Source organism: Copidosoma floridanum, unplaced genomic scaffold (genome assembly GCF_036245765.1).
Source record: "Copidosoma floridanum isolate Cflo_tuat_1 unplaced genomic scaffold, Cflo_Japanese_pri ptg000012l, whole genome shotgun sequence".
NCBI lineage: Eukaryota > Metazoa > Arthropoda > Insecta > Hymenoptera > Encyrtidae > Copidosoma > Copidosoma floridanum.
In genome coordinates, this window is record NW_028321889.1 from 1,776,590 (window position 1) to 2,277,966 (window position 501,377).

Consider the following 501,377-nt stretch of genomic DNA (forward strand, 5'->3'; position numbering starts at 1 on the left):
AAAAATCGGATGGTTCAGAAAAATTGTGTATAAAATATATTCATCAGATAAAAATATGCAAGAAATAATTTGGTAGGTTCCTCAATATCGAAAGATACTAAATTCAATTCTACATAATTTTTAACTTCAAAAAAATCAAATAAAAGTTTAAAAAATAGTGTATAAAAAAAAAAAAATTCATTTTTTTGCCTCATTTAAAAAAGAGCATTTTCTCCAAACTAATCTTTAGGTATCTTCATCGGTAGGCCTAGATCGATGCAGAAAATTTTTTGATTCACATGCATTCGTCGAACGTGAGCCCGCAAATTGGATCTATTTTTACTGCGGTAAGCACAGTATGGGCATTTGAATCGAGCCAAGTCACCACATTCGAAGCGCAGGTGGTGGGATAAATTGTTTTTACGTTTAAATACGCTGCTGCATCGCATACAAGAAAAAGTGTTGAATTCCATTGGGTCACGCTGCTGCAACACTATGGCGGAGGGGGATACGCTAACAGTTAAACCATCTGAAACGAGACAAAGAAGGAATGGTGGGTGTGATTTTAGTTTACCACATATACTTAGTGTGGGTGAATGCAGGTACTCTTAGTGGTGATGATTTTGTATCGTTAGTAAAATCTACTACTGAAGTATACAGCAACAGTGAGCACAAGGTAATGTTTTTAGTTGAAAAATGATAAGAATTATTAGTCAAAGTAAAGCATATTCTAATTGTGTATTGTAATTTGGAATATGACGTATGACATATGAAAAGATTTAATAAAAATGACACACAAGTACATTTTTCATTACACCTTTTTAAAATGAAATTATGAGATACGACAGTTCTATGGTAGTGACCTGTTTTTGTAAATAAATTTGCAAAAAAGAATTCAAACTCATGCAAGGTATACAGTAAATTTATGGTGATTACATTATCTAATAAACAGTATAATCTAAAATACTATTGTACTATTCAATCTATGTTTAGGACATTAGTTTTATTATTTTATTATATTTTGATTTGGACATTCAATTGAGGGTAAAACATGAGTGGGTATTATAAATCAACAATTGTTTCTTTTGTAAACAAATGCTATTTTTTCTTTTTTTATTAACTTTTATGTAACACAATAGTAGGCGCCGTAACGCTACTTAAATACAAAATAGAGTTTTTTTTATTGATTGTACCATCTTTTATCATCTTAATTAACCATTGATTATCGGAATAGAAAAAAAATACAATAATTATTGCAATAATAGAAACAATATTTATTTACTACTGATTGTAATCATAACTGACTTTGGATATCAGTCGTAGAAAAATTAGTAAAATAAAAAAAGCAAATATTAAGATGATTCAGCCAGAACGACATGTAACCTTAAGAACTTAAAATAGTAATATATCTGAACCTAGAACGTCTTTTGCATTCATTTTTTGCCTGATTATTTGAGATGAAAAAATTTTACTGCACTGCAAACAAATGATTACATGTTTTTTTAATATCTGGGCTTTTTCATGTGTTCCTCGAGAAATTTCTTCCTTTGATTATCAAACCTTAAGTGTGCTCACACGCAAATGTAGATTTTTTGGCACTGGAATCGTTTTGAGGGTTTTTTTTTTAACTCGATGATTTTATAATCTTTTTTACCAATTTTTTGTAATTGTATCTTTTGATCACTATCAAACAGTATGATTTTAAAGTACATTGATATTGTATTCGTAAAAAACTCACACATTTATATGATGTTATTGTTTGCTTGACTGAAACATATTGAGATAGTACAATGCACCAATGAATGCGTAAATTGTTACGGACAAAAGCAGAAAATTAGCGAGGATTCGGATGTAAGTTACAATTAAAAGAATGAAACAACACAGAAATTTATGCTTGTACTTTGTTAATTTTTCAAACAATTTACATACCTCTTGCGCACCTGCATTTTACCAAAGATTTTATCTTATTTTACGATCGAATTTGTCACCACTTTAGACCATTTCCATGAATATGTTTGGTCTGCATGTGTTGGACCATTCATCTTGATGGTTAAGTTGAAGTGAAATATAAAACCTCTCAAGATAATCAAAGTACTGAAAGCCCAAAATAATAACTATTGTTAATATTGTAAAAATTTGCACTTAGATCTTTTTTTGTCCTAAGTTCCGATGATATATCTAAAAAAACTTAAGGTACTTCATAACGGATTTAGATAAAAATTAATAATAATTAACTTACAATGAATAAGTAATTGTTGAAATCGGCATTTTATTTATTTTCTTATTAACATTAGATTTTAAAACAAATTAAAACTTTAAGACTCTCAAAAAATTGTGTTTCTCACATTTTTTTGGTACATTCAGTCATATGTTTCATAAACCATCTGTAAATAAAGCTGCATCCACATTTTGTACAATCCTCAAAAATATGGCGACTCTGCATGTGTCTGATTATATCACATCTCACTGTAGTGATAAAATCACACTCGTTGCATTTAAATTTGTCGTGATACTCAAAGTGCTGTGACTTTGTGTGAGTGTTTTTAACATGCGAATATGTATTAGAACATCTCTTCGATTCATAAGAGCAGAATACACATTTAAATATTTTCATACCATTATGAAAAGTTGACTTGACTGTTTTCGAATTTTTTCTTTTTGTTTTCTTAATCAGTGCCACTTTTTCCTTCTTCATCATTTTTTTATGGTCAATTAAACCGTTTTCCACTTTATCATAAGCTATGGGTTTCCTCTTTCGAAGAACATATTTACTGTGTTTCCTCGTGTTTGGAGTATCAAAGCCGATACTACTATCTTCTTTGTCCATATCAAATAGATTATCATTTGTTTCAGCATCTACGGAAATTTAAAAGTATCAGTATTTTAGATGTTATAAATACGATGAATATGTAAATAAAAACTTGTTTTAAAAGATTTACCAAGATCCGGTAGGGCTTCAAATTTCATCAAGTCATTGAGGTTCAAAGAGCTTCCTGAAATATTGTAAATTTTTTTTTGCATAAAAATTATATATTTATTATTAAATTAAAGAGAATTTTGTGTATACAATTTAATTGCGAGTAATATTTACCAGGATGAGAATACCCTTTAATGTTAATTAGGTTATCAGAATTAATATGGATTTCTTCTTGAACGTATGTCTTGGCCGTACTCCGACATGAATCTTCTGAAACATAATTTTCTTGTGACACACATTGTTATTTATAGGTATTTTTTGAAAATTTCTTATTTCCAATAAATTAAGTAATTTAAGTTAAAGCTTCGTGTTGAATAAACATTATATAAAAATGATAACTTTTGTTACTTTTCTAAACTTTTTATTGACCAGCAAATTTTTTAATACAAATAAATTAAACACGATTTTTTTTTATTTTTCAGGTGTTTGGTTTTTTTATTTTAGGTCACGCTGTTTTTAGGTTTTTAAATTAGGTAGTTGATACATCACTTGCAAACAATTTTTGTTAACCGAGAGTGATATTTAATTGAGACGTGCCTGAAACATTTTCGTGACTTAAGACATTCAAGTACTGTAATTTTCTGAAATTTACATTTTTTAAATAAAAGTAGTGACATAAATTTTAACAAAAGTTTTGGTAAAGCATTTTTTTTTCTTTTTCCGCCATAACAATAAATTAAAATAAATGTAATCGTAAAATGCAATGTTTACAAAAATTACTAGTTGTAACTCATGGTCTTTGTGAATACATTATTTGCAAATTAAGTTTAAATTTTTTTATTTTTGCTCAACAAAAAAATTAAATGTAAAAAAAGTACTAGCTTTCCAGGTTCTTCTTTTTTGTAAGTCATTTAACTTAGAATGTAATAATTATTTTCAAACATATTTTTGCATATACCCCATAAAAGCTTTTCACGATGAGAAAAATTCATTTATATAACCCGTTAAAATTTAGTTTAAACTTTTAATTTACCGCAAATCATAATATGATTCAATAATGATACCGAATGTAAGTTCCTTCCACACTTTGTACAATTCTCCATAATATGGTACCGTCGTATGTGTTGCGTTATAGAACCCCTATTTTCTGTGACAAAATTACAGTTGTCACAATGAAATTTGTCATGATATTCAAAATTCTGCGATAGCGTATGCAACGTTCGGGTATGTTTATAAACATTTCCGAAATTTGATTTTTTGAACGGACAAAGCGGGCACTTATACATTTTCTTACCATCCACAATTTCTGGATAAATTTTTCTTTTCGAACTTCGTTTTTTTACCCTGTGTTCAGCAAATTTTCTAATCGCCTTATTTTTATTTTCAACTTTAATTTTTGTATCACTGTTTCTTTTACTTTTATGTCTACGATACATTGCTGGTTTCCTCTTTCGTAGTGAATACTTACCAGTGCTTTCTTCTTTCTTGAGTTTTTTCGTAGTACTTCCATCTTCTTGGTCCATAATACTAGTTTTTGAAGTATTATGGGTGACATCATACGTATCTTCGAAATTACGAAAGTTCTGGTCGTTTTCAGGAGGTGAATTGAGATTGTTACTTAATATGATATCATCTGCTCCAGAGTTATAATTTTCATCATCATCTACGTAAACAATTAATTAGTCTTTTAAAATACAGAAAATCGATCCAACTTAAAACAAAATTATTTACCATGATAGGAAAAAACCTCAAATTCAGTTAAATTTTCAGGATTTACGTAGATCTCTTCTTTCACGTAGGACCTTGATGCACTGGGTGATGAATTTTCTGAAACATGATAATGTTTTTACATGAAAATAATATGTACCTATACCAATATATTTTTATTTTTGAGTAGTCGTCATTGCAATGTACAGACAATACATAAAGTATTGGGAGACTTCATTTTTTTCACAAACATATAATAACGCGTTAGAATGTGTATCAATACTAAGAACATTACTTAATTCAAGTATCCTTTGAACACTTACTTTGGCATAACGTTTGTATCTTTTACATATAATTTTAACGTTTAAATAATTAGTCGTAAAGCAAACATACTAAGCCATTTATTAAGTTCAAGTTTACACAATATTAGGAATATAGTTAAAGTAATAAAAGACAATACTACAATATTATCTTGACATAATATCCTAATCAATGGCTCACTGGATTACAAAAAAATTTAGGAGTTAGAAAAATACCTAAATACGCCTGCTTTTAATTTTTTAATATTTTTAGAACCATACAAACATTACTCTGTAAAATGATTTTTGCAGTAACAAAGTATGAACAAGAAAACATACGTAAACATAGTATTATAAATTACAGAACGATTTGTTTTTACAGCTTTTATTTACATTTAATAATGAGATTAGAAATCTTATACGCCTTACAAAGTAGATACATTTCATTAACACACCACGTTTAAGGACGAACACCACGACTTGAAATCACGTGATAAAAACTCCCTCTGCTTAATGGCATATGTAATAATACATTTTTTTTGTACGAACTACACATATGTGAAATGCCAAATAAAAAAACCCTCACACAGTGTTGTGTCTATTTTGAAAATATTTTATTCTAATTTTTCAATTAAGAGGTTAGAATTTTTTTCATTGCACTTACAATATTAATATTGTCGTGTAGTTTTAGTTTTTGCTTTCGTAAGGTATACTTATTCCAATTTTTTTTGCATTTTTTTTCTTTTGAGTGTTTGAGATACCTTGATCTTCTTCCTTAACAACGTTAGTTTCTAACAATACTAGGAAATTTACTTGATATCAAAACAGGTTTTGAAAAATTATCATTAATTATTTTATTAGATGTATTTGAAAGCTTTGGATTTGATTTTTTTTCCATGTTATCTACTTGAAAATCGTTTTTATCCTGATTATCCGCCTCTTGTGTTTGGTCAGAACCTGCAAACAATAAAGTACCTTGATTAATACAAATTAAAAAATTAAAACTGTTCATATTAATGGATCTTTACCAGAATCAGACGAAACTCGTAAAGTATCTAATTCTTTAGAGCTAATTTTAACGATAATAATATTTCCCTTTTATTATTATTTTTATCGTTTTTATTGTAATTAGTTTAAAAAGTAGTAAAAGAAAAAAAATCAATGGTCTAGCGAGTATCAAGTACAAAAGAATTTTAAGGTTTTATTTGGATTAAGTTTAAAAACTTTTGAAATAGTTTAAACAGGACGGTTTTGCAATGGACTTCGACTCAACAAAATGATTATACTTTTTATTCGTATTTTTCAATAACTTACGTATTTCTTGTTTAGATGTTTTTAGCTAATTTTTTACACAAAACAGCTGATTCATAATGATGAAAAAATAAAAATCACCTATCATCCATAAAAACTGATTTTTTTTTCCTTATTTGAATAAACTCTAGTTGCTAATAGAGCAATCAAAAAATTTAGACAGTTGGTATAATTTTTTACATATTTGCAAGCATCGCAAGAATTTTACGTATAAAGTCAATCCCATTCCGCATTTCGGACCATTTTTAAAAATATCACAGAGTTTTACATTGTTGGAGATTTCCTCTGATTTCAGCTTTCACCTCAAGTATCCGACAGTTTTTCCGGCATCATGAGATGTTTTACTTATTTTTCCTTTCTGCTTTTCACGCGTAATGTTAGTCTGATTAGTTTCAATGTTTTGATATTTTATCAGCATTAATCTGCAAATAACAATATCATGCACTCGTGACAAAAAAATGGCTTTGCACAAGGTGATGGGATCAATTATTTTACGTACTACGTACAGATGCGAGAAGTTGAACTTCACTCACAGCGTACCAAAAATATCATAATATTGCAAATGGGAATCGAGGCGAAAAAGACACAAGAAGACGTCGTGTACAAGAGTAAATAATTGATTTTATTGCACATTGTTACCTACGTGAAAATTCTTGTGCACGTATGTAAGCACACACACACACACACACACACACACACACACACACACACACACATATCTCGACTACTTTTCACAGAAGGAAGAGGGAGGCGAAATCTCAATACTCCTAGGTAAACTTGAAGGAGCGTTTTTTTCGCAAATTTCTTCGGCTCGTCCGCAACGCCAGCCGATCCGAGACTCGCTTCTTTCGAGATTCCGTCCCCGTGGGCTCGGCGCACCTTTGTTTCCTGCAGTAATTCTGCACGTGCGAGTGGGCACCCAAGTACGAGTAATACTGGTTCTTGCAGCAGATGCACATGTACTTCGAGGGCCTGTTGCACGTTTCGCAGAGCAACACCTTCGACATCCCGAAGGGCGACACCTTGTCGCACGTGCAACAGTAGATGACGAGGTAGGCGTCGTCCACGACCGACAAGTCCTTCGAGTCGTCGGTGCTGGTGCTGCTGGTGGTAGGGATGTTGTCCACGATGGGTTCCAGGGTCGATAAATTCTCATCCGATACGATCGCCGGATTTTCGATGTTTAGCGGATCTGAAATGCGTTTCGGTGAAATTTAAAGAATCGTTATTTGGTAAATAAAAAGAAAATCACCTTCCCATGTGCCTCGATTACTCACCGAACGAGTGGATCGACGGGACCGGGGAATTTTCCAACAGCAGTTCTGCAATTAAATTCGATCGGTATATATTATTCTCACACGAATGTACACCCGTGATTTTGATGACTCACCTAGCGGCTTCACCGTAATAATACTCTGGTTGAAGACTTCGAAAAATGCGGACGGAGGGTCGTCTAAAAATAAAAATTAATGCCGTTCGGTCACAGTGGTATGAGAGGCTGTGTTGTGGTTAGCAAAGGTGAACAAAAACAATGCATGTACACGTGTTAATTCCTGTTAGAAATAATTAAACGTTTCAGTAACGGCACGATCACTCGTGTGTGCGTTAATTGCGATTGCCGGGTATGGTGGATTTATTGGGAAGGAAAATAAGGCTGTTGGTTACAATAATGCTTATTTCATGCGAGTGTGTACGCATACGTAGTGTACCTTTATTGATTGACCTCTGGTTATTGGGCAAAACAATTAGTTGACCCAAAAAAAAAACATGCTAAACGCGTACACGTGATTGGTAGAGACTAATGTTTTGTGGGTTGAATTTTTTAAATCTCATCATTCATAATTTGGCAAAAAGGTGTCAAAATGCAAAATTAAAGTCAGACGAGATTAAGAAAATATGTTTAAAAATGAATAAGTAAGTTGTTTTTTGTTTGACAATACCTTGGCCAACGGTATTCTAAAGAACAAAAAATATTTTTCAGCACAAAAAATATTTTTCATGTTATTAAATTTTTAAAATTTACTCGATAGTTCAATTAAAATTTACGACATATAAACTCACAAAACCATCATGATTTTACAAAAAAAAGAACCTTGGCTCCGCACCTGCGTATGTCGATGGATTCCTGCACGGTTTTAATTGTTTCTCTACGACTGGTCTTGTAGACACACTAGAGGATCCTTTACTGATACTTTTCTATTTGGTATATGTAAAATGATTTTATTCCATGTTCTCTCTTTACAACTACTTTGACAGTTGTCAGGGTGCATGACTTCGGACTCGTCCAAATTGTTAACTTCCCCGAATTTGATCAAGTTTCTTGTCTCATTGGTAAATTCAGGTTTACTAAAATCTTCGTTTTCTAAAACTCAAAGAAAATTAGCGAGCGTGAGTTTCTTTCATGCAAAAGAGGACCATTAGCTGCGCGTGGCTCAACCCTCTAGGCATTCAAAGCTTCTTTATACTGTACCCGCAAACCTGAAATGAAATATCATTAGTTGGCATTTAATTTCAAGGACTACGACACTGTAATTTTCTCTGTACAAGTTTATTAAAAAAAAAAAAAAAAAAAAAAATTGTTTGGGTTGTAGTTTCAAAGGTATATTATTTATATTGTATTTTCGTTGTGATGCAGCAGCTGACTAGAAAGCTGTCATTTATTTGAACGAGTTAAGGTTTAGGAGGAATAATTTACAATATTCTCGTAGATCTGCATTTATACATATTTATTTATTTATTTATTTATGTATCCACACCAAACCACACTTTGTTTCACAAAACGTTGATCTAAATAATTTTTTTTCTTTTTTTTTTTTTTTTTTTTTTTCTTACACTTCCCCAAGAATATGCATGTAATTCATACAATATATATGTAATTTATTATTTCATTTGCCACATTCCTAAGCCTATGAATAATCTAATATTGTAGAAATCTTAATTTAATTGATAAAATAAAATCAGTGAACAGTGGTACTCAAAAAATTTATATATATATATATAAAAAAAAAAAAAATTAAAATGAAATCAATTGTAAAAATTCCACGGTTCACTCGATAAACAAGACTTCAGGCTCTTTGTTACACCTGAGCACGTGCTTGGTATACCTCACAAGGGTCTTGAATCTACTTCCGCACTTTTTGCACTTTTTAGCGCGTTTCCAGCTTTTCAAGTGCTTGACGCTGCTGCTGACACTGACGCTACTACTGATCTTGACCTGCTCGGGACGAGTTTCGGTTGTCACTGTACGCTCGTCCCTCTCCTGGTGGTGATGCGCAATGTGGCTCTCGATGCGGTACTTGCGATGCGTGTGATACGAGCAAAAGCTGCAGTAGAAGAACAACGGGTCCTGGCACTCCTGCTTCACGTGGCGGTAGGCCGAAGTTATCACGCGGTAGGTTTTTTCGGGACAGGCGAGGCACTGGTACACTAAGCTGACTTTGCAGCTGGGACAATCTTTGGGTGGCTCCTTGAAACGCTCGGTTGTCTCGTAGGGGTAGGACAATTTGCAGGATTTGCAGTACAGGCAAATGAATTTTTCTGAAATCAAGTGCAAATTGTAGTGACGTTCAAGATTTGGTCAGGGGATTTTTTCTTTAAATAAAATTTTTTTACTTAGGTCTCGGATGGAGTTGAGGTCGCGGATGGAAGAGCTACTCGGCCGACTGGTTTTTACCTGAGAATTGTTTTCAATACTCGTGTCTGCAAATTATTATGATTTATTTATTATTATTATTTTTTTTTTTAATAAAAAATCACGTGAACCACTTTGGCGTGATAATATATTGTAATTTGTACAAACTTGGTGGATTTGACTGTCGTTGATTGAGATTTGGATCAAATGATTGGTCTTCCATCTCGAGTTCAGTCTCTGTTTCGTCCTCGGCGAAGTAGTCAAGGTACTTGGGATTTTTCTTCCTGATCCTAGTTTTTTCGCCATCTGACAACGAACGAAAAAACGAGGCTCTTATTAATACAGATTTTTTCAATATGCAGAGCTAATAATTGAAGAAAAAAATAAATAGTGCTGTTACCCAAGCAAGAATCCTCGAACGAGCTGAGCGAGCGGATTTCACGAATTTTCAGTAAGGGCTGAACTTCGAAGGTCAAACCTATAAAATTATTTAGAAATTTTTACACATTTATATTTAATAATTGAATTACTGCTGTATTTATTTTCGAGTGCATGCAAGAGTGTTAGTAAAGCACAAGAATGAATTGAAAAACAAACAAAAAAAAAACAAATAGTAAAGTATTTTATTGAAACAGATTCTCAAATGTTTCTTTGAGGTACGCAATGTGATGCTTCCAAACGAAACAAAATTTAAATCATACAAAAATAACAGTATACATGATATGTGTATGCTTGAAAAAAATTGATCTTGAGTTTTTTTCTTCTTTTTCGGGCCCACAAAAATTCGTTTCCGTTGACGAAATTTCACCTGAAACGACATACGAAATTTTAATATAAAATAATACAGAAAAAAAAACAAAACACAAAATTACAGGACATATTTTTTAAATACGCACAGAAATTGTACCGTTGTAAAATATATTTATTGTTGTGTAGATAAATAATATACATATAATTACATTATTTCTCTTTCGTTATCAATTAACATGGAATATTACATTAAAAATAAACAAAAAACGTCACTCTAGCGAGTAAACGCAATATCCGCAAATTAAACTAAATACATTGTCGTGGCAATAGGTTTATAAATCAAAATGTAAGGGGGGGAAAAAAAAATCTGCCACTAAAACTCAACAATACATCCACGTGACATGGACAAGTCTTCGAGTTAAATTAAAAATAAAGTTCTTGGAAAAAAAAAAATACTTTTGAATTCGTCCAAAAATGTGTATACGAGTAAAAGAAAATAAAACGAGCAATTTGTTCGCAAAGACAAACGCCTACTTGGGCGTCCTGTCGTTTTTCTTTCCGGTGGGTCTACCATGTGGGAAAACCTCCTCCCTGTGAGTCTGGCTGAGATGGACCAAAAGCGTGAACTTGCTGCCGGTGTAATAGTCGCAGTGGGCGCAGTTGTACCTGATATCACGACCGCAGACGAGCTTGTGCTTGTGATAACTCTTGGAGTGCTTGTATGCTTTTCCGCACCTTTGGCACTCGTAAAAGTCTATGGTGTTGGGGTCCGTGTGTATGTTGCGAAAGTGGAGCCTGAGATTGCTCGGCCTGTTGCTGCGGTACTCGCACAAATCGCACTTGATGAGGGCCTCGCCGCAGTGCTTCTCGTGGCCCAGCATGTGGAACCGGTGCTTGTAGCACTTGCCGCACTTGCTGCACTTGTGCACGGCCTTGACGACGCTGTGCTTGCACTTTATGTGCGTCTGTAGGCTAGCCTTCCGAGTGGTCTTGTAGTTGCAACAGCCGCAGGCGAAAGTCGGCTCTTTGTTGCAGTCGTGGCGTTGATGGAAGCGCAGGGACTTGAGGCGCTTGTAAATCTTGAAACAACGAGCACATTGGAACTCCAGGTTGGCTAGGCACGCGTCGCACTGGGTCAGACGCTGCTTTAGCTTCGATCCGGTTATGGGCTCGCGTTTGCCGCAGGCGGCGCAGTAGGTCAACTCAAAGCAGGCGTCAGCTACAACGGGGAGTTTTTTTTCCGTTCATTTATTTATTTAATGATATAGACACTACGGCGGGACTCACGGAGGTTTCGTACTATAGGAGTTTTCATTTTATCAAGTTTTATGTTTATTTCTATAAAAATATTTTCTTCATTCAATTTATCATGTAGCCTGCGTAGGTAAGATGATTTTTTTTTATCATAAAAACATTTTTTTATTAACTTGAAAATGAAAAATCTTTAATTAGAAAATTTTTTGCGGAAACATGGCAAAAACTATATTGCATCAAAATATTGCACTTTTAAATACTAATAAAAAAAAAAACCTTATCCAAGTGAAGGGATTTTTTTTTTCTTATACAAAAAGATAGTTAAATATTTATTTTGAAAGGGATACCAGCACACTTCTTAATTTCTCGTTAGTAGTACTCGTAATGATGAAACGTGGTTAAATAATATGTAACAATTTTTTCCGTCCTCGGGTGGTTTTGGGAGGCTGTTACTTCCTCGGGCGAAAAAGCAGTTTTCCGGAACTCGTTCGAAAAGTCTCCTTTACGAACCTCGTTACGTCCCTCGCCTTCGGCTCGGGCCGCAAACCTCTCGGTTCGCAAACAGAGACTTTTCAAACTCGTAGGAAAACTACTATTTCGGAATTGTGTGCGGAAAATAGGTGTTTTCCGCACTATTTTTGGCGTAGAAAATCGATTTTCTCGCATAGTGTGCGGCAAACCCGAACTCGTGCCTTGCGATCACACTCGTGTGCTCAACTGGTACTCGTTCCCGTCAACTCTGGCTACTCGTGTGAGTCAATCACTACTCGTGCGGGAAATCGTCTTTTTCGCACTTGTTACGTAAATAACTATCACGAGTGACATATACTTAAAATAATGAAAATAAAATGTGAAATACTTAACGATAAGATTTTTTTTTCTCTTGATGAGTATCGTTAAATATATTATATTGTATCAATTTGTGGTAATTTTTTGGGGTACAAAACCTCCTTCGAAAATACGAGACTATACGTACCAGGGGTCAATTGGACTTCAGCAGAATAATTGTGGTCGTCATCTGTATCCGACGAGTAGTAAGTCGGTTCTACTTTGATATAGTGCACTTCCGAAGTCACTTTCAGATCTTCACCTGTAATATATATGTTTTTTTTTTTTTTTTTTTTTTTTTTCTTAATTCATCACGAAACTTAAATTTTATATTTAATTGTAGTCGAAAATGCAAAACTCACCTATGGTCATAACGGGTATTATTTTGGCATCGAGTCTCTTTTTTTGATTTTTCTTCCCAATGTGATACTTAACAGGATTTAGTAAACCTGCAAATGATAGCATTCGAATGTAAATAATTTAGGAGGCACATTAAACGTTTGGATTGGAGCATCTTTTAAACAATTTCGTACTTATGTTATTCGTAAAAGGTTGCACACGTTTATAGCAGGGCATTAAGTATTTGCACGGAAGAGACAGAAAATGATTCAAGTTTACATAACTTTTCTTTTTGTGATGATTAAAATAAAAATAAACATTCAAACTTTTAAACGAATAAGTGAGTAAAAAGCATGTGACAAGCGTGTAACATATATTTTATTTTTTTACGAGTCTTAATAATACTAATCTGGGAAAAGTATGTGTGATTTTGTTTTGATTTTACATTGTCCTTAAAAATAACATATTGTCGAACTTAATTTTACATGAATACTTTATCATCGATTATATTATTGATATAATATAGTTGTAACTATTACATCCTTCAATTGTTCACGACAGTTCATCGCTCAGCACCTAAAAATAATATCGAACATTAGTCAAGGGTTTTTATTGAACTGAAAAAAAAAATGTACATGATTATTGACAGTACAAAATAAAGATTTTAATGAGGTATAACTATTCAGGAGAAATAAATCACAACGATTGATAATTTATAAAATATTTTAATAGTTAAGTACCTTGTACATAGTTTGGTAAAATGTATTTCACCCATTTGTTTTAAGTATACAGTTGAATACATCATTTAAATACGTATGAAAATATATTTATTGACCAACTCCACGATCCTCTTTGAGTATAAAATGTTAATTCTACCGAACAATTACAAAAATACCTATTAACAAAACCATTCACCTGCAAGATTTCATTATTCCTTTGCATTAATAATAATCTTATGATAGGTAAATATTTTATCCTAATCTATGGTACGTTGTTTGTATCAAATTATAATTAAAACAAAGATACATTTGTTTCATAATTATAATGGTGTATGAGTTAAGTACGGGTTGTAAGTACTTTGATTGCAAAAAAACAGGAATGTCTGAGTTGAAAAAATTATCTATTATAAATATTATTTGACGCAATATTTGATAAAAAAATAAAAATTTTTAAATACCCTTAAACTAATAAATGTTTATAAAATATCGCAAGTTAGCATCCTTAGCTCTAAAAATTAAATTATTCATTAAATGGAATGTTCATGTGATGTAATACACATTAAAAAATTTTTCACAAAATTTACCTCCTTACAGTTAAATTCTGATGCGTAAATGCATATAGTTACGTATCAAAGACGTTCACAGGAATCATTCGTATGATTGTTGGTGTTTAATTTTGAAGGCACTGATGTTGCAATTTTTTTTTGCTTTAAGCATACATAGTTAATCAAAATGTTTGTTTCTCAACAAATTTTTTTTCTAGTAACAACATGAAACTTAACAAAATAATTTTTTTCTGGAATGTTTTTTTGAAAATAATACTTAAAATCATATTGTACAGTAAAAAAAATTATTTGCTGTGCTATAAAAAAAAAAAAAAAAAAAAAAATTAATAAACCAATTGAAATAATAAGTTCATCACCAAAATTGTTGTGCAGGGTTATATTTTTATATAAAATACTGAATATTTGTTTGTCATTTAAAAAAAAAAAATTTGAATAGTACCTTATCGACTAATAACCACCTCCAGGTTTGTAAATAACACCGTAAAAAAATATAAATTAAAAGATCGTCTTAATACAAAACTATACGTCTCTCAGTATACCTAAATTTCGTATAAAAAACTTAAACATCGTACGTGTAAGTACTCATTACGTTTTTTTCTTACCACTAATAAATATTATTAAGTAAAAAGTTTATCGTTTCATAAATATTACGATAGTACATAGTTTTGAGTATTTTCTTTCCAATCTCAAAGAAAACAAAAAAAAAATCAATTTTTTCATAAAAAGTTTTATCGGCCAAATACCTTTGAGCCGAGTACACCACGTGATAACAAGTTTCTTTGAAAGGCATCACGTGAATAAAAGTGTTAAAAAAAACCACAGCGTTCGCTCACGCACAATAATCTCAAAGCGTACATTTAATCTATACAGTACCTAGAATGATCGAGTTCCCCTTATTCGCTGGAATGTATTGAAAAAAATCGTGGGTCTAAAAAAAAAAAAAGATTTAAATTACCTAGCACGCAATCAAAGGCAGCAAACAACGGTGTTTGTGTATAATATACGCGGAAGGGACGAAGTGGAGCTTCACTCGGGCTGATGGTGTCGCTTGAAGTGCACCGTGAGATTACCCCTCTGTCTGGCCTTGTAGGGGCACTGGGGGCACTGAAAGGAGGGCGGCTTGTTGCCACACTCCAGAACCTCGTGCCTCCTCATGGTGCTCTTCCACCTGTAGCCCTTGCCGCAAAACCTGCACCTGAACTCCCTCGACTGGCTTGGTTCTTGCTTTTGCTGCTGCTCCTGATCCTGTTGCAGCTGCTGTTGCTGTTGGCGTTGCAGTAGTTGCTGCTGCTCGAGGTACTGCCGGGAGACGAGGCCCAACGAGGCAGGGAACACAAGACTGTCCCGGGACTCGGAGGAGACATCGTCCTCGTCGATGCGCTCGATCTCCAGCTCGGACCTCCCTTGGAGGTGAATGCGCTGGCGCTGGTCGCTCCGGCTGCGGGTCAGAGGCCGGGGTTTTTTGCCGAACTGCTTGAAGTTGCGCCGCAGCAGGGATATCATGCTCAACCGGCTCGACTTGCCTGCGAACAAAAACAGGGGGTCGGGGCCTGTCTATTATAAGGTTCTCGAGACAATTGCGATCTCCTTGATTTGAGGGCTAATTAAATTGTGGTGAAAAAAAAAAAAAAAAAAAACAACAATAAAAATAAAAAAATCTTCGAGAGTTTGTAGAGTAAATTGTTTTACTTGCAATCATCAAAAATTAAAGAAGAAAAAAATGATTGATTTCAGTGATAGTAAAAGGACGGAATGAAGAATAAATTCGTTTAACGTGCAAAATAACCTAGAGGTTTGCTAATTACTTTTTATTGTATAAAAAGATGTGAAACCAACACCAGTGAGATATATTCTTATGGTATACGTATGTACATAAAATGACTGGAAAACCTGTACATTTTTTCGAGTGTGTATATATTATATGGTATGCAAACAGTATAGTGTATTTTTATTGAAAGACCACGTGTTAAATTCGCGAAAAATCATCGATGTACGCTCGAAAACTGCGTTATCACGGCTGCTTCATGGTGGTCGCGCACTGACGCTGCATGTGTCTATTGAGATTGCACTTGAACTTGTAATGAGCCGGACAGTTGGGACAGAAAAATCGGACGGCAGTGTTCGGCTGCTCGTGGCGGCGCATGTGACTGATGAGGTGCGAGCGCGTCCTACCTCGGTAGTCGCAGTGCTCGCACGAGTACTCGCGCGCCAGGTAGGCACGGTTTTTCGGGTAGAAGAGTGACTTTGGTGTCGGTAATATGGGCGCGAGGCCACACTCGGTGTACTTGAAGCCAATTCTCAGCAAACGCAAGCCTGGAACAGGAAAATTTTTTTAATCTTTTTTTTTCTTTCTTTTTTTTTTTTTTTTTTTTCAGGATCTCAGGATGACATGTGGGGTGGTTATTTTTATTTTTATTGATTGTTGTTACGTGAGTTTTTGGTGAAAGGAGCGAGATTTTTTGATACTGGAGCGTGTGTTGGTCTGTGAATAATTGTAAGAAATAGTTTTTATTTGTTTATTGAGTCTTGACAAAGAAAAAGAAATTAAGTGATCGTTGAATATCGTTACAAATTATAGTAGTGTACGTAATTGGATCATCCCCAGGACGCAGACAGAACTAGAAATTCAAAAAAAGGTCTTTGTGTGGTACGTATTCTCAACTGAAAAACCAACGTCCTATCCTTTTATTTTCATTCTGAAAAAATACACGCCTGAAAGACTGTCAGCACAAAAATACACAGAAGTTTCTAGCAAAAAGTTGGACTTTTGCATACTCATATACAAAATGATCTCTTAAAAACAAATCTGCATGTTGATAGGTCGAAAAAGCGGGAGGAAACTGTAAAACAATTTTTTTTAATGAATTGCAAAAATTTTTAACCATGCATGGAAAATTTCCAAGGTTATTAAGAAAATTTAGGACCAAAAAGGTCTCTTGTATTTTTTCTTCTAAAGTTAATCGTTTCAGATATTAATTATTTGAAGTTCGAAAAGAGCGAAAATGGCCATTTTCGACTTTAGAATATAATATGAAAAACCAAAAATTTCAGTACTGCCAAAATAAAAAAAAAAAAACATTTCTTAACGAAGTCCTAAAGTATATTAGGTCCTTTACTTCATTGCTACTCTTTGTTTTTGAACCCTGTTTTAGGTACTCTTCAAGTTTTTGAAATGTGTACCGTGTAATACCCAGTGCTCTCGTTCATAAATAGATGTACATTCCCGTAGCTCAAAATTGCCCAAAACAGAGTTTAAAAACATGAGGTTGTAATGAAATAACTAAATATTTTTAGGGTTAAGACTAGTTTTTTTTCCTTTTTTTCGAACTTTTAATAATTAATATCTTTAAAAATATCTACTTTAAAGAAAAATAGCTCGTTACTTTAGATTTTTCAAAATTCTCCAAAAACCTGAAAAAAAAAAAAAAATTCGAGGTATAACAAATACTAGAAATTTTATTTAAAAAACTGTTTAAAAATTTTTTACTCAATATTTAGACCTGGCAACAAGCATACTTGTTAAGGGAGCCAATTTGCATACAAGTAACTACCATCGTACTCAAACAATATGTGATCTGCCAATAATCTGTAACTCTTAAACGTTTTCCACAGTCCTGGCAACTTTTATTAACAACGTTTCGTCTCATGAACTCGTTATAATCTGCAAACAAAAAAATATAATTTGCTGGATTTAAAATAGTACAAAAAAGTCATTGTGTGAATTAATAAAAGTCAATTGGGTTACGGAAATACATCGAATTAATAAAATAAATGTGATTGGATCAATAGATGAACTAGCTTTATTTCTATAATACCTTGAATGACACACATTATGGACTGGTTGAGAACCGTCCAAATAAAATAATTAAATAAACTTAATCTTACCACGCCAAACGATTAAAATGTAAACAACTGAGTTGACAAAAGAAAATAAAAGTACTTTATTTCTTGACTTGTCGATCTTTTCAGTGGGTTATTTAAAAAAAATCCCTACATATGAAACGTCGAGATGTGTTTTTTCAGAGAAAACGCGTATTTCGTGGTAAAAGCGCAGTGCTGACACTTGAGCAGTTCCCTATTGCTGCAGACGTATCGCTGATGTTTGTTCAAATTGTCGCGAGTTTTGAGTTTCAAGCCACAATTCGCACAACTGTAGTAATCGTCCACGTGATGCTGAGTATGCCTGAGCTTTACATGCCGAATGAGCGTGTACTTTGTGGTTGTCTGGTAACTGCAGTAGAAACACCTCCACCAGATCTTCCCTTGGCGTGATTCTGTAACGAGACAGGATCGATCGCTGAAATGTGCGGCTGAGAGATAACAAATGATCAACGCAAAAGGTATACTTACTTGAGTTGCCGGGTGGGGTCGACTGGTTGGTAAAGCTTGTTTCGTTTCCCATGTGAGCTGTATTTTGGACGAATGGTGCGTATCCTGCAAGACACGAATGACGTAAGTAAGTGACGGTTGGAAATGTTTTTTGAATCTACAATAAAATATTTACTAGCAAATTTCTACAGTATGATTTTAAAAACTTTTATTAAATTACAAGATTTCACATTCGATAAATCGATTCGTTTGTTTTATTGATATTCATGATCCATACATCAGATACAAAAAAATGCAAAAGCATCGATCCGACTGCCCATGTAATAAGGTCTAAAAAACTGTGTAAGAACTACAATTGGTACATTGTATGATTATGAAAAACGCTGGTTATATACCAAATACATTTGCATATATAGACATAGGTGTATATAATATGCCTCGTCCAAACGCGCTAGCAAAATTTGTGTATAATTATCGAAAAAACGTTATCGTTTATTGCGATCGGTATATGTATTGCTTATACAGAGTTCATTGCGGGTTGCGTTGCTCGCTGTGATTAATATAGTTACTGAACACTGATCGTCGACAAGGCTGCGTCGTAATACATTCGCAAATACTTAGCAGTACAATTTTTTTTTTCTGAAAATTACGTGTAATATTTTTTTATTACCATTAATATGGCAAGTGTAAAAAAATTCCAGCAAAAATTAGGTATTGTATTTTTTTAAAACAAAATACATGTATGAACACATCTTGGAAAAATATTTGAAAATAAATCTCCACACATAATTAAGTGAATCTCACGATAATTTTTCGTGAAGGATAGAGATAAAAAAAATGATAGTGTTTCCAGTAAAAATGACACTAGATTATGAAAAAAAAAAAAAAGAATGATGCATTTTAATAAAAATAAATTATTTTTTTAAAGTATGTAAAGATCAATAAAATAGTAGTGGTGTCCAAACCTCAGATCACCGAAATATTCTAAATAAATAAATAAATAATGAACAAATTATCGCAGCAACAGCATCTTTATCATCATCAGTACACACTATAGCCAGTTAAAAATACTTATCGACAAATTGATGCATGTTACAAAATACTACTACTACTACTACTACCACTATTATTACTCATTATTGCTTAGCATATTATATTATATTATATGTACGTATAATATTATATTAGAATCAGACTCAATGATTTCGCTATACGAGGCAATGGTGTGTGTGTGGTGGGTAACAATAGACAAGAGTAAAAAAAACAAAAAAAAAAAAAAACAGTCTCTCCCCGAGTCTTTAGTGCTCGTGCGAGGGTGGCGTCACTCCTTTGTAGCAAAACAACCTGTCGTGCTTGGTCTTCATGTGGGTTCTCAGTTGGTACTTTAGGTAACACTTGTAGTCGCAATGGCCGCACAGAAAGGACTTTTCCTTGCCGCAGTTGTAATTGACGTGTCGCTTGAGGGTCTGGGCGTGCCGGTAGTTCTTGAAGCACCACTTGCACCTGAACTCGGTACTGACGCTGCAGTGCTGGGTGCGCTCGTGCAGCTCGAGCGACGCCTTGTACTTGCTAACGAAGGTGCACGCGCCGCACTTGAATACTGCTTGTTTCTGGCAGGTGAGACGCTTGTGGCGCTTCAGGTTCTCGTAACTCGAGAACTTGGTACCGCACTCGGAACAGTCGACGCGCCCGTCTTTGGGAACGACGTCGGGATTGGTGTTGCCGCAAATGGCCTTTATGTGGCAGTACAGGGTCATGTACTTGCGGAATATTTTACGGCATTTGGCGCACTGGAGCTGGTAGGGACTTGAGCAGCGCTCGCAGATTATCAGGCGTTTGCGGGCTGGCTTCTCGAACGCTTCGTTGCACTGGGGACAGTGCAGGAGGATCAACTCCGGGGGACCTGTAGGCGGGTTTCAAGTTTTAGAGCGTTGGGACAGTCTCTTTTTTTTTATAAAGAATTAAGTTTAATTGTTTGGTAAAATATATTACCATGATGTAACAATAATAAAATGTAATGCCATAAATAACACTTTTTTTCACTTTTATTCGACTTTTTCTTGAAACTTGAAAAACAGTGCGTCTTTTGCATGGTTTACAAACAATAAATATTATATTTTAATGATAAAAAATGCAATTCAATTTTTCATTGGTTCATATTTCAGATAACGATTAAGTTTGAAACTTTTATTAAATCAATTAAATTTCATTCTTTGTTTAAGTGTAATTGAATTGAGATTTAATAAGATTATCTACAACCCTGATCAATACACTGAATGTTTGATAGGATTCAGGGATAAGTATGTTAAATAGTAAATTTTTATAAATGAGTGAGAAAAATTAACGTTGCTTATAAATTTCATAAGGCACATTCTTATGAACTACGCACAATCATAACAACATCGTCATAACTTAATGCTAACGCAGTGTAATTTGATGGATAAAGTTACAAAAATTAGGGCTATTAAATTATATGAAAAATCATTTTTATAATATTTAAAGGAAGATATCGACAGAATACGTATCGGAAGTATTTAATTTACTAATTTTTTTTTGCCCAATCGACATCATTTCCAAATCGCTTCAAAAATTAAGGCTTTGTTAATAATATTAGCTAATAATTGACAATGCCAGAAAAATTTTATTTTTATTTATAATGCAAAAAATGTTTTTTTGTACTGCAACAATCATTTGATATTAAATATCCAAAATATTCTTGATAAATTATTTTAAAAAGATATCTAATAAATTGTTAGATAAATTGAGTACAGAGTATTTTTTGTAAAATTTTTCAATATTAAAAAAATAATACTCACAATTGTATCTTTCCGTCGATCCATTATCTTTGCTTTTAATTGCTGTTTTTAATAGTTTATTGTCTGAAATTAAAATAATTCTCATGTTAATCAGTTTTCAAACATTACGCTATTTACATTAAAATTATAATATGTATATTACCTAACATTTTTATCACTGACTCTCGACGCATTTTTTCTGCTGGCAAACCGATATGGTTCTCTGAAATGTAAGTTTTCATTTCGTCAACGTTATGATATTGTCATTTTATTGTTTTGTTGACATGCTTACGAAAAAAATTATTTCTACCAAACCGGCATTCCGCTAAAAAAAGTGAACTGAAAATATGTAAATATTGTACTACACTAAAAGTAAATAAATAAATATTGATAAAATATTATCTAGCCCATAAGTGATTGTTTACTCGTGCATTGAACATGTATGAATTTTTTTTTTTTAGATAAAAAATTACAAATTTATTTTGTGATACATAAAATACATAAGGCGACGTTGTTTAAAAATCAAGTGTGTCGTAATATACTAATAAAATGATTCGACAAAAATACGTGGGGTAGTTTTTGGTGAAGAAATAAAACACTTTTTGTTGTTTTCCTTGAATTTACAAACTATTTTATTGAAATTAGAGCACAGAGGAAGAAAGTTATCACACAACAATGGTTTAAATTTTCTTTATTAATCTGCAGCAATATTAAATTTCATGAGAGTTATAGATTATACATTTGTTAAGTTATTAAGTAAATACTAACTTTATAGATAAGAAACGGACTAAAGTACAAAAAAAATAATAATAAATAAATCAAATAAATCCATGTTTGCAAAGCACGACTGGTACAGTTTTCATTAAAATAAAAAATTTAATAAGAATACGTACGGTTTAGATATTTTTTTAGAAGTTCATTAAAATTGAATGTACTTCTTCAATACAACGCACACATATTTATTTTACAGATCAAAAGTAACAAGATTTATTGTAAAGAGGTGTGGAACAGTCGTGTATGCAAAAACTCATGGATCACATAATTGGGCAAAAATATATTGCACAATAATACCTATCAACTAAAAACAAACAACTCTGTTTTCACGTAACATAATTCTATTCTTTGGATTCAGCATTAACTTTTTTCTTCATCTTATCGTGATACTTCTTGGCACAGATGGGCGCCTGCTTGAAATGACGATTCAGTCCGTAGATGTGATGAAAATCACTATGACAAAAACTACAGCTGAACGCGTTTTTCGGGTAAACATAGGAATGCTGACGCTGTATGTGATTGGCCATAAGCGGGTACTTTGAATAGGTACGATAGGAACAATGTTCGCACTGAAGCTGCGGTTCCTTTCCACTTTTGTTATAAAATTATTATTTAATTATAATAGTTAAAAAAACTGAAGACATCACTAGTCAAAATAAATTACCAAAGATTTCGGACGTGATTCAGCATGGCTCCACGAGTCTTGTATTTCTTCCCACACTTGGCACAGTCGTTGGTCACGCTCTCGTCCCGATAGTGGATGTTCATGTGTTTGCGCAACGAAGTGGCATACTTAGTCTTGAAATTGCAGTTCTTTTCGGGACAGTAGTTCCAATTTTCGTCCCCGCATTCGTGGACCAGATGCCAGCGCAGGTAACGCACGAAGCGAAAGGACCTCTGGCACTTGGGACAGTTGACAAAGTCTTTGCTGTCGGTGACGGTGTGCACGGCCTTGTAATGATCGTTCAAGCGTGCCCGACGTGACGTTGTGTACTTGCACTGTTTGCACGCGAGAACTTTTTCCTTGTTGCAGTCGTACTTCAAATGCATGGTCATGTCGCAGTAGTTGCGGTAGCGTTTCTCGCACGCCTTGCACTCGTGGTACAGCACACCCTCACACTCCTTGCAGTTCCTTTGCTTCTCGCCGTAAGTTTTTTCAAAGTACTTTTGGCATTTCAAGCAATACATTACCAGAAGGTTGTGCAAGTCTGAATAATAATAATAATGAGGCCTGATTTTTTTTTTTTTTTTTTTCCTTTTATTAATTTATCTACATTCACACCGATGCGATTACTTACAAAATTTTTCTCTCTTTGGTTTCTTAATTGTGTTGGCTATGTCTTCCAAGCTCCTCAGAGTTATTTTTCTCTTTTTCTTTACATTTTCCACACTTCCAATGGCAACTGGATCTGCGGTCACTGCAATAATTTATAGTTATCAGAAAAAAAGGACATGGCAAACCAACATTTGTTTTTACATTGACAAACAAACCTGAATCAGAAAAGTTGTCGTTGAGAGCACTAGGATCAACAAATTCGTAATCAACTACTTTATTTATATTATTATCTGGAATTCAAATGGCATTTCGAAGAAAATCAGGTGCACATATACTATGACAAAAATAACGAGAAAAAGTGTTCGATTGTACCTGGTTGCTTCAACGTATCAAGAGTTTCCTCTTTGTTAGAAGGACCCTTTTCTTTCTCGTTTCCTATACAAGTACTAGTATTTCCTGCAAAATTAAAATTTTTTTGTTTAATCGGAAAAATTAATACGTAAAGGGAGTACAAAAGCTAAAGAAAAGTTTTATGCCAAGTAAGTTGAGAAAAATGATGATCTCAAACTGAATGTTGTTATTTATGGTAAGCCTTGATGATATTTTGGCTGTTATATTACATTAGGAAAAAAACAATTAAAGTAATCCATCATTAAAAAGTGAAACACTTTATTAACATATTAATCATGAAATTGTAAATAATATATACATTACAGATGTACTCCAGTGCGCAAACTTCATCGGTTTGTTCAATACTCAAGAAAATAGTCAACAGTTGAAAAAAAAAAAATAGTTTTAAACTAAATTAAAAAATCATGCAACATTGTGCTTTCTACTAATATGCATCTTTAAACTGTACTTCCGCTTGGTACTATAATGACAGAGCTTGCAATTAAACATTGGATTCTGACCACACTCTACATCCTGATGTCTACGCAAGGTGCACTCGTTCTTGTAAGTTTTGTTACACTTGGGACAGACAACTGATACTAGTTTTTTGGGTATATTGTGAGAGCGAGCCAAGTGCTTGATCAAGTTGCTTTTCTGAGAGGTGTGGTGGTCACAGTGAGCACACCCAAAGGAAGGAACGACTCCACATTCATGCTTCAAATGGCGCTGCAGACCAGAGCGCATTTTATATTTTCTTCCACAGTTCTTATCAGTAAAAGAAAAAAAAAAAGTCAATTGATGTTAATTATTGAATAAAAAGTAAGCAAGAGTTTTTATACAATAGTAAGAACTTACATAACAGATGCACTCCCCAGCAAGGCTTTTACGGCATGGCATTTCCCTTAAATGTCTTTCAAACCATTCTTTCTTATGAAAATGAGAATTGCAAATCTCACAACGTAGTGTCTTATCACCATGATAAAAATGTAGATGCCGATCATAGGCAAATTTACTTGTAAATGATTTTTCACAACTATCACAGTAAAAGTTTGGTGTTTTTTTGGGATTGTCCTTGCATTGGTGTTTCGTGTGAATAACCGCTCTTGATTGACGTGTAAACGATTTGGAACAAAATTTACAAGAGAATAGGTTAGCACCTGATGCTAGAAAAATTTTTGCAACTTGAATAAACATTGCATTGAAAGAAAGATCCCACCATTTCAGTTTGGCTCAACTTACTTTTGACAATGTCGTCGGATACATTACTACTGCCCTTTTTTAATGACGGTTCATAAAAATCTAATTGTATTTCTTCATCGATGATATCAATGCTCTCCTCTTTCTTAATAATGATCAAGTTTGATGGAACTGTATCATGATCTAGTAAAAATTTGACTATGTATAATTAAGAAGCAGAAAAGTTACTGAATCAATAATCATAAAATCAAGGTTTTGAAAAAAATTTTAATTTTGAGCTAATAATTCAAGAGATGTAAGACGATGCTTCATTACAATATAATTTTTATAGTATAATACATTATCAGACATGGGTACACCATTCACTGAACATAAATTAAAATTTCTTGATAATTTCAATGCAAAAAGCTTTTAACTTGTATGCAGTGTTGTATATGACAAAATAATACAATATAACACAAATAGGTAGATAGAGAGTTTTAAAAATATCCTATGAAAATACAACTCTCACAATTACCTAGGTCGGTGTTTCTATCATCACCAATGGGTTCTGGCTTGATATCCACTTCAACCTTCAGTATGCTCTCTTGTTCATTTGTATTAACTAGTGAAGAATTTTCAAAAATTTGAGATTCTATGTCATCGGGAAGCTCTTCTTTTACATGCACAAATTCTGTTGGAAACACTGTTTTTTCACCATCACCAGAGTGGTGTAGAGGTGTCACTGTATGCAAAGTTTGCTTAGTGCCAGAAGTGGATTGCATTTCTTTCAAATACTGGTTGAGGGAGGAGCCAGACAAGTTACATTACCAAATTGGTGTATTACTGTTACAAAATTTCAAATTTTTACGTTTAAAGGTAAATATTTCATGTATAGCATTAACATTACGCTGTATTGTCTAAATCTGGTTTTTTATTGGAATAATTTAATGCTTGGTGCTTGTACACAATTAAAGATCACATTACTTTCTGGCATTAGTATCAAGTAAAGTTTATGATTCAGTAATGAGATGTATTTGCAACTGTTAGATGTCTCAGTTATAAACACATCCATGAATAAGTAAATGCCTATATAGTATTTTAATTATTTCGTGGTTGAAACTCAACAAAATGTATGTACTTTTACCAAACAGATCAATGAAAAATAAATGTCTATAAAATAGTATTAATTTTTACAGTGATTTAACACAGTAGTCTATTACTCGATGACAGGGTACGTACGTGGCAGAGTAATCAACTAGTTACTAAAAATTGCATCATAAGTATGTATCATTTCATGATAAGTAAAGATAAGTTTGAACAAGTTACTTTACAGCTTGCCCAACTAAACGTAATGTGGAAAAAATGAGTTGCAGTAATTTTTAATCAGGCACAACTCTCTCATTGGACAAAAGTCACTTTGTTTGTAATACTCATTTGCGAAATTGTAATAAAAAATGTACCCTATGTTCAGCTAAAGTGATAGATTGTAAATTTGATAAACAAAGTAGCACTAAATACCTATAAGCCCTGGCAGCCACAGCCTCGACCTGGTCAGTCAATTGCAGGGAGAGTCTCTGGCCAAATTTCTTCCAAATCTTCACATTTCCCAGCTTACAGGGGTAAAAATTTGGAAGCAAGTGTCCAAATTTCCACTGGAGAGAAAGAGAAAGAGCACAAACACATACACACCTCTCGATGTAAACAAACGCACGCTTTTTCAAGTACGGCAGGTTAGTTTCTAACCTCTATGCGCGCCGCAGCATATACATCACAAACAAAAACCGTCGAAGCTTCCCTCACTGTATAAGGGAAATTAATTTTTCACCACACATCAACAACCACCACGAATTTACAGAAATCAACAACAATGGCACGGTGCAACGGAGAGATAGACGTATATAATACATCTTTTCAGCTGATTACGACGCTTAGTCGCTTAGATACCACTGCGGCTGTCTTCACTTCCATGTACGAACTACGAAGCCCTCCCCCCCTCCGCCGCAGAGTGTATGCGTCATGTGCGTGTGCAACTGTGCAGTGCACTCTTTCTATGTGCATTGGCGGGATTCAGTTAGACTTCAAGATAAGTAATAAGTAACTTTTTTTTTTTTTTTTTTTTTTTTTTTTTAGTTAGTGAAATATTTTCTTTGGCTCAACAAATTAACAAAATGTACATGGTCACAAAGGTGAGCTTAATATTTTCATGCTTATGATTCATACAAAAATAATAGAGATTTTTGAAAGTTACAGGGTTGCTATAGGTGACTTTTTATAAACGTATATTTTTGTGTGTATTGACTTACGTTCATGTCACATATTAATTCAATTGTACAGCATTAATTGTGGGTTACAATTATGAGGTTAGTAGTTTTTTTTTTTTTTTTATTAAACGTGTTTTTTTTGTTTTACTTTACATAAAGAACTTTTTTCTTTTTTTCACATGTCTTATGAGAAAAACTATTTAGATAAAAAAAAAAAAAATTACAAAATTTTTCTTTCGACATGTCTTCGACGTACGTGATTGCGTATGTGGTACCTTCTTTTGGACGAGTAGTCGCAGTAGGGGCATTTCAATACTTGTAAATTATTTTTACAGGTCTGGTGATAGTGAGCTTTCATGGTGTTGTGATTTTTGTATATTTTATCGCAGATGGGACAAACCGAACCTTTTGGCAGATGGTGAGAAGTACGTGATGGCCAAAAAACTATAAATAAAAACAAAAGAAATATACATTTGATTAGTAAGTATGTTTAAATACGCTGTCTTGGTTTTTAATGACAAAATGCTAGAAGATACTGTGGATTTGAATGAACAGGAACAAGACCAAATTTTTCTCGAAGATCACATTTCTACTTGTGTATTATGAAAATTTTTTTTATTTCAACAGAAAATTACTCGTTTTTAACACACAAACTTTAACCAAAGTTGAATTACCTTCACACAATAAAATATTACAGTAAATTACTTAAAACAAAGCTTTTAGTCTAGTTTTTTTTTTTTTTTTTCATTTCATTTCTAATTATAATGTTATTAAGAAATTCTTTACAAACTTATACTGTTTTCATCATTATTATTTCATTCAGGTTTGTACTTATTCTAGTTTTATGTTTATTTTCCAAGGTTACATAAGAATCAGTTGTTTAACAGGTATAAAAATAAAAAATACAGAAACTTGTATGAAAATTATTAAGGTGGTTCTTCACCTAACCCATTTACTTAAACTTACAGGGAAACTTGAAGAGATTGTTATTAAAGTTATAAGGCATCTTCTCTTAAAATTTTAAGTCTCTTTATCAGGCAAATTTTTGAAAACAAGTCAGTCAAAAAATGCACTGTTAACATGTATTCTTATGTAGGTTACTTTTCCATACTACGATATCATGTAATATCTCGTAAAGTAGACTTAAGATCGTAATAGAAAAAGTTTGTAGTGAAAGAAGAACTTTTCAGCTTTCTAATAATATAACAAAAGTTTGGGCTGATCAGGGAATTAGTATACGATATTTAATCGTAAACGAAATGTCTGCCGTGTAAACTGCGGCAACGTCTGCTTGAGCAGGAGCGTACATGCCATTTTCAGAACCTTGCGTCAAAAAAAATTTTTTTTACAACTCTTACTCTGACTTTATTAGCTTGTTTATTTGTATGTAAATGCAATGATATTATATTCAAGTGCCAGTACAACATATTTTATGTTGCAAATAATAAGCTAATCGAAAATTAGAAAACCACAGGGTCCCGTGTCGCTTTGATACGGCACCATCGTGAAGAACCACCTTAAGTACCTCACAGCAAACATGACTCGAAAATTATTTATTTATTTATTGCACAATTAACGGATAATTTTTTCCGTTACAAATGATCATTAAAATTAAACAATTCTTAAATTATCTTATAAATAAATACATTTAAAAAAAGCTAAAGTATAATTAAAAAAAAGAAAATTAAGTAATTGACTTTAGCATAAAATTTTGCATGTCCCTTATTTTTTTACATATTTTTTATTTTTATTTTTTACTTACTTATTCCTTCTACTGTTAAAAATGTCATTTTTTAAACTAAATAAATTTTTCAATTTGAGTATTAATTTTACCATAAATGTAGATATGTCAAAGATTTCTCATAATTCTTATGATTTACGGTCGTATCAGCAATAATTTATGTATTTATTGGTAAAAAGCGTATGCAATGACGCAAAAAACTATTTTAAGTCAAAGATTTTAATTCTTAAATAGTAAAAAATCAAACTATTGGATAAAAAAAAAGAAAAAAAAACTAAACTTTGTCTTTAAATTTAAATTTTTAAAAGCAAACGATTTATGTAAATAAATTCAAAACGGCAATAAACACTTTTATTCATAAAAAAACCAGCAGTCTCCATACCAACTGTTAGAAATTTTTGAAAAGAAAAATAAAATTGGATAAAATAAAATTCTCCTATGAAAAAAAAAAAAAAAAAAAAAACAAAAACAAAACATTGTTCGGTGCACACAATAGGTGGACATAATTACTTGGTTTTATCGATTAAAAATATTTTTAAAAAGAAACCGAACGTACTTTTTGGTCAAAGATAACACTGATTGATCTCCTACTTCAACTGTGCTCACATGCTTGCGTAAAGAAAGTTCCCTCAACTATTCAACTCCCGCTTCCAAGAGCGCGTGTAGTGCAAGTTACTAACGAGAGGCTCATTCGGATGCTTCCTCATCATGTGAGTCGTTAGATTCGATTTTTGCTTGCTCCTATGATCACAGTACGGACATTGGTAACGCGGTGGTTTTTGACACTCGTGCAAAAAGTGCGCTCGCATGTGGCGCCTGTACTTATACGTGTTGGAGCAAAGCGGACACGAGTACAATTCACTCCCAGCTGTGGTCGTGATTTTCGTGGCGTGGCCGGACTTTATGTGATCACTGAGACCCTTGCGACTCGAGTAGCAGTAATTGCAGTCGTTGCACCGCAACTTTGACTTTCTAGTTGATGGTGTTTGATTGGCAATGTTTAGTAAGTCATCGGTTTCTTGACATATCGGACTATGATATTCGATTTCTCCAAATTCGGCTGTGTCCCCTCTTAGGTATATCACTACATGGTCATCTGCAATGTCAAATATATATGAAATGTTAGTTTTCCGGTGTTGGGATTTTTACATGTTTGTATTCTTGGTTTGAGTGTGGTTTCGTGCGGAAAAGGTTGAAGTTGAGAAAAATAAAAAAATATTTAAAAAAATAGTAGTGCGAGTAATTGAAATCACACGAATTTTTTTTAAGAATTTTTTTTTTTTTTTTTTTTTTACAAGAATTATTTATTATTGTTATCCATTTTCATAATTTTACATACATAAATAACACTTTCTCGTATTATTTTATCTTTATTATGAATCATAAACTATATGGTATAATAATTAAGTGCCTAACATTATTATTAATGATTTTACTTGTTAATTTCAAAAAAGGCGTAGGAAAATACATTTGCTTTTTTTTCCATTTTTTGATTGCAAAAAAATAAAAAGTCAATTTTGTTATTGAGTCGCTGGATGTACGAAATAAAAAATAAAATACTTCGATTTGGTGAAAATTCGAAGTTAAAATTATTTTATCATACTTGAAGTCATACATTGTAATATTGCATTGACATTTAGAATAAATTTGTTGTTATTATTACAAAAAAATAATGTCATTCAAATTTATAAAAACCTAAAGGCAAAGTCAAATCCAATCTCTCAAACCTAATAATAATTATTTCAATCAACTTATCGTAATACGTTAAAATCAACATGTTTACTTTAAATTTTTTCATTTGACATCGATCGCTGAGTGGAAACATCATTTTAAATTTGTATGATAGGTACGTTTTTCGAAATTTCTGAAATTATACAAGTATTTCTGAAAAAAATTTCAAAACGTGTTGTAAAAAAATTTTGTTTTTTCTTCGGTGATACCTTTTTCCACTAACTATAGATATACTAGTTGATTTTATTAAAAAAACTGCAGTCGCATGAAAAAAAAAATCACGAAACTCGTAGTAGAGCAACGACTCTTTGTTAAAATTGCAATCTTATGAGATAACGAAACAGGTAAACTTTTACTTTGTTCTAAAACTCGATCAACCTATAGTCATATTAAATGTACGACTAATAAATCTGCTCCCTAAAAATCCAACATTCGTTAAAATGATCCAAACATACGCAAACTTCTTTTAAAATTCGTCCAACTTGAACACACGTCGAAGCTTTTTTCATCATCCGTAACAACAAAGCATTACATCTTTAAAATAGATGAAAAAAAAAAAAAAAAATAAAAAATAAAAAAAAATAATAATAATAATAAGTAATGCGTAAGGTCATTTTTCGACACTCCTACGATTTTCTCAGTCCGTACTGAAGAAGGCAAGGTAACATGCGTTCTAACGCTTTCGGCTAATTTACTAATGACAATAAACCTATAAGTAATTACAGTAAGAATTATAATGATAATAATAATCGTAACAGGGTACAGAAAAATAAAGACACACAGTACACACGTGAAGAAAAAAAAAAGTCTCAAGAATAATGGAGCGAGAGAAAGAGAGAGCAATTTTAAAAAATCCTCTAAAATTAATGTATAAGCAAATTTGGGCATAACTGCTTTAAAATGTAATTTTTTCTGAAAATACGGTGCATTGTTTTAGTGATTGAATTTTTTTTTATTTTTTTTTATTTTTACGTATAACATGATATTTTATAAAATTTGTTCCAGCAAAAATAATGCTTGATATTTTAAAAGAGGCGATATTGTTTCAAATACTTAAGTTCAAATTATATTGCCTAAAAATATAACAAGATTTTGTTTGCAAAGACAATTTTTATTTTCCAACAATTATAACAGTGATTTACGTTGTCATCAGAAAAAAAAAAAAAAACAAAAGATTCATCGAGTGTTTACAATTGTGCCCAAATCTATCAGGTATACCATTTTTTGTCTCTATCTCTCTTTTCCGCTCCTATCACTTGAGCACATAAAATTTGATGCTTTTTCCCTGATGACGGCGCACGATATGCCTCTGCATATCGATTTTGTGGTTTGAACGATGAGGACAGTAGGAGCAGCAAAACCTCCTTGGGTTGAGGCACTCGTATTTCACGTGGCGCTTCAAGTGCCTGGAATGTATGTAGCTTTTGCCGCACCGCGGACAGCTGTTTATCATAGAGTCGCAGTCACCACCGCTTATGTTGTTCATTGAGTTGCCGTTGGAGTTGTTGTGCTTGCTGTACTTGACGGAAACTTGGGGCTCGTACCACAAACCAAAGTCGTAACCTGGAAAAGAAAAAAAAAAAAAAAATTGCAAGGTGGGCGAAGAAAATTAATCTTTTAATTTTATTATGCTGCTTAGCTTATGGATGGAGAAGCGTGAAACGAGTCAGTTTGGGAAAATGGCGTCGTTATGTATTAGATTTCGTTAGATGAAAATAATAGTAATAGTTACGTGGATTTTTCGTATGAATTTTGTCAAGACACAAAAATCGAATTTTTCCAGTACAACTGAAACCACATTTTTTATTATACATTTTTCCTGAAGGAATATATTTAATGAAAGTAAAATAATGGATTAAATTTTTTTATTATTATTTTCCATCAACAATATTACCAATAGCATTATTTCCATGAATATTGTTCATATACTAAAAACTGTACGTCATTTTTTTTTTCTTGTAATTATTGGTGTGTTGATGTTATGGTAGTAATTGCGTTTGATTACAATCCAATTGTTGGGTCACCTGAAAAAATATATTTAAATCAGTAAAATGTAAATTAAAAAAAAAAAAAGAAGGATTTCTTCAATTATTCCAAACGTTTATCACAACTTCTGCAAATCTGAAGAACATTATATAAATAAAAGTAGGGGTATAAAAGTCATGTATTTCGAATAATAAGAAAATTTACAAAAATAATTTCCAATAGTTTTACAATTGTATTAAAGTAAATCGCACAATTCAGGCGTTATGTTCATCATGATGCAATAAATTGTTTATCCAGCACTTTTGTGACGCATAAAAAATATCCACTCTCTTCCCAAAATTCAAGCACCTATGAAAAAAAAAAATAAAAAAAAAAAAAAAAATACCTCACACGAGCCAAAAAACAATAGTCAAGGATCGACGTGATACTTGATTTCCTTTTTCGGATGTTTAAGGTTTAAGTGGATGATCATGTGCTCTTTGCGTTTGCTGCGATGTGGACAAAAGTGGCACAGAAACTGCGGCTTGACATCACCGCATTCAAAGTTCAAGTGGCGCTGCAGATTGTACCGCGATCGGTAATTTTTGCCGCACTCGAAACACACGTTCGTCGTCTTGGGCCCAGAATTATTTGTCAACGACAACGGGTCCAAGCAGTCGATCGACCCATACGCGTACTCGTCCTCTTCTTCTTCCTCATCTTCCTCAGACTTGAACTCCGAATTGAGCAATCGGTAGACCTTTTCTATCTTTAGTTTGATTCCTGGAACATATAACAACATTGGAGTGTTGGAAAAAAGGTCCCCATTCTTTTTTTTTTTTTCTTCTCTTAATTTCCAAGTTAAAGATGCATAGATTGTGAAAATTTGTACGTTAGGAAAAGAAATTAATAAAATAAAAGAAAAAGCCTAGATATTTCGCGAGATCCGCGTAAATGAACGAAAAAAAAATCAGCTCTCAGCTACATAAAAATGTTTATTCATGTGAACTGCACTCGATACATCTCAGAAGACATTGTACTTTTTCTTGATGTTACAAAAATATATGTACATGAAAATAAATGGAATAGATCAAGGGACGACCATGGGCTCGGTGACGAGGGTTTTTCTGTTGTAATACTTGAGCCCATCTGCCAAGTGGTGGTGGTGACGGTACACGTGCAGCCTGATGGCAGCTTTGCACTTGTTGTTGTACGGGCAATAGAAGCAGCTGAACCGAGTCGCCTCGCCCGTGTAGTTGCACTCGACCCGTTGATGCCGGAGGAGGTTTTTTCGGTAACGATAGGTTCTTCCGCACTTGGCGCAAACTTCAAAGTCCGGTGCACCGTCGGGATTTATTCGCTCGTCAGCAGGCAGGGCCAATGGGTCGGTTGGCTCGCTGGTGGCCACTGGCTTCACGTAAAAGTGATTTGTTTTTGCTGCCATCGTGTCTGAAACAAATGTAATGGAAGTTATGGACGATGGCGGTGGATTGCAAAAAGTGAGGCTAGGTGCAGTTTATGGCAAATACAGACTACAAAAAAAAAAAGGTACGAATATTGAGATTGATCGGACGCAATAAATAAACAACAGACCCTTAAATTTATCAAACGGTATTTATTTTACGCGTACAGGTAAGGAAAAAAGCGAAGGAAAAAAAAATGGTCCCAACTGCCTATAGGCACTCGTGCAGGCAGCCACATACACCCTCACAAGGTCCCAACGGCACCCAAATTTTTAAAAACGATAAAGAAACGTTTTATCCAAATCGAAGTTAAAATGTCCTTCGGAAGCTATTTTGTTAAAATAATTATATCGTTGAAAAAAACACACTTTTGTTTGTTGTATCGTTTGGAAAAAAAAAAAAAAAAAAAAAAAAAAAAAAAAAAAAAAAAAAAAAACAGTACATCTGCTGTAAAACAGTTTAGCCATTATGGGTGTCGAAATGGCTCTGATCAACATACAAGAGCGCATGTGAAAACCCTCTTTGAGTTTATCACTTTGCGTTGTGCGAGGGAAAATTTTGGTACGCCTTTTGCGTGGAGTTGAAATTGTGCTGCTCGGCGGCCACGAGGACGTCCTTGTCGAAGTATAGTTGAGCTCGAGACCTGCGTGGTTGCGATGGGTGTGCGACTTGAGCTGGTCGCTGCGCTTGCTGCGATAGCCGCAAAGAAAGCACCCGAACCTGGGCTGCACCACGCCGATCAAGCACTGGCACTCGTACTTTTGGTGGCGCAACAGGTTCTTCCACTGCTTGTACACGATTTCCCGTAATCGGTGCAAATGTTCACGGATCGGCACCCCGTTATCGCGGGTGTCGGATCCTTCCCTACCGCATTTGGAACGAAAGGAAGCGCTCTGGGGTTGGTCATAAACGATAAAAATAAAGTCGGCGAGAAAACATACGTTAGCGATCTGGTTCGAAGAGACAAGCGATGGATCGAGAGTTATCATTTTTTTTTTTTTAATTTTATTTTATAAAAAACACAATTGTCCGCACATTAAACACATTATATCAGAGCACACTGTGCCAAAAACCTTTGACGGTATACAGTGGTAGTTGAAAAAGAGACGAATCATCATTTGGAAGCAAAGGCGTCGACGTAGTTGGGTGGCAGGTTGCGGTGTCGGTTCTCCATGTGCTTGAGCATGTTGCTCTTTCGGGTGCACCGTTGGCTGCAGTACCCGCACCCAAATCGCGGGGGTCTCGAGCACTCGTACAGCTGGTGGCTCTTCAGGTGGTAATAATGTTTGTAGATTCGTCCGCACTCGACGCAAACGTTTTCGAATCTTGGCAGTTTTTTCTTGGACTTTGTCCTGGTCGAGTTTTTGCTCACGGGAATCTCTGCAGATGTGAAATCTTCGTCGCTGTCGGGAGGCTCGATCATGGTGTCCTCGATTCCTGGGGACAGCCGAATTTCGAGCGGGTCAGCCTCGTCCTCGATCGTGACACCTGAAATGCAGAGGTCGTAATTCGTTAGATGGGCTTCTTCGTAAAGGGTGGGTTGGAAAATTTGATGTGCCAACGGTTGACGGAGGGATGAGAGGTGCGAGAGATTTTCCATCGTTCGATGCGTTCGTGGGAGGCTTGATGGTCTTTGTAAAGATTCGCGCGGGCAGCTCGACGAATGAACTAACGACTTTTTACATTTTGTTTCGTTTTGTTTTTTTGCAAAAATGATTCTTTATTCGTCATTTACAAAATTATACAAGCGTGGCCGTTAAAAAGTAACATACTGTTTAAGGTCACCTTCGCATGTGGTGACGCGTCAGGTATTGGAAAACATAACATTCTCTTTCACTGTTTACGGGCTTAACAAATTTTCCGTTTTCAACATCAAAAGTAAAGAGAAGCAATTCAATGTTATAACGTAGTACTACCACGTGCATCTCGATCACGTTTTCATTGATGAATTTTCAAGTTATAAATATTTGTGTTTAATAATTTAGGATGTTTTCGCAGCTACTCAAGTAACAACGTGAAAATGTTTCTCTCGTAAAGATTTTATCCTATCTGCTGTTGAATAATGCATTATCTTTGTTATTCTCGGATAGCTGAAAAACGAAAGCGCGAACCTTGTGAAGTGAAAGACAAAAATGATAAAGAACAACAGAGTGTATGTAGCATATTAAGATGTTGAAATGAATGTACTATTTTAAAAGTCATGATGAAGATGTCAAAGAACAACAGTCGAGGCCAATCATTGATTGTTACGCAGTGGAGAGGAAGCGCCACTTTCGGCTCATTGTCTGCACGATTTGTCAATGTATCTGTCGATATCTGGAAAGGTGACTTTGTGCACTTTGATCAAGTGTCGCTTCATGTTGCCTTTGCGTTTGCTTTTGCAATGGCAGTACGTGCAGACGAAACGAGGGGGTTTTTGACACTCGTGCTTTTGGTGGCCGACCAGATGCGACTTGTACTTGTACGATCTGCTGCAGTAATGGCACACGTATTGACGCAACGGCGTGGTGTGCGGGTCGAGAGGGTCGTAGTCCGGGCTGCTTGGCTCGTCGGCCAGGGATGTGCTCGATAGCTCGTCGTCCAGCAACAGCGGGTCTCTCATGTTTTGAAGCTCGTCACCTGGAAAGTGGACAAATTAACAAACAAATACAAAAGAATTCTAGTCGTTGTCGGTTCGTTTTGTCGAGGTTTTTGTGGTTAATGTTGACAGATGGTGGGTTTTTGAAAAAAGTTTTTATGGGATAAATATAATTACTCCGTAAAATAATTCGGTTTTCGAAAAGTAAACACGTTTTTTCCTCAAACTAAGTCAAAGGATGTGTAAAAATTACTTGAAAAATTTTTTGTTACATTTTGGAAATTTATTCGTACCTAAACATAAAAAAATTTTTGAAAGAAAAGTCATTAAAATGTATCGTCTGTTGTAATTAGTTTTCGTCTAGAATGACATCCTAATGAAAAAAAAATCAATAAGAATAAATATGGGACAAGTTTTATTAAATCAAAATAATATTCCAAATAATTAACAGCTTAACGCACATTACAACACGATTGAACTTATTTCTCGTGTTTAAATTAAAACAATTTCATTTCTTTTTCTACATAAATTAAACTGTTTTTTTATACTCGTTTCTTTTGTGCTGCTACCAGTTACTATAGTTGCCCAACTTTTTTCCATAAATTTTGCTGATCAACAGTGGATTAGCGTAGCATCGTTTTTTAATGTGCCTGTCGAGCGCACTGCGCGACACGTATTTCTTGTCACAGTACATGCACTTCAGGCAAGTGAAACTGCAATATCCGATTTTACCTGAAACAAATGGAAAAACGTTGCGTCAGTGCTACTATTTATTTTCCATCGATTTGTAAACTTACAATTTGGAGGAATCGTAAACGAGTTAAGTAGGAATGAAAGCAGCTTTGGCAACTTTCACACTTGTTTTTCGTAATAATAGCAAAACCTTTATTATATATTTATATACATGACATCGAGTCACTGGTAACAGATTTAATTGCATTTTTAGATTTCCATTGACTTAAAAGTTCAATGGCCACTTAAACATTCTTATTACTACTGAATGCGGTGGTGTGTGTGTGGACCTATGTGTATGTGTATGAAAAATAGTATTATCTTTGGATTTTCATGACCAACTATGATATATACCGTATTTTTTTTGTTCCAACAATATTATTACGGCTAAAAATAGTTTTTTTTTGTTTTCACCGTCTTGTTCTTATATTTTTTGATTTTTCGAAAGTTTGTAGAAATTCAATATAAATAATTTTTTCGTGCACACTGTGATTTTCTATTTTAATCCTGTAAACGCAATAACTGTGCACTTACTTTTGTGTCATTACTCTATGAGAATATCTACGTTATCAAAATCCGTGACCGTATCTCTTAGAAGATACAAGATAAAAAAATCATTTTTACATAAGCTGTAACGATAGGTATTTCTTTTTAACCGCTTTTTAAAAATCATTACTGCTGATTATTATTTGTTGGTATTTACTGAATTATGTTAATTTAATTCTAATACGAGAAAATTTTTTTTCATAATAGTTACATTCAAAAGTCATTATGAATCATGTAACAGGACTTTTCGAATGCCATGATATGAATGCGATAGCAGTAATAGTGATATATTCAAAAAACACATGAACAAGTATGAAAAAACGTCACTGGTTTGTGAGAGTACCCCCTGTGGACTGAAATTTTTTGACAACCGGGTATTTCTAACATCTGGTACTGCATGTTGTATGCAAAATCTGAAACATAAACTGTATTACGTGATGTTTAAGTATACATATAGTCAAAAGGTCTGTTATGGAGTGTCAGTTATCATATTTTGTTATTACTGGGGATGAAACAATTTATTTTCCTTATTATTGACAAATTCTTGGATTTTTACTTCTTTGCCCATCATTATTGCATAGCCACGTAATTTACCATTCGTTTTGCAATAATGTTGTTCTACCTTGTGAATTTTCGGCAATAAAAATATTATCAGTAATAATTTGTGACGCTTTTAGTTTTTTAACTAAAAATATATAAAAAACGAGGTGATGGCTTAAATTATAAATAAAATGTTATTCCTTAGATAAAGGTGAAAAAAGCGTAAAATTACGAATGGAACAGTAAAATACTTGGTAATGATTTAATAATTTATATATTTATTGAAACAACTCGTAAAGGGAAACTGTGATACATAGACGCTTGACCTTTAAGATAAATTTATTTAAAAATTATAAACCAATTGCATTTTATTTAAAATTCCACTTAATGTACAAATTTTTTACTTCATTACAGTACACTGAAAAAAAAATTCCTTAAAATTCCAATTAAACATTTTCTTGAGAAAAAAAAAATTTATATATACACTTAATTTCACATAAAGAAAATTTTCTTGCGTGGAATAAATATTCAATTTTATTCCAAGAGATTATGTACTTGGAACTTCTCTAACAAACATATTTTCTTATTCCCGAAAAATTTGTTGTTTCATGGTAATAGTTATATAATTTTCAAAGCATTTCATTATACACTATTAAATTTCGCATCATGTGATTGCACATCTCACAAATAATCACGATAAAATGAATAACCGAATTTTACACAAATATTTCACGCTTTTACAATTATTCATATTACAAGGACGCATTCGAAGTGAATTTAAAATCCTTGTCTCGATGTTTTATGCGTATGTGCCTCTTTATGTCAGCTTTTCGTTTACTCCTGTACGTGCAATAGAAGCATCCGAAACGCGGAGGTTTGTGGCACTCGTACTTCTCATGCTGTATCAAATGGGACGAGTGCTTGTAAGATTTTCCGCAGCGCAGACACGCGTGCGGCTGTTTCGGGCTGAACGTCACTGCGGCTAAAGTCGCCGTATCTCTGAACTGCGCGAAACTCGTGTCTTCCTCGTCCAACTCGATTTTTAGCTGGTCCGTCAATGCTGGGGTTTCTACGTACATGCCGAACATACCTAGCGGATCTTCAAGCATTTCTGAAAACAACAACAGGTAGGTAAGAATTAGTTGCCGATGAAGTTGGGAACCTACTTTCTTTTGTGCTTTTTTTTCTAAATAATATTTAAACACTGAAATAGCTCGTTCGTGACGATTAGGCTGAACCATGTGATTTAGAGTTTTTACTGATTTTGGACAGTGACATAGGTATGGCGTGATTTAAATATAAAATGTTTCCTTTACATTACATATACTCGTGACAAACACTGACATCGACCATAAATATTCTTAGAGTAACAAAAAAAAAAAAAAAAATGTTTACTTACGATACCTTCTACTGATGAAAACCTAAAAAAAAAAAAAAATCGTTCATGACATCGTGGCTAAGTAAGAAAATCCATATTTTTAGAATCTGATGCAGTGATCAGAGCTAAGAAGACAGACAAGTTTATTTTTACGAGATACGATTCGTACAAAATGATTTTTCTTTGCAGCTTTTAAGAATCAATATGTTTTGTATATTATAAAAGTATTTCCAGCATTACAGATCTATCATATTTTCAGATTTGGAGCATATTTTTAGTGTCTGAGAAAATTCGTGTAGTGTTCATAAATTTTTCTGCACTTATTACACATGAAGGTTTGTGATGAGTTACGTCAATCGCATTGCATTGGTACTGTTGAAACAACACTAGTGGATCAAAGATCGAATCATCGAAACAATCTGAAATCGAAAAATGTAATTCTCATTAGTGGATGACGATCAGTGGAAAAATTATTTGCAACCTGTGGAAAAATTAAAAAAATTATTTTAGTCGTTGGATGATAAGCACCATGTAAGGTAGAGGAAATAAAAAAAGTTTACCTTTATTCAAAAAATACTTTTGAATCGTTTTGTATGAAATTTTTGCTGGACATGTTATTGCAATTGTTAAGATTAAAGTGAATTCTCCGAATTATTTGATAAACTTTTAATTTTATTCAATTTTCTTAGATTTGTTACAATGTGTTCCAAACTTTCTGCATCATTCTTGCAGTAACCAGTAATTTTTATTTTCAATTCTTATAAGACAATTTACAAAATATATTTTATGTAAAGTTGTATCATAGACTTGTAAAAAATATTTCTATGGTTTTTTTTTTAGTATTAATGCGCATTTACTTACAACTATATTAGCTGGACGACTAAATAAGAAAATATTCTTTGTATCACTGACTTGATAAACATTTAAGTATGCATACATTTTTTAAATATTTTAAACCAAAAATTTATAATTTTTTAAGATCACGGCAACACTTCAGCTTGCAAAAAAAATTTAATATTTCATAAAATGCAAAACAATATTTCATATTTACTTAAATGGTTAAACGACTAAGTATACACAACTTCAATCATATTTTTCCGAAAATCTTTCAAAATAAAATTTTGGTTAGTTAATTATAGTAAATCCTTAATGGTTTGTGGAAGGCACATTCGGAAAAACATTGACGCTGTGTGTACATGCATACACGTAAATGTGTATTGGTAACGAAAATCTTATCATAGAAACATTTCAAACTCAATAAAAAAAAAAAAATAATAATAATAATAAAAAACATAGAATATGATTGATTCTTAAGAAAAAAGATAAAAAAATAAAAAAAGGTACAACAAAAAACTGCCATCTGTAACAAACGTTAAGAAAAACCTCCATTATTTACCAAGTACTTGAAGCTCTGTTCGAGATGAACCTTCTTAATGTGTCTAAGGACATGCTCTTTGCGCTTGAAGATTCGCGAACAAAAAGCGCAAGAAAAACGAGGTCCGGAGACCAAATTCAAATCACATTCAAATCTAACGTGGCGAGACCAGTGTTTTTGGTATTTGTAAGTCTTGTCACACCTATCGCATTTGTAGGGTCTTTCTGTAGCGGGGGACATCGTGGACCCACAAAATTCTGCCGATATGTCCAGTTTCGTGTCCTCTGCCTCTACGTCACATTCCGCAAGAGCTAAGGGATCGTCGGGAAACATACCTGTAATGAAAAAGTATACCTTACTTATAGTTATCGGGCATTGGCCAAGACCAAATATACTATTAGTTAATCACACTCAATGAAAACTTCAACTTTTATTAAATTACTCACGATGAAGACCTAATCTTAAAACTAAAAAGAAATTTGCTATTTTTTGTCTAAGGAATTGTTATTAAATAAACAAAACAAGTTATTTGAACGATTATGAATGGAACAATAACATTGGAAATGGATTATATTTATTTTTATTGATTCGGTACATTCTAACAATCTTGCATACGTATCACTTTTGCGTTAAAGTGCCAGTGACAGATTAATTGTTATAAATAATTTTCATTTGCAGCAAGAGATCTTTGATGGACTTTTATCGTTGGCGTCATCGTTGTCGTCGTGATAGTATGGATGCTGATTGATAATTTGAAACTCCAACCAATGAAACCTTAAATAAGAAATTAATTGCGTCACGCAACAGCTTTTGAGTCATTGGGTGTGCACTCAAACGTTTTAGATACAAAAATCTAATTCGGAAAATTTAAAATTCACTGAAAATATTTGATGAAACAATATAATCTTTAACTAAAAACAATTTTAATTTTCTTGGTGGAACAAAGTATTTATTAACATTTGGATTTGACTAAAAATAGTAAGAATTAGGTAATGTTGAAAATTATGTTTTTAATTATATTTTTTAATTCTTAAGGATCACACGTTATATTTATAGTTTTAGTTGATTTTCATTAATCGTAAGCTCAAGCACTTGTGGGTATAGTTAGAAGACAGTAGATAGAATAATAAATAAATACAGTTACACTGCACGTAGTAATTTTTTTATTATATTTCATCGAACTACGCCTACATTTGTCAAATATTACTATAATGTTGGTAATTACATCACGAGATTTTTTTTATTTTCACAAAAAATTTCACAGGATTTTACTATGATTTTTTTCATCCATAATTTATTTATTTCCATTTTTAACAACTACTTTTCCAAAAAAAATTTTGTTGTGTTGACAGATAAAAACGTATAGCTGTAACGTATCCTCGTAATATGCTTTGAAAACGCTATGTGGACAATAATGTGCATTTTAATATATGTTTTGTGGTACGATGGATTGCCCAGAGTTGCAATGCACAAAATGTCCTTACAAAGTTTAATGAACAACTTGGTATTGAAAAAAATATTTGTACCATTTTTTCAGTAACTATGTACACTTACTTACGACATGAACTGATGGGAGATTAGGAATATTTAGTTAATCATCACTTGATAAAAGTCTAAATAGGCAAAAGTGTTTTGAGAAGACATAAAAAAATTTAGAATCGACATAAAAGTTAAGTAAATAAAAATATATTCATCTAAAGCCAAATAATATTTACTATTATATTAAATATTAAAGTGCGTCAGTGAGAAAAATTTTTAGTAAAAAGAATACAGTGTTTGGCACAATCATCCCCTAAACTTATGAATTTAATGTGAATAAATATTTAAATGGAATTGATCGAAAATCGATTTCTGGCAACGAAAAATGTTTGTTCAGATTAAATAATTGAACTTCAAGAATAATTACACGAAATGTTTTTTTTCATTTCACAAAATTTTTTTCTCAGTCTACGTAGTGCATACCATAAAAATAATATTACATATGTATTGGTAACGAACATCTTACTATCAATCCATTTAATCTTCATTAAAGATAACTTTCTTACACGAATTTTCGAACAAACAAAATGATAATAAATACAAAAATTAAAATAAAAAAGGGGTAAAATGTAACGAAAATTGTATTTTATGAAAAGCATCAAAAAAATCCACCATTATGTACCAAATAATTGAAGCTCTGCTCGGCATGTACTTCTTTAATATGTTCAAGGACATGCTCTCTACTTTTGAAAGTTAGTGAACAAAAAGCGCAAGGGAAGTTAGTTTCAGAGGAACATTCGCTTACATGTTGAGACCAGTCATTCTGATTTTCGAAAGTTCTCTCACATTTTTCGCATTTGAAGTGTAACACCCCAAGAATGATCGTTGCTAAGCTAAAATTTCCTGTCAGGGGAGGCTGGGGTGATTGTATCTCCTCTTCCTTTATGTCAATTTCCGAAAGGGCTAACGGATCGTCTGGACAAACATCTATAATGTAAAAATATACATAAGTTAGTTTTAAAAATCTTGACAGGAACAAATATTTATTATTAAATTTGTTAGTTGAATGTTTTGGAGGGTTTTATAACTTTCTTTTTGAAACAAGAATCAGTATTTTTGTAAAATATTTCATAATTTTAATTTGAAAGTCATCCAAGCTGTATTTTAGGTACTATAAAAAATGCAAGAAAATTTTAAACATATTACAGAGTGATTTCCAAATAAATAAATATTTTATTTTTAAAACCACTCATATTCAGATTTTTTATATTTTTTATGATGGTCAGATGCATTATCTATACGAAGCTATCAAGGCCTGCCGTAAGATATTAATATTGAAAAAAAAACAAAAAAAAAATTTCTAACGATGATAGGAAATTTTATGTATATTCAGATATAATTCAATAATAGCATGTACATTATTCTTGTTTTTAAGCCCATTTTTATTCATAGTAATTCTATTTCATTAAATGATGTAAAACGATGTACCATCAGGAACCTACATATCTATATTCAGGTAATAAGAATCTGGAAACAAAGTGCAGCCATCTTATTAGGCAAAATATATGAACCGTTATTTTTCGTAACAGTTGCAAGTGATACTTAAGCATCAATAATGGTATTTAGAATTCAACATCCTTATGTCAGATTCTGATGTTATCATCAGAATTTCAATAATGATTGAAAAAAATAAATTACGAAGTAAAAAAATGAATTAATATCAATGAAATCATTTGAAAATTTATGTTATTATTGAGATTTTATTTGTACAATTAATTTTACAAGGTATGCAATTCAAAAACAATTTTTTTTGTCTTCTAATGGTACGCTTTCTGGGCAAAAGTTTGCTTTTGCCGGCAAATATTGATGTGTCGATGTAACGTGTACTGATAGTGCGTTTTGTAAACGCAATGTGGGCAATGAAAACGAGCAGCTTTTCCACACTCGTATTTTTTATGACGAGAGAGATTGCCAAGTGTAGCGTAAGATTTGCCGCAACGGATGCACTTGACGCCACCCGACTCCTTATAGTGTACGTGTCTCCTCGATTCATCTAAATAACCTAAAATTAAAAAAAAATATTTCGACATTAGACAAGTTATTGTGTACTCTCGAATGAAATTTTCGCGATTGGAAATATCATTATTTTGTTCAATCGAGGTCAAGTAAGCAAAGAGTTTAAATGTAAGTTTTACCAATTACCTTTTGTTAAAGTAATAAAAATGAAGTAGCATGATTCATTGAGTGGTAATGAAAATACATTGATTGATTTATTTTTTTTTATCTGTTTAATAACTTATTTATTATTATTAATCTTTTTTTATACAATGTTGTTCAACGCACTATATTATTTGTATATATACAAATGGTAAATGATGAATTAATGCAAAACTGTTAGGTGAAAAATAAACATTAAAACACACAAGTTTGTAATGAAATTGTGAACACGTATGTTTTGTTTTTTGTGTTCGATTTTGAAGAAACAGGGTTTGCACAAAAAACACACATAGTGCTTCCATTTTTTTCCGCACTGGGTACACTGTTTAATTTTTAATTTTTTTTATTTACAATTATCGCTGGTGCAAGAATTGTCTGAGATTAAAAAATGTCAACGTTTCAGGCAAGTTAAAAAAAAAAAAAAAAAAAAAAAACGATTAAGTATAAGACAATGATCACTGTAACGGGTCCGTTTTTTGGACCATTTAATTGAAAACTAATAAAATACATACATACATACATAGTTTTGTTAAGTGTTGTCCGTGGTGAAAAATTTAATCGCGTATTAAGAAAATTATAACTAGTCTGTCTGGTATTTACACAAAATATATGAAGAATATTTAGAAATTAGTTAATGGTAAATAGTCACATCCTTGAAATACTAACAAAAATAAATTTTTGTTCTGTGCTTGCATCATCTTTTGTAATTTTTATTGTTTAGTCATTATATGTATTGGATTAAAAAATTGTTTAACAGAAAGCAATTAACTATATTAAGTATTTTCGAATTCTTAATCAACAGTAATCAACAGTTCTTTATTTATTTTTTCATCTTTAAACGAACAGGTATTACATAACTAGTACAAAAAATAATGCAATCGATTGTTGCAAAGATATAATATGTCAATCGAATAATAACAATTATTTTTTTCACCCACGTCGTAGAATTCATAATTACAATTACTGGAAAGTTTGATATTGGCACTAACATGAAACTTTAGATTTTATTGTATTAACTATGCATAAAATCCATTATTTATTAATGTACTAAATTTTAGATTTTAATGATTTTACTCATCTTTGCACAAAAGTAAGTTTATTTAACCAACAAATAGAAAAATTACATGTAACCCACAGTCAAAAATAAGTTCCTCATTGAATTATACAATTATTCATTACGTAATTATTATACGTTTTTGAAACTATTTAAAATAATAAAATCCTTAATCTAAACCACTAGGTATACATTTTTTTCTGAGCCTAAAATAATTAAAATAAACTTTGTCTATTATTGCAACTTATTCTATTCATTGCGCTATTTTGGAGCTGCTATTTAAATTCACATGACCATCTTGGAAAAAATTTTTATAAATTTTTGAACCACACATCTTATTTTATACTACAAAAACTACTTCCAAAATTTTTTCCAGATGTCAAAATAAAAATATAAGAATATAACTACTATTTCAAATAAAACAAAGTTATACTTGTACCAGCAGAGAATAACTCTGAGTTTTAATTTTAAAAAAGGATTAAGTAAAGTTATAAAGTAGAAATTTCTAGAAAAAGTGCAAATAAATTTTCCTACATAAACACAATACGGTGCTTGACAACACATGGTGCATATACACCCAAGAAAAAAAAACACTTACGATGATTAATAAAAAAAAATGTTTGGGCCAAATCTTATTTGGTTGGTAAGAAGAAAAAAAAAAAAAAAAAAAAAAAAAAAAAAAAAAAAAAAAAAAAAAAGCTTTTAATCGCTTATTCTATGTGAATAATGTCTTTTTTTATTATAAGCGTAATCAAATGTTCGTCCGTAATTTTGTGTTTATTTCTCAAGTGCCTTGCGAGATTTGATTTCTGGTGCTCTCTCTTCGAACAGTACGGACACGCATGGCGTGGTGGTTGGCCGCATTGCTCGATGTGCCGATTATAACTGGATTTGATGTGAAAGGTCCTCCGGCACCTGTCGCAAACGTAAAACTTGAAGCGTACCTGCTTCCCGTTAACAACCACGACTTTAGTTATTTTCTCCGGAGCCAATGGGTCCGACTCGTCCCCCACGGAACCTTCCTCTGCAGATTCGTCGCTGTGGATGCTTTGGTCGGATGCAACTGTTCCTCAAAAAATAACAGTAATTAAATAAGCATATTATTTTCAAATTTATTGCGCGCGTTTTCGAAAACACAATCTTACATTTAACGCAATTTTCATTGTAATTTGTGCACAGTGAACATGTGGTTATTCAGGAAATATTTTTGGGCTCATAAGAACTTTGGAGGATTCCCGTAAAATTAATTTCAAAATTATTTTCATTTCAAATCAGTACTGCACTCTCCAGAATAAATTGCCAGGTGAAGATCACGTGATTGATGAAATTTTGGGACATGATATTTCAAGCCAGGATACAAAACGAACTCACAACCAACAATCTTAATAATATATGTATCAAATACACTTTTGATGTTTTTACTTGATGCAAATGAAAAATATGAAAATTAAACAAGTAAAATAGAATTTAAAATAAGAAATTTACAAGTGCTAAAATTTGTTTGTTATATTTTTTTTACTTTAACTCTTGGTTATAACTTTATCAGAAAAAAGACTCCAGTTATGTTTTGACACAAGAGAACTTATTCCAAAGTTTGGTTTAAGTGTGTTCCGAACTTGACAAGTTTTTCTGGCTAGTGTTGTCCAAGGGTAAAGGAGAAAATGTTCAAGTGACAAGCGCAAGGCTATTTTCAAGCAAAAAAAAAACCCAAATTAAAAAATTTGCGTGCTGTGAATAAAACATCTAAATCAGTCCTACGACGGATTTCGGTTTAAAAACACACTCTGCGAACCATATGACAAATTATACGGGAAAAATGATTAAAACGGAAATTAAAACTGTGAATTAATTTTCGAAGAATCTTTATTTTAGTATAAAACATGAATGGATTTCAAATAAAGATAAAAATATATATGTATATATGTATAACCGCAGATATACTTATTGCTTTAAGTATGAAAAAAAAAAACAAGGACAATTAAAACATTGTTCGGTCTGTATAATTTCAAAACGTGTGATGGTCCATTTTCCTCAGATGTACTCTGTTGATGTGTCTCAATAGAGTGTCCGTCCTACTAAACTTGTACGGGCAGTAGTGACACGAAAACTTTGGAATTACCCCACACTCGTGCTTTTTGTGCCGATACAACGTCGACGTATTTTTGTACTTTTTGTTGCACCGATCGCAGACGTAGTATTCTCCCGATCGAATAATCGTAGTGTAATTGTTCGCGTACAAAATTTGGTCATCGATGTACTGGCCATTATCTGATTCTAAATAGGGTAACGTTGCATTGGGCACCCACTCTCGTGTCATCGCTGGAAAGAAAAAAATTTATGTCGTATCAGTAAATTTGTAATCAAACCTTCCTTAAATTTTATTACTTGTAGGTGTGCGCATGACACGTTTGGGAAAAAAAAAAAAAAAAAAAAAAAAAAAAAAAAAAAAAAATTTCCGATTGTTGAAACGAAAAAGTGTTGTTGTGTGGTGTTTAGGCACATTAAAAAAAAGGAGGACATGCTTTTTTCAACATCAGGATTTATTTGGTAACGTTTGTACAAGAAGTAGAAACATTAGTATAATGAAAATAGAAATATGTTAAGAACCGTATCATTTAGCCACTCAAGAATCATCACACATAAAAATCTTTTCCATGAAAATTCGTACCCAAATCGGGAACAAAAAATCCTCACCAAACATCAAAACAACGTGTACCCATTGTATTATTTGAATCAGAGGCACGTATAGGTATACACATATATTGTCATCAACCACTTGCAATGAGAGTCACTTGAAGAAAAATAAATCACGCCAGACCAGCCAACGATCCATCATCACACACTCGATGGCAGCTATACAGTTATGATTGACTTGGTCCCAACAGCTCTAAGATGATTCGCCGCGACTATTATTACACTTAGCCCGGCAGTTCATCATGTGGATCTTGAGATTGTCCTTGCGTTTGCAAACGTACGTGCAAAAGTCACAATTAAATTGGGCCTTGAGGCCAATGCATTCAAATTTCATGTGCCGCTGAAGGGAGTAGATGCGTGTGTAGAATTTGCCGCACTTTTCGCACACGTTCAGGGTATGTTTGGCCGACGACCGGGAGTTGGGCTTCATTGCCCATAGTTTCATCTCTTGGGTCGGGTACGGCAATTGCACAGTTGAGAACGACGTCACGTCCATACAGTCGATGAAGGTGAAATCTAGAATGGGAATTTGGCACGTTAGTACGTTGATTGATTGATTGATTGATGGCATTTTCTTTTCTTTGACTTTAAGCTAGCAATGTGCGTCTTAAGCTGGACTATGCGTTTGGTTGTTTTTGCTATTGAATCTCTGGTTTTGGGGACTGCAAAAAATGACGTGATACTTTTCATGGTCAGTTGGTTAAATTTTATGAATTTTTTGTTATTGAGATGAAAGAAAAAAAAAAAAAAAAATTCAGTATGAGTAATTTTTATATACCATTATTATTACTAATGAAACGTTGTCATGCGGATGCGAGTCTAAGCGCTCACCAAATGTATAACAATTATACTTGTGAAAGGGGAATGCTCCCATGTATGTCATGAATAAATAAATGAATATAGGCGTGAAATTTAAAATAATAACAACGAAAAACAAAAAAAATCTGTTTAATATTTAGTTATACTCTTTTGAATACATATCATACATGTTGCCAAAAATATTGCCATTGCGAAGAAAAACATTCAAAATTGGTTCTTCATATGAAATCAATCGACCAAAATCAGACATTTCATCTTTCACATAAGTGACAAACCACATCAATCTCGAGAAACAATGTATATAGGACAACAAACAAAAAAATTTCTATGGTTATAAAACGCTTTTCATCAAACGGTGATAAATTCTAGTGCAAGTACGAATTCGACATGTGACGGTTGAAATTGTCTCATCGAGTTTGCCAGAATAATTGCACAAGAGAAGCTTGAGGGTTTGATAACAAAAAAAGGCGGCGAAACCGAGTACTGAAGGTGTTTTTATTAAATCGTTCAATGAATTATACAATATGTTTCACAGCGAGTATAAGAATTGAAGAAAAAAAAAAAGAAAAAAAAAAAAAGTCTCGATAACTATTTGAATCATCTAAACATGTTTAAAATTTGGCGCAAATCCACTGAATTGTTCCGGTCTTTTAGACTTTTTTCCTGGGACGAGGCAAATTGAAATTCGGACTTGCGGCGCGATCCTTGTGCCGATGGATAGTGTGGGTTATCAGATGCGTCCGATACTTGGCCATGTAAGGGCAGTACTCGCAGGCAAATTGTCGAGGTTTGTTGCATTCGTACATCCGGTGGCGTTTCAGCGAACAAAAGCGCTTATAGGATTTCCCGCACCTGTTGCAGGTGTTTTGCATTTGCTGCAAAAATACGGGCTCGGCTGCCAAAGTTTGATCGCTGAATGCCGGAAGAATGACATTGTAGTCGGGAGTGATGAACAACGGATCTGGAAGTAGAGGCAAACGAGGTGGTTAGTTGTGAACTGGGACAGTTTCTTTGCTTTTTTTTTTATCATCACAGACAACAATCACACTATTATAAGGGAGAAAAGTACTAATTCATTGTGTGCTTGATTGGTCGTAAGAAAATCGACAGCATTTTTTTTTTTTTTTTTTTTTTTTTTTTAAATAAAAAGTTAAACAAGTACTGTGCTGGTGTACACAGTGTAGATTGAAAATATTCCATGTGTTAAAAGTTAAGGTATTTTTTTTTTTTTTTCTTCTACCATGGCGTCGATATGGGGGTTCCATATCTTAGTGATCTCTTTATAGACCTGTTGACAAAATCGGAACTTTAAAATGGACATTACATCGAAAAGTGTGTTAAAAAATTCAATGATATATTATCGATTTCTATAGTACGACGAACATTGAGTATTTAAACGTCATAATGAGCTTTAAGTGGGTACGAATGGATTTTGTTGGAAAAAATGTCTAATCATAACTCCGTGCATTAATAAAAACTTGAATTTTTTTTATCACATTGTTACAGTCATCAAAAGGTAAAATGATATATAGTAGAGGATCGCAAAAGAAAATCGGTAGTAACAACAGCTAAAAAGGTTGTTTTAATGTACAACATACGTTTAAAATAAATATATTAACAAAATCAGAATTAGCTGCTAATTTGGAGTTATCGAAAAATCACATGGATGATTTTTTTTTTTTTTTTTTTTTTTGACAGAGAGACGCTTATTTTCCTCCACACTGGGATGGTGCCTTCTAATATGAACGGTCAAGTGGAAACTTCGTTTGCATCGGCATTTCAGCTTCTCTTTAAACTTGTTTCAATTTTGTTAAAATTTCCATTAAAAAAATAATTATCCATGATATCCATTAAAATGACGAGAAAGGAGTTTAAGGAAGGTCCTGCACTGGTAAGAATTTTTTTTTTTTGTAAAATGGCTAAAAAATAACGACTTAAATTTTAATATTTGAAATAAATTTTACTTTTTTCGTAATTTAGGGCAACAAAATGTTAAATGATATTTTCGGCCAAGTACACATTAAGTATTGCATAAACCAGCCAACACCTATAGGTATCGTATCAATCAACGTAGTAATGCACCGGCTTGCTCTTGTGCTTGCTTTCGATGTGCTTCTTGAGATCGTGTTTGTGTTTGCTTCGATGGGAGCAGTAGAAGCACCGGAACCTCGGACTTATGCCGCATTCGAATTTCGCGTGCCGCATCAGGTGGTGCACGTGATAGTAAGCTTTTCCGCAGCGCGTGCACACGTTTGTCTTACTGGGGTTCATCGATCTGTCGATGTGAACGAGCAGCTCTTGACTCGGTACCACTTGATAAGCCGACGCGGTTTGGAACGTGTCGTACATTTGATAATAATCTGGAATGAAAAAAAAAAAAAAAAATCAAAGTGTTAGAATAAGAAATGAAACGGAGATGCTATAAAGTTGACGTGTGCTTGCGTAAAGTTTTTTTTTTTTTTTTGTGATTTCGATATCAAAGTCTGTAGGTACTGCACACGAGGTTGAGGCAAATAAATAAATCAACTGTTAGTTTGGATTGATATTTATTTCCTTCTGTTTTTTATTGTTATTTACAGCGCTACCTTTAATCTGATGTTTAAAACATTCTTAAAATTGTAGAAATCACAGGCACAAACATATCATCATTACATCCCGTTACCCGATAAATTGCTACGAATGTACATTTTCTAGCAACTCTAACAACATTTGGCTACAAACTTTATGTACAAAAAAAAAACAAAAAAAACAAAAAAAACAAAACTTGAATTCACTACCACAGAAAGTCTCATGGTGTCAGTTAGTTGTCATCGTAATAAAAATCGTTCTTTCTACCACCGTGCATCCGAACGAGGTGTTTAATGATGTCGCTTTTGTGCTTACTGCGGTAGCTGCAGTAATTGCAGCAGTATCTCGCAGGTTGGAGGCACTCGATTCTCTTGTGGCGATCGAGATTACGCAAATGCTTGTAAGACTTGCCGCATTGGCAGGAGTACTTTTTTACACTGGCTTCCGGGATAACTTCGATCTGGTAATTGTGGTCGTAGTGCTGCTGCATGTCATCATAGTAACCTAGAAATTTTCTTTCATAAGCCTGTATTGTTCATGTTATCATTATTTTTGTTATTTTTCTTTATGTGCGTGTGTTACCATTATTATTATTTTTTATTATTATTATTTATTTTTTTTTTTTTTTTGTCATTTGGGATTGTTAGACGGAATTGCGGTGCTTCGTTAACATACATACATAAATATGTACGTGATGGGTGGTATTTTGTAATTTAGTCGTACCTATGCTATAAGCGGGTGATCAAGTACAAATAATGTGTAATGTTAATGCTACATTGTTTGAGGAGCAGCAATAATCTGCGTGATTGACAATTATCATGAAATTATTTTTCTTCATTTTTTATTTCCAAAACCACATGAAAGTACACATCGGTAGGGAAAAAAAAAATTGTTCAACGGCCCAGTGTTAGTCCAGGTAATCAATGACATTTCCGATACTCCGATACTTGTGCATTCGTCTTTGGTGGTCGTAAACACTGGATTGTCTCTTGCAGCGGTACTTACAGTACGGACAGCCGAACCGTAGCGGCTTGCCGCACTCAAAGGTTACGTGCCGTTTGAGGGTCACGAGATGCTTGTACTTATTTTTACAGTTTGTACACACGTAAGTGCCCTTTTTACCTTCGGTTTTCACGGGCAATTGATCCACCGGTGACTGGTCATCTTCCGAGTCAATGTCTCCGCCTAGCCATAGTGGATCTGAAAGTTAACACGTTACGAAAGTTAGCGCCATGTTTTCCTCTTTTTTTTTTTTTTTTTTTTTTTTTTTTTTTTTTTTTTTTTCTTATGTGCATTTTAATCTCATCTAGAAACTGTGGATGGACGGATCTTTGAAAAGGATGAAGAAAGTAAGAGATTTTTCACTACGGATAAACTACGAGATATAAGTATTCTACTTTCACTCCAATTTCTAATACCAATACTACTCACTGACACTTGATTTAAAATATCAAACAATCAATCAACAATGTTTTTATGTTTTTATTATCCTGCGTACTTATAGATCTAACTGTTAATATTCTAACATAACTCAGTGGTACAAAAATGTCCATTACAACTATGTCCGTGATTTAACCACATGAAAATTTGGAAGATTTAATTTTTCTTACAGATAAAACTGTTATTACATTTGTATCATTTATGATCATCCTGTTGGCCATTAAAAAAAATGTACATGTTTAACTTGTGAAGGAAAAATTGGCATACAGTGGAAAGAGTCGATGAATTGGAAACTGGTATAGCTTTTTTTTATTATAGCTCTCTTGACAAATGCGTGGAAGTCCACTCGACTTGTAGAAGACCACGGTAATTGTGCAGTGCGTCTCGATATCTGAAAAAAAAAAAATTCATCATCAGCATGATGCATATACATTTAGTTTGATTCCTTAGATGTACATTTCTTTTGAAGATAATAAGTACATACCTTTTGGTGAAATAACGATAATACCGATACATGTGAGGCGTAGTGTTATACTATTTTAGATAAACGAGTTATTTTCATATTATTTACAATGCAGCTGAGATGGTGCTGTGTTGTTGACCATAGTCATGTATTCTGCATATTATCAGGATGGCGTTCTCGAAATGACAAACGTTAATATATTTCTTCTATTTATTTATCATCATATTGTATGGGTAAACGTAATATACATAAGTTAGGATATCATTTTGCTTTCGAAAATCAGGTATTTGCGTCAACATATCCTGCTATTTATTTAAAATATTTAAAAAAAAAATTTTTTTTTTGTCTTCAATAATTTTGACTTTTCACATTAAAATACGTTTTTTTATTGTGATTTTTCTTTTTTTTCTTTTTTTTTGTTCTGTTTCAATTGTTGTGAAAAAATGATGTTGTGGCTTACAGTCATTTCAAATCATTTCTGTATGCTATATTTCTTTACAACAGAAATATGATAATTTATACTAATAACTAGATGTATTACATACTAAATGTGCTAACTAAAAAAATCGATTCTTAGAATTTTTTTATGTTAAAAAAAATTGAAAGTTAAATAATTGTTCGCATGAGAGGGAAGAATAAATTCCAAACATTGAAATATGGGCATGGGAATTGAAAAAAAAAAAAAATTGTCTTGCATTTAATACTGAATAACTTTATTACGTATAATGAATATAAAAAAAATTGTTTAAAATTTACACACTGGAATGAACGGAATAATCGTTGTTTTGTATATTTAAACGGTATTGGTGAATTGCAATGACGTTAACATGCTCAACCACAAACCTTTTGATTTTCTCGTGTAAATATGAACTGGAAATTTTTCCACTCGTTTAAAATTCGTGATTTGAAATTTGAAATTTGAATGATGAGTATTTTGTAAAAGTGATCTAACACTACGTAATTTTAATGCGATTATCATATCAAAATTTAATCATGATGAAAAACCAAGAGCAATCGCAGCTCAATTGAGTGAGTCGCGGATTCGAATCAGGTTGGAGATGAGAGATTTTTAAAGTTGTTTTCTGCCGAGATCTGTATCGAAACCTCGCATCCTTTTTTTTTTCATCATTGCAACAAAGAAAAAATGTCGATATTATTGATCAAAGCTGTTTTTTTTTTTTTTGCCACTTCGATAAAAGATTCGTATCACTACTGATTCACATTATACTTATGACACGCAATAAAAAAACATAGCCAATAACTTAACAATGGACAGCAAGCAACACACAACATACGGTAAAATTGTCAGACAAAACACTCGATCTCTGACTTGGTGAAATAAGTTCGTACAGTGGGCAGCCGGTGAGTTTGTCAAAGGTACGAACATACATGAATAAGACTAGATTCGTTGATTGCAAGAAATAGCACATCAGTCAAGCAACGTCGATGAGTCATCGCGAAAAGGTGGGCAAAAAAAAAAAAAAAAAAAAATAAAGTGTAGGCTTAGCCGGCATCTTGAAACGCATCCTCCTGCTTTGGGGCGACTAGATCCCTCGCGATGTCCGGCTTCCTCTCGCCGACCCCACGGGCGTTGTTTTGGGGTGTGACCAAATTGTTCGAGTCCTTGAGATCGACGTAAGCGACCTGCTCGCCCGCGTGTCGCGTGCGTATGTGGCCGTAAACGTTGTACGTGCGTTTGGTCACGTAATTGCAGTACGGGCAGGAGAAACGCGGCTTCCTGTTGCACACGTACTTCAGGTGTTGGGTGAGGTTGTCGTGACGGTTGTACACGCTCTTGCAGTTCGGGCAGGGGAAGGATTTTTCGAAGTTCGGCTTTTCGCCTGCCCCGCGGAGTTTCGTTTTTGCGGCCATGTGCTTGCTCGGATGGTACGGGTCGACGGTGGCGCACGGGTTAACCAAGTCCAGGCTGACTTCGAGGTGCTCCATTTCGGAAAAGGCAAACAGCTCCCAGTCTGAAAGGAGAAAATTACATTTTGAAGGTCAGTCGGGAAATTTTAGAAGTTATTGGTTATGGCCATCGTGTTGTGCAGTGCATGGGTTAAGTTGGAGGTGCTTTGTTACTTTTGTCGAATTTTACAAAAATATCGGGGGGTTGGGGTTGATAAACTTTTTTTTCAAAACAAAACGAAAACATGTTGGAATTTATGTGCGCTATTGACATTGAATTATCGAATAATTTATGGAAAAAGATCATTTACAAACCGTTATTTTGTAGACAGAGTAAAGTAAAACACCATAAAACATGCACGATGAGTTGAAAAATCTGAATGTACTATCTGGGAAATCGTAATTTCGTGTAACTTACCAAATTCGTATACGTTTACATGGAGATATTCCAGCCAGAGCAACAAAATCAACACATTTTTATATTCAATTGCTTGAATGTTTTTATTCATACAAACCGGCGTGCTATTTTTTAATGTAACGTACATACAACGATATATATTTTTATATACATAAAGATTCCTTTCAAGTTTGTCCAACTGATTGAATAAAGCCTTTTTTTCATTCAACAAATCGTTTTATACAATTCAAGTGGATATCACTAGTGCTAAAAGTACAATTAAATCCTTGATTAATTTGAAAGACATTGAAAGAATGGATTTCAACGTGTTATTCACCTCGTGTAATACCACGTACGTACACACGTGTCGAACTAAAAATTTGTCACAAAAAGTCAGTTTTTCTTAATTTCAACAAATCATTTTCAACACGACGAATAAAAGTGAGACACAATACTCCTGATGAAAATTCCCTTATGACCAAATCCTCCAACTTGAGTTGAAGACACTCACTCGAGCTTTTTCCCCCTCGATTCCTGCTTAAAAATCTATACCCTTCGGTGATTGTTAATAATGACGACAAAATCCAAAAAATACCATACATCGAACGAGCAAAAAATACCATACATAATAATGACAATAATTTGTTTTGTACCTGAAAACTACGAACCAAATAACTATGTCTACGAACGATAATGACAAAAAGTACCGTGAATGTCTGAAAAAGAATAATATCCTAACTAAACAACGGACACTTGGTCCATCCGAAGTTTCATGACGTCGATGTAGTAGGCCCTCTCTCCCACGTGATTATCGCGGACGTGTCGATAAGTGTGGGAGGTCTTTTTGCTGCGGAATTGACAGTACGGGCACTTGAATCTGGGCTCTTGCATGCACTCGTAGCGTAGGTGCCTGGTGAAGCAGCCCTTACGCGCGAAAGCGGCGGGGCACCTCTGGCAGAAGTACTTTTTTTCCCCGGAGCCCCTCTTCGCCCCATGTCTTCTTCTGCTCCCGTAGTAATTGCTGCCGCGGCTCGTGCCCTGCTGGTACACGAGACTCTCGTCGTTCACGTCTATGTAGTAGTAATTGGCATCTGAAATAAAATGTCGCGTCATTAGATCGGGCGGAGGAGCGGCCAACGGGACGTTATACTACTTATTGTTAGTCGGAAAAGAGGTTGCGACAAGATGCGACGATTTTTTGCTGTTTATATATTTATTATTGTTATTATTTATTTTTTTTTTTTCATTGCTCATGATGCGTTATATGGTATTTCTGTAACAGTGAGTAGAAGAAATGACAGTTAATTCCTTGCGTACAATGACATGGTGCACATCGCATTGTCACACACAACGATACAACGATGAAATATACATATACAATCAAGTGCAGAAAATTTGCGTGAAAACATTAAAATCGTCCCCGATGATGTTACGATGGAATTCAAGTGCATTTCAACTCCGTGGGGGTGCAAAAAAATAAAAACATCCTTCTCTAGTGCACGCCGAAGAAAGTTGGGGAAAAAAAAAACGAGCCTCCAATTGGCTGACAGTTTAACGTGAACTACAGAACGATTTAGTCATGGTGCTGCGCCTCCCTGCCATACAAGCCTCCTCGGCCTTCACGTCGACGCAATAGACTTTCTGGCCGTCGTGTTTCGCGCGAATGTGGTTGTAGATGCACGAGGTCCACTTGGTGAGGTAAGGGCAGTACGGGCACTTGAATCTGGGCGATTGGTTGCACTCGTAGCGGAGGTGTCTCGTGAGCGAGCCTTTCTCGGAGAAGCCCGCGGGGCATTTCGGACACGGGAAGAGCTTACTGGTGCGCGCCCCCGGGTGTTTTCTGGGCTGTTCGGACCTGCTCGAGCGAGCGCTTGGTGGTAACCGCGTCACGGATCTTAGCCAGTCTGAAAATTTGAAAATTTACCATGGTTAGTTCGATGGTTGCAGGTGTGGTGAGGCTGACACCGCTCGTTTGGTCAATACTGTACAGTTGAAAAGAAGGACAAGTACAATTAAAACTGTTTGTATAAAATAAGGGGGAAAAAAATACTTTTTATTGCTACTCTGTTTAATGCGTCATGCGTGTACACAATAGTTACAAAAGTAAAGGGAATCTAGTTTTCAGTCATTTCTTCAAGACTGCAATGTTCAGTAAACGTAACGCTTATAAAATAACAAAGTATTTATTTTATTCTTACTCAAGTGAATTGTACATCATTAGAAAATGGTAATCATTTTGTTCCAGTATTTATTAGTTGTACAAAAATATTTTTTACACAAGTATTGATTTAAGTAAGCACACATATTGTGTAAACACTTTGTACATTTTACACGGTAACAGTAGTTAAAAATGTTTACATTTTTATTTTTTGATAACGATCATTTTTATTGATTTACAATGAGTTGAGCTAAATCTATTAACTATAGTAAACAAACAGAAATATAATCAAATATCAGTGTATAATTTTAAAAACGCAAAAGAACATGTTATTAAAAGATAAGTAATAATCCAATCAAAAATATTTTTTCAAAAAATATAATTGGCACTTTTTTTTTTTTTTTTTTTTTTTTCTAGGCACAACTGCTGATTAGATAATAATGGTGAAGGTAAAAAGAATGAAGAATATTAATAGTACTAACAAAAATAAACCTTGAGAAAATTAACTGACTGGGGACTTTGAGCAACATACCGTTTGTTGTTCTATTGGGAGTAATAATACGTATGATACCAAGCCACCATAGTCTAAAACTTTTATCAAAATAAAAACAGGCAACTGCTTAGCCCTATAAAAATATTTTACTGCAATAGGCACTTTTTATCGTTCTCTATAGTAAACCAGGTAGTGGGTTAGTGCAATGGACATTTATTTTTATACGTTTTTGTTTTCAAGTGGTGATAAGGACTACTCATCAAAATTCATCAAAACATATGTTGGACACAACCAGGTGGGTGGTCATTGTAATACATCATATTTGGTTTCGCACAAACAAAAACTGTGGAAGATACAATAAGAGTTGCTCGCGACGTTACAACAAGGCACATGAATTTCCCGCAGGAGCTGATGTCGTTCGCTCCTAAACCTTGTTTTTATACCCCGTGTGTGACAAAAAGTACGCGTCCACCCAGCAAAGTGAAAAAATCCTTCTCAATCCTGCCGAGGCTCGGCCAGGGGCTTGCTCGTCACGCACACGTGATCGTTCCACAGGGTAAGTGCGAAGATCTCCTCGCATGGGTGTCCCCTCTTGACATGCGAGTGCACGTTGCTGACCCACTTGCACCTGTAATCGCAAAACGGGCACTGGTAGCGGGGCATGAAGGTCTTGCCGCACTTGCGGCACGAGCACACATTCTCGTCCACCTTCACCGGCGAGGGCTTTTCCTTGTACGTTGGTTGCTTTTTTGGCAAGTAGTCCGCTTTATTGTAAAACTTTCTGGTGTTGGGGGTAACTTTGGACGAGTAGGTCTCGTCGAAGTACAGCCGATTCGGGATGACCCGGCGCTTGCCGTTGCGCCGCTCCTCGAACATCTTCATCCGCTCGAGGCTGTAATTTTTTCTCGGCTTGGATTTCGGCTCGATTTCATCTCCGTGATTCTCCTCCTCGGAAACTGGCTCGATTTTTACATCCAAGGGTGGGGAGGGGATGCCTGAAAGCGAAAAACCTTGTTTTAGGATTTTATCCGCCGAAATGGGCATTTTTTTCGGATCGAGAGAGTAGCCGATCAATCCCAGTTAGTAACAAAGAATATTGGAAAGAATCAAAGATGAAGAATTAATACATCTATGATCGTTAGTCGATAAGCAATCAACACTAATTTATGATTAAGGATTTTTTAATTAAAAGAAAAAAAAAAAGAAACTTTTATTTATTCAACAAGACGTTCTTACACTAAGGATTACACACGTAAGAGACAGTCACAGTACAATGTTTATTTATTTATTTATTGGTCTTTTTTTCACCTTCACATTTATTTTCAACTGCCATATTTTTGGTTATCAACATTGACCATGTAAAAAAGTAATTACATCCCGTGTGTCTATATAATTATCCGCAGGTAAAAAACATTGCTTCGTCATTGGGGGCGTAAACTGCGGGAATAAAAACTCGAGTACTGCGCATCGTTTGTTTGTTTGTCATAGAAATAAATATAATTTTTTATAGTAAGAAATAAAAAGCTACAAAGGTAACGAGCGAGCATCTATACAAAGACTATATCTTCATTTCGAGGAGCGGTGGGGTGACTCGGCGCTCCTAAAGTCCTGACTCGGAAGGCCGAAAATCGAGTCCGTGGACTTCGGTAGAGCAAAACCCGGGCTGGTAACGGTCGGCGACGGTGTGCTCAAGTGTCGCTGGGCCGGGGATACCGGGGACACGCTCACCAGTGACAACGGTTTATTGGGGTCCACCGTTTTGAGGTATTCCGAGAAGGGGTCCAGCCTTCGGTGCCGGCGTTTCGTCACCTTTGGCTTGAGCTCGGCCTCGTTCTTTACTCGGATGCTCCACGGACGTGGCTTCGGCTGCTGGTTCAGGAGCTTCATGAAGTTGAGCTGGTCGAGGGTGGGTTCCTTCGACACGCCCTTCGGGCCCTCGTACACGTACCCTCCGGACATCAGGGGCTTGAATATGTTGTGGAACTCGTGATCTGCAAGTGGAACAATTCGAGGAGGTTTAGCGTTGCTCTCGGAAAAAGATCGACGATCTGGTAGGATGATTTTTCTTTTTTTTTTTTTTTTTTTTTTTTTACCATTTCAAAAGAGTTAGTGACATTCGTTGATGCGTATTAGTCTTTCTTTTTTTTAAACTTTTGTAAACATGTTAGTAAAGAGGGGAAAAAAGGGTGTAAAAAAGGGAAACAGCAACATGATTACTGGTTTTTTCGTTTTTTTAATGTTTATTTGCCTCTTACACATTTAAAAAATATGGTTTCTACTCCTATCGACTTATACCTAATGGTAATGCAGCATACTCTAGATTATTGCGAAATAAATCAACATATCCATGGGCCATCGAAATCATACAATCAATAATGCATCTCTCAGTCTTGATATTTAGCGTAAAAAAATATATATTTTTTGAAATTAATTTTGTTACTTCTACAGCACTGTTAATAAGTACTTATCCATTGTATTATTCGAGCTCTTAAAACTTAATTCAACAGTTAATACCATAGGGTTTATAAAAAGTTGTTTATGATGATTTTCTTCAAATCGGATTGTTCTGTTGCATGAGGTCTATGACGTAGACAGTTTTGTCGACGTGGCGTCGGCGTACATGTGTCCTCACGTTCGGGGAATGCTTTGTACAATACGGACAATAAGGGCACGAGAATCTCGGCAAGTGCCCGCACTGAAACTTAAGGTGGTTGTGCAAATTGTTTTTTCGGTTGAAACTCGTCGAACATCTCGGGCACGTGAAACGGTCTTGGACATTATTAGTCGACACCTGCTGACTCGCTGAAACAAAAGTTTTTAACCTTTCGTTAGTACGGATGCGAGAAAAAAAAATCCATTGCATGCAATAATTTGAGAGTGTAAAAAATGCACCGTAGGCACTGAAATTGATTGTGTAAATTCGTACGACCAATTGGCAGAGAAATTAATTTTGTATGTACTTGAGAAAATATTACTCAAGTTTTTTTTGATTCCGTGGTTTTTTTCATATGTACAAGTGTGCAAAGATTAAGTTAAAAAATTAAATATTAGTCTACAGCCATGATACTTACTTTGTGGAAAAACAACCTTAAACACACAAAAAATAATTTAAAAAATTTTTTATCTGCAACATTGGTTAAAAAAAGCATACAATGAGTTATTTATACAAAAGTTTATTTCTACGGTTATAATGACGTTACAACTTTACATAATTTACATCGTTGTGCTTATCAAGCATAAAGCGTAGGAATAAAAGTGAGTAAAAAAGTTTTATTTTTTCTCGTTGTGCTGTAGGATCGGTTCAACTTAAAAAAAAAAAAAAAAAAAAAAAAAAAGACGGTAAGTCACAACACAGTTTTATGGTCGTAAGATAAAGTTTTATCAAAAATTCTATAGAGCGTGGACTAGAATTAATTTTGGCACGCTTATATAGCTAACCCATCTTCGTGTTACTTAGTATAATGCATCTCTAATTTATCGTTATTTCAATTATTTTGTGTACGATGGTTTTGTAAGTAATAGTGTGTATATTTGTAGTAATTACACGCCCCTGTAACAACAAAATCTCGTTAATCGTATACATTTTTCGTGTAAATAAAAAAAAAAGACATGAAACGAAATTTGTATTTTTGTTTAATCCAAAGAGACGTGCAGAAATATAACAGTTGTACGTTTTACGATTTGATCTTTCTCTACTTTTTCTCCTTGGGTTTGAAGTGCACCAAAACTGCCGGATCGTGAACAGCAGGTGGAAACACCGCATTACTTTTGAGATGAACGTGCTCGTGATCGCGTAGGTGATGGCGATGCTTGAAGCGCTTCTCGCAGTGGGAGCACGGGTACTGAGCTTCGACGCCGCACCTGAAAAATATCCGTAAGATCCGGCACAAGTTCCTCTCATTGGGTAAGTTCTCGGGTTAGCTCTTATATGCGTGAGAATGTATATATGAGAGTACTCGAGCCGTAGATGACGCAGCAAATTGCAGCGATGAGTGTAGGTGCGCCCACAGCGCTGACAACCAAACGGTGGTCCTTCGTCCGAGGTGACGGCCGTCTCCGAGGAAAGTGGATCTGAAACACGGACCGAGACATTTTCAAGACCTTACAGTCAGTGTGGGAGGTTGAGAGGTTCATTTTTGTCTTCCCTTAAAAATTTCATACTTTGTGTTATCGTTTACGAATGTGTTGTGACTGAAGTGGAAAAGTGTGTTTTTTGCTGTCAGATAATCACGTGTGAAGAACAAGAGAGGTGCGACAGTTTTTCACACGCGAAGTTGGAAAGTATATATACCTATTCGCCCACATTGTTTCGGTTACGCGGACAGGAATAAATTGGGGTACGTTAGAAAGAGCACAAGCGCAAAATGGAATGTACCACAGACTTGATTGGTTTTTTTTATCAACTTGGTGATTTATTTCAAGGACCATTAATCGTACATCATTTTTCAAGACGAATAGCAATTCATACCTGTATTTTCTATTAATACTTGGCTACCTCCAATTTTTGCTTAAAATTCGGCGAGAAATTGATCATTTTATTCTCACGCTCACTTGAATTAATTTAAAAATACTACCATGTGTCGAGCGTTAAAATACAGCTTGACGCTTAGTTTTGATGGATTTTAATTTATGTAGATTAATTTTTACAAGGGTACATTATCATTGTAATTAAATTAACGGTACAGTTTTACGTTTTACTGTAAAAATTGTAACTTTTTTTAATATTATGACTTTTGAATACCAATTTCCCACTCAAACGATAAAAATAAAAGCCATTGAAAGTAAAAAACAAAAAAAACAACGAGTTAAATACTTCATCGTTTCTGATGTGTACGCATATGTAGCGCCAAATTATGCTTGTGCTTGGATTTCTTGTGACATATGGGGCACTCGAACTGCGGCTCTATGAAACATTCGTACTTTACGTGTCTCTTCAGGGAATGGGATCGACTGTAGGACTTTCCACATTTTGTGCACTCAAAACTCGCAGATTCACTCAAAGCTGTGCTCGCTGTTGTTGGCGTTGTTGGATCTACAAATTTCTGGGGTCCATGATTAGTGGCCATTTCATCCCTGGTCATGAGATGCAGGTAGAGCATTTGTTCTGGGTAGAGATGGACCATCGGTTTTGCACTTTTCAAATCTGCGAACTCGCCTAAAACAAAAGGCAAATAATTTGTCAGGTTTTTATGACTCTTTACATAATTAATTGCATTTTTTTTTTTTTTTTTTTTTTAATGGTTGAACGATTATTGGATGCTCTGTAAGTCGACTTAAAATCAGCTTTGCACAGTTTGAAAAAAAAATGTCGTCAATAATTTATGAGGCATGTGTTCTACAATGAACTGTCATCATATATCAACCACGTCTCCAGATATCTTTTCCATATTCGGGGGTAAAAGTTGTAATTTTTCTTCCTCGTAGCAAATCAGTAAAAAAAATTTTTTCATACTATGTGTTATTCATTTTTTTATTTTTTTAATTTAATTTTCCTTGATAAAAAAAATTAATTTTTTATTTTAGTAAGAATTATATTGGTAAACTTTAGATGATTTTTATTTACAAATACAAAATTAAAATTAAAGTAAAAATAAATGTTATTGTCACCATGTTTTGATGGTAATTTTATATGTTCTTTGAGATGTAAAAAATTTTTCCTTTTTTTTGTCAATAACTAATAAATAGTTTTTTTTTTTAATTGAATCTATTTGTTAAATTAATAAATTCTGTGAAATGAATAAAAAAGGAGTCTGATTATTGAGAAAAGTTGTAAATAAAAGATGCACCTAAAAAATTTTAACAATGATTTTATTAAATAATTGGAGAATCTTTTTTTATTTTTGTTCGCAGCTGCTATAATCAAGATTCTTTAAGAAATAATATCGGTATTATGAAGGAAATGATGACAAAAATATTTTTAAAATGTAGGTAAGAGGATGAGGATATATGCTTTTTTGTCAAAGAAATTTTTTTATTTTTTCTAAATAATTAGTTTTAACTGCACTCCATGGTATGAAGGTTTATAATATTCTAGTAACAAAAAATCCATCCATACTACTTTTTATTTTTATTTAGTAGTTTTTTTTTTTTTCATATCAATTAATAATTTTTCAACTAAAACCGATTACTGTAGAAGAAGCAACAGTATAAAACTAAGAAACCTGTACATCAAAAGTTTTTGCTCATTTTATGATTGATGTATGAAAATCATGTACCATTCATTTGGTAGTGTTTTCTTATTATTTAATAGTTACAGAAACATTTTCAACTGCCTTTTTTCTATGAAGGATGAAAACCATTGTCGTACCAATTATAAATAAAATCAATATGTAAAATATGAAAATATATACAAACGATAATAAGCGGCAATAATAAACACCAATCACCAAAAATGTGTATTCCTAAAATACAAAGCACATTGCACTCTATCAATTGCAGTACCGCAGTGATTGATTTTTTTTTTCTTTTTTTTTTTTTATTAAATTTTATTTAATAAATGTTTTACAACAAAATACTGATAAAAAAAAAAAAAAGATTATGCATATGTATAAAAGAAAGCACAATTAGTTTAAAAAATGGTTCATCAACTTTTTCTTTTATTGATGTCCAAACAATAATTTAAAAAAATAGCATCAATGTATGCCACCAGAATTGAATCCATTGTATTTTTGAGATTTCCTTTATGTATCCAGTTTAGTCCTTAGAACGAGTCATGCATTATTTTTTTCATCACAATAAATACAGACGCATCATTTTCATATTTCAAATATCAAAGATGCATGGAATATGGCATTGATATCCAACTAAACTAAAACAAAAATATCAATTTGTTAATAAAATATTGTTGAATAAAGGATAACTGGAAATAAAATTCTAAATAAGTATTGAAAAATATTTTTATAAATGTATTATTTACGATAACAGTGGTTACATAAAACTGAAAAGAGGTTTATAAAATGTTAAAGGTGTACACAAATATTTGGGCAGTTGGTACCAAAAAAAAATTTCACATTAATTTTCAAACGGTCTTTTTATTAGAATGTATTGTTTTAAGTACAACAAACAATTTTAATTGGATTACTTACTAGATGTAGATAATAATCTTTTTTTCAACATATAAATATTAGCAACTCTTATAGCTTTAAATTTAAATAAATGACTATACACCCTTTATTTTTAATAATAAATTATGGAGGGAAAAAAAATTTTTGCAACAAAAATAACAAAAAACAAAAACTACTGCAATATATATACCCTGTCTATCATCACCATAGGCTCCATTATAAGGTGTGTTACATTTACATGCTCTCATTGTCACGGTAAGCCGCAGACTTCTCATGGCACTTGACGAGATGGTTCTTCATTTCGTACCTGTACTTGAACTTTTTATGGCAAAAGGTACACTCGTACTTTCGCACTTTGTTCCCGCAGTCGACTCTCTTGTGTCGCTTCAAGCTGTCCTGCCACTTGTAGCTTTTCCCACAATCCGAGCACTCGTAGTGATGAAGCAAGTGCGGCTGCTGCTGGAAGAGCAGCTGCTGATTGATCATCATGGGAGTTAACTCTTCATAAACCAGTTGGGGGTAACCGCTCGAAGGTTGTTGGTGGTGTTGATGAGGTTTGGAGGTGCCAGGGGCGTTGATGGCGATCGAGTCGGCTTTGAGCTCTTGCAGGGACAGGAGCGGGTCGTACATGGGCTTGGTCAGTTGCAGCAAGGAGCCGCCTGTGAAGGGAGAAAACAAACAAACAAAAATTCGTGGGTTAGCGAGGCGAGTTATTTACGACTGTCGTACGAGGGTCGTTGTCTCCTTCGAGTTTCAACGATTAGGTTTTCATAGGATAGTGGTCTTACGCTTGTTATTCTTGATAAATACTTACACCATTTTTTGCAGTGTCTTGTGCTACTCAAAGAATAACATTAAATGCAACGACTAGTTATTACAAATAGTACAGTTGTTTTAAATAATAAAACTAATCAAGAGGATACTTTGGAGTGGAGTACCATAGTCGTGGGGGGGGGGGGGTGTCACGAAATAACTACAAGGAACGTTTTGCTATATATTATATTTTCGTTGTTTTCTATTATATTGGCACTGAAAATATCGTCATATCAAACAATTGGTTTTTGAAAAATCAGCGAGTACCATAATATTTTTGGAAAGTCATAATACGATTTACGGTACGTAAGTTACATTAGCTTGTTTGGTTGTATATTTATTCATTCACACAAAACGACATGCTACATTTTTTGCGAAAGTCATCAATTATTACGTTGACTGAATTGTTAACAGTGTGGCATTTTATATGATTCGAGATTTCAATGCTGATGATGAAAAAAATGTTACTCGACGGAACTGGATTCTTATATAAAAACTGTAAGTGGGAAGCTATTTTCACAAGAGATCAGACAACTTTTCTAATTGGAGAATTTTACGAATTGACGTAACTGAGTTCTGTCAATTCTGCACTGTGAGATGTAATAACAAAAAAAAAGTAATACCGAAAAATAACAAAATACGACTTCATCGTTTCCACCTTTTAAGGTGTACTTTTAAGGAACTTTGAAAAAAAAAAAAAATGTTTCTCGACAACCGGATTACACGTTTGAGTAAAAACCACCGATGAAATACTTTGGAATAACTACAACGTAACTGAGTTCTGTCAATTCTGCACTGTGAGATGTAATAACAAAAAAAAAGTAATACCGAAAAATAACAAAATACGACTTCATCGTTTCCACCTTTTAAGGTGGTTCTTCACGATGGTGCCGTATCAAAGCGACACGGGACCCTGTGATTTTCTAATTTTCGATTAGCGTATTATTTGCAACATAAAATATGTTGTACTGGCACTTGAATATAATATCATTGCATTTACATACAAATAAACAAGCTAATAAAGTCAGAGTAAGAGTTGTAAAAAAAATTTTTTTTGACGCAAGGTTCTGAAAATGGCATGTACGCTCCTACTCAAGCAGACGTTGCCGCAGTTTACACGGCAGACATTTCGTTTACGATTAAATATCGTATACTAATTCCCTGATCAGCCCAAACTTTTGTTATATTATTAGAAAGCTGAAAAGTTCTTCTTTCACTGCAAACTTTTTCTATTACGATCTTAAGTCTACTTTACGAGATATTACATGATATCGTAGTATGGAAAAGTAACCTACATAAGAACACATGTTAAAAGTGCATTTTTTTAATGACTTGTTTTCAAAAATTTGCCTGATAAAGGGACTTGAAATTTTAAAGAAAGATGCCTTATAACTTTAATAACAATCCCTCCAAATTTCCCTGTAAGTTTAAGTAAATGGGTTAGGTGAAGAACCACCTTAAGGTGTACTTTTAAGGAACTTTGAAAAAAAAAAAAAATGTTTCTCGACAACCGGATTACACGTTTGAGTAAAAACCACCGATGAAATACTTTGGAATAACTACAACTTTTCACACTATCGAGTATATGTCACGGAAATACATAAAGTACAACGTAATAACGATTAATAGTTGAAATGAAAAAAAAGAAAAAAAGGCAGCCCCTTTAAATCGTGGGCTTGTCCCTGAAGTGTTCCTCCTTGTGGAGCAGCATGTCATTCAAGCAGGAAAACTCGACGTCGCAGATGCCGCAGATGGCAATCTTGGTTCCAGGACAATTGGACCTCCTGTGTCGGCTCAAGCTCCCTTTGCTCAGGTAAACCTTTTTGCAGATGTGGCAGACGAAGTACATCGACTCCATGCGCTGCTGTTGCTGGTGGTGGTGGTGCTGCTGCTGCCAGTGTTGCTCTTGCAGTTGTTGCTGGTGCAGCTGCTGTCGGTTGATCTGGCTGCAGATTTTTACGTGACTGTTTAAGTAGCCGAGACGGTGAAATGCGTAGCCGCAGTGGGAGCACATGTATTTCACCGCGTCCGAGTTTTCCTTGGATATGCGGTAACCGACGCCGGACAGGGGCATCCATCCTTGGGTGTCTAGGAGATCATGTACCTCCGAACTGCTGTCCTTCGAGTCTAAAACAGATGGTTGTTGCATTAGTTTAAACACATCTTTTTTTATGGCTTATCTTATGTAGAGTAGGACGTGGTTTGTTTGTGACATTTATAACCGATTCCACATGATTATTTGATCGATGTTGAAATGAGTAAAATATGCATGAGAATTTTTTTTTTTTTTTTTTCATTCCACATGTATAAGGCCTTTGTGTATTTTTTCAATAACTTTATTGTGATACATGAAATAATGTGTGAATTGTAACTCGGTATTTGCTTGATACTTGCGATGCACTTCAATGGAGAAAAGACAATTTCGTTGTTGGGCTGTAACAATAAATGAAAAGAAAAATTATTACAATTTTTTTTTTTTTTTTTTTTTTTTTTTTTCATGTAATCATAAAATAAAAGGTATGTATGGTAGAATGAAGAACGCGGAAAAATTTATTTTTTTTACTAATTTATTTTTACGATACAAATGGCGTATTATTATTTAGGTACTTGAATCAAGTGTACTATTAAGCTTGAAAAATTTTAATTTATGATACATTTATTTTAGTACAATATTTTGAAGACAACGACTCTTAGCCTAACGGATATTATACTAATGTTAGAGAAAAAACATTCAAAACTATATTTGGTGATGCAATTATTTATTTTACTTGCGTGAAAAATATTTTTTCCCACAACTGTTGTAAATTGAACAACACATCTTGATGAGCACAAAATAGGGAATCTCAAGCATTTGTGAAAAAATTTTAAGAGTTACTGTAATCAAAATGTATATTGCTATTGCTTTTTGAATTTTCGTGGAAACAAAACAATTTTTACGGAAATTGGAAAACATTTTTCTATAAAAATAAATATACAATATAAAAATTTATGGTACACTTATACAAAAGCCTAAGTACTAAATTAACGACAAAATGAAAATTTTAAGGCTTACTGTAATCATTTATCAATTCCAAAATTTGTACATAAGCCTTTCTTTCGATTACAAGTTTCGATGAAAAAGTGGCTTTAAATGATAAAGTTAAAAATTTTTTTTTTATTTCATTTTTTTTTTATACCACTTCAAAAAATAGTTTTTCTATTTCATTTCACTGTACGTTATATATTCACAATGTTTGAAAAATAAAAAATTACTATAGCTTAGTTCACTATTGGACAGATTCGGATTCTTCAGCTGGTTTTGAAAATTTAACTTGAAAAAACACTCAGCTGAAGAGTCTTCGTTGCTGTATATGTTTTTACCTCACAGTAGCGCTTATGATTGATTAAGACATTTAATTAGCATCACTCTACTAGAATTACAAATTTACTTTGAAAAAAAAAAAAAAAAAAAAAAAGTGAAAAAGTGTGTTTTATAAAATTGTTAGAACAGTCACATAAACAAAATTAATAAAGAGTTTTTGCAAAAGCAAAATTACAATATTTTTATGGCACTTAAAGTAAGTGAAATTATAATTATTATTTGGCTTTTGTTTTAAATTAACTTTTTTCATTCCTTTTTTTTTTTTTTTTTTGTTACAAAACTCATAATCCTAGACGCAAACGTGACGTGGTTAAATAATTTTTAACTTTATTGAGAAAGGCCAAAAGTAACTTTTTCAAATTGTACCTATACTATTGTATATCGATGTAATTAATTAATATGCACGCAGAGTCATAAAAAGTTCTGAGCAATGTGTAAAAATGCACATGTATAAATATATGTACATGGGTTCAACGATAGCCATAATTATAAAAAAAAAAAATCTCAATCAAAAAATAAAAATCTATGACGTCGAAAAAAAAAAAAAAAAAATGTACAAATCTTCGAACAGCCACAGTTGTATTTTCCAATACGTTTCATCAAATTTCGAAATTAACATCTCTTACCGAAAATAAAAAATCTTTTTCGATGCGTCTTATCTTTACCAAATCGAAAAAAAAAAAAAAAAACCCACGCTTACCGCACTTACAATATCGCCAACCATAAAAACTCCCGTGTTCACCAAAAACATCGCTTCTCGTTGGTAAAATCGAAGCGACAAAGTGATATTTTTGAAACAAGCCCGACAACCGACACAGCTCACACACACTGACCCAAAACGGACCGCTCCAGCGAGGACGCGCGGCAAACGAAAAGTAAAATGAAAAACAAATGAAAAAGAAAAAGGAAAAAAAAAAAAATAAAACACCGACGCGAGAGAGTATATGAATGATGGTTTACGCGGAGGCCACCTGTTGCGGCTCGGCCCGCCCACGCTTGCCCCGGCGCCGGCGCCCCTTGCCTCAGGACGGCGCCGTGGCGAGCCTCTGCTTGGGCTCTTTTTTCAGGGCCTCCTTCTTTACCCCGTCCTTCTTAACCACCTCCCTCTTGGCCGGCTGATCCGACTCCCGGTTGCTCCTGCAGTAGAGCTTCTCATGGCGGCGCAGACTGTCCGTGCGCGAAAAAGCCTTGGCACACCTCGGACAGTAGAAGCGCCGCTCGGCGTTGCCCCGAACCGGCTTGCCGGTCTTTGCCCCGCTGCCCGCGGCCGCCCCCGAGACCGAGCTGAAGGTCTGCAGACTGCTGCCGCTCGCCGTGAGGAAGTTCTCCTGCCAGAGCTCGCTGCTCTCCGGGGGCGTGGGCAGGTAGAAGTTGTTCATGTCGACCTCGAGGAACTGCTCGGGCACCATCGGGTCGTCGAGGACGGCCTCGACCTCGTGCTGCTGCTGCTGTTGGGGGTGCTCGACGTTGTCCTCGTCGGTGGCGTCGGCCAGCCACACGCTGGTCAGCATCGCGTCTTCTGCAAAAGAAAGCAGAGCACGTGGGGTTAGATCGGGCGGCGAAAGGGCTCGCGAAGCGCCGACCATGGCGTTCCCCGTATTCTCCCTCTTTGTCATGGCAGCGGATCTTTTTTTTTTTTTTTTTTTTTTTTTCATTCGCCAAAATTGCGGCAATTTGAAAGCATTGTATTTTAGTCCATGACAATCGATACCTCAAAGAATACGGAGAACGCACTGCCGAGTGAATATTGTGTCTCTCTTATAACGTGCTAATTGTGTTTGCAAGCACAGCGACTGCGTTAACTGGTAATCGTCATTGTGACTGTACTTTTTGGCCTGACACGTGATAACAACCATCGAGATCGAAAGCAACAAAAAAAGTAAACAATTGTTTTTTTTTCTCTCTCTCTCCCTCTCTCTTTTTCTTTCTGCATACAGAAAATTTATTGAAATAGCCTTACATGGGGTGCTCGCGCAAATTAATGATGCTTAACATTTTTGTGTATTCTTAGCTCCCAATGTCGGTAAAATTTTTTCCCGCACACAGTGCAGAGGTGCTTAGGTTGCAAGCCACATTCGGTATTCTGATGGCGAGTCAGTGAGTTCATGTACTTGTAACCTCTGCCACACTCGGCGCAGAAAAAACTTTGCTGCGCGTACGGGGTTTTGCTTTTTCTCACGCGTCGGCCCGTCGGTGCTCCATGTGGGATAATTTCTCGAGTCGCAGCCTCGCTCTTCACGCTCTTCTCGAGCTCTTCCCCTGAAATGATAACGTAAGTATTAGTAAAATCCACGAAAGTATCGTCGAGGACTGCTTGCATTTTTTACTGGTAGACAAACGTGGAGGGTCTTGGGGAACGGGATCTAAATACTATTGGCCACACAATTACAGGAGGTAATGATTTAACCCCACGATTGTTACGTTATTCAAAAATAACTTTATTTAAAAGTAACTTTTACTAACATACAAATAAAAGCGCACCACAGTTACAGCTGTAAATAACATTATCTAATTCATTTTTTTTTTTTTTTTTAATTGATGAGCGACAAAAAATGGTACGATTAAAAACGGTACGTGCTACGCCAGATTATAACTACTGCATGGAAACTTACATTAAAATTAATTTTATTGTAGCATTATGTACAAAAAAAAATAGTACAGTACTATCACCTAAATAAACAATGTAAAATTTCGGAATAGCCTAGCGTAAAAATATTAAAATAAACGAAGATGGTGAGCGATCGCGATTTCACGGTATACAGATCGCGAATCGAAGTGTAGAGATTCCTACTCTAGAGCGTTCTTTCTTCGTCCCGCGAAATTCATCTCATGGCGACGTTTCTCCGCTTGCAGGTGAGCAAGTGCGACTTGAGCACGAACTTGTGCCTGAAACGTCTGCCGCAAATTCTGCAAACTTCCGCGGGAAACACTCCGCATTCCAGCCTCTTGTGCCTCGAGAGGGAAGTCGAAGCCCGATACGATTTGCCGCAGCGGTCGCAGATGTGCTTTTTCTCCATTGAAGTGTTGGAATCGACGCAGCGGACAACCGGCTGGGGGTTTTTGTAATACGGCATTAATTCTCCAGACGGCAGCAGGAGCGAGCTCAGAATACCTGAAATTTTCAGGAAAATCGATCGTTAGAAAAAACACATTTGGCTTGGTGTCATTTGATTGTTCGTTTCATTGAGAAGACTTTGGAAGTTTTTGCGAAATAACTAATGGGGAAGCGAAAAGTACCGGTGGGTTCGCTAATGAAATATTTTCGAGGGAAAAAAAATTTGTAGAACTGAAGGTAAAAATGTTGTCGAATCAAAAGTAAATAATGAAAATAACAATTATCGCAAAACTCCTGATATTTACTGAAAAAATTATTTCATTGGAGACATTTGCACCCAAATACGCAAATTACGTTACTATTCTAACAGAGATTAAAAACATTTTTTTTAACAACTTCGTTTTTTTCTTTTTCAGTGAATGCAGTTTATTTTTATTATTGTAGTAATGACTGTTCACTTTACTCTACGCTAATAATTAATTACTGTAAAATTCGTATACTTCAGACAATCGTAACATACTTGTGAATTCAAAATATATATATGTATATATTCAACTACAGTAATCGTCACAGGACCTTTAATAATATATTATTATTACATATTCCTAAATTAATAATGATTTCCAACAATTAAATACTTTGTGTGATCACTCCCTTTCCACTATCACCACATGGCACATCGTGCTTATTTGCCGTTTCACTGATATAAGAGTTAATTAATGTGAAATAAAACTATTTGTTACTATATTAATTAGTAAGTAATGAATATTTACGAAGGCATCTTTCAAACGCATGACCCACTCAATTATATTTTTAATAATTTAGCAAAGAATCTGACAAAAAGTATCTTCATTGTCTGTTCTCTCTACAGTACAAAGCCAATGTCTTTCCGTACAATAAATTTTTTAAACCCTCATAACGATTCAGTGACGATGATGTTTTTACTGACAAATGTATTTGAAATAATTTTTTTTTTTTTTATTGGTGGTGTTGACTTTATATTCATTCATTGCACCAAGTACTTCACTGTAGATGTTGTAAGGCAGGATTATATATTAAAGTTGCACCTCTGAAGCTTACAAAGATGACAACAACATGAAAACATGGTTTCAATTATTTAATTTTTGATAGAGCGCCAGTGTTACGTGCAAAGGGTAACAATAACTAAATTATGTTTTAACTGCTTTTTGGCAGAGACTATTTACCTCTACAACAGGCAGTACCGTCGCACCAATCGTCAAAGTCGAGGACGATTTCTGTTGCTCCAAGGTAATGTATCACTGAAATATTCGCCAGCCTGTACAAATGATTCAAAGTTATTCGTGAAAGGTCGCTTGATCGCAGAAATCAAGGGTGGAAGAATCAGCTTTGTTTTTACGGTCGTCGAATCGTTAACTAAACCACCAACGTAAAAAATAATGGGTTTTTTCTTGATACAGTAACGAGTAATTTTTTCTTCTAATTCTGTACTAACGAGATAATTTCAATTGATTTATATTCACATTTTTTAATATATGTGCAAATGCACTGTAGTTGGTAGTTTATTGATCTGCCATTTGTGACGAATCAGTGGCTACTTCTAGTCGTACTCCTTTTTGAACCAACGTCATTGCCTATTAGTTTGTAGTGATCTGAAATAAAAAATTCATGTTTTCTGATTTAGCTTTTAAAATTGTAGTAATAAGGAGGGAGAAATTTTTTATTGTGTGAATATTTATTTATTTTTTAATATATTTTGTAAACATAAAAATAAATCTTGTAAGCATGTATTGATTTTGTTGTGGATTTTTGATTATTGCTTTCTTTTTTTGTGCACTTGGAAAGAAAATCGTACCTTTTTTATGCAGTTGATTATGGATTACATGAACATCATCACTCCCAACTGCAGACCTAAAATAAAATTAAAATCATAAATACATCGAACAATACTAGAAATAAATAATTTTCTCTTGTTGGCATTAGTTCCAGTCAAACATTACCCCATTTTTTAAAAACAAGTGCTGGTTTCTGTAAAAAGATATAAAGTACGTTAATTTTTTAATATTTATCAACAAAACATATTCAGATCATTATTGTAATATACTTTATTTAAAACCATTACAAATTTGACCAATTCAGATTAAATCAAGTTATTTTTTAACTACGGAGAATTAAAATATTGTAAGGTGCTAACACTGTGATACAAAATAAATAATTTTTTCTTTATGCATCTTGTAACATGAAAATAAACAAAAATATTTTTTTTAAGTCCACATCATACATATTTTCTACAGTCTACATCTAGCATTTTCTCTTTTATTGAAACATTGGTCAATTAAAAAAAAAATAAAAATAATAAATAAATAAAAAGATTCATACTCGGGGAACAAGCAGATACAGAATTATCTTTTTACTGTTTCATAGAGAAAGAGAAAAATTAATTTAAAAAACTATTATTACGTATTTTTACGATGTTTATAAATATGCATAAAGATTAAAAAGTTTTTAAATGTAACAAAGTTAAGAAAAATCAAAGGACAAGAAACATACCAACACTTGTGAGGTAATTAAAATGAATTCTAGGATTACTATGTCTTACAAAAAATACGGATCATTTTTTGGTCATTTAAAAAAGATTTTAACGTATGATGCTTTGAAACAATCTTAGTCAAATTCAATAACAAAAGTAGGTATCTTTGAATGTAAAGCTCAGAAATGGTTATGACATGCAAATTTTAAATAAAATATGTCAGGTATGGTATGATAATTTTTAGTTAAACGTTAAAAATCATTGTTAACGTCAACTATATCTTCAATCGTATATTAAGTCTAGGATTTATCAATTGTGAAAAAAGGTCATCAAACATGGCCTTAAATGATTAGTAGCTCACTTTTTCCGGCATCTTTAAGATTCACTACTTTTCAATACTACTCTAATCTAAAAAAATTGAGTTGTTTAATTGAAATTAAAAATGTAGAATTTTCGTAAACACTAAGTGAGAAAATGAAAAGTGCTGGTGGAAAAAAAATTCATAGAACTGCAAGTAAAAATATTGGAAAAATTATCAAATCAAAAATATAAGGTAAAAATAATAACCATTGTGATAATCTTAATATTTACTGGAAAACTCAAAATTTCATTGAACACATTTACTAGCAAATACAATAATCATTTACTAATGCTAACAGGGGTTAAAATTTTTTTAATTATTTTTTATTTTTCAATAAATACAGTTAATTTATAACATTTTATTATTGACTGTTCACTTTGTTCTACGTCAATAATTAACTACTGTAAAATTCTTATATTTTAAACAATCGTAACATACTTGTGAATTCACATACTCAACAACAGTAATTGCTATAGGATCTTTAGTGATGCGTTGATAGTATACACACATATAAATTATTCATGGCTTTTCAATGACTAAATAACTCGATTTGTAACAAAACTATAAAAATCACAATAGCTAATTGTGATTAAATATTAAATATTTTGTTAGAAACATTTTTTTATTCAACTATTTACTCTGATAATTTTCAACGCATTCAGGTATATTTTAGCAAAAATTTGTATCACTCTTTTATATCACTACATAAGTTTTAGGCAATTACAACTTTTCAACAAACATCTTATTGACATATTATTTTTTATATAACGTGATTTAATTTTTATTGTTATCTTAATTTTTTAATTGCTACATCATCATTAGTTTTATTTTTTTGACCCTGTTATAGTTCATACAACTACAAATAGCAATAACATGTATTTATATATTTTTTTAAATTTATGTCTAAGTATTTAAATTTTCATCTGACCTTTTGAAAAATATAAAAATTTATAGAAATATTGATGAATTTTGACAGACAAAAGTGTATAAAACAAGTAACACATAAATCCAACATTTCAAATATAAACTTTAAAACCAACTTAACAAAAAAATTATGTTTTATTAAATCATATTTGAAAATACCTAATTAAAAGCATGTATCGTACTTAACAGTTGATATACATCCATTATTGGTTTTATGCTTTTCATAAACTCTCAACTATTAATTTGTAACCAGCTCTTTACGACTGTAAGAATAATTTTTCTAGTATGTAACAGGCGAATAAAATCTCTAAGTGTGTTCAAACATGGGCATAATTACTTTCGCAAGTATTGTGCAAAATTTGTGCCAGACATTTTTTTTATTGATGCTTACAACACGATGCTTTGTTTTGATAGAAAAAAAAAATTTGGTAAAAACTGAGTCATATTTTACATACTTGTTGACAAACTTGACAATAAACTTCATTTTCTCAACGTATGTAGAACTTTTATTATTATTTCTATTTTTTATTTGATCAAATACTATGTCACAAGCAGTGATAAAAAAAAAAAAAAAATTGTCTTGCAAAAACATTACATTTCCTTTTTGGGAAAATAATTTCCTTTCGAAGTACTCGAAAATCCGTAAAATAATTGTGCCCATCAAGTCCAAAGGTGTGTATATATGTGTGTGCATGCATTATAAATATCGCACACACGTCTTTCAACATCATTTTAGACTATGTAGCATCAGCTAATCTAAATTAGTTGTTTATTGTCTACTTTCGCCTTCCTAAGGGAGCCTACACGCGAAGGGGCTGACGACTCCCAAGTCTTGGTGATTCTACCAAAATCCGTGACCACAGGCAGATTTCCACTTACCCGTAGCAAAGTGAAAAGTCGTTCTTTGGACGAATATCGAAACGACCATCAAACAGCATTCGAGAAATCCTTCAAGTCGGACACGAAAGGAATTGTTAGCCCCTGCGCAACTACCACATAAGTATTTATATTTGCTGTCTACTACTTCAGCCGCGTCGGTCGTTCAATTGGTCAGCCACCCCGGCGCTTGGCAGCCTCGTCGAATTCGCGTTTACGCCAACACGAGTACATGTGGTGGGTAAGCTTGAACCTGTGGGTAAATCGTTTGCCGCAGTAGTTGCAGCCCTGCCTTGGTTCTAAGCCGCACTCTACGAGATCGATCAAACGCATGGGGGGAAAAAAAAAAAAAAATGTTTGATTAATATTCAACCAAGGCATTCGAATTGCGTGAAATATATATATATATTTGGGCCTACCTAAGCGCACGTGTCGCTTCAAAGACGTGGCCAGCTGGTAACATTTGCCGCACGCGTCGCACTTGTGGATGACGCGCGGCTGCTGCTGCTGCTGCTGCTGCTGCTGATGGTCGTTTGCGTTGTACGCGGAGATACGTTGACGTCGACGACGCCGACTACTACCTGTAATAATAAAGCAGAGCCCGGCTTGTGTGTCTCTCTTTCTCGTGCACATTTTTTTTTTTTTTTTTTTTTTTTTCCTTTGCTGCACTAAAACACTAGCCTGCTTTGTCTAGGTGATTTTCTAGGCGCACATACTTAGGCGGATTTTCAGCGGGTTATTTTTGTTTTTTTTTTTTTGGTCCTGGGTTTGCGAGTGCGGTGCGTTGGAGGCTTATATTTACGAGGGTTCTAGGAGCTACTGGTAATCATGTACAGGCATATAGTATACTATGTAATGCACACACTGGTTTTGTTTTGTTTTGTTTTTTTTTTTTTGTGAATTAAGTACTACTTGGAGTTTTTTTCGATGCAAACAGTGATGTAGGTTTTTGTTTTTTTTTTTTTTCTTTATTTAATACGAAAAACATTTCTTATGCCATTTTTTTTTTTCATACAAATGTTACATTGGTTTTGACATAATTGTGCTGATTTAGAATCGATAATGAAGTTCAAAGGTGATCGGTGATGTCGAATAATAACCCGTGGCAAACCAAAGATAAAAACAACAGGGTCGCAGTGAACATACAAAAATGAATCTAAAGTTCTGCAGTGAAGCGGTTTTATTTCGTCAATCCAATCCAAACGTACGAAACATGATAAATAAAAATTCAAACAGAGAAAAACATACAAGATACAAGTAGTTGACAATAAAAATCGTGCAATCTGCGACGATCGATTTGTCCAAACAGTGTTGACTTAAAAATACACGCAAAGAGACCCAAAGCCCAAAAGATACAGGGTAAAGTTAACAACGAAGATGCGAATCACATGTTGTGGAATTCGATTTTGCAGGTGGATATCATGTGACGATTGAGGTGATATCTTCTCTTGAAGCGACTATTGCATGCCGGGCAAACGTGGGGGCGATCGTTATGGTGATATCCGCGTCTCTGTTGCTGGTAGGCGGCACCTTTCAACGATTGCTTTCGCGGAAAACGAAACACCGGAACGCGACCTGAGAAACAAAACGAGAAGTACTTTAGTGGAAAAAGATATGAACTGCGGACCGCGTGAAACGTTGTTATTGTTATTATTGATTGTGAAGTAAAACCAAGCTCATATATATATATATATATGCGTGTCATGGAATGATCGATATAAATGGGGGGAAGGGGGAGTTTACCTTATCCACTCTGTAAGCTGAACATATTTATGTATACAATTTAACATCGTAGTTTGAAAATTTTTATTTTTTATTTCCATGTACATTGCTTTTTTCTTCATCATGCGCAATATTAAAGTTTGTGCGACGAGTTATGCTGCACAAAAAAATATACAAATATATATTAGAATGTGACGCTTTTATAAAGTATTTGCTGGGCGTAGTGTGGTTGCGCAAGAAAATAGTAATAAATGGGACATTTACATCTGGATAGCGTATCAAATTTACTCGTGAGTGTATCTGCAGTGACTTTTTTTTACTCGATACTTTCGACACACAATCAATGCACAGACATGGTTTTCCTGAAACAGAATTTATTATTGTCATGTTAGTACGATTACATCTTTGTTTTTTGCATACTTTAATATGGTAAGGGTGTATTATTATCGAAAAAGTAAAACGTTTTCCGTCTAATAACAACAATTTTTATTGAGTTTTAAAAAGTTATACAAATATTCTTTTACAAAAAAATATTTTTTTTTTTTTATTTACGCAAATCCCGTTATTTGTTAAAAAAAACCTTTGATTTCTTGTATGGTTTTTTCTAAAACGACTGCAATACGTGCTACAGGTATAATTTATTATTTTATCTTATTGAATGGTTCTGTATAAAAAATATAAAAAAACACGAATGCGTAGCAATATCTTTGTCTTAAACAGTAGTAATACTATAATTTGAGTGTGTAATATGATTTTGTTGATAATTTAAATTAAGTTATCGTAAAAATAAGTTTAGCGTGGAAAAAGAGCCACATCAATACAGAAAAAAAATAACAAGAGCTACAAGTGATTTTGATAAAAATATGAGAATAAAAAATGAGCCATCCAACGCATCAATTATTGTTATTTGTACCTCGACGAATGTATATTGGATGTCAAATGCGATTGCAACCGATGCTTGTACTTGAACCTTTTTCCGCACAGCAGACAAACGAATTGAGGTTCCCTTCCGCAGGCCTTCTCATGCGTGTAAGTCGAAGATTTTCTGGCGTACGATTTCCCGCAAATTTTGCAGGGAAACAAATTTTGCGCTGAAAAATGATATACAGGTCTGACTATGATTGTTCATATCGATATTTCTGGTGGTTTTATTTTTAGTTATTCAAAAATAAAAATAAATAAATAAATAAATTAATAAAAATTAAAATAATGTATGCATCTGTACATGTTATGTTGTTAGAGTAAAAGGAAAAAAAAAGAAAGAAAGGATGAGCTTCTGACCCACAAGTGGCGTTTTTGTTGTGAGAGTAATCCGAATCATAACCCATGAAAAAATATACGAGTTCAAACTTTTGGCGGCTGAGTGAAAAAAATTTAGTTAACTTCAAAAATATTAGAAATCAGGTAGGTAAAGAAAGAAAAAAAAGTCGTAAACACCAATCTTTTCTTCAGAGTTTTTAATTCAATAGAAGTAATGGGTAATAGTTCCGAATACTTTCATCAGCGTGTTCATCACTTGCGGGTTGAAATTTTACATTAGAAAATTTCTCGGAGGGTTTTTTTCGTGATTAACTTGAAAAATAACGTTTTGTTTCGTTATGTCGATTTATTAAAGAGCATCTTCTAAACTACAGTTTTAACGATGGGAGTGTGAATTGATGACAACAAAAATACGTTTATGATGTGATAAAACGGCCGATTTGCGCTCAACTAAATAGGAAACTCGTAGTTTGTTGCGTAACTCCTTTGCTGGCAATATCTGGTCGAGAGTAAATGCTTCATCAAGTGATGCTTGAGCTTGAAGGTGTTGCCGCACCGGTTGCAAGCGAACCTCCGCTCTCCCCCGCAAATCCGCTCGTGCGTGTAAGTCGTGGATTTTCTAGAGTACGCTTTTCCGCAACTTTTGCAAGGATACATTTTCTGCGCTGAAAGTAAAAATTTCCGCGCTGTTTTATCAATTTGGACGACAACGAATGGGGAAAAAAAGTATATGTTACATATATTTATAAAGCTCAAAGTGTTTCGTGTCTTGAAAATCATCCATTGGTTAAAAAAGAAACGAAATAGATATAATAACATACGAAAGCGTAAATTGCAGAGTATTAATTGTTTATATTGATTTATTAATGATAAGAACTATAAAATTCTACACTCAGAGAATGAAAACTAGTAAACAAACACAATACACTCTATGTAATAAGCCGTCGCCTATAAAACTTTGTTATTCAGTTGGATTAAATACATTAAAACATGGTCATTTTGTGAACGGACGACATGTGATTCGTCAAATGGTGCTTGTGCTTAAATTTCTTGCCGCACAGGCAAACGTGACGTCTAGGCTGTCCGCACTCCACACGTTGATGCAAACGGAAAGACTCTTTCCACTTGTACTTGCGGCCGCAAACGCAGACGTACTTGCGGTTGTCTTCCGTCGCTATCAACGATTCGTGGTAACCTGCAACAGCAAGGATTTTATGCTTTTTTTAGAACGAATCCTTTTCAGCGCGCTGTAGTTGTTAATTGTGACTTAAAAAAAAGCTGCTTTTTTTCTTATTTTTTAAAAAGCTTTTAAAAAAATGTAAAAACACTGAAATTTTGTTTAATATGCATTGATCCAAAAAATTTTGTTATCACGTTGAGGTTTTAGATGGTTTCTTTATTCATTTCATTACACGCGTACTACACAAGGCATCAAGCCAAAAAATGTCTTCATCTTTTGTAAATGGATAAATGGCAGGTTTTTTGGTGCTGCCGCCAGTTAACGTGGCTGCCCAACTTTTTTCCACAAATTTTGCTGATCAACAGTGGATTAGAGTAGCATCGTTTTTTAATGTGCCTGTCGAGAGCACTGCGCGACACGTATTTCTTGTCACAGTACATGCACTTCAGGCAAGTGAAACTGCAATATCCGACTTTACCTGAAACAAATGGAAAAACGTTGCGTCAGTGCTACTATTTATTTTCCATCGATTTGTAACTTACAATTTAGAGGAATCGTAAACGAGTTAAGTAGGAATGAAAGCAGCTTTGGCAACTTTCACACTTGTTTTTCGTAATAATAGCAAAACCTTTATTATATATTTATATACATGACATCGAGTCACTGGTAACAGATTTGATTGCATTTTTGGATTTTCATCGACCTGATGATAACTAAAATTTGTCTGAGCTTGTTACTCATCACAAATCAAGTGATTAGTCGTGTAAATCAATGTTCGACTTGTACAGAGACACCAGGTACAACGAAATTTGAAAGAGTACAAAATGTATACATTTGATATTATAATACAAATGGGGACTTGAGCTCAGAAAAGTCCACCTCTTCACCGTTGGTTTCAATTGAAAAAAAAAAAAAAAAATCACACCACCAATTGTCGATTAACAGACATTTCCATCAACTCGCGAGTGAGCCGACGCCATATGCTGATTGAGAACATCGCGTCGCTTGTAGGTACTGCTTGTTGCACAGCTGACAGCTGTACTTGAAGTTCTTTCCGCACTCGGCTTCGCGCAAATGGCGCAGCAGCGACTTCTTCCAAGTGTACTCTTTACAACAGGTATTGCACATGTAAGTGCCGTGCGCCGTTTGCGATACACTGTACATCAGCATCGGATCCAATTGGCCTAGGTAAAGCGGATCGTATGGCAGCTCTGCAACAGGCGGAGGTTTTTTTGTTTCGCTTAGCTGAAACTTTTATTTGTTTATTTATTTTTTTTTTTTTATTACTTGTTCATTTATTCTTATCATTTTTATTTGACAAAGAGAGTTAGACGAACATAATGTGTGCTTTGTGATTGGTTAAGCGGGCCGAGTCAACGTGTGGATGATATTTTGAAGAAACAGATACTTGTTTACCGATAGCGTGATCAAGCGATTTCACGTAAAGATCCCACTGAAAATTCACACAAATGAAATGGTGTATTTGTTTCATTTTTTTTATTTTTTTTATTTATTTATTTTTTCGCTTCTACAAATGTGAAAAATGATAGTTTCGGTTTGTAATACAGCTACGAATGATAATTTGTTCTCAAATTTCTGCACAAACGAGACAAATTCAATGGATTCATTTTCTATTGTTAAAATATATGTGCAAATGCGTCGTAGTTAGGTGCTTTTTGAGCTGCCAGTGGTGTCGGAATCGTTGGGGGCACCAGCTGCACATATGCTGTGGTGTCTTTCCACCACACTCGTGAGTTCTGTGACGAATCAATGATTGAAGCCAGCGGTATTCTCTCTTGCAATCCGGACACACGTGGTGACCCAATCGTTTGTAGTAATCTGAAATTCAAAATTAATAGTTTTAAGTAAAACCTAAGGGTTATTTTAGATTTTTTTTTCTTTTTTTTTTCATAGGTAAAAAAATTGAACTTATTACACGTACAAATCAATGTTATTGGATAGTGAACGTCTGAAAGAGTACTGATTAAGAGGGAGAAATATTATTCTAGATACATATTTCTTCTACAACATATTTAGCAAAATGTGGAACAACACCTCGACTGCGCTTACAACTTTCTTTTTAATACTTAAATTTTCAACAGACAGAATATATTCATCTTTTTTTATCAACTTTATCACGTGTGTTACATAAACACCATCATATTTCTTCTAACTGTAAGCCTAAAATTATGTTACAAAATACATCGATCTTGCAAAAAACTGTTTTTATAATTTTTCTATTAATTTCCTTTCATGTCATTCCAAACATGCGTGATTTTTTGACTTTTCATGCGTATTGACGGATCACCTTCTTTAATTTTTATTTATGTTTGCAGAAAAATTAACACCACCTACAAAGAAAAGATTTAAAAAAGTAACACATGCAAAATAATTTTAATTTTATAACAAAAATTTATTATAAAATAATTATAATATTAATTAACATTCACTTGTGCACTTTATAAAACGTACATAAGCTGTACATTTCACAGTTTTATTGATTAAAATGAAACAATGATAGAAGTCGTAGCATACAATATAATTTTCATAAACGATAACAAATACACAGTATAATTAATTACTTATACAACTATTCAGCCAAGCTTCAAAAAAAAGTATCTTGTTTGGTGAAGAGCTTTGGTATAGTTTTTTGTTAAGGAGAGACCAAAAATGCATAAAAATCAAAAAAAGCTTGAAAAAAGTCCAACAGTAGAAAGTGATAAATTAATTGATTGTGATAACAATAATCCAAATAATAATAATAATAATAAAAATAATAATAATAATAATAATAATAACGCCCTACAAAAAAGTCTAGTTAGGTATGCAGGGAAGGGAGTAAAAGGGCTCTTGACGATTTTTTACTAAAAATTTTGTGAATCAAAAAGTACTACTATGTCTAGGTACTATAAAAACATGTTTTTAGCTCAAATTGCAGGTCTTTAGATCAATCATCCTGGTACTAATAATACTTTGGCATTTTCATCATCACACAAAACCTGATGTAACTCTCAGAGTATGGGATTATATGGTTTTGAACTACTTGAATGTAGGTGCTCTCCCTTATGTTGTATTATACATTAATACTGACAGGTAGAATCCTAGGGTGATGGATTATTTGGTTCAATTTAGTGCTCAAAAATATGAGCGAGGTGGCCTGAAGCCGTGCTGGCTTGATAGCTCCTGGATGTTAAGTCATCACCAAAAATTACTTCTTTTCTCAAAAATAATTGCTGATTTCTGTGAACAGAAAGAAAAATACATCATTAATCGTAATGTTACCAAGAAAAAATTACAAATTTAAGTCTTTTTTATACTATTTTATAATTCACTTGTAAATGCTTTTTTTTCACGCTATAAATTAAATTTACAATATGCCTGATTTAAGACTATTCAATATTTGTTAGAATCACGTTAACTTACAATCATTTTTGCTTCATATATCTTACAGTCAGCACGTAAAAAAAAAAAATAATAATTTTGAAACAGTCTGCAAGAATACACAGGACCAAAAAAAAAAAAATTAATTAATTAGTTAATTAATTACAAAAGAATAATGTGGCATGTACTGTTTTTCATCACTTAATACGTATCTGAAGCCCAAATTAGACCCTTTATGGGTCGTCTGTTCTTGGAAATATCCTTTTTTTTATTATCTACTATTTTAAAAAATCACATTAAATTTCAAATTCTTCGTTTCGATGTCTGATTTTTATCTTGATCAAGTATTATGTCTTCAGTGATGAATCTGTATTTATGAGTTATTGCCCACGAGTCTGCCGTATATTTATTATCTTCAAAAGTTGTTTAGAATACGTTGAAAAAATAATCATGGTATATCTTCCATTCGATCTTGAAATAACAAAGCGTAAGTCAATTTTCAATAACAAGTTTTATTAGCTATCTAAGGGTATATACACGTCGATTTGCTTTTAGGGTCACGGAATTGAAACTTGTAATATCTATTTCAGTCTTATGTTGTCATACCATTAAAATACAACAAACAGTCAAAAACTTTTCATAACCACTAAAGATTATCCTGTTACCGATTAAGATTTGATAGATCACATTTAAATTCGTGAAATAATGGTTACATCAATTTAAAGGCACTGGTAGACTAAGCCATTAACGTAAGAAATATAATATTGTAATGGCATGATACGACACTACAAACAATTGACAATTGAAACTGATCGACAAGACTGATAAAACCGTTAACATAGTGTTTCTTGAAGTTTGTAAAAAATTATTGAATTCAACATTAATCTATTTAAATGTAGAAGTCAATAGTTTAAATTATGAATTTGTAAAAAAACATTAAGAACACTTACAGTAAGTAGTAAGTCTAAGACACGTAAAATAAAACTTGTAAAAAGTACTTATACAACATAATAAGAGCAATGACAATAATCTTAGCAATAACGACGATGAAAATAATAGTTATCATAAGAATCATGGTTTGCCGTCACATTTAAACACATCGCAAAACATTACGTTTACCTTATACGTACACAACACTAACAATTAAGAAAATTTACATCATTTTTTGCACACTAATTAATTATTACATGAGCTAATTAAATCATACAGAGTAAAGCTCAATTAACTATTTAATGATTCACAGCTCATAACATATACGTGTAGTAATTCAATGAGAACAAGAATACTTTACAATAAATTTTACTACATTAGAAGTTGCTAATCAGTAACTAATGAATTTAATATATCTAAAGTTAACAAATAAATATTTATAGTTATGTGTGTGTGAGTGTATGTATTTGTTTAGCTTTTTAGGTATTTTTTTATTTTTCCAAAAAATATTCGCTGTGTATTAAATTTTTCCAAATTTAACAATTTCTCGACTACTTTTTAATTTGTAAGTTTTTTAAAGAGTAAATTTCGACCTTAAATAAGATTTTTAAGGTTGCTCAGGACCCTCAGTTGCTCTAAACTTTGTTATTAACAAATATTATCACATTTTACAGTAATTATTTCTATCAAACATAAGCATGCAAATGTTTGTAAAAGAATTCAAAAATTAATATTTTAAATCAGTAAAAATAGTAAAAGTCTCGGGGAATACAGATCGTATAAAAAAAACTAATTTCTGCGAAAAAAAAAATATAGAATCCAATACGTAACCTATTTTTGCTGTTACGTTATACAAAGTAGGAAAAAAGAAAATAATTTCGTCACCATTCATGACCTTTTACGATGTACTTAAACTTGTATACTAGTGCACCAAATTTAAGGTGCAACAAGTTGAAAACAAATGTATCGATACATAAATACCTACTTACAAAAAAGATAAAAATAATAAATTTAAGGATAAAAATATCTTTAAAATAACATGCAATGTATTTTCAATAAAATTTTTTGTATAGTATTTGAAGTAACCCTAGAAAAATTCAATAAAAAAAATAGGTAACTTTGAATTCAAAGCTCAAAAAGTGTTAAAACATGCAAATTTACAATATTATCAATAAAACATTTTTGTCAAAAAATTACTTTTGACATGAACTACCATAAATTGGATGTTAAGTCTAGAATTCATCATTTGTAAAAATTCGTCATTAACCTTCGTATCTCACACTTTCGTCACCTTCGACAATCGTAACTTGATTTGCAAATAACTGTATTTTCTCGAGTACCATTTTTTTCCCAGTCTATACACCAATCAACAATCAAGTTCAAACATGTTTAAGAATAAAATTTGACAAATTTATCTCGAAAAGTAAAAAAATATTCGTCTGTAAGAGAATACGTTTTGAACATTAAAATTTAGTTAGTCATTTTTTTTTTTTTTTTTTACTAAGTCAAACATTCACGCATCTGATGACGAAAATCTGGTACGAACGTAAAACACTACCATTTAAACCTTGCGCACTATTTTTAGCCCTTTATTTGCAACAATTTAATTGCAAGCCTTTCATGAGTACCTAATGTATAAACTTATTATAACGCATGAACTTAAAGAATAAAGTACAAAAAAAAAAAAAAAAAAATTTAATATACGTTTAAAACACTAGCCTTTTGAAAGTACTTTTTTTACGCGCATCCGCTCTATTCATAGACGAAAAAGCGGAAGGGCAAAAAAGCCTCAAAAAAGGCCATTCACTTCGCTACGTCGTGAAGAGAAAAATCTTCAGGTTCTTCGGATGTTGTCGAAAGTGAAGTTCTTCGATAACTTTCGTGGACAACCTGATGCAGGTGTTCTCGCGACAATCGCTCAGCCGATCGATGGCGATGTGAATCAGACGAGTGCGAGATCAAACTCTTCGAGTTGACGAATTGCTGATACTGTCTCTCTTCCAGGGTCCTCTTCTTGCAGGACTTGAGGTGACGCTCGAGGTTGCTCAGCTGGTCGGTGACGTAACGCAAGCACCTCTCGCAGACGTAGGGCTTGACGGTGCCGCACCTGGACTTCTGGTGTCGTACGAGGCTGCTCTTCTGTTGGTAGCTTTTTCCGCAGTCCGGACATTTGAGGTCCACGTCCGACCGGCCGTCAAAGTGCTCCATGAGGGAGTAGCCTACAAAAAGACGAAAAAGAAGAACGAGCCCAGCGTTAGTCGAAGCTTGCATTGGCGAGCGATTTCGGTTGTCTACGGGAGGATTTTGCAGTTGCATTGGTTTGGACGATTATAGTTTTTTTTTTTTTTTTTTTTTTGCGTGAGGAGTCATGATGTGACGATCTTCGCTTGTAGATTGTAAAGAGTGGACGTCGAAATAGAAATATTCATACGTGGTCAAAAATGTAATTTTCAAACAATTAATTTATTGATGATTTTTTTTGTGAAATGTTTTATGAAAATCGACAAATATCACGTACACAAGTGATTCAAAATGATTTAAAATTTGATTAATTATTTTTTTCGGTGTATATCTTCAGTTGTAGACGTATTCTCCCACATAGTTTCTTGAGAAATTTTTCCATTGTATCATCTTGATATAATCTTCGTACGTTGAATTTGTATGGTACAATTATATATTATCACCGTCTAAAAAATAAATTAATTTATGTAATGAAATGTCTTGAAAATCGTTATTATTTTTTAATTTTTGTCAGCGAAATAAAAGTACTGTGGAAAAATCGTAAGGACAAAAAAATTGATGCACATGACATATTTTTTTCAAACACAACGCCAACTGATGAGAAATCTTCATGATTTTAGTATCTTCAATGATGAACTCTTCAATGTTGAGTTCTTCAAACTGTTGACTCGATATATCTTCAGGGGATGGAATGAAGGTAAAAATGGTGAGTGTTTACAAATATTTCTTTATTAAAAATAATTTACTCATAAATCTGTACATGATGTAAAAGATAAATGATAATCAAATAATTAAAAATCAAGAACTTCAATTATTTTCAAAATACGCTGAACATAAAAGTAAACTTCATTTATCTAATGTTGCAGAAGCTGATAGATATGCTACACTAGAGATAATTTTATCAAGTAAGGCCTAATTATTACAATTACATTACAAATATAACTTTATACATCACAATTAGTTTGGAAACAGATCACTTGAACATTTTTCGCTGCCCAATAAAAACATATTTTAAAAAATCCAATCGCACATAATCATCGAAAACTATTATAATAAAAGATTCTTTGTTTATTGATTCTTGTGTTTTTTACTTTAAAAGTGCACGTGAAATCAAGTTAAAATGGGAAAACTAAGTTTATCTAAAGTGTAAAGATTTTTCATGACAATCTTGAGTTTGTACTCCACCTATTTTTTTCTTCATTTTTTCGATAGAAGGATTTTAAACTTAATGCAGATAACCCACTTTAAAAATTTTTCGACAAGTTGCTAAATAACACACTTATAATCACATAAACAAAACGTATAATAAAATCAATTATGCATCAATAAAACGTTGCTTTTTCAACATCTTCGTATAATAATAATAAATCTAGGTGTTCTTCTTATGTTGTACAACGATAAAAAAGTGATAAACGTAACGATTTAAGCGTTAATCATCAAATTCGTCGTATATCTTCTTTTAGACTTTGAAAAATACTCATTTTTGAGGATTATGAAGTATTTGTTTAAAAAAAACTCCTCGTTAAGAAAAACGAGGTATACTCATTTGAAATTAAAATTAAACTACCTTATAAATAAAATCTCACTAAATATAAATATTTGAGAAATTCTCTCTTTTTGCATTACACGCGTACCGTATGCAAATTTAGTTTTTCATCACTGCTAGAAAATTATTCAGTGATAATATTATAAAATTTATTTTAAAAAGTAGTACGTAGAAGGATTATTATTTTTTACTGTTTTACTAGTAAGGATCAAGAAAATTTGTCAAACTGGCATTGAGAATAAACAAGAATCGTCAGGCTTACATTTGAAGAAAGAAAGCCTGTAAAAAGAATTTGGAGATAGAAACAAGAGATAGAGCAGAAATGTATTTGCAAAAAAATGCTCAAATCAAGAATTATAGGTGACCAAATTTTTTTTCTTTTTTTTTTTTCATGAAAAAATGAAGAGAATTAAAAACAGAACTACTTTAAAATGAGATAAGAGCATAAGAAGATGTAAAATGACCTTATGGAAAACGTTTATGTAAAAAACGTAATAAGATTAAGGGTATTGTTACAGGAAAAATCTTGAAATTGATAACGAAAATGTTGACGCATGGTATGCCGAGTAAGGAAATCCAAATGTAAAAAGATTGTAAATCTGTATACATGGAAAATAAATACTATACTGCACTATACTGTACTATTTCATTTTTCTCTATTGTTATAGGGCTTTGATATTATATTCATTTGAACGCAAATCGATATAAATACTTGATTAATGATTAAAAAAAAAAAAAAAAAAAAACAAATGTATTTAAATACCTTACATCAACTATTTATGATTCAGTAAAATCTATTACTTGTCAAAATAATATTATATAGTATTATGAATTCAATAAAAATTAAGTATTACGTTATTATTGCAACGTAGTTTAAATTATTAACCACTTATGTATCCATCGCAAATGAAATTGCTAGTTAATGCAAACAGACATGTACTAAAAATATAAGTCCTAAATATCTTATTGCTTGAGCAAAAAGATGGGAAATTCGTAATAATAAGGATTTCTTCGATTGAAGTAGTCCCCAACTTTTTACTTAGACACGAAGATAAACGACAGCAGCAACAAGAAAAGTGGATTTTACATACGATATACGGCCGCCTCACTCTGCTTTGGATGAAATCCAACCTCTATACTCACTTTAAATCCTTGAAATCCTGCTTGAAGCTGTGAAGCGACTTCGAACCACAGCGATAGATGCGAACGTCAATGTCGTGTTGGTCGCGCATGTGGCGCCTGTAGCTGCTGCGCTGTTTGATCCTTGTCTGGCAGAGGGTGCACTCATATTGGGGCAATTTGTTGCACTCCTGGAACAAAAAGAAATATTGCCGTCTAATAGGATTTCGTTCTTACGTTAAAATATTTCATACTGCAGAATCTGAAAGATAATTAATTGGAGAGATATCCATTTGTATTTACTTATAAAAACAATCACTTGATGTGTTGCGCAAGCTAAGTAAATAAAAAAAATTTTTTAAATCAATACCTCGCGCAAATGGCGCTGAAGCGAGTTCAGCCAGTTGTAAGTCTTTTCGTTGCAACGCGGACATGGGTATACCTCGCCGCTCAAGTTCCCGGTGGTGGTGGTGGTGGTGCTACTGCCTGTAGCAGCAGATCCGCGGTTAAGCCACTTTTTAGACATGTTTGTCGCGACGCTCATCGATTGTCCTGATCAAAACAAACAAGAAGATGATTGCTGATTGAATGTACATGTAATTGAGGGTAATATGGGTAATGTTGTTTGTTGCCGTTTGTTTTTTTGGCCCTTACGTGTCCCAATTCTCATTGGTTTTTTGTTTTGGCCATTTTTTTTTTTTTTTTTTTTTTTGCGTACAAAATTTTCAGTTGCACTAAGCCAAGTACTTTTAGTATTAGCTTGACAAAGATGAGAGTCTAAATAATTACAGGAAGATGTGCTACGTACATTTAGTAGATTTGGTAAAATAGTGCGATGTTACTTTGCAATTTTTTTTCGCAAAAATAATCTTTAGAGCGATTGTGATGCTTGCGTGTAAAAAATATTTTTTTCCGCCCACGGGTGGTTTTTGGAGGCTGGTACTTCCTCGGGCGAAAAAGCAGTTTTCCGATACTCGTTCAAAAAGTCTCCTTTACGAACCTCGTTACGTCTCTCGCCTTCGGCTCGGGCCGCAAACCTCTCGGTTCGCAAACAAAGACTTTTCAAACTCGTAGGAAAACTGCTATTTTTATAATTTAGTTGTTTCATCAGGACACCAGGCTTTTTTTTAATTTTGTAAAATCTACTGATCTAATTTATCTACGTGTGATAATTTTATGTTTCATTAATAAAAAATTGGCTGTGCACACGTATTATATTCATCTATCATGCTTGTACAGCTAGATACACTTTATCGTCAACTCATTATTTAAATAATGTATCAGCACAAAATATAATATTCATAGACATAATTATATAGATTTGAAGTGCAATGGGTGTAAAAAAAAAAAGAATATTTGTGAGGTCAGAGTAAAATATTCAAGTTTTTACCACCACCGTACAGTTTTTTATTACATCACACACCATCTTATTATTACCTATGGAACTGCAATAGTTACTTAGATGGTCATTACAGTATGAAAAAATGTATGTATAAACATTAAAAATACCACACAAAACACATGATGGTATGTATTTTTTAGTATTATTTATTAGTTAATTTATGAAGTAGTAGTACATAAATATTAAATAATAAGATAATGGAATTAATAATATAAATAAAAGGTAGCTTAATAATGAAAAAAAATTTTTTTTTTTTTTTAATTATTGAACATAAATTCAAAAATTATAAATTATCGATGTGTTATGTTTAATTAATTTAGAATTATTTAATAAAAAATATTTAAAATCATCCAGGGGGGATCCTTAAAGAGCGCTAGATCTTGGAAATAAAATAACTTATTATTTTGTTTAATGCACTTTATCACAGTGTTACACACATAAATTAAGTTATAGAAAGGCGTTTAGGAAGAGTTTCTGCTAATAGTCGTAACAAACGATTCTCGCTTAATTAGCAAAATCGCAGGACCGCTTGCTGCGATGATGCCTGTGCAAATGGTAAGCTCGCTTGAAACGTCGACCGCACAGTTGGCAAATGAAACGCGGTGGTACCTTACATTCTTTACACTCCTCGCGCAAGTGTCGTAGCAATGAAGTCCGCCACGAGTACGATTTGTTGCACTTGTCGCAACGAAACAAACCCTGATCATGCCGTTGAGCTGTTTCATCTTCGTAGTCTACAAAAGATAATTTTTTATACGTGCGACAGTATTTCAAAATAAATTATTCACCATTAAATGTAACAGCTAAAAAAAATAAATTTTTTTTTGTTTTTTTTGTTTTTTTTTTTGTTTTTGATGATGTGCTGAGAAATTTTATTACAAATTGTAAGCTGTGTACGTAAAATACGACAAAATCGTAGAACTTCACATATTTACGTTTTTGTTTTCCATTACATGCACATTCTATCGTTAAGTATCCAGCCTACGTACTCTTTAGATTTTTCAGAACATCTGTAATCATTTATAAAATACTTTAACTTGACTCAAACGACGATGATTTGCTGACAGGCAGATTGTAAAAAAGGGAATAAAATTTGTGACAAAAACACAGCACGACAGTAATGCAATTATTGAATGCTATGTCGTACAACATGTAGAAACTACGGAAAATTTGTAACTACAGTAACAGTAAAAATACACTACATGAAACATTGATAATAAATTGTTTCAGGGTGAATAATATAAAAAACAGATCGAAAATTTATTTATTTGTTAAACAAAAACGGAGGATCATAAGAATTTAACGTATTTTCTGTCAAGTTAATTGATCTGTACACATATGTCTTCATGATCCAGTTCACGTAAAAGAAGTAATTTTTTCTTGTAATGCTGACTTAGTCGCATCTTACTCCACATGTACCTAAAATTGATACACTAATTAGTTATAAAATAGTAAAAATTTTTTTAGTAACAGTACTATCATAAAAAAAGTTGTGTACTAGTGAAGATTCATCTAAAATAATTTTAAAATGAGTTTTTCCTCATTTTAAATAAATTATTATAACTACATTTTAATTTATTTCAGAGAAAAAAAAATTTGTGAAAATAAACCGTATATTATTAACATCATTTAATACCTATTAATGATTAATATATTTATTTTCATTTTATGATTCAACTTGGTGAAGTAAAATTATAATATTGGAGGAAATCGGAGAAAAAAAGGAAATAAACTAAAAAAATAATTTGACGAAAATACGTTTACATGATTACAATAAAACTAATAAAAGTATACGCTTTGATTTATGTTTCATAAAACTCTGTTGATAAACAGTATTTTATTAACAGTAAGTAATATTCATATTGTTGTCGTACAGATACTGCATTGAATTTATAGAATATACGTATATATATTTTTTTTTTTTGATAAAAATTGAATTATTTTAAAACTCTTATAAACTGGATGTTGAACAAACTTAGTAGTCTACACTCTAATTATTTTGAGAAGTCACTAACACATTTATATACAGCATGTACAGTCACCAAATCATATATTTTCAATGGTAAGCAAGCACACGTATTGATACTAAAAAAAATCCCCTAAGGATAGCCGTAAATATTTGAAGTTAGAGGTGGTCCGAAGACTTCTTGATGCTGAGAAGAGCGATGTTTGCGGAGATGGTGTTTGTGCATGAACCGATAGCCGCAGATGTCGCAGCAAAAGGACGGTTCTTTTTTGCACTCTACTCTACGATGCTTTAGGAGTGATTCACGCCATTTGTACCTTCTTCCACACTCCGGGCAGGCCCAGCGTTTGTTGAGATCGTTGCGAGGGACCATTGACGTTTGAAGCCCATCTCCTGAAGATGGTAAGTAGAAATTGATGGAAAAACCGTTTGTAGCATAAATGTTTCATATATATTAACGTGCTAGCATATTTTGATAGTTTAAAAGATTGTTTCTATGCGAAAAAGCTAGTGTTCTAACTTTGTGTTGGATGTACTTTTTTTAAATGTGAGGAAATATTCATGTTACTGTAAAACAGACTGTTTGATTATAACATTACAACTTTTTGTATGAGTATTACAATAATATTTTTTTTGCGTGTTGATTGGCTCCGACTTGAATAGTTCAATTCATCCTTCAATCGTAAATAGAATTATACCAGAAATATAGCGAGATGGTCGTGGATCTGAAAAAAATAAAGCAAATTACTAAAAGGGGACTTCATTTTTCAGTTAATTTTTTTCTGAAAAAAAAAATAAATAAATAAAAATAAAAATAAATAATAATAATAGCAATAATAATAATAATGATAAAAATAAAAATACAATATCGATGATCAAAACCTTTCAAATGTGACGTACTAAAACAAAAATTGACATGAATGAGAAATGAAAAATTATTAATGAAATAATAAATAATAAATATTTTATTAAATTTATTTCATGTAATAATAAAACAATAGTTTTGTCAATTGTATTTTGAATAACTAAATGAATTTCTTTATTGATTAAAATTTTAATTTCTCTAAGACAACAATTACCACCATTGTTACATGAAAAATCGTAAATATTGTGGGATATCTCTTTTTTATTATATTATAAATTAATTATATGTATGTGGGTATCGCACAAAACTCCCATTTAAAACTTGACATGTAATCCCTCCTTCCAATACCATAAATCCATAATTTTTTTTTCGCCACATTTAAGAGCTATAGTACACCTAACTTGCGCTTGCAACATACTAAAACCTGAAAACTAGCACTCGTGTTATTCATGCTTTACAAATTTCTGACATTACTTACACACTAATTATTATCCTGTTCTTAAAGGCTAAGATTTTTTTTCTTCTATCTGGTATAATTTTTTTTTTTTTTTTTCAAAAAATACCAGTTACAAATCATATTATTTAATCTATTACAGCTTTCACGTATGAGATGTGTTTTTTGGATTCAATACATGATGCACAAGAATAATTTTTTAAATTACAATTTACGTAATTTACAGCGCAAAACATAAGCAGTAAATGCTCAAAATATTTAAAAAAAAATCAAGGCCCGTCTAATTCTGCAAAAGTTAATCACAGTTAGCGTGTTTTTCATGGTTCAGTCTTCACACTACATACTTTCAAATCCACGGGAAAATAAACTATTTAATTTATTCTCAAAAAATTATTTTGATCACAATCGTATTATTGTTTTTTTTTTTTTCGGCACAAGTTTTGGCTTTTTATTCACTTATTTTTGGCTTAATATAGCACTTTTCATCCGCGTAAAATTTCTGTTTAGGTAGATGGTTTAGCTTTCTTTGGAAACTGGAAGACTTTATCTACCCTTTGTTTGGGGGTACGAATGCAATTATAGAGTTAAGCAAAGCATCGAAATTATACACGAAATGTTTAAACAGAATTAATTCAATTGTCAGCTTAGAGAAAATGTTCTTAAAACTTCATGACATATTTTGAATTTGAATCGATAGTTTAGCTACCAATTAGTGATGTGTAGTTTTTTATACATATATATATATGTATGTAAATACAATTTTTTTTCATACTCTATAAGCTAATAAAGTAATAATGTAGTTAGATAGGAAGTATTTTTTTCTAAACAACTAATAATTTTTTTTCGAACAGCTACGTCATATGATGATTCGAAAATTAACTAGAGTATAGGTACAGCAAGACTAGACTAGCAAAGATAAAATAATATCTATCAATTACTGTTTTACTTTTATTTAGGATAATATATTCAATGAGCTATTTATTGTAAAAAGGTGATACTTGATAGTTTCAAGTGACACGGAGTTGAAAGTTACTAAATAATCTTATGACGCAATGTCAAAGAAACCGAAAAAATATTAATTATTTTAGTAACATTTATAGGTTAATACCTCAATTTAATAACATTTATACATAGGTTAGATCATTTAAAAGAGATACAAGGGTGTGAGCATTAAAAAATGTACGATCGTCACAGCTGTTTCGTTGGAATTGCTAAAGAAAACGCAATTCAAAACAGATATTTTTTTTTTGATTTCGACTAGGTTTTTTTCAGGTGGGCAGTTTTAGTTAAAGAAATTTTTGAAAGCTGACTAGATAAAGAATAGTATGTCATGATTCTTTAAAGAGACCCAAAAAATGTATAGCTTAAAAGGTACGTTGTACTTTTATGAAAATTAATTTATGATTCGAAAATGTATTGAAGTAAAGTTGCTTATTAAGGCAATATATTGAATGGTATTACTGATAATCTAAAATACTACACATTTGATTTTTCATTTCCATAACTTCTTTTTACAAAATAAGTAGTTAGTGATAAGAACTTTATAATAAAAGGCCTACGACTAGTTTGTCTGTCTTGTTTCAGCAACAAGTTCGCCACTTTACTGTGCACTACTCTTTAAGCGGCAGTTTGGTATTTTCTCTACTTATGAAGATTCATAGGAAACAAGAGTAAACGTATAATTGTTTGATTTAAATCTATTCGTAAGCAAAAATGAGTTAAAAATTATTCCTTGAACAAAATAACCAACAATTATTTTTCTTTTTTCGTTATGGAAATCCTTAAATTTTTATGTTTGAAAATTTGTCAGCATTTATTTTGATTGTAAATTAATCTCATACCATATCTTTCTGTACACGCGTGGAACTTCGGATATCATTATCTAATCTTTGAGTATATTGAATACATTTTTTTTTTTCGTCACGCACACGTAACTATATATTGTCATAGTATCTAGATGTACTCTTTTGATTCATTATATTTAAAAAAGTGATGATCTGAGTTAAGTTATCATACATAAAACTTTAACATTTTTTATCACATGAATTACTAATAAAGGGATAGATTACGTTAGAACTATTATTCATTGTTGAAAAATAATTGTAAAATAATAATATTCATGTAACAAGGATGAAAAAAAACGATTTCTCGGAAGAGGTGTGATGCCATGGCACAAGCTACCGAGTTATCAGATCAGTCTCGCACAAATTACGTACAAGATTTTTGGTAGTAATGTGTGAAAATATTTTTTGCATTGTTTTCAGTGTGGAAAATACCTATTATACACGTTATATTAAAAGAAAAAAAAAACCTATTAAATTAGAACTATGAAAAAACAGTATTATAGCAAGTTTTAAACTTTATTTTTTTACATTTTTTGTAAAAATAAAATAAAAAGTTAAACATGGCACATTTTCATTCGTTGATGACCGTATGATTGTTTTATCTTGATAAACTAGCCATTTCAATATTAACAGTGATAAAATATAACGATAAACGAAAGTTAATGATTTTTTTTTTTTTTAGAACTTGTTGAGTTATTGTAAATCAGCAAAATAAATTATTGCGGATTCTATTTCTTTGGCACTCTGTTTACCTTCTTGGATTATTTCCTAAAAATTAAAATTTATCAGGAACACCTATAAACGATACTGTAGCCTCGACCTAACCACATCAACCATATGAATCGTCAACTGGAAAAACAATCCATCCCACAATGTCACCTACAACGAGCACCGATTTCTAAACTATACCTGCCACCCGCACCAGATCCTCAGGATCGACTCACACCTAATGCCCATCCGCATTCATCATAGTCGCGTGGCGATGATTAATGTGGGCCTTCAAGTTCCTCTCGTACTTTGAGCTAAAGGAGCAAAAGGGGCAACTGAAGGAGGGGGCTTTTCCCAAAAGGGGGCATTCGTAGAGCAGGTGGCGTTTCAATATGTACGCGTTTTTGTAGCTCTTGCCGCAGCGCCCACAATTGTGCCGACGATCCAACCCAACGACACGGGCATTGTTGTTGCTGCTACTGCTGTTGCTGTTGTTGTTGTTGTTATTATTGTTTCCGGGACTACGACGCGATTGGCAGTTCATGCGAGCTCGGCGTTGAGGTGCCAGAGGGGCAGGTATGTCCGAGGACGAGTGGCTCCTCGACGAGGCCCGACGGTGGTGTCGATGCCGGTGATGGTGGTGGTGGTGGTGGTGATGCTGTTCACTCGAATTCGACTCGGTGGACGAGTTGAGTCTGACGAAGATACCTGAAACCGTTCAAACAGAGCGTCGCGAAATACTTTTATTAGTCAAGAGACGCTTGGAAACTGATGTTGGCGATTTTCGGTTGCACCGAGCTCTACGGATGTTTTGCTAGTGTGTACGTGTGTGTGTGTGTATTATTATGCGTACTGATGAAAAATGACAGTTAAATGGCTCGATGAATTCGCCAGGACTTGTCGCTCTTGCTTTTTTCTTTATCTACTGAATAGATTTGTTGTTGTTTTTTTTTTACATACACATTATTTTAATTTTTCTATTACAAGTATCAACAGAATTTCGTACTCACAAGTTAGTTTTACTCATAAACGTGAAAAGAAAACTAATAATTTGATTAAGACGAATTTTATGTTGGTAAAAAAAAAAAAAAAAAAAAAAAAAAAAACATTACAAATGTGTAAACCTTTGGAATAACGCTAGGATGTTAAGTTTTATGCCGTAAGAGTGACAAATCCTTTCTGGAAACTTCTGCGATTCGCAGCATGCCTCAAACATGTAAATTTCAGTCTAGCATTCAGTCTAGCAGAAAGCCAATGCACACAATATTGCCTTACGAAAATACCTTCAAAGTTTTTTAAACTTCACAATTTTTAAAAATCTATATTAACTATTACCGTGGAAGAGTAAAGGGATATGTAAAAAAGTTATTAGTGGTGGGTTTTCATACTTCCATTGATCTTGATACCTGGAACAAAAACCGTAAAACTGTTAGTGGAAATTTATGAATAGTGTTATAACCATTTAGACGATATGTTTATTAATAAGAACAAAACGGTATGTGTACTTTAGTATGTTTTTATTATCACACAAGTTTGTTTTAGAGATTCAAATATGCCTTGGATATAAGAGTTTAAATGGCTGTATTCATCTTTTGTTGGTTGGATCAAATACGTAGCAAGAGCACCTACAAAAAATATAAAAATATTAGTAAAAAGATTTACATGAAGCGTTAACTGTCATTAAACTACAAAAAAATCATTAATAATTTCATCAAAAAAGGATGGGTAAAAGCAAATTTTCTCTTCATGGTTTGTCTTTCTAGACTTTATTTTGCTTTTCAATTCAATACAATAGCATTTAAACAAATTGACAAAGATAACTAAACAAGTGAGTACTTTGGAATGTTTATCAACATTGGAAACACATTTCAAACGAAAAAAAACAAAATCATATTGTACCACTTGTAAAAAAAATATTGATTATGTCAATAAAAAAGACGTATTGACCAATCAATCCGTGGAAAAAAGTAATATAGTTAAAAAAAATAACAAATATGATTTGAAAAACGGACATAAAGTACGACATTAACATCAACTTGTAAAGAGACACAAAGTGCTCCATATATCCTGTGCTCATACAAAATATTATACAAGCAAAAGTTTCTAGAAAGATCACAAATTTTTTTTCTGTTTAGCGTAATTTTCAATGGAGACACAAAGTAATCGTTTGTTGGTAAATACATGGCAAAAAGAATCATTTTTACGATTACAAATAAATTTTTTAAAAAGCTTTTATTGAAATTTTTTTTGAGGCGCTGAGCGGGAGTAGAGTCAACTTGCAATTTTTTTTTTTGCCAATATTAAGACTTTTACAATCATAATTATAGTTTATACTCAAAAAGAAGTTTCAATGCATTTATAAATCTTACTTTTACGTCGTAAAGTATTTTTGATACATAATAAAACAGACAAAAATGCGAGCATAGAATCGATGGATATTCTTACAAAAATATCAGTAAAACGACCTACATGATGTATTGTGAGTATGACAAAATTACAGAAATAAAAGAAAAATAATCTAGATTTAATTGCGCAATATTAATAACTTGAGTCATGAAAGTAATTATAAAAACGACGTTCGTATAAAGCAGACGTTAAAAATGTCGATGATATTTACATTGGCAGTATGACGAATCAATGACATTAACTCTTCGATGCGTAAATAAATAAGCTTCTAATAACAAATATCACTGGTCTAGAAAAGTTTTACTGGAAACTTGGAAAGTACAGGACTACGCATGAGTTTTTACGTACAAAAAAATTTAGTTATTATTTAAGAAATTTTATCTTGTAATTATAACGTACAATGCAAATGACTTATTTCATCTTTAATAAAACCATCCCTTTGATGAAATAGCTGTAATGAGTCCGAAAAATTAACAAACGAGGGACGGTAACAAAGTTTAAATCATGTTTTTTTTTTATTGCACTCTTTTGTAACATGTACTTCGTCATATCAGGTCGTAAGAACAAGATACCGAATAAAATTTGTTATTTCAAAAACAAGCATAGTCATAAAAACGTTCCTAGTACTTTTCAAAAGAATCTCAGTAGCGTAAAGTAATCAAAATAACAGCGCAGAATATCTGTTTCAACAACTGGACATACACCCAGCGCCTCTTCTTGATTTTTCCTAGCCTAAAATCTAAGTCGTACTTCAAGGCACTTAACACAAGGCTCTTTCGCTTACAAACGTATATTATATTCATTCAAACGTCACAAAACTTTTTTTGTCATTTAAATTTTATGGGGTACTTTATCATACCCATTTCATTTTTCATATTTATAAAATTCAATTTATGAATTATACGATTTATTTATCTTATTGTTCTGTGCTATGCTCAATGACTATTATCTTACAATATTTTTCGGAATTTTAATTAATCTCTAAAAATTGTATAAATTTATAATAGAAATGGGTACAACAATATCACCCCAACCTTTAATTTGGATGTATTACAAGCTTTTTAAAGGCACGATGCAACTATTTTTGAAACGAAATCACAATTGATAATTTTTTTTCATTTAATTTATAAGATTCTAAATCGAAGAGTGACCACCAGGCAACGCAAATGATTTTATTTCAATATTTAACGAAGAAAAAATTTTAAGATTTCCATAGATTATTGATTTCAAAACCATAGCGATATCTCGTTTTTATTTTGTACATAATTTATTTAGTATAGTTACTAAGTTAATATATACTTAACTGACGATGCCAGTTGAATCATAACATGATATGTAGTCAATATTAAAATTTGATGTGCGCTTACTTAGTATTTTTATAAAATAAGATTAATCAAATTTTTTAAAACTCGGCTAAATACTGTAACAGTTTTGCAAAAATTTTATGTTATTCACCAAACTACCAACTACTTAATGACGATCTGAAATAATGGAATTTCGAAGATTGTATTTATTTATAAACAAGACAAGGATCCCCCTGGCAATTGTTAGCTTTTAATGTAAAATTCACTCAATTACATTTAATTTTTCCAACGATATTACCTAGATAGCATGCTTGAAAATTGTAGACATACCAGAATATGTTTATTTATTTATTCGTTCTTTTTTTTTTTATCACAAATAATAATTTTTATGTTCACAGAAGCCTAATGTTGATAGATTTAAAAATTTAATTTCTAAATATCACGAATTAGTACTTAAAAGACGGTTGAAAACCACGATGTTAAACTGTAAGAATTTTTACAAAAAAAGTTTTATTTATACTTTGAAAAATAATAATTTTTTTTTAATCACATTGCAAGCCTTATTATCTAATTAAGACAAAAATGATTTTTTATACGATCCTATGTAATCAAAGCTTTCAGTAGTTCGTTTTGCTTATAATTTAGAGTTTAAAGTGAATAAAAATTATTACGATAATAATTAAAATAAAAAATTGAGACAACGCATGGAAACCAAAACCAAAATCGCATTTTATTGCAACATAGTAGAGTAAGCTTAAAATTTAAAGTACTTTTTTTTAAACCATTCCATTATACAATTTCGTTTTACATTTTAATTTAAATGTTTAGTTATATTCCTGTACAACGTGTATTTTTATTAATTTTCATCTGTTCCCTCGGATAGCCAATAAAAAAAAAACTATGTTATTTGACATGTATCATTCAATGAATCCGTGGCTTACAAAAGAGTTATAAAAATAAATGAACCTTAAACTATTCAAATAAATCTGCTTACGTATCTAAATTACACATAATAATTACATGAAATTTTATTTCAAAGTTGAAGAAAATTTTTCATTAAAAATTTTTAATTTATCTAGTAAATTTAATTTTCGTAAAAATTTTTATTCACATTGTGTCTGTGATTTTAAAAAATATTTTTCCTTTATATGCTCTGAATACTTTAAAAATAAAATCAATAAAGTAAAGATGAATCCAATTATGGCATACTCGTTGAATGTTTTAATTTATATTTTTCTACTTACTCCCAGTACAATATTAAAATTAATTTTCATCAAACATATCAATCTTTATTTTACTTTTATTAAAATCTTGTTTTTTTTTTTTTGTTTTTTTTAAGATTTAGTTGTTTTTCAAATAGGTCACTTATCTTTTAGATTTTTTCTTTGTTACCTTGCGCACAAGATTTCAAAGGCACGTAATTGTTTAAATGATGAACTTTCACGTATTTCTTATAGTTATACATTTTTATAATTTACTGTCTTATACTCTTGCCAAGTAAGAGTGTAACGATTGGTAAAAGGGGACTACACAAAACCAATAAGCCAATGATCTCAAAGTAGAATCACTAAATTGACCCATAAAGTGGATGACCTGACAGTTAGACACGTATCAAATTAAGCCCAAAATTATAATTATATATACCTACAGATATTAAAGCACGTCAGTGATTAATTAAAAATTTGAAACACAATTAACTTTACGGTACCTACGACGATATTTCTTCGAATATAAAATCAATTATTGTTAAAAAAATAAAATTATACATAAAATCTCACTTCTCAACCATACCTCGGCACTCTAATATTCTGATCGCCATAAAAAATCAATTCCATCATGTTTGGAAAGAACACTCAAAATAATCAAAATATTTAATCGTACAAAGTGGTTTATAAATAATTGGCACAGCACTGAGCAGCAGCATTATATTTTATTTTCCAACTATTGTCAAACTATGCATAAACTGTAGTTAAGAAAAAAATATATATATATCAAAAAATGGAAGAGCTAAGGGCGGAAAAGTACGAATGAGACAGACTCTGATGATACGTTCTTTGTATTTTTAAGTATAAATTTGAGTGCTCTCTCTCTCTCTCTCTCTCTCTCTTTCATGCCGTAGTCCTTGTATTTGTGCCCATCTAGTATATTTGCGGAGGCACGCTCGTCAATTATTTACTTTTTTTTTTTAATCGTACTAAACACTTTCCTTTTATTTTTTAAAAGACGTACTCTTCATTCGATTAGATTAACTAATTACCTTAAGCCTACGTTGTTTTTCCCTAAAATCTAGTAATCTCCGTACGTCCGATAACGACCATTGGCTTCATCGACTTAAAAAATACTCGGCTTTTAACTAAGAAATAAAAGGACTTTCATCACTTATTTTGTTTTTATTATTATAATTATTATTATTATTACTATTTGTATATTTATTTTTTTGTTCAGTTGCGCTTGTACATGCTGTATATTATGACTTTTTGGGATTTCAAATCATTTTTTTTTATAGTAGAAGTCATCATCGATGTATAAAGGACTTTTCAGGCTCTATTATTTACTTGCTTTTATTAAATAGCTATTTCATAAATATATCTAAACGATTTATCTGTTTTTATTTTCTTTAAACATATCATTTTACTATTGATAAATTATTTTATGATTTCTTATAATATTAACGATGATTTCAGTACTTATAAATGATTCTTTTTATATCTAAATAAAGCCTTATCGTCATTTTGTCTCTCGTGTCTACCTTTTTCAATCTGATCCTAACGCGAATATATTTTTTCCGCGAAAATACATCACTGACAATGATTTACTCTAGTCCACATTATATCAAGTGCTTCAGAGCATACCTTACATTTCTATCAAAGCCATTGAACTGAGTACAATAACTCACGTTTTGCGTCTAAGATGAATATTCCGGTCAAAATTTTTTTATTCTTAAAAAATTTTTATTTCTTTCTAATATTCTCGTACCCTATATCTACGTTGATAATAATCGTCCACGCGATATCGTTTTATTTTAATAATTTTTTTCAGTTTTTTTTATTTTATTTTTTTAATTTTATTCAATTATTTAATGTGCAGTACATTATTTTTTTTAAATCTTTTTGTAATTTTTATTTTTATTTATAATTTTGCACTACATCGAAGCGCAATGCTTGTTTTTAAGACCGAGACCACGTCGTGCTCAATTTACTTTACTCCTAGATTCTACACCGTCTGTACAGGCGTAATTAGTAATGTTATATGATTTGTATTATGACGCGGAAAAACAATTTCGATTTTTCATTATTGGAAACAGATTTTCAGTTCACAAGTTATGACAAAGTGTCAAAAAATTAATCACTTCCTTCCAAAATTATTTTTCCGTCCTTTGTAAATAAATACGTTACAAAAAATGACTATCAGTGTTAAATATAGCTACTATATTGTACTCTTATGGATTATGGATTAATAATAAATCGCAAAAATCGAGAATAATATTAATCAACTATGGTCTCGGTCCATAAATTGACCCTACCGCATTATTTACGGCTTAAAATAAGCGAGACTCCGTGTCCTAGGTGTACATAATTTTTTTTTTTTTTTTTTTTTTTTTTGTTATTTTATATTAATAAATTTACACATGATAATTGTAGCGCGACTTTGAATCTACGTTACGTTCTTACCATCTAATACAGACGCGATCGTTTTTTTTTTTTCTTAATTAAAAAAATAACAATAATAATTGTATACCGTTACGTTTACCTCGCATTTTTTAAAAATTATTATTATTTTTTTTTCAGCTTTGTCTCGTTGTGTACGTAACATTGTCTACTGGTATAAAAAAAGTTGATAAGTAGTATTGATATAATGTAAACGAAAAATGTGGAGTAGTCGCGGAAACGGCCGTGGCGGGCGACTGGCGTGGCTCCATTAGGAATTCGGGACGGCTTCGAAGCGCTCGAGCTCGCATGGACGTGTGCTATATCATACGCGTATCTCTATAGTAATATCATACGACTATTTGGCAATAATGGCGGTTAGTAGGTGGGTTAGTGGGGTGGGTTTCTTTGTTTTCTTTTGGCGAGATGCTCTATATAATATATCTACATTATGTATATATCACTCTATGTGTACGGAGCGCAAAAGTCAGACGAAAACAGACACAAAGTCATAAAAATTATACGCAAAACGACACCCTGAGAATCTCGGGAATGATGGGTGTATCGGAAAAAAAAAAAAAAACTATGGAATAAAGTACGAATGTAATACTGCTGTTGGACATAAAATTTATTGAGTATTTGGACTACGAAAGTAGTGGTATCGAGAATCTCAAGTGCAGTTTTGTCCGACTCGTTGTTGCGCGCGTCACGAAGCAAAGACAAAAAGGTATTAGCTCTAAAATTATAGGAACAACGGCTGCTGTTAATTCATAGAGTAGGAGGAGTATTTACGGGCCAAGTGCGAGCTCGATTGCGATCGTTTTAATTCTAGCTCGTCAAACCAGCTGGTCCACTATGTTTACGTTTAATTAAAATAAATACGTATTGTAATATACAATGTACGGGGGGGGGGGGTGAAAGAAAAAGGCGTTCCCGATGTAGAAAACGCATTCGCTGTGTTTGGTTAAGTATAAATAATGTATTGTTTAAATAAATGCATTGCGTAGGAATCTTGTGGTTGCACAGCTGACAGTCTACGAGTTACATGGTACTGTATACTTTACGGTATGTGTATACATAAATATATATCATATGTTTATCGTCGTCGTATAAATAATTTATATTACACTATTATAATTAAATATCACTATGTACGGATATCGTAGTATTTGTGAAGAGTTTATGAACTTGTAGGAATCGTTTCAGTAGTGAATAAATTTTCATTAATTTAAATAAAATGTTACGATATTCATTCATTGATTACAATTTCCGGTATAATAAGATAATTCCATCGAAACCCCAAATGATTCCATCGAAAGGATGGATTAAAAAATAATTTCAAAAAAATTTTTGGACTCGAAATTATGAATGTAAAAATCATGCACTACTAGCATAGCGATTCACTTAAAACATCAGTGACATGGAATGACTGAAAATGGCAGTATCTACGAGAGAAAGTAACGATCCTCTCGATTACCAGCTGGTTCGACGTTTACGGTGCATGACAAGCCCTACACGTATCTCACTATACGTAATGTTTCACGAAGGTATTTTTTTTTTTTTTTATCTTGAATAGTATTTTTTTTTTTTATTGTAAAAAGTCCCCAGTTTAAGGCCACCACGCCCACGACAACGTTTCTCGTTTTGTGTGTCTGTTATTTTTCTGTTTTACAATTATGGAACCAGTTGTGACCAGAATGGTTGCTATGGAAGAGTATACAGTTCGCTCCGGTTGGCGAGCATAATACCAGGCCATCGGAGTTAAAATCTAGCTCGGGGCGCTTCTGTCTCCTTTCGTTTTACTCTTAATTTGTCTTTTCATTTTTTTTTATTTATTTGTTTTTTTTTTTTTTTTTTTTTTTTTCCTAATCCCTAAAACTTAACACCTAAAAATCTTCAAAACGCGTATATGTTAGTACGCATAAAGATTTTGTGTGCTGAAACTTAGCATCTAGCGTGGAAGTGGAATCGTTCGCAATACAAAAAAAAATTAATTTCGCCGCTACTGTGGACCGCAATGACGCTATCACCATTCCCTCCCACTTCACGCTCTCTATAGATAGAATATATATATATATATATATATATATATATATATATATATATAAAGACGAAAAAAATACCATAAAATAAAAATTCGGATCCAAAAATTTTTCATCACCCACAATTTAAAGCCTGGACAATTTCGTTTAGCTCCTAAAAGTTTAACACGTGCTATCACAGTGTGTGTTTTCACTAGTACTTTCGTCCCCCGTTCGTTCTCGCCAATAGAGCTGAGAAAACAAACGATTGCACCGCAAGCCATTGCTTAGTCCACAGTTCGTAATTTTTATAATATATCACCTTTTTTTCACCGGGTACTTTATTTTTATTATTTTTTATTATTATTATTATTATTTTTTTTTTTTCAAAAAATTTACTTGATAATCATCGAATCTTTTGGCTTGAACAATCCGAAAGTACATAATATATACTATACTTTAAAGCATTTTTCACTTCCAGCATCGCAGAGCCGTACACGAGCCTCATCGCTTTACAGCTAATAGCACGCATCCTTTTTTTTTTTTTTTTTTTTTTTTTTTTTTTTTTTTTTTCCTATTCCCCTTTAAAGACACGAGGGGGCATATTGGGTCAGCGACACACTCGCCCCGAGCGAGAAACTTCTTGCGTACTTCTTTGCTGTTTCCTCGCACAGTAATCGCGGGAATATGTATATACATAATTTATACATACACACACATATATATATATATATTCTTTAGCATATATTTATATTTGTTCTACGATAGTAAAACGCCCGTGGGAGTTGAAAAATAGAAAAATCCACACGAGCCAATCATCCTTTCGCTCTCGATTCGACTGGATGTTTTTGCCTCTCAAGTGGGGGTGAGGTACTCGATAAATGTTTTGTTTCGTTGCGAAGGGTGCGGTGATTCAAAAAGAGCCTAAAAAAAAAAAAAAAAAACTCGATGTAGGTATCTTGAAAATTTTTCTGGGGCATAAAATCTCTAGATTTTTTTTCCTTAAAACTTGTGTGTGTTAATATGTTAAAACAGCATAAAACTGATGCTGTCACGCGCACTCAACGATCGAATAACCTCGCCAAAATAGCGAATTAAAAAAGAAAAAAAAAACGTAAGCCGAGCCTCCTAGACCATCTCCTGTTTGTAGAGTTTCTCCTTGTGCATGCGCTCCATGTGCCTCGCAATGTGCATCTTCTGCTTGGCTCGATAAACGCAGTGTGGACACTGGAACTGGGGCTCCTTGCCGCACTCCCACTTTTGGTGGTTCCTCAGGCTGCTCTTGAGCTTGTAGACGCGGTTGCACGCCGAGCAACTGAAACCCTCGGGACTGGCGCCGCCATCGGTGCCACCTGTGCCCCCGCTGGAGGACAAGCCTTTGCTCAGACTGGCGCCTGAGCGCCACATAATCGAAGGCACGGTCCACCGCTGCCAGGCGGCCCACTTCATCCCCGTGATGCTCAGATCCTCGGCTGGAACAACAATTTCCAGGTTTTATTTATCAATAATCTTTTTTCATTGCTCGTGGGTGGGGTGGGGGGATGAGAGGGGTATTGGTTACATGTTTTGTTTTTGCATTACATCCTTTTTTTTTTTTTCATACTGTGACTAAAGATTAATTATCTTTGCACTCGCACAAAAAGAAAGAGTTTTTAGAAGTATTTTTTTTCCGCTTACTCGGATATTAAAGATTAAATTTTTACAGATTCACTTGAGTACCAGCTAGATCAGAATAAAAGATGATTGTTCGATAATAGTCAGTCATAATTCACGGAAAGTCTAAAGAAAAATGTAATACACGTTCATGGTTATTCAGACCATGTGTTTGGTAAAAAAAAAAAAATCGTATATAATAATAACATGTATATTAAAATGACATTATCAAAGCTGGTAGAAAAACCTTTTACTGGGCGATCGATAACTGTCGCTGCTCGTGTCTGTTCAAGATTGGCGCGAGAAAAATTCAGACAAAGACATAAATTTGAAATATTGGAATATGATAGAGTGGATGCATTGGCGTGATAGTGTGCAGATAAATTGTACCTTACTTTTGGAATCCCAAGCAGCTAGTTAGATGAAGATCTTATATACGCTTGAAAAGGTGGCGATGTGGCGCTTCGACAAGGAAGAATCCAAGTAGCACTCGGTCCATTCCTTCCCGAAGTGCAAGCGATGAAGATATATATTTTTCTATATGTACAAGTCTCAACTATAGTTAGTGCGCATGCCTATAATTCCTCAATATCCACCTTTCGAGTGGTATAAAAAAAAAAAAATAAATTTTAAAAAATAATCGAAAAATAAGATATTGAGGAATCCTGTGCAGTAAAAGTAGCTAAATTTGAAGATAAGATGCATCGAGTGATGATAGAAACAAGAAGCTTTGAAATAAAAGCTTGACTACAGGCGTCTTGAAAATCTGTAGCAGATCAGTACTGTAAAAGAATAGAAATTAAGGAAAAAAGTTGCAATACCTTACTCTAATTATAATAACTATTGAAATAAATTACAACGCGCTGAATATTATCAATCGCTTAAATAAACGTACGTGTTATATACTATTAATAATATTATTATTATTATGATTATTATTAAAATTATTGAATGGGAATACACAACATCGAAATTTTCTGAAAAATTATGTTTTACATGTACATGTAATAATTAAAAACTTATCAAATATTTTTAAATGAAAAATATTCTATAAAATATAAATTTCAAGGCACACATCATCAATTACAATAAAAAATACATATTTTAAAAACTAAAAATATATTAGTATAGTATACGCAGTAAACATAAACAAAATTAATACAAAACTCACAGCTTTAATATTTTGTGCGTGGATTATTTTGTTAGTAATTTATTATCATTAGAAAAATTTGTAAAAAGTATTTAGAACATTTTAAAACTTTGTGTGTACATGTTATTAATAAAAGTCTTAACCAAATAACGCCTGTATAATTATACTTTTTACTTTGTTGGATACATTGTCTAACAATTTGCAAACGTATTTTGCATATAAAATCGCTAAAAACGTTACCAGTTTCAACCCTAAATATTTTTTTAACTCAAAACATATAAATTCAAGACACTCTATCATTAATCAGTACCACTTCATAGTTTTTGGGTGACAAAAAAAATACACATATGTTTGTATATGTATACTTCATCAATGTATCATGAGGTGTAGTAAAAACAGTTAAGTAACAATAAAATATGAAATAAATACCAAAACTTTGATAAAAAAAATAGTAGCACTAAAAGCCCATAAAAATGGGCAGGATGTAGTGTGCGCGAGCTTAGCCGTACTTCACGCGAGGGGCGTATAGTTCATAATATAATCCTCCATGTGGTCGAATTTGTCGCTGTGCTGTCGCCGCATGTGTCGTATCCAATGAGTTTTACGTTTGCAACGCTGTGAACAGAAGAAGCACTTGAACTGTGGTTCGATGTGGCACTCCCACTTTGCATGTCTCTGAAGCGAGTCCTTTCGAGCGTAAGAGCGACCACAGCGAACGCAGCAAAAATGCCCGGAAATCCGTCGACGATGATACTTTTTGCTGCCCAAACCATCGATCGACTCTGCGAAAAAACAAAAAAATGGTGTTCAATGATGGTCGAGACGCAAGAGTAGATGGTTGCGTGATAATCGAATAGCAACTAACGAGATACTTTTGAAAACTGAAATTTTTTTTTGTCTCAATCGTTTGTGAATTCCAAAATAGTTATCGCAGTGCAAAGAAAGTTTCAATTACTCGATACTTTACTGATTTCTGGATAGTGGGATTTGTGAAGTTAGTCAGAAAAAAATTATTTTTACCATGACACGCAAAAATATGGTATGGATTAGAAACACAGAAAAAAGTGTTACAGCATTCCACAAGAATTTTACTGTCTGATGCGTGAGTATCTTGATTAGGAGTCATAATGTACTAGTGCCTTTATTTGGAAATAAAAAAAAATAAATAATTATAATTATTTGATACTGATCAGGCTTTGACTTGTAGATTACACTTACTTTTCACGTTTCTTCTTTGTCAGGAGGTGTCCATCACAATTATTTCATTCGTCTTTGATCTTATGTAATAATAATGACATTTGAAAGTGCTGTCAGGGTTTAAATGTAACTAATATAATCATACAAGTTATGAGTAAAAAACAAAATGAATTTTTTCATTTCATGTTGCAATAAACTGTTCATATTATGTTGAATAGGTATTTGTATTAATTGTTCAAGCTCTTCAAAAATAAATTTATAGCTGTAGCATTATATTACTTAGATTTAAGTCTTGATCACTTGCCTGATTATGTACATATATAGAGCAAACAAATACATAATTTATAATTTACTTAAAAGTTACGTTTTACATTTATATTTTAATAAATCAATTCCAAGGATATTAAACATCATACATTTTTTATACGCTTGTCACAATTATTTTCTAGATTTAAAACACAATTAAAAATTATCACCACAAGCATTAAGTAAAAGAAAATTTGTTAATTCTAAGTAGAATTTATTCAAATTTTATTTTAGAAAGGTCTTCAATTTTATATTGGCGTTAGTCGTTTTAGAGTAATTTTGTAATTTTATCATCTTCTTTTGCCTTTCATCACAGTACACCTAAGAAAAAAGTTATCGTTAATTGAATTTTAATATTAATATATTAATCAATGGCTTACATTTTCAATCCTGTGAACATACTTTTTTACTCGATAATTGCAATTGGCTTTTTCAATATAAAAGTGCTGTTTGTTAGAAAACATTTGCTTCTCACAAAAGCTTTGCAATTTCAAAGACAATTGATTCAATCGTCACTTTGATTGATATTTCTGATTAAATTTTTAAAGCTGGTATCAAACATTGGTGGTTCAAGTAATAGTTGCAATCGTGGTCACTTGTTTCTTGTGCATCTTCGCTTATTTATTTGTGTTCCTGTAAGTCAATTGAAAACATCATGTTAATAAAACGGACGATAATTTCTGTCTACTGATATTTATATACAATACCAATTTTTCTAGCTGCAAGCAACCTCCCAAAACTTTTTCTGAAATTAAGATACTTTTTGTAGAGCTTGTAATGACATTACTCATAAGACACTATTGGTATATTAATGAAACAAATAAAATAAATATCAATGTTTTATTAGTATGTTACAATAACTTACAATTTAAGAACTATCTTTTACAAAAAAATATAAATATGAAAGACAGCACTATATTGTGAAAAAAATGTTGACACCCAAAACTACTGTTAAATTTCTGGAAGCAGTATAATACTTTTTGTTATTTATTTAATTAATTTTAACAAAAAATTAACATCTATATAAATATATATATATATATATATATATATATATATATATTTTTTTTTTTTCAACTACATTACTTGAGAGTCGTATTATGGTACTTTTTATAATGAGCAACCAGCTTGTCACGTCTGAAGAACTTCCCGGAACAAATATTGCACGCAAACTTGGGCTGATCGGTGTGAAGCATCATGTGGGCCGTCATGTTATGCTTATACTTGAACCAACCCTGACATATGTTGCACTGATATTTCGGCAACTTCAAACATTCTACTCGTATATGACGGTTCAAAGAGTAACGCCTCATGTAGACTCTGCCACATTGTTTGCACTTGAAGTTACTTGGTTCTTCGTTGGACGAAGTCTGTCGTTGGTCCACGCCATCGGCTGTTCGCGTTGATTGACGTTGCTTTGAGGGATAGTAGTGGCACAAGTTCAAAGCTGAAAAAGAAAAACATACGCGTCGATGAAGTCAAGGTCTGGTACAGTGAACATTAATACCTTCGAGCTTTTTTTCTTTTCTTTTTTGTTTACGTTTACAATTTATTTTTTTTTAAAGCAGCATGCAACCTTCGATTAGTTTGTTAATATTAAAATAAAACAGATAATTAAAGCTGCTACTGTGAAAGTCTTTTTTATCAATTATTACCTTTGGACAGTACGTTTTTTTTTTTTTTTTTTTTTTTTCTGATAATAATAATCGTTTAACAACAAACTGATATTTAGTCGAATATTTTGTTTTGGATTAGAAATAAAAGGTGGAATTGCAATTATGTAGGTATTTTTTGTGTATTTCTAACACTTGTAACTTGATGTTTATTTAATCATAATATAACATTTATTCGATACATTAGAATCTCTTTACAAAAAAAGTCAACTTTGCTACTCTTTCGCGCTTATGTTTCAAAAATTGTAAAGATACAATGATGTATGAAACAGTTAAATAAAAATAAATTGCGTCGGTTTGGTAACTGAAAAATAATCAAAATTATGTACAAAAAAACGTTATGGTGTTAACAATAAAAATATGAATGTGTGACAAATCTATCACTATTTGGCATTACTGACTCGCTGCGACGTAAAAAAATTTTGAAACGCTTGAATAAACTAAACTTTTCTTCCATAACAACATAATATTATTTGAACTTCCATACTACGTAACGTGAAATATAAACGAACTATCATCTACTTCACAGCAGTTATCTCACTTGTCAACTCATTGAATTAACATTTTTTTTTTTTTTTTTTATTTTTTTTTTTTTTTTCATGATCACACGAAAGTTTTATCTTTATTCATTCACTCGACAAACTTTCGGATGTCGCGTCGCAATCCAACCCTCTATCTTGCTTTTGTCACATGAGGTGGTGCATCGGCCACATATCCTCGAAATTATGCTGGTCCGACGTCTGCTGACCAACCAGATGGACCTTGAGGTGCCTCTGGAGGCTGTGCTTGTGCTTGAAGCGCGAGTTGCACATCACGCAAACAAAGGTCGCTTCTTTTCCGCATTCTAGCTTTTTATGCCGCTGGAGGGTTATCAACCGGCGATAGATCCGGTGGCACGTGTCGCACGGGTAGTAACGCTGAGAATCGTCCGCGGAGCCGGGGTACAATTTATCTGGAAATAAAGAAAAGGTACATTTGTCAGTGGGCGAATTTCGATCGGCGTGGACATTTCGTCCCCTAGTTTTCCTTTAATTTTGTGTCTTTGTATTTACGTGTCAAATAAAATTTAAGCAACAAGTGTGTTAGTCTTATGATCCTTTGTGACAATTTTTATGGGTTGGACTTTAATTTTTTGTTTGAAAAAAGAAAGTTAGCGCATCGAGAAAACGTTGAATACAACGAAATTAGTAATTTTAGTTGACGTATGTAATGGAACATAAACTTTGGCGAATTTCACAATGACATCTTACCTCCTTGATTTATATGAAGTATCTGGAAAAATAATCACACTCATCGATAATTATATCAGTTATAAAATTTCTGGTGGAAAGAAAATAGGTAGTGGATGAAAATAAATAAAAAAATAAAACTAAAAACCCGCAACATTTTATTTATCCAAAAAATGGTGAAAAAAATGATTACAAAAACAATACGTTGTACAACTATTCTAATAACTGTCAAGGATCTTGGATATAAAAAAGATCTCTTGGTACAATCATACATACTTCGCGTTTCTTCCAATGTGCAAATGTTTCTCACAGTTACTGTCAGAAGTGAATCTGCCCAATTTTCAAGAATTGCGCAAGCTAAGGATTGTACCTACAGTTAAATACCTAATTAAATATTTTTTTTACCCATCAGATAATAAAAAAAAAAAAATTGTAGATAGTCGTCGTTAATACGGTAGTGTTGATTAAAGGTAACCAGTAAAGCTAAACCAAACAAACGAGGCTGAATTCAGATCGTTTGGTAAAAAGTCAAGTCAATATAGAGTATCCTTAGGTTTGAATACTGATATTAAAAATACTGAGGCAACGTTTCTTTGCTATGAGTACTTTCGTTGCCTTGTACGCTATTAATACTATTGTGCGATTGTTTTGGTGTACTTTCGATTGTCTTTGATTGGTAAGTCGTTTTTAAAAACGCTTTGAACTTAAAATAACCATTGTATTTTACACATGCAGAATACGTAAATAAATTATAGAAAAAATGGAATGTTTGTGTCATTAATGATATCAACTTATGAGCTAAAATGTATGATTAGTAAATAGTTGACATTAAAAAATATATAAAACATTAAATATGATTGTAAAGTATTTTAAAAAAAACATTTGGTATTGTAGTGGTATTTGTTACTTTTTTAAGTACATGAATACTATCTTTACACTCCATTAAAAATTGATATTTACTTGTTTAACACTCAATAAAATTAGTACTTATACATTTAATTTCTTCTAAAAATTACGGGAACCATTTACAATTTATAAATAATGAATTAAAATAATGAGAATATCAATTGAAGAAGAAAAAGTCTACTTTATAAAATCAAATTTTTTTCCAAACAAAAATTTTGTTGGATAAGAATATTTAATATGTCACGAATTGCGATGAAAAAATGTAAAAAAAAAAAAAAAAAGAGAAATTAAATCAAATGCATCTTATAGATAATAAATTACGAATTTCGATACACAATTAAAATTAATTACCAGGACCATATTTTTCTAACATAAAATTTTTAAGATGAATAATTTGAACTCAGGAGTTTACTGCTTATAAATATTAAATCACCTGTATTAATTAATACTTATGTAGTCTGATAAAAATACAATAATAATTAATTGTCAGTATGGAATGTAGAGTTTGTCCCTCACGTACTCAATTATCAATAAATTTATGTAAAGACATAAATAATCTTATAAGTATTATTAACACCGTATATATTCTATTAATTAAATAAGTAACAAAAATATCTTGACCCAAGCCGTGTCTTCGTAAATACAAGTTTATAAGAAATAAACCCTACGTGATGATTGATATCATATGATATGATTGATTAATTAAAAAAATATTGCTCTATTATAAAAAATACACACGTATATTTCCATTGTATAAAAAATAACTGTATTAATCATAGCAGATCCAGTACTCCTCGAAAAGTCATGGTAGTAGAAAAAAATAGTTTTTATTTTCATTTTAATAAGTATCGCTACAAGGAAAATCTAGAATCTCGATATGTATAATTCAAAGAAACGCCAAAAATATTTTCTTCCTCGAAGCAACAATACCCAAATAAACTTTTATTTCTTGTTTACCAGAACCAGAAATAATTATCAAGTACCTAGCCACTAAGCTAAAGCCGCACTTTGTGCCAGAGCCTTCAAATAAGTACATCCGAAGAAAGGGAGTTGACAAAAAAAAAAAAAAAAAAAAAAAAAAAAAAAAAAAAAAAAAAAAAAAAAAAAAAAAAAAAAAAAAAAAAAAAAATGCTCAAGCACTGTCGTCAAATATGCCGATGCCCATCTTCTGATGGTGTCGCTTGAAGTGCACCGTGAGATTACCCCTCTGTCTGGCCTTGTAGGGGCACTGGGGGCACTGAAACGAGGGTTGTTTCCCGCACTCGACCTTCTCGTGCCTCCTCATGGTGCTCTTCCACCTGTAGCCCTTGCCGCAAAACCTGCACCTAAACTTGCGCTGCTGCTCGTGCGACACGCCCATGTAAACGACACTTAGGTCGGCGTGGGGTCGCGGAAGCACCTCGAACGAGTCCGGAAAAACGACCTCCCGGGACGACCTCTCATTTTCGTTGTTGTTGTTGCCGCTACTGTTGCTGGCATTGTCGAGGCTGCGGCCACGGGGCGAATTGTAAGCCGAGCGGTGCTCACTGCTGCGAGCGGCCGAACGGCCGCGCGCCTGCTTGGCGTCCATGGTTCGCTTGTAGTCCGAGCGAAGCAGAGACAACAGAGTTCCCATGCCTGCAACAACCGCGCACCCCGTGAGGGGCCATGTGAATAAGTTTCCTCGCCCGGAGAGCTGAGACCTGGCTCTTTGTCCGTCTTTGTTTCTTTTTTTTTTTTTTTTTTTTTTTTTTTTTTTTTTTTTTTTTTTTTTTTTTTTTTTTTAGGTTTTTAGTACGAGTGAATTTTGGACTGTTCTGGGATGAACCGTCACGAGGTTTTCAAGAAGTGTAGGTACCAGTTGCCCATTATTATTGTGTGTTATAGCGTACCCACAACCAAGTCAACACGCGTGTCTCAGCCAACAGCTTTGAGGACAGAGCACCCAGGACCGAAGAGTTTTTAGAAAGATAGTAACAAAACCATGGGAAACAAGAAGAAATCATAACTCTTCGAAATTAAAATGATTTCCAGTGATCTCTTCTTGTTTGTTTTTTTTTTTTTTTTTTTTTTTTTTTCGCCACTACACCACAAGTTCTTCAGCTGTTGAAGTGATAGTGAATTCTGGTCTAGAGGAAAGTGCTGCATAAGAAGGTATCGTACAATGAGACATTTGGTATTTCAACGTAATCGACAAGTATCAATTTTATGGGAAATGAACACTTTATTTCGTACAGAATACTTATGATATTATGAAAATCGTGTTTTCAAAACTCAATAGTGTACAAGAAAATACTATTGTAATAGTTGTAGGAATTCCATGCAAATTTTCAAGTAATTCACATTTAAATATAATTTTAATCACATTTTCAACCGAAAGCCTGAAAATAAAATACACAAGTTAACAAAGTTCGGTGAAAAATTCAATAGCTATAAATCGTTCTAAAAATAATTATCAATTCCATAATATTGCAACATTATTTAAATAAAGCATTTTTTTTGCTTATTGGTTTTTACAATATTCTTTTCTCTTAATTTATACAGCCCAAATGAAGATTAATAACAGATAACCTTATGTTTGCTGAGAACATGCGTCTTCAGATTGTCTTTTCTCTGGGACTTATAAGTGCAGTAAGGGCAACCAAATTTTGGAACTTTCCCGCACTGGCGTAAATGACGTAGTAACGAAGATCTGATGTTGTATGTTTTATAACACATTTTACATACAAAAGCTCCAATCGTGGAAGGATTGTAACCTAAAATGTTAAAAGAGATGCCAGTATCAGAATTCTGTTAATAAAAATATGCACTAGAAATTATTTATTGTGATATTAAACAAAAAAATTATTGTTCTAAATGATTTAAGTATAATGAAATCTAAATGTATTGAATCATCAGGTATGGCGTTCTACTTTTTTTTATCAACAACTTTTTTAAATGTAACTGCATACATATTAAATTTGTTTGATATTGGATTATTAAATAATGTAGACAATGCAAAATATATATTTTAATACATGTTTTTAGAAAGATACATCGTCAAGTACATACACAATTAGAAGTACATCGTCAAGAAGATGAATGTGGGGCACAGATGGGTTTACATTACCTTACTATAAATTATATGATTAGTAGGTAAAAAAAATTAATACAAAACTAGAACAACTCATAACTTTAAGGTATTGAGTATCTTACATTTTTTCTATTATATTTTTTTCTCGAATTACTTTGATAAAATTTGTACAACGACATTAAAAATCTTGGACATATAGATATTTTACAAGCCAAATAACATTTTGTGTCTAATCTTCAAGGCGATTTCTATGTCATCTGAATTAAGTAGGACTGGCCAACATTCCGGTGAATCTTTGATGTGCCTGATTAACGACTTTCTCCATTTGTATGACTTCGAGCAACCCAGGCAGATGCTTCTCTCTGAAAAAAAAATTAACGGGTGTAACTTCATTTGATTGCTTTTGTGATGAGTAAAATTATTAAAAATGGGTTCAACAGAGTGGAAAGAGTAATTAGTAGTAATAAATTAGTGTACGAATGATTTTTTTAGTGCTCAATAACAAATGTTATATCGTATGGTTATAGTTTTGTATAAAATAGTAGATTTTATTACATGATTATGGCATACGTACAATGACAGCGAAAATGTACGTTTTTCTCCAGTTATACCATAAACTCAAGGAATACAATCTTTATTTACAAAAAAATTACAACTGGAACGTTTGAAAAAGTATAAAATGATTATTCATTTTTTTTTTTCGTTCTTGGCTGCCCTAAATGTTTCGATTTAATGTGCTGCGTTAAATTGCATTGTAATTTCATTTTTATAGGGCAATAAGGGCATGCTAACGATGGAAGTTTTCCACACTCTTTATTAGTGTGCCTATAAAGAGAACTCTGATGAGCATACGCTTTCCCACACTTGTGACAAATGTAAGTTGTTTTGAAGGACTCTGTAAAAAAAAAAAAACATCAAATTGTAAGATAAAAAAGTTTCAAAGACTTATTTAATTGTATGTATAGATAACACTGCCAAGCACAGGAAATAAATAGAATAATTCATGTGCTTTGACAATAATAAAAGTAACTATATACTTTGTTCTCGTTAATAATAAGAAACAAGAATCACATAGTGTGAAAAATATTTGGTTAGAGACTGATTGAGACAATTTTCTGTACAAACAAACTATGTAATTATAAGATGCTAGAAAAAAATTAACACTACAGGATATTGGGTATTGTTGCTGTAAATTTACAATCTTTATTACGATATTTCAAAATACATTATCGTACGAATATTATAAACAAAGATGATACGTTGAAATGACATTGTTTTAAAACAAAATATGTGCAAAAATCTTTGTTTTAATATTGATCATATCACAAAAGCTAGAAATAAATATTAAGAAGCATACAGATAGTTCAGTCATTACAATGATCACAATCTATATTAATTAGAAACTAAAACGATATTTACAAAAGGATTTTTTTTTCAAATATCGTTTGAAAAATTAATACAAATTAAATTACAACTGACGATTTGGCAAATTATTATCTCCTAAATTTATGTGCTACGAAAAACTGTATGTGTACTTTATGTACATGTATTACACATTAAAGGAAGCTTCCTTTTTTTTTGTATTTTTACCAAATAAATTATTTATAATTTTTAAGTTTAAAATGTAAAGTAACTAATACCTAATCAAAAGAAAATGAAACAACAGTCAGAGGTGATGAAGTATGTTACTTTTAAAAGTATACCTACTTAAATAAAATTAAAAAATGACACATTTTTATAAATGAATCTTTTATTTTTTCTAGCACTATATTTAGGAAAATTCGTTTTTGCACGGGGTTTAAACGAAGTGGATTTAAAATTTTGCTTAGCCTGATGATAAGCAAGAATAAAGTCGTCAAATTCGGCTAGAGGGCAGAGTGAATACGTAAACAGTGGTGGTTCGTATTTATGGTTTAAATGGTAACGCCACATTTTTTTTAATTTGTTGCACTTGGTGCACGTGTAACGAAACATGTGCTCACTGTAGCAAGTCTTGCGAACAGCTGAAAACACAGGTAAAAGTGATAAAAAATAATTAACTTAAATTTGTAAATCCTCAAATAATTATTGACTATTTTATGGATGTCAAAAACTAGATTTCTTGGAGTAAAAATTTGAAAGAAAGAGGGAAAAAGTATAGTAATTGACGGGTATAAGATTGAATCTTTGAAAAGGCCACTGTCGAATTGGGGCTAATTTAAATGTAACCGTTTAATTAGTGTCGAACTAGGGCTGAGCGATTATTTTCTTCTGTAATCAATGTCGAATTGGGACTGAGCAGTTATTTTTATACTTTATTTGTTTTTCGTCATACTTTACCTAAGCTTCGACTGTCAGTCTCATACAGAAACTGGCGTGATTAAAAATATTTGTTTTCATTTTTGTCATGATAATATTTAATGTAACAACTACTTAATTCGTACACTCGTTTTTTGTTATAATAAATTAACTCGTCATGTATGTATTACACTTCCCTTTGGGAAGTCCATAAATAACTCAGCAGATACGGTGTAAACAAACAAGGCTCCGTAATTATTTCCCTCTTTTTCAGTGTTTACTAACTGTTTAAAGTCATTCTTATAAAAAAAAGATACAAATTTTACAAAGCTGTTATCAATTATATGTTATTTCATTTAAAATAATAAAAATATCGTTAATTTAATGAAAAATTGGAGTTATAAATACGAATTTAAGCGATGTACTGGAATAAAAATATTAATTATAATGATACGAATCGTTGTTTGTCAGTAATTATTGAGATGGACGATGTTTACAAAAGATTATTTGCAAGTACTACAATTTTTATCATACAAATGAACAAGGGTTATTTTATTAATGTATCTCTAATTATTTCAGGAACAGATTTTTAATCTTTCTAAACCACGCGAATTCATTACAATTCTTATTATCACAGAAAATTATGAAAACATAAAAATTAAATAAAAATATAGCGTTTTAAACGTATATTTAATCGACGCACAAGTATGGAGTAATTTTGAAAAAAAAAAAAAAAAAAAATAATAATAATAATAATAATAATAATAATAATAGTGTATCCGAATACATTGCCATTTATTGTGAATTAAGATACTTGATGATGTTTCTTCATGTGATGATTCATGCACCACTTGTGCGGACTCTGATAAGAGCAGAAATCGCAGCAAAATCGTGGCTTTGAATTGATGCATTCGAATTTGCGATGCCTCCATAGCGACCTGCGAACTGAATACGATTTTCCACAGTCTACACAGACGTGCATACGAATATTTTGTTGCAAAGCCGCCGGGAAGACTTGCTCTGAAGCTTGTGGTAGCCAAATCGTAACTAAAACGAAATACAAGTTTTTGGTTAATGTGGGGCAAAGTTTTTACCAGCATAAGTAAATGGCCAAAGTAATGCTTTTAATGGCTTTTTGAAAACTAGTGTTAAAGAGAAAAAAAAAAAAAAAAAAAAAAAAAAAAAAAAATTAACCATGTACCACACAAAATCTAATGAATCTTAATTTTAAAAATATTCAATAGGACAGTTAACTATTGTTAACTACACGATTCAACTAATTTTGTAAATAACAATGCATAACTTAATATCATGGTCAATTATAATATACTCACGTTGTTATTCTTATTATGAGCAATTATACTGTAACTTAATGTTAATCTTTCAAAAATATACATTCACGAAAACAGAAAGTATGCTCGTACTAGTAAAAGGCAAAAACAAATACATCTCAGAAATTAAAATTTAGGGAAACAGATAAGATGTAGAATGAACATAGTAGCTGATAGTTTATTGTCGAAAATCGTTTCATCAGTGGTTTTATTTACATACATTAAATTAAATAATAAATGTCACAGTTAAAGCATCAATTGATGTACAATGCTTGCAAAGTATCATTAAATAAGCGATGCAAAATCTCTTGAATAAATGCTCATGTGAATACTTTATCGTCGAATTTATAGTTGCAAATGCATCGTACAAGATCGCACAAGAACCATCATACGCATTTCATTTTTTTTTTTTTTTTTTCAACCTAATCGTAAATCTTACTGTTTCTTTATTTCTAATTGCTGCATACTTATTCTATAATTACTTGCCAAAGTTTGATTAGGAAAAGCTAAATTTAGCAGCAACCTTACAACAGTTTTGAGCTATACAATTTATTTGTCGTGCGTCGACGAAGCATTGGTGCAGTTCTGCCGCTCGTGAAAAGTTTTCACGTGTCTACGAACACACGAAGTGTATTTGCTCCGAAAGTTGCACAAATTACATCGAAATTTAATACTTCCGCGGTCATGGACGTTCCTGACGTGGCGTTCCACATTCGCTTTGTACATTGATTTGTAATTGCAGAGATTACACTGAAAGACTGCTGTGCGAGGATTCATTTTGCACGTGAACTCCATGTGACTCTTAAGAAGAGGTTTTTGTGGAAAAGTGTCGTGACAACGAGGACACGCATAGGGTTGCGTTTTCACTGGCAGAAGATTATTCCGTTCGGATTCAAGGCTATTTAGGATGCCTAGAATATGCGAGTAATCTGCAACAGAAATTTTCAGTGGGTTAATGGGGGAGCGACATCGAGGCGTCAATAGATCTACTGGTTTGTTCACTACATTCAACTGATCTCTAGGTGTCTTTGATTTTTTGAGAAGCGTTAGTATTGAGCATCATTATCTTCCGGTGCAAGTGCCTATTGCATGTGATATGGGAGAGTTTGCAGATATAGCTGGATAAGTATTTTTTTTTTTTTTTGGTATTACTTGTCAACCTTGCAATGCAAGATTTTCGCATTCCGCATGTCAATGACTGATGTACAATCCGCCCATTCAGAGATACAATACATTTTAATTTTTCCTCCTCGAACAATGTCGAGTACAAATGAGTATTGAAGGTGTAGTCAAAAACAGTATTCAGCACATTAATACGTTTTTGTTCAGACTAACGAAAAAAAAAAAAATTACAATTAAATAAATGTGTGCACATAAATAGATATTTTACAATACATTTTTTAGTCTAAGGATAAGTGTCGTATGAACTAATGGAGTAATTATAATCTGCGAGTAGTAAGTTACATATGTCATTATTCGTTTTTTATCTACAAACGATCTGGATCTACATACTTTCTGTGGTGTTCGCGCTCGATGTGATATTTGAGAAAAGTTTTTATTCGGCCACGGTAATCGCAAAACGGACACGGGTAAATGGGCTCCATTTGACAAAAAAAGTTCATGTGTTTTTTGAGGTTCATCCAATTGCTAATTTGCTTGCCGCACTTCAAACAACGCAGTTGAGTTTTACACTGTCTTATAGCCTGTGGGGGTAATGTATTGCAGAACAGCAGCACTGAAACACGTAAATCATAAGGATTTTGTTTTTAAAAACTGAATATTGGTGCTGTAGGATATAACGCAAGTCGTAAAAAAAGTATTTATTAGTTTTAACTAAAAACCTAATATTTTTCATTGGGAATGCAATATTAATGTGACTTAATTATACAAAAACATTAAGAAAACAATCAGTTATCACTAGCATACATTTTGTAATTAAAATAATATTAGTCATGAAATCAGCGCATTAACTTACCACTTAGATAAAAATAATGTAATAGTTAATATTTAAAAAGTCAAGCTGTACATAAGGGCATTAAAAATAATGTAATGGTGTATGCATTTTAAAAAATAAAGTGATTTATTATGATTTTACAACTAGATGATGAATGATTTTTTTTTTTTTTTACAAATTTTGTTGTAGATTCTGAAATTCCGTGATTTACTCAAGCTTAGCGAAACTTTTTTTATTTGAAAAAACTTGATTTTAAAAATTATAAAATATCTATTACGCGATTTTCCGTATACCTTATGCCAAAGTAACATGCAAAACTGTTTGTAACGTAAAACCCAAATTCAGTAGCCATCATAAATATTTATTAATGCATGATTTTTTTTGATGATCAAGGGTATATTGGCAAGCATACTTTAACGCAATCTTTAATTCAATTATTTTTTAATTGAATATTTCATTAAAAATGTAATTAAAACTTAATTATAGTTAAAAAAAAGATACGTAGATTTAATTGAAAACAATCTGACGGAAGGTATTATTTATATCTTCTGCAAATCTTGAGTGGTGGTCTGTAGACGTTATGAAACTGAAGCAAATGCCGACGAAGACTGACATTTTGAGTAAAACTTCTATGACACAAATCACAGGCAAAATTTTTCCGGCCTCCACATTCGAACTTGAGATGTTTTTTTAGACTGTGCGCCGATTGATATTTACGACCACATTGTGGACATACATTTAATTCGATGCTTGCTGTAAAATAAAAAAATTTATTCAATTTATTCACAATACTTGACTGAGATTGTTTTTTAAATTATTGATGCTTTTTACACAAAATATAAATAGGAAAAGTAGTAAAATCGTAGTTATTTTTTCAATTTTGGGAATATTATAAAATATCAGGTTAGTATCTACAGCTTCGATTAATATCTAATATTGTTAGACGAAAGGTAGTTGCATTAAAAAAAAAAAAAAATTGTTAAACCTATTAACATTTTATTTTTAATTTTTCTTTGACATTGATAACAACTACACTGCATAACGATATAATAAATTCTTTTTCTAATTTTCTGCATTTTTTGGAATTCTTAAATAAATGAGATCGAATCAAAATTAACAATTTATTTGATTAAATTAATTCAGTAATTATATGTAAGACTTTGAAAAATTCGGCATATCGTTATCTATAAAAAAATTATGCATTAACTAATAGTTGCATTGAATACTTAAATATCAACTTCATCATATAACCATTCGGTACGTTTCATCTTGGATTTCCGAAAGTCAATATTGTGACAGTGGAAAAGATGTCTATGAAGACTGGCATTTTGCGTATACTTATTAGGACATAGATGACACCAGAACTGTCTTTGACCCCCGCATTCGAATCTAACGTGCCTTCGTAGATTTTGTTTGAGCCCGTATTTTTTGTTGCACTTCTGACAACCAAAGTATCCATCGTCGGTGATATTAAAACTCAAATGTTGATCAGCTAACGTATCATGGCTGTTGAATTCTGTAAATAAAAAGATAATGGTCCTTATGTTAGAAATACTGCTCTTTTATAATTACTAAGCTGTACCGTCTTTGGTGTTTGTATTTAAACAAAAACAGTTACAAAATTTATTAAAAATTATAGTTCCTACAGGGTTGGTAATTAATAACAACATTTACGAAAATAAATAAATGTTCCATCAATATATTTTGAGCATGACAGAAATTTATTTTTTCCAAAGCTTATTTTTAATATCATTTTTTTTTTTAATCATAACATGATTATTAATCTATTCAGCCTTTTTTCCGCTTCTTTAGAAACGATTGTCATGAACTATCTCTCTGAGATCACAATAATAATAATAATTTACTCTAAGGATTATTTTATTAAAGTCATAGTATGTAACTGAAAGTTAATTTAGTCTGTTTTTTTGCAGTTTCTGTAAAACTAATGGTCACGTGTGATCTTATAGTTGAGTCTCCATTATGAGAACGTCACATTTTCTATTAGCAGCAAGATTTTTTTTTTTTTTTATCAATAATGCACATCAGGCGAAAATTCTTCTAGGCTTCATGTATTTGGGCGGCTCATAAAAATGATGCTGATGAACCAGATGTCGTCTAAGTCCTATGATCATGGAATATCTGGCTGGACAGAGTGTGCACGCAAAGCGTTTCTGAGATACACAGTCGAACTTCAGGTGTCGGACCAAGCAGTACTTGCTCGGAAATATTCGTCCACAGTTGTGGCACTTGTGCTGTTCAGTGATCTTCTTCGTTACCACGGCATTAATGATTGGTTCCGATCTGCGTTTAACCTCGACTTTTTTTTTCTGCTTTGTGTTATTTATCTGAAACGTCGAGTGCTTTCTGATACGATAGTAATCGCGCAAAGATTGTAGTAATAGTTTGGAATCTGCAAGCAAAAAAATAGAGGGAAACGATTTTTTTTTTTTTTCCAACACGACATTTACTTTGACAAAGAGTTTTGACGAGACATCACAAGGTTATTGCTTCCATACGAGCACAGTTTTCTGATGACACTTGCAATGAATTGTTAATGATCTATGAAATGAGTTTATTTACACATGAAAGATAAATTAGAAATATGAATACAATTTTCGAGAAAAAAAAGTATAATGGTTTTTTTATAATAAGTTATATCCATGTATGTTTTTATTGAATTACAAGTTGTTGAAATTCTGTGGTTGCTTTTACTTTTGTTATATCTCAATTAAAACATTTTGTGAAATTTATCATATTGTGATTTTATGCTCCATTTAAAAGCCATGTCATTGATACAATGGATTTTTATGTTAAATTCACATATAATACATGGTGTCGGCTACAACGCAAGGTTTGACTGTAAAAAAAAAATTTTTATGTGATTTTGATAGTTAAATTAAAAATTTTCATAATAATTAGTATCCAAGTTAAGTAATAACAAACTATAAATAAAGATAATTCAGGAATAATAAAAGAAGCTTTGATTTTTCATGTATATAAAACCTTTTTTAGGCATAAAAATATTTAAGAATAATATTTATTTAATTATTTATTATTTTATTATTATTTTATTTCAGAGAGTTTTTATTTTTTATCGTATAAGTAACATATTTCTAAAAAAAAAAACTGTCCGCTGTTAGCCATCATGCCTAATGTTTTATGGAATAACCAAATGAAAATTCTGATTTAAATTCTTATTTTTACTACTAAATTTAATATTACAATTTTTTTGCCTTCATTTTTTTTAGAAAAATATTTTAATCTAAAAAAGATTTAACGTATCCTAATGAAATTGCAAATATATAACAGTGTGACAAAAAGGCTATTTTTTTACGTTTGTATATTATAAGATTTAAATTGAAATCTGCTGTAATAAATTTTTTCTTCCAAGTATACATTTTTTTAGTGTACTATCAAAATTATTCAAGATTTTTTTTAAATTAATCACTAACTGTCATTAATCTCTAGAGAAAAATATACGTTACTAAGCGATTAATCAACTGTCGAATATATAACGTGTTTTAGCATCAAAAAGAAAACTACTCGATCGATTTTAACTATTTAAAAACGAAAAGGAAAATGATTTAATACCCTTTAAAAATGGATAAAATTGAATTTTTCAGTCACTAGAAAACAGCAAAAACTGTTTTTTAAACCTTAAGGAGGCTTGGGCGTTTGGTGTCGTATCTATTGAAGGGCCCCTGTGGGGTACTTGTCATACAAATGATTCTTTGTAATATTTTTTTTATAATCATTTTGATTATACACATGTGTGTACAAAATAGCAATAATACGCGGAAAAGTCATTGGGAAAATCGATAATAAAAAATTTATTAGTTTTCCCGAGGTACCTTGTGTAAAGACGACGGCCCTGCCACGATAAAGCTGACAACACTGTACTCTCTTGCTCTCATCTGCTATTATATACCTATACTTGTGTTAGACTTAAATTTTCATGCTCGTATGTTTATGAATGTACAGCGCATGCGCACTTACAGTATCTGAACAAAACAATTCTCATGTTCGATGTTTTCCTCGCTATTTTCTCAAAATTTAACGTGTTGATCCTATTCTTTATTTTAAATAATAGATTCTTTATACTTTCAAGTACATGTACCAATTTAATGTGTGGGCCCACAGCTTTTTATTGCGGTACGGTAGTCTATTGAATTTCGGGTTCCGTAAGGTTGCGTGTTAAAATGACGAATTTTCACAAGCGATTTTCTCGAAAATAAATGTGTTGACCTACCTATTTTATTTTCCTAAAAAAATCTAGCAAACTTTATCTATATAATCTCTGAATTTCAGACCTAGCCAACATTTAATTCAAAATCGCCCAAGCCTCCTTAAACAATTAGAATCGATCGTCGAAATCCAGAGATATGACTGATTACATACACACAGTGGCTATTTAAAAGAATTACATACTGTACTAAAAAATACTGTATGTTGCAATTACACGCTTGTAAAAATTTTAAAAATAAACAAAAATTTACACTAGATTTTTACAAGAATAAAACTACCAAGATCGTCGAGATAAGAAAAAATATAACCATAAGACCATTGTAAAAAAAAAAATATCATCAGTCTTTGTTATTGAACTATAATCTTCGTCAAGCGAGTTAATAAAAAAGTTTCACAACAAATTCAATTCACATATGTATCAGCCTTTTTGAGGTAATACTAGTAAGTGGTAACAAAGGAAGATAGGTTCTGCCTCTATCTTCGCGCCAAGGAAGTATCGCTCCCAGAGTCAACGCAGTGTATAGCACCGTGAGTCAGTATGTGACTCTTGTAGGACGATCTGAAGGGACAGTGGACGCACTGATACGTTGGCTTGCGCCCGCACAGCTTAGTATGCCGCTTAAGATTCTTGAGCTCGTAATAGCGCCTATGGCAGTTCTCGCAGGCGTAGCGGCCTAAACCGCGCGAACGACGCTGGCGCGGATACGGGAGCTGGTCTGCAAATAGAGAGCGCGAGTTTTACGCTTGTTAGTTTTTTTTCTCTTTTTTTAATTGCTATCAGAAAAGTATCATGTTTTTTTGTTTTTTTTTCATGAATATTTTATGAATTTATATGGTTGTATTTTGTTTTGAATTACACATGCCTTTTTTTTATCAATTCGGTCATACAATGAAAATCAATGGATTTCAATAATATATATCATTATGAGACTTGATAGTATATGAAACAAATAATAAAGTGGTCTTTAAATGCAAAGAGTCGTATAAAATAAAGTTTTTGTTTGTTTGTTTAAAATTATAATTTATTTATAAATCAGACTGCAGTTTATTAACAAAATAATCCTCTGTATTTACAGGATTCATCGCTTGGAGGAATTCTTAAAATTTCGTGAAACGTAGTATAATCAAAAAGAGATTCGTTTTACTTCAATCTAGATGTTGTATGAGAATGTGTTGATTGAGAGTAAACTGGCGCTTTGTTTTAAACGAGCATAAGTGACAATGAAACCGTGGGTCTAAGCCACATTCTAGATTGACATGACGCCTGAAAGACGAACGATGTCTGTAACTTCTGCCGCAGCTGATGCAAGAATAATAAACACCACCTGAAATTTCAATAAGAAAAAAAAATTGTTTTCAACATTTTTCTCGACTGTTGCTCAAGTTTTTGACGGATTACGGGGAAAAAAATAAATGTTAAAAATGATATGCGTGAAAATGATTATTTTGCTTGATAGGATTTGGTACAATGCAAGATAAATAACTCTAATAGTTTTGTGAGACAAATTAATTGACCTATATTTTATGATGTACGCAGATTATACAATTGCATCAACTAACTTGCCTTGACAGATTATGAGAGTCACTTTCCTGTATTATACCAAAAATTATATTTCACAAACATAGTAATTTGCATCCAGACAACTATAGAAAAGGATATAACGAGGTAGACTCAATAAGTCACAATGTTGTAAACTAACTCGTTTACACTTTAGCATTTGTGGATTTTAAAAAATTTCATTTTATTTGGAATCACCTTATAAATTTATAGTATCTTGATTATTCTAATGTGCAACGTAAAAAATATTTTTGACTTAGTTATTCAATAACTAAAGTCCATTAAAAAATAGTAAGATTTTTTGTGACGTGGTTGAATCTTAAAAGCAACGTAGGATAAAATTTTTTTCAAGACATCCCAAAAACTCAGCATTGATGGTTTTGCAGTTGTTGGCAAAGTGAGTTCCTTTATGTAGAAAGTTGATGAGTTATGATGGGGTTTGACAGATCTGTAAAAAAATACATTTTCGTCAGCGAAAAAAAAAAACGCTTTAATATTGTCTTGCTGTAACTTACGGTTCATTTAGATGCTTTATTTCCTGGGGGCTTTTTTTCTCATTTTGTTTTATTTACATTAATTTATAATGAATTATTTTTAGTTCCATTGTAAGAGTCACATCTCCTTCTAAATAATTTTTAAAATATCTGAAACACATAAAAATCAACGTTAATACATCAGAACTTATCACAAAACTGAAGTCCCGTACAAAAATTTGAGAGTTGCAAGAAATACAATTTTCATTAAGATAAAATTGTCATTAGTTGTAGAATAAAACTCAATAACTTAAAAAAAACGTATTGTGAATCACGAATGGGAGCATTTATCATAAATCATGTAATAACTTGGTGCCAAGACATAATTTAATAACATTAATTACAATGTATGTACACGAGGTAGACATTGCACATTTATGAATTCAAACTTTGTTCCCTCATTGACTTCAATATTCGATGAAGTCTAGATTTATTGATACCAATGGCTGCTGCAGCTTTACGAATGGACATTCCACCATTCATCAAATCAATGGCTTGATTTAGCATCCGAGCTGGGAGTGGTATTCGTTTTCTGCCTCGAGTGGCGGGAGTTACTTGTAAAACTGCAAGTAAGTGAACGAATACTGTAAAACTGGTATTTATTTTAATGTAAATAAAAAATAATTACTATTTTTAATAACTCACAAAATTCTGGATTTTCCACCTGATACTGCATGCCATCGTATGCAAAATCTGAAACATAAACTATACCATGTTACGTTAGTTTAAAAATTTTACTTTTATGGTATGAGTTCATGAAAACTTTGATGCATGAAAAGTATTTTGATATTCATTTGCAATACACATAATTATATGATCAGTTATGGAGCGTGAGCTATGATATTTTGTATTTACTGTGCATGAAAAAATTTATTTCCATAACCATTGATAAATTATTGAAATTTGAACTCGTTATACCCGTCATTCTTGCGTACTTGCCTAACTTACCATTCGTTTTGCAATAATGTTGCTTTAAGTGGTGAATTTTCTGCAATAAAAATTATATTTATTAATTTTATTAGCATTAATTGGTGAAATTTGCAGTTTTTTTTACTAAGTGTCAATAAAAAAAACAAGGTCACTGCTTGAACTGTAAAGAAAATCTTATTTCCTGGAATGATGATGAAAAAAAAAAATGAACTTGCTAATTAAATAGTAAAATACTTGGAAACTATTTAATAATTAACATATATTTATTGAAAAAACTCGTAAAGGGAAACAGCGTTACATAGACACTTAAATGCGTAGTACTTGATTTTTTGCTCACACAATTTTTGTTTGTTTTTATGTTAAAATGGTTATGCATATGTGATTGGGACTCTTGTCGAGTCGACCATACTATTACTTGATTACGTCAAATATACGAGAATATATGAGAAATAGGTGTACATGTTGAGTTGCGCGTTATGCACGTGTAATGCAAGCAGCAACTTTCAGGGGGTATGGAGACGTCTTTATACTATAAACTTGCGCGTACCTTTCAATCGAAGATAGTCATAGATGTCAAAGTATTAACTTTGCGTCAACTTTTGGCAAATATTTTTGTTATTTTTAATTTAGCGATCACTCGCGAAAAAAAAATACAGCACAAGTATAAAGACGTTTTAATTGTAGGATTACATCGGTACAATACTACGCTGTTTGATATGTGAGTGAGAATTTGACAAATTTTTTGCAAATTGAATCTGAAGCACGACAGTCGGTGCATTTGTTACATCCTGTAAATAAACATGTAGCGCTATTGTAGTAAAAGAAACAAACACAAACCTTAACGTATACGGTGGGTCTAAACCATAAACCAGTACGTGATAAATAAAGTATATTAGTCATTGTAAATAAAAAAAAACACTCAGAACTCATTTCTTTCCTTTAAAAATTTTTCTCCTTTTTTTTTCTGTATTCGTTAAGTGTCGCTATGATTGATTTTACCTTTAAATTTTGATTATTTGGCCATCCAATATCGGTGGAAAATATTGCTAAAATTATTTTTTCTCTTCTGTGATATGCAAATACGTCGATCGATGTTTTTTTTATGCGTATGCCTAAATACTGATGCTCTACAAAATATTTTTCGAAATATATTATAGTGCGACTACAAAGACGTATTGTTGTACATTTTCATTCTTTTTAAAATTTTTTTAGATTGTTCGCTTCTTTCAATTAATTCTTATGTATTTATTATTATTATTATTATTTTTTTTTAAATTTGTCTAACGCTTTCATTTTACTACAATAATTTTTTTTCTCATTCACGGCATTCACTTTAACGGCTTTTTAAAAGTATTTTCATTTTATTTTTGAGGAACTTTTCATTGTCGCAAAAAGCGCGAGAGTAACTTTCTTACGTCGTGCTTTGTATGTTGATGAAGAAAATAAATGTAAAACACGCATGAAAAAATTAACGTAAAATCAATATCATTTTACGTGCAATTATAATAATGCATTTTCAATGACTTTTTCCATTAAATTTTTGTTATTTGCGATTTATTGCAGCCGCAAAGTGACGACCAAAAAATATATGTTTTTCATCGCGACCAATATGCGCTTCATTTTGTATTTTTCAACTTTTTATATTATTTATGATTGCGACTCTTTTTTATTTAGTGACTGTCTTAATGCACATCTGTACACTTGAAGAAATTGCTGTATTAGGTTAATCAAACTTTTTGAACAAATAATTTATAAAGTGAGAAACAGTACAAAAATTGTTGATTGATAATATTTTTTACATTCCAATCAAAATTAATGTCATTTATATAAAATAAATAAAGTAATTTTAAACATCATTTTTAATACATGACTTTTAGAGGCGTTTGTTTCTCCAAGTGTACAGTCAATCTTAGTTTCAACTATATAAAAAGCCTACGGCCTTTCTTAATATTGCAGTGCATAACTATAATCATTTTAGCATATGCTAATACTTATTATTAAGCAGAAGTTTCTCAAATCATCATATTTTTATTATTTTTTTTTTTCGAGAGAAACATCGATAGCTATGTCTTTGACTTATAATCGGCACACCTCTAAATAATCATCAGGCATACTACGCATGTGTATTACCATTACTTCATAGTCTAACAGTACTTGATACTATTTGATGGTTTACTAAATAAAAATTGCACATTTTGAAAAACACAAATACATTGCGGTTTGGACAGTTGTGTAAACAATGTATGGCACTTGCAAATAATTATGTTTCTATAGAAATGGCTAATTAATTTTTTTTTAGCTGATATAAAATAATAAAATAGTTTACCATAGTAAAAAATAATATACGATAAAAAAGCACACTTAATTAACACATTGTAATGCAGAGTAAAAAGCTGAACAAAATAAAAATTTCAGGGTTACTGTAACTTTTGGAAAACAAATTAATGTAATGTCAGATTGCCATTATCCGATTGTAAAAATAATACATTTAAAGATCTAATTATAAAGTTGAATAATGATGTCAATAAATTTTGTTTTAAATTATTGACATGATCATTTTTCCTTGTTAATTGACTAGCAAATCAGTCTTGTTACGAAGCAAATAAAACATTTAGCATAGACAAGTCAAAGCTTGTGTATTTTTGTTCTAAAAGATCACTTAAAAATCTTTGGTTATGATTTGAAACTAACTTCAATAAAAGTAATGTCTCGAGTCAATCTAAGATTTTAATGAGAAAAATAAAAAAATATGTTTTTAGTCATAATTTCCATGTGTGAAATAATCGAATCTCATCGCAGTCTCATTAAATTTTTGACACTAATAAATAGACTTTTAAAGAGCTCGAAAATCCATTTATAAATCAAAATCAGAACTCATTTAAATCTCAATTTCTCCGCATAATTTACATTTATTTATGTTTAATTTTAACATAAATAATTATTCCTCATTTTCCGTACATTCAATATTTTCGATCAAACAAAAAATTTCGCCACGGAGAGTAAACAAAAAAAAAAAACATTTAATTGTTCAATAATACCAAACAATTATTGATTAAAAATTGAAAATAAAAAATGTATCGTATCCCAATTCTTTTGAATTACACCAAAAAACTCTCCACCAACAATATGATGGAGAAAAAAAAAAAAAAAAAAAAAAACGGAAACCTCCCACCACGGCACACTTACAAAAGTCCCGGATTGCCAATAGTGAGTGCCGCGGCAACGTTTCGCAGTAGCTGCAGTTGCTGAGTGGCCGCGGCCAGAGGCAACTGCGGAGCCAACTGTTGCTGCTCGGCTGGCGTTGGCGCTTGCGACTGTGGGATCGGTGGTTGCTGTTGCGGCTGTGGAGGAGTTTGTTGCACTTGGAGTACTGCCGGGGGATTGCCGGCAGTAGGCCTGTCCTATTTGATGTTGTGGACCGAGAGCAGGTGCTTGATGAAGCTGGCCTCGATTCTCGACCTGTACGGGCAGAAACGGCACGAGAAGTGGGTCTCGCACGTGACCATGCCGCAGCCCATCTTCAGGTGTTTTCGGAGATTCGAGGCCCAGGAGTACATTTGACCGCAGCGCGGGCAGATGTGCAGGCGCGGCCGTACTATGGGGAACAGCGGAGCCTCTGCGAAGCACAATTTTACCGTAAAGGAGAATTTTTTTTTTTTTTCTTTTTTTTTGCCAGACAGAGAGAAAGGGAAAGAGAAACAAAAGACATCAGATATCATTCTTTCTTCACCCATCAAAGAAAAAACAAAAAACACCAAGCGAAGAACAATAATGCACGTATACATCCATTGCGATTGTCAGCACTACGACGTGTAAACTGTCGATGCATGCCTCTAATTTGTATAACCATTGGGGGGGGGGGGGAAATGCTGGTATTTTTTGAAAATCGAATGCAGCAAAAAATAATAAAGTAACATTAATACAATACTGATTGTAAATAAAAGGAAAGAAATTTAAAAACAAACACTCATTTGCGCATGCAGTTCTTTCATGCTCATAATAGTAATGTGTCAATGTCATCTTTGAATGTTGATGTTGGTGGTACAATAAACTGGTGATTCGGCTGTAGATTTGTTCTTACATTGTTAATAGTTAACTTTGAGTGGCAGTTTTTATAAAATTTATTTTAATAATCCATGTCGTACATGAACTGTTTATAAATGCAGTCGTCTTCTTTCATATCCACGATGTTATAAGAATCTTCCAATGAAGAAACGAGACAAAATTATGCCCAAAAAAGGCGCTGTCTACATTGAACGTCAACCTGAAAAATAAAATATACTAGTTAGTGAAATTGACACTAATAAAAATCACAGAAAAATTATTAGTAATACTAACCGTGTAAGCGTAAGTGGATAAAAGGAAACTTTAAATGAAAAACAAATCTTAAATCAGAATACATGTATCTACAATTTATTGTTAAATTTTGATTTATAAATATACGAATCATACTAGTTCATTGGTGGCTAGAATAATTCATCGCTAAATTTAAAACTACTTCTTCAACAACGTAATATTAATATCCTGGTATTCGATGCCATGATTTACAATTTTCAATATTTTTGAAAATAAGTTCATAAATCGAGCGAGAGATGTGATATTTTACAAATTTTCTACATTAAAAAAATTAACTAATTATCGTAGCTCAAATTGTGTATGCGTCGCACGTGCGTCCGCATGCTGGTTTTGTGTTTCGTACGCAGAGGACAATAAGGACAGACGACGTTGGGATCCTTGCCACACTCCAACCTTGTTATTAATTTATTAACAATGTATTAATCATCAACGTTAATTTAGTATTTGTTATTTATGTATTGATACCAACCTTAAGTGCGTCGTCAAGTTGCGGTACCAGCGGTAAACGTTACCACATTTAAAGCAAGTAAAACGCCCGGGCCCATTGAGATATTTTTGAGGCGCAAATTGCTGTTCTTGTTGTTGGGCGATTGTCGAGCTGGTGTGGTTGAAAAGCTGATAACTTGGTACATAAATCCTTTGAAATTCTGAAAAATAAAAGGACTTTCTGTTAGCGAAATATGGCTGTGGTGATCCTTTGCACATCTAGGCATAAAAAAAAAAATTGGATTCCAAAATTGAAAAGATTTGAATAAACTTAAGAGGCATAAAACAATGAGTGAGTTAACATCAAATTGAGAAAAAAAAAAAAAGAAAAAAAAACTATCCAAGGTTTTTATTAGGAGGAATTAAAAAAAAAAATCTTTTGATTTTCTATTTTTAAGTATTTATTTTAAAAAAGGTACCATACAACGGTATAATAATACTATTGTACACTATTTCATAAGTACTGCATAGGCAGGTTTGTTATTTTGGCTGAAGAGCGATCGACACTCTCTTGTATTGGTAACTTGAGTATTAATATTCGTATTTCATTAATAACATCTACAAAAAATTATACAGGGCGTCTTATATAAAATAAAATTGAATAAAAAATTTGCTATACTTATTTCGTGCGTTGCATTCGCAGCATCGAATCAATTATCATAAATACTATAAAATTGTTCCTATAAAATAATGATTTCATACGAAACTATATATATATATATAAGTACAAAAAAAATCATGTAAAATTAAAACCTTGCTTTTCTCCTAATACATACTTAAGATGGTTTCATATGTAAAATATGATGTAACCTATGAGAATTATATGGTATAATTGTATAGCGCTCCTAACTTATGTAACTCTTAGCCTATTTCGTGCCAACTTGTATATCTAAACTATACACTATATTTTAATTAATACTTTTTACAGTCACAAATTTTGTTTGTTATATATGTTCATGAGGCTTCATAAAATAGTTGTGCGTTAACTAAATAGTATTCCAAAGGATTAATACTTTAGTTTCGAGTTAACTGCAAATTTCTACACTATTTATATATGTATATATTTTTTTTGTTATTTTGATTCACACACCGGGGTCTGAAAATGTTTAATTAGAATAAATTAACAGATAGCATGTTGGACTTATAACTAATATACTTAAAGTTTTAAATAATTCCAAGTACAAAATTATCGATGTAAACGTATATCTTGTCCCACTTGTATGCATATATCTTCGTTCGACAAAGAAATACCTATATTTACAATAAAACAGAGTCACAATACTTCTATTAAAAAATAAGCTGATTGTATACATAATGTATAATATATTAAAAAAAAAAAAAAGGGTACACCTAACTAAAATACGCATGTAAATAAGGATAAAAAAAATCTCGTCACGGCAAATCTTTGTATCTCTAGTCTGAAATGGAGTAGACCATTTTTGATGGATGATTTGTGCGAACGTGTTGGTACAAATTGCCCTTCTGTTTTGTACGATGGGCGCAGTACGGGCAACGAAATTTCGGCGGTTTGTTGCACTCGTGCCGAGTATGCCGAAGTAGGGTTGCCCGGTGCTGGTAACCTTTGCCGCAGATGTCGCAGCGATAGGCACAGGCATTGTTTTGCTGCTGCTGGTGTTGCTGTTGCTGCTGTCGTTGGCTCTCCTGATGCTTGTTTATCCACATTGCAAAATTCTTAATTAGAGGAAGCTGTTGGATATTGAAGTTCCGCAACGAGGCAACTAAAACATGGAATCACGACAGTTTTTATTGTTAGGGGGTGCTTTAAACGATGGTGAGGTGTAAAAGGAAATTGGTATAAATATTGGAGCCATAGTTGGGGAAAAAAAAAATTCTCAGTGAGTAGCTGTTGTAATTTCATGGGCGTAATTTTTTCATTTCTACCTTGGATAATCTCAAATGCGAATAATGCAATCAATCAAGCTGACATGCTCTATTAGATCTAAAGTATAAGTAGTACCTTGGCCACCCAATTGTTACGTGTACTGATGGAGAATTAAATATTTGTTTCAACTAGCTAGATCGGCATTGGAGGAAGAAAATATTGAAAAAAAAAAAAAACGTGTTCAATTCGAAGTTGATTGCATTTATTGAAAAATAATGTTGTACATTACAAACTTTATTGAAATGACTGACTATAAATTTATACAACCCAACGACTTGCTTTAATTAAACCTATAGAATTATGTCAGCATCAAAATTTGTTCGTTCGTTTGCACTAGTCCCGAGATTTAAACAATACTTTACTACGGTGTAATAATCCACTGAATCTGTACATTAATTGTAAAATAATTTCTTTCATAAGTTCATACAAGGGATTCATTGTCATGAATATTATAGTTTCAAGTCTTAAAAATAAATAGTCTGCTTTTTGTCTGAATCGAACCAGCGTATGATATTCAATACTATTCAAATACGAGCAATGGCTGTCCATGATTAAATTATTTAATCACGTGGATTCATGTACCATTCAGTTTATTACATTTTAGTTTGTATTATAAACCAATTATAAATTACAAATCATAAAATTATCGATGAAATTTGATTAAATGTACTTATAAAGTAAACTAAAAAATGAACGATTAGGTAAAAATAACTGCATATAATTGATGAGAAAAATTTATAATCAACTAAAGTATTGTTAAAAATGTGTCATTGATCATTGATAAAACCTGTCCAATATTTTCGTTAATCATAAAAAAAGGCTTTCATACTTGTAATTGTACATTTATCGTATACATTCCCGATCTACTTTCTATTTTTGTTACCTTCACCTTCACTTTTATTACAAAGTATATAAGACCCTAAAGTTTCTTATCGAAATTTAAAATTAACTTACAAATACATTAGTCATTGAACAACTGCCTTTCCCAATTAGATAATTGTGTGAAAAGCCAAGTTTCCCATCACTAGTCTCTCATAAGTTTATCATGAGTTCAAGTAAATCTAAATTGAGCGTTCATTATTGGCAAATCGCTTAACTTGATAAAAACAAGACGCTAAAAAAATTAATCATAAAAAACTTCTACTCTGTAACTATCAGCTGATGGCATTTCGTCCTTCAGGGACTTTTTACTGTCAGGGACAATAGATGTTACAGCTAGTAAGGTGATTATTTCTCAGTGAAAATTACTATTCTGGATAGTAGTAATGAGTGATATAACAGTAAAAAGTACCTATAGAACAAACAAAAAAGAAAAAAAAAAAAAATTGATGAAATCATTTGAATAAATCACGCCATCCATCTTTTCCAGGATGCTTCGATGCAACATGGTTTTTGATGAGCCATAGATGCTTTACGCGGAAAGTGCAGTAAATACAAGCATATCTCGGATCCAGATTGCACTCGAAACGCCTGTGGCGACTTAAGCTTCCGAACTGCTTGTAGCTCCTGTTGCAATCGCTGCATTTAAATCTTTCCGAGCCTCCCTCTTGGGTTTGGCTACCACTTTCACCCTTTGGGATTTTCCACTGTTCGCTGGCTCCACAATTGCGTTTAGTTTGAAGATACTTAACTACTAAACTACGCACATCGTTTATCCTCAGTTTGGTTGGAGCTGAAAAATAAAAAGCAAAAAATACTTCTAGTTACGCTCGTGGAAATTTTATTGAGTCTTATTTTTATTTTTATTTTTAATCGATAAAGCGAAGTAATAATTATTTTGCATCGAAAACTTATCAAAGCAGGCAATCAGCATTTAATGGGTTATTTACATCAATAAATAATTACTGTACAACTTGAATACTTGAAGGAAAATAGTTTAGGGGTGGATCTCGTTGGATTTATCGAAGCTGATTTTATGACAATTTTACGTTACTGTTGTACAATTTATTTGTGATGAATACATGATTTAGAAATAATGTGTACACACGTATATTTTTAAAACGAATACAATGTACGCCAATTCCAGGGGGTTAGCGCAGTATGTAGAGTTGAATTTTCTCGAATTGTTGATCCTATGATCGCATGAAAGGAAGCGATTTCATACTTGACATTAGTGCTTATCCGTTGTTGACAAAATGTCTTTCTGTACCCTCCAAAAATGCAAAAACGAAAGAGTTTACCCCAGCCTACTTTACGAGCTCATAAATAAACAAATCTATTCCTATAAAAATACAGCCATATCTAGTGCCAAATTTCATGTTAATAACTACAAGATGAAAAAAGGTGATGGTGATAATGATATTAGTGCATCTTGCAAAGCGTTTCATCACTTCTCAACAGTGAATTTTGACCAAGACCTTGTAGATACTTTGGTTTTTCCGCCAAACTGAAATATGGTAAGCATACTTTTTTCATGTCTAAGTAAACAAGTTTACAAAAAGAATTTAAAATTAAGGTTAAAAGTAAGGTAACAGTTATTTTAGAATCTCAGCACTTTTTATACTTAATCTCTTATTTAAAACTGTAAATGATGGTGATTCGGTAAAATTTATTATTGAATGTATTTACAGTTTATACATAATCTATTCAACTTGAAAGAAACAAAAATATTCAATTTTTTTTTCAAACAAATGTAAAAAAATTTTCTTTACAAGATGTCGAAACCTTACATTACATAACAATTTTAATACAAAAGGACAACAAAGACAACGAAAAAGGATTGTTTCGTTGCACTTGTTAACTTCATGATGACGTAAACTGTCTTTCCACTTGACACTTGTAGCAGACAAATACTTATTTACAAGAGTCAAAGAAATCTTCTTTCTCAGTTCAATTTTCGGTTACTAAATCCACCTCAATGTAATTGAACATATTTTTTTCTTTTCAGTTTTGGCGACAAGACTGCAACATAAAAAAATTTTCACTTCATTAGCATAAATTTAAACTTGTTAGGTCTCTCGAAATTAATAAGAAATGTTTGGTTTTTTTTTTTTTATAAATTAGAAGATGTATGGTTACAAATACCATAATGCAAAATTTATACATACAGAAATCAATTGCCAATCGCTTTTAGCAACATTAAATTATAATTCAACGTGCTCACTGATAGACCAAAAAACAGTTGATTACAGACCGATGTACGCATCGTTAAATCGCATCATCTTTTTTGTGGAAAAAGTGAGAAATCAACGAATTCCTCAAGTCTACATCGAAGGTAGCCTTTTAACTGGTCAGAATTTAGTCATATCTTAAACAAACGTAAGTAAGCCTTTCTCCAGATCAAAGCTAAATTTTTTTTTAAATTTTGTCTTACGATATGCAGAAAAAAAATCCATGACTATTGAAACTAAATTTTGATTCTCTTGCCAATGCCGTTTATGTATTTCTTCGAAACAGAGACTCTGCTCAACTATTTCATATGTTGATACTTACAGGTTGTAATTTTCAATTTCTGAAAAGCTGAAACAAAAGATAAAAAAATTGTTACTCTGTACAGATAAACTATTGTAGGTTAAAAGTTTTTAAAAACAATATAGAGTCGATTTGACAAACCTGTTTTCAGTAAAATTATTAAGAAAAATCTGACTATAAACATGATACTCAATTTTTTTTTTTTGTATGTATTTTTATTGTCACAAATATTACAATCAATAGCGTAAACACACAAATTGTACACACAATACATATTACAAGTAGTTCTACAATTAGAGCATCATTTGACTAACTGACTTTGTTAGTTTTGTTGTTAATGTATAAGTAATTAAGTTTACCGGCTTAATCTTAATTAATTAAGTAGTAATTGAACTCATTTTAATTGATTTACGTAATGAAATTGATTGTATACGTTTTTTAGCTGTCATACTACTTGATCTTCATAGCGCTGATTGTACTAGAAGCTACTAATTTTAAGTACCTATTTTTAAGATAAAAATCAACATCGTAATTATGTAGTTTTTAAAACCTTTCAAAATGCACATGTAATATTGAACGAAGAAAAAAAAATTAATCACAATGGCACTGTTCCTATACTATAATGATCACACGTAATCTTGTACAAGTAAAATTGATCGCATATTCCATGTATACTTTCTTTGTTCTGGTATAATTCTGGTTACTAGATATTAAAAGAACGAGTAACTAGGTTAATCACAAGCTCAGTAACTCAAAAGTTGTTTATAAAAAAAAAAAATAAACAAAAAAAAGTTGATATTTTAAATTCAACGTAACAGTTTGATAAAATTATATCGGACCTATTCTGCTAATAGTCATTATTTTGTGTGAAATCTCAAAATAAATCAATACGCACAAATCATTAAAACATACTGCAAAACATTGTAAGGTAAGCTTGGATTTATTGGTAAATTTAGTTGCAAAACGATATCGTACCATCGAAAGTCCCGGTGAATCATGAGATAAAGAGAATTACAAATTTTGCATAACACCTTCCAGAAGTACACGATATGTACTCGAGTGGACATTGTCATCAGTTTAGTACGATCGATCTAGTGTGTCCTACATCATATCCATTATATTTACCCGTGATAAAGATTTGCTGAAAATAATGGTGGCAAAAAAATACTGTACTCTGTAAAAATGACGGTTCTTTTTTCGTCGCTACTCCACTTGGGATCAAGTCAGATATTTGTTCAAATAGCACTCGAAAGCTCTACAAAGCAAGCTTTGATAAAATTAATAAATGAAAAGTTTCAACACAATTTGTATTTTGATGTTATTTTTTTTCCAAGACAAATTACAACGGAATCTTTCATTTTTTTGTGTTATTACTCTTCTCAGCACATTTCTTCATGAGAAATATAAAGGTCCGACACTGGGCGAGATAAGTTAGATAGACTGAACTGAAAACGAGGTATATCCCAGGGTGCCATTAAACAAAATTTTTTTTTTCGTTTTCTCTATCTCACAATTATTCAGAGATACCTTTTTGGCATTACCTTATACGTCCGTATTAATTAAGACTCGACACTTACTCTATATTTTCTAACAAATAAGCAAAAAAAGGAAAAAATCGAAACACTTTTAAACAATGAGTGAGACAAAATTAAAAAAAAAAAAAAACACACCCTCAAACAAAACACTTAGGACCACAAAAAATGGATTCCCGCCCAATCCGTACTAATCTCTCGTTGCAACGAAAAATCATTTCCCTCATCACTGGTCGTTCTCCACGTCGTCGAGATTAATAACGCAGACTCTTTCGGAGGGATGTTTTTTCCTTATGTGCGAGTAAACCTGGGAGGTTTGCTTACTCCTTAGCAAACAATACGGGCATTTGTAACGTGGCTTGACTCCGCACTCATACCTGCAACATATGCAAGTTAACCCTGCTACACTGTGATGATCAATTGTAAAATTAAAATCTTACCGGAAATGCCGATTGCAGTTACTCTTCAACGTGAAGCCGCGACTGCATTTTGGACAGTAGTAGCTCTTCTCGCGCCATTGGGGACCGCGCACTGTCACTCGTCTTGAACGCCTTGTCGTCACCAAGGGTTTGGGACTTGGCTTGGCGTGCGGCAAGGTCTGGAGTTCGATGGGATCTAGGATCACTGCGAACAGAAATAATCGGTTGTTTTATTTGATTAGTAAAGGGTTCATGTGAAGAATTTTTTTTTTTTTTTTTTTTTTTCGGCGCATTAAATAGTCAGAGAGTGGTTTTTTGAAATATTTAACCTACGAGATGCCGTTGTTGGTTTCCTTCTTTTTGGATATTAGTGAAAATAATTGTATTTATTAGTGATCACTCAAACATAAGTGGGAAGAGTTGACAAATCTTTCTTTTTCTTTGCACGTTACCTGCGAGTAGCAAAATAACAGCTGCTTTGCAATACGTATCTGTTACATAATGGAGAAGTTTGTTGTATCGGTAAAATAAATTTTTTTTTTTTTTTTTCAATTGAACAAATCAACGTTTGATGTAATGTAATCAAACACACTTTATTCCCTGTTTAATTTACGAAAGACACAAAATTCAAGTCTTCCTGTTTTATGTACATCACATATTAAAATTCGAACTAAATAATCATATGCATATATATCATTAAGTCTTACGTATTTACACTTGTAAAGTTAATTTCATTAAAAACATGATATTTGTATTTCACGTGGATTTCAGTAAGCATAACATATTGACATGAACAACATTTTTCAACAAAAGAATAATTATTTATCTGTACAAATCAAAAAGATATTTGAAAATTCATGATGCAGCGAGTAAAAAAATTTTTTTGATCAAAATATAAAACAATTTGTCTACACTACACTTCCAAAGTATGGTTCAGTCACGATCGGCAATTAAAAAAAGTTCTTCTGGTGAAACACTGGAAATACATCTCAATTTTCATTTTGAATGTAATCATATAAATGTTCTCATCATCCCTACCATCGTATAGCACCAATACAATAACATTGACACATCACTTTTCAACAAAAGTTCAAGAAGTCTTGAATGTTCCAAAACAAAACACCTTTTTATCTTAATCGAGATAAACGACGAAAACGCGATCATTTGAGTGACGCGTTCTTATATGTGACATGACATTGGACGTCTGTTTACTGCGAAAATCGCAATATGGACACCCAAACTTGGGATCCACTCCACATTCGTATCTGTAACACATGCAAATTAATGTTGGTACATTATTATCGGTCATAAAATTAAAACAGCAAGGAAAAACATGATTTACAAGACAAAACATATGATATAACTTGCATAATAACTCAACAGCATTAATTACAAGTTATGTATAAAGGAAATAAAAACTGAATAAATTCATGAGTGTAAACTCTGTTCATACTTGTAGTGACGAGTCATGTTTCCCTTGACGCTGAAACAGCGCATGCACTTCGGACAAGCGAAAGGTTTGACCTGCTGCTGCTGCTGCTGCTGTACAGGTGGTAGAAGATTTTTTGGCAACAAATGACTGAAAAATTCGTCAGCTTTGATTGGCTGAGGAGCACTGGTCAATTGATTAGGAGGTGCAGGATGATTTATTAGTGCCTGTGCGTCTATCGTTGACATTGCACTTGTGCTGGTTGATGTGACTGGTGTTAACATAAAGTTTAGGTCAAGTTGAGCTGGGACAAAGTAACCTGAAAAAAGAAAAATAGTTTGGATGGTTAGTGAATGCATTGAATTTTTCGGTCCGGTGATGTACCTACGAATTTTGATGTTGTTATGGTTGTTGTTCATGGTTTTGTGTTACTGATGACGTTTTAAAATACAACATGAGTTTGCATGTGACCCTTGGTTTTCCATTTTTTTTTTCATTGCAAAGCAAACATCCAAGTTTTATGTATGAAAAAAAAAAAAAAAAAAAAAAAAACGGTGTAGAGAAAAAATATATGTATATATTTGACAAAGGGATGTTGACATTATTTATATTGATTTTGTAAGAGAGTAAAATAAAGTCAATTTGAAAAACGAATACATCTTGATGTCTAATAATTATTATTGGGAATAATACGTTGACAATCTCGAAGAATCTTTGTTAGTGTCCTAGGGATGTACAAAATTTATTTTCTTTACTAAACTAGTGCTCATCCCTCCACCTTTAACAGAACAAAGACAAAAAGTTTCACAAAAACAGTCATGAATACCCGCTTACACCAACATGAAATTTTATCGTATGTTTTTTTTAAATGGAGGAAAATAAAACTAATTATTTTTTTATTAAATTGCTTTATTTCACAAATACAATTGAATTACAAATTCTTTGTACAGTCAATCTCGATCTTTATTTATTCAGAAATATTATGGTTTTGGACTAGAAATAAATTATTACTTACAATAAAAATAATAATAATAATAAAAAATACAATAAATTTGTGCAGAATAATGAAAAAACCACATCAAAGAGTACAAACCACGCAACCAACATGTATGCATCAAATGATACTCGAAACACTTAAATACAACAAACTGCCACACTGAGTTTGCACCTTTGTAATTAACTTATGTCGACTCTTTTGAATGCACTTGGATGGGTTTCAAAATTTACACACCATTAAAAATACTCGTATCGAAGAAAAATTTTTCTTTAATCTAATACTATCTACTGTGATCTGGTAACATTGTCCCTCGACTTAATTTTTTCAAGACTTGGGTAGAAAAAAAAACTGAAAAAATATCAATCACTCAAACAACGAACAAAATATGACTCTGAAACCGGTCTGATCAAACCACAATACTCATCCCATCTTACAATCTTGCCTTGGTCAGTTTCATGTTTGTAACTATATCGATGCAGTACATCTCAAGGTCCGGGTGGAAGGCGCGAATATGAGTCCAGGCATGGGTACGTTGGCGTAGATGTATTTTACAATATGGGCATTCGAAACGCTGTGGTGTGCCACATTCGTATCTAAAAAAAAAAAAAGAAGAAAAAAAAAAGAAAAAAAAAACCAGATTCAATATTATTTATTATCAACCATATTCCAATTTATTAGCAAGTATTAAATTTTGATTGGAATAACTCATTAAGCATAAATCACACGGATGACAATTTTATACAATTTTTTTGAGGTTAAATTATTTTTTCAAAATGCAATAAAAATAGTGACACTTTTAACAATAACTATTCAGAGTATGAGAATACTGTGTGAATTAAAAAAAAAAATTTTAACCACAATTTTTTTTTTTTTATAAAATTTCAACTCTTGATACAAAATATATATTATTTGGGTGTAAATATATACTTGACTAGCTAAGTCTGGATAGTATTACTTGAACCGGTAACATATGCATTCACGGAACAAATGTTTACCGTGTAAGAGTAAACATTGTATGCTCAACAATGAGAAATACGTTGTTCAATTTTTTTTTGAAAGCACAGTTTTTCTAAAAAGAAAAAAAAAAAGAAAAATGAAACCGATGTGAAATTTCATGAGATTATTTCATACCGTACAAAATACACTTTTCACGAAATAAGAAAAAATCATTCGAGTATCTATATACGCAAACTAGCAGATCTAGGCTGTTAACACTACCAACGTAAGATAGTTGATTTCTCTCAGCTTCTTTAGCTAAAATAAGTGGTAAATTGTGGGCCATGCGGTACATGATAAATACCCTTCGTAGTCGTACCTGTAGTGCCGTATCATGTGACTGCGATGCTTGTAGGTGCGGTAACAGCGAGGACACGGGTGTCGGGCATTAGCTCTAAGGTCATTCTCCATTGACCAGTTTTTATAAGCGAAATCTGAAAGAGAAAAATTAATAGATTCGTTAGCGATGGAAATTGGAGTTTCAGACTGATCTCTCGTCTTTTTGTTTGATCGTAGTAAGCACAAAAAATTATTTTTTTTTTTTTTTTTTTTTTTTAGTTTGACAAGGTTACGTTTTCATAATGTTTATGTTAAATGGGAAAGACAATTTGGATTAGTTCATAGAATAAAAAAAAAAAAAATTCTGGTTTTGTTTTGTTTTTTCTGTAACATAACACGATTGTATTGATCAAAGCTGTAATTACCATCGTACAATTGATTAAATATTCGTTTGATGACATGCACAAATCATGGTAGCTTAGGAGAAAAAAAATCATAATTTTAGTGAGGAAATTAAAAATAGGGTTATCAAACGAGTGTTGTTTTTTTTGGAAAAAAAAAACTTGGTCATCTCGTCGTTACGTTTTGCCAAATCAAACACAAAAAATTGTATTGGATTCATCAGTAGTCACAGTATTTTACTGGATTCCTTTAATTAATAATTTTGGCTTCTTAATCATTAAGATGATCAACAATGATCAAAACTGATAATAACTCAAGACTATTTCGCCACCGTTCACCAACTATCCACTATTAAAATAATGAATCACCTTGGCGAAACGAGGGTCTACCTTACATGTAAGTCAATTTATATACTTTACACTAGATCAGTAATGTGTGGATATTTAGCTGCCAATGACAGATTTAAAATTAACTCTGTAGAAATGGCAACCTCTCCATTATAATAATAATTCATGATTTCTACATTAACATTTTTTTAATCCAAATTATGAGCTGTTGCGCACTGAATGGGTTAATAACAGCTCCTGTAATCAAAAATGTTCCGTAATAATTAATCATTAGTCTTAGTTGTTCATTTATACGATTACCGTTTGAGTTGATTATTTCTTAATCGTATTCTCTGCTACAAATGGATTAACCGGTTTACCAAATTTATCAATTCCTTTATCTTCCCGATTATCGATTAGTAACAAGTGAGATGAGACCACAGTCGTATTTGTCCTTTTCCATTTAATTCTTTTTTTTTTTTTTTTTTTTTTTTTTTTTTGTAAGTATTATGTGTATGGTGCGTGACGCTAAAATAGATCAATCAAATAAGAACCCAGAGAATTTCATACGAGAAATTCTAGATAAATCGGCTCCAGAATATTCCAATTTACTGTCTGGGTTTTTCTTCGAAATCCAAGTCACATTTCGTAAGCTTAAATGACAAGATTGAACTTCTACACACACTCTCTGCTTACATTGTCAAGTAAATTGTAAGAAAACTAACTCAATAATAGTAAAAACTACACCGATGCCTGATGAGAAATTCGAATTATTCCTGAGCTAATCTGTACTCAATTCCCAAAGATGTGCTGAAAAAAAAAAATTTCCTCCCAACACGAACGAAGCAGAGAAAAATTTTACCATATTTTTATTTTAAACTGTTGTAAGAGCAAGTAATTATATTGTTCGTTTGGTTGATGGTCCTGTGGCCTGCCTCATAATGTGGTAATGTGTACGATAAAGTGGTAGGATTACTTTTGAAATTTATTTATTTTTTTAAATTATTTAAAAAAAAAAAAGGTTCTTTTTTTCTGCAAAATTACATGATTTTATTCATTAAGGCTCTTAAATACAATAAATTTCTTTTTTATTCGATGACATGCAAAAATAATGGTAGCTTATGCAAAAAAAAAAAATCATAATTTTAATGATCAAATTAAAGACATGGTTACCAAAATAGTGTTGATTTTTGGGGAACCAAAAGAAAAAAAGAAAAAAAATCACACGATCATTTTATTGTTACATTTTTTAAATGTATAAGTTTAACAAAAAAGAAAAAAAATCAATGAATACAATAAGATGAAATAAAGAACGACGACGACTAGTCTTCTAGAGCGACAGATCGATGTAACCGACGGTCTGGCCGACGTGCCTGCCACGTATGTGCCGGTAGATGTGGTCCTTGCGCTTGTTCCTGAAGTCACCTTAAAAATTGACAGTTACAAAATGTTTATGTGAATAATTTTTTTTTTTTTTATCTATTCTAAGGGCATTAAAACTCACAGTACGGACAAGCGAATTTCTTGATCAGCCCGATGTTGTTGTCATTGGCAATGACGTTGCTGTTGCCGTACTTGGTGGCTGCCAAAAAGGTGTTCAAAACGCTCCAGCCTGCGAAAAAAGAAAAATCGCTCGGGTCAGCAAAAACGTGTTTCGGACTCGCGGCATCGCAGATATGAATTTAAGGTGAGAGATTGAGAGGAGAGTGAAGAGACTTTTAGCAGTGTGGCGATTTGTTGGTTCGAATACGAGCAGAGAGAGAGAAACGACGAGAGCGACGTACGAGGTGGTAAAGACATGTGGTTGGAAAGAAACAGACCGAGTACTTTTTCATCGTATAATCTCTTGTTTTCCATCCATTTATTCAGACTAGACAATGCCATGTGCAAATAAAAGGAAAAAAAAATATATTATTAATACTGTTATTATTTTACACACAAAAATTATCAATATTTTTGTACATTGCTGTTTTCACACAATCGATTTTTGTGACAACTCGGACGCTGAACCCACACATAATGTTCCACGGTATTTTTCATCCCCATTCAATCGTTATTGGTAGGGATCTGTTGCTCGAGATCAATGGCGAAAATGGAGCCGTACTGGTGCGAGCCTTTGATGTGCGAATAGATGTGCGAGCGATGCTTTGACTTGTAACTGCAATGCGGACAGCCAAACTTTGGTGATTTATTGCACTCGTAATTCAAGTGGCGGAGTAGGCCCCGGTACCACTTGTAAGTCCTACCGCAGTTTAGACAGCAGAACGTACCACGGTTTCGGTGAATAGAGGTTGACTTTACTGGAGGGCCTCGGCCTGAAAATAAAGTTTTTTCATAGCTGTGGTTAGCTGATCTTTGATGATTTTTTTTTACTTTTAGGTGAGTTGAATGTTGCGTGAAAAAAAAAATTAAATTAAATTAAAAAAAAAAAAAAAAATACATATGCAGGAGCTAGTTGGGAAACAGATTTTCAATCAACGAGTACTGCGTAATGGGTGAAGAAATAAATTTAGAAAGCAGCGAAACGCATAAAGTTTTTTAATGGTCTAACTTGTTTTATAAAAATTCATTGCATACGATATAGTTGAAAAATATATGGTTAAGGTACGTTGGTAAAAAGCGATCCACTCGAACCGAAGATGCGGGATATTTTTTTTTTTTTTTTTATCACAAGAGTATAACGTTGCTGTCGTCGTCATCGTCCTTGCTCTGATGAGAGGATGGGTCGCTGTCGATGACGTAAACATCTGCGTGCTTGTGCTGTCGCTTGATATGAGCGTAAACGTGAGGACGCTGCTTAGCCGTGTAAATGCAGTGCGGGCATCGGAATCGGGGGAGTTTTCCACTGCATTCGTAAGCTCGATGGCGGTGCAATCCGCTGTACCACTTGTACATTTTTCCGCAGATGCTACAGCTAAACTTTCCACGCTGGCGGTATATCGATCCCGGCCGATCCAGCTCGTAATTTTTATCTGAAAACAACACATTAAAAATAATAGAGTCTATGTTTTTTGTTTTTTTGTTTTTTTTTCCCAATTATTAAGCTGTTTTTGTGATTTTTTTCGTTGTGTTTGTTTTTTTTTTTTTTTTTTCGAGAAATTTTGTTGTATAGTGTGTAATGATGGTCGTTTTAAATTGTATTTACATATCTGATTGGCCGAGGAAATCGGTGCGAGGTGCGAAAAAAAATGAAGTAAACAAATGCTTCACTGTGGTATTTTATCAAGTGATTTTGGTTGGTTGTAAAGACGATTTGATGCTTTTTGTTTTTATTTCGTATGGCATCATGTACACATTTTTTTATTACAAACATATAAAAATAAATGAAATTGCGAATGTTTTTGGAGATAAGGCAGGATTTGACAGTGTTATAATACATGAAACATATAAATGAAATACTGTGTTCTTCATTGCATTTAAAATAATAATTTTAAAAAAAAGCTTCAACAAATGTTTCATTAAAAGTATTGAAAAAAAACAAAATTTATGAAATGATATTGTCTTTAAATAAATAACTCTTCTAGTTAAATAAAAACATTAAAATTGGTTTTTTTTTTTTTTCCATACGTATTTATCTTGAATTTAAAAAAGTTACAATTTGAAAACATAATATTTAAAATACTTTGTTTTAAACGATTAAAAATAAAATTATATATAATGAAAGTATTTTGTTGAAATCAAATCTATTTGTATTTAATAAAATTGTTTCAAATACATTTTTCAGATATAAATATATTTGTCAAAGCATTTGAAATACAAAGTTTCAAATACAATTTTATTTAAAGTAAAATATTATGTTTCATAAATAAATTTGTTTTCGACTAAACAGATTAACATTATTGAACTAAATACATTTGTATTTAGAACTTTTGCATCTAACATATTTTATTTGAAATATTTCAATTAAAATATCATCGATCCTGTTAAAATACTTTTAAGTACTTGTTTAAATAATTTTTAGTACTTTTGAATAATTGTGTACACCTATTCGATAAATCAATAATTTTTTTGCCAAATAAAATAGTGTATTATTTTTTCAAATAAAAATAAAAACCTTATTTAAGTCTGAATGTATCAACTTAAAAAATCGAAAAACGATATTTTTAAGAAACTTACTAAAAAAAAAAAAAAAAATCATTACAGTGCACTATTTTGTTTTCTCACACAAAAAGATGTAGCACAATATAAATAAATACATTTTCTCTATCTAACGGTAGAATAATGCGTTATTCTCGCGTATGAAAGTAACATGTTGATCACTCGTAAGGAACAAGTGGTTGCTTAAAATAAAATAAATCACACAAATTAATCAGACAAGATTTTAAAAAATCACATGGAATCTGAGTACTTATCTCGGTTGAAAAAAAAAAAAAAAAAAAAAAAAAAAAAAAAAAAAAAAAAAAAAGTCAATAATTAGTCATAGACTCGCTTGACTAGTTGGAGACAGTATTGTTGGCGGCAGCGGGGGAAGTCTTGTCCTCAGCAATATCAACTCCTGTGGCTTTGACGAAAGACTGCTTTTTATACGGGTGGAGTCTACGAATGTGCGAGTAAATGTTGTGCGCGTACTTGGAGATGTAAACGCAGTGCGGGCACTTGAACTGCGGCGGCTTGCCGCAAATGCGGTAATGCTTCGTCATGTTACCCTTGTTCGTGTAGCGATGGTTGCAGAGCGGACAGTAGTAGAACTCTTGGAGCAACTCCCGCCGTTCTAGTACCCGCAAACTTGGCAGATCTGAAAAAAAAGCAATGGACGGATTGGTTAGTACGATAATTAGTGATGAGTCGCAGTACCACCGCCTTATTCGAAAGTTTTGGTTTTGTGGTACACATTTAGGGTAACTTAAACTTTTTTTTCTCAAAAGCTCATACGATGCGGGTACACTGAGAGAAAAAATAATAATAAAAATTGTAGAGAAATTCTAACAAAAGTTACCATTTTGCACTGTAAATCGAATGCAAGCTGTCAAAAGAAGGAAAAGTTATTATTTTTAAAAATTATTGTTTTATCAGTTAAAATTATGATTAGAACAGTAAAAATTTCTATGTGAAAAAGTAAAATTAATTAACCGATTCTTTTAAGGTTTACTGTTCCAGCATAGTAATTTTTACGGTTCTAACCATAATTTTTTCTATTCAAACCATTATTTTTACTGTTAAAAATAAAAACTTTTCCCTTTTTTGCCTGCTTGCATCCGCTTTACTGTGTGGTCATTTTTTCTAGAATTTCTCTAGAATTTTTTATTATTTTTTTTATCTCAGCGTACCCAAAAAATGGTTTAATTTGACAAATTACATTTTTATTTACAATTATTCCATGCTGAAATAGTAAAATTTAGTAAAAAAAAGAAATCTTGGCTTTTTTCTGGGATGTCTTTTTGGTGCTGACGTCCCTGTGACGTTCGTGATGACTGGCAACTTGCAGTGCTCGCCCACGTACTCGGTGCATACAGGATCTGTAAATTTTATAGTTATTTTGTCTCTGTTCGTAGCTGATTTGGTGTTTTTGTTCAATGTGTACGTCTGGGTATGGGAGTTGGTGGGTAAATCTTTTTTTTTTTTTTTTTTTTTTTTTTTTTTTTTTTTTTTCAAAAATTTAATTGTTAATAGTCAAGGCTCATAAACGTCGGATAGAAAGGATGTACTGGAAGAGGTTTTTTCTTATTTCTTTTTTATTGACCAAGACAATTTTACACGTGAAGGGATGCAAATAAAAGGAAAACTCCGCAGTGACTTTGAGTTGCGACAATTACAAGTTTATTTCGTTACAGGTGTAATTATAATTAATCAATATTATTATTATTATTATTATTATTATTATTATTATAATAATTATTATTATTACTATTATTATTACTATTACTCGATACACTAACGTGTAAATGTATGTATATACTTTTTAAATCCTAATGTGATGTACTTGTTCAAACGGAAGTAACCGAATACTGTAAAATAGCGTGCTAAATTCGGACATGGGCACAATAGTTTTGGGGGTTATTTGAAATTTTGAACCAACGTCAATTTCTTTCAACCCAAAGTAATGGAAAAAGCACTTATGCCCAAGTCCGGCTACATTGTTTTATTCTTTATAAATACGACTTTATTGTAACGCAGCGTCATCAAATGTTATATTGACTGACATGAATCAACTGTTTTGTACCACTTAACATGTTCTTGAACAATTAAAATAAAGGAAAAAAAAAAAAAAAAAAAAAAAAAAAAAGGAGTGCACACCAGACTAGAACGGAAACAGTGATTTGATCGCTCGCTACAATTACGGAACTAATGTAATCAGGATAAACACAGACACCAAACACTTATCATGTACAAAAGTCTCGCGAGACGCATGACATTTAATTGAACTCCGACCTGTAGGTCTTTCTACACCTACTGAGACAATAGTACTAAGGGGGAAAAAAAAAAAAAAGGAAACTTCTTATACCATTAAACAACAATTATATTCAGTCGATCAATTGCCAAGCGGTATGAACAGCTTGACCGCGTGGGGCGTGCAGCCGGCGTGTCTAGCTCTAACGTGTCGGTAAATGTTTGAGGAACATGAGGCCTTGGCTTGGCAATACGGGCACTTGTAGCGATGGCCCTGGCCGCAAAAATACCGCAGGTGTCTCGTTATCGTGGTCTTTTGGCTGAAGCGCGAGTTACAGGTCAAGCACTCGTAGCACTTCCGGTCGTTCGGGTGGAGCCTGTACCCCGCCACTGCGGTGGGACTCGAGTCGCAGTCCTCGTCTCGCATCGCAAAGTGCCAGGCTTTCAGCAGACCTGCGAAATCACAAAACATAACGGAATTCCCATGTGAGTGGTTGTTTCGTTTATTTTATTTTATTTTTTTAATTTTATTTTAATGATTACGCGCAGTGTTGCGTCATACTATGGGAAGAGTCTACTGGGGAAATACGTGAACTTTGAGAGAATGAAAAGAATATGTTTGCTTTCGTGTCATGTCATTTGCAAAGCTGTTGGGGAGAGCTTCGAATAGTGAATCGATCGGCTCTTCGGCTCTTGTTGTTTCGCAAATCGAGTGTAGAGTAAAATGGCTCGAGGGTTTAGAGGAAGAAGAAAAAAAATCAATAGCGTTTACTTTAGTGATAACTTTTTTTTTCTTTTTTTTTTTTCATCTGGTTTATAATCACCAAGTTAACAATAATAATACAACTCTTTCTCGCGCAGATAACACATTTCCTTTCTGTTTCCAAGAATGGAAAGAACGAATAAAGTGAAAAAATGTCTCGTATGAAGGGTCACTGCCACATCCTTGTCAACTCTATGGGCTTTCCCGGATGATGCCTTGCTATGTGTCTTTTGATGTTCGAGGACGAGTTGTTGCGCTTCGGGCAGTATTGGCAACCGTAGCGCAGGACCAGCGAGCAATTGTGCCTGTCCAGATCGTAAATCCTTAAAAATATGTTTCCACAGACGTTGCACCGGTACGGCGCTCCCATGTACGAGTAGTCGAGTGGATCTGGAAAAAATCGATCGTGGAGTTAGTTGGGAGATTTTTTTTTTTCATTTATTATTATTATTGTTATTATTATTATTATTTTTTTTTTTTATTTAAGGGCGAATATAATCGTTAGAAGGTGCGTGCTACGCTACGCGGAAATAAGTGAGATGGACGGTGTTAATTGATTTCGCGCGATCGAGCACGTGGTTCCAGGTGTATGCATACACAACATGTTGATATCATCAAGTTGGACTTTTATTTCAATCAATACTTTTTTCTATCGTACATTTCTGCGCGTTTGTTTCAATACCCACACACACATCATGAAGAATAAATATACAACGACGTCAATTGTCCGACGAGGATTTTTGATAGGAACTCAATCAGTACAGAGTTTTTCGATTACAGTCTCTCGCTGATAACTTTTGCAGCTACGGACGCAAGGACACATTTTGTGCGAACCCTCGTATATATATCTCGAGAACAACGAGACAACATTATCGAAAATAGAAGTCACGTCGGTCGCGTTCAACTCATGTCCATAAAATGTAATCGAGATATTCCTGACTGTTTGAAAGGAAAATACAATATGTCATGTAAACAAGCACTAATGTATCGTAATGATAAATAATAATTAGTGATAACGCAAACGAAGACCGAGTGTACACATATGATGATCCTCAATTCATTCGATTTGCAAGAAATCGCGAGGCGGGTGCAGGCGCAGCAGAGGTCAATTTCTGTGGACCTGGACCGGTAAGCCTCCGTGTTTGATCCTCACGTGTTTGTAAATGTTGGACGAGCACTTGTCACGTTTGCCGCAGTACGGGCATCTGAATCTGGGCTCCCTGCCGCAGTCGTGGGTCAGGTGTGTCATCAGTGTCTTCTTGTACGTGTAGCCGGCGTTGCATCTCGGGCACGTGTAAGGGGCGGACCTACCCCTGGGCCACACCGGGCCTTTATCTTGCTCCTCCTCGGAGCGTGTGATGCTCGCGAAGCCCCGGCTTTGCGCTAAAAAGTGGCCTGCGAACAATCAAATCAACGGTGGGGTTAGTTTGGAGGGTTTTTTTTAAATTTCAATTACGTTTTCTTAGCAGTAGTGCAAGCGAGTTAAGGGAGTCGGGTTATTGGGTTATTTTTTTACGAAACAACGGTGCTTTGGTGGTGTTTTTTTTTTTTTTTGTTTATTTTTTTGCTACACCTCGGGTACAACGTCGAGTCTATAGTTTATGTACATGTGGAAATTCGTATATGCTGGCTATTTTTCACGACCAATTGAACCGATCACTGTTTTGGAAAACTGTTCGATCTTTAATCGATACGAATGAACGAGTTCAAAAATTGTAACGTAATTGTAAGATAAAAAATGCTGAAAAATCAGGGCGCGCAAAATGTCGTATTGGGAACTTTGTAAAATGTGATTTTAAATTATTGCAGCCCAACGAAACAACTGAGCTGCGCAATGTAGGTTGGCACATTTACTTTTCCAGCCCGCAAACATTCGAAGCTAGAAAAACTCCTTGTCTATGCGAGTGCCCTCCTTGCCGTGCATTCGGCGCACGTGCTTGTACATGTTGGAAGAGTAATTGCTCCTGTAATCGCAATAGTTGCAGCTGTACGTTGGCTTGATGCTCTCCAAGTGGTCGTTGGCCGCGAGCCCGTACTTGTGGGCGCTCATGTGGCGGCAGTACGTCTGAACATCACTGGTGGCCACCTGGCACTCGGTGCACTCATACTTGGTGACGACTGGAAAATAAAGAAAATAAAAGCGAAACCTTTTTCATTATTTTCCTTTTTACTTGAGAAAATTTTCGAGGTATAGTTAAGTGTGTGAGTGTGGTGCTTTTCGGGTTTTTGTGAATGCATGAGGGTTTTTTTTTTTAGTCAGTTGGAGAAATAATAACTATGGTTCGGGCTGCAATAAATAGGTTTATTCTCGATAATTGTTGTGCTTTCATAAAATTATTTAAATAGTAATACATCTTTAAAGGTAGTGAAAAAAAATAAATCATTAAAAATGTACAATCAAAATAATAAATGTACAATCAATCAATAATTTTTGAAAAAAAAAAAAAAAAAAAAAAAACTATATTGGTTTAGTTGCATAACCACTGCTTTATTAGGAATAAGTACTTTGTTTCAAAAAAAAAAAAAAATGATATCTCCGGGAAACTAAACATTTTCAACAGTTTTTCTATATTTTATGTTCACTTTATCGAATCACACTCATTGTGTTATCTCAATCTCAATCCAATCCAGGAATAACAAACATCGACGTAGTAGGATTTTGTATCTTTTGAGGTACTTAATTTTTTTGAACGGAATAATAAACAATGACCACATTTGTTAAAAAAATTGACACTATTTGGTTACATTACTGATAATAATAGATGTCACATCATGCATGTATTTATTACAGATGTTATATAAAATGGGAACTTAAAAATTTACTTTCGTCGTCTTCTGAGTATTTTTATGAATTTTTTTGAGATTAAACTCCTGCTACTATCGACAATATGAACAGCTTTCCTTTGAATTCTTCAGTTTAATAATCTCCAAATAACTACCAGTACCGTTTCTCGCTATAAAAGCTCCACAACGAGCTTTTTTGCTCAAATTATTGTTTTCCCTTACTTTATCAGACGCCTGTTACTTTCGATGCAACATTATTTGAGTGCATTAAAAAACCAACACCAATTGAGAAACAATGGCAATATAAATTTCATGATAGATTTACAATCATACGACTTCCTAAGCCACCCTATAATTTACCGTATCTTAATTAAACAACTGTTATACCTGGAAGAAAAAAAGTTACCTAAATCGAAAAAGGCTCTACTAGCAAGTACAAAATATAAGTAAAAATCAAGTAGAAAAAAAAAAAAAAAAAAAAATACTGCCCAAGATCAAATAAAAAATAAAACGAAAAGTGATTATCTCTGAAGCACAGTCGTCTCAGTAGAGCTTGAAAAACTTGACAGGCTGTCCGGGATGATGTTTCCGTATGTGGGTGTACATGTTGGACGAGTAATTGCTCGGGTAAACGCAATAGTTGCATCTGTACTTGGCCTTCACTTGGCCAGGCGAGTGATCGTTGATCGGCAGTTTGAACTTGGGAATGCAAGGCTGGCGCCAGGTATACCCGTAGCTATCGCTGAAGACTGTCTCGCAGTTGGTACACTCGCAGTTAGTGTTGAGTTCCGCGTGAGGAGTGTAAAAGGCTGAAAAATAAAGGCATTGAATGTTGCATTATTCTAAAAGCTCAAAGCTAATTTTTTATATGTGGTTAGATGGATTGGTGCTGCTTTTGTTTTTTCGTTCTGTGCGTGTTATGCTCCTGGAGCTCGAGGAGCTAATTATTCTGTTACGGGGGTTCGAATTGTTTTTCAGTGAAAGCGATAAGCTACAGTGAGGATTTTTTTGGTTGTGAGAAATGACTGTCGTGCAGGCTGCAACAAATATTAGGTTTACATTTTTTTTTTTATTTTTCTTTTAATGTAAAATATATTTTAATATTGTTAAAAAAATACATTGTGTTCAACTTTGTGACAATAATTGTCTCATGAGGCAACTTAACACTATAATTATTGGTCTACAGAAAATTGTGGGATTCAGTATGTTTTTTTTTTTTTTTTATAACTTTGATAATATGTATATATTTTTTCTTCTTTAATATACATTTTTATTGTAATTTTATCGATGTACAAAAATATTCATCTACATACGATGCGCTTACTACAACTAACACAAAAAAAAAATTTAGTTAATATATGTGAAAATTAAAAAACGCATTGTTTCATTGAAACAGTTCATCGCGGAATAATATTAGCTCAGTGATTGTAATGCCTGTAAGGAAAAAATTATTACAAAGCCTCGAAAATTTTCTCTAAGAAAACTTTTGTCTAAAACTAAAAAATGCCGTCCTAGTGAACATGAATGAAATAGCTGAAAATCGAGTAGAGAAAAAAAAAAAAAAAAAAACTTAATTGTTAGAAAAATCTCAGTAGAGCTTGTTAAGCCGTACAGCTTGTCCAGGATGCAATTTCCTCACGTGATTGTAAACCGCGTGGGTCCACTTGCTCAAGTACCCGCAAAATGGACACTGGTAGCGCGGCAATGCGTCATTACACTCGTACTTGTAGTGCCGGTACATCGAGTAACTCTGCGAGAACATGTGGGTTTTGCACTTGGGACAATGAAATTTTCCCGTTTGCGGATTGAAGCACGAGTCCATGAGCTTCCGAGCGGCTAAACGCTCATGGTAGATGCGCCAAGTTGATGACGGTGATGATGATGGTAATGTCGACGATGAAGGTATTGATGGCGATGATGAAGGTGAGGGTGTCGATGATGAAGACACGGTGCCTGAAGCAGAAAAAAATCAAATTCAAGCGGAGCTGGTGGGCTTTTAAAAAAATTTTTTTTTTTTTTTTTTTCTGTTTTAATGAGTATTGAATCGGTTGGTGAAGGCTAGTACAAAAATTTGTTCTTACCTACGGTGACGGAGGGGATCTCTTTTTGGTTGGTTTGTAATAGTTTTAGTCATAAAAAAAGAAGCTGAGAGTAAGTGGCATTTATTAGAATCATCAATCTTACATGAACAAAGTACTCAATGATGATGTGAAAATAAAAGAAAAAACCATCATCGTGATCACTTATCGTCCAATATAGTGATACAAAAATAGCTAACTGATCTACCGATCGTGTAGTAAGTAAATTTTAAAATTTATGTTGATAGTCGCGATGCGACACTTAAATAAACGTATAAATATTTCTAAGCAATGACACAAGGTGTGGTTAGAAAAATAAAAAAATTTTCCCACGCGTTGGTGTAAAACTTGGCGCTTTCGATGATTACAGGCTCGTAACGTTATCAACTTGTTTGAAACATAATCTTTTCTCACTGTGGCCGCAAAGCATTTGCACCATTTCATTGCTTTACGCCCTCGGCAAGAAAAACGTCGTCAGCGACTCCGGGCACTTAAGTACAACAACCTTGCCCTTTGGACGCTGAAACCGTACTTTGTGCCCATGGTCCGAAATGTACGTTTTTTTTTTCATTTTTTATTTATTTCTTAATCTTACACATCATGGCTAACCTTAAATTACCATTACAAAAACGAGCAAGAAAAAAAAAAATTACTATTAACAAAAAATGAAAAAATACTGTACGAAAAAAAAAAGGTAAGAAATAAGAAAGGTGACATTTTTGGTCCATTTGGATAAATCAATGGAACGGACTTGGCCTTGCGTCCGCGACGTATACATACATGCGAATAAAAAGAAAAAAATGTTAATAATAAATAAATGAGTGATGTGATCGAACTCGATCACGCGACGAGTTCCCGCAACGAGTACGGACAGCCTTTTCTGTTGCTCTTGTATTTATTCTGCTTCTTGATGGTGCCCTTTTTGGGTCGGCCCGGCCTGCGCTTGCCCTCGATCTTGTTCACGCCGTGGATGATGCACATGACGTTCTTCATCTGCGCCTTGCGGCCGCGCTTCTTGCCCTTGCGCTGTACCACCTCCTGCTGCTCGCTGTACTCGTTGGCGGCCTCGATGGCGTTTCTCTCGGCCTCGTCGAGACACGCTTGGGCTTCCTCGGCCTCCGCGAGGTGGAAACTTCGAAAGTCGCGCTGCTGCACCTTCTCGTGGGTGTCGGCCCTCCGCGGGTGGCTAAAGGTCGGGGATGGCCCGTCACCTGTCAACAAAAGCAGAGATGGTTCGGATGTCAGTACACGTGATTCGTGGTGCTCGAGGCTCTTTGGCTGGAAACTTAGACTATATAGACAAGCGGATTGTTAGTAGACGAGTTGCGGGTATGTAATATTACGATGTCGATGATGCGCATGGCAAACTGTTTGGATGCAGACAGATTTTTTTTTTTTTTTTGTTTTTTTTTTGTTTTTTACAAAACGCAGGTTACCAATTGAGTTTCTCGTACGTTGTGATCATACGGTAAAGAGTCGGACGAGAAATGATGGAGAAATAGTGATTTGAATGAATGGGTTAAGAAAGGTGACTAAAAAACAAAAAACACATCGATTATAATCATTCGGATATTTCGTATGCACAATTACTTTTTAATTACAATTTTATTTGGACATGAAATGAAAAAAAAAAAAACAAAAACAAAAATCTTCGTTTACATTAATTTTACATTATCCTGAACGCTCTTCAGGAGATAATCATACAACTGATTGATGTAAAAGAAGTAATCATAAAAGTGAAAATTTTTCAATCAACGCCACAAACATCATACAAACAAATTGATCGTCAAATGAATATAAACATTAATTTTGCCGCACCACAAGTCGAGACTAGCATCTGAAATTCGAGGAAAAGACCGAACTTTAGTAGAGTTTGACGACGGTGACCGGGCAGTTCTGGTGGACGGACCTGATGTGCTGGTAGATGTTGGACGTCTTTTTGCTGACCTGGGGGCAATAGGGGCATTTGAATCTCGGGAGTTTTTCACACTCGTGGCGTAGATGGCTCATCATCGTGTCGTGCCTGCCGTAGGCGTTATTGCACTTGGGGCAGTGGTATTTGCCGGTCGCGCTGTTGAAGTTGTACTGGTCGCGTCTCGATGATTTTTTCGATTTCTGCCACATGGAGTGCAATAACTTGGCTGAAACAGACAAAAGAAACGTACGTTCGGTCGGTCTGGTGTTTCTGACTGTGGCTTATTGTCAATTTTTTATGATTATTATTATTTTTTTTTTTTTCCAGTAACGAAAATTTGACACACGAATGCCGTAATGGGTAACGAAATATTTTCTGATTAAGGACGTGGCGCATGCTTGCACTCAAAAGATTTTGGTTCGACTAGGACAGCTGAAAGATTCGATAATTTCAAGTTTCAATACTACTTACTATTTCGATGCAACATATTTCTTTGGCAATCTTGGTTATTCGGTGTTTTTATGGATACAATAAAACAACAACAAGTATTGTGAGACACATTTATTGTTATTATTTTTATTATTATTATTATTATTTTTATGAAAGAAGTAGTTCAATGAATCTAAAAAAAATCGTACAAAAAATATAATGAATTGTTAACAATCACTGTCATCTGGTAATATTTAAAAATAAAATTATACATATATATATATATAAGTAACTTTTTTCATTAATAAAATTAGTAGTTTTTAGTAAAATCAACAAACTAATTAATACCGACGCAGTCAGTCTATTATAAATATATCATATAAATATGTATATTCATCCATTTCGTATCAACAAACTTAAAAATTAGCTTAACCAGCGAAATTTAAAAGTGTGTAACTTCAACCCAATTATAAGTGTGTAATTTTCTGTAATACTTTTTACTCGCTGCTGGGTGGGTAATTTTACACTTTTCCAGTGTTGATTTATAATTTACACAGTCAAAAAGGGTTGATTTGATCAACACTTTGATGTGCAGTTAAGTGGGATGGTACCGACCGAGTGTAGTCGTTTACAGCTGCCACAGCAATATGAATTTTCTACACGTGTTTTATACTTATTCGTTAAGTAAGTGAACTACATATGATACATGTGCTTGTGTGTCGAGCCTTAAACGTGCGCATATTGTTCTTGAACTCCACGTCTTTGTAACCCAATGAGACCCAAAGATTGAATTACTCAACGGGGTATCATCAGCTTATACAACGAAAACCTCTTTCTATGGAAAAAAAAAAAAAAAATCACCAAGACCAGCTAAATTCCAGAAGGAAAAATTCCAAATTGACCTAAATCAGGATTCGAGATTGAGGGCCACTTGTACCGCGACATAACTTGGCACCACTCTCGCGTACACGATACAGTTGTCGTCAAAATTTTGCGATACATCGAATAGCATTTGGGTTGTTTTTTTTTGTTTTTGTTTTTTTTTATCGCATGACCCCACCCGACGAAACCCCCAGCCGCACACCTCATGGATCGCAACCAGTGCTTGTGGTCTCATCCATAAACAATTGATGAAAACATGCTCCAACAAAGCAAACTCTTTAACGCGCGAAGAATCCATCGTAATGATACTAATGATGATATTTCCTAGCCTAAGGGTTCAGTCTACGTATGTTATTGCGTTCAATTGGAGTCCCCGTTGGAAAGACTTTTTTGGCTCTCGTTGAAGGGCCGTCTCTTGACGAGGACTCCGCGGACTATGTCGAGGCAGTGCTCCTCCTGGCCGTAATGCAGGCGCTTGACGTGCTGGTAAACGCTCGTTGTCTGCTTGGTCCGATAATTGCAGTAAACGCACGCGAAACGGGGGGACTGGTTGCACTCGTAGCGGGTGTGGCGATAAAGGCTCGTTTGCACCTTGAACGAGCGCTTGCACTTGGAGCAGAGGTACTTCTTGCTCGGGCTGCTCGGTGAGGGGTGCTGCGCTCGGGGAGCCTCGCTCGGGTGGTGGATCGGTTTGTGGCCGTATGGCTGGTAAAGCGGGTCCGAGGGCTCGTTGACGTCGACCAAGATCTCCTCGGCGTACATCGCTGGAACACGAGAAAACACGAGTTTCGGGGTTAATGAGGCGGGACTCGAGGGGAAGGAGAGAATAAATAAAAAAAAAAAAAAAATAAAAAAAAACAACGTCAAGCGACAACCAGAGCTTTTGACAAAACAAAGTCCAACAGCGGTAACGCATTCCGGATTATTATTGTGCATTAGTAGCCAGATAAATCATACATCGAGGTGAGACATTTATTGGGACGATTTTGGGTTATTGGGGAGGTGTTGAAAGTAGTCGTAGGCGAGATATGTCAGTAATTGTATACATCAACAGTTTATGCTCGTGGTTAAAACATTACATGGTCATTACGATGGAACATACGTGAAATCGAGTAAGAAAAAAGAGCCAAAAAAAAAAGTTAACAAGATTTTGGAATTGTTGAAACGCTGGAAGCGTCTACCAAAATAATGATGTCTATTCATCGCGGATGGATCTTTCTCTTCTTGGTTTTTTCGGGCATCTGTGCATTCTTGTGCTTGGCCATTATGTGACATTTCAAATTGGTATAGCGATGGTTGCAATAGTTGCAATAGGGACAACGGTGTCGGCCTTGCACCCCGCATCTGAAAGTTAAACGGTAAAGAAAAATCAATCCAACAATCACGAGGACGTTTCATACGATGCTTGTGAAAAAAAAAAGTATCGATTACTCGTAATTGGCGTGTCTCCTCATGTCGTACTCGCGCTTGTAAACGCGCGGACACTTCCAGCATCTGTAGCCAATGGCGTTGTTTATGACGACAACGTTGGAGGCATTGTCATTCGGATACGAGTAGACGCTGCCAACATCGATGTATTGAAAGTTAAGGCCTGAAAAACAAAGATCAAATGCAGGATGATCAGTTTGGTGGAATCTTTATTTATTATTTATTTAATTTTTTTTTTGTTTCCACAACAGGGAAGGACAATGAGGGTGCTCTGGTACTAAGTACACTTATTGGAGGTCGAATCACGACGACCGTGCTAGTTGAGTTGCCAAAACCCAATGTACGACGCATCAACGTATTCTAGCGGTGGAGTCGTGATTCGATATCCGTTTGGTGAATGCATGAAACAAATTATCGCCCAGTCGACACTTTCCCAGCTATTGTCGATTTAAAATCAATGCAATAACCTGGAAAACTCTTTTATCGTGATCTGTGGTGGAAAAAAGACATTGACGTTCAATGCGCACTGGTGGACACTTTTTTTTTATTTTCGCCGCAAATTTTGGTTTGTCTTGACGAGCTGAATCTTGGGGTGTGTAGGTGTTAGGGACAATTGTACTGAGAGTTAAAATAAAAAAAAAGGAAAGAAAAGGTTTTACCGGAAGAAGGACAGGTATCCGTGAAAATGTGCAGTCGGAGAGTTCACAGGGGGGGGGGGGGAGTGAAAATCACGGGCCAAAACAAGCGCTCACTCAATCACGTGTTTTTACGACATTTGTACGTTTTATTGACGGATACATGTTAAATTCTGAACTCAATGTTTCGCCTAACTCTGCTGCCGTGCTTCTTCCTTATGTGATCGTAAATCACGTAGTCGTATTTGCTGCAGTTTTCGCAGTACGGGCAGCCGTATATTCTTCCGCGCAAGCATCTGATCTTCCATTGTCTGTAGTAGCCCGTCCCGTCCACGTAAACAATATCGGGATGCTCGGCGGGCTTTGCCACGTTCGACTTGGGAGTTGGCGCGGGGGCTCGGCGAAGCAACGTGCTGCTTCTGGTCATCCTCGGCGTCGGGCCTTCCGTCTTTTCCGCAACCTTTTTCGGCCCCTCGCTGACAAACTCCTCGCTGGCGTCGATCGCTTCTTCCTTGATGCTCCTGACGTCGATGAAGTGCGTTTCTAAAAATTTTATACCGTCATGTCAATGAAAAACTGTCAATTGTATCATTTTTTTTTTTTTTTTTTTTTTTTTTTTTTGACGCAACGGAACGAGATAATGTCGTGACAAAAAAAACTATGGTAGATGCGTGGCATGCTGTTTTATTTTGTACGTTTATGAGACGAATTTTTCGTTTTAATTACTTTTTCGGGAAAATTTTCATTTCGTTTTGTTAAAAACACATTTTATTGAAACGTGTTTTGGGTTTTTTTCGTTTTTTCGATATTTGAGCGATTACTAGCGGGATAAAATTGGCTTGCAACGTTTGGCTCAGACAAACAGCTGATTCAGTCACCTCTTGACACTGCACCCGTAGTCCAGGCAAAGAGCTTTGTTCGTGAAAAAGTTGTCATGTGTTGTTACAACTTGTTTGAAAAAAAAAGAAAAAAAAAAAAACACGTTAATACATTTTTCTTTTTTTTTTTATAACATTTTATTAAATACAGCGAAATTAATTGCATGGGCATCTACAGTTGTGATTTTATGTCCAAGTCTTCTTAGAGTGAGCAACAACATATTACCTTGATTACAATAATTTTTATTGGTAGAAATAATTTACGCAAAATTATATTCGTCATAATTTTTTCTAAAAAATAAAAAAAAATTCCAATAATCAAAATTTGCATAAAATATGCAAATATGCAGAAAAAATTTATCAATTGTATCCAAAAAAAAAAAAAATATGAGTGTCTTTGTTTAATTACTCTCAAAATAGTTGTCAAATGAAATAAAATCGATTCTACAAAATAGTTGCAACTCCCATGAGATTCACAGGTTACATTAATAAAAAAATTTAATTTTGTTTGATCCATCAAATCAAAAATAATGAACGCGTATTGTTTAGCTTAACCATGTAAACAAAAAAATAAAACAAAATACAACATAAGGTCTGACAAAATTTTTACGTGACAAAATAAAAGATAATCATCCAACATTTTTCGATGGTCTTGGGCTCAATAATCATAAAAAAATACGAAAAGATGAAACAAAACGACGAAACATGGCGCATCAGTTGGTACAAAAAATATAAAAAACAGGTAAACAGCATCGAAAATCAAATGAAATAAGATAAAAAAATTAAATTGAAGCATCGACCAAAGGCCGCATTGACTACACGAGTGGTGCTGGTGATGGGGGTGGCAGCAGCTGCTCCTGACCCTGTATTGGCAATAGGTGTAGTTGGTGGGGTTGTTGCTCGGGAAGGGGGCTCTGGAAGGGTTTGTTGGTAACCGCATCTATGCAAAAGATACGACAGGATTGATGCCTTCCTCTGATGTGCCTGTAAACGCTCGAAGTCCAGATGCTCTTGTATTTGCAGTACGGGCACACAAAACGCTTTCCCCAGCCGCAGGCGTATTTCGTGTGCTTCCAAAGGTCGCGCTTGTTGACGAACTCTTTCGAGCACATTGTGCAGAGGAAGCGCTGGTGGCTCTTCTTTAGGTAAACTTCCATTTTTTCGGACCCTTCGACCTTACGCGGAGCGATTACGGAAGCCATCAGTAGGTCCCACTTTTGAAGGTAGGTGAGGGACGTTTGCAGCTCGCTGTTCTCGAAGCCGCGGAAACCACTTTTGATGCTGCCGTTCGACAAGGAAACTGGAAAAATTCAATGCAAAACAAATGTGTTACGTGAGTTTCTAACTTTTTCTATTGATTATCAAGGTAAGGGTTTATTTTTACAATCACTGCAACGAACGAAAACTGTATGAATATGGGAGATTCAACATTTCGAAAAAGTGAGAATAAAAGAAATTAATGGATGATCGAAACGTGGACTTGTTTGGAAAAAAAAAAAAAAAAAAAAAACTGGAATACGAAAATGTAACACGTTTAGGGTCTTTACAGAATAGAATAATAAATTATACAACACTTTTTGTTAGATAAACGATCAGAATTTATTACATTATCGTAGAAACAACTTCATGCATTTGACTTTTAGTAAATAATTAAATCTCTTATTACACGACGGAAATATCAAACATTTTTGTAGGTAGATTAAATTCATAATTTGGTTAGTATAGAGTTAACACAAAATAATCAAATAATTTGTTGACACAGGGCTATATATGATTTATTATATCAATCCAAATAAGTTAATAAGTTACAGTTATATTGCTACAGTACAAAACTATAAATAATTTATTTTACTCATTTATTTTTTTTGTCACCGCTACACGTTACAAACATAAATTATTAAATACATCAACAAGGAATTACATGTAATTATTATTACAATTTTTTTTGTTCAAATTGACTTAAAGCATGACAACGTATCAAAGTCCAATAGTAATTGTTAACGATCTTTTTTTGTATAAAATATTTATATACACATCTGACCTCCATTTTGCAAATACTCATTAAAGCTAAATCAATATTTTGGATTTCCAAGCTGATGAAAAATAAAATTGCAAATAAATAATCATAAATAATTCCAGTTACTAGCTATAATATCTCAGTCAGTTGAGCATGGGTCTCCCAACTAATCTTGGTTTAGACCATCACATGATCATGCTTTCGATAAGGGTATTGATGCCTGCTAAGTGAACTAGAACAAAATGCCCCAAGAGATTATGCAACATCAGCACGAACAATACGAAGGAATCGAAGTAAAAAGCTCCCATCTGCCTACAATTCCTCAACACAACCATCAAAGCTCATTGTGCCCAACAATGTTTATCTAAAACCTCTAGCACCTTCATCATCGCCAGCCAAGTAATTTATCACGTCAACAATGATAAAAAATAGTAACAGCATCACCAAGTGTTTTTACAATCTCTTACTCCTCAACTTCTGTACGAAAATCACTTCCTTGAAGTACTGAGCATCCGGCTTCTTGTTCAACTGGACGCTCGGGGAGACCGGCTCTGTCGGCCTGCTGGCGACGCCCTTGCGTGGCCTGCCGCGTTTCCTGTGGACCACACCGTTGACCGGAACAATCGTCGGAAGGGTCAAGTCGCGTGGCTTGCGCGGCCTGCCGGGCTTCCTCTTGACATAAACCTCGAACTCCTCGAACTTACGAGGCTTCAGGAAGTGATAGTCCATCGTGCCGTTGCACGGCCCCGGGAACATTACGGGGTCGTTTTGGTTTTCGCCAGCCTCCTGTTTCGACAATATCGTGGCCACCGCGTTGGTCGGTCTGACCGGGGGCTCCTCGGTCTTTACGTCCAAAGCCACCTCTCCAAAGCTCCTCCTCATTTTCTTCGCTATGGCCAAGGGGTTTTCCAGGACTGCGCCCTGGGCGTGGTTCAGCTGCTCCATTTCGCGGAGGGATATGCTCTTGACGTCGAACACCCGGATAAAAGGGTTGGTGGGGCGTTGGGGCTCCGGGTCGCTCGGGTAGTTTGGCTCCTCCTTTATGGTGAAGGTCGCCAGCGATTCTGCAACAGACAAGGATGCGAGTCAGCGTTGTTGTTCTCTCGTGGTCGATCTTTAGCTTCCGACGATCTATATGTTTCGGCGCGATGAGACGAAAGAGAGAGAGAGAGAGAGAGAGAGAGAGAATACATGTGAAAGTTGATGAGGTTTTGGTATACTAGATACAAGGGTTCGAGCGGTTATTTTTTAATGGAGTCGACTGATGCGTGGTCCACTCGTATGGAGGACAAGTGTGGTTTACTTATGATGAATATATGTTGATGACAATCAGAGATTACATGGACGAGTCGAAGGGAACATTCGACACAAGTGATAAAAAATAGTTAGCAATGTTAACTAGTGATTGTCCGGGCTGGTGACGTAATGGGCCGTTATCGTTTGCGTGTTTGCAAACACCATATTTTTCTTCCACCATAACCTTGACAGGGTGTAACCGGTGCAGTTGCTGGTCCCCCAACAATGATTGACACTACGTGTATTTTTAAATAGAGTCCGTGTGCAAAGGCAATATAAAAATAGCACAGAGTGTGGACAATCACGGTCGGGGGATGCCGGCAATTGTGACTGGCTTGGGCGTTTTTCTTGAGCTTCCGGCTTTGGTTCTCCATTTGGAAGTCGAAACTCACGAAGAGGAACAGGCCGGCTCGTAGTTCTCGTCACTATTGTGATGACGTCCTCGATATCTCTTCCATGTGGTCCCGGCCGTTTACGTATTTCAATCAGTTTTACCAGTCTGACAACATAAGTTAACGAGTGATGTCGTTAGTTGGAGAAGTAAGGGTTTTTTTTATTTTTAGATTCTCTTCGAGACAATCGTGCAAATGTGCATTGTTTTTCGGTTGACTGGATGGTTAAGCTGCATCATTGAACAAATTTTTTTTTTTTTTTTTTCAGTAAGTTGAGATTCACTGCAGTCCTGAAAATCACGGGCTTAAGTACATTTTGTGAAAAACTGAGGACATACATTGTCAGGAAACTGTGATTCTTGTTTAACCCTGAAAATAGAGGAGCAAAGGAAGTTGGTCGTTTCAAATAATAATAAAGTTTAGATTGTTAATACATTGTAGCAAATTCATCAAAATCAACACTGAAATCGTTTCATTAACTTGTTTATTAAAGTATTTTACAACCCTGGAAGAAAAGTCATTTTCATTTCTCATGTACATGTCATCAGTTGAATTATATTTTTGAAACAGGAATTTTAATCATGTTGATTATAAGCATAACTCGAAAATTGCGTACCATAAATACTTTCGTAATTAGGAAAAATATACGTAGAAAATACAACGTTTTTTATGTATCTCCTCGCTGCAAATCAAATAATTTTTCATGCAATATTAAATTCAATCCAACAAAAAACAAAGTAAAAAAAAAAAAATATGTATTACGACAGCGCATTTTTCCATACAATTTAAACACGATAAAAAAATAGATCCTTCAGTGAAAACTAGTTTCGGAAGCATAACAAACCAAGTATTATCGAGTAGTGTTCCAAATGACTAGGAACGTTAAACGTACACATCTGGACAAGGGAGAAAAAAAAAAAAAGAAAAAAAAAAAACATTTCAAAAAAACTAATCTCGCTTATTCGATATTGAAATGTACTACCCTGTCTTTGTAAATGAAACACAAAAAATATAATTTTTCAACGATCGCTTCAAGGAACGGCGTGACTCAACCATCATACGTATAAGTAAAGGAAAAAAGAGGAAAGAAAAAAAGAAATGATAAATAAACAAAAGAAAAATCTTAAAAATCGCTGAGAGCCGCGTGCTTCAAGCTGTGCTTGTACATGTCCGAGTTTTTGGTCGTGCTGTACTCGCACCAGACGCACGCGAGTCTTTGGCCGCACGTGCGCTCGTGGGTCCTCCGTCCAGCATCCGAGGAAAAGAAACTCGGACACCTGCAACAGTAGTACGCCTCCTCTCTGCCGGTCTGCTCTCTCAAGCGGCTCCGGCACTTTCTCAGCCTGTCCAGAAACCTCGGGCAGTACTTGACCCTCGCCTTGCCAAACACGACCGAGCTCGGGTGCTCCTCGCTTATGTGAGCCAACAAATCGCCGTCCGCCTGCCTCAGCGCCACGTAACTGCAGTGTGGGCAGGCAAAGTGGTACATCTTGAAGCACTTCTTCGCGCTCTTGTCCAGAATCGATTTCCCGAGTAGCTGGTCGCAGATGCACCCCTCGATCTGGCTCCTCGCAATGTTTTTCTTCTCGACCTTGAACTTCACTGTGGACTTGTCGGCGCTGCTGAAGATGTTTTTGCGGACATCGGGCTCGGTCTTGACGGGTTTGCTCGGCATGGATTTTTTCTTGTTCAACCAGTTGAGCAGCAAACCGTTGTCCCGCTCCAGCACGACGCCGCATTGCTTTAAGGGGTAGGCGAGCGGGTTGATGCACTTCATGTCGACCACGTCGTCGAGGCTCAAGGGATCCCTTTCGAATTCCTCGATGACTCCGTACGTGCGAACTTGGTTGATTTTTATCTCGCTTTTGCCGCGACGCCAAGGGTCGAGTGACTTGCGCAGCCGGTTAGCCAAGTCCCTGTCGACCTTTGCGTCCTTTAGTGCTTCGCTCTTCATCCGACGACTTCTCAAGGTCATGCGAGAGTCTGGAACATAAAGAGGACGAGCGGTGTTTTTATGGGTGAAAAGAAGAAGGGGGTTTGCGTTCAAACGCGAGGACAATCGAATTCGTTTGTCATGTTAGTTGGGCAGTGTGTGGAGAAACGAGTGGTTAGAACTGAGAATTTGATGGGTGATCCGAGAATGATGAGATGTGAGGTTGTTCAAGGTTTTTTTTTTTTTTTTTTTTTTTTTATTGACTGATGGGCAGGGTTATTAAAACGGATGCGAAAAAATTGTAATCAAAAACAGAGTACATTTTTACATAAATATAATGAGTGATGAGTTCATGCATTTTTCTGACCCTCGTACCTCTACTACTTATGGTTCAACATACATTTTTTGATACACCTTTAAGGTGTACGACGAACTTTTTGTTACTTTTCATGGAAACATTCCGTGGAAACATTCCGTGGAAATTCTTAAACATGGTTTTAACTAAAATAAATTGAACAAAAAAAAAAAAAATTTTAATAACGATAATTTGGTAATTGTTTGTTTGGAAATTTACATCAAATAAAATATTGTTATAAAAATCTTGGAAAGAATCAAAGTGCTTGATCAATTGATAAGTGCAGTTGATCAAACACTGGTGTATTTGTTTTCAAAAATTAAATTACATTGCAACAATCAGTCTTTTTGAGCACGATAACCAAAAAATGGCAAAAATGTCTCTGTATGGTCTAGAAACAGTCAATGTTAACTCTCAAAGTTATGATATATACATATACTATTTGCTTTTACAATATTTTACTCTACTACTGAAAATCATTCCAACCTTACAACTAACATAGCATCAGCTTTCGAACCATGTAACAGTTGAAGGTTTTTTCCTAGGACAAGAGAATTAAAGTCATAAAATTGTTAGATTGGAAATATTATATTATGACACAACTTCAGATAATTTGAGCTCATACTGCTAAGATCTAGATTTTTGTTACTCATACATGAAAAATCCTACGCAGTAATGACTCCGTAAACATTAAATAAATAATAAGCACATAAAAATACAAAATATCATTTTCTTTTATGAACCTTTACGATCTTAATAAACTAGAAACTTTGCACTCTGTTGAGTATGCGCATAATGTATCTATACATGTATATTTTTTATTTTTTTCGTTTGAAATAAAATACATTATTCTAGTTGTATTCAACTCTTGAGTAGTAAAAAAAAAAGAAAAAAAGAAAAAAAAAAAAAAAAAAAAAGGATTCCTCTAGCGGCGACCGTCCACTTGTTTGTTGAGATTACAGTAAACCTTGCAGCAAGGGTGCATTTTTCTTATGTGCTTGTAGAGACTGAAGGGATACTTGCTCGGCAGATTACAGTACGGGCACGCGAAACGAGGCGGCTGGTTGCAATCGTATTTAATGTGCTGGACGACGCTGCCGCGAGTCGAGAAGCTTTTCGGGCACTGGGGGCATTGAAAAAGGCCGGGCTTCACCTCGATTATTTCGGCGGTGAGGCGCTCCTCGCTCGGGCCGCTTCGCCGCTTCGTTGGGTTGAAGACGTGCGGTTCCCATATTACTGCTAAGGAGAGACAAAGAAACGAGTTTTTCTTGTACATACTTTGTACTTGCATATACGTTTGTGTGTGTGCGCGCGCGCGTGTGTGCGTGTTCTAGTGATAATCGAGAGATCAATGAGGATCTCGTCTTTGAAGGGACGCCAGCTATGGTGCTGTGGAAGAAAGGTCGCAAATTACTTTTATATTTGCTAAACCAATAAGATACGATTTAAGGTGATTCTACAGAAAATAGAAATTTCTTCGATCGCTCCCGAATTTTCAATACATTGGAAAAATATTGACAACCTTATACAATTTTTCAATTTTTCAATATTGATGTTTTAAACCCACATCGGCATTCAAGTGGTGGCATTCTTAAAAAAAACATTAAAAAAATTAAATTACGTACATGATTATTATTCTTTATTTACAGCACTTAACAAGATGTTTTGAATAGCTATATTAATTTTTAAAATATTTTTAAAATGATTTAATTTTGGTGCTAAAGTAACTGTAGAACCAACTTAATGACATGAGATGAAGACAACTTGAATGAGGTAAGCACGCAGCGGTCAAATTCGGTAAAGTAAATAAGCCGATTACATTACATGCTAAAAACAAATTTGAAAAGCACAGCACAGAGTGTAACAATATATTCTACTTTTTTTATGTGTTGGGTGAGCGACTATGTTGTATAAATTGTGTTGTCTGTGTTTTATGTTCATCGTAAGTATGTATGATATACGTAATGTATTTATAATAAAAAAATTGATAGTATCCTACTTCTCAAAATTGATATTCATTTTTTATAATTAAAAACTTAATTTTTTTCTCAACTAAAAACATATCAACTTCTGTGTAGCGAAAGCTTCGCATCGCTCTAAAAAATAAAGTGTTTTTGATCTGTAAAAAAACTGGAAAATATTATTCGGTGTAAGAAATAAAAATACATTCTTAAAAAAAAGGTCGGTAGGCACGCATGTTAGCGTATAGTTGAGACAAATCGTATCTTAGAATCCAACTGATTTTTATAGTTTGAAGCTGAAAAATTTGGTTTTTTATGCATTTTAACCCACACTCGTAAATCCCTGAAAATTCCACAACTGTTACGTCATTATTTCGCCCAGATTTTTATGTGAAATTGATAAATCATACGATGTTTCATTTTATTTATGTTGTATTATTTAACTACAACTCATATTTTAATAATTATAACAACAAAATCAAGTGATTAAGAGTATTAATTTATATGAAAAGAGTGATTTTCAATTAATTCTGCAAAATCTGGTTTTGGGAGCATAAATAAAAAATCATTTTATTTTACAGCAATATTTTAAATGCACTACCAATTACCTGGTTTTTTACGAGCTGTTGAAAATATATAGTATGTAAAAATCGAGGTCTTTGATACTTGTCAAAAAAATGTAAAAATAGTATTGAAATTAGTGAATTTCGTTAATTTATTTTGAGTATTTTTTATTAATAAAGTACATATAAAATAATTTTATGAAAAATTAACAAAATGATTAAGTTTCTGAAACACGTTTAATTATTCTAAACTTACAGTTTGTTTATTTTGATGAGTACTGATTCATTTTAACATGACAAATATCTAAATGTAAGAAACATGCAATTGTGAGAATCTAGTTTGCATGAATTTATTTCAGTTATTGAAATAATCAAAGAATTTCATGCTCTGGCTCTTTTTTTCACAATATGGCATTGAGGTCCACCATTTGAGGTTGATTAAAAATATTAAACTTTAGCATGAATATTTATATTTTGTTAAACATTATAAAATAATATCAATGTTGTCTGTGTTGCAATAAACGCCCAAATCATGATCTGCGCCTTCGCACTGCGCCATGCACTGGCTCCAAAGTTTTTCTTTTCTGAGTTTTCTTAGCCTTAAAAAAAAAATTAAATCACAATTTTTTTTACCAATCAACGTTATTAAAAATTTATTTACAAATAAATTTTAATAATAACACAAATACATTATTAAAAAATCCAACTCCATGAGTTAATATATACTTGACATGCATCAGAGAGAAATAAAAAATAATTGTTTTGACATAATTTACTAAAAATCATTACAGAACATTTACTCACATCTAGTTTCTTATCCTGTGATTCTGGGATATCAGCGTAATCAAGCTTTTGATGCTTCTGGAATATAATTTTTTTTTTATAACATACCCGTTGAATCAAATTTAATACCTGCGTATAAATAATCTAAATTGGAACAATTTTAATTAAGGTTACTATTGTCTTAATAAAGTATGCAAGTAAATTACATTATATGCATACTAAAATTTAGGTATTCATCGGTTTTGTTTATTGTATCTTTGTGTGTATTTATTAGACTTTTTAACTTGAAATTTGATTGTATGAAGTGACAATTACTTTTTAGACAACTGAATTTCATTCGTAAAATGTCTTAATTATTGTCTTTCAAATCGAGATTTTTTTAAAGACACACTATCTAAACATTTTTAATTAAACTTAGCATGGTATCAGTGGCAAAGTATGATACTTGAAGCAGAAGCAACCGTAGTTTTAAGCATAAATTCAAGAGTTTTAATCCAAAGTTTGAGATTATATTTCAAACCTGAATTTAAGAAACAGAATTGAATTTGTGGATCTCAATTGATTAATCGTTTGCAAAAAAAAAAGAAAAAAAAGAAAAAAAAAATAGTCCCAACTTGGAAAATTTTCACGCAAGTGACATTACAAAAAATGATTAAACCGCTCACGTTGCTATGTTGTGATTTCGATGGCGGCTCGCACTGCGCCTTTAGATATCCAAGCTGCTTCTCTTGCGTGTGTGAAATTCTCAGTGCCTGGTTCAGCTTGCCTATGTCCATTAGATTTTGTCGCTTCGTTATCTTCGCTTCTCTATCATCTGGTACTCTGACCAACTCCGTAGGCTGGTCAAAACAGGCATTATTTAGCTCGGTCATTGCGTTCTGCAACGTGAGGGAAGAGGTTTCTGGGTTGGCGAGGGTTTTCAACGTCACTGGCGTTTTTTTCTTATCCAACATTCGTACAAGTCGATCGACAAAAGCTTGCTGGTCGAGGGGAATGACACCGAGAAACTTGTTAATTCTGGCGCTGTACAAGAGCAACAAAGCCTTGATGTTGCGAAATGCGGTGGGAGCAAAGCGAATGACGCCCGCGTAATTTTTGGACATTTCTCTTATCAGTGAGGCCTGAGCATCGCATGCGATCGGATGAAAGACGACGACCTTGGAATTTTTAAAAACATCCGTTCCCATGATACCGATAGAATCTTTGAGCTCTAAGCGCATTGAGAGCTTTGAGGGCCACATTTTTGCTTTCCTATCGAATGAACAATCATCAGTTTTATTTTTCATGCCACCTTAGCATAAAACCTTCTTCATTTCAAAGCACGATAAAAACGAGAAACTTACATCCTTAGTGCACTATCTTTGTGTGCAGCTGATATCTGACAGGACACTTGCCAGATTTGTTTCTGGACATCGGTAGCTTTTGCTACATCTTCCCACTCGAGCTTACCGTTCCAAATGACATTAAAACTGTTTGGCTGTTGGTCACGTGCCATCTCAGCCGAAGTCTCTTCTACGGATGACACTTGAGAGGCAATGGCAGTTTGGAAAACTTGAGACGCCGCTGATTGATTGATGTCGAATACATAGGGCTGTTGAATATTTTTATGTGACGCAGAGACCTGAGAGCATGCATCGATTTTTTTATTTCGCTCTTTCGTAGCCTGTTCCTGAGGTTCGTAAATCAACACGACTTCCATATCATCTGTGGATATTAAAAAAATAAAATAAAAAAACTTTTTTTATTTGTTTTTATGTCGATACTTTGTATTAAATAAAGTTGTCTTCGTTAAAAATGACATGCGAAATTTTGTAGAGTGAGGTGTTATAGATATAAAGAATGCCGTGGAAAATTTTGGATGAGTGACTATACGGAAGTTACACTTCAAAAAACGTGTGATCAAATATATGCGGCTATCAAACGAATTGCACGTCGAATTTAATGACGTATCCTTTTCAATTTTATCTTTATCTGAGATTTTCGAGAGTCAAAAATGTGAAGTTGAACTTCGTTTAGCGCATTCTTGTATTTTCGTCTCCGTAGAGAAATAAAGGGAAAATTAGTAACCCAAAAAAATAAAAATTAGAATTAAAATTTTTATCATACATCGCTTTGTTTTTCTTTCTACGGTAGTTTTAAAAATCTGCTTTCTATGAATTTCTAAAAATTTGTTTTATGAAAATGCTAAATCGAAAACAAGTAATAATAAGAGATATTAAATAACACAAAGGTTAGGTGTTGTGTGCACATAATTCGCAGAAGTACAAAACAATGTCTTTAATGTATAGATTGCATAACCATATTTATTACATGATTACATTGACTAGCAACATGATAAAAAAATCACTTAAAACAATTTTCTTGTAACATATTAGCATTGTCTTCATTCAACATCACATACATTCAAATTTTGCTTTGGCAAAAAATGTTACTACCATAATAGTTGGAAATAATTATACAAAAACTCTGCAATATTTTCGACCTTCATAAAAATTTTAACAGAGTAAAGTATAACAAAAAAAAATTGTTAAAAGTAAAAAGTTTTCAGCAGTCAGTCAACTGCAATACAGTTGTCCTTACGTATTACAAATTTAGGTAAGAATTTTATATGAAATCCTTAAAGTACATCGTTATATTGATATAATGAATTAAAAATGTCCTTAAAAAGGAAACAGCGTCACAAAAGTACAATTAACAATTTGAACGCTAACTTGTCAACGTATAAAACTTCATATGATAAAAAAAAAAAAAACATTTACTAATAATTCTATTAAAAGTTAAAAAAGTAAGCTTCAATTCAAGCTAAATAATAACATCATACATACCTTTATTAGAAGAAAAGTGCGTTACAAGAGGCCAGAAAAAAAGTTTACGCAAATAAGGCGTACCTACAGTACTTACAAAATGTGATAAATATATGCCAGTGTTCACATACCATTAATAATGATTTAATTTAGTTCTCTGTTTAAGAACAAGTAAAAAAAAAAAAAAATGTTATTGTTGAAATTAAGAAAAAATAATATTGCGTTTCATAAGAATATAAATTTTCTGGAGAAGAGATAATTAAAGTATTACAGCTTTGAAATATATGAATTTATTTGTTTAATTTCCAGAATAACGGAGCATTAAATATTAGTTCCAGTCTACGTAATTTTTAATTTTATAACTCATCCCATTACACGATAATTTTAGATAAAGAATAAATTTAGATAATTTATTGTACTTTAAATACATTTTTTTTAAGTAGGCACTTATTTACAATAAAATTTTTTTTTTTATCAAAAATTAGGAGTTTTGAGCTGTATAATAACTGTTGATCCTATTTAAAAAAAAAAAAAAAAAACTCAAAATTATATCTTGAATTTTGCTAAAAAAGGTTTTTTCTTAAAATATTTTAACGTATACATAATGACGTTTTTTTATAGCTTTAAGAGATGACTTCAGTTAAACGTATATTGCAAAGGATAATGAAATCAACATCAATCAATAATCACTGTCGTGTATTCTGTTCCTTCTTGACCAACTCGGGAGCCAATGTCTTCTGAACATTCTGAGCCTTTAAAAATATACATCACATCAGAACTATGTACCCAGTAACAATTCTATTATATTCAATATAATTTCAGAAGTTATTTTAGAGAAAAACACGTATTAAAAAATCAACATTCTTAAACAATGCTACTTTAACACACACAAGGAAGTAATGAAAATTTGTTTTAAACCAATAAATCACGAAAGCACGTGCATACCCACCTCTGTCGGTTCTACCTCCATTTCCGAATCTTGAACTTGATGAAGATTTAGCTGCAACTAGAATAAAAAATAGTTTTATACTTATTGTCCAACTCAAATTAAACATTACAATGAAATACCATGAGCCGCTCACATTGTCAACCTGTTCCACTTGGCCGTTGTCCACGGTGCTCTTTCTAACGTGGGCACTTCCAGTTGGGTTCACAGGTGGCTCAAGGCGAGAATTCTTCAGTATGATCATAGCGTCCCGTAAAGAAATTCGACTCGGGGCCAACACTCCTGGCGGCACATTGGGACTCGCGACACCCGCCGACTTTGGGACCACCGAGGAACCTTGGTGGCCCGTGGGTGCCTGTGTACTCTTCTGCTTCATGAACTTGATGAACCCAGCGAGGAAGGAGCTCTGATCGTTGGGAATGAAACCGAGAAACTGTTGTTTCTTGGTCATGTACAACAGCAAAAGGACTTTGCAGTCACCCTCGGTTTTTTCGATCAATTGAATGTAACCTGCATAACCTTTCGACATGACACTCATCAGTGACTTGAGAGCGTCGTTTGCCGATAGGTGGAACATGACCGACTTTGAGTTCACGAAGTGTTCCAGTCCACTGATGCGCATGTATTCGTTTTGAAAGAGACGCATGACGAGGGTCTTGGACCACGACCTTGCTTCCCTATCGAATCGGTTATCAATGATTTGCGCCATTTCAAAGTCAAACATGTATTACCTCAAATTTTTTGGATAAACTTACTCTATGAGTTCAGCGTCTTTCTGAGCCACGGACATACAGCAGGGTACTCGACAGATTTGTTTTTCGGTATCAGTCGCGCCTTTGCTTTTGCTCATCCACTCGAGAGTACCCTTCCAAATGGCAATGCGATTTGCCTTCGGTGTCACAGATCGTGGCAATGTGGCCTGACCAGAGGCTGTCGCGAACTGTGTGGATGATGCCTGAGAAATAGCGGCAGTTGGAATTACTTTGGGCGCCGTTGACCGACCGACGTTGGACTGTTTTTGGTTGGCTGCCTTTTTGTTCTGTTTCAAATTCTCCATTTTCTGAGATTCATAAATCATTATGATATCTGGTGCATCTGTTGGTGTAAAGAGGTTTAGTTCAAATATTTCTTTTATTTCTTGTTTTTTTTTTTTTTTTTTTTTTTTTTTTTTTTTTTGTTAAAAACTAAAGTTGTTTCTATTATAAGATAGCATGCAATTTTAAAACACCACGTAGGGATGAACGTGACGAATGCCTTGAAAAATTTGGATCTTTGGAAATCTCGGAAGAAACACAACTTTGGATGATCTGTAGCTGGATCCATAAATTTGTTTTGATGAAAACGATGATTATATGTATGCATCTACTATTTTAGAAAAACTCAATAAGGTACTCAAATGTTGGTTAATAATTATTTTTTTAATTAGATCTAGTGACATATTCTGAACACGTTTTTATTCTGTCAATCGACTAAAATTAGCCACCCCACCAGATACTAATTTTTTCATATTTTCAATACCATAGTAGACTCGATTGACCCCTCGAAGATTTTTACATCTTTCTTCTTCCTTTTTATTTTTAAGCGAAAAAAAAAGCCAGACAATACATACATCATAATGGTATTCCAATAAAATTATGTATTAATTAAAACATTCAGGTATTTAAATACTTCAGTAACACATTATACAGATATGAAAATAGTTTTTTCTTTAATTTTTAAATTTTCAGGTAAAAATGTTCAAATCATTGGGAATGTCGTTATGAAGGATACGATGAAAACTTAATGAAGACATGAAAGTAGGTTTCTATATTAATAATAAAAAGTTTTTTTTTTATTGTTCGTGAATCAAGAACAATACTAAACTAATAAAAATTCTTTGAGAACAATAAAAAAACCCTTTTTGTAGAAAAATGATATAAACATTAATAAAAGTATTTTATCCAAAAACATCAACCATTTATTACACCAAACTTTCAACGAAATTGGTAAAAAAAACTCAATTTTTTACGGTTACAAAGCTTTTTTTTTACGAGTAATAAAAAGGCTTTTCAGGATGAAAAAAAGTAAGAAAAACATGTAAATAGTTTTCCATTATGTTTTAATCATTTATTCGAAATAATGTATCAGAAAAAAGTACGTACAGTAGGAATGTAATATTTTTGTAATAATCATTATTGAGTATCCAAGATTAATATTTTTCATTCGCACAATTAAACATACACCTTTACTTTTGGATAAGAAAAAATGCAATTGTTAAAAGTTAGATCGATCGGGTGTTATTTATGTAATTAATACTGATATTATTTATCTTATACTAAAAATAATATTTCAACTGTAAACGTAAATATGACATTCATCATGTTTACACTTTTGACGTTTCATCGTACTTAGCTGACCTCATTAGAAAAGTATAGTACGTCACTGGGAGGAATAAGCAACTTCTCTGTACTGGATATAATCCGGCACCTGATCTAAATTAATTTTTGATAGAAAGTGAAGTTGGACTTTGAGTCTGGGTCAAGTGTAAGTTTTTTTTTTTTTTTTTACCTCCTTGGAAAATACAACATAGTTTTATATTCGAAGCACAAACTAACGTTTATGTTGTATTATAAATAAAATCCAAAATTTTACAGCAATGAATCGAAAAATGTACTCTCAATAAACAATAATATTTCGAAATTGTACGCGGCGTGTAATAAGCAATGTATGGAATATATTTATGTTTAAACCGCAAATTTTTATTCTTGGCTACTGCATACTACCAGAGGTTCTTGATGCAACTTATTTGCTAATCTTTTTTTTTTATCCTCAATGATTTCTCGAAATCGATCAACGATCGCAATTTCATCTTTTGGAATCAAGCAATGTAACGTTTGTGTTTATAAAATACAAAAAAAACTTAATATTAACTACTTAAATTTTTCAGTTATCTGAGATCATCGCGTGCCTGCACGTGAAATTAAACAGGCTTGAATGTTTCACTCATAAGATTATTTGTCTGAGATTTCAGTCTTAACAGTTTCAAAAATTATGTTGGCTTTGCCTGAATCTTTTGGAATCAAACCATAAAACATTTTTCTTTCCTCGCCAGATAAAAGTAAAAGAAAATTAACATTACTGGTGGCACTTGTTGCGGAAACAAAGCCAATATGATTGTTTGTCATTAAACTTTTCAATGATTCGAGACCATCACGTGACTTCAGATGTAATATAACAATCTCGAATGTTTTACTCATGAGATTTTTCGCCTGATCTTTTAAAACGTGCTGTGGTATCAATTTTAGATTTTTCAAAAATAGTTTTGGTTTTACAATCATACTAAGCTTCTCCGGCCAAGATTCTGCTTTCCTGTTGAATTAATTATTTGTTACTTTTTATTTTAAAATATTCAGGATTTTTTCAATCTATACCCAAAAAAAATGAACTTACACCCCTAGTTGGCCACCTGTGAAATACGCAAATATTTTGCAAGCTGCTCGCCAAACTGGATTTTGGGTATCACTAACCAGATCTTTATAATTTACCCACTCGAGCGTACCATTCCAGATTAAAGTGGAATGTACCATTGGCATTGCAGGTTGCGGTGCAAGTGCAGACGAAGTGCCACTTTGTTTTTCACAGGTAATTTTAGTGGCTGAAGTGGTTGTTTGGGACGACAATTGAGAAGTTGTGGTCTGTGGAGGATTTCTCTGATCTACTGAGGCTTGAACCAGTGCACTAGTCATCACTTGAGGGACCATTTTTTCTGGGATGTCCTTACATTTTTCCTTTAAAACCTGCTGCGGCCGAGACTTGGGAGTCATCGTATTATTTTTTTTATCTGTAGATGAAAAAGCATTTCATTTAAATATTTTGATTATTTTTTGTGATATTAAAAACTTTTTAACGTTTTTTCAAAACTTTTGTTGTCTGAATTTTAGCTTACCTTTTTTCAACACTGTTGATTGTAGTCTGCTGCACTCGTAGTATGTGTGGGTCCACAAGTCTCTTTTCAATTCGTATGATTTACCACATGTCTCACAGGCAAATATCTTTTTCGGTTCTCCCGATGCATTACCAGTACAACTTGGCTTGTCTTTAAAACTTGATGGTTTACTTTTTTGCTGGTAATCGTTAATTGAATCCTTTATTATAATTATTTCTGGTAAATCAAGTGGCTCCAATTTTAATGTCATTATACCTAGGAACACACAAGTTACAATGCGACATGAGATACACGTATAATATGCTTGATTTTGTAAATAAATATGTAGATAGTAGTGCTTATTATTGTTATTCAATCTAATCTCATTACCAATGTAATCTCATGTGACGAAAACTACTATTTCGTAGCCAATGCTACTATATACTATTAGGTAGTGTACTTCAATCGAAACTTTAGTAGAAATGCTATTCAAATCAAATATCAAGTTACTTTTGATTTGGCAAAATGTACGTATAATTTTAAACAACTCATTATTAGCCTTTATTAATGTCAGTTACATCATCTCAGGTTTTTTGTTTGGACCAATATACAATCGGATCACTATTTTCATCATTTAGTTAAATCAGATTTTATAAAAAATTTGAATAACAGTTGTACTAGAAACTCACAAACGATTTTTGTTTGTGTTGCCCTCGAAAAATTATTGGGATGAAGAAAATGTTTGAAACACGTACATCACTCATCCATTACATATTTACCATTTAATTAATATCATGTATAAGTACACACATACAATAAATATTTATTATGTTATAAGCTAATACATCGTTGACAACATAAGAAATAATTTTTTTTAATCATAAAACTTTATCATCGTAATTGTTTTCCCAGCATTCTTGATTTGGACTTGATTTTAGGAAATATTGCCATATTTGTCGATCAAAATTTCGAAACTCTTATCTTCCTTCTGTCATGTTTCGCAGCCGAGTGCGTCTTGACATTTGCTTTGTACTTGCTTTCGTAATTACAAGTGCTACATTTGTAAGTTTTTGCATATCCTGCAACATAAAATAAACAAAAGCAACATGCATAACGCAAGAATATGTAACACAAGACAGGAACTTGATTCGTACAAATCGAAACCAACGAAGATAAAGCGTATCAAAATTTAAGAATTAAGAGGAAGGTGGTGACATCACAAGTCCCCCCTTCCAAGTTTTTATGCGCTTTATCTTTGTCAGATATTTTTTGTTCTTTTATTTCGCAAAACTAGTATAAAAAAAAATATTAAAAGGATTTGTCCACAAAACATCATAATTAAATATCAGACAGCTTCAACAAGATAAAAATGTATGTAGTAATATTGATAAAAAGATTATTACAAGTTTAACTTTAAATAAAAAAAATGTTACTTTACAGCGATAAGGACAAGAACACAAAGTTTATGATGATAAATTATTTTTGCCAATTTATGTTGAGAATCTTCATTTTTGTTTCTTATCTGGTACATTATGAAACTTTACAATAAGAGTAATGGCAAAACAATAACCCCTATTAGTTTATCGGTAGACAAAATTAAAAAAAAAAAAAAAAATTTAATCTCACCTTTTTTGTGAACTATGCACAAATGTCTTGAAAAATTTGATCTACGGTTGCTTTTGTACTCGCAGTGTCTGCAGGCGAATTGAGTTTCTTTGTTGTACAAGTGCATTGCATGGCTTTCTACTTGAGGACCGCTGCACGATTCCCCATACATATCATAGTTGACTCTCTTTTCTGGCAGCCACGATGAATTTCTAATAAGGAGACCATCTAAACATTACGGACAACAGTACAGGTATACGTGAGTTTTGTTATCCATGTAACAGTACATTTTAAACACAACAGTCTGGGTTAATAAATCAAAAAAACGTTAAAAACACAACAAAGATTAACAACAATCTCTATCAGTATTACTATTACAAGGGCACAACCAGCGAGCTTTACCTTACTGTTGTCATACCCTTGAATCGAAGGTATTGTGGGATCAAAATGAATGGAAATCTATGATAATGCACGAAATTATATAATTCATTTTTTTTTTAGGAAAGAGTAATCTAATCACATCGTAATCACTTAGACATTCACTCTTACAACCCTTATGAGTCTGGTGAGGTACTACTACTCATACCTCGAGTTCCCTCAAATTAACGATGATGCCATTTTTATTATTATTATTATCATTGCATGATTTACAATGCAATCACAACACTAATCATAATAGTGCTTACATTTAATTGTATTCTGAAAACAATGAAATATATATGTCAGCCCATTTTTCGGTTATTCGCAAAACTAATTGTACTGAATAATTATTGCATGAATTTTCACGGCTTAATAAATTTTCTCTAAATCTTCCTTCCTCTGCACTTAAATAAAATAAATTTATTTTCAATCATTCACAATGCTCCGAAATTGATTGTTAGAAGAAGAAAAAAAAAGGCTAAGCTTGTTTGTACACATTTATTGGTATTAAAAAATACAAACTTTGTTGGCTTAAATTCGTATGTAAAATATAATATGCAGAATTAAATATATTATCACTACCTTTTTCAACAGAACAATAAGCTTCATTGTAACACAAACAAAACCAAGGATTTTCAGCACATTCTGTTCCATTTCTTCAAACAAAATGACATTTTTTGTTATTGCTTCTCATTATTTTACATCTTGTCCAAATAATCTTCGAAATGCAAAAGGATAATAAATAGTTGTTGTGTAATTTTACTCCAGGTCTCAGGAGGGAGGAATACGGCCTCGTAGAAGTATACGTGATTTAGGTAGCATAAAACGATTCAATAAAAAAATATTACAAAGGATAGAAACCCCCATTTGAGTGTGTATGAAAAATGTAGTAGATAAAATATATATATATATAATTGAAGAAAAAAAAATTAAGTATTGCAAACAACGTAGATGTCCTCATTTTTGTGGACGCGGCCAATGTGCCTGAAAACATTGGCCTTCCACTTTCCCTTGTACGAGCAATAAGGGCAGTGGAACCGAGGCGCGAGCTGGCACTCGTTTCGCAGGTGGCGCCTAAGCGTGTAATCCCAGGCAAAAAAGCTAGGACAGTTCGGACAGGCGTAGCGCCGATATATATTCCGCGAGCGCTTCTTGCGCGGCAGCTCTTGCCGTAGCAGCAGTTGCTCATCTCGTGGCTCCGCTTGGTCCGTATCTGCAAGGGAAAAATACATGGGCTGTAATTTACATGTGTAAGCGAGAGCGCGTGCTTATCACGATACAGGCGAATGAAAAGCCGACGGGGCAACAATGATGGAAGCACATTTAAATACGTTTAATGACGCGTCTACACCTTGCCGTGAACAATAAGTAGGTACACGTGCGAAGGGGCGTATGTATATACTTACGACTGCTACGTCATTTATTGTAAGGTGGGTGCATCCATACTGTTGGAATATAAATTTGAAATTTATTTAGTCTCGGGTGAAATTGAAGCCTTTATTCATCATTACTTACAAATGAAACTTCGATGATTCTACATTTGCTGTGATTTCATGAAAAATAATCTTCTTTCATTCGTGCGTCTAATATATAACGTAAAATAAAATACTGTGTTTCAATGTAACTAAGGCAAAAACAAAAAAATAAAATAGATTAGGATAAAAAAAAATACTGCTTCCCACCGTACCGATAACCCATTTTTTTTTTTTTTGACACGGCTGAATGCCGAAACAATAATCTTACCACGCGATTCGTAATACAAAGGTTTATGAGAAGAGGAAAAACAAGAAAAAGGACAAAACAACGTTATGTATCAGACAAACGTAGCAAAAAATCGGGGCTTAGAAGTAAGCGCTGGTGCTCCCGTCGAATGGATGCTGCTTCTCGGGTTGGTAGATGGACTGGTCCGGTTGTGGATCGGGGAGCTCCGACTTGAAGGTCTGCAGTTGCATGAGATCGACAACCTGGACCACGTGGTCGGGATGCAACCTCTTGACGTGGGTGCGAACGTTGGACGCGTGTTTCGTGCGATACGGGCAGTACGGGCACGAGAACCTGGGATTCTGGCCGCATTGGAATTTCAGGTGGTTGTAAAGGTTGTTTTTCCGGGTGAAGACGTTGTTGCATCTCGGGCAGACGAATGGCTTGGGCTGGGTGTTGCTCGGGTTGAAGGTCTCGTCCTGTCTGTGATGCTGGGGCTGCTGGTACTCGCGCTGTGGGTAGGGGTGCTCGTTTTCCAGCAGTTGGAGCTCGAACAGGTACGGGTTGATCATCACATCTGCGAACAAATTGTCGTCAAAGTACTCACTGGCGTGTATGCGAAAGCTTAGGGGTGCAGTCGAGTTGCTCACGTTTTGTTAATTATATTGTTTTTTTTAAGCTGGAGAGACTTAGCACAACATTACTTGGGACGGAGAACATATAGTAACTCGATCAAGCGCTGTAGAATACATTCATTCGGTGACAAGTTCCTCTCCAAATTGGGCGCAAGATTTGCTTTCGAAACAGTTAAAATCTCAATCAATACGACAAAACGATGGTATTCGTCGTTACATGTCAACAGAATATTGATGATTTTGTAAAAGGTAAACGAAATACATGATATCACACCTGTAATTTTTTTTTTTTTCATCAATTTTAAATACATTATTTTTTCATACAAGGGACATTCAAAACAATACCACACAAACATTAAATATATATATATATATGTTTAAAACAGAGTAAATTTTATCAATTCGGTGTAAAAGATTTATGCCAAACTATGTCTACTTACAGTGCTTGATCGAGTTGTTGCACGATCTTCCATTCAAGCGACGATATGGAGTATGAATATGCATAGCCCCGTGAATTTTTAAATTAACGAGAAATAAAGCATCTCATCCAATCAGGAGTTTCATGAGACTTTGTATTAGGAACAAAAACGTACATTGAATAAAAAAAAAAATAAATAAATAAAAAATAAAAAAACAAAAAAAAACTGGATGGTAGTGAAGGCTTTGAAAAAAAATGAAATGCATCATCGGATAGGAAAAACAGAATAAACGACATGATTGTTTAAAGCACTTTATTAAATAAATAATCGTAGTTAACAGAACTAAATGTATTATTTACACATCGTGGCACTCGGGCATTGACAAATCACAGTCGGGGAACGGAATGATTGAAAAAAAAAAAAAAAAAAAAAAAAATCATTTAAAAAAAAAAAAAACGGCTCGATGTCATCACTCGTTCAACTTGCAAACGTCGATGGTGTAGACCGTGAGTCCTGGATGGCGGCGTTTTATGTGGGCTCGCGTGTTGGAGGAGTGCTTCGCCAAGTAAGTACAATATGGACAGCTGAACCTCGGAAGCTGTCCGCATTCGAATTTGGCGTGGTAGTAAAGGTTGTTTCGGTGGGTGAACATGCTCGGGCACTTCGGGCAGGCAAACTGGCGTGGTTTGAGGGTTCGCGTGCCACGGTACGTTTGGGACGGCCGGTGCGGTTGCTGCTGCTGATGCTGGTGTGGGAAGAACGAGGCTAACCGGATGGCCGCTGCTACGGTAGCGTGCGCGCATCCGGAGACAGGCGAGAAAGAAAACAAAGAAATTTTACGATTAGTCGGTGTGACGGAGGGTAACTTGGGGTCATTTTTTTGGCGTTACTTGGTTCGAACTCGTTTATGTTTGGGGTATTTGGTCTTCGAAAGCAGAAACACTAACAATAAGTGTTACATTATGCAAGCCAACGTTTTTCGGGAGGCTACGCATTTTTTCATTTCACAAAAACGCTACTTTGAGGAGAATTTTAAGTCAAAAAAATTCAAGCTTTGCAATGAAAGACTTGGAAAGTCACGTGAATATTTTAAATGATTTTCAAGTCCTAAAAGAATTCGAAAATCTTTATTGAAACTTCAAAGCGCAGCCTCTCAAAATTTTTGGTACTCGTAAGAAAAAAAAAAAAAAAAAAAAAAAAAAAACATTGTACTGAAAACTGCTATTTTTGCAATTGAGATTATAATCAACTTACGCAACGAAAGTCGTTTATCGCCAGTTTCACGGAAGCACAGCAATAAAACAGAGTACGTACATTGTAGTGAAAAGCGTGGGATGGGGGGAAAAAAAAAACAAACGACAAACATCCAAAGGTAGGGGAAAAAATAAAAATAAAAAATAACCACAGGCTGTTTGATTTATTCGACTGACTTTGTACACAAATCCATTCACCGGTACAAAAAAATACTAATAAATTTGTTTGTTTTTGTTTAGTTTCTTCGTTTGCCCGCTGTATTATTCACTTGCGAGCGGCGAGCAGTCTCTTGTCGCCCGCATCGCCGGGAGCCTCCTTGTAGAGGTCCCTCACGTAGATCCTGCAGTCCCTGTGCACGCCGCGTATGTGGGCGTACATGTTGGACGAGATTTTGGTGATCTTTGGGCAGTAGGGACAGCCCCAGCGCGGCGCCTGGCCGCAATGGAACTTGAAGTGCTTGCGCATGTCGCTGCTGTTCTTGTAGCTGTGGCCGCACCGCGGGCAGGGGTAGCGCACCACGGCTTCGTGCGTCGTGGCCAGAGGTACCGAAGTGCCAGCCGGTCGAGCCTGAGGTCGACGCGGGGGGTTCACGTAATTTCGGTAGAAGCCTGGAACCAATGAAAAAGAAGCCAGAGGGACCGGGGTTAGTTCTCGCTTTGCTTTGGCTCGTCGTTATGTCGTTCGTTGTTAGAAGAGAAGCGTTTGTTCGGGTTTGCGGACGAGTGGTGGGTGTGTGCGGGGTGATTAAGGTTTTGCTGCTGAAATCGTGGTGCTTTCGATAGTTGCTGGAACGTGATACTTTTGTTACATTTTTTTTTTTTCTTTTCTTTTTTTTTTTTTTTTTTTTTTGCTGGTAAAATTGCGGGATGTTTGAGTATCCAATGGCAAGAGTGTTCAAATGTATTAGTGGAAGCGATAAGGGAACGACAAGCTTTTTTTCTTGTATACACACACAAAATTTATTTACAGAGTGTATTTTTCGGGAAAAGTGGGACATTTTCATGTGTTTGGAGTTTGATACTTACTGATTTATTTGTTTATTTTTTATTTTTATTTTATTTTTTTTTTTTGACGTATATCCCTATTAACAGTAACAATGACAGAACAGCTGCATTCAGTTAATTGTGCCACGCTACTAGAGAGTCAAGTACGGCTTTGCTTCGGTCATTTTGCAAACATCCAGAAGACGTCGTTCTTTCTTCCCTAATTACACACGTACATAAAATTTTTATTCCTAATCTGTTCAAAACATGCTTTTTTTATGAGAGAAAACTGTGAAGAGTTTCTTAGTGGCGTTCGCGAGATAATGAGATATTTTTGTATGTTTGGTAGATGGAAACGGGGTAAAAAATACTTACTTACCGAGGGGAATGAGAAAGGAAGGATTTTTACGTAAGAGTAAAGCCATAGACGGAAATAGCAGTTTGGATAAGTGGCGATTGCAGGTCAAAATTTACAAACAAAACTTTACAAGTGCAAACAGATTTCACAAGTACATAAATATGCACACATTGTTTTTTATGATAGTGTGCATAAATTTACACAAAACAAATATCATTTAGATTAATGTGCGGAAAATGTGTCCTAAAAATAGCAAAAAATATTTCAAGTTCTTTGTTAAAAAATGTTAAATCTACGATAGGGAAATTGGAGTATTTAAAAAAATATAAATAGTTTCAACTTTTTCTACATCCTACGATTTATTAATATAAAAGTATATATTTACATATTTGATCGTTAACACTTTCCCTAGTAGGATAATTCAGTTGATTAATTGTGTAATTATGTACAAATGTCTTTTATATACACTTACTTTAATTTGTTCATAAATAATAACTGCGATAAGTTCAACAGTGGATAAAAATTTGTTCCAGAGTGACGCTTTTCTTTATTACTACCAATTTTGAATAATCAAACTAATTATTAGTTGTCTTTTTTAATACTAGATGGAAATTTTTTTTTACTGATAACATTAAAAACCGAGTTTTTCAAAAATAATACCATTTCAAAGCGGCTAACCAACATTCAATGTATCATACGAAATTTAACGGTTCTATCTCATGGAAAAATGAAAAAAAAAAAAAAATTTGTCACCGAGTATCAAATAAAGGCTGTATGTTTTCATCAAAAAAAAAAACAAACCTCACAAGTAATACCAAAAATTCTCTTTCAAATACTGGTCCTCCCGTCAAATGTGTCTAACAAAAAAAAAAAAAAAAAAAAAAAAAAAAAAAAAAAAAAAAAAAAAAAAAAAAAAAAAAAAAAAAAAAAAAAAAAAAAACTTTCCACCTCATAGCTGCGTCTGTGACCATTGAAAAACACAAGGAGCACCCTCCCCCGAAACGAAAAAAATGTCCTCTACGGTTACAGTGTTTCGTTGTGGCTGTTCGCTGGCTCGCTTATGATAATCTCCTCCAACTCCTTGTGGAGTCGCTTGAAGTGTATTTTAGCAGTTTGCAGGGACTTGTAGACAGCCTGGCACACGCCGCACCTGTGCACTCGGCCGCAATTGTGGCGCACGTGATAATTGAGCTCCTTTTGGATGCTGAAGACGGAGTCGCACTTTGCGCAGGACAAGTTGCGACTGCGGTACGATTTTTGCTGGCTGTACTGACGCCGCTGGTGCTGGTAGTGGCCGATCAGTTGCTCCTGCTCGGGATTATTGTTACCGATGCTCCAATTGGGGCGCAAAAATCGGCGATAGTTGTGGGCCATCAGTTTGAAATTTATCGGGGGGACTTTACGCTCGTCTGAAAAAACAAAGCAAAACGGGGGTGGCGTGTTAATCGTGCGCTCGTTGGCTCATTCGTTTTTTGCTTTTCGGTTTTGTGCGCTCGGATATTGTGTTGGATAGACGAGTGTTGCGAGTGTGAAGATCTCTCCTAAGAAACTCGATCGAACGATATTGCCGATCGGTCGGAAGAGATATGGTAAATTTTTTGTACAAACCTATGGATAGGGTTTAAATTTGGAGTGTCTAAGAATTTTCGCTGGGTTCCAGCGTCAAGCAGGGTCGCAAAAATTTTAGCATGTTGCCCTTTAGTTTTGGAATTTTCCGTAAAAAAAAAAGAAAAAAAAGAAATAAACATTCTCAATTTTTAATTACAAAAGCTATGAATAACTACATTTTGGGATTGAGTGCGGAGCATGAGTTTCTACATATGGTACGTGAAACGAAAAAAACTCAAAATACGATGTAAAACTACGATAGCTGTTGTATTTGTAAATTGTAAAGCAAAATTTGTTTTACAAGTTGTAAAATTAATATATGAAGGAATTTTTTTTTTGTACTCCATATCTAATGGACTTTTTTTTTAGTCACAAATAATAAATTTAATAGGAAAACAACGCGAAACAAATTTTAGTCGCAGACGTAATGTTTGCAACCCTGCTATCATGTTCCAGTGGATGAGAACAATTTTGTATGTTTGATGGTTAAAACATGCATAGAAAAATAGCTGTTAACTCAAAAATTAATAAAATTAATTTATTTGTGTTAATCTGCTTTGCAAGCAAGAATAAGTTACCTTCACACCTTTATTGCCAGTTATAGTTATTTATTTAAAACGGTGATTTTATGTTTTTCCATGACAATCGAATATTTTACAAATGTTGAAAAATAAGTTAATGTGTAAGAAGTCGATAAAAAAATTTCACTTTTAAGACAAATTATTCATCGTGTCATCCTTGAACGGACAATTCTTTTAACTGCAAACTTTTTGCTGCAGTGGCGACGAAGAAAGCCAAAGTTGGAGAATTCGTAGTTGCAGTAGTTACAGCGTAGATCGTTGCCCAATGTTAATGATCCGTTATGTACCAATTTGGCTGCAAAAAAATTGGGGGATGTGTAGAGGGGATTTGTTTCTAGTAGACTACGTGTAATTCATCTTGCATAATTTTTTAAAATAAATTAAAAGTTTGTATTTTGTTTGGCTAAAAATATAACAATTTACGTTCAAATGAGGGTGTTTTTTTTTTTTTTTTTTTTTTTGGTAGAAAAAAAATCATTTCTCATTATACGTGAAGTAGGATTCAAAATAAATATACTTTGATTGACAAAATCATTCACTGGAGGAAGTTGGTATCCACCGGCTGGTATTCCTCGGTAATGAAAATGAAAGTATGAAAGAAAAAAGCATGCAAAGTTAGTCGGTCTGTTTCCATAAAAAAGTCGTAATGAAATTAAATAAATAAAATAGACATTGTTCTCAAATAATTAACAGAGTTTTAAAATTGGAAATTTATTTTATTAACATTTTCTCTGTTATACATTCCGTACCCTAAAACTGTACATATAGTGTTAAATACTATAAAATGAAGTCTTGGAACTGTTAAGACCCTGAATATCGGTACTGAGAAAATCAACTATAGTTGCATGAACACATCTTGGGTATAAAAGCTAACGCTAAACAATCAATATTTGCATTAAATGCACGTTTCATCCTTTATTTACGAAATCGTTATATAATAAGGATTATTTTCAAAATTAAAAAATGTATTGAAAAAATCTATAAATCAATATTTTTTAAAAGATTAACGTGATCGATAAGCTAAGGTAAAAAACCCATGTCCCCACCGTAAATGCTTCCCACAATTAAAATTAAAAAACAAGGTGTTTACTTACAATGTAAAAAAAATCCCGAGCACAAAATAATGCTCCCCACAATAATTAAAAAAGGGTAAAATTACGAGTAAATGCATGATTTAAAAAAATAAATAAAAAATAAATAAAAAATTGTTCAGATTCAATGTATCTGATTGATAAGCGCTGTACTGTCGGGCCCTAAATCGACGACATAAATCTTCAAGCCGTGGTGTCTGTGTTTAATATGCGTATACATATTGGAGCGCTGCTTAGTACGGTAGCGGCAGTAGGGGCACTGAAAACGAGGTGCCTTACCACATTCGTATCTAAAAAAAAAAAAAAATACACATATGTATATACATGTATTAACACACGCAAAAGACGATGAGCTGTGGCGTGTTCCCTACGAGCCGTACTTAAAATGTCGCCACAAGGCGTTCCTCTTCTTGTAAACTTTGCCACAACTTTCGCAGACGTGGCCGGCTTCGGCCAAAGACGGAGGACCTGGAAGTGGTGGTCTTTGCGCGGATGGTGTTACTGGAAGGCGCTGAAGCTGTTGGAGATGCCGTTTGGTCCTCTGGACGACTGCAAGCACAGGCAGACAGAGAAAGAACAGTTACGTTAGTTTAGGGCGAGGTGCAGAGAGTCGAGGCGCGGATGTTGTGAGAAAGCCATTTAGTATTATTATTATAATTAATTATTATCATTGTTACTCATCTCAAGTACAACATGCAGAGGGTGAAAATACACGATGAGAAGCTTCCGTGGTGTTGTGTGTTTACACGTTAGTAGAAGATTAAGCTTTGGATCGATTTTTTAGGAATTCCGCTACCGATGCGACTGAAAAGAGGAAAAAAAAAAAAAGGAAATTAATGTTTTTTCACCAGCTCAAGTTTAAGTTTACTTGAATCTTTTGCAAAAGTATCAAGTACCATTTGTTACAGAAGCTGAGTTTAGGGCGTAAATTAATCTAACTCGAGATCAATGTCCATGGGATGTGGTGTTTACAAGTATGTCCTGCTGTTTTTTATTCTGTGGAAAATCTATCTTCTAAATTGTATCTCGGCCATCGTTTTCAAACAGTTAATTTTTAAATATGGTGTTTCAACAGAATATTAATGATTAAAAAATAAAAAAAAATGTGTAAAACCTAATATTAATAAGAATACTCGGTAAAACAAACACGTGTTTCTTGTAGAAAATATTATTCATATTGTATACTTTTGTGAATAAAGGAAATATTTTTTTAATGTGTGTCAAATCACTTACTTCGTTGCTTTTATTCGGTTACAATTTTTTAAAGTAAGTTCAACTTGCAGAGTTCGACAAAAATTTTTCTTTGTTTTGTACATGTAAATTTCAATAGTCAAGAAAATACACATGAAAAAACTAATCATAAAACTAATGATAAAGTTATATGAATATCATTTAAACAATTAGATAAAAAGAAACGAAGTAAATTGTATTGTAATAAATTTCACAAATATTACCATACGCGAACAATATTGCTACTTTCATTTCAAAAAATTCCTCAAATAAATTAAGTTTGTTTAGGATTTCGTGTTCTTACCATTAAAATTCATCATATTTGTCTGATTATTTCATTTAAGTTGATCTTCGTAGCTTTTTTCATACTTACTCGTCATATGAAAAGGATCTTTGTTTATAGCTGGATATCCTGAAGTAAATATAATTAAAATTAATTAATTTTAATACAGTACAAACTACAAGTTGGAAAACTATATTGTACAAGAACTGAGAAAAATAAAATGAATCAAATTTTCATTACTCTGAAATTAACTAACACCTAATTTTAATACAAATAGTATCGAATAAGAAAAATACTTAGCAAATAAAAGGTCATAATTAATAAAGACTTTAATTTTTTTGTATATTTATTAAACAATTCATAATAATAAAAATAATAACTGTCAACATTCAGCATGGCACCGTTACTATAAACGAATCCCATTCAAACTTGTTCAGTTTTTTAAAAACCCGAAATTATTGTTAAATATAAACAACTTTTTTTTAAAATTTCATCGCGACATCATCCGATAAAATCAATAATACACATATATGTAGTTTACAATCGAAAAATAAAATAAAAAATTTTGACAAAACTGAACTCTACTACGTAAAAGCTGATAATCTTTAACTAAATTCAGTTAACAAAGTAACAATAATTTATTCGACTATAGAATCAATTTGGCACTTTAATGATTAAGACTATTGAGAGAAAAATCTTTAGTATAATTTTTTGGTCCAAGTTTTGAGTTTGAGGCACAACAAACGTACGAAAATAAAAACGAAAAATCCCAAATTAAAAATAAAAAAACCTTCTTAAAATTGAATAATGAAACTGTATTATTCGAGTTTGCCGTAAATTATAAATCCGTTCTCCTGATAAATAATAATTAATCATCACGGCAAATCTTTTCCCAATAGAAAAAAAAAAAAAAAATCCCTATTTCGGCTGAATGTTATTTATTGCTAAAGGCCAAGCTGCCGTGAATGTTGAGGATGTGCTGCTTGAGATGATCCGGCCGGCAAAAATATTTTCCGCACAATGTACAAGTAAAGGTGTAGCGTGAGCCCAGGCCCAAGCACTCGTACCGCGAGTGCCTAGTCAGCGACGACCTTGACCTGTAACCCTTGCCGCACATAATGCAACGATAGCGCAGCTGACCACCGCCGGGGCTGCTGATGTTGTTCAACAACGAATCTCCGGCGCTTCCTCGTAATGCCGCCTCTGGACTCGGGGCTGCGAACACAATACGAGAACGAAGATCGTCCTATATGTAAACATGCACGCATCTCTGCAGACTTTCAACAATTTCCCTCTTTTCTCACGCATCCCTCGGGATAATCCTGCCTTACTAAATTCATCACTGTCACAGAGAGTCGGTATTCATTTTATTGGTCGATCAATCACCGCGATGATATTAAAAAGTTCGATCGATCGTTTCTTACACCGCGATTTGCACGAAGCACAAGCTCAAGAGCTGGCGATGGGTCAGTTTGCGACTCGGAAGCGTAGTTTTCAACATCAGCGCGCCATCTGCGGGCGTTGCTGGACTCTCAACCATGTTTTGCTCTGGACGGAATACATTCGGACTCGCGGAGCTTTGCGAGCATCACAGGCGAGGTAGAGGAAAGGCAACGTCGCATGCTGTGACTGGGGCAGTGCACGGCTAACGCGGCGTTGCCGCTTTTATGTCATTGTTGTATGTAGGTATACCGTATAGCTACGTGCTCGTCTCTCTGGTTTATTTGTTACACGGAAGTTACACGGATGTCGATTTTTATAGTTAACAGAAATTTCAACGGATTTTTGGAGTAAAAGTTTACGATTGAACCCACGTTTTTTTTTCTTTTTAAATCTGAATAGTTGAATAACTGGAAAAACACACGTATTAATTAATCGATCGAAAAGTTACGCCGTAACGAATAGGTGTCAATTAAATCAGCAAAAAGTGCGATGTAAGCGTACCAACGTCTATCAGCACACGTTGGAAAAGATCATGGCTTTTTAAGAAATTTTTTTTTAATTCAAACATTTTGCATTAGTGCTCTTTACAAGATAACTGCGTGTCTTGGATTTCATTCCATTTCGAGAACAGTAACATAAATACGAGATCAATACTGATGCAAAATCTTTGATTGTTAGGCCTTTGTTAATTACATGCTGCCCCAAAATAAATTCAATGAACTCAAATGATTAGTTGATTTTTACATTCTCGTTGTTAACTTTATGTGAAACCACAACTAAAAAAAGCCTAATGATTCTTTGATTTTAATGCCCCATTGATGTTTCCAAAACGACAAGTTTCTAATGCAATAGTTAACAAGTAGCACGATGATAGACACCCAGAGCTTTTTTTCCATACCATTCTTACAAATTTTTGTTAACCCACTCAGATTCACCATAATGGTCCAATTTAAAATTGCAATTGAGTTTAATGAGTTTGTACGATGCTAAGGGGTAAAATATCTTTACTTTTCACACTAATTAAAAAAAAAAATATCGTAACATATGTACTGCAGTATTTTAACTCAATGTCAATTTTCCAATGAGAATCTGCAAACTAAATATTTATTCATCATTCATATTAATCAATTGTGGTAAGAGTAACCGGTATAAAATGAGTAATCGATTTGTGTTAATTTTTATTCATTTTTTCTGAATTACAAGTGCCGCTTAAATGTTGTCGATAAATTAAAAATGGTATGCTATTATATATTTTAATCACAAAATCAATTTACACGAATGTAATTACCTTTCCACTTAGCTAATCATAGACAGTATAATTATCACCTATTTTCCAAATGTATCGTCGAAGTAATGGAAAGCAATAGCTTGTAATAATTACATCCGGTACAGTATTAAAATTTATTATTTGCTATTTATAATTGCAGGAGGAATAAGCTACAAATTTTACGTTAACAGGTATCAGATATTGTTTGGCCATGGAAACATTCGCCAGTGGTCTGAAGTCCAAAATCAACAATATATATTACCTTCACTTCCATTTTCTGGCTGTGCAATTGTATCGGTCAGACGAAAAAAAAGCGCCCATGATTATAAACGAAAAACGTCCAGAACGACAAAAAGAAAAAAAACACCATTGGAACATGAGTGGAAAGCAGCACAGAAAGAGAGCAGCAGTTTCATGACTTCCAGAATTTATAGAGAAGTCGAACATCCTTCGCTGTCAGCTGATGGGGCAAGTGTTGCTGATGCAGGGCCTGAGCAGCTTCAAACTTTTCAGCATCAGACAAGCACTCTGCTACGTGCTTGAGCAAAGCACCTCTGTACTTGTAGCTGCGTCCGCAGCTGAGGCAGCTCAGACGCCGATAATCGGCCATTGGATAATTGAATGAAGAACTGCTACTTCTGCTGTTTTCATTGTGTCCAGCTGCAAGTGATTTCATGGAGTTGTGGTTCTTTTTTTAATGTTTTCTCTTGAACAGCCCACATTGTATTTTTGTTTTCTTTTATGTTTTTACAATCAAGTATCATGCATTAACTGTCTTTGTTACATTACCAAGTTCATGCAGGAATAAAACTTTACAAGTATTTATTTTGGTATGCAAAATCAAAAAATTTAATTTATTCGTATGTAGAATCAATAACTAAGTTAATTTCTCTTCCTTCCCCTCCCCCAGATCATTTTTTTCTCATTTCATAAATATCTTTATTTTTTGTTTTTTAATTAGTGTAATAATTTTTTTAAGGAAAATGAGACGAGTTAAAACTGATTAATAGCCAGAACAATTAAAAGTTAGTAATTTAATGTGGACAAATTTTTCTTGTATTACATTGTAATTTTAAATGAAAAAAAAAAATTTGAATCGAAGACAGAGGTTTGTCTAAGGATTAGGAAAAGGCTTAAGGTCTTGCAAATAACAAGATGATAAATTTTTCTAGTACTTTTTTTTCGTTTATTCAATCACATTCAACGAAGAATATCCAGTTTTGTTATAAATGGTTCCATCCAAAACGAAGTTAATGCAGTGTGGTTGATTTGAATGATTAACGATGATTTGATACAATTGTTATAACAAACGCGATAAAGTGAAATAATCTTAAAAAATTTCATTCAATAGAAAAATAAAAAAAAAGAATTGCAATTACTAATTTAAGTGAAAAATTATCTCAAGCATTATTTAATATTGTACGTTATTTTAAAATAAACTTCTATGAATCAAGAAAAAAAAAAATTAGAATAAATGACTGATAAAATTGATGTTTAGAGCAAAAGCAAATAAATTTTTGTCGTAATTTTTCAAGTGGTAATATTATTATTCGTTGTATTTTTTCTTGTTACTGGTGGTGGCCCCTCTTCGGTGTTGATGTTGCGGATTGAATACGTCGAACAGTGACAACATAAACCAATGAACTTGGACATCGATCACATTCATACACAACGAATCAATCATAACAGTGCACGGAATCAACAAATAATAAAACAATAGGAATTATGTTAAGAGACGTGTTCATCTAGAGAAAGACATTCTTTTGGAGAAAAAATGTTATAGTTAACTGAATTACGCGTATGATTTGCTAATGCATATCTGCGAAATCGCAACGAAATGCATTGGCATAACATAATCGGGACTAGTTCGTCATTGATTACAAAACCAACGTAGAATCCAAAATTTTTTTGGAAAATTCGTTGGTCAACGATCTTACACTTTTACAGTTAATGACAATGCCTTTATCCAGATGAAATCAAGTCTATTGAATTTGCAAATTACAAGATTAGCTCAGCATTAGCAAAAATCGCAACAGCTTCTGGCGCCTGAAGATGACACGATAAATCACCAACGTGAGTAATCTCGTCGAATTAGCAGAATTCATTTATGGCAAGGAGTTAAGAGATGAACCAGCTGCTCGCTTACATTCACGCAACGACTATGAATTCGAAACCAGTGCAAATTTTTTTTTTTAAGTAACAAATAAAAATTTTTTGTTCATAATTGAATTAAAAAATTCCAAAAACGAAAAAAAAAATTTTTACGTATGAAATGACTATTTTAAAAATTTACTAACTGCTGTGATTTTCAAATTAAGTAATTGTTTTGGTTTATATGTGATAACATGAGAAGTGTGATATATGTATATATAAATTTTATATATGTGGAAATGGATATATAAATTGTGTGCTTATAAAACTAGATCGAAGTGAGAATTTTTTATGAATTAACGAACTATTACTTAATAAACCGAAAAACTTAGTAAGCTTTTCGGTTATAAAAACTATTGTTGTTGATAACAGAAGATTACAAGATCATGACTTCAAATTCTCACAACGATAATAACATGTATAAATATATATAAAGAGGCGTTCAGTGTGCCGATACAAACACACTGAACTTTAATACTTACAAATAGTTTCACTGTATTTATCATACCATGGTTTACCCATAATAAAATTGTTTTGGCTTTGTTTTAATTATTAGCTTCTTGAGTTACATGATTCTTTCATTTTTGGCCAAGTAAATTTTTTCCAAGTCTATTGAAATTTTATTTGGATCTTGATTTTCTCTTGATGCGCGAAAAGACGGTTAACGCGATGCCAAGAAACCAAAAAGGGGTTACCTTAGCTTTGACGGGAAATATTATAAAACAGCGCTGTCAAGTGACTTCGCTAAATAAATTTAAAAAAATTTTTCAAAAAATATGCTGAAAAAATTTGTACGTTAGTAGTCACATACTTTCATTATCAAGATTTGTTATTACTTATGACACAAATGTAATGTACAAAAATTGAGACGAAAATATGTATATGGTATTGGAAAGTACAGAATTGTATATCAAACGTGAAAACAACAATTTTTCACGAAAAGTATACTGAAGTACAGAGAGATCTGCAAAGGAAAATTTAAAAATTTAATTAATTCACAAGCAATCACAAGTTTAAAATTCATACTAGCGTCACACCAACATACTTAATACTCAAAAGTCGTTGTTACTTGTTAACACTTACATATCTAACTTAAATTAAGAAATAAATTGTCCACAACACACAACCTAAAACTAAAACTTAGATTATGTTTCCACAAGCATACATCTTAAAATTATGACTTACATGTAAGATTCCTCACAAGCATACATCTTAAAATTATGACTTACATGAAAGATTCCTCACAAGCATACATCTTATAATTAAGATTATTACTAAGGGTTTCTCACAAGCACACATATTATAACTAAATTCTTGACCAAGAAATTTTCTCACAAGCGTTCAACTTAAAACTAAGTATGAATGAAAATAATTGGATGATATTGATTTTAACTTTTTACCATTTTTACCATCAATAGAATACCATTATTCCATGAGTCATTCATTGGGCCACGTCTACTTGTTCTCTGGGCATGCCGTCATCTCGTTTTAGTAATCACTCCCGTTTTGCTTCTTAGTCGGAAAAGCGCAAAAGGCAACTTTTCCTTTCGGTCGCTTGCGCGAGAAATTAATAGAAAAAATAAATAAATAAAATTGTTATTAAACAAATTCGGTAACGGAGATGAAAGTTAAGCTCGTCATTGAGAAATCCTTAAAAGAAGAACTTCAAAATGTAAGCAAAACCATTGGTGCAGCATGGTGGTCTTCGTGGCTGGATTTCTTCGATCAAACGGATTGCACACTTAAACTACAATAAATTTTCAACGTTCATGCAGGAACAAAAAAAATTTGTTCCACAACGAACTCAAATTTATTACAGTTGAAAAAAATAAAAGCTGTAAAGTATAACAATTATTAAAGATACACGTGTTTCAGATCACCATTCTTGAAAAATTTATCGATAGAAATGAATTGTAAAGTATTAGATTAATTCAAAACATGAATATATAAGAGAAATGCAAGAATTTTGCGATAATAATCTTTCGAATGAAGATTAACAATGAAAAATTCGAACCTTTGAAGACATAAACCTGTGAAATTAATTTGTATTAATAGATTCTAAAAATTTTGTAAAATTTTGGTTTTACATATTACTAATGGATTAATAATTTGTAAATTTACATTTTACAAAATTAAAAGAAAAACCCAACAGTTTATTGACAAGTTTGATGATCTAGCAATAATAATCGCTAAATCAAAACCAACGGAGACAGCTGAAATTTTTAATTTTGATTAGTTAAGTGAGATTGTGTTAAAAGTTACGTTATCATAAAAAGAAGCTTCGAACTTTTTTAGAGGATAACTATTTGTCAACACAATTAATGAAAGACTTAGAAATGAATTAATGTCAAGAATTACACAGTTACATAAATATGACTTATTTCAGCAACCGCTTCGTACTCTTGAAATCAAAACTATATAAAATCAATACATTTTGTTCTGTTGTAGAAATTATTAGCGTATCTTATGTAAATTTAAAAGTTAACAAAGGAACTGTTATACTTTCAAATTCTCCTCAGATACTTAAATTTTCTACTTGACAGAATATTACACTCTTGGGAAATGTACGTAAAAAAGCAGAGTGTCTTACGTAATTCATAATCGTTAAATTTAAATTACCTTAATTTGTTTAATTTAGCAACAACAGTTGATCACAACTTTGTTTTTAATTTGTGAGAGACTGTATATTGTAAAATTAAACCAAAAGTGATTCTTAACTGGGATGAATCGACAAAATGTTGTTTCGATCAAGCATAAGTTTTATTCTTGAGCAAAAAACATTTTCATAATTTTATACACTGATGGAGCATCTATGCAAGAGCACAACTTGATTCTTACTGTTTGAGAAAAAAAAAAAAATGTTTATTTTTTCAAAAACAGCTGATAGACAAATTGAGATCTTCAAAATCTTTGTTGTTATTTCATATATAGTTTATAAATAGATGTAAGTACTGAAAATCTAGTTTTTTAAACCACAACGTAGAAAAGAGAAAAAGCCTCTCCTCTATTTGTAGAATTAAAAACTAGAGTCGATTGCGTACTTGAAAAGACCTAAATAAAGAGAAGATCTTGACAAGTACTAGTCTACGCCCTATTATGACAATTGCATGAAAATCATTCAACCTGGCACTCACGGATTTACTCATCCATCACACTTCATTCCCAACATGAAAAGTACATCGCGCGTAACAATTCAATGTGAACCGAATTGCCTTCAAATGGAACTGTCGCAGCAATGAACTTATCAATAAAATATTGAAACATCGAAAAACAATTTTACAATCTAGAAAAAGTTGAAGGAAAGAGAGCGATATTCACCTTTTACGTAACGAAGAAGAGACCTCCGAAGAGGAGGCTCTTGAGTTACAGCTTCTTGATATAACAAACCCTCTGAAGTTGGTTGGAGGATGAGGGGGCGTTCGTGCAATCATCCCAAAACCGCAGAAGGCGCGTCTTGGAAGATTGCTGGCGAACCACATTCCCTTTGTTGACCAGGGCTTCTCTCAGGCAGTCATCAAGGACCCTCTGGACTCTGGAATTGGATCTTGAGGCACACGAATTGGCGCTTTATGTGGCTTTTTACCCGAAAAAAACAAGACATCTGAGCCTCGCCGAAGAATTCGTGCGAGTCTACAGAGACGCTTGACAATTAAGGAAAAAAAAAAAAAAGGAAAAAAACTAAGCGCAACGAAATTGAAATCCGCGAGCCACAGCAGCCGATGGGAGGAATTTCGGAGTAAAAAGGGCGCCTGCTTACACCGAAAATACGGCATAGCCTCGCCAAAAAATAATGACAACATAAAAAAGTAAAAACGAAGTCAAGCCTCGTCCGACCGAACTCGGGGACCGCGGTTTCGTTGAGCTGAGGCTTGACTCTTCACTCCGATCGAGAAAAGCTCGACCGTAGCGGAATCCCTGATAACCGAATCATCATTTGGCTCTTTGATGGATGTCATCTTGGTTTAAAAAGCTAAACACTTGGGAGAAAAAGGCACAAATTCTGTTTTCCATTGGTGAAAATGAACTGGATGAGGATGTGCACAGACAATTCAAGTGAGTTATGATGAATGTGAGGATGAAATTTTTTTTACAATCTTCGTCGTAGATGTATATATCAATACAGTACCATTTACAATTAATACCCTTCATTTTTTCTTTTACTTGCACAATGTTGTGTGCAAATCGTAGATATATGTGTAACATTTATATAAACATGTAATTTATATATCATATGTCGTTTGGAAATAAAATGAAGTTCTTGTACAGTGTCAAAAAGAATAAATAATTTCTTTTGTATACATGTACGGGGGTGTTTTATAATATTTACCGCGAGATACGAGAATATGCATACGAGTGCAGTCGCACACGCATGAATATGTCGCCGTTACCTCGCACATACCATAGTTATATAATAGATATTTATATTAAATATGTATGCGTTACGAACAAAGCGAATTATGTACACGTGGTTAGTAAAAAAAAAAAAAATCAAGTGCGAGGCACCTGCTTGTCTATTTGGTGTACGACGGAAAAGACGGTTTGATCCACTTTTCTTGACAAAGCCGATCAAACCGCTTGAAATCGCCGCCAATGTAGCGTATAACGCGGATGCATATAACAAGCAGATGCTTCATCGATGTGAGTTAGAGAGTGTAGATTGAGAGAAAAAAAAAGAACTACCGTAGGAAGCGTGGCATGCAAGACGAATTACGCAAAACGGTCAATATGGGTTAATGTTTTTCTTTTCAATATTCAACATCGAGTCGAGACGTAATAATTTCCATTGTTTCGATTGATTTTAATCTCGAGATGGAGAAATACATCAGTCGAGCGAGAAAAAAAAAATAAAGTGGAATTCTAGAATGTGGCGACTGAAAACAATTACGGCCCAAAAAATCCAGAGAGCCAAGGTGAAGGAACAATGAACGGAAAGTAAAAACACGAGGAGAGGAGTGCTTAAGAAAGAAGAGAGAGAACAAATTCAGAGCGTGCAATAAAGGAAAGTAGGAAGGCTGGCAAGACCAGTCGAGTGTTTGCTCTCGCTCTCCCGTCGCAATCGTCCATAATTATTTTCCTTTCACCAACTAGCTCCTTGGCGCGCCAATTTTTTCAGGCCTTCGCTAGAACTCTTGGAATTCCATCGGTTGTATTTTTCTACAACGACTGAGTACCCGGAATAAAAAATTTTTTCTTTCGACATTCGCGAACGACTCGAACAAAGGTATTGGCGTCTCGACGCGGTGTGAATGTTAGTTTGAAGGTTGTTCCTTTTTTCTCTTTATATACTCTTTAAGAGCTTTCTTTCATATCCCTCCGTTTATTAACTACTACGTGTGTTTAGTAAGAAAACTACAGAAAGAAAAAAAAAAAAAATGAAAAAAATTGGACTAAGTATAAAACTACGAGGTGCTTATTCATTTTTTTTTTTGCAATTTGTTGAAATATATTCAGAGAGAAAAAAAACTCGTGGGATCTGGGGGGATGTTTATTCATGTCGGTAGATTCGACGAGCGAAGTTTGCTCTCGTTAAAACCAATCGTCGGATTTTGAACGAGAGGGCCGCCTCCCTCGTCGGATCTCCCGCTACTCACAACATTTAATTAAGAAATTTATTTATATCCTACGGCATTGCTGACAACGTGGTGCAACTCTTGTGTGTGTATGTTTGGATTTATTTTACGCGTGTAAAACTTCACTCAAAATACAAGGTAAGAAATTCGATGGAAAGACTTGGAAAACAATGGTTCATTGTAATTGAACACGCGACGCGATTTAAAAGATACTCAAGTTTGCCATTCACATGTTGGTTTCAAAAAGTCTGTTCAAGGTAACATTGTCTCTGGCGGCTTGGAAAAAACGACCTCCGCCATCAATGCGAGCACGCGATACAATCATTCCTTTGTACTGTAAAATAGGGACGAATAGATGCGGTGTGATGAATCGTTTGAAAATCTATAAGCGAGAACATGGTATTGACGAATCTCCTCTTACCGGCAATACGAAAAGAAATGACAATGCAAAAAAGAAAAAAAAAACACCGCACTGGCATTGATGAGAGAGTTCGCTCCTCTCTCTTCGCTATTACCTTGGATCTCTCACGTTGAGACCGCCACCGGTTGTGCGATCACCTAGCATGGGACCTAACGGAAAAAAAGAAAAAAAGAATCCATTACTCCGCGAGTGCACACTACTTGATCAATCCAGAGTATATCATTTAGGGGCCTCTAAATGCAAACCTCGAGTCCTCGGCAGAGTTGAAAAAAAACTCCAGCCAAGGACTCTCTATGCGGTTCATTCAGCTCAGTTCCCTCCGCATTTGCTGGCAGCTGTGTGCGCGAGTTCGCTACCGGCAGATGCGGTCCGACTCATGAGGGGAACACCGAGGCCCAAGGGGAAGAGAGAACGTAACAAAAAAAACAGGCACGACGTTGCCTTTCTCGCGATTGTCGTGTGACTTTCTTTGGATCTGGGGATTGATTTCGCAACTGGTACGGTTCGTTGATCTCACTTTATTTGGGTCGCGGGTTCACTTATCTTTCGTAAGAGCACCGTTACACGAGCCGTATCTCTCTCCACCTTTTTTTTTGTGCTAGAAATTTTTTCGACTTTGCTTGGATGATGTATATATTTCGTTATGAGCGAACGCTGAACTTGGAAAATAAGAGGGCTCTCCTTCCTAAGCGCGGGGGAAGGGCCACCGAAGGCCGACGAGTTTTCGTGGGAACGCTCCTCTACCGCGGCCGACTGTTTCGTTCGTATTTGCTTTTCTTCCTTTTGCCGGCAGCGCGTGTTTCTTACGAATTCCTTTGCAACCTATGGGTGAAAGAAACATTGCTTTGGGAATCTGTTTGTTTGCCGCGGCTTCGACGAAATCTCAAATTGAAGAGCGAAAAAATTTTTGGTATTACGAGGAAAAAAAGGGGATGGCTGTACCGGTGATTAAAAGCTGCTTTAGAGCTTTGAGCGATGGCGTCTTGTGAGTCATTGATTTCGTGCGATGAGAGAGAGGACGTTGTAATCGAGCTTGACAACTTTTTCAAAATCGAATTACAATCGATAGAAAAAAAGGGGGGCGTCAAAGGAGGCCGACGCGAGGCGGCGGAGGAGATATATGCGCGGTCGCAATTTTTGTCGTCGTCCTAAGCAGACCCCTTTTTTTTCATGAGAAAAAAAAAATAATAAATAAATAAAAAAAACAAAATGTTTACATGTATATTATTGGGAATAAAAATTTACTTGACATGATTATTGTATCATACGTACTGTGTTTATAATCCTTTCAATAAACGCGACTAAATGCTGAAAAAGAAACAGAAGAGAAACAAAACGGCAAAGAAAAATGTAAGACGCATTATTTGTCTTTTACATGAGACAAAACAAAAGTTATTAATTTTGACATAGACATACAGTTGTATATATATATTATGTAGTCAATAATAATCGCAATTAAAAAAATCAAAGAAAGATTTTAGTCAGAGACTATGCCACGCTTGAAAGAATTGTGTTGCTCAATAGTTGTTTAAATGTTGCACCAACCTGCCTAACAATGGAATAAGTTTTGGTCGCCGCAGCTCCTCGAGTAGTGGACACTCGTGACTTTAAATTGTTTTTATAATGTTTTAATAAACTGAACTAGTTAACGATTTAACGACAAGATTCAATATATTCATAAACTAGAAAAAAAATTTTCTTTTATGATTGACGCGGTCAAATTATCAAAAAATCGATTCAAAAAAATTAAGTAAACCGCGTCCACTGGAAACAAGGTAGCCAACGACGGCTCAATGGTAATTGGCATGGAGAGCCTACCTTGTGAGTCCCTTTGAGCTTGTGCGGCGTCGTGGGCTGCTAGGAACACTTCATCTTGCTGACCTGGTGGTATGGCTGCAGCACCGACTCCTGGATTACTCCTGTCACCGCCCATGTGCCAAGGTTGTACACCTGTACCAGTTGACCAATCCGAAAAAATTTCCCGATTTTATGAATTAGCGTACAATTATGTAAATTTTGTCATGTCATTTTTTTTCCCATGAAAATATGTTAAGGTGATACAAGGTGTTACAAAAAAAAAAAAAAAAAAAAAAAGTACAGAACTATTAAATGGTATAATCTATGTCGAGTCAAGAACCTCCAAGTACTGTGATGACTATATTTTATTTTCCATCATATGTATCCAATGCAGTTTCGCACATATTACACGTAGTAGGTGAATTTAAAGTTGTATAATGTATAATGTATTTTAATGTACAGATTTCGAATATAGCATGTTTCATACCGTTTCCACTCTGCATAAACAGATTAAATATATATTTAAGCAGAAGGATAAAGTATGAATTTGATCTACCAACGAAGCGAAGAAGAAGAGCTAATTAAAGTCGCCCAACTCTATTAGACGTTGGAACAATTCATTCATTCGAGGAATGTATTACAAATAAAATCGAACACTATTGGCACAGACGAAACTAATTAGAGAATCTCTATGAAACTTTTTTCTTAGTAAAGTTTCTTCTAACAATGTTTAACTTTTTCAAATAGAACTGTAAGGTCGAACGATTGACTCCATACATCTCGGAGGCCTGGCTCGTACTGATGCCCAGATGTAGAATGGCTTCAAGGGATTGTTTAATTGAGTCTAAGCTAACCTTCCGGGCCTGATTGGTGGCGAGCGAGCTCAGCAACTTGCCCACGTCGACGTCAAAGCTGCCCTTGGGTAACGCTAGGAGGTGCTGCCTGACGTCGACGCTGGCATTTATTGCTGTGCAACGAGAGCGCGTGGGAACTAAGAGCTGGGGAGAAGCTTGGTGATCATGATGACGTACCGACGCGCGCGACCAACCTGCAACGAGAGGAGAAAGCCCAAGCTCTACTCTCTTTTGCCGGATGGTTTTATATTTAGGACATAAAAATTTTATCAAGATATACATAGTAGGTCGTGATTAACGTCATTGCAATTATATAAAATGTCATAAGGTCAGATTACCATAATTGCACTCAAGAAGATCTAAAATTTATATTTTGATAAGACTTTAAATACTAATGAAAATTCTGTTTACGATGAAAAATTTTATACATCAATGAAATGGTTTTTAATAAAATTAGCTTCATCAAAATTGTTATTTACAACTTGATCGATTAGGTAAATGCTATCAAGATTACAATATCAAATACAATATGTTACAAGAGTCGAAGGTTTTTCTTGAATTTTGATTCACCTTATTTATCAAGACGTAAAAAGAACAATGGAGATAAAACTGACAAGTATTGCTATGAGATCATTATTTTGTAATTGACAAGAAACAGAATTTTTTTAGTATACCGATTTTGTAATTGTAATCTATGAAAGAACTCAACATTACTCTCACAAAAATAGTAAAAAAGTAATATAAATTGTAACTACACTAGATGGGAACACAATACCTGCTTTCTTTGAAAGTACAGGGTTATGCAAGTTATAATAATTTACTTTCACAATGCAAAGTGAGCAACGCGTTTTACGTATTTTCAGTACTTGGTCTCGACATAGTAAAAACAAGGTAAAAAAAAATCGAACGAGAAAAGTAACCCTAAATGACTAAGAATAAAACGATGCTTACCGCCGTGTTGAGAAGGATCATGACTCGGGCCTGGCCTAGTGGATTCCTGTTCATCAAGTTCTCTTAAGTCATTCATGTCATCATCGAGGTTCGTCAGATCCTCGACGCTTTCTTGGTCGTCCATATACTCAGACTTTGGTTGAATCATTTCCTCCGTAGGCTCGGCCTTCTCGTGCGACATCTAAATCAAGACAACGAAACGATAAATATTATACTATTGAAGCAATTACGATTGTAACAGGCTTTAGGGCACTATTCTTACCTGCATCATTTCTTCCGTAGGCGGCTTGGTGAGCTGTTGCATGAGCGCGGACCTGCCGACCGGATCCGCTTGATCGGCGTGTGACTTATCTTCGGCAACGGGTGCAACAAGAGCTGGTGCGGTCAGGTCGGATGAGTTTGAGGCGTCATGGTTGTTATCAATAGAGCCAGTTGTATCTTCGTTGCCCAAGCTTCTCCTTCTCGTTCGCTTCCTTCTCCTAGTTGGACTTTGAGAACCTTCCCTGTAATGTACACGAGAGAAAATTATAGTTACAACAGTTTGTCATTAGCCACGAGTGACAAAAATTTGAGTGGAAAATTCTCATCTATACCTTGAGGAGAGACCCCTGAGCTGTGGACTGGCCGAGCATTCAGGCAGATCACTAACGGAGACCTGCGACAGACTGGACCTAGGAACTTTGCTGTTCTTTTCGATCGTCAGACCGGAAGACGCATGCGGCGGAATGTCGGCGGCTGCCGTAGAGGCGGATGCTGCGACTGCGGACGATGCAGTGGCAGTGGCGGCTTGTTTCGAGGACCTGGTGTTCTCGGCTTTGCTTGTCGTTGTGCTGCTCGTGCTGCTGGCACCACCTGTTCGGTTGTCTGACAGCCCCTTAATCTGTAGTGACTCAGCAGCTTTCAGCAGTGCCGTCAGTTGCTCTTGTGAAATGTTCACTTCGCCTCGGTACATGTACTCCATCATAGCTTTTAACTCTTTGAACTTGACATCCTTAAGGATGAAGACCGGGTGCTTATCATAATGTTCCGACAGAAGACCCTGTAAAGTAAAAAATAAACATTGCAATTATTGTTGGTTTGATAAAAATTCTTCTTCCAATTTTTTAATTACACAAGTGTTTTGAATGTATGGTTCTATAATTCCAACAATTTTTTGACTTTATGTCTAGTGCATTGCATTTTAAAGTAATTGCATCACAAGTGCATCGTTAATTTTTAGTCGATATTGATGATGGAATTGAAATTTGAAACAAATAAAATTCATCTAGGAGCAAGATTGAAAGTCATTCGAGGCCGTTTTCCACAAAATAATAGTTATAGACACAACGAAAAGAGTTAACAATGGTTGAATGTGAAGCGCGTCCTACAAAAGGTTCAACGCCGGCTGGAAAAAGTAGATAAGGGGGAGAGAACAGGTTTGCGGCGTCAGTCTCCCCCACTCCGGGCGTCCAGTAATGTCCCAGGCACAAGTGCCCTGGAAAGCGGCCATCTTGCTTTCCCTGGGTACAAGTATTGATCAGGAGAAGCAGCGCGAGAGAGAAGGTAAGCTAGCACAGGCGGTGGCCCGAGCCAGAAAACTAGAGAATCTGCGCTGGTGGAGGGGGCACGCCGCGAGAAGAGGGACCAAGCTATGGCTCTGACTGGACGGATAGGAGCAATACACATAGCTGTACTTCGAACGCTGGGCGCCATTTTGTTCCGAAAGAGCTACTGCTGGTTGCTGCCTCATTTTCCTCCAGCTATATTTTCATTTGGTATTGATTGTACCGAGGAGCAGGGGAACTGCACAACGATCGATACAGAGATGCTACTATATCGTATCAACGATTATTACCTTGTTTGACTAATAAATATTTACTTTGCAGAACTATCGACTGGGATATTATGAATGTAAATTCCAAGACAATATTAATACTGGTGGGCAAATTTTTTTATATAATTGCAAATTTATTTAGGACATTTATGTTACAAATAACTCTTAATAATGCAAAGAATTGGAGTTATTCAAATTATGTGATTAAATGTATTAAAACTGTTTGCAAGCCATTAAAAACAAAGTTTCATAAAATTTGCACAAATTAGGTCAAAATTATTGATCCAACTCTGTTGTTGGATCTCTGCCAAATGATATATGAAAGCAAAGGGGATACCAATTTCAGGATTAATTACCATACATTCAAAATACTAATGAATAATGTAACATTGGTCAACTTGTACACTGGGACGTGCTATTAAATATTTGAAGTTGACATGACAATGTTACGATGACATATATTTTAAAATGTTAAAAAAGAAACTTACCTCAAAGTATGGGCTGCAGGCGGAAAGGACTACTTTGTGGGCCTTTAGATACTTCCCTTCCGCCGCCAACGTACAGTCAACCAGAGTCCCGCTCTCCAACAGCGTATCAAAATTCTGAATGAGAGTGGACTGGTGATTGTTCCACCTCAGGCAGAACTGTTGGTCGTCCTCCATCTCGATTCTGTACAAGCCAAAAAACAAAACTTGCCCTTAGTCGTACTCTTGACAATTACAAGTCCTCGCTACCTCCCTCCCGATTCACTCAGTCGTGTCGCACACATTTAAATATTCAGTTAACACGTTGGACAACAACAAAACGGAACGCGTCAACGGATTTGGTCCATATGAGTTAACTGCGACTAGTGTAAAGCGCGAACTTGGTCGAGGGGGAGAGCGTACGCAAGAAAGCTCCGGTTCGAGGCGCGGAAGCTTCCAAAATGGCCGAGATGATGCAAGCGCGTCGGGTCTCGCGAGCGGTGGCGGCGGTGCGCCTTTCCCTTTGTGCGTTGGTCTGTCTCTCTTTGGTTAACGATCGTAGGTACAAACGCGAGAGACGAACGATGGGTAAAATGGGGGATGACAACACACAACCCGACGCCCCTTTTCCTCGATGTTTGCAAGCTGCGCATGCGCTGTTGGGCTTATTTTATGTTTGTTTTTTTTTTTACGTTCCTCGCGAGGGGAACTTTTTGGGCTTGCCTTTGAAGGGGAAATGAAGCTGCTGCAACGCTGCCAAGTTGTGAAATTGCCAGCTAACGATCGTGGGCGGAGTGCCGCATAAATGCTGCGTTGGACCAAAAAACCCTTTCAGGGTGTGCTTTACTGTCTGGATGGGGGGATCTTGCAAAAATTATGTTTTATTCAAATAAGTCATGTTTCATTGTAAATAAAGAAAAAAAAACTTTTCTTACGATCATTTCAGAAGATAATTAGATAATTGAGAGTATGTAACTAAAAAATTAGAATGTTGTATTACAACCATTGTTTAGCTAATTAGGAAGCAATCTAATAATTAATTCAAAGACTTTATCGAAGATGTAGGAACTATTTTGATTTACCAATTGACGAGTATCAATTCGAAAATTTTGTTCAAAAATGTTATAAAAATTTAATTTTAAATAAGTTCGATTATAACTCAACTTAATTTAACAATTTAATAGTTATCGCTTATCATAGTAAAAATCATGGGGCAGTTATACCTAAACAAATGTTTAATCTTGAATAAAAAAAAGTAAAAATGCTAATAGGAATTAATGCAATAACATTATATTAATCACTCTAGCACATCAGCCGGCTACACGAAGAGCTCAATGGCCGGACAATGTAGCGCAGCACGCGATCGATAAGCGAGGAAAAAATACTACTTAATTTCTCTCTCTCTCTCACGTGCATGTGTGTAGTACGAAGGTGGGGCCGCCAACCAACACCGGCACGCGCTTGTTATTGCATAATGTGTTTATAAATGTGCTCAGCTTTCGCGCGCAATCGGCTCTTATTAAATGACTCGGAAATTCACAGCCCCAAGGTCCATGAATTAGTCGATATAGGTATGCTAAAGTGGACTGGTCCAAAAAGCGCAAGAGCTTCAACACTGCTTGGGCGAGTCCACTGCAACAAGATAACTTGGCGTAATCAATTCGAATCGATCAAGTATTTAACATTGTACAAAATGTTAATATTGAAATTAGCTTTATCAAGTTTAAGAAATAAAATACCAATACACGGCACGAGATAAATGGTGACACGGGCTTGTATATATTGCTCAGCAACGAGGTAGGAAAATCTGCAAAGGGGCAGAGAGAGGGGGAAATTGGGGGGAGTGAGAGAAAGACAGAGCGGCTTCACTTGAGAAGGCGAAGGAGAGAAATTCAACGGCACGCGACTCGCGACAACGAAGACAATATGGCCGCCGAACGAAGTTGAAGCCGTCCACAATGGCGACGTAGGCGTTGGTCCGTTCACGATGTCTGGGAGACGTGCGGCATGTCGTATATTAATCGCACTAATTTTAGACGCACAACCAAGACGTAATTCACGTACATGAACTCAAACGACGCAATAAAGGTACACGACTGATGCCTTGTCGTAAAAAAAATATGCTAACGATTTAAGCGCTACACTTTCATGCACCGAAAATTTGCAGGGGCTGGGGGGAAAAACAACGAAGTGCACAATAGAACGGACAGACACAAGACTCACCTCTAATCGACGCTAAAGTACGGAATTATCACAGCCAGGCGCGTCGTCTCCTGGAGGAACGACACCAACCCAGGCAGAGGGGTGTGTGTAAAAAAACTGCCCTCAGAGTCCAGCTGTCGTATCAGTAAGTAAATCTTCGAAGCCAACGGAGTCTCTCCTCAATTATGTGCGAACGCACCGCGGACGCGCGTACCCGTGTAGGAACTCACGACGTCCACTCGCTCAGCAATCTCAGCTCGTTCTGAGCAACAATGGCGCGGCGCGTACTCCTTGCCTGCGCGGCTCGTTCGTCTCTTCCAGCACGGCCCCACCACTACTCGCTTCTTTCTCCTTCCCCCTCTTTAACCGTCACGAACGTGTCACAGCGACCATCACGTGACTTAATTTGCCTGTACCAGGAGAGCGTAAAACTACCGAGAGTGACGGTCTGGAAAACGGTCAGGGGTAAGTGACTGATGCGCAGTCGCTTGGGAGATCGGTGGCGCGAGGGGGAGAGCGGAAGAACGAAGGAGAGGCCAGGAAAATGGTGGCGATGGAAATTCGCAGAAGCTAAGACTCCCGGTTGAACCGATTTCATGGCTTTGCCGATTTAATATAGAGGTGAGATTTTAGGGACAAAATTTTGTACATCTCGTGAAAATTTTCTTCATGTGGTTTGCACGTCGAGATACATTGGCAGATTTGCACACGTTTATCCTACCACTTGTTATTCTTGGGTATTAAAAATATTACAACAAATGACAGTAATTTAAACAACGTTAACTTAATAAAATAACGAAATTTTAACGGTAGGCATGTTGACGCGAGTGGACAAATTACAATAAGCTGAATATCTCGCCAAAAACTAATAATCATAAGGGGAAAGAGAGTATGGAAAGTCCGGTGTCTTTTTTTTTTTTTTTTTTTTTTTTTCTTAAGTTGTTACAAAATCAGCCGGCATGCGATGATGCAAACACGAAGAGAAAAAAAAACAAAGAAGCGATAACTAAAAACTCGTATTGATCCGCAGAGTAGACTAGAAGGAGGGGGGGGGTGTTTGTGTGCGACTTTACTGTCTTATAAGAGCTCATCACGACAATATGTACATACACGTATTTGCGTGTGTGTAGAGAAGGAGCGCTATTGTTGGGGTTGTAAAAAAAACTTGAGAACCGTATCTCGTCCTTTTCCTATCAAGATTGGGAATATTATAACCAACTTAATATAAAATTACGCGCAATTACGTAACAAAAACCAACATCAATTGGCACACGAGATAGCATACCTCAACTTTGGATTTTCCATTGAATTAAAATTTAAAAAATAAAATCTTTTTCGTACGTGTAAAGTCGGAACGAACGTTGGGTAGCAAGAGAGCAAATAATAACGTAAGCGCGGAAAAATTCGCCGGCACATGGCGCAACAACAGCCGAGGCTGGACGGACGTGCAGCACAAAGTAATGGCGGCCGTTGTTGGCTCCGCAGACAACATGGCGAAAAAGCTGGGGAGGAAAGTCGTTGAACACAACAGGCGCGCACGAGAAAACGGTCCGACAGCCATCACCGTTACTCGACCTCCCGAGCATCGCTATATGGGTACACGTATAACCGATTTTGCGCATGTAACATATCAATGCTTTTCTCGATCTGGTACAACGAAGGCTCGCTATCGACACTTTCTTATACAAGCTGAGAGTACATTGACCCAATAGTTGTCAACGCGCGACACTGAACAGAGGATAATCGGGAGAGTAGCGTAAAAATAAAAATACACACCACGAGGTTTTTCGTACATTCCAAGTGTCAAACAAACAAACAACGCACATACCTTCAACGGTGGCACAGTCTTCTCAGTTTTATCACAGAGTGCCCAGGATGACGGGTCCTGAGCAGGATTCGGAACCGCGTGTGCAGCTCCGGCACGCCTTCGCCCAGTGGTTGCTTTAGTAGAGCTGACAGCTATGCGCCTGTTGTACCCTATAAACCTCGAATGAATCAGGAGTCTCTCTCTCAGTCTTGTCCGCAAGTCCGCACGCGTCTCACGTCCAGCGTCGTTTACAAGTCGTGGCTCTGGGCTCTCTGTCAGCCTCTGTCTCTGTCTATGTGGTTGGCCCCTGCGCCAGCCTTACTGCTGCTTCTTGCGCCGTAGACGAGTGCGCAGCCCTTTCGCGTCCTGGTCCTGCCAGGAGCGTAGCGAGTTATACTTATTTCCTTTGACGTTCCTTTCTCTCTCAAGCTTATTATTTCTTAACGATATGGTTTTCGTCGTGTATATTTTTTTTTCCTTTGTTTTTCAGCTTAAAAACTAATGAACAACATGCAATGACTTTTTTTGCCAAAACGGCTATACGGAGCTTTTTGTCGTTGAAAGTGCTGAGCTTTGAGGAAACAATGAGCGCAGTGTACGAAGCTGCGACGTTAGGGAAATATCGATTTATATGACCAGGATTATACGTATAGAAGGGTTTCCTTTTTTCCTTTATTTTTTGGGTTCCCCGTCCTCTCTTGCCTGCTTGTTTTATATTTGCACTGTATGTACCCAATTTCGGCTGTACATGTGCAGTCTGAAGAGGAAACCTTTGTTCTGCCCGTGCATGTGTACGTGGGACCCTCTTTCTATACTATATACGTGTATTTGTATGGGGTTAGATGAGTTAAAGATACATACATGTATATCACACGTTCGCTGAAGTATGTACGTGTATATTACGTGTATTGTACCAATTGTATCATTGTATACGTCCCAACTTCGTCTCAACTTCCAACAACTCAACTCAACACGTGCTGAAGAAATTTCGAGACTCTTTTCTCGGAAGGTTTTACGATTAAACTTGCTTTGTTCTCTATACCGCAAATTCTATGAATCGTGGCGTGGTTTGTATTTCAACACTAATGAAAACGTGAAACGGTTGAATTTAAGAATATTACAGATTTTGTCATATTTTATTTTTTTCATAATTTACAAAACGTTCTGCAACACTTGATTGCGGTACGTAACGATTTTTGCAATAATTTTTCCACGTCAAATGCGCACAAATAAAATGTTTAATACGAAGCCACGTGTTCCGTTCCCTGAAGACCAACGAAGTAAATTTATCTTTGTATGCTATACTCGAGGTGAAAAATGGCGGTACTATGTTCCTGATTTACTTCGAAGTTACTTCATGCATTTAGCTTATACACAAAAGAAAAACCCTGATCAACTTAACATTGTCTACAATGTGATTTTTCCATCAAGTGAAACCCAAAATTTGATTGTCATTGATTGTGTACCCAGTAATATCAACAAATTGTTATCAAATTGTGTTATATTAATACCAACATTTATTGTACGATTTGTTTTATTTATTTATTTTTTTTTTTTTTCTTTTTTTACAATGTAAGAACGTAAAACCTCGAGATTTCATGCATTTCGTTGCATGAAGAAAATGCTGCAACGAGCCAGGTGTGGGAATTTTGTGAGCTAAGCTTTGTTCGTAGTTCGTATACTTGAATGTGTGTAACGTAGTGTCGTTAGGTACGTTATAAAATATGTATGCCAGCGTACATTTTTGTTTTGCTTCAGTGACGTGGGACTGATTTGATGCCAGATGGTTTCTATGTGTAAAATTCAACTTCAAGTACTTATAAAACCAAACACCGCGCAAAACCTAAAGAAATTTTTGAAAAGTATCAACTGGTTAATTTTCTCTTCTTATTACCGTAAAAAACGATTTTTACATATTAATGACTTACTGACTCACATAAATGTTTGTGAGAATAACAAAACAATCAAATTAAAGTAGGCTTTATTTTACACATAACCTGTAACGAAATATATTTTCATGAGAACATAGTGGTGATCAAAAAATTCGAAACAACGGACCACCTACTTAATGCAGTGAAATAAAAATAGATATTCTTTGTCTCAAATCCTGCAGAAGGACACACAGTTAATTATTCTTCCTTTATAAAAAAAAACTAATCGAATTTTTTTTTTGTATCTATATTTTATAAAGCATTACAGAGCAGTAAATTACTGAAAAATCAAAAGAAAACAAATTTATTTCATTATTATCATTTTATAAATAATTTTTTTCCACTATATAGACAAGCTAAATTTATTCGAAGTTTTTTATTTTAAAATAATATATTAATATTTACAGTCAAATTTTTTATTGGTGTGATGGTACGAAATAAACTTTGACCGTCGTATTTATCAACTATATTTTTACTTACCTACAAGCGATGACTGAACTGATAATATAAGTAAGTAATCATACAGGAAGGAGATACCAAAAGCAGTTTAGAACAGACGGATTTCTAATAGGTGGTGATTTTACTTGAAACACTCAAATTACTAAGATTATGCACATGAAATATCATATTTTAAAAATATGTTTCACAAAACTTTCTTTTTTGTAATTATGAGCACGCAATATTGATTTTTACTACACTATTGTAACTGTGTGTAGCTCCACGACTCGAATGAAAATTAGTTTCTGTATATTATCTACAAATTAAATTATCCACAATAAAGACTATGTTTCAACCTACGAATTTAACTAAAGTAAACTGGATAATCAAATTAAAAATTTTAAATTCATTTCTGACGCGTGTCTATGCATTTTAAATAACTAAAAAAAAAAAATACTTTCCTCACAATACCAGCATTAGGAAAAATTTATGCAAAACGGTCGTCTTAACATATTTTACATGTACAATAATTTGCAATGTTCTCAACGCAAGTGGACATTTACAATAAATAAAAAAATAAAAAAATTTAGATAAACAAAAATAAAAGATAAATTAATATATAAGTTAAAGAAAAAAAAGACAAACCCAGAAAAAAAAAATTTTATGAATAATAAACAATAAAACATAGTCAACAATTGTAATAATTTTCCTTGAATGCTCGAGTTCAACATATTTAAATTTACCGCAAGTATGAAAATGTCTTTTTTTTGCAGGCTATAACTTCTTATCTAGAATCTAAAATTTAGCGCAAATACTCACTGGGACAAAAAATAATTGTTCCTTTTACTGTAAATACCCACTGTTTCCATCATGATCAACTAAAAAAAAAAAAAAACTTTGTCATCTCGTAAAAAACCCATTCGACAATTATAACGTTTACGTTATCTACGAATAGCAAATTGTTGTCACTTCCTGAAGGATAAAAGCACTGCACGTTAAGAAATGCTGCATCATGTGTACACACGCGGAATAAGTTATGCTTGGTTGGTACAGAGATGTCCTTGCACAGGTAAGGTAGATCTTCAAAGCAACGCGGGTGAACCAGAGATGTCTCTGCTTCGTTCGAAACTTTAAGGAAATCAGGTCTAGTAATTTTCAACCAGGGTAGGAAGAAAACAGACAATCTTTTCATAACAATCAATGGGGAACAGGTATTTGCTTCCAAAGATTGGAAGTTTCTGGGATTGCATCTTGACCAGAAGCTTAAATGGGATAAACACATCTGTTTTTTAAAAAAAAGGTGTAACCTACCAATTAACATAATAAGTTGCCTCACAAGAACATGGTGGGGGGCAGACCCAGACCTGCCACACAGTAAAAAAGCTTTACTAGCGAATTGTAAAAATTTACTAAATAAAATAATGTAAAAGTACAATTTTTTTTGCAAAATTACAAAAATTTTCGTAGTTGTACAAAATTTTTGTAATTTCACTAGATTTTATGTTGGACAGAACTGCGACCCATATTAAATGTAGTAAATATACAAGTCAGTTTGTAGTCCATTTTACAACTTCCTTAGTAATTTTAATACTGCGTAATAGTAAGTTTACAATCTTTTTGTAAAATAAGCTAACGGTATGTAAATGGATTTACGAATAAGATACAATATACAGTCTATACATAATACATATATCCAGGCACGAGGCACAGAGGCTGCGCATTGTGAATGTAAAATATTGCGAACACAAAAGTAAGTATAAAACAACTTTTACAAGATTTAACAAAACACCACGAAGTGCTATCGCAGGCTTGCAGCTGCTCTCGGTTTTCAGTTTATTAGTGATATTCGTCGATATCGCAATGTAAGTTTCGTTCTTTCAGTTATTGTTTGCAAACTAGCGAATTACAGTTTCAAAAGTAAGGTTACAATAATTGAAGTTAATGTACAGATTGTAACAACGAATAGTTCTATTGTTACTCTAATAATTTTTAAAAGTTTTTATTTTATTTAACGTCTCAGTAGATTGTAAGACATTAACAAAAAAGTTTTACGTTTAAGTTATCAATACAAAATAAGATTCAGAAGGAAAAAAAAAAAAAATATATTTTTCATAACGATTTGTAACCTTTTTCCCGAAAAATTGTAAGACAATTTTCAGATTGTTGTTAATCGTAATAAAATTTCGTTCTTTATTCTCACTGTAGACTGAATTTATTTATCCATTTACAATTTAATTTCAAAAAATACTACAGAAGGTGTAAGTCACGCCCTCTATCATTAGTAAACTTACTATTCAAGTGTTTTTTTTACTACTGCAGTTGTACTTATACAAGCGCACCGTAATTTTACAAACGATATTGTAAAGTCACTACTGCATTTGTAAAAGTACGGCCGAAACATCAGTCGTACTCTAGTATTACAAGCGTCGTTGTAAACTTACCACCCTTTTGTAATATTACATTTTTTTTGTAAATATACTACATTTCATATGGGTCGCATTTCTGTCCAACATTAAATCTAGTAAATTTACAAAAAAATTTTTACTGTGTACTTACCTTATATAAATCTCTTGTTCGTCCAATTCTAGAGTACGGTGGCTTCCTCTTTTCACCGTGCTCTGAAACTCTGTTGAACAAATTACAAATTATTCAAAACTCAGCCATCAGGAAGGTCTTAGGCTTTCAGAAGAGTACCCCAATTAATGTCTTAACTGCAGAATCAAAAATTCCCTTTTTAAATAGCAGATTTCAATACTTAGCGCACATCTACATCCTTAAAAAATGGGCTATAAAAGATAATCCTATTATCAAAAGTATAGATTTACTCTGCAAACTATCAAACGATTACTCCTTTGAATTTAATTTCCGGAAATCCTTACTGGTCAAGTGCTATGAGGAATGTTGGCATTTTGAACCTATTGTTATCCAATCCAAAAATTTACTTAAGTTTGAATCACCTTATAATAACAATTTTGCACTCCTGGATATTGATCTGCTCTCGGGCAATAAAATGGTAACATCACCCAATCCCAACCTGGAGTTTTACAATCTCTTTCCACCCGATGACCAAGTAGAATACATTTTTACAGATGGCTCTAAATCCTCACTGGACGACGATTTCAAATCTGAATGTGGTTTTGCTGTTTGGTGTGAGAAACAGAAATATACTTGCTCATACAGAATCTCAGACTACAGTTCAATTTTCACTGCTGAAGCCATGGCCATTATTCAGGCCATCAACCTAATCTCTAAAAACAATGACCAGGAGTTTAAAATATTCTCTGACTCACAGAGTGTTTTGAAAGCTTTGAAAGCCTCCAGAGGCTTGGACCAAGAATCGGTACTGATTATTCAATTAAGAAACAAAATCGTGGAAGCGGTAGCCAAGGTGAAAATAATTAAATTAATTTGGATACCTTCTCATGTCGGTATTCGGGGTAATGAGGAGGCTGATCTGTTAGCAAAATATACCTCTAATAAGGGGATCCTTCTGGATGAGGCGATTCCTAATTCAGATCTTTTTGGACTGTTTAAATCCAAATGTCAATATGATAATGAAACCAAACTAAAAGAGCTTGCACATTCTAAGGGAACAGAGTATTTCAAATTCTATCACACTAGGTACAAGTTCCCATGGTTTCGAAACTCAGACTTTGACAGGAAGTCGATAGTTATTTTTAACAGAATGAGAAGTGGCCACATGTCCCTTAATTATTACTTGTATAAATATCATGTTACAAATAGTGATCTATGTAAATGTGGTGAAACACTAGACACAATTGACCATGTATTCTGGCACTGTCGACTATATGAAAAGGAAAGAGCCGTTATGCGGGATAAGCTAAAGAATCTAGTGACATTTCAAGAAATTGGCAACTTTTCCATGATTTTTATGCTAAGTGTTATGGATAAAGATATGCTGAGAATATTAGCAGAATTTATTCATGGGGCTAAGCTGAGCATATAATGGTTTATATTTATACTTAGGAGCTATAGAGGTATATATTATACTAACACTAAATTCCATTCAGTTCTAAAAGAGAAATTTTAGTTACTTAATCTTACTTAACAATAGTTAATAATTTACTTAACAGATCACTTAAGTTAAAATGTATGGGTCTACTAGACTCACAACGTTTTGCAATTTGTATTTATGTATAACCTTATGCATTGTTCATAACTATTTAGTTTCCTTCTTATGTAAAACTTTATTTATTGTATTTAAAAAGGGCGCCTTTATACTCCATTAATTTGATATGTATATATCATATGTATATATATGTAATGGATTTAAATGTGTAATATAATTTTAATTGTATTTGTGTTATGGCAAAAATGTACTCAAACTGCCAATAAAAATTTTATTCAATCAAAATCAATCAAGCACAAACTTACAAACTTTTAACTATATCACGCGAACGTTTCCTCCGAACTCGAGCAGTGAAAAACTATAACTAGAAAAAAAAAACCGAAAACGGTACGGCACAGATCACGCAAATTTGACTTTGTAAAAATTAAAAAAATCATTAGTGACTTTTCAATATTTCACAAAATAGCGAAAACAGCCATAATGACCCTTTTTCTTTTTTCTTTTTTTTTTTTTTTCATTTAGTCGTCAGAGCGAAAAAGCTCCCTGGGCGAAACGCTTCAAACCAATCACCATCAGAGGAGCATGCATTTATATCCAGCAACACTTGTGAGAGGTGAAAAACAAAAGTACAACCCCATACGAGGGAATGGGTGGACGAGCGACAGTAAATGAGGATAAATTCGGAGACCCGGGCAACGGAGAGAAAAGAAACGTCGTGCAGGGAGAGCGAAACGAGGAAAAATCGAACAAAGGATCCGGCTTTGGTTGCCGCACCGCCGCGTAAAAATTCTCCGCAGAGAGAAAGAAGAAGAGACGGCGCGGAGAGGTATAGAGTGAAAGACGAGAAGGACGAAGAAAGGGCGCCTCCCCTTCGGCCGGGGAAAGCCGGTCCCCCGGGACGAGAGAGTGGGGCTGTGCCCCTTTTTTTCCTCCTGAGTCTCCTTCTTTCGCCTTATCTCCTCCTCCTCCTCCTCCTTCGCCTTCTAGGCTTACACCTCGTTGATAACGATGAGCCTCTCTTTCCTTCTCCCTATGTTCTCTCCTTTTTTGCTCTCTCTCTCTCTCTATTTTTTATTTGGCCTTTCGGGCTGGAAATGACGTAAGCAGCTCGGACTTCTCCATCTCTCCCGTTTTCCTCGGTCACTGATTGGAGTTGATCGCATCCATACCGACGCTCGAGCGCGACTCCAATCGGGAAAGCCTCCGTACCTATACATGTCATTGGATCGACGATCGGCAAAATCTTATGCCTTTCGGCTGGTGTACAATTAATTACAAAATGCACACGAGTTCTTGCGCTCACGATGGATCATCTCTTTATTTTTCCCCTCGGGTTCTTTATCCTTTACGTCCATCATTCCTTTCGCACAGCAAGCGAAACACTTTTTTTTTTTTTTTTTCTTGTGTCTCCTGCAGCCGTGAATGTTATTCCTCGATCATCCCCCTTCCGTTAAAAATCAAACGAAAGGCGGGACCTTTTCGTCTTTGTCTCTCTTTCGCGTGAGGCCGAAAAATGACACCGAAGATCGACACTCGATCGAGAGTAAAAATAAAATATGCAGTTCGGACCTCCAGGGGAAAAATTATCGTTGATGCCCGGTAATGAAATACACGTCGCAGTCTCGGCGCGTATGGAAAAATGAAGAAAGGAATGGCACACTAAATTTAGCAAAATCAAGAGAAAAAGAAAGAAAAAAAAAAAAAAAAATTCACTCAATCTCGACCGCGTGATCGGCATAATTTGCGAAACAAATCGCCCAAAAGGGCCCATGTGTAATACACGTACAGACTCGGCACGTAGCCCGAGGGTATGAACATATGCATCTCGGGACCCGAGCGGCCATAAAACTCCTCCAGCCGGACGTACCTTGGATGCCAGAGCCCTGACAATCCCATCAGTCGAATTTGACTATCGGTACCCACGGAAATTTGCACGAGTCGACTTCCGGTGCGGACCTATATGGGAAGCGTGGCCTCCGTGCAACTCCGTCGTTGTAAAATAAGATCGTCTGCCATGTGTAGTTCAAGAGAAAAAAAAAAAAAAAAAAAAAAAAAAAATCGGTGGAAAAATCGGTCGAATCCGTTACTCTTGTATACATATTATGTATGAAAAGTGCAACTAATTAAAGCATATAACATACAACTCTATAGATCTGCCGTATTGGTACGCTCGATGATAACAACGGCCGCATTAACGGCTACTCGGGTGTGTTAATCGCTCGTTATATCGGTACATCGCTCGAGCCTACGGGAGACGCAAACGAGGAATGCAGATATCGCCGTGTTATGGACCTGATTTTTCAATGTTCAGTATTATCCCTGTTGCAAGTACATCTCTGTATACTGTGGGCCTTTTTTTATCCAGATAAATCGACAATTTTCTTAAAAAAAAAAAAAAAAAAAAAAATTCCCCCCCCATCATGATACATCGGAAAAACGCCTTTCAGGAGCAAACGGAAACAACATCGGCTCTTGGCCCTTGCTCGGAAAATAATTTTATCGCGTACAGCGAGCAAAAAAAAAAGTCACCTCTAGTTTTTACTTTTTTCACGTCCCTCTTGCTCCGGCGTCACCGACCCCCTTTTCATCCTCCGAAGACCCGCAGAGCTATATTATATGCACGAAGAAACGGAGCTCGCGAACCCTTTTTATACTCCCTCTTCTGTACAGTCTCGTCTCCTCTGCTCTACCCTTAAAAGGAAAGCCCTTTCCATTCGTACGTCCGTACACGGGTACGCCTCTTTTCCCACTCATCGGTTTTACATGTGCAACGTACGTATGGATGTCGCGTAGCTCATCGCATCGCGTTCGCGAAAGATAAAAAGAGATACGGGTGTTAGTCGGGGAGAAAAAAAAAAAAAAAAAAAAAACATAAGGCTCGGGTAAGTATAAGAGCGCGCAAACGAGCGACAATGACAAAGCTAACGGCACCTTTGTAGGTCAAAGCGAGGTATATAACTCCGTATACTACCTACCGATGTAGTATATACACGCGGCAGCGAGGCCGCGAGCGAACCGAGAGGACAAAGATCGGTGCACGGAGAGGGAACGGGAGAGAAAGAGGAGCGGAAAGGAGATGAGGAGGCTATAACTACATACTACTGCGATGCGCGGCTGCGCGCGAGGGCTCTGGTTCTCTCTCTCTCTGTTCTCTCCGTCTTCTGTCTCTCCTCTCGTTTGTATATTATGTGTATAAGAAAGAGAGAGGGAGAGACGGTGTACGCGACCGGTTCCGTGAAAAATCGGCAGTTGGTTATTTATATGGGAAAACTTTAAGGGCATTTCGTCCTTTGATGGTGATTGTTTTTTTTTTTTTTTCTCCTTTTTTTCCATAGGATTGCACGTGCCATGTGAATCTGGAAAATTGTCTTTTCTCCGTAGCATAGTTCATGCCAAGTGGAAATAATACGTGATGGGAAGCAAAGCTTGTGAAAAGAATTTTTTTTTTTTTTTTTTTTTATGTTTTTCAGAGTGTTACAGATCAAAGGGTAAAAAGAAAAAAAGAAAAAAAAAAAATTATGAATGTAATACTTATTTTACATGAAACTACCGTATAAGTTCAATGACATTCCGAAAATGAGCGATGTATGTACCTAATATTATAATACTATAGTGTTATCTTGGAACATAATTATGAAGTAATTGTATTTTAAGTGCGTCCGAAAGTTTCATTGACTATACGCATAACGCGTTTTGATAACATCGAGCCAAAAATACATTTCATTGACTATTTTTAATACATTTATCTGGTGTCAGGAGAAAATGAATTAAGATGTATAGCCGTTAAATGGCCCCTTTTCGTGCTCTACAATATTTTCGTGGAGTCTTATCTATAAAGACGACCAGTGTGCCTTTTTAATTGTTTCTTAATGTATTGGATAACTAGGCTGCGACTGTAATGCGTTAATCGCTCATTTTTACAGTCAATGCCCAAACACTCATTTTATTTTTTATTCATAACCGTTAAAATTAATGACTAAAGTTACCTGCGCAATTCTGATTTTTTTTTTTTCAATTCTGCAATTTTAGTTTACTAGTGAATTTTGTTCTTTTATAAAATTTGTTAAAAATATTAATCATTGCGTAATGAAGATCTTAGCACGCTCTATATATTACTTTAATTTTTTTATTGAAATAAACTTCGATACAATTTTTATTAAAAATGTTATGTATTGTTTGTATATCGGAAAAAATTTTTGAATATTGCTTGTAGAACACTATTTAACAAATTTTTTGTTTTGCAATTACAATGCGTTGCAGTTTGAAAGAAAAAATTCTTTGAAAAAAAAAAAAAAAAAAAAAAAGGTATTTAAATGTTTGATTTCGAGTTCTCTTCAACATAATCTAATATCTATAATCAATTTCAGTTATTGGGCCAAAAAAAATTGTTTGTCTTAATATTTACGTTCTTAATAAAATAAATAAAAAACTACTTTGGCATCAAAAAAATGCAATTTATTCGAAAGAAAAAAAAAATTTTTTTTGAAAATGTTTTAGAATTTATAAAAAAAAAATTATGCCTCATGTGTGTAGATATTTAAACAATGGTCATAACAAGCTCGAAAAATCTAGTTATTAATAAAGTTTTGAACCTCAAATAGGTTACTCATGCATATGGCTAAACTTTTTACAAAAATAATGTAATGTCACGTTTCCACCCAACTCGTAATTACTTTTCTTATATACATGAAATTTCAGGAAAAATACCACTTTTGTAGATAACAGCTCTGATAAGCAGTGGGACATGCAACTTAATGACATTTTAATTAATGTTTTTATGAATCAGCCAGTATAGAAAGAAAGAAAGAAAACAAACAAAAAAAAAACAAAAACAAAGTGACTAAAATTTTCAGGTGATTTTTCGTGGATTCGCTCGTGATGCTGCGAAGCGAAAGGTGTAGGTATATATAAGAGAAGCAAGAGCAGAGAGAGCGTGTAAAAGGAAGGAGAGAAAGAGAAGGGAGAGAAGAGCGCAGTAGTAAGTATAGTAGTAGGTGGGAGAAAACGAGGGAGTGGAAAGCGGCGTATGTATGTATACCTATGTATATACACGCGCATGAGAGAGAAAGACCGAGCGCGCATGGAGAGAGAGAGAGAGAGAGAGAGAAGGGAACGAGGAGAAAGAGTGTACAACCAGAGAGTAGACTGACACACGCGCGAGAGAAGACTCGAGGAGAATATCGGGGTCCACAACAAAATCGCTTAATCGCTTCGCGCCACCGTAAGCGCTAGCACGCGCCTCTTTCTCTCCTTATTCTGAGCTTGCGTCGTGCACGTATCGAGTATACAATATCATAAACAAGTATCTTTCGCTCTAAGAGTTTCTTTCTCAACATCGTTAACTGAAAATATATACTTATCAGTGTATTATTACATACCTCATTTATGTGGCGTTCGTTCGCCTCTGCAGTGCTTCAGTGTTTCGATTGCTAATGTGTCTTTGAGTAGGTCTTTTATACTTAATGATTCTCTTTTTTCGCGCGAGTGTATAACATAACTTACCTATATAAGTATTCTGTTGCTGCTGATCAAGTTGGTTTTGTCGTATACCTACACTGAGTGACAGTTGGAACATTCCAAGGGATTTGAAACGAATACAAGTGAACAGTGGGTGATTATCGTTGTGTGCGCTATCTTTAGTTTGTGATTTTTGTTTTGTTTTCATAGTTGATGACGTGAGTGGTTTCAGTTTTTTGTTTTGTTTCTTTTCGTTACAATCGGAGAAGAACAGAAGAGAAATAGAAAAAGGGTTCTAACTGCGAGACGCTGGTTGTTCCCGTGAAATATACTTATACATACATATACACAAAGAGCAGAAGTAAACACCGAGAGACACGTCGCCTTACATCCTTGCCAAACTCTGGTGAGTGTAATTTCAATTTTTTTTTCTTTATTCCAAGTAAAAAGAAATCCCAACGGTCACGTCTGTTTCCCGCGAACGGAGTGTTTTTTTTTTCATCCTTCGATTTTTGTTTGCTCTACTTACATGTTTGGTAGCATGTGTGTACGTATATATGTGCGGTAGTGCTGCTGCGTTGATACGGAACTGTCTGCTACACATTGTGTTTGTTTTATTTTCAATTTGCGCGCAAGTATATTTCATACACTGCATCGGTTTAGTGTCTTTTTTTCGTGGTATATGATGGTGTTGAGCGGCGTGCCTAAGTTGTGTTTCGTTAAAAGCACAGTTTTTCGGTTTCATTGTTTTTTGAAAAAAAAAACAAAAAAAAACCAGTCTTTGTCAACATTTTTGTGAGTACTTGTTTCTAAGCTGTAAAGGGTCGAATAAAAACAGACGTGATTTCGTTGTTCGTGACAAAAAAAAATGTCACCGTCACACTTTGACAGCTATATCTTGTGTATGTATGAATTAAAAAAAAAAAAACTCAACACACCTGCTGCTGCAGTATCATACAATAGCATTAAATTTTTATTTGCATCGTCTATGGTCGCCATTTGCTTTTGTGTTTTACATTTTTTGTTTTTTTTCTTCCTACAGATAAACAGCCTCATAAAACCAACAACAACACCCATCATCACAACACTTTGGCTTTGCACAGCTTTCTCTCGTTCGTCCTCCTCCTTTTGTTTGACACACCGTGGCTTCGGTCAATAACACACATGACGATCGGCGCACCACAGCCGGACCAACAACGAGAACAGAAGCAACGTCAATCACGGCGGCGCCGCTAAAATAAAAAAGCGCGAGCCCGTAATGTACGCGCTTGATGTATGCGCGTGCGTTTAAAAGAGATGAATAGCGAGTAAAGCGGTGAAAACGGGACTCCTCGAGGATACCAGTACTGGTGCGCCGAGTCGCGTGACCGCGCACAGCATGGTCAGGTACGAGATTTCTTTTTCTTTTTTTCTTTTTTGTTATTGTTCGTTTCCCCCCCCCCCCCCCTAAAACCGTATTTTCGGGCGGGTTGAAACAGTCTTTTCGGCTATGAGTTTAACGGCGCAACGGGTCTTTAACTTTTTTTCCTTCCTACAATCAAGTTTAGGTATGTAAGTGTAATTGTAACATATAACTATGGAAATTGCATTTGTCAAAGTGGCATCATCTACGTTTTGTATGTTCATTTGACAGGTTGTTTACCGCGCTGCGCCATGTCGATACAGCGTAATGTATATATATTTTTTTTTCCACATCCAAGTGCTCATTGTCAAAGAATTAAGCATGAAAGGTGCATATAAAGATGGAGAATCGCGTTTATTCGCCGCAAGGGCACGCACACGCGGAAACGAGGCTACTTGATGCTTAAAAGGACGACCAAGGAGAAGCCCACAGAAACGTCCTGCGCGCGTTTCCAATTTTGTTGGAAATCCTTCCTCTCAGCTGCAGTTGCCTCGTCATTCCCAGCGCGTCTCACCTTCGAGTCCATCCGCGTGCAAGTATTTTTGCGCAATCTTGCATCGGATTTCTCAAAAAGAACGAGGGGAGGACAATAAAGCTCGAGAGAAACAATCTCTCGCAATTGCGACATCACTTTATCAACCGCACATCTTTCTCTACTTTAGTTTTTATGGTGAAAAAAAAAAAAAAAAAAAAAACGTAGTCTCAAAGGCCCACTTTGCTTTTAAAATGGCAAAACGCGCGTCGTCTCCAGCATTTAAACATGCGATTGTATATCTACACACGCGAGAGGTCTCCATCGCGCACCCATAAAAACCTGAATGCCGAGGCGCAGGTCCAAAACAAACCTTCCTGACCCAATTTCAAGCAGGGAACATTCACGTATACCCACATGTGTGTGTGTGTGTGTGTGTGTGTGTGTGTGTGTGTATACGTATAAAAACAACGAACTGCCGCGTGCATTGGCCTTTAAAATGAATCGGGCTGAGTCTTCCATCCGATGCTACTTGTACGTGGTTTTTTTTTTGTTTTTTTCTTCATTCATTTCGCATGGGGTCCTTTTGGCAGTATTTTTCGTTTGGCCCGACAATAGGTCTTAGTGGTCTTTGGATATCAAATTGGTGATAACATGAGATTTTTGTATTTCCGCATCGCTTTCAACAAATGAGCTTTGGGACATCGCTAAAGTTAAATGTCCCCTGGCAATAAATTAAATGGTCGAATCTTCCAGATACATTTTCTATACATACATATCATTAAACAAAAAAAACTCTTGGCAACACATGTAACATTTCGCCCAACAGGGAAAATATTACCGTAAACGAACAAAAAATAATAATAATAATAATGGTAATAAAACAAAGAGCCTAAATACATTATAAAAAAAGTCAAAGACCAGATTTTCAAAAGTACATGGGGATCCGGAACGAGAGGAGAGATAGTTCGAAAGGACCCGTTATTTTAGCAATACGGCATCACAATAATATGCTCGAATTATCTGCTTAGTGCATCACAGATAGGTAAAAAAAAATGTCACGACTGTGCAACACAAAAAAAAAAAAAAAAACTGTCGCAGCTCAACCCACGAGGTTCAATGGCTCTCTCCGTTGAAACGCTCACCGCAGCTCTCTTTAATTCGATTCAGGGGATAAATAGGGAGCAAGTTGTTCTCTCTCTCTCTGTTGGCAGGATACACGTGTTCGCGCTGTTGAACAAGGATCGCGTGTCACCCCCCTACCCCCTCATTCAATACGCGTGCATATATATATATACAATGTATCGCGAGCGACACTCTACGAAGTAAGTACCTATACTGCATCAGCGATTAATATACGCGCGCTCGCTTGATAAAGGTATACACTACAATTAGGTATGCGTGTAATTTTTTTGGGGCTTCGTCGGAGTTTGCTTGCACTCCCGGAATCAACGGAGAAACGAAAAGCAAGTGAATAAAATAATAAAATAAATAATCTGTGCATGAGTTACCGTGAAACAGAAAAAAAAAAAAAAAAAAAAAAAAAAAAAAAGAACTTACGATCTGTATTTTTGGCAAAGTTAGAGAAAAATCTCAAGTAAGGACGCTCGGGTGTCTCGAGCGATGGGGTTGGGATTTTTAAGAACGGGGGAGAAAAGGAAATTGCTGATGAAAACCCGAGCAACTGTAAAACAATAACAATACATCCCGCACATTTGCAGTATAGTGGGGGGGTATAAATATTATATATACGTGTATACGTAAGTGGATATACAGTCACCAGAAGAGAAGCGCATATAGCGGAACAGGAAAGTGGGCCACGAGCGGAAACCAGATTCTGGTGTTTCTTTTGACTGTACGACATTACAACGAGAGAGATATACACGCCAACAATATATTTTATTGTCTCGTAAGAAAAATATGGAGGGGGAGAAGGTGCGACGACCCCCCCACGAGTCGATCACTCTCAATAGGTTTTCCATCATTGATTGCACCCACTGTACGGATTGGATGATAAACAAAGTCATCTGTCTCTCTCTCTCTCTATATATATTTGTATGAAATTATGCAGTAGCTTCTCTTTTTCCCTCATTCGCGGTGTAAGTAAGAGCGGGCAGGGTCTCTGCGCGAGAACGATTTCACGAAGGCAGGTCGCGCGCAGGAATCGAGGCCGCGAGGATACGTATATCTACCATATACATGCACATCTCTCGCTCTTTCTCTTTTCTCGCCCCAGACGTCGCTCTCCTCCTCCTCCTCCTCGTGTTTTCTCTCCTCTCCTCTTTCCATATACATATAACACATACTTATACTTACAGACGCAACGTGTATTCTATATACGTATATACGTGTGTGTATGTATAGCATAAATCGTACGCGCTCGTTAGCGCTGCTGCTTTTTTTCCCCCATCATCATCATCATCCACGCTCCTCTCGACTGCGCTGTTTCTTACTACGTCTTCTCTCGCTCTCTGATCTATCTTGTCCATCTCCGCGCGCTCCACCGCGTGTACTTATACGTGTATAGTATATACCTTCATTTTACAACGTATATGTCTCGCTCTTGCACGGCAAAATAACGACGAGGTTCTCCGTTTCCTCTTATTTGTTGAAAGTCGGAGGAAAAAAATCCATACAATTGTTCAATGCCCTCCCCATCACTGTATATTATCTGTATATGAAATGGGTGTACACAAGCGTGTTTGAGGGAGAAAAAGTGGCCTTTAACTTTTTGTTTTTGTCACAACTGGAGCGATGATACAAATACAAGAATAAGAAATACAATCTCTCCCAATCACTATTATATAAGTATATAATATATACTCTAATAACGACCCCCTTTGCCCTTTGCTCGGGCATCCCTCTCATTTCCGTATAAGCTGAAGCTTTTGAAGATTCTCGTGTGTAAGTATATGGAGGTACTCGTGATGTGCGGTAAATGAGGGAAACGACCAAAATGGGGGGTTGGGGGGGAAGAAGAGAAATCAAACTCGCGCGTTCGCCTGTACAAAACAAAAAAAAAAAATAAATAAACAAATGAAGAAAGAGAGACAGAGGAACAGTTATGTGTGTGCACAAAAACACATTTTCTCTCGGTAATCGCGGTATAGGGTATACACAGCGAAGGCAAATGGTTTTAGTTTTACCTGCACTCGCGAATGTGAGCGCCGATAAAGAGAAACGCCGCTGCTCGCCTAGAAAGCAGGTCTCAGTGAATCTAGGTTACACGCCAACACACACACACACACACACACACACACACACACAGAGAGAGAGAGATAGAGTGTAAGGTATGTATATCCATATATACATACACACACACGAGTCCTTATAGCATTTTTTACCCTTCTCCTCTTTCTCTTTTTGTTCCTCTCTATCTCTTGCGTTTCTTACGCGCTCTCCGTGTGTATGTATACCACCAACAGCAGCAACCGGCATCAGCAGCTTTCTCCCATTCTCTCTCGGCACACGCGCTTTTTTTCGCGCACGAGCCGCGCTCTCCTTTCTCTTGCAGCGCTGTCGTTTTTTTTTTTTTTTGTTTTTTTTTTGTTTTTTTTTTCCTCTCCGTAGGTGTGCATGCATATATATACGTATGTGTACTTGTATATACGAACGCGCGGAGAAACGAAGCTTTTCCGAGGGTTTTCCTGCGTTCTCTTTCGCTTGTGTGTGTACGACACCTGGCAACCTGATTTTCGGAAACAATGTACATACGGCACGGGGTTGCCTCGATCGAGTTGCAGGAGGAGGAAGAGTAAAGGGGAGTCAAAAAAACTACGCTGGTTGCTTGTGGCGTCTCTCGCGTACACGTGTATACCTACCCCCCGTGGTAAGAAAATTTTCATCCCACGAAAGGTATACACCAATCACGTGTGTATACATATAGGAAAAGGAGCTCTCGCCCCGGGAAAACTCTCCTCCTGCAGCGACCGTATAATATATACATTGAGGGAAAAGGGAGCACGGGTGATGTACGTTGTAAAGTACATAAAGGGGGGGGGGGAGAACGGGCTGAACTTGATGGTATATGGTTTCGCGGGCGCGAGAGTAGCAGCGGTGCAGGCGCGTGCGCGCGACCTAGAAATGATTTCGAAAAGACGTTTTCCCGTTCACTCGACGCCGATGCTCCTCTTTCCCGTCTCTCGGTACTCCTCCTCCTTTGCCATCCTTTTTTTTTTCTCTTCTTTTTAGCTCATCTCGCTCTCTCTCTATGTGGTGCATCCGAAAGACGAGGAAATTGAAGTCCCTTGCATTTTATTAATTTTTTTTTCTTTTTTAAATGTACATAATATACACACTACGTATAACTTCTTTTCAAGGGTTATATCAAAAGGGAGCGAGTGCTTTTAATGAATATAATATATACTTTCCGAGCCGCATCTTGCGTGTACTCGAGAAAAAAAGAGGGGGTGCATGGGGGCTCCTTTTTATAAATTACACTCATATCCCACTGCCATGGGATACCTAGGGTGTACTCCCGAGTTGGCCAGCACCAGCGAAATTTTTTTTTTTTTTTTTTTTGTCAACAGCGGGGACACATACACATTTATTAAATTTACGTAGGTCAGTTTTGCGCAAAACTTGGCGTTGCGTTTCACCGTGCGAGACGGCGAGGACAGTGCAGACGGTGAAAGAGGATATCCTGAGCTGTACACGCGTTGACGTATACAGGAGAGAAAGGAAAAGAACAAGTTGGGAGGATGAGCAAAATTAGGGAAAACACCGATGCCACTGTGCAAGTGATGAAAAAAAAAAAAAAAAAAAGAAAAAATAGTATATAATAATAAAATAGTAATTTAATTAATGTAAGTAACGTAGTATATAATAATAATAATAATAAAATAGTTTTTCCTCTTTCAAATACAAAGCACCGCCCGCTAACGATCCCACCTCTCTCCCACCAGTTTTTAAATTTCAAGTTGAAGCTCGTTGAAGCTACCCTTACATTATAATATATATACAAACTTCCTTTGCACGTATACAGGGCATGAGAGGATGGGGGAGAGGCAGAAAAAAACCAAAAGAGAATAAATCGGAAAATGAGGGTACAGGTCACATACACAACGCTAAAATAGACGGTCATACCGCAGTATAGACGTATACGAGGATGGGTGAGTAAAGGGAACATGCTATGTGTGTTATACGTGTATAAGGTACTTACACATAGGATATTATAGACCTGGGAGTTACAAAAAGCAAAATAATACCGTGCACGTGTGCAAAGTATGACGAAAGAGGAGGAAAAGAAGGGAAAAAAGTGTAAGTGAGTACGTGTGCGTTGGTGTGTTTGTACGAACAAGGGAGAGAGAGGGTATATGGGTGAAGTCGTATACTCCACGAAAGAGAAGAGAAAAAAGAGGACGAAGCGGAAGAAGAGAAAGCGATGTGTGTATGCGCCTGTATATGAAGTGCAGAGGCATATACAGGCGGCAACTATCATCATCGTCACCGTTATTATATACATATACACTGCAAATGTGGATGTGAGGAAAGATCGTCCGTTGGACGCGCGCACAAAAGAGAAACGGAGGAGGAAAAGAACTAAGTATATACGAGAGGAGACGAGGGAAACCGGCGTTTGTCTCTTCTTTGGGTATGTCGTTGGCACTGTGCCCTTTAAAGTAACGCGTGGGACCGAGGGAGAGAAAACAACGCCGGAAAATGAGTACACACATACATGTATACATAAGGACAAAAGGGGGGGGGGTGTTTATCTCTCTGTTTTGTACGTCCCACCAAATTAATGATCCTACAATCTTAGGTAATAAGTACACTGCGTTGTACATAAAATTAAGATTAAAAATATGTATCCCCTTTTTCTATCTCTCTTGCACAAAAAAAAACCACTGTCTCGCCAACTATTGTCCTCTTCGAAGCTAACAAATATATAGGTGTACCTTCTTAAAAAATATAAGTTATGTACTCGCACGTGTCTCGCGAGGAGCCAACGATGCGCGCGCCTTTGTCATTTTCTCTTTGTCCCCGTTTCGCTTCATCTCTGCGTGTATAAAAATGTACATGTAAGTATCATATCTTTTTCCTTCGGTTCACCGATATTCCGAATCCGCTCCAGCGCGCGTGGATATTCTTTTTTTTTTTTTTTTTTTTTTTCCCGCTTGTTCTTCTCGGGCATCGGTATTCTTTTTGCCCAGCTATTTACGCGCGTGTCCGACTTTTCGAAAACAATGAACCCGCGCGCTCGTCTGTCCTCTTCGCGCTGAAACCATCATTTTTTGGCTCGAATGCGCCTCATATGACTATTCTCACTTTTTTTTTTTTTTTTTTTCTTCTGTTTTTTGAGGGAAGAAGAGGACGAATGGCTTTTGACGCGCGGCTGCGCGCTTCGGCAGCTATTATACTCGTGTCCTCATATTATATTCATTCTGTCAGTTTTTTCACCTCATCTCGACTTTTTTTTTCACCAAATGAAAATTGTTTTGGTAAAAAAAAAAAAAAAAAAAAACGGAAATCTCACAACCAATCCCAAACAAATATAGGTGTATGGAGCACACGCGAAACCCTCTTTTTTTTTTTCGCGAAAAAGCACACTCTAGTCGTAAGAGGTATATTACAAGAGGTACGCACAAGCGTACAATTGTATAAATAAATGTAGCAAAAAAGGGGGAATAAATCTTGTGGATGAGAAAATACGTATGTAAGTATTATGATGATAAGTATACGCGACGAAAATTTCCAAGCTCCTCTCCATGCACATTGCGATATTGAGTATCACTCCTTTCCCTTCTCTCCTACATGTGTACACCACTAAGCAAAGCATATAAATATATGTACAATATGTAGGGGTACTATAGCCTACACTTTTTCTCTTCTCTTCCATACACACCCATACGCTCCTTTCAGTCTGACTCATATACATGTATAGGTTTGTATTATCTATACAATATATACACATCAGCAGCAGCACTGATGGAGAAGTAGAGAAGAAACTGAACTTTGCCACTCTCCTTTGGCCCGAACTCCCACTCTCCTCTCTTTCATCTCTCTATCTCTCGTGCCATTCTATCTATACACTGCACCACCTCCTCCTTCTCTCTGCTTCAATATACCCTATACATGTATACTAATACTCGCCAGAACCTTCTCTATACGTACACGTACATACATACCGGCACCTTCACCTCCTCTCCGGCTCTCGTTTTATTCTCTTCTCTCGTCTATGATATTACGTCCTCTATACCCACTTTATCGCTCCCGCCTTTCCCTCCGCCTCCTCCTATTGGACTCGGTGCAGCCATAACAGCTTTACCTCTCTGCGCGCGAGTAGTATCCTTTTTCGTCCTCCTCCTCCTCCTCCCGTTATTTTATCCCTCGCTCGCTTGCTGCCCATTTTACAAGTACCTATATAATATGTGCGCAGCTTGAGAAGCTGCACTCTCTCTGAGTTTTATGTATTATACATACATATGACACGCCACTCCATCTCAAATACATTTTATGTACGTCCATTTCAATACTATGGTGCCGTGTGTGTCTATATTTTATAATATAATTAGGCGTGTAAGTTTTTCTCGGGGACGAGCTAGCGATTTTTTTATAATTTGTGTCCAGTATATAATATTAACAATACTTTGTCTTACAGATGTACAAACGCACGTGTAATGAATAACAATATAATGGACAAGCGAGTATAATTAAGTACGACGCACGAGAATGACGGTATGGATGTACAAATATAAGCTAGTGTTATCGATTTTCGCGCTAACATAAATAAATATAATGTATATACATTGTATTTTGTTGTTCCACTCGTTGGTTGTCAGTATTGCAGGGCGAGTGGTACACTTGTTCTCCCTGCATTTACCAGGCGATAATTTTACCGTTAATGAGTAAATGAACATGAAAACGAAAAAAATAAAGTAAACAGAGTAGATGCCGATGAGCCGATTCCCTCGACACGTCAATGCTCAGGCAAAAACCCCGCGGGGTGTGGTGTCGTTCATCATCTCATCGTCATCGCGATTAATCGAGATCGACGCATTCACGTTAGGGGATGCAAAGAAAATCCATTAAACATCCCGCAATACGTATTTATATCATCGAAATACACCCGATCGATTCCCATGAGCATCATATAGGCAAGAAAGGGCGCGTATACAAGTATACTTACAGATAGAGGTGCTCTCGCGATCCGCGAAACAGCGATATTATAATTCCGAGGCGTGTCGGTCGCGTCCCCGAGCCATATCCAAATAACCGATATCTTGCACCCCCCCCCTGTCTATATGCATATCTTATTTTCTCTTCCTCCCCCGCCATTTGTTCTTTTACGTCATATTCGACGCGTGTGTACATACATACATATATATTTATGCTCCGACCCTTTTGTTCCTTTTTCTCATCTCCGGTTCTGCCTGATGGTACCTTGTCGTATATATATATATATACATGGCTCTTACCTCTCGCTTTTACAAGCTCATCCTTCCCTCCTCTCCGTCTCTTTTTTCCCTTCGTATATATAGATGTACAGCCACCCTCTCTCGTTTCTGCTTCGGACTTTTTTTCCCCACTATTCTTTCATTCTTTTCCTCCTTCCATGTATATATATAACCGTGTCTCTGATGTCGATGCCTTCAATACTTACGCTCTTCTCTTCCACTTTCGTCTCGGCTTCGTCTGACAATGCCGGCGACGTTGCCACTCTTTTTTTTATTCTTCCTGTCTTCTTCTTTCTCTCCTCTTAAACCAACTATCTTGTACGTAACGGAAAATAAAATAAAAAAACAAAAATCAAATAAATAAAAAAAGAGTTTCGGTACAGTTGCGCTGATCCTCTAAAGCTCGGTTGCGTTGTTTTACCCAAGTGTACCTATATATACGTGTGTATTACAATATAGCTATACATACGTATATATACAGGTAGTATCTACCTTTGCTCTCCGTATATACATATATGTACACCTATATACCTTATCATGTGTGCGTCTCTACTTTTAATATGTACACTGCGTACCAAAAATGTGTCCCCTCATCGCCAAGCGAAGCCACACGCTTGTGCCCACTATAGATCAGAGAGAGAGAGAGAGAGAGATCGCGTAGAATAACCGGACAAAGAGGAGAAAAACACGCGAGAGAAATAGAAAGAGAACGCGATGATGATGATGATGATGATTGTTCGTTGTTCGATATGATATAGAAAAGTGCGAGCCGGGAGACTGTTACGGCGTTGCTGCATATACATGTATATGTGGGTAGGTATACACGTTTCGCTCATGACGCAATGAAAGAGAATGGCCGCGCTATACTTACCTATGCGTTGCTTTGCTGATGCGGAGGAGAGAAGTTACATCGATCGTTAACGAAGTTGAAGAGCATAACATGTACAATGTTTGGGAAAAATGATGAAAATGTGGTACCAAATACTCACGGGATTGCGGTTTGTTTGGGACTCTAAATATAATTTTGGATTTTGCGGCATTTTAGATGGCTCTTGTTTTTATGGGACACGCGTGTTCCCCCCCATCCCCTGAGTACATTGGTTGTTGAATGCGTTTGGTAATGTTGCCGAAGCATTTGTCTCGTTGGGGGGAGGACAAGTTAATTTTGAGATATAAGGTCCTGATGCAATACCCTCTTAACGGATTTTTACGCGCATTCGAGAAAAATGTCATTGAATCAATCATCATACCGTTTGCGAAAACAATAGTTTAATACATATATGTGTGGTGAAAAAGATCAAATAATACAGAGGGGCCATGCCACAATAAGGAAAAAAAAACAACAACTTAAGAAATACCGAGCCCGAGTGGAGTATAGGATGAGTTTAGTAGAGAGACGGATGGCGTATAGTCGAAAAGATGTTTATCTTTTGCTTCAGCTTCCCTCTCTGCAGATGTGTGTGCGTCACATGAAAAATTCTCCACTCCCCGTTGCGTTGAAAAGTCGGGGGCATCAATTTTGCGCCGAAATTCAATCCCTAAATACTCGGTCCTTTTTTTATTTTTTTTTTTTTATTAGTGACCATAAGTTGGAGTACAAGTGACCTTTGTAACGGTCGTCAAAGATAGATGCGCCAACACGTATCGTTTGTTCGCTTGTTACATCATCGAACGGTTTGTCTGTACGTAATTTTGATTTGCTTGAGATCAGCTATCATCTCGGATCTCCCCTTAAACTGAAGCTTTGCAAACTTCATATAATCTAACATGGATGTTTTATTTCACCGCATTCTATAATGGTATGATTGGATGAAGTGAAACAAAAAAAACAAAAAAACTACCAGAGAAGGAGGTACAAAGTATTTAAAGAAATCGCGAGGGGAGGGGGAAAAAGTGCAAAGGGGCTCAAAAAGGGGCTCATTAATGTTTTATGGGACGAAAATAGCGAGCCAGCGGAGAGAGACGACGGAGCAAAAAAAAAGGTGCGAGAGGGGGGAGGGTCGGTGGCCGTGGTTACCTGTCGTTCAGTCAACTTTACGACCCAAAAGATTTGCTCGTCTCGTTTTTTTTCTTATTTTTTCGTCGCACAAGTGTATACGTACCTGCGATTCGCTCGATAAACTCCACATTGTAAGACACAAGTAAGCGATCGATGCGACATGTTCGTCGTGACCCCATGAAAACATAGAGCAAACGATGACGCAGTCGTGTAACAGTGATCGAGCAATAATATATATATTTATTTACTTTTTTTTTTCGCGTATAAATTTTCACTTATCCTTTTTTTTTGCGCATAGCTCAGTTAAATAATCTCTATAGTGGAGGTAACAGTACAGAAAATAAATATTGAAATAGAAAAGAGACATGGCAACAACATCAGTGTATACATACATCTCGAGTCATTAATCTGCGGAAATCGTCTCCTCCTCGGGCGAGTCTTCGCACCCTTTGACACACACGCTCGCATGAACGTGCACGTGTATGGTGGTGGTGGACCCTTTATCTCTCCCTCTCGTCATCCCCTCTCTCACTCTCTCACTCCTCGTCTTCCATGGACTTTCTCATTTCCGTCTATAACCTTTTATACGTACGTCTAACAAGCACGTCTTTTTTTTCCCTCTCTGTGTTACGTGCCCATACGCATCTATACCGTGCAAGTTACGTCTCTTCGAGGGTATATGTATGTAACACACAGTATCAGCCGTAAGGCTACATTTTTCTTATCTTCTTCCAGATGTTCCTCCCTTCGCCAATTTAAGCTCATCTTACTTTTCAATTTGCTACTTTTTTTTTTTTTTTTTTCTTTTCCTTGATGTACACGCCAAGGTAAAAATTAGACCTTTAAAAGAGGGAAAAAAAGCCACGTGCCCCCTACACCGTACGATCAGTATAGCGGCGTCGTGAAATTAATTGCCCTCCCTTTATAAGACACACAAATGTCACCGAGTCGATGGCGTTGGAGGCTCTCATATGTAGCCCATAACTGTACGCGCGCGTATGAAAAATTAAATCCAGGGAAGACGGCTATATAGTAAGTATATATGTACCTATATATACATGATAGTTTATCTCGTCTGTACACGTATGTATGTATGTATGCTTGTATATGGTGCACGCATCGGTGAGAGAAAAACTGTGATACTAAAGTACATGAGAAGGGAGAGAGTCGAAGAGCGCCGGGATCAGAGAAGGAAGAGGTGATGGATGAAAGAGGGAGAATAAGCTGGGCGCGGGTACAGAGAAAAGGAGGCGACAAAAATGAGACGCGAAGTAGAGCGCTCCTCTCTCTCTCTCATCATCGGGTTTCGAGTTTCTCTCCGTACTTGTCCAAGTTTTTTTTCCCCCCTCTCCTTTGTCTGTGGCGTACAAGAGATATCAGCTCTCGCGGAGCGAGGAAAAGCGTGCAGGTGGAGGAGGAGGAGGAGGAGGAAAAAGGCAGTAGAAACGGCAACTGTACAGTCGCAGGAGGAGGGAGGGAGAAGGCCGAAAGAAATGAAAAAGGAGTGGTTGCTGTGTAGTACACGCGAGGAGGAGGAGGAGGAGAACGAGGGGGTCAGAGAAAGAAAATACTGTACATACGGGCGTGTATAGTAGTGCCGGTGGAGGAAAAGAAAAGAGCGAAGATGAAGAAGAAGCGGTGGCGATGCTTCTCGGCGAGAGAGAGAGAGAGAGAGCGAAGCTTGCTTTGTGCGGAGCTTCGAGCGAAGGGATGAAAGCGGAGCGGAGGAGGAAAAGGCCGGGGACAGATGGCCGTTCCAGACAATGAGAAACTCGAGAGATAAGGGGAGCGCGAGAGCGTGCGCCTTTACAGATCTGTTCGTGGGGGGGGGGGGAGAAATGACTAGAGCGAGAGAGTGTAAAAACGACGAGGGGAGAAAAGAGCGTGGAGAGACAGAGAAGAGGTGAAACTACTGTTGGGTGGAGGGGTGGGGGTGGAAAATGGAAACAAAGAAAAGTAGGACGAGGACGACGACTAGAGGCAAAGGGGCTGCAGGGAAGGGTTTCACCACGGGGGGAAAACTGTACGAACAGGGATGTGGAAACTTTGTCGAAGAGGAGGAAAAGTGTAAGGGGTTGCCTCGCTCTGTCGGAGGGTTGAGACGCGAGCTTACGGCAAGGATGGGGGGGGGAGGGTGGTACGTAAGGAAAGTACGGTAGCACACGCAAAAACGGGGAAAAGGAAAAATGCGGTGGAATAACGGTGTGGTAGTGTGAGATACGTGCCTGTGATGTGATATCATACACACACACACATGCATACAAAGGGATGGGAAAATAGAGCGAAGCCAGTACAGAGAGGTTTTTAGTTGTTTACGCGGATGGGAGATAGGGGGAGGAAAAAAGATGCGGGTGTTTCGAGGGGTGATCTTTTTTTTTTTGTTTTTATTTTTTATTACTTACGTTTAGTACTTCTTTTCTTTTTTTTTCTTCTCTGCTGGACGACGCGAGGGTGGATGTGTTTATGTCATTTCGTTTTTCTTACCCGGGGATGGTGAGTTGTTGGTCTTGCAGGCACGGGATTTTCTTCTTATTGATTCGAAAAAGTCATAACAACCAATGAAAGTTGTAATATTACAAGAAAAACATTAGGCATCGGCCGATACTCAGTAACACTGTACATAAAGGTACCATTTGCTAACCCGTAGATTAAAAAACTTTTATTTATACGTAGGTTGAAATCAAAAATATTTATCCATTTTTATATTAACATATACCAATGAATTCTATAAGTAAGTATTAAAAAACTTAGGTAACTATACCGTATAATAATTTATTTATCATACCTATACCAACATGTGTACCACTTAATATCGGTATACTGTCGTCTCGCCAAATTATGTACACATTACATGGTAACACGACAAAAGGTACATTAGAAAAGTATACCACTGTAAGGGAGGGGGGGGGGAAGAAATATCCATTAATCAAACCCGAAAACGACCCAAGGCAGTGATGAGACGCGCGCACGTTGGTCCAGATTGAGAGGGAGTCCATCCGAGGGCAATTAGAGGGAGCTCAGGGCACCGAATCAAAAATCAGAACCACCTACTGTACTAAACATTCGTAAACACTCGTAAAACCAAGTAGACACCCTCGTTACATCTCTGTAATTTATACAGATCTACACTCCACTCCTTCCCTCTTTTGACGACGTCATCGCAATAGCATCTTTTGCGCATCGAAAATTTATTACCTCGTATCATAAATATTATGTACCTCCAAGATATACAAGTGTGGAAGAAGCGCGACTAGCCAAGATAAAAAAAAAAAAAAAACCTAGAGGTATGAGAGAGGAGACGAGCCGTGAGAGGTGTATATTATATACGTGCATGTATATATATACACCGCACACACGTGATAGCTGGTGTCTATATAGGTAGGGTGACGGTCCCGTCCACATGCGACCTTGTGCCTCTCTCTCTCTCAGCCACTGCTGCTCGAAAGAGCAAGAGAGGTCGTGCGCGCGCTACTCCGCAGTCTAGCCCTGCGTGGCATATATATATACACGCTTGTACCCTTACTAGACGTCCATCGGCTTCTCTCACTTTTTTTTCGTCGTTTCTCCCCTGCAGTGTACAAATACATATATACACCTACACTATCCATGGGTTGGCTGGTGCTCTTGCTCCGCTTTTCTCAACAACCACCCACTCGGCCTCCACGGTCTGTACCATATCTACCTACCACCCTCCTCCGTTGTTGGTGAGCGCAGAGAAAGTGACGCGAAGAGACGCTTGAGTGTATTAAGAGACATCGGGGGATGACGTTGCCTTTTGGAAAATCGCGTACATATATGTGCGCGTCGATTAACTTTCGTTCAATTATTATTATTGTGCATGAGGTTTTTTATTTTCTTCTCCGCGAGCAAAACGAGGAAGTTTTGTTATTTAATTGTACGAGAGGGTGCTTTTTTTCCACGGGATTATCGCGTCCGAGGGAGGGGCTTTTGGAAAAGTTTTTTTTCAGATTGGCTCCCTCCCCTTTATCTTTTGACTCTGCTCTCAAAGTTTTATCTCTCGCGGGGAGGACTTTTTTTTTTTTTTTTTCCTACACTGTACAGCTTGGCAGACTGTGATGGCCTTTGCTCTTTTTTCTTTTTTTTCTGAAAAATTTTACCCAAGAAAAGAAGATTAGTACGCAGGAACCTCGGAGCGAGTGGAAAACTGCTCTTTGTGCATCAAACGAGGAAAACGGATTTTTCGTAAATATCGTAATGGAAACCTCGCTACCTACGTTTGTGAGGGGGGGGGGGTGGAAAAAAAGACGGAAAAACTTGATTTTCCATTAGCGGAGTGGCGTATGAAAAATGCAAGGATACGAAAGCGCGCGGCAGAGGAGGAAGAAAAAAGTCGGGAAAATAAAGGACAAAAGCGAAGGACGAAACGAGGAAAATTATGAAAACGGTACAAACACGTGAATGTGCACAAGAGAGAGAGAGATAGAGTGTCGTGTATTGGGAAAAGTAAAATAAAAGCCAAACGAGGCGGCAGTCCGCGTGTAAAAGAAAGGCAGGAAACGGAAGGGTAGATAATACGAGAGAGAGAAATTCATCCACGGCCCTTTTTCCTCGTTACATTTTATTAGCTCTGTATGTTTGCGAGTAGCTCCTGCCAACGGTTCGCAATGTTAAAATAATCTAAAAGAAGAAAGAGATATACACGGGGCACTGCAGAGATCTCGGAAATGCTCCTTTTTTCCCTTTGGCTTGCAAAGCTATACCTACCGTACTATATATACCTCGTGCACGGGACTCGGGGGCAAAGGAAAGGAAACGCTTTTGCGAAACATGATTTTTTTTTCTACCCCCCCCCCGCCCCCTTCTCCTCCTCCTTTCCCCCGTGAGTCGGCCTCGCGCTGGCGCATTAATCTCCGAGCGAGTCCTTGTTTTTACTGTAATGAAAAATTGAAGAAAGGGCCCCTTTGAAACTACGAAAGATTAGAGATGATGGAGCAATTTCAACGTGAAAAACAACGATTGCCTTGGTAAAACCACGGTGAGATCCGAGTGGATGTCCCATAAATAATCCACGCTCTCCTGCAATGAATTCGTTCACGGTGTACATAGGAAAGGGGAGGTGGTGCATTGTACCGTATAGACGGGCGCGAAAAGTGTGCGATGAGGTGAAAACGTGGGCTCGCCGCATGTATACTTGTGCACAGCCGCGGAGAAATTCCTTTCTCCTCTGCATACGTGCACTCTAGAGAGAGAGAGAGAAAGAGAGATAGAAAAACGGGTGTCTGTCTATCCGTGCAGCGCATGCATGTGAAAACGAGGGAGAGGACGAGTTAGAAAGTGTTCCCCATATCTGGTTGTACGTGTATACATCTCAAGTGGTAGCCAATGACATGTATAGTATCTGGTGTGCAATGTACATACACGTGCATGCGTATACGTATGTATATATATATATAATCGACTTTCCCGCGAAAACTCATCGCGAAAAGGAAAGTCGGCGCTGATGCTTCTGCGTGATGGCTATCTCGCTTATTTCGTCGCGTGTCTCGTTTTCTCTTTTGGTGCGCGCGAGATGCTTCGCGAGGAATGAGAAAGGAGAGGCTTTGTCGCGCCCGATCGTGGAATTTATCTCTCATTGTCCGCAAGTCTGGGCCCATTCTTGCACTTACTTTTTTTCTTTGCCCGACGACTGCCTTTGCGAGATCGTAACTCGAGTGCATCATATCATTTTGCACGGGGGAAAAAGGTCAGTCAACTGAATATCACGCCAAACGGAGGAGGGTTCCCGAATTTGGAGAAGCCCATCGTTGCAAGCCATAAGAGAGAGAGCGACGAAAATTCGAGAGTTTCGGTGAAGGAAAAAAAAAAAAAAAAACCAAAAAGAAAGGTAGAGAGAGAAAATCCGTATCTAGCAGGCGAGAGAGCGCGCATGAGCCAAAGTCGGCATGTATAGCCGAGCAGAGAAAAACGGGGAAAAGGAGAAAGAGCAGCCCCTCTCGCGAAAGCAAAGAGAAATTTCATACGTCCCGGGCTTTTCTCTCTCCCTCTCACGTGTTCGGTGTGTGTGTGTGTTCTTTTCTCTTCTCGCCTCGAAAACAAGGCGACGCCAGAGAGGGAGGATAAAGAAAAGAGAGAGGCGCGCGTTTTCTGCCTTCGTACGTAGTACACTCTTGCACGCGAGGGAAAAGAAAGTAGTGTATACGATACTACGAGTGACGGCCGAGGGGGAACGAGAAAACTGAGCTGTCGTCGCGAAACGGGCGAACGTTCCCGTCCTCTCCATTATTTTCGGGCTCTTTTTTCTTCCCTCCCCCCACCTCCTACATTACTTTGGCGAACGTCTTATTACCGTGGAAAATCTAGATTTCGCATCGTTTTTTTCTCAACCTAATATTGATGCCCATGTACTTAGGACCGCAGGCATCGTTGTACGCCGTTGAAAATCTCTTTGATCGTTAATGATGATCAATGAGAATCGACCAAAAATCCACCCCTATCCAGCCTCTATTTCTCTTTACACATGCACCTCAGCTTCGTTGACCCAATAGCCACCCTTCCCTCACCTACTAAACGAAAAGATTTTTTTTTTCTCGATATTCCGCTCTTTTAAAGGCTCCTTTTTGCCACCTATATGTATATATATATTATATCCCCCGGTAAGTAAACAATACCCTCAAGATGTTTGTCCGCTGCCCAGCATCCACAGTGATATTGATGGATCGAGCGAGCGGTGGATCAACCCATGTGAATATGTACACTCGGTTGCGTTAGGAATGAGACACTTGGATAAACGGGGCATTGGGCGGGTACTTAATGGGGCACATGTCCAGGGGAAAAGGATAACAGTTCTCTGAGGGAAGAGAAGGGGTGTACTGTATATTACAAATATATTCTCATGCAAAGGAGAGCGAGAACTCGGTACAGATTCCACGGAGGATTTTTCCTGCTGATGGCAAGGCCTCTCGTTCGTGTACGGGGCACCTCTCTCTCTCTCTCTCGCGTTGGAGTGTGAGTATACTGTTATCCGCTGGCGGATGCAGGCGCGACAGAAATTAGGACTGTTCTTTGCAAACGGCTCGTCCTCCTTCTTTCCTCGGTTCATCGCGCAAGCCTATATAAATAGGTGGCTGGCCATAGCCGATTTTCAACGTTCAACAATCATCATAACAACACTGTGGGAGCATAAATCAATTTTTTGTTTTTTTTTCTTCATCCCTCGAGAAAAACTGTCGTTTCTCGGAAAAATGGCACATCATCGGAGGACTACGAATAATTTTCCATCAAAGTACGGGGCGGCCTTTTTTTCTCTCTCTCTCTCTTTTGGCGTGTGTGTTTTTAGTCAAGAGGTCCTTCCTCCCATCGGTGGATAATATACTTCAGGAGAGAAAAGAGGGCCAAGGGGGTTCGCACGAGGAAAATGATCCAATTAACAACGCCCCTTTTACCTTTTTTCCCCTCTCCCCGTGTCACTTAATTGAAAGAAGTCGCTCGACTGTCCTTTTTTTTGCGTCCGTTCCTCACTCCTCGCGAATTAATGCATCTCTCTCTTCGTCTCTATTGTCCCGATTATTTATATGCCCCTCTCTCTCTTTTTTTTTTTTATTTCAACGCCTCGGCCCACCTCGTTCTGTCTCGGATGGAGCTTCGCTTTCTTTCATTCCTTGTCCTCCTTCCTCCGACGGTATACGTATAGGTATAGATAAAAAAAAAAAAAATTGTCGGTGCTCGTCGTCTCGATGAAAATGCCTCAACTTCCGACCGGGAGACAGTGGATTACGAGATTGTTTGGGTTCTTTTTTTTTTTTTTTTTTTTTTTTTTTTTTTTTTTTTTTTTTTTTTTTTTTTTTTTTTTTTTTTATTGATGGTCATTTTTTAATTATTGCGATTCAGGAAAATCTCACGTACAAATACCTACTTGATATGTATTATTGTCCCCCCCTCCCATCCTATGCTCTCTTATCTTCTTTCTCCGGTTGTGCTGGCAACTCGTTGCTTCGTGTCCTCGTTTCGCTCGAGAAACAAGGCACCGCAGTTTCGTACAGTGTACATGGGAAGAATAGAAAAAAAAAAAAAAAAGAAAAATAATAATAAATAGGATACACACAGGTATACAATAGGGCACAAAACACACACTGCTGCTTATTATTTTGTGTGGGTGTGTGTGACAGGACGCCGCTGTTGTTGCTTTTTTTTTTGTCTTCGTGCCTCTAATGCACTCGCGATTTCTCGTTTGATGCGGTGGGGCCCGTTAGAACGAGCCGAGGAGCAAAGAGCAGGAGCACACGAGTCGTGACGGGAGATCGCTTATACAGGAGGTGGCTCTTTATCTTTGGCTTTTCATTCATATATTCTCACGTGTAAGCTGTACTCTTTCTTTTTTTTTTTTTTCCCCGCAATCAGATGGCGAATGAAAATGATTGTTTTCAATGAGAAAAAAAAAAAAAAACATCCCCCGAAGGAAAAATGTGAGAGACTCGGAGCACCAGAAGCCATTGAGCTCCTCCTCCTCCTTTTCATTTCTTCCATGGTGGAAGGATGAGCCCCGAAAAATCAAATAAAATTACAGCTCGACTATACACGAGTATACATGAATGTATGGAGCACCCCCTGCAACATCGTCCCATATAATCACGACTCATTCTGCTTCACGCGTGGCTGGTCAAATCACCCCCACCCTCCGCTCCTCGTATACATTGTGCCGTACAATTGACCCACGAGAGACAGAAGCGCAACAGATTACATGTATATATTTCTTGAGTTAATGGATCCCCTCCCCACTTTTGTCGTTTCCATTCAAACGAGAGCAGAGGGTGAAGTGGAAAGGGAGAAGAAAAAAAAAAGACCGCCCCTACTGGGACGTGTATTCGCGTGTATTACATGACATAAAAGCATAGGTATACGTACATCAAGTGCAAATTCACGCGTCCAAATAAATGCACGAATATGTAAATACAAGCACATTACACGCTTATAAACATCTATATACACTGGACATCGGGCATAAGTAAGTGTATGTATATATATGTATTCTTTCGACCTTGCGTTGCAGAATCTCCCCCCTCTCACCCCAGCGATAAATCGCCTCTCGCGCCGCTCGCTCGCCGATACATGTATACATACGTATACATACACATTATAATCAATCCAGTGTGTATGTATACGTACACGGTGAACGAACAGGAAAGAAGAGAGAGAACGAGAGATTAAGTACCGTTACGCGACGCGAGCCTTCCCGGCAGTGCATGTATATTATATATATACGTGTGTGCGCGAGCGCCTCTCTTTAGGTCAGTCGTGCCGTCTGCAGTACAGGTATATATTATATACTCCTCCTATATTATAGAAGTCGGAAGGAGACTCGATGCATATACAATTTATGGAGCTGATTGGGGGGGAAAAAAAAAAAAAGTCATTTGTGCATGTATGTAATGCGTATGCATTGATTCTCCTTTAATTAGGGGCGGAGGGTTGGAAGGGGAAGGCGTGAGTTTACTGCCAATGATGTTTGAGCTCTTTATGATTTTCTGCGCATTTTGGTCTCGCGTGCAAGTATGTATTACGGGTCGGATGAAGATCTATGGTCTCCCATATAACGGGGGGGTTGGGGAATAAGTGATTCTTGTTTTCTCTTCTCTCTTTTCACTTGTTACCCGACGATGCCTATTTCTCCCTCACATACTATATATTGGATACTACTATTTCGAAAGTGATGGGGGTTTGGGTGAATATCGAGAGATGGATTTGGGCATATCCCTGCATACACGGAGATTACACGGGGCTATGACGCTGTACGTGCACCCACTTTAGTTTTTCTTTTTTTCGAAAATTGGCCCTTTATATGTACTAACTTGGGATGTATACATCTTTAGTAGATCGATGTACATGAAATTGGCTCGTGTACCCGAATCGAGGGAAAAAACACTTGAGATGCAATTGTCTTTTCCTTGCACACACGCCACGGTGAGATAATACGCGCTTGCGTCTCCTTGGAAGAACGAGCCGAGGGGTCAGAGGGTAACTTCTCTCGATGTCAAAAGTCCCTTGGATGTGGGTGGTGGAGGAAGGGGTGCTCCATTATCACTCTCTCGAACGCACTTACGTACACGGAAACACAAAGAAACGGGGGGGGGGAAGAGAGTAACTCGCGCGGATGAAGGGGGATGATACACGTATGTATACACACACGAAAAGAGCTTAGCGAACCCTTCCGAGTCACGAGGCTCGCGTTTTATTTAATGTGACTGCATCCAGAAGAGCAGGCGGATGGAAAGCTGTGTTACACGGGGAGACGAAAGAACTACGCCCACCCTGTATACGGGTACTCTTTGTGTGCCCGAGCGGGGGAAGGAAGGGGGAGGGGGAGAAAGAAAAAAATAAAAAGCCTTAAAGGTTAAATGTATATATATATATATATATATATATATATACCACTTGCGAGGGTGGACTCTGTTCTGTACCTCACCACTTTGTATCCATACGGTCGAAGCGATCGCTCAATCGAGAAATCGACTCGGGAAAGAAAAATGTTACCGCATCAGGCATCTCGTCCCTTTGCGCGCACGCGAGACACGATCTCTCTGCTTCCCACTCGCAGTACTCATGTAGGTGTCGCTCGTCTTGTTCTAAAAAAAAAGTGTCCTTTTATCACCAACACGCGGTGATCCATTTCATAGGAGCTGAAAATTTAATGATAACACCATGAAATGTAAAAAATGAAACAAAAAGTCAAAACAAGCCACTCCACCACCACCCTCGCCCCGTCAAACTCGCTATCCGTCTTGCTTAGACTTGCTCTTCCCTCCCCCCCCCCCCCCACCCCATACCTTCGCTTTTTTTCTTATATGTAATATCTTAGGAAATACTCCGTCCCTGCGACCTTTCTCCCGTTTCAGCTTTTTTCCTGCCCCCCCCCCCCGTCCCTTATTCCTTTGCTTCGCAGTATACGTGCAGCGTACATGTGTATATTTCATGCCGCGCGGGCGCAATATGTTCTTGTTCCTCGCTCCGTTGCGCAGAGATAAGAAAGCGCGTTGGAAGACTGTACGTATGTGTATACCAGGGAGCCTGGAGACGGAGAGAAAATAATTTTTCCATTGTTTTCCTCGTCTCAACCTGCTGTAGGTCACGTATATAATATAAGCTCGCACGTTTGTTGGTATTAAAAAATAAATAATTACACATTGTTTTTCCTTTACCCCCCCCCTCCATTTCTATACATGCAGTTCACCGAAACTCCCCATAAACACGCAAACGAGTGATTCCACGCACCGCGTCAACAACCATAAATGCACGTATACAGATTTTCTATTGCGCTTTTCCTACATCGCGTTAATTTGGTCTCTCGACACGTGAAATGAGTATATGACATGTTGTTTCGTAACCACGAGGCCGGAGAAAGGGTCGAAAAAGAAAGTCCCCCCCCCCTCAAAAAAAAAAAAAAAAAAGAGAGAAGGAAATGGAAAAGCTTCATCCCCTGCGACGACACGAATGTGTACGTGTACGAAGAAAAAGAAGCGCGAGCCGGGAGAGCTGAAACTTTCCTCATCCCTGGAGAGGGGAGTGGAAGAAAAGCGCAGGAAGGCGCTCGCAAAGAGGAGAGGGGGGGAGGTGGGAGCCCTGGGGCTCTCGGAAGAGAGAGGAGCCGAAAGGAGGAGAAGAAGAGCGTGTGGGCAGAGGTCGATAGAGCGCCGGGGAAAAACGGAGAAGCCCGGAGTGGAAGGAAGGAAGGAAGGATGCGGGCGGGCGAAGAGAGCGAGGTAAGGAGCCACCCCCCCCCCCGTCGAGAGGGAGGAGAGTCGGCGCCGGGAAGGGTAAGGAGGAAGGTATATACACGTAAAGGGCCGCGAGAAGGGATGCTCGCGCACGGGGGGTGAAAGAAAAGGTGGCGCGGAGGAGCTGAGAATATGTATAGGTATATACATACGTGTGTTGTATAGGGGAGAGCGCCGAAAGCGAGGAGGAGGAGGAGGAAGCGCCGAGAGAGAGAGAGAGCGGGGGCTTGGGGCTGCTGGGGAGGATTGAAAGAGAAGAAGAGGAAAAGAGAGAAAAAAAAAGTACCCGGAGAGAAAAATCGAGATCTTTCTTCTTCTCCTTTTCTCGGAGACTGTAGTTATGTATATATGTACATACACGGGGAGATGAGCGAGAGCATTTTTACTTTTTCATCCGTCCCCTTTTTTCCCCCGGGAAGGGAGACGAAGAGAAATACAACGAACGGATGGATGGATGGATCTACGTCGGGGGTGGAAAGGTCGGGCGAACTCAGCTCGAGAGAGAGAGAGATACCGGGTAGTTTTGTGGGTTGGATGAAGAGGGAAAAAAGTGAAGACATGTTTGATTTAATAGTGAAATTATGCGATATACATACATAATATATTACACGAGTGTTGAGTTTAATCATGAAATGGGGGATGCGCTAATTAACGCTCGCGTTGCCAATAAGTTCCGTTACTGGCATAATAAATCACGTTGAATGCATCCTCGTTACCGTATATCCAAAAGCACCCCTGAATCCGTGCAGCTAGTCCAAAATGAAAAAAGCTCGTGACGTCTCGTTTCATGCGTTTTTGAAACATCCTATATCCTTGTCAAACGGAGACACGTACAATGAGAAGCGCATCCAACTCGTTAAACGAGACCCGAGTCGAGCATGCATTCGCGATAAAAGAATTGAAATGGCCTCTTTCTCCTCCTCCTCCTCTTCTTTTCCCCAAATGGAGTTTCGTACGAAAAAAAAAAAAAAAAAAACCTTACGTGCCCTACATTAACCAACTCTTCGAGCTGGGCTACATTTGCCGCCTTCGCGAAATGAAAGAAAAAAAGAGCCTAGATATATGAAATGTTGTTATATCAATCCACGGTATACATGATTTGATCGAAACAATGACTTTTTTTATCCCGTACAGCTTCGCTAGTTTTCATGATTTGTTTTTTTTGTAAACAACATAGTTTTTAAACCTGACGTCATTCGAGATGGACTCGTTCATGAAAAAGGAAAGGCAGGCGATTTTCGACACCGAGAAAAAGGGTCGATCGATGAAGAAGCGCCGGAGAAAGGCACCACCGCACGCGAAGTAATGCGAACGTGTGTGCGCGCGTGGGAACGAAATAAATCTCGAGTAAAAGATACAGACAGGGAGTTGGAACGTCGCGTGTTTAAAAAAATTATATTCATTGCCATCGTGTTTGTTTACCGTTTTCTTTTGCCACCGAAGACGCGAACGATCAATGTCGCAAAAGTTGAAAAAAAAGTAATTTTATGAAACCCCCAGAATTGAGCGCCTCCCCCCACCCGAAAAAAAAAAAAAAAAAAATTAACAAACAAAGCACAGAGAAAAGAAATTAAGCAGATAGCGATCAGCGTCGATAAAAATTCATTAAAGGGAAAAAAAAGAAGAAAAGAGTGAAAAGATACGACGAACGACGTAGAAACGAAGGAAAGAGCACCGATAAGGAGAGACACGAGACACGACGAGCGCGCGCGAGAGATAACGAAAGACACTTGGTTCAGAAGGGGACACCGAGTGAGTGAAGCTCGAGCATAAAAAGGAGAACTTGATAAATGTCAATGCGCGCGAGATAAAAAAAAAAGAAAAAAAAAAAAACACGCGAAACTGACAATCATCAACGAGAGCGTGACGAGGGACTTTGGACGCGCTGCAGTGGTATGTGCAACCTGTCGCGGATCGAGCCGTAAGAAAGTGACTCGGTGTAATTAATACTGTAGATAGCAACACGCGAAAAAAAGAGGGCACAGTGATGATACAATTACTTGAAAAGTTCGAGATACCCATATAAAGCTGTCAAAGTTGCGGGTTAAGAAAAAGAAAAGTAAGGATGCGCGATGGTTACAGGTGAGTTTGACGTGATTTTTTTTTTTTAAATACGCAATAGCGTTATTCGTGCGAGCTTAGTTATTCTTGGCAGAGATGAAGTACAAAATAAAACGGGGGAGCGATTAAGTGTGAAAGGGAGGGAAAATGACACGACACTGTAATTGTGTGCAAGAAGATGAGAAATCGCTCGATTGGATAAGGTAAATTGGCCTATTATGGCACAATTTTAACGAAAAATCATTATAAAATCTTAAGTAGCCTAAATATCTAAAGTTTAGGTATCAATGAAAGTGCTTTCCGAGCAATGTTATAATTTTTATAATAATTTTAGGTGTTAAATAATTATTTTATAAACATACATTGACGCAATGAATCGGATCCTATCATGAAACACACTGGAAAATCGGGCTCCTATTCATGAAACACACTGGAAAATCGGGCTCCTATTCATGAAACAAAAAGTTCCTATAATAGCACACACATATGTGTGCATCTTGTATACGCTTCATCATAGGAACCTTGCGTTTTAGAGGTTATGTTATTCGTTTCCCCTATCATGTCACTGGGCTTTGTTACGTTTTTTGTTTTTTTGTTTTTTTAATAATAAAAATGCTCAATATCACCTGCGATTTTTACTAGTTTAGAAATATAACTCTGTAAGGATGTTGAACTAATTTTATTTCCTGTTTAGACTTAAACAATGAAACTAAGACTGCTGTTTCACAATAGGATCAATATTGTAAAATGTGCCATAATAGGCTACTTTACCTTAGAGGGGGAGAGGGGGGAATTAAGAGAAGAATGAGACGAAGCTCAAGGAAGCGCGGAGGAGAGCCGAAGCGAGCGTTTTCCTGTTATCGGAGAGACGGCTCTCTGAGCACCTGATAAAACCCGCATGGGTGAGCGTGTGCGTGCAAAGTCGGTGGTTATAAGATAACGCGAAAAACGCGCGCTTCGTGCGTTGTGTATGTATGTATATGTATGTAAGCGCGCGAAGAGTCGATGTTCTTACAATGTAGACGGAGAGAGATGTATAGGCCCAGTCGTTGGAGGGAAAGTTGTTGGTGAATACTTTTTCAAGAAACTTTAGGGTCGCATCCGAATATTCGTGTTGTTTCATCGGAGAGTATAACAATTTTCCTTTTTCGTCGCTCGTGTCTGCATAATTTTGCACGTGCAAAGACCGAGTTATATTTACTTATTGTTACGCATGCACTGTTACGGAGCTGCTTCGTGTGCACATATCAAGCGGGTTGAAACAATTTGGATTTGCAGTGCGTTTAGATGTGCACGAAGAATGTAAACTGTGCATCAGGGACTAATGAATAGATGATAAGAGGTAGATGCAGACGTGTGTGTATAGGTGTGTATAATAAAACTTGCGAGGCGTATCAGATTAAAAGGATGGAATTTGCGTCGTGTATACATGAAGCCTCGGGCCCTGTTTAAATGGAAAACAAAAATTTTGCTTCTAATGAAAGGAATTTGTATGTTTTATATACGCGTGTTCACACGTGCAGGGGCAAGGATACTTTTTACATTTTTTTCAACAATTATTTTTTGTTGAAACTATTATTTTTTCATTACTAATAAAAAAGTGTTGAACGATTTTTTTTTTTTTTTTCAATTGAATTACAGATTAAAAATAACAATATTTATAAAAATGTTGGAAATAATAGAGTCCCAACAATTGTAAAAGTCCTTAAATATGTTACATGTCATATTATATAATCATGAGTTTCAATATCCGAAAATGCGTGAAAAAAACAAAAAACATTATCATTGTTGTATTGAGAATAAACAATTTTTACATTAAACGTACAGTGTATACAAACTTGACCCTCCGTTCGGACGCCAATTGAGAAAAAGGTCGATATTTCACGAAGAAAAATAACCAAACCTGCGTACACTCACCTGAAAGACGATAGGCACATCGCCTAAGTATAAAAAAACTACTTAAACAAAAAAAAAAAAACTTCCCTTCCCCTTGACTATTCGTTTTCCATCCCGCAGCGTGCGTCGAGTACCATTAAGAAAAAAACAAAACTTTTCCAAAAAAATCTCTCTCTCTAACTCCTCGTGTTTTTCTTGTTCCAGCGGAGGGATGGCCGGGCAGCACTACTGCCTGCGCTGGAACAACTACCAGTCCAACATGACGTCCGTGTTCCACCAGCTCCTCCAGACCGAAGCCTTTGTCGACGTGACCCTCGCCTGCAACGAGGCCTCCCTCAAGGCTCACAAGGTAAGCCAGTGTCTAAATTAGCATAGGGGGAAACAAAAAAATAGGTAACACCATATACATGCATTACACCGGTGACATTTGCTTTTTCGTCATCCTCTGTTGTCGCGTATCGCCAATCGACTCTGCGAGTACATAGATATATTATAAATATAATGACCCATACCGAAGCGTATCTCATCATTCATGGCACGAGGGGCCTCCACTGAAGCGACTTTTCCCATTATTAATCACGTCAATCTAACGTTTTCGAGTCGAAAATTTATTTGTCTGTACAGGGGAAAAACTCGTCCATGTAAATGTAGTTCTGACTAACGGGAAGGGGCAGATAAGACACAGAAGAAAAGTTGGACCCCCTCTCCTGTTCACCCGCCCGAAATTTTCTCGCTTCATTCGCCCTATCGATCTATCCTCCTCCTCTTCTTCTTCTTCTTCCCTTCTGCCGCTGCGCAGAAAAGGCGAAGGATCCATCTCTCTGCATATCTCCTTTTTTACAGAGAGAGAGAGGGAGAGCATCCCCCTCGGTCTTTTTATTTCATTTCCTGGGTTCTCGCTTCCACCCCCCCCCCCTTTGTCTCTCTCTCTACTCCTCCTCCGTCGGGCTTTTTCATCCATCTCCATCTCCCCGGCTTTTTGTAAGCTCGCCTCCTTCCCGGCGAATCGTACAGCGCTAGTCTGCGCCTCCCTCCCTTCCGAGCTCCGGAAAAGAAGAGGGTGCTTTGGCATCTCTTTCTTTCCCCCGGCAGTTTTTATCCTTTCTCCGGCCCTCTTTTCTTTCTCTCTTTCTCTGTCGGTTCTTCGTCTCTCAAGTATATATACGTATATACACGTGGACCGCGTTTTTCTCCGTACCGAAGGGGTTTTTATTTTTATCATACGATGAGAAACAGCATCGATCCGCCATTCGAGTCTGCCTGCAGGTTTTTTTTTTTTTTTTTTTTTTTTTTTCGGAAATTCCGATTAATGCGGGAGAGAGGTTTTACGGGGTGTCACAGAGGTAGTACAGATGTTGGGGAAGTGACTGGCCCGGGTATTTGATCAAAATCAACTATACTTTTTCTTTTTTTTTTTTCGTGCAAGTATTTTCCGTTGTGTTGAACGGTGTTTCCTTTCCTGCCAAACAAACTGCGCGTATACCTTCGAAAATGACCCGTTCATACGTCCAAGCTCCTTAAATTAATTCCATTCCCATCGGGGGTTTCCACCCCTCCGCAGAATAGTGTAATGTCCCTGAGCGAGAGTGTATACTCGAGATAATCGAAGGATAAAACGAGAGTGTCGTAACCAACTTTACACGATCCTTGGATAGCGAAAGCTCGTTTGGTATAAATGCCACTCGTGCTGCGAAAAGTGCGAGCAACGTGTAATGTTGATACTTGAATATTTTGCCCATGGAAAAAATGACGATGATGACGGTAAAGAGCACTTTGTCCCTGTCAAACTTAATTTTCCCTCGCGTTATTATTTCCTTTTGTAGCTCCAACTACACCCAAGCTTGTCCAACGGCACGATAGTGGAAGCAAAGCTCGATGCGCTTATGTATACTTTTACGACTCCCCCTATAGATCCCCTAATTTAAGATACATAATTTGATTATTTATTTTTTGTTTCAAAACCCAACAACTTGCAGGTGGTGCTCTCGGCATGTAGCTCGTACTTTCAGAAGCTGCTGCTGTCCAACCCCTGCAAGCACCCGACCATCATCATGCCGCAGGACGTCTGCTTCAACGACCTCAAGTTCATCATCGAGTTCGTCTACAGGGGCGAGATCGACGTCTCGCAGGCAGAACTTCAGGTGAGCGCCGATCTATATATACATTCTCGTTTTGTATAAAATTATATACAAGTAAACAAAGTCGATGTATATGTACGGGGAGAGGGTTGCGGCCTCGATAAGCGGTCTTTTATCGTTCAACGGTTCAGAGAACTTTCGCGTTTTATCTTTAGTAGGATATGATGAGGCAAGTGTCTGCATTACCGACCGCAGGTACTAGCTGTTTTACCTTCCGGAGCATCCCCCGATTTTACTCGTTTTGCCAAGATCGCCCGTAGGTAAATGACCACCGATCGGTAGGACAACCACTTTCCTACCGTCGACCATCGTTTCAACTCCCTTTTTTTGAGACCTCGCCGTGTTTCCTTCAGCTGCTGATGGAGCTACATTTGGCCAGGGTGGATATGACCAATCGCGTCCGTACAAGTAATCGACTTGTCCGGTGGACACGTATAGATATACTTATAAAAAAATACTCTTCGGTCTCTCTCTATTATCAGTGTGTGGGTGTATGTATATATGTATATTATTTGGAGCGAGGAAGGGGCTCAGCCAGCGGCGCGCCTCCAAAAAGAGAGAAAGCTGGTGCTGCTGCCGGTGCATGTTGGTTATGGTGGTAGCCGCCGTCTATGATATATCTCTACTGGTTCGCCATCGTACGATCGTCTCTGCTCCTTTGCTTTTATATATACATTAGGTATATCTGTGCCTATGCGCCCATGACTATACTCCCGTCGTCGTCGTCATACTCGTCGTCTCCTCGACGTCCGTTCGTTCGTCATTGTGGTGTAGCTGAGGTATACCCTACCGTACCTAACGTGTGTACGGTGTACGAGCATCTTGGTTCTGTGCGATCGCTCTGCGTGCGGCTCTCGCCAATTTATTTATTTATTTATTTTTTTGTTATTCAAAAGTACTCGTAACATTTTTGGTTATTGACTTCGATCGATAAGAGATGTGAGAATTTCTTTTTTTTTTTTTCTTTTTTTTTTACTGTTGTACCGTGCAATCTTGTCTGCTGGTGCACCAGTACTCGATTAACAACAAAAGTGCGGCTCGAAGCGAGATCTCACTTTTTCGTTCGTACACAAATATCAAGAGTGAGTTTTACGGTAAAACTTTTACCTGTACTTGCTGCGTCTGAAGTAACGTAAATTATATAAAATACAAACAGAAAAAAGACTTTCTAGTGTGCCAAAACGAGTTTTCGTCCAACGAGTATTGAAAAAAAAAAAAGAAATACAACCAGATCGAAGCTGCCCGTGACAACAATAAGAGAGCCGTGTGCGCGCCGCTACTCGTTACAGCAAGGCACAAGCAACGAGCCATTTTAATTTTTGTTCCCTACTCGCTCCGTTTCAGAATGGGATGAAAAACCTTTAACGAATTTCGTGAACGGAGCCCGCATATGTACTTACAATTAATTAAATACTCATCGAAAGGAAACTTGCGTGCGCACGTTGTTTTCTTTCTCTCTCTTCTGCATGCTTTTCGTGTAATCTCTTCCCCCAATGGACGAGCGCGTGTGCGTACGATATCAAGTACGAATACACAACAATATGCATGTACGTGTGTGAGCGCTGGGTTGTCTTCTCTTTCTCTCTTACTCTTACTTATTCGCAGTTTCGCACGCGCAGAGAGAGCAGCTCGAAATTCGCACACTCGCGCGCACGTGTACACACACACACACCGGACTACCGGAGGCGTGCGCGAAAGAGCGAGACGGAGACGTCTGCTAGTTGCTTTTCCAACGGGCATCGAACTCGGACGCGCACCTATACTTATTTTTCTCGTGTGCCGCTGCTCGCGCGAGAAGGAACATTTCGCACGAACAATCGTCGTGTACTTTTTCATATCGTATCTTACACCCACGTAAGTACACGTACGACACGTGTGTTTGAATGTATAACGGTGGCACGTATGTAGGCTGGAGTCTTGGAAGATGGATGTGGACTGAAAAGGAGAGGAACAGATAACAAGGCAGTTTTAGTGCGTGTGAACTGTAATATATTAGTATAATCTTTGAACGAATTGTTGCCGCCGAAAATACTTAGTATCTACGTCGTCCTGCGTGCGGTTAAATCGGAAAATTACAACAAAGAAATATAGAGGAGAAGAAGAGGAAGAGCCGGCTCCGGTTGGGCTAGGTATGTTCCGCATGTATATAAATATATATTTACAACGCATACCACAGATAAAATGTATATAATGAGTATAAAGTACGTTACGTAAAACGAGAAATCGCCTTCTGTATATGTTTATAATGTTGCGTATGTATTATACGTTTACGGGTATTTTGGTTTTTCGTGTATAGACAAGAGTGTAGGTTAATGCTTGTGGCTGTGATGGGTTGGGTGGTTGAGGCAGAAGCGTGATTACTTACGCCCCCACTTCCGTATAGGCTCTGCTGGTTTTTTTTTTTTCTTTTCTTGTATTTCTGACTCAACTTTTTTTTGTTTTACTTTATATATAAAAATATATTTTATTCGTCATGTGGATTGGAAAGCCTGACGAGTCAAATTTCAATGAAACCACGAATCAATTCACAGTCAACGAATCGCAATGTATGCGTCAAAAAGATAACAATCGTAATCAATCTGCTCTATTTTGTTTACTCTTTTATATTTTTAAAAAACACCTTTACTTGTAATTACTAAAAATTAGGCCTAATCTATTAGTGATGACTACGTCATGCGTCATTGTTTTTCCATTAGTGTTCAACACCTGCACTGGTATTAATTTTGAAAGCGTCACCTATTTAGTCGTCGCGCCAAATAATAAATTACGTAAACCAAAACTCTGAAAATTGAACGTGAAATCTTCGTTAAATTGCCTTACTTATATTAGCAGAGAAGCGTCAAACAGCTGTTTTGCTTTAATAATCGCTTTGAAATTAAATCTCTCGGGCATCGGGTGGGGGGGGGGTGTAGCAAAATTAAACGCTGCTTCGTCGCGTACTCATATAAATACGTACACACAGATGTAAAGTATAGCCGCGCGTGTAGTATAATTATACATACTTCTTGTAAGCGTCGTCTTCTTTGATATTATTTTTATCCCCACGTCGGCTCTTGGTATACGAACGCCAGGGAAAAGTTACTTTTACACTCCACGCTCCCGCTTCGTTTTTCAAGTAAAATGCTTTCTACCTGCGTTAATTTTTAAAAAGGCGAAACAATTTTTTTTCCCCACTAATCCAATAAACGACAATCGCCGATCTTGGCATTCTGTCGAGCGGCTGGGAGTTTATTTAAAATAATGCGAGAGCGTCTGTAGAACCGGTGTGGCCGGGCGCCTAAGCCCTGGCAATTTTTCCAGATTGATCTCTTAAGACCCCGAGGGTGGTTTATTTCCCTTCCTTTTTTTTTTTTTCTTTTTTTTTGCAGAGGACGGAGTTGATGATCGGTAGAGGAGGAGAAGGAGCTCGGCGATCTCTTGGTTGAACTAAAGAAAAAAAAAAAATGGTTATTTCCAGTCAAGACTGCAGGATTTGCCTCGCAGAGTAGATTCGCGCTGAGAGAGGAAGACGAGTCGCGACAGTGAGGAACGTGAGTTTTACGGAGGGGCGTGAGGCACCGATTCAATATTCGCGGCCCTACTTTCGCGCGTATGCATTATTTCCACCGTCAAGATATCGGCGCCGCGTATGTGTCCGGACTGTGTGTATAGCACCGGCACTTGGACTCCTCGTTCTTCCACCAACTTGCGCAACTGTACATCACAATTTTGCCTCCACTCTCCCATAAATACAAGTCAATTTCAATTTTTTTTTTTTTTTTTTCTCTAGATGTGTAAAAAAAAACAAAATACACCTTCGAACGATTCAGACCAGCGTCGTAAAATCAAACACACACACGCATCATCGTAGAGGAGGAGTACCTCCGTCCAAAAAGGGCCCCCGAAGCCGGTATCCCGTCGAAAAAGCCCATCTCCCCCCTGGTAAAAAAAGGAAACCAAGAGCTCCCCCTGCGCGCGCGAAAAACAGAGCAAAAACAAAAACGCCCGACTCTGATTTTTTTTTTTTTTTTTTCCCCTTCATTTTGTTCCTCCTCCACCCCTCGTGGGTATATGTATACATGGATGCGCGCTCGCATTTTTGCTCTTCCCATAGACGCGCCTCCGCGTCCCTCCTGCGCCCCCCCCCCCCCGCCTCCGAAACGGGCTGCCGGTTTCGGGCACTCGCAGACCCCCGTCGTCGTCCCCTTCGAGGCAGCCATGCACCGGCGACCGCGACGTGCCGGCACGCAACTCTGCAGAGCTCCGTGATTGGTGCACGTCTCTCTCTCTCTCTCTCTCAACGCCCTCGGCTTGTTTGTGGTGTCGGTTGGTCACGGCACTCGTACACACGTGCACTGCAGCTCGGAGTTTTCGGCTCGATTTGCTCCTCGATCGCCAAGCTTCCCGATTTTCGCGAAAGGACCCCTCCCTGCGCGAGGCACTTGACCGTCCCTCCCCATCCTATGCACCCTCGTTGCTTCGATTTTTCTCTGCCTCTTCGCCTCGAATCGTCCCTTCCGCGTTTCCCGCCCCCCATCGCAGCTCTCTTTCTACGACGACGAGGCTCATTTTAAAAAATCGCTCGTACCCCCCTTTTTTGGGGCGATCCAGGGCAACGAGCCTCATTGTCGTTGAATGAGCCATTGTTACGACATCTGAATACCTCGAGCTCGCTACATACATGTATAAAACACTTGATGATGGATACACGTTTTAACTTTTCTTTATGTGTATGTTGTATCGCGAAAATACAACGGATTAGATGTTTTGTCAAGTCTTTGCGACGAGAGCAAAAGAAAATGAGGTGTTCGGTGTTGCAGGTGTCCCCGATTCTTTTGAGCCACAAGATAGGTACAAATTAGTTTGCCAGGAGTATGGTTATTACATCAACAAGGGGGTCGATGTTGTAAGATTTGTCTCGGAATTAGGGGTTGTTGTGGCAACGTTAGAACAACCATCGCATCGTTTCCGGAAGAAAGGAGAAAAAACGGCTCTTGGAAAAAGGGAGTCTGAAAAAAATAGCGTGAAAACACGAGAACGGGAATAAAGGGTGTAAAAAAAAGGAGATCAGGAGGAGCATCAGTAGCAGCGCACACGGTACAACGATAGTTAGGTGTACCTATATGGCGCAAGCTCTCGGTTATACGACACGTATAGGAGCTGAAGAAAAGGGAGAGCGAGAGAGTAAGTAGGTATAGTATCAACGACTGACACAGTCCTTCGACTCGTTCCTACTCCTGGCTGTCCTTGACACGGCTATCTCCCTCTCTCTCTCTTCTTCTCGTTTCTCCCCACACTGCAGATTCAAGATGACCGAGTGATGGTGGAGTCTCGGCCCCGTCTTCTTCTTCCTCTCCTCATTCTGCACACTCCTTTCCATCGTCTCGCCGTCATTATCGTCTTCTTCTTCGCACGTGTACACCCAAGTGGCCCAAGTGCTGCAGCACCATACGTGTGCCTTTGTGTACGCACCCTAAGGGCAAAAGTGAGAGAAAAAAAAAACCACACCTTAACCCGTCTGAGATACCTGCAGCTTATAAGTACTTCTTCTCCGATGAATCCGTTCGTTCGTGTATGCGAATTGTTAAGGGTCCCACACAACGGTTGTCCTCGTACTGTTCCCTCCCTGCATGCATGCACAACGAACAAACGAAATAATGTACGGTCCAAAGACGTCATTGTTCGTGTGTCTTCGCTTGCAGATTTGAATTTTAAATCGTTTTTGTCGCACGGGGCGAAGAATGGCTAAGCGAGCGAGGCCACTTGTTTTAAAATTGTAATGCGACCCTCACGCCCGGCAACTGTTTTTTCTCTTTGCTCGCCGTTGTGGCGTGGTTTAATTTTCTTTCTTTTTTACTTATTTTGCCTTTTGGTTAAATTGAGGGTATCGAATACACTAGTTCCGCTGTATCCGGGAAGAAAAGTGCGTTTTTAAGGTGTTTTTAAAATGAACGGTCCCTCCATTGTGAAACGACCCTTACGGGGTCCGACAGCCCAAAGCAGTAACCGACTGGATTCGCATCATTGGTTCGTCCGTACGCGGTATTGCATATATACATAAAATTTAAAGCAAGGCCAGCAAGGGGCCTACAGGGGCTTTTCGTCCGTTATACCTCTGATGGAAATTACAACTAAATATACAAGTATTGTATTGATAATACCCAAGTACAATTGTTGTAGATTTGTAAAAAAAGTCAATTTTTTTTTTTTATCCTCCCTCCCGCCAGTGTTTGCCTAAGCTAAAACACGACGCGATGAGCGCCAGAGTCGGCCATCATCGCCTTCTACACGTTGAGCTTATATTTAGACGCTATATTTCGAGTGATACATACTTTTCGCGCGAGTGCTTCTCTCTTTTTTTTCACTCTTTTTATTTGAAGCGCCACGGGCCGGGTGATTTTATGTATACGTACACGGCGAGCTTGAAATCAAATGGCACGAGTGTACTTGTGTGTGTGTATAGGCAACGCCGCGCGCCGAGTTCAGAGTTCAACGATCAAGTTGTCATTGATACTTGAACGTGTTGTATGGTTGAGTGTTTTATTAGGACGAGGCTTGTACTCATGTCGTGACCATTACTTTTTTTTTTTTTTTTTTTTTTTTTTTTTCTTCAATTCGCCGTGCACGAGTACTTGCTCGCCCCGGATGTCTGGAGCTCCAATTACGCGGCTGTGTGCCAATCCGCGCTAACAAGCGGCATCCAGCACGTATGTTAGCAGTGCACTGAACGTACAGTTTCCAAAATCCCATGTCGCCAAGCCCTTTCTGTAAAGAAAATAAAACGCATCAGGTGTACAGTTGAAAGGAAAAAGAAATTTTTTTTTTTTTAATTTTTTAAGGTAGTAGTCGAGCACTCTACAGTGCGTGCCATAATGCGCTGTAGCGTATGCGTATACTATATATATATCGCTTCGACAACTATCTCGAAAAATGACAACGTTGTAGGAGCGTTGCAGACGAATCCTATCAGTTGTGTTTATATTCGCCGCACTGTATCAACAAAAATATACCGCTGAGCCCTTTTAAATTGGAACCACAGTTTTATAATATAAATTATATCATACTATTTTTTACGAAACATTGTAAGAAGCGTTTTAAAGATATAAGCAATTTCGTTCACAAATCGACCCCCAATCCGGCGCTTTCCTATACCTCCTGTGTTAAAAGTTCAACATTAAAACTTTAATATCTCCAAAACTATACCGCTAAGCCTCTTCAAATTTTGGCTCATGATAAATAATAGCAATCTTAAGGCACACAAAAAATTTTAGAAAAATCGTAAGAAAAGTGTTTTTGATCGACTACTACCTTAATTCGAACGCAAGGGGGGGGGGGGCATTGCGGAAAGATGGCCGAAAATCTCATCAGTCTCGCTTCTGCCAAAAGCTTACATCCGCACGTATGTGTATATGTACGCGGTAGCTCGAAGGGACCGGAGGAATTAAAGTTAGCCGAGAGTTTCGCGTAAATGCGATTTGAAAGCGCAGCGGACACGAAGAGACGGTTCTGCGCACTGCCGAGTGAGAACAGCTGTTTAGAGAAATTAATTGGGTACAGTGTAGTAGAAATGATGGTCATAAATCTAATATAAATTACTTTGGTGGGCCACTGTTTTGCGTTATAATTTTTCTTTGTATTGAAAGTTCATACTCTTGTGCTCTTGTGCAATAAATAATCAGAAAAATTTGGACTATACCTCCAGTGTATGTACATACATACACGACGCGAGTAGGTGGGTCATATACTCCGAGATATTGGCAAAGGATCATCATTCTTTTATTTCATCATATCAGGATCATTTTACCCTCAAAATCATTCGATTGGCTACGCTTGTTTTTACAAGAGTTCGAATGAACATGTTACCAATGCTGGTTGTGAATGAATCGCGTAAAATCCTAAGTAGCGATGAATAATAATTTTTTCGATGCCCCACGTTCCTTATACAAGATTCGTTCCATCATAATTATTTTTTATCGTTGTTCTACGCGTTACGTTTGTTGTTGAATAATATCGTTGTTACGTGGTTTAGTGTTTATCTAGCGGAAGGTTTATTTTTAACGCATGAGCTATAGACACCAAGTGTGTACAGTCGAGTGACTCCCCGTGATGATAAGCAGCGTAGCTCCACAGCCTTATATCACTTGAACAAAATGATTAAAATAGGATTCGTGATAATTTCGTCCGTCGAGCAGGATGGTGTTGACATGTGATACCTTCCAACTAGAAAAGAAAAAAAAAAATTATTTTTTAAAAATATTTTACCAAGAAAAAAGAATCCCTTAGATGCGCCTTAATTATGAACTCTTGAAAAGTTGTAGAGAGAAAGTTATCGTTAACTCGATCTGTTGTATGTATGATTAAGTGGAATGAAAATAATTTTGAATAAATTGACAGTAGCGAACCCAGAGAATGTGTGGACTAGGAGGAGAAACACATAAATAATTGTTTATATTATTTCTGACGCTTTGAAATTGAAGTTATCGTTTGTTTCTACGCCCAAGCATATCGGACAACAGAGAGAGAATCATATATGACCTATAGGTTTGTTGTCTTTTCGAACTTTAATTGTTATAAATAATACACACGTCATAAACAAACGAATGTTTACAACTCATTTTTTAGCAATTTTATTCAGTAATATTAATTAATATTTGAAAAAAAAAAAAAAAAAAAAAAAACATATACTATATGCTCTCTGCTACGTAAATTTACTAGGCTCGTCCCATTCAAACCTTATATTTTCTCGCACTTGAACGAACGTTATTTACACGCCAACGTATAGTTTCACCACAGCCTTCCACTCTCGTTTTGTAATGAAAAGTCTCACCTTTCGCATACACTTGTCTCGCCAATTTTTTTTCTTTTTCATTCTCCATATCCCCATGCACACTCGGTCCACACGTGTTACTTGGATTTTTATTTGTTTTCTATTTAAAAAAGAAATAAATGTTTTCACACAACGTATAAAAATCACAAGTAGCAATAAAAAAAGAAACACACGACATTCCGATTACATATATATATACCTGGACGCAATTATACAGTGTATACTCCGCGATTGTTGCCTCGGCCAAGCGAGAGCTGCCGATAATACATTTCCTTTCTTTGTACATAAGTTAAGAATTGAAGGTCAGATTACGAGCTTGTATGCTTATCGTTCTCTCTCTCTCTCTCTCTTGGGCTGTAAAGCAGGTAGTAGAAGGCGCGCACACACGCAGAGCTTGAAACAATCGAATTCTCCGGCTCGCTCTTGCTTGTGCCCATACCCTGTACTTGAACGTCCACGAGTATGGCAACCACATGCAGATTCCCTTTGTTATGCTTTTCTTTCTTTTCGTAGCCCCTTTCTCCTCCACCTCTGCCCTGTCCTGCATGTGATGCGTCATCGAATTTTGCCCGTACAACTGTACAGTATACCCACGTAGATTTTGGTGGCTCTCGATTTACGAGAGAAAAAGGGGAAAAGCAGGGGTTATTGGGAGGAGGGCACCTTTCGGTTTGCTTGTATGCTTATTGCTATATTTGTTACGTGTCTGTGCATATTATCTGTATACGCGTTTACCCTTTCGCGATACCGTGTAGCATTTCGTATATAGGCATGAGAGAGTTGTCATCGAGTTACTTTTTGTTTTCCTCTGACGATGTCATCGAGGCACCTGATGTGTACTTCATTTTTGGTGCCGAGATCCTTTATAGATGAGCACTGAACGTCCAAGACATTTCGTTGTTGGATAAAACCCATCGTCAGCGACGCGTCTCGTCGCTCTATTCTAATCTCTTGGAAATTCAAATGCGCTCGAAATTAACGAAAAATGTAGGTAAATTTCACCTCCTTCGGCTTTTTGCAATTATTGTTTCTTACCTCTGCGCCCCTCAGATGATTTTATACAGTTCTCTTTGCAGCATTGTTTATCACTCCATCACCTTTGACATGTCTGTACATAGAGGATCTATTCTCGTTTATCTCGAACCAATATTTGTGTTTTGCGTGGAAAAATTTCCTTCCCCCCACTGCAGAAGATGGGAAAAAATATTTTTACAGCCTTCTAACCTCAAAGTCGCACCTTCGCCGCTTGGTTTTCGGTTCTCTGGCTGTAAAATAGTATACGAACCTCGTTACCGTAAACCTCTCGGTTCGTCAATTTAGCCTTTCCGAACTAGGTACGTAATATACTAATACTTTCGATCGAGTGGAAACGATATCGTTCAGCTTCTATCAATCTTTTTCTCTCCCTTTGTTTTTTTTTTTTCCTTTTTGAAACCCCACGATGATTAAATTTACTAGTAGGGTTTATATATATATTTACAATTTTCTCAGCTCCGATCTTTTTTTGGTCCATCGCCCGATATTTCATTGGTGCAGTTGTGGCGAAAGTGCCTGTTTCGGTTTTGGGACGATTGACTAGAGCTATATCGGCCCACGGTCCACGCGGAGGTTTGCTGTGTGTCGTATATAAAAACCATCGCTCGACCGATGATTGTATCATTTCGCGTAAAATGAACGACAAGAAGATCAGATATGTCGCGTATCCCACGAGTACCTCTATACTCATTGCCTCGCTCATTGCAACTCGAAAAACAAATTTTTTTCAATTGCGAGTACACGGGTAGCAAAAGAATTGGAGGGGAGTGGGGAGGTATAAAAAGCCAAAATTCAACAAAAAAGTAAGAAAAATAAAGAATTGCAAAGAAACTACAACCCAGGGGGTAGGACGGGCACGAAATATCGGCGCGCGCGCTCTCTGCCCCTTTTACGAGTCTCCTCGTCCCCGCGTCGATGCAGAAACGCGCGCACATGCACGTATCGAACTGCGGGTGGAGGCGAAAGATTAATCGAAGATTACGTATACGTCTCCCTCTCCTCTACCCCCTCCCCCTTCTTAACCCGTGTGTGGGTGCGCGTAAACTGTCGCACACGCGGGTGTAGCCTCGCGAAATATTCGTACGTCGAAAGCTGACGCCGACCCCCGGCCGCGTAACCCTTTGGGGCGGAGAGGGAGAGCTGTGTATATGCGGTGTGGGGTGTAAGCTCCGTTGGCCATTGTTTTTTCGAGATTTCCTGTGCTTTCGATGTACATAATATGCGTGCAGGTACGAGGGGCTGGTACGTCGTAGGTGTGCTTTTTGTTCTTCTTTCTTTCTTTTTTGTCTTCGTTACAATGGACCTTTGTACGAAAAAAAGGGAATTGGGGGACGTTTTTTTGGGGCGGATTTTTTGTTCGTCGAATATTGACAAAATTTTCTCTAGCTCCAAACAAATTGTCATTGATTGTCTATTGCATCGAAAAATCGAGTGCACCTATACCATACAAAGTGGCCAAGAAATAGTTTCGTATGCACAAAGAGGTCCTTCTTCCCCATTTGGTGCAACGTAATAATATTACTTATATGCCGATAAAAAAAAAAATTGCTCTGTTTTGCGATGATCGCGGAGTCGAAAGTGCCATGTGACCGACCGGCCATTTCTTGCCCCGTGTGCCGTCGAGCCTCGGACGGAGAGAGAGAGAGAGAGAGATTGATCCTCTTCGGCGCACCCGCGTCCACCCCCACGATCGCCCATGGTAACACTTGGGTATATGTGTGTGTGTGTGTACCTGCGCCATCCACCCCTCGTTTGTGACTTTTGCGCTTGTGCGGATGAGAGAGCCCGCACACGTGGACGCTGAGGATTAAAACACCATCATAATAACACTTACATGGCAGCCAGCAGTGACTGTAACTGCAATATACAATATACACGTAAGGTGTCGCGTGTGATTCACATCAGCTTGTATAACACTCACTCACATTCGCTAATTACAATTCGCGTGGTCCATGTTTACCCACGATGACTTTTCTCCCATCGGGGTGGTGATCGTGGTGTACATGCAAGGAATGTAATATGTAGAAGGGAAAAAAATAAAATGAAATCTCTCTCCCTTTTATTTGAAAAAAAAAAAAAAAGCATGAAGATTGCACGCGAGTCCTCGACATCGAGCTTGCAACAATTGAATAAACAAGGCTAATGTGTGATTAATTGGACTCGCTTTCTTTTTCATCATATTACAATTCATACATCAGCAGCAGCAGCAGCAGTAGAGGCAAAGGTGTATATGTATATACAAGAGAGGCAGAGAGAGAGCAGGGTGGTATTGTACACAGTGGTCTTCTCTCGCGGCTCATGTGTACACACGCGCATAAGCGCATTCTCCGGCCGCCACCGCCACGGCTATACATTCATGTAAATTTTCGATATATTCGGCGCGCGATGGTACACACGTCATATATATATATATGATACAGCACGATATCAGGCCAGCAGCCACCGAAGAGAGAGGCGATCAATGCCAACGCCGCCGGTATTGTATACGTGTGTATGTATACGTATAGGGTCGACGGGGAGAGAGTATAGCAGCACCACTGCACGCCGGGGAATTTTCATTAAGGGACGCCGCCGCCGACGACGACGACGACTCGTTCGGCTGTTGCCTCCTCCTCCGCTTCCTTCATCGTCGATGCTGTTGGCTGGGCCTCGCTCCACCTCCGGCTCCTCTTCCTCTTTCGACTACTCTGTCTCTCGTTTGCTTGGCTCTTCTCGATGCTGATGCTGCTGCCAGAGAGAAAGAGTCGGTCCGGGGTATATGTATATGTCCGCATACCTCTTTCTCTCTCTCTTTGCACATATAGGTTGCTCTGATGGTTGGTGCATGGTAGTGGTCGTGAGGCTAAACCTCCTGCTCTGGTGTGTGTATAACAGGGGCACTCGATCTCTCTATACATTATACACATGTGCGTATATATTATACACGAGCTATTCCACGAGAAGCCATCTTTTCTGCGGTTCTGATTTTGCTTCTTTTTTATTAAATTTTTGGACAACCTCCGAGTGTTGAAACTCATGGAATTTTTTCATCGGAGCTTGGTTTGGAAGAGTTTTCGTGGGGGACTCGTAGAACAATACCCATATGTGATTCCGCTCGTGGAGATAATTGGTTCAAAGTTTATTGCAATAAATTTTTCATTTCACATTTTTCTTTTGTTCGAATGTTTGTTTTTTTTTTTTTTCCTTATGCTTTAGAGCTTGAAGTACAGGTCAATCGCTTAAATCCGTGGATACTTTCGGTCTAAGCGTGTAATTCCTCGATTCTAGCAAGTAGTTTATCGCACATCTTCGATTTGTAACAAGCTCACATTTATTATTTTCTCAAAATGTGTTATAAAAGTACATATATGTATACACATTTTAAAAATGACCAATGATATTATTGATATTATTGATTTTGACATTCCAAGGAAACTAAGATCACGCATGACGAAAAGGAAAATTAACAAAAATCAGAGCTTCAAAATATTTTTGGACTGCATGATTGACAAAATTTTTTGCGATATCGCCCATATACTATATGTATATGCGACGCTGCCGCACGAGATTTTCTCCTCCTCCTATTCCTCGATTTTGTTCGGCCGCTGTAGCTCATCGTCGATGTATGTACGTACTATGCCTGAATTTTTCTTCTTTTATTCCTCTCTCAACTCTTTCGATGTTTCGACCGGTTGGTCCTTTCTCCCCTCTGTAGCTGCTGCACAGGTGTCTTTTTTTTCTTTTTTTTTTGTCCAAGAGAGGGACTGGGGCGGAGTTTCGGACCAGCCCGGCGCAGCATCCGAAAGCCGAGAGCCTCGATAGGATTAGGAAGGTCGAGAATTGCGAGTTTTAGATATTGGCAACCGACGAATTTTTTTTTCTCTTTGTATTACTTTACTGTCGAGCTAAAAATAACTGTTTTTTTTTTTTTTTTTTTTTTTTTTTTTTTTTTATGGATCATGTTCTTACAGTTATTCATCTATTGTACATGAATAAAAATTGATTATTCCTGAGTTAACTCATGTCCACCCATCTCAAAACAAGAAGTTAAAATTATGGTTTGAAATGTAAAAATTTCTATGCTGCAACAGTGAGCCTCATAAGGATCGGTTAATAAATTTTGTTCTCTATCATAGTAATTATTACAATGCAAACCATAATTTTAACTGCAAACCATAATAATAACTTTTCCTTTTTTTACCAGCTTGAATTCGATTCACTGAGAGGAAAAAGTAACAAAAATAATCGAGGAATTTTAGCAAAACTGCACTGTCAGATTGGTAAGTTTTGCTGAAATTTCTCTATTATTTTTTTTTTTTTACTTTTTCCTCTCAGTACAGTGTTGCCCGTCGAGAAAAATCAATCCAACATTTAAGCGTTGTCAAACGAAAAATTAATTTACCAACCATCTCCCTCCCACACCATAAATTGTTAAAAACTATCAGTTTATGTATAAGTCGTGCGATAGATATGAGCTGAATTTCTTAATATGTTTAATGCGGTCCGAAGATGGGATTCTGTAGCAAACGTGAACCACCTTATCTATATACGAGAGCATCGTGCCGTGCGTGTCGGCCAGGTATATTTTCGGAGGGGTACACTTTTAGCTCCGAGGTAGGTCGGTCGTAGGTAGGTATGTGAGAAACTGGACTCTCTGCTCGGGCCATGTTTTAGAGGAGAGCCTTTTCCCCCGTGGTCCGTACGCTATAATATGTGCTTCGCCGCGATGATGATTATTATTATTATTATGTGCTCACGCAAAGATTTTTAGCTTATTACTTGAATTTTCTTTTTTTTTTCCCATCGAAATTTGATGATTGAATGCGGAGAAAGAAACGAAGGCCATTATTACGAAATCTACAGATCAATAAAAAAAAGAAGGGAACTCTGTTTTGAGCGAAAGAGTATATAATTCCATCCGAAAGCTACGCGTTTTAATGAAAAAAAGGATAAGCCCTACTTTCGACGTCCTTTCTCCGTCTTCCGCGAAAAACTCCCGCGAGCACGTGTTACAGGATATATACATGTACCACATGCGTTTCCTAGATATCTACACACCCACTCCTTTCTTCCTCTTTGCTATACGTACTTCTCCATCTCTCTCCCCCCTTCCCCCTTTATACGTAACGCTCAAAACTCTTTTTCTCTCTCTTACTGTACTTATACTCCATATACGCACACAGCAGTTGCCCTGGTGCCTTTTCTTCCTTTTTCCATTTACTCTCGATTCCCATCTTCTTTCTCTCCATCCTCTCGCTCACCTACTTACGGACTTCCTCTTTCTCTCCTCTTTTTTTCTTCCATTTCCTTCTTCTTCTCCTCTTCATACGTACATAGACTGCAGGAGTACAGGTATACATAATATGTATTACGTATACATACACCATACCAGCTGAACCATCACTTTCTCTCTGTCTCCTCTTCTCCGCGCGCGCGCGCGTTCTCGTTTCCTCTTTTTTCCCCTCTTTTGTCATTCCTGCTCCTTTTCTCTCGCTCTCTCTCTCCCGCTCTACTTCTGACGCTCGCTCGCCTTATCCCACACGCAACATGTATATATTGTATACATTTATATACTATACGCGTCGCGACCTTGACATTCAAAATGCTCCTTTCGCCGTGTGGGTATATAATGTATATATGAGCGGATTCGTCTCTTTTTTCCGGCTACTTCGTACCCATGTGACCATCACCAGCGTCATCTTCTTCTTGTTCAATTGTAAATTAAGTCAACGAAAAAAGGAAAGAAAAAAAAAGCTTCTTTTTTTTTTTGTGTGTTCTGGTCACCGAGTATACACATCCATATTGTATTCTGATCACACTGGGGATTCAACGAAGCTGATTACGGCGCGCCCGCACACACGCGCGCTCACAAAGAAAGAAGACCCGACCGATGTATATAATATACGCGTATATGGGTATATTTTAAACCCCCCCCCCGCCCGTTTAAATTATCAATGCAGTCGGTGTTCGCTGGCCAGCCGAGTATGGTGAGCACAGAGAGAGCCTTCCGATAAAGTTTAATCAAACAGAATTGAAATTCTCGCTCTCTCGTGTGCTCGTGAGGATATGTTATGTTTATTTTATTTTTTTATTATTATTATTATTATTATTATTATTATCATTTGCGAACAACCAACGATTGGACCACGCAATCATGGCTAAGGAAGTAAAGTCGATCGATCGATAGACATAAAAAAAAAAAAAAAAAAAATCAGTCCATATTGATTTGCAGACTGAGCCCAACCAATCTCGCACCAGTGTAATGTACACGCACGCATGAAATCATACATTAAGTATATTCTTCACGGGCGAGAGACTCTCGAGGGGGGGTATAGTAAAAGGGTTCGAGTTTTAAGCGGCTAACTATAACTAACGAACGGACGGACAGACAATCGGATCATGTATGCTTCCCTCGGACTTGGTATACGATGAGCCTTCTCTCCTCTGCCATACGTATGTGTGTTGTATTCACGGGCACCACACACACACACACACACACACATGTAGGGACGGGCTCTCTCTCTCTCTCTTGGCAAAAGATTCTTTCCGTCTCGCTTTTCGGGCTCTTGGGTGTATATATAGGTACAATATGTGCCCCTCGCCCGACACCGCAGGCTAATTTCGCTGGAGCAGCTCTCTCTCTTTTTTTTTTTTCTTCTTTTTCTTTCGACTCTCGCCAACGTGTACACGTATATATGTATATATACCATACCCTCCTTTTTCCGCAGACCTTGCGACCGAGCGTTCTGTGTGTGCTAAAAGCGCTCGTCGTAAATATATAAACATATTGGGATTTGCGCGTGCTCGTCTCGAAATTTCGTGGCGGAGGATCGCAGATGAGTACAAATCGGTACTTGTACTGCTCGCTTCATAAAATAAAGCTATGAAATTTCTTCTCGTATTTTTTTTTCCTTCGTTCAATACAATATATATATTTATTCGAGGGGACGATACAATATATATAATATACCCAAAGAGATGCGGCCCAAAGAGAGAGAGAGAGCGCGCGTAAAAACAAGTAAGGTGCTCACGGGGGCACAGGGGAAGAAAGAAAGCGAAACCTTGCATATACCTGTAGCGGAGTTATAATAGTTATAGGTACCTCTGGCTCGAGAGAGAGGAGTCGGGTGCAGGTATATTGGGCTACTAGTATATATATACGAGCGATGAGATTCTGTTTTTTTTTTTTTTTTTTTTTCCTGTTGCTTCGTATAGAAAACAAGGGGGGAGGTCTGCGGCTCGATCGGGGGGAGGAGGTATAGGAACTTTTGTGCGTGTACGCGTGTAGGACTTTTTAGGATTTTTTTTTCCTCCCCACTACTGAAGTGTGGCCTCCTGTTTGTGTACGTGTATGCTCTGGTATACCTGCTTTCGGCCTCGTTGTGTACGATGATGCCCTTTTTTTCGTACTACGGACTCTTTTGTGTTTGGTTTAGGTAATTTTTTTTTTTTTTTTTTTTTTCTCTCTTTACATTGGAAATGGATGATTATTGTCATCTGTATCTAGTATATTCGAATGATTTTATTTTTAAGGCTTTTTAAATGAATTTGGGGATAAAAAAAAAAAAATAATAAAAATAATAGTAATCAAAGAGGATGAGGAACGCTATTACATCAAAGTCGAAATTCTCTTTATCGATAAGAAAAAACCTGTTTGTCAGGATGGATTTGTTATGAAAAAAAAAGGTAGAAAAAGAAAAAATAAAAGCAATTGTCCATCTCTTGTACTACGACCGACGAAATCCATCCCCAAAGTGCGAGCCTCCCCGCAGTAGACATGCGCAATAGTTACACATGCAGCGATCAAGCGGTAAGAGTCGTCGGAGTCGCGCATCAGCCGCAGATACAGAGAGGTAATATTATATACGAGCCGCCTTCGAAAAGCCATTCGCGTGACCAGCGGCAGTGTAGACGCGCCACATACTCCCCGACCGGCCCACCCACCCACATACACATCCAGGGTAGAGAGACTACGCCTCTTCGCGCAAAAGCGAGAGGGATCGCGCGTGTGTGTATGCGCCCGTGTACACTACCCATAGGCCCAACTCGACTATCAACGTCGCGCTCCGGTAGAGAGGCGAAATTTTCGAGCCCTCTCTCCCTCCTCCTCCTCTTCTTACATATACATACCTCCTCCTGCAGACGTCTCGCTCTCTGCATCGTCGGTGCGCCCGGTATAATTATATCGGCTCTCGGTTAGCATGTACACATGTATAACTACACTGCAGTGATGGTAGTAGTCGGTTGGGCCGAGTACACATGTATACATATACGTACATACATACACCGACCCATCCTCTTCCTCCTCTTCTTCTCGGTGGGCGCCCATACACGGGGAAATCCACAAAAAATATCCCACTTTTGATCCCCATTTTCATAAAAAATAAAAAAATTTTTAGCGGCACACTCTTGCAACCGGACTTATTTTTTTTACTCGTAGTTTCGTGTACTAATTTTGAACATGGGTTTTAGGGCAGGAGGTGACACCTTTATATGAAAAATCATAGTTTCGACATGTTAATCGCGGAAAAAGGGTGTCACCTCCACTAAAACCCGTGTTCAAAATTAGTAAATGACACTACAAGTATAAATGAGCCCTATCTCGAAGGTGTGCCTCGAAAAAAAAATTTTTTTAATAAAATAGGGGGCAGCAACGAGTTACTTTTTGTGGATTTTCTCATACACGCACTATATTGGTATACGTAGGCGTGTGTATACGGGCACTCTCTGCCGCTGGGCAATGTCTCGATATATACAACGTCGACGACGACGACGACGACGCGGTATAATGTAAAAGTATCAGTAGTGCAGTCGTCGTCGTCGTCGTCGTCGTCGTCGTCGGTGGCAGTATAGCAACAACGTCGGGTTGCCCCTTTTACTTGATATTTAACACATATATGTGTGTATGTAATGTACTCCACCCCCGAATGCCGTTTCACTTTCGTTTGGGGCATATAAATATATACTTGCTCACTTACTTACAACTGACTCGCATATACTTAGAATGTGAGAAACGAAAGAGAGGAGGAATAACACGACGCCCGCAGTCGCCAGTGTGCAGGCCTGCGTGCCCCCTCGACTGCAACACCAGCAACCACCACCACCACTACTACGAGCACAATCGTCACCGCCCCCGTATAATACGTATATATATGTAGGTACTCGGGAACGGGTCTCTCTCTCCTCTTTCGTACTCTCTTTCGTTCGGTCCGTATAAGCCCGGTCGGAGGGCTCGGACGCTGGCAGTCATCTCTCGCACGGGCGACGCTATATATACGCGCCGCAAGGCTCTCCTCCTCGGCTACTTCCTTTTCCGCGTCTTTATCACCGGCTACGCTTTCGCGGGCCTTTTCCTCGGCCGGCTTGTGTTTTTCTCCGTTAATTCTCTCGCTTTTACTCCCACAAATACACATACGTGCGCTATATTGTAGTACATGCATACATATACATACAAGGTGCCGGCAAAACCACGAGGCCCCTCTCTCGCGGCCGTGCGCGCTTTCTTTCGTCCTCTTAACGCGGCTTTCTTTTCTTTTCTTTTCAAAGTGTACGTGCTATAGGGAGGCAGTGACAAATACAAAAAGAAAACAAAATTAGTTGACTTTGTTTTTTTTTCTCGGTGTGATAATATAATATAAGCATGAGCGACGACGGGGATCGGTCGCGATGATCAGTGTATACATACAAGCGTGAAACCACAATCGGCTGGGCCGCTTCGTATATTATATACACGGGGTTGCTCCGTCGAGTTGGTGTAGTCCAAGGTGAGTTTTTTTTTTTTTTTTTCCATCTCGCGTTGCTCGGTTTGTTGTACAAAGGTCCGCCAGCGCAGTGTTTTACGGAGAGATAAGACGGTGGATAGGCCGCGAGTGTGTGCGCGATTTGTCGTGTATCATGTGTGCAGGGAGTTAGAGCGTGCAAATTTTTTTTGTTTCCAATGCGAGTTTGAAGAAGAAATTTAAATCGTTGGATAAACTGTGGGGAAAATATATAAAGTCTCGGTCGTTGCTCGAGTTCTGCCACATATATATGATAGTATATAGTATAGTTCCCGCACAGATGCACACCCACTTCGAAAGACCGTAGTATACTTACAATGTACGTATTGTAATGGCTACTCATGTACACCTATCCCAACAAATCACGAGTAAAGTCCCTCTTTTGCCGCGTCCGTCACTCATACAGTCTCGATGGTATCGAATAACACGCGATTTACGCGCGATGCGTTCATTTCGTCTTCGTCGTTGTTTTGCCACTGTATACGTACACACCCATTACATATATACACACGCTCACGTATATATATATGAAAACTTGTGTTCGTGGGTGTATGAGTATAATTATGTTAGTAGTAGTATGGTCTCTCCGGTCTGGTTGACCGGGGAGTTGTGCGGCCGCACAGCGCCAATGTACGAAGAGCCTCTCGTGCGAAAATCCGCGAGACCCTCTCGTCCGTCCCGTGCTCGTTGTCGACGACGCCGTCTATATACGCGCTTGTGTATACATGCACGTGTGCGCGCACGGGTGTGTAACCGCTGACGGGAGAGGATGGAAATTTAATTTGTTCGCCGGCTCGCTGGCTTGTAATTCATTTGCTACCGGTGTAGGGAGGAATCGCCTCGCCTTTTTTTTTTTTCTTTTTTTTCTCTCTCCACATTTGCGAGGACGAGTTTTCATTACATATTACTTCGAGGAGCATAAAAATAAAATCTGCTCCTCCGGAGATATAATAGTATTATTACGTGTATACCTCGCTTGACTTTGCAATTTGTGTATTACAATGCCTTCGACACGTGTATATTAAATATATATATATATATATATATATATGTATATCCATACGACGGGAGAGGCCGGGCTATTAAAATTCACGAGCCGTGCGCCGGTCGAACTTCCACGAATCGAGAAAATAACGAATTCACGAAACAACGCTGGCCTCGATCTCCGCGCGTATGTGATCACCGAAAACCCGGGGTCTAACGCGTATTTAACATCGGTATTGGTTAAAAATTACATCGGTTGGATGGGCTTGAAAAATCGGTACGATACGTGGTCGAGGATAAAAAGGAGCCCCACTCGCTTGACGAAAGAAGAGCTTATTGCATCTCCAACAGATATTTGGTCTTTTACGGGGGGACGTGTGTGCACACACACACACACACACACATGCGCGTTGCGCGTCCGAAGGCCTTGAAAAATGATACTCTTTGTTTGCGAGAAAGACAGAGCTCTTTCTCTCCCTTCCCTCGCGTGTACGCGTTTTATGTATATATACATACATGAACCCGAGACTAAACGTAAAAAAAAAAAAAAAAAAAAAAAAAAAAAAAGAGATGAGAAGGTCGTAAAGCGCGTACTTTCGTACGCGTGAGAAATTAGCAGTCTTTTCTCAGAATTGCACGTGTAGTGTAAGGAAAAAAAGAAAAGGAATTTTCGTGACGTCTCGCGCTCGGAGTTTCACGCCTCGAACCGGCAGATCCAATCGTATGGAAACAAAAGCTCAAAATTTCCAACTCGGAGGAAACAATAACAACAACAAAAACCTCACACACGCCGGTGGTTATACAATGTGATACCATCCTCCTTGGACTGCAAACTCGAAAATTTTACACGCGACCGTATATAGGTATACATTGTACTAATAATATAATGTATAATGTTGCTGTGCCGGAATGGAATCGCTGCCGACTGTCGTGGGAGTGCAGGCTGTAAAGGTTCGCCGGGCCGGGGTATGTAGCCCTTTTGATTCGCTGCGCGATCGACGATTCCATAATATCGCGTAATTATATATGCGCAGGGTGCATGTATGTATTATGTTCTCAAAAACTCGCGAAATCGCCACTTCTTTGTCCCCTTCGTATAGAAGAAGAAAGAGTCTTTTGGTTCCCCGTGTACACCCTCGACACGCGCATTATACCTACAGTATAATATATACTATCATGTGCGGTGTGGCCCCTCGACGGTCTCTTTCGCCGAGAATAGCCCTATACGCTCTATGTCGTCCTCGTCAGCTATATATTTTACACGCGCACTCTTTCGGCTATTTTTACGAGCTGTACAACCTTTTGTGTCAAAGTACACGCACCTTATATACATGTATCATCATTGGTGGTGGATATATATAGGCGCGGGCGACCGAGTCTTCGAAGCGAGGAGACTCGGTTTGTTCAATGTATGGTTGGTCGTTGCGCTAAATCATTGCCTCAACTTGTGTTCTTTCTGGAAATATATATTTTTTTGCGAATCCATTGAGGGCGGTAGGAGGAGGTGCTATTGTTACCCGTATTTCCAATGCAAGGGAGGTGTGTAGGTACTCTATTGAAATTTATAAAACACATAGGTACAGACTTTGGTCGCATATTCTCGTGGCCGAGCAAGTAACGATGTCTCTCGTTTCGATAAAAAAATAAAATTTGTATCCTCCCCCATAGTCAAGACACGACCCAGTAGCCCATAAAAAAAAATTAAAAAAAGAAATCCTATATTAGCCATATCCAGTCGCAGAGAGAACGAAAAAAAAACGCCCCGTTCGATGCATCAGAGTACCACCATCACCCATATATTTTGATGCGAGCAACCATATTTGTGCGCAACGTAAGGCGATTGTCGAGTAAAGGGTTGAACGGCTGGAGGAGGAAGAAACAGCTCGACGACGGTTGAATGGGACGTGTAAGTACACAAGAATGAATGAACGAGCGTGAAAACAGGCCGGACGGGGAAGTGGTTGAGGAGAAGAGAGAAGGCAGCGAGTATAAACGCGGGCTCGTAAAAAAATCGGATAAAAGCGGTATATAGCTCACTGCTTACTTTTTGACAGCGTAAATGTGTGGGTGCGCGAACACGCGTGCGAGTAAGGAGGTGGTGATTATGGGGGTGGACAGAAAGAATCAAGGACAAAAATATATGGGGTACGACTATGGGTAGAGAGGAAGAAAAACAACAACACCGGTTTCTTACCCATACCTCTGCTTGCTCTGCATAAAACCATACTTGGATATATGATTTGAGAAAAAAAAATTTTGCAGTCCAGGGGAAAAATTTACTTGTATCAGGTGAAAACGAAGAGTTGGTGGTTGAAAAAAAAAAAAAAAAGTAGGAGTGATATTGCACATTCTCCCTTCAAGAGGGGGTTAAGAGGGCAACCGCGGCGAAAGAGAAAGGCGTCCGGGCGCCTCTCACGAAAAGAATAAGAAAAGCGATTGAGCGCAAGACGGGAAGAAAAAGGGGTAGATGGCTGAGGAGGGTGGGAGGAGGAGTTATTCTTGGGTTCAACAGGTGTAAGTTTAACGCTGTCGAAGGAAAGATATTGTAACGCGTACAGTTTCGTGAATAATGGCTTCGTGGCATCTTGTGTGTATAACAAAACGATATTCCATGTACAATATTTTCACGGTTTTTTCATTCATATATACAATTATACATAAACGTTGTTATATTATTGATTATTGCATTGATACACGTGAGTACTATTTTCGTCTAACAGTATGTATTTTGTTTTTTTGTTCCAGGTAAGCCAAAGTTCCGACAAATTGACCCGTCCGATTGATAAGTATACCTACACCTTATAATATACTTTGACTCGTGCCCGTACGTCATTTCGATTACTTTATAAGACCTTTGGCACGTGAATTCAGGACCTGCCTATAATGCATAATTATATTACATATGGTATAGGTACCCTGTGCAAACAAATACACACACATTCTCCAAACCCCCACAGAGAGACAAGTACAAGAGGTACAGCGTTGGTGCATGTGTATGTACCTATGTGTATCCTCACACCAACATCACCTGTGCGAAACGTCAAAGGGTGCGTGTATATTTATTCGTTTATATTTATATATATATACAGAGGTGATGTTTACCGTGTCGAGCGAAAAGAGTGAAAGTGTGTGCTATATACGCGAAATGGAAAGCACAGAGAGAGAGAGAGAGAGAGAGAGAGAACAGGAAAAGCAAAAGTGTCGGGATCATTCAAAATATGTGTTAACGCGCAAAGAGGGAGGGAAGTATAGAGAGAAGGAAGGGAAAATGCGATGGGAAAATACGAGGGGAAATATATGCGTGTGCAGAGTTGGGAAGGACATGTATTGTGGTGGTGAGTATACAAACAACGCAAAAAGTGAAAGCGCGCATGTAGCGAACGAAGCGAGAGAATAATGAAAACGAAAATATATGCGTGTATGCGTGTGTGTGTGTGTGTGTGGATAGGTATAACTGCATGCATCTATAGTATATGTAGAGTCTATAATTACATACAAATGTGTATATATATATATAATGTATGTCAGGAGGGATGGATCTGATAGGGTGCATTGGTACAACGAGAATGACGATAAATGGGGGTGTTTCACATAGGTTGTTTAGTTGAGACGATGCGCAAGAAGAAAAAAGGGAATTGAGTAAGTATTATCGGCTGTGCTATGCTTACTTGCAGTTTATTGTACAGAGTGGACACACAAGAAGCGTCGTACATACATTACATTTGTATAAGTACAGGAGAGAATTATAGTATAAGGTGCGCACGGTGCAGTATACTTACATCATACATATATATTATATATACTTACCGAGAGGGAACAGGGGTACTATACTATACGTCGTACAAGTGCTGCAAGTGCGCCACAAGGATAAAATACACTTTCTCTTTCGTTCCTTCCTTCCTTCCCTCCTTGCATTCGTCCTTCCGCGAAACTATATACATACATACATATACACCCATCCCGTCCAGAACTGCGGAACCTATATATGTGGAGCAACGGTGATGCTGTGTAACCTCCTTTCCTCCGGTAAAGACTGTCTATATAAAGGAATCTCGCGTATGTTCTCTTCGTACACAGAGACACCACGTGATTGCTGTGTAGCCATACTTGGGGAACAATTGTTTCGTGCATTTACAAAAAATTTTCAAACCAATTTTTTTTTCTTTTTCATTCGTCACTATTTTGTAATTTTTATGTTATATAATCACATAAGCGCGTTATATATCATTAAATATTAAAGTTTATTCTTACAGTTATTCAAATCCAATATTTAAATATACATTTTTTATTGCCATGACAATTATTGTTCATTTATTTTTCGTCTAAATTGTTTTTTTTTTTTTTTTTTTCACATTGTAATGGGCTGCAATTGATAAAAAAAATCAGACTTAACAACGTCGAACAGTCGCTCCAGTTGTGAGATCTTGCTCATATACCCAGATAATATTTCGACAAAGTTGAAATTTTTGAAGAAGAAAAAAAAACACGGCCCCCTCGCATTATCACCGCGTACGTGTTTTGTACACTCACGCACACATAAATATTACATTCATCTGCGATACGCGCAATTATCTCTTTCCACGCGGATAAGATATATACGGGAGGAAGATTTTTGTTCGATGAAAATATTGTTTTTCTGGGCTCAAAAACCGTGTATTATATACTTTTATCGTCGAAGCGTCAACTCCTCGGTCAACTCCAGCGAAACGAAACAAATTTCGAAATTTAGTAGCATTTGGTTACATTTATTCATAAAGAAAAGGCAAGGAATCACGCTTTTCACGCCGTTATTATTCACCGGCGCTTTACGTCGTACTTGCGAGCACAAGAATGTAAAAGCTCCCTCGATCAAACGATCCGATATCGTCTCGGCCAACCTACTCCATTACCCCCTCCAACCATGTACATGGTACGTAGCAATAAAATAAAATATTTATCCCCGTCGACGGAGCACTTGTTCCACACAGCAGCACGTGCACGGTATAGACTATACTTATACCCTGTAGATACTCGTTGGAAAAAAAAAAAAACACCCGTCTCCACATCTCATCAATTGCTTCTTCTCCTTCTTCTTCTTCTTCATAACACGACCATATATAGGTACTGTAGTACACATAGCAAAGCGCTCCGTATGATATATACATTGCGTTCATTCATGAATTTTCCTTTTCGCCCCGTGTCTCTCCTTCTTGCACTATGTGCATCTTCTCTTTCGCTCTTGTACATGTATACGCCAGACACGGTCGTCATTGAGACGTACCCAAAGTACGAAGGGGGTTGAAGGAAAAAAAAAAAAACACCATCTAGCTGCCTCGCTCACCCTCTTTTTTTTTTTTTTTTTTTTTTTTTTCCTTTTACCGAATTCCTCGCCTTTCTTCGCTCTCTTTTTTGCCTCCCACTCGGTTTCCGCGTTCTCGCTCATTTTTATATATGCTATACCATGTGTCACGGCTTCAACTACGAGCAGAAAAAGAAGGGGTGGTACACACGCTTGTTTCAGATGCAATTTCTCCTCCTCTCGCTTCCGATTTTGGGTGATCGCTCATCACAACCAAAGTCGCAAGAGGCAGCCTCGCGCGAAAAAGAGCCCATCTTTGTCAGTCTCTGTCGCCGCGGGTATCGACCCATACCCTCCCAGGGTCCACACTTCCCATTATATATATATATATATATATATATATATATATATATATATATATATATATATATATATATGTATCAGTGAAAGAAAAACAACGGCGCGCGTCCACCATCGCCGCAAGAGAGGCTATACGTACAAAAACGAGACAATCGCGTAGACGCGCCCCGTCGTCGGTGCAGGGAGAAAAGAGGCAAAACGAACAAATCAACGGAGTGTGCGTATATGTAAGGGAAGGAAGAAGAACAAACCATGGCTCGGTGCGTCAATTAGTTGGGGGAAGGGGGCGGGGGTTAATTGGTCGGGCGATGCCCTTGAAGCCCCCCCTCTCTCTCTGCGGATAGTATTGATTGGGGGAGAGGCTCTATGTACGGCGCGAGAGTCGAATTCTGGCGGCGCGGCCTGTGTCTCTCTATATGGGGGGGGTTAGGGGGTGTATAGTAGTATAGAAAGGAGGATGTGCTGCACCACCGCCGCCATGGCTCTTTTCCCTCTCGACGCGTCTTTATAATCTCCGCTGCGCCGCCGCCCCTCACCCGCCCTCCTCGTCTTTTCGTCTGCGCACTCTGGTACACACTGCCGCTGCTTTTCGATATGAGGTATACCTCTCTTTTTGAGTCTACGTATGAAATCATCTATTTATACGCTTCATACTCGGTGTATCGTGCTAATTTCTTGGAAAAATTATCGTGCCTTGATTCATTTATCATAGTTTTTTCTCCGTTGAATCGTACAACTTTGACCCTCAAATCCAACAACAATAGCTCTCACCCCTGCAGCTCGATTCATTTCCGGTACAATGAACCCTTTCGTTTGAGAAAGGGAGGGGGTGGGAGAAATGCGCAAAAACCTGCCCATCATCATCCAAATTCCCGCATCCTCTCCCTCACCATCTATACGTACCTCCCCCGCGCGCAAGGGATGGAAGAAGAGCCTGTACAGCTCCCGTGGCTTTTGTCCCTCTCCGCGTTTCAACTTCCTCTTCCTCCTCCTCCTCCGAGAGTCCCGTGGACCTCGGCGTCGCCGACAGCAGCAGTGGCCCCCCTTTTATTTGTTTAATTGAACGGCCCGCCATTTTGAAAGGACACACCCCCTCCCATATACATACATACACACGTAGGTATATACGCGTATGCACTTTCTTCTTTTTTTTTTCCCATACGCCTGAATCGATGGTTATTCGTCTTTGTTGCAAAACCACCCGAACGTTTTATCTCGCTCGACCATTAGCTTTTAACTTTGGTTTTTTCTTTTTTTTTTTTTTTTTTTTTCCCTTCCCAACTGCACACACGCCAGGCTGGACTTGTATGGAGCGAGCTTTTTTTGGGAGGGATGTATCTTTTTCTTTTTAGGGAGGAAGCTTGAACCGGGGGTGGGTGTTTTATTTATTCGGATGTGATTTTTTTTTTTTTTTTTCTTCTGAAAGGGGAAGGGAAAATGGGCGTACGAGCGAATGTTTCGCGCTGTGTATTTTCGAGGGGGGGGGGGTGGAAACGCAAGAATTTCGGAAACGCTACGCGCCGCGTGTGCCTGGATCATCGGAGGAGAAAATGTTCTCTGGATTTATCAAACGTAAGACTGTTGCAGGGTCGTTGTGATTGCCAATTCCGAATGAAATAAGCCTTGCCTGTACATGTACCATTCGTGGCAAAAATTGGAATGAAAAAAAAAAAGAAAAGAAAAAGAATCAGTGTGCGCGGTATATAGGTTCAGCATGTATAATCGAGGAGCCTCCTTTTCACACTGCCAAATGAAGCCGAGCCCGCGCGACGTAGTGATTATATCAGGGGCAAGAGTCTAGACGCCGCGTAAAACCCCCATAGCACCCCCCCCCCTCGAGTCAGCGAAATCAGGGGAGGATTATCGAGCATCACGAGGACCCCGAATCGAAAATCCTCCCCCTCCCCCGACCACTCGCTCTTTTGTCCTTTTCCACCCGCATGAGACTTTGCCTTTGAGACTTACATACATGTATACATACAGCGCCGTAGTGGAGACTCGGGTCCTCCTTTACACACGTATGGGTTCTTCGCCAGCAGATGATGAATGTCTCGCGGGTGACGCTCTCATGAAAAGTTAATCCACCTATTGATTGGGTTTTGGGGGGGGGGAAGAGAAAAGCATTTTTTTTAAAAACCCCGAAAAGTACACACACCCTATACATGTAGTAGGGTTGTACTGCGAGTGTGTAGAAATTAGCGTGATGATGATTTGGCGCTCCTCATCTTTCCTCCGCGCACGAGTCTTATTGATAAAACGAAGCTCCAAAAAAGCCACCCCCTCCCCCGCATCAGCAGAAAAAGAGAGAGAGAGAGAGCGTGTGCACCCGTAGCATGTCAATCCGCACCCCCTTCCCCAACTTGGATGATGCTCCACGCGCGCGCGACCACTCTTATGGCTCGGCCGTGCAACCACCACTAGCCGGCCTATACGTATACGAAAGCTCCTATGCCCGAGTGTCGGTGGGTGGAGAGCGAGACAGGCCGTAGACCGCGTCGTTGGAAGCGTCGCGCACGCGGTCGCCCTCGGGAGGTTGTGTGTGGGGGGTGGGGGCTGCAGCAGCAGCAGAGAGAGAGAGAGAGAGCTTTCGGGAGGGAAGCCGGGTATGGTCGATACGGGGGTATCTGCCGCGCTACCACCGCGACACGCCAGAGACGGACAGACAGACGCATCGCACAGACGGACGGAGAGAGAGGGGGGGGGGCGAGGCCTCCCCTATTATTCCTCCTCTTGCTGCTGCGGGCGTTTTTCCTGCCTCTTCTCTCCTCCTGTACGTGTACCAGCGCCCTGCACCTATACCTACCCTCGTCGGCCTATACGAGCAGGGTGTGACACCGGAGCTCCACCGTCCTCTCTTTCCTCCTTGCATGGAAAGCTTCCGAGTCACTGTATCGACGTTGCAACTTACCCATCGATGTGGAGGAGTGTCATTTTTTAAACGCCACGTGGCACGTCTTGATTACCCAAAGACACTGTAATGTATACGTGAAAAAAAAAAAAAAAAAAAAACAGCGTCCTCTCACAGATTCCAATTGTTTTTCGTCGCTGCACCTATATGTACAAAAAAAAGTCGAATAGTATATTGGGGAAAAAAGTTCGCGGAGCTTGCGGTAGACGGATGAAAAAAGAAGAAGAAAAAAATGACGATTCGTTCCTTGCGCGTCCAAAGTAGCAAAGTGTCGCTCCGTGATGCACGTACGGAGGATGAGAGGGGAAAGAAAAAAAAAAAAAAACCCCGACATCAAAAGCCACGTACATGCTCGTCGTGTATATATACGCTGGAGGACAAAGTAAGCCTCGCGCGCACACGGAGAGCCGAGAGGGTGTGAAAGAGCACGCGCGAGGAGGGAAAAGAAAAAAAAAAGTTACTCGCTGCAGCGGAGGGAGCAAAAAACAAAGAGAGAGAAAAAAAAAATTTCAGCCAAAGGGAGGAGGGCGAAGAGGTGGAAATGCAGACGAGGAGGGAGAGGGCGTCTACCTCTCGAGAGCGGCGGCCGCCACCGCCTCCTAATCGCACTCGCGCACACGCACACCCCACCCCGACGTCGTCGTCCGGGCGAGTGGGCGCTTGATTAAAGAACAGAGAGAGCGAGGACGAACTTACTCTCCCTCGCTATGTGCTGCAAGCGATGGCTGCGCGCACTGTGTACATGTACATACATACATATCCCCGGAGGGAGGGCTACTACTATGTTTTGTACTGCGCCTTCTTTCTTCCCCCCCCCCTCCCTCTCTCTCTCTTTTCTTTCGCTGTGTTATTTCGATTTGCTGGGATTTGATTTTCACCGACTCTACTCTTCTATGGGGGTGTTTTTTTTTTTTTTTTTTTTTTTCTTCCGCCTGAGCTTGCAAGCTCGGGTACTTACTTTTTGAGCGAAGGATTTTATCAGGTCCAAGATCAAGGTCCTTCGCTCGATGTCTTTCGTTGTCAATTGTCACGCGAGTGGCGCAAATGCACAACCAAACAATGCTGGCACCTGCTGTATATAATTTTTTTTTTTTTTGATACTGGAAAAAAAGCTTGCACAGCTAAACGAATAAACAAACAAAAAAATCGAGTGAAAAAAAAAAAAAAAAAAAAAAGAGAGAGAGATGCGACAAACAGGGATGATGGATAGAGCTACCCCCCCCCCGCCCCTTTGCCCCTGGTACCCGTTGTATTATCGAACTCGGTCCGAGGGAGCAAGGGTAAGCGAATTTCTCGCAGCATCTGCTAATCGAGTGAAAGCTCCGGGCGCGCGGCTAATTCCCTGTCTTTTCCTTCACAATTTTCTCCCCCCCCCCTCACTTCTCAACCTTATACACTTATCAAAGCAATATACGCCGGGCAAATTTATTGTATGAAGAAATAAATAAATAAATGAAATTGCAGTCGCTCCTGAAAACGGCCGATCAGCTGAAGATCAAGGGCCTGTGCGAGGTGCCCGAGAGCCGAGAAGGAGGAGGCGGTAGTGTCGGCTCACCATCGGGAGTCGGAGGAGGAGGAGGCGGTGGTCCGACAGTCGGGGGCCTTATCGAGGGGCCCTCGGTCAGCCTGAGCTCGCCACCCCGTGACTCGAGCACACCCCACAGGTTCAATTTCACAAAGCTCAAGAGCAGCAGGCACCACCACCCGCGCTACAAGAGGCCGCGCACGTCCTTCGACGTCGGCGGCAACAATCGGCTAGCCAACACGGACCGGCATCTGTTACTGCACTCGCAGCACCATCACCACCACCAACCACAACAACGCAATCATCACAATCATCTGCAGCACCAGCCTCATCATCATCATCATCAAGTTGACTCGGGCAAGTACAAGGAAGAGGACTTTGTCGAGAGCTACGTGAGGGATTGCAACAAGGAGGTACTTTGTTTCTTCTTCTTCTTCTTCTTGAACTTTGCCAAAGGGGGGTTAGCCATTCGCCGGCCGGCCGGGGCACATAACTCTTGCCAAAAGCCCGGGGACAGCCGCGCTCAGCAGAATCCAGTGTACAAAGTTCGCTTAAAAGTTTATCGCGCTCGCGAGCGGGGTTTTCTGGTACTTTTGTTGTATACGTGTACAACTTGCCGTAAACTTTATTGTCCCTCCCGCCACTTGCCTCGCAGGTTCACGTGTACAAGTAACCATGTGTGTTTTGCAGAACCGCCGTGATTGTTGGCCGGTCGAAGATGAAGATTGCATGGAGACGACAACGACGAGCACCACAGCAGCAGCAGCAGCAGCAGCAGCAACAGCAGAAGCAGCAGCAGCAGTAGCAGGAACAACAGTAGTCCTGGACTCGTGTCAGCGTAACAGCAGCGCCGGCGCCGGCGGTGGAAGTGGTGGCGCGGGAGGTGACGGCGGTGCCGGCGGAGCTGCTGCTGGTGGACCTGACAACAACAACATCAGCAATACCAACAGCAACGGCAGTAACAACAGTAGCAACAGCAACGGGCCTGTCGCCAACAACAACAATACCCCCACGGCGACTAATAACAACGGTTAGTTCGGATTAACGGGGAATTCAGCGCTCCGCGCCTTTTATTGGAAACTACGTGTTTTTCTTGTTATTGTTGTTGATGGATGTTGTTCTCAAATTTATGTACAATGTTTCGAATAGGGGGGCGCGGAGCGATTTTACTGGCTATTCATGACTCAGGGACAATTGGTCGGCATGTTTTTAATGTTAGGTGACGACATGTTCTGTCACACAGGTCTCGGCCATTACGGCCATCATCCGGATCCAGCTGAGGTCGATTTGCCGCCCGAGACGCAGCCAACGCCGCCCAGTGCGACCCTCGTTGGTACGACCATTACCCACCTCAGGGACGCCGAGCATCAGACGGCTGGTAAAATCTTTTTTTTTTATTTTTTTTTATTTTTTTTTCTTATTTTACTGTGAACGTGATCGAAACTTGACCAACACCCAAATCATACGATGTTTTATGCTAATGCATCAGCACAACAAGTATACAAACGGGAAAGAGACTTTACTCTCGGCGAGCGAGCAAAACTCCGGCGCGAATCTAATCACGAGCAGTTAAGAGCCCGATTAGGCCAATTATTTTGATTTCCTTCCCGGACTAATAAGCGAACGGTCGCTGCTCTCTCTTTCTTTTTTTTTTTTTTTTTTTTTTTTCTCTCTTCCTTTACCTCCTCCTACTTCCTTCTTCTTCGGCTTTGCTACCGACGCCGCGCCTTGTGTTATTATTGCTATACGTATATATGGGTTTTCACGATGCGCTTTTCCACTTTATTGATCTTTCAGTTCCGTTTCTTGGGTACGCTATGTACAGATTATCTTGTTTTCCCCATGTCATATTAATCACTTGCGTTGACAACGATCAACGAGGCTTGGGTACACATTTTCTAGTGTGCGAAGCAAAAAAAGCTCATGTAAGCACGCGCGTATTTTCCAGACATCCAGAGCTGCGACAGCGTGAAGATAAAGTTCGAAACGTTGCACACGATGGACTCGTCGGACACGATAGACATCGACAGCCACATGTCCGACCGTGCGAGCGTGAGCTCGAAAAACGCGGACGACAACATGATGATGATAACACCCGAGCTCCTCGGTCTCATGCCCTCGGGCAGCTCGGTGCACTCCGACTCGGGTGAAAACAACTCGCGCAGTCACTCCGGCCAGTCGGGTGGACACCATCACGGCTCCAAGTCGTGGACCCAGGAGGACATGGAGGCAGCCCTCGATGCCCTCAGAAATCACGACATGAGCCTCACCAAGGCCTCTGGTTCGTGTTTATTTCATTTATCGAGAATCATATACTGAATGTATAGGTCGTTACAACATTTTACTGATTGCAGCGACGTTTGGCATACCATCGACGACTCTCTGGCAGCGGGCGCACCGGTTGGGTATCGACACGCCCAAAAAGGACGGCCCGACCAAGTCGTGGAGCGACGAGAGCCTGAACAACGCCCTGGACGCCCTACGTACGGGTACCATATCGGCCAACAAGGCCTCCAAGGCGTTCGGCATACCCTCGAGCACCCTGTACAAAATAGCGAGGCGAGAGGGCATTAGGTTGGCGGCGCCGTTCAACGCGAGCCCAACTACCTGGACGCCGGCTGATCTAGACCGCGCGCTCGAGGCCATACGCTCCGGACAGACCTCGGTGCAGCGCGCCTCGACCGAGTTTGGCATACCCACGGGCACGCTGTACGGCAGGTGCAAGAGGGAGGGTATTGAGCTCAGTAGGAGCAATCCTACGCCCTGGAGCGAGGACGCCATGACCGAGGCTCTCGAGGCTGTTAGGTATACTTTCTTTTTTTTTCCACTTCCTTTTCTCATTCAATCGTTATTCAACCGATTGACTGTCAATTTTTTTTCAGACTGGGACACATGAGCATTAATCAAGCGGCGATACACTATAATCTGCCGTACTCGTCGCTGTACGGGCGCTTCAAGCGGGGCAAGTACGAGGAGCCGGTGGTCAACGACATGTCACAGGACGGCTCGTCGCAGCACTTCCACCAGAGTCCCACCCAGAATCACTCGTCCTCCCTTCCCGACCAGATGCCTTATCAGGGCAGCTGAAACTTGCCTCTTTACTAGATCGCCTTCACCGCGGGATGGTCTAGTAAATGAGGATCACTTGGCAATTAATGTTGTCAAAGAGTTACGAGGCCTCTGATGGCATACTAAAAGGAAGTGAGAACAGGAAAGAAGGATTTTTACTGGAGCGCGTGCGCGCGTGTGTAAGATTTTTTGCTTATACCTTATACCGATGAAAGAAGCATCAGTGAGGCGGTTGCACGTGCATGCGGAAGACTATTGAAATATAAATATACATGTGTATGATAGACTGAGCGATCGCGAGATTACCTTGCGATCCTACAGTATTATAACGAGAGTCGGTGTTAAAAAACGATGCTGTGCAGAGTAAGGCGAAAATAACAATATCATGTACATTGAATCCGTGTCGCGTTTTCTTAATTTTTTATCATTATATCATTATCATAATTATTAATATTTTTTCGTTTATTGGATTTCTTATCCGACGTTGCTGACTTTTTATTAAGTTTTTTTTTCTTTCTTTCTTTCTTTATGTCAAGCGTAACTTATTTAGCATTTAATTAATCGTGTAAGAATTATTTATAAACAAAGTAAGATGATTAAACAAGTCGAGCAGAATAAAATGTACAGACGGGCGAGCTACCCGTGAGATTCGTATTTTACAAATGTAACTGCCTGCGGGAGTTGGATGATCTTCCTTTTTACGCAAGGAATCGATCGATGAAAGGAGATATAGAGCAAAAGTAGTGTAATGATACATACGGTTTATATATATAAAAAAAAAAAAAAAATTAAAAAAAATTAAAAAAAAAAAAAAAAAAAAAAAAAGTACTTCCACGATTTTGATAGTTTTTAAGAGAAAGAGATCATCACGCTTATGTTCGTTTTTTTAAATCCGTTTTTGTTTTAAGAAAATAAAAACACGCATTTCTAAGCTTTAGTTTGTAACGAAAAAAAGCAAGTAAAAAGGTAAATGTTATTGCGATTGGTACTGTAAGTGCTTACTACTATGAGAGGAGGGAGGCACAATTACGAATTTTTCTTTTGTTTTTCTTTTATTACGTTACTTAAGATCTATGTAAATTATTAAATAGTAAAGCGAGAGGTGACAATGAAGGAACCAAATAAACCTAAAAGATTTTGTTTCATATTTGCGTTTTTCTATTTTTGAAGGAAAAAGTGTAACTGATAAAACAAAAAAAATAATAACAAATAAAAAAGATAAGTATAATCAAAGTGGAACAGTGCAAAATACGTACTATTAGATGATAATCTTGATTTTATGGAGGCGAGGTAAAATTAACGAGATCAGATATGGGATAAATTTTCCTTGTAAGTAGAGCGAAAAAAAAACAAAACGATTTTTATCGCCAGCAAAAATTAATCGCGATTAACAATATAGCGTGAATAATCATTGACGACATGTTACACGTGGTAGTGTCTTGTTTACTCTGATGGCGGTAGGAAGTAGGTATATAAAAAAAAAGAATGTCTACTGGCGAATATGATTAACATAAAATGTTTCAAAACGCAACTCTGTTGTGAATTGGTAAACCATGAAAGATGATAATATACTTTGCTCTTCTGTGACTCAATTAAAAAAAAAAGCGGTATGAAGGCAAAATTAATTATTTAAACAATTAATTGTGTCCGAACAAAAATTAATAAGATAAAAAGTACATACATCACGCGCCTATAAAAGTACTACTTAGCGCGAAATCATTTCATTGTATGAAACAAAAAAAAACCACATCACGTGCAAAAATATATGAAAAAAAAAAAAAACACAAAATATATATCCTATAAATACATGTACAGTTTATATATTTTAAATTAAAAATTAATGCAACTGTATGATGTTTGTTTGTTATTTAATCCTTTACAGGTCAATTTTTCATCAAACCAAGTGTTTTCTTCGGCAAACGGCTCCTTACGCTTTGATGTAATTAAAATATCAAAGCCTTACCGAATAAACGCGTTGATTAATCCGATTACATCGCTTAAATATTTTGACAGAGGCGAAATAGAAGACCCCGTGCTTGCCAACCGAGTAAAAGGTGTCTTGTGTATTAGGCTGCGGCCACATAGCGCGTCCGCAGTCCGCACACGCGTTTGACGTCCGCGAAAACCCGTGCCTATATATATACAGTACTTTGCTGCCAATGTGCCAATTTCAAATGAACTTACAAACAAATATATACTTACTTCTTGTTCCGCAAACGCAAACTCTGCCATCATGCCATCAGCACCGGAAATGTAAAATGTAAAGACGCAATCACATAATGAATATAAGAAAAAAAATCTAGATCAGCGCCATCTAGTAGTATTTTGCAAAAAGTCGACCGCCTTATACCTGCGGACCAGTGTTCTCGACTGCGGCAGAAAACCGAAGACGTGCATGTGTTAGTAAGCTGTGGGTTTGACACTTTGACGTTGCGCTTGTTAACATATCAATCGACTCACTACACTGCATCACATCTCAGTAACAAATAAAATGACAGGAGTTGATAATTACCAGGCAAACTGCGTTTTCTGTAAAATTATAAGAAAAGAAGAGCCTGGAGATTGCATTTACGAGGTGGGACAGTTAATTTTTACCCTTTCACCAATGCTTGATGTTTATGTATGAACGTCATTGTTGCTTTGGTCCTTGGGAGTTTTCGTATCATGTCTTTCTTATTTAAGGATAATGACATTGCCTGCATCAAAGATATTCACCCAGCATCGGATCACCATTACCTCATAGTCCCCAAAACGCATATCGTCAATGCTAAAACCTTGCAGAAAGAGCAGGAAGAATTGTGTAAGTGCAGATTTATGTAAAGTAATTTGAGTACGTGGATTGGCTATTTTTTTTTTTTTTTTCATTTCAACAAACTCATAGTTGACAAAATGGTTGCTACGATCGATATCATTGTCGACCAGCTCCAACTAGATAAAAACTCTACAAGAACTGGTTTTCACTGGCCTCCGTTTACAACGGTGAATCATTTGCATCTACACGTTATTTGCCCCGTGGAAAATATGAGTTTCATCAAGAATATGATGTTTAAACCTAATTCCACGTGGTTTGTTAGTGTAAGTAAAATCTTATAATTATTTATGTAAGATGGACAAGGCGAACATTTTTGTAATCCACTCATGTCAACAGACGGATTATGTGAAATCACGTTTCACGGAGACTAGTAAATATTGAATTTTCAATGCAAAAATACAAATAATCATTTGCCAAACACAAACCGATGGTGCAGGATATAAGGTAAAAATTTATAACGTACCAGTTGTATGATAAAAATCTTACAAAGAACTGTGAAGAATTAAAATTAACACAACAATAATTCATTGCAGAACAAAATTTTACATTTAGTTAGCAGAAGGCCTGGGAAAAATGCCGATATCAAACATGCGTTGCCACTCTTTACCCTCGGGATAAGCGTAGTTCGTCAAGCTTGCGTCCTTGATTTTTGTGGAATACCCGGGAACGCTTGGTGGCATGTAGTGAGCATTTTTAATCGTCACGGGATCCTCAAAGTGCTCGTGCTGTTGGTCGACATACTCGATAATTCGATTTTCCGTGGTCCCACTGAGACTTACAAAGTCCCACATCTGCAGATGCTGAACCATCTCGCACAAACCCACTCCTCCAGCATGAGGGCAGACAGGTACTGCGGAAGTCATTTAACCACCATGTGTATTAATTAAGTTTTCTGTACAACTTACTTCCATCTATGGCCAATTGTAAATATTAAGGGAAAAAAGCGTATACACAAGCTAATCGCTGTTATTGTTGATCGCCGATTGTTATATTTTTTTACAGGAACTTTGCACCCGCAAAATCAGTCAAATTTATATACCTTTGTTATTAAAAAGTTTGTTATTATGAAAAAAAGCGAATAAAGACGATGCTCCAAAACTAGCGCGTCACATCGAATAACTTACCATTGAGTTTCTTGGCCATCAAGTAAACAGCAAGTATCTCGTTGACACCGCCGATCCTCGCCGAGTCAATCTGACAGTAATCGATCGCCCGAGCTTGCAGCAGCTGCTTGAAGATAACTCGATTAGCGCACATTTCACCAGTCGCCACCCCGATTCCCAAGGGCCGGAGCTCTTTGGCGATCCTTGCATGTCCGAGAACGTCATCCGGGCTGGTGGGCTCCTCGATCCACGTTGGCTTGAAGCGAGCCAGACTCTTCATCCACTCGACAGCTTCCTCCACCTCCCACACCTGGTTAGCGTCCAGCATGAGTCTCTTGTCGTCGCCGATGCACTCGCGGATCACCTGGCACCTGCGCACGTCGTCCTCAAGATTTTGGCCCACCTTGGCCTTGAAGGTGTCGAAGCCGAGCTGTTGATATTTTTCACAGAGCTCGCGGACCTTGTCGTCGCTGTAGCCCATCCAGCCTACTTGGGTCGTGTAAGCCGGTAAGCCGTTTTCCACGAGACTTGCCGTGCGAGAGGCTCTTGCCGATTTCTGGCTCTTGAGGATCTCGATCGCCTCTTGCCTCGTAATCACGTCAGTGCTACGTAACAGAATGAAATGCTTTATGTGTTTATTGTTTTTTTTTTTTTTTTTTTTTTTTTTTTTTTTTTTTTTTTTTTTTTTTTTTTTTTTTTTTTTTTTCATCATTCTCACATGTATCGAAAGTCTATCGTGGAGACCAGTTGCTCGGGGGTGAGATCGACCAGCAGTCTCCACAATGGTTTTTTCTCAATGCGCGCCCACAAGTCCCAGAGAGCGTTGACCACGGCGGCTGTGGCCAAATGGGTCACTCCCTTTTCCGGGCCGATCTTTCATAAATATTAACGCATTTGACATTCAGTTTATTTTTTTCACGAATATGCATTGTATAAAACTCACCCATCGCAGCTGAGACTCGCTCGTGATTTTCCTCCAGAAAGAGGCAAAGCCGTTGAACACGTCTTGGACTTTGGTGCCTACGATCAGCCTCGATATCGTTTTGCAGGCGAGAACGACTATGTGAAACGATCAACAGTGGTTATCACGTGTTATAATCCACCAGTTCATTCAAACTCTTACCGATTTCAGTTCCTCTCCCCAAAGTGAAGGTCAGTCCGTATCCCTCGATGCCTCTATTAGTTTTTATTGTAACGTAAGCGCAGGAATAGTCGGGATCGGTGTGCTGTTTTGGGGTGTGCATTTGACACGTGAAACAAAAAAAATTGTGCCCAGTTAGTGAAGGATTTACATTATAAACGAAAATTCGAGGCTTTGACGCAACAGAATTCAAATAAACGAAGAAATCTCACGACAGTACATTTATGTTTTTGCGACTGTAGTACTGTTATGATCGGATCTTGATGTAAGATCATCTAACCAGACATAAACACGAATACGTCATGAATTTTTTTGAAATATAACTTTGTTCTAAGTACAGCAACACAAATGCATTAACGTGAGACGAATTGAAATTGAAAGAAAACCCTTTAACGTATCGTTATACACCTGTAATAAGCTGCATAAGTGTGTATAGCATATTCCCTTACCATGGCATCACTCCCATCGAATTTCAAGGAAGTTGGGAACCTCACGTCCTTGACATCGATCTCGGTAATTTCCATCCCTTCCATCTTTCCTCTGACAATAAAAAACTTTTAAATAAAAAAAAAAAAATCAGCTTCGAAAAATAATACCCAAGAGAATGCAACGTTGACGAGATAAGTGTATACCTACGGAAGCGAGCTCTTACATCAATGCCAGTAGTGCAATAAGCGGAGCAGCGGCCGGTCTCTTCTTCTCAAACTTATCTCGTATAATCACTCCGCAGAGTTGGGGCGCTCATCCATCGTTGGGTAAACAGCGCACACATCATACACCACCTAATATAAGTATACCTTGAAGGTATTCTCAGATAGCGCTCTGTGTACATATATACTTGTGTACAACGGAAAGTAAAATGTGCGAATGTCAAGCGCTGAAGCTCTCTTTTGTTGGTGAAAGTATTATTTTTTTACGTAAGTATGTAGCGACGCGCTGTGTTCAAATGCGTCGGTTTATTTTTTTCATCAGAAATCGTTGCGTGTACTCAAAGTAGGTACGGAACTCTTGTGGTATACATAATATTATCGCGTTGCCGCTAGAGATAAGAGCTGTTTGTTAATATTACACACCGCAAAAGCGTCGATGATTGTTATGAGAACAAAAGAATCAGTGTTTTACTGGAGAATTTTGTTCCTCGCTAAATTGTACACTCGCCGTACTTACCTTGATTCGCAAATCGCGAAGTTTAAAGTCTCAAATGTTTTTATGACAAACATAAAATATGATTTCAACATTGTTCAATAGTTGTTTATCGTTATATTTTTATTTTATGGTTATGGTTGTTCCTCGTGTTTTAATACGATACAATACTTCAAGAATTCAAACTTCGTGCTTTGCGAATCAAGGTACTACATTCGCGTATCTTAATTCGAAAACCGCAAAATTCAAATACTAATAACTATTTATAAGATTAAAACACAAGTAACAGCTTCAACTGTAAGGTAACAAAATAAAAGAGTAATAACTATGATACAAATAATTACTGAACACAGTTATCGTCATTTTTTTGTGTTCATGCTTCTTATTTATTATAAAAACTCAGAACATTCAAATTTCGCGGTTTTTGAATTAAAATAGTGGCTCTGTTCGGAAATGATGCGTTGTTCGGTTCGGTCGGTACTGGGACCAAAAAACCGAACGAACCGAACCGAACCAAGGGGGGGCTTGAACGAACCTAGTGTCATTTCCGCGCTTAGAGAATATAGGGTGTATTCCGCAAATGCTGCCAGCAGTTAAGTTACGTAGGTCGTGGTAACGCCGCATGGTCGGGCAGCGCTAGCGTCAACCTGTACTAACTGTCGGTGGGTTCCGCATGTCAACAAACTTTGATATTTTTTACTGTTTTCGCTCCCATGCCATCTGATATTTCGGAGTTTGTTGACATGCGGAACCCACCGACAGTTAGTACAGGTTGACGCTAGCGCTACCCGACCATGCGGTATACAAATAAGTTGGTAAATATAGGCACACATGATTAATATTTAAACATTTTAAGCTGTATAAATATATAACATAGATTCCAAATATGCATTATTACCGCTGGAATATGCTAACAAAACCAAATATCCGTCTTTCTCACCCAGCAAAATAATAGGTATCTGTATAATCCTGTATCAATTTATTGCACACATGCGAAATGTTCAATGACAGTAAACAATGACATAATTTCAAACTTTACTTTTAACTCTTCATTTCACACGTAATTTTACAATGCAATTGATAAATTATTATTCATACAAAAGTATTAATATTCTTATAGGAGGTCGATTTTCAGGCAAAAGATTATTTGTAAACTTGCCGTAAACAGCACAGCCAATGTCAACTTTTTATTTTCTATCTACACAACTAGTTGCGGATGGTTTTAGCGTTTCAGATTTCTAAACTAAAAAGTGGCCCTAAAATTCTGAAGGAAAGCTTTAGATACTTTAGGCCATAGAGCCATGTTGTCAATTATAAACCAGCCGCAACTTATTTGACAGATACAAAATGAAAATTCAACATTTTTTGTGCTGTTTGCGGCAAGTTTACAATTTATCTATTACTCGAAAGTATAAATATATAGGAGGTCAATATTCGAATGAAACATAAACTGCAAACTTGCCGCAAGTAGCACAAACATCGTTAATTATTTATTTTGTATCTATTTCAAGAGTTGCGGCTGGTTTATAAGTGACTAAATGGCTCTAGGGCTAAGCTGCCTAAAGCTCTCCTTCAGAATTTCAGAAGCAATTTTTGGCCAAAAAAATCACGACCGCTAGATGGCGCTGATCCTAATGATTATAACTACTCATAGTAGAGCCATTTAATCAATTATAAACCAGCCGCAACTAATTTCGTAGATACAAAATAAATAGTTAAAGATAATTGTGCTACTTGCGGCAAGTTTGCAGTGTATGTTTTATACGAATATCAACCTCATATATATTTATACTTTTGGGTAATAGATAAATTTTAAACTTGACGCAAACAGTGCAAACAACGTTAACTTTTTATTTTATATTTATGAAATTAGTTGCGGCTGGTTTATAAGTAATTAAATGGCTCTAGGGCTAAGCTGCCTAAAGCTCTCTTTCAGAATTTCAGAAGCAATTTTTGGCCAAAAAAATCACTACCGCTAGATGGCGCTGATCCAAATGATTATTACTACTTGAAGTAGAGCCATTTGATCAATTATAAACCAGCCGCAACTGATTTTGTAAATACAAAATAAAAAGTAAACATTGTTTGTGCTGTTTGCGGCAAGTTTACAATGCATTTTTTACACGAATATTGACTTCCTATATATTTATACTTTCGGGTAAAAGATAAATTGTAAACTTGCCGCCAATAGTGCGAACAATGTTCACTTTTTATTTTGTATTTATCAAATTAGTTGCGGCTGGTTTATAAATAATTGAATGGCTCTAGTATAAGTATAGTAATAATCATTTGGATCAGCGCCATCTAGCGGTAGTGATTTTTTTGGCCAAAAATTGCTTCTGAAATTCTGATGGAAAGCTTTAGGCAGCTTAGCCCTGGAGCCGTTTAATCACTTATAAACCAGCCGCAACTTTTGAAATAGATACAAAATAAATAGTTAACGATGTTTGTGCTGTTTGCGGCAAGTTTACAATTTATCTATTACCCGAAAGTGTAAATATAAGGGAGGTCGATATTGGTGTAAAACATACATTGCAAACTTGCCGCAAGTAGCTCAAACATCGTTAATTATTTATTTTGTATCTATTTCAAAAGTTGCGGCTGGTTTATAAGTGATTAAACGGCTCCAGGGCTAAGCTGCCTAAAGCTTTCCATCAGAATTTCAGAAGCAATTTTTGGCCAAAAAAATCACTACCGCTAGATGGCGCTGATCCAAATGATTGTTACTATACTTATACTAGAGCCATTTAATTATTTATAAACCAGCCGCAACTAATCTGATAAATACAAAATAAAAAGTGAACATTGTTCGCACTATTGGCGGCAAGTTTACAATTTATCTTTCACCCGAAAGTATAAATATATAGGAAGTCAATATTCGTGTCAAAAATGCATTGTAAACTTGCCGCAAACAGCACAAACAATGTTTAATTTTTATTTTGTATTTACAAAATCAGTTGCGGCTGGTTTATAATTGATCAAATGGCTCTACTTCAAGTAGTAATAATCATTTGGATCAGCGCCATCTAGCGGTAGTGATTTTTTTGGCCAAAAATTGCTTCTGAAATTCTGAAAGAGAGCTTTAGGCAGCTTAGCCCTAGAGCCATTTAATTACTTATAAACCAGCCGCAACTAATTTCATAAATATAAAATAAAAAGTTAACGTTGTTTGCACTGTTTGCGTCAAGTTTACAATTCATCTATTACCCAAAAGTATAAATATATATGAGGTTGATATTCGTATAAAACATACACTGCAAACTTGCCGCAAGTAGCACAATTATCTTTAACTATTTATTTTGTATCTACGAAATTAGTTGCGGCTGGTTTATAATTGATTAAATGGCTCTACTATGAGTAGTTATAATCATTAGGATCAGCGCCATCTAGCGGTCGTGATTTTTTTGGCCAAAAATTGCTTCTGAAATTCTGAAGGAGAGCTTTAGGCAGCTTAGCCCTAGAGCCATTTAGTCACTTATAAACCAGCCGCAACTCTTGAAATAGATACAAAATAAATAATTAACGATGTTTGTGCTACTTGCGGCAAGTTTGCAGTTTATGTTTCATTCGAATATTGACCTCCTATATATTTATACTTTCGAGTAATAGATAAATTGTAAACTTGCCGCAAACAGCACAAAAAATGTTGAATTTTCATTTTGTATCTGTCAAATAAGTTGCGGCTGGTTTATAATTGACAACATGGCTCTATGGCCTAAAATATCTAAAGCTTTCCTTCAGAATTTTAGGGCCACTTTTTAGTTTAGAAATCTGAAACGCTAAAACCAGCCGCAACTAGTTGTGTAGATAGAAAATAAAAAGTTGACATTGGCTGTGCTGTTTACGGCAAGTTTACAAATAATCTTTTGCCTGAAAATCGACCTCCTATAAGAATATTAATACTTTTGTATGAATAATAATTTATCAATTGCATTGTAAAATTACGTGTGAAATGAAGAGTTAAAAGTAAAGTTTGAAATTATGTCATTGTTTACTGTCATTGAACATTTCGCATGTGTGCAATAAATTGATACAGGATTATACAGATACCTATTATTTTGCTGGGTGAGAAAGACGGATATTTGGTTTTGTTAGCATATTCCAGCGGTAATAATGCATATTTGGAATCTATGTTATATATTTATACAGCTTAAAATGTTTAAATATTAATCATGTGTGCCTATATTTACCAACTTATTTGTATAAATTGAACTTTATACAAAAACTCATGATACAATCATTGATTGTCTCAATCATTATTCTAAACGTTAGTGAAAAAGGCGGTTAAGGACGTATACTTAACCTGCCTAAAAAATATCAAAGTTTGTTGACATGCGGAACCCACCGACAGTTAGTACAGGTTGACGCTAGCGCTGCCCGACCATGCGGCGTTACCACGACCTACGTAACTTAACTGCTGGCAGCATTTGCGGAATAGACCCATAATTGTATATATTCTCTAAGTTTCCGCGCTACAGGTTTATATACATATGTACGTTGTTGACACACTTGAGAACGCATTACTTTCGTTAGAAAACGTGTGTGATTTTTTAAAACGTATTGAGTGCAAAGTTGAAATTCCGGGATGTCGCCGAATTTGGAGGTGGTGGTTGGAACTTACGAGCAGTTCCTACTCGGTTACACCGTCGACGATGTCGTCAACGTAAGTACAACGTTTACCGGGAGTTATCTTCGGTATTGAGGTTATCCTTCGGCATGTGCGGTATTCCCTTCTTATTTTAGCAATATTTATTTTTGTCCTATATTGGTATTAAAATCATTGAATAACTGTATGTTTTGCACTTTTTTGCTGACGTGGTCTTAGTTAATTTTGATAGTCATTAAAATTATGCACAAGTAGTTGCAATGTTGTTGATAACGAAACCGTTATTGTTTTGATTTTTATAGAAGTACAAAATGGAGCAGAGTTTCGCTATGCACAGTCATCTTGCTAGCATCAGAAGCGTGGCCAGTTCAAAGCACTACTTGGCTTCTGCAGCTGCAGATGACACAGTTTGCTTGTATGATCTGCGCAGCAGAGCTGAAAGTGGCAAACTAGTGCATCACAATGGTTAGTTATGAGTTCAGTTTCATTTGTCAATTGTAATAACAAACATTTTCAGTCATTTAGTAATAACTTGTATTTTCTTAACAGATACAATTAACAGCATTTCCTTCACCCCTGATGGGTCGCACATAATGACGGCCAGCAGTGATGGAAGTATTGGAATTGTTAGATGTGGTAATTGGCAACTTGAGAAACATTGGCTAAAGCCTCACAAAGGTTCGTCAGTTGACACCTTGGCTATCCATCCCACGGGAAAAATTGCCCTCACAACTGGTCACGATGGAGTCTTGAGAACATGGAATCTGGTTAAAGGTAGACAAGCTTATGCTACAAATTTAGTACCCAGATGGAAAGCGGATGCCAAAAATATCAGTGTTTTGAAATGGAGTCCCAGCGGTGTCAGCTACTTGATTGCTGCCAATAACAAAATAGATATTTATTCAGTGGAAACTGCAGGAATCGAAAAGGAAATAGACTTTGAGACTAAAGTAGCTTCTGTCGAGTATCTCAATGATGAGTTCATTGCTATTGGCTTAGCTGATGGGAAAATCTGCATTTTTGATCTCAAAAATGAAACTAAAATTGAATTCCAAGCCCACTCTGCTAGAGTAAAATGTTTAGCCTGTAATGGAGAGTTATTGGTCTCTGCTTCGAGTTCAGGTGAAATAAAAGTATGGTCATTTGAAAAAGATAAACTCACATTGTTGAATGAAGTTAATTGTAGTGCTAGAATTTCTTGTATGGCACTGACATCTTGTCCATACCTGAAAGTTAAAAAGTCTGAAGTTGTAGAAGTAGAAAAAGAAGTTGCCAAGAATCCTGACAAATCAAGATTAAGACAGCATGTGATTATAGAAGAGGAAGACACGAAACTGGTCAAAAACAAACGAAATAGAAAAAACAAACGTAAATCATTGGAAAACAATAACAATACCGAAAATGTATTGCAACCAAAAAAATTGAAGGCTGACTTACCGAAACAAGTGGAAAATAAGAAACGAACTGCTTCCAGTGAACCTATTAAAAATATTAAAAAGAAGAAAACGGTCACTTTAAATAACAATAAAAGAAAAAACCAACGAGTGGAAAATACAGGCGTATCAACTAAAAAACAAAAAATTTCCAAAAATACTACGGGTACAGCTGTGATGATGAAGAAGAAGAAGAAAAAAACAACTTCCTAAAACGAAGGATAATGTAAATTTTTTTTTTAAATCAAATTATTTTATTAATAATTTTAAGATCGATGTTATTGTGAAAGAGGGATTTAAAATTCATACTTCTTTTCATTCTTTACGTGAATCATGTATACTAGCTTGACGCCTGGTAAAAAAAATCTTGCTCTTGCATATAATTACTAACATTCAACTATCATTTAATTAATTTTACTACGTTAGTAATAATTATGACTATGTGATATTTAGTGTAATAATTTCAAATAAAGTGAAGAATGTAAAGTAATTTTTAATCAAGATACTTAGGACGAATGTTGAGTAAGAAACGGTCCAGCTTCTTATATTTCTTGGACAAAAGAATTGTATATTGAAAATACTTAATCCATAATAAATGATGTGAAATTAAAAACTACCATTGTAATTTTTCGAACAATTTTATTTTTCTTACATTATGATTGTAAATTATTACACTTTATTTCGTTGGTCTTGATAAGATTATTGCCTCATGAAATACAAAAAAGTTACTAACGTAATAAAAAAAAAAAAATTATTAGTCGATACTTATTATTCAGATCCGGTATTTGAAATAAAAAGTTAATATTAATACTGCATATTTTTAGAGATTCCAACAGTTTTGCGTTTGTCAAACAAAAATTTGCATCAGATCTGCACTTTATTTTATCATACAACTTAACTTCTGCTCGCATATAACCGCTTCTTTTATTATTTACACTCCACAGAATCGCGACTGTTTTATCAATAAATATTTACAATTAATTAAAAACAAAAAACATTCGATACTCCTAATCACTGGGATTCGGACACGCTCACAGTTGATTCTTAGATTTCTTCAAACACTTAATATACAAAGGAGGATTGATATAAAAAATACATATATATTTTTTTTATAGATTTGTTCCCTATATCTGCGATTAAATTCGGATATTCATAATTAATAGCCTAAGTATTACATATAAAGAATAAAAAGTAAACATTAAAACTCGCTATAAGTACGTCTCTGGTCTTCTGGAAAAATATCAAAGTTACTCAGAAATGGTAAATTTCCTACTATTTCTATCGAAAAAATGTTTGATTGTCAAAGCACACAAGTTATGTCAATTTTCCATCGATCAGTATCCTCCTTTGATTTCTGGTTTTTTTTTTTTTTTTTTTTTTTTTAACTTAACAATTACAATTATTACATTATTTTAATTTGTTTTCCTATCACTAACACTATTTGACACGTTGACAGTCACCACCGACTCTGTACATATTATATAAGTACACTTCCGTCCACTTGGCAAATAAATGAATAACATTGCTCCCAAACAAACATCTTTAAAAAAAAAAAAAAATTCTCGTTCTAACTCTCGCATCCACGCACGCAAATCCCTTTTTAAGCGGACAAAAGCCAACAAACAGTTTAATTCACGATACACGTGTAATGTAAAAAAAGTACTGCTGTCAAATTTAGGTGCACCATCATCATCATCACCATAGGATGCACTTGTGGGCCGGATTCATGGGACTACCGATTGGGCACTTCCAAGCTTTGGCAAAGTCCGCGTTGTTCGACAAAGTGCCGATAACCCGGAAGTGATTTGGTGCGTGCACACCCTCGATGAGCTTCGACTTGAGGGCACCGTTCGTGTTGTTGCCGCACCAGACCTGCGGGGAATCAGGGTAAGTACACATTTTAACCAAAAAATTACATTTTGTATACGCTTTGTTGGTTTATTTGTTTATCGAGTAATTGCTACTTTAATTCGATCGAAAATCGAAAAATGTTGAAGAGAATAAAAAAAAAAAAACAAAAAAAAAAGTAGATGCAGAAAGGATAACAGGTTTTGCACTCTACAGCCTTTTTTTGTGTTAGATTTTAAAAGTTGTCCTACATCGTATAGAGGTGTCGAGCGAATCATTGTTTATAAAAAGTAAAACATTCTTTATCGCGCTTTCAGTGTACCTAAAAAATGCATCCTTGCCGTTGAGCGTTTTATGGTTACTATACTACATAGTATGCAATAAAAAGTTAAAAGGTGCAGTTGATCTAGCTACAATGATCAAAGTGTCCGTTTTTTTTGTTGTAATTTGAAGAATAAAACAAAAAAGTTCCACGAATCGGTATAGTGAAAGAGGTCCGTCTTTGGTCAGACGTCATTCTCCTTTCACCAAAAAAAAAAAAAAAAAAAAAAAAAAAAAAATACATACCTGTGCAAAACCAATGAAGAAGAGCTGCTCTTGACTGTAGTCGACAAGACCAGGCAACGCCAGTTGATTTGGGCTGCGCGACCTCAGTTTCTCGTAGGCCCGATAAGCCTCGCGAATACCACCGTTGTCCGCTATATTCTCACCTTGGGTGTTTATACCGTTCACCTGTCGATTAAACGAACACGGACGATCGGGAATTATTAACCAACCGATAGCTCAGCGATCGAACAAAACTGTATACGTGTACCATATTTTTACGTCCCCCCCGGGGGGAGGTGGGGTGAGTTCATCGCGAGTCGAGGGTAATAAAGGCGCTCCCCCCTCACGTAACCGGTTCCGAATTAGTTTTGCATGTAAAGCGGAACGCGATACCTGCGCAACGGGGAAACGATATCATATACTCGGGGGGAGAACTTTCTCCCTCTATTCGCCCTCTCGCTCTACGCGCATCGAAAGGGAATTGATTCCTCCGTGCTGTGTCTCCTTGTTATGTATACATACTTGCTCGCGGATGCTGGGCCATGGGATGAAAAGGGTAGGGGGGGGGAAATGGTTTCCGGGGAAAAGCTTATTATATTACGCTCGGCTGTTGTAAGTTTTGTACTTTTCGATTGCCGTTGTTTCGCTTGCGTGCACATGTACATATTGTACGATACTGTGCTTTTAGATTGCCTTCGATTTCGGACTCACTCGGGCGCGATGATTTTATGGATTTTTAAAACATTCCGAATGAACATTTCTTTTTTTCTTGTACGTTTTATTTATCAAAGTTTTTTCGTTTTTTTTTTTTTTTTTTTCTAATACTGTTTCAATAATTGTTTTTTTTTTTGTTTGTTTTTGCTGTAAAGAAATTCATCTCAATTCTAGCAAAAAATCATGTTGAAAAAAAAAACAAAGATAAAAATTGAATAAATCTACAAATAATTGATGGGGGGGGAGGTGATGATGCTTTCAGTTGAGTTTTTAGTGTCGTTGGTATAGTTTGCGTATCATTAGGAAGGTGCGATTAGACTGCAACTTTTTCAAAGCGTAAAATACCATTGTTCTTTTTCATATTTTCCAAAATACAGGTGGCACTCCCCGCACCCGTGGTCTTTTCTCGTTCGGTGATCAACTGTTTTTTTTTTTCCTTCGCCCCACTATATGTGGTTATCATAATGGACTTTCGAATTGAAAGTGGGCGATAAAACACTCCCCCCTCCCTCCCGATCGGTAGAAACCCATTAGGTTTATAGGTCGGCTATGCGCGTGAAAATCGTCACGTCGAACTCACGGCAATAATATTGAAAGCCCCCCACGTACATGCATGGCCACGTGCGAGGTTTTGTTCCTTGTGCATATATATAACGTGTAGACATGAGGGCAACTTTTTAATCCATTCATGCGAACGAGTTTGAGATGTATATATGTACTTTGTGTAATTTAGTGCGCTCGAAACGTTCGAGCGGAAGAAGCTTGAGCTCTTTCCCGTAATGCGGGTGGAGAAGGGGTTTTCTCTTCCGTTTGACTTTTCGAAAATTTCCGCGAGCAAACCCTGGAATTGTATTTTTTTTTTTCTTTCTTTCCTGTTCAGAAACATATAGCGAAGGATTTATAAAATAAAAAAAAATAGTAGCGATATTCCCGTCGAGGAGGGAAAAAGTCGGAGCAGATGGGGAGGAGATCAAAAAAGGCCTACAGGCAAATTGTTTCGAAAATTGATTCATCGACGCGCGAAAGTAAGTAGACCACACGTTCGAAGATTCCTATACGTATCCGCGCATCGATCTTATTTTCTGAAAAAAAAGGGGGTATAACGCCCAGAGCAAAGCTGCTTTGAAATTCAGACTCCCGTAGAAAATTGAATATCGAGCTACGCGTGATTCCTCCTCCACGGCCTTTCCTCATGCACCCTGTAACCCGATTTTTCAAACAAACAAAAAAAAAAAAAAATGTATTTGTATCCACGACGCGCGGGGGAGGAAAATTCCTTGCGGAAAAACACAGCAAGTAATATATTACACGGACAATCCGATGTGTGTATGTACCGGGGGATCTTTCAAGGGGGCGCTCGAGGATTTTTTTGTTCCCGCAGCAATAAGTGCAGTGTTGTATATACCTTCGTTTGATGTATCGCTCGGAGAAACGTCGGCGGCACTTGCGTTATGTGTCGGAAGGGGAGCAAGAGAAAAAAAAACACAAAAGGTTCAATTAAAGAATTACGGAGCGATCGCCGTTTTATCGTCGGTAATTGGAAACCGATGCATCAGCGCGTGCCATTGAAGCTCATACATCTTTTTCTCTGTATACGTGTGCGCAGAGGAGTTGGGCGCACTGTTTTACGACGACTGTTCATCATCGACTCGAACTCCCTGAAATCCTTACGGGAGGCTTAAAAAAAATTAACGACTCGCGAAACGAAGTCGATCGCTAAATCGCAAGAGCGGCGACAAACAAGCAAGCAAGTCATATACGTCGAGCAAAACCACTCCCGTAACGCGTATGAATAACGAAAAGCCTCGCTCGGCCGAGTACACCTGACCCCTTGCTCTACATACAATAACATTATACGACACGAGAGCGCCCCTTTGTGTTGACGAAACGTTTTCATCTTCGAAAAAAAAAAAAAACGACAGATGCGTGGAAAAACATCAAACCCAAACAATAGAGTATCCTCTTCGGCTCGATTGTTTTTAGAAAATTTTCAAACGCTTGAACGATAAAGTTTGCTTCTGTAAGTATATAGTGCGTTATTTTTGATGGAAATCCTCCTTGTTACGGTGTATATACAGTACTCAATAAAAAAAATAGTCCCATACGTGTATATGTGTATAGTAGGAGGGTAAAGCTGCGAGGACGTTTTTGGTGGAAAAAAGCGCGTAGGAAGGTAGGGGTCGTGGAGAAAATGACACGCATACGTAGAGATTTTTTAAAAAAACCACGTGGCAGTGCGCAAATTATTTGAAAAAGCAATTTTCCCCGAGTCCGAAAGTAAATATATATACATAAAACGGAGGGTTGGGGCGTAAGGTAGGGGGTGGTAAGCACTCACCGTGAAATTGTTACCTAGCTCGGGTAGACGGTAACTGCCGTACTGTTTGATGATGCACTCGACTTTGCTCTGGTAGTGCTTGAGCGTCTCGTCGCTCCACCACTGGCGCAGATTCCCGTTCTCGTCGTACCTCCTGCCTGCAACACCGAACGACAAGATCACCTCAGATTTGAACGATTTTCCCTCGCCGAAACAAAAGAAGGACAAAAAAAAGGGGGGCGGAGGGTAGTAACACTCGGTTTCTTTTTCTCTTTTTCTTCTTCTTTCTTTTTCTCGACTTAAACACCCCAAACAGTGCGCTCGCACAAGCAGCCGCGGAGAATAGCTCGCATTACACGGCCACTTTGCATAAGATTAAGGAGCCCCCTCCTTTCTCCCGTTCTTTTCTCCCCCGAGAGGGAAAATTTGCATCCTACCCTTCTTCCGCCCACAGTAGATAATTAACAAGTCGCTGGTAAGGGGAGGGAAAGAGAGAGAAAAGGGTGGGACGGGGGGTGCTTCACGCGTGCAGACACGCTGTTGCTGTGCGAAAACTCGTGAAATTTTCATGAGGGAAAGCGCACACGGAGCGCTTGGAATTTACCCCGGACCTCGGCTGCGTTGTTGTGATTTTCGCTGTTTGTGTCGTGCATTTCGTTGGGTATACTACGAGGGAATGCAATTACCCTCGCCCCTCCTACCGTCTTTTTTTTTTTTTCGTTACGGGAAAGGGGTTGGCATCAAGGGTGTTGTATATACACACGTGAGTATCGATGTTCCCATTTTGGGGGGTACGAGTTTAATGTGCTCCAATAAGGAAAATGGCAAAGAAGGATACATACGAAGTCTGGTTACAGAGTATACCTGTGTACGAGCGAGTATCGAAAAATATTGGAATAGTAGAGAAACTGGATCTCAAAAAAAAAATTTTTTTTTTTAATAATATGGGGGACTAGAACGGGATCTTTTTGTGGATTTTCTCATGTACATTACACACATTGTACTTTAAAAGTGAAATCTAATTTAATATAAAATTCTATACTAATTTTTCCTGTATAGCGGTGATAAACGTATAGAATCACTAAATCTTTGCAATGAAAAGTATTTCAAATAAATTGTTAAATCATCGATACGTGTTTTTATTCCGGAAATGCACTAGACATTGTTTTAATTAAGTTTTTTAGAAATTTCTACGCTTCATCTGATAAAAGTATACCTATAAGTGTACTTTAATACAATTTTAATGAAGCATACATACGTTATCGTAGTGTAATGTAGTTTTAATTTTTTTTCGACATTTCTACGCTGTATCTAATAAAAACAAGTGACAACTTCTTAGAAGTTTATTAATAAACAATGAGAGTCTTGACAACAGATACGTGCTTAATATCATTTTAATGTATTTTTTTCCGATACCGTGAGCTTTATCAACAAGACATAATTTCTGTTCAATTTCAATGAATCAACACACTCGTCATTACAGCGTAACATTGTTTTGAGTCACTTTTTTTGTTTGTTTTTTTTTTGTTTTTTTGTTTTTTTTTTTTCCTTCAAAATATTTACATTTTATCTAATATGAACTACTAACGATTTTCATTTTTTCATCGATAGATCAATGTGTACCTTGCAATATAAATATATTTAAATTAATTGTAATTAATTATTTTTAAAACTTAAACGCTCAAAAAAATTTTTACTTCTAATTATCATTATTATTATTATTATTTTTTTTTTCAAATTAATACATTTTTTACAAAATTACGAAAACGTCATAATATTATCTATGTACATTTAAACGTGTATTTTTCTTATGTCACACATATTATTAAAAAACGGCTGAATAACTGAATAAAACTCTTCCCCCTCACAAAGCAATGTGTAAAAATGAGAAACAAACAAATTGCGAGCGTAACGGAACATACTGAAAATGAAGAAGAAAAAAAGAAAAATGAGAAACGGAGATGATAAGATCTCCACAACCGACGGATCGACATTTGAATAACACACGCGAGCGATTTCAAACAATTATCATATCCCATCTGCTCTTTGCCCCACACCGCCCTATATCTGCAGGATTGGATTTCCGTGGTATAGGCGATGGGGGGTTTGTGAAAATTTCGATCCCCGATGTTGTATATCTCAGGGCAAAATTGGCCGTTACACGCCAAGTAACGTTAAGAGGCAAGCGCGTCATTCCGGCTCTTGTGTGCGCTACGTATATATTATACGTATAGCGGCGTAATAGAGTGAGGCTAAATCGAGCGATGGCTCTTCTCCCTCGCGTGAACACGCACACATGTACTCACTTACCTTGGTCGTCGAAGCCGTGCGTTAATTCGTGGCCCATTATCGCTCCCATAGCGCCGTAGTTTATGGACCTGCGAGAATAATTGAAGAATATATCCATTAGGCTGTATCATCGATGTCTCTCGAGTGTCTGCGTTCGTGTGGGTGAGTGTGTTGATAGGGTGACCGTCAGTGATGCATGCGCACGAAGCTGCAAGCGCTGCACACTGTTATTGTCATTTGGGTTGTTATATCGCGAGTGTATAAATTTTTTTTTTTTTTTTTTTTTTTTTTTTTTCAGTTTAACCGTGGAAAATTTGGCAGAATTTTTACGCGAGCTTGATTAAAATTTTTCATCAAAAATTGCACGCGAATTTTCTCTGGTCGTTGATTTTGTGCCTGTTTTTTATGAAACATCATAGATTTTTTCAATGCTTTAAAAAAAAAAATGTTCCCCCCCCGAATAAAGTGCATTTTTTTTGCTAAAAATTTTTTTTCATTCGCCACTATTCACGATGTAATTATTGAGAAAAAAAATTTTTTTGGTTGATAACTTTATTATACATTTTCAATATCAAAGTTTACTGTATTTGCTTCAAATTCTTTGACTCTTTCAAGTTTTTTCATTAAAATTGCATCGTTTTTGCTAAAAAAAAAAAAAAAACTTTTTTGACATAAACAATGTATTGCACTTTTGGGAAAAGCATCCAAGTCTATATACGTACAATGTATATATCCAGGGAACAACCATATGGGTTATTGAAAGACACGACTCAATCGGATTGTCTTTGAAAAATTCAACCGAGTGCAGCACGGATTTACGTCGGATCCATAACTGATGAATTTTCTGAAAGGTATGTTCAAACATTTTTTCAAATGGCCAAAACTCGTCGCGTAAGTTTATGTATGAATAATTAACAAAGGATCAGATACGCTTCCGTGACACCGGCCCGGAGTTGCGTCCAAGGAAGCAGGGGATGAAAATTTCAGTGTCCCCAGAAAGGAATAAATAAAGACGTAAATACAGAGGGGAAAGAGAATCAGCACAATACATCCGGCACAGGAATAACTCGAGGAATTTCAGGAATGAAATTTCGCTTCAGAGAATTCCTCAAGTTCTCCCCCCGCCCCCCGGAGGGTGTACGAGCTTTATGTACGTCGTACTCTACAGGGACTGACTTTCTTTTGTATGTACTCGGCGTGTATGGAATTTTTGACTTGGCGATGAAACATTAAAAATCCAGGAGCAGGTGTGTACGTGAAAGCTGTGTGCATTTGTGCCATACTTACTCGAGTCCATTACCGTAGAAGGGAGGATGGAGAATCCCGGCCGGGAAGGCTGGAAAATATGATTGTCTCGATTAAACCTTCCCTTTCTTCTGTGTGTTCTCGGGTTGTCTCGAGATCTTTTTTTTTTTTTTTTTTTCTTCTCACCCTTTGGGTGTAAGCTTTGTACGGGGGGCGCTCACCAGCGACCGTCAAATCGATAAATATAAAACAAAGTGAAAAAATGGCGTACCGTCACCTTTCCAGATACTTTTGTACCTCCAAAAACTTTGACGACAGGCGCAGCCACTTGAATTTTTTATATACAAATCGGGGCACATCGAATTGTCGACGGAATTAAAAATTAAGCCAAGGGCTCCGTGAAAGAATTCAAGCACACCGACCCCAAAGCACTTGGGCATCATCGAAAAGCCGAAGCTTGAAAGTGGTTTCGCGGTAAACGGGGAGAGATCAAGGTTTCCTCATCGCGTGTATACACCTGTATATATATCGAATAATGTACTCACTGACGGAGTTGAGTATGGCGCTGTAAAAGGCGTTGACGGTCGTCCCGGTGCTTATCCACCTGTTTTTGTCTGGTTTCTCCCTGAGGCTGCGCAAGCTCTTCCTCACGTTAACGTCGGTCAGCTTGAGAAACGTCTCGAACAGCTTGCCCTCGATCACCTCGGCCTGCGGCGAGTTCGGTATCGAATACATATATACATACATATATATATTACACACAGTGCCTGTACACCCCTCGGCGCTTTTAGATATCACGCTAACCCTATGTACATCGTCCTTTCCTCGTGCACTTACGTACATATATACATTGCACAACTTTTCGTTTCGTTCGAGGGGGGTGAACATAACATTTTTTCCTTTCATCAAATACTGAAGCCAAATATATATTTGAAGTTGGTGTAGAAAAAGCAACAGCAAAAACAAAATATTCGAATGGCCTTTCATCGGTGTGGGCCTAGTAATTAAGAGAAAGCCTCCCGCTCTGATCTCTTTGAGGGTTTTGCCCCCCTTCCCATTAGCCATCTCCGGTAGCGTCTGACTCATCATTTTGAAAAGTTTGTGGCTGCAGGGGTATATACAGTTGCCTCGATCGAATCCACATTGAGCTGTGAGCTGCCCTTTTTTCACCGTCTCGGCACTTTCACGTGGATTTATTCATTGCAAAGTGTATACACGCCAACGACATGTAAGGACACAAATATCCCCTCTCTTTCCTTCTCTCTCTCTCTCTCAAAAAAAAAAAAAAAACACTCACCCTTTTGTAGAATGCGTCGAGTTTGTCGGGATTCATGATCCACTCGGGAAAACCAACGAAGGGCCGCATCGCGTGCAACTTGCGGTGGGCTCTGGCTCGCGTGTCCCCGTCCATCCAGTCGAGCTCCGAGACCATGCTGTCGAAAGCCATCCGCACGTCCGTCAGCATTTTCAGCGCCTGCATCATCCCCATTGCGTGTACACCCGTACAAAATAATTATCTTTGCCTTTGGATTGTTTTACCCACGTGGCACATGCAGGGGCTTATTGTTGCATTGCGTTTTATTATATAGCCCCTCGTTACCAGCAAAGTTGCCTATAGTCCCTGACCCGTATACGTATCGAGAAATATGATGTTTCAGGGTAAACGTGGCGAGAAAAATCCACCTTTCCGGGGGAAAATGTGAAAAGTGATGCCACTTGGGCCTTTGATCCCGCAAAGGAAGAAAATAAAAAACCGCAAGTGCACTCACGGCTCTTTTCGTGCTTGGGGAAACTCGATGAGCTCTTCCTCCTCCTCCTTTGATTCCAAGCTAGGAAAAAAAAAGGGCAAGGGCAACATACACACAATTGTGTTGGTTACATGCAGAGGGGAAGAAGCAAAAGTGCCAAGGGTTACTTCAACCTGGAATCCAAGGTATAGCAGAGCTCGGTAACTCGGGAGGAGGGGAGAAAAAAAAAGCACATCCCTGCTCTTACCTGTCCGGCGTCTTTTTCCTTTTTTTTGGCGAGTAAAGAAAAAAAAATCGATCGTTTCCGTTCGCCTCAATGAAAAATCAACACGTCACGATCAACCCACTCTCTGGCATATATAAGTAAAGATACAAATATATATATATATATATATATATATATATATATATATATATGTACCAGAGCTCGCTCGTTCATCACACGCGTACCCTACTTTGATGATCTTCCAGTCTCGCGGAGTTATTTCGTTGTACGGGTGCATGGAATAAAAACTGCTATCTTTTCCTTCCGCCGGGCCCTCATCCCCCATTCACACCCGAGGCGCAATAAATAACGCGATTCCTTCGACTGCCCAACAAGGGTGCAAGGAAAAAGAGGAGAAATCAAGAAATCCCCACGTATACGGTGGGAAAACTCGGTCTGTATACGTATACGCACAACAGAGGGTCTCCAACGAGGGAGGTTTTGTAGAGATCGAGCCGCCCGTACATGGGGGTGTATGTTGTGAAATTTTTTGTGTCGCTCGAGGACTTCCCGGATAGACATTAATGAGTGAAAAGTCGGGAAGCGAGGGGTCGGCTGGATGCGTTTGGTCGGTAAAAATCAAACGACGAAGGACAGGGTAGTTGTTTGCCTTGAAATTTGATCATTTGGAGGGTGAGGGTATAGATATAGTTTGAAACAATGGTAGCGTATGAACCGTATATTATTCGCGCAAATTTTCGATTTTTTGAGAAACGCAATGCAATATTCTGCAACCTTTTGAGGAGCACACGTAACGTGTGATTGAATTAACAAAACATATAAGCTCTAGTGCAGGGGATTTTTTTTCATCACAATTGGGCTCATCGCTCAAGTAAGCAATGGGCAAAGAACATTGGGCATCGGTGATGTAAAAAATAAAAAAAATAATAAATAAATAAAAGAAAAAGAAAGCAAAACTGACCTTTTCTCGCGCCTCGCCGTCAAAGTGCCTTAGCACGTAAACGTAGCTGAGAGCCATGCCAAAGGCGGAGTTGACGTTGCTGGTGCAGCGCTTCCATCTGGGCGTCATTTCCTTCAGGCCGAACGCCTTGCGCGTGAACTCGAAGCCGAGATCGTGGAACCGTTGCAGCGTCAGCGGCGCCAGCGATGAGAAAACGCTCCACCACACGTACCTCGCTGTAACACACACCCACTTTTATGGTACATACATACATACATACATTGTACATATGCGCGCGAGCGAGTGGATGAAGGGAGGAAATTTTATCGGCCGCGCCACGGGGGCGTTTGCCAAATGTTTGCTCTGGGTAATTAACGGGAAAGCAAAGGAGGTAATGAAGGGAGAGCTGAGTCGGCGGTGTAATGTTACGGGGGGTGGGGGTTTTTTGGCTTTGCTCGTTGATTATTGAATTTCGAGATTTTTTACGATTTCGTTGGACCCAAATGGACTAGTTTGGTTTGGTATTTGCCGTTTAAATCGAGTTTTCGAGACACCTGCTGTGATGTTTTGACGAAATTATTTATTTCTTTTTTTTCCTGTTTTTAACTCCCTTGTCAGCTTTTTTGTAGCATATTAAACTGAGGTAACAAAAGCAACCCGTGTTTCTGTCTTGTACAAATTAATTTTCGATAAACTTGAGCGAAAAATTTTCCTTGCTTCCGTAAATTTTTTCTCCTCGAAACTGTATGCCCTTTAAATTTATCGAAAAGTGAGTACAAATATTTGTGCGTTTTATACATTTATTAGACTTGATGTAGTTTGTTAGATGAGACTCCTCGCGATGCTAACATCGCTCTCTCGCACCACCCATTGAATCTAATCCATAAAAAACCTCGAACGCCAAAGCGTATATGCCCCTACAAACAATAGTATCAACAGTAAATAAAAAAAAAAAAAAAAAAAAAAAAAAACACCCAACCGCAGCCAATCCCCAACAACTACCGGAGCAAATATCGTCACGAGCAGCTATAGCCGGCATTAATCGAGCATCCAGCAGCGCCAATTGATCATCGGCGAAATCGATTTTCTGCCAAATTCCCAACCCGTCGCTCGCGTGGCTCCGCCTACATATACAGTACATCTCTCCCTCTGGCTCATCTGATTTTCTTCCCTTCTCTCGCAACGACGCATCGCCACCGCGCTTATACGTACATGTACATGTTTAGCCGAACGAACGTCCCTATCTGCTACGCGTCATACAAAGGCATAGACGACACTATGTTGTTTGACGCCTATTTGCATGAATCGTCACCTACAAAAATGATGAAAAAAAAAAAAAAAAAAGTTAAAAATGCATTGTTCAAAGAAGGGAATATTATCACGACGTACTCTCCATTGCTATATTGTTGGGTAAAGGAGCGAGTTGATTTTTTTTTTTTTTTTTTTTCAATGCAGACGCCGCGTTTACATCGTTGAAAGTCGTACTATTGGCGCAAGGACATTGCGATATAAATAAAAACCAGCGGCATGGAAGGAAAGAGCGCGGGAAGCTGGAATTATAAAAGTTACAGCTGTGCGATGAAACGAAAGGAAAAATGAAAAGAAACGAGAGACAATGAGAGTTACAACGCGAAGCCGGATCTTGCAAGCTCGCGCTCTGAAGTATATACAACACGTTTGCAATAGCAGCACGAGAGAAGCTTTTGCGCTCGATTTCTCAAACTCGACGACCATACTTACTCGTATGTATGTACCTACTATCTTTCTCGTGCACAGTGGCTATGAGCTTCCCCCGTGGAAACGAGTGTGTATAAAAGAAGTGTTTTTTCTCTCTACGAGCGTTCTTGTCGAAACCGGATAGATGAAGGAAGATCAGCGTACCTATACCCTGTACCGGTGTGCATGTAGCACCGTAGATATTTTCGTGCTGCTGACTGATTGGAGCCGATCGCCCAGAAAACGAGGGGCCGGCTCTCATTGTTGGTTTCTTTTTTTTTTTTTTTTTTTTTTTTTTCGTAGAGAAAGCATTTCCGGCTGAATTGATATACAGGTACGCGTGGGTTTGGTGCGCGGGGTCGGAATTTTTAATGCTCGATCGTATAATATGAGAGTGGAAAAATATTTATTTTGCTTTGCTACGGTTTATATTTGCCGGGATCCATCTAACGGGATGGAATTCCGAGAATTTCCGAACGGTATCGGAGGGTTGGCGATGGAAATTCACTGCGACATTATTGACAGACACGACTTTGGGAAAGGTTTAACAAATCCCTACGTATTTTATATCACTGTTAAGCAGCGGGTACGATTACTTTGTTCGTTTTTTAACATAGTTTTTTTTTTTTTTCTGGTAAATTTTGTTTTTACTACTGATTAAAATATAATAAACACGCAAAGCAATATTTCACAGAACATAAATATGCTGGAAAAATTGTATTCCTGTAATACGTTTCACAAGTTGTGATAAAAAAAAAAATTTTTTTTAGTGCAGTATAAATAGGTACTACATTGTATATTCAGAAATAAAATGTCACGTTTGCACCAACTCGAGTAACGTTCTGGTGAGAAAAAACAACAAAAAAAAAAAAAAAACTGATTGACGAGTCATCCGTCTTTGTACCCCAACACTTTCCTATCTGAAATCCGTGTGAAAAAAAAAAGAAGTTTTTCCAAACATTTGAATCAGTAAAGCAAAAGATCTCCGTCAAGCCAACGACGTCTGACCCCCTCGACATCAACGAAACCCGATAAGCTCGGAGTCTCTAAAAACGTCGCTGGCACGAGGATTTTTTTTTTTTTTTTTACTACCCGCCGACCCTTATTTCGCCCCGACATAAATTTCTACTCTCCGACAAAAAGGAGAATTCCTTTCACCTCCTCCCCCCTATTTTTTAAGCTTCTTTTTCACCCGTAAAAGCTGTATCCTCGGACACCGATGCCGTCACGTGTCATGCAATACACACCCTCGGCACGATAAATTGCATTTTAGTCGCCGTCCGCTCCGGTCACTTCTTTGCATCTGCAATTTTTTCCGTTTTCGTTGCATGCATGTGACATGGACACTTTGTAACGAGAGTTTGAGAGGTACACTTTTTTTATCCATCCCAGAGGATAGTTTGCCGTTCGTTATTTTGGTATTTTTCAGTTGCTGATATTTTATTGATTACACAGGGTGAAACGGAGCTGGTGTACTTTTTGCTGCATGTATAGGTATTCACGTTTTAATCTATTGACGTTTCTATACACTTTAATATGCATTGCAAGTATCGACGTAGCGCTCATTGTGCGCCCTATACGTAAAGTTCATCGAAAATCAATAGTTCGCGAGTCACGACTGTTATCGTCGGTATGTCCAACTTGCCTATATGAATATGTCGAATGATTTGTTCATGTTACCGCTTTAATCATTAAAACTTTGCGTCCCTTTTCTCGCATTGGATGCACTAAAATATCTTTTCGTCAGTTATCGAGCTTCAAATAAAATGTGATTTGTTAACAGGCGTATCATTAATGTACGGTGTATTTTTAACATTTACTGAATTAATAAAAATTATTTAGAATTTTTAGATCGTAGCTCTACCAAGGTTGGGATGAATAGCGCGATCGTTGAATAAAAGTGATGTTAACAAGGTCTTAAAAGTAGACCTGCGGTGGAATCTTAATTTTTTATCTATTGTTGTGTATTTATTTACAAATAATTTGATATTAGTACATGATAATATCATCACCTCGATAAAAAAATTATATTAGGGTACTTAAATTAACAAAAAAACTGTTGTTTACTGACAGTTGTATTCAACTTTTTTTATTTTTAAATATTTTTTAAAGGCACATCATTGAAAAGTATTGAACGGTATTTTTTCTTCACCAACAAAAACCTGCTAGGGTGTGGTAACGCATGGCTACCTAAATATAATGTATAAAAAATGATGTGATGACACGCATAAGTTTGACGAGCTGTACTATTACTAACTTATCATAGATGATAAGTCTATACCTATTTACAACTGACAGACTTGTGGATTTTATAAATTTTTTTCAGGTTACAAGCAATATCGCAACATTTTTCAATACGTTATTTAGAAAAAGATAACACTAACTGATACAATTTTTTAATGTTTCAGATACAAGATTACTTGCTGTCAAAAAAATTTTTAACCCAACAGAAACGGAAGGAAAATATTTTTTATTTATTAAACGTCTTATGAAGAAACACCGAGACCCACAACCATACAAAGTCATGGCTTTCGTAGTTATAATTACTGCGACTATGATAATTGAAATCAACGCATGAAAGATTAATTCAACGTTGAAGAAAGATATTAAATATTAGTAATTAAATTTTAATACCATCAAACTTGTGTTTTATTTCAAAAATACCTCTGTAATTTAATTTGTATTAATGTACACGACTATGCATGCCAATTCCTAACAAAACCTTTAGTCCTTCACAAAAAATAAGAGCAGGAGCTTTAAAAATTAATTAAAGATGTTAAAATATTTTTCGCAATAGTATGCGGAAAATGGGTGTTTTCCGCACTGGTATTAGTGTGGAAAATCGATTTTCCCACATTGTGTGCGACAAAGGTGTGCGGCAAAGGTTTTTCCGCACACTGTGCGGAAAAGGTGTGTGGCAAAGGTTTTTGTCGCACAGTGTGTGGAAAAAGTGTGCGGCAAAGGTTTTTGCCGCACAGTGTGCGGAAAAGGTGTGTGGAAAAGGTTTTGCCACACACCGGAAAAAATTTTGCTACACACTGGAAATCAAAATTCAAACCTATTTTGTACCTATTTTCCTCACACATTGCGAAAAAACTTGTACGCAACTCGTGCGGGACGATTTCCCGCACTCGTGTGATAGACTCGCACTCGTGGCCGGTGACGGTAACTCGTACCTTGCGATCACACTCGTGCTACGCACTCGTGTGCTCAACTGGTACTCGTTCCCGTCAACTCCGGCACTCGTGTGAGTCAATCACTACTCGTGCGGGAAATCGTCTTTTCCGCACTTGTTACGTAAATAACTATTATAGTTGTATTTCATAATTTATTTATTTTTGTTTTGTTTTCTTGTATTTTTTTTCAGATATTGAATGATTACGAAAATGATAGTTTATAATAAAATTGAACACTGTAGTGTTATGACCCAAAAAAAACATTCAAAATAAAAATAAAAATTGTACTCTCTTTTACAGATATTCGATCACTGAAATACGAAACTCTGTATTTACCAAGCGACATGATTGTTATTGATGGGTCTTCGATAGACATATACGAAAACATTCAAGGTCCAGTTGAAAGAGGTAAAACAATTTTAAATCCCCTAAACCATGCATATATATTTAAGAGTTTTATTTTAATCCTGGCTGAAAAGAAAGATGTTATTGTGGAGATTATAATTACAAATTTTGTAATTTTTCGGGGTTCTAGACAATTCCATGCAAAATTTACAAACACCATATTTACCTACCAATACAACAATAGTATACCCAAGAACAGAGAAGTCTTACGTTGAACAGCTACTAGACAAGCCGAGATACGAATGTACTCAATGTCAAAAATCGTATCAAAACAAAAGAACGTTATCTCAACATCTCAAGTTTGAATGTAACGTACCTCCTAGATTCTCCTGTCCTTATTGTTCATATAAAAGCAAGTGGAAGGCAGATTTAAAAAAACACTGTTGGGGTATACATGGCAAAAATTTCACTTAGGCTACTGCGATAAAAAAAAAAAATAATTTTATAAATTACGAGAGGAAAATTTTATTTTTAAAATTATTGTCATGCGTATACGTTCTCGATAAATTAGAAGATATGTTTTAATCATTAATTATTAAAAGTATATTTTTTTTTTTAATTTGATTGCTTTGATGACTTTTACTAACCCATTTAATTTGTTATGTGTAATATAAGGTGAGAAGAAAATTTTTTTTTTATGTACAACATAAACTTATTATAATCCATGTGTTAAAAACTTATTGTACAGAATAAAAGATTTTATGTAAAATATATAAATATAAGTTCCAACCTCCTTAACACAATCAAAGTATTTTTATTGCAAGCCCAACTTTCTCATTTGTCAACCATCAATACAATTACTTATGCTCTTTACAGGTGAGTTGGCAGGATGAATGAAGCCGCAACTAAACTTTTAGAAGTTGATTAATTATTTGACCACTCATTGCTTCAAATTCTTTTGTTAACGCGTGTATGTCTCAATTTTTAGTAGTGTAAAACCACGAAATAACTAAGTATAATATCTGCTAATTTTTCGTAAATTATTTCTTCTAGTTAACTTTCAAAAAGTTCATGAAATATGGCAGATTTTTAAGAATAAAACTTTGTACTGAAAATATTTTGTATACACTTTAAAAAAAGTTGTATTTATCTTATTCGACTATTTTTTAAGTAATATAATATAATTTTGAAAATGTACAGCGGTGTTTAATAAAAAAAATTTTATTTAATTTTTTGGAAAAATAAACCCATACTTATTCGTATCAAGTCGCTTGTATCAATTTATATTAACTATAGAATGACTGAACATAACAAATTCATGCAGGTGGATCAGCTTTATGAAAATAATATTCAAAACATTGTAAATAAAAAAATTTACTACAATAATGTTGTTTGTTTTAATTTAAAAAAACCCATTAAGTCTAGATACATGTGCCTACATATAATTATATTCATCTGTCTTTTAACATATTCGTGCATGAACATTTTTATGGGTAATTTCTTATGAAAAAAAAATGTATGGAAAATACTGTTTTGTAATTAAGTGACACTGTAGGGGACTCTGAATGTAGAATTTTATTCTAAATATTAAATAAAAAACCATGGTGAACGTGTTTTCGACTGGTACAATATACTTGATTCTCTGCCTCATAAATCTTTATTGTTTGATTAAGAAAAACAGCAGTAAACGTTGTAAATTTTATGTTTTAGATACTAAGTTAGCCATTAAAACGGAAACTCTGGATTTAGCAGAGGATGTAATTATAGAAGATTTTCCAATCAATCCGCCAACACGTGATCAATCATTGGATAAATCATTACCAGAAGAGCAGGGAAAAAAACCAATCTTCTATGTTACTTACTACCTACTTGAAAATCCTCAAGAACTAAGCGCCAATAAATGCTTAAAAATTGAATCCACTGAACCCAAAAAAAGTAAGATTCATTCAACAATTTACGTATAAAGACTGCTTGCTGTTTGTTTTGCAAATGAGACAGAAAAAAAATGACGTATAACGTTTGTACTATATTTTTTTTTACGTGGATGATTTTTATGCTTTGAGACAGTCATGCAATAATGGAAGATTAAAATTAATTTTGACATTAGTATTCTATTATCCTAGATTTCATTGGGGACGTGAAAAATCTAGATTTACAGAAGGATAAAGTGACAATAGATGATTTATCGATACCTACACCGTTTAATGACGAGTCGTTGAAACAAACAACATCGAAGGTGGAAAGTTCAGCAACGATGAAGGAAAATAAAATGAGACATCGAATACAACTATTACATGACCAACTCAAGTGCCATCAATGTGGTAGACGTTATTCTGACAGACGCCATTTGAATAGACACATAAGGTACACGTTGTACATGTACTTGTTATAATATATAATACATTATATTGTGTAACTTACTTATTCCTTGCACGTATTAAGGTATGTATGTAGGAAGGAACCACATTTGGGTTGTGCTCTGTGTCCTTACAAAAGCAAGTGGAAAGCAGATATCAAGACACACTTGTGGAATGCCCATCGAAAAGGTGAGATAATTTGAAAAATTGTGTGTACTGCAAAATAACGTTTTGATATTTTTAGAACTAGGTTTGCCAGATACGAGACACGTGTGCGTCGGATGCGGAAAGTCATACAATACAATTTCTATTTTAACGAGACATCAAAAATTCGCTTGCCAAAAGGACCCTGGTTTTGGCTGTCCACACTGTTCGTACATCAATGCATTCAAATATCAAGTAAAAAGGCATTTAAAAAAGTGCCCTAAAAATGTAAGATATCATTTTTTTCTTTTTTAATATACATATTAAACTTATCTACTCGTGAAGGAAATTATATATTTTGAAAAATCTTTAAAATAATAAATTTCAATGTCTCATCTTTAGATTTGAAATACTTAAGCGATCGCGTTATTTTAACACTGTATTTACTAATAACAATTGTTTTTGTCGTAATTACTTCTTGTATATTTCCACTAATTGTAAGTTCGGTCACATTGATTTATTTGTCTTACATCGAATCACCCTTTTTTTTATCGTAGAAATCAAAGAACTTGTCGTCAGTTATTACGATTGCAAAAGTAAACGGACACAAAGCATAAAGGACCATTCAATTTTGAAGTGCTGTTGAAAGGATACCGGATTTTTGTCATTTGAGACCAATGAAATATATTAATTACTGTGTATATTGACTAATGATTTTATAATGTTGTAAAATAAATTTTAATTCATTTTCTTTGTAAGTATTTTATAAGTATAATGTTCTCATGTATTATTTTATTACCTAATAAAATAGACAGCAAGTAAAAATTAAAAAGAAAATAATACATGACAAATTAATATGTATATTTAAAAATAGACCACTCATGCATCTGCACTGTTTAAGATTTTTTTGGGGTATAAAAATACGTTGTTTGAAATCTATAAACATCGAATAATTTTATATAGTAAAAAAACACTCAAGTTTATACAGTTCATTTGCAAAATTTTTTCAGATTTTTTTCTTCTTTGTGTGGGAATTGAGCGTCTTCAAAACCTTTCACCCGCTGTTTTATTCCATTGTTATCGTTTCGCGAGACTCTACCGTTTGGCTCAACACATTATTTGGTGTCAAAATAGCCATATCCAAGCCTTTGGGTGGTAATGTATGTAAAAAAAGAAATAAAAAAAAAAAAAAAAAAAAACTATGAATGTTTTATTGGAAGTAACGTCAAGTGTCACACGTTTACTAACAAAAATGTGCATGTAAAGCATACCTTAAATATGATAACATACACGGGGATATACTTGCGAGCATGCCTAAGGTTTATACATTTGAGTAAACAAATCGATACACGTATGAATTTCATACATGCCTCTTTGATTTCACATTGTACAGTATCAAACTATTTTTGCTCTTGTGAAAGTCCCATTGCCTTGTGATGCTTTTGCAAAAAAATAAAAATTATTTTTTATGTCGTACTTAGATGTCAAGGCATTAAAATTGGAAATTCTGGATTTACCGGAAGAAATTGTAATTGAAGATTCATCGACGAAGTTGCCATTGCACATTGGTCCACTGGATAAATATTTATCGAAAGAAGTAGACGAGAAGAAGAATTTAATGATTTTCGAAGACCCACTCTGTGCGGATCATGATTTGGAAAAAAGGAATAAAAGCCATGGATGTAAAATGTGTGAGAAATCGTACGATACGAGAAAGGACTTGTGGGCACACAAGTGTCGCAAAGTCGGCTACAAACTGCGATCTAACGATAAAAATACAAGAGAATCACCAATGGACAGTCTACAAGTGACACAGAAAACAGGTGAGTCGAGATTTAAAATATACGTATATCGGACACAATGGGGTTTCATCAATTACTGTACTGTAATTTTCTTTATCTTGTGTACGAGAATCTCTCAAAACTGTGCGATGGCTACAAATAAATACTGATACTCACATGAATTGTTGTTGTAGGTACCATAGCGAAAAAATATTCAAAGACAAGTTCATTGAAAAATACAGTAGTAACGGACAACTCGACTACTGAATTATCGAATCAAGCCACTCCAGAAAGTAAGAGCTTGAAGACGTCAAGAGTCATAAGTTTATGTATCAAGAAACTATCAAAAAATGTAGGAAAGAGACACGCATGTGATGTTTGTGGCAAATCGTATGCTTATAAACAATGTCTAACGAGACACAAGTACGAATCTTGTACTAGAAATGAAAAAAGATTAAATCCTACAACTCGATTCAGCTGCGATCATTGCAACTATCAATGCGGCGTCAAGGCGAGCCTTAAACAGCACTTGTGGGAAATGCATGAACGTGGTGAGATTTCATTTTTCTACTTACTTATACTGTTTTCTGTGGCTGTCAATCGTATTTTCCGAACTGTTAATTTTCCATTCAATTGTAAGTCAAACCTGCACGAATAACCGAAATTCTTAATAATATTCAATATTTGCAGATGGGTTCTTCGTTGAAAATCCACCAAAAAAGATGGTAAGGCCACACGTTTGCAACAGGTGTGGTCGATCTTATTTGCACTTACGTCACTTACGGAGCCATGTAACAAGTGAATGCAATGTAGAACCGAAGTTCAAGTGTGCTCATTGCAAATACAAAAGCAAGAGAAAGGCAGCCCTAAAAAACCACTTGTGGAACATACATGAAAAAGGTGGGATTACGTTTTGAGAATTAGATGTGAAAAAAAATAACGTGTTTGCTTTACTTTTCGTTTACATTATTATTTAATTACTTTTCGATATTGCCAGTCGATTTGGCTAATTGCCTGACTTATCCTTATTAAAATAGGGATAGTCGATTTCTGAAACAATAGTTAATCGAAGTAAATTGTAATTTTACCACTTTTCGGAGAATTGAAAGAAATCGCCTGTCTCTATACCTTTAGAGGCTATATCTACATTATAGGCATGCTTTGTGACGTGTACATATATTTAACTTTCTGACTTTAATATTTGGGTCATTTTATCTTATGGCGAATGTAAACTGTTCTAGGCAGCCTCTAAGATCCGCATAAAAATATTTTTAACCAACAAAAATATGAAAATTTCATAAATTAAACTAAAATATTCAATATTTGTTAGATGGAATGTTTTGTAAAAATTCAATAAAGGAAAAAACTCTCAAGTGCAAGTGTGGGAAATTATATGGTAGTAAAAAGTCCTTGTATTTTCATCAAAAGTATGAGTGCCAAAAGGAACCTTCTTGGACATGTTCTCATTGTGAACACAGAAGCAAAAGGAAAGCAGAAATGCTCGTGCACTTGTATTGTGTTCACGGAGAAGGTGAGAAAAAATTTAATTTTTACCTTATTTGAGTAGCATTTAATTAGGTGCTGTAGAATAATAGAAATGATTTAAATAAAACGCTGTAGAATTACACGGTCTTTCATCATTTTCTGTTTATTGTGTCTTATATGTTTTGATGTCTCATTTTTTAATTTTTTTTTTAATTACAGGACATTTAAAAGCATATCACTGCATCTATTGCAATTACAAGTCTGTAACGAAGTCACGAATGAAGGTGCACTTAACTACGAAGCATTATGGAAAAGAGATTGAATTTGTTAAGTATTAATTTTTCATCAAGTTGACTTTTGCTAATGGCGCTGTACCATCAGTGATGATGTATTTTAGAATATCTACGGTATCATAGCAAATTATCACCTGATTTTTTATAAGAAAAATTATATATTTACTTTGCTGAAGTAAATAAACTGTAAAAAATTTATTTTTGATACGCATTTCACTGTATTTTTTTTTTTTTCAAATCATAGTTCAATAATTATCTTACATTAGTTTCATTCATGAAAAATTTTTCAATGGTAAATTTTTCGATAGAAATTTGTAAAATATTTTTATAGCTAATTTTACATTTGGAAAAACTGTTACTGCGTCATCGTTAGTTGTTTTATTACTCAAAAAAAAAACGTAAAATATACGAATTCATAAGTCATGCAAGAGCCATCAGTGAAAATAAAAACTTCTAAACTATGTTAAAACAGCCAAGTTTTTTTGTACAAGGTTTTTTTTAATTTTTACAATAAGAAAAGCTTATCTACCATTCACTTAACCAACAAGAGCTGCGAAAAAATATATTTGTAACTTATAAGAGACGAACAAAAATATTTGTGAATACTATAATTATACGAATAACGATTTACTATAAAAAATTTTACAAGCATAAAAAAATAAAAAAATACCAGTGTGATTGCTTTTCTGCTCTAAAAAAATCTTATCTTCTAGAAAAAAATATTGACGTATCATAATTTCAAAAACTCAATTTAGAAAAATTTAAATTGAGTGTATTAAAATTTTTAAAAAAACTAAACGTTAAAATTTTATAATTTTTTTTGGAATTAGTATAAAATATTTCGATGATTGACGAAATTATGAAATTATTCAAATTTGTTTTTTTAGACTTTTAGCTTTTATAGATAACACCGCATTGTGTGGTTACGTAATAACGTGATGAAAATTTTGATGAAATTATTGATAACAATATTATATGATATTTTTTTTATTTGCTATGTTGTAATAAATCATTTAAGATGTATACTTAATTCAAGTTAATGTAAACCAACAAAATTACTTGTACTTGAAATTTTTTAAAATCACAATAAAATGATTAAAAACTCCATATTTTGTATACATTTATTAGGTACAATTAATACTCAGGAGTGTCTTATTTTTAAAATGGTTTTACTTTAAAATAAAAATTTATGTGTAATTACATGTAATCATTGCTTTTTTTTCCATAACCCGATTGAGCATGATAGTTCTATTAATATTACTTAAGTATTATAAACATGTGATGTTCTCATAACAAAATAAACATAACTATGTACTTGATTAAAAATTTGAATAAAATTTTTACAACTCAGTATTGTATATAACACAAATAAAGATACACGTAAAAACTACTTTACCTTTAATACTATAGTAAAATTTTTGTATTATTCGTATACGACTGCATTTATGACAGATATTATTGCTCTTGACGTACAAATAAGCTTTAGACATAGAAAAAGAAAAGAAAATAGAAAAATATAATAAAAAATACAATAATCGTACGTTTTGTCTTGGATATTGTTTTACTAAAATTTGAAGAGGGGTACAATTCAACAATTGAGCTACCTCTGTATGACAACTCGTTTGATCAATCGCTGCCGAATGTGTTGGAGCAGCGGCATTTATCGGTTTCCAGAAAACAACCACTGAGTACTAAAAATCATTTTGCTAGATCAGAACATATATGCACGTGTTGGACTTGTGGCAAAACATATCAATTGATAAAGAGCTTTCATGGGAATGAAAAATTCACAGGTAGTGCTGCTCAGTCTTCGTCTAGAGACACTCACGGATTGAAGAAAAGCTTTAAAAGAAGTTATCCTACGAGTAAGACTATTAATTTATGGATTGTTTAATCATTTATTTAGGGCTTCGAAAGACATTTTTTTATTTTTAAAGTTGAAATTGCTTAAATTAACGCACTCTAGAGTAACAAATATTTGATACCTATGTTGAATCTTTAATAGTATTCATAAATTATTTTACACTCGATGAGATTACGCATTACAAATATACTTGGCATTGAAAAATGTTGTCGAAAAAATGTAATTGTTTTTATTATTTCTACTAAGTACTAACGTTTGTACACATGTTTTAGACGCTATTAAGCAAAAAGCAAAGATTTTGGATTCGCAAAAGAGAGCCAAAATAACGAAACCGAAGGTCACGAATAAAGCGGGTGCAGGAGGACCCTATCCTAAAAAATTACCAAAAATAATCGAAAAGCCATTTCTATGCGACGTTTGCGGAAAATCGTATGCTTCCACAAAAAACTTGAATAAACATAAAAAATATGATTGCGACTTGCCGCTAAAGTATTGCTGCGCGCATTGTGAGCACAAAAGCAAAAGAAAAGAAGAAATAAAAAAGCACCTGTGGGACATTCACGGGGAAGGTACGAATTATAAGAGTTTTTTTTCATACTAAATATTCTGATGAACAATTATTGTACAGCTTTAGGTCTGATGGGGAAAAAAGTAGTGCGGAAACACGAATGCGGAAAAAATCCGAGATTCAGTTGCAACCACTGTACGTTCAAATGCAAGCGCAAATCAAGTATGCTGCGCCATTTAATGAGATGGCACGGGAAAGGTAACGTTTGACTACTCCTACCAGATTTTTCTGACCGTTATTAATATACAGATACATTTTTTAATTTTTCAGTACCACGTCGTAGGAAGAATGCATGGAGTAAAACTGGACAATGACACATGTTTTTTAGAGCTTTTTTTCATCACATTATTTTTTATCTACAATTTCTCTGCTGAAATTCATTTTTCGCTATTAATGTTCTTTTTTTCATATTTGTTTTGAACCAACTAACAATTCAATACACAAATGTAATTGTTAGTATTTATTCAAACTCATAACAAGTAATAAAAATTCACCATCATAATCCATATTTCATCAAAATATTTCATTGAGAAACAAAAAATCTACAGTTGATAAAAACTTCTCTGTCCCTCTTTTTTCCTGAAACATGAATCATTACATGATATTTCCAATTCAACGACAATGTCTCCTGAATCGCGGGATCACGTTTCCGGTACTTGTAAACTGTCTTTTTTGAATAAAATCGCCTTTATCGTCATCTTATCCGTCATTTCTGTCCCAATTCTATGTACTATGATTCAAACACATATACTTATGTGCTAGTCACGTTACCGCCATTGTCGTCAACAATAAACGAGAACAAAAGTGAATCTGCTGCCACCGCAGCCCGTTGCGGCGTCCAAGTAAACTAACCACTTGTCGCTCAGCTTCCGCATGGATTTGTTCACCGGCTTCGTCTCATCGTCTGTTCATCATCATTGTTCGTGCGAGAAAATTTCGCGTTTAATGATAAGTACATTGTATGAAAGTTGGTAATCGTATGTCACGGTATGAGTTCGTATATTTTGTTCATTTGAAACGAAAATAAAGAGGAACAGGCGCGCGCGAGTGATATATTATAGCTTCGTCTTCGTTTGGGAGAGAAGAAAAAGAGAAACAGCGTGTCTGCAGGTCACTGTTGTTTTTCGGCAAAGAGGTATAGTTTTTGGCAGCATGTGATTTCTATTGTGTTGACCAATTGTTACAAGTCGATACGTATCGGCGTGCAACGTGCTTGTAAAATCAGAGACAGTCTCGTGTGTACTTTTTCAAATTCGCAACACAAGTGAGCTCTCGTGGACAAAATGGCGTCAGCCGGTGCTTGAAGGATCGGTTTCACAAATTTCACGTTGTACTTATCGCACAATTTCGTTCGTAACGTTGTTCTATGTCGTTAAAAACAATAAAACTCCCGCAACTCTGAGCAATTGTGAAAAAGTTGTAACCTAAGAGAAACCATTATTGTTTAGGTTAGGTTAGGAATTGCTAGACTATTCTTCGCTGAAGACATTACTCTCTAAACAATGGATAAACATCATTGGTATCAAAAGCTGTTGAGAGCAGAAGGTAGAACGTTTTCCATGGAAGACTTGTCGACGAGCATAGAGGAAATAGTGAGCACTCCGGACGTATACTTACGCAGCCAGCCATCTGACGGTTCGATTATAATTATTTATTTACCATTATCAATTTTTTTATCAGTTGACACAAGTCAACGATTAAATGAACCATTCACTGATTCCTTATGTAATTAGATGTGTTTATTTGAAACATTAGATATAGAATTAGTTTAAATACATATAAATCTTGTAGTGTTTTTTAAGCAAATCTTTTGTTTCCCAATAGATGAAACAGCCATGTTACTAGGCACTCCTGACTTTGATTCTCAAAACATAATAAAACCTACTAAAGGTAAAGTTTAGTTGAATATGTTAGGTGATACAGCTAGAAAAAAATTTTATTTTAAACTTGCAACATTTCATTTAAAGATGCTACACCCCCAAAATGCAGCTTTGATCAAAGTACACCTGAATTTAATAAAGACATACTGATGCAAGATAATTTCACTTCCACTAGTATTAATTCTTTTAATGTTCCAGTACAACCTATGAAAGGTAAAATTTGAATGATCATACTTGTTTGTTAAGTAGTTACATATGTAGGTATTAACATAAAGTTTTAGTATCAGATAAAAAATTCAACAGTGTTTTTGAGCATAATAGCGATACACCGATGGATTTAACTATTACCAAATCAACTGAGATAAAAGCTGGATTAAATTTTGGTAATTTTTCAATTGTTAGAATTGGATGAATTAGGTTTCAAGTAGTTTTCATAATATATTTTTTTAAGGAAATTTAATACAGCCAGAAGCTCACAAATTGATAAGAAAAATGCAACTAAGCAAGTATATTTTTATTTAAAAAAATAAATAAAAATTTGCAGCTGTAAGTTTTAAAATATGTTTTATGATTTTCCTTTTGCAGACAAGTCTGATTTGATAAATTCATATTGTTCTGTGTGCAAACAAGTTACTAATAATTATGTGGATAAGTATTGCATCAAATGCTTAACTCAGTTGTTATTCCAATGTGCCAAGTGCAAGTGTATTTATAAGAAATTAGCCAGTATTAAAAATCATATCGAATATGAGTGTCTAATAGATAGTATTTTTTATTGTACTGAATGTAATTATTCTAGTCCAGTCAAGCTACAGCTTTTGAAACACGTAGAAAATCATCATTCTAATTTGAGTTCAGATACTGTTATTAATTGTACTAAATGTAATAAAAGATTTCACAAGTTACAAAATAAGATAGCTCATGAAAAAACCTGTGGTCTTGAGCCGAATATACAGTGCAAGTATTGCCTGTTTAAAACCAGAGAAAAACGTGGTCTTACAATCCACATACAATTGAAACATCCCGAACATGATCCAAATAATTATCATTACTGCCCTGAATGTGGAAAAAAATACAAACATTTAGGCGCTTTGAATCGACACATAAAAATGTTGTGTGGAAGAATGTTTTTGTACGATTGCTATCATTGTGATTACAAAACTAATCGAAAATATTTAATGATACAGCACATGCAAAAAAATCATCCTGAATTGTACCTAAAAAGTAAATTTATGAATGAGATGAGAAAATTCATGAAGACAAATTAAAAGTAGTTACATTGTAATTTTAATATTAGTTTACATATTTAAAAATGTTTCATTGTATTAAATGTTATTTTTGTACATTTTTTTCAATACTATATTTTTTATGGTTTTAAAGGAAAAGATCATTGTTTTATGTTTTAACAGTATAATTTACTGTCCAATACTTGAATAATCAAATTTTATTATGTTTTTTTTCTTTTTTTGTGAAAATCCACAAATATGATAAACTTCCAGTCATTCTATTTGTTTTATTTATATTGTTTGAATCCAACTAATGAATTATTTTTAATTGATTTGCAAAAGACTGCAAATGTTAATGATTATTCGTCAAGAACGGTACTTTGGTTAAATAATGTAAAGTACATTGGTTAAATAACCAACCTATTGAACTGATTGTTCATTTATCAGAATTTTTTGTTCATAAATTGTCAAAAATTTCTTTAGATTAAAAAAAAAAAATCTCTCCTATTTTGTAATATTATTGTATATATAAAAAAAAAAAAAATAAAGTAAAATTACTCCTGAACAAATAAATAACTATGAATATTAATCCAATTCTTTTATTGTCTCCAACCAGCCCATTACAAGTCTTTGCAACAAAAAAATTTGTTAACACGATGAACTAAAATCAATATTCTATTGCAGGTGCAGTATTGACCAATCTAATTGTAACGTGAATGAGGAAATGTATGCAATATGATTAGAACTCATGCATATGAAACTATTTGATGCACTAAATGTGATTGTATGTTTAGCATCCAAACAATGATGGGAGATTAATTAAAGCTTTATAACAGCTAGATGCAGCACACTAATTATTCTATTGATGCACAGTTGGTATGGTTTAATAGTTACCATTAGTTAAGCAAACTGTTAGCTTGACAGGAGTAGACCATCCAATGACGTTAATTTTAATACAATTCACATTTGTAAACTTACGTGAGTATGTTTGTGTTTTCACGTAGCACATAATTGCTTAATGTATATGTTATTTAATTATCAACGAAAATTTTTTTTATTTCTAGATAAAGTAATCAGCAATGCCTCATATTTCAATGGAGCATTTTCAAGAACAAAATGTGAATCCTCATTGTTCTACTATCAGCTCTTCCAATAATTTCTGATCCCATCAACTGGAGGTACTTGAAACAGCTTGAAAGCCGTACAAAAGCTTCGTGAGCTCTCAAGGCTGGCAGACAGATAGTCAAGCAAGCATTGTGCCACTTGAAAATCAGCCTCTGAACCATCAGTTCTGTGCAAGCTTGAGCTTATAAAGTCCAGTCGGTCTTCCTGTACTCTCTCTTTTGGACGAAATTTTTGATATTTTCTATCAGCGGGGAAAAAAGAAAAAGAATGGAAGGAGCGAAAGAAAGTCTTCCAATTTCAAGACGATCGAGGGAAAAGATGCAAGTGGTTCAACTACTCTCACACGCGTGTTCGAGTGCGCTGCATAGCAAGTGCCTTCTCTCTCTCTTTCCCCGGCAGCGTATTGCTCCGCCCGAAACTGTAATGCCTCGACTGTATTTTCTTGGGCAAAGTCGCGAACGCGCGCAGCTTGTAATACGCGTAAAGAGCGTTGCACTCTCGAAATGCGATTACAAAGGCGAGCGTTCCTGACTCCTCTCGAAACGTCGTCTGCGTATCTGGAGACGATAGTTCTGGCAGCGTGTACGCGCGTGCGTGTAAATGCTGTGGGTGTTTGAACGAAATAGGCTTTGGGTATATGTGCGCGGGGCAGGAGGGAGCCAATAAGTGTTTCAAGAACTGCCTGACATTCCACGGTATCGTTCTCGCACCGACTGTTACTGTATCTTTTCTCTTTTTGCCGCGTATTGCACGCAAATTACATTCTTTCTACTCGCTGTTTAATTGTAAACAAAATAAAACATTTGGCTGTCAATGAGACTATGATTATGTCTTTGTAAATTTTAATATTAAGACAAAAAAAAAAAAAAAGGAAATGTTTTTATTGTAAAACTCCATGTATGAATTTCACATCCTGTATAAAAAAAAAACCTGGAAAATATAAATAGTAAATTTTACGAAATAAAGATACGAAATCCCCTGAACCTATCGTGAAAATCGTCATTGAAATGAAAATGTATTGATGATGAATAACTTTGAATCGTGTGCACCACACTAATATTCCAAAGAACGTATGTTTCAGCTCCGCTGCTGTCGACCACTTATAAGGACGCTACGTGCCAACGAAAGGCAATCCTCGACATTGTGTAATCCCCGAGTGCCAAACTCGTCTCTTTCCCATACATGTACCATTAACACAACAAACCAACGTAGTTACAGGGCATCCGACGGAGAATCGCGGAACGTTCCCCGTCCCCCCATCATCGGAAATTACATTACCTCCGGATACTTAAAACTTGGCGGCGAAGGAGGGAAAGGACGTGCCGCAGGGGAGATTTGTATGTATACATGTACCCAGGAATTGTGTTACACGTACCCAATGTCGGCCGGGGCGTGACGTCAAGCAGCTGAGACAGCTTCCGCAAATAGTCCAGGTCCATGACAATCACCCGGTCCTCGCTCGGTACGATCGTCACATTCGTGTTGTTGAAGGCGCTGTCCAGGTACGTCGTCCAATTCCACTGCTCCACGGAAACCACATGCCCAAAAGGGGTAAGTTTTTACTTTCTTTTATTCGACAATTTAAAAAATAAGTGTATTTTGTGTACAATTGCTCTCTCAAAGTACAGGTGTCGTCGTGGTTAATGACATGCGTGGCCGAGTGTTGGGGTTTAAAGAACGAGAGAGAAAAGTATTATTACCTGAGCCGCACCGATGTCCGTTGCCTGTTGGAGCTCGTGAACGGTGATGTCGTAAAACAAATGGTTGGCACTTCTGCGCTCCTCGGGGGTCGATAGGATCTGCACGCCAAGTTGAAACAAACATGATAATGTACACGCCCGTCGCACGAAATACACCAGGCTTTGGCTTTATCGTTGAAAGTTCATGCACGAAAGAGCTTCTTTTATGCATTTATGTATTTACTTTCGTTTATAAAAAATTGGAACTTTGACAAATGACATAAAAATTAGAATGGATCGGTATTTCCGTGGCGATCGAATAACGCGATAATAGAAGTTCCGGGGGATAATTCAATCAAGCGGGTATGAGAGGAAACGAAAGCCCAGCGGCATTAGTCTAATACAAAATCGTTTGACAGAGTGGCCAGAGGGAGAGAGAGGGAGGAATAAAGAGGACGCGCTCGAATGATTATTCAATAATGCGATTTTCGATAATTGCGATGGCTCCGTCGTATCGGCGAACGCTCGGGCGCCGCTGTCGTTCTCGGTCTACTTTGAACCATCAATGTATACATGTTTATTCGCCCGCGCGCTGTATATCATCGGTATTGGATTCAGCGACTGTTTCGGTACTTTCCGCTAAATTACGACGATGGAGACGTATTGCGCGTCGGTATTATCCAGTGTGCGGCATGCGTTAGAGCGCGCAGTCTTAATCCAAATTAATTCGTGCCGTTTTAAACGCGCTTGTCCATGTACGTGGTAACGAAATTGCAGTAGCTTATCGAAGTCAGGGAATCCACTTCTGATAACGAGATGGTACCTTTTTTCCTTTTTTTTTTTTTCTTTTTTTTTTTAATGAAAAATGGCATGTTAATTTTTTTTTCCCCCACTTCAGAAACAAGATATTATCTTTTTCCTACTAAAAAATAAGATGGATTATCATCCTTTTCCTTCCCGACAATCATTGATACATTTTTTTGTTTCACATTTCTCATCGGGGAGAGAGAGGGAGAAAAAAAAGTTAATAAAAATATATCGGTAGATTCGTATAGTGTAAGCTGATGGCGCACTGTATTATATACGCAGCAGCTCGTGCAGCCTTTCTCAACGAGTGTGCCGTAATATAAAGCCACAGTGCCTTGGCTCTGCGCTAATATATAGATGGACTCACCTTTGCAATTTTGGTACTGAATTCAAGTATCTCCTCGGCAAAGTCGGCGCTGCGCTCGCCGGCTCCGATCAGCTCGACCATTGACTTTATGTACTTCTTGTACTCCTCGATCTCCGTCTGGAAGCGCTGAGGGTCGAGCAAGTAGCGCTCGCTCAGGAAGCCCGTCAATACCTGCTCCATCTAAGATTTTTTTTTTCAGAGAGAAAGAAAAGGCTTCTTTTTTTTCATCCATTTTGTAGGTACATACGAATGTTCAAAGTATACACGCGAGGAAAGGACGGTGCTTTTATCATATTGAACTATCGTGTTCCTCCAAATGGATTAAAAAAGCCTAGCTATTTTTAAAATTTTTCAATTCGTTTCACTGGAAAAACTCTACATGTTTCGAAGCCAAATGCTTGTTTTTATTTGTTTATTAATTGTTTGTTTTTTCCCCCATTTTTGTAACACCACAAATCCTCCACCTTTGCATACGTACATCGCGACGAAGGAAATCCCCTTATCAACTTCGGGCTGTGCCGTAAACTTCGCCTCTAGTCTCGTATACCCAAACCTATATATATATATATATATATATATATATATATATATATATATATATATATATATATTCCCGCGAAAAGAAAAATGCAGAGGCCATAAACGCCTCGAGCACCGATAGCTCGATCACGAGGATTAACCGACGATACGGCGACACGGCGTAACTTGTACCGAAAAAAAGAAAAATCGCAGAGTCATTGTACACCTAATACTTAATAACAACCCCGTACATTTTCAAAAATACGCAATAATATAAAAAATTCCGGGTCTCACTATACGAAACTCCGGTCCTCCCCCTCCACGCGGGGATTCCCCCATTTCGTCGGCCTTTGGGTTCAGGCTGCACACACGTCCATGGGCATAAAACTCGTCGGCCGGGCGGTATGGGGTCGTTCGTGTGACACCAGAGACCAAGGGTACACACGTGTATTGCGTCGCATGTGCGGGGACCGGCTGTTGGTTTTACGGATTACGCTCGCGGTGTACACGGAAACTTTATGAGCGATTCCCCCGGGATAGGCTCGACTTTGGTAGCCGGCTTTTAACTATTGACACGGGCACTGCCTCGCAGCTGATCGCTTGTAATGCCCGGGTGTAATAATGTACATGCACAATTTATACATACGGATGCCTTGATCTTTGGTTTATTTGTGTTTTTACCATCATGCGGTTGCGCGAAGTGTTCCTGACGTCCTCGCTGATGTAGAAGCTGAGCATGACGTTGATGCCGAGTTGCCGGTGACTGGCACCGGCCAGCCAAGCGAGGTCGAACTCGAACGTGTCCTTGTCCTCCAAGGGGATCTCCCGGGGCAAACCCAGCCTAGCCATGCTCTCGAAGACCGGCGTCAGACCCACAGCCTCGGCGCTCGCTGTAAATCCACGTACACGGGTTCTTTTATACGCTCATTTTGGGTGCTGGAGGTCGATTCCTTCCTTCCCTTATATACTGACTTATTTGCGCTGCTCTCGTATGCGGATCGCGATATTGTCGGATTGCCTTCGGAAGACAGGCAGGGGGGGTTGCTTTGTTTTTTTTTTTTTCCAGAGGGAGGAGATAAGGTGGAGTAGGACGTGATTGCTTTAGGCGCGCGATCGGATTCGGGGAGGCGACGGAGATTGGTGATTATTAATTCAGGTAGGCTGATTGCGAGACGTTGACGGGGTGCCGGATGAGGGGGAAGGAAGTGTCGGAGCGACGGGGATGGATTTACGGGGGGAGGGGGTAAGATGTTTTTAGAGGGGCGTTTCCGAAGAGAGATGACGCTCCGTTTGGAGGTGGTGAGGTTTTTCCTTATCTCTCTGATGTAGGATCATTAGGTACAGAGGTTTTGTCTGATTCTGATCTTTACGGTATATTTTGTACTTGTGTCCTATAAAAAGATGTTTTGAAAATACTGGTAACGTTTAAATACACAGCTCCGGTGGAGCTAATAATGTTGGTCAAAATTAATGGTTTTTGGAGTTTGTTACTAGGTACTTTATTCTGAACCAAGTTGCAACTAAAATTAGATCACGCAGTTATATCGGATAAGAACTTGAATTACTCGTGTCAAAACTTTTTTTATTACATCTTTTTCTAGGACAAAATTACAGGGTACGGTACTTGACGGAGCAAACTCGATCAAGCCAGACCCAAGCAATGACTACCAATTAGAGATGGGATTTTAAGTCTATAGAGTTTTTATCTTTGGTTTCTTCCACTTCTTGTTTTTTAGTAGAGATTGACTCGTACGTGATAACTTGAAGAAGATCATCAAATCGTCTTTGCACCGTGATACTTTTTTTTTTTTTTCAAGATAATAACTTAAATATGCAAGCGTAATTTGCGAATTTGAATTTTACTATTTTTTTATTTTTTTCATCTTACCAGCTGATTTATCCCGCACACGTGACTACTTTGTAAATCGGCGTCACGTTTCAGATTCGATCTACCGACTGTTGTTGTATCATCGACAAGATTTTTCATGTATTCCCAATGACACGATACATACCTTTCGTATCGGTATTTTTTTAAACCCTTGCCAATTGATCACAAAGCATCGGTGCAATTATAGTTTCCTTCCCCCCCCCCCTTGTCTCGCGGCATCTAAAAGCTGAATGTAAATCGGAATCCTCGTAATTAAATCGTTACTGCGTTACCTCGCAACTATATCTCCACATCTAATGAACAATACGACCCGCAGCGATTACGTGTTTGACGGCGCGACCGAGCCGTTCTCGTGACTCGTTTGTGTTTTGCTGTTTCAAATCACCGCCAAGTGTCACTTCGTAATTTATCCTTTTCTTTTTTTCTTCTTCTTTCCCATGCAACAGCTCTTCCAACGTGTTTTACGACGACTCCTTTTTTTTTCTTCTACTCTGCCGAGATAAAATACCCAGTACTTCCTCCCTTTACGCATTGCAGTTTTACGGCCACCTTAGTGGTGTTTCTAGAAATAAAACAAGAGACGCGTCGTAGGTGGCGAATAAATTTTCAGTCTCGATAAACAAAGTCGGGTGCTCTCGGGGTTTTAAAAATTTTATTTCGCAGCATGAGTTAGAAACGAAGAAGAAGAAGAAAAAAAAAAAAAATGTTCCCTAGAAAGCGTTGTATGTATTGGGCAAAAAAGACAAACATCCGGCCGAGGCGAGCTAAAATAAATTCAAATCTAAACACCGTAAATATTTAAGGAGGCAAAGAGCTGCGTCCAAGAGCGACGCTGTACTGCTGCTACTTATGCTCCTGCTGTATGGTAAAATGGAAAAGGACTCGTGGAAGCTCGTGTACTATTTACAACGCAAATATTGTCTCTTGTATATCGTTAACTTGCGCTCGAGTGAAGGTTGTGTAACTCTGCCTCTTGAACTTAATGAAGCACCCGAGCATGAATATACAAAAAAATGCATAGCAGGGGGTTTTCTTTCTTTCTTTCTTTTCCTTGTACTTAGTTGGAAAGCTTTTCAGGTGTGGTACACTAACGCCCCTTTGCCGTACAAAGTCGTGGCGATTAAAATGTAACGTCGAACAAACTTTTAGCGCTTGTCTTGACACCTCCGTTGTACATATACCCCCTCGGTTGATATTACGTAAATTCGTTAAGAGCTACGTAACTTTCCGTGATCTAGTGATCGTTTAAATTATGGTAAAATGCGTATTTTTATATTTAACCTTTGTTGTTTACATTTAAACTATTTGCAAAAAAAAAATTTTTTCTTCAATATTTGCATCATATGCTAAAAAAAAAAGCAAAGAAATCGTTCGATATGTTCCGATAGTTTGTGTTGATTTTGAAACAATATTTCATTAGTGGTCCACACCTTAAAGGTTCTCTACTTGGATAGGATGTGGGTAATTATACCATCGTACATTTATATACAGGTACATGGTAAAATGAGCTTAACCTAAATAGTAAACTTTTCCCGTTAAAGTAATCGTACCTAATATCATCAAACGACAAGAAAAAAAAAAAAAGAACCTTCTCGTATCGTCGAAACAAACTTTGAGTCGAAAAAGAAAAAAAAAAATCCCGAATCGAGTTAATCGATCATTTATCGAACCGTATCCCAACGTCCACCCGCGTAAACAGGAAAAATCAACGTCAAGTGGGAAACGAAGCGCGTATTATTGACTGTTGGCCCGAGCGTCGATGAATCTCTCCGATCGAGACATGAGCAGCGTCGAGCAGCTGGGGCGCCCGAGTTACGTACCGCGCCGACACCGCATAGTGTGCACCGCACGACGCATCAAAGGCCCCGGGAATAATTAAATCCCGGAGTGCAAACTAATTAAGTCTAGTCAAACACTGCGCTAAATTGTTTGCCGCAAAGTATAGTCGAGATTGACACGGGCGCGGAGTCGGGAATCGGCCTTTGCGTCGGTCCCCGGCTATTGGCTCCACTAATCGGCCCTCGGTGTAATCACCTTTGCTTTAATTAATTGCTCGTCGTGTACGACTGATTTCGCGTGTTAATTGCATATGTGTTCTGGGAGATGATGGTTTTTTTTTTTTTTTTTTTTTTTTTTTTTTCTTCACACCAAGATGTTTCTATTCATCTTGAAATTGAAAAAAAAAAAAAGAAGATCTCGAATGAAACTCACCGGTATCCATGCAAGTGCGGTAAAAGGACCTGGCCTTGCCCACGGCTTTGGGCTCGTCGTCGCGGTCAGGCTCCTCGAGGAGTATCCTCAGATTCTTGACAAGCTCCTCTCTCAGCAAGTTCAGCTGGTCCCAGGATATTTGGTTCTGGGGTATCGGGTTCTTGGCTATCCAGCCGCCGCAGGCGAACTTGTAAAAGTCCTGGCACGGCTCGACGCTGCGGTTCAGTCCGTTCATCACGCGCGCCGCTGTCAAATTCAAAGGCGTCGCGTGTTTTCGTTGCTCGGTACAATAGACATTTTCATTTTCAAATAATATCAATGAAATTGTAGTTTTTTTTTTCTCCCTCCCTATACGCTTCGAGAGCTCGTGTGGCACGTTAATATTACCATATTAAACACTAAAGTTGGGGTTTTTTTTTTTTTTTTTTTCATTAAGTACTCGCTAACGAGAGTTTATTGTGCACTCGGGTTGTTTCGTTCAAAAAATTCCAGCCACGCGATTCCGTGACGCGTTGCTCTCTACCTTTGGTTCGCGAAAAAAGAGAGAGAAAAAAAAAAAAAAAAAAAGGATCCGCTAAGTAATGGCCAAGCGAACAAAATTACCCGTCCTGATGCAGTCCTCGCTCTGGCACATCTCCTTGTACTCGGACTGTCTGCCGAAAACAGCCATTTGGAGGGTGAGCGTCACGACTAGGGCAATCACAGCGACCGCGAGCAGGCCCACGATGATTATTAGCCTCGTTTCCTTGGCCCTCGCCTTCTTCTCGTCCCATTGCTCGCTGTACTGCTGTTGCCTGTTGTTAGTGTACATGATATTACCATTATAGCAGTTGTTGTTGCTTCTCCCTCTCTCTCTCTCTCTCTCCTACTGTCTAAACAACACGACATCGCGAGAGACTCGTTATTCGCACGGGAAGGTTGTGCTCGTGTTTCTTTTTTCTCCCCCGGCCCACGTACACGTTTCGGTGTCAGGGAGGGTCGAGGTGATTTGTGCCACGCGTCTGTACATCAATGGAGCGCGTGCGAGGGGGTCCCTTGCGTGTACGGCTCTGTAAATTCGTTCTTGATGCCTTTGACCTCATTTCTTTTTTTTTTTTTTTTTCCTTGGACACCTTCTTTGAATGATTTACAGAGGATTTGTGTGTGCCCTCTTGGGGAGAAAAGATGAAGAAGAACAAGAGAGAGATGGATGGATTTTTTTTTGTTTTTTGTTTTTTTATTATTTGCGTTCGCTCCACCCAAATGTTAAATCACAAGGCCGTCGTTTGAAAATGAATTTATGGACCGGCGAGTGGTTAACAGTGAGCCGCGCGTGTAAGAGCCCACGCAGCGTTATTTACGATAATGAATTCGAAAACTCGCCCTCGAGTCGGTGTGCACAGGCATCAGGGCATTATTTACGAGCGAGAACTTTGGTTTTTTTTTTTTTTTTTGTATTTTGTTTTAATGTGCAATATTAAACGGTAAATTAATCTCCGAGCCTTTGAAATTCATACACGCCCTCGCCTCCCCCTGCTACCCTTTTGGAAACTCGGCGTGCAAAAGTGCGGCTTTCATCCCTCCATTGTGCTTGACAAAAGTTGAAGCGTTATATTGTGGCCACTCTCCTCCCCTTCCCTCCTCTTTTTTTCCCCCCTTTCTCTTTTTAGCCGCGAAATTAAATTTAACTTTTGTACCAAGGAAGGAAGTGCGAACGCATCGAGGAAAAACCCGTCCGTAAAGTATAGATCCATCAATGTCGAGAGGGTGGGTTGGCAGAGTTGAGGAGACGTCTCGTTGGCGTCTCCGGCAACTTTTGGATTTCACGCTGGAAGTCATTGAAAAGTTCTCGCTCATGCGTACACGTAGATGTATGACCTTTTTTCCCCCTTCTCCTCCCCGTCGAATGACGTGTTTTCCCCTTTTTTATTCCTCAGCTACCGTGACGTATCATCAATTACACGCTTTGTACACTCGTGGCACGGAATTTTCATCACCTACAGACGTCGCGTGATTACAAAATGAAAAGCATTTTCGGAAAGTTGATGGTATAAAAAAACGAAAAGAAGCAGAGAAAACACAAAGGAGCCGAAGGATAAAAGTTTCGTAAACAGGTGCGAGGGTAAAACGCCCAGAAGCGTCTCTGCACGCAAGTGCCCGCCAACTTTCAACCCTTTTCGCGATGAAAAAAAAAAATAAAAAAAAATAAATAAAACACGACACAAAACGCGACGGAAAGAAGAGCGCGAATAAAGAGTTTTGCGGGGGGGCAGAAAAGTCCGAGTGTACCGTCCAGGGCAGTAGCGCTGCTTGTAAAACTTTTCTTTTTTTTTTTTTTTTTTTCCCAAAGACCGAAGAGTACGAAAAAGTGGAGAAGGACCTCGCAAACACACACTCACCATGAGCTCCTTCTGGCAGCATCATCGGGGACACCAGTGCCTCTCTGCTGCTGCTGTTGTGCCGTTGGACTCTCCGGGTCGTTCACCTGGAATCACACAGAGAACGGCCAATGTTAACATTCCGCGCATAGCACACGTCCGCGCTCGTGTGTATACATTTACGCTTGAGCGCGCGCGGCTTGTGTGTCCCAGAGGAAGCAGGGATTTACGCAAATTAAACGTTAGAAAATAGAGCGGAGGAAAATCCGAGCTGAGCTGCTCTCCCCCGCCCCATCGCGTGGGTTTTCGGTGGGACTAGTTGGTTAGTGGACGGGGTGGGGAAAACGTGGAAATTCGCTTTTAACCGAGAGAGGAGTTTCCTCTCGAATGGTTTAATAGCTTTGGGACGCTTTGGCGGCTTTGGCGCCGAGTGTATTGTGTGCGAGCGATGAGACCAAGCTCGCGGGCAAAGGGTGCACTTGGAGCAAGGGAGTCGCTTTATTGTTCGTGTATTATATATATACACATTCGATTCCACCGATGAATTTTCAATTGCCCTCGGGAAGTCGAAACTCTCCCGACTATCGGCATTTCGAGTGTTGTATTAGGGTACTTTTTGTTTTTTTCGTTTTTTTTTTCTTCATGAGATTATGTTTTTTGCAGGTCCACGTGATTAGAGTGCAGCTATAAAGTTCACCAGGAAGTTTCAACTTGTGTGTTTACACACGTTACGTCGTCGGATTTTGTAATGATTATAAAGAATAAATGCTTTTATCTTGAAAGTCGTGTTTTGTACATAAAATTGCAACGTTTTATTGGTCTCGACAATTATTTATCTCCCCCTAGTCGTTCCCTGAAATTGTCATTTTTATCTCCTCCAATGCCATTTAATTTTTTGCGTCTACTTTTTCTTACAGTTAGCATCTTTGATTTTTTTTTTCCGATCGGTGGATTAACCCATGTTGAAACTTTACTTTTTTCAGTTACCGAGAAAGTTGTTGAGAAAATGCCGTGGGTGAGCTTTCCGCCCAAGCTTTTTGAAAAAATTAATGGCCATCTGTCTGTCCAAAGAACTTCTGAAACAGTAACGTCTGACAATGGCCCCTTGATCACGCCAGTAGAAGAACCTATGAAACAAACGTCCTTCCAACATTACTTAATTGTAAAACCTGTTGAATTGATGCCGAGGACCCAACACATGGTGCAGAATAATCTGGTGATAAACTCAACTATGGCAAATCCCATCGACTTGTCGGCCGCATCGAAACCAAAGGCAGGGATGGCGGAAACCATGAATGGCTTGTTTAAAACATTGATGAACTTCAATACATTCGTAACTGTGGCGCCAGTGCCGGCAAATCCATTCAACAAACCGGTGATGGAAGAATTTTTGCCAATCGATGAGACCCAAAAATCGGAATCAAAGGAAAACCAGCCAGTGGCTACCGAGGTTTTTGGGGAAAAAGTTAGAAAAAAGAAGAGAATAAGTAAGTTGTCCAGAAATTTCTGCCGATTGAGCAAATTAATTTTAATCCGTCACTGATGACCAATGTACGTTACGATTACAGGTAGCCAAGGTCAAGTTCTTCTGTACTGTCCGAATTGTCACGATGCTAATGAAAAAATTTGCGGCCTGAACGTAACGGTGTGTTTCTTGTGCAAGCAAAATTTTCGTTACATGTGCAAACACTGTGGCAATTCGTACAAGACCCTGGGCTCGTGTACTCAACACTTGAAAATTCATTCGCAGTGATGCATGCACGTATCCGTTATTAAAGTATTTAATAGTTTGATAAAATAATCAAAGAATAAAGTAAAGTATTTTGATGATTTGATAGAATCGTTTAACGAACAAATAAATGTTTAGATTATCTCGAGGATTCATTGTAATTTGACAATGAAAAAAAAATTATTTTTTTTTAATACTTTTTTGTGTGTCTGGCAACTATCAATGCCAAAAGAAATTATAAAAAGTTTATACATGTATTGTTTTTGATTAGCTTATAATTTTGATTAAAGATCTCAGAGAACTAAAAACTTTTTTCCAAAAAAATTATTTTGATGTACCAAAAAATAAATGTAAAGACTTGATGTATTATTGTCATTTGGTGTTAAATTAAAGATTAACTTGTTTTCGTGCTTTAAAATTTGTAATTTAAAAATAAAGAATTTTTTGGCTGTAACGACTGTTTGATAAAATATATTTAAGAAAAATTGTTTTCCTCATTTGGCATACTTTGTCTCTAAAATATTTAATAAATAAAGCCTCAAAAATTGCGATCAACAAAGCCATGTTTAAAAGAGTACCCTTTCTCAAAAAGGTTGCTGCAAAGCTTCTCGTAAGAAGCTTAGCTTTGTGTCGTGCAACCGTCGGGTACTCAAGATTTCTTCATTATTGTCTATAGAAAAAAAAAAATTATTCTGTTTTAAATATAAAAGTAATGTATTAAACGAGAAAAGAAAAAGTATCAATTTTGTAAACTTCCCTCTACATTTAATGCCGTACGCAAGTAACGCTAATACGAATTCAAAGTTTCAGAATTGTACGTGTATCCAGCAACAATTCACAAATTCAATAGCCCCTACGGCCAGTACAGCAGCGTGACCCGCAATATATCGTCTCGTAAATCAAATGCAATAAATGGCCACTCTGACATGGTTCACATTAAGGAGTCAAAGGATCAAATTGATTACACGCATTACGTCGTCCGCTCCCCGGTTTCACGAGAACCCTTGAAATTTTATAACTTTTATTGACTCTCTCTCCCCACGCATTCCATGAAGTTTAACGAGCCGTACAATCAAACTGCTCCTTTCATGATTTTAATTGCAGAATGATTGCAAACAACAAAGTTTACTGCATTTTTTAGTGAAAATTCAAATTTTCTTAATTATAATTTGGTTCAATGAACGAATGTTCATTTCGAATATGTGGTTTCTTCACATAATTACAATGAATGGAGCGGTTAAAAAAAGTTTAATCATCTTTTATTCTTGTGGTAAAATAACATTAATTTTAATATTCCTTATCAATTCATATCATCTACATCACTCACATTTCTCATGATCTACATTTCTCCCAGCTTTGATGGTACAAGTCTTTTGTATTGTTAAATATGTTTATGTTTATGGAAATGAAAAAAAAAAAAAAAAAAAAAAAAAAAAAAAAAAAAAAAAAATCAAAAAAAACATATCCCTCACAACGTAGCCATCGAAAAAAATACTTGTAAATTTTTTAGCGTATTCATTGGAGAAGAAAACCAACCAAATTAAAAAAAAATCATTCTACCTACTGTCAAAATATCAAATTGTATAAAAAAAATATAAATTTTTTTTCAATATCTCGTACATAATTCTTGGGCGCAACTAGCGTAAACCATAGATCCGTGTACACTAAGACGCAGCCAAACAGCGGCTAAAAACCATACCGGGACCTATCGAGTTACCTCCTTCTTTCCCCTGACATGGCGAGAGAGAGAAGATAAACGCATCTCGTCATTTCCTCTCCCATCGCTTTTGAGGACTGAAGCCAAGCATCGGCAGCCAGACAAAACAAAGAGACAGGACCCCTTGTTATATTATATATCGTTAACGTCGTCCCGCGCAAACTTGACGTTCCATCCTTAATGGCCGAATTATGTCTCAATTAAGTGCCACTACCACCCAAAGAGCTGCACCGCTCGCTCGTTAACCGAACCCCCTCCCCCCCTTGCCATCGTGTATAAGGTGCGAGGGAGGATTTGACGAAGCTGCAGTATACGTGCTTGCGCGCTCTGTCTTGACTCCCGGACGCTTTTGATTTATCGCCCTTGCGGTGGCATTGTGCTCGCGTACCTACATGTATATACACACACCCCCTCCGCCCCATAAATACGTGACGAGAAGAGCTCTGATGACTCCGGGCCGTCGAGCGTGTGTATACGCGCGCGGCTTCGGTATATTAGGTGTACAGTTCTCGATTTCGAGGGTGATTTATTTTTATCTGGATTCCCTCGGTGCTTCCCCCTTCCTGGAAACACTAGCGCGTACGGGTGTTGCCTTTAAGTTTAATTTATAGGGTTTTCACGGGATATTTGGGCGCACGACCACCGAGGCATGATTAATGCCTCGAACGACGACTTTTCTTCCTTCCGGGGATGAAACAAGTGCGTGGGTCACGATGCTGTTTTTTTTTTTTTTTTTTTTTTTTTTTCTCCACTGAAATTACCATCGCCAGGTTCTTTGGTGCTTGTTACTTTTGGGATTACACTGTTACTTTCTGCACTGGGAGAAGTGGTGTTAGAAAAAGTGTTACAACTATAATAAAAATTACTATCTTTTATAGGGAAGCTGAGACATACTCGCCATATTGTGGACATTACTATGGTACATAGTAAAACCAGATTATATTAATAATTTGTTATTTCGACATAGTTACTTAACTCGGGAAGAATTTTTATATTCAAGTAAGAGAAGAAAAATGAATTATATATATATATATATATTGCCCAGTGAATATATATGTTTATCAAAAAATTTATATATATATATATATATATATATATATATATATATGTTTTTCTTATTATACATAGATATATTTTCAAAATATTTTTATTTTAAAAAAGATCTGCAGCGACTAGGATTTAAAATTGAGCTTTCGAGTCAGGCTCTGCAACCACTAGACTATACGGGACATAATGTCCATGCGAGTGTGAATAGAGTACATGTGGGAACGTTTACTGTTTATCATACACACAATGAAGTTAAAATATCAAAAGGTTTTCTGTGGACCACGGTATTAACAACGGATAGTTAGATAATCGATTCAAAATCAACTGTCGACACGTATCAATTTTTAACCCTGATAAATCAAATAATATGTTTCTCTTAATATTTACATTCGTATAACCTCAAATTTGAAAATCAATAGGCGTATATACCTGTATACATCTTACGAAATTACTTTCGAACATAGTAATTTTTACTATACTGAATAGCAATGCAGTGGAATGAGAAATTTTACTATGTCACATAGCAAATTCTACTTTAGAATGTGGTACGTTTTAAAACGATCACAATAAAATTTATTATGTCGTGTCGCAAAAATTGTACTGTCACAATTTTTACCATGTTAGACATAGTAATTTTTATTATGCCGTGAAATAATTTTTGTAGGGCTACTGCATAATAAAAATTACTTAAAATATAATCAAAATTATTTTAAACGTAATAATTTTGCGTCATCAGGTGAGCATAGCTTAGCTTTCCTAAAAATATAGTAATTTTTTAAACACTACTTTTCTCAGTGTGTGCTTTGTGTGCTTGCCACCTTATCGGGTGATTTGGCTTGTCTGAAACTGTCGATAACACGCTTTTGCTTCTTCTTCTTCTTCTTCTTCTTCTTCTTCTTTTGGTTCTGTTGTAGATAAGATACCTTGATACGTAAAATCGTAAGATTATCCGAGGGGAAGTTTGGTAAAACTTTTTCAACGCAATTTTTTTTTTTTTTTTTCCACAGCGAGGGGAACTAGGTTGCGTAAAAAGAGGGAATGCCTGAATCTCGCGCGGAAGCCGAAAACTAGGCAGAGGTCAAAGCTGGAAATAGAAGAAAAGCTCAACCTGGAAGTAAAGGTGGTACTGACTCGAGGGGAAATAAAAAAGCTGAGGAAGGCGACTGACCAGCCAACGGAGCCAGAAATAAAAGTAGAGGAGGAACCTATGGCTGAAGATCCAGAGGTGCAAGAGTTACAAGTGAAAGAACCGATGGCTGAAGGTCCAAACAAAGTGCTGGTGGAGTATAAAATAGGCGAAAAAGTAATGGTGACTGAGGAGCAAAGGGGAGAACTACCAAATTATTTGGAACCGATTGTGGAGGTGACTACTGAAAAGCAAGAGGAGAAAGAAGAAAAGCCAAAACAATCGAGAGTTAAAGTGCCGATGACCGAGGAACAGAGGCAATACGAGATCGATCGAGCTAGATCCAGGCGAGTCAAGGAAAGACAGGTGAAATTTTACCGAGAGTCGAGAAACAAATTTTGTAGGTTCTCATTTTTTGTCTTGTGCTGTAAAAAATTTTGGTTTTTCATCATCTTGTGTTGTCCATTTCAGCTTCAAAAGGCAAGTATATATTGATCTGTAAATTTTGCAATTCGAAAGTAGAAAGAAGCTTTCGCAGCAAGCCTATTCCAACTCATTGCGACGATTGTGGGGAGAGGCTTCGTTATATGTGCACGATATGCAAAGGCGATTATAAAACGTACATGACTATGTACCAGCATTTGAAAGGTCACATCAAATATGAAGAAGAAGAGCGTCAGACGTTCTTGTGGATTTTACATACCGAGAGGATGCGAAGAGAGCAAGAAAAAAATGCTGAAAATAAACAAAACAATAAACAGGATAATCCGGACGACAAAAGTGGCTAACAAGTGTTTTACGAGATTTTCAATGCAAACATTATTCTTTTTTTTTTTAATTTTATTCTAAACAAACAGTTTGATTACTTTGAATTAAAATTATTCCTTTTTCATTATCAATTTCTCTATTGCTCGAGAAAATAATTATTTAATGTTTTCAGTGTACTAATTGGCATTAGAAGCCAATTTACCTTCTTTATTGTATTACAAGAATAATATTTTGATTTTAATGATGAATATTAACTAAACTAATTTGAACTACATAAATAACTATGTATTAGCGTTATTTAGACTGTACCTGGAATCATTTGCTCAATAAAGTATTGTTAAACCTGAATAAGCGAATAATATGATCCATTTATTAAGATTTCATCTACTGACACTCTAGTTAAAATTGCTTAATAATTATACATCTTTTTCAGGGCCATTCGATCGCAACAAACAAAAAGAGTAAATAATGGAAATCGCAGAAAGTTACTTTTATAGTCAAGCAAGAGAAAAATTCTGTAAGCCTTTTCTTTTATGATGACCATAATAGTTTTATCAAATTTTTCATACTAACTGTTGGTTGGTTTTTCAGCTTCAGAAGATTATTATTGGTATTTCTGTAAAAAGTGTAACACTTTTATGAAAAAATCCCTAACTATAAAAATATAGTATTATAAAAAAGAAACGAAATCAAAATAAAATTTCATTAAATACACGGTATAATAAATTATAATAACAGAAAAATTGTATTTTGTCGTTATATGTTAGTTTTTGATTCGTTTTTGTAATTTTGTATTAATTAGATAGTGAAAAATTTAGGAATAAGAGATGATATCACGGATTAAATATTTTAAACAATAATATCTCATGTGATATCATTTGAATTTTTTGTAGTCGAAACTTTTCTGTTTTGGAACTATGTATGCACGTTTATCCGGTATTTTTTTTTTGTTAAATATACGTTTTTGGCAAGTACTCCTACGTTATATTTATAACCTCATCCCTCACATCTACTCTATGGTTTTCATGGGCCCCTCTCACTTATACTGTCTGTGTATACCCGAAACATAGAATTAACAGGGCATCTCGTCCATAAGGAAAAAAAAACTCTTAAAGGAACCTCTGGCACAATCATATGACGGGATAGAATAAAAGATAAATTTTTTCCAATTACATCAAGAAGCATTTAACAATTTGTATCTCAATTTGGCGATCGTGTGTCAGCATTCTGCCCACCAAGGTATGCTTCTAAACTTCCATAAGATTTTTTGACATCTCAAATTAAATTTATTATTTAGCAAAATAATCTCGATTAGAGATTAAAATTGCTTAAATAAATTTAAAAAAAAAAGAAAAATTTATTATTTTTTCACTGATATAATATTTTTTGTGCAAGTCAATGAAACTTCCTCATTTAGCCATTTAATAACTAAAAATATATTTTTTAGGAAAATTCAAGGAAGCCAACACACACAAATACTAATGAAAGAAGTCAATGAAGTGTGTAAAAAGAAGAATGGAAATACAATAACATTTCCTACACGTTTTTGACATGTTTTCAAGAGTTCAATTATTTTACCATCTAGAACAATATACAATCACTTGAAATTTCCGACTATTCTGGTAATTAAGTATTTCCACATAAAAGAAAAAAAATTATAGTTGCACTGTTTTAATTATATAACGAAGATTTCTATATTTATGTAATTAAAAGAGTGTAATTTTAAAATATCCATCCCTCCGAATTCTCGATCTACCTTGGAAAAAAATGTAATTCAAGCTTTTTTACATTGTAACGATTTCCTCAAAAAAAAAAAAAAAAACGCCAAATTAATCAGCCGTGAATTCTTTCTGAGCCATTGAATACTTCAACAAAGAGAAGTGGTGTAAAAGGGTCCAAATAAAGGAAACCTGTGCTCTGACAAGTTATACTTCTCCTAATGATCGATCGATAATGAAGCGTCTCTGGCGCGCTTACACTAAAACAATGTGATTATTATATTTTCCGTACAATTGTTCATCAATTCCGGTCTTTTGCTTCAATGCATATATACCTATATTTTTTATGCGTAAAATAATGAACTTCTTTTTAGTAGAGCCCCGTCGTGTTCGTTGTTAAAAAAAAAAAAATTCTCTAGATAAGGTCTCTTATTAGGGGGTAGACAATTACCTGCCCTGCATAAAAGTTTGGCAAGAAATTTTATTGTCTCTGCTCGAATGAATTACGATTTTGATTAAATTTTTTTGTACTCGAGCGTAATTTTTCACACAAGCTTTGACGCGTGTATTCTAATGTTTCCAAAGATGGCACGGTATTCGGATTCTTTATTTATAAATTTTTTTTTTTTTTTTTTTTCCGGGGCAAAAGAGCAGGTACGCGAGCTTAACAACGTTATTTATGCGCAATATATATTCCGAGGGGCGGAAAAAATTTCTTCCTCCGCACTTTTTTCGGGAGTATGAATTTTTCGTACTTTACGCGCGGGGGAGGAGCAGGCGCACAATTTTTCTTAGATTGAAACTTACAAGGTCTCGCGTTTCTTCTGGTTTCTACGTTTCTGCGGAAAAAAGGGCGGAGGGGCTGGATTTCTAGAAATTTACGGCCAAGTTTAAACCCGAGACTCAAGAACAAATATTGCGTTAATATTATAGCCGCAGTTTGAATTACGCGAACTTTTAAGATTTTTGGTGGTAGTTTATTTTCGTGGTGTAAAGAGCAACAATGTCGAGTTGATGACTCTGACAAGGCTCGAGTGAAAAAAATCGATTTATCCGTCCCGTGATATGTTCACACGATTATTCAGTAAACTGACAAATTTTTTCGAGGCTCAGCTTTGGAACGACAATTTTTCATTTCCACGAATTTACATGAATACGAGAAATTTTTTTTTTTTGTTCCGAAAGCTCTACGATTTTTCAGTGAAATGCCAAAGTTTCATTTTATTTTTTCCTGTTTGCAAAAACCGATTCTAGAATCATTGTACCGCAGTTTCGTCCAAAAAATGTAAAAAGCTCGAGCGAGTGTCAATCCTTAGCCTACCGCATGCTGACAAATGTCATTCTCATCCCCGAAATTACATGTAGAAAAACAAGAAAAAACCTTAATCCCAAAGACGTGATGGCCCATAAAAGTTTTGTGTTAGTTCCAGGCATTCCTCGGTATGTTTTTGTGAACCGTAGCTAATCTCGACAAATCGAAAAAACATCCACAAACAACGTGCTCCCCCAAAATCACGTGCGCGCCGACCCACATAAAAAAAAAAAAAAAAAAAAAAAAAAAAAAAAAAAAAAAAAAAAAAAAAAACTGTCCAAACAACAAAACCCACGATCCCACAGTAAAAGCCCGCGTCGCTAGTTTTTCTCGTTAGCATTCGGACAAAGACCTCTGCCGTATCGGAACGCAACACCCAACTCGAGGGCGAAGAGAAAAAAAGTGTCAGTCCAATGCAAGCATGCTGGCTCAAACGGAACGAGAAACGGGGGGGGGGGAGTTTCCGAGTCAACAAGCGCATTGTGTGTAGATGACGCGAACTTTGGATTCGTGACGAGGAAGCGCGCGCGGCCGAGCTTTTTCGAATTTTCGGAAAAGGAACAAAGAAGGGAGCAAACAGGGTGTTTACCGCGCGTCGTCAACTTTGTTAAAAGTCCCTTTTTTTCCGAAGATGGTAGGGGACGTTGATTTATATTGAAGCGTATCTACAACTTTCGGTGCCGTTCACCCTCCGTTCCTTTTTATCTTTCTGTCTCCGGGGACGCGATATTGGCAGTCATCGCGATTGGCATGAAAGAGGAAGCGCCTTCTCGTGAGTACACACACACACGCGCGCGCGTGTAGGTGTAGCAAGAAGAGAGTAAAAGAGGTTCGAGGGGGGAAGGGGGAAGCGTTGGAGATGTAAAGGAGATGGGATGGGTATAGGACACACGTGATTGCGCACGGGAAAGAATTGCGAGTTACGTAACGTTTTATCTCGGATGGGAGAGGTGCTGTATTGAGCTTTTTTTTTGGTGTACTTTTTTATTTTACCCGCAAAATAATCCCCCCCCCTTCTCCTCCCCATATGTACCGATAAAGTGGAAACGGTATTTGGACAATTTGATGAGTACAGATGTAACGAGGATTATTTACCGCAATTTGATAACTGTACTTTTATTTTATTTCACGTGATTGTAAATTTTCTTGAGTATTTGACAAACATCTTTTAACATTTCATTTTTCTTCCAAAAATTTCAAAAGCCAACCATCCACCAACACATCACACACACAAATTTACGAAGCCTTGCACAAGTTTTTTTTTTATTTACTTTTCATGGCCAATTGATTGTAATATTCTTTTTTCGCAGTAAAAAGAAAAAGAGGGACCAATGCTGGGAAAAAGAAAAAGGCATGGAAAGCTAAGACGTTCGGAGGTAACGCTGTCGGCCGCGTTGTTAAAAACTTCGGAGGCAACGTCATGGGTAACGTAAGAGAAAATTTTGGAAATTATCACCCTTGGGGAAACTTTAGGGGCAACCCTGGAGGTGGTCGTGGAGGTAATGTTCCAGGCTACTATGGAGGCAATGTCGGAGGGAACATTGTAGGCAGCTATGGAAGAAACGTAGGCGATAGAGGAAGCAACGTTAAAAGCGCTGGTAAAGACAACCCTCGAGGTAGCGGTGAAAGCAGTGCCAGAGGCAGAAGTGAGAAATGCACCAGCAGATATAGTTCCAAAGCCAGTGGTGGTGGAGATAAATATGCTGGAGGTAGTGCTCAAGGCGGTAGTGGAGGTAAAAAAAACGGCAAGGGGACCGGTAATGATAGCGCTAAGGGCAGCAGTGGAGGCCGCGATAAAGGTAGCAGCAATGAGGATTCCAAAGACGATAGTGGAGGAAACGTTTTAGTTAAAGCCGAACCCAATATTGAAAGCAACACTCAAGACAACTTACCTGTGCTACCTGCCATAAAGGTCAAAAAAGAATTTAATCAACGATGATACCATCAGCTTAGCTCGCTCGTTAAAAATTAGCAGTTGTACGGTGTTTTTATTTTCATCCGAAGTCAATATTTTCAACACATTTCAATGATTAAAACTCTTGGAGATGATTAAACTCAAATTTTAACTCTTCCCCTCATTGTAACACAATTGTAGTAATATGCTTACGCCACTTGCAAGTTCAGAAGATACCAGTTACTTATTAATTGTACCAAACGTAACGTGCCACCTCCAGTCTGGGCAAGACGTTTCAGTATAAATTGTACGACCAGTGAGGTTTGATTTGTAATGTAATGACAAATGTATCACAACAACTCCTCTGCTGTAACGTAAAAATGTCAACATGTGTTTTCAAGTGGATTAGATATGACTGGGCATGTTATTGGTATAATTACTCTGTATTGCGCGCCATTGTATGTTGTCGATAAAATATTAGTGCCATGCATGTTTTAACAAAACTGGTTGTGTTTATAATACGTAAAAGTCATGTAATCGTTTCAATAAATAAACACCTTCTACATTTATACTCAACATTTATACTTGACGTCAAGCCTTTATGTATGAAAACACACACAACGATTCATCTCTACAATCCCCCCCTTGATCTTTATGCTCGGATCCACAATGACAGATTTTAAATATCTAAAGTCTTTTCAGATGTATCTTCCGTATAGGAGGGGGGGGGATGTATATTTCTCAAACTCCAACGAATTTACACGTCATGATTATACCGACAGTTTTTCCCTACAAAAACTCTACGTTAAACCCTGAATGGGTACAATTGATAAGCAAACATTTGTCACCTAGCTCGCCGTCAATCGGGCCATCAGGCGCTAAAATAGACGCACGTTTGTATAATTCTAGTGAAGAAAGGGAGGAGAAAAAAAAATGATTTCGACGATACAGAAAGCGATCCCGACTGGTGCGTCGTACCTGGGAGGAAGTACCCCGGCAGACGCCACGGCGGCGGCACCACACCCTACACCCGTCCCTACAAGCTCAGTCCCGAACTCGCGATCGCAGTGGGCGCCCCGGAGATGGCCATGTACGAGGTAGTCCAGAAGATCTGGGACGTCATCAAGGAGAGGAATCTCCTTGTAGGCAATTTTTCATTTTTACCACCTTGACGATTTTTTTTTTCCATTTTCTCGCTTGTGAAAACACAAATTTTTTTCTTTTTCCCCTCTTTTCTTTTCTTTTTTTTTTTTTTTTTTTTTTTTTCGTTCCGTTTTCAGGACCCGAGGAACAAGCAGTTTGTCATCTGCGACGACGATCTCTTTGCCATCTTTGGCGTCCGGCGTTTCAGGGGCTTCGGCATGTTGAAGTACCTCAGGCGTCATTTCGTCGACAAAATCAATTCCTTGGACGCGAAATCGGATTTGCAAGAAACTGGAATTTGATTCCACCTCCCGATTACATTATTTACCATTTGTTCAGTGTTGGCGCTCCTTTGAGCCCATAATTGTTTATTATTAAAAAACCGTGTGTTGTATGGTTTGACAAAAGAATAAAAGATTGAGACTCATCGCGAGGTTTCGAGTAATTTGAGAACTACCGTATACTACTATCACAGTGGGCGTTGGAGAAAGTTTGGCTATTGGAAAAAAAGGGTATAAATACGCGAGTGTTCTTTTTCCTGCCCCAACGTATCGTTGATATAAAGCAGATAGCAGCGGCAGCCGTGCCAAAAAAGAATGAATGGTACGCCGGAGTGGATTTTTAAAATAGCATACGTGATTAGGTTATTTATTTATTTATTATTTTTTTTTTTTTTCTGCATAATCACTTTGTTTGTCGCAACTTTTAATTGTATTTGTTTCCAGAAAACAAGCTCATAGGAATTTTTACCTTGAGCGTGAAATAAAATGTTGATGCCAGGACACTTGCAGTTTAAAAAATTAATTAGAACAATGTTCATCTTGAAATGACTGTAATTTTTGTCGGAAAAATGTACGGTAATTTTTTTCCTCTTCAAGAAACATGTGTTCGTGGAGGAGTTATTCACTTGTTACTTTTTAATTAATAATTAACTACAATTTGATTTTCAAATGAAGTTTGCGTTTGCATCATTGTCAGAAGCTTACGGTGCGAGGAACTTGAAAGAATTACTGTACGAGGGAAATTCTGCCATCAACTGTTAAAAAATGTTTTTAAAAAATCATAAAAAATGTATTGCTCAAGAGTTCAGGTAATTATAACTGAAAATGTAAAACGAAGCAACGCAAATTAAATTTTCATTTATGAATTAAAACGGTACCTTAGCTCGTGAAACAGTTGTACATTAAGAATAAGTGTACCTACTTGCAGAATAAGTTAAACGTGAAAATTGCCAACGTAACGAATTCACAAAGAATACGTTGAAAAAAAAGGCACTCTACCGGCTTTTCACTTAATTCTTCAAATGATTTTCATCGGACAAAAAACAAAATTCCCACGGCAGCGAATCCGAGATAAAATTCATTCAGGAAAAAATTAAATCGAGCTCGCAACCAATAGTACGCGTCCAATCTCAAAGGCGCCTCGACTCGCGTTGATCCACGCACGCCAATGGTGACGCCCGCACCTTCACAAACACTCGCGCACCGGCAACTCGGGGGATAACCATCATCATCATCATCATCGCCGTTGTTATCGTTGTCTACTCCCCCATTGTTACACACTCGGCCCGACGCGCCAACGTCTACGTACACAGCACTAAAGTTCCCGCATACGGAGGGTGTACAATGCGCGTCCCTCCAGTCAGCCTCCCCCGAAAATGAATTACCGCGCTCGGGGAGGCATCCTCTGGGCTGAAAACAAACGTGCAGTGTGCTCCGGGATGGACACGTGATGGGTGGATTGTGAATGGTGTTTTGAGCGTACGAACCCGCGTGTGGAAGGAGGGTGGGCCCCGAGGTTTGGCGTCGATGACGAGAGCGGCTCTTGAAGGCACGTGAGACGCTCGAACGCTATTAGATCCGAGTAATTCAACCCCCCTTTTGCTCGCACAAACAAACGCCCATCATCCGTATTTTCAATGACGGGGAGAACATGAATATAAATATAAACCCTCGATGTCCACCCCTTCTTTACCGACTGCACAACACGCACACGGATGAAGCACGTTTATATGCTCGCGCGGGGCTTTTCCTTCTTCTCGGCTCGTGTTTAATATACCTTTGTACGAGCTTCCGCATTATAACGCTCGCGTGTGCGTGGATGAGCTTCGCGACGCCTCCTCCTCCTCCTCCTCCTGCCGTGATACCGAGCCTGCAGCATACATGGCTGATGCCTCGAATTATTTATACACCGGGGACCGAGTGATAGGGGGGAGGGGGTGGCAAAGGAAGAAACGCAACGTGTAGAAGAGAAGGGGAAAAACGAGGTTAAAAGAGGGGAGGGGGAGACAGTTACATTACAGGCTTTTCCTTTCCCTGCAGCAAAAGAGTCTCCGCGCGAGCGTCAAAGTGCATAGCGCGGCAGATTTTCCTTCCGTACTTATACCCCCCGGTAAGTGTTCGACGTCTTTCTAGGGGGGGAGTGCCTACATGTACCTACTCACTTTGCGGCTTCGCGCTCGGCTGGCACTTCCCATCTCACACGTGTCGGCCGCAATCGATGCCGAGAACCCTCTATCTATTTTTTTTTTTTTTTTTCTTCCCTTGCTCTCGAGACAAGAGAGCGCTTTTTTCCGTCCCCGTACTTCTCTCGTGTTTTCGGCATTTTTATCTCCTGACCTCCTCCCCCCCCCTCCGTTTGGGGGAGGGGGCCTCTCGTGTCGAGCTTTCCGACTTCTGCCTCTGATTTTTCTTCTCCTTCTTCTCTTTTTTTTTATTTTGTCTTGAAAGAGACATCTCTGCTCGGCGAGACTTTTTTCTTTCTCCAAACGATCGGCGATTAACTACTTTTGTATAAGCATTGTTACCATTTCAGGGACGCCGAAAACTTACCAGGGAATACACGTCAACACGTCCGGTACCCACACGTTTTGGTAGTTTTGGAAGATTTAATGAAAGTTTACGAGAAGCCGCGAGGGAAAGAGCGCGTGCAAAGTTTCGAGAGCGGCGCAAACAGCTTCTTCATATTTTATCGTGAAATAATTTACGAAAATTCTCGGGTGTTTTAATTGCTGACGTAACAAGGCGCCTTGGATGCACTTTCAAACTTTTTTTTTTTTTTTTCTCAATGCAAGCCATTCGCGAAATTTCAAATTTTTCAGACTCAATATTGTGATTGGTTGAACTGTAGCTTATGGAGATGAACATCGAAAAATAAAACCTTAAATCCTAATTCTGTATTCTTGTCGTTGAGTTTTCGTAAATACACTTTGCACAGCTTATGTCAACACAAACATATAATTATGTATGCTGTTTTACTTGGTCCTTTGGTTTTTGATAATTATTCCTGGCGATTAAATCACGGAATTTTGGATGGAACTTCGCATTATAATTACATTTTCCGCGCGAACGATACTTGTAACTTTTAAGCTGATCAGTTTGCCAGTAAATCAACTTTATTGCAAAAACACTTTGATGAATTTCATAGATTATAGTCGAAAACACCCGCATAGAAAGCTTTTCAATGTCAATTTTCTCGATACGTAACAAAAAAATAAATAAAAACATAAAAAATGAAAATAAATTCATTAAAAAAAGAAAGCATCTGTATAACCAGGAGCCAAGTAACGTTGTTGTCGTCGGTGGTATGAGTATATACGAGAAAAGAAGGTTATACGTATACACGAGTGGGAGAATTAATTTTTTGGAATAACGCGATATTGATGGTAATAACGCCTCGCAAAGGGGAGGAGCGGTGAAAAAATATAGGGGGAGAACTGCTTTTTTTTTTGTCCGCGTATATGTGCAATAATCATTTTTGTACGTAATAGGTTTACTTTTCGCAGTAACAGCTTTTCTCGGCCATAGTGGTGGGATCTTAAAACTTTTAAAATTATTCCGAAATGGTGTTTTTCAGTGACGCGTCTCTGGTGGATGAGGGGCGTGGAATTTTTTTTTTTTTTTTTTGCCTTTTGCTTTTCTGTCGCGCTTGAATCAAGTTTTTTCATCCGTAAGCTACTCTGAAAAATTGTTTTCATGCTCCGTACTCGATCGGTTCTCCGATTGAAATGATATTATATCGATGTAGCAAATATTTTTCTTAAAAAATGTCTTGCTCGCGTAATCGATTATATTCTCCGAGTGACCACCAAGCCCATTGAGGATGGGTAGTTTATACATCTTTGGATGTTCATTGCTTAAATTAGGCTTTAATGATTCAAATGCTTACAATACTATTTTTTAAATATTTGAAAACTTGATTTCTACATTTTTCTTTCGATCGAGAAATTTCAAACGCGATAAGTCCCAAACGAACCAAGGAGACGTGCTTCCCCTCCTTTTTTCGTTCAGTAAAGCTTCTAATGCATCATTCGTGTTTATTCGAACAAAATTTAACATAAATCGGTTTATTATTAAACGTACGTGTAACGGAGGGATTAATTTTACATCGTAGAAAATTATGATCATGCCCACTCCTCGAAATGCCAATTTACAACGAATTGGCAACCTACTTACGAAACGGATCAAGTGAATCGTTGTAATACTCTCTGCGAATAGTTACAATCCGTTAACGAGCGCACGATGATTCCATATTATACACCTGCACTTGTGTGTTCAGTTCATACCCATGGAAAAAAAAGTCAATCATCCGAATAATTCACAACATCAAAACATGTTAAATATCACGTACTCGTGCAAACATCGTACGTCTCCCAATAACGGAACGGCCTGATTTTCAATTTCGAACAATGTTGCTTCGATTGCTCATTTTGCATTCATCGGGGGGATGATTTTGCGTGGTATCGTTTGCTTTGGTTAATATTATTAAGTAAATCTGTACACGGAATATTCACGTATTGCGAAATCGTTGTTGTTGTTGTTGTTGTTAATCATCACAAACCGAGTAAACATAAATTAAGTGTAACTAAGCTTCTGAAGTTTTTCAGGTTCATTCAAAATACGTGGTTTTTACAACTGATGGTCAACTTTGTTTATTTTCCATGGTATTGAATTTCACGAGATTTTATTGATTTTTTTCTCCAATACTTGTGATTCATTGATAACTCGAAAATAGTAGGATTTACATTTATAAATCTTTTTTTTTCTTTTTTTTTTGTTCGCACAGATGATCTAAAAATAAACTTCACCGGCGGTTGTATTCCCGAGTTGATACGTTTTAATGTACGATTCACTCACGGCTCGGTATGAATCAGGGGTATCGAACTCAGTCAAGTTCACGCGCGAGTCAAGGACGCTTGAATTAATTACACACGTATACTGTCCATCGCGCTGTTTGCGTGCAATCTCTTTTTTTCTTTTCTTCCTCATTTCTATTCGTTTCAAGCGATTTTATTCTAATTTATTCCTATACTCGGTATCGTCGCCACGAGATTTGACAAACGACCCGATTATCGACGTCTAAATTAATCGGCGAGTCGTCGCGATCGTTATGAAAAATAAAGAGTCGATGGCGATGATTTCTTCTTCCGGACCGTTCAAGGAGGAAAAAAAAAAAAAAAAACGGATGTAGCAAAATTTCAATCGTCCTCCAAATGACTCGTCTCGAAAGGAAAACGAATAAAAAAAGCCTTAAATGCGTAGCTTTATTCTCCATTCTCGATCTGAATGAATCCCACGTGCTTATTTTCATTGCGGAGCATCAACGGTTCCTATACACCAGTGACGAAAATATTCGCAACGTACAAGTTCGCAATTCGTCACCACATCCAAGGTAAAGGCACAGACCGAATAAGGATGACCGACAAAACTCAACGAGCGTCCCAATGGGCGTCATAGCCCGTGCAATTGTAAAAACGAGCCAAGTTCTCTCCGGTCCCCCGTACTCGCAGGCATGTCACACCGAATATGATACATTATAAATACGCTTACGAAACCTCGCTTGTTCCCGAAAACCGAGCCTCTTCAAGTCATCGCGAATCGTCCACGTGAACTCGCACAGTGCCATCACACGGCAGTAAAATCGCGTCTATATATACGAATGCACGATTCATCCGTATGTAGCGGTTACGTAAAGATGCGCGCCGTATACCGCGTTTCCTCGAGACGTTTCCGGTTGATTAGAATTTATTGCACCCGAAGCTCCCGAACCGCGAAATCGTTGTCCAATTAGCGTTTTGCGATGAACACCCATCACCGACGGGGCGATCGGCCCCGAGATCGATTAATTTTACCTTGCCTTTGTCCAGCAGGATATCCTTCTCTTTTCGCGCGTACACGTGTGAGTGTGGAAACTGTTCGTTACAAAGGAAGGAAAATTCGCGCGACCTTCGCTCCGAGCGATCGATTCGCGGGGAATGAACACACACGCTGACACATGTATTTTTCCCGGCCTAATCGCTCAATCACCGGAATAACGACTGATTCGGCCTTCGCTTGGAAGTCAAACACCGCGTGCAGCTCTTTTTCCTTTTTTCCTTTTTTTTTTTCAGAACGGGTAAAGATAACGTGCGCGCACACGTATAATCTGAAAAGCCACTCGCCGCGTTCGGTGTGCGTGTAATTTACGGAAAAAGCTCCGAGTGTTTAGTCGGTGTACAGCAGGGGGGGCTTTTTCGCGACGAAACGAGACGAGGCCCTTGGCGGTAAGAAGAGGAGAAAAAGCCGTCGAGGGATCACACATGTGTCGCGGGGAAGATTTGTGCGCGCGTGTATGAGCAACTCGCGTTATTTCCGGAGTGTAGGAGGGGTAAATCCAGGTGGGCTTTCGCAGTAGTTCTGCCGAGGATTCGGATTTCAACTGAAATGTAATCCGCGCCCTCGCTTGATGGGCTTAGAAAATTAACTTATTAGCCCTGCTGGTGCTGTTGGTTCGTCCTTGCGAACGATAACGCGTTGTTTCTCTCGCTGCGGTGCGAATGTCGAACGTTCGTTCCAACAATGAGGAAGATTACTACGTAAATGCATTCACTCGTACGTGTACAAACCGATTAATTCTGAGCGTCACTTGTACAGAGGAAATTCCCGATTGTCTAGGCGTCGATTTTCAGTTATCGCGTGACACCTTTGCACTGGAGTTTCTTCTTCGTACTCGGTTTTAAAATCATGGCGCTGGAGAACCATCGTGATGTCCCTGAGATCAAGAAAAGTTAACTGAATTAAATGCACGATTAGTTTCATTGATAACACAAAGCTATTATTCTTTGGTACATATCGTATGCACGAACGCTCTTGTATGTTTATTAAATAAGTCTAATCTTACCGCATGGCTTTTTTTTCTAAACTAATAATCAAACAAGTACTTTTTTAACTTGGATTAAATAAGGATTTCTCACTGGAAACAGGGCAATTCAAAATTTCACTGACTACAACTGGTTTACGTAAATCTTTAGGACTTACTTGATACTAATGGCAAACTCAATTGTAACCCTAATTTTTCTAAATTTTTGTGACAATGTGTACAACATGACTCACTGCTACGAACATCGTTTTGAAGCATTTTATCGTACGATGCGAATAACACATCTTATTAGAATAACAGGTTTCAAGTAATTTATTTTTTTACTCAAGCAAAGCTCTTGTTTAAAAAAAATACATAAGACCGATATCCATTTGAATTAATATATTTCTCAGAATTACTAATTTAAAAACATAATTCTGGTATGATATTGCTTCATCATTGGATCATTGGGTAGAAATCGAAATTTTTTACCTACATGTGTGTCATCGATTTATGCTAAGATGGGGTGATACACATTGGTATTTTATTTGTTAGTCCGGGTAACTTGACTATGAATCATGAAATGCATAAATTTATGTGGCGAACATTTTTTTTGTGTATAAGTGTATGTACCAATGTATACAGATCAAAATTTTCGAAAAACTTTGATATTAGAGGTAACCAATTATTAAAAACAGAATTTAATATTTTAGTAACCGGAAATGTTCCTTTCCCTGATGTTGGAACACATATAATTAAACTCAGTTTCTGCGTGATCTGGGACTTTTCTTGGTGTGCAATGAACTGTTTGTTAGTTTCATGGTCCACTTCATGTCAAAAATGTATGTTCTGCTGGAGCTCAATCTTTTAAATTTGGCATTTACAGTTCGGTTTAGAATTTGAAGCATTAAATTGAAAAAAAAATATAGTTAAAAATTATGTGTATTAATTTTTAAATTGAAATATCTTTTGAAGATGTGATTTAAATATTGAGAAATTTTTTATTTGGATCCTTGTGAAGTTACATATGTTGACCAGAACGTAAATTAAGAGCGATTCAAGTACAAGTTGTAACGCGTTAATTTTATCCGCTACCAAGGATTAAAAGCTTTTTTTAATTAAAGCTTCAACCCAATTGTACTAATAGGTATTTTCAGCTTATCCAGATCTCGAATGAAAGATTACTTTAAGTGCTTTTAATTGCTTCTTGAAGTGTATTATAACTTTATGGAGATTAGATCTTAGTGGGAATGAAAGCAGTTCAATTATGACTTAATTTTTCATATTTTAATTGGTAGGTCAAGTGAATGAGCTTTCACTTAACGTTCGTTTTTGCTAGTGACCGAATAATGTCACTGCTAGAAAATTTTTTTCGAAAAATGTTGGCTGAAATTCGTCAATATTTTCAGAGATTGCGATACATTTCTTGATACATTAACTCATCACTGCTGCTAACACACATTTACCTGTGAAAAATTCAAATTTAAAATACCTGAGTAAATTTTACTCCTGAAATCTATCTATCTACGAAGTCGAACAAATACTAATCATTAATTTTTTTTTGTCTCAGATTCCAAGATGATAAAAGTGGATTATCTGGAATCACCGGAAGAAATAATAATAGAAGATTCATCTGTGGATTCATTTTTGACTATTCTACGACAGGACCAATCCTTGTTGAATGTATCAAACCAAAAATATCCAGCAGAAGTCAGGGAGGAGCCGCAGTGTATTATTGCGAGTCTATCTGGAGATCTGCAAGAAGAGTTTGAATGTAAGACGGTGTGGCAAATCATACCAATTTAAAAAGGACTTGTGGATGCACGCACGCTATGGATGTTACGCATTACCATAAATAAAATGATTAAAAGAAAAAATTAGCTTTCAAAAGACTTCACCTATGGACAGCAAGTTCATTTTTTGTAATGCGTAACGAAAAAGAAAAACTAATAACATTATATTTTATTCTTGAAATAACTTTTTTGTTTTTATCAATAATTATTCAACATCTTGAAACACAGAATTTTCATGTTGTCAAATTTTACAATGAAAAAAAAAGATGTTTAATGCTTTATTCGACATATAATCCGTAGATCAAGAGTTCCATCAGAATAATTTTTTATTTACTGGTGTGATTTGGATATTTGCTACTTTAGGTGTGTAAAACTGATATGCAAGTTAACGTTTTCTTTTAGTAAATGTTTAACAAGATTTATCAACATCAGCGGTAATTTTGTGTTTCAAGAGTAATCATAAATCAAGTAAACAGTTCAGATATTGTAAACCAAAACTTTGTTAAAAATAAAAATAAAAATTGTACAATATTCTTTTTACGGGAAAAAACTAACAGAAAGAACATGATACAGTTTTTGCAGAAAATCTCAGAAGAATAGAATCGCTACAAAGTAGAACAGAAATAATGAATAGCATCGAATGGTTAAACCAAAAAGCATTGAAAAAAAGAAGCGAACAAGATTCAAGAAAAAATGTTCTAGATCAAACAAAATCACGAGAGATGTCAGAAATTGGACACAATCTTGGAAAATCGATTGAAAATGAGATAACCTTACAAACACGGAAACAATACAAATCCAACAAGAAGCTTCAATTTTTCTGTGCTCATTGCATGTACAAAACTGGGATAAAGTCAAATCTTAAGCTACATGTATGGGCCGTACATGAAAAAGGTAAGATTGAATAAAAGAAAATAAAATATAGTATAGCAGGTAATTTTTGTTATAACTCTTCGTACTCTGTAGCTTAACTTTTTAGTAGGTACTTAAGTTTAGTATTACTTTATCAGACAATTTTTTGTTTGTGAGTTGAAATAATAGCTTTTTGATGAAAAACAAAAGAATCATTTTTCAAAGATTATAGACTGATAACAGGGTTAAAATTCGCAGCTTCTTCTTTTTATTTAAAATAATAAACATACATACAATACTTTTATTTAATACAGAATGTCATATTTAAAATCCAAATGCAGAGTTAATGCCATGTATTAATCTTAAAAAATAATGAATAACTTTTTTTTTGTTGCATGTACACGAATTATTTTTAAATAATATGCTAAATACGTACATGTTTAAAACTTGAGCAACAATTTATTTGGTGCCTACCCAATTTCCTGAGTGTTCTTTTGAAGGGGACGTGAGGGAGATGGGGAGGATCATAAGTTGATTTTTTTAAGTAGGGCCGAATTCTTGCTCTTAACATTATGCCAAATGTAACTACAAAATTAAAGATACCAATATACTCTCCGAAGTGATATTTTGTTATGTGCAGGGACGGAATAGGAATTTTTTTTTCATCTTGAGCCATTTTTTCAAAAACAAATTTATTATGTCTAATATTGTCGCCGAAACTATTAAAAAATTGTTAACATCTATTATTAAAATTGATTATTCTTTTGATAAATTTTTCTCAAGTGACTTTAGAATCGCACGTATAAATATTGACATTTATCTTGTACAAGATTTAGAGACCCAACTGAAAAAAGCTTTACCAATTTAAGATATTTTTATAATAGAAGATATTATTTAAAAGATATAGTATGTACAAATAACTGAAGTGATTTGAAATTTAGACGGACTTTTCATTAATAAACCACGAAAAGAGCTGGACAAGAAATTCAAATGCAAGAAATGCCAAAAAAGGTACGTTTACAAAGCAGATTTACAAACTCATGTAAAATATATTTGCGACCAGGAGGCACGATTCAATTGCCAACATTGCAAATATAGAAGCAAGCGGCTCACAGGTTTAAAAAGGCATTTATTCGCTATACATGGGGAAGGTAAGCTTACAATAATGGATTTTAGCTTTCGGTAACAGTAGTTGAGAACAGTAGAGAAAAATATTTAACATTACTATTATATATAATTTTGAAAATTGATTTTAACTAACTTGAACAGTACAAAACTAATAGTGACTCTACTACACGTTACAATTTGTTTTGTTATATTTTTTTTTGTTTTAACCTATTATTATATATCTTACTTTAAATTTTAGGAAACTTGAAAAGTTACCAGTGCAGCTATTGTAACTACAAAAGTATGAAAAAGACGTATCTGAAGATGCATTTAATCACAAAGCATCAAGGAAAGAAGATGGTATTTTGAATTTTCCAAGTCTACTAGATTATTTTATGTGTATAAAATCATACACTGACCATATTAACTCAGATCATAACATAAAAAATGGATAAGTATCAGTTGCCTGAAAAGTTGATTCGTGTTGTCTTAATGCTATATCTTCTACTTGGTTGTCGTAGTATTATACTTAAACATTTAACCATTTTATACATCTCTTTGTATTTAAGTATACAAAGTATTTTGTAGATCGAATTTCTATGTACCCTCAATAATTACAGAAAAATAATTTGGATGCTGTATTTCCAAAAAATAGTGTACCATCAAAAAATAACATAATTTTGACATTATTTACTTTAGAAGATTGTACATGTAAAAAAAAAAAAAAAAAAAAACTTAGTAAGTCTTTTTAGTTTATCGTGTACGTGAAAAAATTTATGAAATATTGTTAACAAGCTGTAAGAAGAAAAATAATTCTAATATAATAGTTAAGACTGTTTTTTCATTAAAGAAACGTATGATTAAATTCTTAAATTTTTATAGACCTTAACTTAAAAATCTAAATTACAAAATAGTTATTCATACTAAATAATTACTTTCACTTATTCGATCTATCTAGTTTCAAAGTGTTCCGCTGATTTTTTCTTAAAATAAATTGTAAGATGTTTAATATTTTGATGAAAATGGGCTTTGCACATTCCACTTAACGATGTACGAAAAATCGACAAAATAAGTGTAGATCAAGATTTGACATGGACATGTGCTGTTGTACAGTTACAAGTTATATGATCTATTTATTTCAACTAATGCAGGATATGTTTTTATGCAAAACTTTGTACGCATACACTGTTAATCAATAAAAAATACGTATTTTTAACATAGAATTGTGTCGTTTCTTAAATTCTTCACTTACAAAGTTTTCTTTTTCAAATCATCATATATTGGATGCACTTGTTAAGTTTGTTAAACAACGCGAGGCAAGGAAGATATAGGAATAGTGAAAACGTGCTTTATTGAGTCAGCCTCTTTTGCGTTAAGTAATTATAATTTTTTCATATTCTGACATTTATGCTTACGTATACTAATTCTCACTATTCCTATATCTTCCTTGCCTTCGTAAAGGAGCAGCTACCTATATATATATATATATATATATATATATATATATATATATATATATATATATATATATATTGTGCGTGATATCCGCATTGTTTCATTCTACATCCACCATTTTAAGGTGAAGCTAATAATGTAGACAACATACTCTTTTCTGCAGCTAGATCCAGTGCGAATGTCACGTCTAGATAGTCACGCAGGAAATTTAGTTATCTATCAATGCTACTATTTTAACAAGAACTGTTTGAATAAGTTATATCTTGAATTGCGTTCAATATCAAAGTATGATGGAAAGAAGAATCAATTTTTTATGTTCAAACAATGACTGTTTTTAATAGATGTCTTTAAAAAATATAAGCAGTGGTTTATTTTTAAAATGTAATTTAAAATTAAGATTGTGAGTATGAATAATGTATATCTACGAAAAAAATAAAAGATTGTAATATTAAAAATGTATCAATTAATTGACAGGTATACTGCTGTTGGGTTGAATAAATATTTTTTAATCACCTGAAAATACTAAGCAAGTCTTTGTGAATTTCAAATTTAATCCAGAAGCGCACTGACTCAAATAAGCTAGATAATGATTGTAAATCAGTTTATAAGAACGATATCCAAACTAAAAAACTATTACAAAAAAAAAAAAAAAAAAAAAATTATACGTATTAAATCTTTGTTGTATTAAAAGAAACTTAATTTAATTCGCATGTGTTTATGTTTCCTCATATTTCTATGGGTATGTGGTACGCTTGTGCATGATTTGCATTGATTTGCAAGTATTTGTTTATAAGTGTTTTACACAAAATGGCTGTACGTTAAAATCCTTTTAGGCTAGAACAACCTGCAAAACACAACTAATCATCAATCTTAGTTATTCAAGCGATATAAAAAGGGTAATTCATGTGATTTCTCGTATGTTTTAGCTGCTGAGTTGCCAAAATTGGAAACTCTAGATTTACCGGAAGATATAATCATCGAGGAATTCCTTACGGATTTACCATTACACGAAAAATTAATAGCTAAATTGATGCCAGAGAAGCAAGGAAAAATGCCAGTTGTAATTCTAACTCGTCCCCGAAATGACAAGCCTCAAGAAAAAATTCAACCTCGTCCCCGAAATGACAATCCTCAAGAAAAAATTCAAACTCGACCCCGAAATGACAATCCTCAAGAAAAAATTCAAACTCGACCCCGAAATGACAATCCTCAAGAAAAAATTCAACCTCGACCCCGAAATGACAATCCTCAAGAAAAAATTCAACCTCGACCCCGAAATGACAATCCTCAAGAAAAAATTCAAACTCGACCCCGAAATGACAATCCTCAAGAAAAAATTCAAACTCGACCCCGAAATGACAATCCTCAAGAAAAAATTCAAACTCGACCCCGAAATGACAATCCTCAAGAAAAAATTCAAACTCGACCCCGAAATGACAATCCTCAAGAAAAAATTCAAACTCGACCCCGAAATGACAATCCTCAAGAAAAAATTCAAACTCGACCCCGAAATGACAATCCTCAAGAAAAAATTCAAACTCGACCCCGAAATGACAATCCTCAAGAAAAAATTCAAACTCGACCCCGAAATGACAATCCTCAAGAAAAAATTCAAACTCGACCCCGAAATGACAATCCTCAAGAAAAAATTCAAACTCGACCCCGAAATGACAATCCTCAAGAAAAAATTCAAACTCGACCCCGAAATGACAATCCTCAAGAAAAAATTCAAACTCGACCCCGAAATGACAATCCTCAAGAAAAAATTCAACCTCGTCGCCGATATGACAATCCTCAAGAAACATTTTTGGACAAATATTTCGAGAAATATAAATCCAGTAAGATTATATTGTAATTTACTGTTAGTTACACTTTTTTACAATCTACATTAAAACTGCTTGTTTTTCGTTTCCCAAATTGAATAGTTAAAACTTAATTAACATATTTTATTATTTTGTAAATATTTTTACTGGGGATAATTTATGTTTTAAGTAAATCATACTTCAGATCGAAAATATTCTTATATGAGTATTATTTTTCCATAGGTCCTTTTACTAACAAAATAAAAAATATAGGCCCGTATGATAGAAAAGTACCACCAAACTATTCATCTTTACCTATTGAGTCACTGAATCAAACAGCATCGAAAGATTCAAATTCAGCGATGACGAAAGAAAATGAAACAGCCCAGAAACCATCAGAGGATCAGCACATCTGCGATCATTGTAACAAATCTTTTGTTGACGAGAGCAACTTTAAGAAACACAAAAAAGAATGCAACAAGGAACCCCAATTTGGCTGCGCACTATGTGCATACAAGAGCAATCAAAAGGCGGATATAAAGACCCATCTATGGAGTGTGCATAAGAAAAGTGAGCTTTAATTTTTTATGTTTGAAGTACGGCAAAGTAGTAATCCTAAAACATTTTGGTTTATTGTTAATCCAGTGTTACATTGTAACTTTATACTTAACGTCAGACATTCAAAAATTCATGGATTTATAATAAACCTTTTAGTAATGTAACGACGATCGTACCAGTGTTCAATCAATTGATAACTTTCAATTTACAGTTTTAGAATTGGGCTTACGAGAAATTAGACACGAATGCATCAATTGTGGAAATTCTTACAAAACATATTCTATTTTGAATAGACATCAGAAATTCGAATGTAACAAGCCTCCTAGTTTCGCCTGTCCTTATTGTCCACATAAGAGCAAGAGAAAGCACCACCTACAAAGGCATGTAAAAACATGCGGAAATAAGGTGAGATAAAATTGTTACAACGTTTAATTTTGCAATTAATAAATGAGTAAATTAAATTGAGTACATTGGAAAATTTTTATTCAACATTACTGAGTTCTAAAATTTTTGTTTTGTTTAAATGCTCTTGACAAATCACATTTACTTTGAAACTGGTTTCAATAAATTTTTTCGTTGCAATTGAAATTCATTTAAACTGACTTTTCATTAATTTTGTCGCAAGTATTCTTTTGCTATACGTCATATCTTTTTTACTGTTTGTTGCAGATATTTGTAAACCCATGTGATTTTTACGAGTCCACTAGCAAACAATAGAAATGCCTAAACAATAATTAGGTAAAACACAATGTAAGAACCGTAAATTTTCATTGTTTGACATTTATTGGTAGTTTTATATTTATCAATATTTTTACTTGATATGTATTACTGTTTTTGTGAACTGTTATTTTATGTACTGTAGTAAATATGGAAACTTATGTAAACTATGATGAAGTAAATGTAATATTGCATGTAATTTTTTACCTATAATAGTAGAAAAAACATGATATTTTTAGAATTAATTATCAAATAAAATAAAATATAAATGTGCGTCCCAAAAATAATATCACTGATCTTGAAAAAAAAAAAAAAAAAAAAAAAAAAAAAAACTTTATTGATAGTTCCATTTACTTAGTAGTATTAGAATACTACATTCATTTGTTATTTGTGTAATACAATGTAAAATTCTTATTACTTTGTAATTTTTTAAATAAAGAGTTAACTAACATATGTCTGGTCACGTGTTACTTTACTGTTCCTTTGTCAACAAATTATTTGTTGTTATTAAAGAATATTAGATGATTTAATTCCAGTGATTTTTGATGCTGGTTGGAGCTTTTGGTGTCACTAGAAAAAAAACATCCTTTTTCCTCGTTATTAAATAATATAAAGTTTAAAAATGGCCTTGCGAAGTATCGTCTCATATAAATGAACATAACAGTTTCAAATGGTTACAAAAATCTTTTTTTTATACCTCGTATTTAAAGGATATAATGTTTTTAGGTGCCATGGGACTGAAACGAAAGTTTAAAGGACTTTGAACATAGCCCAATACAAAACACATTCAATTTTCAACGTTGTTTACTACGACTAGGACATCTCAAATTTGCAAACGACAGAAGGATTATCAAAACAATGTTTCTAGCGTGTTTATCAAAAAACACGAGTGTTTGAAATAATAAAATTTGATAGTGCAATGTACACTAATGTTTATTACTTTCATTGTTTTATACTTATTTACTAGTGTTGATGATGTATTTGATTAAGTGTAACTTGTATAATATTATTCACTGCAGGATATATGAATGTAAGAAAATATTGGTGCATAAGAATAAAAGTATCGAATTAAATGTACAAAGTTTTTAAATTCACCAAATAAATTTTAAGTAATATTTTGTTATTGTAATACATGAAACTTATTGTATCGTACAAAATAAAGACATTTACTCATTTCCTAGCTTAAAAACATATGAAAGGGCTTTATCCGCTTATGGGGTTCTGATCAAATAAACAATTTATTATTTATTTCCTTTCCATGATAAAAAACAATAATGAAAGCCCTTGAACAAATAAAGAAAGGGAGTAAAAAATGTTTTAGTAAATTAAACCTCACTTGACAGTGCATCTCTTTGGTTGATAGATGTGCAATCTTGAAGGTCACTTTATTACAAAAATCAACCCAAAGTAGCTAAATCGTCAGATTGCCCAAATATTACTAATAATATTATTAAAAATAAACAATTGTAGTATGGTGCGTGGAAAAATTTTTAAAATTAACAATTCCGTTAGTAACTAATAAAATAAAATTTGCTTTAAGAAACTATTTGTTTGTACATATGTGCAGTAAAAAACGCATATGCATGAAAAGCACGTAAATATTTTCAGCTTTTTTATCGAAAATAATTATTTGACTGTTTTTTAATTTTGATTTAAGTTTTGTTTTGAGTTTTGTATATTTTTTAAAGATAACAATTATTCCTGCATGTGTAATTAGAAAAAAAAACTTGCAAATTAACTTGTCAAGTTGCAGTATTTTGAGTCCCACCGTTTTGAAATTGACCATTTACATTACCGATTTTTAAAAATTTCTATCTGATTATTTATGAGGCTAAGGAGTTTCATTTAAATTAATTGAATTTTTAAAACTGTTTTTTTCAAGCGTGACATCATAAAGTATTTAAATTAAAAGGCCCAAATGTACTAAAAACTAATTAATAGAAGTTTTTAAAAATTGTGACGTATATCAAAGACCTTAAGGTGCTTTGTCCTCGAGAGGTGGCCCATTTGCGGTAGTTTTACGATAGTTACTCTTTTGATTAAGTAGTTCGTATCTTTATATTATGTAAAAGACTCAGCAACATCGTGAGATTAACGTCTATTTTCGATCACTAACGGTTTTATTAAACCGTGAAAAATTGCTTGTGAAAGAGAACGTAAGAACTTTCTTGACAACTGACCAAAATATTTCTGAAACTTTTTAAAAGTAAACAAAAGATTTTCAATTGGTGATTAATAAATATTTTTGTTAATAATCTTAAAACATCACAGCAAGTCCATAGCTACTTTTATAAGACACCGGAAAGAAATTTTCAAAAAATCTATAAAAGTTGATTAATGAGGCAAATCATCTTAATACTAAGTCTTAAAAAATTTTTATTTACAGTGTACTAATTAAAAATATAAAATTAGTATTACAAGCGATGTATATTTTTTCTACCCTAGATATAGAGTTCGTGGAGTTCAGCGTGGAAGATTCGCCTGAAGAAATAACTATTGAAAAGTGTCCGATAGATTTATTTCTACAAGCCGATCCACTGGACCCATCACTTCTGAAGGAATTTGAATACAACGATTTGGCAGGCCTCAGACATCGAAAATACCAAAGCACCCAAGAATTCAGCTCAAAGAAGCCCGTGAAATTGATACACGTCAAAGGTGATATTTAATTTGGAAAATCCATTGTAGAACAAAATATGTATGCTTTAAATGATTAATCAACATCGCTCGTCATAAAATTAATTTTTCGTGCTTCTACCAATTTTATTTTAAAAGAAATTCCATGATAAAATTATATAAAGTTTGTTTTTCATTTTGTAAACAAAAAATTTTGTACTCGAATAAAGTACAAAATGTAAAATATTTTGTGCAATATGGAAATTTCATGCTATAAAATATATATATTGATAAAAAATTGCCACGAATTACTACAATATTTTTTTTTCATAGCTGATTCAACGACACACATTAATATTCTGGATTCAGAAAATATGGGGTCAATAGGACATCCACACTCCACAGTGGATATCAAACCGTTAAATATAATTAATTCAAACCAGATTGATTTGGTAAAAGAAAACACAAAATTCCAAAATCCTAGAAAATTATTGACAACAAAGCCTAAAGCCTTTCATAAATGGAATTGCAATGAATGTAAGAAATCGTACCTTCGCCAAGAATCTTTAATCGCCCATAAGAAGTATAAGTGTCAAAAAATGTTTTATTGTGCTCACTGCTCTCACAAAAGCAAGAGAAAAGCAAACCTCATCAAACATATATGGACTATACACGAAAAAGGTAAGATTGTGTATTGCAGAATTTTGCATTTTTTGCTTGTACTTTAGTTATCTAATGTAAAATGTACTGGCTATTTTACGTGATGATGTTCACTTTCATGAAAAGTACGGTAATAGTTAGTAATTTATTCGGTACTCTTTTAAGCAGTATATATGTATATAAATTATAAATAATTAAAGTTTAAAAATTACATAGTATGTTAATATACAGCTATACTGAAAGTATAGCAATAAAACTAATTCAAATGGGCTGTTTGATTCATTCAATGAATTATAATACATAAACACCATTTTGAAGAATAAAAAAAATGATTTAGTTAATGCGGTATTGCGTGTAAGAAAAGTCCGAAGCAAATAGCACTTACGTTTAATTAGTACGCGAAATCAAGATGTTACAATACGTTTCTTCTTTACTTTGACAAAAACATAAGACAATCGTGCATTCACCATAAAAATTTATCTTTTTTAAATTTTCGAATCTCCGAAACCTGTAGACTTTACTGATGTTTTAAAGACACATGAATGAAAAAAAAAAAAAAATTTATTATCACAATCATAATTTGTAGGTGGGCTCTTCATTGAAAAACCATCGACGGCGCCAGAAAAGAAACACTTATGCGAGGGATGTGGACGAGCATACCTACTTAAAAAAAATCTAGACAGACACATAAGAAATGAGTGTAAAAGAAGAATTCGATTCAATTGCGGTCATTGCGACTTCTACAGCATCCGGAACGAACATTTAAAAGCTCACTTGTCTAACATACACGGAATAGGTGAGAACAAGTTTTTTTGCATTCTTATTAAGTATCTTTTATAATTTGATAATTTTTTTTTTGTTTCACTGTATGTTTCAGGACACTTGAAAGAGTACAAATGTAATTATTGCAATTACAAGAGCAAGAGCAGCTCACAAATAACGGCGCATTCCGTTGTAAGGCACAATAAAAAGTAACTTGGTTTTTTTAAATAAACGAACGTACGCAGTTTAAGAACAAAGTAATTACAAATAGCGTTTGTTACAACTCGTTTCCAGTAATTACCATAGATATATCATAGAGTATAGGGAAGCAATAGGGTATCACGTAAGTGGAACTGTCCGCTGGAGCGTAGAGAGAGAAAAGATCCCCGTAAGCTAAGAAAAAAGGTACCCGTTAAGCTAGTACTATCGGCACCCCCATGACAGTTCAGTTTCTACGGTTAAACAACAATTTTCGCAGTTTGTTATGGTTTTAAAGATAAATAATGAAAATAAAATCCAAAGTGATGCAAACAGGGTAAAAATAGTAGTTTTCGTCACAAAAGTGCCATCGTCGAAGTAGCGTCGGTTGAATGGCGCTTAGGTGGCGAATACTATTTTTCCTAAAATCGCGAAAAACTCCCCGAGGTGGGAAAAATATGTTTATTGGTATTTACGTACTTTACGGTACACATATAATTTTAAATCCCACTACACCTCCACACGATAATCTGTAACAATCGAGCTGTTAATACTTGAGCATGTATGCACTCGAGCAATTTTTACATTAGGCTATAAGTAAACATGGATCGAGATGAAATGTACGTACATCGGCATGGGCTGATGATAATGTGAGAATTATTTACACTTTAGCGATTAATATGATTTACAAACAATAAAACAAAGATCAATTGAAACAAGTGCCTGCTTACGCTATATTTTATGTTATGAGGATTATTATTATTATTTTTATTATTATTATTATTATTATACCGTAAATTTAAGTATTTTATAATTAATTGCCTAAGCGATACACATCTTTCAAGTAAATGTCGTTTGAATTAGTATGAAATTCAATAAAATTTGAAGCTCGCGTATAGAGATAATACTCGACGGTAGGAAAAATCCTCTTGGTTGCCGTAGGATGTGCGTTTTATTAAGAATTATCAATTGTAAGCCAACAATTTTATTGTACTCCACGTATGCAGGACAATTACATGATTTTTTTGAAACAATAATCCGTTGTTTGTTCATTTACCATCCATTCATGTACAATAAGAAAACTATTCTAACGAAACGCTCTGATGCAATGTAGAAATAAAAAGAGAAAATAACCATAGACTTCCATTTTATGTCCTAGGTGCGAAGTATGAGACTTTAGATTTAAAGGAAGACATAATCATCGAAGATTCATCAATGACCGATCCACTGTTGGATGGCGAGCTGCAATATCCATCTGTATCGCAACAATGGGAATGCGAAAACGTGTTGGACTTGAAAGATGTTGATTACTCGTGCGGAAACCTTCAAGATTCTCATGCAAAAAAGTGCTCGAAATACAGGCATCAACGAGGTAAAATGAAATCAGGAAAATATCACGTGAAACTTCAACTTCATGTCTTTTTGCTATTTTTCATTACGTTGATCTTTCGGTGTAGAAGACTCATGACTCGAAGCAATATTTTACAAGCAGTAATTTTTTTTTTTTTAGTTCCATCGATAAGAAATCATCGATATAACCAGTCTCATGAAAAGGGCAACAAACCGGTTGAGTCGTCGTTACTTACTCCTTTACGTCCCAAATCATTAAACCAAATCAAGTTTAAAGACTACAGTTTACTAAAAGCAAAAAAACGAAAATTGCGTCCAAGAGTATCGTTCAAAGAGTCGAAATCCTGGATCTGCGATCATTGTCCCAGATCATACTGTAACGAAAAAAACTTGAAATTTCACAAGAGGTACGAGTGCCAAAAAGAACCCAATTTTTTTTGCCACCACTGTTCTTACAAGAGTAAGAGAAAAGATAACTTGAAAATGCACATATGGAGGAAGCACAAAATCATAGGTAAGGATTGGTTTTACTTAGTAGCTCGAAAAGTTACCCTAAAGCACATGTTGCTACCAGAGTGAATGATTTTCATGTCATGCAACTCAAATACGAGTTGTGACATAATTTTTAGTGACGCACGTTAACAGCGAACCATAAAAAGAATCTTTAAAGGAAAATACTCTTAAAGAAGCAGCTGATGTAATCTCAATACACTTTGTTGATATTATTGAACATTCACTATTTAAAAATTTTTTAGTAAATGTATGTTTTTGCCTTATGAAATTCTAAAATAACATTTACTTCGGTCGCAACACGTGATTTAGAAGCTACTCAAGTTACTTTGGGCCTCTTTTTCTATTTTTTTTTTTTTTCTACACCACTTTACTTTATTATTTTATCTTGAAGCATTTATTTACCTATAATTTTTTTGGTCTTTCCATACTTTTGGTTCCCTCAACCGAATCTTTATCAACCGATTCGCACAACGAAATTTTAATTACTCTTTTTTTCTTGTACAATCTGGGTTTTGTCGTCACACTTTACTTTTTGATGCCTTGGTCATAAATTACTCAAATCTAACAGACAATTTAACTTCTCTATCCACAAGTTTCCATTGACTTCGTCTTCTTTAACTAAAGCACTTGACACACACCGTTTGACAATTTAACCTCAAATAACGTCATAATAGTATATATTACGTTAAGAGGCCGTAAACTCGGCTTCGCCTCGGGCGACACACTCCACGCGGCCGTACATCAGCCACCTTATGGCCGAGTGACGTATACAATTTTTCGTCATCCCGTATAGGAAAGTTTGTTCAATAGGTTGATTTGGTTAACGCAGGGAAAAAAAAATGGGCAATATAAAAAATTTTTTTAATATATTATTTCTATAGCTATACGAAATAAAACATAAGTTTTTGATAACAGTTTATTGTATGATCACTCTATAATGAAACAAAATGTTGAATTTTTCACGCATTTTGCCTATATGGTGGACATTTTAAGTAGTGGACTTTAAAGCCTTATATTTTCGTTTCGGCATCGCTAGGTTCTTTGAAATTTTAACAGTCAATTACCAATAGATAAAGGGATTATACATACATATTTTAAATTTCAAGACATTTTGTCATCTCTTCATTCCGTCAACTATTACCTTAATGTGTTAGTTTGAAACTTTTATTTCATCGAGCCTATTTATTGTATCGTATTGTGTACTCTGTCATAATTTTATTCGTACATTATTTATTTCAATTATGTTTCAGGACAGATGAAATGGAATAAAAAATAAAAAAAGCAGCAAAATTTTTTGAACTAAGAGAGAATAACAACAATGTAGGTATCACATTGGAATTGTTAGAATAAAAAATGTGCTTTTAATTTTACGGTATTTATATAATTATTAGATAAAATAAAAATTTGTTTTCAAAATTTAACATGATGTATTGTATTTCATTCTTTCCGAGAAAATAAAATTATTTGCTATATGAAATTATTTGTTGATTAACTATTTTTCAAAAAATGTCTAGAACTGTGAAAACTAATCATCATGTATTTTATAATAATCGTTTCAACGTAGCCTCCTCATTCAGTTTTCTATTTTTCTCATCACGTTACATTTTATTTTATCCCCACGGTCTCTTGTTTACCATCATCCTATTTCTTTACTCTCATATTTCCCTTTTTATCCATGTTACTCTTCATATGCATAATTTATTCACATTAACGTAATCCTTTTTTTCAGGTTTTCCAAGTCGTATAAAATATAATGTAATATTAATAGCGTGGGATTAATTTTCATTTACATTTTTAAGCTACATCGTACTGTGAGTACTAACAATACGTTTTAAGTACTTTTTTTTGCTTAAAGAGAAAAAGGACATAGTCACTTCAGACTGGGTGAAAGTCGACGGGCATGTGCGAAAAAGTTATCCCGCACGTACTTGACTTAACGCACGGCCAATTAATATCTCGACGTTTTTGCCATCTGAAATTGTTTTTTTTTTTTTTTTCATTTCTTTTCTGCGTTTGCCAGCTTCGCAAAAGTGCATCTGCCCTGCCAAGTGGATGTGCTATGTGTGTACATCATGTAGTAAGGAGCACGAAGGAAGAGAAAAGTGCTTTAGTTCATGGTAAAAGGGAGAAGGAGAAGGGACGGAATGATTTTGTGGGAGCGAAAATTGATGGCTTGGAAGAGTATTTCGAGAGCTTTTCGCGGTTAATGGTACTTTTTCGTGGTGCGCTTGAAGAAAGAACAGTGGTGATGGCATCTCGCAAAGCGGAAATGATTGAACGGGTTTACTTTTATTTTTCGGAAAAAACAAAATGTACGTGCATACATATTTCAGTTTACGTGGAATTTTGACTCAACTATACATTTTACCTTTGACTAAAAAGTTTTCATTGTCATTATGTTTGTTGTTGAGTACATTCGTGAATTAAAAAAAATGATACCGAAATGCTAAATTTTAGAAAAAGTTACTCTAACAGTTGGTTTCGTAAAGTTTTCGAGAGGTTATTAGTATGTCACCGGAAACAGTACATTTTCCCTGTGGGAAAATAAGAGATAAAAATAAAAGGCTAAAGTCGCACGGTGTAAATCATGATCTTTTTAATGATGACCAAAAATGTACGTGTTTATAAATATCTCTCATTTATGTCCCTAAACATAATAGTAATGGCATAACAATAATGGTTTTTATGATAATTATTTTGTTTGAAAAGCCATAAAAGAGATACTATGTATGTAATTGTTTGTAATTAATCTACCATGTAATTAATTAACATGCTGTACACATCCTGTCTCTTCTTTGTACAAAACCCAGAAATGAACTGAAATCAAGGAAAAAGTAGTATTCCCTTCCCTTGGAAATTACATTCGAGGATGATATAGTCCTGCAATGCTCTACCTCGAGTGTATAGACACGTATATATACATAGATAATGTGCACCGGACAAAGGATACCCAAAAAGGGTATATTATTGCGCTGTATCGTTACGTGTTAAACTTCTATTAAGTATATACGCTACTTGAAAACAATAGAGGGTATAACGCGCAGTACCGGGTCAGTCGGTCGATCACCATGTAGTTGATAAAAACAGCGTCGCAAGGGCCCATACTTAACACCAACATCCCATCGTTTATTTCTCTCTTTATACTCTTCTCAAACCTTTGTATATCGTCAGCGCCTCTTCTCTCTATTCGTCATGATAACCCATGTACTATATATACACGTGTGTATTCCCGAGTGCACGTATCCATCCATAAATTAGCCGGCGGTCGCGCAATTTGGTATATGACGCCACGGCCTCACTCGACCGTTTCCGCTCCGGCTTTTGTATATACGTACCCCGATAAACGGCTAATTGAAAATCAGACCCGTTGTCCACTACATGATATGGTAACGTCGGCTGATTTTCACACCGACGACTGACGTATATAGGTACGCGTGCGCTTCAATGCAAGCCAATGGATTTTTGTCCTTCGTCCGAGTGATGCTGGAGCGTGTGTCGTTGATCTGGTCCCATTGTCACCGTGCTGTGCTCTCTCAGAAAGCTTCGCAATGAGAGAGTCGAGGGAGTCAACGGGAGGAGGATATATATGTGGGTTGCCTAAAAATAGTTACATCGCTCTCGTTCGTATTAACTATACGCGAGAGGCCGGTGCTTTTTTTTGTTTTCCTCTTCGCATTGCGTATGAGTTCGTGCTCCTCCAATGTTGTTGTTACTTCGGACTATAGCGGTTTTGTGTTTCGTACACTTCCGCGTGATCATTTCGCTGTTGGTTCATTTGAGGTAACAAAAACAAGAAAACAATGTTTCTTTTTTTTTTTTTTTTTTTTTTTTTTTTTTTTTTTTTTCTTGTGCTGAAAATGTTGCACGTAACAGCAGTAGTAGTAGTAGCTGGAGCAGGTACACGGGAGGAGGGATTGTAGGTAGGTTGTTTTCGACAAAATCAAAACCCGCGATCAACGAAAGGGAACAATGGCACAGTGGTGCAAAACAGAAAAATATGTGGATGAATATAATACGAGTAAAACGTGTACGTACACGTGTAAAAAGCTCGTTTCACGTGTCTATACGTGCAAGCTAACGAGGGAGCGTCGGAAAAAAAAAATCTTCGATCCATGCATACCGATGACGACGATGTATAGCGGTGCGTTAAAAAAAAAAAAAAAAAATCAGGGATACTCGAGCGACCGATCGACGAATCAAAGTTAATTTCCGGTTCATGGTAATTTCGAGGAAGCTTTTTTTTCCTCGAGGTGCCCGAGAGACGAGGCTCCGCGCTACACGTGAGGTAAATACGGGAGAGCCATATTCACGCGTAGTTTACATAGATTGGCAAGAAGTATAGGGAGGGGGACATGAGATGGAGCTTTTCCTCTTTTTTGTCATTCTTTTTCAAAAGCGGACGCTTCGAAGGCAAAGTATTGCCTGTACGGAAAAATAAGTAAGGCTCGGCTGGCTCTTGTATTTTAATTACTGTACAACCGCGGATAATCGCACGTGACTGGGACAAAATCACCGACGTCTCCGTGGACGACTAGGAAGAATCATGCGTGTCCCGGAAAAACACCCACAACCATCGCCGCCTATCAGTATCCTATCAGTGCCCGTTCCGTAAGAGCTTGCGGGCCAATCCGAGGTAAGGGCTCGTAACTCCGCCCGGGGGAGTCTTGTCGCGGATGCAGGAAATTAGCCACCATATCGATGCTCCGATCCTACGGTGCTTCAGTCCTCATTAATAGCTCCGTTTGATGGTTCAAGAGTTTTTTCCCTTCTTTTTCTTCTTGCGTTGGATTTACTGGGATTTTTTTTTTTTTTTTTTTTTTTTTTTTTCGTTCCAGAGAAAAAGATGAGGGTGGTAATGTACTTCACGCGCGTGCAGGATACGGTGGACTGGTCGTAAAGCATTTTTACAAGCACCTGCACGTATATAGTCCCTCCCCCCCTGGCTATAAAATTAAGTCGCGGGGTAGTTTATCCTCGGAGCTTCTGGAACTTCTTTTGGTCCGACGATGACCATGCGAAGTTTTTTCCCCCCCTTTTTTTTTGTTTTTTTTTGTTTTTTGTCTCCACAAAATGTTGCTTTATGTTTGGATCCATCGTCGTTTGGATGACAGCACGCTGATAAAACATTGCTTGTACGGAGGTCCATTGTTTTTTTCCATAAGCGACCCCGCGAATTTCGTTTTGATGTTGATTGAAGGCCTGAAATGATTCGTGGCCATTTTACTATAGGTGTTGGATTGTAAAGAAAACTCCCTGGTTTTTTATGAACAAATTAAAGCACAATCAGTCCCAACGATCGCAGCAAAAGGTCGAAACAGCAGGAGGAGGAGGAGGAGGCACTAATTGTGACGTAAGTGCGCGCTCGGCGAGACCAAGTAACCCCTTGGATCGACGTGTCGGGCCCGGACGTTAATTTCAATGCCTGTGCTCTCTCTCCTCCCCCGCGAACGCATCAAGATCGGAGATGAGTCTCCAGTCGAGCAGGCACTCCCGCGAAGAGAGAGAGAGAGAGAGATCGTTAAACGCCAGCGGCGCGAGTCACGTTCCTTCCTGCAACGAGAGCGTGGCCCTTATGTGTCTCTCCTTATCCGACCCCGTGAATACACGTATACGTACATCTATGTCGCTTCGATTCGCCAAGCGCCTTGGAGCGACTTTCCTTCAACCCCCCTCCCCCCCACCTTTTGTGTGCAAGTGCCCCCTAGACCCCTTGTGCATATGCATCTCGTGGAACAGCGTGTACCAGCCCGCCCAGCCCTAACTTCCGGGATACACACGTTTGTATATCTCGTTCTTCTTTTATTCGCTGCCGGCTTCGTGACTTGGGTTCCGCTACCGCCTTTTCACGGTGTGTGTCCTACTGTTTCTTTTTTTCCTTTTTTTTCTGCTCGCACGCGTCATTTTTAGCTCGCAGCACTGGAAAGACCGCCAAACCTTGTCGCCTCCTCGCGGTGGGTGTGTGACGACGGTGGACAGCTTTTTCATCCAAGGCTTTTCGAATGATTTGTGATATTGACAATTTTGTTTGCGTGTTTGGTCGTTCAACTAGTTGAATAATGTCAAAATTTCGGGGTTTGCGAATTAGGACACGAGGCGAGGGTTGTTTAGTTTCAAGCGCGATGGGAGTTGGATGTTTTGTAAAAGAAAAGAATTGTTTCCGAGCGTTAATTCCGTTGGAAAAATAGAAATGGGTGAAGGAGAAACAGAAGGAAGGGGAGAAAAGACCGCGAGAATAAATAGACGCGTGGCTCAGTGGACGAAAAAATACACGAATAGAATCGGCCGTGAGGAGGAACGGGGGGAAAAAAAGGGGGTGGAGAGAGGGAAGAAACGCGCATGTTATGTGGATGGGCGATGGGAGCGGGACGTGCGCAATTTTCCGGGCGATAAAAGCCCACCGACAATGGCCCATTTACAAGCTATATGGGCAGGTGCGCGTTGGACGCTTTCTTTTTTTTTTTTTTTCTCTCTCTCTCCCTCTCCTTATCAATTAGGATTTACCGCTGCTAATTTCTCGATCGGCTTTTCGTGGAGATGAATCGCACCTCTGATAATTTTATTGGCAACAAAAACAATACATTTACGTGCGATGAAAATTAGTTGGACTTCTAATGCATCATTTGTGATAACAACGCAACGGAAAATGAAAATACAATTTGGAAATAAAACATTATTTTAAAAATTATAAAAATATTTTATTTCGATGACTTTCATGTATGTAATATCAATGTATTTTACTTGTTTCTCGGAAAAAAAACCTTTTTTTTTTTAATACTGAGGAATAAAAAATTTTTTAAGCTAAATAAATACACATTCTTTAGAATAATTTTTTTTCAAGTGTTGAAATCTTTACGAAATAAGTATACCCGAGTCTGTCTAATTTTACTTCTTACAAAAAATAGAATGAGGGCTGTATCGCGCACAGCAATCGTTACTCTGTCGCTGTCAACACACAATTTATCAAGGAAAAACCTACTTTGTCCACAATTTTTTACAAAATAATCAGACTCGATCGATTACTTATTTTTTGTTTAACTGAGATAAAAAAAAAAAAAAAAACCACGAAAAAACTTCCAGGCATACCCTACAGTCCGTGTCACCGTCGCGCCGACAATTAGCGTCAGTCGCATAGCCCTACCATCGCCATCAATGTCGAGCCATTCGCTCGAGCAACTTTTGTTTTATTCCGCCTGAAAAAAATAGCATGTAATTCCATTTTTTCGTAAAAAAAAAAAGTTTTTCTAAAACAGTGCTTGGCAAAACCCTACGCGTGACCTTTGTTTGAAACACCGCGGTGCACTGCCCCGCCCCCTTTCTCGCGGTACCCACCGCGAATTCAAAAATGCAAACCACGCGCTCCTCGGATCGTGGATTTTTCCTTTTTTTCTTTTTTGGGACGCTGGAACCCTAGACGATTGCTTACGCGTCAGTTTTTGATTTCTCACTTGCGAGTTTTTTGTTTCCGGAAAAAGGGGAATCGCGTTTTCACGGGTAAAAAACAAAAAAAAAAAAAAAAAAAAAAATGGGACACCGAGGGGGAGCGAAACTGGGCACTTTGTTTTTTTCCGGCCGATTGTTTTGGACGAGGATGGGAAGCCCCTGGTAGGTATCGTTTTCGCGCGAGTTGAGTGATTTTCTAGAGGGGGATGGAAATAAAATTTAAAAAAATGTATCAACAGACCAAATAAATGTTTTGACGTGCCGCGAATCGAATTGAAAGGGGCGTGCTGCTGCGCGCATTATCGTAAAAAACGAGTTTCAGGGACTGCATAACGTTACCGCGCTCAGGAGTTATCACGGGGAGGAAAAAAGTCCGACGCTTTTAATTTCCTTTCGCAGCGAGCAGCCAAGGGGCATAAACTAAGGGAGAACAAAATCGATGCTCTTGTGAATTAAAAAAAAAAAAAAAGGAAAAATCGAGGGAGGGTGGAAACGCGAAAAAGCACTCGAGCGCTCAAAACAAGCGTCCGTTTGGCATCGGAATCCAAAATGGGTAGCGCAGCAGGGACCAGCTCGAGCGGACTGGACGGGCGTGAAATCAGAAAGCTGTCATGGAGGAGAGCGAAAAATCTCCCTCGAATCGGGTGGAAAAAAAAGGGATGATAGCCGGCAGCTCGTCAGAGTTCATCAATCCGGATGTTTTACTTTTTTTTTCTCTCTCTCATCCTTTTGAAGGGGGTACGCATGCATGCTCGCCGAATATCGTCACTTTGATTTTATGTATTTGAGATTGACTTTTGCATCGTCGTGGGGTTTTTCTAAAAAATTAATTTGGAGTAAAGTTTTTTTTTCTACTTTGGCGCAGTTGGAGTTTCGGTCTGTTTTCGATTGCATGGAATAAACCTTTCGTTTCTTATGTTTATCTTCCACACCAATCGCTTTTCGCCGCAAACAAATGTTCGAGGGGCTGCGCATTTCGAAGCTTTGCTGAACGTTTCGAAATATATATTAAAAACTTTTCAAATATTTCATGTGGGTTTTACAACTTGTATGGGTAAAAAAGGATTTCGAAGCAATCAAAAGTACTGGATTTTCATTGGATGACTTGGACATTTTCCAAATATTTTTGAATCGTGACTTCCAACAGTTTTCAACGATGTTAAAGGACATTGAAGTTGTAAAGAGTCTTGAATATTTATACATTACTTGAAAGTCTTTGGAAATTTTTCAGAAACTTTATAAGTATTTTCAAGTCTTTACATATAATTTTAATAATTTTCGATGACTTTGAAGGCTTCGAATATCTTTAAAATGATTGTAAATTATGTTTTTTAAACATTTTAAAATTATGCTTCCCAGTTATAAAAAGTCTCAAGTATTTCTAGGTAACATTTAAAGTCCTTCGGAAATTTTGTAGTCAAAGTGAATTATTTCATCAAGCCACTTTTCTGTGTAATACTTTTTACACGTTACCACCCGAGTAGTTTTATACGTTTATTTTTTGAATTTTTTTTTTTATCAAAGAAAATGTTTCAACGAAATTCAAACGAGTACATTACGAATTATGAATCATTGGAATGAGATGCTTGGATTTTTATTCAAGTTTTTGCGTGATTGCGTGAAAAAAAATCATCTTCCAGATGACTCGTCAAGAATTTAAATTTTATGATCAATCTGAATTAAATCAATAACGTTTCATGACTCTACATCGCTAAACAGCTTACTTACTTCGTGCCCCATGCGAGCGTTAGTTTGAAAACACTTGGACACCCCCACGTGAACAACACCAAAGAAATGCGTACTCCTTTTTTTTTTTTCCTTTCTTTCACTCCAAAATCACGCGAGAGATCGATCTCCGAATTTCTCCGGGATCCCCCTGGGAAATCAAAAAATCCGATCGGTCCCCGTGTAAATTTTCATCACACCATTCGTCTCCACAAACAAAACACATACCCACGTTTTCCCGATTCTCGGCGAGAGAAGGTCCTATTCGCTTTAATCATTTTTCAAATTCAATTTCCAGCATCGCTTTGCTCGCATCGATCGCCTTTGGGTCACCTGAGAAGAAAAAGAGGGGCAGGGGGGGGTGATGAGTGTATCAGTATCCTTTATCCCGCAGCAGCGCCTTTCAAGCAGCTATGCGAGACCATTAATCCCTCGAAAGTCAAAAGAAGGAGTGGGTGCCTCTTGCGTACATTATAAAGGAAAAAAAAAAAAAAAAAAAAAAAAAATACTAATAATAACAACGAAGAAGAGAGAAGCAGGGCTCTCGTTATAAAAGAGGCATGTTTTCCTTGGAAAAAACACGCGGCAGTGATGATCGTGGTAAAAAATAAAGGGTAAGTAGAGGACACTCACCTTGTACCTCATGGTACCGATGCTTTGGATGCTGCAGCGCGCTTGACGATTTTTTCCTTTAGCGTTGCCCCGACACCTGCAACAAAGAACACGTCATGCAGAGCTTGAAAAACACCTCGAAATGAGTCGCCTGCGCTTTCCCCCCCCCCTTTTTTTTTTCGTTCCTCTCCCTCCCGTGATAATCCAGAACTCGCGTTGGGTCTCCCTTGAATCGCGTTTTTGTGCGTACAAGCGCGGCCGCTCTTTCTTTTTGCATCTGCTTTGCATTTCGACGTTGCGCGTCGATTTTTTTTGTTTTTTTGTTTTTCCTTTTTACCAACCGCGACATTTATACTGTAGGTGTATTTGAAAAAACATTTTGTGCGAGTCAAAGAAATGCGCGTGCGTATTTGTCGAGTACTCTCTCTCTCGCCCCCCCCCCCTTCGATCGCTGAAACGCAAACATCGCCTCCGGCGTTTATTATTTATTTTTCCCCACTCGGTCTCGCGCTCGATATTATTTTTACCCTCCTCTTTATCGTTCCCTCTGCTTCTATTTTTTGATACACGTGAAGAGCTTTTTTTCCCTCAAACGCGCGGGTTTTATCCTACGAATGTGTTATTCTCGTCCGCGGCAAATGAGCAAATTTGTATTGCACAAATGCGCGCCAAAAGTGTTTACTTGGAAATAGCACGTGGATGTATCTATGCGGAATAATTTTAGAATCAAGAGCGCCCCGGTGGATAGCACAGTATTGCTCGAACATTTGGACATTGTCGTTTTCACCGAAAAAGAATAGCTCTCGAGTTGCGCCCTTTCCCTATAATATATACCTATATATGACGAAGTAAATCAAGATTATATGCACCTTTAATATCCTATCGAGGGGTTTGTGCACGTGACGAGACGAGTCCACGAAAGTTATGTTTGTATGTGCAGTACGTATCTACATTCAGAGTGAGAGTCACTAAATTTATCGGAGAAATTGAAACACATAGTCTTATCTTATCATCGGCCATTGCCACACTCATCTTGAATCAGTCATTATTATCTTTTATCGTGGCTTATCCTTTGTTTATTATGCAAATGTATACCTCGAGTCTCTTACTTCCTCGAATTAGCGTTTATTTATAGTTTAGGTGATCAAATATAACAAATCAAAAAGAAAAACGAAATAACGTTATTTATTTGTATAAATAGAAATACATTTATTAATTTTATTACGATGTTGCAATGTAGTAACTTTCGTGGTGTAACAAAAAAAAAAAAAAGATAAGTAAAAAAAGATGGATTCTTTCACTGAGGTAAATTAATATAATACATTAATTTAACATCGCGACCTCATAAAAACTTTAATTATCACGTGTACCAACACAAGTACGAAGAGCTTGTAAATTTAAGGGCAAGAGTAAGCTCATCGCCGAAAAAATTACATTAGTAGCGAGCTAGATGGGAAGGCGGGGCTAAGGAATGGCTTTTTCATTCAAATGAGCGTGGTGTGAATCAAAGGGGCATTATTTGCGGGCCTCCCCTCCCCCTTTGTCTCGTGTTATTAAATTTTACCATCGAAATGAATTTCTTTCGTGCTTCTGGTTGAATTTCATCGCCCATATTACACAATGTAAGCAGAGCACTTGCACCAAAAATAAATGTCGATACACTGAGAGAACAATATAATAAAAATTACTGTGCTGGAATGATAATCTGATATCTGGGGACTTTTTACTTTGTCCAACCTAATATTTACCATTATTCTGGACAGTAATTTCTCTTGTACAAACAGTAAAAATCAATGTTCTAACAACAAAAATTACTGTTCTAAACATTAAAAATTATTTTTTCAATAGAAAAAAGTCTCTAGACGACCAAACAGTATTGCCATTCTAGCACAATAATTTTGATTATATTTTTCTCTCTGTGTACTATACGCATTTTGTTTGAAATTTTCAATTAATTGCACGTCAACGGATAAAACAAAAGTTGAATACAGCAGGTGGGTGTGATAACAGATGAAATCCATTTGTATTCGATTAAAAATATCATGGACAGTGCCCATCGAACCGAAATTTGTATTAATCCCTCTTTTGCTTGTCTTGATAAGTAACACACAGTTTTCCAATACCCGATAGAACCGCGTACGTCACGGATACATAAACATAACACTATAGACACCGAACATACATTTGCAACCATCTCTGAATTTGTTGAGTAGCATGGTTTTACGAGTTAACCATCCGAGGTGTATACGATCAAACAACGAATCCGGCAAGCCCTCAATGGGGGGTAAACAACAGCACCACCAGCCGTACGAAATCGCGTCTGCGAGTCTAGCTTCCCGGGCGCGTCAACAAAGCCCAACTCGAGCCAACGCAGTAAGACAGGAGGGCCTCTCCACCGAATCCCACCCCGGGAAATTCAATTCACGGTTTATCCGTTTAGCCGCTGCGCAGCCCCGGCCTTCGCATCTGTCGAGTTATACGCGCTTGTATATAAACGAGCCCGTGTGAGGCTGCTCCGATAAATTTCGCCGACCTTGATGCGCGAGCAAATCACGAGAGGCATTATTTTCGCAAAGCCCCGCTGGCGCTTGGCTCGTATACACGTGCACGCGTATTGACCGTTGGTTTTTCGTGTGGACACCCATCGATTTTGGATCGCGGCGATAATGATGACTTGGAAGCTCGGCATTGATTTTTTTTTTTTTTTTTTTTTTTTTTTTTTCAACTATGCAACAGCAGAGAATGAGCGTTCGTATAGGCTACGTGTTTGTGAATTGCGATGCGAGAGATGATGGTGAAAATATACCGAACAGGTCATTTGATGGTCAACCAACCGAATCTGCTTATCACCGATTCAATGTGGACCATCCGCTGACTTGGTTGAAATGAGTAGGTATTGCTAGTTTTTTCCAGATCCATTTTTTTGTCCTCTCCCACGCGCTCTCGATAGAAATTAAAAAAAAAAAAACAATATCCATACGCGGAAGGGGCCACGCGCGTGTCCGTCGTCACAAGATCGCGAGATCAAAAGCAAGACTGCACGTACCCCCCATTCTTGGATGGACTTTGTCCTCGGAATCGAACTCCTTCTCCCTCCCCCTTCTGGAGGATAACAAGCCTCCCTGCTCCCACCCTCCCCCTTTTTTTTTCCTTCCTCTTTCTTCGCGTAATTCGATTTACCGACAAACAAAGGGAAATGGAACAAAGCCCAGCCATTGCTAGACTACGGAGAGAGAAAGAGAGAAAAAGATGCCGCATTGCTCCGAGGGGGCCTTTTCTTGTCGTTATAAGGAGGGGATATTTTCGGTCCGATTTGTCCTTTCCTCCGATGTTTCATCATCTCGGCTGCCTTTTTTCTTTAAAGTTGTTTTTGGCCCCAGCCTCAACTCTTTGACCGTATCTTTTGTCGGAAATACACATAGCGCGTATAGATAGATGAAGATTTTTATGTCACTGGGCGTTCATGGATTCCACCCTGTAATTGGGTCGGAACGAAGCAAAAAGTTGGCTCCTCGATAGAGTATACACATGTCTTACCCCACTTGGCTTCATCTACTGGCAAAGTGCAATCACATAAAAAGTTCGATCAGCCCTCAAGTGTATTCCACTTGGTAATACCGGCGAAAAGAGAAAAAACTGATGTCGACTCGTGAGGAAAGATGACGGGCTACACGGGTATATATGTCGGTATAAATCGGTGGGGAAGCAATCTGTCGTACATTTGCGCTCATGAAAGCCACGTCAACGCGCCGAGGCATCGTAACGCAAGCCAAAAAACCGATTGAAAGGGGGGAAAATGAAAAGTCTGCCGGAAACCTTTGGCGCGTTTATCCGAGTATCGTCTGCCAAAGCAAGATATCCCGATGTCGCATTTAGTATCGGGGGGGGGGGGGGCTGATTGGTGCGCTCGCTCGCTCGATCTTTATTGGCGCGTGCTTTTTTTCCTTTTCGCTTCGAGCTCTTTGGCACGTTTTGTTTGTGATTACTTTTTTCTTTTTTTTGTGTTTCAGCAAAAATCGTGATGCTGTTACTGCGCCCTTAAACACACTATTCACTGTGGTCAGCTTTTTATCTTTTTAAAGCTGTGGTCGTGTCGGAAATAGAAAAAAACACGATACAGTAGTGCTCGGGACTATTTTTTTTTTTTTTTTTTTTTTTTTTCTTTTTTATCTAAACGACTGATGAATTTCAAGACGAAATACGTAGAATTCAAAGTGGACGAAAGCGTAAATGTCACCACAAGATACACTCAGCTCGTATCGACGATGAACTCTAGAAAATGCTACGGTCTGTGAACTTTTCTTTTTTTTATTTTTTTTTTTTTTTTATTTCGTATTTATACCCACGAGAAAACAAGTTTGATGATAAAATATGGAATTTATCGATGAAAAAAATGTACTTCAATAGCATGTTGGTTTTTATTTATTTATTATTTTTTTTTTTTCCAGCTACAATGTCAACGAACATCATTTCGAGAACTCGCCACATACGCACACGCTCACGCTTATACCAGTACAAGGAAAAAAAAAAATCCAAACCCCCTTTTCGGTGCGCCAGTCCTCGAGGCTGTCGAAGCAAAAGGATAGCCGCAATTATTTATTAATCCTTGATTTCAATTGCCGTTTTCATTTCCTCGGAACGTACACTCTGTCACGCTACGTTGTTTGCACCTACATGGAATAATCTCCATGAGTCGTTCGCGCGTATGACCTCTCCGTTGGATCTTTTTTTTTTTTTTTTTTTTTTTTTCTTCTAAACACTCTTGCTTCAAAGCAACACGGCAACAACTACTCAACTCAATTAAATGTACTTTATAAAACCAACAATCACATTGACGCCTCTCAATTTTCAAACGTCATCCGCACTATGAGTGAAATTACAATTTAACATATTTACTTGGGAATAATTATTTTGTGGATCTTTTTCAACACTTTGGAAAAAAGAGCAAATAAAGTGTATTCTTTTAAATGAAAATTTTCCTTTTTTTTTTTTTTTTCTGACGAGTACAATTGTAACGCGTTGTTTTTGTTGGCAAAAAACGTTGTCAAGCAACGGTTTACAAGCAGTTGTTCACTTTAGAGTTGTAGCAAAAAATTAAAATCGCATCTATGCCCAAGTCTGCAACAAAACCAAAATCCATAGTTCAGATTGTCGCCCAATTCACAGTGACCTATATAATTCCAATTATATTCGATCGGGAAATCGATAGTTCCTGCAAAGTCAGATTCGGATGAAGAGAGATAATGAAACAATCATTGGAGTACCGGGAAAAACGGATCAATGGCCAAATCGGCGTAAAAATAGGGACGAAAGCAAACAGGGACCGCGTCAAAGAGACATCTCCCACGCGCGTTATATATATACGTTGCAGAGGCGAACGAACGACCATAATTTTTCCCTCCGCGCGGAACGAAGAGCCAGCGGTGCGCGGCGGCCAACGTCACGCTCCGGCTGTCCCCTCCCCCTCCTCTTGCTTGTCATATCCGTACAGATCTTTGGTCGGCTTATGCCCGGTAGCTCTCGCGCCCGCTTCTCACTTTGAGTGCGGTTTTGGCCGTCTTTCTTTGTTTCTCTCCTCTTTTGCGGTCCCGCTCGTTTGCTCAACATCCCGTTTTCCATTGGCCATCTCGGACCGGCGCACTTGTCGAAGATACACACACTCACACTTATGCGTACAAACGAGCGAAAGCATGTGAGCTCGAGTCAGAGGCTGTTGCTCCCCCCGATCGGTGGACCAATTTTTACAAAAATGTACAAAGTGCCGACGTGTACTTGAGTCCTATGAGAGAAAGAATCACGAGGATTTACATATATGTAGCGCCTCGGTGATTCACCAAAGAGGGTATTTATTTATAATACAGCCAAAACGGATACATCAAGATTGCAACGGCAACATATTTATACGATAATTGCCGCAATCACGGACAATAAAAACCTATACGAAGAATTTCCTCCGTATGGCATCCACAGTTGGAATTTCACCTACAAAGTGCCTGATACATACGTGTACGACTGTTTACGTACATAGCCGGGCAGCATCGGCGAAATTGTCGAGAGTAAAAGTGTTCCGTCGTATATTAAAAGCGCATCGGCCGAGTCGAAAGTGTTGGCAAGTGGACGCAGGTGCGAAAAAAAAGAGAAGAGGTGCTCCAGATGCACACACGAGTTTAATGAAAATTAAACGACGCGGCTCGAAGAAGAAAAGGAGAAGCGTCGTCTTATTCCCTTTCGTTGTGTGCTCTGCACGTATATATATATATATACCTATATATGTATATATGTGTACAAACGAGGCACGGTCGAGTGCACGCGCTCGCGTATATATATTTCAGACGGCGAAGAGCAGCGGGTCCGTCTCACGCGATATACGAGAGCGCGCCAATTATTAATAGAAAACACCGAGGCCCGATTTCGATTTCAAGTTCACAGGCGCCCCCCGACTGATCGCTCCTCTTATTTTTTTTTTTCGTTTCTTCTCCTCGGACTCTGCAGCTTTGGTGAATAGGTATATATATATACAAAGCTTGGATGTAGAAATTAATTGACTCAGCGTGGCCGTCTGTACATTTTTTTTTTTACATTTCCGTCGTACAGAGTGTACTTGATTTCGGAAGAATGGACCCCACTGTGTCTCTCCTACTCTCCTTTTTTGCGAATTTTTTTTCAGTTAATCGTCTCCTTCATCGGACGAAAGAGGAAGCTTTTCTTTGGCTTGGAAGTATACAGACTGACTCGTCTCACATAAAAAAATAAAACAACAATAATCCATCGTAATGTTCGCTTTTTCTTTTCCATTTTATTAATTTTAATTTTTTTCTTCTTTGTCTCGGTACTTATTTAAATTTTGTTACCTTTTCCCCGCAATTGAAACCTCATGGCATAATTCAATTCGTTATTGAGAAATCGATACAGTGCTGTATTGACCCAATATAATAATTGATCTAAAAAACAAAATTTCATTTCCTTGGATTTATCTCTCTTAGTGAAGAAAAAAATTTTTTTCATAGAGTTCCATAAAAATCTTGATCGCATCGACACTAATCCGGGGGGGGGGAGGAGATTCATTGGGCGTTTTTCCGAGTCGCTGATTCTTCTTTAAGTCACGAGCGGACGTGCATTACGTTTTTCTTTCTTGCCTTTATCCCTCTCCGTGTACACACGTTATGTTTGCGTCCATGTGCGCGCAGGAGAGCGCATTACTGCGAATTAGCTTCGATAAAATCGTTAAGGCGCATTGTACCTTTGCTGAAAGCGGAGCACGACGACTACGACGACGCGACTTTCAAGTCGGGCATAAATTAATAACTGGTGCGAATAACGCACATGTAGTCGCAGAAGGAAGATTGCGCTCGAGATCTGTTGTGCTTTTGTTGGCGATCGCTCGGTTAATATTACCAGCCAAGGATATTTCGTGCGGCGCGCGTGTGTAGCGGTGGTTATTGCGCATCTCCTTCTCGGTGGGCTCGTACTTTTTGGCTCGGCGTTTTCAATATTATACGAGCGAGTTGAAGGGGAAGAGGATATATATATATATACACGTATTGCTTTCAGTCTGAATTTTACGAAAACTTTTTAATTCGGTCTTACCCGTTTCAGTAGAGATTGGTTCACGAATAGCGAGGTCATTCAGCTGTCATTTTTATTTTATTTTGTATTTTTACACGTGTCACAATTAAGGTACGAACATGGGTACTTATTTGAATGTTCAGTGTCCCTAGATTGCAAGCCTTTTATCTTTTTTTTTTTTTTTTTTTTTTTCATTTTGACTGTAAAATTGAGATGGCGTGTGCTGAAAATCGCAGATGCCTCGTTAAACGGATGAGAATTATTTTTTCGTTCCGTGTATACGATTTGCGATGAGCGTTAGGATATTGCACTACATCAGTTTAAAAGAAAAACATGCCAGTTACACGACCTACTCGAGGAATTTCCGTTTTGGTGGTGTTTCACGCCGTGTTTGAAAGAAAATGTATTATTTCTTTTTTTTTTCCTATTTCAAAAATGTTACCACTATCGTGTACCTATCGTAAAACATCATGCAGGCCTTGTCGGTTTTCTGCCAAAACAATTTCTCAGCGGCGTGTGCGTTTTCTGAATCACTCGTCCAAGGTCGCAGGGGCTTGTAAAATTCTTATTTCCTCCGTCCCGTGCCTACACCGGTCGCGATCCGCAAAACCAGTTTTCCGCACTGCCAGTTGTCAACCGCTCCTAAAATTTATCGTTTGTTTTGTTTTGTTTTTTTCCTCTAAAAAGACCACACTCGCTAAATTACGCCGAAACGGCGTGTCTGTTTTTAAAAGCCGCGCGCCCTCGCTAAGCCCGAGATTAGAGAAAACTTTGTGGGTTATCTCGCTACTGCTGCTCGGCTCTTCACTCGCATTTTCATAATGTCCTCCATCTCCCGAGCGCGACACCCGCACTTAGACGTATTTATATATAGACGTTTCACAACTCGCGAAACGCTCGGGTAAACACCGCTTATCCATCATCTCGCGTGTATTATTTTCTAGGTTTTTTTTTTTCTTCTTTTTCTTTTTACCCGCATTTATCTGTGTTTTAATTTATGCGACAATGCATACGCCGCTTATACGAGCGGAGTGGAAAAGACCGGCGCGTTACATTTACGCGATAAATCAATTTGGCGCGTTAACGATATTTCCCTCTAAAAATTCGAGCGGAGTCAAAATATGGACCCGCCGAGGCTCATTATCGGAAAAGCTGACGAGGACGGGTCGCTGATTTTAATATGCATCAGGTGAATTCCGCGCGCGGATAATGCCACCTCTTTAAAAACAACGTCAGAGAGCGTGGGTCAATATAACGAGACGAAATGCCGATGGCTTTTGTTGTCATCATATAAGTTGCGTTAATGGTGCACAATGACATTTTCATTACAGCAGTCAAAACATTTTCACTAGAGCACAATTATTTTATGGATTTTTAAGCAAAATTTTTTCTTTTTCATGAATAAAGTGGATACTTTTTTGGGGAAATTTTTTTTTTCCGGGCAAATACAATCCAATGCACTTACGATGTTCTAGAATATTTGCAATCTAATATTTTCATACTCTTCATACGCTTTGACTCTTTTTTCTTTTACTTTTAGAATTGCGATTTAAGTAGTAATTGAAAAAAAAATTCTTTTTCAGCATTATAAAATGCATTACGCATTTTTAACAAAAAAAAAAAATAAGAATTAAAAAAAAATTGAAAATGTATCCTTGCCCGAATCTGAATGTTTATTACCTTGTACCATACCTATATTAATAAAAAAAAACTATTCGACAATCATTTTTGGTGCTATACTTGCTACGTTTTAATTTTAATTTTTTTTAAATCATGATTTTTTACTATTACAAATTCAGAGAGTAAGAATTAAATTTAGTATGAATTTTAAATAATTCAATCTGTACGAAAATGAAAAAAAAAAAAAAAAGTCAAGCGTAAATACACGAGAACTGACATAAAAATCCAAAAATTTCGTATTCTTGGTTTAACAATGCTGATATGAAAAAAAAAAAAGAAAAAAAATTCCAACAGCCTCCGCGGAAAAAGCACAGCGGAGGAGTGACAGATTAGCCGCGAGCTTATTCCCCGGTATCGACGTATCGGCTCGCCGACAGGATTCTCGCGCCAAAAAGATTTTTCCCTCGCATTTTTCCGATTGTCACCCCCAGGGGGTGTCGCACAGCGAATAAATTTTCGCCTCGGATTGGGTGGTGTTTTTTTTTTCCCTTTTTTTCGTTGAGAAAAAGCTCCACATTTCGGCTAATTGATAAGAGATTAGCCACGCGTCGGTGCTCTATCAGTGACGCGGCTAACCCTCCTGTGACCGTAGTTTTGTTTTGGGCAATAATTCTTCGGTTAAGCACCGGCAGCGGTCGCGATAGCTCCGCGGTGATGGAGCGTGCAGGTTTAGAGAGGAAAACCTGAACGAATGGTATTAACGAAGAGAGTTGGCTGCTACTCTGTATTATCTACAATTATTTCTCGGAATTTTTCTAATCTACCCAAATGGATAGGTCTACTCTGTATGCGAGAGTCGACGTATAGAGATATAAGACTTTTTTTTAATTTTTTCGTTTTCGTTTTTCACAAATTGCCGAAAACAACGCATGGACGGCAAATCGACGATCCGAGCCCCCGTCTTTTGCGCGCTCCGTATATGAATGATTTATCAGAAGAATCACGAGTCGGCGCTCAGCTCCGCTTTGCATAATGGGGCCTCGCGCCGGAGCGCCTCGTAATTAATGAGGACTCGGAGCTATCACGTGTATACACCTATACATATCGATAGTGCTATTGTTGTGTTGTTGTTGGATGTGCACGTTGGCGCGTGCATGTGTCAATGAGAGCCAACAATGGCCGCAGTGTGCTGCTCTCGCTTCGATTACATTTAATGCACAGTGAACCCTTTATTGTATGTATATTCGAGGATGCTAATCGTGCCCCGCGAGTTGATGAAAAAATCGTCAACTCCTCTTTTTCTCCTCTTCCCCGACACGCCCGATCGTGCACGGCTTATAATTTTATCTATCGTAAAATGTATCGTTGCGCGTTATAATTACGGAAAAATATGTATGGTTTTTTTTTGTTTTGTTTTCCGGACAGTGATTCGAGAGTTCCGCGTGAGGCAAAAACAAGCGATTCCATCCTCACTTTTCGCCCTCTCGAAGACGTACGCGTTTACCTTGACACGTGCTTTTTTTCCACACTCCGGAGCCCGATCTCGCCATCTTTTATTTATGAGCCCCTCGCGGCCCCGACGAATACCGAATTGGGCTCTCCTCCCCCCCCCCGGAACCCCATCGACGGATTTGAATACTCGCGCACGTGCGTGTTCGGGCCATTGTGGACGTTTCGAGCTCACGTGTGATACGTGCGTAGGGAAAACGTTACTTTGCCGACCAATGACCCTCTCATAGTCTTCTCGGTTGTGTGCAAAATGATGTTTTTTTTTTTTTTGTTTCCCTCATTCGTCCAAAAAAGCTCCGACGTCATGAAAATACGCAGTGATACGCGAAAAGCCGAGCAGAGCAAAGAAGAAGGACGGAGCCAAGGCAAACGGCACTCGCAGCGTGCGCAGTCCGATAAATATGCCTAGTTACGGATCCCACGTATACGTGCACGTGATGCACGGCACTTCCTACTCCTCGACTTTGGTGGGTTATTCGTGAAAAAAAAAACCTTCCTTGCTGCCATTGGCTACCCCTTCGAGCCTTTTCTTTCCCGCCCCAATCCCCTTTTCATTGTTGATATTTCGTTACTCTATTTTTTCATATACATGGCAGAAAATTTGTTTCCTCCACCCCTACCGTTGTCGAATTGAAAGAAAGGCCATTGTGTCGAATGTTTCGCGCGGAAGGGTGGAAAGAGGGGGGCCCCCCGTCGCGAGTTGATGTACGAGGGCTCGGGCGTGAAAATTCCTCGACGGTGTTTCTCGCTCGAAAATTTTCCCGCATTGTTCGAGCCGCGGGTTACTCTTGACTTTTGTCGGAAACACCGGCATCCCAAAAGTATATAAATCCACCCGCGGTTGGATTGTCAAAATAATCGCGCCGATGTACGCGAGAGAGGCGCTGACCCACTTGCCGAGAGATCGCCACCATGGAAAATAGAACTTTCGATTATCGCTTGGCTCGTATCTCTTTTCAACGGCAGCGCTCACTGTGCAGTATATTGGGTTGCAAGTTTTTTTTTTTTTTTCATATAAAGTTATAAACAAAGGAGGGAAACTGAAATGGTTCCAAAGCACACAAGTACCCACCTTGGTGTAGCCGGCGCTTCTCTCAGTAACCAAGCAAGCACAATTAACACTCGCCTAAAGCCGCACCACGAAACAGAGCACTCGCGTGTCAACTCCGAAAGAGAGAAATTTGAAGAAAAAAAAAAAGTAGAAAAGCTCGGCGATTGAAAAGGAGCAGCAACGCTATATTGACGGTGTATAGCTACCGTTCTCCCAATGTACACAGCGTCCGACTAAAAGAAGCCTCGGTGGTACACAGCGCGCGTAGTAGCGCGCGGGAGACTCTTTAATCACGCACCAGAGAGACGCGCGCCCGCTCTGCAGCCTCTTCTCCTACTACTTTCCTCCTCCTCCTGCTTATTTTTCACGTGTATCGTTTGCTCCGTCCGCATCACCGTTTTGTTCTCTCCCCCTACCTAATTTTTTTTTTTTCCATTGCTCACCGCCCGGTGGGTATTTTTTCTTTCTTCGGCTACCGCCGCTACAACGGACGCGCGTCTTGGTTTTTTAATCGATGCGGAAACGATTGGGCCTTTATGTGCGCTACCGAAGATGCGCCCGTCGACAATATAGATTGTCCAACTGTACTTACACGCGTGTACGCGCACCGGAGCTTTGTCTCGAGGTGTGACGATGCTGGGCTTGGAAAAACAAAACGGGCCATCGCGGTTTGTCCCCTCCAACTGTCAGTCTCGGACTTGATTTTTTTCTTTTTTTTTTTTTTTTTTTTTTTTTCCTTCACCTCGACAGACACGCCGTTCTTCTCGGGTGTTTATTTGTCCGAGTGGAAATTCGGCGGGGAGAGAAAAACAGAGGAGCGAGCGGTTTTTTATTGCGCTGAGTTAACGGGTTTACATCCAATTCAATCGATTAGCCTTTTTTTTTTTTTTTTTACCCATCGGCACTGATTGTTCGCGGTGCTTTGCATTATTTATGCTTTCCCTTGGTGATTTTTTTTTTACCGTTCGGTGGAGCGAGCAATTTATTAGTCGTGTGTGCGGTAGGGGCAGTGACGGGTTGCGCAAGGAATCATTACATACTTATTATAATTGCGTGTGGTCAGGGTTTTTTTTATTTTCTTCAAACTCAATTGACAAATTGTTTTATTTTTGCTTTAGCTATTTTGTACGCGCCGAGGACGAGTTGTTTTCAATATTTACGATGGTTGGATGTAATTTGCTTATTTTCAATTTCAGTGCTTTTTTTTTCAACTTAGTATATCCTGTACGTTTTTCGTGAATTAATATTAGACGCCTTTTTTTTCACAATTTTTACTCTCCGGTACGTCTCTGTTATTTTCGGCTTATTTCGAATTCACACTGCGAATCTCCTCGAGTTATGTACATGTATGTACACACGTGCGCGCGCATTGGTAGTACAATAGAGATTTTTATTTTTAATCTGATTACGTGCAAATTAAAAACATTGACAGTGTTTTTTGTTATTTTAATTCTAGGACAAAGTTATTATTTTCTGATCAAATTTTATTGCATAACAATATGAAAAATTGTAAATTAAAATTGAATTATTACATAAAATCCTTGTATTTCCAAATTTGTTTGCTTTGCTCGGTTTTACATGGGCGCTTTAAAATTATCTCTAATTGAAATTGGCACGAGAAAAGTCAAAACAGCCGAATATTATTCCTACTTCATTTAAGAAAAACAGGAAAACAAGTTGTAATTTGCTTTTTAAAAAAATTTTAATGAAAAAATATTTTTCATTTAATAATTTTTACGTTAGAAATAACTAAAAATATCACAATTTAATACAAGCTTTGTTTAGACATTTACAATCATCAGAGCACTCTCAAATGATACAGTGTCTGAAAAAGTAACCAAAATAAACTGTTGTATAAAAATATCATAAAATTTTGAATTTCTGTCTTCTGTAGCGTACCATGCAATTCCATCAATCAACCAAATAAATGAAAATAAAAAACTTTCATCCACAAATAAACACATTCATCTTAATAATTGTGTCAAAAACGTTACCTGTCTCGTTAAGTAATCATCACCGTAACCATCAACAAATCAATTTTTTGACATATTAAATTAATTAATGGTAGTAATTAGGATTAAAAAGTACCGGTAGCCGCTCAAAAATCTATTTTGAGCGCGTAAAATTAGTGGAATAACATTGAGATCACTCGGTCGAGATGAACGACTCATTACTTAAAAAGACAATTGAATGACAAACGAGACATAAGAATAAACTATGATCTATTTTACTACTAATATTTTGTAATAACTTAATAAATTCGTAAAAATTTACACACTTACATTTTCTCGGAGCATAATCTTCGTTTAATTCAAGTTTAGCAAAGATAAAATTTCAATGCATTTCTAATGAGACACGGGCCATTTGATAAGCATCGGCATTTCGGGGAACCCGGTGTCTATTTAAACGAAGATAATTGCAGTGTCATTAAAATAAAATGAACTCGTACGTGAAATATAAATGAGAAAAAGAGTGAGAGAGGGGGGGAGGAGCCCATAAGACCAAAGTGCCTTTCCGCTCTCTTCTCCCCTACGTCTTCTCCCATACGACGGCCTGTACACTGGATGCATACAAATGGCCGCGAGGTAGCCGCATACCGAATAAGAGGAACAATACGCAGCCGGCCTCGAAAAAAATTGAACTTTGCGACCGAGTTCATCGCTCGCACGAGTGGAGCGGAGCCTGGCAATTTGATAAAAAAATAATAAATTTCATCCCTATGAGCATCGAGTTGGAAACATTTTGCCGTGCTTTTTACCCTCGGGTTATTGGCCCTTGATTTTTACGTGACCTCCTTGATACTCATTGAAAGGGAAAATCCTTATTTTCTTTTGTAAAGAGGTCCTTTTTTTTTTTTAATTCTTATTACTTAACATTAGTACGATGTTGAATTGACGTAATGGAAACCAGAAAAAACGTAATGAAAAAAAAAAAAAAAAAAAAAAATTGAGAAAACATGAAAAACGTGACATTTTTTTAGAAATCCATAAGTCTGGTGGTAATTTTCAGTATTAATTACGAGTGCTCGGAACAATATTTTTTTCAATATTTTATATTTTGGACTCTAGATTCTAATTCTATAAAAATATTTTTAAGGAGACTTGGAAGAGGTCAGCTCCTCGAACTGATTCCAAAGTCCACAGATCTAGTACAAGTGGTTTTTAATAAGAGACACAGTTTATCGATGCTTGAATTCTTCTACAAAATCTTTTATTTTACATCATAAAACTATAGACAAAAAATACAAAATAAATTAGTCTTTGAGGCCTTACACAACTTACACGTAACAAATAAGTTCCAAAACGGATTCTAAACTTAAAAGTTGTTGTTAAATTCAAGTTAGGCACAGCTAGACATTGACTAGATATTTCTAAATCAAGTACGAATTTTTTTTTCGTTATTCAGTAAAAAAAAGTAGGGAATCTTTCCTTCCTCCAAAATCATCATCTATGATCCAAGATATGGCACCTTGTCAATGAGATTTAGCTAAACGTTGATATCGTCGGTGGAAAAACGTATCCACATTCTACTAATCCTCGTCGTACTGACGTCTGGATTTGTACGCACTTCCAAATTGTTATTGCGATTGTTGTCATTCAGTGCTTTGGGTTTGAATACGCGCTGATAGGCTTCGCGATAAGCTGGGGTCTTCCAAGCATAGATAAGCGGGTTGATAACGCCGTTGGACATGGCCATTAGTACCGATGTTTGATTGACGATGATCATGGTGGTGGACCGATCGTCAAGGTGTAACGATAATTTCAATAGCCTCGTGACCACGTGTGGTAACCAGCAAATCGTGAAACAGCCCAGGAACAGGAATACCTTGGGGAACGAAAAATTGTTGCAAGTGATCGGTATTTTAGAAAATTCGAATACATTTTTTTGCATACCCTGGCTCAAATTTTTTGTTTCCTGTACTTGTACAGTGTCACGTTGCAATTTCGAGGTTTCGGTATAGAATTTGTAGCGTTTGTATACAAAACCGAACGGATGAATTTATGCAAAAAACTACGTCTTGCATGTGAGGCACGACCAATGTACAAGTCGCCAGAGCAAACAGTGTAATTCAAGGTGTAGGATTTTATTTTGAGATTATTTTCACTGTTTCCTAAAAATTTTTACGTTTACATTTTGTGAGTCAATGACGAAGGTTATAAAAAAAATTGCCTACTATACAAAACGATTTTCCTCATTTACTGTGTTAGGACGGCTCTATAGATAGAAATGGTTAACACAAAAAAGTGTACAAAGTTTTCCCCGCAAGTGAAACGTAAAAAAAGGTATATATGCTATAAAACAGCTGTTTTTTTTTTCTTCTCAAATTTTGTCTCTTTGATGAAAACTATCCCAATGTAAATGATCAGCTTCGACATATTAAACCCGAATCTACCTATGTACGAAGTTTAATCCTATTCGTATAATTCGTATTGTATAATTACTTGAGTAAGTCGAAATACTTAATTACATACACACATACATACATACACACAAATCATGTGACCAACTCGTATAACCCCCGTGCTAGATTCAAAATTTGTTTAACATGAAAAATGGGAGATTTTATTAGCGGTCGCACTTTTTTCTCTGACAAAAATATGAGGCACTCCCGTACATTGGTCGTGCCTATAAAAACGTGTGCGAATCTTGTCCACAAGTAAAAGTACCACCACCGCCTGTAAGTGGCTTTGCCACCATTACCTCAAGCTCGACCAGAACGATTAGTCACACGAGCGATGGCTACTTTACTTTGTAGCCATCGACGTATGTAATATTGTAACACTCTTGTAACGCAATATACTGTTTCGTAACAGTGCATAGAATATACATTTCGTTATTACCGATAACAAAAACTTACACGTAAGTATATCATAAGTGTATACATACTAAATTGCTGCTTTTGTCGCTCGTATTGTTACCCTTCGTCGTTCCTCTCGACCTCGCCTTCGACCTTTCCATGTGTGCTCTTGTCGCTTTCGCAATTTCCAAGTAAAGTACAAAAATGCTGAACCACGTGACCATGAAATTCGGTGTCCAAATCACTTCATAGTAGAGTCTAAATATATCAAAAGGTTATACTATTTTCTACTAAAAGAAATGAAGTTTTTCTCTCATTTTCAAAACTTGATTACTTACTTGGGCACCGCATCTTTGCAATTGCCCTTTTCGGAGTCGTAATTGTTCCAGTACAAAAGTACCGAGGATATAAGCACAGCTGCACACCAACTGGCTACTATCATTGCGTTAACCATCCGCCTGGCCACGTATTTGGTATACTTGTGTGGATAAACGATGGCTACGTAACGATTGATTGCTATCGCTAATGTGGCGTAAAAACTTGCAGTTATGGCGAAATGCATACAGGAAACGCTGTTAAATAAAACAAAAAATTTTATGTGGCAGAAATGGTGGGAAACTTTCCGCCAAAAAAATAGGATTTCATGTACTACGATGTTTTTGAGAGAAAAAAATATTTTGGCGCGTACAATTCAATATAATTCTTGGGGTGATATGATCAAAATCTGTACACCAATTAAAAAATGTATTATACTTACCATACTAAGCATGCATATTTGTTTGCAGGATTCGTCAGAAAAATGACAACCATGTGGAGGTATGCTAAACCAATGAACAGGTCCGCAATGGTGAGGTTGACTATCAAGTGACTCGAAACTTCGTCAAATAGACTACGGTTTAGACTCTGGACAATAATAGTTGTGCCATTACCGATTATTACAAGCCAAATTAATGCTGCTTCGACCAGGAAAAATGTTACTTCGATGCTGTATGACAAATAACATTTATAACAGTACAAATAATGTATTTCACACATGTATATGATAAGGTTTAGCCACGAGAAAATTGCTAATATTTTTATTTATACAAAACACCTTTGTTACAACGTGGTGAGGATATTAAAATCCTTGAAAATATTGATACAATTAATTTGTAAGGTAAAATATATTGATGAAATTTGTTAAAGAAGTTATTAATAAGAAAAACAAGTTGTAATATTGCTAAAAGGCAACATACGTCTATTGTATTCACATATTCGTTCAAAAAAGGGCCAATAAAATATTTACAATTATCCGTGCAAGGAACCATGTATATATACAATATCCGAAAAAAATCGTAATTAGCCTATTACTTGGTAAATATTGTCAAATTAATAAATTATACGTACTTATTTTAGAATTGTTACAAGTATGAGATTTCACCCGTTTTGGTCAAAACTAAAGTTGTTGTCTTTTATTATGCTACGCTACATTCGCTCACTCCGAAAAATAATATGTATCTGGTACTTACACGTTGTTATCCATTGTTATTGTGTATTAACCAGTGGTCTCGTCACAGCAAGTATGAAACTACAGTTTTCCACAAGTGCTATGATGAAGCTACAATACAATGAGTGTCGTGTCGAGACATGTTTTGGGTCTGACGATAGGAGGTAGTATCTAATCTTCTAGAGTTATACCAAGCAGTAAGTAAAGGGTAATATTAAAAATCAGTTAATGTTAATGAGTAATTAGGGAAACAGTCAACAAGTAAGGAGGGGATAGCTCTGCGCAAAGAGACTATGGAGAAATATACGATGTATATAATTTTTCAAGTCAATATGTATTAAAGACATGTTTGTACATTGTGCCCTATAGTGACGTAATGTAAAGACTGACTTTTTTGGACCATCTATGTTTTTGCCAAAATCTTGTGAAAGCATTCTTGTCTTATTTTGTTTTTTGCTCCAACACGTATCGTCCCGTTGTGAAAATTGATACCCGAAATCGAGTCTTGGTCTCGTTTCGAAAAATTAACACAATATTAAAATTTTTTCGAGTCCCCGAACACGAGGTGCGTATCTACTGGCCGTGGATTCGTGACCTTTCTCAATATCACCAGCGATACAGTTCGTTTGACGTGAAATATAGGGAAGACAAAGAAAAAAAAAAAAAAAAAAAAAAGTAAAGAAGAAAACACGAGCATAGCATGTGTATTACGTGCAGTAACGTGTGTCTTGCACGGCATCAGAGAAGACCACGAACGAGTCGTTTGTCACTTACTTTATATACGAGCCTTTTTGTAGCTTCTCTCTCTTTGTACATCAACACAGAGCTCTTTTTATTTCTCCCCCGTGGTGATGATACCACTGCGCATTCGGGAGCTTTCGCGTATTTTCCCTTCATTTCTTCCTCTGGTTCTTTTTCTTCTTTTCCGTGCGACTGCGTTACTGTGTCACGAGTTGGATTTTCCTCCTTTTTTTTTTTTTTTTTTTTTTCTGGAATCCAAGGTTTGCTTTATGATCTCAGGCCGCACATAATTGGTTATTATTGAACCCGCGCGGGTAAAGCTGCAGTTTGTTTTCAGATTTGCGCCCTTCGCTGGCTGCTTCTTTCCCCTCGCGGCTTTTCCTCTCTTTATTTTCACTTCGGTGCAGATGCACCCCTGTATCCACGAATCTCGGGGTTTCCGTGCATCCTCCGACTTTTCTGCCGCTTCAAAGGTGCGTAGAGGAAAAGTTTTCTCAAAAAGCTCTTTTTGCCATCCGAGTGAATCCATACAAACAAGTGTCAAAAAAGCAATTAGCTTTTAACTAAAACTGAAACTCGTTGTGATTATTATTATTATTGTTTTTTTTTTTTTTTTTTTTTTTTCCACGCAACTGCTTAATTTTGCCATTTTAACAGAGCAACCCAGAGCACTGCCATTTTTCATTTTACCACCCGTACTTTGCGTTGATTAATCCCCTTTGGTTTTTTTTTTACGCGCCCGCCGTTTCACACCCCGTAGTCCTGTATCACAGCTGTGTATGAATTCCCCGCCGTTCTCGGGTCATTAAAAAACTTCTTTACAGCCTCTCGCCACCCTCTTTGCGGGATTTCCCCCACCCACCGAATTAACCTTAAAAACTTCGTCTTTTACGTACGACCCCCATCCCCCCAACCACCACAGTCAACCTTCCATCCTTTTGTTCATCAAGAAGTTTTCTCGTTCCTCAAATTCCTTGTCACTTTACGTCCTCTCGGTTCCCCCGAGCACGCGCCCATAACTCGGCTTTCCATTAAACTTAAACCGATGTATCAATCAGTTCTCTCTCTTTTTTTTCCCCCCTCCCTCCCTCTTTTTCCACCCCCACCCCTCCAATATCAATTTCCCCCTCCTCCTTTTTTCGTTTGATCGACCGACAGTTTATCTTTTATTTCACGGCGATCGCGCGTTCGCTCTATCCAGGGGTCGGAGGGTACATAAAGTACGTGAGGTATGGTTGGAAGGTACATAAAGTGTGTAAGATATAGTTTCGAGGAATTTCGACTTATCCGGGTTACTCTAAAGTAAAGAAAGAAATCTACAAAACGATGACACGCAAATGGAATTAGAAAAGAGTCACCAATACGCATATATCTACGCCCATGAAACCGAAACGTGTGCAGTTACTTTTTTAAGGCAGATGGTTTTTAAAAGCGTCATCACAAGTGTTAATTTGGATTTTTTTAATTTTATAATGAGTAATAATAAATTAAAATTTCACCACAAGCTAAATGTCAGTATTTTTTTATTCATCCAATCCTTATACAAATAAACAACTTTTTTTTTAAATGTCGTGTCATTTATTGCTTTTTTAATTACTAACACTGTTGATGTATCTAATTTTTCATAACTTTTTAGATATTGGGCTGTCAGCTTCTTCAAAACTGAATTTGTTGAATGTAGATGATTCATTGAGAAACGTGGATTCACAGCATTAAAAAAGAGAAAACTAATTTTACGATGCAATCAAGAATTATAATGACTATATTTATTTTAGTAAATGGAAGATCCGTGTCGACATGAGTAAATACATTAAATAAAATTGTAATAAAAAACTTGATTTTTATTTAAAAAATTTACCATTTATTCCATACGTGTACATACCAGTCTAATCATATTTACATCTACATATCTTTATAATTTATGAAGGAGGTTTCATAACTTTATCAAAATGCAACAACAGTAGTAAAACCATTAATTATAACTTTTAAGAGTAAATTAAGAGAATTTGTTGTATATTTTAAAAATATTTTCAACCAAGAATGTTTCTAATAATAAAATTTTAACTCTTAGTACAAGCTCTCAAGGAACAGTAATGAAATTAGCCACCTTCTTCATTAATAGGGTTTAAAAAATTTACACAGTTTCCTCGAATAATAATTATTAAAAGTTTTACTGCATTCTCTGCATTTTGAGAAAATCATTGAATCTCCTAGTGAACTCTATCCTTGGAATTGATAACACTATTTTGATTGTACCTACCGACATTCCTTAAATATATATTTATATATTAAAAAAAAATTACACGTGGTGATTTTTTTGGGTCCGACAGATATGAAATCACCAAAAGTCGAGTCGTTAGAATTACCAGAAGACACAATTGTTGAACAAGCTATGAATATCAAATTACGGGACTATTTATTGCTGGATGAACCAGAACAGGAAAGTTCATTAAACGTATATGCTCATTGTTTATCGAAAAATACTCAAGAACCAATTTTAAAAAGATTGTTGATTGAAGGTAAGTTTCAATTTCGAAATTTTTTCTATATTTAATGACATTATTTTCTATTTTAGTACAAAATATTTTAAATAAATTTTTGCATCATTCTTTGGTACTTATGCTTAACGGTTTTACATTTTAAAATTCCTATAAAATTAAATAATTATTTTCCAGTTTTCTAGTTGCAACCACATACATAGTCAATTAATATAGTTATATTTTACATTTTTTTTTCCTAATATGCAATTCCGCGTATTGTGGTATATTTCACTTGAATTCGATTGTGAGACTTCACTATCTATATTTATATCAGAATTTTTTCGGATTTTAGCTACATCAGCGCAAAAAGCCAAACATCTAGAATCACAAAAAAGTACAGCAGTAAAAAATGAGTCGACAAATGATAACATGTCGAAACGACATCCATCAAAACAGAGAAGATCGAAACGTGCAAAGAAAAAAAAACTTAGCACAAAAAAATTACTAAAAAAACTATTATATTCGTGTGATCAGTGTGAAAGATCTTACTCATACAAAAGAAGTTTAACTAGACATAAAATTTTTGAATGTAACAACAAACGGCGATTTAATTGCGAGCATTGTGAGTACAAAAGCAAACATAAGAGCGCAATGATTCAACATATTTGGAGTATCCACGAAAAAGGTAACTCTATGTTATTATTTTTACTATAACCTGATTTACGTAAATTAAAATTCTTTAATTGTAATTTTTTTCAGACGGACTGTTCGTTGCAAAACCATCAAAACAGCCGAAAAAAGCAAATGCGATCGTTGTGAAAAATTATATGTGACCAAATATCATTTGAGTAGACATATCAAATACATTTGTCACAAACAGCCCCAACTATGTTGCGCCCATTGTAAATATAAGAGCAAACACAAGGCAACTTTGCGAAATCACTTGTGGAGTATTCATAAAAAAGGTAAGATAACAAAAAAAAAATTTAATATTTCATTCCTTATGAGTTGATTATACATATTTACGAATACTAATACACATGTAGTAGTACTAAGAAATGTGATACGTGACACGTATTTTTTATTTTAATATTACTTGGAATTTGTAAATGGAATTGGACATAAGAGATTAATGATTAAATCTTTAAAACAATTTTTATTCAACTTTTTCTATACTTACACTATCTTTACTGTTATAGACAAATTTTTATGTATTTCATTTTGTAGTTGCTGTATATTACTTTTTTTTTATGTTACAGGATACATAAAAATCTTCAAATGCCACTATTGTAATTACAAAAGCAAAGATAAGCTGAATGTCAAAGTGCATTGCCTTTTAAAACATCAAGGAAAAAATATCGAGTTTTTAGACAAATTTGATGACTAACTATTTCATGTTTTTTCATAAATCAACGACCAGTTGAAAATTTTTTTAACAAGTGCTATTTGTTCAAGGCGATTTACCCATTCTTTTTTTCTGTGCGAAATTAAGAATAATATTTCAATCAACTCTCTACTTCTTTTTGTACTGTTTTAGTTGTATCTCTACATAATAAGTGTGCAATTTTGTTTGCTGGATGCATTTTAGCTAGAAAATTTCTTATACATATTAATATACGTATAAATACAAACTGATAGAATGCATCAAGTATTGTTATTGATTTTTTCATCATGTGCATTTTTTTTTCATTTAATCATTCGCAACCAAAACAGATGGGAGCGAGGCTTTTTTTTTTCATCCAAAGAGATTAGTAAAATTGTTTATTTATTAGTATGTATATTTTTTTTTAACAATAAACGATTTTTAAAGTTACAAACCGTATCTTCTTAATTTATAACGTAAATATTAAATTGACGAATGATGCTTTTTTTCTTGAAAATTATTAAATCAACTAATATGATTTATAAAATTTTTAGGTATTGTATTATCAGCTGTGAGAAAGTTTTAATTTTACAAGGGATACTAATATCATGTTGAAAATAATGTCTATATACATCATATTTACAAAGAAACGTTAAACCTCACTGATGACAAGATCATAATCGAATCAAGAGAAGAACTACATTTATGTAACTGATGAATAACAAATTATCACTAATAAAGTAGTTTTTAATTCACAAAAAAATCATTTTAATTTGTATTATGAATTTGGAATACAATAGACTTAAAATTCATGCACTAATATATTAAGAAATTTAAATTAACACCACAAGCTTATAATTTTATAGAATTTTTTTTTTTCAATACGTTTATGTGAACGGATGAATATATTACTAAAAATTTGCTTACATAGTTCCATTTACATTTACACTGATGTGTCTAAATACTATACAAATATTATATACTTTAATGTTAAAATATAGTACAGTATTTCATTCCACGTATATTTATTGCGGAATTCTTACGAATCCTAAATCCCTCATCTTTTTTCCACAAGAATGCGAGTCTTTCGTGCGGGTGCCCCTTGCAAAGTTCCCTCCTCAGATTACTCGGTCATTCATCCTACTACTGTTTACTGAACACTACGATCGTCTCAAGTACACCCCAGCCATAATCAAGTGTAATGGAAGAATCTCGAGCCATCTAAACTTTTGTACAATATAATTTAGTACAATATTCAATGGGCTCAATATGTTTCATTAATATTTCAAGTCAATTTTGATGCTAATAATGAATTATGTAGATTCAAAATGAAAACTTGTAGATTTAAATTAAATAAGAGGGAATATACAATAATAATATACTACTTTAAGTTTCATGCACAAGTTAAGGTGGTATATAATCACATTAACTCGAAGCCTAAAGTTTTGAACAAATGTTCCAATAATACATCTATTTGCATTGTAATTATGTATCTGCATGTAAATTATTTGCATGTTCTATTGAGTACTTTGACAAAAAAAAAATATCGTTAAATTTTTCATGTTGCATTTTTTTGTATAAGCCCACATTGTTGAATGAACAAATGAGGACTTAAAATTAATGTATTTTTTTGTATGTCCTAGGTACTCCAGAAGTTATTACAATTGATGACCTGGAGATGAAACCTATTGTGGATACCAGAAAGAAATGTTACAACTGTACTGTTTGCAAAAAAGAATTTAAATCGAAGAATGAATTATGGGTACACAGAAACTCCAACTACGAGTGTAAAAAACGACGTCGATCCAGGAGTGCTTGTTCTGGCAGAACAACTCCCAAGCGTTTACAAAGGACGCATATGAAAGGTGAGATTGGATATGAATAGTATAAGATGCACTTGAAATAATTTGTTTTTCTCCCAAATATTACTATTTACTCGGACTACTTATCATAAACATTAGATACTATGTACGAATAAGAAAAAAAACATGGGTTTCTAGAGACCAACGAAGCAAAATTCAGTTCACAGCATTTTGGGAAAACTGGCATCGTTCAGAGTTTCTGTAATCCCATAAAGACATTTTTCAGCTTGTAGAGCTCCAATAAAAAGAAGCGTAGTTTTCATTGTTCTAGAGCACGATTTACGATATTCTGACGAATAGAGTCACTGATTCGATTGAAGCAAACAAGCCATGTCTCCTTGCAACATCACTTTGGAAGTCATGCTTTTTATGACTTTTAAAGGATAATTAATTAAACAAAATAAGAATGTTATTTGTAGTGGGTGAAAATAGAGGGGCAGTAATTTTTTGCAATCCACTTTTGTTTGTAAGATCACAATACAAATTGTAACAGACCGATTGTTCATTTTTTCTATTCACAATCGCATGTTTCAAACTGCCCTAATATCATGTTGAAAATAATGTCTATATACATCATATTTACAAAGAAACGTTAAACCTCACTGATGACAAGATCATAATCGAATCAAGAGAAGAACTACATTTATGTAACTGATGAATAACAAATTATCACTAATAAAGTAGTTTTTAATTCACAAAAAAATCATTTTAATTTGTATTATGAATTTGGAATACAATAGACTTAAAATTCATGCACTAATATATTAAGAAATTTAAATTAACACCACAAGCTTATAATTTTATAGAATTTTTTTTTTTCAATACGTTTATGTGAACGGATGAATATATTACTAAAAATTTGCTTACATAGTTCCATTTACATTTACACTGATGTGTCTAAATACTATACAAATATTATATACTTTAATGTTAAAATATAGTACAGTATTTCATTCCACGTATATTTATTGCGGAATTCTTACGAATCCTAAATCCCTCATCTTTTTTCCACAAGAATGCGAGTCTTTCGTGCGGGTGCCCCTTGCAAAGTTCCCTCCTCAGATTACTCGGTCATTCATCCTACTACTGTTTACTGAACACTACGATCGTCTCAAGTACACCCCAGCCATAATCAAGTGTAATGGAAGAATCTCGAGCCATCTAAACTTTTGTACAATATAATTTAGTACAATATTCAATGGGCTCAATTTGTTTCATTAATATTTCAAGTCAATTTTGGTGCTAATAATCAATTATGTAGATTCAAAATGAAAACTTGTAGATTTAAGTTAAATAAGAGGGAATATACAATAATAATATACTACTTTAAGTTTCATGCACAAGTTAAGGTGGTATTTAATCACATTAACTCGAAGCCTAAAGTTTTGAACAAATGTTCCAATAATACATCTATTTGCATTTTAATTATGTATCTGCATGTAAATTATTTGCATGTTCTATTGAGTACTTTGACAAAAAAAAAAAATATCGTTAAATTTTTCATGTTGCATTTTTTTGTATAAGCCCACATTGTTGAATAAAAAAATGAGGACTTAGAACTAATGTATTTTTTTGTATGTCCTAGGTACTCCAGAAGTTATTACAATTGATGACCTGGAGATGAAACCTATTGTGGATTCCAGAAAGAAATGTTACAACTGTACTGTTTGCAAAAAAGAATTTAAATCGAAGAATGAATTATGGGTACACAGAAACTCCAACTACGAGTGTAAAAAACGACGTCGATCCAGGAGTGCTTGTTCTGGCAGAACAACTCCCAAGCGTTTACAAAGGACGCATATGAAAGGTGAGATTGGATATGAATAGTATAAGATGCAATGATGTGCACTTGAAATAATTTGTTTTTCTCCCAAATATTACTATTTACTCGGACTACTTATCATAAACATTAGATACTATGTACGAATAACAAAAAAAACATGGGTTTCTAGAGACCCATGAGTCATAGAGACGAAGCAAAATTCAGTTCACAGCATTTTGGGATAACTGCCATCGTTCATAAAAAGAAGCGTAGTTTTCATTGTTCTAGAGCACGATTTACGATATTCTGACGAATAGAGTCACTGATTCGATTGAAGCAAACAAGCCATGTCTCCTTGCAACAACACTTTGGAAGTCATGCTTTTTATGACTTTTACAGGATAATTAATTAAACAAAATAAGAATGTTATTTGTAGTGGGTGAAAATAGAGGGGCAGTAATTTTTTGCAATCCACTTTTGTTTGTAAGATCACAATACAAATTTGAACAGACCGATTGTTCATTTTTTCTATTCACAGTTGCATATTTCAAACTGCCCTACGTATAAACTCCCAACTTCTGTAGGAATTACGGGGCATGAGCCATTTTTTTAAAAGTCCTAACTGTAATTTTTGTAACTTAATACTTTAGAAAATCTTCACTACAAAACAGATAAAAAAAACTTGCCGTATATAATTTGTTGTTCGTGTATTTCAGATGCTTCAGAAATTATAACTACTGATGCTTCTGAGAAAAAATCCTCATTAGATGTGCCATACACATGCTACAATTGTCAGATTTGCTCCAAAACATTCGAGTCGAAAAATGAGCAATCGATTCATTGGCGTTCCAAATACCAAAGACAGCGTCGATCCAAAAGTGTTTGTTCTTTGGGTAGAAATACCCCGTTGCACGAAATGGGTGAGATTTAAATACATTGCCACAAAAAAATTAGTGTTCTATAGAATTTGTACTTGAACATTTATAACAGAGGAATCACGTTTTACTTTTAGATCACAATTCAGTGAGTGCCATTAAACCTGGGAACGAAATAATAGAGTTGAGATACTTATGTGATCTTTGTGATTGCTCCTACTCCCACGAACGAAGCTTAAAGTCTCACCAGAAAAACAAATGCAAACAGAATCCATTCAAAGCTGACATAAGCAACAGAGGTAAAATTAAATTTAAAAAAAGTTATTACTAGTTGCAATTAGTCCCATTACGAAAGCAATTTGCAGTTTTTAATGGAAAATTAGAATGACTTTTTACTTAAAGAGTCTTTTGTTACAGTTGCATCGAAAGTTAATTCCACGAAGGCAAAACGAATACACAAATGCAACAAATGCAAAAAGACATACTATACTAAAGGTGGCTTAACGCGGCACGTTAAATATGGTTGCGAGGGGACGAAAAAGCCTGCGTTTATATGTGAACATTGTAATCACGGTACAATGCGTAAGTCCACAATAGAGCGGCACATATGGAAGAATCACACTTAGGTAAGAATCAAACTACGTTTCACTATCATAGTGGTAGTCATATATATATATATATATATATATATATATATATATATATATATATATATATACACGTATATACTTTTTTATGAAAAAGTAACTTTACAGTGTTTTGCCGAAATCATCTTTGCTACAACAAAATGAAAAGTTTGAGTTCAAATTGAAAAAATACTTATAATTAATATGCGACTCTGACATTATTTTTACTGTTATTTATTTTGTGCTTGTTGTTATAATGAGGCAATGCTTTGTGCAATGATGTTGTTGTACTTGATGTAATTATAAACAAAATATTTATTGTTTTTTTTTTTTTTAATTTTGTGTTGCAGGATCGAAAAAGGTGTAAAACACGATGAAGAAAAAATTTAATTTTTAAGGTTTTGGTTGTCATGAGATACTTTCAAAAAGGATTCATGGAATTCGTGTTTCTTCAGTTGATAAAATAAATATTAATAAAAATTTATGAAAAGGAAATAACTCTTAAATATATGATAATAAAAAATAATTTCATTTTGTGTTAAATAAAAATAAATAAAAATCTTTAAAATTTATTTTATTATTTTATATTATTTGTAATCAGTGATTACTGTTTTACTCATCAAAAAACTCAAGATAACCCCTAATTTCTGTAATGGTATTTATCATGTGGGTGCATCTTCTGGCCTTTTCACCGTAGTTAAATGGTGTTTTAACGAAAAACGCAGCTCTCAGCATGGACCTTAGCTGACGAAACATCTTACTTGAAGAAGCGAGCTCTATTGATTAAAAATACATGTCAAATTCTGTCAACACCTAAGGTTTATGCTTTGATTGATTCAAATTTTTAAATATTTATAAACCTCTGGGGTGAAAATAATTTTAAAAACCTTTGGTCTACCTATTTTAAATATTGCATTCATTGTTGAGAAGACATCATCATGTGTGTGTAGTTTTAAATAACAACAAGTATTACTCGTTTACTAACAAAAAATTTATCCTGTGTATGTCGTGCATGTTACGTATGTGTAGAATATGCGTTTACAAAAATACGTATAGTTGTTTAGTTTTACATTCTACATTATTGTGATCATCTCAAAAAAATAACATCTCAACTAATCATAAAAGGTGTAGCCTTGGACAGATACATGTTATTACAGCAATTATGTCTTGTATAGATATCGAGGTACCAGATTTGGATACTCTACATTCAACTGAAGAAATAAACGTGGGAGAGCCGGCCGTTTATTTGCAGACATACGACAAGCCTGTCGACCGACCCCTCGAAAGAAGGCCTGACCAGAAAAATTTAGCAGAATTAAGAGTCAAACTACATCGTATTGATAACCGATCAGTGAAGCTGGAAGAAAAATATCCTTGTAAGGGATGTGGTGAATCATACAAATTTGAAAGGGATTTGTGGGCACATAAGTACTATGAATGTAAAATTCAAAAACCGGATACTCACACAAAAAATAAAGAGATCAGAGGTAAAATAGGTTTTAGAAATTATTATCTTTTTTTCAGTTTTATTGTTTCTTCATATTTTTGGTTTGCTTATCACCATAGTTTATTGATGTATAAAATAAATTTCTTGACATTTGACAAGTAGTACTATTATGTGGTAACTTGCAAACTTGCGAATTATTTATAAAATGAACAACAAGAAAAAGTGAAGAATAAAATAGATTATTTCAATTTATATCTTTAAATTTACGAGTCATTCACTGTTGCAGAGCCATCAAAAGTTAAATCAACGAAGTCGTATAACAAACATGTGTGTAATCTATGCTCAAAAACGTACACTCACAAAGGCGCTTTAACAAGACATGTTAGGTACGAGTGTCAAAAAATTCCTCAATTCAAGTGTGAATATTGCTCTTATCAGTGCAAGCGAAAAGAACATTTGTTAATTCACCTTTGGAACGTACACGAAAAAGGTACAAATTTATGTCTCAGTATCCTATTAGTATCTATCCTACTACAATTTTTACAACATTTCTCTTCAAGCATAATAACAATAACTATCAAACATTATAATTAATAAATAATTAAACGGAATACTTGAAACTTTTATTTATTCTTATAACATTAATATCCTATGAGGATGAATCATAAGCAAGCCTAGCCGCCAGAGGGCAGCAGGGCAAGATGCTACCTAGAGATATACATATATTATTTAAACACGGTTTATCGGTTTATCTATCATGGCGTTTCACCAATACACTTTCATTGTTACTTTTATATGAAAGAGCGGGAGATTTTAAATTTTAAGAATGAATGAGCAAATTTCCAAAGAGAATTATTATGGTACTTTAAATATAAGTCAATTTAAGAAACTGCTAAAAGCAACAATGTAAATAATTTTTATAAATTTTTTTATGAAACAATGTAAATAAGCAGTATTCAAATAATATATCTATATATCTCTTGGTAGTAGCTTGTCCTGCTGCCCTCTGGCGGTTGAGCTTGCTCATGATTTATCCTCATTTACAGATAAAGAACTACCATACTAGAATGGTAAACTTGTATTATTCCATCGTCTAGGGATTTTTCGTACTGGAAAAATAATGTTTGCAGTGTACTTTTAATATTTTAATTGAGAACCATTATGATTTACTTGAACATTATTATACAAAAAAGCAGCTAAATTTTTGCATCTGAGGCGTGACTTCTACATTTCTCGCACGAGCAAAAAATATAATAATATTTTTGTGAGTTTAAAAAATGTTTTGGTTCATGAATATTAGCACTATTACTTCATTTTTAGCTATTTTTGTAAATTATTGTTATTTATACCATAATAATCACATTTTAAATGTAACTGTGTATTTTACAACGTAAAATAACAGAATCTACAATTTTTCTCGACCATAAATTAATCTAAAACATAAGTTGTAGCAAAAGAACTAGTTTTTTTGACATATTAAAATATTTACTTAATTTTCAAAGCATCAAACAAGTCAAAAAAGAAAATATAAAAATATAAAAAAATTGTTGATAAGATCTCAAAATTTAGTGCATACAACTTTGTGGTATTTTATCAACTTTATACTACCTTTTATTTTATCTAAAAAGGTGTTTTTAAATTTTATTTTTTTAAGCTTTATATTTTATCTCGACTGTGTATTGACCTAAAATATCCACTTGAAAAGTCACATGCAAAAATTGATTTTAATTTCTCAGAGTTATGCAATCTTGGAACCGGTAACATTTTACTTCCAACTAAATTTCTGGATTTGAAACTGTCAGCTTGTGGTGTGTTACGAAAACATAGCTAAAAATCAAACTGGAGCCCTATCGCATGTAAAGTTTTCGAGATAGTCGAACTACATGATTTTATAAGTGGCGGCTGTGAAGCAGTAGTACCTAATACTATTCGCAACAAAAAGAATTGTGCAAACTGTAGAAATACTGTACGAGCAGTAAAAAGTCCCCAAGACGATGGAATAATACCAGTTTATTATTCTAGAAAATTCATTTTTATTGTTTATTTTCTTATGATAAATGTATTTCATTGTATGTTTCAGGATTCATGGCAGTGTACAAATGTCCCTATTGTAGTTTTACAAGCAAGATCAAGTCAAATTTAAAAGTGCACATAAACTCGAACCACAACAAAAAAAATTAAATTTGAAATTTATGCTTAAATAAAATGTCATCGATCAAATTATATTAAAATGGACAACTCTCAATTGAATTTTTTTATTTTTTATTGTACTTTTTTCTCATCAAAATAAACAGTTTGGTAATCTAATTAATAAAATAAATAAAATAAGGAAAAAATGTTTCATTGTAACGTAATTTTTATACACATTATTTTTATTTTTATCAAATATTTATACTTCTATAATCAAAAGACTTAAAGCATGAAGGTATGAATTAATTTGAAGGAGCGTAATAATATACGTTAGTTTTTGTTTTTCTTCGGTACATAGCTCTTAAACTCTATGCTACAACGATTCGTTAAGATGTTAATTTTTGAGACATATCTCTATCTATAAATCTATAAATATTTTCTGATCAAAGCAACGCTTTTGTTTACAAAAAAGCATTAATTTGGTCATTTTGAGTTTTTTAGTTTCAAGAGAAAAATTTAATTAAAAAAATTATTTAAAATTAAAAAAAATTTTTTTTAAATCGGTCCTAAAATTTAAAAAGATGTAATAACTAAGCTTTTTATTTAAAACTGTTTAATATGACATTAAAATAAGTGGTATTTAAAAATTTTTTTTTGGATTTTAGCCGCTAATACTAAAAATAATTTTATGTTACACATTTGCTGCGAGGGAGTAAAAAAATTTTTTGCTGCTAGCTTTCACGTATATCAAAAAAATAATAATAACAAGATATTTAATGACCAAGATTCTTATTCATTTACAACAAATTAATGTGATAAAAAGTGCAAATTTTTTTTCTGTGTAAGGTTCTCCGTAACAAAATATAATGAATCTTCCCATGACCTCGGAATTTATACAACATCGAGTTATTCTTTATTTAATCAATTCTAAGAAAAAAGCCAAACTGTTTTATAAGTTACTGCATATTTTCAAATAATAGCAGGTAAAGCTTTAAAAAGGGAAAATAACTATAGTTGAGCCTGCAACATTTCCCTTGCTTTGCATCCATTTCAACATTCGAGGTAATTACAATTTATGTAGTAAAATGTGAATTTCGACCATCAAAGTAAATCCAGTTATCTGGTTTTTGAGAAAATAAGTAAATGTGGTAAGAGGAGCATCAAATCAAAGGGGATAATAAGTTAAAAGAGCAAGCACACAGACTTCCGTAAAATACTGATTAAAATGTAATGGAGGTAATCTGTCCAAGTAAATTATAATTACGCCATTACTAATCCAACGCGCTACCATTTGCATAAATAAATGCAAAATTTTAAGCTCAATCCCATCGTTGCAGCTCTTTGCCAGTACATTTTTTACTTGAATGTAAAATCATGAAAAAATGTTAATTTTATGGCCGAAATATGAAAATATCAACTACGTGTTATTTATAACTGTTGGGAGTGTGACCATAGGTCGACATTGTTTATTACAATCCTTCAACTCGTCCCTTGGGTTACTCCGACTTACCTTCAGAAGGAACAAAATTATTTTTGCAAATACGCGCTCCACACGGGCTAATACAAGAAAGTTGGCACCCATTAGTTTTTCGTTCTACCTTGTTTCGAAAACTTTTCGTTAATGAAACAATCTGTCTTCTCATCTCGTGCATGAGAGTGGCGAGAAAAAAGTAGTTACCTTCGGCTCACTGTAAACTTTGGGCTCGTCCGAGGGAGAGGGGGGGAGGAGCGCTCATTCGCTATTCTCAACGGCATCTCTTTTAATTTTCCCTTCTCTTGGTTCCGCCGCTACCTCGTGCTCGGCGTTAATTTGCGTAGCCAAGTGGCGTATGCTCTTATACATCTTACGCCCTACTGCTCCTTTTTTTTTTTTTTTTATGTCCCTCAAGCCAAGCTCTGGAAGTAAGTTGGTTTGTCCATACAATTTGGGTTATCGTTGACGATGCCTTGGGGAGGTAAGTGTAAATATTTACGGAAAGCAAGTGGTTTCGAAGCGAGGATCAAAAATTGTTTTTCAACAAAAGGAGGCGATGCAGATAAAATTAAGGGTCCCTGTAATAGCTGACTTTTACTCTTTCGGGGAGCAAGTGGCTTGTGAAACACAATGCTACGGATGAATGCTAATACTTTTATGTTGCACGTACTTTTCGATCATGATTCTCTAGCATGAAACAACGTCATCCAGCTAATTATCAGGATATCCGGTAATGTCAAGAATAAGTTGTTTTATAATAAATAATAACTGGGATGAAAAAATTACTTGGAAGATTATTTTGTACATAAACAATACAGAATAAAACTAATAATTAAAACTTATTTTTCCTATAAAAAAAAATTCTAGGAATCCGATATTCCATGGACAGAAATGTAAATAAAGAACATACAATACATGTCACCATTAATTATATTAATAAATATTTTAATTTGAAAAAAATAACTTATACCTACCTTATCATACGTGCAAATAACAGTGTATTTTATATGTATTGGCATTTTTTTTCTCAGAGTTTTGAAATTGAATCAAAAAATTGAAACATCGTTTTTTTTTGTTTTATTACAGGTCTCGACAAGTAGTTGTTTCAAGCACAGCTACTTATTAATGATGAACTTGATTCCCAAGCAAATCAAAAGAGGCTTAATTCGACGTGTTTTTACTTTTATGAAAAAAATTTCCGACCTTTTACATCTGAAATAGATTAAGTGGGGCATCCCTGTTGTGCATATAAAAAAAAAAACACGCTCCCATACGAGATAAAAATCTTCACCAGGACTAGCCAGCGAAACTTGGAAAAAAAAAATCGTTATTGGAAAACATATAATAATATACAAATACTGTACTTTGCAACAACATGATAAAACGAGAATTTTATTCTTACATCTTACAAGTCTTACAATAGTACCTCATCATTTTGTATTTTACAACTGTATCAAGTGATAATTCTGTATCTTTAATTATATCTAAATAAAAAAACAAAATTTTCAATTAAAAATGTATCTCGATACGTACTGCTCGTTCAAGTCGACATACAAACAGAACTGTTTTGCAAATAAGCACCGAAATGACGTGAAAAGGAAACATTGATGCAATAACCCACGCGCATACCCTTTTCAGGATCAAGTGAGTATAGTCCCCTCAGACCAGAGCTTTATCAACTTGGCGGAAAATCCGGCGAGATCGGAAGATCATGTGTGCTCCATTTGCATCCCCTGGAGTTTCCACCCGTACACGCGAGCGTCGATAAAGCTCTTTTCTATTTCTATTCGAGGGACGGGGTGGAAAGAGGGGGGGGGCGAACACCCCTCGTTGAACGGCTTAACGAAACCTAATGACTCGCAGCGGAGGGAGGGCGTTCCCCGTTTCTTCGGCTAACTCGCGCGGATTAAAGGCCGCAATTTATACCTCCCGTGTGCGGTACATTGTGTCTACCCCCCCCCCCCCTCAAGAAACTCGGCTGTTTCGTAAAAATGGTCCACGAAGGAGCGAGGCTGCGACGGGTAAGTATGATTCGCGGGAGTTTTATTTTTCAGCCCTTCCTTCCCATTTCCCGGGCGCGCGGACACGTTAATCGCCCGACGAGCGCAACTTTCCATCCATTTTTTTTTTTCCCTTCTCCTCCTTGTTCTTGCCTCTGCTCGACGTTTGGGTCGTCTCGCGCGAAGGAACAGCTGCAGGTTACGCGCCTCGCCCCAGATTCCTGATGTACCTTCCTTCCCTCCCTACCCTCCGAGTTGGAGGAGGAGGTGTATTTTTTTTTTTTTTTTTTTTCGGATGTAGTGCTGTGGTGACTCGAAGTATTATCATTTCCATTTTTTTTTTTTTTTTTTTAGATTCTTCTTCTAAAAATATGTCCTTTGTGTTCCTTCTTGGGAGAAAAGTTGCATATACACACTCGTGTTTTCGAGACAACTTGGAATATTGCTGCTGCTACTGTTGTTTTTATTGTCACAGCAACTGTTTACTTTGTATACTTTAGGTAAATATAGGATCTTCAAGATGGGGGAAGATATACTTGCCGAAAAAACACACGAATCTGCTTAGTTGCGATCTCTTCGTGTACCAAAAATTTTGCCTCGCGAACAATGTATGCGTATTTAGCTTTAATTTTCAGATATTGTTTGTTTGTATTGTCTATATTAAACTACAGTACGCTTGTATACTGGTTAATAAGAAGCTAAATTTAGGCAAGACTTTGGCTGTATTTTTTAACAAAAGTAAAAAATATACGACTTCTGAATGTATTTTATTATATTTGTTTATGATACAGTGGTGATTTTACGGTAACGTTGGCAAGAAAACTCAAGCAGATTAAATCAACACAGTTCGAAATAGATAAGTTGTAAATAAAGTGTTTTTAAGACTAGCAAATTATGTTACAAGTGCATGATTCAAGTCAAGAGATAAAGTAAAAAAAGAAAAAAAAAGTTTGAAAAAACGTAGACGTAATAAAACAATGATACAATCAACAATTAAGTTTTGTAAGTTGGTAATTCATTCCGATCTTTTCGCAAGATCCGATTATAAAGAGATGTAGGATTCGTTATCTTCGAACCATTGTAATTTTAGCACTTGACGAAATTAATTAATTTGTATTGAACGAGAATTGCGTATAAAGCCTTGGTATATAAAGACACACGTTTCAATAAACAGTGGCGTCCGCCCTAGTTACGGACGAAGCAGCAGAAATCGCCCCCTTCCTTATTTCGGGATCTTCCTGGCTAAGCCAACCTTTGCTCTGCTGTACATTATTTATCTTCATTTTTTTTTTTTTTTTTTTCTGATGAAAAAGGACAAAAATATAAAAAAGTTACACCCGTAAATATACCTGTACTGAAAGTTTTAAGTAAAGTATCTTGAAATTATACGTTATACACTACGTTATCTTTCAATGATGGCACGCGTTCCAAATTCAATACTTTGTTCCGAATAAAGCCTGTCTCAGTCGAGTCAAAACAACATTTTTGACAACGTAGTTTATCTTCCGTTAAAGCGTAGATCTTTGAAACATAAAATACACTTAGTACGTAAACTCCACCCCCACCCACCCCCAAGCTACGAAGGTGGGTGCTATGCTAACGACACATTAATTAATCGGGTCGTCGTCGTCGTCAACGTGGCAAGCCGAGCGTTAAATTAGTGCTCATCCTTCTAATGAAATAATCGACGTCGAAGGAGCTCATCTTTCACCCCCTTGGCTGCTGCGCGCCATCTCCATCGAGCTGTCTTTCGTCCCTCGAAACTTCTTCGAGCTTTATTTTGCGCGCAAGGGATAATTTTCGGGGCAAGGATGACAAATTTCACGTCAGAGTAACACTTGTCAAGACGATCGTGTCCATTAGCAACTCTTCCCGTTCGAATTCACTGAGCAACCCAATTATTTCTTTACCCTCATTCCGTTGCACATTACAAGCTTATTAAAAATCATGGTTTATTGAATTATAATTTGTTGTTTTTTTAATTACGAATTTCTCGTTTAATCGTACAAAACGTTTTTCAATTAAAAGAAAATATTTAACGGAACGAGGATAAATAAATAATTATCTTTGATTCAAAGAATTGGGTTGCTCGTACAACGAGGTTACTTTCATTTTGAAAACAGCTCCGATGATTCCACGTAGTGAGGTAAACATCCGGAGCCCAAAATCCCGGCGTCTATTGCCATCATCGTCATTCCGTGGAAAACCACGAGTCGATTTATCAGAATTCCCCGCGCTATCCCTCCGAGGAATAACCCGCCATCGAAAAGCCACTTCTACGACAACCGACGCCCAGGAATGTCCTCCTCTCCTTCTCTCTGCGAGCGATTCAAATTCACCCGAGACGAATCGATGCCGGGGCGTATTATACGTGCTCCCTGAACGTCGCGGGTAAGCGACTTCCCCCCCCCCTTTTCGCGATAATTGCACGCGATAGCCAAGCCGAGATCTCCCCGATAGCAAAACTACCGAGTTCGTGTACCCGCCGTAACCGATGAATAAAATATCTTCCAAGGTCCCCATAAGCCAAAAAGTCAAAGGGCGGAAAAATTTGTTGTTTTTTTTTTTCCGGTAGAGCAAAAGAGGGGCAGGGGGACAATGAGCAGCTCTCGAATCGGAAGAAGGAAATTCGTCTCGAAAGCTTTTTGTTCTTCCCGCGATCCCTTGGCTCCCCTTGGTTGGTACATATGTATACCCCGTTAGCTCGGAATTTCGGGAATCACGAGCGAGAGATAATGAACGTATACGCACGTATTATCGCTCGGGTCTTTTTAAAGAACATAATGGTATATATTGTTGGGCTCAAGCGTCCGAATCGAGCTTTTGTCGTCGAATGGGATAATTTGTTTGTGCCTTCGGTGTATACCTTGAGCCGTAATTTGTGTTATCGAGTACAATGTGTATATGTATATATGTTACGTATAGGCACGTAACAATAACCATATCCACGCTTTTGTGACGAAAACGTGTGAATAAAAGCTCTCTCCGAGCAAACCAGGGGATTGTGAGTTGTAGGATATAGGGACGCGAGCGTAAACAGGAAGACTTGGTTGGAAGCTTCTTTTAAAAAAATATATATGTGCAGTGTGTTCCTCCTCCGGTGGAAACTTTGGCCAATTACTCAGGTCTCACGTGTCTGGTTCTTTTTTTTTTTCCTCCTCCTGCCTGGGTGCGGAAAAATTTTCACGAGGAAAGTTCGGCGCACCGCAATCACTAAATTTGCCGGGGCTGATTCATGGGACTCTTCCTCGGTTTTATTCGACCGCAGAAGACTTGGGCTGTTTACCGGATCGGCTTGTACGTTAAGCGCTGTTTTGCTCGATGACGATCCGTGCGTGATTTTTTTTTTTTTTTTTTTCCTTTAAAACCTTTACTTTTCTCAAGCTTGCGAGGTCAACGCGAATCCCCCCACTTCATTATCCCCGCGTTTGGAGGAAGGAGTGACGTCGAGTCGGGAAAAATACGGGAAATGCCCGGGAGTTCTCGATTTTCGCTGCGGCGCGCTGAAAAATAACAAAGGAGCTCCTGTACTGAATGCGCAAGCTAGCTCCACGTGTGCAAAAAAAAAAAATATATATATATAGAGGGCTAAGAGGAAGGAGGAGGAGGAGGAAAAGCTTTGGGCGATCTATGCAAAAATTTTTCCGTCAAGTCAGCGACTCTCAGGTGATATATACACCCACGTGTGTGTGAGTGGGTGGGTGGGTAAAACCCGGTGGCTCGCACTGCACCGCGTCAAAGTCCGGCCAGACGCGGCGCGTCGTCTCTCCGGGGTCTTATCTCCGGCGCCTCTTTTTTGCTCGCCCGTGTGGACCTTCTTCTCCGCTCTTTCTTTATTTTTTTTTTTTTTTTTTTTTTTTTTCTCCGACTGACAGGCCATAAAGTGTATGTGCGCTCGGCTCGAAGAGTGCGCCTGACGTCCCCTCCCCCAACTGCGCCCGTGAAGCTAATCGGACGTGTCGCTTTGGATACTGCGTATGTGTACTCCCTCTCGCTTGCCGTGTACAGCAAATGACACGTATACATACACCTTTGCTCCGCCACTCCCTTGCGAAGCTTTTTTTTTTTTTTTTTACGGGCCACACACGAGCATGATAATGGGTTTTGATGACTATAATAAATTTGGCGGTGCCTTTTTTTCCTTTTTTTTCTTTTTATATATATATATATATATATATAACGTACCTACGTATGTGCGCGCGGTGTGTATTTGTATATAAACCGCGTAAAACCAGCGGAATGAGGATAAAGTGGGGCGATTTTTCACGGTTACCTCGAGGAGAGTTATTTGTTTGGAAATCGAGGGCCAAAGTGGGCGCGAAGATTACACACACACACACATATACATTTCTTTCGGAAGAGCAGCCGAGCTTTCATTTCCCCGGTTCTCGTTGATTCGCTTTACATCACGGGGGGGTGGCTTTTTTTTTTCTTCTCGTTTGTACTTACGTAATCCGACGAAGGTTGTATCACTTCGTTCGGTGTGCCATGAGGTGGCGTATTTTATTCACGTCTCGACCGAGTCGATGTATCCATTAGGGATGACGCGGTGTGCGTAATGATTCCTCCCCTGTGAATTTGGATTACCCGGTAAACAAACAAACAAACAAACAAAAAACAAAAAAAAAAAATGTAGTTTTCTTGTGATGCAAAACAGTATACACGTTACGCACTCCATCACTGCGATCATTACGAAAACTCATTTCACCCCCCCTCTCCCCCACTGTCAAAAAAGAAGAGCATTTCTCATTAGCATATTTAGATAGGGCGTGAAAAAGAAGGCGCTCGGGTGAGAATGGAAAAAAGGGTGAGTGGCTCGAGAAAAATGAGAAAAGTATCCCGGGGGGGAAGTAAGCCGATAAGGTGCACGGTGTATAGGGTACAATCGTACACACTGCAGGTATATACAGTGGCTTGCAGATGGTACTGATCGGACGCGACCCTAATTTATCGATGTATCCTTTCCTCCTTTTTCGTGAATACACGCGTTTTCCTCTCTACCTCGTCTTTTTGTGTCATTTGTATATTTATCACACTTTGTGTTAAAACCACGTGACCGCGCAGTTCATTTGATTTTCCGCGATGTATAATTTTAGCGAGTGTAGTACGCAAATGTCACTGTGGATATATAAATTAACATAAATTGTCACCTTTGTAGCGGAGTTTACTGTCTCTGCTTTGATTTTACAGATTATTATTTAGGCTCTCAATGATAAGGAATTTACAGGTTTTTGTGTCGATTTTCTTTCACGTACATGGACAAGAATCAGCTCATTTGAAATAAACGTTCGAAATCTCTTTTAGGTGACATTAAAAATCTCTCACCAGCTTCATGAGACTTTCCATGACTTTCGAATACCTCCGGGATATTTGAAGACTGTTATTGACTTTCAGGGACTTGAAACCATTAGAAGAAGTCTTTGATGAAATCTCAAAGTCTTACGTAGTCTAAGACTTGTGTATCTTCAAATGACCTTAAGCTAGATCCCTTCAGTCTTCAAACAGATTTCAGGAGACCATAAAGCCATCAAAAGTCTTGAACGACATTGAACACCTTTTGGCGATTTTCAAGTTTTTCATTAACTTTTAGACATTCAAAAACTTGGTGGGACTTTAAGGTTTCAAGAGTCTTAAACGTCAAAAGTTCCAAATTTTGCAATCCTTCAGAGACCTTCCCAGACCTACGTAATCCATGCAAGTCTCCAAAAACTTGTAGTCTTTCGATGAATTGAGAGACTTTAAAGTCATCAAACGAGTCTCGTGTGACTTCAAATGCATTGAGAGACTTTTTTTACCCTTTAGATACTCTCAAGGATGTTAAATGACTCTTTCAGTCTATGAAATACTTTGAGATGGCTCCCTCGCGTATATATCAATGAATCGTCAGCTTAACGTCGCTTCGCACCACGAAAAAAAAAAAAAAAAAAGTCGACCGATCGCGGTAAACGACCACACTGTACGTAGCGAATTTCATAAACGTATACACCAGCGATCGGCCGACCGCGAGAACGCCCCGAAACTCGCGCTTCGAGGCGTCTAATTTCCATGCACAACGCGCCGTTAATTTTGCAAGTGCAGCGGGAGCCGCGAGCCAACCGCAGAACGGCCAAATGAGATCCGCAGCGCTCGGGAAACTTAATCGACTGCTCTCCCAAGTGGGAGGGGGGGAAAAAAAACGAACGAAACCGCGAAGAGAAGGGGATTCCCGTGATTCTTTTCGGAGCCAGCATGGAAAGAAGGGACCGCGTGATTACCATGTGCACTGCTCCTTTAGGTAATTATCCCTATGCGATCGGGAAAAGTAATGCGACCGGCGCAGAGCAAACGAATTGGCCCGGGAGAGAGGGGGCCATTCCGGTGATGCGAATTAGAGTGTAGCACACGAGCAATTTGACGCACGGCCGATTGAGCTACGGCTACGCCGACTCGGAGCGTTAATTACGCGCCGTTCGGTCGTTTATTTGCAGTGTAGATGGCCGGGCTAACGAAGGGAGCTTCCTGTACGGGGGGGGGGGGGCAAATTCGTCGTGTAGTGTGTATCGATTTTCACTAGTGTTTGTTTTTTTTTTTTTTTTTTTTTTTCCTACGTCATTTCTTTAGGGTAAAGAAAAATATTGGGGCATAAAAATTGGTGATGCAGCTGCATGGTTACGCGCTGCGGCGGAAAATTCCAAATTTGGCGTCGGACCCGAGGCTCCGATCAATCTTCCGTGCAGCGCCGGGGTTGCTAAAGTTTTGTAATTGCCTCGAGCGTGCTGTGGCCGCCACCTTTTTCTCCCCGGAGTGACTGAGGAGGGGAATGGGGATTGCAGGTGCGCGAGATGTGTGGAAGACGAGGCTTGGCTCTGGGGTTGATTATCCTTTTATTTTCTTTTTTCTCCCCATTTTGCACGATTGAATACGTTGGCTAGCCTTTTAGCGAGAACTGTGTATTTTTTCCATTGTATTTTCCTCTGATGAAATTCTGCTTTTGTTTCTCGATGCCGACCGAATTTCATTTTATTCGTAGAAACTTGGATGAAAGCTCTTTTGTAAAAGAAGCTGCTCTCGACGGGTGTACTTTTTTTTTTTTTTTTTTAATTCAATTTAGGATTTTTCGTTCGAGGACACCGCTCACGTTGCTTCGGAGTTTTTTTTTTTTAACGAAAAGGAAGGTCCGGTGCGAGTGTTTATCTTCGAAAAAAGAAAGGAGCAAAAAAAAACAGCGGTGGATGGAGAATTTAATCCGTTTTCGAGAGGTGCGATTTTGTTTGCCCATCTCTCGTTCGGGTGCACACTGTCGGGGGTGAAAAAAACCTTATTTTCCAGAGATATTTTCCAGAATTATCGAGGACGGCCTCTCGCGAGAAACCAAAATACGCTTTTGTAAGTGGGAAATTCCTCGGTTTAAAATGATGTACCAACCATCCAAAGGCACAAAAATAGAAGCGAAAAGTGAAAAAAACGAGAAACAAAGTCGGAATAACCATCAGAAACAGAGCAAAGGAAAACGATTAAGGAGTCCATTTGCAGGCTGCTTAAACAAAGAGAGCTTTCTAGTCGCGGCACCTAATTTTGTTACGTGGTAACGCCGGGGCGCTGGTTCGGACACAATGAATGGCAAATTGAAAATTTCGCCGCGCGCGTTTCCATTTATATGATTCGCAAACTCGCCCCGGTCTATAATTTACCAAAAGAGAGAGTTGACTAGCGAAGTTAGGAGCCTTGGCGCGTCGTTAACTGCGAATTGGAGTACACGTACGGTCCCTCCCCCTCCTCCACCCTCACGAGTAAACTTTGGACACGTTTGAAAAAAAACAAAAAAAAACAGGGTACCATCTTGATTTTGAGTTTCGAAAGAAAATAATTCACCCCGATTTGTTGGCATCCAAAGCTCACACTGCAAGTTTCCTCGTATCTTGGAGGCATATCTCGAAAAGACAGCTCCGCTTTATCGAGTAATGTACGATTTATTCCAAAATATATTTATTCGCGCGTGAAAAATCACCCAGACGGTGTCTTTTTTTTTGGCCAAGGCTGCGCCAACCTGTCCCTCGTTTTAATTAATCCCGAGGGATGCACCGGCCCACTTGCACCTCGAAATGAATGAAACTCGGGTACGTACGCCGCGATTCCCGGCAACGCCGTCGTATATGGATTCGCGCAAATCCGCGCTTAATTAATAACGCCGATCGGCCGAAAGGGGCCATCACCCCGGCACGGCGTGCACAAACACGGCAAAGAAGGTATACTCTCGTTCGGGGGGACTTGCACGGGTGTGTATACCTACCCCCAGATATGCGGGGTCGCGACCGACTCGCTGCCAAATTTTAATTGAAACGCGAGCGATACCACCACCGCGTCTGCCCGTGAATCGCCGATTCGAAGACGGGGAATCCCGTTCATTCGCCGATACGCGCAACTCCGACCCTCCCGCACACGCGCCCGCGCAAGCTCCGAATTACTTGTGTGGCGTTTCTTCCACCGCGCTGGGCTCCCCTGCCCACCAGCTAAGCTTTGGAATGTACCTATACGTATAAGGGTGAAAACCCTCGTCGCTGTTTAAGGAAGTTTCGCTCGTACATAATAATAATATTCTCCCCCGCCTCGGGGCCGCTGAGGATGCATCAACAACAGCTGCGGCGACGCGACCCGCAGACGCTCGTTTGCGCTCTGTATATCCTTTGGGGGGTGGGTGGGGTTGGAGATCCAAAAGTGCCTTTTCCGGAGTAGGTATGTTTCACGCGAGTTCGATAAAAGTGCCTTGGGAGATATACCATGTAAATACGTCAACCAACAAAATTATGTAATAGTACACTTTTATTTGTTCCATGAGTCGAGTGCCCAAAGGCATGCGCCCGTAACATTGCCCTAAACGCCGATGATGAAGGCTTATTGAAATTTTAACGTGTTTGTGAATGCCGCGGAGGGTTCACCCTCGTATAGGGATATGTATGCACAGGTGGGGAAGGGGAGAAAGCCAATAGGAGTGCCTGCCGGGAATCTCACTGCGAGTATGCGGCTAAGCGTGGCTTTATTAAAGTCTCAATGTTATACCGGTGTGTTTCCAAGTGATGGAGTATCGAGTCGTTGCCATGCGTCAGATTGGCGCAATTCTTATCTCTAATGGTATGGGGAATAGTCGGTGTTTCGACCATGAATAAAAAATTAAAACAAAAAATAATAAATACGGTATGAGAAAACGTGTGTTGGTGCAATGATGATTTTTTTTCTGCTTATGGCCTTTTCGTTGTATCAAAACTTTTTTTAAACAATGTTCAGGTGTTGTACCACCAGTTGCCGAAAAAGGTTCAAAAGACTTGCTGATAACGAATTTATGATAAGAATATTAATAAAAAAAAATATTCTAAGGCTATGGTAAAATTTATTGGTAGCCAAATTAATCTTTGATTTTGGCAGTGATATTGAAGTAAAAAATTTTTTATAAAAGTTAAATTTTATTTCGTTCAAGTAGTCGTATATGTCATACCTAGTACCGCTTTATTTTGGAAACGCATCATAATTGTATTAAATTTAACTATGTAATATTTATTACATATTCTTGATATATGACATTACTCATATGCATTGTACTAATATTAGAACACTCATGTATAACATTTCATCAAGGACTCTTGATGCGCAAAGTAAACGTAAATACGTGCCATTAAATGAAGTGAATATTTAATATTTACTTGTATAATTGAGATTTGCAATAAAGGTTTTTTCTTACCTATGTATATAGTTTTTTTATACCTATTTACACTATTTTTATTTATAGCATAAAAATTTGTTATTAACCTATTAAAACTTTGGTACTTCTAATTAGTTGTAGCAAAAATCTATCACGAAATAAATTATTTTTTACTTTTCTGTTATTCAAGGATAGTTAAAAGAGTTAATTTTTTGTATTTTATGAACTAATATGAGTTTTACATTTATTGAAAATTATTTTTTTAGTTCATTAAAAAGTATTCTTATTATGTCAGCTTTTAAAAATGAAAAAATTTGCACAAATGAAAAGATTGATTTTTTTATTGAGACATATTTAATTTAAAAATATCGAAAATAATGTCTTTCGTGATATATTATAACGTAAATCATGGCATGAATATAATATAGCTTTGCTAGTACAGCATGCTTTAACAAAAATAAGTAACATTGGGCTTGAAAAATGTGTGTCATCTTATTTCTAATTAAAAATACTTTGAAATAATTACTAAATTATTCTTGAGATACAATTATAATACAAGTAAGAATTAAAAAAATGACAATTTAAAATAAAATAATACCTGTTTTAAAACTTGGCCTAACGTATCAAAGGTTTCCCTTCAAAGAATAATGTTTAAAAACTGTAACAAGCTGTATCTTTTCTTATTTCCTAGATGAGTCACCGAAGTTTGAATTTTTGGATTTACCAGAATATACAACATCATTTGACTATCCAACAATGGATCCACTATTACACGGGGAGTCGCTGGATCAATTATATTTCGAGGACTCGGGACTCATAGCCTCGGTGGATTTAAGAGAAGAACATGCTTATTGTTTGTACGAAAATCCTCAAGAGCCGAATACAAAAAAACTACTCAGCAGAAATAACCAAGAAGGTAGGATAATTTTAGAAAAATTAAAAAAAAAATTTTTTAAGATTATTGTTACGATAATGTAATAGTGCATCTTTCCCTATGAAAACGACTAGTACGAACATAAAAAAAATCACTAGTAAATATTTATTTGTCATCTATGTTCCACCAAGTTGACCGTATCATGCATTTACAATATAAAAGTCTTTAATAATTTTACTGCTTAAAAACAGAAAATGATTTTCATGTTAAAAAATATAATTTATTTTTATGAAAATTATACTCGGTTATGTTACATTTAACTTTTGATCGTGGATTACTTTTTTTATTATCTAGTGGGAAACAGTGAAGGTGTAACCCTACAAAAGAGCACAGTAACACTCGAAAGGTTATCGTTTCATTCGGTGTTTCACGATGAAGTATTAAACCAGCCACCCACGAAACGAAAAAGATTAGTTAAGAGGAGAAGGAGAGGGTTGTACACTAAAAAAACATACACGTGCGATCAGTGCGGAAGGAAATACCTTCATAAAGGAAGCTTGACTGCCCATAAAACTTTCGAATGCAACCAGGAGAGGAGATTCAGTTGCGATCTTTGTTCGTATAGGAGCAAGCAAAAGGTGCACATGAAGAGACACATATGTAACGTTCATGGAAGAAGTAAATATATATTTTTATATTTTCAATATTTTTAAGTACTCGTGCATACTTTTTACTACTAATTCAAGTATTGTCCTTTTAAACGTCTTATACTACTTTTTGTTGTAAACCGTCATCAATGGTTAATTTTTTTTTTTAATATTTATATTTAACTTTGAATTTTATATCATTTTTTAAATTATATTCCATTGATTTGATAAGCAAAGTGCTTAAAAAATTAAATTTCTTTGTAGACCGGCACTTTGAAGCTCCATCATCCGTGAAGAACCGACAAAAGCACATGCATAATTGTGACCAGTGTGGAAATTCTTACGCAAACAAATTCTCCCTACTTAAACATCAAAAATACGTATGTTGCATTAAGCCTTACAGATGTTATCATTGTCGGTACAAGAGCAAGAGAAAGTCGCTTTTGCGGAAGCACATATGGAGAAGTCACGAAAAAGGTGAGATGATCGTAAAACATGTTTTTTATTTTTTCGATAAAAAATGGTTGCATTGATAAGTACAGTATCTATAATTTTTAATACTTGATATTAGATGGGATCTTTGTTGACAAATTCGATCGCTATGAATGCGAACATTGTAAACGCAAAAGTAAAAGAAAAGAGTATTTGACAAGTCATATATTCAGTGCTCATGGAAAAGGTAAGGAAAAATTTTTAAATCCAAAAGTATGTATTTATTTTTTTATTTTTAAACTAATCATTTCATTAGCCTGCTTGATACTGAAATTTATAATAAAATTATTTGAAACTTTTCTTTGTTTGTGACTTTAATGGGATTTAAAAATCTCCTTGCAAATCAGTCACTGATATGAATGTAAAAGTTCTATTGTTAATTTTATTAAACACATTAACTATTCTAATATGTCTAAAAGTTGAGATTTTCCTCTGTACGTGAGTAAATTTCGGACTTGCCATATTTGTTTTTGTTAACAATAAAATATATTTTCTCGTTTTAAATTTCTCAACTACAATCATATAGAATATAATAGACATGTGGGTTTTGAAATTTTTAGTTTTGAGTTTATTTGACTATGTTTTTATCATCAAAATTCTTAATATCAGTTCATTTTGTTAATTTTAGTCAGATTTCGCATTTTTCTGTGTTTTAAGATAAATGCAATTTCTGCTTTAAAGTATCTTTTTATAAGAAAAAAAAAAGTTATAATATGTATTTAATGAATTTAGCATTAAATCTGATCATGGATAATGAATGTGATCGTTGCGGAAAGAAGTACGCAAACAAAGGAAATCTAGACAGGCATACGAAATACGAATGTATTTATAGTAATGTCCCACCCAGATTTAGTTGTCCTTTTTGCCTGTACAGAAGTAAACAGAAATGGGCAATGCATAATCACGTGCGGAGGATACACAAAAAATGTAATAATAAATTTTTTTAAAGTTTTTAATACTTCTGTTTACCGCTACTAACTTCTTTTGTAGTACATACTAAAATAGATTTAAAGTAGAAAATATTTCACAATTGAAAAAAAAATTTTTTTATGAAGTTTATTCATATTATGTATAAATTATATTAATACTTCTTAAATATTTATTTTTAACTATGATTTCCATAATAATTTATCAAAGAACCAAGTCTAAAGTATTACAATCTTAAGATAGAGTGCAAGTCTCACTATGACATTAAAAAAGTATCACTTGACAAATTTTGATAATTTTCTTCCATGTGCTGATGAAATTTTATAATTGTAATTTTTTTTCGTACTTCAAAGAGTATCAAAAAGTAAAAAATTATCTTATACCCAACACAAGTAATATGCATGAACAGTTATTTATTTTTTCTGTTACATCAGTACATAATAATAAAAAAAACCATTGCTTCAATACAGAATTTTACTTCGCAAATGTTTCTATAAGTTTATATAGTATTGATACCAATGCTTCCACATTTAAAAATTTTACAAATAAATTTCATGATTTTTTAAATCTTTATTTTATTTTTAATAAAATTTTTTGACTATCAATTCCATACAATAATCTCTGTAGAAATTTATCGTTTTTTTCAATTAGTTAAAATATAAGTAATTTGTAAATCGATTATTAACTTTTTTGAACGATTTACATTAAAAACGATTAAATTGAAAAAAAGTCTAGATTTTTCATAAAAATTGTTCAACTATTTTATACCACCTAATTGTATACTTTCTTGTACTAGTATTGTTTGGTGTGATTTATTCGTACTTAGTTCTGCATTACTTGGTAGTTCTTTTATGTGCTGTATAGTTACATCTTTTGAATTTTTTTTGCAGATGTCAAGAAGTGATAGAAGTATTTGAATTTGAATTATGAGAGCCCAGTAAGAAAGGGGGTATCATTTAAAGGAAAAAGGAAAGAGTATGATAAGATTTCCAGAGTTTCTTTTACTATATATCTAATTAACTCATACATTTATGTTTTGTTAAGTATAAGTAGTATATAAATTTATCATATGACAGAGTCAATGGATGGCTTAAATGTTTTAATCAATTCACATTTATTTGGTTAAATTGTAAGATTTCAACTGGATGCTTTTGAATTCTTTCTCAAAAATTTCTTTGTCATGGCACTTATCAAATGATTTTTTGAAACTAAGTGTGCAGAAATGTAGGAACACGATGTTGGTTGTTGATTATAATACGTTATTATACTATATTTGCGGTAATCAAAAATATATGTTTTAATTAAACTTGATTTTCTTACATTCTAAAATAGTTTAAACAAAAATTAAAACTACAATTGTGCGTGATGGACGATTGTAAATAGTAAAATTTAGAACCAATGAACTTTTTACTCTCACTTAATCATGTGTTTAGATTGAAAATCATGTTTAAAAATTATTGACTGTAATACGTTTTTGCAGCAGCGACGTGATAAAAAAAAAAATTGGAATTGTACATTATAAAATTTTTCATGTTTTAAGAACAATTTTATCATCACCATTGTTTAGTTTCAACATACTTCAGCAAAATTTGAATTATTGCTATTCCATACATAAAAATAACTTTAAAAATCAGTTCATTCGAATTACGAATTTCTTTTGATACTTTGAAAAATATGATTTTTGTCGTATTATTTTTAAAAAATTAATGATGGAAAGTTTTTAAATAAGATTACGCAAAAGTTAAGTTTAGATAAATAAAGTAAAACTAATTTTTTGGTACAAATACGCTGTATGTAATGTCGTACGTTTAATGGTGTTTACATTTTATGGATGATTACTTTGTCACACACATTAATAGAAAAAAAAAATGTGGTCTGTTTTTAACTGTTACTAAATGCATAATTGTATGTAAAGTTTCTTGGGGTGAATATTTGTTAGCTAGTAGTAAATGCATGAATATTTAAAGTGCAATGAATTGACTTCCAAGGCATGTTTAAAGTACCAACTGATATTTTTTTATTTTTTATGCTAGATGTGGCAAAATTCTAATACAATGTAATTATAATGTTAGTAAAGTTTTACAGATAAAGTTTTTGTGTTTGAAAATAAGCTGTCGTATATTTTAAGGATATAATTTTCAATTTTTAAATACGGTTTATAAATATTTTATCATACAAATACAAATAGACTCAATTTTTCTATATGCATGTTTTATACAAACCATGCAGTAAATTTTGCATGTGTATTATAAACATTGAGTAGTATTCAATAGCAAGAATTTTTTAAATTGGAAGTACTACAGACATGTGGGTTTGACGTGCATGAAAATAAACAATAGTTTTTATTGGTGATACGCTACAGAAAATAAAGTTACAGTGTTGGCAGTTTAAGTTATAAGCATATTTGTACTTAAGGAACGCTCTGTAATAAAAGGAAATTCAGTTCAAAATTGTTTTGTTAAATTCTTCATCCAAGTGTTAACCTACGTTTCTTTACTTTTGCTGGAATATTAATATTGGTCACACTTCGGCTGATAAAAAAAACTGAATTGGACTTTGATAAAGACCAGTTGGTAGACCAAAAACCTATTGATTTAGATAACTTCATTGCAGGAAAGATATCGTTTTGACACTTGATATTTTGTTACCTTGTAATTCATTTATTTTTTTTTATCTTTTCTCGTAACTCAGAAAAAAAGGAACATTAATCACTTTTTACCTAATCTTTTTTTTTGATAAATTTTGTTGGCAACACGTCTTTTCAAACCGTGATTATTGTTTAGTTATTTATTAAGTACAAAAATTAACTCAACCAAGCAATATCAATGGTTTGTATGCTTTTATTGAATTATGATACGTTTATTAATTTATTGGTTTTTATGATACAACAATATGTTTACTATGAAAAAACATTTTAATTTAATCACTTTTAATACAGAAACCAACTTACTTTTGTAAAAAGTCTATGTACACAGCTACTAATATTACTCATGATATACGAATATTAACATTGACATGAATTCAGATCGGCTCATCAACAGACCAGTGACCGTATACTTACATGTCATGCGCTTGATTGTGTACATGTAAGCTCCCCCCCTTTGCCTCGCTCTCTCACCGCTAGTACATCTACAAATTTGTCTACACGTCTATCGATCCGGTGTGTAATTGTAATTTGATGATCGAAATTTCCGTCTACCTGTTGTCAACATATATTAATTAAAAATTTAATCCCTCGTAGCTGGAACAAATGTTACATTATTACCCATAGCATAATGTGGGTGCGTATAAAATTTGATATGCTGTCATTATTTTCGTTCATGGCAAAAAGTTGTTTATTTTTACCGGAACATATTGCTTTTCATTAATTGGCTTCGCACTCGTTACATTTCACGTAATAGAGTTTCTAGTTATTCAAAAATTAAAAATTCATCGATGATTCAAAACATTTATCTTAATGACGTTTCTCCGTTATCACGACGTCATAATTGGGATATAAAGTAGTATGGTAGGCAGACTTTGACCCACAGAGACACTAAGGGCCTAGACCAAAGCTTTTCTACCATACAAACTTATTATATTTATAGTCCAGATACTTATCTTAGCATCCAAGGAGTTTTATTGGCATCCAGATATTTTTGGTGGAGAATCAGAAAGAAGAACAGATTTTTTCGCATTACCCAAATTTACTCAGTAGCTTAAAAAAAATTGAAAACTGCTAGTTTTAGTAAAAAGGTGTTATTTTTATAGAAAACAATTAAAATCACTGGAAAGATTACATCTTTTTTTTTTTACAAATAAATTTATTGCAATTCTCAACTATTTTTCAGAAGTAGTAGTCGAAAAAAAAGTTTGTCGAATTTTCAATATTTTATCAAGTACTTCTGAGAAACCCAGTATTGGTAACTATTTTGTCATTTTCAAATATTTATTACTCAACAAAAACTGTACCTTAAAAATAGAAAAACTCAATCCTCCAACAAATACACTTGAGTACTGAAAAGACAAAGTTCCCGTTACGATTCGAAATTGGTAGTTTTAAACTCGTATTCTTGCAACATGCAGGAGCTGTCACTTTTACCGTCATTATTAAAATTATCTCTTACGAATTATTTGTAAGCCAAAGTGCCATCAGGTAGTACATTTTTGTTTTCGAAAATTCAATCTTAACAACCATTAAATGGTCCAGTCACCGTCGTTCACCTACAAATTCAAAGTTAATTCAACTTGTGTACCTCTCAAGTCACTAGTTTTATACTGCTATGAGTGGAACATAAAACTTGGAAACAATACAACTTATAAGTACTTCCAGTCCATAGCAGTTTATGTAGTCTCTACACTTATGACTACTCTCCCATAATAATACGTTTTTATCAGTTTACTGCACTAATCACCAAATGCGTGAGCAAAAGATAGCCCTGAACGCCCAAAGTCTCTGATAACTCATAGTTATCAGTATACCTTAACAAAACGTTGTTGTCACTTCACCTGATTAACACGTATCCGTACAAATAGTCTTATACTTACCCGTACGATATCCGGCATTCAAATCTTACAGTCATGGCCGATCACACGTAAGTATAAAGACTCACATATGATACTTTGTACCAAGCGAATTACAATACTTTTATTCATGATTCATCAATAGTTCCACCTTTTTTACATTTTTTAATGTGAATAAAAAATGTTTACTTGAACAGTTTTTGCAAACAATTTCTCTTCTCAAAAAAATATATAATACCCATAAGTATTGGTAAGTATACCCTTACCACGGCATTTCACAGACATAGATGATTTTTTTTTTTAAATGAAGAAGACCACAGGTATAACAAAAATATCTTCACTAAGTTGTTTTGTTTATAATTGTCAAACAGAAATCTCGTATTATTTTGGCTGATCGAAGCAGTATTGGCCGTGATAATAATAATCGCAAATGGCATGACTATTATTGTCTTGAGTCTAAGCCGTAGACTATCGCGTGGATATTCCAACCACTTGGTACTCAACCTTTCCATTGCGGATCTGTTCACTGGTTTTGCGTACCTCTACGTGTCGCTCACAAATTTCACGGTCCTGGTGAATAATCCTATGAACAAGTATGCGTGCTTGCTTCGGTGAGTGATGATACAAATTATTTATCTTTTTCAAAAACATGTATCACAAGACTTTTAAGTATTTTAAAATGTATCAAAAAGGTGTGTGGAAAAAACATGTCATTTCATACATTAAATTGCACACCTGCATACTTCTACTAATATATTATTTTTAGCTACCACTTTTCGTGACTTGTGAACAATGAGTCGCAATAACAAGCTCAGTATTCTTAGATCGTTTTTATCGTTTTTATCTAAAAATACGGGGCTTGTTATTGCGACTCATTGTTCACAAGTCACGAAAAGTGATAGCTAATAATAATATATTAGTAGATCTTCTATGTATATATCTATATATGTTGGGAAAAAATACATGTTTTTAAGAATTTTCTAGTAAATTCGATTCTTGAAATTCAATGTTTTATTTATTTTAACAGTATGTCATCCTACTATTGTGCCATAGCTGCAAGTTTTTACGCCACATTAGCGATAGCAATCAATCGTTACGTAGCCATCGTTTATCCACACAAGTATACCAAATACGTGGCCAGGCGGATGGTTAACGCAATGATAGTAGCCAGTTGGTGCGCAGCTGTGCTCATATCCTCGGTACCTTTGTACTGGAACAATTTCGACCCCGAAAAGGGCAGTTGCAAAAATATCATCTCCAAGTAAGTAATCGAGTATTGAAAATGTGAGAAAAACTTTTGCTTCTTTTGGTGGAAAATACTCAAAATACGTTGTCTTCTTAGACTATTCAAAGAAGTGATTTGGGCATCGCATTTCATGGCCATTTGGTTAAGTATTATTATACTTTACTTGGGGATTTGGAAAGCGACAAGGGCACACATGGAAAGGTCGAAGGCGAGGTCGAGAGGAATTGCGCAGAATAATCACACGAGCGACAGTAATTGCATCTTGGTACGTATTGTGGTGTTCATCATTATCTAATAAATTGGAATTCCGAATTTTTTTTCCTGCTCACGAAATATTTTTATCGATTCGATGACTGTACGTCACGATACTATCAAGCCTAAGCAAAAATTGTTTTATTTTTGAAGGTATTTTTATTCTTGGGGTGTTTTTCGATCTGCTGGCTGCCAAAAGTAGTCGATACACTGTTGATAGTATTTGGGGTTTACAATCGTTCAACCGCCTTGGTGGCCTTACACCATACGGAAACGTTTATGGCCATGTCCAACAGTATTATCAACCCGCTGATCTATTCTTGGAAGACCCCAGCTTATCGCGAAGCCTATGAACGTTTTTTTTGGCCCAAAGCTCCAAGTCAGAATAATGAATTGGAAAAAAAGGATACGACAAACAAGGTAACGACGAGAACGAATATCACGTGTGGAGAACTAGGCACAGGCTGATGTTGTCTATGGGTAAAACATGCGATCCACTTCGAGTGGGATAGATCTACCTTAAGACTGACTATACTGCTGTTCTCAATAATGACAATCAGTAAAACAAACCAACCAACTTTATGCGTATACATTTTTTTTACTTGCAATATCTAGATCCTTGCCAAGTAACCTGAACTGTACATGTACTTATTATGCGCAGACCTGGACAAAGTCGTATTATTTGAAAAATTAGGATACAAATGTAAAAAAAAAAAAATTATTCTATTTATTAAGTATATAATTGTATTTTGTTGTAAGTGGTATATTATAAATAAAATAAAGTTTACATAAAATAATGATTACAAGTATTTGGAATTATTTCAACAAACATGTGTTACTATTTTCATTAAAATATTTTAAATATACACAACAAAAATTTTAAATTCAAATACTTTACTTTAAATGAAATGTACGAAATTAAAATATTTTTAAGAGAAAAATTTTTAATACAGTTATAATTGGTCAAGTATTTTAAAATAATGTAGGGTCAATCGGAGTTCTGTAATACTATTTCTGTTTGGACTAATGACTTGAAAACTACTAGTAAGGTTCTATACTTTATTTAACGCATACATGCATGTTTGATACATTAAAATAAAATTAAGCATTACTAAACTTTATTGTTGTAAAAATATTTTTATAAACAGTCCATTACTTTCTCATCAAATCTAAATTTTCGTTTGCTACCATGTAAAAAGCTACAGTTGCGTAACTTCAGAATTCTAGTTTTGGTCACGAGTGGCAGAGAGAGCTGCAGTTATTCTCGAAGCGAATAAGTAGTGATTTTCACAGACTTGAAAATTTATGTGGTTTCTTATCTATTGTTTTTTTTTTTTTTTTTTTTTTTCCATAGTGAAATATGCACTGCAAACGCTTATTAGGCTGTTTTTTTATACTGTATGATAAAATTATGATAATTAATTGAAATTTCAAATCATATTTGAACCAAAATCACCTGGTACACTCAGAGAAATTTTTTATAAATTTTATCGTAAATGCCCATAAAAATTACCGTGCAGAACGGTAAACGTGGGACTAGGTCGTCACTCCGGACTTTTTACCTAACCTTAACAATTTTTACCGTTACGCCCAGTAAAAATCATCGGGCGCCCAAAAAAAATTCCCCTCACGACTCACGAGCCAAAGTTCACTGTAGGTAAAACAGAGACCGTAGTTGAATTTAATTGTATTTAAAGCAATAAAATTATTATAGTATTATACATACTTTATTATAGAATATACATTCTTTAAAAATATTATGTATATCGGATAGTCCGCTTGCAATGTCAAATAAGTTTAGCTTAAAAATCTTTAAATAAATTTAATTGATACATTTCCATTATTGTAAAGAAATATTTATTTAAAATGGTACAATGTCTAACCGGTTACATTAATAAAAAAAATAAAATAAAATAAAATAAAAAGACAACAGTGATAACGTACGACAATCAAGTTGTTGAAAAAAAATTTTTTTTACGCATATTGTACTGACGACAAATACGTTAACTATGGTCTCTGTTTTACCTACAGTGAACTTTGGCTCGTGAGTCGTGAGGGGAATTTTTGTTGGGCGCCCGATGATTTTTACTGGGCGTAACGGTAAAAATTGTTAAGGTTAGGTAAAAAGTCCGGAGTGACGACCTAGTCCCACGTTTACCGTTCTGCACGGTAATTTTTATGGGCATTTACGATAAAATTTATAAAAAATTTCTCTGAGTGTATGATAGTCAGAACTTTCTTATTTTCCGTGGTATATTCGGTACATACAGGTGTGCAAACATCAGAACTGTCATTATCATCTACTCTGGGTTACGAGAAAATCGTATTAAAAAATTCAAATACATTAAATGACGTCTTACCTTAAAATTTTACGTCTCGCAACTGTAAGGTAATAAACTTCATAAAATTCAAAAGACCTGATGTTATAATCACGTGATATTGATTTGAAATAAGAGTTTGATTTCAAATTTACTCTGCTCAAGATGGTGAAAAAAATTAATACGAGCTACTAATTTTACTACAGTATTATTTATAGTTTATGTAGATTTTAATATGGTTCAACTCACACAAAACAATGGTTGCAACTTACTAGAGTAACATAATAGCTGTAACATAATAAATTTTGCGTGAAATCAAAAATTTTAAAAAGTCAATTTTTCACGTAGCCCAACAAAAATCTTACACTCCCCGAAAAATTCACGCGTTACTAGCTTCTAGCTCTCCTACGTTGTTGAAGGTTTTTTGCTGGTACTCTCGATAAAACATATCCCCTCTTTACTTTTATAAATTTCTCCCGATTAGTCATTACAGCAGTTGACTATCCTCATACATACGAGAAGACTAGATAGTTCAAAGCGTTAGACTCGAAACGTACCTTGATTCGATATTGTCGCAATTTATTCCACTCTTATCTATGTACTAATGCACGTGTGAACAACTCTTTGTAGCGACACTTGCGCAAGGCCAACAAGTATAACACATCGCAGTCATGTCCAGCAACGCGTAAGTACCCAAGACTCGCGTAGCGAGTGAATTTTAATAAAATTAACCGATCATTAATAAATATTTGATGCATCTGTCAGATTTAAATTTAAAAAAAGCAAAGAAAAGGTTTAATGGCTTTAAATTAGCTAAAAGTCTAATAACTATCAAGTCCATACTTTTTTACATGGAAAATGACAGTTCTTCAAGGCCATGTCATTAATAACAGTCTGCAATGGATAAAAAAAAAATAATTAAAAACCGACGACACGGTGTTTATATACATACTAACTAGTATCGAATACTTTTCACATGAAAGAACGAAAGTGCCAATTCGGTCGAGTGTGATAAAAGGTAGCAGTTTGGACTAAAAAGAAAAATATTTTAACACTTATTGCATACTATTAATTTATTTGTTACTCCCATGCGATGTTTGTGTAAATGTTTACAACTCTTTTATCAAGCGATAGTTTATTAAGATTTAGTCTGAATGCCGATTCATGCTACAGTAAAAAATTAATTAAATCTTTATTGCAAACACATTTTGCTATAAGAGATATATTAAAAAAAAAAGTCCAGAATATGCAAAAATAAATAAAACACACATCACATTCTTCTAAAATAGTTGCACCTCATGGGCTTCTCATCGTTTGTCTAATATTAGTTTCGATGAATATTAAAATTGAAAGGCAACATACTACTTGTGTTAGTCAGTATCAAAATAATTATAAACTTTGTTGGCTAATCACTATTATTAAAAATAACATGTTTGTTTTTTTTTGTGTATTGTTGTAGTAGTAATATTGTTGTATTGTACAAAATCAATATGAATATAGTGCATTACCTTTTATCATGCTTGTCCACCTCATCATTCTATCAGGTGCTTAGCCGAAACAACAACCTTTTTTTTTTAAATAACTTTCTTGAATAGTTTTTTATAATCAATTTTGACCATAAAAACTAACTACATTTATATCCATAAGTATTTGCATATCTTGTTAGGTCAACTTGATCATGTATACAACACGTACTTCTAAAACAATCTAGTAATTACTTACGAATATTTTTGTCAAACAGTATCCACCAAACATTTTTTCTATTGGAAACAGTATTGGCTGTGATGATAATAATCAGCAACGGCATGACTATTATTGTCCAAAGTCTAAACCGTAGATTATTTGATGGCGTTTACAATCAATTGATACTGAATCTCACCATTGCGGATCTGTTCACTGGTTTTGCGTACCTCTACATGATTGCGACTTTTTTGTGGGGAAATTTCAGTAAATTTGCGTGCTTACTGGGGTAAGTAGCAGTAATGACAAACTACTTTATTTGGTTTAAAAATGTATCTATAATATTACCTCAATATTTTCAATTACTTCAAAATCTTGTACGGAAAGTAGATTATTACATGTATCAAGTCCTTGAAGCAGGTAGTTTTCACACAAGTGTGACAATTACCACGTGACAAAAAGCGACAAAAAATTTGTAATCAACTCAAAAAATGTCAATAAGTAATCTTATCCAAAGTGGTGTAAACCAAGTGATGAAGATCCTAAGATTAAAGGCAATACTTCTGATAGAAATTGCAAATAATTTTCAATATAAAGTAAAAAGAAACTTTTTTACTACTAAGATAAGTGATCTCTATGTCTGGAGTCGAGTTGCGTCCTGTAAGGTAACGCTAATGACTGCAATGGTCGAATTGCGTCCCAGTCGTTAAAGACGGTGGTCGGCGTGCGTCAGGTCATTAAGGCTGGTGATCGAGTTGCGTCTCTATAAAAAGATAAACATCCATGTGGGTAACATTTTTTTTTTTTAAACTACCTGAGTATACTGAAAGGAAGATATTTCACCATTTTTATACTCCATCATTTTATTTCGTAGAAATTTTGCTTTTTCTACAGTTTTTGTTTTGATGTTCTCTTAGAAACTTCGAATTTTAATGCATATATACTTCAGTTAACAAAAACATATAAACTTGGATTTGCGGAGTAAAACAAGCTGTTTGATTTTAAATTAATTGATTCACAGTTGTTGGTTGTTCTACATTATTGAACACGCAAATGTTGCCCAAGTCGAAGGTGGTCTAGGTTCATCGTGTTCTATGTAATTCGTCAAAACATGGTCCATAAGACTTCTTATTAATACTAACTTATGAGGTCGTCAATAAAGCAATCACTCATTCCGTCAGAAGATAAAAATAGCAAGGAAAAAAAAGTACTCTAGTCTTGGTATAATAACAAGCATTTGTACGAACTTAACTGCTACATGTTGAATTCAAAACAATAAGTGTAAGCACCACAGATTTGCGAATTGATGTAAGGCAATGGTCTGTAAAAAAGGTGTTGCTGAAAAATTGGCATGAATCATTTACCTAATAATGGGACGCAACTCGACACAACTGCAATGTCTGTGACTATTCGAAGTTGGGGTCTATGACCTCCCGGTCTTTGACCTCGGACTCTCTTGAGTTCTGTACTTCATCGAGCTTCAGTCGTTTGTCACTTGAGTCATTGCAAGGGTCAGGGTCAATGGCTGTACTCATTAATAGTCATTTTCAAACTGAATAAAATGCCATTTGTGTTGATTTCTTGTACACATGTATTGATGTATCGATTTGAAAAACATTAAAAAATTGCAGACTTTAATATCGAATTGTAAATAATTGGAAAGTGACTTTATTAAAAAACGTTGTGCTGCAGCTCTTGTTTTTTTACTTTTTTTGTATATATTTGTTGATAACTTTTCGATAAATACCTTTGACCTATCATTTTTAAAGTGGTAATCTACTCAGGTGGTAATTGATTTGGATTTTATGTTTTAACTCACAATAACGATAAAAAATACAGTTTTCGGCCTAAGGCTCATTATATTGGTTAATTTCGATGGCTCATGTTATCAAAAAATTACTGTTAATACGATTGTTTTTTTTTTCCTCCTGAAAATTATTTTGGTAGTCATGATGTTTTAGTACATAATTTTATTAGAAGCTTCAATTTTACCACAATCTGCCATATTTTCAATATATTTTTTTACAGCATTTTCTTGATGTATCTGGCAATAGCTGCGAGCTACTACGCCACCCTGACGATAGCAGTCCATCGTTACGCGGCCATCATTTACCCACTAAAATATTCTAAATACATGGCCAGGCGCGTAGTTAACGCAATGATAGTAGCCAGTTGGTGCGCAGCTGTGCTCATATCCTCGGTACCTTTGTACTGGAACAATTTCGACCCCGAAAAGGGCAATTGCAAAACTGCGGTGCCCAGGTGTGTAATCAAGTTTTATTAACGCCACAAAAACTTTTTTTTTTTTTTTTTGGTAGAAAATACACCAAATACTTGTGATATTTTCAGACTCTATTATGAAGTGATTTGGGCAACGAGTTTGATGGTCACGTGGTTCAGCATTTTTGCACTTTACTTGGGGATTTGGAAAGCGACGAGGGCACACATGGAAAGGTCGAAAGCGAGGTCGAACGGTACAGCGGATAATAGCGACAAAAACAGCAATTTTGTATGTATATCCATACTTATCCGTATGTGTGTTACTTCTCAACTTATATTGCCTAAATCTTATACTCGTAGCGTCCCAAAAGCATTGAAAATTTTTTTTTTCATACCAGTGTGTGGTAATTATAGTAGTTTTCGTTACTAGTTCGCATATGGACTTTCACAGTGCATCCCCAGTAAAGAAAAAATATATAAAGACTTTATAATACTTATTTACGCAACAAGTGTGGAAAAGTTGGTTTCCCACATGAGTAGTGATGGATTCGCACGAGTGGCCGAAGTTGACAGGGAACGAGTGCCAATTGATCGCTTGAAGTGTGATCCCATGGCACGAGTTTTCGGTATCGAATGCGATGTTCATCACCCAAATGTGAGAATCGTTCCTCACGAGTTGCGTACAAGAATTTTCGTAAAATGGGTGTTTTCCGCACTGTTTTTTAGTATACGTAAAATCCAATTTCTCGCGCAGTGTGCGTGAAACATATTTTTCCGCCCCGAAAATGATTCAAAGGTGTTTCCGACAAGTTAATAACTGATGGTTTAATTGTTTCCAAGGTGTTCCTGTTCTTGGGCTGCTTCTCGGTCTGCTGGCTGCCCTACGTAGTCCTGACCCTGTTGAAGGTGTTGCACTTTAATCATCCATCCACTGCTATGCACTTCTTTCATCACATAGCCCCATTTTTGTCAACCGTCAACGGCGTTATCAATCCACTCATCTACGCTTGGAAGACACCAGCTTATCGCGAAGGCTTTCGGCGCTTGTTCAGGTCTGAAGCACTGAACCACAGCAATGACTTGGAAAAGCAGAGAAAGCCAAAGGAAAATACGACGAAGACGAGTACAATGTGAGGAGGGATCCTCGCCCTACAAAATCTATCTTCAGTTGAACCCTATGGGAGTGTCCTTTGACTAATTGTGATATTTGAAAAAAAGAAGATCTACTGGTTATACTGAACAAAAAGAAAATTCATTTTAGGTTTAGAAATTAACTAGTCAATAGTACCTAAGTGTACGCAAATATTCTTTTTGTACTAAAGTTGCAATTTTCAAGAAATTCGGTTTCTTACTTTAGGTACTTTTAGTTTTATGATTGCATTGTCTATTAGTTACGTGTGCCTTTGTGCGATATTATTGTTAACGCTGTTATTATTTTTTGTCATCTAATTTATCTGCCGTATGACCTAGTAATAATAATAAAACAAACGTAAAAGCATCCCGTCATTAACTGAATGAATTTTTTCATATGGATACCAAATTATCTAGTTGATGTATTTTTTCTTCTATATATTGTCTTATAAGTGGCCATGTTGTGGATTTTACTTCCATGGCGACCTCCAGTGATTGGCTAGAAAGAAAAAAAAAAAAAAAAAAAAAAAAACTGCATTTTACAACCCATTCTCTCTCATGGTAACAAGTGTATAAACCGACGACAAGCCCTGGAAATCCCACCTGCGTAACGACAGCTCCGCGCAAACGAGCTCAAGCCTCGTTTCACCGATTGAACCGGCGTTTATCAGCGTTAACGAGCCCGAAACGCTCTCTTCTTCACCCCCCGACCGAGAAACTCCTCGACGCACACAGCAGCTCTGCACAGGGGAATTTCGAGGCATATGTTGCTAAAAGGTAAGGAGAAACTGGAGGGGGGGTGGGGCAAAAATTTGCGTCCCAACTTTCCCGTCAAGTTTTTCGCGGAAGCTTGCCCGCCGCGCGAGAATTAAGCCAGTCTTTCCACCATCCCGCTCCGGGGGCGGGCAGACAGAGGGGAGCACTTTACAACGCAGCGCTCGGTGGGAGGGGGATGGAAAAGTTGGCGCGGCAGCTGTCGGCGGCTCTGGAAAAATCCCGCTCTGGATTTTCACGGAGAAAAGGAGGATTAAGTAATTGAGCGATGGACGGAAGGGGTGTCTTGCCGGTGTATCGACTAGTTGGACCTTTTTTTTTTTTACTGCTACAACGCGTGGGCACAACAGCTCTCGTGGCCAAAGTTTTCTTCGAAACGCTCCGTTGTCACGGAGATTCCGCAAACTGAAAGAAAAATAGTACAGACACATTATTTCCGCGAGATGAGCTGCGCCGGTAAATTAATCCCATCGCAAATAGTCTCGGTGCTTTGCTACGTAACACAAAAAGCACCGGTGTCGTCTTTTTAGCGGCATGTATATGTATATATAAGGTCCTTTGAACTTTGGTTGGGGAGGCGCACTCGCGCGCAATGTGTATACTTATTTCGAGGGTGTATCGTTTCTCGTCGCGAGCCACCCCATACGCATGCCTTTTATACGTATACAGCCCGGGTTTATGATGTACGTGTGCAAGGGGAAGGCAAAGTATATGCGAAGTGCACCCGAGTGCTCGCGACAAGTTGCCCCCCCGCCTTAGTTCTCGCTTATATACGCTATATTCGCCGAGTCTACGAAAGTGTGTGTACGTATACACGCGGCTCCGAACGAGAGAAATCGCAACGCGATAGCTCCTTTGAAGGGCCTTTTGTTCCCTTCTTCCTTACTCGATGGAGTGGTCTTTGAGAAGGATACGCGTGGGAAAACTTGGCCGCGTGTGCCTTTACACCGTAGCTTCGGCGAAGAGCTTCTCTTCGAACGAATTAGATCTCGAGGATGAACATTGTGTTCTTCGGGCGCTTCGAGTTATATCTTTGGTCCGGGCTGTGTAACGTGTACGTAAAGTTTTGGCAGAGGGGCGCTCGGGGAGTTTGCAACTTCAACGAGACTCGAGCTTTTGGACTTGCGTGGTCATGACTGTTGCTGCTTACGCGCGGGTGTATTAATTGCCGAGAGTTTACCTCGCGAGGGAGGGGTCGTTGTGTCCTCGTTTGTCTTGGGGGTGTGAAATCCACGTCTTGTTCGGAGGGGGACTGGGTTAATTGTCATTGCGACTGTTTTTGCGCGCCGATGCGACGAAAGGGCCCATTTATATTATCGCTAGTTGCAATTACGGATGACTGGATCGTTTGATTCGTCGCGAGTAATTTTTCGTTGAAACTTATACCACTCGGGTTTTGCAGGTGCAAAAAAAAAATATATGGATACACCTTCGTCCGTTTATTTTCTTACTCTTTGAACATTGAAAACTATATCCTCGACGATAGACTATTGATTCGTGCAGTTCATTGAATCGACAAACTGCTGGTAGTCTTTAAAAAAAATAATTTTAGATATTACTGTACGAGATTTATTGTACTTGTTAAACTGTTACATGTGTTAGTCATTGCGAGAAAAGTTGTAAAATATTCGACGTATGCGATTTTTTTCTGTAAAAAAAAAAAAAAAAAAAAACAATGTGAAAAAAAAAACAAAGACCCGGTTATAGTGCACTACTCCTCGAGTATCGTTTGTGCCCGAGGCTGCGCTTTATTCACCGCGTAGCGCACAAAGCACGGCTAGAAGATCCGATTAAAAATTCAGCGGCCACTCGTCTCTTTTTTTTTTTTTCCTCTTCTGATTCGATTATCGATGCACCGCGCGTTAACTGGAATTGACGAGCGCAGCCTTTGGACAGGCCGAAGGTCCTTCCTTCCGCGTTTGCCACCTCTCTGTTCCTTTATGGCCCCCGACTTTTTTAATCATCGCGCGTCGTCCCGTTTATTTTCCACGTTTCCTTTTTTTTTTTTTTTTTTTTTTTTCTTTTCCTCCGAGCACAGTACAAATAACAAGCGCAGTCAAGAGATCGGTATCGCGCCGTGCATCTATTTCCTTCTCAAACGCATCGTCACGACTGCGCGCCTTTGCATGTTTAAGCGCGATGATTCATTCGTCCACGCTTTTTTACTTTGATTTTTACATCTCGACGAATTCAATGCGTTTCTCAATCATCCGTTTTGATAGTATAATCAACTCCAGCGCGGTTATTTTTAATCAAATAAATTAGTTGGACGAGCCGTGCGTCCGAGGAATAATGACGAACAATGACCAAGTCGTCTTTGGGTGTGTTTTTCAAGCGTCACTCGTTTGATTTAACGAAAACACGCGCGTGGACATAAATTCAAATCAAGCCTCCCAAATCCCGGGAGAAAGGCAGAGCCCAAAGTCAAGTAATTACGGGCATTCAGCTTTGCTAACTCGAAACACACACACACATTCATTCTCGGGTACAACGATGCACGCGAATCGCAATACGTTCGTCCTCGAAACTTTCTGTATCAACAAGCGATCGCTGCGCCAAATCCTTATTTACGATATCTCCCTCTCCAATTTTTCTCGCTCAACAATAGTTGCGTACACGACCCCGTGTGTGTGTGTGTGTGTGTGTGTGTGTGCACGAGTCGTTGACCTGTGCGACACAATGTACAAGGCCAGCGGTAAAAGAGAGGAAGGGGAGAAAGTGAAAATCAGAGATGTAAATGCTTGCGTGATTTTATAAGCACCGAGTGCCCTCGATTAATAAATTTCGCACGGGTTGTACATGCATACACGCGTCGTTTCGGTTTTAATTGTTGGTGGCTATTGTCTCTTGAGGAGAAGAAAAAAAATGGTATATTCACCCATGGGGTACACTTTTATCTACGCTTTTTGATTTAACTTGCTGCCTTTTTTTGTCCTATACCACTAGATTGGCTGAGAGATGTTTTTGTTAATGTTCTTTATAAAATCACAATGTTATGTAGTGCATTAACTTGTTTTTTTTTTTTTTTTTTTTTTCATACATATCAGGTTGAGTTTCTTTTTTTTTTTCTTGTCTTACCATACTCGTCTGTTTCTACTTTGTTTCTCAGACGAGGATACTTTACAAATCAGATTATAGGTGTTTATTTGTTGAAACTTAAAAAGCAAATAATAGGAAATCATGAAAATACCCTTTCGTTGGTGAACAAGAAAAAAAAAAAAAAGAATAACATTTTACTGTTCTTACTGTGAAAACGTAAAAAAAAAAAAAAAAAAAAAAAAAACGAGGACACTTTTTCATCTGCGTAATCATACGATAAAACTTTCTTGACGCCCAAAGTGGAAATTAATTCGTTTTTATAGGTAACTTGGTAATTCTGGACTTTTAATTTTTTTTTTTTTTTCCATTATTTTAAATTTTTAATAAAAACCGACCTCCCACACCTCCCTTACAATCCGCATTTGAATATGCATTCCTTAAATCACGTTAAACTCATCGGTAACTCTTTGGCTTTCAAATTAGTTGGAAGCAAAGAACTTTCAAGCTTTAACTATACTGAGATAAAAAAAAAAGGTCTTCTATCCAAAAAATTACCGTGATTAGGCCCTAATGGAAAAAAAAACTCGAAAGCTGGCAAGAGCCAAAACGAAAAACCCGGAGAGCGCCCAACCATCAAGTACCAAACATCGTCGTCGGTCTCTCTCTGACTCGATTTTTCATCGCAGCAACGACTCGACAGAAGTAGACCAAAGCTCAGCCCAAGCGAGGGCGCTTTCTCTCTTTGCCACTCAAAGGAGAGCCTCGAGTACCCTGCCCTTCTCTCTTTTTTTTTTTTTCTTTGCTTCCACTTTCTTAACCCCCACAGTGCCAAACTCGCTCTTTTTTCATCGTCCTCCTTCAAACTTGCAATTGCACACCCACACACACGCATAAAGGCAAGGTACCACGGATGTTTTTTCCTTTTTTTTTTCTTTGGACACTTTCATACAATTAAAAATCTCCCCCTCCTTCACCTCAAATACGCACGTGCTCAAAAGCAATGATGAACTATGGCCCTTTTTTCCCTCCCCCAATATAATGTATCCCATCTCGTTGTTACCACGACCGCAGAGACACACGTATAATATATAGCCGCCCATCAGCATGGCGCAGGCATTTTACTTTGTGCAAAATGAATTTCTCTCTCGGCCAAAAGCTTTACGATCTCGCGTTATCCGCGCATATTGTACGTAGCTATACACCCACATCCATTCGTTCTCGATTCCAATTGTAGCAACACCGCTCGGTTTCAACGTTGGGGCCATAAATCATGCGAATTTGCCGAGCCGCAGCATCTCCGCTCGCCCGACTTCTGATTGATCTACCACCCCGTGAGCGCGTGTGTACTGGGAAAATAATGACGTGTGTCGGGCTTGTGCAACAAAATTTTTTTTTTTTTTTTTTTTTTTTTTTTACCTCTGCCAAGTTTGCGTGTAGCCGATAGGGGTTTTTCCTTGGGGAAACAGCTCCGAGTAAGTCGGAGAGAGTCGACGAAAGACCGAAAATTATCACCAAGAGTCGAGCAAGAAGTCGGAGAAAACGCCGAGGGTTGGAAGTTCAAACAAAGCAACGCCGTACTTGGGGAAACGGAGGCAAACCAACGGGGTAATTTTAAACGCAAGACGGGCGGAGTTGTCGGTGCTGGTTCACGTTGTTAAGTAAATTGCGTCTCAATGATTCGCAATATCGCAGGAAAAGGCATATGGAGGTGAAATATCGACTATACACCGAAGGGAAAAAAAAAAAAAAACAAGAAATTGACCCCAAAACCCGTATACGCCGAGAGAGGGAGCGCAAATGAAGAGGGAAAAATCGATGTACCCCCGTGCACAGTGGCAGTGGTTTACATACAGCTACGTGCAGGGTGTAGTACACATGAGGAGGTCGGGTGGACGAGTTATGCGAGCGAAATTGCCAGCTCTCTCTCTCTCTCTCTCTTGGTCACTTGGTGGCTTCGTGTCTCTCCTCTATGTGCCATGCACGCGCGACGTCTCATTTGCGGCTCAGCTTTACGGGCACTTATCGCTCGTGCGCGCATCCCACCTCCCCTCCCCCCCCCTCTGAATTTTTACAGTCATTGCGCTCGCTTTTAATAAAGTTCCTCCCGGCAAACTTTGTACATTCATTTTTCCCCCGGAATCGGCGCTTGGGGAATGTATTGCACTTGGCTAGGGCCGAGCAGAGCGATTTCGTGGGTATATATACATATACGTCAGTGGGGCGACACGGAGACGTTCGCTTGATGAAAACCCCGAGTGACGTTGCATATTTATGTTTCGCTGCAACGGGTGAAAAAAAAAAAAAAAACAAAGCGAGCTTTCCTTTCTTTCCCCATGCGCCGATGGAAAAAGTATATATATATTCTTCCTTTGAGCCGGTGCGCGGTGATTCTCAAGCGTAAGGGCTCGAAAATGATGAAGATGGAATCGATATCGCGCTGTGTGTATACGCGCGTCGAGTGTCGCGAGAACACGCCCGTTCCATTCGAATGTCCTACAGCACACGCGCGAGTGTTTTACAGTACCAGAGACGGAAGCGAGTGAAAAGTAAAAAAGAAAAAAAATACGCACGTATCGGGGCATCACCGATTACTTTCTTTTTTCTCTCTCCCTTCCGTTCGGCGGACTCGTTTTAGGATGATTTAGACACCAAGCCCTCCGTGGGAGGGGGTGGAAAGGTTCACCGTCACAATGGAAAACAACAAAGGGGAGAGGGGTACAAGTAATCTCCCGATCAAACAACAACATAAATAGCAGAGCGCCAAGTGATAGGGAGCAGATAGGGCCTCGTGGAATTTCGTTCAAAGTGCGATATTGAAGGTGTAACCGAGTGATTTTCGTTGGGGTACACCGGAAACATTGTACGCGTGTATTATGTTTCGAGCAAAGAGTTGGGCCGGTCCGACAATTACGGCGTTGTCCGCACAATGGAGAGCCATCCTTCGCCTGTCTGAGTTTTCGCGTCGGCGACACCGGTGCTCACAATGATCAAGACCGTAATGTACGTATACGGTGGCAACTGTGTATATACACTGCACACAACACACGCACACGCGGAGGAACGAAGTGGGACATGAATTATGCAAGCCCGAACTCTCAGGGCGCGCATGATGTATCTCTCTCTCTCCTGCTCGCGAATCATGCGAGAAGGAGGAGGAGGGAGCTACACTGCTGTTGGGTACCGTGTACATGATAACGAGCATAGGGGTGCAAATGACCACTGGGTTATATTGCATTAGCTGCTATTAACAGGTATACGCACTCTTGTCTTTTTTTTTTCTTTCGAGCTCTCGCGTGACTGTTGTACGTGTAATGTTGCAGAATTGCCTCCTACTGATGCGGTGCTAGTGTGGTGGCCAAAAACTATACGTGTATATATATATATACATGCACTGCACGCGACTCGTGTACGGAATGGTGAGGGGGGGGGGTAGTTATGCAATATGTAACCCTTGCGTAACGTGACAATGGCCCGGGCACCGACATCGCACAGCCGGCTAGTTAGTTGGCTCAGGGGATGCACGTGTCGTCTATGTATATAATCTCAAGTTGAATAGTCGGGGTAGCGCGTGTTTATATACGTACACGCGTATTGCGTATTGCGACAGCAGCACCACCAAATGAAACCCCAGGGTTCACTATATGATTTCGTGAATCTACATTGGGGTGGAGCGGATAAATTTACAAGTTACAATTGGGTATATTGGGCATATTTGGTTTAAAACGAATCAAATGTACACACGGCAAACAAGGGGTTGACTAGGAGGGATACGAGGCGATGAATGTTTAAGCTTGTCGGGGGGTTCGAGGTGGCAGGGAAAAAGAAAAAAAAAGCAAGTGCGCCGTGCAATTAGTGCAAGTGCAAACATCAACGACGGGGACGATTGCGAGGGGCAAAGCGCTACGAGAGAGCATGTGTTGGATATGTGTGTGTGTTTGTGTGTAAATATATATACGCGCTTGAAACTGGTTTCCTTTCGACTTGCTGAGTAATTACTGCGGTAATTCGAACTTACGGCTCTTTGGCATTGTTCTTTTCCTTTTGAGCAAGAGGAGGACAACCATTTCCTCTTTGATCTCTTCTTTGGTCCCCTTTTTTTTTTTTCTCTCGGAGTGTGTACGCGCGCGTGTGGGGGCAAATTTTGGTAAATATTTGGGCCTTTTTTTTTCAGACAAAGGGCCGCTCGAAAAGGGGCAAGTTGTAGGGATACGCGTGACGTCACTTCGCAGTGGATCACTTGGGGATGTACGAGGGGCTTTAATGCGCGTTTGGAAATAAAAAAAAAAAAAAGTATATTTAATGGTTCGGGGGAGGATGAAAAAAAAAGCACCGATACGCGCGATGGCACGTATAAATCAGTCGGTTGAGCATTTAGTGCTGCCTATGGGAAATTTTTTTTTTCTTTTACGTGAATTTTTGTGATTTACGACGTTGCGGCCATTAAAAGTGAATGGGAAAAATTTTAATAGAAAAACACCTTTTCGAGTCGTTTGTCTTTTTATTACCACCGTCGAAACTCCCTCTCTCTCCTTCTCTCTCTGCTGTGACGTTAAAAATAATAAAAAAGAAAAGCTGTTATCTTACGTTTTATGAGAAATGACGGTGACAGGCGTTCTGAATTTAATCGAGCGAAGAAAAAAAAAATTATCGCACTTTTCCTATTATGTTTTTCCGATGTTTCAATTATAGCTGACTACCTTTTTATCATATATATATATAGGTTTTTTTTTTTTTTTTCCGTACACTATACAAGTCTCGAATATAAAACATACATGTCTTCTATTCGGGACATGCCTTATGGAAGAAACACGATATGTGACGAACCTCTTTGCCTTCAGTGCATAATCAACAACTGATCATTGACTTTGCTTATTTTGCTTTGTTGAATGTAACTTGGTAATATTTTGTGTTACTTGAAAACTCAAATAACCGTAGAGATAATAGGATGTACCGATAGGTCACGTGGTAATCTTTTTTTACCGGAAAAGAAAATACATTCAGTGCTGATAAAATTAAATTCCGTTGCTCGAAGACCGTGTACGAAATTTCAGTAAATCGAATTCAAGCGCAGCACAGACTACAGAAAGCCAAGCCATCCTTTTTATACAAAAAATAAAAAAATATAACATACTCCTCCTCCCGTGGAGAAGGAAAATTCGAGTTTTAAAGCAACATGGTTAACTATGCGCATAGTTGAGCGAACATTCGATTTAGTCGGCGAAATTCCAGAGCCCTGGTCAATCGAACCTACAGAGCACCGTTTGCTTCGGGCGATACTCCTCTACGGCTCGAAACAACACTTTGGACGTGTCGGGGCGCGCGTGTCCTCTCCACATCCCGTACACATATACTCGTGCAAGAGCTTTTGTCAACACCATCGGGGCCGGTTAACGGCAAGTAATAAGAGAGTGAGCGGATCAAAGCATTTTTCTCACCCGATATCAGAGATCTCCATCCGTGCCCCCGACTAACAAAAGCCATTCTCGCTTTCGGCAATTTAAAGTTCGACGTCCATACGTTCATACGGAGAGTGAAAAATGTAAAAGTTTCGGAAAGTGTGTGTGTGTGTGTCGATCCCGCGGCTTTTTAATCCCTTCCGCGTTTGTTTGCCGAGGCGGCAAAAAATGAGTCTTCTCGCTCGCCCCTGCAAAGACGACGAATGGAGGGCCCCGGCCCCTTTTTTTCCGAGAGAAAATTTTGTTTTACTTTCGCTCACCTACCTGTTACTCTTTTTCTTCGGTGATATCCTCCTCCTCCCTGAGCTGCGCCTATCAAACTTGTCGATGCTCCTTTTTTCTCTGCCGACTCGTCTCTGTCAGTCTTTGTTTTCGTTTCGAGCTCCGCTCTTCCGTTTGCTTTCTTTATCGAAGAGTTTTTTACAAAGTTTGCCTATACAAACACAGTTTTCATCATTATGGATTCATTCAATAGTTTTTAATGCCGTTTTCTCGAGTCTTGACCGGGTGAGGGGCACTTTGATTGATTGTGCACCTTTCGAATGGAATGGGAAAGTTTGTCGGGACAATGATTCGAGGAAGCGTGATTTTTCGAGTTCACAGCACCGCTGTTTTATTATTATTTACATGAAAATACAAAATCAGTTCTTCTCGGTGTCGGTTCGAAGTATACAAGTGCTCGGAGTAAATGGTTGCTTTGCATTAGCGCCAAAGATGATGAATAACGGCAAACGCAGGTGAACCGTTGAAACAAAAGCAAGAAATATCGTCGGATTTATTGTGCGCACTTTGTTATATTTGTACACGTGACCTTCGCAGCGTCAATACATGGTTGTTCATGCCGTTGATATCGTTCGATATGAATGCGAAAAATACGATTCCAACATTTTGATGGGAAGTCAGTAATATATTGGCGTATAAACTACCTTCGGAGTAAACGGTGCGATCAAACATTCGTGGAAATGTTATCAATTTTCAATTTTGTACATCTGCATTAAAGAAAATCTAAAAATTTTCCTAACAACAAAAAAAAAATCGCAATTTTCTATTTCGTAATACGGTCACACACGTACTCACGTGTAAGTACATTTAGGTACTTGAGAAAAAATCGATCGTCCTCGTTAGTTTCTTCATCTACTTGGCAGTTTTATTATATTAATATGCGTAACTTTTAATTATTTATATAATGTACGTAATATACAGAAAGCGTGGCGCTCGTTTCCAATGTTACCGAGAAGATTTTTTAAAGTATATTTTTGTTACTCTATTGACCAACGATCTAAGATTAGCTAAAAAAAACACCTCCGTAACATCCAAAACGATCGCGAAAAGACTCATCGTCGTAACAAATGTACACAGTACCACTAGAGCTCCTTCCCGCATTAAACAACTCTCGGTAATATCGACGTAACATTCATATATGCAACCGATAACCATCTCAACTTTTTTTGTTGTCGTTAATTTTAAAACAGTTTATCTATATTTATATCCAAAGTGAAACAACACGCACACGCTCGCGATCCTAGGACTTTTTTTACACGATGATCAATTATCAAACACATCACGCGTATGTATATATATATATATATATTATATGCACGTAGGTGGTAGCTCGCCTCCCCTCGAGCTCATACAATAATTGGCCCTCTACGACTATTCGGACGATGCCACGATAGTTACACGTACACGCGTCGATTGTACAACAATCAGCTGACTCGAAGATTTAAAAAACCTTGCTCGCTCTAGATATATTTTTTATTTGCCCCCTCTATTTACAAGTATACTGTGACATACCTACCATTATCGGTAAAAATGATTTTTCAGTCGCATCCGAATTCTCGTTGCGAAAAGTTTGACAGAGAGTGTTAAAATAACGCGGCATTAGCTGCTCCCCCCGTTAAAAAGCCCGATCCATCAAATGGCGGGTCCCTCGATTGAAAATCAAATTTATGGGCACTTGAAATGATGAGGCTCCCCTTATAAGGGTGTACGGCCGTACAAATAAAATCCCAATCAAGCGGTACACGGCGAGGATTCAATTTTCTATCCTCGGAGCCCCCGATGATTGATCCATCGTACGTGTTTGCGACTCCAACTCGAGAAGCACGCGCGTATACATGCGTGTACAGCTCGATTCATCAAATCCGAAAAAATACCACTTGCGAGGATTTCACGAGTTGGGGGCTCCCCTTGCTTTTCGTGAAAAAAAAAAGGGGGGCGTTGGTGGGGGCCACACGGGCGTATCGTGACTCGGAAGGCCAAAGGGGGCTCAGACGCCGAGGTAGGCGCAGTAGGTCGATCCCTCGATGAGGTCCCGGGATATCCACTCCTCGGCCGGTGTCTGGTTGGACAGGGTCGACGCGTGATGCTCCACCTCCTTGAGCACCCGCAACAGGTTGCCGCCGACCAGTTTCTTTATGTCCGAGCTTGGCCATCTGCGGTCGCGCGTCAGCTCGGCCAACAGCAGCGGGTACCCCGACACGTCGGGCAACTCCGTGGGCGGACTTGTTGGGAAATTTACATACGTGATTATTTGCCCATTGTGCATGCAGTCGCGCGGGAAAGCTCCGCAAAGTCGAGCACCTGTACGTAGTTTGGGCTAGTCGCGGACAACTAAACTTTTTTTCCTACCTCCACTACGCGATTAACAGCTTGATTGCGTCTCCGCTACAACGGAAGCGACGATTAAACCGTCGCCCGAAGAAGTATGTACGTACCCACCGAGTGAGAAAACCACGTTTTAATTGATTGGCTATGCGCGTTTTTACTTTATTTTCCTCCGGCCGCGGTAGGTGTACGGGAAATGAGAGAGGAAAAAATTCAGTAGCGAAGCCGTACGTTTGGTCAGACGCAGGTAAGAAGATGCCGGCTGGGTGAGGGGGGGCAGGAAAGAGGAGAAGAGATACGATCTGTTATTTATACCCCTGGCGATTCGTCTTTGGAAGGACGAGGAGGATGAGGAGATGGTCCAAGGGGGGGGGGGGGTAGGACTTGGAAATCGACGACGCAGGGCGCCTTTAAATTGTAAATCGCGCCGGGCGCTTGTCGATATTCCGTTTCGCCTCTATTTTTCATTTGCACGGGGGTAGGTATACCGTGGCAGACGAGAGACGGCTAGTGAAAAATAGAATAGGAGACAGGAGAACGTGTACAGGCCAAAGGAAGGGGAGGGGTGGAGGGAGTCTTCTGAATTATTGACGGACCCAACTGTTGATTGGTAAAAGGGGGGGAGTCCTGAGCCGCGGGTAATGGCTTTTACATTGATCCTCTCTTTTCATCCGGTCGTCGATTATTTGTACTCGATGGGGTGTCTTTGCCCGTCGACTTTTATTTCAATTATTTTTCTCCCAAGGTCCCTTCCGTTCGGTAATGCACGCGCGGAGAGATTTAGAGAGCGACGGTTCCTTTTTTTTTTTTTTTTTTTTTTCCCATTGAATCGAAGAAAAATCGAGGCTTTTATTGCAAGGACCTCCCAGGATTCGTGGAAATGTTATATACTTCACCGATTAGCGAAAAAATCAGGGACAAAATGATCTACTCGTAAAGCTTGAATGGCGTCGTAGTATTATGCATCAAGCCCATTGTGTCGAATTCACGATAGGAAAACTTTAAACTTCTCGGGTTTGCTATTTTCCTTTTAATACTACTTGAGGGTAACGCGGAAGAAATCCGCACAGCCAGCATTTGTTCATCTCAAACATCTGTGGATTTGCGGTAAAATAAACGCGCCTTTGAAAGATACACACTGTCAAAGCCAAGGAGGGTGAAGGTAGGGGGGGGGGGGAGATACGTGAGGCTCCATATTTTATCGTTCTCCCGCGGAGCCGTGGCACTTTTGCGAAAAAGGAATCATCCCCCGCCGACTCGGGAAAAATTCGTGCTCCCGCACGTTTCACGCGCTTTCCTTTCTCTGCCAGTTGGCGTTAAAATATTTTGAATGAAAATTTTCAGCTCCCGGCTGTCGGCACGTACGTTTTGATTAGCCCGAGTGCCAGTTCTTCAAAGTGCCAAAAAATATTCGCGACAGTCCCGCGGAAAATGAAGAAGCCTGAGGAAGTAAAAATAGAAGAAGAAAAAAAAAGGGGGGGTGGGTGGGAGACGGGATTCAGGCGTCGGTGAAAGCCAAACCCTTTCGAGAGGCAAGCGAGCCTGGAATGGCTCGAATAATTGGTCGAGCGAGCACTTTTCTGCCACGGGGGTTTTTTCTCGCGTCCCTCCTTATCACGTGCCTTCTCGCTTCCTTCTTCTTCCTCTTTTCTCCGAATGTCTGGGGCCTGAAATTATTATCAAATTCCTTTCGCGCCGTTGGCGTGTGGTGCAAGGCTCGATTGGTCTATTTTTCCTTTCGTGCGGTTCTGAAAGGTGGCTTGGGCGTGGGTTGGTTTTTTCCCTCTTTCATCGGGTGGTGAAAGCCTCGAGTGGCCTCGGAAATGTCGGATAGAAATTGCCCGCTAGACCTCAGGATTCGATTGACGGAGGGGTCGGGATAATTTTCACCCCGTCAATGCTGCGTGACCTATCGAGGTTGGTGATTAATACTTGAGAGTATTCGGTTTTTGATTACGCAGCACCACGAAATGAAGCTTAACTATAAGTATTGTAGATCATTTCTCGAAACAAAAAAAAAATTAGACGTGACGGAGTGATTTAAAGTTGCGGATGGCTCAGAAAACACATCGTACGTGTAGTGCTGCTATTGCGCATAATAATTCATTTCGTAGTTTTTCATAACAAGGACAACGATTCTTCCTTATTTCGCGTAATTTATAGTAAATTGATACTGTATAGTTTCTGATTTTGATTCGTGGAATTCAATTTAATTGGCATTGATGGGCGTTTGAATTGATGATTTTAATGAAAAAGTAATTAATGATTTCGCTGCACGAGTTATCGATACACCAATCATTGTGAAAAGTATACGTGCAGATGTTCAATATTTAACGCAGCACAGATGAAGTTGTGGCCGCGTGTGCTGTTCAATTGTAAAACTTTAATTTTTCCCATCAGCCGTGAATTTCGCTCTAAAATTATACCGGAATGGTGAAATTGAAAGCCAAACTTTTGCTCACAACGAGATCATCTGTACGAGCGTAGAAAGTTCAAAATTGCGTATACTCAACAACGTCAGTACGCCCGTAAACGAAACAAAATAAAAGCCCCGGGGCCAGTGACAGGGGGAACCCCGTAGTCGTAATACAACTCCATTGCTCGGTTTATACTGCCATCTCTGGCCGAGGATTCTTCATAAAATCCCAGATCCCAATTCTGACGCTGAGCTAGGGAGTAGCTCAAAGAAGAAGAAGGAGCTACTTTCAACCAGAGCTTTCGAAATTTACGGCCCAGTAGTATAAATGGTTTATAGTTTTTTTTTCCCCCCCAACACCGACAAACTCTAAAAACAGTCCTATTGGTGTAACAAAGACGCCTATCCCTCTCTCTCTCTCTCTTTGGGAGCAAATTCGTTTAGCCGTAAAATCGCACTATCCGAAAATTGGTGGGTGGACCGCTGCCGCTCCCGCAAAGTGATAGAAGGACGCTGACCCAAACAGAGATTCTTACCCTAGATACGCGGTTGCACGCGCGCGCGTTATCGTGCACCGCAGTAACCGTACCCGAGCGCTTAGTTCCTGTAATTGTAAATCACGCGAGGTCTGACCAATTGGGCGGTAATAGCTGACGATGTAACGAATCGCGCGTTCACCGGTACGGCTGGAAAGCGCATCGAATGCTCGACCTCACGGGGCACAAAGGGCAGCCAAAATAATCACACACGCACCTGGATATTCCGTCGTAGCCAGCCCCGAGGCCGACGTGGTCGACGCCGGCCACTTCCTTTATGTGGTTGATGTGAGCTGAAATAATAAAGCAGAGCCTCGTAAAAATGTAACCCTACCTTCGATCGCCGATTACAATTTTATCGCGCGCATCTGCTCTGAAGTATACATATGGTAGTGTTTCTTTTTTTTTTTTTTTATTTTTTTTTATTTTTGCCACCCCCTCAAAGACAAGACAGGCGGCTCTTACCTATGACGTCGTGCATTGATGCCTTATCTCCGCAGCTGAGGTGGGCGCTGTCGAAGCTCACCATGACGAGGCCGCCGTTGAACGTCTGGAAAACAGAGAGACAAGAGATTGAGGTCTTAACAGGGGCAGCTCGAAACTAGCTTGAGATTAGAAGCCAGCGATACCGGGCACACCTGCGGAGAGGAGCTTTTCCTCTTTTTATTATGCTGGCTCTACCTGCTTTTATATCTCGCTGTTTTTTTAGGGACTGAGGGGGGGGGGGTGCCTTTGTCGTTGTTTCCGAGAGGATGGCTTTTTTTTCAAGAGATACGAAGGAAATTGCAAAGGGCCCGCCCCGCTAAAATATTGCACTTTTTATCTGCCTCGTTACGTGGGCTTTGTGTTTGTATTTACTGGAAATGAGGAAGGAATCGGGTGCTTGGCAAGGAACGACTGGACGGCGGGGGAGTGCTCGGCCGTTATTGCCGACTCCTGGGAGTAGCTTCCTGTCTTTTCTGTGGCTGGGTTTTACGGTTCTTTCTTTTGTTTCTCGTTTTTGTCAATTTGCGTGATCACGGCAGATGGAACGGCGCTGAAATTGAGACCGTTTTCACGAGTCAAGAAAATATGTAGGACAATATTAATCATCCCTGGTTTCATCGTCGTTCAATACCACACGTTCTTTTTATTTTCATTACAGTCGCAAATTTTCAAACAAAGGAAAATTTCACGGTACCCACTTAATTATCAGTGGTAAAGTCAACGTTTGGTCAGCCGCATGCACAATCTACCTGTGCGTAAAATTAAACTGATAGTCAAACAGGGTACCATTATAGATAAAAATAACGCTTCAAACGTAAGTGCGACACAAACCTACCGCATCGCAATAAGTGATATGACTCAATGTTAAGTCGGACATGTATCATTCAAGCAACAATACTTTGATATAAGAAAAAAAACCATTTTAATTACGTATAATGTCCTAAACACAAGTAGAACACGAGCTCGACTTTGTAGAGTTATAACTTAGTGTTCAGCCGGGCATATAATATCCACAGGGTATTTGTTCAATCTGACAATAAATACGACACTGATAGAAAAATAACTGTCTAGAATGTGAATCGAAATTTACGTACCACGATGATCAAGAAATAAATAAAATACGAGCGTGGTGAATAATAATTAGTAAAGCTCAACGTATGGTCAGACCATGGAGCCTTTCAGTACGTGCAGTTGATCTAGAAACGAAGTAAGGTAACGTTAAAAAAAAAAAAAAAGAAAAAAAAAACTTGATCCAATAGCAATGAAAAGCCTTGCAACGACATTATTTGACAATCGAAAACTCCACCGTAGTTTTGTTAAGAAAAACAGCTTCCCTACGCGTGGGAGGCAATTCCCGGCATCAATCTCGATTTCCCTTGCATATAAATCCACGGAGCACATAAATATAAATTACGCACCCAAATAAGCCGGTACCGTAAACACTTGCGAGGCCACCCAACGAGACGTGCGTGGCAGGTAAACATAAACACACCCACAACGAGCACACACCGAGTTGGGCAAAGTTAGCGAGCACGGAGGTATTAATACAAAACGATATAACCTTCGGCCCGGTTCGCTCAAAAGGTTAATTATTTGCCGAGTAGCAACGAGCCATGCACGACAATTAAACTGCTCGTTAAGCATCGTGGTAGCAGTGAGAATAGGATCGCGGTTTATTCATGAACCCCCTCCCCGTTGCTCCGGGCCAATACCACACCCGCCTAAATCATGCAGCGCCCCGGTCATACACTTACAATACAAAGTGATTAATAACGCAATTTAACTTTAGACTTTAATCTTGGCTCTGCGTCCCGGATAAGCCGTGACCCCTACCGATACTCCTCGGGAAACTCGTACAAACGCGCTCCATGGATGTATCGTGAATTATTGTTGGAGACTGGCGCGGGGAGCTATATACGTTCGCCCGATCATGCGAGGATGATACCAATGCGGGGATTACACTTTGTGTACATTTTGTTTCGTGTCGGCTAATCCGTGGAATAATATGACCTCGCGCTATGTACTCGGATTTTACCTCATTGCTTCTTTTCCGACAAGGATTTATACGTAAGCCCCGCGAATCTCATTAGCCGGCTTGGCTTTCGTCATAATATTCGCTCATGAGATGGGTCTCCTTTAAAAAACGAAGCTCCTTTAGTTCACCGAATCGTTTCGACGAGAGGCGGAGGGAAAAACTAAACTGTGGACCAGCCGTGCGTGTGTAAGGAAGCGGAGAGAAATTCAGTCGGTGTACGAACGCAGTCAACTTTTTTCTCTCGCTCACCGGGATGATGTTTGAAAACACGCGCGTGTGTGTACGTGGGTGTGTCTCCCTTGGGGGCAAGTGGCGGCACCGGACTACGCGCACGGTAATCGAGCGTTTGAGCGCGTTAATTGCGAGTTTGAAAATAAAAAAGAGCCAGCAGCAGACACAACTGTGAGTCGTTAATGTTACTTTTTATGGAGAAAAAGGCATAATTAAAAATGCGAAAATTAGCGCTCGTTTGCAGAAACTTTTCACGGGAGCTTGTCGCTTCGACCAACTTGCATATATTGCGCTTAAAACGCGAGAGAAAAAAGGTGGTCTGCTCATGAGGGGAGGGGGTTGGGAAAGCCTCATCTTCGTTGTGGAGTGCATCAGTCGCATGCACGTTGAACCTCAATACGCTCGTGCGCGTATATGTTTACATCACACGCACATTTAGCCGAGAAATGGATGAAGTCGGCGGTGTAGACCAGAAAAAAAGCAAGTGGGGGGGGGGGGAAAAGGAGGTTCAGAGGGTAGTCCCACGGCAGATTAGAGTCGGAATTTCCCCGTCTGTTTTCTTGAGAGCGGCAGAGGGTGGCCGGTAAGTCTTCGATTTTCTCTGTCTCCCTGCTAAGCGGGACTTATCCATCTTCGCTCTTCCGTGTGTATCAACTCCATTTCCACGGATCATTAGTCTGTTGGACTTTTGAGGTGAAAAAAGGTGAGTTCGAGGACAGGGCTATTTTTTTGTCGCCTTGCATACACGAAGGAAAACAAAAAGAAATCAAGAATCTTTACTTGTATTATGTTTTAACTTAGTAGTGGAAATTAACGTAATTTATAACATGATTAAACATTTATTTTGAAAAATTACTTCAACGTCAATATTTATACTTTTGTTGAGACCGTAATTGCACTCTATGAAAATTTAATTACACACTTTACTAATGAGAAAATTTATCTTAATTTTTCCCTCACATCTCCCTCCCCGTTATACAAACATTTTTCTGGATAACCTTTTCTTGATCTTAATGGAATTTTTTTTTTATAACGCAGCTAAAAAATGAACAAACTCGCAACGAATCGTGCACCTTGAGCATTTCATATATATATCTATGTCGGTTCAATATACAATATAACTTTCTTTTCTTACAAATAAGGTCGACTGGAGTTTGAAATTAAAATTCACCGACCGAAGCGGCGTCACTTTGAACTCCCCGACCTTCTGCCGATGATTTTTGTTTCTCCGCGACGTCGTCACCTTCTGTTAGTGTCGGGCTCTTTCTGTGACACGCTTTTTCCCTCTCAGGAGCGAATAAAGTTTCTTCCCCGCGACCAGAGCCTGCTAAAACGGGGTGGGTGGGGAAAGACGGATTTCTTCTGGTGTTTGTCGAGCACGAAACGTCGTTTGGTGCTCTCTCTTTTTTTCGGAAGAGGAAGGGTTGTAGAAGCGATTTATGTTGCACACGTATAGCAAGGAGATTCGGCGTCCCTGTCCGAAAACCCGAGTGATTAATGAAAAATTTTTGCGATACCAAATGAAAAATACAAAGGACCGTTGCGTAATGAGTTCGGCGAGACGAGGCCGGAGTTAATTAAGATCGAGTCGAAACTTAAATGGAGGGCTGTGTGTTTGCTCGCGAAACTTGGGGTGTGTTTTTGAAAGGCCCTGAAGGATACATCCGCCGAGGCCACGCGATCGATCTTTTAATCTCGCGGGAGAGTATTAATTACTTATTTCTCACTTTTCTCCCTCCTTTTCTTCTCTAATTAAAAAAGTCGGTACGCCGAGGACTCATTGTATGGATAAAGCTAACTCTTTTCTGTTTTTTTTTTTTTTTTTTTTTTTTTTCCCTTGGGTCTTACTTTAGCCATCGATCATGTAATTTTACTCTTCATCGAATGACTAAATAATGAAGCGAGCAATCTGTAAAAGATACAACTATCTTGATTCGTGATGCTAATCGGTAAGCTTGCGAAAACAATATTGATTAGTTCCCAGTTAACGAAGCAAACCACAATGTTTTTTTTTTTTTTATTTTTCCTTTAATTTTTATGAAAATCGATCCTATGACTACTCTTAGCTTTATTTATGTATTTGTATGAAAAATAATGATCTTTGAGAAACAGCAAAGTAAAAAGTGAATACAAGAGATTCTCATCAAAGCGAAGATTGGATTTAAAAAAAAAATATATATATATTTGATTTTAGACGTAATTTGCATCAACTTGAGTCGCAAACTTCATCAAAGCGAGCCAAGCCCGTTTAAATTTAAGTTAAGCTAGTGGTTCGTACAAACCGAAAATCAAAACGTTTAATCATCGTAGGGTTGGGGGGTGGGTCGCAAGTTTCAAGTAGATCAGAGGCCTCTGCGGATCCATTAATTTCCCATACGAAAGGGGGGGGGTGAACATGCACAATATACGCACCAGACGGTAACTCTAGCACCATCGTGATTCCCCCCTGTCACCGAGCGAAGAGAGACACAAGCGTCGTCGAAACGAGCTCGACGCGACTGACGAAATGAATCTCGGCTAAGCGGTCCCATCCGTTCTCAAAACGCTCGCCCCGAGAGCCCGATCAAAATTGTTTTCTCCCCCCCCCCCTCCCTTTCAGTCCTATTGTCTCAACAGGCGACGGACGAGCGAGAAAAAAAAAATTCGCAATCTCTTCCTTCCGTACGCCAAGGGACGGACACACGTACGGAGCACACAGTTCGGGGAACAATGGGAGGACACGTATCTCGGAAAAGCGCCAGGGAGGAAAAAAAGGGGCGGAAACGCAGGGTATACGTGTATAAATACACAGGGGACGCGAGTGCTGCTGAGAAGATTGGGAGCTTACGCGCGCGGTGATAGATCAGTTCTTTTATGAGCTCGGACGGATGCGATGATTTTTAATACGCGCTTTCGCGCCTCTCTTTTCCCCCGCTTTCGCTTCTTTATTTCGTACGTGTCGCGTCTGTTTTTTCGCGTGGTCCTAAAACACACACACGGGAGGGATGACAAAGTTGAAAGGTCGAAACACGTGTACGCGTGCTAGAGAGGGAGAGATCCTTTTTTTTTTTTAGCGTCCTTGCAACTCGTTGATGGGTGGAAATTGTTGGGCGTCCGGCTTTGGTCTCTGTGTTTTTGCAAACAACTCTGTCGCGTCGCGTTACCAGAGTTTGAAAACTGCGATGGTACTTCACGAAACTATTGTCTTTGGAGTATAATATTTCGCTCGATGGTGTCTTTTTTTTTGGGAGGGAAGGGTATAGTCGTGTGCGTTTAATTTGATCCTATTCGAGCCTAGACGGAGAAACGAAGGGTACTGCTGACGACGAATGAATGGCTCGAGTGTCTTTTGTACTTTAGCCTAGAGACTACGAGAACGAGGGGGAAGAGTAAGAAGGAACGTCGGCGCAGACAATGGGCTCCGAGTACTTTTTAACGAGTAGCGAGAAGTTAAAACAGACTCCTCCTCGACGTTATAATGAAGAAGAAGCGGCTCGGCAATCGGACAATTAGAATTCAAGCCCTCGCGGCGAGCGTCCCCTCGTATTCTAATTTTCATGCGTGTGCTCGTGTATAATGTCTCCCCCCTTTAACTTCCACTTGCTCTTGACAGAAGTGGCAAAAAGGTTGGATGAAAATTCAATTACTAATGCATTCAAACAGTGAATTTTTATTCGATTAATTTTATGTTTAAAGTGACGTAATACGCCGACCACTCATTTATTTAAACAATAAACGTTGGTGGTGATTATAAAATAACCATCATATTTAGTAGCATGACTCGATATTCAACTGGACGTATAGTTCAACTGAAAGCGAAGTGCAGTACTTTTGAGGAAAAATTTTTTTTGAAATGTAACAATGTTATCACAATCAGTAGTATAACTCAACGTTTGGTCAGGCGTATGGGTGTATCGGTAAATGTTATCGTTGATCTCGAAGAAAAGTACGATACTGTTTGCTAAATACTTTTAGAAATGCAAAATAGTACCTAAATAGTGTATTTCAATAATAAATTAAATATCAGCACGCTGTTTCATAATCAGTAGCACAGCTGTACGTTCGATCGGACGCACACACCCACACACTGACTTTATCGTTCAACTCAAAGTGAAATGAAATACCGTTTAAATAAAATAATTTTGGGATTATAAACTGAAAAGTACGTATGATATTTGAAATTTAAATGAAACACGAGCGCTACATCGTAATCAGTAGTACTGCTCATCGTTGTGTCGGGCAAACCATTTTATGATGATTATCGTTAAACCTGAAGTGAATAAGTAGTACGGAACTATTGGAAAAAATATTTAAAAAAGTTTAAATCAACTTTAACAATAAAAAACATTGTCGTGCTCTAATAAGTAGTACAGATCAATATGCGGTCAGACGTACATACGAAATATGAATCCGAAGTTAAATGTGGTACTGGAAAAAAAACTTTCTGGATAGCAAATGAAAATCTGTGTTTAAACATAAACAAAGCAAGCGTACCACTGTGTAATAAGTAATATAAGTAAATAAACCTTGCGATGTATTTTGGTCCACCCGCTCCGTGTGTATGTTTTTTTTGTTTTCCGATTAAATGCGCATGGAATTTTGTTTTCGACACTCTATGAACGGAAAATTTTACGCCGACCAAGAAAAATTCTACCCAAATTCCCACAAGGTGGTAATTTACGTAGATTAACTAATGAAATCTCTAAAAAAAAAAAAAAAAAAAAAAGTAACCGTACCAAGGGAGTAAGTAATTAGGAAAAAAAATTAAAAAATGAGTACCAACCAGATTCCTGAGCACGTCGTCGGGTACATTGCTCGATGAGTTGCAGAGGGCCCGGGCGGCACTGTGCGAAAAGACGACCGGCGCCGTAGACACGGCCAAGGCGTCCCGCATCGTTCGCACCGAGACGTGCGACAAGTCGACCAGCATGCCGAGCCGGTTGAGCTCGCGGACCACCGCCTTGCCGAAACTCGTCAGTCCGTCGCTGTAGAATCCCAGGGTCACCAGGTCCTTGTCCGGGTCGTCCGCTATCGCCGAGTCGGCCCTGTGTTCAATGTTTTTCGGACCACGTGAGCTTATAGCTTATTTTTTTACGCTCTTTGCTGCTGAGTAATCGAATCAAGGAAACCTAACGCTCATCGACTGTATCGTCTACTATTGTTTTCAACTAGTACGTGGTTTATGTTGATTTTGCAACAATTACTTTTACTCCAGATTGCGGTCGTCAAGTTAAAGAAAAGAAAGATCATTGCACTGATAACGTAGAATCAATCGAAGTTGAAAAAAAAAACTCCTCGACCAGCACTTCGTAAGCATATCCTACCGGTACATGCAAAAAAAAAAACAAGTGCACCTACGTGAAGAGGAAAGTGAAACAAAAAAAAATGAAGAAAAGAACGCGAACATCCAAAAAAGTCCCCCGATGCGCAGAGTATATACGCACGTACAAATACGTAGTGGTCCTTCTACAGGAGCAATACGGGAAACATTCCAGGATGTAGGCCGACGCCAGCGTTCCGCGCGACCAGGCTGTCGTGAAAAATAACACGAACCCATGCGCTCGCCCAAGACACGAGCGCGATTCCATTGGCTCGGATGGAAAGTCGGCAGCGCGTCCCGGAAGGCCATTTAAATAAAATCGAGACCGTCCCTCTCTCCTTTTGGATCAATGCACCCTGGGTAATAAAACTTCTCTCGCGTATACCCTTCCGGGCAAAGGCGAAACGAGCATCCCTTTTATTAGCGGTGGGGCCCCTTTGTGTTATTCCTCCGCGCGCAACGGTGCTGGTGAAAAAAAAAACAAAAAACAAAAAAAAAAGATAGAAAGAACGTAGCGGTAGAAATTAGATTTTTACTCCCTGGGGTACATGTGTGTGTATGCTCTTTGCCCCAAACTAATTTAAACGTTTGCCTCGTGTGTGCGTCCAGCTGGTGTGGCAAGTGCTCTCGCGAGATTCGTTTCAAGGGCCATTTTGGCGGAGAGAACAATTTCGGGCCGAGTGTAGTAGTTGTTGTTCTTTTTTATTCCTTTCCTTCTTTCTTTTTTCGTTCGTCAGTGCGGGTGAAATTTCGTAACGCCGTGGCGTTGATGGCACAGAGCTTTTGCTTCCCTGGAGCCACTGGGTTCTTTCGAGCTGCGCGACCATCAATTTTTTTTTTTCTTTTTTTTTTTTTTTCTTTCGTTTCTCTTTTGAAGGGTATCCTTGCGCATGACACACGAAAATAACAAAATCGAGTCCCCGCTGTACCGTGCGTGGCTTGCTCGACGTCAATTACTGTTCGATTATTAACGGGCGGGTTAACGGGGTGGGAGTGAAAATTTCAGCGCTGTACATATAACACACACACACACATATACACACATGTGCACGGTGGGCTCGTTTGCGAAATTGGTATTTTGGCTCGCGCACCTCGTGAAAATTGAATACCAAATTCGCCCTCCCACGATAAATACTCGACACTCGATGCTCCGTTTCCTCCGCCTTTGATGGTTACAGTTGGTCAGCGATTCCTTGATGTTCACGGGGAATCGATAAACCGATGGATGGCTGTCCGATTTAGATTTTTAAAAATTATACTTGCCAACCCGGAAATCAATAATCAAAATCGTTTGTTCGATTCAGGTGCCGTGCGAAAGCCGAAAAATCCCCCGACAATCCGTGGAGTGTTAATGGGCAGCAAATTAATTCCAACAAATCGCTGTGGGGGCTTTTCGTGCCCCTCCACTTCCCGAATCGAGATCAATTATTATTATGTTAGTCATTCCCAGACCCGGAGTGCATATGGCTTTATCCTAATATTAATGCGGCCCGTAAATCCAACATAACGCAATGAACACGCGCATCGTGGTCTTTCATTATTGATCAAACGACCATTTGAATCGTCGTTGTAACATACATATATAAGTGAAGATTTTTTTTTTTTTTTCCTAAGCTCGAATATTTTGTGTGATATAAATGCACGAACGAGCAATAAAAAGTAACGCAGAAACAGAGGGTGTTTACGTAGTTTTGAACGCCGATTAAATTTTTCGCTTAAACCTTTACGCAGATTTGCGCAAACAACATGCAGCGATCCAGATCTTTTTTTTTTCGAGTGATAAAAAAAAGCGCTTGTGTGATGTTTTTATCCGTTTGTGCCGTCGAAGCTTCGTAGGGAGGACGCGTGTGTTTGCCCTTTTTAGGTATCGACACCGGAGCCACGTTGTACTAATTAAAACGGGAAGAGATGAAGCAAAAAAAAAAAAAAAAAAAAAAAAATGAGCCCCCCGCACCAGCGTCGAAACTTTTGCCCCTCTCCAGCCCCGCTTGTTTGTTTAGCCGACGTAAAATGGCCGCTGTACGTTTCGACGCGGAAGCGAAGTGGCGCGACTTACGGCTAAATTTCTCGTACAATCGCCTTGGGAGCGTAGAGAGGGAAAACACACCCGCATGGAACAGCGCAATAAGACGGGGTAAAAGAGATAAATTAATCAGCCAAAAGTATGAGTTGGCTCTCGGGCTTGTTCCCCCCTCACCATGCGATTGCTCGTTTTGTTTGTTTCGCCCGGAACTCGGGCTATTTATACTTTTGCCACTGGTACTCGAGGGCCAGAGCAAGTGCGTTGGCTATTTGATATTCCGCAAGGCTCGACATCCCCCCTACCGGCTCTTTTGTAGTGATTACACGATGATTGCGTTTTATCTTTTTTCTTCTTTTTTTTTGTTCGTTTGTCGCACAAAATAGGTGGAAATTAGGAAATGTACAACCCTCATTTGCTTTGCATTCACTGCGTGATCATGAGGTATATATGTATGGTATTGCATACTATACTATGAAAAGAAAATGATTACCGATGATAAAAAATGATATGTCATTTTCTACATTCTTTCAATCTGTTTGTTTATACTGTTCGGAAATGCTGATATATAAATGTGTGGACCAACAGAGCAATCCGGCAAAGACAGCCAGAGAACACTGAGAGAAAAATTTACTATACGGCAATTAGACGATGAAAAAAATTAAGCTGCCAAAAGTAAAAATTCGGAATGATACCAGATAACCTTTTTTTTCTCTCAGTGAACGTGTGCTAACTCAATTTATCCCAACGAAAACGCATTAAACTTTGAATTTTTAGAGTGAAAAAAAAAATCTCCGACATATTTTTTCGACGAAAAGCATTCAGCTCGATTTCTCTCCTGGAAAAGCTTTCACTTTTGCAAATAGGCACAATTTATTCTTCTGCAAAAAAAAAAAGGCAAGATCAAATCATAATTTCCATGATTCTTTTGAAACTCCCATTAAATGCTACTAGAAATTTGCCACTAAGTATTTGTCATTCAAAAATAAAGTTGTTTATTCAATTCGATAAGAGGTACTGTTTTTTCAAGAATACGAATCACATATATTCGCAAAAATTGAATTTTTCGTCAGGAAAATTGGCAAAAGCCCAAGTAAAAGGTTCTTTGGCAATAGAAATCGAGTTAGCATATTTTCTCGCCGAACAAAATCATATTACCACGTTCTACATCGGAAGCAAGTAATTTAATACTCTACACGTCAACGCAAACGAAAAGGATATATAGCCACGAAAGCAATTGTCATTCGTGCAAGAACTAGTGACTAAATCGGTTAACTTTCAATTTGAAGCATCAAATTGTTTTTCTTTTACTTCTGATAAGCAAACGAAACCACAACCGCGCAAATGAATGTAAAAAAAAAAAAAAAAAAAAAAAAGGAAGAAACGTATTTTTGAGACCCAAAAACATACTCACCAAGGGGTGTTGCACTTGTGGGTGAGGGTCATATACCTCGCCCCGAGATGATGAAAGCTCCTGAGCACGGCCATGCTCGCCCCGATGCTGTGTCCACCCTCTATCCCCACGAGACTGGCGATGACCCCGTCCCTGTGGGCCTGCTCCAGCTCGGAGCTCGACGCCACCAGCCTCATCCTGCCCGCGTACTTGGCCGCCAGTCTCCTGACCACGTCTATCTGCTCGAGGGTCAGCTTGACGGCGTCCAGGAACTGCGCCTCGCACGGCACGTAAGCCGACCAGAACTGCGCGCCCACGATGCCCCGCTCCAGCCTTATCAGGTCGGTCTGCCAGCTCGGGCCCCATGACGCGTTCTTCGACAGATCCACGTCGAACGGGAAGTCGTGCAGCCGCGCGCTGCCCCGCTGCTTGCGCAGGTTCCACGCGAAGTTGTTGTGCCTGCGCGCCGACGTGGGAGAGAAATTTTTTTTTTTTTTTTTTTACTTTTCTTGTCGATTAAAAAGTTTCAACTTAAAAAACCACGCCCTCGAACTTCCCCGAGTTTCGCGTGTGGTGAGGCGCACATTGTACATTGGATAGAAAAAAAAAAAAAAAAAAAAAAAAAAGAGGAAAAGATTAATATAAAACACCTAATCCGCGAGAGCGACCAACTTTTCCGATGGAGCAGAGAGCTTTTAGGAAAGTCATGCGTTACTCGAACGTCGAGAATCAGTGCTGTGGGATCAAAAAGCCCGAACGATGAGCTGTAGGTCATATACATATGGGGCTGTTGGGAGTCACCTACTTTTTCCGCTCGACGTATACCCTCAATGTGTAATATACTGCACGGGAAAAGGTAAAAACGGGCCTTACGGTGCGATCACAATCGAAAAAGCCTGTACTGTAAATTAAAAAAAAAAATTTCGCCCGTAAGTATTTTACTTGATGAATTTCACAGAGCTTTACGTCACGTTGAAGGGTAGGTTCTCCCGAGGGAATGTGTATATAATTTCGTTCCACCGCCACGTCGCGTTGAAATTAATTAACATCCCGTTAGGTCTGACACCAGAAATAATTAGCAAAACTGCGTGCGGGTATGATTGCTTTTTTTTTGCGAGCAATAAATACACGGATGAAAAGTTTAATTAACTTCCATCGCGTTGCAGATGGGGGATGGAAAAATAAAAAAAAGTAAATGAGGTTATACATTTGTTTCTGTCGCGCATGAAATTTTTCCGGGCGAATTTCAAAGCGGAGCCTTTGATGAAAAACTCACGGCGGACGCGAAAAACCAAGGGAGGATGAGAGCCCAAGACGAAGCGGATAAAAAATGTACTCGTCGCGCTTTAAGAGTTGCCACTTTTTTCCCCGACCCGCTTGCGCGAACGACCACTTGAATCAACCGAATCGGCTGGTGCAAACATTTTTTCGTTTTATCGTAAATTGTAATTTTTTGCCCCAATTTAACGAGCGTACGAATCCATTATCGAACGCGAGGGGTTGGCCAAATCCATTTTGTTTGATTACACGAACGACAGGAAAAACGTTTAATGGAAAAGAAAAAAACAAAAAAAATAAATAAATCGAGGGAAATGAAATCAACCAGGATTGTATTCAATTATATTTCCCTCCCGATAATGGACTCGTTTTTTGATTAATTTGTCCAAAATTTAAAACACATATCGCGCCTGGACTCATTCCATTAGTGATTTCGGGATGGGCACAAAATGTATAACACGGCGAGTGCGCGAAAAGTCGAGCTTTAACTTTCGTCTCGAAAAAAAATGAAAAAGGAAGGTTGTTCGCAAACGAGATTACGGGAATTTGATCAAGTAATGCATTGCTTGCGCGAGGGCTTTTTTCCTTTGTTTTTCCTTTACAACGCGATGTTAAACATAATTTTGAAGAAGAAAAAATAGTGTCGGACTTTATTCTCTGATAACGCGTCACCATGAACTGCAAAAAAAATTTGGATTTGAAAGTGATACTTCTACTTTAATCTCCCTAAAAAGTGTTAGGGTGTACTCTGTAATTTAATAAATGAAAAGGTGGTCGATTTTAAATTTTTCCAACGCAATTCTACTCCAACGGGACCAAGAGATTTAAGAGTGAAGCCGCTCTCAGCCTGATATAATTACCCCCTCGCTTCTTGACCCCATTCAGAGGGAAAAAAAAAAAAAAAATCCATTCATTTCCTCGAAGGCGTGAAATCTCCTTTCGCGCGAAAATAAGAGCCGAGGGAGAATAATCCAAGCTGAACTCGAGCTCTCGAAAGGGTGTGTATACCCGCGCTGCCAATAGCAGCAAAGTAAATCGAGGAAGCCCTGGTAAAGGTTTTTATCATATACATATGTATACGCCCACGTGAGCGAGCAAAGTTGAGCGAATTACCCGTCGATGAGTGGCGTCTTGGAGAGGATTTTCTTGACTACCCGCAGCCGAGCTTCCAGTAGGTTGGAGCTTCGCAGCTCCAAGGCCAAAGGCAATCCGATGCCGGCGATTAAGGCACACGCCAAGAGGATCAGGCCGACGGTCACGGCCCAGCTGCGACTGGCTTTTCGATCGGCCACCGTAGCCAGAGCTGAAACACAAACATAATATGTATATACTTATACACGTACAGCCCGTCGATCGCTCAATCGAACGTTGCATCAACGTAATGTGACTTATTGTACCCTATTTTAAGCAAAAAATGTATTTGCATACAACTGCATAGTGGTTTTATTTACGTTGCAACTTCAGTTTTATTTAATTGCACCGCGAATCGGAAAGAATATTTACTCGTCAAAGTCACAGTTTCGGTTGAAAGATGATACCTCAAACAGTATTCGTTTTATTGACAAAACAAAACCGGTTCAACGACCGACTGTATCATCGAGTAAAACAATAAATTCAATAAACTTGCCAACCCTGTTTCTATATCTAATAAAAAAGTCAATTGGTTCGAATGGGTCGACAAAAACCTCGTGATATCAGTAAATCAACGAAAAGACCGTCTCTACCGATTTTAACGGCACCTAAGTGGCACAATTTTTATCAAGTTCAAAAATCGTGCAACAAGGAGGACATTAAAGGAGGCAGGGAAAAACTTTCACGGCCAAAGAGGTGGCGCGTCATGCAATTACACCTACGGAACTTTTGGAAATTATGCCAAAAGTATATATACATCCCGAGCAGTTGGAAACGCATAACTCACGCAGGCAGATACGAGAAACTTGAACGAAAGTTGCAGCCGCGTGCACCTCTCGTTACATATTCCGTAGCAACTGCGTCTGCGTTTCCTCCCTTTATTTTTTCCCCCTACCCCCGACCCCTGCTCGCGCGTATACGTGCGTGGCTGTACAGTCGACACAAAATTCATTACGTTCGAACAAACAGCAGCGCGAAACTCGCGGCGCGGGAAAAACATCCGATCGAATTGCCAAAGTTCAATTACCCTCCCACCCCCCTCCCCGTACCGCTTATCATCTCGGCTCCATCTCCCCCATCCCCGATGGACGTAATCCCATCGCTTCTGCCGAAAAGTTTTATTCCGCGTGTGCCCTTATCCTCCCCGCCCCCATTGTTCGGGGAAACTTTGACGCCACCGCGACCTCTAATCTACTTAGGACACGTTACGATAACGCGCTTCGAGGGACTCGAGTGCGATTCTCGCGTAAGTGTGTGTGTGGCCGATTGTACCACTCGGCGGTGGGTTATCTTTGAACCTTTATGGGCTCCATCCGAGCAGCAACCGATCGAAAGCGCGACGTCAAACCGATCCCTCTCTATACTTTTTTTTTTTTTTTTTATCACGTTTTACTTTGCAATGCATCGATTGCTCGAACATGGCGTGATTTCGAGTCGTCATTTTATTGCCAAAGTCGGTGGTACGCGCTCGTGTTGCTTCGACATTTTTGATACATGCATTTTATATCGCGATTCAACCCCCAACTTTGGGTATTTTGCCATCCTTTCGCGTCAGAAAAATGTTTCAATTTTCAACGAGACGATCGAGAGACAGACGCGTTTTCGGCTGTTTGTTTTAAAAGATATCACTGTCAAACGCACGAATCGCATTACAAATAATTCGATGTTGGATCACTGGTCGGGCGGCGGGTGGCTCTCGAATATCACAGGGGCTGAAATTTCGGCCGATCGCTCTTTGTTTGGAAAAAAAAAAAAAAAAAACAAATGAATAACACGCGTAAATAATCGTGGAAAATTGTTAAATCCTCGATGGACGTGGATGAGGGGGGGGGGGGGGATCGAATCAAAATCCGGGCTGACGTGTTATCGGGCGGTGATTCCCGCGTCATTATAGGATTTGCAATAAACGAGTGAGGCTTTTTTTTTTTATATCGCTTCCGATAAAAATAACAGCGCTTGTGTATACAGACACGATCTGCGAAAGGTAAACAGAATAATCTTCTTTTTTTTTTGATTATACTTTTGTTTGTATGTGTTGACAAATAATCGGAAACGTCAAAATATGATTAAAAAATTAAACTTTTGGGGAGGGGGGGGGGGAAATTAAACAGGCTTACTAACACTCCTTTTTTTGCTCCAAATTCACTCGCACCGATTTATCGTAGAATTTAATCTTTGGACGCGAGTTGAAAACATTTTTTTTTTCTTTTCAGTAAAAAATCAGTGCACAGCCAATGCGGGACTTTCCAAGCTCTACCGAACACCGAGCGATTAAATATTTTGGAAAATATTAAAAAAAAAAAAAAAACACTTTGTCACGGCAAGCTAGTTTCTCGTAATCAAATTGTTTCGCAACGGTACACAATCGTACATGCACGTACGTACACCCCCGCAGACAGGCTTGAACGTATACAATGAAGCACGACTCAATGGACCCGCACAAACGTATGGATGGCTCGTTATCATATTTAACTATCTGTTATCGCTCGACAAACCATAGAGTAGAAAAACCGGCGAGTGGTAAACGTGATGGTCCATTAACGCACGTGAAAAAAGCAAATATCTCCCCTCTACGGAGCACGAAAATTGTCTGTTCTGAAAAAAAAAAAAAAAAAAAAGGGACTCATAAACACTCCATTCGATGCGAGACTCGGACGAGGGCTTTCATTAAAAGTAATTTCCTTGGGCGCGCGCGCGTCTCCATCGCCAACTTGGCTGACTCGGCTGGCAGAGGTGCCAACAGCCAGTCCTGAATCGCGTGTAAAAACACCCTCTATAGTCAGCCCACACATGCACACACCGCGGGTCAGAACGCACTTAGCATTCAAAGCCGGCGGTGCCTCGACTCTGTTGACAAATCGCGTTCCCCTGACGCCCCTGTCGCCGTAGTCGCCTGGAATATCTCGGGGAGGGAGCGTGAAAAATTTCAATCATAACTATGATATAAGGAAAAAAAAAAAAAAAAATAAAGAAAAAGGGTCGCGGTAGTACACTCCGCGTGTAGCCCTCACTCGATTGCTCTCACGCTTTCGTTATACGCGCCGTCGCAGCGGCATAATCGCCCGGGCAATTACTGCTGAGCTGCATTTTCCACCCCTTTTTGCGGAGCTTTTTTGCTGATCGTCGGTGTTTTTCGCGCAAGCGGTAGTTTCTTTTTTTTCTTTTTTTTTTTTTTTTTCGCTCTTGCAGGAGTTATTGTACGCGCGTGCACGTGTCTGTACGCCCGACGTTTTATTGTATACTTGAGGGTCCTCTATGCGCGCGAGGACCAGCAAACTTGGAGCTGACGTTGTGTAATGTATACCGTTTATGTCGTTCCGATGCCGCTCGTTGCGCGAGAATAGAGAGTTGTTTTTTCGCATGTTGCATCGTTGTTCCAATTTTTGTAATAACTTGCAAAACTGTTTTTGCGTTTCGTCATATTTAATAGGTAAGAAAAAGAATTTTTTTTTTTTCAGTCTCTTTTCTGTTTTAGCGAGTGGAAATACCTTTCTGGTCATTATGTTGTCCACGATTTTTCCACTTTTCATTTGCACGATTAACTGTCAATTATTATATCAACATTACATTAACTTTCACTATTTACAATTTTTCAGTCCAGTAATATCTCGCTGAACTGACTTCGTTTCAAACGCAACTAAAATACGAAAAAACATCGACCGGTTTTCCTTTAAAGTATCCTCACACACCATATGCTCGAACTCTTTCAAGCCATCGCACGACGAATAAAAAAAAAAATAATAAAAAAAAAAAATAGCGTGACAATCGATCTTTTATGATAAGACCCGTTTATTTTTCTTCGGAGATGCCGTGCATTGAACAGCCCATATATATATACAACACAGGTGACATTCCGCACCTGCGAGATGGAAAAATTCCATAGCGCGTATAATACTTGTACGCGCGTTTTATTCAAACATTCACCGTCTCCCGGAATGCTTTCGCGCATAAGTATCTCCGCCTACCGGAAACTATATATACACACACGTGGTAATCGACGCGCGTCGTTAACTCGAAAAGGGGAGTCGAGGTGGCGCTTAAAGGGGAAAAAAAAACCCCTTCGTCGCAGCGAAATTGAAAACGAGAGCAACGAGAATGTACAGTCGACAAGCCGAACGCAACCGTGTACGCGGACCGGGTGGATTAATGAAGTACCAAGAGATAGCCGGCTCATTAATCAGCCGAGTCATAATTTATCTTGGTGCTCTCTGACGCGTGCACATGTACATATACACGCACACCGGATATTTTTGCGCTACAAAGCTTTTGTTTCTGATTTCCGGGGCTGGGCGAGGGCATTACTCGCGTTCTTTGAGCACGTATACGTCGCTTCGCCGAGAGGAAAGGATCAATGGGTGTTGTTTCCGAAGGGACGGAGCTAATTAAAAATCCATTCTTCCGCGCTGTGGAACCGGACATGCCGATCCTCCTCGGGTCGGGAGAACTATTTTTTTCTCTTCGTCTCGAAAGAAGGAATGAAAAAAATAAAAAGATGGGTTTGTAAGGGTATACCGATAAAAGTCATTATTTAAATTGAAGCTCCTAATTAGAGTGACGCCAGGCGCAGCTGGAAAAGCGTCAAGTGCCGCGAGCCGGGAATGTTTGAGCGGTAATTAATTAAAATACCAAGGAGATGGGCTGTAAAAAAAAAAAAAAAAAAACTCGCGCTGGATGAAAAAAAAAAAAAAAAAAAGGTGGAGGGAAGGGAAGGGAGTGTGTCAAAAAGAGCAAAGGTAGAGGAGAGTCCTGGCGAGCGCAGATAAGATTGAATAGGGCCCTGGGGTGGATTTTCAACGTTTTAATCTCGGCACCGCTGGTAATAAGCCTAGCGCGGAATCCCATCGGGTATGTGTGCCGACTGGAAGAGAAAGGAGGGAGTACTTGTTCCTCCCTTTCTTCTTTTGATTTTCCATTTTTACACGCGAAAGAGCAGGATATTGGAGCGAGGGCGGAGAGCACCTGGCATACGCACCTACTGCGAATTGAAAATTTTTGCTGCCCGCCAGAGTTAATGTAACGAAAGTTCATCGCGCATGGGGGTGTGCTTTGCATATCTGTTTGACGAAGGTATCATTTTTGCGTGTGTATGTGTAAGCGGTGGATCGGGTTACAGGCACGATTTCACCGGCGAGTCGAGGAGTACCCCGTTGCGATTGGATATCGCGTTTCGTTTTTGTTTTCGTCTCGGGGTTAACGCGCAAAAAAGAATATACTTGTTCCTCCTCCCCGCGAAATCGATTGGCTCCAGTACATCCACTATGCCACGATTACTACACGCCGAGGCTTTTTTTTCCCCCATACGTGCATGCATGTACTCGCGCGGGGGATGGTTTTATTATCTTTCTTTCCCGATACCCAAGTTTTTTCGTCATGCGATATAGAGGGTACGGGAGAGTCTGGGCAAACATTTGCTCGAATTTTTTTTTTTCTTCTTCTTCTTTCCTCTCTTTTTTTCCTTTCAGTGCTATAAATGTGTATCGGAAAACAGGTAGAGCGGAAAGTTTTAGTACGCAGTGATGGTTTCTTTTTTTGTAACGTTACTGCCACCCCCTCCCCCCCTGCTCGGCTACAAACATGTATTCGTTTTTCCATCAACTCGAGCGTGTAATGTTTGCCGATGGAGTTTGTATTATTCCAATTATCAAGGAATCCCCTCATACCAAATATGTTACGATTGTTTTCCATCCTAACTCCGGAAACAGTAATGTATATCAAGTAAAACTTTACTAAATTCCCCAGATACATATATATGCACGTAACCGATTTACTCTCAAGTTTAATCGATTACACGATCGATCACGTAATAAAAATCATAATAACAAGACCCAAGCGCTTCGTTACTGTTGGCGTCTTTGTACAATGACAATCGTACCGATGTTAACCCCCTCTGGGCAGATTTTTCAAACTTTCGATGTTGTTAAGTATTATTATTATTATTATTTTTTTTTTTTTTTCTTACACTCGTTCAATTGTAATGGTTCAACTATTGTCTTGTGAAACTTCTCACGGAGCCAAACATTGTATCTTACCAGAAGACTTGGACAAAATCATGATGCAACAAAAATGAGTACATGGCGGAAAAACAACCGCAACATCTCGAGCGGGGGGTTGGGGAATTCAAAACACCGGTAAATCTCGGTCAAATTCAGCGGTCGTCCGTTAGGGATGCGAGCTTACTGCGCTTGGCAGCCGTCACGAGCAAACCGAGTTGGTCAAGCTCCCCCAATGCTATACACATCGACAACCTTACCTTCGGGCCCCCCGACCGACCGGCTTAATCACCCCTCGCTTGTCATGTATATTTATCTTTGGACGCGACCTCTCGTAACTGTCCGCCTCTCTCGAGCACTTTGCTTTTGGTCCCCTCCCCTGAAACGACTGGTCGCACGCGTGGAAATCCCAATCGCCGATCAAATACGCGTCGTACGAAAAAACGAAGGAAAAAAAAAAAAACAAAAAAAAACAACCAACAACGCCCCGTTCCACAGTGCCGCGCCGTGGAAAAAAACACACCCTCCGCTCTTTGCGAAAAAAGACATTAATATTCCGGCCTCGAGGTTCGGGATATGACAGTCCGCTGCGACGGAGAGTGCACTTTGGAATCCGCGATTTGTCATTGTTCCGCGTTGGCGCTGCTTGGGGGAGGAGAAAAAAAAAAACCGAGGCGAGGAGTATACGAGTCGCGGGGGTGGAAACAACAGACGTGCACGTACACGGGGGAGGGTCATTATACACGGTGCACGTTAAAATTTTCAATCGCTATGGTGTTGGTTTTTTCTCCCTCTCTTATAAAAGGACCGTATACCCACACGTGCACTTGAAGAGAGGGTGGAAACGCCACGAGCAAGGGAGCTCGTACACGTATACGTACAGTATCGGCACTTTAGGATGGATATAACGCGATGTTTCGCAATGGCGGTGCCCGTGTAAGCGAGGGCTTTTACGTTATGAACGCCAAGTGGGCAGGCGTTTTCCCGTTAGGGTGTTGCGGACCGCGAGAAATTGAAGGGGAGACGATGCTCGGTGACGAGATGACCGCCGCGGTCGGGGGGGAAATGGACACTGATTTCGTGCACCCTCCCCCGAGGAGACGTGTATATATATATATATATATATATATATATATATATATATATATATATATATATATATGTACGTACACGCGTCACCCAAAACGACGGTGAGGTGTGCTTTCTTGGTCGGGCGTGTTGTAAATTGGCTGAGTGATCGGGGGAAGGGTAACTACGAGTGAGCCACGGAAAGGGCTAGAGTAGAGGAGGTAATTCCAAACTGCGGGTTTCAACTTGCGACGCGTGGATATTTATTCGCTGGAGGAGTCGAGTTTACTTTTGGCGCTAAATCCACCTTTTTTTGGTAAAAGTCGAATGGCGCTTTTTAATCGTTGTGCAGTAGCGACAAATGAAACTTTGAAAACAATTAGTGATCGCTTTTATTCGTGAAATTTCCAATGAATGTCGACTTTGGTGCCGAAAATTAGCCTTTGCAACATTATTTTACGACATCCGTAAGAAGAAGAGGTGTATTATACTTTATGGCTTGGTATTTGCCTTGAAAAATTCATCGATGGCAGAGTTGGCCCTTAAATTTAAATGTAACGTTTTGCAAAAGAGGTACTTTTCTTTTCCTTTTTACGAGCACTTTATCGAGCTTTTATCGATCCTGTTTTCCCTTGACGAGCATTTCCAACTGTACCCCGGGCTTTTAAACTAGCGGCTCCGACGTCAACGACGCGCCAACGAATTGACTCGTAAAAAGAAAAAAAAAAGCCACATTTTTAATTTCTCGTTTCGAAAAATTTATCCCCGCCGTGTATCACACCCTCTGACTTTTTAATAAAGCCAGATCCCCCATCTCAAGAAACCGGACGGAAATTTATACCGTATAATATGTAAATCAAATGGCTCCCCCTCCCCCCTCTCTCTCTCTCTCTCTACTCTCGTCCGACACACGCGTAAAAGCTCCGCTGTACCGTAGCACAGCCCCATCTTCCAAAGATAAGAGTATCGCCCGAATAACTAACTCCATAAAGTGTTTTTGTGCGCTCGCCACGGATAGGGAGGCCAAAAAGAGCTTTTAATAACTCGTCGTCGACGTAACGGCCAATAAAAAAAGCTCATGGCGAGCTTTCCCCCCTCGGCGCGTCTACAAAGAGCGCTCTTAGTGTTGTTGATCAAGGGCTGTCGTACATCACGCGGCCAATTCAAGTCGAATGTCTCGGACGGGTCCTCCATTGTTCCGTTGTTGTTGCGAAAGGCCTTCAAAGTGATTTATTCGCGTGTATAAATCGACGTCGCGGTAGGCCATAAATTCAACGCATCTCGCAAAGTTCGCGCCTGTCGTCAGGGTTTTGGGGGGGAGCAACAAGTTTCCGCGGTCGCGCTCGACAGGCCGGGAAGACGATGGCTGCTAAATTACAGCCTCGTCGATTTTCGCGCGTCCCCGAGGTTGTTTGGGAGAACTTTGTTTGCTCTTTTGCAACGAGCCCCCGTTGGCTTTCGATTCGTCATCGGTATTTATCCAACAGAGGGGCGACCGATCGATGATCGATTTTTACCTCCCAGTGTTTCAACTGCAAAGATTCCCGGGAATCTCGGGCCCTCCGGGTAGAGTCCTCGTTTACATAGGTACAGAAATTCGTGTTCCTCCTCCTCCTGCTGGGGATATTCGGTACAGAAGCAGAGATGGGGGGGAGGGGGACAAATTGAAACAACCAAGAGAACGGAGGAAGGAAGGAAGGAAGGTAGGTATGCACTGCAACAAAGGGGAGAAGCTAAGGTTAATTCCCACGGCGCGAGTGCAGTGTGTGTATAGCTGCACCGGCCGAGACATTCCGCATTTAAATCCTATCTAAATATTTAAGGGCATTCCTCCAGGGGAGACGCTTCGTTGTTTGAAACAATGATTGTATCGTCGAGGGGTGGCTGCGCGTTTTCATTTAATCGAATTGAAAAATCTTTGCTCCCGCAAGCTCGGGGTGGGGGGAGGGGATGAAAATTCACTGCGAGCTTTAAAAAAAAGTCGAAGCGTCCCGTTCGTTTGGAGTCGTAGTTGTCGGTCCATGCACGGAAAGGAGCGATCAATATTAATGGAATTAGGCTGATCCCCTTTACCAACTGCGAGATGCCGACGATGACGGGCCTTTAACTTTTATCTCCGAGCTTGCAGCTCCGCGCGCTAGTTCCGAGGGAGCTTAGCCTTGTTAAGGCCAGCTGAAGAACTTGTACCATATATATATATCGCTCCCCACCACCACCTCGGCGACCGGGCTTCTCTTTTATTTTTCATTCCATTCCCCTCCGACTGTGCGTCGACGCTCCGGGGCTTTGGAAAACAGAGTGTCGTGAATTTTTCACGCCACGGCGAGCCTGGCCGAAGGTGATAAGCTTTACTTTTTGTTTATTTTCTTCCACCGAGATGCATAAATATTTATAACTCGTTCCAATATGAGCAACGAGTTTTTTGAAGGGAAAGAATATTTACAACCCCATCGAGAGGGACGACTTACGCATTTGGAGCACGTCCTTGTCCCGCAAATTGCGAGATCTTTATCCACTTGGCAAACAGTCTCATTAGCCTCGAATACACGCGCCTCTTCTGCAGCGTCACTTTAATCACGTTGATTCGGCCGCCTACCTCCTGGTTTTTTCGCTTCCCTCCCCGGGACACGGGTTCGCCCGCGTAACGCGATTACACCCGCGCACGGCTGAGGGAGATCGGGCAAGAAATTGTTTGATAACAAACGAACCTGTCGCGTCGGAGGGGTGGAGGTGGCTGGACGCTTTTTCCAAGGGAACGAGGGTGTCCGAGGGCTTTTAACCCGCGCAGCCGAACTTTTTTTGTTCGGTATACGCGCGCGAAATTATAATTCCTCGAGAGAAAGAGGCAAAATGGATTACGCCCCTCGGGGGTGGCGGCCTCGTTTCTTTTATTAAACCTGTTTTTCCTCGGTCGTATATATAATATACACGGGCACGAGGGGGCGGGAGGAGGACAGGGAGACGCGCGCTCGTCACGCGTTAATACGTGTGCCGCGTGTACAAGTTCGAAAAGTGGATTTACGGCGCTTTTGGTATGCCCCGGGTGTGTCGCCGGCACTATGTGCTCTTCCCCCGGTCGCTTTTCGCGCGACTCGGGTTATGAATGCCACACGCGCCCCGGCTCCTCGTAAAATGCTTCGTGCAAGGTGATGCCACGCGCGTGGACACTGCGTGCTCGGCTCCTTTTATACCATTTGTATAGCATATGATCTTTGAGGCAGGCGATGGCGATCGGATCATACATTGCAATGGGGTGCCAATTACAACGATTCGTTTTGTTATCGGTGTCACGTCAAAGGAAAAAATGAAGAAGAAAAAAAAAACACGAAGCACAATCCCGCCACAGCGTGTTATATATAACCTCGTCCTGCGTATTGCTAAACTAATCCGCGCGTAAGGTCGGCGTTCCCGGCAACATTCCCGTCGCGCGCCACCACCGCACAGCTCTGCATTTATTAACAAAGTTTACCCAACTCCCCTCCCACCCACACATGCTCGTATCCTCGAAGATTCATCCTTGGCGAATAAACACGTTACAAGTTGGACCCGGGGATCCCCCGGCTCGCGGGCGTGTACGCGTGCAATAAGGACGGGGAAGCTATTCAAGTCCCATTTAAAATAGATTACGCGAGGGGGACGGTGGGTGCAGACGCTCGTCCCAGCTGGTTTGCTTAATGCCCGATTAATTTTTCAAGTGTGTATATATGTACACGGTCGTCCCTCCCTCGGCGGGAAGGAGGACGGGGCCCGTGGTTGATGAGTTCGACACTGATGGGATTGCCGTCTAGGGAGTGTGGACGGGCAACGGGGGAGGGGGATGATTCGAGAGCAAACGAAGGAGCCTCCGGTTAAATTATACAAATGTTTTAGAGCGCTCGTTCGAAATATACATACATATATGTATAGAGAGAGAGAGAGAGAGAGATAGTGGCCGCAGACTCGTGTAAACTCAGTCTCTATGTCTCTCTTTCTGGTTTTTTGACCGAGGGGCCGCTGAAAAACCACGAAAATAATAATCCCCGACCGCATCCCTTGTGCGGAGCCGAAAAACATGAAACGTACATCACCGTCTGGGCTGCTTTTAGCGCGATTGTTAATTCTATCATCCGAACTGCTCCCGGGGGGAAGGGGGGGGGTTGCAAGCAAAACGGAGGAAGGATTTATTCGAGTGGCTATGAAATATTTGTTGACTATAGCCCGTCTGGAGCGTATAGTTGGAGAAATCGAGTATTTTTTTTTTTTTTTTTTTTTTAAACCAAAGTGTGTACACTTTCAAAGAGCAAGCATTTACTTCCCCTCCGTTTGATTGGCTCGTGCAGGGCTTGTTGATCCCCGGTGCGATAATGGAAGAGGTGTTGTGTCAATGTGCTCGTGCATGGGTATTATAATGCCATTAGGCGAGTTAATCACCTTGTCCGTAGGATAAAATCCAGTGGATTACTTGAAACTCCCGGGAGTGCAGGTGCTAATGGCTTTTGATGGGAAGGAAAAAGAAATTAATGTAAAAGTGCTCCCCAACCCTTGTGGATTTTTTTTTTTTTTTTTTTTTCCGACTCAAAATACGGAAAAAACGCATATTTACCCGTTAGTAAGTAGTACAGGCGCGAGTTTGGTCAGACATCGAGTTTTAATGCATGCAAATTATATACGCTTTTCTCCCTGCCAGATGGTGGCATTTACATGTGTTTCAAATGCGTGTTTTTTTTTTTACCCCTACGCGGCCCGAAGGCTTGATTTATTCATCACACCGTCGTCGCCGGCCACCGCGAAATATTCATAATCAAGCGTCAACGCGAATGTGTTTCGGAACGACCTGGAGTTGTGTGTATATATATTTTGATTTCGGCCGACCTTCTACCCTCAGGGGGCGCGTGTACGTATTATCATACGAAAATTGCGAGGCAAAATAAATTAAAAAAAAAAAAAAGTCGCCAAAATGCGTCGAGAGTCGTGTAAAAAATACGCGTAAGGGGAAGAGGCCTTGGTTATCAGTAGTTTCGACACGTAGCGCCCATCTGCTACCTACGCGCGAACTTTTGACGTTTCAATCCTCTCGCAGGCGTTGCCGTAAATACACCGTGTAATTAACTCCTCTCGTCGAATTTCGGCTGGGCACGTCTCTCGGGCGAGAGTAATGGTCGCGTCTCCGTCAATTCGCGGGTTCAGCGCCGTTTTTATTCCGGGCGTAGCGAGTAATTTTGGTTGAAAGTATTTACGGAGTGGTTTTTGCCTCGTTAAATCGTTATTTTTCGGACCCGATATGCTCCGGGGAGGTCTACTCGGTGCTGCTGTTGTTGTGCGTAATTGCGGTGCGCGTCGGTCATTTGTAAATACGCGGTGGTCCAGTCGGAATAGCACACCGTGCGGTGAAAAGAAAAAAAAGTTGACACGTCCTGGGCTCTTTTGCTCGACAGCGGGGGTGGGGAGCAATACTAGCTGATGTTGTCACCGACGCGCCTAAAAATCAAATCTTCCAAGTATATGAAAGAGGATGTGAAGAAAAAAAAATCTACGTGATTATTTGGCCCCCCTTTTGCGTAAGTAGCGCGATCGATCGAGGTAGACTCAAGGAGACGGAAAAGAAGCGGCACGATCCTCAGGTACATTTCTCTTTTCACTCTCTCTCCCAGTTTTTTTTTTTTTTTTTTTTTTTTATTTCTTTGGAAGGCGATAATCTTGGTAGGAAGTTGCGCGCAACATCGAGGCGCGCGTGCGAGGTAATAAAATTAAACAACCTTTCATTCTCGGCACGTCAGAGCGCGGGAAACGAGAAAAATCTTTGCCAAGCGCCTTAGTTTGCTCCCGATACCACTGGTAGGATGGGATAAAGTTGTCCGTCCATCCCACCTTCCACAAGTTGTTTTTTTCTTTTTTCCCTCACTTCGATACCGGAATAAAGTGATTATATCTCGATGACGAGTCGATTTTGTTACTATAGATGCGTCGGTTGAGCGAAATCTAATGAGAAACCCATCATCATATCCCTTACACTGACGAGACGGTGTTTTCAAAACAAAGTTTTAATTTGGCAGAATACATGACAGTGGTTTTTATGCGCGTTAAAAAAAAAAAAAAAAAAAAAAGTTAAACCTGTGAAAGGATCCGTTCGTACGACTCGATGGATACACCATTTGATCGATCGTTAAATACTGTGGTGCAATACTCGATCGCGTAGAAATTTCGATCAAACAGTAGGATATACGGATTTCGACTGATGAAATCAGCGAGTCCATTCGCTAGCATCTTACTCAATTACCCCCGTTTCACATAAATATAAGGACGACGCGCTACTGTCGCCCTGTCTTGCGAAAAAAAAAGAAAAAAAAAAAAAAAAAAGTGGTTCCTCACCAAATAAGTTGAGCCGAAGGAAAAGAGACGTCCATTGGGACCAGAATTTCATCATAATCGCGTTATCCGAAGGGGGGGGGTCTCGATTGATACCAGGATGGCTCACGACGCCTGCCCCGTCCACTCGTTCCTCCCAGCTAACTGCTCCGATCGGACTCGGCCGAGCTTCGCGGAAACTGTGTATAAAGAAATTAGCGAGCGGCCCGGGGTTAAACGTGTCCGAAAGAAAAGCCAGCTGGGCTCGGGAGTCTCTAAACATTTGAAGCTCCTGGCCGAAAAGCTGAAATACACCCACGGGCCCAATGCAGCGGTGTGTTTTTGAAGATCGAGGCGTGTGCACCACACCCACGTGTACTACGCTTGGACCCTCGTAAAGCCCGTGAAAGATGAGCTCTTGGAGAGGGTGCACGCCAAAAGTTAAGTCAGGGGCTCCTTCGGATGTCGGTACCCCTCGGCTCGTTAAAACGTGTCTTTATTGTTCGGGCCCCATCCCCCGTGAGAGTTGGAAAATCAGAGGGCCGGTTTTCCTCGTTAATACCGGTAACGGTGGAAATTCTCCGATAATCCGCCGAATATGTATACGGCCCTGGGTATACCCGAGTCTCTCTTTTTGTTTCTTTGCCGAGCTCGGGCCGTGTAAACGGAAGCAACGACGCTGGCCGGTGAGAGTGTATTCGAGGGTTGTTTAGGGAATGGGAAAATATTTGCCCGAGCTAGCGAGGAATAAGGGAATCGAAAAACCGGGGCTGGAAAATGACGGGCGAACGAGCGGGGAACAATGGGAAGGAGCCAGCGTCTATATACACGTATACCTATATGCCGCGTATACACGAAGTCGTTGCATGGGTGATTGCAGGGATGATTCGAGAGGAAATTGAAGATCTCGTGCTCCAATTTTTTTTTTGGGGAAGGCGGAAAAAGAGCAGCCAAATACGCAGCGAAGCGTTTTAGCCTCCGCGTGACCGATTTTTGTTGTCGAATTATGAGAGGGAGTACGAGCAGTTGTTGTTGTCACTCCTGAGAGCGTATATCGAGAGCATCATCGATTTTTCAACGAGCGAGAGGGAGATTGCGGCGTACGGATGAGCTAAAGAAAGTTTTACGGATTTCCGTGTAGTCCCTCACCCCCCCCCTCCGTCTCTCTAATAAATGTGCGCCACGTAATAAATGTCTAGCGCACATCCGACGCTCCATCTCGGCCCCCTTTCCTCCCTCTGCTATCGATGCTGCGCATAAATGTACTTTCACATGTAGATTTAACTTCCAGCCCATTACCATAAATATTCTCCCCGAGAGGCAAGGGATATGGGATTATTTTTTTGCCCAAGTTTTTTTTTTTTTCTCCGTCCGATACTCCATGCGGCGAAATTAGACTTGTTGGTCCCTCCATACGTTCCGTAGTAATTGTGTCACACAACTCCGTGTGTGCACCAATTGCGTTTTTTGTTTTCCCAGCTGGTTGTAATAGTAACGACGAAAAATTAAAATTTCGTTCGTAACGTGCTCTTGTGCCGTGCGCACTTTTCCGAAAGTCCTCGAGTGCGAGCGCGAGCTTATTCCGCTTTATGAAGTTTGTTGTTGTTTCACGTTTGCTCGCAAGAACTTTTTTACCTTTTCCAGCCCCCGGACCATTCGTATGGTTCTCAAAGTGTTATTGGCAAAACTCACTGTATCACAGCGCACTTTTACGTGTACGAATAATGTGTGCATATCGACGCGCGATAAGTTTTACGGTGAATGCAAATTTTACGCGTCGATATTTTTACCACCGCGAATAATCTCAATTCTTTGACGCCTAATGACTTTCCCTGAGTATACTTTCGACATTCCCATGTATTAAATTCCTTGAATACTTGATAACATATGCGGTGTATTTTACTGTAGGTTAATTTGTTTTCCAACTCCAGCTTTAACCAATATTCATTTTGAGTTTCTAGGAAGTATTCTCTTTTTTTCACTCAATACAGGCTTAGTACTTTATAGTTCCTTTTGTTTCTTTTTTTGTTAACATTTCAATTGGAATTTTAGTGGGTTATTCTTATTTTTTATTTAATTATGTTTGTTTACTCTTTTTTTTCAATTTTATTACTCTGCAGCAAGTATTTTACATGTATATTTTATACTTATTTTTCATTTTACGCATAGAACATGTACCCAGACCGTGTGAAATCAACAATTTTGCACACTCGCTTAACGAATGCTGTACCAAAATAAGACACGAGTCCTTACGATTGAAAAAACTTGAAACTTGATATTTTTGAATAAACGAACTTATGTGCTGCGTTCTTACCCGTAGGGTATCGGTTTACGATGTGTTTTTAATAGCGCGACGTGAGTTTAATTAAAACGCTCGAACAAAACAAAACAATTTTAACCATCCACTATGAAGCAAAAAAAAAAAAAATTTAATTTTGGTTATCGATTCATATCTAAAATGATCCCACGCGATGTCCAATGAAAATCGAACGTGCGAAACAGACCATGCCCAGAGCAAGAGATGAAACTTTAAACGCCCACCCCCTCACCCGCTAAGGCCTACAATCGTAGAAAGGGGGGTGAGCTTCTCGAGACGCTGTTTCAAACGTATACCTATACGTGAAAACACGCGCCTTTTAGACCCAAAGTACATCCCCCCCCCCTTTCGTCAAAGTAAAATTTCGTCCATTCGGTTGCCGGGCGTTGTTTACGTTACTATACGTACACGGTTGGATTTTCCAAGCACGAGGCGTTCGTACACGGTCTGGGAAAATACTTCATTATTGCGCGCGGGCTCTTTGTCGTCATTGTTGCTGTTACGTAACGCATCCGCGCCGGAATTTTCGCGCATCACGACTACGTCTCCGTTTCGCTCGGGACGAGGAGCGAATAATATACGCCGTAGATTTCTTTTTTGGAAAACAGTCTCCCGGCGGCAGTAGCGGAGAAGGGAGGGGGGGGGAGAAAGAAGCCACATGTATACATGAATTGAAAAACCCGAGGTTTTAATTTTCCGCAGCAGCCGCGGTGCCGGGGCATCCGGGGGCGCAGCTTCCGACGAGCAGGAGCGACGGCATCGAATGCCCCGCGAAATGTTTGCGCGTAATTAATTCGAAGGTCCTCCTCGCGAAATGTAACTTCGTTAGTTACGCAACGTATACGAAGGAGGGGGGGGTAAATTTGGCCGGCTCGTCACTCATACTTGACGCCTCGCCGCGGGTATGTTTATCAAACGGCTAGGGCGTGCGCGGGTATTTATTGTGCGGGCAGACTGTGTATTATTATGCGTGTATAGAGGGGGGGGGGTCGTCGTCCGTGTGGATGAAACGTTATGTAATTATGGTATAATGATGGAGAGGGGGGTGGGGTCGTTGTCGAGGTTGAGGGTTGGTTCTTGGGGCGGGTCGCTGTTTTTTTTTTTTTTTTTTTCAGGTTTATTTCGCATGTGAATTGGCGTTGAAATTTCTTTCGAGAAAGGGAAAAAAAATATACGTAATCGATTGCCGCGTAACTTTCGACCCGATGATTGCATTTTGACTGAAAAAGCAAAAATAGTCGCAGGGTGACTAATAACCGATTTTTCCAATTCGCCGGCCACATTTCGTGTACAAATAATTAAAAAAAAACATAGCAATAAGTGTAAACGCAACCCGATCCCAACTGCAAAAGCAACAATCACAACCCGCATACCGCAAGCGCCACCCACGAAACGATAACTCTGAACCCCGAATGTATTTTGGAACACCCGCGCTCGTGAGTCCGCTCGTTGAATATTCGAAAATGTAATGTATGCATCCAAACAGATACACCCAACAAACACGCCCACGTGCAGGAGCATGTCACAGTCGGCGCGAAAATAAGCAAAACTTGTGGAATTGAGGTAGGTACACCCACCCACTGGTGAGAAGTGCTCGAAAATCCAGCAAAAAAAAAAAAAAGAAAGACAATTGTGCATAGCGCGGTTAATTATCCGTCCTTTACCCCGAACAGTCTTTCGTTGAACTGCCGATTCCTCCGCTAGCTAAGTCACGTGAAAAAAAAAAAAAAAATTTAAACAGGTGCAAAGATAACCAAGTTGGTGCAGTGGTTGGAAAAAAAAGAGCGCATAATTAATCCGCGGCACGGAATGCTAGTGGGTAACTTTATCGCTCAGGCAATTTGAGCGTGTCCCTTAACACATCCAGACGGATGGTGCGGTTGTTGGCCATCACCATTTGTCAGACTCCCTCGGTTGTTTCCTCGGCGTGGTTTTCTGGCGCAAGAGGTGGAATTTTGCGTTCGCGAGCAAGTGGGGAAAAAGAGCCCGGGATCACGCGAGCGTCTCTTGATGCGCAGTGCAGCCGGGAAAGACCGAGAAAGCTTGTTGTCCGGGGTCGAGGGGAGAAATAACTAATGACACGAGATAATCTTGGTTGTATCGTTTCGCTAGATTTTTGTACCAAAACAAAAAAAGGGTCGCGTTTTTGGGAACTATCGTCTTGGATCGTTTATCGCGAGGGTATATAGTGGCACGTTTAGTCGACCATCGAGTACCCATGTACGCGTATACTCTCAACATTTGTGTATACACCTTGGATGATAATGTATTCGATGTGACGCAGCAATTTTTTAATGTTGCTAATCTTTCTAAAATCCACGGGTCAAAGCAGTGCCGCAAACACCGGCACTCCTCCGGGAACCCTCATTTTGCTCGCCCCACCGCAGCAACAATTGAACCCGTCCATACCGGTTCCCTGTACAACAGTCCGAGCACTCGAACAAAAGAAAAAACAATTCCCAGCTCTCCCCAAAGAAGCAAGGACCTGTACCCCGTCAGCTCTCGGAGGGGAAAAAAAAAAAAAAAAAAAAACAACTCACTTTCAGCCTCCTTATCCGGCTGTATCTGGAGCTGCCGATCCGTAAACTGTCGGCTGTTTTTCTCGGGGAGCTTCGTACCACCACTAGTAGGGGCAACCGCCGGATGGATGGAGTTTGCGGTGGTGCAGGTAGTAGCCGGTAGTATGGCGACTACCGAGGCCGAGGAGAGCCTCTGGAGCTCCCCGGGCTCGCAAGCTCGGCGCAGCAGCTGCTGCGGACTGACCGAGGCCAACAGACCCGTTGTTCCCGAACCTGCGACCCCACCTCCTCCTCCTCCTCCTGGTTTTGGCAGCTTCCGCATTAATTCCGGCGACGAGAGCTGCAGGCACGTCTGGAAACAGAGAGAACACGGATTTTTCCCTTTTTTTTTTCCTCCTCCACCTTACACTTACATCTATATGCCTCTGGGACATCCGTATGGACACATCTATGTTTTTTTGTTGTTCATCCTCCCCCTTGTCCCCCAATTACGTTTTTTGGCTCCCTTTTTTTCCTCGCGCGTGTTTGCTCGGGGTTTTCTTGGCAAGGGGAAAAAAAAAAAAATGAATCACCGAGTGGGCTTGGGCTCCCTCTAATGGAATTTTCAAGCGCGCCGTGTACGCGTGGCCCAGGATCTCCGGATAAGCGGCTCTCCCTTTTAGATTTCCCGCACTGTTATTACACGTGTATAGGTATTACTCGTGTACATATTATACGTACTCACCTTAAGCTTTTTCGCGCCTGTAGAATGGATTGTTGGACCCAGGAAGGCGTGATTAAATTGTCCAGCTATGAAGGGTGGAAAAAGGAAAAAAAAAAAAACCGAAACTCAATTCCTGTATCCCAGTGTATGCCCACCCATCGCCCGATGGATTGGAAAATCAAACGCGATTGACAAAAGGTGGCGTAGGGGGAGGGTGCCTTTGTATGCGCGGGTGTGGCGCGGTACACTTTGTTTATTTATCCGTACGGGATTTCTCCATGAAATGAGGAAAAAGGGGGAGGAGGTGCGTGTTTGATAGGTACATATTGTTTTTTGCGATATCATTAGGCTCGACAAACCCCTGAAGCACGTGACCAGAGTCTTTTCAAAATTTAACAAAGTTCCCCCCTCGCTTCTGGGTCAATCTACTCTACTCTCTCTCGTTTTCACCGTATACATGCACTCTCGAATGATGAAAAATCTATTTTCGCGCGGACGTTCGTTGCAAGTTCTATATTCTGCGCGAGAGAAAGAGGATTCACATTTTCTGGAATTTCAAGAGTTCCACGCTGAGAAAACACACTCGTGGCGTCTTCACGGGCAAAAGGTGACTTTCTATAGGAAAATAAGAAATGTAAAAATCGTCCATGGTAAAACACTATGCGTGACATTCATGACTTTATTTTTTTTTTCTTCTTTTTTTTAGCGCACCGAGACCACGTAAAGATAATATTGATCCTCGGAGTGGTCTATACGAAAGCAAAACTGTACGGCGAAATGGCGAAAACCGTCGTATATCGATGTCGAGGCTCTACTACCGGAGATCATCGACCCTCGCGAGGGACCGGGTGGCGATTCTCGTGTCCCGCGGCGCGTGAAACCCAAACTTTTCGTATCGGGTGCCGCGGGTTCAAACGCGCCCGTGCGTGCAAGAAAAAAAAGGTGGGGGGGAGGGGGAGACTTTCGATTCCCCTCGTTTTTGTCAAAGCCACGATGCACCGTGTAAATTTTCATCACCATTGTGTTTTTCCATTAACACGCTAGCTGCCGGTGTAATGCGTCACTTGGAAGGCAAGGGCCAGGCCACTCGAAACAGGCGGAGCAGCCGAGACGACTAATGTGGTTAATTAATTGCCGGGCCATTATATTTTTGCCTGCAGTAAAATGGGGTGGGGGTGGGAGGGCTGTAATGCGCTCGCGGCTCCCATAAATCGGGAGACGGAAACGCCGGCAGTTTGTCAGGGTTTATTGTACGCCCGTGTATGTATCGTACGCGTGTAATTTTAACGTGGCTTTTTTTAATTTGTTTGTTTGTTTTTTTTTTTTTTGTTTTTTTTTCACAAAACAAAAAAAAAGAGCCATCGACGTCTATTGGGGGGAGGGATGTGGCAGCTGGTTTTATTTTTCAGCCTCGCTAAAAACAAAAAAAAAAAACAAAAAGGAATCCTTTTGCCACGACGCGTGCCCTCCCCCCTCCGGTTGAATCAACACTGCGAAAATTTCATCTCGGCTCGTGTTTGTACATAATATATACGTGTACACAATACAAGGCCGTGTTTGCTCAATTTCACGAAGCACCGGGACTGCCTCCTCCGTTTACTTTTTTTTTTCTTTTCCAATCACCAAAGTATAGGCACACCTGTAAAACCTGCCAAACGATCCAGACGATCGCCAACGAGTCGCGCCGACGATTTACACCCGTGGTGCGACCCAATTCTCCCGCGTGTCTCTATGTACAGAGTTGCGGAGAGGAGGGGAGGGGGGGGAGTGGTTTCGAAAATTAACCACGTCATAATTATCCGGCTTTGTCGCGTCGGTGAGCCGGAAATCGAGTTAACGCCAGATCCTCGTGCTCTCGCCTTACATCAAACGATGCGGGTAATTCGGAGGAATTCGGATCGTGCAAGCGGGAGTATAAGAATTATAATGACACGTGGAAACAAGATGCCGGAGTATCCGCATCGTGGGGATCGGTACGAGAAATTTCAAACAAGTGCAGTAGCCTCGGGGGTACTTACGGGGGAGTCGAGGCCGGACGGAGGTATGGTGGACGGGAAAGTTGGGCCGCGGCGGAGGAGCGAAAGAGCAAGAATCCAGAAAATTAATAAAGGAGAGGAGAAAGAGAGAGGATGGGGCTGGAAACTTATAAGAGTTGGCCAGGGTGTAGGTATATATGTGTGTGAGTATACCCCGGTATACCGATACCGATATGCTGCTGGTGATGATAATCCGACTCAAAGTTGGAGAGCGAGAATTTTCCAAGGCGGAAAGCGATATCATCGCCGGATGTTTGGGCGAAGGGGTGGGTAGGGGGGTAGTGCTATTGCTTCTCCTTTTTTTTTTTTTTCCTTCGGTTTTGGTATATACGTATACCCTCGTGTGGATTGGTTCGATGCAGCAAACAACGCGTGATGTATCGGTAACGCGATGATAGCCCGCCGTGTTTGTTGACTGTGATGCCGGTTCGACGTACATAAAGCCAAATTGCAAGTTATCGCCCAACTTGGCTTTTCGGTGCAGTCCAAGTTTGGCGCTGCGCGAGCTCGGATGTTGCATTTCTTTTCTAAAGTTTTACAGAGACGCTTTTGCACCGCGTATTTTTGTGGTAGTCTATTGTGTAAGGATGACTTTGGTCGCTCCATCAGATGGTACGGAGAATGAGGAATCTCTTTGCAAAACTTTGTGCTCAACGAAGGTATCAATAATGTGCCAAGTTGTGGAAGTAGCTTTGAAAATTGCATAAGGTTTCACGAAGGGTTAAACTGAGTTTTTACACGATGATAATAATAATGATAACTCAAGGGAAAACAACTTTAGAAAAGCAAAAAGTCATCGTTTGACAAAAAAAATATAAGATGCACTTGAGAGCTGGAAACGAGTTACAAGTAGCTTTTTTAACGCAAGAGTAGTTTGAGTAGGCCCCCGAGAAATGTCTCCTTCTTCGTATAAAAGTCCATGTTAGAGTATCGCAAAGTAACAGCAAAATAAATACATTTCAACTGGTTATCTCTATTTTTTATGACATTCTTACTATTTTCCCTTGGCGAGCTAATCTCGTTAAAGAACAGCAATACGAATTTCCTGAAATTGAAAATACGCGTCGTAACGGAAACGGCACTGCCGAACTTGTACACCGTGTATATACTATTACCGTACGGTATTAGATAGAAAGAGAGAGAGTCAAGGAAAACTCGGAAAATTCGTTTCTCGGAGTTAAAACTCAAAACTTTGGCCAAACTCGTGAAAATACCCCCCCCCCTTACGACCCTGTTTTCCCGGAAATTTTTCGCCGAGCGCAGACACAAATTCACCCCCCCCCTCGTTTTTTACATTGCGAAAAAGAAGCATATGTGGAAAACGAAAAACACACAAATGTACGGGAGCTGATTAAATTTCACTTTTACCGTTGCAACGACGCGCGTATTGTTTGTTTTTGCGCCATGAGCAAGAAGGAATTAATTTTGGCTTTTTACTCGGAAAAAATTGAATGTTCCGTTGGAAATTTTCGTTTGTTTGTCTTTGTCCTAGCGAGTTTTATAATTCGATGTCCGCGCCTCAATTGCCCGCGCGAAATTTCTTGTTTTTCCTTCAATGGACAAAGCCAACGTCATTTAAATTAAACAAACGTACGTAATTGCAATTAATTTTGTTTTCCGCGTACAAGCTACGGCCCCCCTTGTCACCCCTGTCCATCCCCTGCACTCGACAACGGAGAGAAAAATTATTTATTATTTTTTTTATCATTTAATTGAGAAGGAAAAAGCTACCAACTTTGGTTCATTATCGGTTTCCACCGTACAACGTATGCGCACGGTATGCTCGAGTCGAGGGATAAAAAATGCAAGACTCGCGAGCGTTACCACTTTGTTCCTTCGTAAGCGCATTTACCTTAATCCTTGGCCCGTGCGCACTACCTGCACCCATCCACCCCGTACACACACGAAGGGCAAAGTTTAAGCGATGACGGGTGCAAATAAATTTTTCAATAAAATAAAACGTACGTACCGCGTAAACCCTCACCACGCGTGTGTGGGCATAAATTATTTTCAACAACCCACGTCACGCGCGTTCTTTGTCTTAGCAAAAATTACAGCTGGGCGTAACATTTAATGACCATTGTGCATATATTTACGGCTAATTTATTACTCTGCCGTACAAGGGTTTTCGAAACTTTCCAACCGGACCAGCATTTAACAGATCCACTGCCGCACTCGCTATTGTATACAAAAATACGCTTGAAAAGTTGTTCTACGGTAGTTACCTCAAACGCATCTCAGCGACCCATCCTTATGGCGTATCGTACGGTTATCACTCGATACACCGGAAGTACAGGCACTTCAAAGTCGCGCTCGTCCTGATATAGCCACGCTGCATTAATATCGTGTTTGGGTGTGTGTGTGTGTATACGTATACACACGCTCTCGTTAACGCAAGCGGGATGTAAGAGAGTCGAAGCACGTACGCACACCCGAGGTATATATATACACGTGAATAAACGGCGGGCTGATTTGCGTTACGTAACCGGGGGTAAGCCACCCGAGCCGTACCGTCGGCGCTGTTTGAAATCCATCCTTTCGACGATCCGGTTGCGGGGGGGTTGGATAATGGAGCTTGAGGTGGAGGCTGTAAAGTTTAATTACGAGCCGATCTATCGGGAGGGGGTTAGCCGCTCGATCTCCCGCTCGAGTGGCTCTAATCGGCCGGTCAATCGCCCCCTCCACGAGATTGATTCGCCACCTGTACAACACTTGATCGGCTCGAATGACCCCTCGTTTCAGGGGGGGGGGAGGGGGCCAAACAAAATTCCAAGTGCCGGTCTAAAGGTGCGCAAGTACACATCGCTATAACAACGATGACGATTCAGAATTAGCGGGGCGCGCAAAGTTAGCTACGCGGGCCATTACAACTTTGCCGTGCCGCGCGTAAGTAGTAACATCCAAGTTTGGTCGGACACAGCGACTACCTCCGCCTCCCCGAGCCATAAATATTCACCGAATCGTTCCTTCCTCTCTCTCTCTCGGCGAACTATTCCACCGTGCGGATAAGCCACTGGGGAACTTTCTTTTCATTTTTTTTTTTTTTTTTTTTTTTTTTCAGACCACGGTTGATCGCCGACGGGAAAAATCAA

General features: G+C 37.0%; 30 protein-coding genes across 52 annotated transcripts; 17 read left to right on the forward strand and 13 right to left on the reverse strand.

Annotated features, from left to right (window-relative positions):
• Positions 1-6,943: 6,943 nt before the first annotated feature.
• On the reverse strand, positions 6,944-8,483 carry LOC106646651 (uncharacterized). The gene is made up of 4 exons (XM_089590462.1): positions 8,462-8,483; positions 7,604-7,666; positions 7,491-7,535; positions 6,944-7,405 (listed from the first exon to the last, which is right to left on the reverse strand). Exons 1-4 carry the CDS (start codon positions 8,481-8,483, stop codon positions 6,981-6,983), a joined length of 555 nt encoding a protein of 184 aa, XP_089446588.1. The 3' UTR covers positions 6,944-6,980.
• Positions 8,484-9,242: 759 nt separating this feature from the next.
• LOC106645527 (uncharacterized) lies at positions 9,243-216,790 on the reverse strand. Of its 16 annotated transcripts, none has more exons than XM_089590543.1 (10): positions 214,728-214,985; positions 212,529-212,709; positions 210,821-211,266; positions 210,490-210,730; positions 210,228-210,408; positions 208,444-208,575; positions 10,245-10,322; positions 10,013-10,150; positions 9,826-9,912; positions 9,243-9,750 (listed from the first exon to the last, which is right to left on the reverse strand). In XM_089590543.1, exons 2-10 carry the CDS (start codon positions 212,700-212,702, stop codon positions 9,260-9,262), a joined length of 1,968 nt encoding a protein of 655 aa, XP_089446669.1. In that variant the 5' UTR covers positions 212,703-212,709; positions 214,728-214,985; the 3' UTR covers positions 9,243-9,259. The 16 variants fall into 16 exon arrangements, with proteins under 16 accessions (XP_089446669.1, XP_089446668.1, XP_089446672.1 ...); XM_089590540.1 differs by lacking the exons at positions 9,243-9,750; positions 9,826-9,912; positions 10,013-10,150; positions 10,245-10,322; positions 214,728-214,985 and adding exons at positions 175,670-175,767; positions 175,973-176,029; positions 176,617-177,202; positions 177,295-177,655; positions 216,535-216,790; XM_089590539.1 differs by lacking the exons at positions 9,243-9,750; positions 9,826-9,912; positions 10,013-10,150; positions 10,245-10,322 and adding exons at positions 175,670-175,767; positions 175,973-176,029; positions 176,617-177,202; positions 177,295-177,655 and having other exon boundaries at positions 214,728-214,986.
• LOC106645979 (uncharacterized) lies at positions 22,428-27,007 on the reverse strand. Of its 3 annotated transcripts, none has more exons than XM_089590554.1 (10): positions 26,562-27,007; positions 25,579-25,837; positions 25,104-25,244; positions 24,720-25,027; positions 24,386-24,629; positions 23,847-23,930; positions 23,690-23,764; positions 23,497-23,616; positions 22,863-23,406; positions 22,428-22,789 (listed from the first exon to the last, which is right to left on the reverse strand). In XM_089590554.1, the coding sequence occupies exons 2-10, from the start codon at positions 25,823-25,825 to the stop codon at positions 22,540-22,542; spliced, it is 2,013 nt and encodes a 670-aa protein (XP_089446680.1). In that variant the 5' UTR covers positions 25,826-25,837; positions 26,562-27,007; the 3' UTR covers positions 22,428-22,539. The 3 variants fall into 3 exon arrangements, with proteins under 3 accessions (XP_089446680.1, XP_089446679.1, XP_089446681.1); XM_089590553.1 differs by having other exon boundaries at positions 25,579-25,886; XM_089590555.1 differs by having other exon boundaries at positions 22,730-23,406; positions 25,579-25,886.
• Positions 35,238-35,651, reverse strand: LOC149375081 (zinc finger X-chromosomal protein-like). The gene has a single exon (XM_089590561.1). The coding sequence runs from the start codon at positions 35,625-35,627 to the stop codon at positions 35,319-35,321; it is 309 nt and encodes a 102-aa protein (XP_089446687.1). The 5' UTR covers positions 35,628-35,651; the 3' UTR covers positions 35,238-35,318.
• On the reverse strand, positions 55,569-57,130 carry LOC149375082 (uncharacterized). The gene is made up of 2 exons (XM_089590558.1): positions 57,100-57,130; positions 55,569-56,060 (listed from the first exon to the last, which is right to left on the reverse strand). Exon 2 carries the CDS (start codon positions 56,032-56,034, stop codon positions 55,591-55,593), a length of 444 nt encoding a protein of 147 aa, XP_089446684.1. The 5' UTR covers positions 56,035-56,060; positions 57,100-57,130; the 3' UTR covers positions 55,569-55,590.
• LOC111642964 (uncharacterized) lies at positions 77,701-78,639 on the reverse strand. The gene is made up of 2 exons (XM_089590420.1): positions 78,426-78,639; positions 77,701-78,317 (listed from the first exon to the last, which is right to left on the reverse strand). The coding sequence occupies exons 1-2, from the start codon at positions 78,637-78,639 to the stop codon at positions 78,181-78,183; spliced, it is 351 nt and encodes a 116-aa protein (XP_089446546.1). The 3' UTR covers positions 77,701-78,180.
• On the reverse strand, positions 109,131-109,424 carry LOC111642971 (longitudinals lacking protein, isoforms A/B/D/L-like). The gene has a single exon (XM_023389850.2). The coding sequence runs from the start codon at positions 109,407-109,409 to the stop codon at positions 109,131-109,133; it is 279 nt and encodes a 92-aa protein (XP_023245618.2). The 5' UTR covers positions 109,410-109,424.
• On the reverse strand, positions 156,655-157,573 carry LOC111642979 (zinc finger X-chromosomal protein-like). The gene is made up of 2 exons (XM_089590560.1): positions 157,477-157,573; positions 156,655-157,017 (listed from the first exon to the last, which is right to left on the reverse strand). Exons 1-2 carry the CDS (start codon positions 157,493-157,495, stop codon positions 156,728-156,730), a joined length of 309 nt encoding a protein of 102 aa, XP_089446686.1. The 5' UTR covers positions 157,496-157,573; the 3' UTR covers positions 156,655-156,727.
• LOC149375083 (uncharacterized) lies at positions 182,692-184,442 on the reverse strand. Its single transcript, XM_089590422.1, has 4 exons — positions 184,420-184,442; positions 183,627-183,881; positions 183,131-183,521; positions 182,692-183,049 (listed from the first exon to the last, which is right to left on the reverse strand). The coding sequence occupies exons 2-4, from the start codon at positions 183,874-183,876 to the stop codon at positions 182,692-182,694; spliced, it is 999 nt and encodes a 332-aa protein (XP_089446548.1). The 5' UTR covers positions 183,877-183,881; positions 184,420-184,442.
• LOC149375084 (uncharacterized) lies at positions 216,121-222,849 on the forward strand. The gene is made up of 2 exons (XM_089590463.1): positions 216,121-216,163; positions 221,471-222,849. Exons 1-2 carry the CDS (start codon positions 216,121-216,123, stop codon positions 222,847-222,849), a joined length of 1,422 nt encoding a protein of 473 aa, XP_089446589.1.
• A 5,342-nt stretch (positions 222,850-228,191) lies between these two features.
• Positions 228,192-293,390, forward strand: Psq (pipsqueak). 2 transcript variants are annotated; one of them, XM_014351634.3, is made up of 10 exons: positions 228,192-228,835; positions 229,472-229,815; positions 256,589-256,733; positions 258,361-258,525; positions 289,116-289,589; positions 289,867-290,206; positions 290,396-290,554; positions 291,125-291,457; positions 291,531-291,981; positions 292,059-293,390. In XM_014351634.3, the coding sequence occupies exons 2-10, from the start codon at positions 229,808-229,810 to the stop codon at positions 292,261-292,263; spliced, it is 2,280 nt and encodes a 759-aa protein (XP_014207120.2). In that variant the 5' UTR covers positions 228,192-228,835; positions 229,472-229,807; the 3' UTR covers positions 292,264-293,390. The 2 variants fall into 2 exon arrangements, with proteins under 2 accessions (XP_014207120.2, XP_089446316.1); XM_089590190.1 differs by having other exon boundaries at positions 290,420-290,554.
• Positions 293,391-294,667: 1,277 nt separating this feature from the next.
• On the forward strand, positions 294,668-296,145 carry LOC106638518 (adenosine 5'-monophosphoramidase HINT3). Its single transcript, XM_014351729.2, has 5 exons — positions 294,668-294,820; positions 294,928-295,045; positions 295,127-295,320; positions 295,394-295,501; positions 295,591-296,145. The coding sequence occupies exons 1-4, from the start codon at positions 294,737-294,739 to the stop codon at positions 295,436-295,438; spliced, it is 441 nt and encodes a 146-aa protein (XP_014207215.1). The 5' UTR covers positions 294,668-294,736; the 3' UTR covers positions 295,439-295,501; positions 295,591-296,145.
• LOC106638515 (mitochondrial enolase superfamily member 1) lies at positions 295,101-297,950 on the reverse strand. Of its 3 annotated transcripts, XM_089590192.1 has the most exons (7): positions 297,934-297,950; positions 297,751-297,855; positions 297,284-297,386; positions 297,104-297,219; positions 296,879-297,033; positions 296,182-296,765; positions 295,101-295,907 (listed from the first exon to the last, which is right to left on the reverse strand). In XM_089590192.1, exons 2-7 carry the CDS (start codon positions 297,832-297,834, stop codon positions 295,606-295,608), a joined length of 1,344 nt encoding a protein of 447 aa, XP_089446318.1. In that variant the 5' UTR covers positions 297,835-297,855; positions 297,934-297,950; the 3' UTR covers positions 295,101-295,605. The 3 variants fall into 3 exon arrangements, with proteins under 3 accessions (XP_089446318.1, XP_014207212.1, XP_014207211.1); XM_014351726.3 differs by lacking the exon at positions 297,934-297,950 and having other exon boundaries at positions 296,879-297,018; positions 297,751-297,920; XM_014351725.3 differs by lacking the exon at positions 297,934-297,950 and having other exon boundaries at positions 297,751-297,920.
• A 4,985-nt stretch (positions 297,951-302,935) lies between these two features.
• LOC106638449 (p21-activated protein kinase-interacting protein 1-like) lies at positions 302,936-320,666 on the forward strand. Its single transcript, XM_014351604.2, has 5 exons — positions 302,936-303,107; positions 303,353-303,515; positions 303,600-304,709; positions 306,162-306,370; positions 320,481-320,666. The coding sequence occupies exons 1-3, from the start codon at positions 303,030-303,032 to the stop codon at positions 304,694-304,696; spliced, it is 1,338 nt and encodes a 445-aa protein (XP_014207090.2). The 5' UTR covers positions 302,936-303,029; the 3' UTR covers positions 304,697-304,709; positions 306,162-306,370; positions 320,481-320,666.
• On the reverse strand, positions 306,039-387,967 carry LOC106638514 (neprilysin-11). 3 transcript variants are annotated; one of them, XM_089590620.1, is made up of 16 exons: positions 387,896-387,967; positions 344,166-344,251; positions 342,391-342,581; positions 341,788-342,033; positions 338,370-338,578; positions 337,170-337,349; positions 336,017-336,115; positions 335,692-335,836; positions 316,378-316,592; positions 314,740-314,916; positions 313,988-314,150; positions 313,485-313,533; positions 312,219-312,286; positions 309,930-310,066; positions 306,899-307,063; positions 306,039-306,355 (listed from the first exon to the last, which is right to left on the reverse strand). In XM_089590620.1, exons 1-16 carry the CDS (start codon positions 387,905-387,907, stop codon positions 306,179-306,181), a joined length of 2,319 nt encoding a protein of 772 aa, XP_089446746.1. In that variant the 5' UTR covers positions 387,908-387,967; the 3' UTR covers positions 306,039-306,178. The 3 variants fall into 3 exon arrangements, with proteins under 3 accessions (XP_089446746.1, XP_014207208.2, XP_089446747.1); XM_014351722.3 differs by lacking the exon at positions 344,166-344,251 and having other exon boundaries at positions 387,896-387,923; XM_089590621.1 differs by lacking the exons at positions 306,039-306,355; positions 306,899-307,063 and adding an exon at positions 309,164-309,268.
• LOC149375085 (longitudinals lacking protein, isoforms N/O/W/X/Y-like) lies at positions 323,736-324,740 on the forward strand. The gene is made up of 4 exons (XM_089590622.1): positions 323,736-323,957; positions 324,036-324,139; positions 324,195-324,382; positions 324,652-324,740. The coding sequence occupies exons 1-4, from the start codon at positions 323,848-323,850 to the stop codon at positions 324,709-324,711; spliced, it is 462 nt and encodes a 153-aa protein (XP_089446748.1). The 5' UTR covers positions 323,736-323,847; the 3' UTR covers positions 324,712-324,740.
• LOC149375086 (uncharacterized) lies at positions 325,563-327,859 on the forward strand. The gene is made up of 5 exons (XM_089590423.1): positions 325,563-325,917; positions 326,070-326,426; positions 326,566-326,775; positions 327,206-327,406; positions 327,580-327,859. Exons 1-5 carry the CDS (start codon positions 325,563-325,565, stop codon positions 327,696-327,698), a joined length of 1,242 nt encoding a protein of 413 aa, XP_089446549.1. The 3' UTR covers positions 327,699-327,859.
• LOC149375087 (zinc finger Y-chromosomal protein-like) lies at positions 330,966-333,233 on the forward strand. Its single transcript, XM_089590424.1, has 5 exons — positions 330,966-331,220; positions 331,534-331,720; positions 331,910-331,975; positions 332,053-332,178; positions 332,551-333,233. Exons 2-5 carry the CDS (start codon positions 331,588-331,590, stop codon positions 333,231-333,233), a joined length of 1,008 nt encoding a protein of 335 aa, XP_089446550.1. The 5' UTR covers positions 330,966-331,220; positions 331,534-331,587.
• On the forward strand, positions 345,132-346,206 carry LOC106638517 (uncharacterized). The gene is made up of 2 exons (XM_014351728.2): positions 345,132-345,631; positions 345,713-346,206. The coding sequence occupies exons 1-2, from the start codon at positions 345,151-345,153 to the stop codon at positions 345,895-345,897; spliced, it is 666 nt and encodes a 221-aa protein (XP_014207214.2). The 5' UTR covers positions 345,132-345,150; the 3' UTR covers positions 345,898-346,206.
• On the forward strand, positions 347,782-350,848 carry LOC106638516 (uncharacterized). Its single transcript, XM_014351727.2, has 3 exons — positions 347,782-347,830; positions 349,645-350,163; positions 350,235-350,848. The coding sequence occupies exons 1-3, from the start codon at positions 347,782-347,784 to the stop codon at positions 350,549-350,551; spliced, it is 885 nt and encodes a 294-aa protein (XP_014207213.2). The 3' UTR covers positions 350,552-350,848.
• On the forward strand, positions 365,293-367,835 carry LOC149375088 (uncharacterized). Its single transcript, XM_089590425.1, has 4 exons — positions 365,293-365,488; positions 366,081-366,401; positions 367,301-367,510; positions 367,726-367,835. The coding sequence occupies exons 1-4, from the start codon at positions 365,293-365,295 to the stop codon at positions 367,833-367,835; spliced, it is 837 nt and encodes a 278-aa protein (XP_089446551.1).
• LOC149375089 (uncharacterized) lies at positions 369,657-372,052 on the forward strand. Its single transcript, XM_089590426.1, has 5 exons — positions 369,657-369,660; positions 369,848-370,759; positions 370,967-371,293; positions 371,493-371,686; positions 371,951-372,052. The coding sequence occupies exons 1-5, from the start codon at positions 369,657-369,659 to the stop codon at positions 371,996-371,998; spliced, it is 1,485 nt and encodes a 494-aa protein (XP_089446552.1). The 3' UTR covers positions 371,999-372,052.
• LOC149375090 (zinc finger Y-chromosomal protein 1-like) lies at positions 374,422-377,804 on the forward strand. Its single transcript, XM_089590427.1, has 6 exons — positions 374,422-374,656; positions 374,948-375,295; positions 375,861-376,070; positions 376,152-376,245; positions 377,394-377,606; positions 377,745-377,804. Exons 1-5 carry the CDS (start codon positions 374,422-374,424, stop codon positions 377,404-377,406), a joined length of 900 nt encoding a protein of 299 aa, XP_089446553.1. The 3' UTR covers positions 377,407-377,606; positions 377,745-377,804.
• Positions 387,968-402,969: 15,002 nt separating the features above from the next.
• On the reverse strand, positions 402,970-405,991 carry LOC106638450 (adenosine receptor A3-like). The gene is made up of 5 exons (XM_014351605.2): positions 405,927-405,991; positions 405,176-405,403; positions 404,757-404,990; positions 404,508-404,676; positions 402,970-403,445 (listed from the first exon to the last, which is right to left on the reverse strand). Exons 1-5 carry the CDS (start codon positions 405,938-405,940, stop codon positions 403,107-403,109), a joined length of 984 nt encoding a protein of 327 aa, XP_014207091.2. The 5' UTR covers positions 405,941-405,991; the 3' UTR covers positions 402,970-403,106.
• A 2,928-nt stretch (positions 405,992-408,919) lies between these two features.
• Positions 408,920-409,664, forward strand: LOC149375091 (uncharacterized). The gene is made up of 3 exons (XM_089590464.1): positions 408,920-409,164; positions 409,478-409,594; positions 409,660-409,664. Exons 1-3 carry the CDS (start codon positions 408,978-408,980, stop codon positions 409,662-409,664), a joined length of 309 nt encoding a protein of 102 aa, XP_089446590.1. The 5' UTR covers positions 408,920-408,977.
• A 2,488-nt stretch (positions 409,665-412,152) lies between these two features.
• Positions 412,153-416,036, forward strand: LOC106646170 (uncharacterized). Its single transcript, XM_089590408.1, has 6 exons — positions 412,153-412,353; positions 413,936-414,157; positions 414,829-415,032; positions 415,125-415,286; positions 415,405-415,613; positions 415,964-416,036. The coding sequence occupies exons 1-5, from the start codon at positions 412,167-412,169 to the stop codon at positions 415,611-415,613; spliced, it is 984 nt and encodes a 327-aa protein (XP_089446534.1). The 5' UTR covers positions 412,153-412,166; the 3' UTR covers positions 415,964-416,036.
• A 739-nt stretch (positions 416,037-416,775) lies between these two features.
• LOC149375092 (uncharacterized) lies at positions 416,776-419,285 on the forward strand. Its single transcript, XM_089590465.1, has 3 exons — positions 416,776-417,100; positions 417,347-417,550; positions 419,141-419,285. Exons 1-3 carry the CDS (start codon positions 416,776-416,778, stop codon positions 419,239-419,241), a joined length of 630 nt encoding a protein of 209 aa, XP_089446591.1. The 3' UTR covers positions 419,242-419,285.
• Positions 419,286-439,671: 20,386 nt separating this feature from the next.
• LOC106638451 (lysophosphatidic acid receptor 1-like) lies at positions 439,672-441,941 on the forward strand. The gene is made up of 5 exons (XM_089590403.1): positions 439,672-439,851; positions 440,152-440,391; positions 440,808-441,041; positions 441,123-441,291; positions 441,432-441,941. The coding sequence occupies exons 1-5, from the start codon at positions 439,838-439,840 to the stop codon at positions 441,744-441,746; spliced, it is 972 nt and encodes a 323-aa protein (XP_089446529.1). The 5' UTR covers positions 439,672-439,837; the 3' UTR covers positions 441,747-441,941.
• Positions 441,942-447,314: 5,373 nt separating this feature from the next.
• LOC149375093 (adenosine receptor A2a-like) lies at positions 447,315-448,630 on the forward strand. Its single transcript, XM_089590466.1, has 3 exons — positions 447,315-447,538; positions 447,626-447,785; positions 448,337-448,630. Exons 1-3 carry the CDS (start codon positions 447,315-447,317, stop codon positions 448,628-448,630), a joined length of 678 nt encoding a protein of 225 aa, XP_089446592.1.
• Positions 448,631-460,165: 11,535 nt separating this feature from the next.
• LOC106638452 (dipeptidase 1) lies at positions 460,166-476,433 on the reverse strand. Its single transcript, XM_089590467.1, has 6 exons — positions 476,396-476,433; positions 474,941-475,378; positions 470,970-471,231; positions 463,921-464,005; positions 463,673-463,748; positions 460,166-460,400 (listed from the first exon to the last, which is right to left on the reverse strand). Exons 1-6 carry the CDS (start codon positions 476,431-476,433, stop codon positions 460,166-460,168), a joined length of 1,134 nt encoding a protein of 377 aa, XP_089446593.1.
• Between the last annotated feature and the right edge of the window lie 24,944 nt (positions 476,434-501,377).

Bases quoted from the DNA above. Each gene is read 5' to 3' on its own strand.
- LOC106646651 (XM_089590462.1), bottom strand. From the start codon at position 8,483: ATGCACCCTGACAACTGTCAAA. The intron at 7,667-8,461 runs GTAGTTGTAAAG...TTTTATTTTTAG, and splicing joins GCACCCTGACAACTGTCAAA to ACGACCCTCCGTCCGCATTT. The intron at 7,536-7,603 runs GTGAGTCATCAA...ATTTAATTGCAG, and splicing joins TATTACGGTGAAGCCGCTAG to AACTGCTGTTGGAAAATTCC.
- LOC106645979 (XM_089590554.1), bottom strand. From the start codon at position 25,825: ATGCAATCCACTTCTGGCACTAAGCAAACTTTGCATACAGTGACACCT. The intron at 23,931-24,385 runs GTCAGAATCCAA...TTAATTTTGCAG, and splicing joins ACATCAGGATGTAGAGTGTG to GAAATACTAGTACTTGTATA. The intron at 23,407-23,496 runs GTAAGTAATCGC...ATTATTATTCAG, and splicing joins ACCAAAGAGAGAAAAATTTT to ACTTGCACAACCTTCTGGTA.
- LOC149375081 (XM_089590561.1), bottom strand. From the start codon at position 35,627: ATGATCGAGCCTCCCGACAGCGACGAAGATTTCACATCTGCAGAGATT.
- LOC149375082 (XM_089590558.1), bottom strand. From the start codon at position 56,034: ATGGAGCACCTCGAAGTCAGCCTGGACTTGGTTAACCCGTGCGCCACC.
- LOC111642964 (XM_089590420.1), bottom strand. From the start codon at position 78,639: ATGTGCACGAGAAAGAGAGACACACAAGCCGGGCTCTGCTTTATTATT. The intron at 78,318-78,425 runs GTAGGCCCAAAT...TCGATCTCGTAG, and splicing joins GAAGCGACACGTGCGCTTAG to AGTGCGGCTTAGAACCAAGG.
- LOC111642971 (XM_023389850.2), bottom strand. From the start codon at position 109,409: ATGTGGCGCTCAGGCGCCAGTCTGAGCAAAGGCTTGTCCTCCAGCGGG.
- LOC149375083 (XM_089590422.1), bottom strand. From the start codon at position 183,876: ATGACATTAAAATTGGAGCCACTTGATTTACCAGAAATAATTATAATA. The intron at 183,522-183,626 runs GTAAGCTAAAAT...TTTCATCTACAG, and splicing joins ATCAACAGTGTTGAAAAAAG to ATAAAAAAAATAATACGATG. The intron at 183,050-183,130 runs GTAAGTTCATTT...TTAATTCAACAG, and splicing joins ACAGGTGGCCAACTAGGGGT to GAAAGCAGAATCTTGGCCGG.
- LOC106645527 (XM_089590540.1), bottom strand. From the start codon at position 212,702: ATGGAGGACGACCAACAGTTCTGCCTGAGGTGGAACAATCACCAGTCC. The intron at 177,656-208,443 runs GTAGGCTCTCCA...TAATATCCACAG, and splicing joins AGCTCAAAGGGACTCACAAG to ATGATATGGAAGTCGTGTTG. The intron at 177,203-177,294 runs GTAAGTTTCTCG...TTCATTCGATAG, and splicing joins AAAGATAGTGCACTAAGGAT to GAAAGCAAAAATGTGGCCCT.
- LOC149375084 (XM_089590463.1), top strand. From the start codon at position 216,121: ATGGCGCAACAACAGCCGAGGCTGGACGGACGTGCAGCACAAA. The intron at 216,164-221,470 runs GTAATGGCGGCC...GTCCAATTCTAG, and splicing joins GGACGGACGTGCAGCACAAA to AGTACGGTGGCTTCCTCTTT.
- Psq (XM_014351634.3), top strand. The intron at 256,734-258,360 runs GTAAGCCAGTGT...AACAACTTGCAG, and splicing joins CCTCCCTCAAGGCTCACAAG to GTGGTGCTCTCGGCATGTAG. The intron at 291,982-292,058 runs GTATACTTTCTT...ATTTTTTTTCAG, and splicing joins GAGGCTCTCGAGGCTGTTAG to ACTGGGACACATGAGCATTA.
- LOC106638518 (XM_014351729.2), top strand. From the start codon at position 294,737: ATGACAGGAGTTGATAATTACCAGGCAAACTGCGTTTTCTGTAAAATT. The intron at 295,046-295,126 runs GTAAGTGCAGAT...ACAAACTCATAG, and splicing joins GAAAGAGCAGGAAGAATTGT to TTGACAAAATGGTTGCTACG. The intron at 295,321-295,393 runs GTAAGTAAAATC...TCATGTCAACAG, and splicing joins ATTCCACGTGGTTTGTTAGT to ACGGATTATGTGAAATCACG.
- LOC106638515 (XM_089590192.1), bottom strand. From the start codon at position 297,834: ATGGAAGGGATGGAAATTACCGAGATCGATGTCAAGGACGTGAGGTTC. The intron at 297,034-297,103 runs GTGAGTTTTATA...TATTTATGAAAG, and splicing joins GCGAGTCTCAGCTGCGATGG to ATCGGCCCGGAAAAGGGAGT. The intron at 296,766-296,878 runs GTGAGAATGATG...TCTGTTACGTAG, and splicing joins ACGATAGACTTTCGATACAT to CACTGACGTGATTACGAGGC.
- LOC106638449 (XM_014351604.2), top strand. From the start codon at position 303,030: ATGTCGCCGAATTTGGAGGTGGTGGTTGGAACTTACGAGCAGTTCCTA. The intron at 303,108-303,352 runs GTAAGTACAACG...TGATTTTTATAG, and splicing joins CCGTCGACGATGTCGTCAAC to AAGTACAAAATGGAGCAGAG. The intron at 303,516-303,599 runs GTTAGTTATGAG...TTTTCTTAACAG, and splicing joins CAAACTAGTGCATCACAATG to ATACAATTAACAGCATTTCC.
- LOC149375085 (XM_089590622.1), top strand. From the start codon at position 323,848: ATGAAGGAAAATAAAATGAGACATCGAATACAACTATTACATGACCAA. The intron at 323,958-324,035 runs GTACACGTTGTA...GCACGTATTAAG, and splicing joins CATTTGAATAGACACATAAG to GTATGTATGTAGGAAGGAAC. The intron at 324,140-324,194 runs GTGAGATAATTT...TGATATTTTTAG, and splicing joins GTGGAATGCCCATCGAAAAG to AACTAGGTTTGCCAGATACG.
- LOC149375086 (XM_089590423.1), top strand. From the start codon at position 325,563: ATGTCGTACTTAGATGTCAAGGCATTAAAATTGGAAATTCTGGATTTA. The intron at 326,427-326,565 runs GTGAGATTTCAT...CAATATTTGCAG, and splicing joins GTGGGAAATGCATGAACGTG to ATGGGTTCTTCGTTGAAAAT. The intron at 327,407-327,579 runs GTGAGAAAAAAT...TTTTAATTACAG, and splicing joins GTATTGTGTTCACGGAGAAG to GACATTTAAAAGCATATCAC.
- LOC149375087 (XM_089590424.1), top strand. From the start codon at position 331,588: ATGGATAAACATCATTGGTATCAAAAGCTGTTGAGAGCAGAAGGTAGA. The intron at 331,721-331,909 runs GTTCGATTATAA...GTTTCCCAATAG, and splicing joins ACGCAGCCAGCCATCTGACG to ATGAAACAGCCATGTTACTA. The intron at 331,976-332,052 runs GTAAAGTTTAGT...TTTCATTTAAAG, and splicing joins CATAATAAAACCTACTAAAG to ATGCTACACCCCCAAAATGC.
- LOC106638517 (XM_014351728.2), top strand. From the start codon at position 345,151: ATGCCGTGGGTGAGCTTTCCGCCCAAGCTTTTTGAAAAAATTAATGGC. The intron at 345,632-345,712 runs GTAAGTTGTCCA...TTACGATTACAG, and splicing joins TAGAAAAAAGAAGAGAATAA to GTAGCCAAGGTCAAGTTCTT.
- LOC106638516 (XM_014351727.2), top strand. From the start codon at position 347,782: ATGTCTCAATTAAGTGCCACTACCACCCAAAGAGCTGCACCGCTCGCT. The intron at 347,831-349,644 runs GTTAACCGAACC...TTTTTTCCACAG, and splicing joins AAGAGCTGCACCGCTCGCTC to CGAGGGGAACTAGGTTGCGT. The intron at 350,164-350,234 runs GTAGGTTCTCAT...TGTCCATTTCAG, and splicing joins AGAGTCGAGAAACAAATTTT to CTTCAAAAGGCAAGTATATA.
- LOC149375088 (XM_089590425.1), top strand. From the start codon at position 365,293: ATGATAAAAGTGGATTATCTGGAATCACCGGAAGAAATAATAATAGAA. The intron at 366,402-367,300 runs GTAAGATTGAAT...TTTGAAATTTAG, and splicing joins ATGGGCCGTACATGAAAAAG to ACGGACTTTTCATTAATAAA. The intron at 367,511-367,725 runs GTAAGCTTACAA...TTTAAATTTTAG, and splicing joins ATTCGCTATACATGGGGAAG to GAAACTTGAAAAGTTACCAG.
- LOC149375089 (XM_089590426.1), top strand. The intron at 370,760-370,966 runs GTAAGATTATAT...ATTTTTCCATAG, and splicing joins TTTCGAGAAATATAAATCCA to GTCCTTTTACTAACAAAATA. The intron at 371,687-371,950 runs GTGAGATAAAAT...TGTTTGTTGCAG, and splicing joins TAAAAACATGCGGAAATAAG to ATATTTGTAAACCCATGTGA.
- LOC149375090 (XM_089590427.1), top strand. From the start codon at position 374,422: ATGTATATTTTTTCTACCCTAGATATAGAGTTCGTGGAGTTCAGCGTG. The intron at 374,657-374,947 runs GTGATATTTAAT...TTTTTTTCATAG, and splicing joins GAAATTGATACACGTCAAAG to CTGATTCAACGACACACATT. The intron at 375,296-375,860 runs GTAAGATTGTGT...CATAATTTGTAG, and splicing joins ATGGACTATACACGAAAAAG to GTGGGCTCTTCATTGAAAAA.
- LOC106638514 (XM_089590620.1), bottom strand. The intron at 342,582-344,165 runs GTGAGTGTGTGT...CACTAACAACAG, and splicing joins GCTGCCAGAAGGAGCTCATG to GCAACAGCAGTACAGCGAGC. The intron at 314,917-316,377 runs GTCAGTTTTGCT...GGGATGATGCAG, and splicing joins ACGGCGAGGCGCGAGAAAAG to GCGCTGAAAATGCTGACGGA.
- LOC106638450 (XM_014351605.2), bottom strand. The intron at 404,677-404,756 runs GTAAGTAATCAA...TGATATATTTAG, and splicing joins TGCAAAGATGCGGTGCCCAA to ACTCTACTATGAAGTGATTT. The intron at 403,446-404,507 runs GTATGTATACAC...TCGTTCCCCAAG, and splicing joins GCGACAAAAGCAGCAATTTA to GTATTCCTGTTCCTGGGCTG.
- LOC149375091 (XM_089590464.1), top strand. From the start codon at position 408,978: ATGAAATCACCAAAAGTCGAGTCGTTAGAATTACCAGAAGACACAATT. The intron at 409,165-409,477 runs GTAAGTTTCAAT...TTCGGATTTTAG, and splicing joins AAAAAGATTGTTGATTGAAG to CTACATCAGCGCAAAAAGCC.
- LOC106646170 (XM_089590408.1), top strand. From the start codon at position 412,167: ATGAAACCTATTGTGGATACCAGAAAGAAATGTTACAACTGTACTGTT. The intron at 414,158-414,828 runs GTGAGATTGGAT...CGTGTATTTCAG, and splicing joins ACAAAGGACGCATATGAAAG to ATGCTTCAGAAATTATAACT. The intron at 415,033-415,124 runs GTGAGATTTAAA...TTTTACTTTTAG, and splicing joins TACCCCGTTGCACGAAATGG to ATCACAATTCAGTGAGTGCC.
- LOC149375092 (XM_089590465.1), top strand. From the start codon at position 416,776: ATGTCTTGTATAGATATCGAGGTACCAGATTTGGATACTCTACATTCA. The intron at 417,101-417,346 runs GTAAAATAGGTT...TCACTGTTGCAG, and splicing joins AAAAAATAAAGAGATCAGAG to AGCCATCAAAAGTTAAATCA. The intron at 417,551-419,140 runs GTACAAATTTAT...TGTATGTTTCAG, and splicing joins TTGGAACGTACACGAAAAAG to GATTCATGGCAGTGTACAAA.
- LOC106638451 (XM_089590403.1), top strand. The intron at 440,392-440,807 runs GTGAGTGATGAT...TTATTTTAACAG, and splicing joins AAGTATGCGTGCTTGCTTCG to TATGTCATCCTACTATTGTG. The intron at 441,292-441,431 runs GTACGTATTGTG...TTATTTTTGAAG, and splicing joins GCGACAGTAATTGCATCTTG to GTATTTTTATTCTTGGGGTG.
- LOC149375093 (XM_089590466.1), top strand. From the start codon at position 447,315: ATGTATCTGGCAATAGCTGCGAGCTACTACGCCACCCTGACGATAGCA. The intron at 447,539-447,625 runs GTGTGTAATCAA...TGATATTTTCAG, and splicing joins TGCAAAACTGCGGTGCCCAG to ACTCTATTATGAAGTGATTT. The intron at 447,786-448,336 runs GTATGTATATCC...ATTGTTTCCAAG, and splicing joins GCGACAAAAACAGCAATTTT to GTGTTCCTGTTCTTGGGCTG.
- LOC106638452 (XM_089590467.1), bottom strand. From the start codon at position 476,433: ATGGATTTGGCCAACCCCTCGCGTTCGATAATGGATTC. The intron at 475,379-476,395 runs GTACGCTCGTTA...GTCGGCGCGCAG, and splicing joins TCGCGTTCGATAATGGATTC to GCACAACAACTTCGCGTGGA. The intron at 464,006-470,969 runs GTTGGTACTCAT...TCTGTTTTCCAG, and splicing joins ACGACGTGCTCAGGAATCTG to ACGTTCAACGGCGGCCTCGT.